Raw genomic sequence first — 551709 nt, 5'->3', positions numbered from 1 at the left:
CTTGGTCGCGATAACTTCGCCCCCAGCCCCTGACGTAAGCAGTTCTTTGTTCTAGACCAGCTAAGTGTTGATGCCACTCTGGAAACAGTGTTCCTGGCCGGGAGCCAGTTCTTTGGCTGTTGAAACACAAAGAACTGGTTCCAGATTAGTTCCACTGACTCTGAACCAGCACCTGAACCGCCTTGGTCAAAAAGGCAGTAATAAAGAAATGGTCAAACTAGGAATGGGACAGCGAAATTAATCTGTGCTTGACTGTGAAATATTAGAAGCTTGGTGATGTAGGTACAACTCATGGGGCTAGTTGCATGGATGAACTAGATACAGGTATGAAAGCTGCCAAGTGGAGCAGAAGGCCAAAAACCTGGATGAATGCATACTGCTCATGCTCTGTGGGCTGCAGGGGCCCATATTGGAGCGAATGGATGTGTCGAAGTGAAACGAGTCCAACCTGGAAGCTAGAACACTTCTTTGGTATATGCAGCTGGCGAACAATTGTCATTGGACAGAATGGGCGCTATCTTTGGATTCACAATGTAGTCGTTTTTCAAGCCTATGGCAACAAGTCATTGCACTGGAATTATAATGCTCAAAAAAAAGTATTCACCGTTTTACAGCCACTTCTTTCCCAATATAAGTCTATGGGAAAAAGTGGCTTTGGGCCATGTTGTGATTACACGTTTTGGACAATATGTCAAAATGGTTTCAAGCCTTCTGCACTTCCTGGGGGCTTGGCTAGCTGGTTTACCACTGTAGCTGGCGAGCTACCTGGTTAAAATGCTAACCAATCACAGTAGGCTACCTTCTGTGTAGTTTTGCTGTACTATGCCATTTACTCCCCCTGACATTTTGTTCTTTGAGTTGAACATGAATTCATTCAATAAACCATTGACTCCTGTCTTGTAACTCTGTGCGAACCACTACTCTTTTATGGAGCAGTTTAAACATCCAATGGATGAGGTTAAATAAAAGTGAATGGTTCATTACAGCCAATAAGTCACACTGGCTTCCTGTCCTGTCAAAGCTTGGAGTACAGTATATCATACTGTCCAATATCTACGTTTTTGGAACCGTGTCAAGAAAAAGGGTTTAATACCTCACTTCCGGCACACCCATACAGTGTTCTGAGTAGAGAGGAGATTGAGGGAGAGGTCTGTTTGGTATTAGGCGGGAAGCCCGGGACAGGAAATGGACCGGGGGTTTCACAGAGGCCGTCCATCCACGGCGCAGGCAGTGGTCGGACCACCATGAGGGCGAGGATAAGGCCCTTGTGTTCACTCTACCCCCCCATCCCACTTTATGTCACTCACCACAGAGGGGTTGACAGAGATTAAACTAATGTATGAAGAATGGAGTGACTGCAAAAATTGAGAAGTTAAGGTGTGACATTACATAAACATCTCAGCACTGTAGCAACTCGTCATGGCTCTGCATGCCTCCTCAGTTAGATAGTTTCCCTTCCTCCCTACCTCCTCTTCACTTCTTCAACTTAATTCGCCTCAGTTCCTGACAGTGAGTTGCCAGTTACCACGAGGATCCGAGCACTTTAGCTGAACCTCTCACATTCCTCCTGCTCAGCTTATCATGATGATGATCCTGGTGTCAAGTTAGGTGGTATTAGAAGAGTGAAGTTTCCTTTTTTAAGAAATCGTGAACATTCCTTGTAAAAATAGGAGACAGTGAGTCTGAAGGTTTGTGCTCTTATACAATTTTTTACTTGTGGCACTGATAATGTAGAAATGTAACCCTTATCTATGAGTGCACTTGTCTGCCATTTTTTTCCTGCAATGCTAGCAGCTTAGCTTTTTGGATAACAGTGTTAGTTGTTCCATTTGTCAGGCCAACACTTTGATCCAGACTCAAATATGTTAACAACTATTGGATGGATTGTTATGATTTCTTTCCTGTAACATTACCAGCTGCTTGACATTTGTGATTTTACCATCATCCATGATCTCAGTCAATTGTGGGAATCCCCAAGTCGGCAGAATAAATGTTGGCAAGTTCTGCAAACCATGGATATGTTGGAAACATTCTGTTTCTTTGGGTTCAGTTTTCACTTTTATCTAGTGGCAACGTGTGGCTTATGATCTGGTTTGATTTAGCCACAAAATAACACTTTGTTAGGGTTAGGAAGACATCATGTTTTGTCTTAAAATACCTGTTTTGGTCGCCACAATCATGGCTGGGAATTTTGTCCGGAGGTCTCCTTAAAAATATCCAGTGGTGACACTTACAAATGTTGCAACGCAGTCTTGAACTGCAGTCATTGGCTTGGCAGCCTTCTCGCCTGTAATTCCACCAGCGTCCCTTCCACTTCCTGACCTGAAATTCAGGTCAAAAACATGTAATGTAAATGAGATATGACACCTTTTGTAGAAATGTTAATATGCAGTGTAGCCTATGACACAAATATGAACATATCAACTTAAACTGCCAACATATCTATCCTGGCGACTCCTGCCGGGCTGTGATGCCCGAGTTTTCATCAGGTCCAAATTTAAATTTGCCCAATGATTTGGTGTACGACCAAGTACCTTCACTATTGATGTCAAGGGCTGCAGTTTAAGATAAATAAAAGAAATTGTGTATCTTTGAAGACCTGAAGGGAGCTCCAGCAAAACAACAATGAAACAAGTTGCACCAGGCTTAAAGGTCCTATTTGTAAGAAAAGCTGATTTTTGAGTCTCTTTCCCAACTCGTCAAAAACTTACACTTAGGGGTTGTATGACGGGTCGGCCGCCATCCCAGTCAAGTTGGGAGTGGGACTGAAAAATAAATTTTTCTTACAAACAGCACCTTTAACTTTGGTTGTAACACAGAGCTACGTCATCCAGCAACATACTGCACTCCTCAATCGCATACATGCCAGCACACATTCTTGGTAGACTGAGCGCTGTATTTCTACTGTTTACTCACAATCCTCCTGACGATAGATAAAATAGTAACTGCGCTGTGGCGATAACTCACAATCCTGTCCATGAGAATTATAAAGTGGGGTTTTGGCGCCTGATAAGTCTTTCAACACATTAATCCGTTACTCAAACTGGACTTTGTGCTTGTATTTGATGGTCTCAGTTGTGCATGCCTCTTGCGTTGTTCAAATACACGGCTGTTTTCAGTCTGAGTCTTGTTAAATGTACTGAAGCATAAATGCAACTTCAATACATTACACATGGCCATATGTTGATTCAGAAGTGGACTGGCATATCACTCAGACACTGTTTCTATTATTGGAGCTGTGCACATCTGAACAATATTACAAAGGCCTAGCAGGAGGCCACAACTGAAACGGCTCTTTTACAAACCCGTCTTCCTTTGCATATTTAAGAATAGCTCTTTGTGTGCATGCAAGTATGTACTACATGGAAACTATGTGACTGGCCAACTTCCTTTGACAGCCTTGAAGTGTTGGATATAGAGGATATAGTGGCAAAGCCCTGCGGTGAATTCCTCTATAAGCTTGGATTAGATCCCAAACAACAGGTTTATTACCAGCCAGTCACATTAATTCACTGTCAGTCCGCCTAGAGCACAGAGAGAGCCACATCGAGCGGAGAGGAAAACTGGTCAGCTGCAGGCCGAGATAATGAATAATTATTTCCACCTCTGGCCACGGCTGCCAGCAGCACCACTCCTAGCAACACCAAAAAATCCCTTTCTGTTTACACATGAGGCATAATGATGGGCTTTCTTTTACAGGGAACTGTAAAAGATGCTAAGTATATACCCCAGAATAAACACGAACAATGTTGCACTGTGTTTATGGCTTCCTTCGCAAAATCGCTGAATCTTGATCGGCGACGCTCGGTCGCTGAAACACTAGTTTCCATTTTGAGACGGAGAGCAAAGACACTGGAGCTGTTCAGCTTCCATTAGCTATACTTTTTTTATTCATGAATAAAACATGTGAAGAATATAAAACATTTTATAACAATGGAGCATTATGTCCAAAGGAGATGAAAGAGTTTTGCGGTTGCATGACCAGGCTGACGTATGTCATCCTTCTGAGGCTTAGAAAATGACTAGCAGCGATGATGTAAAATACTTGAACTGAAAAGTGCTCACAACTTTTTACAGAATGTTGCGTTTCATATGACACACGACACTTTTCAGTAGCTTGTTTGGACGTCACTGAAATGAAAAGTTGAGCCGCCATGGCAGGAAAATTGCAGCCAGCATGTTTTCAAAGATTACAGCTGTTTTTACAGAACAGCGTAGAATATTATGGGGCATAACCGAGGCCACTAACACTTACACAGTATCAAATTTGAGGCTGACACTAAAAACAGCCAGACTAGTGATTATGGTTTGATAAAGGCATCAGTCCCAGAGCAAGCTGGAGCCAGTTTGCTTGTCTCTCCTGCACACACACGGATACACATGGACACACACACACACACACACACACACAGATAGATAGAGAGACAGCGATGCAGAGGAAATGAAAGAGCAGCTGTTGACTGTCGGAACAACAATGTCGTTGGTTTGCTGCCACATTCAGAATATGCAGCTTGTTCGGCCCCCAGCCTACCATTCATAACCCTGCCACCTCCCTTGACCTGGCCTCCAGTCCTGCATTGCCTCCAGAATTACAAAACAGACACTTTCCAAACACTTTGACGGATGGATTTTTAAGAAAAATAGACATGCAATGACAAATTTGTCTGTGTAACAACTGGCTGAGCAAGAAAAACAAAAAAACAAGAAAAGAAAACAACAAGAACTCAGATTTCTCTGCTGACCTTTGACATCTTTGGTCTTAAATGACTTAACTTCATGTGACATCAGATCACACAGGGCCTGACACACAGATTACATTAACAGCATGTCGACAGACTGAGTATTGACGACTGACTTCTATTGACTGAATTCTCAGGTCAGCAGGTGAAATTAAGCCCAACTCTCCCACATGGAAAACCAAGATATCATTACAGGTTTCTGTGGTCCTTCAAAAGTCTGAAATCCAAGAGTTTGAATTTAAGGTCTTAAAAGTTATTAGAAATGTCTTAAATACAATTTTGACAGGTCTTAAGAATTTATCGGAATATGAAGTTAATGAAAAACGTTGCATTAATCTTCAGAAAGTGGGTTTTTGTTGCTAGGAAGTGAAATAGGTCTTAAATTGCATTCGCAATGGTCTTAAAAAGTCTTAAATGTTAAACCTGCATAAATCCTGAACAGACTGTAAAGACTAAACAGAAGCTACTGCAGATTTTATATACAGCTTTACATAAATCACTGCATCTTCACTTCCTACAAGCCCTCACCCTCAAGTCCCCACTGACGTCCAGGCACCAGAACCCTGTTTAACACCACACATGCTGCGAGTGGAGCCTCAAAAAGCAGTGTAGGTGCTGCAGGGCTTTTCCAAGGTACCAATTTGGTTTACACATAAACAATTAAAGCCAAATTACAAGACTGCAATTGTAGCCTGTTTCAAAAACTTAACTGTTTCTGGTCAACAATGGACAAAGAGACTGGGAACACTTTTGATGAAGAAAAAATTATTCAGAACAGTTCAGAATAGTAATAAACCTCTGAATTATTAATGTGGAAATGATTTGTTAGCAACAATACTTAACTGCTTTGAAAATCCTTTCTGGATGTTAAACGTTTGCCCCGGACTGACCTACACATCTTTCACCAATTTGTTATAAATGAGGTGTCAACATATTTGGTACACATCTGCTGAACATTTGCACCAATAAAACAGCCAATCCAATAGTTGCAACTGCGTGTTGCACCAATAAGAGGGGTTTCTTATACATGTAAAAACTTTTGTCTTTATGATCTTTTTAAATTGACTGTAGTTGTGCATTTTACAAGTCAAGTCTGCAAATAACCCCAAACTGTACGTATTATAAACATCTCTAAACCATCTTAAATTAAATGTATTCATTATCTACTTGTTGTTTTAGTGCAACTGAGATGCTAACAGTATGCTGCATAGATCAGTACATCTTTGGCAGTATAACAGGCAATGGTGGTACACTTTTGTGAAACTAACCAAGGTAGTTGTCTTTCCTTAACTTAACCAAGCTGCGACCATTCAGCAACATTAACCACATATGTTTATCATTGTTAAAATAGCGAGAAAGGTCACCTGACTATGACGGTGATGGTCACGTGGCAAAAGTCACCTCACTTCGTCCTTTTCCTGCACCTCCAAACCTCAAACATGAAAAGCTAAAAATGAGTAGACACGACACATGAAATATCCTTAAAAGTTGTGTGAGCTATTCATACAAAAACCCATGAGATCGCATTGGACCAGCATACTTACATTATGATCAAAGCATTTCATATTTTATGGGACCCATTGGAAGAAAAGTGCCTCCCAGTGAACAACTTCTTAGAAAAAGAAAGAAAAAGTTTCTTGTCTTCACGATTAAAGACTCATTTGTTTCAGTGCATCGACCCTCCCCGAGGATCTGGCCTAAAATCATGTAAGCTTGTCATCAATTCATTCTAGCAAACGTCTGTGAAGGTCTCATGATGATGCAGAACTAATGGCACAAACAGACTTCTAATGACTGATTCTGTTTTTTATGAAGAAAGAGGGGGGGAACATCGATTTTCTTTCTTTTTGCGCAAGGAAGGGGTCAATCAGTTCGTTCTGAAGCGAGCTACAACAGGAGGATAACCGATGGCAGGGAGAAATATCTGACTATGAAAACAGGCAATATTTCTGCCCTTACTCACCCTGCCTGTTTCTATCTCCCTATGGCCAATAGCCACCCTCCTGGGAGTCAACCTGCCAATCAGATGCCAAATAAATCCACACTGCCCCTTCCCCTGTGAGCCTGCATGATATACATCCTTCTAGCCTAGCCCCTTTATAAAACAGCCACTCCTATCCTTGTATGCACTGTATAAACACACACACACACACATACACATACACACACAGTAACAGACATACTTTTCAGAATTGAGCTTGAACTATCCCACAGACATGAACTAAAAATACAAGCCCTCACTGGTATTCATGACTCCTGAGAACAAGTTGAAGTGAAACATCAAGCAGAAATGTTGGGGCAGGCTGTAAACCACAAGCAATTGTACAGCCTTGGGAGCATGGCACTCTCAGAAGCCTGCGCATAATGACATAGGAACTGGCATTAATAACATGCCAACAAACAATCTGTTTCCATTCATGCTTTTCCCACAGTGAAGTGCCGCCATGGGGTGAGAGGATACCACACGCACCGGGCTGTAGGGTGCACATATGCTTCGCGGGGAGAAGATGGGTAGGAAAAGTGTGCATTTAGAGTGAATGTGTCCGATGATGCAGACCAGAGCCATTAGACGCTGTCTCTCTTTTTCCTCCCTCTCATTAAGGTGGAGCCCGGAGGAGTGCGCTGGAGGAGTGTAATCGAGATAATAACACGGTTGCGCACACAGCTGCCGATGGGGACGGCGGAGCTGTGCCAGGTTGGAAGTGAAAAGTCAGAGTGCAGGTTTACTTGACAGCCACATTCTGAGGACAGGACCCGACAGGCCGGGAAGACAGGAGAGAGCAGATGGAAAGGTGAAAGGTGGATGAAGTGCTGCCTCTGGATCAATTTTTGTGCTTGTACGAAGGAATATTCCATGACAAACGCTAAAACACTCGCTGCCTGTTGGCTGACAAGTCTGTAGCTTTCGCCTCCACTGAGGACGGCACCTGTAGTAGACCTGGATTTGCAACAGTTACTGACCAAGAATCACAGGAAAAGCACGTTACAATTTCTCAAAGCATTCCTGCAGCATAATCCTCTTCTGCACAATTCATTTCTACCTGGTGCATGTTCTAAACACTCTGCAACACGCTTTCCCTGCAGTACAACTAATTACAGCCTTGTGTCACGCTATCGCCTCCTCGTAGCACAGAAGTCGTGTACTGCTCATTTTATCGCCAATGCAAAGCCTTATTTGGAACACACAGCAGAGAAGTGGATTATGCTGCAGAGGAGTTTTAAGGGATAGTTCAGACTTTATGAAGTGGGGTTGCATGAGGTACTTATCCATAGTCAGTGTATCACACATGGTAAATGATGGTCAGCACACGTCCAGTTAAGAGACGCAGCAGGAATACCGTGTTCAAGTTGAGGTTTAAACTATGCCGCTTTACCTTGCTGTCAGACAGTCCTTTCCTTTAAGTGGTGACCATAACTGGCTATATTTCACTGGAAAGCGTTCCATCTACAGGCGAGCATAACAGGTATTTCAAGCCAAATCATGACATTTTCCTAACCCTGACTAAGTTGTTTTTGTGCCTAAACCTAAGGAGAGCAGAAGCACAGCTCTTGTGACAAGAGAGAAACAGATAATTGAACCGAAACAAATGTAAAGAAATGTGAATGTTGAACTTGTCTGTGGTTTTGCAGAAACACACTGGCGATTGGGTTGTTCTGCAAACCACAGATATTCTTTACGTTGCAACTTTTATAACATTTGTTTTGGTTCAATTTTCAGTTTCATGATGTAAAAAATGGTCTGGTGAGGTTTGGGCACAAATACACTTAGCTAGGGTTAGGAAAATATGGTATTTTGGTTTAAACGACCTGTTTTTGGCACCACAAACACGGCTGGAAGTTGTCCAGAGGTCTCTTTAAAAATATCCAGTGGTCCAGCAAGCGACAGCATTTCACGGCCACCTTTCAAACCTTCAGGCTGCCTCATTGATACTCAAAAAATGTACATAGAAATTCAGTTGAGTATTCCTTTAAATGTAAATTGGAAGGAGCAGGCACAGTATGTGACTGCTGCCTGCACACCAGCAACATAATAATTAGAGCAGTTCACACCCACATCAGTCGGTGCACACTGCTTACTTCTCTGCCTCTGAATCACTCGGACGTCCACTTCCTGTTTGCCCCCCCAGCCCAGAAGCTTAAGCCCCATGTAATCGTTCAACACCATTGCACTTCCTTTCCTCTGTCCCCCCCCATCCTGCCGTCCCCCTCTGCTGGGAACTGTTGACTCATGGTTGACTAAATCAACAGTTTCGGGTTAGAGGCATCCATCTGGACTGTTGTAACCGCTGTGGCCTGCTGGTCATTTACCTCTTCACCGGAACAAACCCCTGCAGCTATAGTCAACACACACTGACACTTGTGATAACAAGCTGAGCTGCTTTTCATTGGAAAACAAGCACTTTGACACCATCGCACAGTCGGCGGAGCAAAAATGGTGTCAAAAAGTGAATGAGCAGCTTGTAACTGTGCCAGAACAAGTTTGTCACAAGTTCTGTTTTCAGGACCCGAGGGCTTTTTGGGAAGCAGATAGCCTATCATGCGCTGTTCTCAGATAACTTCTTCAGTGTGACCTTCCATTCTCCAGACAGAAATAAAAGACAAGCGGGAAATTAATTTGGTCGCGAGCCACCGGCTGCGTGTCGGAGCGCAGGAGCTCTGAAAACTTGCACGTATCAGCATCTAGGGTTGATCTTCACTCCGTGAATTCACACCTTTCAGGTTGGCAGCTAAAGGACTTAATGATTTACTCCTGCCTGTGAGGAGCCGGAGCAAGAGCCGACATGCACGGGGCAAATCTTATCTTTTTGAGCACAGTCAACCCGTATCAAAGCACCCTCTTACCGTAAGATATCACTTCCTTCAGGCGCAGCTGAGAATTTTATGACTGTCATTCCAAATGTGGAGCTACCGAGTTCACGAGCCACTTGTTATTAACGTGTCTGTAGCACGGCGAGGTCAGACGGAGTGAGATGATATATTTTTCGGGGACATCCCATGCAGAGACTCATCTTCAAGGCTCAAATTTGAAGCTCGGAGATTTACGAAATCTACAATTATGAAACCTCCGGGGGTTTAAAATCTCTGCAGACGCAGCACCGCGTGACGAGCCAAAAGAAATCCACCCTGACGATCTTTGCTTTTTCACAACCACTATTTTTTGATAGAGGCTTCCCTCAAGCACACTGAATACATCATCACCTGAGAGTTCAGGGAGTGTAGTAAGTGCCTGCATGAGTATGTGTGTGTGTGCAACCATACTGTATGTGCGCTGCACTGCATTTGTCAGCTCTCCCGTGACAGGGGAATGCAAAAACATGACTCCCTCGGTGTGGAAACCATCTGCCTCACTTGTAATCAGCTTGTGCAGTGTCAGGGTGTTTACACTGAGGCTGCATGCTTGGAAGAAAACAAACGGGCAGGGCTTCATAAATCAGTTTCCTGTTCGAGCCCCCAGAGTTTATGCAGCCACAGCGTAGTGAGATGCTTATCACCCGATGAAGCCCTCCAAAATACTTTGCCCGCATGCGAATGCTGCTCAGTTTATTGGGTCTTTTTATTTGCAGTTGTTTCTTCCAGATGTTTGTGGACAGAAATGAGGTGTTTAACGCTCCACGGCAGCTCATCCACATTCGCTCCGTGGACATCTCGTTTTTCGCTCCACTGGTTGAAAACCTAACAAACATCTCCTCCGAGAGAATGAAATTCCAGCGCCGCAGCTGCGGCGTCCGACTACAAAGCGAGCGGGGGCAAGGCTGCGTGATTCCTCCCCAGACGGTCCACCTCTCTCACAGCACGAGGTCTCGACCCCAGCTCGCTTCCAGACCTCTCCTGGATCCAATCTGAGGAGCTGCGGCATTTGCTGTAACATGAGGATGAAGCCGGGGGTATAAACGGGAAATTAAATGGACTGAGTGAAATGTGCCTTCAGCGTCCAAGAATAACGACTATACCTTGAGCATTCCTCTATATGAACTCCAAACCAAACAGCTTTCTCTGATTGGGTTTCTGCATCGAATGTTAATTTGCAAAGACCTCGCAATTTTCTTCACATTCTAGCTTCCAAATGTTCTCCTTATGGGCTCAACCGTTTCCTACACAAACTTGAAAATCAAAACTCGCTCTCGGTCAGTACCGATGTGTATTTACAGCATTCTTAGCTCGAGCTGACTCATCGCTGAGTCATTTTCGGGCATCCAGAAATAGTATCGACCTCTCTGTTTGGTTGGACAGTACAGTATAGGGGGTAGTGTTTAGCCCGGAGGCTCAGCGAGGCCAGACCTGCAATCTGGAGAGCTCCGCTGCCGAGTTCACCCCAGGACATGTGAGTGGGGAAAATAAACTATTACAGGCTCAAAAAGTATTCACTCGAAGCATGAGGGCAGTTTCTGTGTGTGTGTGTGTGTGTGAGAGAGAGAGAGAGAGAGAGAGAGAGAGAGAGAGAGAGAGAGGAGAGAGACGATGCATGAAAGTGTGTAGTGGGAACAATAAACACAGCTTGAAGCCTTGAACTCTAAACCGCAGGCTGTTATACATATTGGAGTATAAACACAGCTGACACCTTGTCATAGTTGAAAGATTTCCTACTAATTTGATGCTGATTGAGGGAGGCACAAGTTAAGAGGATAAGATACAATATTTACGCCTAAATGTGTACACCAGAAGAGAAACTGTTCACCCGATCTTCACGGAGAGGTTTGGGATCTTGCTGGTTCTGTAACTGAGCCTCCACGACTCTCCGAGGACATAATCTCCCCTGTTCCCGTCTGCTGTCTGAAGCCCCGCTGCTCGTCCTGATGGTCCAGCCAGGTGTTTGGAATAAAGGCCTCTCTCAACCTGCAGCTGAGGTGGCGAGTGCGCAGACGATGGAGGGGAGCGATCGGCTGGAGCCTAATAAATAACAGGCCCTCTTGAAGCCTTATTTTACAGTACAGGAGGATCATTTACAACCAGAGAACTGCAGCAAAAATGTTATCCGGGCTTTGGTGCAAAGCATTTTTACAGATGGAAGAGAAGTTACTGTTGCAGTCAAAACGGTGGTCCAGGTTTCATTATGACTGTGTGGAGAGACTTCAGAGATTTTCTGTTACTGTTTCATTTCTGCCTTCTAATTCTTCACCAAGGCCTTCGCCTTTGAATGCCTCATTACACCGAGGTTTTCAAAGTGCTTTATGTAAGACATAAAAAGGGCATTAAGGAAAGATATAAAAGAAACACAAGGCGGTAAAAAAGACGTACATTTGAAAAGAGCAAACTAGAATAAAGATAGATTTAAGCTAGAACTGACTGAAACTGATTAAAGGTGTCTTTTTTTAGAAAGGGCCCAGTATTCGTTTTTTGGAATTGCTAGTCTTTGCTGTTGATATCTTTGGCTGTGGCGACTAGCTGACGTTAGCAAGTAGCGCAGTAAGCCGTGGAGCTAAGTGGGAGCCTGCCTGCGCCGCAACCTCAAGTGACGGGAGAGAATGGGGCTCATTCAACGGGCCTCCCAGGTGATTAACATCGACTCTGACCAGCACTATTACTCAAAAAAACTGCGTGTAAAGCTGCAATTTTTTCTAAACATTACGCTGTGAACTGAGGCTGAAAATACGGACCGGTACTAAGTATTAGGAGACAGGATGGGCCAGGGCTACCTGGTTAGCATGCTAGCTTCTATAAACATCCCTAAAACACAGTACACAGATGTCTTTGGCATAATGTAAACACTTTCATACCTTTGCACTCTTTTGATAATGTTAGTTCCTGTTGTATTGTCGTTGTCTACTGAATATAGCAATGCTAACCAGCTAGCCCTGTCTAGGTTCACGGTTTCTCCTGTGCTAGCGGCGTAAACATTAACACTCCCCCACTGCTCCGAGCTCCCAGTCCAGACTGCTAGCTGCACGCCGAACTGAGCTAACTGGCGAATGGCAGCTACAGTTAGCAGCAATTAGAGGTAACTGGTGAATTGCTGCCCCCTATTGGTTTGGAGTATACGCTTACAAGGTGGCCAATTCTTACATGTTGACCTTTAAGCTTTTAAGAAAATAGAAATTACGCTGCAAACAGAAACATTTCAGCCCTAAAGTTTTCTGGGAGTTTGTTTCAGATGTGTTAATAGAAACTGAAAGCTTTTCTACACTTCACAAATCTGACCATACATTTGTTTTGGCCCTAAGCTATCCAGTGCTTTATAACACAACAGTGGTATTAAAACAGCCATTATATGAGACAGAGAAAGCCAGTGTGAGGTTCATGAGCTTGACTGATGTGGTCTTCTTTCTTTCTTTCTTTCATAGCAAAGACTCATGCAACAACCGTCTGGTCAGCTTTTTAGGAAGGCCTGTGAAGACACATTTACTTGCAGTCAGGCCGACTTCCTGAGTCCTTTAATTCTCTGCGTACTCTTAAGATGATAGTAGACCTATTTTGTAATTGTCTTAATGTGTAGGTTTAGGTCTGACTACGCCTACATTTCTAGCTTGTAACCAAAGTGAAGTGGAGCGGGTATTATCGGATTCAACATAAAACTCTTTGTGTGTAAATCAAACCCGTAACAATGGGCACTGCAGAGTTTCAAGTGTTCCCAGAGTCAAACTGGCTCTTTTGGTATCTGAATTCAATTAACACAGGAAGAGATGTTATCTGTGTAATATTCGGGCCTCTGAAACGGGCTCCTTTATCCATGTTTTTTCAGTGTACTTCACACAGAACACTGTGCGTCACTTCCATAAAAAAATAAAATGATATAGCTTGGCTGCAGCAATTTTCAAATACATTCAGTTTCTCAGGGGAAATGATAGCCTGTCAGGGGTTTCAGCCACCGCTGCCTTTAAAGAGAGTGGTGTGCGAAAGGCAGAACCCATTCTTAAAACGGCATGAAAAGAGCAGCGCCTCATTTTCTAAATCTAAACAGTGCCAACGTATACACACCCTGCGTGTGCTGCAATTCATGCTGTAATCTATTCCTGTCAAAATGTTAAATGGTTTTCAAACATTAGAAACAGTTGGCGCTTCTTATAAATAATACATGCGACGCAGCTTGATGCATGTAAGAGGCGTGTTAACATAACTTTGATGTTAGTGAAGTTTGACAGGAAACACGTTTTATCACATCTTTAGATAGAGCAGCTGCAGAACACAAACAGAACACAAACACCAGCAGTGGAAAGGAACTAAGTACATTTACTCAAGTACTGTACTTTAAGTGGAAACAGACGGCTTTCCCAGTGGTATTATTTTTGGTGTCTCTGTCACAAAGATGACCGGATCGCTTTCTGTTTTTCTTCAGAGTAGCGACTACCACCAACAAAGTTTATTACTCCTTTAGTCTGTAGTCTCCTTTTAGGGACGTGAAAGCAGACAGAAATAGTGTCTGGCATTATTGTATAGCTATTACATTCAACATTAACTTCATAATGATAAGTTCAAGCAAAAAAAAACCTGTCTATCACCAGTTTGAGTATAAGTTTGTGGTAGTTGGACTTCAATGAGGATTTCTATTTCCTGCTACTTTACAGCTCTACTTCACCAGCTGGAAATAATGTACTTCTTACGCTACAACATGTCGCTACTTTTACTTTTCTGATTCACATTTCACATAAAACATATATGATAGGTTTATAAAATACAACACACTGTTAAGGAATAACAGCCCAATGTATGTCTCTGCAAATCACAGCTATGTTGAAAATGTACGTATCTTTATGTTGTTTCTTTAGGTTTAATTTGATATTTTAGGGTTAGGAAGAGACAGTCTTTTGGCTCAAAAATACCTGTTTTGGTTGCCTTGCCAGGACTCTGTGGCGCAATGGTAGCGCGTCTGACTCCAGATCAGAAGGTTGCGTGTTCAAATCACGTCAGGGTCAAGACCCAATATTTGCTTTCAAAGGCAATTAAGAAAATATATCAACCTATCTATGTGTGGCTTATTTCAATTTATCACCCAGAGTGGTGCAAGATACTGAACCCCAAACTGCTCCTGATGGGTACCTTGCATGGCAGCCACCGCCATCAGTGTATGAATGTATGTGTGAATTACTGTAAGTCGCTTTGGACAAAAGTGTCTGCTAAATGTAAATGTCCTGAGGTTGCGTCAAAAACACTTGGTTTTGTCACCACAAACATGGCTAGAAACTGTCCTGAGGTTTCCCTAAAAATTCCCAATAGTGTAACGGCAAGAAATGTAGTCCGTGGTCAAAAAAATCCAGTGGTTTCACACTTAAAAATGTTAAAACACAAACTCGGACTGCAGTCACTGGTTTGGCAGCCTTCTCATCTATTACCCTAGATTGGCTGGACCTTGCTACCTAACTATATGTAACGTAGTCAAAACTAGCTCCACTTTGAGCTGCTACAGCAGCAAAATGCTGCCTAAACATTGATGAATCTGTAATATGCCAGTCAGGGCCCTTGTGCTAATGATGCTTTTGTACTTTTACTTATTTAAGATTTCAAATGCTGGACTTTAGTGCTATTTTTGATACTTTTACTTCAGTAAAGGATCTGAATACTTATTTCACCATGATGAAAACACTGCTAACCGTTCGGAGCCTCAGTGACCTGCCGTGATGGAGTCCAGACTGATCCTTAACTAACCAAACCTCCAAAATGGCTGCCAACAACCACACGACCAAAACCCCAAACAGTCTGCTGAGTAAGAACCACCAGGTAGCAGACAGTGCACCTCCAAACATAATCTGTGCTGACGACAGACCTCTGGAGGCTTCAGTCCCGTTTCCTACATCCTACTGTTACTGCCCCACACAAGAAATATGGAACTGCGAAGCGAACCGGCTGCCTGGATGGAACTGATCCCAAACCAAACCCCCGAAGAATTCACATCTGGGCCACTATGAAACCAAAGTTTGGTCCAGACGTGTTTCTTCTCAGTGGGTGCCTGGCACCACTCGGGAAATCCTGGTTTGGTTTTGGTGAGTGGCACTCCACCCATGACACGACCGCAGGAATTACACCCTATATGAATGTTTGTCACCCAGTGTCTACTATAAGAACCACTGTAGCACCCACTGCACCCTGATGGAGCGAGAATAGACCTGAGCAGTCAGTCAAGCGTTACACTGGGAAGCCTGTAATGACTACCTCCGACTCTATTTGGCTTTCTGTGGGAAGAGTGATGGCTCATAGAGAAACTGAAACAACAGTGGGTAACAGAAAATATCTTCAGGACTATCGTAGGTGGGGTTTTTGTTTTCCATTATTGATTTTCACTTCTTTTTTCTCTCGAGCAACCAAGTGAAAGAATGTGTGGTGCGGTTGTCAGTGCACATGGTCAGAATGGGCATCCGACAGCTGGAAATAAAAGTATGCATACCCAACAAAGGAGATGTATGACCTAAATCAAAGACTGACACACTTGCAAAGGTTGAATTAAAAGACTACAAAGTTTTATCTTCCTACAAACAGTTTTTATGTACACTTCCAGTTACTGACAATTAATGCTGTAGAGTTTAAAATGTTTGCATGCATTCATTTTTGTGTGATCATCAGGGAAATGCACTGCAGTTAAGTCAATCATCAACAGTGTATATATACTGCATATATTTTTGATATTTTGAATGGGAATGTAGTTGCAATTGCAGATTGCTTTCAAACACTTCAGGGCTGAAACGTTGAAAATCAAGTCATGACTCAAGAACTTCTCTCTGAGCAGAGGCCAGTGTGGTCCCACATGGTAATTTCAAGATAATTTTCTGGATCCAGTTGCTTCAGGCGACCCGATGACCCACAAAAAGTAATGATGTAGTGGTAAAAAAGATAAAAAAATCCATTGAATTTACTTAACGTTTATTATGTTGTATTACTTATGATTTTAGCTTCTCATCGTAGGAGCAACAAACTGTGTTGTTTCACCCTTTAAAAGTCACAGTCTAGCTTTAAGGTGTTGTGGACATGTGGAGTTATTTTATGTAATATGGTGCAATCTTTGCTCATCTTTGAATTGCAGCAATTAAATCATAAAGTCCTTCTTTGTACAAACACGACTCTAAGTGGAAGAGACGCGCACGAACCCTCTCTCGCTTAACCCATCTGCTTCATCCTGTGCTTTGATGTGTGTCTCAGAGATTAGACCGAGCTCTGAAGTTCGACTCTTTGATTGGAGAAAATATTTACAGCACGAACACAGAGAAAGAGACGTGTCTCAGCCGCCCACACCAAAGCTTGCTTTTGAAGGGGGCAGCGAGAGGAAATCCAAGGGCTGTTTGCCACCGACAGATACAGGATGAAGGGGTGGAAGACTCTCGAGCAGAGGAGGAGGAGGAGGAGGATGTGAGAGTCAGAATTTATTCAACATTTTGGTAAATCTTGTATCTTTACCGGCACGATGATGTGCACAAAGCTCTGTGGTTTCTCAGCACAGTGCTGGTGGGCTTTATTTTCCTCCACATTCTCATTTGTCACGTAAAATCGCTTGATTTCTGTAAATGATTCAGCTGTTGAACGCCCACACGACTGACGCCAAAACTCCTTCCGAGTGTGTTTAGCTGACTAAACGTTGTGATACTGAAGTGAAAAGAGCAGTTCCTCACTTTTTTAAGGTGCTAAAATCAGTGGGGAAAAGTCAAACTAGAAACTCTTCGGCAAAAGCGGACCTACTTTATTTCAGAGTAAAGGCTCCTCTGTATTCTGGTCAACAGATGTCTGTGTCTAAATATGCCATTAATGTTAAAAAAAAGTGCAGTCAGCTGTTTTAAGACAATTTTTATTGTTCGCAGGAAAGGCCCCTAGAGATGTCTTTACTGGAAGGTCCCGACATGAAATTTCACAATTTATTCTGTGAGGCAGATGGTTCATGAACAAAGGGCATAATAAGGAACACATTATAATAACAAAATGATCGTGGCACTAAGATGTAGATATACCAAGACCAGCTGTGAGGCTGTACTGACACAGAGCTGCTTTAAGCTAAATGCTGATGTCAGCAGAACTCTGAGAAGTACTCAGATCTTGTACTTACTTTGACTTTAGTAGAAATACTACTTAACAAAAAGCACAAACGTTTTAGGATCAAACTTCACCTAAAAGTACCAAAAGTAAAAGTACTCATTATGAAGAAAGACCCATTTAGAATAATATATTATTTGATTTTAATTATTGATGCATTAATGTCACTTTAATGATGCAGCTGGTAAAGTACTTTATATTCTTTATCTGCTGGAGAGCTTGTGACTTCCATCCTGGGGATCCATAAAGTTTTGGCTTCATCTATAATCAGTGCTGTAAAAAAGTCCCCAAAAGTCATACTTGAGTAAAAGTGAAGAAAATATGAATTTGGCAAAAGTGAAAGTCACCCAGTAAAAAGTATCTGATATTAAATGAACTCAAGTATCAAAAGTAAAAGTAAAAGTCAGTTATACATGTATTTACATCCTCCGCCTGCCTGATTATCAGATCCAATATTCAGCATTTTTCATAATAATCAGGAGCAGAGTTTTTTGTTTTTTTTTAAGTCAAAAATACATTTAAAATGTGCTACTTTGGCTCTGATGCATCCTGCAATCTTTAAAGTATCTAGTAACTAAAGTTATTTAATACATTTAGTGGAGTGAAAAGTACAATATTTCCCTCCAAAATGCGGTGGAGTGGAAGTAAATAGTGACAGAAAATGGAAAAACTCAAATAAAGTACAAGTACCTCGAAATTGTACTTAAGTTCATTACTTGAGTAAATGTACCTAGTTATATACCATCAATGTATATGACATGACATGAAAATTTGAGGAATCGCAAAAGAAGCGTTATTACAATATATCTAAAAAGCAACATGACTGTATATGTTATGTATGTATAGTTCAGTCTGGACCAAAGTGTTGGACAAACCAACTGCAGGCCTGCATTTCCATTGCAAGAGCCACGTCAAAAAGTTAACAAAGCTGCGAGACAAACTTAATTTCAATGTGAAGAAAAAGTTTGGAATAACCCAAGTGAGGTTATGGATTTTACATCTAACAGTAAATTATTCCAGTGAAACTAAACCTACATTTTTTCAATACGTTCTTCATGTCCATCCAAACCAAATAGAAACATCACTCTCAAACTTTTCTACACTTGCAGCAGCAGCAGCTGCCATGTGCAGAGTACAGCGTCTGATTTAATAATGTGTCTCAACTGTTTATGTCTCCGTGTCTGAGAGAGAATGTGATGTGGGCCCAAACATCATTAGACACACGGAGGTGCAGACAGTCTCGCCGAGTTTTTCCACAGCGCAGATTAGCAGAACTCCTGCAGCTTTCTCTCTGCTGACTGTGCTGAGTGGGCACAGCTGCGAGAGTCGTAATCACCACCGATGGACAAGCAGCTCGTTTCCCAAGCTACCCACAACTGGTCAGTGTGGGATTGGCGTGACTGTTGCTGTATTTGGGGGTTGAGCGATTTTCTGCTCGGTATTTTTCATTTCAACAGAGATATCACACTCTATGGCACAATCAAATTTTCCCACACGAAAGGTCTCAGAAGTCCGGACCTGATTCTGTCATTATTCATATTTGTAATGTGGATAAAACCAAACAGCTCCATCATTCACTCCATGTAAGACTTCATCTATTATTCTCACTTGAATTACATCGACTGAGACTTGTTGTTTTTAATGTAAAAGAATACATTATCTCATCAGCCTAAATCAGAGGAGGCATATCCATTTCACATGATGATGAGCCAGAGTTTTACTAATCACATTATGCTCTCTGGCAGCTTGCATTACAGGGAGTGACGTATCCAAGATTTTTTAAACCATTATAACAGCAGCGAACTGCTTGAGCAAATGTTGTCTTTACAACCTCCACGTCCAATAGTTACAAAGAGAGGAAACTGAAGTGTGACACAAGGTTTATATTTGAATCGTGCTGCACAGGATTTAGAACGATGAAGCTCTTAAGAATTCAAACAAACTTTTGTCTGATGGGATTAATCCAACTGTACAAAAAGTTTTCAGGCCGAGTTCTTCTTCAGTGTGCTTACTGTCAGACGTCAGTTCACATGTAGCAGGGGTGTGCTGTCACTACTTTGCCAGCTAAATAGGTGTTCAAGTGACAAAGGACCAAATGTGAAACACCAACTCAGCAACACTAGCTGACTAACTGCAAGGATCCTCATTAATTCAGCAACATGTACCAATGCAGGGCCTTCTTCAGGCTGATTCAACAGACAACAGTTCACACACAGGTGGCAGCAATAAACGAGCTCTGAATTCATTAGCCAACGAGATGCATCTGGTGCAATGATGAACAACAAAATCAGGAGTCAGTGAGAACAAAGGAGCATGATTGCATCCTCACATGCAGGAGAGAATCCGTACAGATCAGAATCACATGTAATTCTACATCTGAGCTTGTTTATGAGCGATGAAAGCACAAATGTGTGTGACGAAAATGTGTTTTTCGCACTAATGAGAGTTAAAGTAACTTCAACATGGAATATGTAGTTTCAAATTCATGGCCGCAGGTCGTCAGTGTGACCAGACGTACGGGAAACAGATAAGCCATTGCTTCAGGGAGAGGTCTGTGGCTTGATTGGGACTGCACTTAAATGATAAGGGGGCAGGAGACAGTCAGGAAAAAAGGGAGGGAACTGTCATTTTAATTTTGCCTGAGAGAAGCGTCTGTCTTTTTTGGGAGAGCAGAGGAAGTTCAATTTTTTTCTTAATGTATCTTATTTTATTACAGAGATAATTATAGCAACAGGACATGTTTGGTTCTTTCTCTGTATTGGGGATGTGTTATTGCATGGTGGCTCACATTAGAGTTTCCATCAGTATGGCCGGATGTGCAATAATTATTGTATTTGTGCAATAATTGATCAGTGATGCCAAAAAAAAGGAATTATGTATGATAATTAAATGTAATTTCTTTGGTTGTGGTCTACACTCTCAAATTTCAGTGTATTTCCTGACATGATCAGAATAGCAAAATAAGGATCCTATGTCTCATCTGACCTTTCCAGCCAATAAAGTAAAGTAAGTTATGATGAGGAACGTGATCTGTAGCACAGAATTAGCTTAGCTTAGATCCTTAACAGTTTTCATGCAGCATAGGAACAGGTATCCAGATGTGCTGTCTTCATTTTGTGTTAGTGGGCTGTTGTAAAAATTGTAAAACAGCCTTCCGTGCATCATAGCTGCCTTAGCCTGCTTTAAATAAACCAGATGTGGGTAGATCTGCAAAATTGTTTCACTATGCGTTCTGTAAAATTACACGTTATGACTCGGGTTCCATCATTTTCCCCCATATACGATCATCTTACTCCTCTGGTACGATAGCTTAACGTTTTGAGGTTCCATTAAGATGACAAGTTTTAAATTAGGGCACTCGATAAAACATTTTCATACTATTTTGAAATGTTGGGGAGTTTTTCTTTGTCAAGAAGAGGGCTTAAAGAAACATTAATAACCAGTGGGAGGGCCTTGCTTGAATGGATGGCTTTTTATTCAGAATACTTTATACATATGAAGTATTTTGCTTATTTCTGATGATCAATTGTGAAATCGTTCTCTGTATGTCCTGGTTTCAATGTTGGCTCCTGCAGCAGATGTTTTAATTGATTCAGTGCCCTTTTAATGCTGCCTCCTGTGTGTGGTCTGACATCAAGCATGCTGAGGAAGGGCTTGGTCTGAGACATCAGCGTACATTCGATCATTTGGGTCTGTTTTGAACCTTCGTATCACACCTAAAAAGGAAAGATGAGAGCATCTATAAAAAAAAAAACAAATTTAGCTGCTGTATTTGAGGGCAGACTGAAGAAAATTCAAATTACAGTAGCTCCTTCCACAGCTCTGTGAGTCGTAACGATGCCTGTTAAACGTCATTCCAGTAGGAACACTGTCGGTCCACACACGCACATTTAAAACGCACACATGCCTCCTTGTTCACCTTGTGGCCGGCTGTTCTCGTGGTGTTGACGGGAAGGACAAGAGCTCCCATTGACGGGGTCGCACTCCTCCCCGTAGGACCAGATGTTCAGAGTTAGCGGGCAGTTTGAAAATGACACACTCATTCTTGCGACATTTTGGATTTCCTTCTTTGCTCCTGATGGACGAGTTGAAGAGATGAAGAGAGGTAGACGGAGAAAGAGGGAATACAGTCAGATGTAAGTTTGCTCAGAATGTAGCGGAAGAAGAAATAGTGTAAGAAGGACATGGGAAAAACTTGCAAATGTTAATTTCTTTCTAATACTTGACCATCAGCTGGCCTGGATCTTCTCAGCGTCTTCCTCTTCAGACTTATGCAGAAGCATGCTATTTCTCAACACCAAATAAAGGCATGTGTAGGTAAAATATGCCTGGACGGAGCATTGCAACCCTCCTGCATCGCATCAAATGCAAACACGCTGAAGATTTATGACAGGATTCCTGAATGTCCCGAGATGTCACCTGAGAGAGACACGAAACAGAGGTGTTTCATTCTCTCCCAGAAACAGGACGAGGTCACTGAGAAACAGAGCAGCTGTAAACAATCTCCCGCTACACACTGATGGGTTTCAGATGATTATGAGTAAGAGGGGTTATTCCCCTGGTCTGCATGAGGCTGCAGTAAGAATACCTTCTGGTAAGGTTCATACCCACATTATATATCAGACAGTTGATAATGAAAAGAGAATCATTTTCAGTCTGTACTCAGGAGCGGAGCAACAATAAAAAGTGCAATACATTTCAGGAAGTTAGATGCCTGTGTGATAATTATGGAGTGTGTCACGTCAGCCTCCGAGCGGTGATTCCAAGTCGGAGAGATTGAGATATGGGAATTTCTGGCTCTCACTCGGTGAAAAGAGCTACAGAAGTGGCAGCAAACTGGTGGCAAAAAAATAAAAAATAGGGCTACGTGCTGAGAGAAATAGCCAGTTCATTGCAGGAAAACAATTATTTATCTGTAGCCTATTAGATCCATTTTGTCCTGCGCAGTTTCTCGGATCGCATTGCTGGAGGCCTCGCCATGTGTACAGTGCCACAACAAAGTCATTGCTTCTGCTGGCACCAGTTGTACAACCACATTTAAAGTCACTGTCTGATATCGAGTCAGGCTGCGCTCTTTAATGTGGGGAGAATATGAGAAGTGGTGGTTTTGTTACCTCGTTTGTTTTATCCTCGTAAATGAAGGTATCCTGTTAGGTTTGCTGGTAAAGTGGAACATGAGCGCCGGTTTCAAAGTCACACAGTATTAGTCAAAGAACATGGCACCATGTGACTGTAATCAACTGAGCCGGGAAGTAAATAAAAACAAGGATAAAAGAAGGATATCGGGACACTTCAGATGATTTATGTTTTAATGGTCGAACTAAGTGTTCACTGTGTGGTTTATGACATTTTCAGATCTTCTGTTTTATCATCTGTTCTAAAATCAGTCAAATATGAGAAGCAAGACCAAAGACGAAGTAACTTTCAATAAGCGAAAGACCTTTAACAGATGTTTTCCCTCCATGCTGCTCACACGGGGACCGTGTGCACCGTACACCATGACGGCTTGCCAACAAAAATGAATGTAGTTCAGCATGTCTCTAAGTGCAAATCATAATGCTGCTAATCTCATCTTTCCTTTTCCAGTCCAACACTCCAAAGCAGGATATGTTGACAACCACTGGCAAGATTTAAAATGTCAATGTAAAAAATGTATTCTGAGTATTCATGGTGCCCACGGGATAAATCTCAACATTTTTGCTGACACCCAAAACTTTTTCTGAAAGGAAGAAATGTCAAAATCTAAAGGATAGGTAGCTAATCACTGTGTACATTCATGCTCCTCTGAGGGTGAACCCTTTCTTCTTTGAAAAACAGTTTCCCTCGAGAACTTTGCATTTATAGTAGACGTGTTTTTGGAATCTAACAGGGTTGCTGTCATGAAATTCGTGGAGGAAGTTCATGCTCTGTAGAGGACAAACTATTTTCATTATAATGACTATTCTAAAACATTAGCTGCATGTTTGGTAACGCTCTATAAAAAAATTTCACTACCTTGTTTGGCACATCCAGCGGGATAATGATCAGGAGGTTGTTCAGTACTCCATAGCAGGGTATGTTGACAACCACTGGCCAAGTTGACACAGAAATCATTCTGAATATTCATGGTCCCCACAGGATAAATCTTTACAATTTTGATGATGCACAAATATTTTCTGTGGCATCTCCATCAGGCCAAACTTCAAACTTTAAACAGAAGAAACATCAAATGCTATAGAATATATGGCTTTTCCCTTTGTCTATTCATGCTCCTCTGAGGTTGAACCCTTTCTACTTTGAGAAAACCGGTTTCCCTCGAGCACTTTCTTCAGGCAAAAATGTACGCTTTGTATTTTTGATGATTATGATGTGGACTGTGATCTGTGGACTGACCCACATGTTGTCTGTCTTATATGTACACTGGCACTCAGTTTCCCCCATGGAGATAAAAAAAGGTATTTCATATCGTATCGTATCGTATCGTATTGAATTGTATCGTAGCATCGTATTGTATCATATCATATAACTGTCACGAAATTTGTTGAGGGAATTTATGCTCTCTAGGGGACAAACTCTTGAGTATAATACCTATTTTAAAACATTAGCTGCATGTTTGGTAAGACTCTAGAAAAAAGCTAATTATCGCTACTTTGTTTGGCACATCCACCACTTTAATTTTGCAGAGTTTAATATTCACTGCAACCCCTCAGGGCATTTCCAAACAAAATTCTTTTGTCATTAAGAACAGGCATTCCTCTTGCTTTTGCTTTTTTCCCTCAAGCAACAATATGCAATGTTTTGGAAAGTTTGGGAAGAGAAAGACAGCTGATTGTTGAGTCTCATCCCCAGGTCATCAAATACTCTATAATGGTGTAAAAGTAGATATTGCTAATGGATAGGCACTGTATGATCATTATCCAGTGGAGGCTCATGGCCAGAGGGTGGACTTACAACAGATACTAACCACCCAACCGCATACAATCTGATGTTTAACCCTTTGAGGCTTAGATCATATGATTTCATGTGGCCTCGTGGCCTTTTGTGGATGTGAGAACACAGTATCTGTTAGTCAGTGTTGTAAACAGTCACGTGTTTTTTGTATTTTTTGTCCAATACAGTGTAAATTAGGTCTTGTGTCTTTGTTGGAGTATCTTGTCAGAAGAGGCCATAAAGCCTCGGCATGCTGGACACAGCTGGAGAAACACTCACAGGCTCTGACAGACATAAACACATAGAGTAATAATAACTACAAAGCAGAAGCAGCTGTGCACTTATATCAATTATATCCGATACATTTTCAACAATTAAATACACTGCTACCAGTAAAGTACACACACATAAAGCTATGACAATACCGCTACGTACACACATCTGGAAATGTGGATCTCTGTTGTTTATCCTTTGTCATCCATATCCAGCTGGATAAAGCCTGCTCTTCTCTGGTGAAACTGAATATGTAATGCTCTCCAAGGTAATTAAGCAAGAACATTGCAGATGTCTGACGTAGTCTTTAAGTGAACAATCGTTTGTTTGAGACATACATGAATCCAGGATGGACCTCCTCGAGGCCAGCTGGTTGCAGTTAATGGGGACAAAGCATCTGTGGAACTTTGACCCCTGAGACTTTTCCACCCAGCTTGACATGTTGGGAGAGGGGTGTTATGATCCAGAGGAGAGACCTGGTTGAGACAAAGTCAGTTGTAAGGAGCCTCAGCAGGGTGGGGAGGGTTACTCTGAACTCTGTTCTTATTCTTTAAAGTGAGTCAGCACAGCATTTTCCCCTTTGGTAACTACTTATTGACTGAAACTGATCTATAATGAGTAGGTCACAGGTCTGATCCCCTTATTTGTCTTTCGATACCACGCTGATTGTGGGCTTAAAGGATAAGTTCACCATCATTATCTGCTCACCTCAATGCTGATGGAAAGTCAGGTGAAGTCTTGCAGTCCACAAAACCTTTTTGGAGCTTCACAGCAAAATAGCGTTGTAGCATTTCCCCAAAACAACTAAAGTAGAACAAGATAGCTTGTTTTTTAAAAGGCGTTATTTACACCCTTTTTAAAGCCAAAAACACGTTGAGGGTGTAAATATGTTTAAAAGTCATTTTTGAATCTCTCCGGAGACTTGGATGACACTGCATGGAACTAAAATGGCTCCATACAGCCCGTCTAGCTGGGATTTGGATTAGATGAGCTGTATGGAGCCATTTATTTTTGTTTCGGTTGAGTTTTCTTTTTACATTTTAAAATAAGTCCCCATCTACTTCAGTTGTTTCAGAGAATGCTGTAAGGCTATTTTGCTGCAAAGGTCCAGAAATGTTTCTTTGGATTTCACCCGATTTTCGATCTGCATGAGTAGATAATGACTGAATTTTCATTTTTGGGTTCCTTCAAGACTTAACTCCCTTCAGTGGGAGCCACTTTTGTGCTCTAAAAGTCATCACTGAGGAATAAAAAAGGACCAAAAAGGTGTTCAGTGACTGTTCACGCAACATTTGCACATGCCATTATCACAGATTTAGTCCAATGTGTCTCTCAGGGGTACATATGATGAGATTTCCATGTGTATCTGTGTGTATTGTTTGGCAGGCATTACATGATTTCTAATGGAATTAATGCCTTGTTCATGAGAGTGTGTGTGCTCAAAGGCCTGAGTTGAGGTGGGGGGGGATTGGCAGAGCAGCCCAGAGGGTCCAGCGGTGCTGTCAGTCGACAGGAGGCTTCCTGTTTGAGCACGTCTACCTCGCTCTGGTCCAAAACCCCGACTTACCGCAAGACTGAGGTGGTGTAGACGCACAGAGACTCAATTATTCTATGTTCTGTTCATTCTTCATACAGGTTTCACCCTCTGAGGTCTGAGACCACATCACGTAAAAGCACATACAGACGGCTGGCACTGTACAGCTGAACAGTTTCTGTAGATGGCATTGTCCACATCTGGTAGAGAAATATGTGGACGCCAAACAAAGAAGAACATTGAGTGTAATGTGCCAGCATTAAATCTCCGGCTCCTACTGCACCCTAGAGCTTCAATTTTTAAGAAAGTGCTCCACCTGCTGGCTGTAAAAGGGAATACAAAGACATGACAAAGTTGAATGTTTCCATATCAAAGTTTATTGCTGACATGCATGTAGAGATCTGATGAAGTAGAAAAATATGTTTTTTTATACAAACGTGTTTTTCATCTGTACAAGTACGCAGTTTTCTGTATCTAGATGCCCATGACCGACCAAGCAGCTTACAACACATTGTCCCATTGGGTTTAACCTACACCACGTTTCATATCCTACACCAAGTTTCCAGTTGAAACAGTCAGCAATATATTGGTCATATACTGAAGACTTCGGACTTTAGAAGCAGGGGGAAAAAAAATCCATTATAAAAATCAAACTGGGGAAAATAAATAAAATTTGACTTCTCGTCTAATTAAGTGGTATTTCTATTTTGGTTTGTAGTTTCCTGTAGGACCCAAAGGAGTACATTATCTTCAAATTCTCTATCAGTTGGCACACTTTTCAAGTTTAAAATCATGCAACACTCACATGTTTTACACAGAGTTTAACCTCACACTATTTCCATGCTTTTCAGTCCACATCGCAGTCTACCAATACAACTCTGTCAAACAAACATTGAACGTGGTACAATCCACTAGCTAGAGAGTGAAACACTTTTTGATTATGGGGTGGCGGGGGACGAAAAAACATCTGGAATGTTGTGGAAGATGGCTTAAGACACTTCCCACAGACGATCAGTTAATGTCAGCATTCAGCAATGGCTACAGTGTTCATTAAACACCCTGTTCTGATGGAACGATCTAGACTACTACAATACTGCTGTATACCCATGGAATTCACATTGAGGTGGGAGAAAGCAGACAGCTCTCAAGACATTAATTTCGCCTCCGGATGTGGTGGTTGATGGCCAACGTGGCCCATAATGCACGTCAATCGGCATGTGTTGAAACGGGGTTGGTATCTCGCTGAGTGGAACTACATACATTATGACTGGCGCAGTCATGATGGTACATATTTACATACTGACCAGAGAGTGCAGCCTTGTGTGGGGATTTCTGGGGGTTAATGATGGGAGAAAAAAAAAAACAACACTACAAAATCCCCTCCTGTAAATCAAGATAATGTGCGAGTATCATTTTCTGTAAAAAATAGAACTATGCAAAAGTCAGTCTCGTTATTAGTGTAGCTTAAGTTGACCACAGACTCTGTGGCAAAATGGCAAGAAAATGATTCAGGAAAAAAGACACAAAAACAGATGCTACACTTTCATGAATGTGGCAGAAAAGGATCCGAATGAGAATCACTGTGAGCTCACACTTCTTAAAGCTGGGAGAGCAGAGATTTGGGGCCTGTGCACCTATTAGAAGATATCTCCATTTAAAATAACAGTTTAGACAGGCTATAATCAATGTCCGTGATGCAAGCCCCAGTGGTTTGGGGGGTGAGGGGGGGCCACACAAGTGAATAAATAAATCAACATGAAATTACAAGGAAAAAAAAAAAAAAAGATGTAAAGACAGTTGAAAATATTCCAGAGCCTATGTTCATGCAATCAGTTTGAATATAAATAGGAAGAAGTCTAGAGAGCCTAAAGCAGGTACCAATACGCAAAGGCAAGTTGCAGTGTACAGATGCCTAACAGTCACTGGTTAGTAGCTTTGCCATGGTTTGATAAAAGAGAAGAATGCATTAATAGCCAAGAAGACCCAGCAACTAAGCTTAAAACCTGTGAGTCTGTATTTTCATTTCTCTACGAAATATTACAGTATCGATTACCAGCCACCAGCGAGCCTCTGTATAAAGAGCCAACATGGTGAGATAATACAAGCATGTACAAGTTGAGCTAGAGAGAGGGCTTGAGAATGGCAATAGATATGTGAGATTTTCCAACCTTAAGAAAGCATTCACGGCAATCATGACAATCGCAATAACATTCAGTCAAGCCCCGTCTTAGCAAAGCCCGCTCTGGTTTTCACAGTGTCTGCCACTGAGGCAGGCCAGATAACAGAACACAAATGATTGGAGGATAGCTTAAAGGGTCTGTGACTGTCAGAGGTTAACAGCTCGACAGCTCTGCAGACCCTTGTTTTGCCTGGCCCGAGAAACACACGCGTACACACTCATGGATAACTGCAGACGTATCAAAGCGTAGATGACAGTTCACATTCACACTGAAAAAAATCTTGTCCCATGATCTGTCTTGATAAAAGAGAAACAGGGAAGTTGGAATACCTGGAAGCCATTTGATTCTGAATGAGGCTGTGGGTACCAGTTTCCTTGGCTAAGAGTAATTTTAAGACATGATTTTTGGCAATAGAAACATGACAGTGCCTGATCTTCACTATAATGGCACCGAGAAAGCGTTACCATCAATATGCCTTGGCAGGGAGGATCCAACAGTTTTTCCCATTCAGTTCTTGGCATTGTGACTTCCAGGTACCTCACACTAGCTGCCTAGATGCTAAAAATAGATTTCCACAGGGATGAGCAAAAGCAGGAGACAATGTATGCTGCAAATATCAAAGGATGCACGTACACATACTTTGATATTCACCATCTTCAATCAAAAGGTAGGGATAAAATGCTACTTATTAAGGTAAATATGATAAAAAGCTTATTCAGATTTTTCGAAACCACTGAAAAGGTTTCAAAGCATCATCACTCTGACAGAAAACATTAATGCTTTATGTCACTGGTGGCATCAAGACTCCATTGTTACAATCCCTTGTCTCAGAACAGTGAGCATGGTTTACCAACAGAGAAGAGAGACAGAGAGGTAGATTGATTTGAAGTCAACAGACAGGACCAGTCTGGATCATTATCGGTACAGGAAAACAGAGGAAGAGGAAGGAGTGGGAGGAGGGTGGAATGGAGGTATAGAGAAGTGACATCTGTGATCAGTTGATCTGACTTGAGGCAATACCATTAACCACTAGGGAAGAGAAGGGGTTGCTACATGATTCTGGTCCTGTATTGCTCAGGGGATCCAGAGTTGATGAGGAAAGTGTTACAGTAGGGAGATCTCTGAGGAGGAGGAGGAAGGGGTTAATCGTCTCTTCAACACTCCAGGCAGAGCCTTGTGTTAGCCCCCTGTGTGACTGTGCCATCAGCTTGGTTGCACAGTGAGATCTGACTGTGTGGGACCTGAGGGCTAGGAACCTTTGGTTCAGATCTTCCTCCGGGGCTTTCCATGTTTCACTAGAGGATCCAGACATGAGGAGTGAAGTTCTAAATAGGCAGTTTGTTCTGGTGCCCTCCTCACGCAGGCTCCACATAGCTTGCCCAAAGCCCACCTACGAATGGGTCTGTCTGTACCCTGGTTCAGGCTGGGCCTCCTATATGCGAGTTCAGTTTTAGAGCTTGTCCTCCTCAGTCCTTTCTGGACTCCGCAGGACTGTACACCCTGGAGAGGTCAGACAGGCTGAGATTGGTAGCTGGGGACTACTTCCGGAGGAAACGTTGTGCCAGGATGGCGGCATCTAGCGGGCTGACAGGCTGGGCGTCGTGGCCCAGACGCCTCACAGGTGGGATGCTGCCAAACTGGCGCTTGGTGAGAAAGCTCTTGGCCTCGTGGATAGTGTTCTTCTCTTCAGCCAGCAGCAGCTGCTGGCGCATGTAGTTCTCAAACTCGTACTGTGAAGACTCTTCTATCACCTTGGCCTGAGGGAAGAAAATGTATTCTGTTCAATGTGCTGCGACATCTGAGGCGATTGAAATAAACATGTTCTCTGAGTGTATCTGAGAAGTAATAAAAAAAGTGGCAAAAAACACAGGAAAAAGATGAATTTGCGTCACATGATTACATCTCGGTAACTCCCAATCTTAAATAGCTCTATTTTAGCTTCTCTGGATATATCCAACTGGCTCCATATTCAGATCTGTGATGTCATTCTTCTCTAATAATTTACCTCTTGCAGATTATCTGGGTGATTGACCTGATCGTCAATATCCGGGACCACCTGCAGGGGGCCACTCAACGATGAAACAGACTGCCTGTGATAACGGTAACAACAACAATGACGATTAATAACAGTGAGTATGCCAGTTTGAAATAACCTGTGTAGAATCACTTATGTAATTTTTCAAACATCCAGCAGGGGGGAGGCAATTACCATGAGGCAATGATGACACCGAGAGACTCCAGCACCTCTCCTGCAGTAAGCCTCTGCTGAGGGTCCAACACCAGCAGCTTTCGGATCAGGCACACTGTGTTCTCTGACACGCGACCGTCCCTGTGAGGAGGTGGACGAGAACAGAAGGGACAGTTTTATTTGAAAGTCCACAGAGCAACTACTGAAAGACTATACTGCCAGTTCTTCGGGTTCAAACTGAATATGAAAATGTGGTCATTTCTCAGGAAATGTTCTGCTTAAAATAAAACAAACATCTTTAATCCAGTTGAAGTATGCAAAAATATTTGGTCGAAATATATAAACAATGACTCATTTTGAGGGAGACATTTCTGTCACTTTAAAAACAGTATAGAATAAACAGTACAAGCGCTGTGCTTTTAATATGCTGTCACTGTTGTCAGCAGTTAGATTCCATTGCTTTGAATCTCCACCAAATGTCACATGCACAGGACAAGTACTCACTCTGGGATGGAGTACTCAGCAGCCTTGATCTTGCGGAAGAGCTCTTGAGGTATGCTGTCATAAAAGGGGAACTGGCCGTAGAGCATGGTGAAGAGGACCACGCCAAGAGCCCACATGTCACTGGGTTTACCACGGTACGGTCGACCTGGAGACAGGAAGGAGAAATCAAGATCAGTGAGATTAACAAATGTGGCGTTTGAAATGGTGACAGCAAAGTGCTTCAGCGTTTGTTTAGCGCAATGACAGTTTATGCCCTGTGTGACTCAAGGGTGATCAACCTTTTAACAAGTTCAATTCCTGTAGCATCGCCAGGTCTAATGATTAACAAGATGTGCAAACACAAACACGTGCAATGACTCCTGATCCATTACATTTCCTAGAAATTTCCAGCACACTATGAAAATGGGAGGGCAGTTTTTATAATTCTCCCCCAGTCATTAAATCAGTCATGGATCTGTGATGAAAAAACTGGAGCTGGTGAGGGTGGAGGATCACGACTGTGCATGACCATAGGCAGTGTTGTTACAGCCAGGCAGGCAGGAGCAACAGCAGCAGGCAATTATGTTAAAGCTTGACACACACACGCACATGCACACGCACACGCACACGCACACACGCGGGGGATGGGAGGGGAAGGGGGTAGATGGGAGTAGTTTCCCTCTAGTGAGTCATCAGTGTGTGAGTCACTGAAGCTCTGTTTAATTGTGTGCCTGTCACGTTATGCTGATATACACGCCCGGGTTATAGCTACAGTTTGAGTGGTTGGAGGTGAAAGATTTCTGTTTGAAATGATCCTTCTTAATCTTGTACACAGTCCAGGACGATGTTCTGGAAATCAGTGTATTAAATGGATGGAAGTGCATGCTAAAGCATCAACCTGATAGGTGTGTGGCACTCTGGTCTGCACATTTACTTTGCGAAATGAGCATTGTGAAGCCATACAATACAAAGAAATGGATTTCTGCTTTTGTCAGACAAAGGAAATGTTTCACACAAAGAGGAAAGTAACTTCCTCTGCAGACACATACCATGAGAAAATGCAACATCACCGTGATTACAAAAACAACGACAGAAAAAAGAAGCTATTCCGAGCTTTTGTCAGTCCGAGATTGCAACATAACCTCTTCCTTGTTGCTTAATAACCGGAAAACCCAACACAAGAATGATTAATGTTGTGCAATGCTCTTTTAAAAGAATCCCAGGATCTTATCTGGACCCCGCTCAACAAAGGTCACTTTTCTAACCAGAATGATCTGGTATGGCATTTTGGGAAGTACATTAACAATTGTTTCATTTCCAGTTAAAGCACTTTAACCCTATTTCACATCTTACAGTGGAGGGTGCTGAATCCAGGGCAGTGAGGAAGGTTTTTACACCTCTACACATGTCATCACACACTGCAAAAACAGGTGCCACTTTTGGCAGGTGAACATCGTCCAGCTTTTCTCACTTTCAAAAATGGACATTCCCTGACCGACTGTCTCAAAAGTACCTTTTGATTGTCCTTTAAAATGAGCATGCATGCAACATATAGGTTTTTCACTCACTGCTTAATACATCAGGGCTAATGTAAGCCGGACTTCCTCTCTGGTCTTTCAGCAGGTCGTCCTCGCTCACCAGGTGCTTTCCCAGGCAGAAGTTGGTTATGGTAATTCGGTGAGTCCTGTAAGAAATGAAAACACATTTGATAAGTACCTTTTAAATTTAAATCAGAAATGAAACAAATATTCCCACTGCTTATAAACAGCCTCCCCCCCCACCCCCCGAAATCTCTTTAACTTGATCAAACCGTGGCGAACACTTAGCCAAACAGTGTTACTCATCCTGACAAAATGCAAGTTTAGAATGTGCAACACTGAACACTCACAGCATGAAGTAAACACAGGCTGATGGAGACACGGAGAACTTGTGAGCGTGTCTTGTTGTTTTAATAATCTCGTGGTTCGCTGAGCCTTAAAAATATATCAGGATCTGAAGCCTGCCAGATGCAAAACAGAGTGTGCACACCCTTATTAGAAGAAAGTGTCCCGTCTAATGTTACACTTGCAGGTAAGACATATATTTTTGTCATTAAAAAAAGGGCCCTGAAACTCTTGACCACCCTACATTAGAGTTTATTTTAGATAATTCTTTTATCCATGTTCTTATCGCACCCGTGTGTTCTTGTTTTTGTACCTTTCCATTTATATAAACTCTAATGCTCTACACAAAGTAAGTTTATGACGTCGCTGTTTAGCCGATGGCCATCTTCCTACATTAGGCCTGAGACATTTCGAGAACAAGACCAGTCCAGACACAGTAGCGCTTCAAAGTCTGAGACAACCCACTGCTGTTACAAGCAATGTTTGATTAATTTGGTTTCTGTGGAAACAATGTGGCACTATAGGATTTTTCTCTGAGTCATCAAGGTAAATTTAGTTTGCTTGTGGTGGAGTGAAACCTAACATTATTAAAGCCGAGGGACTATGGACTGTTCTATATCTCTGTTCTTTCAGCAGAGAAAGAGAGAATAAAAAAAGCCGCACTTTGACAAACATATGAGTCAACCTGTGGCTTGGGATAATTGTCTCGATGACTAAGCCTGCATGGTGATGGGCTGGCAACGAATATATAAAGCTCGCGAAGATTTAAAATATGTACACAAACACGCAACTTCAAGGGCACCCACGCAATCACTCCCATGGTGAACACGCACACGTGAAAATGTACTCAAAAACACATGAGCATGCACAAAAGCTATGGTCTAGAGCCCGGGTCCTCTCAGGATCACGCTCTTCGCCCACATCCGCTTTCTAAAAAGCCTGAGGTCAACAACAGCTTCCCCTATTCTCTCTCACTTTCACACTCTGCTCCATCACACACACAGACACACACACATACACATACACACACACACTCATTGCTCCCATTACAGCATCTGGAGCCAATTTCTGTCAAACACTCAATTTTCAACCAAATGCTCCAATCCCAATCTTCCCCTCAGAACATTCAAATCACGTTATTTCCAGTGACTTATGTGATTCAACCCTTCAACAGCTTTGGTGATCCAAGTCTTTATAACCATACAGTGGCCTTGTGATCTGCACAAGGATGGACCAGAGGAACAGAGCGCAGTGCTTCAAGGACCCTCGACATAAAAGCTTCCTTTATGGAGGAGTCTGTCCTTTTGTCTGTGTGCATCACGACTCAGGGTTCTATTCTTGCACCGGAGATTGGGTAAATGAAATTGCATGTTTGCCTCGTGAGGCAAGGGTCCCTGAGGACTGAAGAGAGACCACACCGTCTCACGCTTCCTGGTCATGTGACCCCGGCTAAGTCAGGAAACCAGAAACCTAAACAGCCCTGACTTCTCTTTCCCCCCCGCAACATTTTGCTGAAAATACACCAGCTGACGAGAAAGGAGGTTAAGCGCAGGGCAACTTTTGCAGACAGCAGCAAATTTCATTTCTCAGAAATGTTAGCGACTAATGACTTGGAGGGTTATACTAGGAAGACCCAAGCTTTATTGAAACAAATATTTTACCCTAATTTCTAGAAAGGATGGCATTATTGAATTATGGCTACCACTAGTCCAATATTGTTTTAAGCTTCAAAAACAGCAATTTCAAAGATAATTCAGCACAGAACAAACAAAAAAATACAATCTAAAAACTCTCCATCCCTGAGATAATAAAATAATTACGTGATTTACGATATAAACTAACAGGAGCTCTCTGGGAGGAATAAAAACAAAACATGAATGTCCCTTTCGAAATATAACAAAAATTTAGGAAGTCAAAACAGCTTAGACACGAGTTGTCAATGTCCCTGCAGATTGATTTATGACATCCTGCTTTCATAACAGCTGGCTCTGCAAGAGGAAATCACATCATTCTTGCATAAACTGCTGAGCTTGTTGATGGTAGCGGTGCATTTCCCAGAGTGACGACAAGTGGCTGGAGAGGAGAGGGGATTTTGGGATCGGTCTGCATCTTAAATTGCCTGTGTCCTTCCCATACTGACTGTACATTCATACACATCCAGGGTGGAGTGACGGAGGAAATGTGCAAGCAGGCAAAGTGAGGTGCATAACGGAGACGGGAAAAGTGAAATGAAAAAAAAAAGGGATGTGACAAAGAGGATAAAACCGAAAGACAATGAAAGGAAAGGGGTTGGGGTGTATTAGAAAATAGAGAAAAAGCAGAGTAGAGGGTGATAAATGATGACTATGTGTGTGCATGTGTATGTGTGTGTGACATGCATTGCTGTGTGAGTCAGCTCTGAGCTATGGGGCCTTTGGCAGACCTCTCCTTTGTCTCCAGCTGGGACGGAGTGTTCCGCTCGTCTGCTCTTCGCCCTGCCACCCTCCTCCCCTGGCCAAAACACTCTCCTGTTTCATCACCACCACCACTACCACTGCTGCTGCTGCTGCCGGTGGAGGTCTGAGATGCAGAGTGTATGTGGTAAAAAGATAAGCCGGCAGCCCAACATCTCAATGCACCTACTCAGACATACATATTCATGCATGAGAAGTGACTGAGCAGAGTGTGAGACAACTCTGGGATTACACTCACTTGTGCGTGATGCAGGCGTGCTCGATGTTTGGATGTGAAGGTGTGTTTAAGCAAGCGTAGGAACAGAGAGTGTGTGTGTGTGTTAGTCATGTCTTTCCAAATGAAAAGACTGACTCTGTGGGATGATTATCAGTCTCCAAGAATTTGCGTGCAGACCTCTGCAACCTTCCATAGGTTCTATGCAAAATCTAGCTGAATCATCTCAACTTAAAAAAGCAGGTAGTAGCTAAAATACATACAGTGAGAGGGTGGCTTTTCACCACACACACACACACACACACACACACACACACACACACACACACACACACACACACACACACACACACACACACAAAATGGTGCTGGGAGAAGACTTTACAGATGAGTAGTTTTCCATTCTGCAGGGCCTATCTGAACTGCAGCACACTGTGACCCGAGGTGCACTCACCAGGGTCCTGTGTGCTAGCCATCCCCAAATTCTCTCCCACAGAGAACAAAGCAGTGGCATATTCTCTACTCTGTTTTGCACCAGAGTCCAGTCCCCCCCGCGCTTCCCAAAAATCTGACGATGGGGAATGAATCAGCCTTTACTCAACACACAGACATGGACCGAGAGTCAGGCACAAGAGAGCAAAGCTTTAGGTCCCTACGACTGATCTCACTCCTAGTCTGAGAATGTGACCCCTGCTTGGGTTTACAGCCAAATGCACACTAGATACAGGCTGCTGGGGCCTCTCTCACACACGTGAGCCGAGACAGAATGACTTACTGGCAGGCTAAAATGACTGACCCGGTATAATGAGAGAGGTTACTGGCCAGCAAACTGAGTGATGAGGTCGTATGAGTGAATGCACTTCTCTTACCGTTTGTTCAGCACCATGTTTCCCAGCTTGAGGTCTCTGTGCACAATGTTTTTCTGCACACAGGAAAGAAAGAGGAGAAAGGAAAAGAAATGTTTGGTCAAATCAAGATGAGGGAATCACTGGTATCAAAACAATCAGTGTTTTTGAGAGTGGCATGCACACATGGGAGATGAGTAATCAGAAGAGAATGTGGAACTAGCTAACAATAACAAAGCAACTGCTCCTACAGTGGACAAAAACAATGTAGTATCCAAGATTTCTGCATTGATGAAAATAGAAAAAGGCGTGCCCATATTTTCTTTCCAGCACACTGTTGGGTAGTAGGGCTGCAAGTAACGGTGATTTTCATTGTTGATTAACTGAGAAAATAAAACGGATTAATCTTTGGGAGTGCATGTGTCAAAATGCAGGCAGCCTGTTGCTCCTGCTCATTCGCCTTCTTCTTTTACCATACTTGTCTAATCTACCAATTTCCCCTCTGGGATCAGAAGTCTATAAAATGTCAGAACATGGACAAAAATGTCTATCAGTGTTTCCCAAAGCCCAAGATGATGTCCTCAAATAACTTGTTTTGTCCATAAGCCAAAAGATATTCAGTTTACAGTCTTAGGGGAGTAATCAAACAAGAAATTATTCACTTTTAAAAAGCAAGAGTCACTCTTTTAAAAAAAAAAAAATTACTTGATTATCGAGAATAGTTGGCAATATATTTAATAGCTTTCAACTAATCACTCAATCTTTGCATCTTTATTAGGTAATAGAATCGGTATCACCTTTGTACACCTTTCTACACTCACCTTATGAAGGGCCTCCACCACACGCACCACGTCGTAGAAGATGACGATGGCCTCGCGCTCGCTCAGTCGTTTCTCCTTTATAACATAATGCTGGAGGTTTATTAGATCTGCCGTCTTGTCGCTGAAGTCGTGAGCACACAGGCAGTCGAGCACGAGGCAAATCCGCTTCTTCATCTTTCGCACTTTGTTGGCCTCCACGTCCTCCACTATTTCGTAGGCTCGATCCTGGGAAGCAACAACAAAGACTAAGTGTGAGCAGCTATCTTCACTCAGGTGCTTACTTTGAAAGTGGACAGAGCTGTTGATGTATGATGGACACACTTTCCAAAAGCATCCAATCAATATAAGTCGAGGCATCCATGGATGCATCGAACTGAATGGATTCTTGTGCCATACTGGCTGATTAAGCGGATTCATTCAGCTTAGAAAGACATTCAAGCAGGGTAGAGGCCATCAATCACCAGCCTGCATGCAGCCGATGCGAATAAGATACATCTACCCCTCCACAGCGGGTGGTGGAGGACGAATAACAAAAGGTCATTCCTCTTCTTCCAACTCCAGTCTTAGCAGAGTCACCACCTCTCATCGATTTCTGTATCAGGTTGTCAGTTTTTTTTTAGATGCAGTCAGCACCTCTGAAAGCATACATTATTAACTGGTTCTCTCACAGTGGTGATGCACTATAATAATCCAATCAATATTGCAGGCCTAAATGAATCAGAGTGCATGGCTCAATGCTGCTATTCTGAGAACACCGGCAGAGTGGAACAGACAGGATGTGAAAGAGAGACAAAGGAGAAAAACACACAGAGAGAGAGAGAGAGTGAGAGACAGAGAGAGAGAGAGAAGGCAGATGGAACAATAACAAAGTTAAAGGAGGAGGCAGACGGGAAGACAGGTGAGGGAGGGGGCTCATTGTGAATGGATGGGGCTGTGAATCGAGAACGACTGCAGATAAATATGGCTTATAATGGTGCTCCCACTTCTCTATTGAAACAACCCTGATAAGGAAAATGCAAGCAGCTGGCCGGACTAATGGCAAGCTCACCTCTGCTATTACCGAGCTGATAAGAGCATGCTGTTGCTTGTACTTACATCGTGAACTGAACGGAAAGTGACAAAAAAAACTTCTCTGTGGTAATGTTGGCATATTTATCATGTTCAACTATACAGAACATTCGCCCACACAGTGCTGAGTAATACACCACAGACTATAAGAAACTCTTCTTTTTTGCTCATGATATTAATTATCATCTGCCAACAGAAATGTAGCTTCATTGCCAAACGTGTGCCGGTCTCCGTCTACCTGGAATAGGCCGTGGTGGTGGACGACCCCATCCTGGTTGTGCAGCAGAGAAAGGAGGGAGTACTCTGTGTGCAGCAGCATCTTCCCCTGCCTCTCCTCCTGAGTCTCTCCTGCAGAGTCCACCCGCTCCTCCAGCGTCAGGATCTGCCGTAACCACACAACACACACACACAAACACACACGACCAGAGCAAACATTAGAGGTCACGAGACAGGAGCTCGTACAGGATCAGACAGCGGAAAGAGAGCTTTAACCGTTTAGTATGAAGCTAATCTTCAGCCCTGACACTTAAGCTTTTAAATGACTCAAGACATGACATTAAGCTACATCTGCTACACATTTAACAACAAGGAGATGGTATAACATCACTGCAGTTTAAAACAGTGGCTCATTACTTATGTGAAGTAAACAAGCTGTGCAGCAGACACCAAGGCGCTGAAGTCATGGGTATGAGGGGAGGGACCTGCACTGATTCACTACATGGTCGTGGGGGTTAAAAGTTGACATTCCAGGTGGGGTGCTACCTTCTTCCCTTCTTCTATAGCCCCCTCCCTTGTGTAACAGACACTGGATAGCCCCAATAAACAGATTGCCCGGCTGAAGTTTTGTTGTTTGCACCAGACTGAAACAGGCGGCCATAAAATGAACAAAGATGTGTACCAGGACATCATAGCTTTGTGTTGAATGTCATGCCAATTTTTAAATTGATTTGTGTGCTTAACTCATTACGTTTGAGAGACAGGAAAACACATAAAAACATGCCAGCCCCGACAGACTTACTTTGAGCTGATAGAAGTCATCGGTGCCGTCCTTTCTGGCCAGACACTGGACTATGCTGGGCACTGGTGAGTTGCCCAGGCGAGGCCCTGCAAGGATAAGAAAAGGAACAGCTGCATGACCAAAAGGCAGGCTGCATGCCGGAGTGTGTGCTCTCGCTGCAACTCATTAAAGGCTGCATGTGCACGTACCCATTAACACCCCAAGTGTAATGTTTTCCTTGGCACTCTGCATTGCAAATAGTTGGGGAGTTGTGGAGTAGAAAACATCCAAGTTTGAGAGTATGGGATAGAAATACATGTTCCAGAGGGAGGAAATAACCTGGCTCCAACACAGACTCGGACCTTTCTGGCCGATGTCATGGGGATCAGCAAAATTCTTCACATTCTTGTCTCAGGCGTGAGTGCACACAGAGACACCCCACGACTCTCTTCTGCAGTCACACACAAACGCACATATCTTTCCTTATTACCTGCACATGCACACAGGTTACACATGCTCACAAAAAAATGACACACTACGTACAACCTCAGCCGCACATACACTTTCAGCCATTATTTCTATAATTTTGGGGCTTGTGTAAACACTAGTAGCTTCCTCACCAAGGATGAAGGGTCCGGCTCTCTTGGCGTTGTTGCCGGATATCCCAGGACATTGCAGCTTGCTGGCCCTGCCTGATGTCTCTCCAGCCCCCTTCTCCGACGAGCGCCGCTTGGACATACTGGAGCTCTGCAGGGGAATATATCTGATTAGTACACGGGATAAAGATAGTCAAGTTAGAGGGTAAGTGCAAACATGTGACTGCAGGGACACAAACTGCTTAAGGAAAAATAACATCAGTAATCTGGAACCCAACAATGTTTTATAAATAATTAGTCAGTTTAAAAATAAAGACTATACCCAGAGCTTTACCAGTGGTCCTGCAGGCTGGTTGAGAGTGCTCTGATTAGTGAACAGTAGTGAAAGGAAGTAAACTTCAGGGCAGCTCCACCCAGCCTATTTTAAATATCCCTCCCACACATTTACCAACACCTCAGTGTGAATGTGAAGCCATTACGGCTCCATTCAGAGTGATGGCTGCTGGCGTCAAGGGCGACACCTCAGATTCAATCTCCCCAACAGGCAATGCGAATGAGCCACAATCTGCAATTTAAATTAAAAGTGCTTTCATGTAAATAAGATGAATTGCACCAACACAAAATTCTTTAAACAGAGGCATCTTTTATTTATGTCTCAGCACTGAACCACATGTCCATCTTTTGCTTGTCCTGCTGCAGTGGACACGGGTTTAGAAAATCCTTCTGCTCTTAATCTGCGTGTTTTATCTCAAAATCTGTACAGCCGGCTTATCTGTGCAGACCTTCCCCTGCAAGGACATGTGTGTTCGAACAAGGCTGAAAACAAAAAAAAGATAACAAGCCCTTACACTACGATAAGGAACTCTATTCACATGGCAGAAGAACCAGTGACACAATATGACACATCATCATTACACAAACTGCTTTAACTGCCGCAGCAGATCTCCCTCCCAGAATTCAGAGGTATGCTTTGTTTACTGATACTGAGTTCCAATGTGATGAAACCCCATCTGTTTCCTGTAACAGGGAAGTAGTGCCTTGAACCGAGAGGAATGACTCACCCTGCTGTCGTCCTGAGTTTCCATTGGACAAAAACACTTAAATGTCTAGGTGATGACACCAATAAGAGCATGAAACGTGCCCCCAAGCCTCTGACATGTGCACCATATCAACTGAATAAAAAAAAACCTCATTGAAGTCCACGAGAAAGGCAACACAAAGTAACATATCTGAGGTAAAGAGATCGCTGCCTGACAGCAGTGGCGTGCATAGTTTGGTCAACTACTTGAGAGGTGATTCAGACTAGTAAAATTCAAAGCACCTCAAACTGCAAACTAGGCATTGAGTTGAGAGCTGACAAACACTAAAAACACTTTAGAAAATGTAACCAGTCCTGCAAGTGGAACAAACTGGACAAAATTTATATTTTTAATGAATCAGGCCATCTTCCTGTTTCAAAACTAATCGTGCGCCACTCGCCAGTTGGCGTTTTTGGGCAGAGAGAGGAGGCAGGCCAGTTGGCAGTCAGTATGGGCTGATATGAATTCTCACTTCCATGAGGCTTTTTGTGATCCCAGACAGCAGACAGTGTCATCATCATGTCTCTCGCCCATCTGTCTCCATCTCCACTAGTCATCACCCACTGAGTCTGATGAGCTGAGGTTTTCTGACAGCATTTATGGCGCAAGCCAGAGTGACACCAAGTCACGCTGCCAATAGTAAGAGAACATCTTACTCTAGAGCGCACGAGGCAACGCAATGGATAATCCAGCAGCCAGAGCGATTGGCAGAATCGATAAACTACACACTGCTTCCAGTGCTGCCAGATAAATACATTTTAAATTGCTGGGTGAGTGCTAGATTGAATAAAATAAGCAGACAGTGTCAAAGCTAACGGGCATTTCATTTGGGGCCAATTCACACATTTTAAACAAGGTTATCTGCATGCATTTCCATTCTCTGCAGCTACATAGTCAGAGTTAAAAAAAAACAACATACCAATCCATGCACCTTGGACTTATAACACTAAACTGACTCATGGACACAAACGGCTCCACAACACACACCAAACGGTCCCAAGGCTATTCATCTACCTACTAAACACCAGCTGTAGTGCTGTGGAGCCAACCCCTGACACATCTAAAAAGCAAAGGTCAATGCAACCAACTAATGCACTGACCTAAATGACATCAGCGCGATGACAGCACACAGCTATCCTTTTCTGACACTGCTGAGCCTCTCTGCACAGCCAGTGATCTGGCAAGCAAGACTGCCTCTGCCTCTGACTGTACCAGAGGGAGGACGAGAACAGATACAGCCTCTGAATCATATCACACAAAAGGAGGAGAGACACGCTGCCGGTGCCCACGAGAAATGTGGGCTCCCTAAATAGTATCAGAACAAAACAACCACGTAGGTGTCTCAAGATCCACCCACCCAGACTCCATGCTACTTGTCTGGCTCTGCAGGAACAGCTTGATTGCTAAATCAAGGTAGTGTCAAGATGGACAGAGAAAGCATGGAGGCACTTGGGCAGGTATTAAACATGTAAGTGGATGAAGCTAGTTATAGACTGCAGGACCCAAATCTATGATGCCCACATATGGATCAAACACAAAGACATAAAAGCAACTCGAAGGTCACACAGGCTTCAATGAAACGTCAATCAATCATGTCAGCGTACACACCATCTACAACTATCTTACTGCAGCTGGCTGTATTATTGCAACAACAAGTCTGTGTACACAACGTATGAATCCACGGACGATAATAAATACAAATGCAGTCAGTGTCACACGTTGTTTGGTGCCATTTTGCGACCACAAGGTCTGGACACAGTCGAGTCCTGGCAGCGGACAGTGTAAACGAGACGGGTCGCGGAGTGAAACGCTGACGTTATGCCTTACAACTTGTGCAAAACCACTCCACAGACAGCTCATGACTCGAGAAGCCGGGTGCTAATGTGTTTAACCCACAACAATGACTATTTGACCACCCGGAGACGCTTTAAAACACACGCTGAGCCGCATTTTACACGGCGTGCGTGCGCGTAGACAACGTCTGACTGAGGTGAGCTGTTTAAATAAACAGAAACGTGACGCTACACGTTATTATTTTTTTTTTTACAATGTATGGGTAGCATAAAACAACGCTTAAGTGCATATATAAACTTAGCAGGACTAAAAAGCTGAGTGAATACCTCGGTTAAGGACGCTGCCACAGCTCCAGGCACACACCGGCCACACAAAGGGGCACACAACACAACAAGAGAGTTGGGCTTTCGGTGCAAACTACACCGAGCAGCCGCTAGCTCGGTTAGCTTCTTTAGCATGTACTCTTATATAAGCCAGAGAGTTTTTAGCATGATTGCTGGCGAGCGGCGTCGGCGCACACCGAGCCGGAGGCTACAGAGCAGCCGGGAGGCCATTTAAACAAAGTAGGTAATATTACAGCTGGCTAGCGTTGCCAGAAAGCTAGATAGCAGTGTAGTCGCTACCTCGCTTACCTCGAGCCAAAACCGCCGAGTAAAGTCTGCGTTGTCTGCTTACAACGTCGACATCTCTTGGGCAAACGCTGTGGTGGATGCGCGGAGCTTCTCGCTTAAACAGGAGAGACCACAGAGGGTTGGTTTCGGGTTGTTTAGCCTCTGTTACCGAAATGAGCAATTAAGGAAAAGCCTCCGCTCTCCGCTGATCGCATCTTTCCACAGCGACAGCGCCACCTGACAACGGAAATGACGCACATACTTATTTGATTGACAGCCGCGCTGGACCAATGGCAGCAGCCGTGTGTGTTTTCTTTTTTTCTCGTAAATGGTGGCGCACCGTGGCCTGATGACGACATTTTTTGCATAATAATAGTTGCAAAATGAAACACATTACGTCATAGTTGTCTGTGTGGGAAAAGTTTGACACAGTCAAATGAATCTTAAAGAGAAACTGATTTTTATGTTTTAAATAAAACTGATCTGAACAAAGATGTGCTAAAAGACCGCTGCTCCAAACTTTCAAAACATGTCTATATGCACATCAAAGTAGAGTTTTGCTTGATCTGGTGGTGTATCAGACCATCAGTGCTGCACAAAGTGTAGCACTTCAATAGTTGAAATGGGGATATTTTGGGCCCACGGGACAGACAGTAACACTCGAGCGATCAAAAGTTGTTGTATAATGTCTTCTGTAGTTTTAAAAGGTGCTTTCAAAGGTCTAAGAAATGAACCCTGATGATGTCATAGTGATGGTGGCTCAGAGGCGAACAATTTGCCTGTGTTACAAACTGCTGCCATGGAGCTAGAAATTTTAATCAAAAGAGAAATATCTTCATTGACAGTTTTTTTTATGCCTCAACAAACTAAATAAACAAACTCTTTCTTTTCATGACTGAATAAACTGAATAAACAAACTGACCTTAAAGGACAACACAATTTCATACAGTTTTACTTTGTTTATATGTGGCGGGCCCTGCCACCTTTCTAGATTCAAACAGTGTTCTGGGGAACTTATTTTCCTCGGAGAACAGCTTGTTTATTCAGTTATGGGGGGAAAAAAATTCCCCTCATCATTAATATTGTAAATATTGAAATTCTGAGTTTGAATTTCTTCTCCAACATTACATATTACCCCTTTAAGGAGTATGAAACACCACCACGTGCAAATGTCAGTGTGGATATACAATATTATAGGCACTTAAAATACCATTCTGGTGGTAAAACATTGAACAGACTGAACGTAATTTATTACAATGCCAACTAAGAACTTTTTCTACCTTTCTTAACTCACATGTAAAAGTTTTTACAATCATCAAATGGGAATTCATTGGAAATGAAGGAATTTTCAAATTTAAAAAGTGTAATGAGTTATAATATGAAATATTAATAAATAAACAGCATTTTCTCCTCATAGGAACAATTAAGCTTACCTGTTTCTATAGCTAAAGGCAATGCACCTGAATGCAACTGTGCACACAGAGGTGAGACTCTGACAAAATTTCACCAGCTCTATACTGTAGTTACTTTTTAATGAGACACATTCTGCACCTCATTCACCACATGACTCAGTAAAAATTGTGCATCATTGCATTTGATCAGCACTCATCTGATAAAGCATTTTATTTTCAGTATTTGAGACTCCTCGTCCAACCATAATATTTCTAGATCAATGCCACGTGTGTGTGTGGAAATTGCACTTCGATAGGGCTTCAAAGCCAACACCACCAAGTTGTTACTCATCTACTCAGCAAGCATTTTTTTGAATGACATTTAGTAAAGCCCACCTATTTTATCAATTTGGACTCCCTGATTAATCTCGAATACCACCCACAGCTACTAGTTTCAGACCAGTGGGCAGGTGTGATAGACATAGAGAGGGTAAACTAAATGGCAAAGGCTTACTTGAGTTTCTCTAGACTTCCTGTCTTGACTCAGTAGAGAGCATATGCCCCCGGCCACATGAAACATTTGTCAGCCTGCGGCTTTACAGTGTCCTACCCACAGCTTTTAAAGGGGAAACTGAATCATATCAAATGCAGGGTCTATATATGAGAAACGGGGTTTATTTGTGTAATGTGAAGACAAATGGTTGCCAGGACTTTGTAGATTCAATTTTTTGTAATATCACTTGTGACCCTAATCGAACAAGCAGTGCAAGTCCTCCCTTATTGCATTTTAAAAAGCATTTAAAAATGCTGTTTTTTATGCCACTAAATAGACCTGTTGATAAAATCGATTGGGCAATTATGCAGGGTTAATCATGTTGTATTGTTTTACAGTGAGGTTAGCTGACTCCAGTCATACAGGATGACTGGCATGAGCTTCAGTTTCTGTTTGTTTTCCAGGTAGGTTATATCCTCAGGGCATGTAGTGTTTCTTGTCTTGCCTTTGCCAAGACTATTGGGAAGACCTCACCAGAGAACTCCACCCCCAAATCAATTCAGAGAAATGTCTCAGCATGTTTTGCCTGTATGGTATGCAGCGTGTTCGTGTTCGTGTGTGTGTGTCTGAGTGTGGTTGACTGGGGGAGTACAGACTGAGTCTGACTTTTGAGACCTGCTGTCTGCAGGCAGCCTGCACACAAATATCTTGGGCACATCGAGCAGTTCTAATTGTAGGTGTTTAATTGTGGATTGCATTCAAGCATATTGCTTTTAATGATCTGGTTAAATGAAGTATAAATAAATATATTCATTCACATATTTGTTGTTTGACATTTTAAGCGAATCCTACATTCACACTGATGAAAAAAAAATAAAACCTCGTTTTGAATACGCCTATCACCTTTTGGTGCATTTTTTTTCAAAGACAACCTGACTGAATAGTAAAACACACTAACAATGTGTGGTAGTCACTTTGAACAGACCACACACAGTACATGTTTATAAAGGCCAGACAGCTCCCCCTAATGTCACACCTTGTCAACTACAACAAGCTGTTACAAGGTTCATGCCATCATTAACACACTATTGCATCAGTACACAAGCCGATGATATGGCTCATACAATAATATGTGTAAAATCATGTTTTTTTCCCAGCTATTTATTAAAAATCCTACATTGGACATTCAACAATTTAACAACTGCAGCTATATGTACTTTTTATACACAGAAAATGATACATTCATATAAAGTATGCAATAAACATATTTACATATCAGACAATTCCTTATATTGCATTTCTCTATATCAAAATAATATACTGATCAGTGAGCACATTTCTGGGTCATAGCTCAAAATCCAGAGACATCACAGGGTTGTGGGAAATGTCTTACAAGTTGCTGCTCACATAAATCTTACCAAAATAAAGATTTCAGGGGATCTGAATCACATTAGAAAGAGCACTTGGGTTTCCTCCAATCCCCCCACAATTTAATTTAATTACTTGTTCATTAGGATACAGAGGAAGTTAACAAACTCCCTCTTTACACTTTTAATAAAACATACATGGAATTATGGACTACATGCCAGAAAAGCATCCAAAACTGTGATGTATTCTTATCATTTAAGATACACAACATTGTGTGTAATTAAAGGAATGTGTTTTGTGTGTACCGCAGTGCAGTATGAATTTAAAAACATCATGACATTAAAGAGATGTTTTGCCATTACCACATACACGTGATCAATACACTGATACATACCTACTGTATGTTTTGATGCACTGAAACTCTTTTCAGTTTGCAGCAAACACGCTATTACAGTGTACTGCAGCTTAAAGCTCGGCTCACCACATTCTTAATTATTTAACTATGCACATTTGCAGTTCATCATTTGACAACCAATGGAAACACCCACTCACATTTGCATTTTTAAGCAGCCAAACAAGAAGGTTTTCTGGCTGCATGTGAGGTCGCTGCAGTGTATTTGCCGGTACAGACAGCAGACTGGTCTACAGTAGAACAGGCTGGTGACGATGCATTTTTCCCCGACCACCGGGGGACTTCTGTCAGGATGTCACAGGCCGTCCATCATGGCCAGAAGGTCGTCTCCTTTGCTGCTGGCACTGGGAGATTGATCCCCAGGCTCTGTGAACTCTCCCATGATCTTGGCCAGCTCTGCATTGGCCTGCTGGTCCTGGAAGACAATGTTATCCACCAATCACAGTGGTCATCACAGGGACTTACACCTCATTACAGTAAATCTTGTTAGTCTGGTAAAGCCAGTCTCTGATTATTGACTTTATAACCTTAAGCCTGTCATTGAGATCAGTAAAATTTGGAGTCCAATGATAAGGGGTTGCTTATCAAGTGTAAAAGACAGCCATAGTTGTGAGAGGTTGGGGGAGTGCAGACTGCATCAAAAATTAGCTTAGGTAGACAGAGGTAGACAAGAAAAGTTGGGTAGAGAAGGGTATGAAATGCAACAAAGGCTGCTAGATGGAACCGAAGTGGTGCTGTAATCATTCGGCTACCAAGGCAGTCCTAGTTCTAGAGGTTTCGAGACAAGTATTGACCACATTGAGAGCCGTCCCAGATGCTACGTTTTGATTCATGATTACCAAAAAACAAGATGCACTTGTTGGGGCACCTTAGAGACTCTGAAAAAGCCAACAGTCAAAAACAGCAAACATCATGGATATAAAGAGGGCAAAGACAGGGACTAGAGCTCCGAAGATAGAGTGGACACTGACATCTTGCTTGTTTTTTGTTGACTATCATGAACATTAGCTCCTGTCGCACATCTCTCCAACTGGAGTAATCTTCTAATCAATACATCTCGCCTGAGATCAGTTGTGTAGTTTGTGCACCCTAACATCGACATGACAACAACCACAATGATGTCTTGTGGTTTGAGCAACACAGCAACTCTGACGTTTTCATTGTCTTGTAGTCTGCGCCTGTCCTCAGATGACAGATGCACGGTCAGACCATTTGTCACTAAATGTGCAGTTAATTTTTGTTTTCCATTACACAAATACTGGGACATCCAATTCCTACTGTGAGAAACACTTTGAGAAGACAGATAACAAAGATTTACCTTTGTTGCTTGGATTTTTATGACTCCATATGAAAGGTCGTCAGGTCTTGATATGAGTGCCTCTCTATGAGAAAGGAAAGTTGCAATGTTAGTTTTGAGTAATCACAACAACTTAAATGTTTTTTTACACCACAAAAGTAGCAGTTTCATTTGATCAAGTGCTGTGCAAACACAAATAAGGTGACTCACTCTTCTTCCTCATCAGTGGCAAAGAGGTTGACTCTGAAGCCGTTGTCTGCATTCCCTGGTTTCTGAACCTCTAGCCCTCCCATTAACTTGGCCAACAGGTTCAGCTCCTCTTTAGCCAGAGGGTTAGGAGCAGTGTTGACCTGTTGACACACAATGGCTCATTTACATCTGGACCAGGGTCACTCTGTCAGATTCCTGCGCATGTTATTTACTGTGGACACCGTACAGAGTCTTCAACATCTTGCTTCAGCGCATGACATTTTCTGTGTTAGTAAAATCATTAATATTTGCAGTGCTGACAGTGAAGCTGTTTCACCTTAGTGTGCTGAGCAGAATTCTTAGACGTTCCTGACATGTGGGTTTCCACAGGCCGGCTTACACTGTACCTGAATTAAGAGATAAAAATAAAAAAAGAGATAATACACACTTACGACCATGCAACATAGTGCCAGAGATACCCTGCACAAGTCATTACAAATGTTTTATTTACAATTTACATGTATGGATCTTTGCAGTAAGTCAGACATATTGACACACCATCATGGCATAAAGTAAGATGACTAAATCCAAAGTTTATGGGCTTTCTGGTTCAGGCTGATGTTATACTTTTTAGTAGCAGGTGGAAGGTCCCAGTCCCAGTGTTCACATTGTGATTTAATGAAATAATTTGACATCAAAGAACTTAAGTTTAAATACCTATGATTCCCCAAAAGTCACTAGAAATCATCAGTCATCTTTCTAAACAGAATCTAAACATAAAGTTCAGTTGCCAGTGACTTCGTATTTATATACATTATATCTCATGATCATGATATTAGAAAATCATCAACAGCCCTCTTCAATTGCATAAATACAGTACCACCAAGTCATGTTCATGTAAATTTTTTGTACGTTGCAGAGTCTTACATATTTGTGCCTAGTTTGGTGACCCTGTCTCCAAATATCTCAAAAGATCCCTCCCGCAGAGCAGCAGTGTAGTTTCCTCCATTAGTGAACTGCAGCCTGGTCGTCTCTTCACCTGTACAGCTAAACATCCTGGAATTACCAGATACAAAATACAAAATATTATTGACAAGCATGCTTTCAATACTCTTTGTTTCTATGCACAGCAACACCAGACTGGTGTTTTCTCCACAAAGCCTGATTTGGTCTGACTGAGACCTCTGTTGATTTGAATACACTCTTATAGCTCAGGTGTTCTACATGTGAGCTCTTGTTTCTTTGTATGTTTTCAATGTTTCACTGTGCACATACAATCCTCTAGTAATTTGATCCAAGCTAAACATGCGACGCATCTAAAATTAGCACGCAAATGCTTGTTCAACAAAACCTCTAATGCAATTAGCTGCCGATAGGCCTGCTTAACTTAAGATCACAGTGTCTGGATCAGCAAACATATGAAAGACCAACAGGTAAACATTAAAGATCATCGAAAAAGACCAAAAGGTGAATTTTACTGTCAAAGCCAGTTGCTTACTGTCAGTTTCAGTTATCTCCATCATTCTTAAGAGTGAAGATTGTTTGGGTCTGAGTGAAAACAGCCATAAACTGTGGTACCTTATCAGGCCAGGGACTTGTGTTCCATAAGGCACAGGACCGTTGGTGGGAAGCACAAAGCGGCCATTGGAGTTCTGCACTTTGTCCTTAAGGAAAATGGACACCTGGCATAGAATAATAAACAGAGACAGGCTTGTAAGGGAAATAAAACACAAATGAAAAGATAATATAATTTTTTCCAGCCGATTAATACAAATTTGACAAAATAATAAACTTACTCTTATATGCATGTCTTGGAAGAAGATGAGGAGAGTTTGTCTGATCAGCTGGAAGTCCCCACTAGACAAGGGTGTATACATCTTAAAAAATAAATAAAATGAATGAAAAATAACTTTGATAAAACCAGCCATGGAACAATATAACAACAAAGATAATAATAATAAAAAACAGGAACGGGATTTTAATTTAACAACATACAGTAGATTATCACTGTTATCATTGTCAAGCTTACAACATCAGTCACTTCCGGGTAGACAATAGACAATTATAATCACAGAACAAGCAATAAAAAAACAAAACAAAACAGTAGCTGCGGACATAATGTGTGCAGTGACTGTGTAGATATTACATCTGTAATTGTAATGTCAATTGTTTGATTTTATCACTGAATATATTAGACCAGAAGATTCAATACAGCAATACTAGTATTAACTTCAAACATTGTGTATCCATGTTTTAATAAGTCACTGCTTAAATTGCTTCCATTAAATGCTTCTATTGCAGTCAGTATGAAGTTGTATTGGATGGTTTTTTCTTGCTTTGACCGGTCTGCTGTGTGAACCTTCATATTATTTTGCTCATAAGACTATGACACCTTAAACACAGACTGATGTGTTTCCTCTTCTTGGTCATACAAGATGTACTACATGGCAGTTTTTTAAACCATGTTTGAGGAACAACAATGACTCACATGTATCATCAGTTGTAATCGTGGGAAGTCAGGTCTATACTCTACAGCTGGATATGTATGACTAAACAAAAAGAAGACGTTTACATCTGAGGTCGTGTCCCTTTTCTCTTTTGTCTTGGTGTACTTAGCCATGCTTTTAACCAGACTTAGTTCAAATACCACCAAAAGCTCAAAGATCTTGCAGCACACTTCAGGAAAACCCAACAACTCACGTGTAACTTCGCTACCCATTCCTGTACATATGTGAGGTGACTGAAGGGATGCATCATACCTCTATGAGCTGTTGGTACGTCTCATCAACCTGGCTGAGAATGCTGGGAGTGTCTTTCACAAAGTCTTTGATCGCATCCATGTGGTTGAAAGAGACGAGCAGGATGTCCTTGGGTCGGGGACAGAGAAGCACTTGGTACTTGAAAGCCATGGTCATCAAGTCATAGAGCTGTGAAGAGGGACACGTGCATGACTCCACGGACTCATATGAATAAAATGAATGCTATTGTTATATAATAAACAGCAGAGGGAGCCATTTACAGCAGTATACAGCGTATAAGATAATGTGTGAAAAGCTTTGAGTACTAAAGTGAAAATCAAAATTAGAATTAAAAAAAAAAAAGAGACTTGCAGGATAAAACACAGTTTACAGCTGTACAGGAGGGCTACATCTGTATACATGACGACTTACCTTGTCCATGCTAGCTTGATTTAGTCTCATTATAGAGGCATGGGCCAGTCTGTCAAACACAGTCCTCAGGGCCTTTTTGGAGTAAAGCTCCTGCGGCTTGAAAAGCTCTTCAAGGAACTTTTTGTTGAACATGGTGGTGATGATGTCATTCATAACTAATCAGGCAAACAGTACAACAGAAAAAGTGCATAGATAGTTAAATGAGGTTAGACAAAAAGTACTTTCCACACTGTAGACTCAGAAGCAGGCAGATGAGCATTCTATACTATATGTCGGGCAAAACCATCTCATCCAAAGCCTAACCCAAAAGCCCTAATAAAGCAGCAGCATTGAAAGCCATCAAGTAGTAGAGTAGCATCTAAATAGCTAGGTAGGACATTTTTCGTGTTTGAACTTAACCCAGATTTTTTTTTTATCTGCTTTGATTAGTTCTACCAATTTTTTTAAGCAATGTTTTGCCTTTTAGAAGTCAAACCTATCAGGTAACTTCACCTTCTTCCCCAACATTTTGCAAGCTTTTTACTGGCTCAAGGGTGAGGCAAATAAACTTTCTTAACACTGTGAGACTATGTGGTATTTTCTGGTACTTACCCACAAGGAAGCCACAGTTCAACAACAAAACAAGGAACTGTGAAAAATTAGACACTGCTCACAGCAAAGGCATAAAGTGTGGTGACCCCAGATAAGATTTTGCAGAAAAACAAATGCAATGCACTTGTTATTTGAGTAAACTAGGGGATGTTGTGTCATATGTGTCATATGGGCCTATTTGGCAGCTTGAAATGCTCTTTAATTTGATTAATAGAATCAAGTTTTTCAAACTTCTCCCTTCATTTTTTTGGCCATTATACAAATGAAGGTCCTTATGTTAAAGTGTGTGGCCAGGGCATGAGCATTTGAGTAACCTAAACACATACATGATGTACCTGGGTGCAGAGACAACACCAGAACATGTGTTGCTTAGTTGTTAAAGCTACTTCAAGGAACTTTCTTGTTTTTTGCTGAGTCTGGAAAAAAGATGATGATTATGGCACAAGTCAAACTTTCTTTTGGTGCTGTACTGTACCACCAGACTACACAGCAGCTTCTTTACTAAGGTTGTGAGACCCCTCAGTACATCCGCAGCACTGTGCCATAAGAATAGTTTTAACTTTATGACTTATACTGGTGACAGGCATTAGAAACAACTACATTCATGTTACAGAAATAGCCAATCTTCTGGCTGATGGTCATTCATAACTGGAAAGTTGAAACTGAAAGTTCCTTGCAGTACTTTCTAAATATGTGCATATGAAGCCTCATCTGTCTATGTATCAAGTCCTATTGTTTATTTAGCATGTTGCTCCAGTCTAGGCCAAAGCAGAGCAAGGAGCTACTAATGCATCAGTGAAAAACTCTGGAGTGATACCTCTCCTTCTGTCATCGTCTATCCAGCCAGCTATGGTGCAAACATTATGAATTGAAAAGGAGATATATAAATGATATAATGTTCTCATAACCATATTGTTAGATGAAAAAACGAGACATGACCAGTAATAACAAATCTCCCTCTCCCTTCCTCTGTATATACAATGTGGCTGTGCATCATCTAAAGTCATTTTGTGGTAGTCAGGCTTGAGATTATAGTCAGGCTATCTTTTATACCCTGTTTCACAACAGTTGTCCATTTATTGACAATGGAGCATTGGTAATTGAACTGTCACTAGAAACTGATATGTTGGTGACTTAAAGATTTTACAAAAAACAGCCAATTGACCAATACATGTTACCTCTTCACTTGTCTGTGCATAGACTTTGTATGACTCACGGAGAATTATAATATATATATAAATGATTAGTTTAAAATATAGTTACGGACAAACCGACCGAGCTGAGTGTACATTTATCGCAGTGTACGTTGACACGAACGTTTTACTGCAGGGTGACATTTGTGTTGTTCTGGATAGCTGCTAAGCTAAGCTAGCTACCTTTCTTAGCTTTGTCAGCGGGGATATTCTGAGCTCGAAGCCGCTGGTCCAGGATGTAAAGCATCTCTCCGCCCAGGTTGATGAACAGCAGAGGCAGAGTTCTTGAAGACATGACGGGTTTTGGACGGTTGAATCCCTCCAGAAAACGTAGGTAGCTAGCGAATTTAGCTAGCTTGGAGTGCTTGCCGACAGGGGGGTCTGACTGTTTGGTAAAGCCTCTTGTGGTTGCCAGGCCACGAAACGAACAGCCAATCAGAGGACAGTACGTTATGACGTACAGGAAAGAGGAGGGATCGAGCAGATGTGATGCTTTCAATTTAAAGGTGCAATATGCGGTTTTGGGGAAGACATTTTATTAAGAGAAGAAAGATCTTCATTTATGGACTTTTTGTGACTACACAAACGAATTAAATAAACTGACCTCAAAGGAAAACACAATTTCATACTGTTTTACTTTGTTTCATTTTGGCGGACCCTGCCACAATTCTAGCTTCAAACAGTGTTCTGGGGACCTTATTTTAGTCTAAGAACAACCATATTCAGATATGAAAAAATAAATATATCTGAGTTTGTATAATTACCTCATTAATATTGTAAATATTAAAATTCTAGTTTCAATTTCTTCTCCAAAACTATAAAGCACCCCTTTAACCACAGTGTGAAGAGGTTGCTTTCTTACTTAAGGCATCTAAAAAAAATGCCTCCAAAGATAAAATAGGAAAAGGAAATTTCTCTTTGGTTTACTAAAAGGTTTAAGAAATAGTTTATATTAACTAAAATACTCCACACAGGATCCATAAAACAGTTTTATTTAAATGGTGTACAAAATAGTTGCTTATTTGAATGATAGTAAAATGCAATTTATTTACAAAAATGCAGATAAGTGTCAACAGTTACATGGGTACATATAAGGCTACATGCAAAATCACATTTGATACAATGAATTGCATAATTCACTAGCTATTCCTTCTTTGTTGTCTGCATAAAAGGTGGGCCTGCTACGGGAATAAACAAATGACTTCCAGGCATCATCAACACAAGGAAAATACTGCATAGGCCAGAATTCTTCATGTCTTGTTACTGTGAAATTTCTCCATTCCTGACACGGACTTCTCGGGCCATCCTGCACGTCTCACAAATCCCGCAGCAAAAGGTCATCAAGGCGTCATTTATTATTGTTCCCTATGGTTAAAAGATTGCAACAAAATCAGAACATTGAACACTGACCCTCGATGAGGAAATGTGTTGCAGTCAGGGTTTCTCAACGACAGCAACACCCAACACTTCCTATGTTCATGAAATCTCTCTTTCATAAGAGTTATGGGAAAACATATCAGTCTTCCTGTATGAGACTTAATGGACTTTGGATGTTGCATCCAAAAAGAATGAGTAAGGGTACTCCAAAGAGTATAGGAATATGCAATTAGGACATGAGCAGCTTACCTGAATACCATAGGTCAGTCTCATATGAGTCCTTATGGCTGTCATGCCTCCTGGCAAACAACCCAAACAGCAGTTTTCTCCATATTTACTTGCTGTGTAGCAGCTCAATGCAAGCGGACAGAAAAAACCAAGAGCACCTGCACAAAAGAAGAGTATTATTTCACTGTGAACTTTTGAAAGGGAAAAAAAAAACGTGAAAGTGTGCCTGTCTTTGTCAAAAACTTATAATGTCAAATTAAAGCATTATAAACGGTACTCACAGACAAAGATATCACTGCAGCAGGAGCACAGGCCGGTGCTCCACTCTCCTGTTTGGACATTTGTCCCATAGCCGCCTGCACCTGGTTGATGGGTGACCACTGGGTTCGACATTTTGGATTACTGGATCTGCTTGTTTTTAATTTAGCCTCCTTGTTAAAGAACACGTTCAGCTGTTAGCACTGGAATAGAGGAAAATGTGGAAAAGAGAAATTAATTAATCTTTCTGCCACAGTTGTTTTCACATTTTGTCACATGTACTTAAATGTGATGCTTTTGATTTCCTGAGTAGGAAATGTCACAGGTTGACTTTCCATAGAGTCATTCAGAAGTCGGCCTATAACTAAAATATTCCAGTGCTCTCCATTGGAGAATATCTCTAAAACATTACCAAGTGTTCTTCATACAGGTCAATTATATTCATGAATCTCCCTGCAAAGCATGTTATGTGACCGACTTTACATGGACTTATTCATTGACAAAGAAGAAACAAGACTAAGCTTTGAGAGATTTTGTGATCTAATTAACTGATAATTGTTTCACAAAGTTCTTAATCGGAAATATTCTTGTATTTTGAGAAAATCCCTTCTCAACACGATCGGTGTAACAATTCAGCCTCCATCTATCATTGTCGCTCAGAAAATACCTTTTGTCGAGGTGCATGTGTTTGAAACTTGACAAACTAGACTTGAAAAACAGCATTTTGGAATTTTTTCTCTTTAGGTATTTTTGTCTGTATATAGTCTACAGTCATTTAGGACAACACTAGACCATAAGACCAGTATATAAAAGTAAGTTATTGTGGCTGAATGGTCACCATAGTCAAGTATGAATGGTCAGACCATGAACAAAGTAAGCTTTTGTAAACGTTTTTATATGCAATATGTAAACTTTTACATACAAAGACTTTGAGGTATTACTTCACCTGAAGTACAAAAGAGCATATGAAGTTATCTTGTATCAGTGCTGTCAAAACGAGTTCATTGTGAATGCACAACATTTTAAAACACAAAATATGAACCTTTTGCAAAATATGTTTTAAGAGCAATACTGGAGAAACTATTTTGTTAGTGAATTTTGAAGTTAAGCTTCTGTGAGAGGGAAAAAAAAAAGCTGTCACACTTACCAGAAGAGTCTGTCAGTGTGCTCTCCTCCTGATCAGAGCGACAAGCTGCACACCACACAGGAAGCTGTGACGAGCATGAGCTGTTCAATACTGGTTTGCCAACAGACTGCTGTTTCTGAGGATGACAAAGATCTGTGATGATTCACTGACAACTTCAGACCATTAACGAGAACCGTAACCTTGCTTTGATGCTGATAGTTGGTATGATCTCTGACAGCTGTAGATCATACATACATATATCTGTTTCAGAGGCGAAGGCTTCCTTTTTAAATAGTTTTCCTATCTCGCATGAGATCAGCACAGTTAAAGGAACTCACGCAACAGTTGTCAGAATCATTTGGACCATGCTTTCATAGAACACCCACAAGTCTCTTTTCTCACATAGCTTGACACAGTTTTTAATCAACCAACATGTCACCACTGTTTGTAAAATAAGGGATGGATGTACACAAAAGTTGAACATATGCAGAACTACATGCAGCAGCAGACTTGTTATCTGATTGAGGGAAACAAAGTGTTCATATGAATGTTCCTGGGCTGTATTTGTTAGTTTTCAGAGAATTGGGTGATAAATAACCTAATATATTCATGTAAATTCATTAGATGAGATATGGATTTATTGAAATTAAATTATGTGGTTCATTACAGGTTGTGGTGATGCTTTACTGGATCACAAATCAGTAAGAACACAATTTTTCACATTGCAATATAATGATTGATTCATTTATATTGATTGACTGATTTATAAACACCTCTCTGGCAGTCAAAAAAATATGAACAATGAGAAGAACTCCCACTCAGTGTCTCGCTTATTCATTTGAGCACAACCTTTGGGCCTGTCCAACGTCCAACGTTGTAATCAAATGAATATTTCAGCAGTAAGTGAGACAGTGCGCAGGAGTTCTTCTCATTGTTTCCAAATTGCACCTTCCTCCAACACACCTGTCGCATATTCATTTTTTTCCAAGAAGTCATGAAAAAAAACATCATAAGATTCTCAAATGGATTATTTATTGAAACAATTTTGCAGCGGATTCATCAGATTGTGCAGATGTTCACGTTGTTGTTTCTTTTTCTTCACAGACACTTGAGCCTCAGGCCGATCAAACAGCGCTCAGTCATGTTGCAATATCACCAGACACTAATAAAGGTAATGAAGAGCGTCAGTATAATGTGAATTTCTGCAGAAAAAGGCCAAAACAGCACAGAAACAGTCTATTCTTGATATTGTTACTGCTTAAAATGTAATATTATGCAATCACTCGTTGTGACCGTTTGATGAGATTGATAAATGATAAAACACCACAAAATGTGCCTCCCACAGCTGATGGGAAAATACGACTTCTGACATCGTGGCCAGATATGCAACAGCGTGGACATGCTAAGCCTACAGAGAGCAGTGCAGCAGCGGTTTCCTGCCACAAGAGTTACTGCTAAGTCTTTTAAGCTGCAGCCCATCATGGACAACTCAGCCATTTGACTGTTCTGTGTCCTAATCTGGTAATCTGAGGTTTCTTTTTTCAGTTAATACCTTGGACAAATGATATCAATGGTCACCTCGGACGTTCTGTGCAGATAAATCTTAAGCACATCTAAGTAAGTCTTATATTTCAGCACAAATAATATTCCAAAGTCCATTTCAATACAACTTTCTGTCACATTTTATTTCCATAACTTCTGACATCAACTTGAAAGCAAAAGCAAACAATGTTGTACGATGGCAACACACGAAAAAGGGAAAATAGCAGTTTGTCCACATCACATCATCTGAAGGTGTAACAGTGAAGATGTCTGTGGGATCACTTGCTGTAATGTAATGTACAGTTTATTGTCTTTTAATTTGTCTCAACAGATTTTGTCTCGGCTGCCTCTGCTAAACTTTGCTTCATCTTTAGCCTCTGCTCTGCTTTCTGCTTCTGCACTTCTTTGAAGACCTGTGAAAACACAGAAGTCACCACGTGTCAGTGGAGGCACAGAAATCACACCTTGAATATGTTAGTCAGTTAGTCACTTTAACCTACTGCAAGCCTGAGAAATGATCTCAGACACTGTATGAACTATTGCTTCACTAGTGTGGAATCACTGTCTTGCAAAAGGTCTTTAGATATGAATCTCAAATTGATACCATTATTATACAATGCCAATAAAAAAACAGTGTAAATTTATTATACAGACAAATATGGATGTAAACAGAATACTGTGGTCATTTGTTTGCTACCTTAATACAGAAGGCCTTCTTGGCCAGCCAGCGACGAGTGGCCCGTCTGTAGTACTCTGGAGGGAAGGTGTAGGTGATGCCCAGCTGCTCGCACACCTTCTCAAAGGCGTCATAGCGAACCAATCTCAGGTTTTTCAAAAGCTTTTTCCTTCGATCAATGGCCATGAGCATACGCCTCTTGTTAGCTTTGTCCTGACATGAAATAACACATAACAGAATGGAGTTGGACTACAGATGTGTCAAATTGGAGGAATAGAAGACAGCCATTAAAGCCCAGTTTATAATTGAGTCAGGCTTATGAGAAAAAAACTTAAACAGTTGCAACCTGTACTCCATATCTGTGTCAATTTTAGCAAAAATGTTCGAAGTATGATGTAACATGGAAAATTCCGACCATGTCTGTGACTACGCATGTTCTCATTTCATGTGGGGGAGTAACACAGGATATCCTGTAGCACACGCATACCTCACACCAGAGGAAGGCAGAAAGGAAATGCGGGGAGACGTAATCATACATGAAATTTCGAGTGGTTCAAGTCGACTGGCCTATGACATGATACGTCATCTAAGATTATTATACAAAAACCTGTCTAAAGAAGTACGAGCCTTCCTGTTAAGCTGGCGAGGGAGAAAGATTATGCTGATTCTACTCGCTTCAGTCACCTTGTGATGATGTTGCAAGTGCTCCTGATAGTTGCGGATTCTTGCAGTCAATGCGGCCACTGAAAAGAAAAAGACAACGTTAAAATACGTTGTCTCTTATCTTTGTATGACAGTGAAAACATTATGTGCAACACTAAAAAAAGCAGCTCACCCCGGACTTCCACTGAGCTGTGGTCGTTCTCGTCCCTCTGGACTTTAGCAATCAGCTGTTCCTTTTTCAGCAGTAGCTTTTCAGTCTGAAGACATGAACAGAGAGTATTAAATAACAATACCTGTTATGACTCAGCTTTCTGAAAGTGGCACGACAGTGTACAATTCAACATCCGCAATCATTATCATCAAAAGTATTAGTAAAAAAGAAAGCAGACACAACAAGGTGATCCGTGGAGACACGAGAACTCACATGACTTGCCAACTCCAACGAAAGAAGTCTTTTGACAACATCGTCTGTCCTATCAACACAAAATACACTTGTGTTAGATGAATCAATATATGAAAGCAGCGTGATTCTTTTTTTTTTTTTTTTTTTTACTCATTTCCTGAATAGGACTGTATATATGTATGTTTACGTTTGAGCGAGGGGTACAGCTGTGTAATCCATCTTGAGCGCTGTTGGAGGAAGGTCACTGAGCTGGCTCACGGCGCCTGGAAGAAACACAATGTTTGCACGAAGAGCAAAATTAAAAAACAACAAAAATCACAGAATATGTTTTGGTGACAACGCAGCTTCATCACACACCTGTCTTCCTTATCTTGGCACCCCGAGCATAATGTCTCACTGGTGGTGGAACAGCAAAACTTCCAGCAACTGAGGAGAGAGAGGAAAAATATCTTGACGTGTGTCGTGAATGGACACAAAAAAACCCCAAAACAATTAGAACACAGAGATGGTAGCTATCACAGCGGTGATCTAATGTTGATGACAAGGCAAAACATGACATTTGTTCGACACACAACAAACTGGCTCAGCAAAGGATAAGTGGTTGCAGTGAAGTATATGGAAACTTCACATAATGGTGAAGTCACTATAGGACTGAATCAAGTCATCCGTCACAGTTTTTGAGAAATGCACGTGGTGACCTTCTCAAAGCTGGTTTGTATGTCAAGATGTCCGCAGGGAAATCTCTTGCCCACAAATGACACCAATGACACCAAAACTTTACTAAACAATAAAGCTTTGATTTAAGAGAAAACCAAACATAATGGTTGATTAAGTGGTGAATCTGTAATGATACTGACTCCCATCTCATTTAGAGCTGCAATAATTAGTCTATGAATTGATTAGTCGATCAAAGGAAAATCGCCAACTACTTTGATAATCGATGACTCGTTTAATTCATTTTTCAAAATGTCAAATATCTACTGGTTACAGCTTCTTAAATGTAAGGATTTGCTGCTTTTCTTTGCCATTTATGTCAGTAAATAAAAAGTCTTTGGGTTTTGGACTGTTGATTTGACAAAAGAAGCAATGTGAGGATGTCACTTCAGGCTCCAGATAATTCTCAGGGGCATTTTTCACAATTGTTTGACATTTTATAGCGGGGGAACTCTCTCATGGAAAGGGCCACTGCAGTCTTGAGAAGGAAGGTCCTGCACACTGCTGTAGCTCAGCGTCACAATTTATTGATTCCACTGACATTTAGGAACATATCTATTCTGTTCTGTGAGAAGAAACGATGCAATGAACGTTTAAGCTGCATGATTTGAAGAGCACAACCAAGATAATCTGTGTGACATAGCTGTCCCAGATATAACATGGATGGCTCAGATTGTGAGACGACTGTGGTTTTCAGTATCAGCATCGTCAAAACAACAAATGATGTTGTTTCCTTAAAAGCTACTAGTTACTTCTTGTATTTCCTGTGATTTGATATCTATTAGGTAGTACTGTTTATTCATTTTAATTTCCTAGCAAGTTTAGTCTGTAGTCCCAACAGACTTCGGGCTAAAAACTATTTAATCACCAACATGTGATTCATGATTTCCAAGCATTTGTCACATAGTTGAGGAGAGAAGTGGTCGGCAAAAAGAAGTCAACTTATTTCAAGGCGGGCTTGTTAATAAAGAGGTGATGTGTTTGCGGTTGTCAGTGAGCTGAGAAAGGATGCAGCAGTGTGAAAACAAGTTATCACCTAAACTGAAAGCAGAGCTGCCCCAGATGCTCCTGATACGAGATGAGCTGTTGCATCAGATTGAACAGAAGAAGATATTCTCATAAACAACTAGTCTAGTTTAAACAAATAAGCAAACCTCCTTCAGAGATGGGTTATATTGGGCTAAGAGTATTTATCTACCTGATTTTGTGAATCTTTGTTGATATGTTGCATGTAATGCACTTTGTAACTCTGTTTTTAAAGGTGCTATATACACAACTCAAAATCAGTTAGGGAGATTGAGATATGGGTACATATATGCATGTGCATGGATGATGCAATAAAAGTCAGATGAAATGTGTCACATTATTTTTGGGGACCAAAGATATCCACAAAACACAAAATAAAAATTTCGATATGTCACAGAATAAACAATCAAGTGAAACACTCAAATATCCCAATATCCCTAACTAATTTTGAGTAGTGTAAATAAAGTTATTATTATTATTATTATAACAGTTGATGTAATGTTCATGATAGTTGTTTAACTGTTGATTTTTTTTTTACCTTTCTTTTTCTGTGATCAGTGTACTGCTAACCAAGCTAGCCATCAGCTGCCAGTGCTTTTGATTTACTGCGGGGCTAACTTACGTATTAGACTCTTTCTCCTGTGTATGTTTACTTGATTGATTAGTTGTTTTTTCAGGACTCCACCTTCCTTGTTACTGTACTAGTTCATTTCCACAGTAACTTTGGTCTAACCATTGTTTAAGGAATCTTTCTTTGTCTGATTTACAGTCACTACCATTGAGTTTGCTGTCAAATTATGTTGTCACAGTTGCTTTCAGTATACACCTCAGCTCCTTGTCTTCAGCCTTTACTGGAAGGGCGTTTAGCTCCCGCTGCAAAGCCACAGTGAAGGCAGATGATGAGAGGTCTCATTCACATTCATAATAATTTTGGAAGAAATTAGTTTGCAGTTTGTGCTGCTGTTGAATTGTACTGCATGAAACATTGTCTTACTTTTTCTTTTTCTTACTTTTTTGTCAACCCTCACTGATATAAATTAAGTTGGACTAAATATTACTCTACTAATTATAGGTGATAATTCTCAGTCTTTTCATAGGATTACAAGCAGTACTGTGATGCCATTTTGTAGACTAGCTTGTAAAGACTATGGTTAATACTCTTATCCAGTGAGATGTTATAATGCTGTAGGAGGTCTGTATCAGAGTCACTAGCTGTATTTGTGTATGTGCCACATTTTTCTAACGTTACAAGTTCAAGTTAGGTAAAGAAGATTGGCTTTTGGAGGGGAAATGACTCATTATTAACAGTTATTGTGCATATGTCAAATGATATTCAGACATTATTCTGCGTTTTCCTTTGAAGTGTTAGCTAGCGTGCAGCTCTCTGTCAACACTGTTGGTGTTAGCTAGCTAATGACACTCTAGCTAGCTGCTGACAGACGAGCTTCGTTGGGTACTGTTATCAGCCTGGTATCATAAATACGTTAGCCAGCTATTTTCTAAACACATCTCGCCAGCTTCCTTGGGTTCATCCAGCCGCGTACACTTACCACAGCTAACTCTCGGTCCTGCTAGTAAAGCCGAGCTACATGTCCAGGGTTTCGCCGACAGAGCGGAGCACAGAGCGCCGCTTTCCCGCAAAACACCAGCCGACGACTTCAGGACAGATCGCAGAGCTATGTTTGCCAACATGGCTGTCAGGAGAGCCACCAAGGTGGAAAATGAACTACCTAAAAGTGATGCAAATGTGACAGTTAATCACACTCGACCCCTACATGAGGCTCGCCATTTTGACTAGACCAAACTAGCTGAGAGAAGATCGGTGAGTAGTTTATTTTCCTAGGCTGTGCTAACGATCCCAGAACACATCGATAGGATAAACTGAAAGGGGACGAAAAGCAATAGTAAACCTGACTTGGGGTTGTTTGTGCTACAACTGCTTTCTTTTTGTAACTAAATAATATTATTTACTGTATTTGAGAGTGTTTTTGCAAAATTGTGGCTTAGACAACAAGCTTCAGGTTGGGTGGGATGTGTCTGAGTATGTGAAAAAAATCAACTCACACTGAAAACAGAAAAATACGACTTCTGCCCTGAGACCAGGAGAGATTCACCTGTCCTCAGACAACTTCTGCCCTGAGACCAGGAGAGATTCACCTGCCCTCAGACAACTTCTGCCCTGAGACCAGAAGAGATTCACCTGCCCTCAGATAATATTGTGGGAAACAATGGTCTCTGCCCTGGGACCAGATGAGACTAAAAAGTGATGAGGAAAATCCTACACAACAACTTCTGCCCTGAGACCAGAGGAGACAGTTGACTCCCTTTTGCCCAACTATGTTGCCTTAAAACAGAAAAATACGACTTCTGCCCTGAGACCAGGAGAGATTCACCTGCCCTCAGACAACTTCTGCCCTGAGACCAGGAGATAGTTGACTCCCTTTTTTCCAACTATGTTGCCCTGAGAACAGAAAAATACGACTTCTGCCCTGAGACCAGGAGGGATTCACCTGCCCTCAGATAAAATTATGGGAAACAATGGTCTCTGCCCTGGGACCAGATGAGACTAAACAGCCATGAGGAAAATCCTACAAAACAACTTCTGCCCTGAGACCAGAGGAGACAGTTGACTCCTTTTTGTCCAACTATGTTGCCTTAAAACAGAAAAACACGACTTCTGCCCTGAGACCAGGAGAGATTCACCTGCCCTCAGACAACTTCTGCCCTGAGACCAGGAGAGATTCACCTGCCCTCAGACAACTTCTGCCCTGAGACCAGGAGAGATTCACCTGCCCTCAGACAACTTCTGCCCTGAGACCAGAGGAGACAGTTGACTCCCTTTTGTCCAACTATGTTGCCTTAAAACAAAAAATACGACTTCTGCCCTGAGACCAGGAGAGATTCACCTGCCCTCAGACAACTTCTGCCCTGAGACCAGAAGAGATTCACCTGCCCTCAGATAATATTGTGGGAAACAATGGTCTCTGCCCTGGGACCAGATGAGACTAAACAGCCATGAGGAAAATCCTACACAACAACTTCTGCCCTGAGACCAGAGGAGACAGTTGACTCCCTTTTGCCCAACTATGTTGCCTTAAAACAGAAAAATACGACTTCTGCCCTGAGACCAGGAGGGATTCACCTGCCCTCAGACAACATTGTGGGAAACAATGGTCTCTGCCCTGGGACCAGGAGAGATTCACCTGCCCTCAGACAACTTCTGCCCTGAGACCAGGAGATAGTTGACTCCCTTTTTTCCAACTATGTTGCCCTGAGAACAGAAAAATACGACTTCTGCCCTGAGACCAGGAGGGATTCACCTGCCCTCAGACAACTTCTGCCCTGAGACCAGGAGAGATTCACCTGCCCTCAGACAACTTCTGCCCTGAGACCAGGAGAGATTCACCTGCCCTCAGACAACTTCTGCCCTGAGACCAGAGGAGACAGTTGACTCCCTTTTGTCCAACTATGTTGCCTTAAAACAAAAAATACGACTTCTGCCCTGAGACCAGGAGAGATTCACCTGCCCTCAGACAACTTCTGCCCTGAGACCAGAAGAGATTCACCTGCCCTCAGATAATATTGTGGGAAACAATGGTCTCTGCCCTGGGACCAGATGAGACTAAAAAGTTATGAGGAAAATCCTACACAACAACTTCTGCCTTGAGACCAGAGGAGACAGTTGACTCCCTTTTGTCCAACTATGTTGCCTTAAAACAGAAAAATACGACTTCTGCCCTGAGACCAGGAAGGATTCACCTGCCCTCAGACAACATTGTGGGAAACAATGGTCTCTGCCCTGGGACCAGGAGAGATTCACCTGCCCTCAGACAACTTCTGCCCTGAGACCAGGAGAGATTCACCTGCCCTCAGACAACTTCTGCCCTGAGACCAGGAGATAGTTGACTCCCTTTTTTCCAACTATGTTGCCCTGAGAACAGAAAAATACGACTTCTGCCCTGAGACCAGGAGGGATTCACCTGCCCTCAGATAAAATTGTGGGAAACGATGGTCTCTGCCCTGGGACCAGATGAGACTAAACAGCCATGAGGAAAATCCTACACAACAACTTCTGCCCTGAGACCAGAGGAGACAGTTGACTCCCTTTTGTCCAACTATGTTGCCTTAAAACAGAAAAATACGACTTCTGCCCTGAGACCAGGAGAGATTCACCTGCCCTCAGACAACTTCTGCCCTGAGACCAGGAGAGATTCACCTGCCCTCAGACAACTTCTGCCCTGAGACCAGGAGATAGTTGACTCCCTTTTTTCCAACTATGTTGCCCTGAGAACAGAAAAATACGACTTCTGCCCTGAGACCAGGAGGGATTCACCTGCCCTCAGACAACATTGTGGGAAACAATGGTCTCTGCCCTGGGACCAGATGAGACTAAACAGCCATGAGGAAAATCCTACACAACAACTTCTGCCCTGAGACCAGAGGAGACAGTTGACTCCCTTTTGTCCAACTATGTTGCCTTAAAACAGAAAAATACGACTTCTGCCCTGAGACCAGGAGAGATTCACCTGCCCTCAGACAACTTCTGCCCTGAGACCAGGAGAGATTCACCTGTCCTCAGACAACTTCTGCCCTGAGACCAGGAGAGATTCACCTGTCCTCAGACAACTTCTGCCCTGAGACCAGGAGATAGTTGACTCCCTTTTTTCCAACTATGTTGCCCTGAGAACAGAAAAATACGACTTCTGCCCTGAGACCAGGAGGGATTCACCTGCCCTCAGATAAAATTGTGGGAAACGATGGTCTCTGCCCTGGGACCAGATGAGACTAAACAGCCATGAGGAAAATCCTACAAAACAACTTCTGCCCTGAGACCAGAGGAGACAGTTGACTCCTTTTTGTCCAACTATGTTGCCTTAAAACAGAAAAACACGACTTCTGCCCTGAGACCAGGAGAGATTCACCTGCCCTCAGACAACTTCTGCCCTGAGACCAGGAGAGATTCACCTGCCCTCAGACAACTTCTGCCCTGAGACCAGGAGAGATTCACCTGCCCTCAGACAACTTCTGCCCTGAGACCAGAGGAGACAGTTGACTCCCTTTTGTCCAACTATGTTGCCTTAAAACAAAAAATACGACTTCTGCCCTGAGACCAGGAGAGATTCACCTGCCCTCAGACAACTTCTGCCCTGAGACCAGAAGAGATTCACCTGCCCTCAGTTAATATTGTGGGAAACAATGGTCTCTGCCCTGGGACCAGATGAGACTAAAAAGTTATGAGGAAAATCCTACACAACAACTTCTGCCCTGAGACCAGAGGAGACAGTTGACTCCCTTTTGTCAGACTATGTTGCCTTAAAACAGAAAAATACGACTTCTGCCCTGAGACCAGGAGGGATTCACCTGCCCTCAGATAACATTGTGGGAAACAATGGTCTCTGCCCTGGGACCAGATGAGACTAAACAGCCATGAGGAAAATCCTACACAACAACTTCTGCCCTGAGACCAGAGGAGACAGTTGACTCCCTTTTGTCCAACTATGTTGCCTTAAAACAGAAAAATACGACTTCTGCCCTGAGACCAGGAGAGATTCACCTGCCCTCAGACAACTTCTGCCCTGAGACCAGGAGATAGTTGACTCCCTTTTTTCCAACTATGTTGCCCTGAGAACAGAAAAATACGACTTCTGCCCTGAGACCAGGAGGGATTCACCTGCCCTCAGATAAAATTGTGGGAAACGATGGTCTCTGCCCTGGGACCAAATGAGACTAAACAGCCATGAGGAAAATCCTACAAAACAACTTCTGCCCTGAGACCAGAGGAGACAGTTGACTCCCTTTTGTCCAACTACGTTGCCTTAAAACAGAAAAACACGACTTCTGCCCTGAGACCAGGAGAGATTCACCTGCCCTCAGACAACTTCTGCCCTGAGACCAGGAGAGATTCACCTGCCCTCAGACAACTTCTGCCCTGAGACCAGAGGAGACAGTTGAATCCCTTTTGTCCAACTATGTTGCCTTAAAACAAAAAATACGACTTCTGCCCTGAGACCAGGAGAGATTCACCTGCCCTCAGACAACTTCTGCCCTGAGACCAGGAGAGATTCACCTGCCCTCAGACAACTTCTGCCCTGAGACCAGGAGATAGTTGACTCCCTTTTTTCCAACTATGTTGCCCTGAGAACAGAAAAATACGACTTCTGCCCTCAGATAAAATTGTGGGAAATGATGGTCTCTGCCCTGGGACCAGATGAGACTAAACAGCCATGAGGAAAATCCTACACAACAACTTCTGCCCTGAGACCAGAGGAGACAGTTGACTACCTTTTGTCCAACTACGTTGCTCTGAGAACAGAAAAATACGACTTCTGCCCTGAGATCAGTTTTTTCTTCATTGAAAAAAAAAAAAAAAAATTGACCTTGTTCACTGTCATGCTTGAATTTTAGTGCCAGTTTCTTCAACAAACAATGGCCTTTGACTGTAGAAGCAACATAGACAGGTGGTGTAACTGGTTTGTGTCAACTGGTGTAACCAGTATTTTTCATAAAAATATTATAATATACAGGAAAATTCATGTGGAATAAGATGTAATCCTCTATTGCAATGTATTAACATATTTTTAACAGTTTATACATAATTTGTCAAATATTATTTAGAAAACACAGTGTTTTCAGCATTTGTCCTGCTCTATATTACAAAAACGCATACAATTTTAATTTAAAAGAATCCCAATAAAATCTATTTTCATGTGATATTTTAAAATTAAGTAACTGTTTTCATAAGTACACTTGCATACACTCTAGGTGGAAAGAAATATTTAATATTCCTTTTGTTGTGGTTACACCACTTGACATTTTCAGGGCCAATCAGTCTTACCTTTCGTAAAAAATAGTTCAAATGCTATTTCAAATTACATGAAACCAACATAAATACAAAATATACATTTTAGCAAACCTAATGCAAGCTTTTAAAACAACTTTTTAAACATTTTTGAATTGCTCATTATGCAAACCCTTATTTGTCACTGACCCATATATTGAGTACAATCTAATGAAATGCACATTAGTATGAAGGGGAACTGTTTTAATAAAGATTTAGGTCTTTTAATCAAACAAAACTCCCTAAATACCAAATGTAGAGGCTGTGGGAGATGATTTTATTTGTTTGTCAAAGAAACAGTTTTGTCTGTGTCCCCTTGACATAAAAAATGAGTATTTTTGAGAAAGTTCACAAATAATCTTCAACAATATCATAATTTTTTCCTCAGTTAAAAAGTTTATTTTCTATGTATCTACAAAGTGTGGTACAGATAACAGATAAAGCACGGGCATCATCATCATTTAATATCAGAGTGATTTTAGGATTGAATCTAGCAGGTTTTTACAGCTGTGTGCTATGCAGGATCAACTTCTCACAATTGGCTCATCACAAAAAAAACTCAGACCTACATGAACATCTTTCAAAGCGTTTACCCTTAAAATCAGCAAAGTACTTTTAGTCTTTTTCATCATTCATGGCTAATGCTCGTAGGAAAGGAAAGTCATCCCACAGAATGTCTGGATCTGCCGCTTCCTCCGGTACACAATCATGGCACGGCCCAAAAAAACATTGCTTCTTTGTCATCCCATCAGTTGCCATATTCTGGTAGCACTTTGGAGTGAAGGATTCTTCAGTCTCCAAGAGGGGCTGCGTGGACTCAGAGCGCAGGTAGACATGGGGTGTTTTAGCCGTAGGACTGCTGCACGGACCGGTGAAGATCACAGTGGCGTAAGGGACAGAGTCGCTGTTTGAACCAGAGTAGCCAGGGATGAAGGGTGAACCACAAATGGACTCTCCCAGGTCACTCGTGTCCTCTGCATCGCTCAACCATGGGTCATCGTCCTCTTTACTTGGTTTCACAGGCAGATCCAGGAAGCTGAGGTGGGACAGGTACATTGGATTGGGCTCCTCACTGTCTGAGGCAAGATGGGTATCCTGCGAAAGGAAAATAAATTAGCCATCAATGTCGTAAATTCGTAAATGAAAATGTAGGGATCGACTAATATTGATTATTAGTAAACAAGGAGACCAATAACTGATATTTTGAAATTTGGATTTATTTTTTATATATAATATAAACTGAACAACCTTTGGTTCAGCAAATATAATTATTTATTTAAGGATAAGTTCACCCAAAAATGAAAATCTAACAAATCTGTCATTATCTACTGACCCCCATGCTGATGGAAAGTCAGGTGAAGCCTCGTAGTCCACAAAACATTTCTGGAGCTTCACAGCAAAAGAACACAGCAGCATTCTCCTAAACAACTGAAGTAGATTGCGACTTGCTTTAAAACTATAAAATGGCTCCATACAGATTGGCTGTCAGTGTCAGTGGAAGAGATCCCAAATTGATTTGATGAGCGGTCAAACACTTTTAGCTTAGCAGCTACAGGGAAGATTTTGGCTTAAAAAAGGGTGTAAATAACGTCTTTTCAAATCAATCTGGGCTCTTGGGCCTTCAAGAGACTTAAATTATGCTGGATGAGCTGTGTGGAGCCATTTTATGTTTTTTTCAGTTGTTTTATTATTTTTTAAAACAAGTCCCCATCAACCTCAGTTGCTTGGGAGAATGCTGGAACGCCATTTTATGCTGTGAAGCTCAAGAAATGTTGTGTGGGCTATGAAACTTAGGTAATACACAGATAATGACTAACCTTTCATTTGTGGGTGAACCTAACCTTTAACTAGTAGCAAAGCTGGGTTAATATGTACATCCAGCATGCATCAACACAAGACAAGTCTAGCTTTCAGGTAGGAATGCTGGTCGCTTCTGCCCTCTGGTGGTCAGTAGTATTAGTAACTCCTATCAATATAGTGAAAATGGGGACAATAACAGATAAACATGGACAGTTGTCCCACACTGTGCCACAGCAACAAATAATATAGTAATGTGTACATTTTTAAGACAATTGACATTTTAAAGTAATGCAAATTCAATTACTTTTGAGAGAAGTAACGAGTAACTGATTACTCACTTTTACTTGCATAACACTGGTCATTTGACCCATTGTAGATATAAAAATGCTGATTATTGCAGCTGTGACTTAAAGGGGGTTATTGCATAAAAGCATTCTATCTTGCACAGGTTAATTTTCCACACCTGTGTTGAGGCTGATGTCCATCTCTTGATGCTGCTATTAGCCGGATCTGGAACAGCTGGCCAGAAACGCCCCTTCAGCCTGCGAAAGAAAGACAAATGTATTAAGAAAAAAATACATCACAGTGTGGAGAGACAATGTGGCGATGATCTTACCTTCTTTGGTTTGAGAAATAAGTCAAGACTGTTAAGATAATCAACAATGACAGTGCAACACCAGAGGCTGTCACAATCATCACAACTGAAACCGCATCTAAGAAGAGAGAAAAACACATTCTGAATAAATTATCTCCTGTGGGAAAACACACTTTCTTCATCTCTCTGTCTTACTTACAAGAAAGCTAAATGATGATACCAACCTAAAGGCTCAATTCCAAAATGAATTGCTGACCCGTTCAGGCTCCCACCAGATGTGCTAACCATCATAAAAACTTCATACAGAGACTCAGTGCTGAGGTCTTTCAGGACCACCCTCCTCTCCTCTGGGTCGGCATTCACGACTGAAGGAAAAGTCAGACATCAGATAGCATCAAGTGCACAACAAATACGTTTAAGAACAGTCAAATTACGGCCTTTAACCTACCGTTAACGGGTCCGTTTTCGTTCCAGTAGAAGACTTTGTAGCTCTGAACGATCCCGTTCCTTTGGTCTAGCGGCAGTTCATTCCAGGTGAGCTCAATGTGTGACCGCCAGGTGTTTTTAACTCGTATTTTTGGAACCATGGATGGCGCTTTAAAAGGAAATGTCATCATGAGTGATTAATGCAACCATAGGGGGCTATTAAGCTCACAAATCGAGGGTCTAAAAATAGAGGTTGTTGTATGCTGTACAGACCATAAAGCCTCCTGAGGCATATTTGTGCTTTGTGATATTGAGCTATAATAATAAAAGTGATTTGACATGATGTGAGACCTTTAAGCCAGCAAATATAATTTGTCATGTCTATCCACAAGAGGGCATTATTCCACCATGGATCAGCTGTTTCTGATAGATTGCACAATACATTTTTTACTCATGTGGCAAACTCTTTTCCCACTTCTTCAAAGTTAAGTCTCGACTCTCACACCTCTGACTGCTCTTTGTGTGATCCTCTTTATGTCTATGGTGACTTACCCTTTTGTCTCGAGTAGGCATTAACAGTCTGAGGAAGGCCTATCCCATCCTTAAACCTTGGATACACAGAGATCCCATAGGGCTTGTAGGGCTCAAAGCTGCCTATTGATGAGAGGGAAGAGGTTAGAATGTATCAGTGCCCGTAAGCTCCTAACAGTGTGTACAGGCAGGTCGTGAGCAGGAATAAAGAAGACGTTGCATAAGAGTGAATTATCGTGGTAAAAGATGAACATCAGATCAGGAAAAACCAAACAAAAGGTGAGTCAAATAAGAAGGGCACGGAGCTGAAAACCTGCTATACAAATACTATAACACATACCTGTTATAACAAGGCCTGTCTGGTTTCTGGCAGTTAGTTCAAACTGTGTGAGAGAGAGGTCTCTGTGTAACAGAGGTGTCCATTCCACCACAAAACCAGTGAGACCGGAAGAGTCCAGAGGACTGCTCCACTGGACCAGTAGGGATCTGTCATCATGAGGAATGGCTGAGACGTCTGATATCACCGCACGAGCTACAGACACAAGACACAACAACAGGTTTGTAAGACGTAACCCCCACAGACCTGTCAGATGATCTCAGGTATCCCTTCATCAACACACACACATGTTCCAAATGTGTTTATTTGAATTAATTTCAAACTAGATGTTATGTAAACATGCTATAAGGAACTTTTTACAGGTTATAACACAGTCCCAATTTAAGACCAAGACCATTAGCGAGATGACTGGTTATTATAGGTATTCTTGCATGTTACTAGGTTGGATTCTGACTTATTCTGATTGAATAAGGCATTCAATTAAAACGGTGGATTGCTGAGGATGAAAGACACTGCTCTATAGTCTGATGCGTGGCAAACAAACAAAGTTTACTGTTACTATAGGAGGTGGTGGTTGTTCTGTTTTTGTCCACAGGGGCTGCCAGAATCAACAAAATGAAAGTTCCTTGTTGCAGCTTTAAGTGTTAATCAAGTAAAAGTTGATATAAAATGTATCCATTACTTTTATTGTTCTATTTCAACACTTTTAACTTTTACTTTTTACTAATTATTTCAGTTAATCATCCATTACTTTCAGCTAACTATTTAACCCCCTCTGTTCTCTTGCTCTCTCTAGCTGTCACACACTTATTATTGCAATTAAGAGCTAGTTAAAGTAAAGTATCTCCTGGAGTACATGTACCCCTGGTTGGGAATCACTGTGTTAAAGGTCTAGTTTGTAGGATTTCAACTGATTTATGATGTATAATTAGTAATTACTGAAGTATAATCTACCATAATCTTCCACAGAGTCTGTCATGTTGCTACATGCTGTATATGTTTCTACAGTTGCCCAGAAGGGACAAACACTGGCTCTCGTGTTTTTCTATTTTTCTGCTGGTTATCACAAGGGAGGGTGAGGTGAAGATTATTTAGCTGGTTGATATCTGCAACCTCACCAGTAGATGCTGCTGAATCCTACATACTGGACCTTTAAACTGGGGATGCACCATAAGGATTTTTCTTCAGCCGATACCAATAACCGATAATTACCTACTTCTCATGGCCGATAATGTTACTGATAATTACACGTTTTTGAATTTTAAAAAGAAGTTTCTGCCCTGTTTAAGAAGGTTCAAGCGTGTCAATTTTACCTTTAGGTAGGAGAATCCGAACTTCGGTGGGGGCGGATCTCCCTGCTGCATTCACAGCACTCAGATACACTTTATTTGCTCTCCTGGGAGCCTGGAAAGTACAGTAACTCTCTGTCGTAGAGCACACTTTTCCCCTTTCACCTGGCAGTTTTTGTGCCGAGACAACATACGACACATTTTGGCTGTTGGCACGGAATTGTTTTGATGGCTAAAAAAAAAAAAAAGTGAGAAGATATTTTAACCTCACACACTCTCAACCAGAGTTATATAAGAAGATACATCCATCTGTGACAGGTGTCAAACAACATGCGTGATGTGTGTACCTTCCAAAACAAGTGTATGTTGAGTTGTTTTTGCATGTGATCCCCTGATACCTTCATCCACCAGTCGAGACGTCCAGTGGGAGCTGAAAAGAAAGAGACAGCTGTCAGGTTAGCGGCTCGTCAGCGGCCTGCACTTTTCTTCTCACTCTTTAAAAAATACAACTTTTCTATACAAGACAGGTCTATGGATTCACTGTCAGAGTTTGCGGCAGAACTCAATACATCAATTCAGCCTGTGCTACAGAGCAAAGCAATGGGAGATGTAGAACATGACATTAGCATATATTGAAAAGACCAGGAAATGGAAGAAAAGGCAAAAGATTGGAAAATGTTAGAGTGACTGATTGTGTCACTCTGAATTGATCTCAGCCCCACCGCTCTCCAAGGTGACTCCAGGCTGGCTGCTGCTCCATTCACTCCAGGGGCTCTGATGGTATCTGACTCTAATCTGGGCCAGATACGGAGTCCCATGGAGGAGACGACACTGGTCCACAGGTCTGCTTGGTCTTATCAAGCTCACCAGGATCTAACACAGACCACACAGATATGACTCCAGGCACACAGAGTACGATCTTCAAGCAGGTCATAATACTGTACGGTTGCCTATAGCTGGAATGACCTGTACTCACCGGTTGGTCGCTCCATTTGCTGCTGTCAGCAGTCTTAAAACGGACTTCCAGGTTTAGACGCCAGTTACGCATCCAGGCCTGGTGCTCAGATAAGCGCCAACTCAGTTTGAGGCAGCCGTTCTTTTTAGGCACCGCTTCGACCTTCACAATCGTTGGTGGGTCGAATTTAGCTGGAATAAAACAGCAGTGTTGTAACTTGGACGTCATTATTTATTTATTTAGGTTTTTTTAATATGTGCAGAAAAAGTTCACCCGAGATTGAACTCAAGTCTGTGTTTCTCATGAATTGCCATTCCAGCAGCAGGTTTTCAGAAAAATAAATACTCAGAAATGTTTTGAAAAATTCAAAGGGTGATTTAACAACACTTTAAGCTGGTCGGCTACAAAATTAAACAGATTTTTAAGCTATTTTGCATGTTGCACCACCATTTCCAAAACCAAACAGACATGGTGGATATAAGTCCTCATTCGATTGAAACAAAATGAAAGTTTTATCATTTAAGGTTGTTATATTTGTCCATATTGATGTTGCATTGTATTATGTTATATTTTCGTTCCAAATAACACGTGACATTTTTCTGTACATTGTTGTACGAAAGGGTCAAAATATATGTTGCAAATTGGTAAAACGGATTAAAAAATCTATCTATCCTGCTGTGTATGTAGTTTTTTTCATCCAGGTGGTTAGAAGGATGAGAATTCTGGAGATACCTTGAACACAACAGTAAGGTTTGTCGGAAAGATATTCTGGGTTTTCAAAAGGTCGCAACATTTATGTGTTGAAAAGACTGATTCTGAGCTTTTTAAATCAAATGTGATGGTACTGCGTGACAGGGACACACTTTGGCCCTGTGCATGATAAAATAATAATAGAAGATTGGACTAAAAAGAGACTGCGCTACTGCTACCAATTTACCATTGCACTCCTGTAACATTGTTGGACTCACCATGATTTTAAAAAAGATTTCATTTTGTGCACACATTATTACATGCCGACATTACCCATCATGACCTCTGACCTCTTTCAAAGATTTTGTTGTGTTATGACAGCGGCGGCCAATGTAGCTTTGAGATACTAGCCTTGAGCGGAGATGAGGAGCGGGCTACAGAGGTCTGGTTACCTCAGCTACAACCAAAGCTGACTCAAGGGACATCAGATGAGGCAATTTATATGACTTCAAGGAGCTAACCAGTAATACTCCCCAAGACCAGTAAACTGTTCCTTGTTAGGTTCAGGGCATTACAAAATTCTTATTATATACAGGAAAATGGCTTTTTCAATTACATTTTAATGGGGGTTACAATTTTCTGTATTTCTCACCTGCACTGATGGGTTCCATAATGATGGGTACTGAGGCTGCTTCTCCAAGTTCATTCACCGCCTTCACACATATTTTCATTTCTGAGAACAGGACAAAGTCAGCGCGAGGGATGGTATAGCGATGGACTCCCGGTAGCAGCTTGTAGCTGTGGTTCTCGTTTGAATCCCTGAAATGATGAAATCATAGTGTGGGAAACACGGTTGTGTAACCTCGAAGACATGTTTTGTAAACGACACTTGACCCTGGCTTTCTGGTAAGTATTTCAGTGTTTTCCTGGTAGAGGGAATTTAAAGGCAGAGGATTACCATATCTCGGTGTGGAGCGTGTACTTTGTGAATAGGTGGGTCTCCTGCTGCCCCGGGTCCCAGCTACAGGTCAGGGTGCTGGGGTAGGCGAGGTTTGTCTGACAGCTGAGGTTTTGTGGTGCTTCTGGTGGATCTATAGATGAAAGAAAAAAGGTGAAGAGGGTTCTTCATGGAGTTGTTGAAAGTTGAAAGTGCTCTTTATTCACTTTTTACACCCATGTTTTTCCATTGGAGTTGCAGTGTGTCACAAGTTACACTGGACCAGTGTGTATGCATCATATGGAAATTTGATTTTTTTAAGAATAGTTATATTAAAGGGGCACTACGTAGTTTTGGTGAAGAAATTCAAACTCAGAATTTTACTATTTACAATATTAATGAGGTAATAATACAAACTCAGAAATATTTATTTTTTCTATAACTGAATAAACAAGCTGTTCTCAGAGGAAAATAAGGTCCCCAGAACACTGTTTGAAGCTAGAAGTGGCAGGGTCCGCCAAATATGAACAAAGTAAAACAAAAATAGTGAAAATAGTTTCCTCAATTAAATATCAGCAAAGAAAATCTGGAAACCAAAAAGTGCAGCTTCCTTCTCGATGTGATGTTTTAATCTTCTGATACAATCTTTACTACTTCGAAAACACATATCCATCTACGGTATAAAAACATTGAAATAAGCCAGATGTCTTAGATGGATGGACAAAAAAAAGTTACCAGCACCTTTTAAGTTAATCAAAATGTTCAGTAGGAGTTTTATTTCCACATTTTGTTACATGGAGCTCAACCCAACACATTAAAAGTTCCTCCTTTCTCAAACATTTCATTGTTTTCTGTTCTGGTTTTGACATACAAGCAGTAAAGACAACCTAATTTGATTAAAACATGCACAAGGAGTTGAAATCTTTCTCACATCCGGCTCTGATCTCCACTCCTCCTAAGACTTGAGCAGGAGAGGCCTGGACCCAGCAGGTGAGGAACGCTCTGGTGTGATTGAAGCTCGGTATGACGACCTTGGACACCCTGCTGCTCTCATTGGCCACGGGGCTGTTGGGGAGGAGGCGATCCTCGAGATGCCACTCGATATGAACGTCTTGTCCGATGAAAGGAGGGCAGTCCTCTCTGATGACGCAGGTGGCTGTCACAGGTGACCCCAGAGGCACCACTGAGCTGGATGTTTGGACCTTTGCGCACGGCTGTATGTCATCCTCTAACAATAAGAACATTGATTTCAATGTGACATCTAAATAATACATTTCCAGTCATTTATTAATTATTACTAATGTAAAAAGCCTCATATTCTGTTTGGACAGAATCTTCAAGGCAAAGGAAGAAAATGTGCAATAACAATTGTCTTGCTATTTCCACTCACCGTTTCTGGCTCCATTCACGAACGCCACCAGCATGACAATCACTGACACCCATGTGGATATCATGATGATATAACCTGTTAGGCAGCCAAAATGAAATGCATTATTCTTAAATTACAAACTTTCATGGCCTATCAAAACAATATTTGAATTGCCGTTCCTTCCCCAGCGACACGCTTCATTGTGTGAGGTGAGCTGTTGACAGTGATAACGCCTGTCGCTTCAAAATACATCATCATCTCCCCGTTTCAAGTGTTTGGGACGCCCGCCTGATGTGAGCAAGAATGTGATCTCCATAATACATAATATTTCAATATAAACAGACAGCTGGAGAATGCATCCACCGCTTACCGACACAATAGTGGAGAGAAAGTCTGCCGTGTTGTCTGTGTAGAGCATATGCAGAACAAACCGCCAAACACTGACACATGACACACTGAATATATAAATCCGTGCCAGCTTGGGTCCACATTTACGCAACATGACTACACACAGGATGTGACATTTAAAGCTCTGCTAGCTGTTACAAAATTCAATTTCAGTTCTCTGTAGGTGAAATAAATATGTCTCCTCGTATATCATTCTATTAGAGGGATACAACTCCTCCGAACAGACAGGACATTTGTAATTGCCAGTCCTCCAATAGCTGATTGGTCATGTACACTGAGCAGAAGAGCCTGCAAGTTAAGCAGATGGGAGCACTTCTCCAGCATATTGTACTTCTGATATTAAGTCAACAACCTGCCTCTTAAATTCCAGACTCATTTGGGACCTCGCACCACAAGCGCAGGTGTTATGGAAATGAATTTTCGAGGGCTGTGTTTTTCTAATACTCACCATTACACGACCACCAGAGGTTAAGATTCACTCCTGGCTCACGAAGCAGCGACAAGAAGGCACAGACATGCCTTCACAGCGTCTCTGTGCTGTATGGGAGGAAAGACAAAGCAGTTATTAGTCTGGAATCATGCTGGAAAAATTGAACAGTTAAACAGTTGAATTGACGAGATTATTAGAACATGTGAATATATTGTATTTTTATTATTTACTATATGTTGGACATGTGGAAAACTTCACGGCACAAGTCATTTTCCTGTTGTCACCACAACATGTTATGTTGTTGACACGAAGCAGCATTTCATCTGACACATGGTTTATCATTTCATGTGAGAAACCACAGATACGCAGGTGTGGTTTTTTAGAAATTTCACAACAAATTTTTACAAACGAAATATTTACACTCTTTCTTAAGATCAATAAATGGATTCAGTGATTTTTCTTCTGGTTCCTGTTTCTAAACGGTGTTGATTTACAAATATTTGTAAATTTACCACATTTGGGATGTTTGTTTAAACCAATTTAAAGATAACATAACTAAAGATAAGTAATCATTTATAATTTATAATAAACAACTGTTAAAAAAACACAATAATCACATAATTGATTGTGAAAATAATCTTGAGTTACAGCTGATTAAAGGCATAACAAGCAAGGATAACAGTTAAAATGTGTCAATACCAACATTTGAAGAACATTTATTAATTAATCAAATAATAATAATAATAATAATTATAATCAAAACTTAGATTTTTCATAGCACCTTTCATACCGCTGGCTTAGCTCAAAGTGCTTTACAATAAAATGATGAAACAATAAAAAACCACAATAAGAACAATAAAAAATGGAAAAGGTAAGAATAAACTGAAGGAAGACTGACAATTAAAGACAATGCTGAAAAAAAATGTTCAAAGAGCTTGTATCACCTAAAACCTTGGGTAGGGAGTCCCATAGTTTTGGTGCGTATTTAGATTAGGCTGAATCAGCAATTCATTATAAGGTGGTACTAATAATTCCAACTAATAGGAGTTGATAAATGCCAGAAGGGAGGAAAGTTCTCATGTGTTATCTGACAGTGTGGTGGATGACTCTTAATGATTTCTCCACCAGAGATGAATTTCACACACACACACACACGTACATGTGAGCACACAAACACACGTAAAGCACATAACAAAGCCAGTAACTGAGACCGCAGCATTGAGAAACTTTCCTGTGGTCTCGTGACACTCGCTCTCGGTTTCCCTCACTGAATCTGTTGAGAAACTGAAAAAATCTGAAGCCTATATTTTTCCTCTGGCCCAAAACAAGTTGGCAACATCTACGTGTTTTTGTCAACAGGCTTCTCGACTTATTTTTCAAATGTGAAAGGAACAAATTGAGATGATTTGTTCTGAAATTTCCATTAACTCTGCTTCCAAGTATTTTCTGGTCTAGAACAACTATACCTTTGGGCAGAAATTTATGTCTGGCCTGTCAAATTGCAAGCGACCTCATCAGACGAGGAGGTGTTACTTTAATAAATTGTAACTATCACTCAAACTCAGTCAGATCGCCGCATTCAGTCGGCAGTAACCTGCCATTTGGAGAAAGTCTGTGTGGAGGCAATGCGAGAGAAATGAGATTCCTCACTGTTTCTTATCAGCTGTTTGCATAAAGACCTCCATTTTCCTCCTCTGCTTTCCTTTTGAGAATTTCTGCTTACTACTAAAAGGTAATTTCCTGCGGCTCTGAATAAAGGCAATGGAGAGAAAGAGAGGGAGAGAGAAGGCGAGATATGCTATAAAATTTGGAGTGTATTTTGTCAACAAACACAATTTGATACAGTATAAATACTGTTTTCAGTGTTTTGGCCAATTATGTTCCTAATGACTGGATTCATTTGTGTGTCTCAGCGAGTCTCAGTGGCATTTTGCTATGGCCACCGTATGTTTCCTTTCCCGTTGCTGTTGGAGGTTGCCAAACGCCCACTTTCATGATTTGGCAATATCCTCGGCACAAAGCGCATTGACAAACATGCCACCATTTCCCCTTTTTGGTCCCACTTCTCACACAAAGAACTTTGTCTTAAATAAGGAATTTAAAAAGTCTTTAAGAACGTACATTTCTTTGAATTTGGATACTTAGACATCATACAAGAGTTCCTTCAAGCTCAGACCCAGTGACCCTGTGTGTCAGCAGTTGTAAAAGTCCAAAAAACTCAAAAGGAGGAATGAAATCTGTTTCACATCCTCTTTTTTTGAGGATGACCAGAACAAAAACATGTTTTCCATAGCTTAACACACTAAAATCACGTCCATAGTGACAGTGTCACCATTTGGAAGAATGTCACAATGACAAAACAGATGACATAACTCACAAAATTCTGATTTTTTCATATGAATAAAGCTAAAAACAGTACCATATGTTTTCTAAACTTTCCTATTAAACCTCTTTGATAAATTCTAATGTCACACAGTTCAAGCTTTAAACTTCAAGTATCTTTACTATTAAAACAGGGATGATCTTATCTTATCCTCCTCTTCAAACACATTTAAAGATCCTCTACATCTGTAGTATTTTCATGTACTCTACATCTGTAGTATTTTCATGTACTGGCATTAATAGACAGGAAACTACAAAGGACGATGAATGGCACAAGTACAATACAGAGCAGCCCAAAAAAAAGAGAAAAAAAATTGATTACGTGTTTTAAATAAAATTAAGTGGAGTGGTCCGTGAGTTGGATCAGGATGCATCTCTCCAGCCTGAACCTGTGTCATCCAGATACAAGTTTTGTGAAGTTTCCCTTTTCAATCTGGCACAAGTATCAAAATGAAAGGACCAGCAAATCTCTTGATGTGAAGATAAAGGAGAGCCATCAGAGGGGCTTGCCACTCACCACACAGCAGCTGCAGCGGACCCAGAAAGACGAGAGGCTCTCATCAGCCCTGATAGCACTAGATGAAACAGTGTGGCTCAAAGCAGCTCAGATTGGAGGACATATGTGTGTGTTAGCCAAGCAGCCACGGCAGCAGCAGCAGCAGAAGCAGCAGCAGAAGCAGCAGCAGCAGCAGCAACGTCCTTGTTTTGAATTTGTGAAACTTCACTATTTTCCAGGAAGAAACGCATGACTGATGGGGCCCAGTTCTGGGAAGAAAAGTGGGGTGTTAGTTTTCTCGACAGAAAGAAGGGTGAATAGTTCAGTTAAAAATAATCAAATGTGGTAGTAATGCAATAATTCTACATGTATTTATAGTCACAACACCTTTGTGATAGCTGTTGGACTAATAAAAGTCATTACGAGGGCTGTGCGACATGACCAAAATATCCCAATATAGGATATACATCCAGATAACGATACATACAATATAGCACAGTTTCTGTGAATTCAATGAATAGTTTTTATAAAATGACCATATAGGTAGGCCTATTTCACGAGATGTTTAATTATATATAAGTGACAAATAAACAGTACTCATACTCAGTACACATATTTGATTATTTGATTATCTTCCTAAGTTTCTTGCCTCATACAATAGGATGCAGAGGCCCAATCCCGTGTTCATGTCAGCTGGTGAGTGTCTGAGTGAGAGAAGCTGCAAGGGGCCGAAATCGTATAAACAGAAATGTGACATTTCTCTTTACCTAGTGGGTTTTCTGACTTTTTGTTTTATGCTTTAAATGATAAAATGTGTACATATGTACATGTTGTGGAAATTTGAGTTACTTATAAATAAACTTGTAAGAAATATCAGTTGTCTTTTAAGGATTTTTTTCTTTATAAAGAAGGTTCAACAATCAAACAGAGTGGCATGCAGTCTGCAGAAAGAAGAGCAATGAGAGACAGCTGAGAGCCCTTTTTGATAGGGAGAAAGAATGCCCTGTGTCCTTCTCACGCCTGTGACAAGTTCCGTTATCTGTGGCTAGACAACAAGAAGGCCAGAGACGAGAGTCTTCAGTGGGCAACCTTCTGGCATTCCCTACATAGAAATAACAGTCTCTCATTATGCAGATAGTACAAATACAACATTCAAGGATGTGGGAAGAACAAATGATTTAAGAGTCTAATCATTTCTCGTACAAGAATCTAGTAATATAATTTTCCATTACATACGCAAACAGAATTCAGTCAGAGATTTCAAGAAAAAAGGTCCATAAGGTTTCAAAAGCTTATTACTTTTTTGTTGTTTGAACTGAGTGGTTGAAGTAGAGAATCAGTTAGAGGAGAAGATGTCAGATCTTAGGGAAGTTGCATATATAATAATGAAATTAGTCATATATTAAAGATTGACATCAGTTGGATTTTTTTTTCGGGCTTCATTTAACCAAACTGTGGGTAATTCCCTCATGCAAGAAATGTTGACTTATTGAAAGTGCGCATAAAGGGCTCAAAATGTCTGCTGGGGAGCCCTCATGTACATGACGACATGAAAGCCCTAAACACATCGTGCAGACTTCCTGGGAATACGCCTCAAAGTCTGAGTCTGTTCAATCATGTGGTCACTGGGATCGGGCCAAAGCGTCATCCAAAGGACAGTTATCTAACATCGGTGTAAACGATAAATATCATCGTCACACAGCCCTAGTGATTACACCTGAACGAATTAAGTGTTAATCTCTGAGCGTGTGAAGTGTCAGGCCTTAGTTTGAATGAGAGGATGAAGGTATTTCAACTTTATTTGATGGTCTTTTCCCACAAGGTGTTAACATGGCGGCTGTCAAATGCCCTACAATACGACTCCAGGGAGCCGTCATGAAGAATGCAATAAGTCTGGTTCAGACTGACCCCTCTGTGTCGAGTGTGACCTTTGCAGTAGCACATCTGCTAGTATCACAGAGTCTGCCCCAAATCACAGTCATCTCCCGCTCTGGGCCTGTCCAAGCCTTTTGTCGGCATGGTAATAGAACAAGCTCTTAAATGGGATTGTAAACTGTGCCTTGACCCCCCAAGGGCACTTGAAACTACTTGCCATATCACGTTTATTAGCTTATTAAATTGTAAAATGATTCTCTGGCTGAGGCCTCGTTTCAAATGGCGTGCGTGAGGCGAGCCAGTGAGCTCACCCACTCAACTTTTAATCTAACAGCTGCATCCCCGCTCGGTCACTCCGCCGCCCTCAAAAAACATAATGGAAGCTAACTGTTAATCAAGAGGCCGCTGGAGGAGGAATTAAACGTACACAGTGGTAGGTTTTTGAATAGGAATCAACAGGAGGGAAGTGAAGCAGGCTCTAATTAAAAATACATTAACTGGTTATCATGCGTTGACATATTTTGCTTGATCTTTTTTCCTAATCAGCAGTAATGAACGAAGTGTTCTCCATCCACTGGGTATTACATGCTACGTTTCAGTGAGCAGTAAAATTAGCTGAGGGCCCCCGAAGCCAAGTCGAACTGATGAAGCTTTGCTAGGTTTGATTACGGCTCTTGTACTGTACTTAATAGAACGCTGTCTCCTCTTTAGATTCTTATTCACATTAGAGATGTGACTAACCCCACATTAGTCACTGTTGGAAATATCCTCTCATATCTATCTGCTATTATACAGAGAATTACTGTAGTTAACTGCAATCACTACTGCTGTAATCACAGCTTCTGCTAATCATGGACGCTTCCATTCAAATCTAAAAATATTTTAGGCCCAGTGCCTTCTGTTGAAACAATGCCATCCTACGCCGCCACTCAACCCAACAAGTCCAAATCAATATACTGTAAACAGGGTGTAACTGTAAAATAAATTACATTTTGCAGCTATTGTTTTTGTTTTCCTAAGTGGCCCTGAAAGTGTTTTTAAATACATTAAATATAACCAATAATCTCAGAACAATGAGCATGAGGTATTTATGTGCGATTAAATATTCAATACCCGCCTCACAGCTGTAATTATAAATGCCAGACCTGCTAGTTCCAAGGTAGAGTAATTAGTATTTCTTAGGGGTGTTACAATTCTGCAAAACCAGGATTTGTTTTGACATTTTGATTTTGAGGTTGCAAGTTGTTTAAATTTTAGATTTAAATTTTTTTTTTGCAGATCATTGCTTCCATGCCCCGACAACCCCGCCCCGTCATTTGTATTTTCACAATTATTTAAAAAAAAAGACAGCCTCCAAGGCATCAAGTGTGATATCACCACCTTATTTTCTTTGGGATGGTACTACACTAAGGGCATATGGTAAAAATTGTAATTATTTATTTATAATGTGAGGACAATATTTCACCAGTCCATTGGGAACAAAGATGGCCAAAGGTAGTCACAAGATGGCCAAAGGTAGATTTTTATTTAGTTTGTTCACTGTGGCTGTTTTTTGAATTTTTATTCTTTTTGTAATATTTTTATGTTAATATGTATTTCTTCCTCTACTGCACTAATCATAATGACATTAAGGGCTTGTATTTCTATTCTATGGGGAGGCAGTGGCTATGTTGGGGTTAAAATATGTGCATGAAAGCATGAAATATTAAAGATTATATTATCTTAGTTATTATACTTACATCATAAAATGGCTTTTTTTGTATTTTATCAGTCAATAATCAAATTATCAGACGCGGCCTGAATGTAAACAAAATTGAGAGTGAGAGTGCACTCTTGATTCTGGAAATAGAACTTTGACAGAAAGAAGTTTTTCTGGAATTGAAAATCCCAAATCCATCAACAGCAGCTGTAATAATTGTCTAAATAAAACAAAACTGTCGACTGCATGGTGGCACTAGAGGGAAAAATCAGGTGACATACTTCCCTCTGGATGAAAATTGAAACTGACTTCTGAAGCCGTGTGTGGTTTGCAGTGACAGTTCAGATGTGCGCTGAGCGAGCTGCCCACATTATCAAAACTCCCAGATGGAGGGACCATATGCCCTGAAGAGTGGCGATGTAGAAGGTGCACATGCTTTACTTTCCATCACTATCATCACTGCCACAATCATAGCACGTGAACGGATGCTGCTTGCACATCATATCCTGCCATATGCACTTAATTCACACGCATGTAATCTGTCTGCGTCAGTTAAAACAGTCCTTGTGGTACTGTGGCATATGTCCAATATTGATTCTGATTCATCTGTAATCACAGTAATCTGTCATATTCAACATTCACTCTAGATGATGCTTAATGTGATTATATACAGCACTGAGTTGGTGCACACATGAGCGTGGAGTCTTGCACTCTTGCTGTTGCCACCATGAGGCTTGGTCGAGCGGGCGAGAGAGAGAAAGAGAGAGAGAGAGAGAGAGAGAGAGAGAGAGAGAGAGAGGGTCAGACAAGCTCTGACTCACGCTCCTGCTCCTTACATGCACCCAATCCACTCCTATCTAGTACCTGTCACACGCTGGCTGCAAAATGGAATTGACTATTGATTTCCTCCTTACTACAGGTCAGTTGTGGTGGCAGGCTATAGTGGGCTCACTGAGAGCCCCGTGTGGGACAACAAGAGGAGAGGAGAGGAGCACGGGGAGGAAACACACACATGGCAAACACACCAGCACAAATTCACGTTCGTATTAACTACCATTCGGTGGGATTGTGCAAAGGGAGACAATGGAGGTCGCTTTAAAACAGGTTTGTGTAACGACACGTGCAGCGTAACACACTCGGGACATGGCGGAGCTTCGATGAAACTGTTGTTGGGTTTGTTTTGCGAGGCAGGAAAAGTCAAATAAGCCTATGTGAAAGGTAAACAAGGTTAGATTTTGCAAATCTGAAGCAGAGCAGTGATTCACAACTTTTATGGCGTCTGACCTTTTAGAATAATATCTGCATGTGACACATTTTGCGTGATTCGCTTGAATGATGTTTAGTGGTCTGGAGAAGAGAGAGTATGCAGTATTTCACAAGTAGTAAGCAAAAATTAAAGATAAGAAAAGTCAACCAAATTGCGTGTAAAACAATTAATTTTCATCATGAAGTGATCTGTCAGATTTATCTCTGGAATCATTAGAGGGTCACAACCCCAAGACGAGGAGCTACTGAAATACAAGAATACAAAATTAAGCAGGTTTATAATTATCCGGTATTTATTCAGCCTCTGCTTTGTTGCTGATTCCAAGGTCTCTAGGTTGTTTTTTTAATATCAGAAAAGTGAAGGAAGCAGGCTTCACCACATTGTGGCAGCTTAGTTTACTTCTGATACACACTGATATGTTTTGCCATCAGCAGATGGAGAAAATTACCATTGTTATTTGTCAGATCACACAATAGATTTTCAAAGTGACAAAAGCATTTTCCCACCTCTCAGAACAAATTACTCAGTTGTTTTGGGCCTGAACCCGAGGGTACTTGTTGGCAAACAGCAATTCCAGCAGCTCGGGGTGGTTATCCTTGAAGAATAGAGCTGTACAATTACAACTTACACCTACAAAGATCACCCCTGTAGTGTTGGAACTAGAGTTTCTGACTTGTACTTGCCAAGAATATCAACATGGATACCTGTTCTTTCAGGTTTTTTGATGCTAGGTTTATCATCCTAGTTAAAATTTATATGTAATTTGTCATCATTTATTTATATTTTTTGGAAGTTTGACTTTAGTGATGAGGTGTTTATTATTTATAGAAGTATTCATTGTGTTGGTTTGTTGGCAGTTCCCTGGACTACTTTATATCAAGGATCAAGATGAAAAATGGTCTTGGAATTTATTACAACAACCTTGGCGCGTTTGTTCAAAGTTAAACCCACCAACTTCCGCTTTAAATCTTCAAGTTGGACATTGCTGTCGTCGCCATCTTGGTTTTTTGGAGCCAGAAGTGACCATTCTTGGATGAAAGGGTAGAGTTGGGGAGGATATTCTAAATGGATCTGACTGATTACCTGAGGAAAAGCTGTGGTAGTGACTTGTCAATCACAAGGTAGCCACACCCTAAAGCCCTGCTTTATTGTCTATTTTACTCCAAATGGGACCATTATTTACAATAAAAGCCATCATGTTGTATTAAAGAGGACTTGAAACTAGAAATTGAGACCATAATCTCATAAGGAAATGGTTCACAGAGGTAATAAATCAAGTGAGAAGAAAAATTTCGTCTCATAAGATTTCATACAACCAGACTTCTTTTAGAAACCAGTGGAAACAGCCTCTGCTGGCCATTAGACAGAATGCTGCAGGCACTTCCACAGTGGCTTTTTCATATAGCCAATATAGCCAGTTTGTGATATCACATGTTCAATCTTATAATCTCATTATGTCAAATAAATGTAACTAAAACTTCCTACAAACACCTGACCGCACCGCAAACAGGTTTACAAAGTGTCTGTTCTGAGTTACAATGCCTTGATAAGAAATGCATGTGTTGTCTCCTTGTGCATGGGTACTTTGTAGTATCTTATCCAAATGTTAGACCTTTTAAAGGAAGCTGATTTCTGATTAAACGCTTGCAAAACTTTGTTGCCTAAAGTCATCAGAACAAGCACCACAAGCGCCACTAAATACCAAGTTGAGCGGCACGACTTTCCCTGCAGGCTCTATAAACTTTTACTGAGTGTTTGTCTGTGGACAATGATCCGACTGACACCAAAACTAAACTGGTCCGTAGACCATTTTGTTGAATTCTGTCGGCGGAAATGCCAGCACACAGGGAGTGCCAGAAACCAGACAACTTAAAACTTTATTCAGTGATAAAAATGAAACAACCACCATGAACCAGAAGGCTGTGACTGATGGTGTGGCCCTGTGTTTGTGTGGTCCGCAGTGTGATTCATTATTTTCTGCTGCTCGTTTCTAAATGTTCCCGGTAGAGCTGCTAACTTGGCTACAGAGCTATTTTGGCACTGTACATTGTTTCATTGCCTTTTTTAAACGGCACAAAAGTATTGTTCCGGGTTGTGAAGGAATGAGCGGCGCCTCAGTGTTTTCACATTTTCTCAGGAAGCATAAATGCTTTCAGGAGGCAGACATGATAAAGAGCATAGACTCACAGCCAGGTACACACACACACACACACACACACACTCGCTTCACAAGCTTTGCAGGAAAAACCTCATGCACAATCTATAGTGGCGCAGGCAGTGAGGAACAGACTCTGTGAGCACAATAGCTGTGCAACAAATGATACCTTTTCAATTTTCGCTCACCGTCAAGGAGCTGTGGATTTGAGTCTGTTGTAGAGCCTCACCACCTCACACTATAATGGCAAAAGAACAGTAACATTTTTGTTATTTTGTCCTACAGGTGGATGAAATAGTAGTTTATGTTGGTGATTTATTGAAAATAACAAACAGAATGATACAAAGCCTCGGAAATTACCATAAAGTCAAACTTAAACCCCTTAATGCCTAAACACAAAGCCCTCCTTGTGTCTGCCACGATACAGAAATCCTGCAAACACTTGATGAATTGCAAGACAATCATCTAAAAATATATAAAAGCAGGAATTATCATTTCACTGCATTGCGGCGTCAGTTTCACAGAATTTGATATGAAATGAAACAATGTCCAAAAAAGTGCACATAGTCTTAGCCTAGTGCCTGAAACACACACACACTGACTTCCAACTTGTGCATGTCCATGTCTTCCATTATTCTGATGCAAAATAGCCATAAACTGGCAAAAGCCCAAATTGCCAGAAAGCAGAACTGTTCTGGAGTTAAAATGTTTAAAGGAAGAATACAATTATGCCTTGCTAAAATTTGAATAAATTCAATCAGTGTATATCCAGAAGTTCACACCACGAGGAGTAATGAAGAAGTGACTGATAAAGTCAAACTGGAAGAGGAAACTCTTTTGAGCGCCTGCATGTTTTTTTAATGAAAAGTATCAATATTTGGCACCAGTGGCTGTCTGATACATCGCTTTGAGTGGTTTGTGTTTTGGATTGCATTATATTTTACTCTTCTGTGCACCCTGTGGAGATAATTAGTCCCTTGTGGTTACATTTTTAATCCCTCTCTTCATGTAAAAGAATCCTATCTGTTAAGTGCTCCCATGACATTTGGAGACAAAATGATCTCACTGTGTAAAAGTTGAGTTGAACTGTGCTGAATGGGAGAAGTTCTGACACAAACACGTCAGACTTATTTGTAGCCACTTAATGCTAATAAACCTTCCCTCTTGTACCTTGTGGCATCAAACCAGCGCACTGCTGATGATACATATACTCCAGGTTCATCTGAGGTCGCTACAGCCCACATGTTGTTTACACACAGTTGTTCTGTACCTGCCCTGACTTTCGCTGTCCTTACTCAAACTGTACAAGGGGTCATTAAGTCATTGATCGAGGGTTAGGAGGCGAACAACTGCAGGGCATCATGGCAGAATCAATCTTAAATGCCAAGTGCAATACATCAGAGACAATACATCCTCTGCATATAAGGAAACTTTGTTGAGTACATATGCAAACTGCCTCCGCTCACATGTTATGATTATAACAGTGATTATAGGAACAGAAAGTGAAGCACATGCACCTTAAATCTTGACACTTTTCAGGACATGCGGCCCTTCCACAAAGTCTTTGTAGCAATCAGTGACAGTATGGACTCACTTTGTGGTTCATGTGATACTCTGAAATCAAGTTAATTTATGCAAGACATGCTCTACCTCTTGTTTTTGATATAATCTCACATCACCAAATGTGTGGTCTGCACTTTTGCTTCAAACTGGCTGCCTGCCGCTGCCAAACGTCCTCTTTTTCAGCCTGACATCCTGCATGATGTACGGCCACTCTTGACTGCCTTCCTTTCCCGCTCCCCATAAACAGTTGATTGCTTTACTTTGTTCTGTCGCTCATTTCCCTATTCACGTTCCGGATGAGCGCTCATAACCTACTCTTTCTGGCTCCTGATTGATTGATTTATGGGTCAATCATTGGATAACCTTACCTGCCTACCATTCCACACAGTCAAATCTCTTTCAGTGGGGAATCAAAGCCATGCACGGGTTGATATAAAGCTTTTCTTCATTTTATATTGCTTACAGAGTCCACCGTTCCTACTCTCCTTTGGAAAAAAAGGCAGTGTGCTGGGATAAATATTCAATATTTGCTCACAGTTCGCTGCATTTAAAATCTAAAGCTGCCTTTTAACACCTCATTTTCTCTATCACAACTGCCAGACCACCAGTGAAACATGCCATCACTGGAAGACCAAGGTTATTTGGAGGAATTAGCATAACCAGTAGTAGTACTTGCAAACAACAGATTGTAAACAGATTATGGGATTTGTCAAAGGCTGACCTTCTGTTAAGCAGCACCTGTGTACAACAATGTGAGCCAAAAGGATATGTACCCATTACAGCCAACAGATGGCACTATGGTAACATCCAGACCTCAGTGAGATATTTATGATGGAGGGGGGGAAAAAAAGGCAGAGAAAGGCACTGAGACCATTTGTAATTTTGTGTTTATTGTATGATGCAACTTGTTTCAGAGCTACAGGTGAGAGAGCAACGACGCAGCAGCTTGAACACAGATAAGTTGGACGTGTCTTCTTTCAGTAAACGTTAGAGCAAATCAGACAAATAGATTCTGAAATCACTTTGTTTTTCCCCGTCACAAAATGCTTGCCTGTTAACTTTAAGAAGCCCTCACAGGGACACTGTTTGACAAGACAGCCAAGCTATGTGTCAGAGCCCTTTAGCTCACTGACTTATTCTAACTGGACCTGATTTTAGTTTTGTCATACGTCTAAGAACAGGGTTACCTTGAACAAACTGTCTGACATTCAGGCGCCTGTGCAGGGGCTGAGCAAGATGGACAGGGAACCTAATCCTTTTCAGTCCACTGACAGCAGGGTCTCGGCCAGTCATCGCTCCGACATGGTCTTTGTTGGTGAAGCCGGATGAACCGAGGACAGGAACTTGTCTGCCCAGGCGGTACCCCGCTAGACCCCTCTGGTAAGCGCCATGACCCCGGCTTTGGGGCAGGGGGAGCCCTCTTAGAGACACGCCACGTCTATTTGGGACAGACTCGTCAACAACAAGGTCATGATGATTGTAGACAAATGAGAGCGGTTTGGTGCGACCTTGAGGATCCCATTTCACAAGGTCAGGCTGGCCCCGGGCTTCAGCCAGAGTTGGAGGGGCAACATGGTTGACCTCCTCAAAATCGGACTTGCGGTTAATAACTGACTGTCCTCTGGGAGATCTGGGCACTTGGTCAGTTGTGTATTCACTTTGAACTGGATTGTTATGGCTCAGTAGAAATGTAGATTCAGAACTCCTTGGTCTGACATCCAGGGATCTCACTTCTGGTTGATTTTGTCCGTAGGAGGCCATGTAAGGTTCAGTCTCAGCCAATTCAGGGTGAGTCCCGAGTGGGCTGGTATACATCCCATTGTGAGCTGGCTCATAGAGATCAGGTGCTCCATGGACTCCAGGATAATCCAAACCCAAGGCAGCTGCACGGGCTACAGCAGAACAACATGCAGAAGTATTAACAAACTGTATTTATTCTCCGTGTGACATTTCATTCGTCTGGAAATGTCAAATACACCCGCTAATTGGTAATTATAAGAAGGTAGTGACATCAATCAAAGCACACTACATACCTCTCGCTGTTTTAGCACAATACACACCTCCAGCTGACACAGAGCGAAGCACAACGGAGCTGCAGAAGAAACAAACACTGAAAGCCAAACAGCACAGCACTGAGCCGCTATGATCGTCTTTTTAACCACAGGAAACATTCCGGCTGCAAATACCTGAGAAACACCACCAGAGGTATACACATCCCTGCAGTTAAGTGAGCAGAAACTTCACGGCCAACACAATTACTGAAAACACTTGCCACTCTTGACTTCTTTTGCAGCCACTCTGACTGCCCAAAAACCTCACCCTGGCTTGATTTACTAATTACAGACAGCTGGTTGTCATAGAGACCAAAACTCAACCACTGAATCCAGTCAGCCACCGGCAAATTGCTTCATTACAGGCAATTAGTTAAAATGCTCGCTAGCAGCAGAACCCGACAAAACAAGACATTTTTTTCCCTATTTTTCATTTTTAGTGAAGGAAAACACATTTAAAACATGGCAGCGTGAGCCGTGGGGATAAAGAATCAAGCAAATATTTATGGCTCCTTTCAGTTCAGATTTATTCTGTAATCTCTTATTTATACACAGCAGCAAAATAAAAGTTTGTTTACGCTTGGTTACAAAAATCTGAGGAGAATCCTTTGGTATCATTTGAATATGAACTATTATGCAGTCATCAAAATTAAAGGGTGGCTCCACCAATTTTAAACATTAAAGTGTGTTTACGGGTCTTGGGGAGTGCTGCTGCATATGTGAAAAACGTGGTATCAAGCCTTTTGTGGCTCCAGAGGAAGGCACATGTAATCTGAAAAACTGCCTCCAGTGATGTCACTCAGTTGGGCAGTTGCATTGTGGGTAATGTGGGCACCAGCTTTTGAAAAGGAGGAGTAATGGGTGGCATAAATCTCTGGTTCTGCTGTATCGATTTTGATCATTTGTTTTCAAACTGGAGTCCAACAGGACTGCTTTTCAAAACCTGCCACCTACATTACCCACAATGCAGCATAGCCACTGAGTGACATCACTGGAGGCAGTTTATTAGATTACATGCAGCTTCATCTGGACCCACTAAGGCTTCATACTACTTTTTTTTAACATATGCAGTAGTACTCCCCAAGACCTGTAAACACACTTAAATGTGTAAAATTGAAGGAGTTACCCTTTAAAAATATCACTCTGGAACTTTAAATTACCTGTGCAGGTAGCTTATTAAAACTTCTAATTCGCTAGACCTCAAACACATGATAATGATATACAATTGATTACCATAACCACCACAAATTTAAAATGATCTCATTAAGCTTGACTTCTTTTATTATACGGTTCAAAGAACACAGAAAACATTTGGAAGCATACGCCCCAGTGACAGTGGGTCATTTTTCTTTTGTTTATCATAAACACACTGAGTTCAACACTTCATTGAAAAAAACACAATTAGCCGCTCTACTTTAAAAGCAGGAGAAAAGGAGCTCGGATTCTTGCGGCTGGGCATGTCTGAGCCGACAATGAAGCGGCTGAGAGCACTGGAAGCATTTAATAATTCACTCAAATTATTTCTGTCAGGACTGACAAGCTAAACGGGAGCTTGATTTAATTCTGTAATTGCACGTTCACCTTTACCCTGAACCCATACTTTGGTAATTAATAGGCCCGAGCTTTATTTGAAGTGTGGCAAGGCAAGTAATGGAATTTAAATTGCAGGTGATGTGAAACCAAAGATGGGAATGCCTGCATGGCCAAGAAGCTCATGTTATTCTGAGCGAAGCTAAAAAGTAGCATCAACCCTCAATCAACCCTGCAGACCTAATCCTCTGCTCCTGCGCATCGTGGACCATCTGTTCGTTGTTAAATATGGACTGTGCTTGACTCGAACTTTGCTATTTTGACTTTACAAAGCACGGTCTTGACAAACATCCCAACTCACACATTCAAATTGCCTAATACACACTGGTGGTCCATCAGCAAAGTGTCTGCACTTTGCTTTGTCCAGGCTGACATTTCCTGGCACTCTAAAGCAGACCTCTATCCCTCGTGGATGAGGTCGAATCGCTTGACACACACCCTCTGGAGGCAGGTTACGGTATTTGAGGTCAGCAACAGAGGATCGGTGCTCCACCTCTCAACCTCAGGGTGACGGTGAGTCCCCTCGCTCAGCTCCCATCATCCCCTCTGGGCCTCATTTGTGATGAACGGGAGGTCTGCGGTGTCATTTCCACAAGATGTTGACACAGACAGAGCAGCCTCACCGGACTGCCAAATGACCAGTGAACTCTGACACCGCAGCGACACGGTGCTCCGGTAATGGCGAGCAAAAGGTGGCGTGTAATGCGGCGCTATTAGCCTCATGATGAAACCCCTCGCATTTGTTTTGGACTAATTTTCCAAACTCGTGTAAATATGTATCAGAATCAATTAGGCCTAATAATATACAGTCCTTAGAGGATTCACATCAAAGCACATAAGCACACAATCCAATTAAGAGTGTTTACTGTTTAGATTGAAATGCTCAGCGTTCCGGTCTTAAACCCAATCCGCATATCAGTAAACAGTATTTGCCAGAGTGTCTTTTCCAGTGGTTGTGTGTGGGCGTATGTGTGTGTGTGTGTGTGAGCGCGCGTTCGTTTGCATGTACGAGTTGAGAGAGAGATAAAGAGTGAGAGTACATGCAGCTTTGCAATCTTTGATATGTTGTTGTGCATTTGTTAGTGTATCTCCAAGACTCCATCCCCAATACCTCAGCTGCAGATGACAAGAGAAATGGAATTACAGATATGGTATTTGCTGTTAATAGCGCCGAAGAGAATTTTGGTGTAGACAAAAACAGCTGAAGGCAATGTTCAAACATTAGTACCAAAAAGTACAACAAAAATAAAAAGTATATCCAAGAAAATAGATAAATCTTCATTCATCTGTTAAATTATATTATGTTACTATGGTACTTTATTATTACTTCTGTGTTTTATTTGTTCTTGTAAAAGACCTTGAAAGTTAAAAAGGTCAAAGTTTGCACCAACAGAAGCTCCTCTCTCCCACGGAAAACACCGCTCCTGAAACGCCTCGCCAGTAGTCCCGCCTTTAATACCGTGACTTTGTGACATCGCACTACGTCACCATGTCACACATTTGCATAATTAATGCCTAGCAGCTAATTTAGCACGTAAACACTGATTTAGTGTTAGTGGTGCTGGCTCAGGCATGTGCGAGCTGACGAATCAGAGGAGAGGGGGGCCTTAAAGAGACAGGAGCTTAAACAGATGTGTTTTTTGAGCACTAAAGCATGAAAACCTACTCTAGTAGTGACCTGAAAATGAGCATGTCTCATTTAGTGTATAAAATATGATTGCAGGTGGGTACCCACCGTGCACTGGTCCCATGTACAATTATGGAGCTTTAACTGTATGATCTCAAGAGCCAGAACAGAGACAGAGCAGAGGCTTGAGCCTGGAAAACACACACGAAACCAGTGACACATACTGCAATACTGTTTGTGAAAAATTATACAGTAAGTATGTTTGTAATGAATATTCACAGTGAGACTGGCAGCTTACAAAACAGTGATATCAAAGTAGTTGTTTTTCTCTCGTTTCCTCTGGCAACCTCATGTTTCAGATGGATAAGAGCGCAGGACTCTGGCAACCTTTATTCTCCTGGAAATGATCGATAATTAGATGAACACACTGGCATTTAGTGACTGTTGTACTGAATTTCTGGCTCCTCTTCCTCCACATTTTTTTCCTCCTCTACTGCTGCTTCCTCATTCTCCCTCTCACCACTGTAGACGAGATACTGAACTCTTTGAGCTCTAGGGCTCAGGCTGCCTCCAAAGCACGAATAGCAATCAGCAGAGGGAGCGAGGGAGAGAAGAGGAGGAACAGAGACAGGCACACACACAAAGAGCAACAGTTTCTGTGGGAAAGAAATGGTCAAAATACACACTGAGTGAGATATCTACAGAAAAAAAAGAAATGACAGAGAACGAGTGCAAGAGGAAGCAAGCCATTTGTTTCCACACTACCGGATTAGAAAGCCCTCCAATTCATCTCCTGTTCATACAACTTTCATCACGGAGGCCTGCGTGCATCGGGCATGCTGAGCATGCGATTTGAGACAACAATTAATTTTGGCTCTGCCTTCTCATCTTTTAACTAACTGAACATAGACTGGTGCTCGCAATCTGTCCCTCTCTCCAGGCCTTCCGTAACAAAAGAAAAAAAAAAGCCACAACAAGACGCTGCCCGGCCTAAAGTATAATTAACAATGACACCACCAGGATGGTTCCTTTAAATTCCATACCAATTAGGAAAAGGAGAAGTCAGCAAATAGTGATAGTGATAGCCTAAACAAATGCCCCTTGTGGCTGGTTCCAGCATGCACACAGTGGCTCGCATTGGGGACACAGTCACCTGTCAGGCCTCATTTGGATGTGGCGGATCCCACTTTGCACGGTGCTGTCCCAAACCATCTCCCCGCGCTCGGCTCAGTGTCAGGGATTAATTAAGCTATTTCTGGTTCTACAGAGGCCGAGAAGCGAGCTAGTCGAGAGAAAGTAATGATGAATCAACAATGGTGTCTTCCTCGCATTGTTTTTGCTATCCAAGCAGAGGCATCACCCTAATTCCCATGATGCTCAGCAGCAGATTCTGACAACGTGCACCGAATAAATCCACACGCAACGAGTGTATGGTTTAAGTGAGGTGAGTTAATTATGCAAGTCAATTTATAGTTTTACAAAGTCGCCAGCGTAAACTTTCTTCAAATAAAGTGATTAGTGTATTTTGCCAAGGCTTATTACCTGTACATACGGAGTGTTTGTCAGACTTTCTTCCTACATATATACACAAACTGTATGTATCCATCAGGAGGCACTAATTACTTTTCCTTGAAGACAGCATCCTTCTAAGCCAGCTTCCAGCGTCTGAGCCCCATGTTGTTTCACAAATAGCAGCTCTCTCATTATTTTCACAATATTAATGATGATAACAGCAATTAGAACAAATATGGGAGTAATTGTAGAAGCAGCGAGGTAATTTCCGTTCCCCTATCTCAAAGGCTCTCTTAGTTTTACTTTTTCTACAGTAGTTCAGGATTTCATTTTATTTTCCTTTTCACTTTTAGTTTTATGAGCCACTGTATACTGGAGTATCGAGGTTATCATTTGAGAATCTGCCTGTTCATAATTTATGAACACATCGAGGCAGTTGCTGTGAATTCCGATAAGAACCCAAGTACTTAACTTGTTTTTTTCAAGTTTATACTCAAAATTATCAGCAAAAATAAAGCTTTAAAATCTGCAAATGGCCAAACATAACCAAACACAGAACGGTTACACTCTTATGCAATGCCAACTACTCTGATTTGTTGTGTTGCTGCCACTTTATGTTATGAATCTGGTAGAAGATAGTGGGAATGGGGGGGAACGGAATAGTGTAATTCATGTCAACAGTCAAAGTTGCAATCACTCTCCACAGACTTTGTAATATGTAAGATTTTTTGTTGAAAACATGTAAGAATTAACTGAAAAATATATAAGTTAGCAAGATAACCAGCTAGCTCCGGCCCATCCAGGTCCAAAGCTCCTATGCTAGGGTTGTAAATACTAACACTCCCCCGGTGCTCTAAAATCCCAGTCCAGGCCGCTAGCTTCACGGCTAACTGAGCTAACTAGCTAACAGTATCTACAGTAAGCAGCAGGTGGCGGTTACTCTGGTCATATGCTGCCCGCTATTTGTTATTAAAGTCCAACTGAAATCACATTAAGTCATCTCTGTTTGCAGTCAAAAGCACTATCAGCATGTATTAGTTTGAGGCAGTTGGAAAAACATCAGAAATGCTCTTTTTCAATTCACTAAACAAACTTCTGCTGTGGCCTACATGTCATGGTCAGACAGCATGCTGTTAGTGGAATTAAAGAGTAAAAAGTGACAATCGCAGCCATCTAAAGTGCTGTAGCTAAGCAGCTAATTAGCTATTTAGCCCGTAAAGTGACGTGAGTTGTGCACTTTTTCCTGGTGAATGTTTGTTTGGTTACTTGTTCAACAAGTTAAGGTGCAGGACACAGCGTGCATTCATGTTTATAAGTAAGATAAGAAGGAGGCTTTACCAAGAAAGCTAATGTGAGTTTGTGCTTTTCAAAGACCGCAGCTGTTGAGTTGTGTAGCAGGCTGCTGTCTGGCTCAGCGCAACAGTCAACTCAGATACCTGTACAATTTGGACCTGTACTGTTTCCCAGGATGTTTCAACTTTTTCAACTTGCCTTTGCAGCTCACTGTGACCATGGCAACCACAGAAACCACAGCGAGCTGCAAGTTCAAAAAGTCAAACCATCACCTGCTCAGACATCAGCAGCAAATAGCGAGAACGGTAGCCACCCTCCCTCTTCTTGCTGTCGTTTTAACATCAAAAACAACAAAGGCGGCAGCGGCGGCAATTTTTCTCTGACTAAAAGCACCTTAATACTGGCACATTAGGTTAGCGGGTTCACTAACTGGATATAAAGATGGATGAAAGGAAATCTTCTAAAGTTAAGCCAAAAAATCTTGATCACCCATGGAGGGGGGCTGCAGTAAAGGTCATAAACCTCTGCCCCTCCTTAGATAGGACATGAGTCAAAGTAAAAACTCAAAGTACATGTCAAATACATTTCATCCAACGATTTTTGTCATTTTACGTGGCTCTTATCACATTGATGTACATTAAAGTGTTCATTAGTCTGACATGTTTGGTTTTAATGAGTTATTTGATGCTCCAAAGAAGGGGCATGACATCATGATTGACAGCTGAGCCCTGCTTTGGCAGGTGTATGGGCTAGACCTTGAGACAAGGGCTCCAAATGCTGATCACTACAGCACAGACTCTGACTCCAAAAGAGGCAAGACGGCAGCGTCTGAATCCAGGATGTTTTGGCACATGTACATACATTGAATGACTTCTCGGTGCTTGTTGAACTGACACAGCTCACATGCCTCATATAAGGGAACCTGCATGGGTCTGCATGGCCCAGCTCTTTAAACTATACTGTTTCCATGTTCTCCGTGCACCCACCCTCAGCTGTTTGAGCCGAGGGGAATGACAGATGGTGACAGGCGTTTCACGACACCACTAATGAATACTGTTAAGTGGTCATAGTGGTGTCATGTCTTGGCACTGAATTCACCAACTGCTATCAAACAAACACTATCATGATTTTATAACGCACCATCTGTAAAACTCAAGGGATGAGAGGGTTTTTGTTTTTGCAGAAGAGGTGATGGACTCCTGTGAGTGAGTCAGCAGGGTGGAAGTTACTTGGTCCTCAATTAGCTTTGAATGCGCCATAACTGGGAAGCCGGGAGCATGTATCTGCTGGCTGTGACAGTCTTTTGAATCAGCTAAATGTCTGTGGGTGTAGAGCCTGCTGGTGACGCCGGTCTGATCCACCGCACATCTGGACATGCCCTGTAGTCATTGCCATGCTGCTGGTGTGGTAGGTGGTAGAGTGTTGGATGCTTTTACAACGGAGCTGCTCCAAGTGGCACAGTGAGGAAAGGGGGGCGCAGAGGAGGGAGAAATTGAAGCCTACAAAGGATAAAAATGGCTAGAAAGGAAGCGAGAACACTGGAATAGAGAGCTATTAGGCTGAGATGGCTGATGCTGGGGATTGCTGCCATGCCTTGATTCCTCCATCATCTCTATCTCTCTGAAAACCTGACAAATATTTCTTTGTGCGAGCGAAGAAAGCCTGGAATTTCCTTTTCTTTTTTTGTCGAAGTGTGCCTTGACAAAAAGTAAAGTGGTGGAAAGTCGAGGTCAAGTCCTCCTTACATTATCTTCTTTCTGGCCTGCAGGCAAGAACAGTTCCTTTACTGAAGGCGTGAGATTTTCGGGGTGGTGATTGGCCTCTGCCTCATTAATGAGAGGTGTACAGCAGTTGTAGAAGACAACACATCGACTGCATTGATCGTATCAAGAGAAGTAAATAACAGCGCTTAGTTTGCTTTTCTGAATTCCTCTATACCCTCTGTCTTCACAAGAAGGCAGTATTCAGGTATCACCTCTTTGATACTGCAGGGAAATAATGTTATTGCCTAACAAGCTTCACCGATTCTCTTATTATACAGAATTAGAACAGAGGGACGCTCAGTGTGAATCGAGATACGGTTTAGCATGTCTTCTGAGAATGCGTAACATGGCTGCCATTGTTACAAAAATAGATATTCAAATCCTCCGCTTGCTATCACGGCTTCAGTGCCTGTTTTTTCACAGAACTGCTGTGTGGCAGGAGTGGAGGATGAGATGATGGCGGGTGGAGAAGGGCGGAGGGATTTTTCAGCTGTACTCCATATGTTGTGTCATTTGGGGCCTCGCTGGTGTCTGTGTATGCTTGGCAGGTCTTGGCTCCTTCCCTCTGTTCATGGTGTCTGTGCACCCATCTCTGTCAGCACCCACCTGCCCTTCTGCCTCCAGACCTGGCACCGCACGGCGTTTTACTGCTCAGACACCATGACAGTATAATGAACTTGAAAACCGAATTTACCAATAAAATCAGAGATGGGGTAGACTTTTATAGCTCTTGGTCATGTTGAAATTCTTTCAGTTCACTTCACTGATTTAGCACCGCGCGCTTACAACACTGGCGGACTCATAATGGACATGGATAACTCAACGCAGCAGAAGCAGAGACATTTATGCCACAAGTTCCGATTCCTTGTCAAAACACTGGCACTTACTTTACTCAAAATGCGACTAAACCATCATCATTTCGGTTGGATATCAGGGGTGTAATGCTTGTAGCGTCTAATGTTGCCTCAAGCTGCTAGCCTCAGGCACAGATGAGCCTGCGTGTGCAGTGGTGCAGGTTGCGTTGCTGAAGTGCTGCCGCTCACACGCATGTGTTTGTCCACACAGACAACGTTGATGCTGCAGTGCTGCAGATGCCAGCCCTGCCTTTCTACAGTTCGCCTGTGATAATGATCAATTAAGATGATGACTGGATTTTCCTTTGACGTCATTGAAACAGAGAGAGAGAGAGATAAAGAAAAAGAGACAAATGGAAAATACTGCCCTTCACCTCTGTTCGTGTCTATTCTTGTCATATCTGTGACATATTCAAGAAATAGAATATGATGTCGATATGACGATCCACGCATCATTTTCAGGTCTATTTTCTCCGAGAACTGTGGGCGTGAAGCGAAAAAATAGGTGAGATTCCGGATCTATACATGACGCTCTGCTGCCGCCTCAAATGATATGTGCTGCTCACGCAGGCGTGAGGACCGGCCGTAACTCACACCACCAGATTATTTTCTATTTTTGAAGTTGTAGTTTGCAGCCCAAATGGATGCTGCCTCGTGTGACATCACTTAAGGCATTTTTTAAATTTAGATTTTATGCAACTCCCACTTTATACAGCTTTTTTCATATATTCAGTAGTACTCCACAACTAATAAATATCACCGTTCAACTTCCCCAGATGATTTCTTACATTAAGACGATTCATTTTTGCATGACAAGTTGTGTGAAATGTTATGTTTAAATATGCAAATGAGAACTTATCTAATTAAATATTTGCTTATTTGGATACATTTCTAATACAGAAAACTAAACATTGGATGAAGCCAGGTTTATGTGTATTTCATTTTGTTGGCATATTATAGTCAAAGGTTTTTTACAGAGGGAACTTCTGGAGATCTCGTTTTATAGACTCATATAAATCCATAAATAAATAAGGCCATGAAATCCTTTTTTAACCAGGTTTTTAGGAATAAAATCATCAGGATAAATCAGGCTATGAACAGGCCCCTCTGTAAAAACCTTCAGACTACAGAATAAAACTGGAACCTTTGCTGTATTTTGGTGCTACAGAAGTGAAAATATCAGCCATTTAGGATATGTATTGTGAAATTCCATGCATTTTCAGAGAGAGAGAGAGAGAAAAAAGACACTACAGCCAATTCTTCAACAAGGCTCTTTTAAGATCAAAAATCTATAAAACATTGACCAAATGTTAATCATGTATTTCAAAGAATCTGATCTAGTCAGTCAGGGTTTCTTTAAAAATAGCTCCACAGTGACGCTGAGTAAATGTTGCGACTCGTGTAATTTTGTTGCAGCAGTAGTCACTTCCTTCCCTGCAGTGCATTAAACAGATCTGTCGACCATCTGGAGGCTAACCCCTAAACTTTACAGAGGAAGTTCAGTCCTCCACACTGTAGGCTTCTGCACAGCAGTCAACAGTCATTTGGTTTTGCTGAACAACACAGATTTCGAGTTTTTAATTGGCCAGCATCCTTGTGGTGAAAGGAGACAGTACTGCAAATACAGCGGAAATCTACTCCAGGAACAACACGGCTTCATGGAGCAACGTCTGATCTGCGCTGACAGGAAATGTCAATGCAGCTGAAAGACCTGCAGTAAAAGGTTCTCTGAGGGACAGATGTTCTTAATAATAGCAAAAATAACACAACAAACTAAACACAGACCAAATGTGTATTTGTTAGTTATAATGTTGGTGTATGAAGAATTCAAAGGTCCATCTGCCCGTCTGGTCACAGCGTGAAGCGACAATGCCTCATGCTGAGGGGTTGGAAGGACTGTGCATTACAAATGGGTGTATATTTGACTTTTTTCCACCTCTGACATGCAGCATAACAGAGTTCGGCTTCACTCCCACCTTTGTGTAATGTCTACTGGCCAGGGGATAGGGAGATCCCCTCCAGGTGAGACAGCAGGTGCAAGGTCAACTAAAATATGTGGTACATGGCCTGCACAGGAAAGCTGGCCAAAACCCTGAGGTAATCTAAATGCAGAACGATCTAATTCCCGTTGGCTAAGAGACTTAAGGGCCTTGTACACTGATAAACTCCAACCCTCTCTAACTGCATCCAGATATATCCAAACTGTATCCAGAATTAGGTTTGTTGCGGGTGTCGACATTTTTTCACCGACTAAAATGCTTGTGAAAACAGATAATACCCGCTACACTGGGCTTTTTCAAGAAAAGACGCTCACTATCACTATCAAATGCAATATATTCAGTGAGTTTAGCGCTTCCCGCTATCTTTCATCATGAATCCATCTACAGAGCAAAATGACGGTTATTTTCGTCTTTTTTTTTTGACAGCGGGTCAGTTTGAAATATGTCAGGGAAGAGTCTGAAAGGCCTAAAGTCTGAGGGAGTGATGAAAGAGAAGGAGCTGTTCGATGAAGAGCTGCAGGCTACAGGCTGCACACCTTCAACTTCTCAGTGAGGTAACTAACTCATTATCAGGTTCCCTATTAGCATTGGGATTAAAAATGAATTATTATAATACATTTTTGCTTTTCGCTGTGACATCGAATCCTCCGCCATTGTCCTGTAGGTCAACTCTGTTCTGACTGGTCAGACTGCTGTTACTCTGTGCTGCAACTTTGCTGCTGGCGCTGCAGAGTCGCTTAATCGTCCAATTAAGTTTAATTTTAAAACAAGCAAAATGGCAATGGGGGAAATGGGCAAGTAATGTAATCGCTGTATGCCCGACCACCGTGTAGCATCGTGATCACAGACAACAGTGGCAAGTATAATCCAGATTGATTTTGGGAAGTCTTGACAGCAAAAACACAGATGAACTACAAAGAAAACAAAGGCGAGGTCTCAGTCCAGACGCTCTGGCTGCTCATATCGGATTTCAAAGGGTGTTTTGTGTCACTCGCAGTGCGACACACAACAACGACGCCAAGACCAGAGAGACGGAAGTGCATCAGAGAGGCTGAGCAGAAATCATGCTGCTACCAGCAGAGCATTCTGGAAGACAACGCAGAGAACAACAGTGGACAGTCATGCTGAAGTAAACTGTCTGCTCCCCGACTCTGACAGTGTGATTGTTTCGGAGGGGAAGATGATGGATCTGCAGCCGCTTCACTAGTGCAGACAGTGACTGACGGCAACGTCGTTCCCAAAGCAACCCATGCAGGTAGGTTGGTGTTGTTTTGACTCAAAAATTCGATCTGATCACTTCAGAATAAAAGTTCAGACACTTCGTCTTTCGGATCTGATGTGAGAAACGAATCTGATCCGCCTGCTGTCTGAAACTGTGCTCACAGGACTTTTGTTACAATGCATTGCCTTTGGCCTCCTTTCATATGCTAAAAATTTAAAACCAACATCATACTTGTTTAATGAAGCGTTTAATTGCCTCAGCTGAGTAAAGATGCAGAGAAGAAGGAATGTGATCTGAAAGAGAGAAATGGCACTAATACAAGTAGTCACACCTTTTGATACCAACAATAAAGATGAATAGATGGAGAATGTGCACGGCCACAGTCGCCCAATCTAACAACTGTCGACAACGTAACGACATTAATTAAAATTTAAATGGCCAAAACAAGGAACTCTACTACAATACTCCCACACGCCTCTCATTTGTAATCAGGTGTTTGTTGTGGTAAATTGTTTCAGCCTTAAAAAAAAAACAAAAAAAAAAACAAAAAAAACACAAAACCCCTTGACAGAAAAAAGCATTTCAAATCAGCACTTCAATACGGCAACTTGTTCACCGCAAGCTTGTATTTGTAGAAACAAACAAAAGCAGCTATAAGAAAAAAAAAAAAAAGCACGCAAAAGACAAAGACGGAGCCGACCTTGATTGCTGAGCGAACACCGTATGTACGATTCCTTAAAGTGGAGCTCAATCACAGCTGTCACTTTGGCAGTCGCTGTCAAAAAAAAAAAGACAGATGTCAATTGCTTTTCATCATTCAACCGTATTGCAAAACTTTTCATTCAGCAAAGAAAAAATGATCCTGTGCAGTTTGAATGGACTGATGTGCTGAATGAAAAGTGATTCCCGATGACAGGACTGACTTCAGGAAGATACAAAATGTAAAAATGTGGTTTTAGTTTAAGGAGGTTTTACTTTCCCGTCTCAGCAACCTCAAACAATACTTTAATGATGAAACATTGAGTTTCTTAATGGGATAATTGTTGTTTTCTCACGCTATGGGGTCATGAGAAACCAACATCAGAAATAGTGGCACAAACTACTTAAACAAAGCCGAGGATGTAAAAATAAAACATCTTTGGAGCATTTCGAACCTACCGAAAACTTGGTTCAGAGGCTAAAAAGTTGGTTACCAGCTGGAACAAAAAAAGTAGGTTTCCCTTTAATCGAAGTGTCATGTTCTACAGACTGGAAATAAAGGATGGAGTAGACAACAGCTACGTCTTCTTATTCTTAATAGCTAGCCCATGCTTGTTTTTGGACAGAAAACAAATATCTGTAAAAACAGAACAAAAGATCGCAGGTAATCAATGATTACGTGACCTCAACCACAACTGGTAGGTACGGCTTTGGTTTAGATTTGTCAGCCAGCGAGAGAAGCGACTGCTCATTTTAAAACAACAGTGGCAACTCCTCAAGATGGTACGAGCATGAGTTATATCAGAACTGGAGAGTATATTTGATTGAAAAGCAAAAAATGGCACTGAAGGCTTTTCTTGATTGAAAAGATGGTTTCTTTTTTCTCTCAACTAGCTTCGGTAAGGGTTTAATTCACCATCTGGCCTCCGCCGGTGGTAGCTATCTCTTCCTGTTGATCAAAGTACAGCTGAGGAGGTTTTGCAGGTATGTGGTCATAAACTAAAGTATTGGCCAAGTTGAAATTTTTATCCTGGTTGGCTGAAAAGTGAAAGATTTTTTAGATGATTGTACCATACAGTATTTCGTGGCTGGACCAAAACACTGACATTGCAGTCCTCAGAGACGCTCTACACGCTGCTGTGGTTAAAAACTGACTTTTAAATCCCTGCTAAAAATCATTCACCATGCCACTATGTGTGGAGAAGTTCAATCCACATCCCTCTTCATAGTCATAAGATGTCATGGGAGAGTTTGCGAGTTCTGATGTTCCTATTCTGGGTTACAGACCGAGCGCGGCAGCACGCCACACTTCACTTCAAGATGCTCTGTGCATTTGTGTTTCATTAACAAGTGAATAACAAGCTCCAAACAAACAATTCAAACAACTGTGGATCTGTGCGCCGGGAGATTTCATCAGACGAACGATGGAAAGGTGTTTAGCACACAGGCATTAGTATGCAAACCCAGTAAGTGTATGTGTGTGTGTGTGTGTGTGTGCTACCAGCCAGCTGGAGAATGGAGAACCAATGACATTGGCTTCAAGTGGACTTAATGTCGAATATTTCAGCTAGTCTTTTTTACACAGAAGAGCGGGGTTCCCTGGAGACTGCCGTTGATGTGCTCTGATTCAGAATGGCTATACCTGCACTTTCACATCAAGGTAAGTATGGGAAGCATTGATCTGAGAAAGAATCAATCTCACTTATAAAGTCCGTTTGTGTATTATTCATCAATTCATCTGTCAGTCTGTTTATTCAGCCATATATCCGGTTATCAAAGGGCTTTCCCTGTCACTAATTGAAATCATCTTGAATTTTTAATTTGCCGTTGCCTTTCTTTTCCGGTGACCCCACTGATCAAGCAGGTGGAATGCATTGGATACGATAACCTTTGCTGAGGGTCTCGTTTTCTCATTGTTAGGCCAAGCTGCAACCTTCCTGAGCTCACCATGTGGAAAAAGTCATTATGATGTTTTTTTGAGATAATGATAAAAAAAAAAATGAAAAATGAATTTTAGGCAGAAGGGATCATAAACACATACACTGACTGTACCTGTAGGTTTCTGGGTCCAAACTGGAACATAATCCATCCTGCAGATCTGGCTCGACTGATTTGATTGATGACTGATCCCCTCATATGAGCAAAAAAATGATAAAAACGAACATATTAGACAGTACATTTCCACCTAAATGCACCTTCTTCGTTCTGCATGACAGACAAATGGACGTTGGCATGCAAGCAAAACAGTTCGTGCCCTACATTTTTTCACAATGCTGCAGTCGTGTTTGAAAATTAATTTATTCTTTCCCCTACTGCCAACTTATCAGACACTAAAAAAACTGTTCTGATTCAGTAAACCCCAATCATCTGTTACTACAAGCAGGCTCAAACCTCCAAAACACTAATAATATGCAAATGCAGTTTGACCCGGTTGTAATTAACATGCCACGCTGCATGCATATTCATACAGTCCTCCTTGCTTAAAGGTGCAATAACTAAGATATTTATTGTCTGATAGAATTAAATGACCACAGTATATCTGCAGGGCTGGTTCTGTGCCAGCTGGTGATGTCTCGCTTTTAAACCTTATTTGTTTTAGAAACAAAAACACCACTTCACATCCTCATCCGCTCCACCATGCTACAAGTAAATGACCTGCATAGCCAACCATGCTCTCAAATCACAAAAAAGAACATCTTATTATTAATTTAAAGGCATTATTATTCTTAAAATATATTTCATTGTGCAGTGTTATCTCATTACTCTCTTCACTTGTCTCTCAAGAAAATTAAATCAGTAGAATTATAATCTCTTAATCAATATCACAAAAGAAAGACAAAGAGGAGCCAGTTCTTTGCAGCACTTGATGATAAACTCGAACAAATGTGTGTCACAATGCGCTGGGGTTTGAGGCGCGTCCATTGTCCGTCAAACACACCTTTCAAGAGAGGAATAAACGAGCTCTGATTCAATAGAGGACTGTTATTTGGTAATGTAGCCTATTGTCACCTGCTGCAAACGACGCCTCACGCTCGCAGGAGCAGCGACTCTTTCGTGTGAGTGAATGCAAAGTAAAGCGTTGATTAGAAGCCAAGGCAGTTAGCAATCAGAAAGGAAATTACTTTTCCTATGAATGAATAGCATATCAGGATCAATTAATGCAGTGCTGTCTTAATTAACTCACAACAGATGAGGAATGAATAAACGTGGTGGAGGGGAAACTTGATGCACAAAGGCTGGAGCTTTATTTGGCATTGGTGGAGAACTGATGCAGTATACAATGGGTACAGTTTAACGACAAACATATATCCCTTTTGTCTTAATCATAGCGGTTTCCAAACGAGTACATTCGAGGATTTGACTTGATGAATGTTGCAGGGTAAACTGTGTCATTTTCAAGTGGCAGTTTAAACAATAATATTCAGTTTTGACCATTTTTCATCGAAGAATATAAACATTTCTAAAGAATGGATGAACAAAACTTTCCCTGTTGCAAGGAAATGCCACAGTTTAGAGTAAACGCTGTGAGACAAGTAAAATCAGCAGAAGAACGTGGAGAGAAAATGTGAATGAGCTGCTGATTATGTAACACTCTAAGTTTAAAAAACAATGGATGCTTGAGGTTATGTTTTCTGTGTCCGTTTGTTTGTTGGTTTGTGAGCAGGATTACACAAAAACTACTGAACGGATTTCCACGAAACTTGGATGGAGGATGTGTCTTGGCCTAGAATAGACCCCTATTAACTTTTGGGGGGGATCGGGATAAAGGTATGGATCCTGTAATTTTTTCTCACTTTCTTTAACATTGCGAGACAGGCCATTTTTCAACATTTTTGTTAATCTGGTGATCTTGATGAAAAAACAGGCGTATTAGGTGGCCGGTATCTATGAGTACATGAATACAATTTGATGCAGATCCAAATAAAAATCTGGATCTAGAGGATTTAAATATATTTCAATATATTGGATTAGGCTTGATTGTCGGGGAGGTATGGTAATGTATGCATCAAGTCTAGTCAAACAGTTTTATTCTGGCTTGTCTCCATGTCTGATTCACAGAGAAACAAAATTCCACGTCAGTTTTAATCTACAACAACTGGCTTCAGTTTGTCAGGTGAGAGCTCTGCCATATGGTGTACATTTTAATTGAGACTGACTGTAAAAAACTTTAACTTGTGCTATAATCTGATCTATCCTATTGGATACGATCAAAATAAAAACAAGCTCTTACACACTGTGAAATCACACCTTAAAGTGTTGACACACAAGCTGACTGCAAGTGATCAGTGCGGCACAGCGGAGGTAGTTCTCCGTGTTTTCGCTCTCGATTCCGCCTCTGTGACACCAGGCAGTTACCCAGTGAGAGTGGTACCACGTCCAGGGCTCGTGTTGCTGAGCTGATGCTCCCTCTGCCCACCTGCTCGCAGTGTGTTCTCCAGAGGAAGGCCTCCCATTGACACTGTGCACGCACCTCCATGATTTATGAGCCATCTGTCGCGTCTGATGTTCCTGTCGCCTAAGACAGGATGTTCCCGGCTGGCATTCAGCACAGCTCTGCGTGGGCACTGCCTGGGTATGCCAAGGTCCACTGTAATTAAATTACACCAAGTGGGAACAGAGTGGTCCCCATAATGCGCAAAACCTTCAACACAAAACACAGAAGAATCAAAGAATACCTCTGTTTTATCTTAGTTTTCCATGTCCAGAGCCGCACTGTACAATGGAGGGGTTAAATAAGGATTATCAAAGCACGAGATTTGAATTCATTATGAAATGACCACACAAAATAACAATTTAACTATCTTCACTTCTGTTGAGGAACAGAACTAGCTTTTTGCAGTTTTACTGCTGAGGAACCAGGTGTGTCCTCCTACAGGAGGCAGAGAGGCGCATCAGCATGCACAACATGACAGCTAAAGAAACAGATTGGAGAACACAAATCCCAGAGAAAAACAAATGCTGATACACATTGCACTGCAAGTGCAGCACTGCCAGCTCCCCATCTTAAACTGTTGTTTTACCTGCCATGGCACTATATATCTGGGCAACTACCGCCAACACAACTATTAGTGAAATTAGTGTTCATCTTGAGAGATGCACTAAACAGGGGAAACTAGGGTGGCTGTTAAGCTGAGGTAGCAACAACTGACAGTGTCCACAGTCAGCAACCACAATAAAAATGTGCAATGGTCTGTTGTGTCCCAGTCCTGTCATGTGACATCCCAGCGTGCCCCGTCCCAACCTGCTCGGTGATGCAGTGTGTTTTGACCTGTTGTGTGCATGACTTGCCGTGTCTTGTCTTGTCATGTCCTGTCCTGTGCCTTCCTGCCACGTGTGGAATTGACCTGGACCTGATCGCTAACATCCGTGTTACTTTACCCGCAAGGCTTATGTATTACATGTATTACAAATATCCATTTAGAATGAATAAATAAAAGATTTAAAAATGTTTTGGGACACAACAAATGAATTGACGTTTGGAAGTGAGGGTTGAAATAAATACATGTGACCAAAAAAAACCCAAACAAAAGCTAAAGCCATCTAAGACAGTAAAATGTTGAGTTCTGAGACTTGTGTCAGGACTATTTGATTTTTTCTCTTAAAGTAAAACAAAAAAAAATAAATAAAAAAGCTAAGTTGTGGATTAGGGTGGCTAACATCTGGCAGCCATGCAAACAGGCAGTAGATTGATAGCTCCACCTGTGCACAGTCAAACATAATTCTCTAAGGAAAACTGTAGTTAGACTTCAACAGCTTTTCCTGTGAAACTAGCTCGCATGGCTGTGGCTGTTTTGTTGTTTTCCCCATCAAAATACCTTGTGGCTACATTTGTGTATCCATCCAAAACATGTTTAAGTGAACATCCATGCCGCCTTAGCTGTTAATTAACCTGCATGATAGTTTTATTGTCTCTGTTTTGAAGCAGTCAGAGGTGATTCAACAATATCTGTTGTGGTTAAGAAGAGGAATCATTTGATATCCCGGATTATGGACGGATTGTGGGCTAAGGAAACAATCAGTTATTTAATTTGGCCTTAGGGAAAAAAAAACAACGACTGAGGTACGTCACTCTTCAAGATTTTAGTTGAATTTCGTTGGAGCAAACTTTATCTCCACAACACTTTGAGATCTTTTTTTCATAATTGAAGACTTAAAATTGATACAAGATATTTGCAGCGGTACATTAAGTGCGCCTTGGCAAGAGAGGTTAAACATTTTTCTACAAGAGCGCAGGAGCTCATGAAAGGCTCCTTCACAGAGCTGTGCAAAGGAGCGCAAAGATAGGTTAAGCTTTAGAAAGTGATTGAGGCTGAGAGCAACGGCCTTCACCGGCAGCTGCTGCACCTGGCATCAGATCCACCCTCTCTGCCCTGCTTATTCCCTGCATGACACCCCATTCATCAAAGATCACGGAGGCTTCAGTTGGAGTTGCTTCATTCTCCTCACCCAAAACACCAGACAGGCTCTCTATTGATGCTATATTTATAAGGAGGTAGATGTGGAGTGAAAAGGGATGATGTGCCTCCGGTCTCCTTACCTGCACTGTGTCAACCCACTAGCTCCCCAAAGCGCAAGAACTCGAGTTCTCTGATCTGAACTGCTGCTTTGATTCACACCGGTGTATCTCATGTTGTAGTATGTGTGTGACGAGTGTGATTATGTGTCAGTGTGGGTGTAAATGGTGCACATACCAACGAGAAAAGAGGTGAAGAGGAGCACATTGCTCTGACCTGGTCAATACATGGTTGTTGTTTGTTGGTTAAACTCAGCTTCGTGTCAACTATTGTTGCAGAAATATCAGGAAAAACTTCACAAGTTGAAGGAAAGGTACGAGCCTCAGCAGACCGTCCATCCATCCATCCATCCATCCATCCATCCATCCATGCCAACCGACTACACATTGGAGCTATTGTTGCATGATGATCACAGATTGCAACTTGCAGTAGCCATATGGTGCACTCGGTCCTCTCTCTGTAGAAAGTTTGTAATGCTTGTTGCTGATTATATGATTGCTTTAAAAAGTTGGCACATTTTGCAGTGTAAAAGGTTCAAGATGCTCAAACAAACAATGAATAAAGTTTTGTGTGAGCTAGGGGTAGACCTCTTATCATTCTGGACGATTATCGGGCGGATACTCAGCATTTTTTACGACTTAAATTTGCTTGCTCAGACTATCAAATAAATTGAGTGGAGTGAACGTATTACGTAGAAGAAGTACCTCCAAATTGTACATAAGTACAGTACTTGAGTAAATTGTAGTTGGTTAAATTCCATCACTGGTTATTCTTGACTTTGAGACGAAGATTTTTATTTTTCCTGTAAATGTATATCGGCTCCAATTATCAGTCTCCTGGATTACTAATAATCGGTATCTGTTTCGGCCCTGAAAAAGCCATGTTGGTCGACCCCTGGTGTGAACACAAGCTGCAACGAGTAGTCGATTACCGATAAGTTAATCTAAAAGAAAATGTAGTGTTGTTGCAGTGATTTTTCAAGAAATTGCCAAACATTTGCTGGTTCCATCTCCTTAAATGTGAGGAATTGCTGCTTTTCTTTGTCATTCATGATAGTAAATGAGGAGTTTTTGGCTTTTATTTGGACTGTTGGTTGGATAAAATAAGCAATTTGAAGATGTCACTTTGGGCTCTGGGAAATTGTGATGAGCACTTTTCACAGTTAATGGAATTATTGTTGGGTTGAGTGAGTACTGGTATCATCCAAGCAAAATGTCCATGTCAAACAAAAACATTGAATCGAAGCTCAATTCTGAATATTTTTTTTTTAGAAATTATAAATATAGCAACTTCTGATCAATCCATGTAAAATTCAGCCTTAAATTAACAACTGCTGATTAACCCAGCCCACTTCTGCGTTAAGAAAAACCCACTTCTGGGTTAAGCCCTGCCTATTCCGAGTATGGAAAAGGATACAAATGATTTAGCAGGTTTAGCTACAGATACAGTTTACGGTGTACTTGTAGATGGAAATAATTATTAGTTGCAGCCTTTGGCAAAATTTCAAGTGAACATTTATCGCAGTCTTTTGGATGGTCTCTCCTCAAAGGCATTCATGGTGTTGCACTTGGTTTCAGACATGAAATACCTGGTGAGTAGTGAGGAGCAAAGTTTTGTGCAGAATAAAAAAGAAAGCTTGAGAGAGAAGTTCTAACTTTCTCACCACTGCACAAAACATACTGATGCCTCGCTACGGTACATTACACTGGACTTCTTTTGGTATAAAACCAACTCATTTAAGTATGCAAAGTATGGATGTTTTCCGCTGATACTACAATTGTTTAAGTCAACACCAGGGAAGTCAATACTTACAACTTTCCATTTTCAGTAGGTTGACAAGGTGTTTTCTCCCAAATAATTTATATGTTGAAGGCACTTCAACAATAACAACAACAACAACACTGGAAGTTAGTATGCTGAGGAAGAGGAGACAATATTATGATTCAATGAACTTCTCTGCCTCTCTTTGTTGTCTCGCCTGGGGCAATATGAGAAGCTCCTGAGGAAACATCTGGCATATCAAGGAGATAGTTTTCTCCGTCTCACTTTTCCACATATCCAAAACAAATCCATGAACACTGAGTGTTGATGTCGGCCTGTAGTGCCTCCTCTCTGCAACACAGCTTGCACCAAAAATAGCCCAAGTTAGATGATAGCGATCAGCCCTTTAATCCTGGGGTTTCTCAACTGTCACTGTTGTCTAAAAGAAGAAGGTATGAAGAATATTCAGAGGTATTTTTTTTTTTTTTACTTTTAGGCTTTAAAATCTATGTAACTCATTCCAACATGACCAAATTAAGTTGTCCTTTTTAATTTTAGATGATGATAAAACTTATTTTTGTTTTACCTGACAGTGGTACAGTATCGTGCAGCAGGAACATCTGCGAGCCTGCGATCTGTTAGAGGGGGAAGTTTTCGCATGAGGGATTTGCAAGATGGATCGATGTGCTTCCTGCGTGCTGAGATAGTGACACGGTAGACAAAGAACAAGGCTTCTCCCTTAAGGGATTGCCTGGAGCATGCTGTGAATGAACTTCAATAATGTTTCAGATGAAACACCTACATATAATTGACTCACAGTATTAATGCAAACATCATATGCATGGAGCTGCATACACAGCAGAAATGAAGACATCCAGAGAAAGCCCCTGAGACTGAGACACTGGACCCAATCACCCATCCATGTCCTCAAGGTTTGAACTATTTTTGCCCCTTTCAGAAAATGGTAGTCAAATGGTTAATTATTTGGATGCCAAAAGCATCTGAATTTTATTTTTGTTATGATGCTTCACTCTTAATATAATCTTTATTTTGGGTGAATCTGGAATTAAATGGAATCTTTAAAGAGGTCATATTATGCTTTTTGGGTTTTTGCTTTTCCTTTATTTATGTAGAATTTTTTTTGCATGTAAAAGGTCTGTAAAGTGAAAAAGCTCAAAGTCCACACCAAAGGGAGTTACCTTCTCCCACAGAAAACACTGCTCCTGAAACGCCTGGTTTAGAGACGAACCTTTAACTTTAGCCTTAGCTGCTGTAGCTGCGTTATTTTAGATCACACTACCTTGCCTGGCATGACCCGCCCTACTCTGCCTCTGATTGGCTACATCCTGCCCGTTAAGTAATGTGCAACTCTCATCAAAGATTAAACAGAGGCGAGATGTCTCACTCTGTAACTAAAATTGAGCGTTGAAGACACAGTGTGTAAAGGGATGCTTCAGCAATGCACCATATTAGAAAAATAATGTGTTTTTTGAAAATCTAAGTATGCAAACCTATTCTACTAGGACCCCCAAATAAAAGTAGGGACCTGAAAATTAGCATAATATGACCTCTTTAAATCAAACTAAATGATTTAAAGAGGTCCTAGAATGTAGGAATTACATTTTTGGCACATTTGACTCTCCTGCAATGGATTCCTTCCTGTATTTCTCACTGTGGTGAGTAAGTCTTTCTGATCTGTAAAGTTTGGCCAGTTTTGCAGGATTACAAATGAAATACACCAAATAACAAAACAATGGACCTTGAAGCCTACAGTCTCTATTATGCCTCTGATGTTGAAATATTTCAGTCATGCTCATCTGACAAGGTCATCTGTCCAGGCAGTTAACCCACAAAGTTATCCAAGCTGTGCTATCCAAGAAGAACGATGTCCAGTCCTCTCTAGCCGTGGACAGCAGATGGATCTATCACATCCTGTTTACTGTTTCATCAACTGTCAAACAACATAATGTGAACACAAACGCACGTAGACCATAAAACCACTGAACCAGCAGCAGCGGTATTAACATCAAAACTAAATGCCCGCCTTAACTTCACATCTAATTACTCCAATCAGTCTGAGGTGCCATTTAAATCTTTCCTCCTAAATGGCATACAAATGAGACAAAGTGAATTTTTCCCGCAACCGCAAGACAAAGCACCAGTCCTACCCTAATACACACACTGTACTGGTGTGTCTACCTGTGATGACAAATATAAAAATACACAAGGCCTTAAAACCAGGTAACAAATGTTACGGTCTACAGTCATGATAGAGGCTCTGTGAGTGCATATCAGCACACTGACAAGTTCACAATGAAAAAAGGCTAATGCTAAGCACATGTTTACCATTTTCACCATCTTAGTTTAGTGCGTTGGTATGCAGGTCCCAAATTACCGGGGCAGCCCACCCAAATTGAGCCTATGTATGGGAAACAGTGGATTTACTGACAGACTAAATATCCTAAAAAATACTGACCTTCTCATTCTGTCTTATCAAACAAGATGTGATTTATAACACATGTGTGACTGCTAACACTGCTGTGACATAAAATTGTCCATTATGAGAAAGATCTATTGCTTTTTATGCAGTTTTTAGCTTTGTTTTGGCGAAATCCTTGTTTTAAATGGTGACATTACTCTATTAACACTGGATACAGTTCAGAAATATTAATGATTCACTTAATTATATTGATATTTCACAGATAAGGAAATAATTAAACAATACAAAGGTTTAAGCCCTCCAAACATTTTTACATGCACATATAATTATTTCAAAAACAGATGTAAAGGTCCTAGAAGGATTCCAAATTTAGAATATTTTTACTCTGACATTGGTAAAAGTCACAATAAGCCCTAAAGGAACACATTTTTTCGCTGGGAATGAGGACAAGAGCTCCTAGAGCTCCAGTAACCTCTGTAATCATCGGGTGGCGAAATTGAGGTTACATTTGCTTTAGGTGTTAGCAATTAATTCAGACTGGGGCCAACTCTACACTTTTGTCCCCATTTCCCTCTCGAATATGTTGCTCCTCACCTCACCTCAACCACCACCCACCCACTCGCTCGGCTTCCACACAAATACAATACATGCTCACAAACAATTGCATGAAAACAAAATCAATTGCTTGCACTCAAACACTTTGTGGACATTTATCTATCTTTTTCTCTCCTTTTCAGAAACCACAAACACAGTATATGATTGCACAGAATGAAAGGATGTCTGCTGCGTGCAGGGTATCACAAAGCAGGATTATAATTCTTGTACTTTATCATTATTATAGTTATTTGCATAATTGTCTCAGAGCAGTCAGTCCATTCTGCAAATTTGATGATGTTCTTGGTTTTATTCAGAAAAGTTACCAAGAAAACCTGCGAGGGATGCAGCAGTGCATCAGCCGAAACACTGTTACCAGCCGATATTCACCTCGACCGCTATCGGCAAATAAGATGACAGTCACCGACGGCAGTGACCGATGTTTATCTGATGTGTCACATCAATTGTGTGCTGGCACATACATGAGCTACTGGCTCATGAAATCCTTGCCATCAGTTTGTAAGGCTGAAAACTTCTTATCCTTGAGTAGGTAGTTGTGTAGCGGGCTAAAAAGGCTTTGGAAGCAGTTACTTTACAAAAAAAACAATCTTTTTCGTGTGAAATGAGGTTATAGTCAAGGTTGTTTCAGATATTTTACGATCAAATTTGTGCCGTTTAAAGAGTGATAAAGGGCTGAATGAATCAAAAATGTGAAAATAAAGATTTTTATGTTTCCCTGGCACAAAAGGGGGAATTAACAACAATAACTACGTCAGCGAGCACTGGTTTCAGCATCGACCCGGAAATTCATCATCGGTGTTAAAGACCTGCTCAAGGTCTGAGGTGAAAGCTTCCCCCGCTGACATAACTAGCTTTCATTTCTTTGTCAGTGCTGCCCATGTACCACTCAACTCATTCAGCAAAGAAAACAAATCTTCCTCTAAAACAAACAAACAAACAAATCCAAGGTAAATGCAATATTTTTTTATATTTAGTAGCATGAATTCTTGATCGCTAATGGTTTGTTTATCTACTTAACACATTCATTTCATGACAAATACCACCTCTTATTCTTTTTCTCAAGCAGGTGCATTTTTACAAGAAGTGAACTGACTTTTGAGTATTTTCTCACATCTGCCAGTACTGTGAGCAGCTCCAGTGTACTGTATGTCTTCATATATATGGTCAAGTGAATTTGCAAATTTTAACCGAGAGACAACATAAGAACAGCAAGGTTTGACTTTTCTGACAAGGGTGTACTGAACACGAACAATGTGCACTCAGTGGGCAGGAAAACTGATGACAGCGTATATATCTGGAGGCTGTATACCTGCAGTGTTAAAGATGTCACACTGCTACTGGGGACAGTTGAGCACTGGTGATTAAAACAGAAAAGGACAAAGCATTGCTACTCAACAGAGGGCACTTTCAAATATGATATTTTCGACAGCTCCACAACCTCGACACATTTCACGGTGCTCCTTATCTTTCGGTTTTTGCTCTCTTTGCTTTGTAACAGGCTGGGTCTGCCCCTGTAAAGACATCCTGGCTCCAGTTTTGGTTGCATCACATTTTTTTTCTCCCAAATAGGATCAGTAAGGGATTAGGTATGTGGGGAGAACAGAATCAGCAATCACAGTGACACGTTCCCTCCTTTTCACCTGGAGAGGATCAGAGCGTGTGCATGTGTTCGAGACAGATATCACCTCTCACCATCTGATACCCAGAATGCACACCTGCAGAAATGTGGGTGACACCTGCACGGGACTCAACTTTGGGCTGTTTTCCCTTCAGTTTTGTTCTCTCTCCACTGTTGCCTGAGGCTCCTCTAGATGGCACTGCGCAGCTGTTTGTAAAACGTTGCTGTGAACACTGATGCCCGCGCTTGTGTCTTTGTGGCTTCTGGATCCACTGCTGTGTTCTGAGGGGCATCTGAATGCCTCATTTCACTCTCATGCTATCCCTCTTTTTTGGTTATTTTTGTTTTTCACAGCCAATTGTGCTCAGATAAGATGCCACTTCGGTCAGTCAGTAGGTCAATAACAGATAAGGCATGGCTCAGAGGGAATTTTCAGCCTGATCAACTGGGTCTCTCAATAGTTTGCCCTGAATATTTTGGTAATAATGACTGAAGCTCGACTCGATTTTCAACACAACGCTTCGCAAAAAACTGACAGAGACACTGAAAAGCTTAAGCCAAATAACATTGGTGCAACCTCTGGCAAAATTCCCAAAGCTGAGCTTTAAGTCTGGTCAAGGTCACTATACTTACACAGGGGGTGGGATACCGCTCCTGATCTGTTTCCACTTTCAAAAATGTATCCCATTCTGCTTATTATACAGCCAGCTAGATATGACCCACCTGGATACATTAGTCACCTCTGCAGCCCCTCTTTCCTGCTCTATATGTCACATAGAGGACAAAAAAGGAGCCATGCAAGCAGAGCGAGGGGAAGCTTGAGCCACTGTATAGCGAAATTAATTATTTAATATCCCTGGTGCTTGTTAAGATTTTAGGGTATGTGTGAGAATGTCTATTAAATGTATGGCATTTCTTTATAGCCCAGTATAAAAAAAATGAAGCAGAGTTTTATTAACAAACTCGACAGGAGTGGGTATATTGTGTATTTTTTAAATGTTGACACTACAGTTTTGTTGCCTCAAAGGAGCACCAAGACAAACAGCTTGTTCCTCTGATACACACTTACTGCCAATCATGTTATTGTCTTGTTATCAGAGCTGATTTTTAAGTAGAATTTTACACAGGGTTTTAAAACTGGCAGTGGTGAAAGGTAAGGTAAGTACATTCATTCAACCGTTGTACTTTAGTGCAGTTTCAAGATACTTTTACTTGCTTGAGTACTTCAATTTAATGCTACGTTATACTCCTACACCATAATGTTTCAGAGTCAGAGTTAGACTGAAATGCAATGCATTGTTGCAGATGAAAGTATCCGATGTGTTGAATTGACTTCCTTCCTTCCACAAACAAAATGCTGTTAATGTGTACTGGACCATATGCAATAAATAAATAAGATTACAATTATTTTGACTCATATGGTGATTATGATATGAGTCACAGTTTTAGTGGGAGTGGTAATTTTTGAATGTCACTTTCACTGGAAAAAAAAAGTGATGATGTGATTTTTGATGATGTTCCCTAGTGTCTGGAGAATATGACTTGATGCTGGGGCATCTCTGTGCATGAGCAAGGGGAAGGAGACATGGGTTACTGACCAAACGCTCTATAACAGTGATTACTGTTGGAATATAGAGCTATTTAACACTTAATTTAATAAAAATATATAACTTACAGCAGCTTTAATTGTTTAGCTGGAGCATAAATCCAAGGTCAAGAATCAACTTTAAGCCTATGTGGACTAGAAAGAATGAACATCTATAATTCTTTTTGCTCATGAGGATCATTTGATGTGGCTCAAAAGCTCCAATGACTATGAAATGAATGTTGGGATGGGTCTGTTTGGTCAAGAACGATCTCTGAACCTCAAATATTATAATATTTGATACACAAAACTCTGCTGCACCAAAACTACATTTACTTTTGATACTTCATATACCTTTGAAGTACTTTTTTCTACTTCTAAAACTTCAGTACTTTTACTTTGTGATTTTGATTGTAGGGCTTTTACTTGTCAAAGAGTAGTTCAGAATTATTGGCACTATAGTCTGGATCAGTGTGCCCAAACATGTTCCCCTGGGAGGACCAAAACTAAATGGCCAAAAGCAAACACCTGCTGTTATTGTATTGTGCAGTATTGTATTGTTGAGATGCAAAATTACACTAGGATCCCAAGTTCTCTTAATTGGTTGCACCAATGTGCAAAGTGTCACTGTACCTCACAAAAATTAAACAGCAAAAATACATTTTTATTTGTATATTTTATTGTTTTTCCACGACAAACATCTGGCAGGCCAAAGTGAACCTTTTTGCAGCCCAATTTTGGCCTGTGGGCCCCACTTTGGGCCGCCCTGTTCTGGATGTTCCAAGTCTTGTTTTTGAAGTCAGTGTTTTCCAAAATGTTGTGTTGTCATATTTAGGGGTGGACTGATAATCGGCCCTGGCCCATTATCGTGGCCCATTATCGGTATCAGGGATTTTCTGACAGATTGCCAGTAAAACAAACAAATTAAAAATGTGCTACTCTGGCTCTGATGCAAAATCCTCTCACTCAATGTCCTGCCTACAACAATATCTGATTGCTAACACATCACAATTAATAACCTGTAAATACTGAATAATCTGAATAAAGTAACTAGTAATTAAATGAATCAAATAAATGTAGTGGAGAGGAAGTATTAAGTAGCAGAAAAAAGGAAATACTCAAGTAAAGTACCTAAAAATTGTACTGTATTCAGATTTATTTTATCACTGGTTGTTCAAAGATATATTTTTTAATGCAAATGAATATTGGTCCCATATATTGGTTTCAGTCTCCTTGATTTCTAATAATTGGTATCAGCCCTAAAAAAAAGCCATATTGGGTGACTCCTAGTTATATTTTTCAATTTTGTCTATGGAATTCTCATATTAGCTGTATGTGTCCCCTGCTGGATCAGCACTACACTGACTTGTTCACATTATCGTCTGAATGCACATTTCAGTGCCAGATATGAGAATAATCAACACGCTGTGAAATGTCTGACTGTACAGATATTTATCAATGTGCAACCCACTCTTGGCAAAATAACTTCACCTTTCCCTCCACTCAGCCGCCTCTACTTTTTTGCTTACATTAGAATTGCTACAAAAGCCGGTATGGAGACTAATGGAAGTATATAGAATGCCCTTCCAGTGAGTCCATGTCAATAACACCCGCAAAGTTGAGTAAATGTATTTGAGTTTCCTGGAATTCTCTCTGACTAAATGAGGGAAGATAGTGTTTAATACTGGGACTTGGCAACGGCTTTCATACTTTAAGATCCCACAAATCCATCTGCAGAAAAAGCAAGAGCAGAAAAAAAAATTTCGGTTGTTATTGTCAATTCCCACTGGAGCTGTGGCAGTACTAAGACTGCAGAGGATACTGATAAGACAGCAAAAGAGACTCTACACCTTATCTCGCTCACACAGTCCTTGTTCGCTCAGATTCCTTCCTTGCTGTACGTGAAAAAAAAAACCCAAACAAAACAAAACACATTTTTATTTTTTTTTAATTAATATAACAATTTCTTATTGTACGAATCCAGACAATCCAGGCAATCCAGTTAATAGTGAAAAAGAGAACACTTTGTTTGACAATGATGATTAATAAACGGCGGAAAAGATTTCCTCGTTTACATTTTGAATATTTTTTAATGATGTCTCTCAGTGTCTTTCCCCCACGCATCTTTTGAAGGGGTACACTCATTGGCGAAATCAATTATCGGAGATCATAACCGAGTGTTTCTGCTGCTGCTGATAAGACAATCTGCATCAGGCTGGAAAAATGGCAGAAAAGACGCCATATTTAGAAACACATTGTGACATCTTAGTGAAACAATCTGACTTTATTAAGGAAGACTAATAATGGTGTCCTTTGGAATTTACAGGCGTGCGTTGCGGGTCATTAAGCCCACCAGGGTAAGACGCCGTGCTTGTGAGGAACAGCACAGCTGGGACGGTGACAATGACGAAGTCGGCGGTTGTTAACATAAGTAAGGGTCTCTTTCTACCATCTGATCTGAGTAGTTAATGAGGTTTGTACACGATCCCCGCACACATGACAAGTCACCTTGCTGGAGATCTGCCCGGCTCAGTGATGCAGTTACACATGTGACACTGCACGGACCTGTACTGTAGCTCTGTTGTAGACAAAGGCAGTTTAAACGAGGTGACATACTCTTATCTGCTACCGGCCTTCAACATGAGCGACTTTGTCTGTCCAAACCCTCTATAGCTCACTGACTATATTATAGCTCACACATTCTCTGGGTCCACTCGTGCTAATAATGCATGCGCTGGTGGTAATGTAAGTCACTTTGGTAAAAAGCATTCGCAAAATGGCGTGTATCATATTTCACTTAGTATCTACTTAATACCCTGCCGCATAGAGAATAAGGTTCAGAATCGGTTTCCACCAGCAACAGCGTATCATTTCACTCCCCCTCAACATGCCGAAGATAAGAGCAAACAAGTGGGTCAAGCTGAGAAGAGATGACATTTTTGGGAGGCAGCCATCTTTCTGTCAGGATCAAAGTGAAGTGGCTGCGTCTCCTGCCCCCCGGGCTTTCCATCAACAACTCTTTAAGTCTCAAAGGGGATAATCCAAGGGGAAGGTATTATTACAAGGTGGGTATTATGTACGCGAAGCCATTTCACTCTTGTGAGATAATTTCTATGAAAACATTGTGAAAAGGCCACACGTGAACCTCATCATCAAAGATCTCAACATAAACATTGCATGTTGAGCAACAGTGCTCCATAGTAACCTATATATTTTTCAGCAGGCATTTTTTCATAATGTGGTGCCATTTATTTCAGTCTACAGAGAGTCTATCCATGTTGAGGATTTATAACATCAGCAGCATCCTCCCCTTCTAGCAAACACACAGCTGTGGCACATGGAACAGCACCGTGTTGGATGGTTGTTTGAAAGCGCCTCACCACGCTCCAGGCTTAATGAACTAAACAAAGCGATTACTTCATGACGAACTTACAGCTTACACTGCAGGCAGTGCTGAGACTCTTATCTACTCATTAATAGATAAACAGATCTGAAACGTGATTGGCTGCTGCGTCCTGCAGGGATGTGTCTGCGACATTCATTAGTTTCTCCCTATCTTTATCATTAAAGTGGGGTATTGGAAGTTTATGAAAAACAGTTTTTAGGTGTATGCCTGTTGAACTCCGTGAATAATCGTAATTGGATGGCAAATAGCTACCTGCTGCTCCATTTCCCTTCATGGATAAGGACAATCTTTAAAAGGCGGAGGGTGCAAATGTGTCTCTGCTGTGCATGTCATTCACCACCCCTCTCTCTTTGCATCTTGACTTCTAAACAATTATGCTGAGACAACAGCTATTACTGCCTGTTATTCTTTATGATTGGTTTTCACATACAATATGACTTGTTAATAACTGTGCTGAGGACATCAAAAGGACACCTGTCCCATCCTATCAGCATCACTGTCAATGAGCATCAGTCCCAACAGCAAAAAAAAAAAAAAAAAGAAGGAAAAAAAAGATTTCACTGCATCCTAGATGGCTTGAGGTGGCTCACGACTGGAGGCCAACTTGTGTCTGTGTTGACTGACGAGGCCTACAGCAGCCAACGGAACATACTGACCAATGCCAACACACTTAAATGAACAGATGAGCGGCAGCTTCTTGCTTATGCTCCACATTGGGACCATAAAGGAGGTTACGGTTCATCCTGACACAAAATGTGTTTCTAGGAATGATGAAAGTCATGGCTGCCAATGGATAGTCAGCGCTGTAGTGGAGGGTAAACGCACACTAAGTCAGTTTACCCACCTTTTTCAAATGAAACATGGGGATTACTCACCTTTTGAAGATTTAGAGATTACCATTAGTTAACAATACAAAATTTAGCCAGTGAACACATCGTTTACCCAATTTTCATTTTACCCCTGCAGCCCTGTGCATAGTGAGCTGATGACTTTGAATTTGTGAGAGAGATACACACACAGGTGGAAGAGTATGACACTCCCATTGTTGTGTCTTCTCCAAAAGTTCTAGATTTTCAGAGATATGTATTTTCACTTTCTTGCCAACAATTAAATATCAAATAAAATATGTGAACATGGAGCTAGAGCCAGCAGCTGATTAGCTCAGCTTAGTATACAAACTGGAAATGGCTAGAAATCACCAAAAGTATCAATTGTAAAAAGTAAAAAAAAAAAAGTAAAGTAAAAAGTAAAGTAAAGTGTGTCAGATTTAATGGCATCAATCGGTGAATCTGCAGATAGCAACCAACTGAATACAGCGTGCATGTAGGAAAACTATGGTGGCTCTGAAACACAGCAGCATATTCTGCAAATAGAGCCCCCTAGATTTTACACACTGGTCCTTTAAAGCTCACTAATTAACATGCCATGTATAGATTATTTAATTCATTAAAAAAAGAAGTAAAAATGTGTTGTGGTTTGACAGACTGTTATGTGCTGGACTATTTCTTGGCCATAAGCAGGGACTTCTTGAAGTCTTGGTTGCCAGGAAACCAACAGAGACTTCAGGAAGCTGCTTCTCCAAGCCAAGAAATAGCCCAAGACATAATCCCCCAGTAAAACTCCAACACCACCTGTTAAGTCCCAAATGTCTCTTTCGAATGGATTTTAAACTGGATGTTACTTAACATGATTAAATGTCTAAAAGTGGATATTGTAACAATATTTCCTTTCACACAAGACGTGATGATACTGGAACTGTCAATGTATAGGCCTGTCTCTCAGCATTTCAACCATTTATCCATCACTTGTACCAATTTATTATGACTTTTAATTATTATAATATTTGCACCTACATCCTGTTGTACTGTATATGATGATATGTCAATACTAACATCAGTAAGGGTGCAGCAGCCAACATGTCATCAAGCATTGTCTTGTGATGGAGACATGATGTTGATGATAAAATACCATGTTTGAAATAGTGGTCAGCAGTAGCCACATCATTATCCGCAGCTAACTGGTTAGTCATGAGATTAAACTCTTGAGTGTCAATTCATATGTGGGTGTTAACCCTCAAGACTGGAGGCTTGCCGTAATCTCCAGCCAGTGACAGGGTGGAGAAAGTCTCTCTCTTGATTTCCCTGTGCTGCTTTTGAGCCACAAGCTTGACAGTTTATTGATCTCCCTCTCGTCTAATCAGTAGCCTTGTCACATTATAACAAAGGGGAGCCTGGCCAAAATGAAAGCAATTTACTTCAGCCCAGTGAAGATTGCAGGGCAGGGTGTAGTAGTTTTCTTCCCCCTTCATAGACAATCTGATACAGGCAATAGTGGAGCTCAGGCTGAAATCAAAACAATGTCTCAGCGTATTCAGCCTGGCAGGGTGAAGCTGGGGGCAAACAAACACTCCAACCGATCGTCCATCTTAAAGTCACCCATGACGGCTGTTGTTCAGTCAAACCAGGCTGTGAGGATGTTAAATGAGTCAAAAACATGACTGAATGAGGAAACATTTAGATTTTTATGGCACAAGTAATGCAATAACACTGTAACTAAATCTGACATTAATTAACAATTTGTAAAGGAGCTTAAACATCTGTTGCTGTGTCGCCATTTATGTCCATATGACTTTATTTATGCCACCTACAAAGTGGTGGCTGCTTTACTCGGGGATTTAACACAATCACTATGTCAAGCATCCCATGATGTAATGAAGATATGTTGGTGAGGAGCATCCTCACAAGGTACCAATATAACTCTACTGTTAGAATCGGCAGCAAAAATAAATAGGCTGGCGATTACCATTTAGATTGTGAAGCGTGGCCTGTAGGCTAGATACATGCACAAATAAGTAATTGAATTTGCACTTCTCCCTGTATAGGAGAAGCAAACCTGTCTGGAAACAGCTATACTTCCCAATTCCAATTTCTGCATCAGCCTGTTGTCATGTTTCAGAGGCCATCACTTTAGTCCTACAGGCAGTATAAATAATAATAAGAAGTCGATGTTTAGCCTAAGGAGCCACTCATATCTCATCTTCATGCCTGTTCGCTGATTTTTCCGTTCAAATGAAGTGTGCTTTCTGAATATATGAGCCACTGAGGGCACATAGTACCAAGCAGCTCTAATATGTTCTCATGGACCTTTGTGACAGCAGCCATATTGACATGGAATAGCAGGCAAACACAGGTTTAATTAAAGAAATGAATTAGGGTTCAGTGCCATTGAGTGTAGCAGAGCCTTTCCACTTGGCCAACATGCACAAAAGGAGCACCCTGAAACCCTGTTCAGACCAGAGTTCACTGAAAACCAGTTTACACCAATAAGACTAGACAAGACTCTATACTGCAGTTCTACCTGCTGGCTTTCAGTTTTTTCATATGAATGAGCATAGTGATAGTCAGTTACTTGCTAGAGTTACACATTCAAAGTTGTCGGTTGAGCGGTAAATTTAAATTATAAGGCTTGTGTCATACAGATACGGCTTTTCCTCAAACAAATTGATGAGGTGATCCTCTCTTTCCTCTGTGCGAAACTTTGACCAGCTGACTTTGGCAAGAGGTGCTGATTGGATGTTGAAACAGGTGACGTGCCTTACGTTCTATAAACATTCGCTGGAAACTTGACAAGATGATTGTTGGCGACATCATCACCATAAGTCGAGCTGAAACAACCCAGTTCATACCGCTGCAACTTTTCCCTGCAATGTTCTGAACTGGTTTTGCCCAGTTGTGAATCTTTGGTCCGAAGAGACCCTTTTCACGGCAGACATTTTGACTTGTCAAAGCAGGAAAACTCCAGGTGTGACCAATAACGTTAACGATGGCACCATTATATTAAGTGTCCCTATAAGCCATGTCAGTAAGTGGGCATGCACAATACTACAGCCTTGGAACTAACTTACCGATATTGAATTTAGCCACTATTAATGTTATTAAGTTCACCTGTGCTTTCCCTTTCAAGTCCAAATGTTTGCTTTTTAAGGGTCTACTGGGCTCGATTCTGTTTAACCTGGAAAAACCCTTACTTTGTAGTATTACTAACAACTGTGATCAACAATTTGATATCATCAATGCAAAGTGAAAAAAATAGATCCATGTCATCATTTATGAGATACCTCTGTGTCACCGTTTTGGCCCAAGTTCACCTCCTTCCTAAATATTCAAACAATGCTAGTGCCAGGCAGGTCATGGCATGCAGCCCAGAAAAAGACAAATGGGATATAATTTCTACTAAAGGGATAAAATCACCAGTGTGCAAATATTTTGGATTTCAGAGAAAAACACGACGAACGTGGTCGGGAATCTTACTGAGCAGTCCGCTAACTCATTGCTCTCGCTACGGCAATATCAGCTCCTCTGTTTTGACAATGTTAGGCTGAAAAGACGTGTATCCAGGCTAAAATTCAAGAATGAAAAATTATAAATAATAGATGAAATTGTTATGCTATGAGCAGAGGGAAAGTCCGCTAGCCACTATTATGCAAAGTAAAATGCCACAGGCTTAGGGAATCATTGAATAGAACAAAACAATTGTTTTGTCCCCTTGAGAGTTTGTATTGAGCTGATATTTATACTTTTATGCGCGATAGTGGAGTCCATTCAAAGTAAACTTTACCACATTTAACCAGTCACAATAAGTTAGGACTATTTATATGATGGAATAGAAGCAGTGTGTGAGATTTAGTGGCATGGATTTGACTATTTATGTACAATATAATATGATGTTGTATCTGAAACTGGTGATTTACAATCCTACAAAATAGCTGCTGTGAAAAAGGTCTATTGGCACTATGTACTGTATGTACAGTAAAATGTACCGTTCAATGCTTTACAAATTGTTTGGCTTTGTCGTTATTGCAGTGCAGCAGCTAACCTCTTAGATCAAGAGTGTAGTACTCTGTGTACAGACAGGCTCTGTGGTTTAGACATCACAATGCTTTTTCAATTTTGAGTCTCTCTGCTAACTTGAAATGATTTACTTTTTATCCCTCAGGTCATCACTGGAGAGTCTTGTTTACAGCGATACACAAGGTTGAGTTTCCAAAAGCATCAGAATGACATTGAAAGCAGTCGCTATGCAACCGAGGGAGTCTGTGCCTTGCTGTGACCTACCAGGTGACCCAGTCTTTCTGGCTCTGTAAGCAGAAATCACAGGAAGTGAGCTGACACTGCACCTTCAAAAGCAGAAAAAAACACCCCTTCAACACAAAAATCTCCCTCCACAACACATGCTGCGTTAGTCTGTGCTTCCTAGTGTCATACGCTCCAACATTAATAGTGTTCCCCTGTGAAAATGTTTACAGTGCATCCCATTCATCACAGCCTCCTCACAGTCTCATGAAAATGCCCTTTAAGGCCTTATTTTCAGTCTCTGGATTTAAAAAGTGCTTTTGATTTTGGTAGTCTGCCCTCCAGTTTCTCTGGAGTCCCTCTCTTCTCCTTTGGGATTGAGATCTCTTTGGACTCTGGGTTCAGAGAGCAAATGCTTGGGGACTGCTTGGAGCATAATAAAGTTAGTGAGGTGAAATCTCTGAGCCGAATTTAAGAAAAGGAAAAAAAAACAAGGTCTCTTGGTCACAGGCATCTCTGCATGTGCCGCTGGGTGGATGCAAACTGACAGAAGAGAAAAGCTAAGAATACTAAACTTCAGGATTTGGAGATCGTCACATACAGCAAAGTCGAATAAGCACATTTCTGTTCATGCAATGCCAGAATTTAGAGGAAAGCAGTAGCTAATAGGCAAGAAACATATTGATCACAGTAGTGTACAAATCTATTAGCTGTCTTTTAGTTTTTTGTACAGATACCTGATCCTCTAACAGATTCACTCTTCTGACAGATTTCATCAGTCCTGCATCTATCACACTGGCAGGACCTGAGCCCACATGTCCCGCCTCTGTTAGCAGCAGGGCCAAAATGTGAAGTCCAGCTCTGTTCAATGATGTAACCGGTTGCAACGGCTGGCCTTCTAAAACAGACAACAACACAGAAACTATTTTAATACCAGGGTCTTATTGTCATTGTGTCGACTTGACAATAGGGTTAAGTAAGCATAGCACTCTACTCAGCACCACCATCGCAGAAATTGTGGACTAAAGTGCTCTGCTGGAAAATGTGTCCAGTGGGGCCAAGAAAAAGAAGCCTTAAACAGGTTCTTTCAACAACAACAAAAGCATCTTATGCCAACAGAGCCAACGACTAGTAGGTTTTCACTTTAAACATAATTTACATTCCAGCCACTGATTATGACTGCTCTTTATGTAAGAAGAACTCTTCAGTAAAATAATCTGCTGAGGTGATCAGTTGAAATAGAAACCTGCAGACATTTGGCTCTCTCTTCACAGAGGCTAAACTACAGCCACTATGTAGAAATTTCAGTTCAATGGTTAGCTTTGAATGCTTTTGAATGCATTTGAGGGGAATGCTCTGAGGGACATTTCTACTGGCCGTTTCTGTGCAAAGCTGAAGCTGAGCCTTTGTCACTTCACACCTTTTCTCCTCATTCGAGTCTCCCTCTCTGCCTGTTTCCGTCTTGTTGCTTCTTTTCTGTTGCATTTTAAAAAGTCAGCTAACAGCAGTGCTGAAGAAGAAGAAACTTTTTTTATGTCACATATCACATCATACAACATACATAGGATAGTGAAACTGGTCATCTGCATTCAACCTGTCCCCAGGGAGCAGTGGGCATCAGATGTGCTCGGGGACCAACTCCTGATCTTAGCCAGTGCCTTGGTCAAGGGCACTGTCTGGATAATCAACCTAAAGTACATGTTTTGGCAACAGTGCTAACCACTGCACCACCGTGCTGCCCCAGAAAAACTCAAAAATAGGTGCCAGTTTTCTATTATTTATGTTTTTGTATAGCTGTGTCTACACACTCAGTGCCAGTTTATAAGGTCCACCTAGCTAAAATTAATGCAGTCTAATATAATAGCCCTGCAATAAATCCTTCCCTCATAAAGGTTACATTAAGTTTTTGTAGCTGTAGTGTGCAGCGCTGATTATTTTTACTGTGTTACTCTCTGATGAGAGGTGTCAGTATTTCGTCCAGCTGATTGCTATCTGTAATGGTAGACTCATCTATCCATTTATCTATCCATCTATCTCCACATGTAAATTATTCTCTTCATACATGCCATAGCTTGTGAAAATCCATGTTCACTATGTATCTCTCCTCCCTCATGGCGTCCACGAGCCTTTATTTCCATATCCATGTGTTGTTATCATCCTTGTAATGCACAGAGAGGGTAATGAAGCATCTGCTCATTTGCCTCTAGGTCACATATAAGTACATCAGTGCCATGCCATAAACATGAGCTGCCTTCACCTCTCTTCTTATCGCCAAAGAGCGGCTCCGCCAGAGCTGTGGGTGTTGCACATCTGGCGAGGAAGACATGGAGAGACTCCAAAAAAAACAGGAAATACACAACTCTGAAAAAGATACGAATACTGCACTTACGGATGCCTCTGACTTCCTATGAGTGGAGAGAATTCTCTTTGGAGTAAAAAATGACAACAGTCTGAACAGAAAGTATTAAAATACTCTGTTAGATTGTAGGTTTTTCAGACTCAGTGTATGTTTGATTTCTCGCTATTTTATATACATATCTTTCAGCCGGATCTGACTGGAAGATAGAAATATAATTATGAGATTGACGTCGGCTCTTGAATGACAAAGAGATGGATTAGAACAAATGGAGGCTCCCTGTCGATAATCCCATGAGAAAATGGGAGTCGCTGGACCGTGAACGGGTTTCCAAATCAAATGTAATGGAACAAGGGGCACGGGTTCAGGAGGGAGGTGAAGAATACACGAGCAGGGCGGGATTTTCTGCTCATCCCGTGTCACATATGAAAGGCTGTGAGGTCAAAGCCTTAATTGGATACAACAAACGTCCATACAATGTTTACAACCCTGTGTTCCAAAGCTTTATTGAATAAGGATCATTATCCCCCAACAGCAGTGATATGATTCAAGAGACTGACCTCGATAGTTAGGAGAAATATGGGAGACTGAACTTCAATTCATTCAAACAAAACTAAATGCTCAAACTGACTCTATTAATCTGTGACCGATAAGGCTTTATGTCACTCTTGATGGCCTTCATCAGTTTGATCTCATTAGGGCCACTGTAATTGACCGCTTGCATTAAACAATGACCCAGGCTCTTCGTTCTGTTCTCTGTTTCACAAATTAACCTAAATTAACTGGCGTTTCCAGACCACGGACGACAGCAACCGACTCAAAAAAAAGAAAAAAAAAACAACCATCATCATTGCAATAGAGAAACTAGCCACTCAGAGGGAACACATTGTTTCAGATTGGATGTCACTGGAGAGGTGTAGTGCATCCAGCAGCTGTTGTGAAGAAATGTTCTTAACATCCAGTGTATGCGCTGCATGTAAATTATATCAGCATGCAGTAAGTAGGTGAAATGAAACCATCATGTCTCCCCCCTCTGCACCAGATAGATTTTCTTTGTTTTTGGCCTGGAGGCACAGAAATAATCATGGAAATGTGCAGTGAGGAGCACTCAACTCAACTATTCCAAATTGTTCTATTACATCTTAAATGATGCACTTCATAAACTGACCTTTTTATCTTTATTTATTCTAATTAGCCCTTTTACTGTTATTTTTTTCCACCCCAAAAAATAAAAGTCTCCATAACATTAATATAGTCAGGTTTTTACTCCTGCGCCTAAATAGAGGGTTACTAAAAAAAAAAATGCTGCATTGATGAGGGTGGGAGCATAAAATTCAGCTCTGCAACAATTTCACATCATTTGACATTTCATATCATTTGGTTTGATATTACGGAGCCTGTGGCATTATCTTCAGTTCAATGCCTTTTCCAATTTGAGATCCACTGCCTTCCTGATTTTACCCTCATTTGTAAATGTCACTTAAGTAGAAGTGATGGAAATAATTTGCAGTGGTGTGAAAAAAGAAAGATATAAAAAAATAAATGAGGGGAGGGAGTGGAGAGGGAACAAGGAGAACAGTGAATAACATACACGTCTATGTTTGGTGATTATTGTATGTAAAGATACATTGGGGCATTGCATCTTAAGCCCCTATCCCCCTGGGCTGGGGGATAGGGCCTTAAAAATAATATTGAGATATTTTTGGCAAGATGCATATTTCACATTTTTTTTAAAAATCTCCTCGAAAGCACTTGATGAATGTTAAGACTGAGTGTGAAGATCAAATTTCACAGTGTTTTTGAATGAATACCCTGATACTGACAATATTGTAGGACCGACGAATAGTACTTTCACTAAATATTGACACAATGAGGTCAATGATCATCAGTAATGTGGACATAATGACTAAGTGGGTAAAAGTAAGTATTAGAACAAGTAGAACAGTCTGCTGAGTTCAGAAAACGACATTATTTTACTCTAATGCAGCCTTTAAAACCAGGAAGAGACAACACATACCAAATAACGCTACTCTGATATCCAAAATCTAAGATGATATATAGTCTAATATCACAATAACAATAAAATATCAATATATTTCCCAGGCCATATTTCTCCTCATTGCTGATAATTGTTGAAAAAATGTCAAAACCCATTTGACTATGAATAACTGCATTGTAACCAAGCTAAAAACAAACTATTTCCCTATTTTCTCACAAAGATGAAATGCAGACTTTTCATCTGACAGCAGCAATGGAGAGGTTTATCATACTGTCAACATATTTTACATTATCTAGTCTGCAGGAAATAAATGAAGTCTGATGCTGTCCTCTGACAACAGTTGAGTCCTGGGGGAAATTTCCAAGCATATGGGAACCACCATCCCCAAAAAACAACAAAAATTTCAACAACACAAGGACAGAACCTAATAAAAACACAAAAACAATCATGTCTTCCTTTTATATAGTTGTGAGACTCACTCCTTGGCTCTTTTTCCACCCAACTCTAATACGATACGGATTTTAAAAAAAACAAAATGTTCTGCAAACATGTCAACCTGAAGCTGGCGGTACAGCACTGTTCTTGTGTAACTGGGAGACAGTCACAGCACATCCTAATGCCTGTGTGTATCTCATCACAAGCGAAGCCACAAATCCTGAATGAGCTGCCTCTTCTTGGTGATGTCAGGCAGAGGCGTGACCTTCCATTATTAGTCTATTGTCGCTGGCTTTTTCAGTCAATGTGTCACACATACTCTCCTTCCCAATTCTCCACAGTCACAGCATGTCCCGCAGGGTTTTACTTTGCCCTTCGTGTCTTAAACAGGGTTAGGGTTAGAACTGGCTATTATGCGGCACATAATTGCAGTTCGTCATGCTGAAGATTGTCCCAGTCGGGAGAGTTGCAGTGAGGGACGTTCTTATTTGAAGGGGATATACCAGAGGAATAATACCCAGTCATAACAAATCCATCTTTCTTTCCCCAGAGCAATGTTATGCAGTGCAGCAATACTGTGCTACACAGCTATTTATTATATGTACATACTAGCGGGTGCAAACAAGAGTCTCCAGTAGACACCGGAGGATCATAATTGGTGGGAGAGCTCATTAAGGGTGCGTTGGATTGCCTGATGGTGATAGTGGAGGAATGCCACACTCCAGGCAAAAGGAATTGATGGACACGAGGATGTGACCTCGCTCTGTAGCCACTGGGAGCTCACAGCAGCAAGCACAGTTCACAGCAGCAGCCAGACTTCTTGATAGTCCAAGGTTTCTGACAGTCTAAGGGTGGATTTCATCTGCCATTAGTTCACCCCATGTTTTGTCTGGCCACAGTCTTCTATTATATGTCTGATGATTCAACTACTTTATTTATGTCGACAACTTAAGTATGATTCTACTCCGCAGTATATAGCTCATCATCACAGTTATCATACTGATAACTAGAATGGCGCTCAGTTGAGTTCTTCCTTTATGAATTCCCACTATCTCAGTTGCACATTGGTAGTAGTTGTAGGTTTCTATCCCTAATTGTTAGCTCATAGACTACCCTCTATGAAACGTATTTGAATCAGCTAGATCTGGATTTTTATTGGGATCACTTGTAGCCACGCATAGATACCACTGCAACGCAATTTGTAAGATCAATAAGATGAGTCAATAATATGGATGGATGAATATGGATTTATTACCTCCGCCAAGGAGGTTATGTTTTCACCTATGTCCATTTGTTTGTTTGTTGTTTGGTTGGTTGGTTTACATGAAAACTACTGAAATTGGATGGAGGATGGGTCTCGTCCCAGAATGGACCCCATTAACCTTTGGTGTGCATCCGGATAAAGGGAAGGATTGAGGAACTTTTTTCTCACTTTCTTTATCATTGCGAGATCAGTTGTTTATCTTTATAACAAGCATCAGGAGTATTTAGGTGGTGCAGTCTGATGTGGGTCCTACTTTCAGGTGCGTGGTCTTAAATTATGGTGAAGCAGTTATGGCTGGTTAAAAATTTTGAGTGATACGGGGCTATCGAGTTTGATATTGGATTAGTCTTGATTTAACTCAAGGGGACTGTTGGGCCTTGGTGGACGTATGTGCTCTACTGAGTCCTGAGTCCTTCCATAGTACAAAACTTGAGTGACTGGAGTCTAAATTGTCATTGGGTTTTTTTTAGTCCTGTCAGTCCATATTAGCCCTGTTATGAGCTGGAAGTATCTATCAATGGTGTTCGACTGCTTTCCACACATGGTATTTTAGGATACTCGAGTTACCTCATGAAAGGGCTCTAGCAGAAAATAAATGTTTCTTTCAATTGTTTGGGATTGCTGAATTGTGATCAACTTTGTCCTAAAGCAAGAACACTTTTTCCTGTGTTCTCGCTCTGGAACTGTAATATTGATCTACAACTTGAGGCGACACTACTGACTGCATTATTTTGAGGTTTAAAGTGTTTGTCCAAATGTTTTGTACAGTGTCTGCCATAGGAGGGCTGTGAGTTATTAATCACGGCTCTGAAAATCGAAAGAAACCACTACTTGTTTACATCACAATCACTATGTCACAAATCACTTTTCTACCTATTTAAATCTTTCTTTTTCAGTCTTGAGAATTGGTTTTGACAGCGGAAGGTGTTGTAGCACATTCCTAACATGACGTTCAGTAGCACCCCTCTTTAGCATAACAGATTGTAGGCAACACAGTTAATTTGGTTGTGTGTCATGACAGACCATTTTGGACAACAAAAAAACATTAATATGATTCCTCAACATTAAATCTTCTTCACTGTAAAGCCAAAGCACAGCTTGGCCGAGGAAATGGCCAACAGTTGCTTGTTGATGCCCATGCTTTTTGGCAGAGCATGATCTGCGTTAGCTACGAGAGAGAGTTGATTGATGGATTGCTAATTGTGTCCTTGGTAAGCAGCAGATGCTCCGTCACAGATGCTAGAAACAAATTAGACTTGCTCATGAAGGAGGAGTACCATTGGCAACATTTTTAGTTTAGCGTTAAGCATTTATAGGCAGCATATAAACATTACTAAATGCTTTATATTGTATTATAATGTAGTTGCACATGTAAAGACTTGACTTAATAGGTACGTAGGCAAGTGTTGCATTTGAAATCTCCTCTGAAGAGGCACCCATAATTGAGCACTTGATAACACATTATCCTTGTGGTTGTATACAATTTGTAAAATGTTAATCTTTAAACACATTTAGCCAACCTTGAAGTCATTTGCAAAAGATCTGAATAGAAAAGGTGTATACATAATTAAAAATCCCCTCCAAACATGTATTAAAGCACACCAAAATAAAATCTCTAAGGTGTGTCTCAGATGGGCTTTGCATAATGACACCTACTCCTTCTCTCTCTCTTTGTGATGTCACAAACCATGCTTGTAGGCCCGCCTCTTAAAATCAGATTTTCAATGAGCACGAATAAAATTTACACTTCAGCAACGACTGTGACGATAGCCCTCTAGTGTCAAACTCGTACATCGTACATCATTCGACCCAGTGTAGCTCAAACATTCAACTGTATAAACAAGAAGAAAAACACTTTTTTTTTTTTACTTGAGGAGTACTCTAACAACTACTTTACAACATGCTGTTTTATTGCCATCCATTTTTCCTCCATTTATCTGGGTCAAATCTCAGCAGCAGCAGGCAGCCAAGATGCCCTTCTGCTGAGCCACGTCCTCCAGCTCCGCCTGGGAGGGCCCAGTGCTTTTCCAGGCCAGGTGGGACACGTTATTCCGCCAGCTTGTTGTGGGTCCGCCCTAGGATCTCCTCCCAGTTGAACTGGCCACTACACAAGAATGTGACCAGGAGGCACCCCGATCAGATGGCTGAAACACCTTGACTGACTCTTTTAACTGAAGAAGGAAACGAGCTCACTCTGGGTGCACACACTCCTCTCCACCTTGGAAAAGGAAATATATTTTGGTGGCTTGTACTGCATCTCCAATCTTTTCGTAATTACCCAGAGCTTGTGATGATTATTGAGGGTGGGAATGTATATCGACTGGTGAATCAAAGATTTCACCATCAGAATGAGCATCCTCTTCATTAGTCTGGTACATAGCCTGTATCACCACAGGCAGAGAGCAAACTTTAAGCTACTGCGTCACAAGGAGCAGCTAGTCGATCCATCCCCGAAGGCAATTCAGCATTTTTTGGCAAGTTACATGGTCTCAGACTCTGAGGTTTAGCTGAAAACCTGATGTCTGAAAGTACAGACTGATGATCATGTCTGATTCAGCCAAAAACATAATCAAAAAGCAAATATATGATTCTGCTGTCAATAACAGGACACCTTTGACTGCACCAAGAGACTCTGTCCATGAAAATCACAAATGGAATCAGCAATGCCATACAACCTTGGCACAGACCAACATCCACAGAGAGCTTTACGATGACTTGTGACCCTTTCCAGAGAGAAGGGCAAGGCCTCACAAAATCTCTAATTCCCTCCTTCATAGAGGGCGTGTTCCTCAGCATGGGCAAGGCTCTGTCGTTTGTCAGAAACTCTTTGAGGCTAACTGATCTATCCTACCTCCTCGCATGCTGTATTTTTGGCCACAGAAGTTGTCTCCCGGTCTCCCAGTACATGTCTGCAGATTCAGGGTGTCTGGGCCAATCATGCTTGAAAAGACTGTCTTCTTCCTGACTTCGTTCACCAGCGATGTCCAACAGTGGATTCTTGGGCTGTGTCACAACGGGCCTCAACTGCCCCCTGGCCACTTGTCAGTGCACCTGCCTCTGGCTCTGAACATGACCCACACCAATTCCAATTTCATGTAGCCTCCCCTCAGGGAAAATTCAAACCCAGCAGACAGGGAACTCAAACAGAAGACATTCCCAGTTCACCTACGGTGCAAATTCAGGTTCTCGCCGACAGCTTCCCCGATCTACATGATCCAAGTTGTCACAAGGTCATGATCGGATAATAGCTCTGCCCTCTCTTTAGCTGAGTGTCCAAGACATGCCTTGAGTTACCCGGCATACACACATAAAGTCCTCCAGCAGTGCCTTTCCCACGACCCTGCCCAGAGAGTCTACGGAGTTTGGATACTTAAAATCGTGTTACAGCTATCATCAACAACAGCAGCCACAGCCTTCCTCCCTGCAACATGCTGTAGCACAGAGGCGAGCCTCTCTGGGGAATACTCCACCCCAGCCGTGCACATGCTCACACCCACTCCAGCGTTTTACTATAATTCTTTTGTTAAAAAATTACCCAGGCAGACGGTTAACTGATTAAAAGAAAATACATTATTTAAGGAGTGTAATAACAACACCACAGGAACTATTGTACATCTAAATTATTCAAATTGCTAGTGGTGTCTTTAAATATTAAAATATATTACAGCATTTATCCAACCTACGATCTTCCAAATGTTTCTTCAAAATGTATCGGAAACACCCTTTTACCCAGTGCTCTCCTTTGTTCATCTCTGAGGGCTGGCAACATTCTTATAGACTTAAATGGTTATGTAAACACCTGTATTATCCCTGTTACAGTTAATCTGGCTAATATCTTGTTTCCCAAACAATCATTAAGTAATTCCAATACGTGCATCATCCCCATGACATGCTGGTGGGTCAATCACTACAAACACCTGACATGGGGAGGAGCTGAGCTCAAATCTAGAGAACGTAAGTTTAAACGATTCACAATTCGATTTCATTCGATTTTGATTGGTTTGAATGCATAACAATTCAAAATGCGTCTCAAGTGATCGCATCCTCAATTACTGCACATTGTTACTTTTTCATCAATGAATTCAAGCAGTCAGATAAATCTAAACTCTTTCAAAAACCAGGCTACAACAGTCTACAATATGTCTGTGTGACCCATCTCAGTTCATAAACAAAAAGTGCGGTGCATTTCAAGTGTGCTGTAATCTCCAAAAATATTGTCTAAACACAGCAGCTCTAAAACTCTATCTGCTTCACACACTGCTCTAGGAGTTGGACAGCGAAGTTGACAGCGCTTCCTAAATTCTCGGCTGATTATCCGGCCACGCTGTATTCAGTATGGGTGTAGAACGTCTACACTGTCTGCCTGTGTGTCTTGCATTTGGGCCCCTTTTTGTTTAACCTTAACAATGTGTTTTTTTATCACTCACTGTTTGATCGCTGGCTCCTTCCAACAGTATCTCCCAATATGTAACAGTTACTAATGTCTGCAGTTCAATGCAAAAGAGCAACGCTGCAACCTAACTTTACTACTTTATTGTCCAGCAGACATTAGTGAGCTGTAACTTTGTATAGACTGCCAACTCAAAAACTGCATCGATGCAGAATCTTCCAAGTCGGGATCGCACTGAATCTTAGAATTGAAACCTTTATCTTGCATTATTCATCCGTGGATGTTTGCTCATCTGTCCAACAAAGTATCTTGAATATCTTCCAACAAGCATATAAAGAAAAACTAGTTGTACAATGTAGGAAATATTATTTATAACATTATGACTATTTAAGAGGAGAATGGCCTTAACATCAGATAAATATCTGGGTTCAAGGGTTAAGTGAATATGATCCTAACTAGAGCAAATGTAGCTGAATTCCATGCTGGGTTAATAGCATATGATTTTCCTTTGTAACAAAAAAATCAGCATGCACTCCACAAACTGTAAAGTGCTATATATTCCCTTGTGTGATCCAAGGCAACAAGTCAAGTGTAAGGGTAATTCTGTTATCTCCCTTTTCAAGCGTGCTCTGGAATTCAAAACTCGGCTAGTTTAAATGTAGAGAAGCCTCTGCTGAGGTAAAGATAATGCCATGAATCTAATGTACTATAATCTGACTACAAGTGAGCAGCTCAGGCATGAAATCATCCCTTACCTGAGGTAGAAATTAACATCCCCATTACTCTCTTTTCCCCAGAACAGATTCAAATCTGACTTTAGCAAATACAGCAATAGCATAACTGGGCTAAAAACAGAAAATAGCTTATTATTACTGTCTGTCATCAGTTAAATAAATTTAAGTTGATGATGGGTGTCACTTTGTAATTTAGCTCTGACGTAAAAATAAGAGACAAATTAGATTAACTCCAGACATGATTAAGGAAATACTGTAGGAGCTTACTTAATTAAAGCATTAAAACTCTGCATTAAATGTCCCAGTCAAAATATTTGGCCATTTTAATTAAATAAAGTGTCATACTTGTGTGAGGATGCCCCTCACTGCTCCCCAGTTAGTTTTTGTGTGAAGTTGAACAGAAGGCATAAGATAAGGGAAGGACGGTGGTGGATGTGCTTTTATGGCGCTCTCCCTTCAACTTTTCTCTGAAGAAATTCTTTCTACCAGCATGCAAAGGACTATTTCAATCACTCCCTTTCTTGTGACTGGAAGATACACAGACTTTGATGCTGCATTCTTTGAGAATGATATTTATGTATTTTTTATATATTTTTTGCTTTGGATCAGTCCAAATTAGCAGGATGCCTTATTTCCCGATGTTTTTCTGCTTCAGGGTTTTTGTGTTTATTTTTCTAGGTGGAGTGGTTGACATTTGTTAAGCTATTTTCAATGTTTGTGTGGAATTTGTGCAGTATAAAACATACACGTTACAGACAGTAAAATCAACTCTGAAGTTTGCAGCTATTTTGCTAATTGATGACTAATCGAACAGTTAATCAAAATGTTATGCGAATCGAAGCATGGCCAAGTGCAATATTCAAATTGCAGAAGCTACAATTCTTTGATAAAGGTAAAATATAATGATAAATATGTGGCAAAACAGCATAATAATACAGCATATACTGTCATATCCTATTCTACTTACCAAGCTAAAAAGGTTTCTGCCTGTTAAAAGGCAGTTTCTTCTCTCTACTGTCGCCAAGTGCTTGCTCATGGGGGAAATGTTGGGTCTCTGTAAATAAATTAATCAACAAATATGGTCTAGACCTGCTCAATTTGGAAAGTGTCATGAGATTACTTTTGCTGCTACTTAAGAGGGAACATTTTGCAGATCTGCAGCATCTCAATCATATGATGGAATGCTCTTCTCTCCTGCACACAGATAGCGACCTCAAAGGGTGCATTTTGCATGTAAATCTAGCAATCTTTCAAAAAAAATAAAAAATAAATAAAAACCTTGCCCCTCTATGAAAATCATGGAAATATGACTTTTTGTTGGAAATAAAGAGCAGGAAATGAGATGTAAATCCTGAATGCATGCAATCAGCGTGCACCATTGCCACCAGTTCTTGAAAATCACTGATGACTCAATAACAGCTTCCATCACAGGCCATTCAGCTGCTGCCTTCATTTCTGATGAAACGTGCTGATTTCCTCTGTACTGTGCCGCGCATTTGTGTCCTCAGCCTTTGGCCGCTCGGAGCTTCCAGACAGCTGGGGGTGTCTGCAGCTGCTCTGCCCTCTGCCCTTTGACAAGCCTGACAGCCAGGCTTCACGTCACTCACGTCACTCACTTTTCCATCAAAAAGTTAAACAGTGAATGCTGTAACACTGGTATCCTATTACAGACTGTGCTTTGGACTAATCTTTGGGCTAATAGCAACTGACTGACTCTGGAAATGGGCACAGGCTCACGATGTAAGTCACGATAGATTGGAGTGTCAGTGGAGTAATGGAGTAATAGTGCTTACATATCAACTCAATGTTCTTTTTCCTTTTAGTTCAGAGGGGAATGTAAGTCATTCTGTAATGAGTGCTGCTTGGTTAAATCAGAGCCAAGAGCACTGAGACGCAGCTGGGTTTTTGACATTAGATTTCAAGGCTGTGGATTCATTTCAGAATTATACGTTTTACATCCCAGCAACTCGGAAAAATAGAATGTAAACTTCCTTCTTTCAATAAAGAAATCTCTGTACCAACAGGCGAAATTAAGTGCGGGGTGCCAGGTTTCATTTCATGGAGCTGCACTTATACAATGCCCAAATGAAGCAAGGGTGAACATATGTCATCATTATATCGCAAACATCAATATTCTGTTTTCCTCAGGCAAAGAAATCTTGCTTCTTTAACTTTCTGTTAAAATAATATTCATTAGGAGAGAGTACTCAAGCCATAAGTGAAGTGTGGGAAGTGTGTGTGTTTGCATGAGTGTGGGCTTATGCGCTTGCCTTCGCAGTTTCAGAAGTTAAGAAGTGTGGCACCAAGCCAGGGCGCCCTTGGAGCCGCTCTACCTCCTCGTCCTGAACACTCCACGGACGAGAGCCCTGCGACCTCATGATGGCAAGTTATAGAAGTCCAAATAAATAGAAGCTGCCAATCAGTACAGACTCTCACCGAACTGTACTATCCACTGCCTACAGAGCTGAACAGCAGAGCGGAAACTGGTATGTGTGTGTGTTTTTAATATATGTATGAGTTTCTAAAGACCTGACTGTTCATGCCAAATTTTATCCTTGTCTTAATATAATTTGATACAGTTATAATTTCCTCGGCATAAATCTGTGGTGTCAACATCATAATATGACCTCACTAAAAGATACTATTCATTCAACCCCAGTCTACCAGTGTTCACAAGGAAACTGGCAACAGAGGTTCCAGTTAAAAATGTGGACAGTTTTGTGATGCAGGTCAGAACTAAGATGTTTTTTTTCTTTTGTGAATTGAGAATTAGCATATTTAACACTACTTATTTTCATAATACAGTGTTATGCCACAAACACATGTAACTATATTCTCTAGTGGTGTAATGAGGTGTGTTTTTTGTCCCAAACTGTTTGGTAGGGGAACCTCAGTATGGCACTGCCTGTGAACAAAATAATTACTGTCCAATTAGCTTAATACTTTCTAATTAAGTCTAAATCTTAGCATGGGCAGAATATAAATTCTGGATCCACCGGGGTGAAATTGGCAGTAAGACAGTTGTCTGTGAGCAAGACCCTGTGAGCTGGGTCTTAGATGTGCAGTTTATAAAGTGCAGACAAATTAATCCTTTGATTCATGAACCATTAAATGACAAAGTCATGTTTTTTTTTTTAACTTTATTTTTACTCTTAAGAATTAATTTGTTTTCAGTGTATTTTATTTTGAAGGAGTTACTATGAATCAACGGTGTAAAAAGTGATTATGGGATAACTTTTCAATCCTTCAATTCTTTATTTTTCAAATAAATAAGGTGTTATTAATACTTTTATCCAGATTTTAAGAATATATTTCTCTAAAAAAGATTTATCTGAAACTATGTCTGTCCACTTTAATGGATTTTATGTGCCTATTGGACCTACAGTATATTTAGATAAAATGTGCCCATATTTAGATAAAATCTGAAGACTTTTAAATATCGCTGTTTAATTGAATTATTCAAGCATAAATTATATCATAATCTTTTATAATAACACACAAAAAGGGCGGAATCTAAAAAGGCAGAATATACCCTCTGGCACATAACATCCACTGGAGAGGGGGATGTATGAGACGCACAAGAAACATTATTAAAATCTAGATCAAAGTATTTCTTACACCTTAATATGAGGATCTAACAGTTACTCCAGAGGTGCATCTCCTCTTCCCTCGGCCGTTTTCTATTTCATGACGCCATATCTAAAAGTGACAAAGAGATACAAGGATAATAATCACCTGGAATCGGATACAAGGCTTATATGGTTCACCACTTGGTGATTGGGACATGGTACTCCAGCTTAAATGGTTACAAATGGTTTCCAAATATCCATTGTAGTGTACACCGTGTGTGGGAGTCTTATACAAATCAGAGCTGTATGCATATATCAGCGGAACAGATCAGCCGACCTGTTGAACTGAAGTTGGTTTATGTGTGCAGGAACACAAGCAATCAAACAAGCTAAACTGTTAACAATGGCAACATATGGATTAATCTATCACAGGGCTGAGCCCCCACTGTAATAATTCTTCTGTTGTGACTGTTCTGTGTAAATAAAACACAAGCTGCAGTTGTTCAGGAGTCATCCACTGCTCCAGCAGATGAATGGATGTCAAGGGTCACAAACTGCACTGTTACCTCTCATGATCAGTTAAAGTTAATTAGGAAGATGCTGCTCTTGTATTTATGCAGATTTTTACTTTACGTTGGAGCCGCAGGTTGAAGTCTTAGTAATGACGATTAAGTGTTTCAGAGGTATTGGCTGTTGTATTGCAAAGATTAATGTGATGATTAACATTGTCATGTTCTGCATTGCTTTTGTTTCCCTGATGTAACCAAAATGCACCCCAAAACCTAAAAAAAAGTATGTACCGTGAATTTACTCCACTACTCACACAGATAACTATGCATTGTTCAGTGCAGTAGAAAAGTGAAACACACTGCAGGAGGGTTTCGGGAAATTTCCCGGGATGTGTTGACACCATCCACCATTAACTGCAGTTCTCTGCGGGAGGAAACAACCAACATTTACTACCCCCATCCATCTTTCAGACTAACAGGAGGAGAGTGTTTGTTACCAAAAAACAAAGACCTTGGGTGGAGAACTGTATCGCTTTAAATCAGTGTAGGCTGCTGTGATGTAGCTGAACTTTGGACCGAATGATTTCAAGGCTGCTTGTTGCATCACACTCGATCTGAAGCCTATAAAAGTCTGTAAAAACCTGATAGATCCTGCTCAAGCTGTATGCACCATAGCTTAGCTTGTATTAGATCTTCATGGTATCTAAAGGGGGTGGCGGTGTTCTGTGATCAGAACAGGCAGAGTGAGATGTTTTGGATTCGTCCTTTCATGCCTTTGTTCACGCACTGAGCTTTTTTAATTAAGATGGATGTTTTCGTTTTGAATTGCTATGTTATAGTCTGTGAGTTACCTGTCAAAACTCCTTGCTAAACTAATCTGCAGTTTGTCTCCGCTTTCTCAACCCATCCCCTCTTCCCTCGCTGCTTCTTTCTTCTTCATCCACCCCCTTACCCAACTTTTTCCGCTTCCATCCATCCTCTCATCCTCCCTCCTTCATTCAATTCTGTCTCTTCTCCCTTCCACAGGTAATGTCTGGGGGGGACAAAGTAGGCTCAGGTGAAATATGAATGTGAATATGACATATGGATGTGAATATTAATGCAAATGTGGTCTGAATATGAAGATTTATTTGAGACGTCTGCTGTGTCTGGCGTGTGACATTCATGAACAAATGCCTCTCAGTGAAGTTATCAGTAAAAACCCAGGTGCTACTTGCCAGTTGAGTCCTGCCTATAATTCAGCTGGCGAATCATATCTTCTCACAGGTAAATTGTATTGACACATCGCCATTACACAGTTCACAAAAGAGGAAAATGTCATCCAGAGTGTCATCCATGATTCTTATGTGACTTTTTTTAACCTTAAAATAACAGCTTCAATATCATGTTGATTGCACAAATTGCACAAAATGCCAATTTCTACATAATGTCGCTTTGACTAAAATAATCTCTACTTCTCTGTCCCTCTCTCCTGCCAAAATCCCACCTCTCTCTTCCTGTTCATCAGATGCTCATACGATCTCTCCTTCCCCATCACCTGACTGCCCCACCCCTCTACTCACCTATTCCAACTTCACTCGTCAGCCCTGCAGTTACCTGACCTTCCCCACCCATCTGCTCACCTGTCCTCGTTTTACTATCAGTCCTCCAGCTATCTAACCAGCCCATTTTCGTACACCCCTTGCAATATTGTTTTTGCGCCTTGTGTTTTTGCTTGCTTGTGTTTCTGTAGCCTTAACTTTAACCTTGACTGCCTACCTGTATCAGTACCTGCCTGCCTGCAGCTGCCTGTAAGCCTTCAGTATAAATAAATTATCAAAATCATCCTGCCTGCTTGTCTTCACTTGGGTCCTTTCCTTGTTGCCACTCTCCTTCATTGTTGTGACATTCATTTATTTAAAGTCGGCTCGTGAGTTATTGAAATTTAAATGAGTGAGTGCACTAAGTTTGAGAAATGGATTTCAGGGTTAGGACATCATAGTTAGCAGTGCTTTCATTTACATGTATTAAAAAACGCAGGGAATTTCTACCATGTATGTCTTCAAACTACATTAAAGTGCAGTGCATGCCGCTGATATGATTAACCTTAGAAAAAAAATGAATAATTAATGAGTTGAGTGATGCAAAACTTTTCTTGAACTAGTATATAAAAAGCAAGCAAGTATTAGTTATTGGCTTTGAGCCATTAAGCTATTGATTCGCAGTTGTTTTTGCCCTGTGCAATAATGTGTTCTTGTTGTTTCCTGAGCAGCATTCTATAAATCATTTTTACAATGTGCCATTAAAAAAGTGATCAGTATGCAGATTCAAATCTAGAAACAAAAAAATTGACATACAGTAAGAGCGTCTCCTGTAACTTACAGCTTTCTACTTACAGTCCTTGACAGCTATTCAGGATCTCCTTGTTTAGTACTACTTTTTGTTTCACAGAATTAATAGTGCTATTTTTGGTTTCGCTGGTGAATCCTCTTTAAAAAAGGCAGAATACTGAATTCAATTCTCAGTTATTAAGGAGTAGATACTAATGGGGCTTCGTGTCATCGAGCCACGTTACGAGACAGAAATATCTACTAAAGGTCAAAGCGTCCACAAGTAGTACTAGCAGGCTTTGTGTGTGAGGGAGAGGTGTTTGAAACCCATGTCACGGTGCTCTATAGCAGACTGCATTCAGAGAAGGCAGCAGACAATACCGTTGTTTCAGAAGATGATTTCCAATTTCCATCAGCCAAGTATGAAATCATTGTGCTGCCAATATTGCCTGCCAAGTTAGAGCGACAGAGAAACACTACAGCTAAATCTTGTGTATGTAATACAAGGAATGAAACCGTCACCTTCCTGTATAGCTTAATCACAGAGATTAATTTAGAAGTCGATACTGAAACGTCGATGGGTAGAGAGAGTGCACGGCGAGGGGAAAACAGGCATCAAAGTCAATGTCTTTCAAATCATTTCCTATGCATGAGTTTGGCAATACAAGTCGTTGCAAGGTAGAACAGCCAATGTTTTGCTATTTAAACTCAGTGGTACAAAAGGAGGTAAACAGAAGCTGTCGGCCCTTTTCTAAATTTTACCACAGTGCTTCTGTGGCACGAGTGAAAGTTCGTACTGTAACTCAGAACTCTGAAAGATTCAGCAGATGACGAGCATGTTACAAATTGATGCTGCGGCAGAGCAAAGATTAAGAGAATAGGAATTCTCGGCATCACAATCTGAATCGAGATCCGAAAAGATCTGTGTCTCACGTAAGAACTGGGGCACGTTTATTCATGTGTGTTTCTGTGCATGTGTGTGTGTCTTCATGTGTGTGACAGAGACAGAGAGAGTGTACATATGTGTTTCTGTGCACATGACAGGAAGGAGACGGAGAGGCAGAAAGATGGGAAGGGAAAGAGGAGAGCCTCTGTGAGCAACCTTCTGTTAAGATTTGGCAATGGACGATTCGACTCATCCACTCCTATCTCGTTACTGTGACACTCTAGCCCATTAAATAGAATAGATTATTGATTTTGCTCTCTTCGCCTGTGCTGAGATTTTCCATCAGCCTCTCTGTGCAGTAAGGGACCTGAAAAAAAAGGCATTGCGTGCACCGCCACACACAAAGTTACATCACTTATACAAATGGGGAGGGTAACATGAAAAATCATGTCATTGCGGCAACACGCTTCTCAGGAGACTCAGGGTTGTCACGGTGCTAATGCAAAAATGAAGTCTGAACCCCTCATGTGGCACACTGATTTGAATGAGAGCAGGACTATTGCCCAGACGCATGTGCTGTTTTTCTATCGATCTTGCGTCGCAGAAAAAGACAAGGTGAGCCCGTTTGATAATCGACAGAGGAGGCAGAGAGAAAAACTCCCTGCTCATCATCAGACTTGGATATTGAGTGATGACATCACATCCCCAGGTGCCCATCACGGGACTGCTCACTTGGCTCGGCTCTCCTCGAGAAGCAGAATTGATTTATTAGTCATATTCGACTGCGCTCCTGTTCTTGTCACTGAATATTTTGTCATCATCACTTTGACCCATGGAAACTAAACTGCTGCTGTGTTCAGTGAAGACCATCATTATTTAAAAGTGATGTGCTGTATGTATATATATATATATCTTTGCTGTTCAGTGAAAGTGAATCGCTGATGTAACCTAACTTTAAGATTTTGCATTACCGTTGCGATGATTAATCGATTCGTTGATCACCTGAAAAATTAATCGCACCTACTTTAACAACTGATGAATCATTTCGGTCGTTTTTCAAGTAGAAATACAGATAACTTGCTGGTTTCGGGCCTCTCAAATATGAGTATTAGAAGTTTTTCTTTGACATTCGTCAGAAAAAGAATTATGGCTGCAACTAACAACTGTTCTACATCTCGTCGACATCTTCTTCTCATAGACAAAGCAGCAAATCTTTACATTTCAGCTTGAATTTAAAGTGTTTTTAACTGTAAAAAGGACTAAAATGATTTTGAAATCGTTGCTGATTAATTTTCTGTCAACTGACTATCAACTCTATATGAATACCTTTGGGGTGAAGATTGCTGGTCAGATAAAATAAGCAATTTGAATTTGTCACCTCGGGCATTGGGAATTGGTAATTGTCATTTTCATTATTTTCTGACTCAATTAATCGCAAAATTAATCAGCAGACTAATCGAGAAATTGCGGCCTTACGCTGTCTGAAGTTGTAGAATTCTTAGATTAAGGTAAGTCTGGTAAATCTTGTGTTCAGATTGGCATGACAAAAACTTTAATGACAGTAGTATTTTTATGGATATTTATACTAGTTATATTCTAAACCAAAGATAGAGGGAGACATAGAGGTAAACCTGTTTAATCTGAGACCATTATTATCTGGTTGTTTTTTAACAGTGATGAAAAACATGTTTAATTGAACAAGAAGGTGAATTATTAAGAATCTGATCAATAGAAGACCTGATTACTAAGAGCCTGGGGATTCAAATGTGGATCAAGATTTTATAAACTCAATTTTCAAAGGAAAAAAATGCAAACTGATGTTATACTAAGAGGGTTTATTGTATAATCATTACATCAAGCATGTGTGAGCTCCTTAAACCTGTTTTTTTAATGAGGTTGTCTTTTTCAGATGTTTGGTGATTAACTCCTGAATGAGGGTTTACACAGAAGTCACATCCTTGTATTTCTGAGATGCAGGAGTAGATGGCAGCCACATTCCTGGAACACGTACTACTGAAGCAGTGGGTGCATTGCAGCGATGGGGGGGAAAAAGTGTGACTATTTGATGCAAAACAAAATACATTCAAATTTCTACATTGTTGAAGGGCAGACATTGGTGTCAGTGTGGCATTAGCATGCTGGGAATGGGATCCAGACAGCAGCGGGTGCAGTGCAGCAATAGCGAACAAGGACACACAGTGTCACTGATGCGAAGCACCTGAAATCGGGCCCAGCCAATATCATACATGTGCAGAGCGGCAGTGCCAGCAGCTTCATACGAGCACTTGGCCAAAAGACAAGCAAGGCAACAAAAGTTAGCAGTGCGGCTTAACTAAGATATGACTTTAGACTATAAACAATCTATTTTTACACATTAACGATTTATTGGTGGGAGACAAGAGGTGACAGTTTCTACTGAATTATTCTTGTCTGACCATCGAATGCACGAGAAAGGTAACTGTCAGTCAAAGGAGGAAACCTGCAGAGGCGAACATTTAGTGTTTTATTCCAAGGACGTAAATCCTATTCTAAGCACATGTTATTTATACCAGCTGGGGACTCAAGTGTCTCAATTATGTTGCATTTCAAACTGATTATTTTTTATGAATAATTATCTTATGGTTGATAACATGTGCTACAAGTGTTAAAACGATTTCTTTTTTTGCTTCTAAGTGGCGACATTAACATATCTACATCAGGGTTAAACTGCTACAGCTGTTCCTTACCTACATGTGGCAACATGTTGGCATGTGTGGAACTGACAATGACTAAAACAGCTGGAAAATCTGCCACCTGCTAACGTGAACGAGTGAATTAATGTGCTTGGGAGAGACTTACAAGCCACAATGTGACGCTTTGCATCTTAAGCAGTACTCTTGTTCCGTCTTTCTCTATCTCTCTCCATCTCTTCCTCTGTCAGGCAGAAACACAAAGCCATGTTCGGGTAGCCTCAGATTTGGTGAAACTTTTTTCTTCCTCTCTAAACATTTCCGAGTGAATACTCGGAAACTTTCTCGAACTGAGTTAATCTTTTAAAAGTCAAGACCTGATTATTTTAGCACACCGAGAGGAGATAAGGGGGCTGTACTGTATGTTGGGGTGTGAATCACCGGTTTCATTGTGGTACGGTCTTATCAGTTCTTTGGATAACAATACAATATTAGCATCTATATAAAAATCTGCCTCAATAAGATTTCGCTTCGATTCAATTAATGGGCCTGTGATCAATATGAGACCATATGCCAATATAACACAATCAGTTACAGAGGAGGTTGCCTACCTATAGCCTTGCATTGTGATATTTATCTTTAGATATAAATATAAAACTTTATGTTGTCTCAATTTTTTGTCGATATTTTTCAAGGTATTGTATTGAGGTAATACATTCCAGAATGGTGACAACACTACAACTGATGATCAACTTCATCTATCTTCAGCAAGTTTGTTGTTGTTGATGCTTTTTCATTTTATTATGAAATGCTGCTTACAACGCCATGTTGACCCAGTGAAGTGGGTCATAGCAGCAGTCATGTTATGGGAACATGGTTTTTCTGACACTCACAAAGACTGTGTGTTGTTGGTTTCCAAAGCCCTAAATTGATGCAATTTGGGACGGTTTTGCCTCGGTTTGGATTTAAGAGCAAAAATGTCCCCATTTTTGTCCTATATGGACTATTGTCTGGGACGGTCCACAGTCACAGTATAAAGAAACACTGCACATGCTACAATGTTTTATTACAATGAATACTGCTGATTGATTTGAAAATAAAATGAAATAATCCACGTTTATCCGCATGGCAATTGTCATGCTTCTTTCTGATGGACTTTTTTGTTGTTGCAGAGACCCAAAATGAGGCTTTGACTCCCGTTCAAATTCCATCAGAGGGAAGAGAAGAGCGGTGCATAATTGATCAATGCCGTTCATTAACCTGGCCAGTTCTAATCGGCACACTTGGAGCACCGACTGAGCAGGTTGGCGCTGACAGCTGCGGTTAGTGGGTGGTTCTGCTCCTGTCTCATTGACAGAGACGACTGCTGTGTTGATTACCCATAATTAAAAAAAACAGGATTCAAATTAATGGCACTCACCAATGACAGACTGATTTCAGCTCTCCCAAATTGGAATGCACTTTATTGACATTTTGAGGAGTTCTCTCTGGCTAGTTCTCTTATCTATGATACACGGTAGAGCGGCGACACCAACGCGTCGAATCTTGTGCAGAATGTGAGAATTAAGATTTAGTACACAACCAGTTCGACATAGAGCTGCAAGGAGAAATCGATTAGTTGTCAACTATTAAATTAATCCAACTATTTTGATCATCAGTGAATCAATTTAGGTAATTAAAAAGAAATAAAAGTCAAAATTCTCTGTTTCCAGCTTCTTCAATGTGAATATTTTATGGTTTCTTGACTCCTCTGTGACAGTTAACTGAATATTTTTTGGTTGTCGGCAAAACAAGACATTTGAGGATGTCATCTTGTGCTTTGGGAAACAATTTCTGACATTTTATGGATCAAACATCTAACTGAGAACATGATCAACAGATTAACTGACAGTGGAAATAATTGTTAGTTGCAGTTCAAGGGCTACAGTAGCATATTGATTAATGATGGCTAATTATAATGGTTTACAATTTCTTGCAACATCAATGAATGACTGGTTGACCTTTCTTACCTTCCCCCCTCCCTCGTCCCATCTATCACCCTCTCCTCTGACTTTTCTTCGACACATCTGTTGTAAATTGTCTCTGCGCCATTGTGACCTCATTTCTGTTCATTAGCTTTCACTTTCCCTTCCTTCAGCACTGCGACGGCGGACTCCTCTCCCTTCACTGACTTGTCTGATAGGATTTAGTCCGCTCTATGCTGATGCAATCTGGGCAGCTCAGCAGCTGCGATTCTGGCTTGTCTCCCGGTGATATAGTACGCCCCTCCACTCTCAGTGGACGTACACCAACCAGTCAGCACTCTGGTGGTGATATTGCCACTGTCATTACACAGACATACAGAATTAAAGCGAGGGCCGTGTTGACAGAGCCGCTGTTGTTGACATTTGGTGAGCAGCGGTCTTTATCGGCTTTGTGTGAGGTTTGAGCTCGAGAGAATTTAAGAAATAATAATAATGAAAAAGCACTGTTTTTCACTGACATTGAAAATATATATGGCTCTGGAACAGCTTTGGTGAGTGGTGTGTATTTTCTGTGAGTGTGTGCTTTAAACAAAGAGAGAGGAGAAGAATGAGAAGAAGCACGACTGAATGACTAGAAGGGAATAAGAAGGAGAAAAAGAGAAGGGAATCATTATGCAAGCCACAATTTCATGACCACAAGCGATTTCTGCACAACTGTATGACATGCATTGCAAAGCGTAAGGTGAGAGATTTTTCATGGCAGCATTTCACTTTCTCCTCTCTGTTCTACTGCCACTTCCAGGGGTTGCAAACCAGCCTGACACATTTTTTCTGATGCAAATCCCCTCAGGAAAGCCTGTGGTCTGCCTCTGGCTTATAGTGAAATGCCACCAGTAGTGAGTGCTGTAGCCTCACATTCAGCTTCTAGGCATTACAGCCCCAAAGCCCAACAAAGCATCCCAGAGGCTTGGGATTGAGGAAATAATGTTAGCTATACTCGCACAGTCCACCGCTGCCCGCAAAAACTAGCAGGTCGCATTTGTCGGGTAGTAATACGAGTGTTTGTTCATCAGCTCGGCGAGTGTTGATATAATGTGTTTAAATATGAACACAAGTCTCTATCCTGACATCTCTGCCTCTCGAAACACATTTCAACCTTTTTCCTGATATGACTTGACATTTCCCTGCCCAGCATTTATTGAATTGGTTCATGTAAATACAAATTGTCAAGACTGTTTCTGTGGTGTGCCGGCGGTTGCCTTTTGGGGAAATAGGAAATGTAACTATTTATCCAATTCATAACACTGAGTGTCCCTTGTTGATTAAATGTCACAGCATTAATGTGACATTATTATGTTCCTTCAGATTGGGTTAAAATGGAGGGGAAAAGTAATAAGCCATTCTGAATTCAGTTCAACGGTAATTGTGTTCGAATATAAATCAGTAGTGCATTTAATGCAATCAATTTTACAACCATACAGCTTGAGGCTCCTTTTGTGCTGCGTATAGTTTAATCATGTTAATGGTAAATCGATGATTTTCGAGAATTATGTTATTGCATCGGTACTTCATTACTTTTTTCGGTAAGTTTCAGAAAAATACTGAAATAAAGACCGAACTCTCCACAATGGGTGATTTCTTTTTAAAAGATCTATCAAAATATTACCCTGAAATCTGATTACGAACAAAAACTTCCATGTATGTTTCTTTTTCATCTGATTGCCGGGTTTGCTCATGCAGGTTTGTGGCTTCCACATTATGCATATTCCGACAGCACTCGCTGTGTCCTGACAGGTTGACAAATGTCAGGGAAACACGCTGATTTAATGATGTGTTTTCTATCTAATTATTGCTGAGTGTCAAGAATTAGTTTAAAGGCTCTTCCTGATCATTTGTCAAACGTGTGACGCCTTTTACAAGCACCGAGATAACAAGAAGTTATTAATACGTGTCCTACAGGCTTTGAGAAATGACTTTTCAAACATTAACTATTCATACTGAATAAATGCAAGGCTTGATCTGAGTATTGAAGTGTCGGGGAAGCTCCTCTGAAGGCAACATTTGACAGTCATAGATCTATTATATCTGTAAGAAAAGGTGCTTTTTGACGAGGGCCTGTAATTGTGAGAAAGCAAAGTGTGAGAGGAGAGTTTGCTGTCTTCTCTATTTGCCGGCAGAGTGCCACTCCTGAGAGGAAGAGTGGAAATGAGCTAGTGTGTTACTCGGGCCAGGTCAAATAGTTTGAGGTGATGAATGACTGCAACAGTTCAATTAATGAAGAGACGCGAGGAAGCTGGAAAAGCCCAGACATAGAAGTGAGGCCTGTGAAAATCTCACTCCCACAGAAAGGGATTATTATAGCAGCCCACCACCTCACTCTTTTACAAAGAATACCATTGTCAAAGGGTTCTTCGCTCAAATTCAAAACAATTACATAATATAAAGCCATCTATTTGACTTTACTCTCACATCCACGTCTCTCTTCTTACAGCCTTAGATTGATCAAACTCCATCCACTTCAAAGCACAATGTCTTCTACAAGTGATTAAGTATTAGCGACTTCAGGAATTTGTATTCACATTTATTCTCACGAGTGTCAGGGGACCGACATTTGCATTTTCAGTCTTTTTGACTCAGCTGGTGATTTAATTATTGTTGTCAAAACTACCCACAAGTCATACTTACTCATACATAAATTAAATGTACTTAAGTATCAAAGTAATGTTCTGGGAATATATGTACTTAAGTATCAAAAACACAAGTAAAAGTAAATTATTCCTGTATTTATTATACTGCATACTATTGTTGGCCAGTTATTACGTTCAATATTCAGCATTTTTTCAATTATTATACAATTATAATTACATTATTAGGTTATAATTATAATATAAACTAATACTAATAATGCTCTGATGAAGCAATCTGCAAAGTAACTAGTAACTTGAGTTATCAAATAAATACAGTGGAGTAAAAAGTAGAACACCTGCCTCCAAAATGTAACGGAGTGGAAGTCCTAGAAAAATGAAATGCTCAAGTAAAGTACAAATACCTCAAAATATATATACGAATACAGTGTTCAAGTGCTACATTTAATGAGGAACCTCCAGTTAAAACCTGACTGTTTGAAATATAGGGCCTGTTTACACAGATAAGGACATATGGTGCTTAAAATAATCACAAAGCTGCAGGAAGGTGAATGTATCATAATCATTTCCACCTCCTGTACTACAACGCGAGACAGTGGCCAGCCACGCTGCTGCGCTACACACTCAATGTTGAAGCTAATATATGCAAATACAACCCAGAACAGCCTTCAAGCTCTATCTCTGGGGGAAGTCTTTCTCTCATGACCTTGATGAGGTCACCATTGCCTGCCTGCAACTTCCACTCCCTTTCCCAGCCCAAGTGATACTATACAGCCCAAAGAAAATCACTGTGATGGCAAGGGAAAAACAACTGTTTACAAGTCTCATTTAATGATGTCTCCAAAACAAGGCCCTGGTCATTCATGCTTGTAAAGGAATGGTAATTACTGGCTTTTTGGGGCAGTAACATGGCCGGTTACAAAGAAATGACAGCTAACACTAAGGAGAGTAATTAGAAACTTTAATTGGTATGCGTTAGTGTGTCTCTTTCAGGATTAGTGGCCACCATGAGTTTTGTAACAAATGTATTTTAAAATGTTTAAAAGGAAAAAAAAGAAAAACTCAAATGACTTTTTAAATTGGTTTACTGTATGTCATCTTAGATCCATTGTATCATCGCACTGCATGGCCAAATTTAATGAAATAAAAAATTAATAAATAAATGAAGCATCACTTCCAGATAATAGCTCAGTCCTTGAAAAAGCTTTCTCTTCACATTCCCCTTAGATGCCCCCAATCATCTCCACTTAACATGCAAGAATTTCTGTTCTGCTTGCTAATTAAACAACAATGCAAATAAGTTGACCACATGATAAGGCGTTTTTTAAAGCGAGATCTCAGCGGGCTGTCCTTTCATTTTCTACAAAGTGGATCCACGCTAATGTCCAGTAGTCTGTTATGATACTCAGCTCTCACAAATTATCACTATCTGAATGCATGAGGAGAGAACACATGAAGGAGAAGAAGAAGAAGAAGAAGAAGAAGAAGAAGAAGAAGAAGAAGAAGAAGAAGAAGAAGAAGAAGAAGATTGCAATTTGCGATACATGTTCTGCAGGGGTTCTGAGAGTCACTGAGTCAGTGTGATTATGATTATGGGCTACGTAAATAAAATGTACTTGACTTGATTTGAGGGAGAAGGTCTACAATGTTAACACAAGAAATCTTATTAGAGCTATCGAATATGAAATCGACTGTGATCGCTACATCTTAGCCTTTTATACCCTCACGTCTGCATAAACTACAGGTTGTGAACATCTTTTTGTTCATACATAAAAAAGTGAAATCATCTGTCAGCTTATCTGTATCGACCATGAGAAGCAGGAAACTATGGGTTATCGGTACCAGCTGGAAAAATCCATATTGTGCATCTCTCAATGCCATTAAGAGTTATGGTCTCTTGACACAAGGGATTTTGTAGTGATTGATCAAACTTGTAACATTAATGGACAAGAAATAAAATGTATAGTGTGCCCTCTGCCTAAGACTTTACATTGCGTCTTGCCTCACTTATTCCTTTTGGCATAATGAATGCAGTCATTTTGAATATATTTTTTATAGACTCATTTTCTGTCCGTTTCCACACACCATGTTTCCATAGTTATCACCAATCCTGTGTACCAATACACATTGTGCTCTTCAAAGATGAATCATACCGTAAACTAGAACAACCCTGCAACTGTTAATAGCAAACAGTCGAACGGAGGCGCCCAATAGGAACATGTGTACTTCTACAGTGTATAAAACTTCCACATGTAGCAGCCATATCCATGGCAGATGTTCCCCGGAGCTGCAACAGAATGCGCTCCGGTGGTTGGTCTAAATTCCCTCTCATCACATCTCCCCTCCCTCCTGCCCGCCTCCTCATTGACAGTCGAGTCACATTCGAAACAATCCTCAGGCAATAATTGCCATAAACAAAAAAAACCTGTTTATCTGGTCGGAACAGCAGTCCCAATGAATACACGCTTCCATGGGGAGTGAGGGGAAAAAACGGGAAAGAATGAACCCTTGATATTCATACAAAAGAATGAAATCAATTTGAACCAAATACATATCTCGCTTTTCTCTCCCTCCGTTTAGCTTCTTTGATGCTTTGGCTAAAAATAATGGTTCCTGCACTTTTGAGTGTACAGGCAGCGCGCCCTGTCTGGTTGATAATTATAGATTAGCTTGGCACTGGCACTATCAGTACCTGGGTAAGCTGTTTCCTAATTATGTGAGGTGAGATAGAAACCTAGTAGTGTACCTGCTATATGGGGAAGACTGAAATGTTCTTGGCGTGGGAAGTGAGGCCTCTGATAGTCACAACGGGGCAATCTTTTATCTCACGGCACTAATTTGTTTATAAGGGGGTAGTATTTAGCTCTTACTAGTCCACCGTAGAGTTATTAGCCTCAGTGACGGCAGCCTACGAGGATCAGTGTCAGCGGATCACACTGTCATGCTGTGGCATGATAATACAAAAGCGGCGTCATTTGACACCGAAACAACACTCAAATGTGTTTCAGCAGTTTAAAAAGAAATGAGTTCTTTTTGTTCATAGCAATGCGCTGATAAGATATGCTAGATCAATATCGACACCAATATTGACGTATTAGCGGCAACATGACTGATCCACATTAAATGGTGTCTTCGTGAATGTTGTGGTAAAATGCTGAGTGCACCTGGCTTCATGTTACCTTATATGAAAAGTTTGAGTGCCACACAATGAGGTACACTGATTTTAAATAGGGGAAAAGAGAGCACTAGAATTGAATCAGTACTCAGAAGCAGCAGATACCAGAGTGTCTGTCTGTCTGTCTGTCTGTCTGTCTGTCTGTCTAGACATCTAGATCTGACCTGCATGTCTTTAGACTGGAAAAGTGGAAACCCACAGATTATGGGGAAACAATTTGAGCTGCAAATCGATTAGTCAATTAATTGATTGGCAGATCAAACGGAAATTAATTGCAAGCTATTATAACAAATATTTGTTTCTTCTGTTTTTCAAGCAGATGTCAAATACCTGCTGGTTCCAACTTCTTAAGTCGACAGATTTGCTGCTTTTCTTTCTCATTTATGATAGTGAATGAAGAGTCTTTGTGCTTTGGACTGTTGGCTGGACAAAAGAGGCAATTTGAAGGCGTCACTTTGGCTCTGCGAAATTGTGATGAGCACTTTTTAAAATGTTCAATCTATCAATCTATACAGAAAAAAAGACTCCCGCACACTGTCCACTTCACTTGCAAATAAGTTTAATGACAATGTTCCGGTACTCTGACCTTCATCAGGTTATCTTAGCATGTTACCAAGATAACCTGATGAAGGTCTGAGTACGGAAACGTTGTCATTAAACTTATTTGCAAGTGAAGTGGAGAGTGCGCGGGAGTCTTCCCGATTTTGTCGGTCCTTGGTGTTCTCCTACACACCATTCGATCCTCATGCGTGTGAAAACTGTACTCTGTGAGATCAATCTATACAAAAAATGATTGTTAGTTACAACCTTAGAAGCAATAATGTTAACCATTTTGCAACTAAACCGCCCAGAGGTGGTGTCCTGCAATGAACAAGTATCATCATAGTAAAACTGTTTTATGTAAGGAAATGTATTTTTTAAGGAGAGCTGGCATACTTAGATTTTCTAATATTTACAATGATTCTCTACTCAAAAATATGTTTTTATCTAATGTTTTTATCTGATAATTGCAGCCATATTATGGAGATTTGTAGTACTTTATATGTTAATTTCATCTCTGGTAGTTTTTACAAGAAAAAATGAAAATATGGTATTAAGTCAAATTAACAAATCAACAAATTTTGGCAGAGCACTGATGCACAGCCAACAGAACCAGCGTTTTATGTGGAACCTTTATGGAATTGCACTGCTACAAATAACATGCCAGTAGGTATTGGGAGTGGGAGCCAGGAGAGCCCTTTAGTTGAGAGGCGAAATTACATTTTTGTGACATTTATTTCCCTCTCCAGTATTGCACAAGACTCATTTGGTGGTGCCGTGGGGCTTGTTGGTTTCCACAGTGGTGATGTTGGGTCCATTAGAAAAGACTTTCACTTTACTTGTTGAGGAAAAAAACCTGGCTTGTCAAAAGCCACAGTTGTGAATTGCTGGGTGTTTTAGGGACAAGCCTCTGTGGGTGGCTTCAAAGTGCACTTTATCACCCCGGGGAGTCGGAGAAAAATCACTTAGTGGGACAATTGCTTTTCCCTTTTAGGGGAGCACTTGTTGAGGTGGAGGTGGAAGAACATGAGATTCCATGATTCCATGACACGGACCACACTAACCAGGTCATAAGGACGTTGTTATATTTTGTTGTATTTTACACCCGTGAGTTCCCTTGATAAAATTCTGGAAAGGCAATGCAACTGAGGTCAAGAGGCAGCTGAGAGCGCAAAAGTATAATTGCTAAATGGGGTTTTTTGCGGGCCTTGAAAATTCTTGGATACAGAAACTCTTCATATCTGAATTCGGCCGCACATTTTTTCCTGTCCTTGAAATGCGTTCACCACACCAATAAGGGGAACACAGTCGCACAGCTGTATGAGGAAGCTGTGCCATAATGGCCAGATTTCCAACTGCTCCCAGGCAATGGCAGCTCATTTGGTGGCATCGTTCGACCAAGCCCTCGTAGCCCCCATTGAAGAGTAGGAGACTCGTCTGCTGGACCAGTCCCAGGGTCAGAGCACTGCTGTGGGAGCATCTGACTGCAAGACACTGATGAATGTCAGGAGACTGAAGCCCACCAGCCATCTGGCAGGCTGGAGACACTGATGGGAAAGTACCATCGATCTGTGTCATGTCTTGCAGCCTGAGATGCGGCAAATGACAGTGGTCGATTTGGGAAATTTTAACAAAGGGGATGGTGGCCTGTGCAGGCGACTGAGACTGTACTGAGAAATCAAGGCTGGGGGCACACATGACGCTTTAAATGATGCTTAACAATTCTGACTCTTACTCAACTGTGCTTCAAGCTTGACAAAAAAAAAAAGAGAAAAAACCATAAGCCCTCATTAAAATGTCAGTCTTAATTTGCAAATGCAGGCAGACTCAAATTTGAGATATTATGACAAATTACATTGTTTAGTTCTATTTTCTGACTTTAAAGTGAAATTAGCTTCTGTGGCTCTTTTTTTTTTAAATGAATATCTGCTGACTTTTCTTTCAGTGACACATGGCTGCCTGTTCCTGCTATAGTCAGCCAAATATTTACACTTATGCTGCATTTGAAACAACAGCATTCGCATTCAAAAGCCTGAAATATCACATTTGACTTTCTCAGCCTGACAATCTAAGGAGGTAAAAATCATCTATTACAGCTTGACAACTCCACAAAAAGATTTGCCAGCTTGTAAAGAATAGATAAAATCCACACTCTCCAGCTTCCTTTTGTTGATTTTTATCCTTTTATCTGTTTGGCTCGTTCTCATCCTTATTTCAACCGAGAGAGTACATGAGAAATGCTCCGGCTAGGTTAGTTATTACACCACTTGCATTCCACAGATAATTATCAAGGTCAAGGGCCCAGCCAACAGTTTTTGAGATGCACTTAATGAAGCTATGGAGAAGTTGCTTCTTGTGTATTTTTGTATGGAGGATCTAGTGTTGTCGATGGCAGAACAGTTTGATGTCTTATCAAGCATCACTCTGAGGTTGACAATCTGTAGCCCTGTTGCCAAAACCCACTGTGATAAATATGAACACATGATGTAAATAATGAGGCGTTTGAGTCAAATTAATCTTTTTCTCTTGTTTGGCCTATAAATTACACTTAAAATACAAGTAAAGAGAGTGTGCAGCCATACTAACTGCACTAAAATGTATAAAAGTACAGTTACACAAAAGACATAACACAATATCAATGTTTAATTTTCTAACATCAGGGTTATCTTAAGTGCCGGTATATCGCGACACCCCGAGCGGTAACTAATGATTATTTTCATTATTAATTTTTCTGCAGATTGTTTTCACAATTAATCAATACACTATAAAATGTAAACTAATTTAAAAAGACAGCTCATCATAATTACTCAGGAAACCTGAAGTCATTTCTTCAAACAGCTTCTTTTTTCATCCAACCAACAGTCCAAAAACTCTTCATTTACGTTTACATCATAAATGCCCAAGAAAAGCAAAAAATCCTTACATTTAATAAGTCAGAACTGGCAAATGACATTTTTACCTGAAAAAATGACTTGAACAATTATTCAATAATAAAAAATCATGGGCACTTTTATTTCAGCTTTTCAGAGAGGTTGATAAGGAAAGCCCCAGCTGAACACTGCCTGGACTTCTATCGCTAATAGATATCGTGCCATGTCACTAAGATTAATTCAAATTTTGCAATTTAAAAATATATATCAACAATCAAACATGGTGAATAAATGCTTGGTTTGACACAGCACCAACATTTCAAGATGTTTAGCATACTGACTGAAGACACTCCTCAAAAAACTAATATTTAAAGTTAATCTAAAAATGGAGATGATGTGACATTACAAATCTGTTTTGTGCAGTAATGGTGTTAAAGTGCAAATCACAAAAGCGTAATAACCAAAATTAGTGTGATGGCTGTTTTTATGAGAAAAAATAAGCCTTTTGTTCCTCACATTGGATCACTGGCATTGTGTTGCTGGCTCATTTGGGGCCACATAGGGAGAGGAGACTTGGAAAGCAGAGAGGATGACATTAGCCTCTCAGCATGGGTGAGTGGACTGAGGGGGAAGATTTCAAGAAGGAAGAAAATGCTTGTGCATGTATTTTCATTGTGTTGTGAAACATCCCTGCAAATCAGGATATTGTTTTCATGAATGCTGCGGATGAATGAATGCTGTTCCTGCGCAGTGATGTGTAGCAGCCACATCAGTTATGTCAAACATACAGTCAATCCATATTCAACCGACTGGCTTTGTTATCGCTTTATTACGAGAGTGACAACTTCCTCATTGTCAACATTAGATGTATGTGTCGCGCGACTGATTCATTCAGATTTCTAAAAGCAGCATTTTGGAAAGCGTTCAGCAGACTTTTATAGAAATATATTCCCTCTGAAAAACGATTTGTCAGTTTGTCATCCAGACTAGCTCATAGTTTGCTGCCAGGCTTTCAATATAAACCAAAAAGAATATTTTGTCAAAGACGAGTCTCATCTGCAGCTGTAACAATACACCGTTTTCACGCCAGACATATTGACGTGTCAATGAAGGAAAAGCACAGGTGGAATTTCTGACATTAATGATGGCTGCATTCCATTTAGGTGAGCTAGGTCCAGAGCTCTGGTGTTGTGCACGCTCGCTCACTGGCGGGGCTTTCAGGGACACTTAACAGAATGGTGCCCTCCTTTCACACCTGTGCGTATCCTGCTTTGACAAGTCAAAATGTCTGCTGTGAAAAGGGTCCAGTGGCTGATGGATTTATAAACGGATTAACGGTCATTTTGATAATCGACTACTCATCAATTCCTGACGAATTCACAGTGAATATTTCAAATCTTACATAGCTTTCTTACTGTATACGATATAAAAATTTTGTGTGAATCCTATGATTTGCCTTATTATAAGGGGTCTCATCATGCCTCAGCTAGTTTCATGGACCTTCACTTCCACAGCAGCACATTTTGGCTCGTCGTAGTAGAAAAGGCACTGGTGTTACTAACAACATTAGTGTCCCAGTAAGTCCTGACAGTGTGACAGTGAGGCAGCATGCACAATACCGGGACCCTTACACCGAAGCTGTTACATGCAATTCATCTAATATTTTATTATCAACACCTGTGTGCTTTACACTGCTGTGACGTGTTAAAACGTCTTGCATTAGTAAGGCCTACTGTAATTGGAAATTAAGAATTTTCTAAAAAGACAGTCTGCACCGAAAATGTAGCCTGGTACAGTGATTCCCCAAAGTGTGTGATCATCATTTATCTGACATGTTTTAACTGTGTTAAAATCTGTTTTCCATTGATATGTGTGCCATCTACTGATCTTAACGTGCACCACTGGGAGACATTGCAGGAAACTATTCTCAGAGAAGGGGGACATCGTTTGACAAGGGAGCAGACTTAGTCACACCATCAGATCTTATCTTATATTGCTGTATTGATGGGGAGTTGTAACTGCATATGTTTTGATTTGATCTGCAAAAACAGAACCCAAATGCAGACACAAAAGCAGGCAGATTCTCCACAAAAAGCGAGCTTTAATGAAAGCTGTTAACCGGTCCAAATAATCCAAAAACAAAAAGATGATAAGCAAAAAGGCAGGTACCAAAAAGCTGGCAAATGAAGAGAATCCAGACAACAGTAAAACAAAAACAGAGAACAAACCATAAGTGAAAGGGGAATACAGAGAGCAGATGAGGACCGGGGAACGCAGGATAAAGGCAGGATGACAGCAGGAGTTTCGGGAGGACAAGAACTGAACAGACGGACCAACAAAGAGCGAGGGCAACGGCACAGGCTTAAATACAAACAAAACTAACGAGGGAATGAGGTGCAGGTGGAGCGAGGTGGAGAAACACAGGAGGAATGAATGAATGGTAATGGAAAAATGCTAGAAACAGTGAAGGGGCTGATAGGCTGGGAAAACACTGGAAGGAGGGGAGGGCTAATGAGGGCGATGCAGTGCAGGAGTGGAGGAAAAGCCGACATGGGAAGGACTCAGGTAACAGGGCTGGGCTACTCAAACAAAAAACAGATGTGGAGGGAAAATAAGGCTGGTGAGGAGCCTGAGACAACAGGAGGGAACACAGAACACTGGGAAAAGGGCAAAAGACACCACAAACCCCAGAAAACACATATAAAACACACATACAATGAAACTAAAATGACAGGACATGATAATCTTAGACTTGTGTGTTCGTCAGAGTTGTGGTGTGGGTGTGGGTGGACCCCTGAGGATTTTTTTGGTTTCAAATTGGGCCACGTTAGTATTAAGTTTTGGGATGGCTGGCCTACTAGATACACTACAACAGAGTAAAGAAAAATGAATTGCCCAGGGTTTAATAATTAAAAGTCCCATTCTTTCCTTTTCCCACAGACAATTGCAATTATTAGAGCTGTTGGAGCAGCTCCTGGTTGAATCATCAGCACCAGTGTTGGCTCTACTACAGCACATGTTACAACAAGGACTTAGCCAAGTAGCTGCGTGATCACTGAGACCAAATCAAAACTGAATACAACACACCAAAGAGAGAAAACTACAAATAAGACTACTGTCTATACTGTTTGTACTGGATCTATAGTGTGTACACTATATTCATATCATACCTCCAGCAGTTTATTCTATATATAAAGTCTTAATATACTTACTACTTATCATTAAATGTTAAAAAAACGACCTAAAGAAAAACATAAAATGGCTCCATACTGTTCAGTTGTTGTAAATAGGTCTACGGAAGCCCAGAGATGTCAAACTGATTTGGAAAGAAGTTATTTACGTGCTAATGCTTTTAGCTAAGTAGCTACAGGGAAGATTTCGACATGTAAATAATGTCTTTTTGAAATCAATTTGGGATCCTGGACTTTCCATAGACTTGATTCATACCGGATGAGCTGTATGGAGCCATTTTATGTTTTTTTTCAGTTGTTTAATTTAGTTTTAAAACAGGTCCCCATCTACTTCAATTGGTTGGCTGTTTTGCTGTGAAGCTCAAGAAATGTTTTGTGGACGAAAACAAAAAAAAAAGTTTTGTGCAAAACTTTACCCGACTCTCCATTTGCATGATGGTGAGTACACTGAATTTTCATTTTTGGGTGAAGTTATCCTTCAAAATGTAATGTGCTCAGTAGTTTGAATCAATTAACCTTTGAATTCTGGGTTAGTATCTTAATTAATCGGGGGCTTGCTTAGTGTTTTGCATCTGAATGCAACAATTAAGTGTTTTGATTGTGCAGATGAGGCTCGTGGGTAATGTGGTTTCTTCTGCCTCTTTTCAAGCATCACACAGTATGATACATGAATTTATATGTATGCTGATCTACAGGCCTAAAATGGAAAGGTTCAACCTGAGCTAGTGACACTTTGAGGCACAGTAAAGAAAACCATTGAAACCACTGGAAACCAACAGTCTGCTGTGGTCACAGTGGATGTCAATAATAAATTAGATTACCAAAGCTTGCAACAGAGGTACGGATTTTGAGACAGAGACCAAGAGAACATTGAAAACATTACATAATCACCACATCTCTGGCCGTATAAAATAAGGCTGAAATAGGCTGAGGGTTTGTTTAATGGATTTTAAAAACAGTAGGAGCCTTTGACCTCCTGCTGGGGAGGCAAACCTGCAGCAAAAACAAAGGTCTGAACATCTGTCTGTGGATAATCTGCGACTGGATTTTTACTTTTCACGGCAGTAGAAAAACAGAGAAAAAACAGCTGCTGAGTTCAAAATCATTTTATCTGCATAGACTGAGGCTGAATTTTGCTTTAGTGGATTACAGTTAAGTGCGACTCCGACTCAAGCAGTTTACCTCTGACAACCAGACAATAACATGCAAATATTCATATCTGATCTCCATCCTGCAGTGACAAACATAAGAGACATCTTGAACCACAGTGCCCCTGCAGCCCCGGGAAGCAGCTAAAAGTAGCAGTAAAGCACTTTTCTTTCTTTTAAGAGTCATTACATACGAGGATTAGAGGACAAATTCCGGGAAAAGCATTAGCAATTAGAAGTCCAGCAGCCGTCAAGGTATGTAATTATAGGCAATCTGCGTGATTAGGGTAAGAGGTTCAATAAATTACATTAACATACTTTAAAAATCACAAGGGAGAGTCTACAAGGACCCCAAAAGAGGCAGAATGCACTTATTGATTTCCCTTCCCCCGATGGAAATTTATTTGGTGGCTGCTGAGCAATAGGGGCCATTGCAGTGCTCAATTTCCTGACACAATCCGTTGAAAACTCTACAGAGCAAAGTGAGTGTTTGCAGAAAATGAGACGTGATTTTTTTTTTCTTCTTTTAGGAGTTTGTTTTGTTAAGCTCCGGGCCATTTTATCATCAGTAATTGCTGTATTTTGTTTCAGAATATTTTCCACTCTTCTGCACAGAAGTCTAAAGCGTATTTAATTGTTCCGCCCCCTTTCTGTACAGAGACAGGGAAGGAAAACACACTTTTTCTTTTGTTCTGCTGTCAGAATTTTTACCATCAAGTATCCTGCCCCTCTTCACTTCACTCCACTTTACTTGTTTTGAAGACCAGAAGGGCTCATAAGCACAAGATACAGAGGAAAAACAATATAGATGTGGCCGATGGCCGACTTGCAGGACACAGTTTTTCATCTACTGCCAGTTGTGTCTCGCTAATGAAGTTGATGAAGTTTGTTAATAAAGTGAACACAAGTTGCTGACAAGAGAACACTAATTGATGGGACAGAGTGATAAAGTTTAAAGGCTGATTAAGTAAAGTTGTCTTCATGTTCGGGCTATGTTGATGCACACAGCTGAACAGCTCCAAAGACTCCTTGATGTCAAAGTGTGTGCATGTGTGTGTGTGTGTGTGTGTCTATTGCAGGGTTGCCTGGCAGAGCCTGAAACGCAGCTGTTGGCTTTAATCGACTTTTCGGATAGGGAAGATTTTCCAGTCCAGGGACACACACCTTCAAATCGGCTCAGAAGCTTGCTGGCAGGGAAGGGAGCCCCATCTCCATGGTCAAATGGCACCTTTCAACTTGTCTGCTGACGGGCTGGCTGGGAGAAGGGGCTCAGGGTCCAGGGGAAGAGGGCTGGCAGTACCGGCACGGCAGTCTTTTACGGTGGAAGAACCTAATTGCACAAGGCATCTCCAAACCCCACGGAGCTGGCAGCTGTCCACAACTTTCCCTTGAGCTGGCTTAGAGGAGTGCATCACTCGTATGAAAATCATGCTGGAAGCACAAACCAAGGGTTTCCGAAAAACTTCACCTGAAGTTTGATTCTGTAAATGGTGTCTTTTTCTACTTTCCAACTCCAGTTTCCTTTGCAAACTGCCTGGCAATGGAAACACTCAAAGGAATATGTTTAAAATCTTTGAAAGTTGCATAAAGTGAAAGAAAAAATTCAGGTCAGAGTTTATTCAGAATAAGTAATGGTTGTCTCTGTTTCTGCATGCTAAAATAATATGTGAAAGATTGTGCAAAAACTAGCAATTCTGTATTCAACATGCATAAATCAGTAATCCCTGTTCAAATACATCATCTGGCACATTTAAAACTGGCCTCAAATCTTTAACATTACTGGGACAAGAGCTCACATTTTCCAGGAAATGACAGCATTTCGTTTGCCCTTGGATTTCCTGATTGTGTGTTTAAGCCGAGCATTTCCACACTTCAACCATATCACCCCCTGTTGTCCATCTTCCAGCTGTCTGGTATGTGGGCCCTAGCGCTCCTGTTAACTGCTTGGAATAGCAGTTTAAGTGGAGTGTCAGAGCCCACAGCAAAATGGTTGCCATTCTTCAGGAGGAAAAGCATGCGGCACATGGCATCATTAAGCGGATGAGACCCTCAAGGTGATGTAGGCAGTCTCCATGATACTCCTTAGTACCATCAATTCTGCTTATGGAACCACTTACCTCCCAATGGCCTCGTAATCTATTTTTAATATTTGCCAGATAAGTGCACTCACAGACATTCTTCAAGGGAAGGCTGGATTTTTACCATCAGTCTTTACAGAAAAAAACGAGTCATACGTTCTCTTAAAGGTAGTACAATGGTCCCAGAGAATAAATGTGTTATGAAGGAACACTGCAAACCTCCAGCTGATGATTCACCTTCTAATGTGCTGCTTCATTTCATGCCTCGATACATATATCCCAGAGGCAACTGTATCAAAATTGAGTGTTTCCTTTCTTTTCAAAATCAACTATCCTAAACGTGGGGTTATTTCAGGAGAAAGACAGTTGATTGAGTCTCATGCAGGTCGTCAAATACGGATGCTCTGAATTGGTGGCTCAGTCCCAAAATAAAAGTTCCAGAAAAAAAGGCCGTCAGTTGGGCACCGATTAGCTCAGTTGGTAGAGCGGGCGTCCCATGTACAGAGGCTTTATCCTCGCTGCAGCGGCCCCGGGTTTGAGTCCCGGTCTGGGGCCCTTTGCTGCGTGTCACACACACCCCCCCACCCCCCTCTCTCTCATCCTGTTTCCTGTCATCTCTCAAGCTGTACTGTCTATAAAGACCAAAAAAAGAAGAAAAAAAAGGCCACCAGTTAAGTTGAGACCTACTCACAAAATTAAGTTTTGGGTTTGTTGGTTTGTAGTTGGGTTGTGAGGTCAACCACACACCTCTTTGCTGTCGGTTCATCGGTTCACTAATGTCGAACTGGATGCAAATTTGCCTCGCTACGGGATGAGAATCTTTTATTTGCACCTTTGCATAAAATGGAAGTTAACGATAGGCAAATATTTGCCACTGGTGATTTTGCAATGTTTTCACACCAAATAAGAAGATATTGCATATTTTACTTCTTAAATAGATTGTGTGTGAACAAAATATTTTATTTATGAAAGACATTCACAGAAAACAAAGTGGTTATCCAACATTGTGACATTACTTCTGTTTGGGGTCAACCACAGAACAGTCTCACTCCTCGGCGGACCAAGGAGAAAACTTCAATAGGAGAAATTCAAATGCACTTATTTCAGATTTCGGAGGGGCAGTAGTGCCCCAAAGGTACTGCCAACACAAATACAACGGATAAAGAGGTACAATTGCAGTTAGGTTGTCCAAATTCAAATTCTTAAACAGAAGTGATGTATAATTTTCTGTAACTACTTCACCAGGTTAATCCCATGATTATAAGCATTTATTATATATATCATTAAGATGAGGAAAGTTTCTGTTAAAGAGGGTCTGAGTTCTCCATGAGATATACTGTATATAAAATATATTTGTTTCTGTTAGTGTAAAAAAATATAATAGCTGCTTTATTAATCAGATTTTTTTAAAACTATAATATACTGATATTCACAATCTGCCTCAAAAATGCAGTCCAGCTTTATCTGCAGTAAATCTTACAAAATGATATCTTCCTCCAACTCACAGCGTCCTGCAGTTATTCTACCTCCATGCACCTGCCTGATATAATTTCCTATACGTATTTTTGTATGGAGCTAATAGAAATGTCAGAAAGGAAACTTGCGAGCACCACAGCGATCGCCAAATGAACCAGACGATATGATGGAGTTCCTGAACACCTCGCTGCTCACTATTATGAGATGCCTTCGCCTCCCTCCTCCCTCTAATCAGCGCTGTTGACTGAGTGCAGATGTCATAATTATTAATCTGTTCAGACAAGCCTCTGATGATTGATGAGAGGCGCATCCTAATCAATGGCGAATGCATGATAAGTGTTTACTGTGAAGATTATGGCAGCCGCACCTCAGGTGGAGTGGCTTTTTTCCTCATTATAACACCAACCCAGCACCGGCAAATAACTCGGTGACACTCAGAGCTGATCTTTAATCAGGGATTATCAGGTACTTGACATTATTTTCAAGAATATGTTATTATGCCAGATTCTTCTTCAAAACCCCAGACTGGGAAACAAATGAGTTATTTCCCCCTCTTTGGCTTTGATGGAAGTATTTCATCATGTACAAGTATTTTGGATGCCTGCGAGGCGATGTTTTTCCAAGCTTATGTCGTCATGGTTGCAATTACACCATTTCGGGTCCAGACTTTAATTCAGACTTGTTTTGGACGGCGCTGATAACAGAACCTTCTGTTACATATCCTGTCATGGTTAATGTCCAATTTCCTCCTGAACATTAGTTCAGAGTCTCATGTTCATTGAATCTTGGAATCACAAGAACTGAGTGCTGCGGAAGGAAATAGCAAACGCTGCCTCCACAAATCTCACCAAAGCTTTCAGAGTCTGACATTCCTAGCTAAGGGCTCAGCGCACAGGCTCACAAAGCACAAGCAAATGCTGGCCCAGAATGCAAATACCTTTCGTAAAAAACAGCACTCAAGCTTGTTTGGAACTGCTCAAGACCCTTTGAGGATGATAGAGAAAGAGGTGGATTTTTGGGCTAGATTGTCTCGGTAAAGCCTCCGTCAATCACTCCCCTGGGAGAATGGTTGGATGGAGAGAGGGAGACTAGATGGCTTTCTGTGCCACATCCTGGCACACAGACCTGGTCTTTGTTTGGGCCGTGACAGCAATGCCAGCAAGACACAGTCTCATATTCACTCATCCAACTGTCTTAATTAATCTGCACATTGGCTAACAGCACAGATTTCCTTTTGCTCCAGGGTTAATTGCTACAAGGTTATCCATATGTTACGTGGCTTAAATCTGAGAGAACTGGAATACATACAACAGTCAAAAGCTAAAACACATTTGTATGATTTAAATAATGAGCAGCATAGTGTATGATGAGTGCAGCAAGTCTGACGGAAAACCACTGCTGTTTAATTATTAACATGCTACAGATCACTAAAGTTCCCTGAGGTGGGTTGTTCTTCCTAAACACTGTGAATTCATTTATTTCAGGTGACTACAATTACATTCCCACACTAACTCAAATCCCTAAACCTCAGTTGATCTCAAACATTTTTTTCTGTTGTTGATTGCTTACATTTCATATATTGTTTCAACAACAAAAAGCAAAGAAAAGCAGGATCCAGCTTGCCTGAATGTAGCACAATTGAATCCAATTACAGACAATCCTTAGATGGCAGTATTCAACCATAGCTGAGCAACAGGAAACTACTGTAGAGAGGGAGAAACTGTAAGCTTCTCGAAGGTCAAATTCTCCTCCTTTAAAACCACAAACCACTTTGCAAAAATGAGCAATGTGTAAACAGGGGGAAAGCAAGCCTTTATATGTATAAATCCAGACAGATGTTTGGGATTTACAGGAGGTGACTCTATTATAGGGACAGAGGAAAGAACTCAATTTGTCAAATGCTAAAAACATGACATTTTGGTCTGCGTACAGTATGCAGCTTTGATAAAGAGGGCAACATATTATTTATTGCTGTTACTGACTGAACATACAGAAATTCTAAATAAAAGTACTGAGGACTTACAGCAGTTGGTTTGTAAAGGATTGCATTTTAATATTTAACATGAAGGTGCCATTAGCCTTGACAATGTCAGCAGAAAATCAAACCAGGACACTGAACGACAATTTAACATGGACATCATGAAAATTCTCATTTAATTAATTAGTTTCCACAAGAAAAAAATGCTGCTGTACAGAAGTCAGCTACCAAGTCCTGGCAATCAGCCGTTCCCCTCAGCACCTGAACGCACCATGGCACAAGCACAAGTATTAAACGATCACCGATCAGCCCGAAGCAGACATTTAAAATTAAATATACATTTGTTAAAGAATGTAAAAATCTCTGGTATGATCCTTGAACATGTGACTCGCTAACTACATGAGGACTTCTGCTCATAACGTCAGAACTGCCTCGAGACACAACTTACAATGAACTGGCAGTAGTGTTGTACTGAAAGCTGAGTCTCTTTGCTGTGGTGTCTCTCACTGTGGGCTCTTTTTGACTGTGGTCCTCTCAGTGCTGCCTTCAAAAACAAGGAACGCATAGTACCAGAACAAACTGTCTGCTGAGTGGGAAGCTGTGTTTACAGAATACACATACTAACAAATGAAAAGAAAAACCTGAATAAAAAAATAAGAGAAACAAAAGGCAGATGCTTCCACAGAGGATTTTGCTGATTGGTTTTATGAGTGTTAAAATTATATTAATCATGTTCTGTGGACTATACAAATGAAGAAATATGTGTTTCAACTAAGGAGGACTACATTTCTTGTGGTGGCTTGTCATTGAGTGTAAATTATATGGAAAGCGCTTCTGAGTCTGAAAAGTGAAGCCAATGCAGAAGTGCCTTAAACCTGTATTCTTTCTAACAGCCAGCAGGGGGCAACTCCACTGGTTTCAAAAAGAAGTCCGATTACATGCAAGCTTATGAGAAAAGGACGCTATTTCTCACTTGCATGAGCACGATGCTCATTTTGTGAATTCTGGTCCTATTTAGATTAGAGTAGACAGTAAAGGAGGGTATACTTTAGGGCGTGGCTACCTTGTGATTGACAAGTTGCTGCCATGGATTTAACAATTAAAATCTGGATACAGCTTCAGAGGGGGAGTCCTGTTTATTTCGATGAAGCCAAAAAAGCTTGCATCTTCTACGTTGTGGGGCCCATTTGACCGACAGAGCTCGCTAACTTCCAGTTTAGCCCCTAGCCAACTTGAATGGGAATAAAATGATTTAATCATGTGGCTCTTCTCGACTTTAAAAATGTCATTGGACCGAATGGCTCAAATTACGATAGTGAAACGAGTTCACAGCTGCTTTTTTCAGGATGTAAGCCTATGGGAAAAAGTCTTTTTGGGCCTGTCACTACACTGTTTGGCCACGAAGGGTTTGGCTTCAAAGCCTGGCGCTCTTCCCGGGGACTTGGTCGCTACTACGGCGTGTCTTCGCCTGAAAGCTCAGTCGTTTCAACTGGAGTAGTCTGTCTCATCTGGATATCCATTCATAAATGTGAGTTTTCATCTAAGTGAATTATTTCATGTGCCTTAAATATGCACAGTGTATACTCGCAATATGAAGCTGCAGATGCAGTGGGAGTGGTACACACTGACCCATTAAGCCAAATGGCGATTACATTACGCTGGACACAACAGAGCACAGCAAACACAATCGAAGCAGTAAGCATAAATATCTCATTTGACTTGATGTACCATCCGGGTAATTCCACCGTCTCTCTGCACTGATGGCGATTGCTTCAGAGTCTTGGCAGAGGTAGAGAAGTCAAAATAATTAGATCAGAGCACCACATATGCCATGGCCCATACACTTGTCTGTTATTCATGAGATGCTTGTTTCTTTTGCTTGTGCAAGGGTTGTTTGGCCCCTGTCTGCTTCAGCTGACGGACGGAGGATTTGGATCAGCGTGTTCCAAATATAAATATTTAATTCAAGAGATGAGAACCACTTTAATGTAGACATTTTACGTATTGGAGCAGCTTTAAATATTTCAGCAGAATGTAGTCCTCTGGCTGTGTGTCTGGTACAGGCCATGTTGTGCTGTTAAGATCTGATAGAAGCTTGTTCTGACTGTTCTGTCAGGAAAAACACATATCTGTTAGAAACGTGACTAAATGCAGCAGTTTAGATTGGAGGCTGTTTGACACATTCAGGCTGCATCAGCTTAAACAAACTGTCAATAATAACCTTGTGCTACATTTTAAAATCAGCATAAGGCCGATAAATGTGATGGTCCATGGGCCACTTGATACAGAGCATGGACTGGTGACTGGAAAGTAGCCAGTTCACGTCCAGGGCATGGTCTAGAGTAGGTCTTGAGCAAGGCACTTGGCGCTCTGTGCTATACAAGTGACATCTCTCCACATCAGTTCCAGCTTCTGTGTTTGTAAAGTTATGATCATTATGTCATAGACCACATTCACAAGGCGGCCATTTTCCTCCTAAATCCCAAACAGGGTTTAAATGTCTTACTGCTGTTTTTAGATTAGAGTAGACAGTAAAGGAGGGTATACTTTAGGGCGTGGCTACCTTGTGATTGACAAGTTGCTGCCATGGATTTAACAATTAAAATCTGGATACAGCTTCAGAGGGGGAGTCCTGTTTATTTCGATGAAGCCAAAAAAGCTTGCATCTTCTACGTTGTGGGGCCCATTTGACCGACAGAGCTCGCTAACTTCCAGTTTAGCCCCTAGCCAACTTGAATGGGAATAAAATGATTTAATCATGTGGCTCTTCTCGACTTTAAAAATGTCATTGGACCGAATGGCTCAAATTACGATAGTGAAACGAGTTCACAGCTGCTTTTTTCAGGATGTAAGCCTATGGGAAAAAGTCTTTTTGGGCCTGTCACTACACTGTTTGGCCACGAAGGGTTTGGCTTCAAAGCCTGGCGCTCTTCCCGGGGACTTGGTCGCTACTACGGCGTGTCTTCGCCTGAAAGCTCAGTCGTTTCAACTGGAGTAGTCTGTCTCATCTGGATATCCATTCATAAATGTGAGTTTTCATCTAAGTGAATTATTTCATGTGCCTTAAATATGCACAGTGTATACTCGCAATATGAAGCTGCAGATGCAGTGGGAGTGGTACACACTGACCCATTAAGCCAAATGGCGATTACATTACGCTGGACACAACAGAGCACAGCAAACACAATCGAAGCAGTAAGCATAAATATCTCATTTGACTTGATGTACCATCCGGGTAATTCCACCGTCTCTCTGCACTGATGGCGATTGCTTCAGAGTCTTGGCAGAGGTAGAGAAGTCAAAATAATTAGATCAGAGCACCACATATGCCATGGCCCATACACTTGTCTGTTATTCATGAGATGCTTGTTTCTTTTGCTTGTGCAAGGGTTGTTTGGCCCCTGTCTGCTTCAGCTGACGGACGGAGGATTTGGATCAGCGTGTTCCAAATATAAATATTTAATTCAAGAGATGAGAACCACTTTAATGTAGACATTTTACGTATTGGAGCAGCTTTAAATATTTCAGCAGAATGTAGTCCTCTGGCTGTGTGTCTGGTACAGGCCATGTTGTGCTGTTAAGATCTGATAGAAGCTTGTTCTGACTGTTCTGTCAGGAAAAACTCATATCTGTTAGAAACGTGACTAAATGCAGCAGTTTAGATTGGAGGCTGTTTGACACATTCAGGCTGCATCAGCTTAAACAAACTGTCAATAATAACCTTGTGCTACATTTTAAAATCAGCATAAGGCCGATAAATGTGATGGTCCATGGGCCACTTGATACAGAGCATGGACTGGTGACTGGAAAGTAGCCAGTTCACGTCCAGGGCATGGTCTAGAGTAGGTCTTGAGCAAGGCACTTGGCGCTCTGTGCTATACAAGTGACATCTCTCCACATCAGTTCCAGCTTCTGTGTTTGTAAAGTTATGATCATTACGTCATAGACCACATTCACAAGGCGGCCATTTTCCTCCTAAATCCCAAACAGGGTTTAAATGTCTTACTGCTGTTTTTCAAATTTTAAGTCCTGTAATCCTAAGGAATAAAACAAATTGTTGTCATTTTACCGCTTCCTGGTTGATCAAGAAGTGAAATTCCAGACAGACATTAGGCCATTTTTCAAGGTCAAACAACATGTTTGATAAATCCTGTTAGTTTCCAATTAGACGGTTAGCACTCAGCCACTTCCTACTGTAGCTAACATCACTGCTTGATAGCGTTATACAATATGATACATATATATGTGTATATGTGTTATACATATGATAGTAAAGGTGTAAATGTCCACATCTTGGACACATTTATTTAAGACTGGAAGTGAAACACAGGACAGGAAGGCTCTGCAGCGGGTGATTAAAACCGCCCAGAAAAACACTGTCTGGCGAGCATCAGCAATATCAGTGAGGTGAGACGTCTGCACAGAGCCCAAAGGGTACTAAAAGATAACAGCCACCCCAGCCACAGTCTGGCATAAGATACAGAAGCATCCACTGCTGGACCACTAGACTATAGAGCAGCTTCATTACTCAGGCTGTGGGGCCCTTAAACCCATCCTCAACACTCCACCGTCTATTTCTTTGTGACCTGATTATTACTAATTCGTTTTTGGGTTTTTTCGTGTGTAGCTTAGGGAATTGCAACAGAAACGTCATTAATACAATCTTATCTTGCATAATGACAAAATAATTTTGAACCTTGAAACATATTCCAGCGCAGATCCCAGTTGACTTAATTCCCCTGTGTCTCATATCTGCATAGAAAAATCAATAAAAACATTAAATATGAATAGCCTTCCAACCTGGGGAGGCTAAGAGCACTCATTATTTTCAACTAGTCACCCTATAAGCGGGTAAAACAAACCTTGCTGCATTTAATTCTTTGAATTTACACAAGGATAATCTAACACTCAATTATTGATTACATCTAACCTATAGCAATACATCTCCCAAAACACATGTCTGAGCATGATCTGAAACTCCACTACTAATTCTACTTCACATGATACACTAAAGGGAAGTTAGTGTTTGCATATGCTTCCTTTCCAGCAGAGAATAAAGACAAATGTAATCCTGTTGATGTCCCTATCGAGATGAAGGTGTCCTATAAATCATGCAGCATCACCCCTGGCTTGTTCCAACTGCTCTTTAATGGAGAACTTCACACAAGGTCCAATTAAAAGAACCCACACAGCTGAGATCGAGAGTTTGATATGTGAATAATTTAACAAGGTGCATAAATATGACTCGTTGCTATTTAACAAGGTGTAAGAACATGAATTATGAGCATAATCTCTTTTTCTCTCTCTGCGGGGGGTTTTCCGACGTGAAGACTTAGAAAAGCTCAAAGATAGGAAGTAGCTATCGATCTCACTGTATTTGGACTGCCATTTTACGATAAGCGCAGTGTGAACGATTTTTGTGAGCTCTTTCAAGCGGCTGTAACCGATGTTTTCATATCAACAATAGATCACACGAACACCTTCATGTTGCTCAATGTGACAACTCACAGATAAAGAGCTCTACGGAGCTTTATAACAACTTTTGGTGACACTTTATTTACAGGACCGTCAATTACCACAATAAATACCTCACACTTTCTTGAACCCCAACCCCAAAATGATTTCAAAATCATAACCTGCTATTCTTTAATAAGAAGGCTGATCATGCCGTTTTTATTTCCAACTTTCCCTCAACAGGCCATTAAAATAACATGAGTTGTCACAGATCTGTCAATCTTTGGTGCAATCTCCCTAAAAGTCTTTTTTTTTAATAGTTAGCCAAACATTTCTAATAACCAAAAAAATATTACTTCATAATCAACAACCAAGTGACTCATTTCTCATTTTTGAAAGTGTCATTTTTCCATTGAGGCCTGAGAATGTCTTCACACCACTCAAGTTACACAACAGTACATTAACAAATAAATTAATGACAGGAAGAAAGTTACAAATATCTGCTCATAATAACTGTGCATGTGTGTGGTTGTGAGAGAGAACGAGAGAGAAAGCCTGATTGAATGGATAGAAATGATTACTTCCATTTAGTGAGCTGCAGAAGTTGGGCAGAAACTACAGTAGTAGGAAATTAAGCTGCAAAAACTCTTTTCAATTTAGTGACCTGATAAGGGGAAGTAAAACAGAAGGAAGTGAGGGGTGAAAGAGGGTTTCCTGGACATGTATTAAAGAAATTGCCAGCTATTTGTGAACTGCTTGTTGGAAAATAGCAGAATTATATTATCAAAATATAATATTTTATTATTTTGAGGTGATTACTGTGGCACTTTGTCGGTAATTTATGTTGCTTGGTAATTGCCAACGACTTATCATGAACATGTAAAATGAAGTGCAATCATTTTTTGTACCCACCTCATTCAGTGTACCCACCACCTTCCCAGCATTAAATGGCAGAAAGGCAAAGTTAGTGACAAAGTGGATCAAATATTTCCTTGAGGAGGTGGTGGAGACCAAAAACTGAGGAAAGAGAGAGTGAAATATAGGACTTACATTCACCAGGTGGCCAGGAAGCACGAGTTTGTGTCAGCTGGATCTTCCAGTTCCCAAAATCAACTTAGGGGTTGCATTCCTGCATGTCAATTATGTGTTTACAGCTTGTTTCTGATGCGCTAGTAACTGCAGGTTTAAATAACACTGGACTTTGGCATGTGTGCAAATTACCCAAAGAGGTTCATGTGAAAGTGGACCAATAAGATATAATTTCTCTAACGACTGAACATGAATTAATATTGATGTGACAAACTGTAAGTTTTCAAAAGTTGGTGAATGTCTTATGATAATGTTGAACAGATGACTCCTCTTCATCAGTAAGCCCAAATTGTTGTTAATATCAGATACTTGGGTTGATTTTTCTTCAAAAAAAAACTAAACAAAGGAAATTACTCACAGTATGAACAATCACTGCATGGCAAAGATTTTCATCACTGAATGACGTTTAATAGAGACACAAACAGCATTCATATTATATGGAAATAAATTCTTCACTGTGTGTTGTTGTTCAGAGAGAAAAAACTAAAGTCTTTGGATTTTTCTGCCAACTCCTGCACCTATGCTCCATTATGTACTGTGCACAATGCAATCGTTTCTAGTTAAACATCAAAGTAAAAGATTTCCGTCATACAAAGCACATTTACAACACATTCCAATAACTGTTACAAAATACTATGGGAACGAAGGACATCAAGTGTTATTGAGCTTACATTCACCTCTGTGATATAAATAACACAAATACAGTCTTTAATCTCAAACTATGTAGATCAGTGATACAGCCGAGTACGTGGTGCAGAAAATATGGAGAGTTTAGGAAGCGATCCTTATCATTATCTGTGAGGAGGCCTGTGCTGAGCGTGGCAAGGTCACCAGCACGACAGCATAAGGTCATCAGCACCATGCCAGTCCGCCTGCTGCTCCTCAAGCCTGACCTTGTCAAAGTCAAGTGTTGAGCTGCTAATGCCCCTTAACCCAGCGTGTGCAAAGATAGAAGCTCTCACCGATGCTATACGGCCGGACGTAGCCGCCGGCATTACTGATGAAGCTAACACTCCTAATTGCCTCTGCGTGGTTCCCAGGCTTGACCCAAACTTGGCTGCCACTTCATCTCCCTCTCGTCTTTGTCTCGCGCCGTCTTTTGCCAGAGCTGCACCCGTAGCGGGACAGCTGGCCCACATCCAGGAGCATCAAAATATTGTCAGGACCACTCTCTGTGCTCCCGCTACCCTCCTCTCCAAATTAACCTTTAAATCAAAGATGGAGTCCTCGCCTCTCCTCTACTCCCCTGCCTCTCCCTCATCTTGTCCTCTGGGTGAATTAATAAAACCCTAATTTCCTCATTAGCCCTGTCAATTCATGCAGGGAGTAATAGGCACTACTTGGGGAAGTGCTCTCTTACATACAAAAATGTACCATTGACAATTAGCTTCCTGGGAGCTTCTAGGGGGGAGGGTGGTCTTTTGCTCTTAGAGTGACTTTTTGCTTTAATTTGCAAGCTCAATTGTGTGTGTGTGTGTGTGTGTGTGTGTGTGTGTGTGTGTGTGTGTGTGCGTAGGGGTTGTTCTCAGGGACAGTAGAGACAGGCAGTGTTCCTGCTGATTATTTTACAGGAGCACTTACTGTGTTTTCCACCTATTATCACGGAAACCTTCACAATCAATCTCAATCAAATGGTTCACTCCGTCTGTCTCAGTCTGTCCGGATGACCACGGCCACAGCTACTTCTTTAGAGGTCATTTCCTCTGTATAGACACACACGTCGAGGGGATTTGGAGGTTTTAGTAACCTGGTCATACATGGAAATCACGGAGGGGACAGGCGGGGTCCTGTTTGTTGTCCCCCCCTTCCCAATAGTAAAGTGAGATATCTGCCCTTGAACCTGGTGGAGTGAAAACTTGCACATTTTCAGTATTCTTTAATCTGATTGCAGTATTTTTCACTTGACTACTTTTAGACCAACATAATGACAAAATAAGACCCAGCGCCATCCTGGTGGCTCTGCGAGGCTATACCGTTGACATACACAAAGTTGGACGACAGATTTCCATTTCCTCCCACTGTACGAAAAATGAAGCCAAAATATCCCGCTGGCAATGGAGCCAGAGTCTGCTCAGTAGCAATGGGCAGTTGGGGATGCGGTATCGAGGTCCAGCCGATACCCCTGCCTGACTGAATCATGAGCAGGACTCAGCTGTCAATCATGACATCTCACCCCCTTGTAATGGCACTGAATTACAACCAAACTTATCAGTAAAAAATCAACACTTCAACATACATCAGACAAGATATGAAGAGCTACCTTAAATGAGTGAGAGCATCTTTAGGAAAAGGGTATTTGGTGTGGACTTTTTAGTTTCAGGTTGGCCCACCTCTCATCTGCTAATATGGATAGGGAGGGGTTTATTAACTATACTGGTCAGCCACTAGGGGGCGATAGAGGTGATTTGGCTTCCCTTTTGGAGAGCTGTCATGTCATTCATCTAGGTTTTTGTGTTTTAAAAATGCTAGTATCGGCATGCTAACATGCTCATGATGACAGTGTTAACATGCTGATGTTTAGCAGCTTACCATGTTCACCATCCCAGTGAAGGGTGTCAGCATTTACTAATTGCCACTAAATACAAAATGCCAGTTCAACAGGTTTTTGGTTATAAATAAATAAATAAAAGTTTTCGACAAGTAAAATGAGGCCGACTTGATTAAATTTAATAGCAATCCATCCAATAGTTAATGAGATATTTCAGTTTGGACCAAAGTGACGGACCAACTAACCAACAGATCGACGTTGTCATAAACATTGTCATAAAGCTTAAAGCAAGGCCATTTTTCGTATTTCATGAAAAGGGTTATAGTATTTTTATTAGACAATGACCAGAGTCTAAATACTTAAATAAAAATGCAATTTTTTATGAGAGAGGTGGAAGGTGCTTTGGGGGATTTCAACCCGTGATGTCAGCATATCTAAAAGTTCTGCACATGACCTCTTGAGTTTTGGACATGAGTCAACTCATAATCCTTATAAAAACAGTCTTACTTTCCCTGCGGTGGAAATCATTGGTATTCTCTAGCCTTTACAAGTGGCTGATAAACAACTCCAGGCAGTAAACTACTATTATGGGAGGCACCATAATAATGTGTCTGTATGTGCTGCATTCCAAATCAGCAATTCCCAGTGTGAGAAGTGTTCGTTGGTCAATTAAATTGACAAAAGCTCACTCACACTCACAAAACGCTGTGAAAGTGCCCTCTTGGATGCCTCTATGGTAGATGAAACATGATGAAGTGCCTTCTAAGGTCTGGTGCCCCACCACATACAGCAGGTGCCCTTTTTATTCCACCACTGCAGCTAAAAAAAAATCCATTCGACTACACGATGCAACTGAAAGCAAAATAAACTAACTAGTGCTTCCAGGTTCAATAAACTTTAATCCACATCGTATGTTCTTCCTCAGCAGATGGTGATAGCTCAGTTGCTAGGTTAGACCATGAGATATGGTGGTTAAAAGCGCAAAAAAACGATTAAGTAGACCTTCGGGATAATTCTACTGACAACTGTTTCCAGGGTAAATAATGATTTTTCATTCTCATTATATTTCATATCTCAATATTATATATTCTCTCGTCTCCCCTGCATTTGATGAATATTACATAAAAAGATAAGAATCAATGCAATTTGGAAAATTTTGAAATAAACAAATGTCTAATGCTTTCTGGCACCATAGTTTTAATTTGCATCAGATCTAACAAATCTATAAATACACACTTCACATAAAATCCTGTGTGTTTTGAGGGCGCGACATTTCTTTATGTACTCATGTGCAACATCAACAACCTTCGTGGACTCGCAGCACTCCTTTGACATGCACAGAGACCCTCATCCCCCCGGAGGGCGGAGTGGCTGACAGTGGTATGCTCAGTTCCCCCTAAACCGCTCTGACAGGTCACATGGTGACTCATAGTAACTGTGAGGCACACAGGAGAAAAACAACACAGGGTGGAACAGCTCCAGTTTTTTCAAGCAGAGGTCAGTGGTTGGATGTCGGGGTAAAGGTCACAGGGTTTCTTTTCTCGGAGGTTCGCTGTCACAAAACCAGCAAGGTGTTAGTGCGTGCTTTGAGGACCTCAGGTTTAGGTTATGTAACACACACACTGTAATTTTGCCATTTGTTATGCCCCGCGGTGCAAAGAGGTACAGGTTTCCAGCAGAGTGAAAGGTTGCCTCACGGAGAGTGCAGTTTCGGGAGAGATGTGTGTGAGTGTGTTGTTTTAACACGTGAATTTCTACTTTCTCTTCTGATTCATTTCAGCCCAGTTACACCCCAAACTCACATGCATCTCACTCGTTGTGGCACCTTGGGGTACTGCTTGATTTAGGTCATTTTTTTCAAGCTCCCTTGTGTCCGTACCCACTTTGACTGTGAGCTCATGAAAATCACTTTGTAACAGTTGTTATAGATATGACCAGATTTGACTTTTAAACCACAAAGCTTGATAGTCTAATGAAGACAGATTATAGCGCTTTACAGTCAGAGTCACTTTTAATATGTTAAAGATCAGAAAAGCCAATCTGCTACTGAAATCTGATTCTAAAAGACAGATTTTGGCTGCTTTTAACGTAGCACATCAACAAATAGCATGCTTGATTAGCAGGACCCGGCAGAACTCTGTCAGAGTCATTTTTCCAGATAAAAATGTGATGTGACGGTTGACGTTTGTGATTTCATGTGACTTGGGGACTTGGAGTTGTGCGGCTGACGTTCAAAGCTGGCACACGGGGGGGAAAGACGGGGGGGCCTGGTGCAGAGTCTTGGCTGGAGGAGGGTGGCTGGTGATGCTGAGGGAAGATGGTGTTCTTTGTTGGAGGGTGTTTTCTCAGTCTCAGCACAGCGGGACGTCGCAGGCTTGCACTGTCAACATATGCCTTTAATGTTGCAAGTTTTCAAAAGAAACATCAAAAGCCTCTACCCGTGGTGTTGAGAGTTATTTTATTTTTATCTCACGCTTTTACTAATCATTAACGGTGCGTGTAAATCGTGAGGGCTTTTCGGATAAACAGTTACAGTTTACAGTTCAAAGCCAAGCTGTCACAATAGGATGTCAGCATTAGTAACTGTAAAAGAATTGCGTTGACAAAAAACACAAAAAAAGCCAAGGTTTAAGGACGGATCGGCTGTCATGAAAGTATGAATCGGGGAAAGTGATTTTGGGCTGCATCTTTCCATCAAAAAGGCGCTGCACAAATCAAGTTATTATTATCACTAAGGTGTTAAAAGTGTCACTTATCCTATAATATACAGTGGGATCATTTTTTTTAATACGTCTGCAGCTGTTATACGAGTGAAACAAGCAGCGAGACAGCTCCGTCAAGCTTTCCATTTCTCTGCATGCTGAAGCAATTTGCATTTACTTTTTTATTATTATTATTATTACTTTGTGGCTTTTTGCCATTATTTGGATAACGACAGGTGAAAGCAGGTGGGGGAAGGAGACAAGGGGGCTCAGCCTTTGGTATATGGCGTGCATGCTCTTCTAGCAGGTGAGCCACCGAGGCACACCGCGATTTGTGTTTGTGATGTACGGTATGTAGCAATAAAGTGCATATTCATATGAGAAGCAGCTTTCTGTCTAAAATTAGGACTTATTGTATTGTGACTCATTATATCACAATGCATATAATTGCTATATCTGCCACCATTATTATTATTATTATTATTATTATTATTATTATTATTATTATTATTATTATTATTATTATAAGCTGAATAGGAGTTAAAATTAAAGGGTCGATTACACTAAATAAAGTAAATTAATCTTATGGCTTCAAATGTTGCGCCCCTCGTCCTACTTAAGTCATCACCGCTGTGTCTGCACTCTTACCTGGTATTTGCCGTGCCAAACTCCTTATTTGCACCCTACACGGCTGGCGCGGAAAGTTCCAAACACAAACTTGTACTTTAAATCTCAAAGTTTTGTCGCTTGAAGTCAGTTGTTACCTCTATCTCACTTAATCCTTGCGTTGCCACTAACCTGAAAAAATACAAAATGATATTTTCAAGGCAGAGCGCTTTGAAAATGTTTAGCACAGAAACACCTTTTGAGGTACAGGAGTCGAGTGCATATTCACCCCCTCTCTCTCCTTCCTCTCAGTGTTTCAAAGTTGTGATAAGATGTGACAGTCTATCAAAACCTCAGTGAGGGTTTTATACCATCCATGCTGCAGTGCCGAGTTATCTTGGTGGCATTTTGCTGGCGATATAACAGAGAATCAATTATGAGTACACAGATATGCGAAAGGTTTAGTCGGCAAAAGATGCTTCTTGACAGTTTGATGATATGATGGCGGTAAATAAGCTCCATACATTTTTTTTTTCCTAAGCTAAAAATACTATCCCCTTGAGCAAACGGCTGCATGTTAAGATAAAGAGAGGAGAACAGCCTGTACAAAGGCACAGAATGTGGAATTAGAGTCAAGAAAAGAAAATGACTGTAATGATAGTAATGATTCGGGTGATGTGGACTTATCTTTCTTCTGCTTTATTCTTCATCGCCTCTCCCAAAATTGTATTCTTTTTGTCAAAATATTCACTGTCTCTGGGCGCCTTAAAGGAATATATGTTTGTGCCAACCTGGATATGGGAATATTTGCATGTGATGCATCAGCTACAAATGATTCATAAAGCAAAACATAGCCTTTCTTTTTTACCAAGATTTACAGAACATAATTTGTCAGACAAGAATTGCAGCAAATCTTATCAGTTCATTTCACTTAAAGGTTGTCCTCTTAAATCCAGTGTTGTGCACATTCACACTTTTGCAAGAAGAAGTTCATTTTGCATGGATTAAAATGAACTAATTCACGTTAATTTCTTCAGTTTTTTTTGTTCAATGGCCAGAAATGCTGGGGGTGACGCAGCAATTTTTCACTTTTAGCAGTAAAAAAGTCATATTAACGCATTACTAAAAGGATTTTGGTGAAATTACTACATGTACTTCGACGACACCATACTTGACAGCAAAATATGTCATCTGCCACATACTAAATATCTCTGGAAACTGGAGACTTAGCTACTTTTCTTGCCCATGGCTTTGTGCTAATGAGGCTTCTGGTGCGATTGTATCTCTTCTCAGCAGCTTTGCAACCCATACTTAAAATTGTGGTATATTTTTGGAGACTGTCTAAAATAAATCCATAATTATAAACCCAACGCTGAATATCTTCTGTCATTGTTTTTCCATTTTCAGACCAATCAGCGGCTGTGCTTTTGGCTGAGAGCCTTCGTAAGACTGTACAATATCACCCATCATTGGGTTCGTAATGAACTGCAATAAACTTGAGCTTCGGTGCGTGATTCCTTGATTTGAAACATTACCCTCTTTCATTTTTATAATCCCTACTGTAGTAGTGCTTATGAGCACCGTTAACACGCTCGCGTTGACGTTCAAGAACTGTTGTGTTTTTATTTCTTGAAGCTCGAATGACTAAAAACAGTCAAAGATCCACTGTTTTGTCTTGCCTCTTTGTCTCTTCGCTTTTGCCATGATGTCCGCGCTGAGAATTCCAAGGTAGCTTCTCCTCATAGTAAGCTGAAGACATATTAGTTGTTGGTTTGTGACGTAGTGCTGTAAAACGTGACCCAATTCACACGGCAGATTGTGCACCCCCCCCCAACACAAGTCATCTTGTGCAAGAACAGGCGTTGAAAAGGGCAAAATAGTTGCGTAATGGTGCTTTACCTCAACATGAGAACACCCTCGAGAACATATAATGCAGACGGTTGCGATATTAAATGTTTCAATATTATAGATTATTAAAAAAAAAGCACAGGCTGTTCGAGCTCGATAATTCAATATCTTTGTAACATTTAGTGCTGAAACAAAAAAGGTGTTTTAAGATAAAATACAAAGGGAAGAAAAATGTGGATCCGATCTTTAGCTCGTCATTCTCCCTGAAGCAAAGAGGCAAAGGGTAAGTCAAAAGATTTCAAGATGGAACGACACCCCTTTTTTGGATTCTAAAAAGAAAAAGGCGTCAGAGGTGTCACAGCTGCTGTTGATACAGTTTCACTGAGCTGCAAACACTTCAAACGACTGAGGAAGAGGCATGCAGGAACTTCCAACAGGCTTTCTAATCAAATGTCACAAGACCTTCACGGAAACAGGGAAGCAATTCAGCTTATGGCGATGCCGGTGAAATAGCAAAAGGCTACACATCAAGAGGACTTTGTTTGTTCTGAAACCTCCTTAACCTTGTTGGCAGTGACCAGAAGCCTACTGTGCTGACCCTGTGATGTATTGCTTTGTTTGTCTGGAGTCCAGTTTTTATACATAATTGAACAATAATAGAATATTGATCCAACAATAACAAACTGATGTGTCAAACATGTTTTTTTTACCAGAATCTTTCAGTGCCAGAGTCAAAGAGTATTAGAAGGATGTTCATTTTCTTCATAAAATGTGCTTTCTTGTGTCTGTATAAAAACGCCAAGACTCAACCTTTTATGATTTAATTTCAATTCAACACACTGCAGAGGTTGGCCAAGGCAACACTGAGGCTGTACTCTAAAAGTGCATTGTGCTCCGTCATGAGAGGTGCTCGTTTGTTCACAAACACACTGCTCTCCCTGAAGACTTATTGATTGTCGGGTCATCGTCTTTGCTCCAAGCTGGCAAAGCACTGCTTCAGATGAGGACAGAGGGGATCTTGACTGTGGAAAGACAGCTGCTTTGTTTCCTTTTGCTTTGTTTCTGTCTGCGTTTGACGCGGAGATTCCTCAGGCGGGAGGACGTGGAGTGCTAAAAGCGTCTTTTGGCCTTTTTTTTGGAGCTTCTGTTGAGATTAATAGACAATACTCCCATTTCCACCTGCGGTTGTAGAGGACAGGAGCGAGCCGTTATGCCACACTTGCGTGCTCCTCCAGTTGCGTATACGGCGGTGATGACAAATGGGAAAGGACACACATTAGCCCTCTGCGTACCTGACGCAGCTTCCTACCCGGTAATGGATTCACCTCTGTGCCATCATCACCTTCTATTAGGCCCGGGACAGAATCAATAGTTTTCTAAATGCAGCTGAATCATTCATCATAGGACGCCTCGTGCCGTCCACCTCATCTACCGCCTGCTACCTCTCCGACCTGCCTTACTCGTTTTCCATCCTCAGATAGAGAATGAGTACCCATTTGTGAAAACCCCCAAAGAGGAAGGCCTGATCAAGCTGCGTGGCGGTGTCATCAATTTCACAGATCTAGGGCCGTTTAATGGCTCCTTATAGCCAAACCAAACGTGAAGATTTTCAGACCTTCTAAAAGCAGATAATCTTAACTGACATGGGATAATCTTTTCTTGCATCAAAGGGACAATGGCATGGTGTGACCCGTAAAGACATGTGTCTGAAAGAGATAAGTTATTCATGCAGCAGCGGCGGCGAGAAATTTTGAGATTTTTATGGATTTATGAAATCCAGGACAAAAGCACTGTGTGGATGATTAAGGAGTTAAATTCAAAATGAGTTTTCCACTCAGTTAATAATTAATATACAGTACAAAGGTTTTCGAAAATCAAATATAGATACCTTTTATCTTCAGCAGAATTACTGTGGTTTGGGAAAAATGAGGCTCCATGGGGAAACTGAATGCTGAATCCATGGAGTGTATCGTGACAGAAACGTGTTTGTTTGTTTTTTTGTTTTATTGCTGAGATGCATATTATGTTTTGTTTTATAGATAAGTTACTATATATATTTTATTTCAGGGTGTTTTTCTATTGAAGATATTCATCATGATTAACTATTTTAAACAGGGAGTGCAACAATAATCCACTTGCTGCACTGCAAACAGAGAGGATAGCCTCACACGATGCTCAAAAAGATGATGCAAAGAATGAGACATTAGCGTCATTTAGGGTGGTCATGTCTGGGATTTTTTTAAAATACATGATGGATTATTTCACGTCAATATGAAAAATCAAAGAGCTGTCAGCCCAACTCAAGAGGCCGGGCTAATTCTTACATCAAGATCTCCTCATCGAGGGATCCGTGTGAAGTCAGCTGTGGGCAGCATCGGTCGAGCTTGGCCTTTATTCTGCCAGCATTCTTTAGGGAGGCTAGGCACTGGCTGGTAAGACATGATTAATTGCTGCAATAAAGCTCATTATGGAGATTAAGTAGGAGTTACAGGAGCATTATTGATCACTGTCCTTTAAATAACCTTAAAGTTGCTTGTTTGTGCATGTTTGTATGACGCTGGTCAATGCAGAGGGCAGAATGGGAGGAAAAGGGCTCAATGGTATGTTGCTCCAGGACGTTAATGTATGACATGAAATCAGTCCAGGATGGTGATGTGAAACATGTTTGCATGATCAGCCGTGACAAAAGGCCTTAACACTTTACATGTCCTTGTGACTGCTGTCATACTCTCTTACAACATGAGTGCAAGGGATCATGTTTGGAGATTAAAAAGGACAGTAAATGATCCTGCCTTTGCTTTTAGACACTGCTCTCTTCTGCTCTTTGTTCCACTGTGCTTTCACGGCTACAATGATCATTACGTGAACGGTGAAATAGATGGGCATTATTTATATTATCGACACTCGCATAGTTTTAATATTTCAGCTGTACAGCATTAGATCTATATTTTCATACATTCACATTAACTGTTACACTGCTGTTTTGGTGCCCAAAACTCCACACATTGGGATGTTTTTGTTTTGTTTTTTTTTGTTATTGTACTTTTTCCTGTATATAATGTTTTTGCGCACTTTTTTCCACATCGCCTTGGGCCATAAAAAAAACATTTTGTTTCCGTATACAAATAATCACACTTGAACTTTATTGACTGACTAGTGTCATTTTTAAGGTATGATTTTTAAGATATGCCGTATAGCTCCAAAAATATAGGAGACAGCATAACCTCTTATTGCTGCTCAGTATATTCTTGCTAGCTGCCGGTAGCAAGTAGCTCAGTCAGTCAACTCGGCCAGACCAGGACTAATCATAGCCTCAGAGATCGACACATGCCAGTTTGAAGATGACAGTTAGAGTATGGAGGTGATTTACAGTGGCTGTGACCAGGACTATGGCTATGTCCAGACTACAAGCCCAAATCCATTTTTATGGCATGTCCAGATTGATTTTGGGAAGTAAGGACAGCGAAAAAAAAAAAAGCCTGCATGAAATGTGATTTTTGCAAATTGGATCCAAACCACATTTGGACATGGTTTGAAATGCGGTTCAGAACAGATTTCTACAAATGCAACTCAATCTGGATGTTCTGGCCGCTCATATCGGATTTCAAAGCGTCTTTTGTGTCACCCACACAACGGTGATGGCAAATCTAGAGGGATGGGAGTGCGAGTGTGTTCACCAGCGTACAGTTATTGACGCCTACGCTGTTACCGTAGCAACCAATGCAGGTGATGTCTGGTCCCAAAAAATTGGATCTGATCACTTGTACATCAGTTCAGATTGGAGGGACTACACGGATTTGCCTTCTTTGTGTACATGATCTATGACTCCAGGGAGAAGAAGAAGACGCGGCAGGTGTATTAGTATTAATTGTATTAAGACACTTCAACATACCTCTGTTTCCGATGTGAGCCTCATTTGGCCTCATCTACAATGGATTTTTCGTGTAGGTTTGGAGTCAATTGGAGTTATTTGGATTGAAAACCTCATCCCTTTTTCCTCTACTGTCTACACTGTCTTGTAATACAATGTCAAATAATGGCAGTACAAAGAGCAAATAATTCATGGCTGCTGCCTGGTTTAAATCTATGTAAATCACATTCATTTACCCATACATTTTTGCAATCCTCCAGCAGATCACTGATTTCTCCTACCTATACCACTGATGTCATGCACATGCATGTAATAAAGAGAAGGCTGTTTTGAATCATATTCCTATTATCTCACAGCTTTTATTTACTGTATAAAAAGGAATTGTAATGCGGTGATTCTATTATTCTTTCCTCATCTTCTGTTACCTAAATCCCTTTTTTAAATCCTCTTATCCCTTCTAGCTTCTGGAAACCCCTTGCATTGACGATAACCCCCCCCCCCGAATCTCTCAGTGCAATATATGAAAGCTTTTGTATTTTCTGAATATTGATCCCATGTTCACTCCTCCAGTATGAATAGACTATTGACAATGCCATTCAAACTTTATCGTCCTTACAAACGTTTTCTCCATGACTGGTAAACTCTAGTGCAGAAGAGTACTTGTGTCACACACAAATATACAATGTGACCGTTGGTAAGAAATCACACTTGCAGTCAAGGGGACTTTGAAGCCCACAGTGCTTATCAAGGTCAATACTCGTGCTGTGATTCACACATTCCATTGAGGCTGGAAGAAAATAACCCAGGTCGCTTGTTAAAAACCTGCTAGAGAGCTATGAGCGACAATAAAAGATATCCACAGCCAGGCTCCTTAATATAACACACCGGGCGGCTTGCCTTTCTATTATAATATCACCATTTATTTGTCAAGAGTCTCGCCAAGGACAAGTGTAGGTAGTTTAAGATCACTTAGCGGGGAGCTCCTCGATAGAACCCAACCCCCCCCCTCCCCGCCCGCAGATTTTGTCTAGTTATGTCTCAAGGTAACTTAAAAAGTCTCATAATGTAGTCACCCGTTTAATTAAAGACAAGGGCAATGTCTATGGTATGAAACCCAACATCATTAAAACAGCAGCTCTTGAAATGTGTCCCTGGTGAGCCTGCGGAATTTAAAGTATAACTGAATACAAACTGGAATGTAATATAAAAAGAAAGATAAACTGCCGTACAGGAAAACACACAAGTAAACAAATAAATTAAATAGATTTTAAGCTGATTGATTGGTGGCCTTGCATGGCCTCACCATGTTGAAGGGTTTACACTTTGGCTTAAAGGGGAACTTGGCTGATTTTCAACCAACTTCGTATCACTATAATTTTTATATGCGAGTTAACAATGTTGAACTTTTCTCCATTTTGCCTGTACCCAGAGCGCCCCACTATTTTGCTCGCAAATATCCGCCAAAACATGTTATCAGACGGATTTTTGGGCTGTTGTTTCACATTTTGTAAGTGTGCCACCACTGACATGAAGAGTATAGTCAACTGTCTAAACTTATACTAGCCATCCTAATTTTCCTGGAAGACTCACGTTTTTTTTAAAATGTAGCTAAAACCCCACATCATTCTTTTTTGTACCAATTCTTGGTAATCATAACCTGTTTCTGGCACTGTTCAGCGTGTTGTCTGCTCTAATGTTGTGCCTCGTCCCCCTGAAATGGAGATGAGAAAGAAAATTCACACGAATTTCGTCCAGCAGAGAAGAATTCACATTAATTCTTAAGTGCAGCAAAGGAAAGGGGCTGTGAAATCTGCCAAGTCGATTTTTCTGTCCATCAGTGGGGTCGCACTGCGTCAATCCCCATCAAGCAGCTGCTAAATATAGGGCAGTGGTGTGCACAGACAGTCCAAGGGGCAGGGGCAAAAAAAACATGAATGAAAGAACAGTGCTAAATATTTCTTACTACCACAGATTCACGCAGATTTATGCTTGAGGGTGAATTATTCTGCGTTGTTTTCTGAGAATTCAAAATAAAGACAGCCCGGTTTTATGCAAGGGCCATCTCTCCAGCGGTGAAGTATTTCTTTAAGGATGATAAATACACAAGACAGCCCCACTCCAGATCTTTGCACTAAAGGTGAATAAATAAATATATTCGGAGGCCTTCTAGTGCATATTTGGCCACATCAGGACCAATCAGTTCAAGTCAAGCCCCAACACTCTCCATCAGCACCATAAGTTGTCAAATGAGACAGGCCAGGAGATCAGCACCTGCTCCTACCATGCGGTTGACGGGTGTTAACCTGTCAGTCAGTCTCCAATTGGCCTCGCTACTCACCATCGGCTTTCCAGTCAGACCAACCGCAGCACACGCAGCCTTCCTCCGAGAAGGAAAAACTCATTTAGAGTGATGACGATGGCGGCTCGGTTTTTTGCAGCATTTGCCATGTTCGTCACGTCCTTGAATAAAAAGGACCTATTCCTATCACACTAATAATGCAGGGCTGCACATGTCACGCTCGGCACTGGCATGGGGGCGTTTTGAGCATGTCAGCGAGATAAGAGAATAGCAGGGTGCATGTTCACATGCCTTATCGGACTGTGCCAGGAGAGGGTTTTGCCTGCTATTTTACAATGGTACAACCTCAAAGACGCAATTGCAGTATGTGCATGTGATGCAGGTGGGCAAGAAAGGAGGAGAGGGGAGTTAACACAAAAAATAGGTCATTTATGACTCAGAATTCAATTATTTGTAACAGATTATGATACCTGGTAGATATGTGATAAAGTCTAGTGTTTGAGGTATTCCTGGAGGCTGTTAACATGTCCATGACCCACTCCACTCCCAGTATATAGGTATACTGAAGAGTCACCATAGTGGGCAAATAACGGGGCAGTTGCTGGCAAAAACTACATACTGTATAATGCAAGTTTATAATCCTTAGACCAGGATTAGTTCTGTTACATCCACCCCTGGCACTTTCCCCCAGTGACACTGTACTTCCTCTGCTCTAGGCTATATAATGAAGTCAAAAAATAATTCCCTACACTCTTTACCATAACCTCCCAGCGCAGGAGCCATACATCTGCACCTGCTTATGGAGGAGAAATACCTCTGGCTCTGCAGATAAGTCAAGGGCACAGAGTTGAAGTCGGGCCTTATTGAGTGCTCCTACAGGCTCTCCAGTTCCCTATCGGTAATCTACAGGTGAGTAAGCATGGGCTAGTAGACTGGAGTTTGGCAGACAGAGATAAGCAGATTCATTGACATGGGACACTTTGGCATCATTTCATTCCCAGGCCTATTACACCCTATTGATCTCTGCTCCAGTTGCTTTCTAAATCCCACAACACAAATAAGGCAGCTGCTTTGACTCAGAAATTCTCTAAACCCGGTCTCTCCCCACTGCCAGACGCTTGCTTCCAGCTACCGCATCAGCCCAAACATCATTTGAAAGTATTTAAGGTTAGTAATTAAACTCCCCCTTGTGCCGTATCCCTATTAACTCTACTTTTGATCACCCGGTGGCTTGATATATGGAGTGGGCGGTTTCGGCAAGCATGAAAATGTGAATTTTGTCTCCTGTCCACAGATGAAACATTCAAAACATCAAGGAGTCTGATTAGTTTAAGCTCTGCATCCTGCAGCCTCGTTTAGGTATTTACACACACAAAAAACACAAAATCTAGGCAATATTTGATTGATAAACGATGTGTATTTAACATAAATACTGCCTTCATCTCCGGCTCTGAAAAACTGAACAGCTTTCACTTTTGAATACACTTTTGATTTAACCAAAACACCAAACTACTTCTTGCATGAAATTAAAACAATGGGGCTTGCACAGTTGAACAAACGGTAAATGGAGGGAGAAAAAAGGTAATAGCTGCCTCTGAGGCCCTTTGTCATCGCAAGAAAATGACAGAGAAATAAGGAGAAAAACAGAAGAACTATCCAATGTGACAAACTGTGTCATGCAAACACCAGAGATGTGCAGATTTACAGGGGAAAACAAGTGGATGCAGCTGGGTCCCGACAAGTGAGCCAACAAGGAAAATCCTGCGGAATGAAGCGGGGTATGAATGCTCATTCTTCCCTCGGTAACTACAAGAAAATGTGTGCTTTCTATGCGAATAAGAAATGTCTTAAGATTGTGTGTGCAGAAAAGTCTAAAATGAACAAAACAAAGGCGAGCAAGACAGAGAGCATGAGGAGAATACTGTTATAAATGAGAAACTTTTACTATCTGTCCACATGAATGGTACCAGACCATCATTTCACATAGTTCCACAAGATAATTTTCACCCAGTGCCCTCTGCCCTACAATATAATCTGGACTATGAATTGCAGTCTTCTGGACGTTCACATATAGATTCACTGTGATCCATTTCATCTTATCTACCGAGCATCTGATGAGACGCTGGGTTGAGATGCTACTAAGGATGAGCGAGTGCAGCACTTGGAGTACTCCACTTGTTTAGCTAAATTGACCCAAAAAAAAGAACCACAGACTTCACATGAGGTTTTTTTTTTTATATATTTATTGCAGATATTGATAATGGTGCAGAGGGAATGAGAGAGCTGACTGAAAATCCAATGCTGGAGGAGGATGGTGGCAGGAAAAAGCAGCTGTTTTACTGCAATCCGGTGTCGAATGCCGAGCTGGGCGAGGCAGACAACTCGGAGTAGACCCACAGATGAGCCTGAAGCAGAGGCAGACAGAGAGTCAGAAAAGCACTAGGGACGAGTATGAAGATGAAAACTCACACTAGGGCGTCTCTTGGCCACCGCTGAAGGGAACAGGCGAATCTGGCAGAGACTGCAGAGCTGAGCTGGTATATATACTGCTGGGCGTTGATTAGTGGATCAGCTGTGCAGGTGAGTCAGCAGAAGTAGGTTGCCACGCCCAGACAAACACAAATGAGGACACACAGGAACACATGGGTAAGCAGGAGAAGAAGGCTACTGACTGACACCACTATCTTTACCTGTATCTACCAACTAAATGATCTGTGTTTGTGTCTGTATTGGGAGGAACAGGGGCATATTGCTATATTCATTTTTTTTAAAAAAACAAAACTACAGAACAGCCTCAGAAGTTTAGAGGATCAGGATTGAGCTTCAGATCAATATTTTTTATCCCAAGAGTGAGAGTGAGAGAGATCGAGAGTGATTAGTACAACTTCACAAGTTGAACATACCATCTGAGTACACACTTGGCCTCAATAAGTGACGAACTCTGCATGTGTAATGTTAGATTTTTGATTTAGTTTATTGAACGGGTTTCAAATATTTCAGCAATACAAATGCAAATTTAAAGTAAACTGGTACAAAAAGGCAAAAGTCTAAATAAACGTCAAGAGGTATAAAATAATAAACATTCAGAAACCCTTCAGTCAGCGGTGGAGGCATCAGGTGTACTAAAGTCTAACCCAAAATGCAATTTTATTTATTGGGTCTCAGATATTCTAACTTTGTTTTCAGGGTATATTATATCTTAAAAACCCTGCAATCCTACGCAGGTGTTTTCAGTTATTCTGGCTGTTTAGACCTCTTCCCAGGTTGAAGTTAGGTGAAGCCATGCTACGCTATGTACTAATGAGAGCTGGCCCAACAGCTAGAACAAAGCTAAGAGGAGAGTGTGGGAGATGAAGCACAGATGTGCCACCCGCACTGATCTGAGAGGAGGTCCAATCAGGCACAATCAAAATCAGCTGTGTCAGCTCCCATTGAGTGCACATTGACCTGGAACTTGACTTTACCTGACTGCTGTTGGTGTCTCCATGATATTTGACAGTTATTTGTACAAATGTGACACAAACAGGTGACTTTTAATATTGTATGTGTACACCTTACAATTTCTTTTTTAGGTGTCATTTCAAATGCAACAGGAAGTTGTGCTGGTGTTTTGTAGACTGCTTTGTTCATCCTGTGACATGCATCACACAACTAGCCAAAAGGTGGATAAAGCTCTCGGTGTCCTTGCCAACATTGTTGCTTTGGTTCTGCTGCCACTGCTCAAGTAGCATTTCCTGAGCAAGCTAGCTCGCTAACAGTATGATTGTATCGCTTCAGGATGGCTTTGTTGGAGCAAATAACTGTTTGAACCAAACTATCCTGCTGCAATTGCGACCACTCAGTGACCCAGTTTTCCTGTAATTTGTCATATCAGCTTTGGGCCTAAAACGCAGCGTCGACCCGGAGGTCTGCTCTCGCTCCTGTCATAGCTCGACACGCATGGACTCTTTCCAAGGTAGGAATTAGCATTTTTGTGATGCCTTGGCTGTGTTCTGCCTTTGTTTGTGCTTTGCTGTGTGTTTTGCTCTGCCACAGATACTTTGGTAGGCTAATGTTAGCTGCCCACTTGCTGCTGCTAAATGCTATCAGAGTTTGTTAGCGTTGAATTTGTGTGCGAGTCTTCGAGTGGCTCTGTATATTTTTCTTTTGGTTATTGTTTGATATTTCATTATAATACATTGCTGTTCATTCAAAAAGATCAAGTATGGTTTTGGGCTAAGGTTAGTTTTGTTTTGCCGCTTACCTACCCCCTTGGTTGTTGCTGTTGTGGGGTTTTAGTTAAGGTGGTTATCAGGCTAACATCCTTTTTGCCCACCCATACTGATATGTATTCATATTTATAAATGTTGCTTCCTTGTAGAGGATAACACTGCAAACAGGCTTTACAGATGTACTCATGCTGGTTGTCTTGCACACACCTCGTTCACATCACTTCCTGTAATATAGGCTGCATGATAAGCTCAGGTCTGTCTGCTGTGGGCCTTAAATGTCCACTTAAAGCCAGAACAGGAGCTCTCCTGTTTGGGAGTACAACACCTCCTCCCACAGGGTTTATTGCTGAGACTCCAGGGGGCACTTCTTCGCTTCAACGAGGTAAGAGTTTGCTTGCATGCATGCTGTGAGAAAATGCTCTGAGATGGCTCCGTTAAGTCTGTGTTTGTATGCTTGACTATATGAGGCTGTTAGCACTGCTGGTTGTTTCATTGCTCTCCCTGATCTGCTTGCCGCTGATGGCTGCTAATTTCTACTGTTAGGGTGTCGCCATCTGTCTATACAGTATATGTGCATTGGTATTAATTGCGGATTGCTCTCTTGTAGTGGCGTATGCTTTACTGAATGTGGATATAAGTGTTTGAGTATTGTGTCTTATTGGTTGAACTGGTTTTGTTGCACATTTCACTCTTTGCTTTTGGGGTTTCCTTTTAAGGTTTTTAGTAGAAGATTGTCTTCTGCTGTATGCTGTTGCTGCACTGCTCCTGTAATTCACTAACTCTGCTGTATTTCATAAACTTCATCTGTTTTGAAACTCAACACAATTGAACTGTAAAGTGGGAGGATCCCTCCTGAGGTAGTCCTCGGCACTACAACAAAATCAAGTAGTGTTGACTTTTAAATGATTTTTCCGAACCGTTATTTGTTCAGACTTGGCTTGACTTTGTTTCATACGTTTAAATTTGGTTTTACACTGAGACTGGAGAGCTGACACTAACGACATGGATTTGACTTGATTTGGCACCCTTGATTTTTATACTTGAAACTTTACTTTACTACAAAACTGAAACATAATTGCATTTAAAGCAGCTGGCCGGCTATCAGAAGATGTCAAAGAAACTGTTATCTCGAAGTATTTACATTCCATAGATTACAAAAATTTCAAGAAGGTGGGCAATTCTTTTTCAATAAACTCGTTTTTTTTTTTTGTTTTTTTTTAAATTTACTGTAAGGACACTTACTCACTTGTGACGCAGATGGGTTTTGTTAAAGTATAGTTTACAAAGTCATGATACCAGTACCCATAACAGTAATATGATGATGATAATTGTTACATTTACACAAAAGGACCCCAAAACAACACACACACAGGCTGGTAAAAGAGCAAAAAGCAAAAGTGCAAACAATGAAATGACAAAAAACTAGCAACAAAAAGAAAATAACTTGCTTAAATACAAACTAAACTAATGAGGGGTGAGGTGCAGGTGGAGAGACACTAGGAACAGGGCAGTGCTACCGAGGCTGATGGAAACAGAACACTGGGAGCACAGGTGAGCAGGAAGTAGAAGGTAAGAACAAGAAACGAAAGTAAACGACTACAAAATAAAACAGGAAATATCCAACCGAAAAACCCCAAACCATGACACTGATCTCAATAGAGTACTTCATTTCTGGACATAGATGTGTTTCCAATTACTACAGTACAGGTATCTCCTGTTCAGTCAGAACAGAAGTTATGCCGGTCCATCATCTGCCTGAAACTTTTGGGCCTTGTTCATTAGACAAGCTCAATAGTTCATCTGTCACGCAGCTTTAGTAGAAAAAAAAGGAAGATCCGAGGCACTCCAGAGGTTTCCTTTTTTAAACAAGTTAGACCATTGCGATTTCCGAAGACTATTTTTTGTTTTCTGTCATGCCCCAGATAACAGAAGAAGGCTCAAATCAATGTTCAGAGAAACTAATGATGAGCCATAATCGCATTTAGGCCACTGTGTTATCTCTGCGTTTTCGACTTGTTCCTCTTCACTTGCACTCGTCTCACTCAAGCTGTTATCAGTCAAAGGCCTGACAGCGCCTCTCTGTTCCAGGCCTTGTACGTGTCTTTGTCAGTCCACATCTCAGCATTCGGACAAGCCGCTATCGGACATGGGGGCTTCCCAGCCATTACTTCCACCTGCGTGACAACAGGCAGCCTTATCTGCCATAGTGATGTGAGCCTAGCTGAGTTGCTGATTAAAAGACATGGGGTCACATCACCTCTTCCCTCCCCGTGTCTCTCTTTTCTGTCTCTCTCTCACAGACTCATTCACCCTGTTTTTCACCCTGGGTGAATGAGATTTGTGCAGGCAAGTTTATCCAGGGAGAAAAAAAAAGGAGTATTACAAGATCAAGGTCATTTTAAGGTGATGAAAATTAAGCGTGAATAAATGTTTTTAAAACTAGTCTCTCCTGGGAACACATGCGCACACACACACAAACACACACACAGTCTTTCGCTCTGTTTTTAATTAAAAGCCTGAGTGACAACGTGGCCTATTTCTTCCATGGCTGTTTCAAATTGAGAGAGAGATAAGACTTATATTTAGGAGGCCTTATCAAACTCATCTATTTACTGCTGGGTAATTTTCCTTTTCTCGCCTTACAAGAAAGTGCAGACAGAAAAAATCATCCTCTATCCTCTAGGTTTGAAATCTCCAAAGCAAAACTATTTCTCCCCTTCTCAGCACCCGTTTGCCATCTGCGCCCGGTACCCTACATGGCGTATGAAAGTGAGAAATGGAGACAATGGATTTCACTTGTGTCCTAACATGCTTTGCATCAAAGCTGTTGCACTAAGTCACTATCCTACCAGCCCCGATGAATGATTAACGTGGCTGTTTTTTGCAGTGTGCTCCGAAGCGCTGGTGTTTACTCCGCAGTAGGGCCAGGTCTGATCTCTAAACATTGTCATCCCTGAGCCCAGATCCGCACAGGACGCGTAATGACAGACCCAACATTAAAGCCTCTACAACACCAAAGAATCTGTTTTCTCCTTGGTCTATTTTTGCATCCCAGTAAGGAGTCACTTGATCCTACCTCCTTCCTGACAGTTCATCCACTGGATATCAGTTTGTGTCTGCCTGTAAGATTCGCATAAAAGCAAGAAGGGAAAAGCATTTTACTCCTGCGAACCAACAGGAGATGTGTGACAAGCTCTGAAACATTTATGCACGGCTTTGATTTGTTTGGCCTGGTTTGCGTCTGATTTGTCTCAAGGCAAGGCTTAATCAAAAGAGATGTACAAGCCATATTGCTTTGGAATACATTATGCAACGGCGTTCATACAGTGCGGTAGATGACTGAAGTGCTTTTGTAAGCAAATGAGTTCCATTGTTTGTGGTTTTGACCTTGAGGAAGGGCGACCTGTGATAATAAAGCACTTGTCAGAAAGCCAGCCCCTCTGTGAGTGGCTCCGGCCTGTTAATGTGAGACGCGTGTGTCGTCGCCGCTAACGTTCCGTCTTCATTAATGGCAGACGGTTGCAAAGATGGACTACATCTTGGGAGATATGGAGGTAGCATGAGTCATTTTAATACACACTAAATTTTTGTTTTTCTGCTTGTTTGATGCCGAAAATGTGTTTTACTTGGAAAAATTAAATTCAAGTTAATCAATAATGAGATGTACCATAAGCTCTAATTCCATAGTCCATTGCTTTTTTTTCCCCGTTTGGTTCCTGGCCCCTGAATATCTGCCCATCCCTCAGATCAGAGATCATCAAACCTTTTTTTTCAGCGTATAACTTAAATGGTAATTCCGTTTGATTAACAGCCTTTTTACTTTTCACTTTCATAAATAATTTTGGCTAAGTAATAAAGTCAGGGAGACATAATTTGGATTTGCTAACCGCTGATGCTGACAAATATCTTTTGGAAGTTTTATTCTTTTCCCCTTGTTTTTTTATTGACAAAGCAAATTAATATAAATTCTTTTAAAGTGAATAGGAAACTGTTGGCTGTTTACTCCTGAATGTGGTCTCTGCAGGCCGGGTGTCTGTACTCGGCATAGGAAAATGAAATATCACCCTGTTGCGGTTCAGCAGTAGTGGGGTAGTGGATTAGAAATCTGCTTGGCTGAAGTTGATTTTTTTACTTGCCCCTTTTTAAAAATAATTGTATTCATTAGTAGTTATTGAACAACAATAATGACTAAGGTTAATTGTCATGTTTGCTCTTTATTTAAGTAAATTAATCAGAAGCAGGACACAGTGTGTCATAAATGCAAAGCAACAAACATTTTATTTTATCAAACATTTTAACTGCTGTTTCCAGGATGCATGGTTGACACTGCACATGTGCATCCTTCTACAGAGATGAGAAAGAAGTAAGATTGCTCACTCCTTAGCTACTTCCATCAACTATTTTTGTTTTATTTTATGTTAAGCTCATCACCTTAGTTCTGAATCAACAACTGTCGTATTTTGAGCAAGTATCTCATGAGAGAAAGGTGTGTCAAGTCAGTAGGCTTGGCAGTTATATTTAATCAACGCTTCATATCTTCCGCAGCTTACATCATTTGGAGATTGTAGCTACAGGTTGTGAACATTAATTAGGCTGCCACTCAAAACGGCAACAAAACATTACACAAAACAGATGTTTGAGTCTTGGTTGTGTACTGCAAATATTTAAAAGTCGAGCCCAAGTTGATTTGATAAAATTCTACCAAACTTCAACCCTAATGTTTGCATTTATGTCTCAATTTTAAGACATAGCTGTGTAGTTCACTTCTTAAAATCAATTATTTAATAGACAACGCTCTAAGTCTTTTTAAAAGTTTAATAAATCCAGCACTTTCTCACTTCACGCACATCAGATCAACTTTCCTGCACTACGCTTTCTCCATCTCTCCTCCTTCTGTGAATGAGAGATCTTTGCTCTGTTATAGTGCCGCTGCACCGAAAGCTTTGTGTCCTTGAGGTTCCTCACTCACTGCCATTTTCCCTGCTCCGTCACCCATTCCCCCCTCCTCACAGTGGGAAGATTTTCTAATATCCATTACTTCCACCAGGGTCAGTGCAATCCCACTGGGTCCGCCAAAGACTTGGCAGGTGCCGATAAGGGCCTTGCACCAGACACTGTAATAACTTAACAAATCCCTCCATGACCCAGAATCCCCTTCACCAGCGTGGCATCCCACTATTTTCCATAAAGCCATTAAAATCTACCTGGTGTCATATTGGGAGAGCGCGGGCGCGGGGTTGCAGTGCTCTCCATGCCATGCACATCTCAAAGCCTTTCTGCTAATACAAAAACCCCAACAGTAAACTATAAATAGAAGGAGGCAACATTACGATTCAACACCTGCTGTCAGCGTGTTGTTGCGGCAGAATTGGTTCATGGACTTTGGATTATGTGTCGGTGTATGTCTGATTCAACTGGGCGTAGTGGGCACGCAGTTTACTCGTTCTCTCTCTGTCATACTTTAATTTTCTTTCATCCATTCCTTCACTCTGTTCCGTCTCCCGCTCGTGCACAGTGGGTCACTTTGGCTGGACCTCCCCGCAGCTCTTATCCGATAATGATACCCGCTTCACTGGGTATCAGACCACAGCTCCACCCATTTCCTTTCCCCCTTCCTAACACTCAGCTTTCAACCTGCCAATCATGCTTTAGCCGCATTCAAGTGGCAATAGTGTTAATGATTCATTTCCCTTGTAATCCCCGCTCAGGCTGATAAGCTCATGACGGCTGCCGTTATTTGCGGCTGTTTTCCATTGTTTGCGGTGTTAAATTAAGCTTCAACGATCCATCCGTTGAGCCTCTGTGAGCAGACGGAAAACCCATAGGCGTGAGCTTCTCTAATAGATTAACTAGGCATGCTGCACAAAGAAGGTGAAAACATCTTTGTCTGACATCAGTGCAGTTTCTAGATAGAAGTCTTTTCTCAGAGATGGAGGTGGAAGAGTTTCGATACTTTATCGCTAAAGCTCAAAAGGATCAGAAAAACAAAATTATCGACACGTGAAATGTTGTCTTTTTGTCATGTGAACTTTGGTTCTCAGTCTCTCTGATCATCTCTGTAACAGTAAATATTCAAGGCTAGAAAATCAACAATTGAAGGTCAAGTTCAGAATAAGAATAAGTATCAGACTGACAAGTAACAAGGAGTGTAAAGGTGCATGTATTCGTCCTGCACCATCTCTGTACCGACATCAGTCTGGTGCACGCAGTTGTATGACGAATACCTCTGACTGTCGCACAACGGCGAGAGAATAACCATTCTGATCCACACTCCAGTCCATTAAGTGGTGGTAATGGACCTAAAAGCTGTTTTCCAATCACCTTTAGTACAACAAAAGTGGCAGAAGAACAACACACTATGAAACAAGACGAAGATGAAGCCACTTTGGCAAGTTAAATTAGACACCGGAGCCAGGACCAGGCTGCTTCTTTCAAATCAGCTGTGTGGAGTTGAAAGCACACTCTATTAACTTGCAAAGATACATTTATTCGTGACGTTTTGGAGTAGGCCTTCATCAGGCAAACGGTTTGTTAAAAGTTGAGTGAGGCAAAAGAAAAGTCCAACAACTAAAGGCAAAAGACATTACCGAAGCAATTGGCACCAATGTAACTTAAACTTTGTTTTTTATAAAACTTATTTGGGGCTACGTTAGTCTTCTGTTAAGCTTTACCAACCAAGAAACACAGACCCGAAGCATCAAAGTACGTGACCTCAACTTTTCTCATCTGAGCCTCGCCTATTTTTAACCAGTGAGAGGAGGGCAAAAAGGACAAAATGTGAAATAGTCAAAACTTTTCTAAAATGAAACGTCGTGCTCATTTAGGACACTGTCACTTACAATAGAATCTGATTGAGTTGAAATCTGACATGTTTACATGTCCGACTTCAACTCATCATCTCACCCAAAATATGTTCTTAAATGGCCGCAGACAGACTTCTGCTTGTCTGACTTGAGAGGTGAGTCAAATTGAGTCTCTCGTATTCTAATCATCGCACAGTGTCTGTCAGGGCAAGGTGAACAACGGCCCCCTCATAAAGACATCAGGCTAAACATCAGTGGAGCGCGCCGTGGGTAATAACAAGTTTCATGAAGCCATAAATCTGCCTAATCTAATGATTTGGCTCACCTGCTGCACCACTTTGATGTGTCATGGTGCCTACTTGTCATTTCAAGGGGATGTGTCTGCGAGGTGTCGATGGTTTCTCTCAAGTGGACAGATTTATTTTTTGTGTATGACTGTCTGGCTGATTTAAATGTCCCTTGCAAGACTATTCTAAGTTTGGTTGTATGCTCCATTGTTGAAGTTAATGTTCTTGAGGCAGACAAAAGCGTGTAAGCATACAAATGTATTTGGCTAATTGATATACATCACCATCACATTTTGTGTCTTGTAAATCTCATTTATGCTTTAACTTGGGGCCAGTGAGCAAATAAGTAAGTGGCTCCATCCGGTGCTATAAGTTGCCATTTGACATTACTGGAATGTCAGCCTTACCCAGACATACCTTTTAACAGCAATTTAGAAGACAATTGCTACCTTGCAAAATGATCCCCTGAAATATGACTCCATTGAGAATTTAGAGGGTAAGAACTGACCCTGGATCATGCGCTATTTTGTTCCAGTTCCTTTCACAAGACGTTAGGCATTTCCTCTAATTGAATGGACGCTGTCACAAGTTTCAAATAAATGACCGCAATATGTCCTCAACAATGTAGCCTAATGGCAGTTTGAACAAACAGTTCCCGCCCAACGTCGAGGACACATCCCTCATTGGGCCCCTCCTGCCCTGAGAGCCTCCTTTTTAAGGGCAGCGTTGCTCCATCATAAAAGCTTGCAATTATGGGAGGTTGCCAAGTGTTCTGAAAGTCACCTTTTAGTTTTTTTTTGCTGTTCATGAGGTGTGACAATACTGAAAAGAAAAAAAAAAGAAAAAATCTCTCATAGCTTTAATGTTTCTCTCCCACACATAAACAAGCACTCAGACTTGTTGACAGAAATTGTAGTGTAGATTTTTTAGGTCACCACTGTAGACAGTTTCCCATTAATTGGTTCATAGCACAAAGTTGGGGTGGAAATAATTGCTAGCTGGCATTTCAAAGAGCCCAGGTATAATGAAAAAGCTTTTAAACTTAGATCAAAACCCTTTAATAATATCTTAAAACGGTACCATTTTGGCTACACTCTTCATGATTTCCCTCTTATTTGGTGTCCTTTATAAGTCATTTAAATGTGGCTGTCTAGTCTTGGAAAGCAAGGAACTGCACTATTTTTTTTCTATACTGCACTTCACATAATGTATCTTTCAAAATGGACTTCATAGCTCAACTTTATGTGACAGAAATTATACTTAGTTTTCCATTCAGAGCTGAAAAGAACCTGCGTATGGATACTATGAATCAAATGTTTCAGTCTAATCTTAAAGTGTTGCTTTTGGTTTTCTGGCATGTATAGTGTTGGCGTGGCCAGAAACATGACGCAATTGGGATGCTCATGTTATTGTGCAATTTGGATGTGTAAATATACATTAGCTGTAACAACTTGCTGGATCAATGGCATTTCAGGACGATAATGTTATTTCTTAAACCACTGAGGTCAGAAAGGCCCAGTATACCGCCATAATAGTCCTAACCCACTCAGTCTAACATTAAAGGGACACACATAGTCTGTGAAGGAGTCACCGCAAGTACTACACAACCTGGGCCCAGACAACTGCCTCCATTAAATAATTAACATATGTTGTAAAACTTTCATAAATGTATGTATGCATTTTTTTTAAAACATAAACAATGTTTGCTATACTTTTCCTACATGACTAAACAATTGTGTATGAATATAGAAATATAAATAGATGAGCTAGAATATATATTGTACCTAACTAAATTAATAAGCATAATAATAATCGTGTGCCATTTGAGTCATTTTGTTATATACAATATCAAAATGTGTGGGGTTTTTTTTTTTGGGGGGGGGGCCTGAAAAACAGTTTAACCTATGCATTTAATCCGGCCCTAATAATGTCTTTTCTGACTGGAGGCGGTTCATCAAGCCTGAGAAATTACCCTTCACATCACTTTAGTATCTCAGTTTGACCACATTTTTATCTTGTGCCTGTGTAACAAACTGCTACACAGATGTTGAAAGACATGGACATTAACCTGTCAGGGAGGGTCTGATGAATGACATTATTTGAAATGGCAGCACAGGAAATATAAAATCCACTGTTTTTGGATCTTGACCCATATTGGTGACAGGAAGTCTTAATTTCGTGTCCTGTGAATACCCAAACTCTGTGAAGGCACAATACTAAAACTTCTGGATTGCTTTTTTTGAAGGTGAAATGTATGACATTCACCCCCATTCACCCAGAGCACCAGCATCTCAGACCAAAAGAAATTTGTGCGTTGTTTACTCAATAAAGTTTGGGGGGAAAAGAAAGCGGTATCAGAACATACAACTTACGAAACTCAGATTAAACTGTAAAATTAGGGAGTGCCTACATGTGAAATAAGATTCTGTCACTTGATGGCCCATATCTTGCCTGAAAATTTTTTAGAAACATGTTTTAGTGCACTATAGGCTACCTACAATATGAGGAGGTTTCGTAATTGAAAATAAATGTAATGTAAAGCAAAGAACACATTGCACATTACATTGCAAATAGCTGTTTGCTGCTTCATTAATGTCCAAAATGTTGTACAAATGTTAAAAAAAACATTTTTAATCTTTAAGCATCCCAAGTTGTGTACAATGTGTATAGCCATGTGTTATGTAAAGTAATGCAATCTGCAGATCAGTATTTTGAACAGATAATTGAACAAAATGATAAAGCATAAAAATTAAATCAATTCCTAATGTTTTTAATCATAATACAATATCACAAAGAAAATACCCTTCAAAGTAAAATGTGCTTTTAATTTAATCCAGCCGACTGACCTTCACGCTTTCCTAATTTTCTTTCTCTCCGGCCCGCACCACACAGATGGCTTGACCTCGTCCAAATGATGAAGCCATGTGTATTTTTAGGTCGAACTTGAAGGAATGTGTCTTGGCTTTCTGGGAGTGTGTTGTGCTAGGTAATCTGCCCCTGGAGAGATGTCTAAATTAGAATGCACCAACAGTGACCCATATTACCTTTTTGATTCAGTCTAACGCCTGTAGGGCTTTCTACTGTTCCAGCCTCGCCATGTTATAAACTGTCACATCACTGTGGTTGGCATGATGGTCTCCTCAGTCTCCAGCCAGTTCTGCTCTGCAGCTTATCCAAGTATTCTTAGAGGAATAGTTCCACATGCTGGGAAATATACTTTTTTGCTTTCTGGTGGGGAGTTAGATGAGAGCACTGATATCCCTCATATGTCCTTATGCTAAATATGAAGCTAAAGCCAGCAGCTGCTAGTTTAGCTTTAGCTTAAAGACTGAGAGCAGGGGGAAACAGCTTGTCTGTTTCAAACCAACAGTACAAGACATTCTACCAGAACCTTTGAATCTCTCTAATTAAAAGTTGTGTAGAGTTATGATGGATTTAGAAGGCGCTATAGGCAGTAATGGAATATTATATTCATAATTGTTTTCATTGATGTGTAATCTGCTAAAACTAAGACGTGTTGATTTGTAATGAGCCTTCTACATCTACAGAAGAAGTGTGTCCTCTTCTACATCACCAAGTTGCACTGCCATATTTCGACAGCAGCCCAGAACAAACTGTAGAGGGCTTTTCGCCTTTTGAGCGGCCACTGTAGGAGAGTGTGAGACGAGGGGTGTTCAGTTGGTTGCAATCTTCAGCCTCCTCACTAGATGCCACTAAATCCCAGACACTGATCCATAATGTTATATTTTGTTTGTTTAATCCATACCAACACCGTAGTGTAAAGCGTAAAGATGACGATAGCGTTATGTGACGGACTATTTCTTAGTTGAAACCAGTTACTTTCTGTGATCACCACTGGTTGCCTTGCTGCTGGCTGGGGAATTTTTAAGTGTGTCATTAAAAATTGAAATTACCATAAATATTTTGATTAAAGGGGCACTATGTCGTTTTGGAGAAGAAATTCAAACTCAGAATTTTAATATTTAAAATATTAATGATTTATCTTTTCCATTACTGAATCAACAAGCTGTTCTCAGAGGAAAATAAGATTTACAGAACACTGTTTGAAGCTAGAAAGTTGTCAGGGTTCACCAAATATACACAAAGTAAACAGGATGAAACTGTTGTCCTCTAAGGTCAGTTTGTTGATTCAGTAATGAAAACGAAGGGAGTTTGTTTATTTAGTTTGTTTAGGCATAAAAAATAAAAAAAAAAATCAGTCAATGAAGATCTTTCTCTTCTGATTTAAGATTTCATCCCCTAAACTACATAGTGCTCCTTTTAAATACTTACATTTAAAAGAGTTGGCTAATCAGGACTGATGAAACAAGGGAGTTAAATAACATTTAAATCTTCATTTATCTGACCTACTTTTTATCCGATGTTGCATTGAAGTCTGTTTCCAATTGACATGCATGCCATCTACTGACCTTAACAGCTGGGTGGCATTGCAGGAAACACAATTGTAACAGGAGGTCAACATTACTTGACTGGGGAACACACTTCGACAACATCGGAAACTGTTGCGTCAATGACCCATCTTAGTCTCGTGCATTGATTCGAGTTTTGATGAAAAGTTTGGGTGGGCAAGATTAGAAATGGGGAAATAGGGCCGTGTCATTCTTATGTTTTAGCTGGTTTACCTTTTAGAAAATAACATCTTTTTAATCTTACACTGAGTGAATAAGCAAACACTTTTCATCAAGTTCCTCGTCCTGCAATGTCCTTCTTTTAAGCTTAAGGTTATGCTATTATGTGGACAGCAGGAGAAAGCAGCAGAATAGCGAGAGTTATGCCCCTTACTCAAAATGCAACATGATTTGTGGCTGCAGTGCATTGTGATGTGTCTATGCTACTGTCGGTGCAGAAATTGCTTTCTCTACCTCTTCTATGATGGATTTCTCTCTGTATGATTGTTCGTTGTCAATGCAAAGTGGTTGTTCAGTATAGAAGCCCTCGCAGCTATAAGGGAACTATGCAGTATTTTGACGTGACTTCGTGACATCGTTTGTCGATGTTTGGATGGTTATTTGTGGAAGTATAAAAACACATTCATTGCTCCATTCTAAAACTGACGGTGTAATAAAGTGCTTTTGCGATTCAGTTAAACTCTTATCCCTTTTAATTAGTGTTCATATTTACAAATAATCATTCATTTTCAGTAATATGCACCAATTTGGATTAAGTGAGCATTAGTGCGCTGGCACCTCCCCAGTGATCTCGCTTTTCTGCTCTTCTGATTCAATGTGGGATTTAAAACAATTAGCACCTGTGTGTGAGTAGAATTTTTTTGTTTTTGACACAAAAGGCTGAACAACCACCTCAACCAGCACACGATGACTCATAACAGGAAGTGATGCTCAAACATTAGTCACTTAAAGGCGACCTATTAGCCTGCACTTTTTGTTTTATATAGGTTCTGGTGCATGTAGAAGGTCTTCAAAGTTTAAACGCACCAAGGGAAGCTCTCCTTTCCCACAGAAAACACTGCTCCTGAAACGCCTCGTCAGTTGTCCCGCCTTTAATTCCGCGACTTTGTGACATCACACTGCATCATGGAGTCACACATTTGCATAATTTAAACCTAGCGGCTAGTTTGGCACGTAAGAATTTATTTGGCACAGCTGCTCTGTTGTTGTTTGTGGTGCTGGCTCAGGTGTGTATGAGCTGTCCAATCAGAGCAGACTGATGGGTGGGGGCCTTAAAGAGACGGGAGCTGAAACAGAGCGTTTCAAAAAGAGGGGGGATACTGAGCTGCAGCACTGGACAGTATGAGAAAAATGTTGTTGTTTTTTTTTTTTTTTTAGCATTAAAGCGTGTAAACCTATTCTAGTAGTAACCCACAATAAAATGATCAACCTGAAAATGAACATAAAATGTCTCCTTTAACCTAGAAGGAAACAAACTGACGCTACACAATTAATCCCATCTTTCACTGAGCTTTAACAAACTGCTAGACACTGGCCAACCTTCTGTTTCTTGTGGCAGCCATCTTCTACAGAATATCATGAATTAGTCATACAGTACAGGTTATGATGACTCTTCTAATCCTCCCACAATGAGGAAGATGGTGGGGATAAAGTGCAATTCAGAAAGGAAGGTGTCACAGCCGAGGATATGAGACTAATAACCATCTCACACCCCAAATCAACACTATTTTACTTGGTCTTGCTCATATCTGTTTCTATTTCCCCCCCCAACACCTTGTTTCCCTTTGCTTCTTCTTTCTTCTTTACCTATTTCTCCTTCGTTGCACTTCTTTGTCTCCCTCCTCTTCCTCTCCTGCCAGACATCACTTTCCCCTCCGCTTTAACACCCCCTGAGGATACAGACTCCAGTGGAGGTGCAGGACCTGGAGGACACTGATAAGGCCTTGCCTTTAAAGCTCAGCTCCACAGGCTGAGTGTGCAAAGAGAGGAATGGAGCCGGGTACACTGCACCAGCACAACCACATGGTCACATCAGACATCGTGATGCCAAGCCAAGAATTCGGCCTTTTGTCTTTCGTTATAGCCACAGGGGTAGCCTTGGGCACAGTATAACATAAAAACATGCAGAATTAGGGCCAGATTGACAGACATGCTCATCATGGTGTAATCTGGAGGATTGGTTACATGATTGGGGGATGTTGAGATTAAACATTAGGAGACACACACCACCTATTAGGCGTAAAATGAGAAACACATTTAGTTAAAAATCTCTATCAGTTTTGCCCAAACAAAATAAGATAACAGTTCTGTTAGCGAGGGGGAAATAATGAAATGAGGCAGTGTTCTTAAGCCATCAGCCATCACACAGGTAATTTATTTTTATCGTGGCCATCTCTTTGCAGGTACTTCTGAAAGCTGTAAGCCGTTCGCCACAACAGCTGTCATGGCTGTAATCTCCATGGTTGGAGATGGACAGATATCATCTCCAAACTAGCTTTTCATTCCAGTCTGTACCTCCCAGGCTGGCAGAAGCAGCCACTGTCTGTTTCCAGAGTAAATGCGGGGAAATGAATCATCCAGAAACTAATCTAAATCTTTTTTCCTTGGGGCTGGAGGTAGTATTTCAAAAACCGCAAAAAATTCCACATCAAGTGAAAATATTCACACAAAATGTTAATATTTCATCTTACATATCCTCGATCTAATTTTCAGAATTCATGCAACAGAATAGAGACTCCCATATCACAGGCTCTCACCAGAAACTCACGCAGGCAAAGCCATGAAAATACAACATCATCACCGGCGTGCATTGCAGTATCAACACTGAGAAATATGTGCTCGACTTTGCCTCCCAGTGGTATAATTATTATTATTACCAAAGTTGTGCAGCAAATTATTATAAGAATGCGGAGCTTTTATTTGCCATCCCTCTTTTATAGCCAAGCTTAATGATACTCTGTCAGATAGAGTGAAAAATTAAGAGTTTATTACACCACCAAGCTTTAGTGCAGAGTGCAAACACCCCGCTAATGCCTGCGGTAATGGATATAAAAAAACACAAGATCCAGCAGAGAGAGAAAACATACATTCGAGCATATCATGACTTGCTGAGAGGCATCTTGCTGCAAAAAAATCTGGAAAACAATATAAATCTTTAATGTTGTGGTGGGCAGAATGACCTTTTTTTCCACTTGGAATGTGAAGCTGTGCCTCTTTTTAACATCCAGTTGCCATCCCACATGTATTGTCCATCAATGTGAATAGTCATATTTTGTACTTTTCATAAAATACTTTAAATAAGAGAAAATACATTTTCTTTCAGCTAAAGCAGCAATGAGCAAGATTCTTGCTGAAGACACCTTGGTTGAGCAATGGCAATTGCCTTGGGGCTTGTGAAAGGACACATGCTTTGATAAAGTTTTTTTTTATACGAATGCATCATGATTGAAAACAATTTTAAATTGCCTCATTTTTTTTCTAACTCATTCAGTCAAACCCTGAACATCCTATTCAGGTCGGACAAGGAACTGAGCACTGACGCTCACAACCGCAATTAACAAACCCTAACCAGAACTCCTTTTATCAGGGCTATAAATATACTAATCAAATGAAATCAAATACAACATCTCTATTATATACTCTACTTTCATGAAGCTCATGATTGTTGTTGACAGTCAGAAAGGTTTAAATCTTTAATAATTCCATGTAGATTTTTGAGGTCCCAGTTGTTCGTGGTCTTGTACTGTACTATTGAACATTAATTCCCTCTATATACAGTAACATTTCACCTTTATGATACCACATGTATACATTTTGTGATCTGCAGTCATGGCTGTCTGAACAAAGTGTTCAGAAACGTCCGCTTGCTTTACTAAATTGAAGCTTAATCTTATATATTAAACGCTATGTAAGGGGATAACACCAGCAACCTCATTTAACAAATCTGATTAATGCAGCATTTGACTCTTTAGCAAAGCAGCCCAAAATGTTGGATTTGTAATTGTTAGTTGTTTTGCTAATCTTGTTTCTAGCTCTGAGAAATATCACTCAAAACTCCCCAGATGAAGAAAAAAAAAAAGCAAAGGCGCACAGTTTCTTTTACTTTCTTTATTGTCATAGTTCCAACAGACATTTCTCAGCAGTCACAAACTGTTTTGTCACAAGCCTCCCTGGGTGCCACCTTTCAAGTGTGATTGACAGGTTCGCTGTTGAGCAACTTCTGTAGAATGGCAACTTCCCAAAAAATAAAATCTGGTGATTTTTTTTTTTTTTTTTTTTTTTGAACTCATATTTTTAACTTCAATGCTTAGCACGGTACTTAAAATCTATAAATGTTAAAATGGCATTTAATATCAGGTTTATATACCGTAGAAAACTGACTTGTAAAACGTAGTTATCATTATACTATTGTACTGCATTGTTTGTATGGGTGTCGGGTATTGGTAGGCTATTAATGTCAAGTGTGTGTGTGTGTGTGTGTGTGTGTGTGTGTGTGTGTGTACATATAATGTCACGTGTGTGTATGTATGTGGATACGTATTTTGTATGGATATGATATTTACTGTTTGTCATCAGTTATGTGCTTTATAATTAATGAATATTGCATGCTTAAATGTTTTTAATGCGGACTTTTTGAAGATTAGCCAATGAGCTGAAAGAGATCAAATCAAAACTTAGAAATCAAGCTGTACAGAAACAAAATATCCTCCCATGTTGAGTGCTGCTCATACACTCACCACTTTAAAAAAATGTTTATCAAAAAAAAACAACTAAACAAATCACTGTTTTAACCTCTATGAAAGTAAAACATCAATTTGTGTTCAGCGAAGAGTCGAATGCAGCAACACATAAACGTTCATTTTCATTCAGAGAGAACGACTGATCAAATGAATGAAACCCTCACTCATGTAGATAAAAGGCCTGCCACACTCCTCTGAAGACTTTGATTGGTTAAGTATTTGAAAGCATGTAATCTTCACACATCTATTGGTCAAGGCCCTTTTTTTTCTTTTTTTTTTAGCACTTCTAGTGGTTAATTCAATTAAATTGACTGATGAAACATCTCTTACAGTTCCCCAACAACATTTAAAATCAGGCTCCACAAGTTCCCGCAGAGATGAATTGCATAAATAAAGGTCTAACCAGGTGGTAGGTGTTCATCGGTAGGGGCTCCACTGAATGTTAATGTCATTTACTTTAATCAGCAGAATCAAGAAAATCAAGGTATTTATGTTAAGTAGAGACGTGTGAAGGCACCCAATTATTATCAGTTTCCACAGACATTTTAATGACAGTGAAAACCTGCTTGTATGTGTAATTTTGCCCTATTAACTTTTTTAAAACACAGGTCTATGTTTTATTACAAGTTTATAATGCTCTTTTATTGAAATACTAACATACAGCCATGTCATACACTGATATGAGGTCTCTTCCTGGCTATAGCTACTGTATATGCATTAGCTTAATGTAATTAGATGTTCACTGTTGAGCTATATAGTAAGGGCTGCAAAGGCCTGGAGTAGCCTATGTCATATGGGTCTGAGGATGTATATGTACATTAGGCTGAATTAGCAGTGCTTACTGGCAAAAGCTTGAGTGCTGCCCTCACTAACTTGGCACCAAAGACTCTTCTGTCTTCCTTTTGTACTGTAGCTTGAAAAACTCTTCATTTTTCATTGTTATTCGCCAGTGGCTTCTTTAATGGTACTATGAAGAGCACAATTTTTTAGTTGTAGTAATAGTAAGTCGTTTAAGGCGTAGGCAGTCCCACTGCTAGATGGTCAGATTTGAACACTTTGAGATGTTGTCAGCTTCAGTGCAGAAATATTTTCTTCAAAAACATATCTCAGTGTGACCCTCATCCCCATCTTTGATTCAATGGATAATGTTTTTGCACATTCATGCACTGATGATATTTTGGTTTGGACCTTTTTTTTCAAGTTGGGAAGTGATTTATAAGTGATAAGAGACCGACAAAGAGACGGGCACTATAAAAAGGAGTGCTCAGGCAGAGGGTGAACAGAGGTGCTGCAGCTATGTACAGTTTACGAAAAATAAAACGTTTTAGAGCATGTAATCATTTTTTTAGAAGACACCCAAAATAAAACTACAAACCTGAAAATGAGCATGGAGTATTTTTGTCTTCTTGTTGCAAATCTATTGTATACATTTATTTTAATGGCAATCAGACAAAAACAAAAAAACAAAAAAACAAAAAAAACAAAAACATTCCTATAATCGGAAGAATGCTGAATATTAGATCCAAAATTCAGCCGGGCCCATAAACGGTCAGTTCCTTACTATTTGGTCCTCGAGGATCACCATGTCTCAATACTGACATTGGGAAAATGGCTCTAAAATATTATGCACTACAACAATTGAAACAACTTCAACTTTAACAACTTTAATCAGGCAAAATTAGTTTTGTTATTGTTTTAATTGTACCGTAATTTATTTAATGTATGTATTGTATTTTTTTTTTTTTTTTTATGTGTGACGTTATCAGGGCATCACTGCAAAAGAGAGCATGCTCTCAATCCCTGTTTAAATCAATCCTTATACTTATTACACTTTTTTTATATATAATATCAACAACATACGTGACGTATTACCTTTTTTGTGCATATTTTCCTTTAAAAACATATATTTGCTCAATTTCTAATTTTCCTTGTTTCCTGCCAGTGAGGTCAGAGGTCAAAGGTCAGCATCACATAGCAAGGAGCTGGCAGGGTTTTAGGTCATGCTTAAAACATTTGACAACAAAGGTCATGATCCTGGGTCAAGCTGGTCATTTTTTGTATGCTCTCTGCCTCCGTACTGGCAGTAAAACAGCTGGTAAAGCCTCCTAATGTTTGACTTTTGAGCATTTTACACAATTCCAGTCTGTCATGAGTTCAGGACAAAAATGACTCTGTGCTTAGCAGCTGCTGTTACAAATTCAATTTTGAACCCACAAGGACAATATTTAAGGCTTTATTAGAAAAAAGGTGGTAGCAAGACTAGTAAACAGTTAGATATTTGGAGGGCATTACTACATGTTGTTTTAAAAACATTCTGTTTTGCTGAGGATCAATATGGAGAGATTTACATAAAGGTCTGCGCATCTGTAAGCAAAAGTGAGCGGGTGTACTGCATGTATTGATTTTCCATGTTTGTGATAGCAGCAATACTTACAGCCCTGACACAAAAGGGGTACCAGCAGCTAGTGCTGAACAACAATGTACTTTATATGACAATGTAGGTCGCTGTGATTAAGTTTCCAACTAACAACTGTCAAAAGGGTAAATCAATAGGTAATTTTGGGGCCAGACAAGAGTGGTTGGAGTCAATATCCTGAATCAAGCAACCCACTGGAAAGCCCAGAGGGAGCCTGGTAAAAGGATTACCCTCTGCTACCCTTAAGTTCTCACTCCATAATTGTCTTTGAGCAGTAATGAACATCACAGGCATGACCATGTCTTCAGCTCACACTTTCAGCGAATAGAAGATAGAAAATCAATACATATATCCAAGTTAACCCCTGCCACATGGCTACATTACTTTTCCATTGTTACATTACATGCAGAAACATATTCGAAAAGCCCAACACCCTGGAAATGATTCACAAATGTACCAAGGTTAATAGTGCCATTCATATTAGAGGACTAATCCCTATGATTTGAATGGGGGATAATCATGAGGCTAATCAGGGCCTTTCCCATAAGCTTTTTGTTTGGTGATCTATGCTGTGCATTTGCTCCCTGCAAAAAGGATTCCATGAAGCGGGATGTAATGCACACACAGTAATATTCACTATGGGCTATGAATAGGGACAGTGAATGAATCAAGCCCTAATGTGAGCATTATCCTTCAGACATTTGTGCTTACTGGTCTAATGCTTGTCAGAGGAGCCGGAGTGGAGGATGACATTTTTAATGTCCGGTTTTATTGTCCGTCCCTTCTCACTAATGTTCATAGTTCAAACTCAAGAGCGAGGAATGTGAGATATTTCCTTCGTCTTCTATTATGCATTTAATAATCTATTGCACTCGTACAACCTGAAGAATGGAGTGATAATTAAATAACAGCCTGTAGGAGCTCCTTGCAAAGTTGATTCCTCCTGGTCAGTGACACGGGCAATATCTTGAAACAACAATCTAGATCGAACAATGCCGCGGCATTATTGTAAATAATCCTCTTTGACACAATGAACTGTTATCTTTGAGAAGGATTTATTCTCTTTTGTGTTTCTGCGAAACGGCAATGTCGAGGCCTGTGACTTTTTGAAAGGAGAAACCGCCGAGGAAATTTGTGGTATAGATTGAAGGAGAGCCACTTGAAATGGGGTTGACTGACCCAGGATGGCAGTACACAACCAGCTTCAAATGAAAGAAATGAAAAGAAAGAGAAAAGCTTATTGGATGTATTGAATCATTTTACTTTGCAGCCAGCCAAGGGATTGGATGGGGTGCGTGATCGGACTCAGTGTCAGGTCGAAATGTGTTCAGAGAAGCACACTTGACAGCAGACATCTTGAAACATACACACATGAACCGAGCCGCATGCTGTTCAAAAATAGTTCTGTGAAAAGCTGCGGGCGAAGTTTTTCAGTTTCCCCGTGGCTGCTTATTTGACTTTCTGATGCATTTGATTAAATGTTGGAATTTGGAAAACATGCTGAGAACTTAAACCCACCGTGATGGATGAGAACTGTCTATATTATTTTTTCCTTTAGGAGCTGGGACAGATCCAATCCACTATCGGTACTGGGTGCTGATACTCGGGTAAATCACTTAGTGGATATTGGATTGACATCACTGATCCAGATTCTATAGTCTAACTGATTGACTGCCAATTTCTCGTTGCACTCTTTGAAATACTCATTTGACTCATACCTACTAAGAGTTGATAATGCATTGCTGTGCACTTGATCTGTTTCAAGTTTTTTAAAACATTAAAGGAGTTGCCAGAGCAATTTGACCCCCTACGGCTGTTTCAGTGAAACCTACACTTAAATTTGAATGTATTCCAAAGCAATTTCTTTAACACACTTTTATTTTTTGCTCTTTTAAATGCACAGGTTATAATTTTTGCAGTGAGGGGTCTCAAAACAAAACAAAAGATGTCAGTAGGATAGTATCATGGGAGTTGCTGTCTTCATTGTTAACTGATTCAGGCTGATCTGTGATTCAGGCAGAAATATTCACAGAAAAATATTTTATTCACTTTGTTTAGTCAAGCTCGCCGAATGACAGGCAACCAAATGAAACACACTGCTACCTTGACTAAAGTTACAGATTTCTCTGGGTTTGAACATTGTTGGAAACATTTGGAATAATGAAAGTGCGCAACCTAAACTTGTGATAGAAAATGTTTTTGCTTTAACTTAGAATTCTGAAATAAATACTGATTGTTCAGTGTAATGTCTGTAGAAGATTGACACCATCTGGGTGTAGATTGGATCAACCAGGCGGGATTTTTCCCAGAAAAGTCAAAATTGAATTACGCCACAAAGGAAGCGTGTCTGCCATTGCGCAACCAAAACAGGAAGAGGCATTGTTTACACCGGTTGCAAGTTCAAGAAAACGGCGGGACAACTGCAATAACTGGAAACTCTACACTGCATTGAAGAGGGAGAGTGATAGAAACTGAGGTAAAAGGAGTGAATGGATGGGCGTTCAGTTGTTGGAGAGCGCCGGTGTTTACCAGGACTTTAGATGGTTTAAAACCAGCGTTCTTTCTATTAGATCAGTAAGTAACAAAACCTGCCTCCTTATTAATACAACCGGCTGTTTTACACTGCCTTTTTCATAACGCTGAGATCAGGGTCTCTAGGTCAAATTGGGATTCTTGAGTTGTTTTTTTATTTTGGACTGTAACTAGGCTGCTAGCAGTAGCTGTGTTGCTAATGTTACATTTGCGACAGCAGTGCCAAGAGTAATACTACAGGGAAATGCTAGGAGAGAAGGAAAGTTGTCAATTTTCACTGTTACAAAATATATAAAAGGACATTTTAATGCGGAAATGTTACATATTATATATTTTAATAAGAAATGCCTTGTGGTTTACTACTGCCTCTTGTAGCCTTACACACAGCTGGAAAAACTGTGGATCAGAGTATCTTTAGTTCTTATATTTTGCAATGTGAGTGACAGGAAAGACAAAATTGTGACATATCAACTACTGTATTGGTATTGATGGGTCCAGTCACGTCATATTTAACAGGAGATCTTAACAGTGATATAACTTGCATCACTTGCAAGTGAAGTTTGAGTCCTCTGCTCTGAGACGGAGATACATGTCTGCATGATTGATATGTTTGTATTCACAGAGCCAGTCTACTGTAACAACAATGCTAATGGTGAAGTAATTAATCAATTTGACTCTGTGATGTTTGTAAACCGCAAATGGCTTATTTTTTCAGAGGCAAGAGACATTTTTTTTTTTTTTTTTCGGATCTACAAAAGAAGTGCCGTCTTGTACTGATTTACCAGTTCAGAGCAGGAACCTTTCACATGTGTACAGCCTTTCACATCCACAACATGGTGAAATACAGTTTTTTTTTTTTTTTTTTTAAAAAAAAGACTGCTCTGCAATATAACCTCTATTAAACTCTTAAGGTCTGTTTCATAGCCACCTACCTTCCATGTAAGCTTTGAAAACACTTAAGTGTCACTTCAAGGTCTCGACTAAACTTGAAGGGTAAACAGCTACACGCGCTCTCAGTTCACCTGCTCTGTTTGCAGTTTACCACAGCAGCTGCTAGAGTTACACTGCAATCGAATGCAATATTTTCCCCCCTGAGTGCTGTTCTGTCAGTTAAACACCTTTTGTTAACTTTAGCTATTAGCTGATCTTCATTAGAAATATGTGGACTGTATTTAACTTGCTGTAAGCTGCTGCAATGCTTTTCTGGTTGTGATCACGTCTCGTCATTTACCTTTTCTCCAGCTTATAAATTTATATTTCTGCCTCAGTTAGTGATTTCTTGTCTCCCCCTCCAGAAAAGACTTTCAACAGTCCTCAAAGAGCGAAGTGAACTTATGTCTCGTGGCTTTATGTTCTGCTCTGTTGAGGCTATGGTTGGCAGAGAAATTGACCTTTTCTGTGAAGGAGTTTTTTCGCTGTATGATTTTTGATCATAAACGCAAAATGGCAGCTACAAAGGGAAGCCTCACTCTTTGATTTTGAAGGGCTGTAAACCTGAGGTTCGCCGTTGATGTTTCATGCTAAAGAAAATGTTTCTGTTGTACTCACGCTGAAAACATCTCAATGTGAGGTCAAACCGTCAACTTATAATGAGTTATTTGCAAGGAAATGTGTAACACCAAACAATGAAAAGGGCACGGAAAGGTGAGGTAGATTGCCAATTATAATGACAAACCTTATGGCGTGTTTTTCCTTAATCAATTATCTTTGAAGCCTTTGTGTTTTAATGATACTGTCAGTTTTGACAATAGTTCTAAACCTCTTAATTCATACAGTGCAAATATGTATACCTGCAAGTGCCTAACATCCACAACCACTTTTCTCCGCTCCAGAAAATTAACAACCTGCTCAAGAGTTAGAGGATCTGCACAGATGGTGGTATACTATGCGATCCACACGGGACAATTAGTATGTGAATTGATGATGATGCGGGCTCAGCACTAATTGGAGGCTGGTAAATGAATGTGAATCCTCCCTCGGTCTCAGTGGGCAGCAACATCAGGTAGCACTGTTATAAGTTTATTTCCATAACCAGCCCTGGCAGCATGTAATGGGTTCATCATACGCAACGTGCAGCCTGTCTGCACCTCAGCCACCAGCACTAATCACACACACAGATTGCATTAACGTTGGATTACAATCTTGTTTTGAAATAATTGAAGCGCATCAGCGTCTCAATTTGCTGGCTATGAAGCTCAGGATTTAGTGTGAGATTTTGAAGCAAGGGCCTGATGTTTTTGGGATGACACTGCAGTTTGGCGGCAGGCTTTTAACGCAATCCTCCACTCCACATCCAACACCCTCCACTGCTGTTTGATCACTTGTTCACACTAGAGATGGAAAAGGTTAACAGGTTGGAGACAATTTGAAAACCATAAAAATTCCAGTTGCTAAATCTCTTATGTGAGGAATTGTGCTCTGACTGTGCATAGATGAAACAATGTGTTTGTTTACCTCCCATTATGAAATGAAACATTTCAGGCACTAATGATTTGAATCAGCAGTAGAGCTGCAACGAGTAGTTGATAAATCAATCGGACTTTTGAAAGAAATTAGTGGTCAACTAGCTTGATCATTTTTAAAGGTATTTTTCAAGCAAATATATTAAGAACTTGCTGGTTCCAGCTTCTTAAATGTGATGATTTGCTGCTTTTCATTGTCCTTTTATGATGGTAAATGAAGAGTCTGTGGGTTTTGGTAAGCCCTGAGGGTTAAGATGCAACAACATTCCACACAATGCAACAAACGTAAAGACATTTCAGAAAACGTAAAGACATTTTGCAAAACACAAACATTTTAACAGAACACGACATTTCAGAAAACACAATTTTCCAAATTTACACCAACATTTTAGAAAACATGACATTTCACATTATGGATAAAGTGGGACACATTTGTGTGTTGAAAGTTTATTTTGTTTTGACCCTCAGGGCCACCATACTTTGGACTGTTGTTTGGGCGAAGCAATCCTGAATAAGTCATCTTTGCGTCTGGGAAATTACGAAGAGCATTTCTTGCAATTTTTTACATTTTATAGACTAAATGATTATAGATTTACAAATTAAAAATAATTTTTAGTTGCAGCCCTCATCTGCTGCTCCCACAGATCAGTCTGGATGCAGTTACAACTGTTATTTCAATGTAACTCTTGTCATCTGATAATGCAACATCAATGAGATCTGATCTGGATGTATTTGCTCCCATTGTGCTCAGGCTGCTGTTGGATCTTCAAATGCGGACAATGTCAGAGTCAGATTAGATCACACCTCTACAGTCTGAAAGACTTGGGTGTTAGCACTATCACCTCACAGCAAGAAAGTCCTGGCTGGCTGGAGCTAAATCTGCAGAGCATTCTCATGGTTTCATGCTTTTTCTCCACCCCGAGACGTGCATGTGAGAAAATATGCCTGATTCAGAGCTGGAGTTGGTCCCTGAGCACTGCACTGTGGCTGCTATTGCTCAAAAACAGATAGAAAAGAGAGGATACATTTACCCACAAGGACAGATAAGAATTGAAAAAGATTACTTCTTGTGATTTTTTTTTTTTAAATCATCTGTGATATTCAATGAGGTAATCATGTCTGTAACGCTGTGATCCTACCCTCTCACTGGAGTTACGTAGTGCAGAAACAATTGGATGTTTTAGATGATCGGTTGATCTTGTCTAGGAGGTAATTCATTATTATTTTTCATCAACAATAATCTTTATTCAATATTTAAGCATTTAGTCGATAAAAATGTCAAAGTAATTTAATAAGAATCCCCATGAGTTCTGCAACCAGGTATCATCTGCGTACAAATAGCATGACCTTAGACTTTCAAATGGAGTGTAGTGCATACATCATAGTCCAGTTTTGCAGACAGTTGTTACACCAGTCCCCTCCCTTTACCTGCTGTGGAGATCACATCCACTGTAAGATGACCTGTTCTCATGATAACAAAAGTAAACCTGTAACTGTCGCAGTTTGGTCAGGTTTAGGTGAATGAAAGTAGTTGGCTAGGTTTAGGAAAAGATTATGTTAAATATGTGACATGAGATAAATACTTAACGTCCATTAACTTAAGGGTTATGATTTAAAACATTCCATTTACTTTTAGTTTCACATGATACAAACACCAGTCCTACCTGGAATTTATCTCTCTCTACACTACGTCACCTGACATTTTTTATACGTGGTATTTGGACGTATGTTGTCCACTGAACTTAATGGGAAGGATTTGTGTATCAACTGCATGCATGAAGGCACATAATTGATTATCGAACTGCTCACTAATTGTTTCAGCACTAGTCTTTTCCTTGGAAATATCAACATGAGGTCATATTGTTTAAATTTAACCAGTTAGTGTACTGTTAACAGTAGGTACCAATTAAGTAGGTATTATGATTACCAGTGCTAAACTCAATGTTTTACATACTGCAATGATAGTGTTGCATTGATCGGGGAGGCTATGTCACTTTGCATTAGATGTCTTGGTGAATGTTCCAGTAAAAACACTGCAGTACATTCTAGATAATGTAAAGTTATTACAAGAAAAATAAGTACTAATCTTGAATTAATGTAATAATTATTTTATTTGTGAATATTATGAAAATCACTCACCACAGTTGCAAATAGTAGTTCATTGCAAAACTGCTCTATTAGCCTGATGTGATGACACATGTTCAATTAATGTCATCACTTGTGTATTAGCTGATCATTTTTTCAACCCCTGGTGGTGCCAAACGCTGGCAGTTGAGCCTCATGGGAGGTCTGGCCCGGGGAACCTTTTCTTTTGATGGAGCATGCAGGCATTTTTTTATTTTTTTTTCCAGAGCTCACAAGTCCCCTCCAGGAAACCAGCAGCAAGGAGCAGTAAATCAATAGCTACGCAGTGTGGGCAAATGACAACCCGTTTAGTTTGGCGGCCTACTTCGTTTCACAACATGTGGCCTGGCCTTCTAAACTGAAGGCAGGGTCTCAGGGAGAAAATATTTCCCTGCACTAAATCAGATTTGGCAGCAGGTGGTCCGTGGAGTTGTGAGTGAGCTGCCTCTACACCTGCCAAGGACTGCGGAGCCAGAAGAAAACACTCTATTTTTCTCCACCCAGGTGACTCTCCTGCACCTCCCACTGGTTCAATATATCAGTGGTATCTGGCTGGTTGCGAAGTGTCATCCATCAGCAGTGTAACGTCTTCAATATAATCATTCATTAGGAGGACTGTAAAGAATGTAAAGGGCAAAACCAAAATACTATTTAGCAACAGAAATAACAAACAGCACTGAAAATGACACATGACAGTGATTGAGTAGATTGAGTATTACTCCCAGTGCTGTTTTTTGAATTGGGGAAAGCTCACAGAAGAAAAACACTGATAGTGTTTGAACTCTGATACATTTCTAAAGTGTTATTTAAGGTTAATTTCTTGGAGTAATACATTTATGACCTTGATCCTTGTGAGGAATAATCAATTCTGCCATGTGAAGTATTGATGCAATCTAGGTTCAAAGGGAGGATGAAAGACTGATATGTGCGCAGATATTCGACTCTCTTTGGCTTTCATGAGACCGCTGTAATATCCCTCTGGGCTAAAACCTGTAGCAGGGTTGACAGAAGGAAAATTAATTCCCATCATGTTCTTAAATCCACAACAATTTGTCCTAAGCAGGAAAGTCACTCTGAGGGGGAAAAAAAAAGAAAGATATATAAAGCTAAATGTAATATGAATTATGCATGTGAGGGGCAAAACTCGATTATACCGTTATTTATCTGATTGACTGGTGCTGTGGCAGTGAGGTTCAATTTCCGCTCCTTCGCTCACACTTCATAGCCTCTTGCTCTCTGACAATCTCTAATCTTTATATATTTTTTAAAAAAGTACAGTGTTTTTTTTTCTCTCTTTCACTCCTTCCTCCTCTGGGTAGGCAGGTTGTACACTCCAGTGGTCTTCAAGAAGACAGTGATGAACCTAGTAAAGATCCGCTTTTGCAGTCTCTCACAATTTGTTTCTCCCGTAAACTCTGGATTCACTAAACAGCTCATGTAGACATGCAAATGATTCTTGTGGACCATAAAGTGATGGAATACAGGTCTAAGAGTAAGAGATCATTAGCATGTTTGCTTAGAGCTAAAAAAAGCTAGTAAAATAAATCAAAAAGCAGAGAAATATAAACATGACCACTGAATAATTTTACAGAGCTTATTCCTCTGTGCCAAAGACCTCAATTATTATCTAACAAAACAAATATTAAAGGGTAATTCCACAAATTTTACACATTAAAGTGTGTTCACAGGTCTCGGGGAGTTCTACTGCATATGTAAAACAAAAAACAAAGGTAGTTTAAAGGCTTTCGTGGCTCGAGACAGCTGCATTTAATCTGATAAACTGCCTCCAATGATGTCACTCAGTTGCCAGAGTGTATTATGGGTAATGTAGGCACCGAGTCATGAAAAACAGTTCACTGTTGGACTCATTATGGACAGTTTTAAAACAAATGTGCAAATCGATACAGCAGAACCAGAGAGATCACTTTTTTATTCCACGCATTATTCTTAGTTTTCGAGACCAGGCACTACATTACCCATAATGCAACTTCACTACTATGTGACATCATCGGAGGCAAATTTATGAGATTGAATGCAGCTTCCTCTGGAGCCACAAAAGGCTTTATACTACTTTTTCCTCATGATTTGAAGTACTCACCAAGACCTGTAAACAGACTGACAGAGGTGCCCTTTAAAAACATCAGTGAGCTGTGGTGTCACATTTGGTGACATGTTATTTCATTATGACGAACACGGGCACTGTAGGTTACTTTGAGTAAATCCCAAATATCCGTCTACTGCTGTAAATAGTCACTTATGCGCCAACTGCACAGCTGAAAATAATGCCCTACAAATGCACCATTTACTCCAGTTTGAGCAGCAATTTACTAAAAATTACAGCTCACAGCTTTTTTTTTCAAAATGAAACGATGTACTTGTGACCTGTTTTCGGGTTTATGTCTCAGTAGAAACAAACTGGGTTGCAGCTGAGAGCCACCAACTGGCTGTGGAAGACAAAGTATCAAGTGATGGACTAAAGCGATGTTTATTTTGGTCTTTTCATGTGACTTGTGAACAATAAGAAACATGCCATCCTTGAACTCTAATCAGTTACAGGTAAATAAATGGTCCAAAGAAATTTACACACTACTCTGCAGTTGCAGTTTCTCAAAAGTGTAGATTTGTAGTTTTCTTGGTCTTACATATGTGACAGAGTGAACAAACAGGACAAAACAAGCCATTTTGAGACTCAATCGGAGAGTAAAACTGTTTTCATTTTTGCGCACAACTGTGCTGAAAATCGAAATCTCTTTGTTTTACTGGTACTAAGACACAAATTAGTCATGCAGGTAAAGATGGACTGACTTCTCATGTAGTAAATACCAGCATACAGGTTTAACGGACACCAGCAGGACCTCAGACTTTGACCTCACACTGCACACAACAGACTCCACAGTTATTAGGTGTTTTATATTCCCGTAAGTGAGGATGTCAAGTAGGAACCTCTGCTTATTTTGGCATCCTCCGCTGACAGTGAGGGGACTTGCCACACTTATTAGAGTGTGGAAGCATTGTCAAATTGCTTTTAAGAGCCTATGGATGCCTGAACTATTGCTCTCCAACCTTCCCCAGATTATTCAATCTCACAGCCCTATTGCCGGCTTGAGATAAGATGGAGAATCCATGCAGTGGAGGCTTATCTGAACTTAGCACACACTCTCAGGAGTATGGGATTTCACTACAAATTCCTTCAGCGCACTTCAGGTATGACCCAATTAATGTGAGAATTCGCTGCCTTTCCCTTTCACCCCCCTGCCACATCAATAAATGATAAGGATTGTGAATGAAGGCAGTGTAGGAACTTTTCACACAAAATCAGCAGGCTGTTTTTAAGCAAAAGTATTTCTATTTCAAATCAAAATGTATTAAAGTCTTAGAAGGTTTTTGTAGTACAGTTGGTTTGGTAACATTTATGATTTTAAGGTGGAGATTTCCTTATATGGTTAATGCCATATGCCTGATACAGAGCTAGGATTGGGCCCCAACATCTCGTCTTGTTTTGGATTAATTTTGGAGTCAGTTTTGGATTTGCTAAACTACAAAGCAATAAGCAAGGCAATAGCCGTCACCCTCGGATCATTCATACACCATGTAGTCAATGGTGGCACTATTCTCTACTGTTATCTGGTTCATGTGCCCTCACCAAGTCGGTGCCAGTATTCGGTCAAAGATCGATTGTTACCCAAAGGACCACCAACCAATACATTCACATAGCTAACATTACTGGCCACATTAGCTCATCAAAGATATATGTGATCAGTTTAAACCGTTTCCGCTTTTAAATAACAAGGAATTGCTGTAGAAATATACTCTGAGGTTATTAAGAACAGGTGTTGCCTTTACATAGTTTGTCCAGGGAGCACTGACGAGTTTATTTTAAAAGTTGAATTCTAGATATCTTGGTAACAATTCTTCAGCGAGCTAATTAAAAGTGTTCACCCCAACATCAAAAATAATATCTATATATTTTTATATGGAAGTGGAAGTTATTTGACTTGTGCTCAAAGCAAAAAAAAACTTGTTGAAAAACTCAACAGCAATGTCTCTTTCAAAAAAATCATGACCTGATTACTCAAGATGATCTATAGACATTGTTGTGAGCAGTTTTATGGAGGAACTATTTTCTCTGTAACAAACTACACCTGCCGTCCATATCGCTGCACAGAAGGAAGCATCCGGATACTCATGGAGGAGAGGCTCCAACAGTGCTGGATGTAAACATGATTGACGTCCTGAGCTACAACAGTAGCAAGATTAGCAAGCGAGCTAGTTTCTTGTCCATGAGTAGTTGCCGGTTTTCTTCTGCGCAGTGTTATGGTTGGCTGGTGTATATAGGTAGGAAGAAAAAGGTTTGCTATTAACTTTAGATATATCCTTAAATGTTGAAAGCTGAGCTGAAATGGATTCTCTAAGTGATTCAAAGCCAGTTTGGTTCGATAAATGCTTTCAAAACATGCATTCCACATAATTCTGGCTTTTGAATGGCTTCACCTGCAGATCAGAACAGACGGGTGCATGTCACTGATTGGCCTTGAAAGAGTCTGCGTCATTAATGACAGTGGCACAACTGTTAAACATTGTATTAGTAGATAATGATGCTCTAAACATTGCACACAATGTACTGTACAGTGTATTTCACTTGCTCCAAAGATCCGAGTCAATTGTTTTCTCCAATTATGGATTTTCCACATCCTCAGAGACATGTTAAACAAAGTGGTACTAAAGACTTGGCCGGACCATCTTGGATGTTTTTCTGCACTCTGTGATCATTATTGACATTAGTGCTAATCTGGGGGCAAATGCCGGAGCAGCTGTCTGGGAAAAAAAAGAGAAAGGATTACTGGCGCAAAAAGAGTCCCAGGGCTTAGACAAAAATGTCATGACTGATGGTCAGAGCCTGAACCAGACCCAACACTCTCTAATTAGCTAAAATACATACTCTCTGGGTCCAAAATTGAAACAATGACAACAACAGTGTCCTGACGACACCATGCGCTTTTCCAAAAATGTTCTCTGTTGTCTGTCCAGGTTTTTTGGTCTTGAGTTTGTCAGAGTGCTGTTTGCTTTACACAGCCTGCTGCTCACCTTAATGAAAATCACCGTTAATGAGATGGAGGCCATTCACCCTCATTCATTCATGTCTTTCTGCCTTACGAGTGTTTTCACATTCAGGGTCACGAGGTCCTTAGCCAATCCCATCATGCACTGGGCAGGATCCAACAAAACATGTCTGCCCGGTCGCCATCTCATCACGAAATCTGTTGATTTTCATGTGTTAAGAATTTGGAAAGTCCCCTAGAACGTGGACAGAATGCCTATTACCCTCAGAAGGACTCAAACTTGGATATCTCTTTACTTTTTGGGTCTCTTGAAGTAGTTTTGTATTCCTGTGATGCTTTCCTGTAAGCACACACACACACACACACACACACACATCTTTGTGCATGTGCGCTTGCACCCATGGATGGAAGTTAGCCTAGATGCACCTAGTATCTTGAGTAACAATCAATGCCAAGTAGAGGAGAAGTGCACAAAAGAATTAGACAGCCAAAGGAAATGAACCAAATTCAATTTCAGCCTGGGCCGCTCAAGCTGTCTGCCACATAAAGCCAAGACTTATTATGAGATGGGCACCGATGTCATTATTATTCAGACCTGATGAGGCGCCCTCTATTTAATGGAACCTTTCAATTTAGTTCACCTAACAACAATCCTTGCACTATGAAGCTGGTTTGCCTCAGTATTTTGATCACCCGCTATTTGGAACGAGTGGCGGTTGCATAAATTGAGAATTCAGTGATCTTGTGGGATGTGTGCAGATGGTGGTTATTGATTTATTTAGATAAGAAATATTGCTTGGTTGAAAGGCCCCTATGTGTTACTCGTATGCTAAGGAGCCTGAATAAGTAAAGTGATGAGTCACTTGGCTGCCATAGATTCAGGAAATTGGTTTGTCGCAGTGTAACAAAAGGCTTGTCTGTGGCACATAATTGCTTCAGACCAGCAACTTTCACTACACACCCAGACTCACACAGCACACACACCAGAGGAAGTGTGTGGCCGAGGCTCAAGGCCTATACATGGATGTTTGATGACTTGAAAGGTGGTGTGCTTCAGAGCTTTTCTGATAAAGCGATGAGAGCGTGCGTGAGGTCTTTTGATAGGCCGAGAATCTTTTTGCAGTAGGCCGATAAGATTTCAAATACCTCGTCCACAAAGCCTCGCACAAACACTTCCCATCATAAAACCAGCGATTTTAATCAGGTAGCATCCAATTAGGAACTTGCACTGATTCAACACATCTTGTGAACAGTTGCTAGCAAAATACCAACAGTGTGTGTGGGGGGGCTTGGATAACACAGATTGCTTCTTATCATGGATCGTTTTCTCTCTTCATGTTCTGACATAAAAAAGACACCAAGGCTTAATGGCTTGCAGAATTGTGGTGTAATGCCAGTTTCTGCCATCATTTAAATCCTTCCCTTGTCATGAAATTCTGTATGAGGCTTCATCAAGTTCTCAGGAAGTCCAACAGCTCATCAAGTCAGTAACACCATGACTTGACACTTACTGCTATACTTGTAATGGTTTCCTTTCAGGCAGCAGACTCAATTCAAATGCATCATTTTTTTTCTTTCTGTTCTGCTTCACAGCATTTCAATAAAGTCTCTAAAGGAATTCTGCTCCCAGCTCTTGTTCTATGAGCGCCAATATTCCTTGGGGTAATAATGTTGTTGTTATGTCTTTTTATTGGTTCAAGAGCATTTACCATTCCGGATCCAAGTTATATAGAAGCTGAAACAATGGCTGAAGAAGAAGTTAAAGTAAAATCATGTGTTTTTGGTTGTTTTTTTTAAACACATAAATCAGAAGAATTTAAGATAATTTAAATCAAATTTGATAACAAAGCCATCTGAACCTACATGATGGCTTAGTTGCAGAAAAACTGCACTGGACGCCTGCTAGATGTTTATATTGGCTTTATATGATAAATCTGAGTTTGTTTGCCCCTATAATATTTGCTCTTCCAACACAACATCTGCAGGGAACAGCTACAGCATGATTTTTAATTAATGTTATTTCTGGTTATGTTTAGGCACTAAAAGTCCTCAGTTAAGATTAATGAAAGACCAAGGTTAAATGTTGAAAAATGTAACAGTGACTCGAGGCAAAAGACAAGACGTGTTTAACATTTAACCAAAACTACAATCTTTTCCAAATTCTAATCAAAGAGCTTTTTGTAGCCTAAAGATGCAAACCTTTGGTGTCAGGAATCAAAGTCCTGTGTTTTGAACACCCACCATCCGCCCCCTTGGTGGAATGCGGTAGAAAATGTAGCACTTTTGCTCACTAGAAATCAAAATAAATGTTTTTGTATCTGATCCTGGGTTGTCGAGGGACCTCATGTGCCATTAGTGGCAGTTTGATTTTGAAGTTAGGAGGCTGTTCAATCCATCTTGTGGAGTTTCAGTCACTACTGCTAGAAAGGGCATATTAACGTTAAAGTCTTTAGTAAGAAAGTTGATTTATTTTATTTTTTTTGCAATAACTTAAAGGATAGGTTCACCCAAAAACGAAAATTCAGTCATTATCATCTCATCCTCAAGATGATGGAAAGTTGGGGAACGTTTTGTAGTGCACAAAACATTTCTGGAGCTTCTTAGCAAAACGGTGTTCTCTTAAACACCTGAAGTACTGGGATTTGTTTTAAAATGAACTGAACTGAAGAAAAACATAAAATGGCTCCATACAGCCCCGAGATCATGAATTGATTTGAAAAGGCGTTATTTATACCCTTTTTTCATCCAAAACTGTTACAGTAGCTGCTAAGCTAAAAGTGTTAGCGCACACCTGTCTGAAGTGGGTCCACAATGCCTTTTCAAATCAATTTATCTCAGGGCTTCCAGAAATATACGCCCGATAAGCTGTATGGAGTCGTTTTATGTTATTTTTTTGTTGTGTTTTTACATTTTAAACCAAGTTCCCAGATATTTCAGTTGTTTAGCAGAATGCTGCAATGCGGTTTGACTGTGAAGGCCCAGAAATGTTTTGTGAACATCAGAACTTCACCTGACTCTCAAGGGGTTTGTAGATAATGACTTAATTTTCATTTTTTGGGTTTACTTATTTAAATTATTCCTAATTAGGTTTATTGTTTAGGAATTTGGTTAGCTACTGCTGGGAAGTACTTAAAAGACTGTGAAGACACAGAAGTAGAAGCGCTGCTGAGTCACTGTGATGATCACAGTTGCTCTTTGTATACTTCAGGCTTATTCCATCTTCTGAAGGGCTCATTGCATGAATAGAAAGTATAAAATAAATAAAATATGTAAAATGCAAGTCCACTTCAGAAATGATCCAAAGCACACTGTAGGGGTTTTATGCAAGATTAAAATGCCTTTACTTTACATGAAAATTTATATCTGTTGAAAAGAATGTTTTAATGATAAATAATTCTAGTATAATTCCCTATTAAATTACATTATGTGGTATTGAAAGGGGCTTATAAAGTCTTAAATTTCACTTGGTGAACCTCAACAAACCTTGAAGACAGGGTTTGTTTGGTAAACTTGAAAACAGTAACTATATTAATAATTGAAATCTCCAAATTCTCCATTTGTGCAGTGTTTGTCTTCACATAATCACAAAGATCCCGCTGTGTTCACTTAGTCTGGACTGAGTAATCCTTTACATTAATGAGTAGTGAACAGAACTGTGAGGATTTAATTAAGTGTCCAAGCCTTTGGCTAGTCAGGGGCTGGGGTGTCAAACCCCCTTATTCACTTATGCACTCTGGGTCCTTAATGCACTGTGTCATGCTAAGAGCCCTCGAAAAGAAATGCTGCCAGAGGAACTTCCCGGAGGGACAAGACACTTTAACTTAGCTCCATGCCTGTCTGCAGACCAGTCATGACAAGGCCTGTACCCCCACCCGCGCTGCAACAATGAGACGAGCAAATTGGAAGTCACAGCACCGAGTTCAACGTTTGACAAGCGCAAGAGGTCAGGACTCGGCTCAAGGCACTTGTTTACTGTAAGAGTGGAAACCAATACAGCCTGTGTTACTCTCTGACCTCACTGGTAAATAGCTTCTGGTTCTGGCTGACCTTTCTTTAACTTAAGTAAATGCATTATGGAGTTATCTGTGCATTAATTAATTCAACTTTTTTTTAGCCTTGAATTATTCGTAAGAATGACTCATTGTATGACTAATCGCAACAGTGATCACTTACCTCCAGTTAGGAATTGACTGTTTTCCGTACAGTAAGTGTAGTTTAGGTTATTACATAAAATAGAAATGTTTTTCAGACTATTCAATCCAGTTAGTTGTAAGTTGCACCTTCAATGCAGCTGGCACTGTAACTTTGGGGTGCTATTAAACCATGAAATGTTTTGAAAAAAACAACATAAAAACAACCCTCAAGTGAAACATTTCTGAGATGTAAGTTGAAACACTAGACCAAAACAAATGTCAGTGCATGCAGTTGGACTCGGTCACAAGTTAGTGAGAAGCCTGCTAGTACTACAAGCAAGTTGCAAAAATCACATGTTCATTTTCCTCCCTAATATTGCCTCGTAATGCAAAAATAATTCCCTGCATTAAATATTTTCTTTATCTGAGAACACCAGCCAGAGCAGCTGCTTTAAACAAAACTGCAGTCAGTAATTCACATTAATATTCATTGCAATTAAATCCTCAAAACCCTCACGCCATCAAAATTAGAGGCTGATTTAAATGAAAATAGAAAACACCAGCGGGTTTCCTGTAATGTATACTGTACTGTGGTATAACTGTTTAAAATATAACATGATAGGGCAGTGAAACAGTGAATAAAAAGGTAAATACACACAAATGAACTGAGCATTTCATTATAGAGATAACTATCTTTTGTTGATTTAAACATTTTCAAATACGATGCTTTTCTCCATTTCATATCACTTGAAATACAATTCAATACATGTGGGTGACGTCACTTTAATAAGGAATAACTGATTAATTGATATTTCAGGTGATCTGCACAGTTGCAGATGACTCTTTATGCACAAACTGTACATCTCATAAATCAAGCCAAATAAGATAGCTGAGTACTATTTTCAACAACTTGGAAACACATTCAATTTAAGCTCCATGATGCTTTATAAAAATATATAAATATAAAAAAAAATAAAAAAATAAAATACATTGAGGAAAGAACATCAATGGATGTCAGCCAAAGTACCCAGTCTGGAGGCAGACTCGTTTTTCATTAAGATTAACTGTGTAGCGGGGGCGGCATATCTTTCTATGCCTCCAGCTGACACTTGTCCCCCTCCTACAGCAGTAATGTGTGTGTGTGTGTGTGTGTGTGTGTGTGTGTTTGTGACTGTGCACGTGCGCATCCTTCTGTGTGTGTGTGTGTGTGTGTTCCAATGCTATCAAACAATGAGAGTGTTATCAGACATTGCCAAAGGCGTATGAACAAATCAGAGGGGAATACAGACCCAAAATCAGCATGTTCCCAAAGGAACAAAGAGTTTTTGCTGTGAGTCAGAATATAAGGAAGGAATCCTGTTCTCTTGACCTGTTTTCACAAATGAAATGCCATTGTTTCTGATACACTAAATCTTGCATTGTATCTGCAGAGAAACATTATCATATAAACTTATAACTACTAAGCCAATTTAAAAAAACAAGTCTCTGAACAATAATGTAGCAGCTGAAGGGGATATGCTGACATTTTCTAAAATGAACTCTTTTCTGTTTCTTCTGTAAAAAGTTTTCCTATGTGTATTGCCTCTTACAACTGCATTAAACAATATCTGACCACTTTAAAAACTACAAACCAACTCACAGAAGTGCAGATCTGATAAAGTATTGTCAAGTTGTTCTGGCTACCACCTGCCACAGACACTGAGTAATAAGAGCAACCCACTGGAGTCTCAACATTTTTTTTTTGTTTGTTTTGTTTTAAATCTTTACAACTTGACTTTTGTTGTCAGTCATTTCACAAGGGGCAGGCAGAGCACAGTTGGCTTAACTGAGCTTGTTTGTAAAGAAAAGGATTTTACATTTGGGGGGCTTTGTGTGAGCCCTGAGACTCAACAATACAGTCTATTGGGGATTTCACACCAAAAGCTCAAGTATGACATTGTGCAGAGTGAAGACATTATTTTCAGTGGAGAGCTTCTGTATATTTACGCCAGGTTGTGTTGCCAAAGTTTGACTAAATTGACCCAGAATACATAACCGTAGATAAGAGGTGGACATAATGACAGCAGCTTTACTCCTCAATTCAGAGTTACAGTGTGTAACTATACCCTACTATCCTCTACAGAGGACAGAGTTAGAAAATACAGATGGTGAATAAATACATTTAGATGTAGTTGGTGGTATTCTCATCAGCTGCTATGAAGGATTATGCCCTGCTCCTTATTTAGCATGTCACACAAACAACCTGGGGTTTAATTGGAATTTATCATGTAATTTATTACTTTGCAACTACAAGGTCTGTTTGAATAATCAAGGTATCATAATAAAGGGAACACTTGAACCATTTGTTCAGATTTGTTAGTATAAATATATATGTCACTGGGTCTGAGTAAATTAAGTTGGCACACAGCATAAATTAAATATTTTTGTTTTTAAATGACAATTTTAGAATGGATATCCCTGAGGAATGATGCAGCTGCAGCTCCAAATCTCGAGCAAACCATGGCAAAACATCTGAACATTACCTGTGCCAATTTTTATGCTAATAAAGTGAATCAGAAAAAATTTAGAGAGGTTTTGGTAAAGAGCACCTGGGCAGAATTTCCAAAATGTACCATTTTGGCACCATCTGTGCCATTCAAAATTTTGCAGGTGCCAAACTATATACTTCACTTATGTTACCATAGGTGCAAGGTCAAAAAAATAGCCCAATTGGGCTCCGCTTGGGCTTAACAGGTTAATGATGGTTGTTATAAAGTTTTACCCAAGAAAGTGATGACAAATGCAGGCCTGTGTATTTAACAGATATCTACTTAGTCCTAAGTGCCTGGGGACAACCCCCCAGCCCAATGTAACCCCTGCAAGCAATGAGCTAAAAGCTGTGTAGAGCTGCATCTCAGTTGGTTCAGCAGTACTAGTGACCATTTAGCATACTCCATTTCATTCAAGATGAAATGTACATTTAAACAAAAATGTAATTTTGTTATTTGTGATGGGGCTTTAACTCAGATCGAGTATGCTTTGCCAACAGCAGTAACCATATCATCTACAGTATCTATGCTTTTACATTTGAAGAGTTAAAATTATATACACCTACAGTATATTGCTTTTTTATCCAATGAGCATTTTTATCTTCTTCCCTGTCCATATGTTCTGCAGTTGTTGTTTAGTGTTTTCTAATAAATTCAATCTGGATAAAATGTCAACAATCCGAGCTGTTACCTCTGCATTGTCACTTCTTTGCTCCATTCATCCCCACAGCGACAGGTGCTTTATAAGCCTTTTTAAATGTTTATCAGCTGTTACTTGTTGCACCTTTTTAGATTAGAAGCAGCGATCAGCCTTAATAATGGCTTGCAAAACAATCTATTAATACACACACAGCCCTGTTAACAACACAATACATTTGCATTTCCTGAAGGATTGGACAAGTTGGAGAATACAAATGGATTTAAAAACTGTTCCCAGTAAATAGCTACAATTTTACATGAATTAACTATAGAAACTACAAAACAAATATACCAGTTACAAATGATTTATCCTCAGTGAAACATTAATCAATTCTTATGAAACAGTATTAACTTAATTGGGCTGTATTTATATATGTCAAGTAATGAAACATTTTAACAAATGAAACTGGAAGCCTTGGCTGCATTGAAGAAGCCATTTTGGATTTCAAGAGTGGTGTGTACTAATGTACATACAGTATATATAGTACATTAAGAGATGCCAATGATTTAATTCATGGCATGCCTTTTAAAAAAAAAAAAACAACCTGTAGGGTATTTTTGGTAACAAATGAACCCAATTTTCATTATTGTCATCTACACTGTATGAATCAAATCTAAACGGGATTACGCTGCATGAATGCAAGCCACATACAAATGTTAAATATAGCTTGTATGTGCTATAGGCGCATGCAATTACAATATGGCTAAGCTACTGTGTAACACGGTTTATCAGCTGACCTAGAAGCACAGCATGTCTACGTCAAATGAGCAGTTGTTTTGATTGTTCTGAGCCTTTAAATAAAGCGAATGCATTTGCTCTGGGGTAAAGGGAGGCCTGATGTTTCTCACAGTATGACACAGACGTAAGCTACAATAACAGAGTTGTAAAAACGGCATCATATGGAGTAAAAGGATGACATATACTGTAGATGGATGGTGCAAACATTGCACAGATATCCTTTTGTCGGATCTGATTCTGACTGGCACCCCTCGGAGAAGTGACCATCAAACCAACACCATGTAATTTATACTTTATTTCTTAAAGCAAGGTTGTGTAGCGGATATTGACTGATCTCCGACTGACCTTGCTAAATGTTGATCTGCTCTGTTATGGATTCAATTCAAAATAGTGCATTTATTTTGCATTAAAGGTTTTACAGCGTGCTCAAAGCCAATGTTGCACACCAGTACAGAAATAAATGTGACTATTAACAAGGAACAATAACAAGTAAAGCTGCAACGATTAATCAATGAGAAAATTGCAAGAAAATTAGATCCCAACTTTTGATAATCGATGAGTTGTTAAGTCATTTTTCGAAGCAAAAATGTCAAACATTTGCTGGTTCTAGCTTTTAAATGTAAAGATGTACTCCTTGTCTTTGTCATTTATGAGGGTAAATTAAGAACCTTTGGGTTTTGGACTGTTGGTTGGATGCAAGAAGCTCTGGGAAGTTGCGATGAGCATTTTTCACATTTTTGGGGAATTTAATTGTGAAAATAATCAGCAGATTTATTCGATAATAGAAACAATTGTACATGGCAGCCCTTGTGAAAAGTTATGGTGTGAAAGTTGTGGATACGCAAAAAGCATTTTTTTATTTATTTTTTATTTTTATTTTTTTTTTAATAATTTGTTTATTGAGCAACAACAGTATAATACAGTCAGGGGAAAAATCCCACATGAAACAGAAAAAAGCTCACATTTTTAGTTTTACAATTCACCCCCCCACCCCCCACCACCCACCCCACCGCAAAAAGCATTTTTAACCATCATCAAGTGATTTTCATCAGCTAAACTTGACCTTACTACACATATACTGAAAACCCCTGGTGGTGTATGCTGTCTGCCATAGCCTGCTACCACTGGGAGTTGTCATTATCACTAATCATACATACAGGGGTTTTAAATTGCCACACACAGATATTGAAGAAAGCTACCAGAGACAACACCTATCATGCTTGTTTTCCCATTCCTTCAGTGTTTTATGTCCTTTTGCATGTAAAAGATCTTGAAAGTTAAAGTCAAAGTCCGTACCAACAGTAGCTCCTCCCTTCCACGGAAAACACTGCTCCTGAAACGCCTCGTCAGTAGTCTCCCCTTTAATTCCGTGACTTTGTGACATCACACTGCATCACAGAGTCATACAACTGCATAATTTATGCCTAGTGGCTAGTGTGGCACGTCAGAATGAATTAAGCACAGATGCTCTGTTGTTGTTCGGCGTGCTGGGTCAGGCATGTGTGAGCTGACTAATAAGAGAAGACTGGGTATTCGAGAGGGGGGTTCAGAGAGCCTTTCAGACAGAGGGGGAATACAGTGCCGCAGCAATGGACAGTAAGAGAAAACAAAAATGTGTTTTTTGAACATTAAAGCATGTAAATCTATTCTAATAATAACCCAAAATAAAAGTATGTACCTGAAAATGAGCTAATATGTCTCCTTTTAAAAAGAAGAAATAATAAAAATAATAGTAATTCAGGAAATGAGTGCAGAAAAACACATCACACACACCATTTCAGACTTCCAAAATTTTACATTTATGTCTTCTTAACTGACACAAAACAAAAAAGTAATTGCCAAAATGTTCAGGGGAAAAAAAAAAAAACTCATTAAACTGTCCACAGACATTAGGCAACTAAACAAACTAAATAATGATTAAAGTAATGAGACAGAACTGACTGGAGTGAAGGGAGCTCTCTGTTGGTTTCTCCAAGACTTAACGCGACCAGGATTTGGAACAAGGTAAACACAATGAGCTTAACAGGTGAGACAAATGATGAGTTGATCAGTCAAGGCAAACAATTGGCCATCAGCTCCTGCCAGTGAAATTCTAGTCCAGCGTACATGTCTGCAAACAACCAAGACAGCTCCAGTATTGTGTTTCTCTACAATGTATTGTTCTAATGGACAATAGCTGAATATGACGGTAATTTATGTGATAATGTCTATTGTATGAGTTCCATGTCAACATGGAGCATATCTTTTCACTGTTTACAGTTTACAGAGGGTTTGTTTTTGCTCTTTTTCGGTTTCAGGATTTCCCTAAGGGGAGTTTCAATAGATGGAACAAAGAAATTGCAGAAGTTCAGCACATTGTTAAGAGGAGTGTTTTCCTCACAACCCTTCATCCAGAGTCATTATAGGTCTGAGAGCTGTTTGTGCACCGCCTGTCGAAGCAAGAAGAAGCCACAGGCTGAGCACAAGCTCCAACTTTAACACTGTCAAACCACACAATGGGCATTTCTATCGGGATGATACCCCAATTATTTCAAAAGAACCTGTCTGACCAAAAATAATCCTCCAAGAATTATTTTTCCTCAAACTTCACTCGACTTCTCTATTTCCTTTGATATCTGTTCTTATTTTCAACCTTATGATAAAAACAATGCAATTTGTGACAGGAATACTATTCGGAAAATTATTGTCGTTTGCTGGAATTTAAACACTTTCTGTCTGATTTTACAGTGGTTTTGCACAAAATGTACACTGAGACTACAAAGATTTGACCTACATTTGAATGTCAAAGAAAAGAAATTGGACATCTACAAGCAGAGTTAAAAATCGTGGACAATATTGTTTTTCTTTTGGTTCATTAAAACTGGATTCATTTTGTTTGGGGTGACTTCAGGAAATATCCCACAGATGGTTGCTTATGCAGTTGTGTAGAGAAATTTGCACCTTAGGTGTCGATTGTCACACTTTGTTCTTGTGACCGTATGCTGAACATTAGCGCAAACCTGACAGATTTTTTCTTGCCAGCTTAACCAGACGTCTTATATTTTGGCATGGCTGCTCTAAGACGTCATAAAGCTCTGAGTTTGTGCCATTATCTGTCAGCATACTGCAGATGTCACTGTCATCTCTTCTCAACAAGCCACTCTATAGTTTGTTCAAAATTAAACTCATCAGACCACATATCTCTCTTAACATATCCAGTAAAAGCACTTCAGCTTAATAAACACTAATGTTCTCCTCTGTATAATTAAGACAAATGTTTACTACCAGATGCTTTTACGCACTCAGAGTTGCTGCATCCGTCTGCCAACGCATGACTGTATATACACTGTTAAAAAGATGTCTCACTCACAAGCAAAGTGATAGGCGCACGCAGTCTCAGCTAAAGTGTGCTCTCTCTTCCCGTCAACTTTTATTGTTTTGAAGTCGTCACAAATCATCGTGCAAACACCATTTAGCAGAGAGGACGGCGACTGCTGTATTGATTCGGAGAAGTTTCCATGATGTCTGTCTTTGCTTTCAGCTATTTAAAAACTTGTATATCTTCGTTTAAATCTCCCTTTAATTACGAGCGAGCGTGGATTGCTGGAACGAGTTGGCAGAAGATGTTCTGAAAGATGACAAAAAGCTTTGGTTTTGTTTCCTGAAAAGTGACTTTTAACAAGCTACAGTAGCACTTCCTGGAGCAAAAAGAAAAAATGTCTCCATTTGCAACATTTTTAGAGGCTCAGAGGAAGCTGAAGCTTGTGCCAGGAAAACACAAAGACCACTCTTTGAAAAGGGAAGGAGAAGTTTGGAGGCACAGCAAGACGAGCAGACGCCCCGATTTGCCACCTCATTGCTGTGAAAGACATGTACATGTATTTAGTTACGTGTTAACAACAGATTCTAGACCTGTAAAAATCCAAACTGGAGCAAATGGAAACCTGGCATAGAAAATACAAAGATTGTTTTTAACAATTCTCATAGCAGCATGTTAACGGTAGAGTTGTCAGTTGTACAAGCTGTCAATGGTGCTAACAGAATTTAGGCTCAGCAGGCTGCTGGTTCCCTTCAGTGTGGGGAAATAAATAAATGAAATGTACAGAAAATCATCAGTCAGAGAGCAACAGAGACAGATACATAAAGTATATGTTCAGTGTTACTTTCACACTATGAAAAAAATAGGTTGAATTCCTACACAGTGTATGCATTGAGTTAGCTCTTCTGTGGTCCTCGACCTTCACCGGATTACAAATTCACGGTATGAAACTTATCTGGGAAGTATGCTATGATGCTGGCCGTGCCTCTGTAGGAACTTAATTTAAGTGAACACTGTAGCTGCAGCTTCATTCAAATAAAAAACACAACATGGCATTCTTCTTAGTTGAAATGATTAAGTCCAAAAATGGCTATAAAAATGAAAACTAAAGATTTTGTCCAAGCTAAGAATATTTGCAAGAAATTCTCTCTGAAGCATCGAAAGTCCCCCAAATGGTATCTGGGACAGCCCTACACTATTCTACTGATACTTCAAGTGGCAGCAATGCCAACATCCTTACAGGCAAATCTCGCCTCTCAGAAGCCATCTTGGAAACACCCCAGGCAGTTATTTTGGGCTAACAAGACAAGGGCCCTGTCTAAATGACTGTGGAGAGAGTCATAACTTTACTTGCAATGAATAGAATCACCTGTCAAAATTGATTTTAAAATAAAAAAAAAAAAAAGGCTTCAAAAGTTTGGTGACTTTGCCACAAAATTTAAAAATAAAAATTCATTTAAAAATCATTGAGGGCTGGCTCTCATTTACAGTGATGTTGAGTGAAGAGAGAGAACAATTTAAAATACATATATAAATACAGTTCTGACAGATTGGCTTGATACATTTCCCAGTGCAGATGTTATAAAGCAGATGATTGGCTTTTGCGGGAAGAGGCGGGACATGTCAATTTACAGCCATACATACTGCCATTGCAGGCTTTTCTCTTCAAAATGCTTTGAGTGGTTTGCCTCTTCTCTTTTAATATCTCTCTCTCTCTCTGGTAATGTGCAATAAACCACAACAATGCGCCAGCAAAGGCAGGGAAGAAGATAACTGCTCGAGCAATTAAACGCGTAGGTAAACTATGCAGGTTGATCATTTTTAGTAACACTGAGTAAATGTAACTTTAGTGTCCTTACAAGAAAACACCACAGAGCTTCTTTTAATGATAAAAGATCTGAGACAGATAGGCACCTGAGTTGTAAGAAAAGGACAACTACGTCGACAGCATATCAACGCGTCTGCTCATATCGAAAAGTCGTCTGACATACCTCTCTGTTGATGGGGACACTGCTGAAATCTTTTCTAGAAGGGTAATGTGGTGGAAAATGGGAATCAGGAATTGGAACGTCCTGATATGCTGCGGTTTAGAATAAGAGGGACTCAATGAAAGGTTAATGGCTGCCATTTCTCCTCAGTGTTTGTTCATTATTCAAATGCCAAACAGGTAAACTTTAATCAACGCTCAGCACTGCACAGACGGGTGACGCGCCACTTTCTGAATATGTTCATTAGATTTCTCATGTATTATTAAAGTAATCAGACCGCCATGTCCTCGCATTCATGTCACAAGTGGCTGCTTTGATCCACAAACGAGAGAGGAGTGAAGTTTGTTTTTGCAGCTTCTGAGGGGCAATAAGATGCCTCTCTATTGAGATGGTGGTATATACAGGAGGAGGAGGAGGGGGTGGAGGAGGGCAATCCATTTTGGGTTGAAATGTTCGCCAGTTTGATTGGCATGATGAGATGGGTGTTTTCAGAGTCCCAGCTCTTGCTTCTGTGTGTGCTGTATTGTTTCTTTGGGTACACATCAAGGGGGAGAGAACCTAACAGAAATACAGCATAGCGTAACACTTTGATAGCAGTCTATAATAAGCTGCTCCTGAATCACTTTTGAATAATGCATTAACTCAGCCTGTTAACCAATGTTTTGCACATATTTATGAATAACGGTTGAAGTCTTTCACTGATGTTGAAAGGAAGTGGCTGAGGAAAGCATCTCCCATTGTACAGGTGCATAGTCTATCAGTCAAGATTATTGGCATCTGCTGCAATTAACAAATTATTGTTTATTTATTTTTACTGGAAAAAAATACTTAGTTTAAATATACCATTTATCGACAGCCTCTATACATTTCCATTAAAGCCACAAATCAACATTTTAATAACTAGAAATGGATTAAAAGACCATATGTAATGTGAAAGGATCCCTCTTACTGTTGAAACCCCCCCCTTTAGCATCTTTCAGCTTGTTGTTGGTTTGCGAGTCCGCAACTTTACATCACAGCTGCATTACTGCTGTACAGGACCTTTTTTGGGAAATGTGTAGAACATTGTTTGGTGTCTTTATGGAATTTTTTGTTGAAAAAAATGGCATGACATGACTTTGGAAATCCAGAGGAAGCCATTCAATATTTTTTAACCAAACCACCATTAGCTACATGACCGCAAATCGTAGCAGTGCACTCTAAAGAGATAAGTCATCCAATAGGCCTTTTTCTGAGACTTTTTGACATGCCACAGTAGGAAGCACAGGAGTAAATAATTCCATTTCGCTGCTTCAGATCCAGGGTCCTGCTATTGTGCATGCTGGCTCGGTGTCAGACTGCCATGACTCACTGGCACACTTGAGTAGAGTAGAGCCTTTGTTAATCAAAAATATCTCCACTTTTCTGACTGTGAGAATTCAAAATGTCTGCCTTGAAAAAGACCCATTTGTACAAACAGTACTCAAGTTTAGCTGTTAGTCTTTAAGGCTATGGATGCTAACGATAGCGCATTGAATTTGCCCTTTGTTATGAAAGCATTTTCCAAAAAACATAAAAAAAAAGAGTTTTTGAGAAAAGGTACATAATGTCGGCACCAAACCTTCGGTGTGTTACAAATCTATCCTTCATACATTTCTTTTAATTATATTGTTAAGTTTGCACTGACATTTCCCAGAGCTGTTCTTTTTTGTTCAGAGTTATATTACTTGCAATGGCAGATCCAGCCTGGACAGATGACTGACTCTACTATAAAGCCATGGTTTGTTGAGCGAGTGACTCAAATGAGCGCATTTGAGTGTGTTTGGCCTGTTAAGTGCAGTTTGAAGAACATGAAAAAGAGATCTTGTGTATGTACTCCTTTTTATGATGGGGCTGATATGTGGGCATAACATATGTAAGGGTTAACTGTATATTTTTAACTGGCAATTATGTGGCAATGCCTCTCAGGCGATGTTGTGAGGTAACGTAGCCAGCGGTGTAATTAATTACTCTCGACATGGAGTAAATCACTAAAGTAATTGTATTGTTGTTGTATTATTGTGTAACGTGTAATACCTGACTCACTTAAAAAGAAAAGGCTCCAACACTGTTCCTGTGCACCCTGTGAATTTGACAGCCCATGTTTCTGCAAACGACTGATTTGTTCAAGTTTGTACATGTCATGGGCTATGTACCACAATACGTGTGATATTATGTTGACATTACATGTTCACGACTTTCATATCAGAGTTGGATTGGATAGTGGTTAGGGAATGTGTTTCAACATTTGTAAGCGTCACACCACTGGACATTTTTAAGGAGACCTCGGGACAATTTCCAGCTGTGGCTGAGGATGAGCATTGTCACAAGATAAAACTGAGTTGCAACATAAAGAAATGTAAAGTTTCAACATATCAGCGGTTTGCAGAATTGACAAACTTTACTTTGCCTATTGGGTTAGAAATGCGAGGGATTAATCGTCCCTCAAAAAACTGGAAGGTGCTAAAAACTGTGTGACCTTTTGAACCCTTGGTAGAATCTATTAAGTAGACTCAAAAGTACATGATAAAAAGGCTGTCTTTGAAAAGCTGACAGTGTCTTCAATTCACTGCAACAAAATGCAATGTATTTTCCCCTGAAAGTGTGAATACATGCTTGAAAAAAGGCCAAAGCATATCCAGAGAAAATAAATGATCACTCCAGCTTCTGTATGTCAATACACTGACGATGACTGTAATGGCCAAGGAGATGGAAGCATGGAACGATCCGCTGCTTTGTGATGACAAACAAGTGTGAAGGGCAAAGCAGGTGATAAGTGCTGCATGATTAGGCCTACATGATGCCTGGAAAAAAGCACCTGCACTTGAGGAGTGCTTGTTTCGTTCTCCTTTTGACTACCTGCCGGAAAACAAGCACTCAACTCACACATTGTGGGTGGAGATGGGTGGTGGTGGTGGTGGTGGAGACCATAGGCAGCTCTGCAATGAGAAAAGATAAGTCTGTAGCCAGTAATAGGATGAAGGAATAGTGAAATCTCTACGGACGCCTCTTTAGATGCACCAAAATTTAATCAACGTATTATATGAGGTGTTATTGCATTCAGGCAATCGCACACACCACCCAACATGGTTTACACACCAGGGAGTTAATAAAGCAGGAGGCATTAGCATTAAAATGAAAGTTAAAGGCAAACTCCAGCTGAATATAAATCTCGAGCAGGAATGTATCTACTGACAGAATCCATCTTTTGTAATTAAGAAAGAATGTCTGGGAAAATGTGCGAGGAGGACGGAGAGCTGGAAGTAAAAGACCTGCTCCGAAAGATGAATGCTATTATGGAGTGAGAGTGAGACGGCTGGTCTGGAATAATAACTTCCTCTGCCACATTATGTTAGTGCACTTCTGATAAGATCATTGGAAAATGGCAGCTGTTGGAAATAATGCAATTCATTCCGTGTTGCTGCAGGACACTACAGGGCTCTAAATGAAGCATGTCTTCTATTAGACCCCTAAAGAAACAAACTAATAGCCCTGCAAAGACTTGCCATTTATAATATGACTATAATTCGTATGATTCATTAAGCAGGAACAGAAACGATAGTATACTCTGATTAGAATAGTCCTCAGGGGAAATTCTTATGTTAATTTATTCTGAAATCTCTCATTGACTAAGCAACTTGTCGTGATATTGTGTAGATTAACTCCCCAGGTCACATTGCATTGTGTCTCATATTGTCTCTGCATTATGTACTGTGTAGTAGATTAATGTTGTTTACATATGTTTAATAAGTCGGCCCATTTTTTGAAATCACAAAAAATTAACTCTTCCTCTACCCAAAACCTATCCTCACCTCTGATAATGTTCATGATGGACTTTTTAGACTTTTTGTTTTCTTCTGTTCACTTGACACATGAGCTCTTCAGGGAGGTTAATGGACATAGTCACACAGGTATATAAACAATACAGTAAGTGAACAGCTACACCTGTTATAAGGGAACTTAAATCCAACTCTGGGCAAGTATAACACCATAAAAAAGAAAATAAATATAACTAATGAACTTAGCAAGTTAAGTCTTGGATACTATGGATTGAATATGTTTTTTTAACTTCAGAGTGTCTGGTTTGAAATTCTCCGTAGCTGCAAATTTAAATGGGATGTCAATGTTTAATGTTTTTCAAGAACACAGGAGATGAGAGCTGTAAACAGTTCCTGTACTTGGTCTACATTACTTCAGTCTTGAAGGAATGAGACAGTTTGTAGTTATGTAGGGAAGCTAGAGCTCTGAAAGTTTGTTTTCTTTTATTATTTCTTCTTGTAAATGGTTGTTGAAACTTTTTTGTTTGGACATGCTGCCCAAATTAGGGTTTGTGAACAATGAACATCCTTCCATCGGCAGACAAAGGCCATCTGATTTTACTGAAAGTGGAGTTTTGGCAAAGAACTTTTGTCTCCAAAGTCAATAATGACCCCTTAAGATCAATCGTCAACTGGACTGTCGAGTAACTAATTGTCAAGTTAGTAAGTTGTCACCTGCAGCACCAAGGGACTTTTCTACGCATTTTATTGCAATAGGCATCTGTCTCTCTGTCCATCTGAACTCAAATCTGTCTTAAGTATTTTATGGTATTATCTTTACCTGACTAAATGACAACATATCCTCTGACCAAAACAACTGAATAGGTCCATTACCAATAATTCTCAATACAGCGTATATCGCCATTGCCAAAACAACATGACCATTGCAGCGTACCAGCAACAGGTGTACCGGACCTTCGTCTATGGGTTGCAGTTTGGTTAGGTTTAGGAAAAGATTTTATTTGTAGTGGGACCATGTACAATATTAAACATAAATTTTGCCATTTGATGCATTGCACCAAAGTTAGCTTAGAGCTAATTTACATCTGTCTATGCAACTTAAATTACGTACAGTACCTATGAAACTTAAGTTGTGTCATGTACCTGATGTTTGTTTGAACAAACCATACACCCAAACCTCCTCCTCATGCAGACTTCGTCACTCTATATACTCCATCACCTGACTTCCTTTATTGCTGCTGTAATTATTACCACAGCCACTAGAGGGCAAAGCGTGACAATAAATGTAAATATAGGGTCATAATAAGCTACTTGCAGGGTCGACTTGTATGGCCGTTTTTTTTCTGATGTGGACATGCTGCCAGAAAAACACAGACATTTGAGTAACAACAGTAAAATAACGTAAACTTCAGATATTTTTCGCTAATGTTCTTTAGTTTATATGCTTTTTGCTTAAGAGCTCCAGAAACTTTATCTATAACTATTACATCACCTTATTAGTAACACAATGTTCATGCATTCAGTGTTTGGAACTGAAAACCATATTTAGTCGTGACAATGGGCGTAATTGTGTTTTCCCAGCACAGCAGAATGAAATGACCAATGTGTCAAGTCACTTTTCCATCTGTATTGTACGCATAATTACATTTAGACCATAAAAGGCAGCTCATCTTCTGCAGCTACTCTGTCTTTAGCTCTTTGATTTCACTGTTTGGCATTTCTTTTAAGTCATTCTCCACTTTTTTTTTTTTTTTTAACTGTTATATCAAAACCTTCTCTGTTCTCTTCAGTTTCTTTTAGATGGCCTCCTCTGCCCGAACATTTAAAATCAATTTTGTTTTTCTTTCTGACCACAAAGCGCCACTGCTTTTGGGCATTTTTCAGAAGTGGAAAATGATTTTCCTCCGGTGGTGTCTGGTGCTGCCAGTTGTGAGTTGTCCAGTGGAGTTCTGATAGAAGCTGCAGAAATGCTCGAAGTCACGACTCGACTTTTGTGAATGCCTGATAATGTTTTGGATTCTGATTGTCACTCCGAACTGGGTGAACACAATCGGATTTTACATTCCATATTTAGCTGCAATGTAAATGTAGCCCTAAACAGGAGACAGATTTTCAAAAAGGAAATATAACTTTATCGGCATTTACAATCATTGACAACCACTGTTTTTGCCAGTACTGAAGAATGTATTTTTCATGTTATGTTTGATCTCCCCGCCATCAGGCACACAGTCATGGTGGATAGATCAGCCTTTGAAGCTCCTGCTGGCGTCAAAAAGATCTTCATGTGTTTTTCGGCACTGCTTACTATTCTTGGCATCCTGTGTGATATTGTATATGCATGTTTGTATGGTGATTATTAACAATGTGCCTGTTACCTCAACATCCTGAGTTTGGGTATTTCTTTTCAGTTTGCCCCGATCATTCATACCCAAAGATTTTTCTTTATTGGAAGACATTCAATCCATCACCTGCTTGGATTTCTTTTGTTATTCCACTCACTTGTTATTTGGATACAGTGTGGTTATTTCAATTAATGTTGAACAGCAATCTCTGCAGTTATTTATTTTCAACAAACTATTCTGAAGTTACTTGGCAATTAAGTGAGGGTTGGAGGGCTGAAATGATTCTTTGAGTAACTCGATTTGTAAAAATCTTTATTGCAAGGCTTTCAACTTTTCACAGCACACTGTGTTCCGCGTGGATGATATTTACTGACGGACACTTGGCTTTCACTGTGGACTGATGACAAAGAAGATTGTGTGATTTAATAGGACTAATTGTAAAATGGAGGAAGAGAGAGATAAAAGTGAGTTGGGAAGAAAACAGACAGGGCAGAATAGAATGAAAGAGAATGAATTGTCCTATACCTGCTGACACTACTCACTGCAATCAAAGTTGTTCATTTTAATCTTATTTCTTTTCTTTTTTGCATATTTCCTACTTGTCTTTAATAAAGCTACTTTGATGCCAAACATATTTGTCATACAGACCGCCCTGAGTATCAACACCTGCATATACCAAAAAACAGGATCACATGTCTTATCAGATATTTAATCTTGTTAAAGCAACATTCTGTAACTTTTTTACCTTAAATTAACAACTTCAAAGTCATTTTGATGGTACAGTGTCTTGTAATAGGGTGAATGGTGTCTTTGTCACAGTCCCACGCCCCCCTATCACTTGTTTCTGTGACTTGAGAGCGTAGGATCACAGAAACTGTGGGGTGCACCAAATTGCACAAAATGCCAATTTCTACAGGATGTTGTTTTAACTTACTCCATAATTGCAGACTATTTTAATTAGGCAGAGTTATAGATGGTTGTGTGTGTGTTTACACAGCTTTTAGCCTAACATCTGTGAACTTTAATTTGGGTCATTTTGTTAAAGAGCTCATATTATGCTAATTTTAAGGTTCATATTTTAATTTGCGGGCCCTAGTAGAATAGGTTTACATACTTTAATTTTCGAAAAAAACATTATTTTTCTAATATGGTGCATTGCTTCAGCATCCCTTTTCACTCTGAATAATAACGGCATAAATAACGGCTGTTACATAGTGACGCACATAAGTTACGGAAGTAATGGCTTGTAATGGCTCGACTCCAAACCAGGCGGTGCAGGAGCAGTTACATGCACAAAAATGCTACATAACACAATAAAGGAAAGGCAAAAACCCCCAAAGCATAATGACCTCCTTTTAAATAAAAACGGATTATGTAGAAGACAAGGTTATATTTCTCAAGTAAGGTGTCAAAGTATTTATGGTACTGTATTAGCACCTTAGCAGAAGTGTTGAAAACCCACCTACCCCTCATGGGGAATATCAGTCTTTCTTGACCAGCCACTTCTTTTGCTGGTGAAATATCACTATAGATGCTCTTTCTCTTTTCATCAAGAAAACGTTTGTCATGCATTTTGATAACAGCTTCTTATGATCGGCACCACCATCAGTGAGGGCATTGTTTACACTCTATTCAGAAAAGAAAGCGGTTGATTTCTGGTTCTTTCCTGAGCATGCACTGTGGTCATTCAGATTCTGTGAGTGCCTATACATAAAAACATCAGAAAAATATAGAATTTTCAGACTTGAATACATTTTTTTCATTTTATTTACAACTGTAAAACATTTCTCAGCTATTCATGTTATATTATTATTATCCCCCAGTGAGGCACAGTATGGATAGTATGAATCGTACTTAAATCTCCTTTTCTATTGGATGTGTTGTTTACATATATTTTGTTGAAGGTTGCAGCTATCTAGTGGGGTATTTTTTAATTCCCCCAGCACCTTTGATGGCGCCAGCTGAAAATGTGCTGACCTTGTGGATATACAGCAGTGTAAGTGTCAGGAGAATGCACATCTAGAACACTTGAGCACAGACATATACAAACTAATCAATTTGTTTTTATATGCCGTTTTGAATGGTGTTATAGCATCACGTGATGGTCTCTCTCACATAAACTCGCAAGAGCACGTAGCGGCCCATATCTCAACCCTTCCGTTCAAACAGTGCAGGGTAAACAGACGGTGATTTGCTAGGATATTTTCTTAACAGGGAGGGAAAACTGTATCTGTATCATGTCTCTCCTAAAATATTTGGTTTCAAAGTTGGCTGGTTCTGGGGCGTATTTTCAGCAGCACGGACACTACTTAATAGAAATGTTATAGGAGTATTAAAGGAATACAGGCAGCGTTGTGTCTATGATCCACTTGCTCTTCCTTGTCACTTTGATCATAAAGGTGATACTACTCTATAGAGTAGACTACACTATAGAAAAGTGTGAGTAGTTAAATTAAATTTAGAGAATATTAAAGATCTGAGATGAAAGTGATGGTATAATGCACTCATAATAATGAGTTCTGAAAGCATTCTGTATAAGGAGTGCTTATAACTATGAATATACGGCGCTATATATAGCATTATAGGTGCATTAGAACACATAAGGATGTTCATTGTGTATAATAATGCATTACAGACATGGGCTTCATAGAAAGTGTTAACGGTGCAATTACAAACTCGTCTACTAATTCAGCAGCACAGCCAGCACCATGGATTTATTAATATACAGCAAAGTTAGACATCTTATATTTAAGAGTTGCGGTTGGAGATATAGATTTTAACTTACAAGCGTTTGTCAGATCAATGAGTCATAAACTACGTCCAACCAAACAATCCCTCTGCCCCTGCAGTCTCTGCTACTAGGAGGTTAACAAGGGGGATGCATTTTGGTAAGTTTGCTCACAAGGGGGATGAGACCCTCCCTCATTCACCCTCAGATCGCACTGGTGGTAAGAGTTTCTTTAAAGTGGACAGTACCGTAAACAGAGGGCTGGAGAGGAGACCTAGTTGTCAGCAGCCCACAGCAGCACGGTTTCAAGCCACGGCAGGAAAAATGATCAGGCCTCCCACACCCCGAGTCATCTGTCTGGAGGATAATTGGTCTCCTCTTTGCCATGTTTCACCTTGCAGCTGTACACACTCTCCTTTGAGGATGATGTGTGTGTGCAACGGTCCGTGTGCATGTCTGCATTTGCGAGTGTGTGTCTGTGCGTTCGCATGCATGTGTGAGTTTGAGTCGGCAGGGGTCTAGGTGGGGGTAGCGGTGGGTCCACCTGCTCGGTCCGAGTCACAGTCCATTCATCTAACTCTATTAAGCGGCATCCTTGTGAGCGGCCGAGCTGTGGGGCTCCATGAAAGTGATTCAGCCCCATCAAGGCCATGCTTTGTTAGCCAAAACATCATTTGTTAATTACCTTGCAAGTCTTGAGTAGCAGAGTCATACATCATAACGTTCCTGCTGTAAACACCATAAGGCATGCAACTGTGAAAGATCAAACCTTGCCTATGTCGTGCAAGGGCAAAAATCAAGTATTTGTCTCTAATTCTCTATGCCTGCAGTTCAAAGGCAGTTGAGCGAGTTTTACCCATTAACTTAAACACATTGATGTTCCAAGTTATTTTAAAGACATAACATTTCAGTGCGTATAGAAATTGCCACAAGGTTAACACTTTCAAACGGGGGCAAAAACTGTTTCAGGTTCTTAAAATCTATTTGATTCAATTATCTTATTGTAAATTTTTTTGAATAACCTGGACTATTTGTAATTTCAGGCATTTTTGTGATAACTGCATTCAAGATTTATGAGGTACAATTTATAGGTTAACTTAATAAAAAAGTATTAGATAATGTTATGTTATATAGTAGGTCCTATCGCATCGTGTCACACTATCAAACAGTAGTTATAACTAGGAGGTGGTTGGTTTAATGTTAGCTAATGTGTTACCCTTAAAATATGGAGCCCTCTAGATATTTACCACCCATCATCTTTTCAGTGGCTGATCAATCAGGAAATGGTGAAATGATAAGAAATGTCAGATTCCCTCCATTTATACAACACGCAACCTAGAACACATCAGCGTGACATTTGCGTGTCCCGCCCTGAGTATGATGTCAGAGGGAAATTGGCTAATTTTTTGTTTATAAGGACCAGAGCAATTGATATGTTGACTGATTCATGTGGAGTTAGAAAGTTAAAAGCGGGCAGAAAAATATTTCTGTAACTGTAACACCCATGTAAGAGCAAAGGGCAAGGCATAGGATACAAACAGAATAACAGCTAAGGAGAGATCAAATTGACTTTCTCTGAGAGCAATTCCAGTGAATGGAGGTGAGGTGTTTTCATTGTGTGTGTAGAAAGCGATGTTCAGCCTTGGATGGAAGATTTGGAGCGACCCTACAATTCTGACTGGTCTGAAGTGGGAAAGTCAATCAAGTGATGAGAGGAGTGAAGACCAGGTGGAGTGATACCACAGTAGAGCACAGAAGGGAGTGCTAATAGACAGTATAGAGGAATGTGGAGCTGCGAAAAGGCCGGCAGGTACAGTACGGATGTAGATCTCTTGTACTGAAGAGCCCGAGTTGGGAATTTGATAAGAGCAGCCGCCACATGAATTCCTGTTGCTCTCAAAAACAAGGTGACCTTGTAAATTCACAAACCACTGAATAAAACACTCAGTTTTATCATGATTCAATTTCTGAGTTATCTCACTGCTGCTCCTCATTTTCATTTTTCACAAGGACTCGCCTTGAGCAAAAAGGAAAAAAAGAAAGTCGTTTTTTTTTTTTTTTTTTACCCTTGATACTTTTTGGATCAATCATAGATGTGCTGTGCTGTTCTGAAGACTGTCTGTGGCAGAGTCATTTGAGAGTCGAGCACTCATATAGTCAGGTCACTTTAAGCTCTTGGTGCAGGAGGGACTGCACCAACATGACAATAACCGCACGTCATGTGACGGGCGGCCCGCTGATAAGACGAGCACAAAAACTCAGAGTGACAGCTCTCATATTCACTTTCGCTTCAAGGACAATTCTGCATTGCTTCTTTGGCTCTCACCTTTATTTAAAGAGTTTTTTTTACCATATAAACTTCAATAAATAGGTCTCATTAGAGGCAAAACATTTGGCCTGTGGTTTTTAAGAGCTACAAACTGACTACTTGCACTTTGTTTATGTGACTTCCTTTTTCAGACGGATCTCAGAACACTGTGCAGTCTCACCAGTGGCAGATGCTGTATAACCCATGAAGCATTTCCCAAATGCACTTAGCCCTACTGTAGAAGTAAACCACATTTCCCCTCACAGTTACCTCCACTAACAGAGAATCAGATCACTTTAGAAGCCTTCCTGTCCCATCTCTCCTTGCGGCAAGAGATGTGGTGTGACAATGACCGGGGCTTTCACAAACAATGGAGTCCTCTTTCCGGGGCCAGGATAACTCCACCTGACACCTGACACTGAGCATGAGCTCCCACCGGGAGACTGAGAGCTCCGTAGCTGTGAAGTCTGACTAGGCGCTAGAGTGGCCTTGGGCAACGACAGAAGCCATGACTTCATGACTTGATCCAATCCCAGGTAGTAGAGCTGTTGCACTAGAATCGTCCTTGACCAAGACACTGGACCTACAGAGCGTGGGTTAAACTTAGAGCACTGTTTACCACAGCCCTCATAATGTCTACCAATCTATTTACTTTTGAGGTAAGTAGAAATGGCAGTGGAAGTATGCTGACAGTGCAGATGTCAAAGTCATTCACTGCTGCTGAGGTGCAGTGAAGACTGTGTTGTGAGGGGTAACTGTTGAGGAAGCCTAAAGGAGCACAGACCCATAAGCATTAGTGGTTCGTGATTTCAAAGTTAATTCAACTTCAACGGCATGGCGAACATCCGATAAATGTGCATTCTTGGCTCCAGGGGGCTCCAAACTTTGCAGTATCATTAACCACCAAGGCAGAAGTAATTTGATCAAGGCTAATTTTGTTATTAGCCTGATTGTGTCCTCTGCCTGACCCAGGCAAGGCGACAGAGATGAATAGGGGGATCCTTCCCTTTGGTTGCACGGTGCATGCAAAAAACAACAAATAACTTGAGAGCATTTTTTCTCATGTAATATCTTTCTCATTAGCTCTGAGGTCCCATGAGGTTCTCCATGTGACACTATGCCGCAATGCCATTTTTTAAATTAAGCGCAGGGAGGACAGACTAATTAACACTTGAATGAAATGGTTTCAGATATATATATATATATATATATATTTTAAGATACGAATTAAAATGATGATGAACTTTGAATAAGACTGAATTCCATTTAAGGGAAAAAAGTTTTACTTTTCACTCTTCTGACCTCTGAGTAATTTTAAGCTAATTTCTAAAACAAACAGAGTTCTTATGAAATGACAGCAATCACACACTTTGATTGCCCCTCAGTCGCACAGCTGCCTGCGGATCTGAAAAGCTCCAGTACTTCCTCCTGCACAAGTACCTTGATGCTAATCAGCCGTTTTGTAATTGAGACTTCTGCTCCGCTACATAGGATCTCTTGGTTGCCATGGAAACCGGAGAACATTCTTGATCGTTTCCTGATCACTTCTTGTTCTTTCTTGACTGAACCAGTCATCCAAGACACAAGACATGAAAAGCTTTTGACGAAGGTAAAGGTCAAAAGAACCGTCTGTTGCTTGTTAGACATCAGGAATTCATTTTGATTGTTGGATTGTTGTGGGAATAATAGACATTGGACGGCTGAGTAAAAGTGGAATTTGTTGAGATGAATGACGACATGATTTGTGTTTTTCAAATGGGCTTTTGAAAAACATTCACCCACCTGCTGCAATTAGAAGAGAAGAAAATAATATGCAATATTCAGAGTTGGGCATAACAATATTGACTTTAATTATTTATTTAAAGGTGAAGTGTAGTAATGTGATTACTTTTACATGTAACTTGTAGTGTTAAACTCACATTATGTAACTTTTGCCACCAGGAGTCCCTTAATCAAAACAAAGACGTAGTTTGATGATGGTGTGAAGTAGCGTGGGATCATGGGAGTTGCTGTCTTTGTTGTGAAACAACCACATTGCAGATGAGAAGACATAAAGGTTCTCTGACGAGGTCATGTAGAGCAGCGAGACTTTGCATTGGTCATTTAGCCTCTACCATAAGAGAATAATTTGTACCACCTGTAACTCCAAAGTCAGCTAGGTGTAGCCGTCATTGGTGGTGGCAGGCTAATGCACCAAGAAATGTAGTACGAGGCCAACCAAGGCAGTGAAGAAGACTGCTAGCTACTGTAGCAAACATGGATGTAAACAAAACACATCTTTCACAAAACTACGTGTTTTCTATTTGTTTTGTTTTTTTGGAAGGAGATGCATTCATCATATTTGAATGCATTTTGGTGAGAATCACTGACAGCAATGTAATGTTTATTTGTAAGAAAACTCCACACCTGTTTTAAGCTGGCTGTCGATGGTCAGAAAATAGCTCCAAAATGTAGGCTCCCGGCTTGTTAAACCATGATGCTGGGGTGCTCCAGTAGCTCAGTTGGTAGAGCATGCGCCCCATTTGCAGGGGCTCTGTCCTCGCTGCAGCAGCCCAGCGTTTGAGTCTTACCTGTGGCCCCTTGCTGCTTGTCATCCCCATTTCCTGTCATCTCTGCAAGCTGTCCTATAAATAAACCCATGAAAAGGCTAAAAAATATATATATAAAAAAACATAATGTCCTGATTTCTATTTCCACATGTATTAAATACAGAATATATGAGTGTGAGGGCTTTTGACCTGTTAAAACATGGTAAGGAGTAATGTAACTAACTCACTTTATTTGATGAGTAATTGTGATGTGATGAGCAACTGTCTACACAATGTCTTTATCAAAAATTATTTCATCACTTGACTCCATTGTGTGGAGTGCTGACGGCTTTCAAAGACTCTGCTTCATCTCTGAAATGCACACAAATCAAACTGCAGAGTTGACTTTTGTTACAGAGCGATAGTGACAGCCCACTGGCCTCAGGGGCAGTTGGAAGGGCAGCACGCTCTCCTGAGTTCTACCCTACTGCTTCTGCCGCAGCCCCACGTACGAAGAATGCATGAAATGTTCGCAAAGCCTGAAAAAACCTCGAGCCATGCATTTCCTTTGCCACCTAACCTAATATGACATGTATCCCTACAGCAGTGCAGATTTAATGCTGCATAATCTGGCTTCGCTGACTGTAGCAACGTGGGCCCATCTGTGGATTTTGGTACATTTACCTCCTGAAAAGAATGTTTTCCTTTTGCCAATGCCACAATGCTAAAATTGAATCCCGGATTCTTTTTGTAGCTTGTCAATGACAGTCCGGCTGAATGAAAAATAACAGTCAAAACTGCCAGAGAGGCAGTTTGTATTTACCTTCAGCGAGGTATAACTGCTCCTTTTCTGTGTGGCAAGCAAAATGGGACTGACGGTTTTTAAATGCTGGTGGAATAGGATGTCAATCTTCTGGTAGCTTTATTGCAAATACGGGTATATTGGGAAGGCCGATGCTGTGTTTGTTTTTAGAGGGCTGGTTTACATCTGTCATGTTTCCTCTGCTAGCACAGATGACAAGCTGTATGTCACATTAAGGCCTATTGGTCATCACACCCCTAATAAAGTCACTGCAGTTCACCCTGCAGCACACACTGTCCTGATCTTATCTTCATAGTGTGTTGTCACACGCTGGCAACTCATAGAGCCTGTTAAACTGGTGAATATTCAGTGCCTTGGTGTCCATCAGAGTGGAAACATCTGCTGAAGAGCTAAACACTTATGTCACAAGGTGATCAAAAGCATGATAATCACCTCACTAAAATCCGATTTCCCAGGAAGAAATACATTATCACAACATCGTATGGCAGCCTATACTCCTATCTCAGTCACTTCATTACCCCTGATGTCGATTCCTCATATTTGCTGAGACATGCGCAATTCTCCGGGGCTTGTTGTCTCAAGAAAAGCTGCATCAGCAGTAGGATCTTCTAAAAAAAAAAAAAAAAAAAAAATTCAGCTGGGAATGAGAAAAGCCACCGCAAACACATCCAGTTTCTATTTTGATTTATTGCACTTTGTAATTATAGTAGCCAAAGGGCTTTGCTCTGATGTGCGGATATTCAAAAATGAACTGATTTATTTTCTCGCCATAACGTTGAAGTTTGCTGATCGGGGGTGTGTGCGCACGGTATTTGTATGTGCATGCACGCAAGTATGTCATTGTACAAAAGTGAACATGTTTGGAAAAAAAATGAGTGCTGATGTCTGCAAGGTGGCAGTGCTGCAGGAAATGCATCGGAGCCAACAATGTGGTTGTGAGACACGTTCAGCGTGAAGAAAACTGACGGAGATCTCGTTCCTGTCTGTTGTAATTCAGAACAGACAATTAAACAAACGGTATAAATGAGGCAACAGAGAGGCCAGATTCAGGTCAGAGGTCCCCTTTGGGGGCATAAAGCCAATGGTCCATGTAAACACGTTGTCTTTCCGTGCAGAAAGGTCATGGCAACTTGGTCACTGGACAGTTCAGTGGTTCATCTCAGAGTATCTTCAAGAACACACTGATGTATAGACAGATTAATTAGCTGTAGCTGCACCTTGTTCTGCCTGGATGATTCTCTCCTTCTCCACCCTTTCTCTCTGTATTACTCCCCTATCATATCATTGTTTTGTCAGAGGATTTATGCTCCTGAGATCAATATTATCTTCATCTTTGTTTGTCCAGAACAGAGACTGGTTTGTGATGTGTTAAGCCTAGCTAAGTACAGTACAAAGCCTGTAAGCAGGCATGACCCTCCTGGCCTAAAATTGAAAATTGCGCCTTCTAACAAACAGTCTCTCCTTACAGGGGTCAGTTCACACAAATGACAAACATATAGGTGTGTATTTTATACATTTTATTCCATTATTACACATGGAGGTCATTCTTGACTTCTGCAAAAAATATCTGTGATAAAATAAAAAATAAAGGTTTACTTAGTTGCTTTTTCCGGAGCTGCTGGCTGCATCTCACGGCCTCTTTCAGTGGACAGACCATGTTCGGGCCTGGCCACATGACCCATCCCCCAGATTCCATTGTGCCCGTCACCGCAATGTTACGGCCACGATACAGTCGCCTGAGCTGACCGCGACTCGAAACACGAGCATTGTCTAGAATGGCCAAGTCAATTAGTCAAGTTAAGGAAAAATTAGGCAGCCATTATGCTCCGCTTCTGAAACGCTCCCAGTGGGATATGAAGCCGTGTGGAGGACGCAACAAAACAGTGCAGGTAACAGAGAGGTGCCCCGTGGAATCCAGGGGTAAGGATGGTACTTTTTTCTTGGCAGTGATAACAGGTGGTCGTGCATGAGTCATCTGTTCAGGGATGCTCTTTGGAGTCTGATGCAAATTACCTTCCTGATCCTCCTCCAGATGTCCACTGACCCCTGGTTAACTTTGACATCTTTTTTGGTTGATTTAAGACTTCCTTCCTTGAGTTAAGAATATTTAGTTAAATGAGCCATCAGTTATATAGTTGACAGTTTCTTTAAGGTAAAACAGTCACCATACCTCTTCTATATTTTTCAATAGTAGCAATTATGATTATAATTGAGCAATTATTATGATGTAAGAAACGATTTAATGATTTATCCACTGTGCCAAACCAATGGAATTCAAAGCTTGATACAAATCCAAAAAGGAAACAGTGGATGTGTAAACAAACACTTTCTGTGGAAATATGTGTTGGCTGAATGACCAAGTATTTAAATCCTGCTGCTACAGTTTGGAGAGGAAATTGGTGGGAGAATTGGTCCCTGTACTTCTATTTGATGTCTCAATCACACAGCCCCGCCACCAGTCTCTGAAGCACATCAAGCTTTATTTAAGCAATTTGAATAGTCACCACCGCCGGTCAAACCATTTAAGTCTTCTCAAAGCACAATATCAGTGCTGGTGAGGAGTGGTTTACCAAATTTGTCACAATGCATAGTGAGAAGATGATTTTAAGCCTGAGGTGTTTCAACTATCTCCTTAAGATCGCGCCTGATCATTTGACAACATGCTCGTCAACAATTATTTTTTTCTGCCATGAAACAAACAGTCGGACATTTTTTTCCCCGCTTATACTTTGTTTGGTTCCTTTTAATAACACGACCAACTGGTAATTATCCTATACTGAGAGCTCTGTAAATGGCTCCGTCATTATGCCATATGGAAACAAAATATGCACAACTAAAAGAATCATCATTGCGTGGCAGCTGTTTATAATCTAACAGTAAAAAAAATCATATGTTTGCCCATATGTGACAAAAAATTGGGAAGTAATGCTAATTCCATTTCTGGCATTAGTCATGAGCAACGCAAATACAGGAAGCTGCAACTTTTGTCTCGAGGTGACACAATAATTTACTGAATGGTGAATATATAGCTGATATGTACATTTTTTGGCAGCATCCCCCGCAAACATTATTCTACTCTCTTGATGGCTTAGCAGAATTATGGTGTCAGTGTCAATGATGCTGTAAACAGAGCAGAATCACAAAAACATTGTGTCCTTTTTTGGAACAAATATGTGTAAATATTGCGTTACACTGAGAGGTGCTCACTTAACTTAAAATGGAGGGCCCACGTTGAGTGCCTGTTTGCTATGCTGGCTCAGAGACTGTTTTCCCTGCAGACTCAGGCTGGTGTACAAAATAAGATCATATTAACATTCCTCAATGCTGTACTGGAAGCGTCATTACTGTAGGTATGGTATGGCTTCATGGTACGGCGCCCTCACGGTCCAGTGCAAAGCAAGACTTGACAACTTGAGAAGTGATAAGAATAAAATAATACCCATCCCTTTACACTTTCTATAAGGAAACTGTTAGACAATCTTACACGCTGAATACAAACTTAAACCCGACCCAGAACGCACTGGTGGGATTACATACAGTAGCTCATCTGGCCAGGAAACACCTCAGGAATCCCATAGGAGGAGCTGGAAAGCGTTGGTCGGGAGATGGACGCCTGGACTACCCTGCTTAGCCTGCTGCCACCGCGACCTGACCCTGGATAAGCGGAAGAAAATGGATGGAGGGATACCCAATTTTATAAAAAATATGTATTCCTATTCTTTTTAACCTCTCAGGGCCTGTGCTTTTTTATCTTATGTTTTGTCCATCCTATTTATGAGCGTCAACTAAAAAAATAAAAGCATAAAACTATAGCCTCCACAATGACCATAAAGTTGAATCAGCATTTTGTAAAACAGTTTAAACAGCTGTACATTATTTTAAGCTACATGTAATAAACTGGTAGCTGCGTTTAACTCCAGTGTCGACATATAATTGGGAGAAGTGGTGCTTCTCTAACCCACCTGTCCTTGTTTCCGGCACCCAGATGTGAAAGTCACTTATTGCATGATGCGGCAGATTCAGCAGATCTGAATTGGATTATAATTTTCCTCTAAATCACTATTGAACCAGGTGTCACAGCCCCATTTAAAATATGCACAGTTGTTATACACAGTACCATAAGGGACGTGCTGCTCTCACACATCAAACCTGCATGTGTAGATTAGTCTGATGTTCCTGCAGATTTATGATGTTATAGCCTGATTCCCATTTTCTTCACCGTCAACCACCACCAACGTCTTCAAGCTATTTTAATTTTTAAACAAAATGATGAGTGCTTTTTAAAAAAAAAATGTAATATCTGAAAGTTTTAAAACCTACCCTGGCGATACTAAATGTTTCAGCACGCGTGGACTCGCGTGTTAATGTCATCTGAAATTTAAAGCCCTTTTGATTGCAAAGTGTTTTTTGATCTAATGGAGACATCTGTGTGGGAAAAGCTAGAATCAAAGTTTATCATCGAGCATCCAGTTAACTTTAAATCCATCATCTTTTTCTCCTCCTTTAAAAACCCAGTAATCCTCAAAACTGGCTCGCGAGGCTGCCGTGTGTCTGAGCCAGCAGCAGGTATGAGGCAGCTTCCAACCACTTGGCATCTCTCACAGGCCTCATTACAGGTTCCTCCCAGCGTTCCAGCTGCGTTCTGACAGGCCGCACTTTGCAGACCTCAAATCAACAGGTCAGTAATTTTCGGCCTAAATCACACTTTAACATTAATCACAGCGCATAGACTTATGTGTGGGAAGGTGTGTCAGTGTCCTTTTCTATTCCCGATTTCACTTATACAATCCTTTGACCGAGATCAGTGGCGAGAAAATAATTGGAGGGATGGGATGTGCAAAGTCGATGTGAGATGAATTACTCATCTGCTGACAACTATGTCCATTAGGCAAGAAACCAAAGGGAAAAAAAACACGTCTTTCCTACATGGGAGGCTTTATAGTAATACTTAAAGGTGCAAAAAGTATAACTTTAGTTTAAAAATATTTTTAAATTGTCAAAGAACGTGAAGAAATAAGTTTTGACGTTATGTCAAAGGCATATGTACTGTTTTGCAGATATATCATTTGAAGTTAGCATGCTAACTTGCTAGCCTTGGCCCAGTCTGTCTCGTAATGCCACTTTGTACCTCAAGAGGTGATAGTTCGATAGTGTAGCTCAGATCTCCAGGGGTGACCTCTGGAGAGGACTGAACACCACCTCTTTACAGCAGTCCAAAGCTCTGGTGCTAGCTGAGTGAAAAACACCAAGCTCCCAGTCCAGGCAGGCAGCTAACTACTGAGCAAACTAGATAACGTCAGGTACAGTTAGCAGCAGTTAGCAGATGCGAAATGCTGCCCCCTTTTTTGTTTCGAGTATGAATTCCACAAATGGCAAAATCTTACATATTAAAGGGGCGCCATAACCACCGTTGTTGAGACTTTAGCACCCAACATGATACAAAATAATGTAGACACTGTGAAAGATGTTCTGGTGACATTTAAGATTTTCTAATGTTTGTCATATCCACTGTGAAAAATGAGTAAACTCCAACTTCAAAGTGTAATGTTTTTGCCCCCAGAAGCATTGCTGCCCATGGCGTCTCAAAACCAGGTAATGTATTTATAATAGTCGGAAGCTGTTGGATTTTTTAAAAACAGTGGGTATATTTGACTTCCAAGAGGCAAACCTGCAGTTAAAACTTATTAACAACAGACTGTGGGACTCTAACTGTGTAAAATCCATTAGTGGGTTTATTGTAATTTCTGAGCATTTATAATGATTATTGAATACATTATTGAAGTACATGGTTGGTTACAAACATGGTTGCACAATTGTGGATGTTAATCGGTTTTATATACAGGGTCTGATTTTTGATAGCTAATTAACTATTTAACTTCATATATTAGAAAATATGTATTTATATATTTTACTTAGCTTGCTGGCATCTGCAACTTGTTGTTTTGCTTTTTTGAGGCCTGCAAATCGTATACTTCACTCTCTTCACTGCTCTTATCAACCTCATTGTCAGACACAGCTGACAGATGCTTTCAGCCAAAAACCTCTGATAAATCCACTGCCCAGCACCAAACAGCAGACAAACAAAAGTTAGCGGCTAGCTGGTGAACAGAGTGGAGCATTTAGCAGGTAAAGAGACAGACATTTCCCTCAGGAGTTGGCGGAGACCAAAACGAGGGTAAAAGGAGACAGAGGGACTAGATGGCCAGAAACAAACAAATGCTTCATGTCTACTGGATGTCTGACTATGCAACTGTTTGCTAACATAATTTTTTTTAAGTAATAAAATGTCAATGCTCTGTATAGAGCTTGATCCACAAAAGAATAATTAATGTTGCTTTAATATTCATGATTGTTTTTATTTATACTGACAAATTGCAAAAAAATCTAAACAATGAAATAATATTAAACAGTTTGAAATAAACCAATGGCTTTCTTTTCATCAAATGGTGCACACTTCCATTTAAAATGTTCCTCATCATTCCCTAAATTCACAGAATTGTTTCACTGGCTTCTCCGGTCTTTTTTACCTTGTCTCTGAGTGCATCACTTCACCAGTCGGTCAATAAGACATCTCCAGAGTTATGCTCCTGCAGAAGAATCTAGATAAAGCCAAGCTTGTTTTAGGCATTAGCTCGCGCTTGACGAATAAAGCACTAACGAGATAGCGATCAGAGAGGGCCCAACTCCAAAGGCAGCCTGCTTGCCTGGCAGCGCTTGATAATCTCTTCGTTGGTTTCACTCAGCTCCCTTTAATCTGACTTCACATAATCCTTTTTTTTACCCTCCTGATCAAGTAAACGCTTAATTATGGCTAATGAATTCCATCCAGAGCTTGGGTAAACACGTCTATCAAATAAGATCATGCTGATTTTTAACTAAAGAGAGAAGAGAAGTGGAGGAAAAAAAAAAAAAACAAATATGGGAGAGCAATCACTAACCGTGAACATTTTCCGTGCCAAAACGACTGCGGTCCCACTCAGGACTTGGAAGAGAGACGGTTTTATAATGGCAGCAATTTACTGCTAAAAGGAGAGAAAATCTGTGTGTTGTACTGCTACTATTTTTTTTTTAAACTAAATACCCCTATGACTTAATTTATGTTAGCACATTATCTTTTCCGGGTTAGAAAAATGATCAGTGCTGTTACGTTATACACCGGTTACTGCTTTGATTTATTAGTTGTAATCATACTTTCAGCAAACGGCAGCTCGTGGATGCACGGAGAGTAATACTAGCTGCATGCTCGCATAGCCATTTAGCAGTATATCTTTAGTGTGTGTGTGTGTGTGTGTAATGCCTACCCAAAGGTTGACATACGTGTTCCAAAATAAAATGTTAGGGCATATTGACAATATTTATTTACTAGGAGTACGACTCTCCTTTTTGGTGCATTGCAGTGATAAATGTGAAGGGAGAGTACATCCTGAGAAAATGAAAACATCACTAAGCAAGTTTGCACATGCAGCCTTCATAAGAATCGAATTAATTGCGTTTTCGTTTTCTTGACGTGTTTGTCCTCCTTAATTTTAATGTTTTTAGGAGATTTGTAGCTTCTGTGAATCTGGAGTGATGTCTGTGTTTCTTGGCCTCTGTTTGTTTTTGTATTTGTGAGTAAAAAGTCCATAAATTGTTGATGAGGGGTCTGCAGATGGCAGGAAAAGCCTAAGAAAAAGGGGATGGCAAGGCAGTCTCTACAAATGCGGCAACCGGCACATTTGGAGGGCGTGTTATTGGTTGGTTGTCGAAATACTACTTATTATTTTCCATGGTAAAACCTTTATACTTAAGTTTAAATAAAAGTGGTAAAATGTATGTCAGTGTGTTTTGAATTAGAGAATAGTTGATTATATAAGAATGGAAACCAAAAAATAAAGGGCTCTGTGTTCATGTCTCGCTTGCTGGATGATTGGCCACCAAGCTGCCTGTCCCATGATGTTATTTACTCCAAGGAGGCGACACATTGAAACGATTTACCATGGTGCTACACACGTTATTATTATGACACACTCCATCAGTTTAAGAAGCTCATTGCTTATCCTGGCTCTGAATGTTGTTTACTGGAGGATTTGAGCGATCTACGAGACGCGACTGTTTACTTTGGGTTGCCATTGTCATTCTCTACCCATGCTTGACAGTTGGGCCTGGGCAATTTGTGCTTGGCATCCTTGAATAGGTTTCCCCTAATGAGGCTGATAGAATGACCATTCATCCACAGGGGGCTCTTGATGTGCCACAGTTCAAATGTTAATCACCCAAGCTACTTTGGCAAATTGACAGAGCTCCATTCACTGCTCGCTCTATGAATGTGTTCTCTCTAAAAGCCAGGCTTGTGTGTCCTCTCCCGTCTCTTGATGTGGGACTAGACACAGGGAGTCCCCACTGACCCTGTTTTACAGTCCTCAGCTCACCTCCCTCTCATTTTTTCTATGTTAACGGACGGAGCGGTGGCACCCTCATCCGCCGTGGCGCTGCTCAGGGGGATGGCGCTGTGGCCCGCTGACAAGGTCCCATCCGGACTCCCTCCATCATCATGTCAGCGTTCACTGCGAGTCCAGTCTCCTGAACAAAAAGGGCGTTGTTTACACTTACAACTCAGCTAACCTCCCTGGCTCGGCGTCAGTTAGTTTGGATAACCAAACATGTCTCATTCGAGCTGCATTGAAAGCAAAGCATTGAAAGTGCGACAATATGAGGCGTGGTGCAACACTATTATAATAGTTGTAACTGAACCTAAAAGTTCTGTTATATTTCCAGCAGATTAAATGCTTCACAGCGGGCCAAACCACTTTGCGCATGTCACAGAAGATATATTCTGATTAATTAGATTAAGAGTATTTTTTTAACATCCACATAATAAGTTAAGTCTGAATCTCTAATCAGAATGATTTGAATCAGATTGAAGAAATATCGTCCATGTTAACAGTTATTGACTCATTTTATTTATTTTTTTACAGTTTTTAATTGGAGGCGTGGTAGAATCATTTATTCTGACAGCTGAATTTTGAAAAATTATAAAATTGAGTAAATTAAGAATTAAGTCAATACATGATATCAGAATATGACCAGCAGTAGTATTAGTTGCATTTCAAACACTAACTTCTTCATATTTTGTTGGGATTTTTTTGTCTATTTTTGCCAAAAACACTGCTCAGCGAAACAACTACATCCATGTACAGGCCTTAGAGCTCCCTTAAGCACAAACCTGAAATGCAGTGTTCACTCATACACCACATACCAGGACGTAAGTCGATCAAGTATCAGCCAGCTTCATTCCACTGCGGTTTACATCCTCAAACTCTCCACTGAACCTTCCCAAAAGCACACATGTACTTGTCTAATCCATAGAGGTTACGTTTCTTTATAGATTGTCCTGTTTGCCTTCAGCAAACACAACTGGCCTTGGTCATATGTTAGCCTGAGATCAAAGCCTCCCAGGTCATGGTTATGGATTTTGCTCCAGTGAGAGCAGAACAATCTATATTTATATTGCACCTGAACAGCATGGCGTCCAAATGATCCAATGCCGGCCAGCTCAGAGGTTCACTGAAGTCCACGTACTCCATCACCAAGTGCACAACCTGCTCATTCAGATCCACACGATTACACTCTAGTAGTTTATGACTACAACTCATTGCTGGGCTGTGGTTAAACCCTCAATGGTCCTAATGGCCGGCAGCAGTGCACCTCCCTTGAAACAGGTGATAAATTACAGCAAGTGTTACATTTCCAGCTGGGGATCTGGTTGTAAATGGCTTCCTTTCTTGTTGGAGGCGTTTTTGTGACACCGAATTGAGGCAGATATCAGGGGGACACTTGTTGTTGAGGGTGATACAGTATCTCCTGTATAAACACGTATCCCTGGATTGATATTCTTCACACAATAATGCACACCGGTGAATGCTTTCACCCCTCGTCATGTTAGTCTGTTGTGACGAGGCTCCACGGCAGCAGCTCTGTATGGCAGGAGGGGGGGGATCGCGGCATCTGTCGCTGACAGTGATGAAACAACCGTTTAACGCAAGGCGACAACCAACACGTGTAGAATCATCACTTTCTCAAGGTGTGGAAGTGGCACTGTCATATTCTTAATCATAATATTCATCCCAGCTCTGAGGCCAGATTAAACAGCCCATTACCCCGACTCTCATTAAAGCACAGGCAGACACCTTCACAGGTAGAACCAGTTGTGTGGTGCTGGCAGAATTCTCTGTAGTATGGCTCTAAATGTGTAACGACATCCTTCAGGATTGAATTTTCAGATATATCAAGGACAGCTGCATCTATGTTACTATAAACAAAGATTACAGATGAGCTGTCCAGATATCTTGGGATATCTTCCCAATATGATTATTGTGGTCTAAAGAATTCACAATAACTATATTATCACAATATTTATAAAAAAACAAACATTGATGCTCAGTCAAATACATCTCTAACATTGTTTGTGTGTTTTGTCTCTTTTTTTTGTCAAATTAATTACACCCAAAATGCAAACCAGGGAAGCAAAGAGAGTCTCTAATTATATCTGTACAAAACCGTTAAAAAAGAGCAATTACACTTGATGAACTTTTCTGTTTTATGGTGGGTGGCAGCCATGCATTAAGCTGCATAACAGCCACCTACTAAGACAAAGTGAAAACGGCAAGAAAATTATTTCAAAGGCAATGTTACTATTTACACCAAATAATTATATGTGTGTTATTAACATAATATCAATATTTAATTTTCACGGTTGTCGTCAGTATCTGTATTTTGTGACACCCCGAGTTCAAACTTTACATTTGTTGATGTTGCAACTTTATGTGAACTTACTTAGAATTACATACTGTAGGATGGACTTTCAAAATAAATCTTAAAGGAAGAAAAAAAGTGTAATCCAGTAATTAAAACTATTATTTCGGTGACATTTGAATCACACAAACTTTAAAAAGCTGCTTTAAGTTTCTCTTGTTCGTTCATCTGATCTCAAACATGCGACCGACGGTGCCGCAGCTACCTGACAACATGGAGTGTTACCACAGCAATGCTGTGTCGGCTTAACCTACAGGTGACACTGTGAAGTTCATCCGAGCGACAATGAAATTCAAACACATATCTACGTCTATGCTTAGAGTAGATGTCATGTTGAGCCGGGCACACGCTGAATCATTTTACTTCACCTCTTATGTGTTTTTCTCACACTCCCGGTTTTAATCTTCTTTTGTGCGTGACAAAAATATACCACTTCACTTTGCTCATTGACCGTTTAGAAGGTGGGCGCTCACAATGGATGTAAACACTTGAACCCTGATTTCAAAAGTAGTTTGTAGCAAGCACTTCAATTTAAAATTGGGTTTAATCCAAACAATGTCTGCTCAGCTTTAGAGTCCTTATGAAACGGTAATCATTTCCAAACATCTAAGACGTACATTGTTTAACATTTATAATTTTTTTCAGATTGACTTTTATAATCTTTATGAATCAATGATGACTGACTTTCTTTCCAGCAATAGGTCATGGATGAGAAGCTGCCTTTGAATATCTGGATTTAATAGCACCTGTTTTGACGGAAAGGTTACTGACAGACACCCAAGCACTGATGTGGCCAGCAGAGATATTACTCTCCACACAACTGAAGGCAGCGCTCGGAGTGTAAACATGGTTAGACCTTGGGAAATAACCAAGATTTATTGCCTGACAGCATGTGTCTTCTTAACCCAGCCTCAGATATACAAGTGTCAAAAGGCAGGGTAGATAACACGCTTTAATCACTGTTGTTTACACTACATCCCACCTCACTGGGAATGTTATACTGCTGACATAACAGAGGAGGTTATCAACCAAATTATAAGAGTTCATTCAGTGCCATACGTGGGTGGAATGTACATGGATATCCAGGCTGCGTACGTTCAAGTCGAGTCAAGCTGGAAGCAACAATGATGCAGAGCGAAAATTCAAGAGAGTATGGAAACAGAACTTTTGAATATAACAAAATACATGTTTCCCCAAGAGGAGTGAATGGAAAAATCAATTTCATAGCATGATATAGTAATACTCCCCCACACAATTATGACATCTTGACCCCAAATATCAAAAATAAATTATTATAATATAAACAACTGTTTTGATTATAATAATTGTTGACTTCTAGTAAGACAAGGATTCAGCAAGGTCAAAATAGTGTAACATTATAGCTATAGCAGTAAAAAGTGTGTATTAATCTTTTTTTTCTTACCTCGCAGGTATGTAGAGGAGAATTTTAATCCCAAACCAACCCTTCAGGCAGTAACGATTCCTCGTCAATTTATTGCATCATATTTTTTTAAGCTCACAGATTTTTATTTTTTTTCCCCTGTACACTAATCTGCATGAAGTGCCTGGAAAAAAACAGCCTCTCTGATTCCGGCTATACGGAGGTAATTTTCTGCTACTGCAAATATGCTTTTATGTGTCCATCAGCAACACTGTTTCTGCTGTCTACGGCCTGCATAACATCTTACCCACTGTGTCCGGGATAATATATGGAATATTTTACTGCATCTAAATCCTCTGCAACTGCCAACATGATTTCGGTGTCTTCCGAGGAAAATCTGTTCAACGGGGGGAAAAACATAGCATATAATAAAAGCTGTAGCAAGATTGAAAAAACAAACATGAACGTGTGCAACAAAGCTCAAGAATCCAAATGTATTTTCAGTTGTGTGATTTGGTTATATCTACAATTTTGATCAATAGTCTTAATCAAGTTGATCTGAGGTATAACAGCAATTAACCGCTTCTACAGTTTCCTCTAATTCACCTCATTAATTGTATGACTTTACGTTAAAGCTGTCCTCATGTCTGGATTTAACAGTAATGAGAGATTGTGGTTTAAAGGAGCAGTTACCCAAAAATGAAAATTCAGTCGTTATCTACTCACCCCGATGCTGATGGAAAGTCGGGTGAAGTTCCATAGTCCACAAAACAATTCGGGAGCCTCGCAGCAAAAAAAGCAATACAGCATTCTCCTAAGCTACAGCCTACAAACAGCTCGCTCGGCTTAATCCAAGTCTCCTGAAGCCCTGAGATACCAAACTGATTTGAAAAGACATTTTTAACACCCTTGACGCATTGCACGAGCTTGTGCACCCACTTCAGGAGGGATGTATGCTAACACTTTTAGCTTAACAGCTACAGTTGTCAGATTTCAGCTTTAAAGGGTGTAAATAAATTATTTTGGAATCAATTTGGAATCTCGGGGCTTCCAGAGACTTGGATTATGACGGATGAGCTGTGTAGAGTGATTTTCCGTTATTTCATGGTTGTGTTTTTCCCCCCATCTACTTGAGTTTTTTAGGGAGAATGCTGCAATGCTGTTTTTTTGGTTGCAAGCCTCAACCAACTTTCCATCGTAATGGGGTTGAGTAGATAATGACTGAATTTTCATTTTTGGGTGAACTGTTTCTTTTAAACTAATGCAGTCTGAAACATCACCCCTGCAACGAATCCTACATTTATAGATTTTAGCTTTAAAGTATGTAAATAACATCCTTTCAAATCAATTTGCCATCGTGGGACTTGGATTACTTATCAAAGATCTTATCCTTTAATGCAGTTTGACATTTTTGCTGTTTATGAAGGAAAATATGACCTTGTGGTTTGTAGTGCGACTTTACTTCCTGTACTTTTAGTTTTTGCTTCATCAGACACATCCAGAACCTCGTTAATGGACGCTATTTTGGAGCTTTTAAAGAATATGTATTGCATTTAATGTAGAAAACTAGAGGTACTTTTTAAAAAAAATGAAATTTAACACAGATGGAATGTTTGGTGGGATAAGTCTTGTGATATTTCACAAGACTGTTCATAGATGAGAAAGCAAAAGTGGATTAAAAAAAAAAAAAGTTTTCTTAGCTGACATTTGGACTGACAAGTGTCAGTGGGATCCCTCCACATCCCAGAAGCACTTCAGAAAATGAGAACACAAACGATATGAGGGCTATATCCAGCAAGCACTCATCATTTTTCAGAGGTGAGAAGAGGATTGAGAGGTTGTCACTTCATCAGAAAGTAATGACCGACTCAGTCAAACTGTTTTGGTTCTTTGCCTCCTACAGGCTGCCAGTGGTAGGCTACTTTGTAAGGGGCCCCTCTTAACATGATTACGGCTCATAAACTTGGCTTTCAACTCATTTTGGTGAGAAATAACCAGATTTCTTGAAAAGGATAAGCTGCAAAAATCCATCTGCTGCAAGAAAAACATCTTAGAGAAAACAAGCCCTTCTTTTGACAAAAAATAACATCAGAAAAATGCTTTCAGAAAGTCAAAAGTGCCCTGTGGAGTTTTCTTCTACACAAACAAGTTGTTGTTTACATGCTGTAATACTCGTGGATTTTTGAGGTCTAAAAATGTGTCCAGTGTGTTTTCCCCCCAACATAAAACATTTGCAAAGCTGATCATGAACAACTTTAAATCCAGCATCGTTTACAATCATGTTCACCAGCTCGTGGTCTTCTTCCTCCCAATCTCCCAATACATTCCTGAAGGTTTCATTTATTTTTCAAGCAGAAATGTCAAATATCATCTGGTTCCAGTTTCTTCAATGTAAGGATTTTTAGCTTTTCTCAACACCTTCAAATATTGTCAAATATGGCAGCTTGGTCGGTGGCCGTAATCTTCAAACTATGACCCTCTATACCTACCCCTCTAGAATTTTGCACGTCTGTAGTCAAGTAACAAGATACGTAGTATGCTACATCTGGTAAGACTTTCAGAATAAAGTTTGCTAACATTATGACTTTTAGAGTGTTCTAAGCTATGTCAAACAGGCACAATTTGGTAGCAGGTTAGGTTAAGGAAAAGATCACAGTTGTAACTTAAGTATGTCACTCACGTAACGTAAGTTACATCATTTACGCGTGTTAACTTACATTTTATAACTTAAAACAAATCACTCTGGACTCTGGAAACTCCAGTCTCCAAAGAGAATTTCCAGCGTTTGACCAGCAAGCAAATTTCCAGCGTTTGACCAATCCAACCACCCCAAGCGCCCCACACTTGGACTTTTCTCGTTTGTTCAGTCCACTAGAGGAGTGCTTCAAGAAGTGACACTAGAGAGGTGCATACAGCATCAAACTTAGAGGCATAAAGGGCCATTGACCAGACTGTTGTATTTGATGAGTTGGTAGTGAGAAGTGGCCGGCTTCTCTTTGTCATTTTTGATAGTAGATGAAGAGTCTTTGGGTTTTGGACTGCTGGTGAACAAAAGAAGCAAACTGAAGATGTCACTTGAAATGAGCATTTTTCATAATTGTTTGATATTTTATAGACAAAAACAATCGATCAATTGTGAAGACTTGGCAGCTTAATCAAAAATAAAAATAATCATTGATTGCAGCCCTGCTGTGCTTGTGCTTGCCCAAGATAAACAAAACAGGCACCCACAGAGAAAGCTCTGCTGAGCTACTAGAGGTCTAAAACTCTACTGGGAACCTTTAAGATCAAGTTATGCTACAATTAATTGCAGCTCCTAATGATAATTTGGAGAGTCTAAATAAAAAAAATATCTTTAACTCCCTACTATGTCTTGATGTATGACCTATATATTTTTAAAATGAAGAACTGAATGTAAATGCTCTTCAGTGTTGGATTACTTAGTGAAGGTTGTTATTTTGGAGAGAGTCTGTTTCACTAAACAGGAGATACGGGGTGAAAGCGGGAAAGAAGTGAAGGGGAAAATCAAGCAGCTTTCCCCAAGTTTTTACCTTCCCCCCCGGGCACTAAAACTTTTAAGGCAAATCTGCCAGTGGGAGGAGAGGGAGGCTGTGCTCTTCATGCTAGAGCTCACCTGGGAGACTGACAAGACCTTGCTTTATGGGTCTGCAATTCCCTTCATGTACAACATTTGAGTTAATAGAAGTCTTCATCCCTGACCAACCTCATCAGGAGCTTACTGCCAAGGAAATTATGGGGCTAAAAATGGCCGTACAGCAGCGGCAGGGTAACTAGGGGGAGGGGGAGGGCTGCTGAGGCAGGGGGAGGGAATATCATTACAAGGTTAGATGAGATACGGATATCACAAAATCATAATCAGAGCTCGGTTCACTCACATAGAGCGTGGCAAGGATGAGACCGTCTGTGTTAGCACATTGTAGGAGGCAAAATTACCAACAAAGATGAGACTGTTTAGTGACATTGTATAAAAGCACCTGCCCCAGCAGTGACAACACATCTAAAGCCTCACCTCCGAGCTTACCACCCCATGAGGTAGCAAAGGGGCACCAGTGGAGTTTTGTCAATTGTACAACCTTGTCTGACCGCCTACTCAACACAGTGTTAGTGCAGCTGAATGACACCACATGGGAAAATATACTATACTGAAGGGTAAGACACTCTTTCTGATATTGCACTTGGTGTTGTTCCCAAAACATCTTAATTAATGTTGTTCCAGGACCGTCATTGTAACCGACCAAAAAGTAGGTTATGTTGGATGAATGGGTCAAGCCTTTCTCCCAAGATACTCTAGCCCCATTTGGTACTTGTTACTCTGTTATATTGTTGATTTGTTACTGACTTTTTTTGTTAAAATAATACTTTATTTGAATTCATGGAAATGGAGAAATTACATGCATAAAACGGTAAAAAAAAAACAATGTTAGCAAAGTACAGCATGTTTACAGTGTTATCAAAGTGTGTTTGATATCCAGTGTTCTTTGTGTTTTCAGTTCAGCCACAGTTTGACCACACTACTTGGAATAGTGACATCAGTATTTTTTGTTACAACAGTGCATATTATTGTCCTGTAAAAATGTTTGTCCATCAAAGTTTGATTAGGTTTAGGCAACCAAACTCAGCCTAGTGACCAGAAAAGAATGTTTGTAATTTAAATTATTTGCAAGCCTTGGACACATGCATTCAATTTGTGTGTGTCGTATGTATCATATTAACATCTTTACAATACATGTCGTAACATGTTCTTTACATGTAAATAAGCAGACATTTCAGGAAGTGGAGGGGGTGGTGGTTGCGTGACAGCCAGGCAAGACAGTTATCAAGCAAGAGACAAATGTTTTAAGGTGGCGTTTCAACATTTGTGAGTGCCAAACCGCTGGACATTTTTAACGAGGCATCGGGAACATTTCCAGCTACGTTTGTGGCAAGAGAACCAGGTAATTGGTAAGCTCTCCTAACCCTAACCGATTGTTTTTTGCTAAAACCCAACCAGAGCACAAGCACGGCGTTGTCACAACATAAAATTGAAAACCCAAAGAAACGTCAAGTTGCGTCATAAAGAAAAGTTTCAACATACCTGTGTGTTGCCAACATTCATTCTGGTGATTGGCTTCTTGGTGAAGTATAGAGTCAAAAGCAATGACATCACAAAAAAAGTGATTAATCAGTTGCAATGATGATCCTAGAACAACAGTAATTATGATGTTGTATAAAACAACACCAACATGGCGATATTGATATTAGATTGTGCCACCACCACACGGTGTACCATCCAACAGGATCCTGAAACATTTGGCACAGTAAATATAATCACGGATACATAATTCTTATATATAAAATAGATTTTTAGATTTCTAGGAGATAAGGTTGGCCGTACCTTCAAACCTATAAATGATCAGACAGGAATGTCTGATTTGAGCTTTTGTATGTGTCTTTCTGTCCAGATGCAGCACAACAAAGTAAAACCCCTGAGCCGATAAATTATGTAAGATATACAAAGTGGCTGGATAACGGTGATCTAACACCCAAATAAAAGCCCCTGTCCCTTTTGTGTGTGGTGTCTGGGAATTGACTGCCTAAATGAGCTTTTGGATTGATGCATTATGGGAAGGAAAGGGATAGTGCCAAAACCATGCCGTCAGTGCCACTTACAAGGGGAAAAGCTCCAGATAAACATATGGTGTATTCAATCTTGCTAAGCCTTGGGGGGCCACGGCAATGAGCGATACAGTGAGGAGTTCCATTAAGGACCGGCTGCTTGTATTTGCACTTTATTATTGCAAATAGATGCTCTCCCCTTCTTTATCCGATGTTTCGTGAGCGCTCAGTTTCTCAACTGATGTCCCTTTGACGAAGTGCTGGTTTGATTTTTGTTTAATTTGCTTCCCTTTTTTGTTGAGTGGAAAGCCTGGGTACCAATTGATCAAGTCGTCTGTGTAGAGTGGTCAAGTACAGCACGCTGCTCTCCATTCAAGACAAATAGATATTTTTGTCTAACATATGGTAATGGTAAGCCCTGAAATCAATCATTCGGGATGTAGAGTACAAGTATAACTAAAAGCAAGCATCCCTCTGTGTGCCTGGGTCACATTTACACTTCATGTCAAGAGTGCTGTAAGCAGAAGGCATGCATCTCTCTCTCTGTCTGTTGGTTTTTCAAACAGTTTTGAACCCAGGACTCTTGCCAAGAGTTTTGATATATGACACAGCCGTTCACCCAGATTACAGACCACACGCTTTGCCAAGTTAATGTCCCAACCCTCGCTAAAGATTGGTTAAAATAGAAAGTAAACCTCCTCATATTCACTCTGACCTGCAAGGAGAGACATCTGTCATAAGCACCGGGAAAATTGGGGTCATACGTTACATTTTCTGGCAGTTTATTCACCCCGGTAGATGGCTGGAGAAAGCATTTAATTCTCCTCATGTTGAAGCAATTGCTCAATAGAGCCAGCTGCAATGTGTCAGTGGATTATAAATGACACCTGCCACATTTTTGTAGAAAATAAGAAGTGATAACCTTCAAGTAATCCAACGGTTGTTGTTCTCCAGCAGACATAGCATCAGTGTTAGGACACAGAGAAAGGTGTTCTCTAGAAAACCTTGTCAAGTGATCTTTTGATTGACAACCAAAACATGCTTTCTCACAGCTCTCCTTTGGAGGATGGGGGGGGGGGGGGGGTGGGTGAATATAATCAGACTGAGACAAAAACAAAACATCCTCTGCACCCGATGTGTACAATATTTGTAGTGACATCCAAAATACTTGGCACACACGTACGCTGAAGACAGTGCTGGCTGTAAGCGGTGTCATTTTTAGCTACTTTGGGAATCAGCTTGGCAGGCCTGACATGTTGCCATTCCTCAATATGTATAACACGCTCTCCAGCCAAATGAAATGTTCCCTCGAAATTGAGGTCATTTCTATTCAAATATTTGTTGTCCTGACAATCCAACAGGAGGGAGAAGATATTACAGAATAACTGTGATGACAAAGGAGAATCTCAGCCTAATGGTAACAGTGTTAGACAGCATCCAATGAAAAATAGGTCTTTTTGTGCGTCAAATTGTGTTAATAATTAGTCCATGCATGGCAGACTTTTTTTTCTTCCATTATGACAGGAAGGAAGAAGTATTCAAATCCTTTATTCAAGTAAAAGCACCAATACCACACTGTGAAAATACTCCACTGCCATTAACAGTGCCGCATTTTAAACTTGATTTGATTAAAAGTATGTATTACCAGCAAAAATCCATTAAAGTATAAGTACTCATTCTGCAGTAAAATGGTCCCTGTTTTACTATAATATCTGATGTTTCTCCATTGAGTAAAATAAATGGAAATAGATAACACCACCAATTAATGGCATTTGTATTAAACTAGATATCTTTGGACAGGTCTGTCTCTACATCACTGATCCAAAACTAGTGACAGATGAAGGCCTTCTTATTCTCAGCCTGCAGCTTAGAGAGTTTCTGTAGAATAATAATCTTCGCACATGAATGAAAAGCCCTGTGATTTGGAGGATTTGTAATGCAACATAATTTGGCTGAGCATCAGCCTTAATATTTTACTTGCTTAATCAAACTGCGAGAAAGGGTAATGCACACTACTAATTGGATTGTGTCATTTAATTCAATAATGAACACAAGGGAGAAAAATAAACAAGTGAGCTATCCTGCTCATTTATGCAATTCATTCCAAATCATATTGCAAGTGTCAGTACATGGGAGTGTTAGTAATATTAAAAGCTTGCTCTTAAGATGCCTGCAATAGCACAGTAGACAATGCAGTAAAGTAGCATTAAACCTCTAAATAACAATTTAATCAACTGAACGTTTTATCTGATGAAAATTCTGCATAGCACCTTTTTATAGGGCTGTAACTAAAGATTATGTTCACAATGAAATAATCTGACAATTATTTTCATGTGTAATTTGATTAAATCATTTAGTCTATCAAATGTCAAAAACTTGTGAAAAACTTTTATCCCAATTTCCCAGAGCCCAAGGCATCATCTTCAAATCACTTCTTATGTCCAGACAACGCCTAAAATCCAAAGACTCTTCATTTACTATCATAAATGACAAATAAAAGCAGCAAATCCTTCCATTTAAGAAGCTGGAATCTGCAAATTTTTTGACATTGTTGCTTGAAAAATGACAAACAATTAATCGATCGACTAGGTGATTAATTAAAATGTCAGCAGTTAACTTATCTGCAAACCCCAGATACGTCCAAGGTTGACATTTGTAGCAAATATAGCATATCACATTGATTAGCCACCTTTCACATCAGGAGGATGGGACAGTGGTGGCGGCTGCCAAGCGGACACCTGGGGATTTGCAACATAAAGATACATTTAGTTTTAACTTATCTGTGGTTTTGCAGAAACTTGGCTAACATTTATGATGCTGATTGGGTTGGTTACACCTTAAGCATTGAAAATCAGTGACAGATTCTTCATATTTGTATGATGGTAAAACACAGCTGAAGTCGTACCATGATAGTTGCATCGCTGAGTTTACTACCACCAAGGATGTGGCTTTAGTCGTCATGATAAATCTGAGTTTGTTATCCTTTTTAAGCATGGCAGCAAAGTCCAAGATACAGTTCAGACAGAAAGTTTTCACAAGATCATGCTTTGCAGGATTAATCCGCAGAGACTTCACACTGTAAGTTGTAAGATTTGAAAAACAAAGTACCTCATCCTGATCCATCTTGGTGGTACAACATATAGCTGTCAGGCTTCATCTGGCTGAAACTGACAGCAAGACAACGGGATCTGGGCAGCCGGAGGCGTCTTCCCCAGGGGAAACCCAGGACATATGGTTGTTGCGATGCAGGGACTTGTTATTTTGCAGTAAAAGAGTCCCACTGGACCAGTTAAGTGGTAATGACAGTATGGAATGAATTGACGAGAGTCATATTTCCACAGGTGCTGCATTGAAGTCCCACTCATAGTTTTTGTGGCCATTCTTAAAATGATACCCCGGCTCATCAAAGAGCCATTCCCTTAGAAAGTGAAGTGATTTTTGTGTGGTAGTTCTTTCATGGTGAGGGCTCGTTGGGGTTGTTGTTTTGGTGCTAGAGGCCAGTGCTTACCTTCCCAAGGCTAATAAGGCTCTGATCACATTTAGTACATCCTGATCTGGCAGGTCAACAAGCGTGTAAAAACCAGTGTTCTCATTAGAGCACGGAACATTGATTAAGATTAAAATTAAAATGCGCAACGGCGCAGTGAAGCCCAAGGACCATGCCTAAGAACATCAGCAATGTTTCATGCACCACAGCTCGTGTTTGCTCCATGAAACTTGAAGTTTTGCTTTGCCGACTCACCAAGTGGTATTTTCTCACTAATTAATGTTTAAATGGCATCACAAATATAGAACGTTTCCTATACTTCTGCATCACATCACATGACATATAATGGTGAACTAGATTCTTATGTTCAGCCATTACAAAACCTTTTAACGAAACCAATGCTGTATTATTGCAACAGTAGAAGAATGGTGTGTTTGCCTTGACATAACCAGGACATATAGGGTGAGCTGAGCGCTGCAGAGAGAGAGAGGTGAATGGCTTCTCGACTGTCTTGGGCCCACTGATTATGATCAGCCAGCGTCAAGCAGCTCCCAGCAGATATCAGCACATAATCTCAGGTTTAGTACAGCCTCTTAATCACACCAGGCACAGAAATCCATTAGTCTCTGTCACTTTCTCCCCAACTCAGGAAACTAGATCCCAATCTGCCATTTGAATGTTATGGCCCTTTTCTTTCCATTCGCCCCCCCACCCCCCCCAAGAATCTTTTTTTTCTTCCATCCCTCAAGACCTTTCCAAACACCGGCTTACCATTACCTTTTCTGCATTTGTTGCATATTGTGTATTTCCATTTGTGTCTGGGCAGCAATCTCCCTGTAAATCATCTCACTGTTCTATCAGCCTCATTCCTCCGAAAACATATTTCCTCCTCATGCACTCGCCAATACGATGTGCAGCGTACAAGGCAATCTTGCAGTGGGAGAAGTGACACTCTTTCCAGTGTCATGCCTTGAGCGTGTGAAGTTCTGATGCGACAACCAGACCGCATTCATTCTCCTGGAAATTGATGTAACCTGACAGAGAAATTGCATAGATAGTGACTCACATTTAATTTTCTTTTTCCTTTTGCTTGTTTTAGAAAAACAATATATCAATTGTCCGGTTCCTGTGAGTATATACACATATATATATATTACAGTATATAAAGTTACAGTGTCCCACACAAACCAAACAAAAACATTTAAATATCGATCTTTACAAAGACGTGGACACAACCAATATTTTTTGTTTATGCCTCTGTGCAGACTATTTTTGCTTATAGAAAAATCAATACAGCTTGAGTTATCAAATCCAACGTGTGTTGGAAGAGAGTGCCAAAGGCGAGAGCGAGCGGCAGCAAAATCGATCCTGAGATATTGCCTTATTTAACAGGTGCCATAAATAGCAGCATTATGATGTTAACTATTGCTGAAGTTACAGAGAGGACAAGGAGAGGTCAGACTGCATGTTACACTCACTTTTTGCCGACTCAAATGCGTCCATCGTCTCCATCTAAGTACAGCATCCTTTCTTGCCTAACTTCCCTCCTGCATTTAGTTCCCTGCATCTAATGCCTTAATAATATATTGCGCATTGTTCATCTAAAATGAACTAATCACATTTTATCAGCGAATCACTCGTCACTTTATGATAACGTAATCTCCAGCAACCTGAACCTTGCAGAAAAGGGCCTGTGGACAGTTAATTGAACACGTCTGATGCACGTGCACATACAAATGAATGCGTGGACTAAATAAAGGAGACATTTGTGACAAGACAGTGAAAATTAATCAATGAGGACAATTAGAGGGAACACAAGCAGTTTACAGAAATCAGTCCATCAATAAGAGCAATGCATCATTTTGAAGAGGACTGGCAGGGCTAAGTAGATTCCATTAGATACATAAATGTATAATCAAGGTGATTAATTGATAGATGAGGTACAAGAAAAGCATTATAATAAAATTGAGAGAATAGAGGGTAGGAGAAAAAAATGGATATTATACACCGCACAGGAGCAGATTTATGTGTTGCATTAATGTACTTTAAGAGAAGACCACATGCATTTATTTTAAAACCCTGTTTCCTTCATTACCACCACTTTGGATTTATATTACCATTGTGGCGAGGCTGCTGTCAGCTGCTGCTTTTGCTTATAATTAGCCTCCGTATCTAATCTGTGACTATGTGGCCATGCTCCAGCTGCATCTGCCGAACCTGCGTTGCCACCCTCGGTGTGCCCTACTGCAAGTGAGCCTCCGATATAACCTCTCCCTAATCCTTCCACCACCTCCCTGCTTGCCTCTGCATGTGAGCCATCTTGGCAGAACTACAGAGAGAAAGGGGCTTATCAGAAATTTTATTCATGTTGCTCCGACGTCACAGCGAGGCCTACTCACCATTCAAGGATAAATCTTGCTCCTCAAGTCTGATCTTAAAAGTAACAGGATTAGAACGGGCAGTGAAATGTGTGTGTAGTAACAGCAGATGTAGAGCATTTCAAACTTCAGCACACTAAAGTAGCTTTGCGTTAGCTGAATGGTAAAATGGAAATAATAGTAAAGATGCTATACTTAAATAATTACTACGACAGCAGCTAAACACTTCAACTGTCTCAGTTTTGTGACCCAAGCTACACTCCTACAATCCTATTTTTATCAATCAGTGATTCAGCCAGTATTCAAATATGAACAGAGCTTGTGTTTGGTGTTATTGTGGCCATAGGTGTGTGTGGACCACCTGTGGCACAGGAAGCTGGTGGGAGTTATCAGTGGGTGTGATGGGAGCGAGCATTAGTCATGGCAAATCGAATCTCTCCTCTCTTTTTTGTTTAAAGGTTCTGCACTCCCTACCATGCTGCGCTGACAGCTTCATAATGGATGGCAGATAAGAGTGGAGACCTCTTTCTGCACAGATGAAACTTCTTATCCAAAAAGTTGCAGAGTTGCAAGGTACAAATATATGGTACTACAAAATGAATCTAGGACACATAAAACACAATTCGTTGTCCATATTTGCCTGAAAATTACATTTCTAAAGGCTTCTTTAAGAACAAGATCGCTATCAGGTTCACACGAGTTAGTCCATGTCACACTGTTTATTTATCACACAGTTACTTTGCAGACATAGGACCCATAAAGGTGATTCAGCTTCCTCGTGACACCACACAGCCCTGTATACATTAGTTGTTGCACAATTTCAATACAATATTTCAAATACTGTTTGTTGCTTTGGGTCAGCACTTCATTACCCATATTATGACATACTTATGTGCCAACCAATCTGACAGACTGCAGGCAAAAGTGGCTTGAATCCGATTTTTTTTCTTTTTTTGCTCATATAATTGTTATGACAGTGTAATCAGCACAAATGAAATGGAAAACTGTAATATGGGTTCCTAAATCAGACACAGGTCTGATTTTTTTTTTTTTTTTTTTTTTTTTTTTTTTTTTTTGCAATGGGAGCTCAGTCTGAACAGTCAGTTTCCTAGGAAGACGGGTCGCCTGGACTGAGTGTTCTGCAGCGAGAGTCCTGTGGAGAGGCGCAGGCAGATGTAGTTAAAAGTAGCCCTTGACATTCTGAAATTTTTGATGACACACGACATCATGATCCCAAGACTCCCCGCTCCACATCCCCACACACACACACACACCTTGGTACAGAAGTAGCACCTAATGCTTCTGAAAGAGTAATAATTAAAAATCATGAATTTGCTGGCTGCCACTGCACATCAGCTTATGAAAGAAACTGTGAAAGCTGACTTCAATGGTCTCCATGTTTACACCCGTATAACCGCGTGCTGCATCTTGGTTATTGTCCTTTTACACATATACACAGATTTTAACACCAATTAGGCTACACATCTATTTCTAACTAGACAAAATTACAAATTAAGTAATTTCTAATCAAAGAAAATCCAGAACTAATTTTTGGACATTTGGACTGATTTGAGCACTAAGGCTTGCAGTGTGAAATATAACCGATGCTAAGCTTACAATCTGAGCAGTAGCAGCTTTATTTGGAAGCAATGGCACGACATGCACAAATTTTCTGGCAATAAATGGAACCAAGTAAAGTAGAAAATCAATTATGTATTTGTGATGATAATGTACACCTCCTAATATTTACTTTCAGTATACACATAATGTCTCACAGGCATTTTTCCTGTTTCTCACAAATAAATATGCGCATAAGTATAAAAGTCCTACAGCATCTCTGCACCTGTACTTCACGCAAGCGTGTAAAATGCAGCGAGTTTACTATAAGTTCAACCTCGGCATTCGTAAAACTTTAACAGCATTCCTAAGAAAGACTTTTTTTAAGTAGGCTGGTATACTTACTGTAACTGGCAAGCAGAGTTGCATCTGTTTTCTGTCTTCATTTTGTTTTATCCAATCGGGAACAAACTGTGGGCTAAATCCATAACCTAGCGCAAGAGAGAGAGTGAGAAAGAGGGAGAGATCTTGCTGTCTTTGCTCATGTTCCTCTGACAGCTACAGAGGCATGAGAGGACTCCTCTAGGTTACAGGTGCCATGCCGCAAATGTCACACAAATAGATGAGCTCATGTTGTCTCCAGCAGTGAGACAGAGAAGGGGTCAACCATGCAATGATGATGAAAACCAATATCATACACCATGGCGTGACCGGCGAGAGTTTGACACTGTTGTTTCTCAGGGGAGGAAATTGAGGATCAGAAGTCATTCATCCAAATTTTGCCTCTGATATCAAAACCAGAAGGTCACTTTGACCTTTTCATGTAGCTAGCAACAAAACACCAAAAGCTAACCAGCTCTTCTAGTCTGGTAGACTATTGCTCTTCCCCGTGATGAATTATGGCAGATGTTGTGGATTGGTTCACGCTTATCCTTCTTCTGGTCTCTCTGTGTCCATCCATCACTGAATTATATGTGTAAAATTGCCACTGTAAAATCATCTGTTGAATAACTCAAAAGTGCAATGAAACCTTCTTAGTTCTTCACCATGAGAGCGAGAACAGACTGTTCAGTCGTCTAGATTAGCTTGGGGTGTTGTAGTATCTTTGGATGCTTGTTCGCCTTTTTGATGTTCTGAGAAAAAGACAAGATGGCTAAGAAGGCCCATTCATGCCACTCATTCTGAACTTGTTCTCATGAATATAATATCTAGGCTAGTGAAAGAGGAGAGGGGGATCAAGCTGTGTGGTTTCTGGCGATAAAATGAATTTATTTTAAGACAACAGAGACTGACCAGACGGTTTTTAATTTGAATTCATCAAGTAATGAAAGGTGACTTTGATGCTGCTAATCAGCCTTTGGGAATAGAGAAAGTTACTGCTTTAGGATCACATTTTAAAACTTTACAAGTGAAATTTACAAGTGAAGGCATTGGGACATTTATTCATTATACATAATGCACAATGCTGCAAATACATAATGCTGCTAATTGCAAACAGAATGGTGTGTCCCATGGGCGAGTTTGTGAATATTTGTATGGATCTGTGGCTGAAAACAATAAGAAAAGAATTAATCACAAAAATAGGCTGTTTTGTTATTTTTAAAAATCCACCTGGGGCACTACAAAGTTTGTTTACTTGTTCCTGATTGGCCCAAAGTGGGACTGCATCCTTTGTAGAGGGTGACATGTTTTTGAGAGGCTCGTTCTACCAAAGCATCTCAGTGGACTAAGTGACTAAGGATTTACTTGCAACCTTCTCATTCACTGTCACTACTGTCACTTTGCAAAAATCTAGTGCAGTTCCACCAATTAATGGCTCATAGTAAAGTAATGCTGCATGTTCCATAGACCACCTCTCATTATTTTGGAGCTGTTTGTTCAGTTACAGCAGAGTCACTGGTGGCTAGAGCTTAACAGATGAGGTCTCTCTCTCTGAGCAGCTGTTGCAGGTTATTGATGACCTCATTAGAATGCTGCCTGCGGCACGACGGCTGACTTTGAAGGACTTCCCATATGCAGCGGCACAAACCGCCAGCGAAACGCGCGCCACTCGCTTCATGCCAAACACCATTTCCTAACGGTCTTTTAGACGGAGAAGTCAAAGGCACGGAATTGCAATGCCGTTCAGTCGTTGAGGGGGTCCCAAATCTTCTCTCAGAACAGGAGGCTTTTTATTGCAACGTGTGATTTGAGCTCTTGGAGGAGATCCAGGAAGCAGCTATCCAGGTCCCATTCCCATCACATATTAATATTTCTTATCCCTTTCCTGTGACCGTTCCCAAGAAATGTTGTTTTTCATCCAATTTAAAAAGTTATAGATGATACACTATATCTCCACATTTAGTTTTTTCCATATCACCGAAAAAAGGTAATACACTGTCCCATTTATGCTCGGCTACAGGTGCTGTCTCTTTATCTTTTTATATCTGGGACACTAGCTTGCATTAACAAAGGCTCATTGAGCAATGATGTTCTGTAATTAAATATGACTTTACATTTGGCCTTCCTCATAAACACCGGCAACAAGGAGCTGCAAAAATAAAACACAATGGGGGACATAAATAGTTATTTCCAGCGGCACCACATTAACATTTTTGTAGCTTTGTGTGGATATTAAAAACAAGTCTTGCACATCGGAAGTCATCTGCAATAAATACCCAAAGTGAGACACGTTTTAATCATGCACTTTACTGCTACAGTGTGCAGGGCTTTGTGTGTGGCATGGGGAGATGTTAGTTAACTGTCTGAAACAAGGGGAAACCCTGCCAAGATCTGTTACAGAAATCGGGTCCAAAAGACTTGAAATCGACTGTGGATGGAAATGTATCAGAATATCCCATGAAAAGATTAATCATGAATAAATGAATAAGAGTAAAGACATTTAATTCATTATCGTTCAGATGTCCAGAGTGTTGAATATTCAGGACAACACATGCTTCATTTGTCACCATTAAAATAGGACTTTGATTTATCTAAATAAATGGCGTATATAAGATATGACATATACTCTTTTTTCTTCATCGACATTAACTCGACACTGCCAAGCACCACCTCGGTCTGAGGAGTCCAAAGCAGCTGTTCTTTCACTTAACCACCACATATTGGGTTAAACAAAGCACCCAGCCATCACTTGCCATCCCGCTTGAGGTGCCAAGAGTGTATGCCAAGTCCCTCCAACTGTCACTTCCTTATTTAATATTAATGAGCAATTTACCGCTCACCAATCCGTGCCACTGCCACTCAAAAAGTCAAATAGTTTTGAACAGGAGTTTTGTTGCCTTGGTGACAGCAGCTTTCTTTTTCCTTCTTCAACGTTCTATTGGAGAGCGATAGAGGGAGAAAGGTGACATGGCGGTTTTGGACTCCATCTGCAGGCTGCTCAAATTGGCCTTCACAGCCCATAAACTTTCCCCTACCCAGCCAGACACCCTCTAGCACCTTCCCTGTGGACAGGCCATATAATGTCCTCTTATAGACGAGAGACATGAGAGCTGTCTGGCTTCCATCACTGAGGATTTTTTTTTTTCTACTGAGGAGGCAAAGAGAGCAAAAGATATACTTGAATGTAGTTTCTGGTATAATTACTTCCTCTCTGCTATGGTAAAAAGCAGAATTGGCCTCATCCTCTTGTAGCAAAAGAAAGCCTCCATTAAAGTTATCATTGTGATCAAATCATTACAGCGACTGTGCCGAGCCAGGGTGGAAGCTGCTAGCCAATTCTGAATATGTACTTTTAGCCCACAGCTGACAAGGCTGTGCAGAGCAGCCAGCACATACCCATTCACCCGTAATGTTCGAGGCTAAGACAAACCATTAACGGTAAACATACCCTCTGTGCAATCTTGATGTTTTTTCAGAACCACTCTTTGAATATTGTAAGGACATTTTATGAAGGTTTACATGCTGGGTGCATTGGCAGCTTCCCAAGCTGAAGGATGGAAATGTAGGGATGGAGTTTGACAGAGAATAGCAAATCATCTGCTGGTGAACTTCATCCCCCTCTGGAACCGAATGAAGTCTGGTCCTGGGCCAACATCAAACAGCCTCACTGTAGGCTGCTAGAAACCTTGGGATAAAACACTGACAGTATATCCTCAGGTACTGTGAGCAAACAGGTTTGGAGTTCCTGTTTGATGATGTGAAAGACCTGCCTTACACAACAAATCCAAACTTTAAAAAAAACATACTCAGTTGCTGCTGTATTAGATAAACCTAGCCAGAACCACTCAGGCAGGTCCAACTGTTTTGTTACAGATGCAGAGCAACTCAAGATACTGGCTAGTTACTTAGACTCGCTCACAAACTGATCCATATTTGTCAGATTCTCCATGTGGGGGAGCTGTTCAGTCATCGCTAAAGGGAATGACAGCAACAGCAGCTACAGTTTAATCTACGATGTAATTGTAACCTCTCACAGGCAAGCAAAGTAGTACCTGCTTCTGTACCAATTTCAGCTCCATAGCCTCCTCCAGACGATGAACTTCACAGCTCTTCATGCTCCTAAAAACAAGCTTCAACCAATTATGATTTGCATCATTGTCATTAATGCAATGACATCAGTTAACGATGTTTCAAAGCTTTTCCTGATTCATCTTGAACACTGAATTTTTTCTACGCACGGTCTCAACAACATGCTAGAAGCAAAGGAACCTCAGCCTTTGATGACTGGATAACATCAAGCATTTTTCTGAAGCAACTTCAGTGAAACATTCATGCTGCTAACGTTTCATCCAGCTCTTCTCCGGGGTGCTTTGCCGGTTGGTGATGGATTGTGTGGTCTGATAAATATTAGTTAGTCTTCTGGCAACAAAAAAAAAAACACAACAATTTCTGAATGTGTCGGGGGAGAGGATCGTGAGGACCGTGCACTGTTAAACAAATCTTGTTACTTTGGTGGCAGCTGAGCAAAACAATGTGTGGACTTTTGCAGTCTAAAAGGGAAAGTTTATCCCAAAATCAAAAATTCATATTTTCCTCTCACCTGTAGTCCTGTTTTTATTTAGATTATTTTGCTTTGAGTTGCTGAGTATTGTAGATATCACCTCAAGAGATGTCTTCCTTCTCTAGAATATAAAGGAAAAGGATGGCACTCAACTTGTGTTTTAAAGTGCCAAAAAACTTGAACTTTTCAGAAATCAATAATCCATGGACCTTTTTTGTAAGCAGTATCATATAGGAACATCTTTCTTACCATATCACTGCACAGACGGAGGCGTGCATCTACTCATGTATGTAACTAAAGCTGTTGTAAGCAACATTGTAGCTAACCTCCTGTCTGTTTTGCAGTTAGCAACCCCCCCTTCCACATAGCAGCAAACGGGAGGATCCTGCTTCCGCGGATTCACGAGCAGACAGGACCGTCTCTTTCTGGAGTTCTCTGTCCTGATTGGATAAAGTGGGCAGGGATACCAGAAATCTTATTTCCTCTCTTACTGAATGAGCAGAGGGGGAGGAGAGAAAAAATATATCACTTACAGCAGCTTTAAGCTAGCTAATTTTAGAGATCAGCCGATAAGGATGTCATGAACGTCACAAGCACGGGCCTCTCAACATCTCTCCGGCTGATAGCTCCAAAAATCTGTAACTCACACCAAAATAATCTAAATGGATAAATATCGCTACAGGTAAGAGGAAAAATATGTATTTTTTGATTTTTGGGTGAACTGTACCTTTAAGTTCCTGAAACCATCCTCTGACAGACAATATCTACTTTTTACTACAGTATGATAAACATACAAATATGAATACAATACTCAGTATAAATGCACTGTAATTATGTCTTACATCTGTGCGATTGTTCCATGTTAGCTAATATTCAACTATAAAATGGACATTGAATTTAGCATTTACATGTGCAGAATACTTGACATTAGTTTACAGCTATACATAGTGAGCGACAATGTGTAGGAATGTAGGAATAGTCGAGCCTTCAAATTCTCGGTATGAAATGGTGGAATGAATGCAATCCAGTATCAACACATCACCACCAGCACCACCGCTGCTGCTGCTCCCATCAGATGGAGTCATATTGTTCACATCTCATTCATCAGCATGTTGCAGTCGAAACCCCCTGCAGCATTTTCCCATTCCACCGTCACACTGTGCCGCTGTAGCTCGAGCTACTTTTCTGGTTTAACCTCAACATTACAATTGTGCCGTGATTTTCTTTGTGTGGACTTGTGGCCCGCGTATCAGCTTGAACGCGTCCTGTCATTCTCTGACACCTCTTACGAACAAGGTGTTTTTTGCCCTCAGTATTGCAGCTGATTGCATGTGTTTTGTCTGCTGCATACAATTCCTGGTAAGGTCTCTCAGATGCTAGCACCGACCATTGTTCATTTTTTCGAAAGTAAACAGCATGTAATTATTGCGTCATGTGCATTCCCGCATTTGGCTTGACAGTGTGTGTGTAAGCTTTACGGTGTGCTCAGCCTTCGTTTACATGTGACTCACTCTCTAGAGGGGTGAGTGATTTACATAAATGAAGAGTTGTATCTAATAGAGTGGCGACTGAGTGATGTTAAACTGCAAAAACACAGTACCTTCTTGACAAACACTACTCCACATTAAATGTTTGAGAGTGTTATTTTATGCACACGGGGGGAAAATTGCCTTTCATCCAATTTTATGTTTATATTCATGAAAAGCCTCCACTCCAGTCATTATCAGGGTCAAAGACAGAGAACAGACAGAGCAAGTCACCAAGGCATTTTGTAGGCAATGTCTCTGTCAGGCTATTTCACCTGAAGCCAAATGGATAATTCAATATGATGGTGTGAAGATAAAGCTCTGATACTCGTGGTGTCAGTGATTTGCAATAAAAGAGATGGGGTCTGGAATAAACAATGGTTTTGTCTCATTCCGACGTTCTGCCATATGGCGTCTCCCTGTACAAATACGATACATGTAATGCCAAGCTCATTATGGAAGGTAGAATATGCATGAGTATTCCCACTGTGGTACCACTTCATTAGAGCATTATGGTGAGCTGTAATTACACACTCATTAATTGTTCATCATTTTTAATGTTATTGGGATGGACAGTGCTATCGACCTTATTAGTCTTGTAATCCAGCTTTGGCACGCTGCCCGCAAATGAAAGTGAAAATGTATCCGTGTCGATACAATTGACGTTTGACTTGAATCACGTGAATGCATGTGATGATTTTTCCTGAGGATTCTTCTTCAGTTTTGGCGTGTTGGGGGGCCGTGTCCTTCAAAGGCTGCATTTCAAGTCCGAATGCATCACAGTGGCGCAGCAAGGCCGTCCCATTTCGAATGCATCTGATGAATGCGGCCTTCCTTTCCCCGTGCCCACCGTGTCCCAAGATTCATTGCGCCCTGCTGACAGTTGGATTTGCTTTTCCAAAAGACAGCTAAGAAGTGAAATAACAGCTGAATACACTTTTTTAAAACGTAAGTACGGGTTGCGAGTCACTCAAAGAGCTAACGACAGAATTGGGGACCCCCAGTTCTGTCAAAGATGCTAGGCGACAGGAGCGGCACTTCGTGACACGGGGGGGAACTAGTGACATATATAGGAAATTAGACTGCGTCCTTCAAAGGATACAGCCACCAGATTTAGACACAGCTAAAATGTCTACTCCTCCATGGTCGATAATTGTAAAATACATATGCAGTGGAGGTCACTGAAAATATGCTGTTCCCCAATTACCAACAGGCTTTTATTGTGAAGCAGCAGTAAGAAATGTGCATTTTAACACAGTTGGGATAAAATGACAGTATGTTGGACTACAGGCTGCATCTTATCCTGTGAATCAGTCATGCATTTAAAGGCAATCTGAATCCAATGCAGACGATGAAATGAAATCTACCATATAGAGAAGTAATTACTAAATGTGAATACATTGAATGGCTATTGCTGAAAAAAATGTCGACCATACGTAACATCAAACCCTGTTTTTGATTCCATGAAAATCTTAAGGATTATAACTTTAAAGTTAACTTCCCAAACTCTGGGTTGTGCAGTAATACCCTCTGCTTTTTTGTTCGAAGGTGATATCTACTTTGATTCCTGCAGAACAATTTTTATTCAGCTGTATCCTTTACGGCTACATATCCTGCGCTTCCTGGAGGGAATTCAGTTTTCTGGGATGATGACAGTGCCTATAATAAGGTTCAGTGCACACTGGCCCCTCCTATCAAGCCAAACCTCTGGTGCTGCTTCAGCTGAGATGGGTCTCTCGCCCAGTGGGTCCACAGAGATGGACGTAGCATGGGTCAGACATTCATTCACCCCCGAAAGGGTCGATGATGCACAGCCACGGGGCTCCAGCACATCGCCCCCCGAGTGTCAAGCAGAACATCACCCACTGACGCGCCCTGTCAAGGTCATCAAAAAAGCACTAGTCTGGACATGTGCCATCAAAGTGAGAAAACCACCAGGAGCATGCATGTGCAGCAGACCGAGGCAGTCTGTATAGGGGCAAAGATGCTGGAGGTCAGCTTTAGGTTGTACTTTCTCCATGCACCACTTCACTTATAGTACATGGTGCAGCACGGTGCAATGTGTGAGAAAACATTTGGAGACATTAGGTTGAGGACTGTAAAGGTACTGCAAAGTCCTAATGTCATTCATTGCCTCAGCTCTTCACAACACGGGGAGCGCTATGTAAAACCACTCCAGATAAATAGTTTATGGTTCTACATTAGGCTGCAGCCCATTACCGTTAAATCAAACATAGACTTTCCATCATAAAAAAAAGGAAAATTTCCCTTTTCTTAAAAGCCACTCTAACATAATTGAGCACCACCACGTACAACTGCATTTGAATGGAATAATTCTTTTCATTGAAAGCCATTTAGTAACTGTGCAGTTTATTTTCAAAAAGGCTCATTTCTTAAAATAGTCTATACTCAGTGACCTACTTCCCGAGATTGTTATCTACATTATTGCACCACCAGTCCAGCCTAGAGTTTCAAAGCTGAACATATAGCTAATCTTTTAAAACGTGTGCACAAAGTAGCTCGTAGTGCTGTATCAGACGTGGCTTCTCTTTGTTTCACTCATTTTTTTTTTTTCCTCTTTTTACTTCTATCTCATCTAATTCCTGCATTGTCTTCCCTCACCGACTGTATCTCCTTTTTCTCTCTGTCATTAACCCGTTGTTCTTCTCCTCCTCAATCTCTGTATAGCTCTCAAATCTTTATGGGTATCATGATCAAATCACTCCTTCATTCTCCTCAGTTTTCTCCTATTCTCGCCCGATCTTTTTTTCCATTTCACCCCGCTGCTCCGGCTCCCTCCAACTCCCGTGTCCTTTCACATCTCTTTTTCTTCATCTGGCAGGCTCCCATCCTCCCTCGGCCTGCCTCTCTCTCTTTTACATACTCCTGATGCGCTCCTGCTGGCCCCAGTCTGTCCGAAGGGATTAATTGATAGTGAGAGATAATAAATCTTCCCATTAGGCGCAAGGCCCCTGCCCATCGCTCATTATGCGCCCGCTGCTCCTCAACGCCGTGGCCTGGGGTTTCCCCTGCTTTTTTAACACGCGCGTCTGCCATCCCAATGCCAGCAAGGTCAATCTTTGCCTATCACAGTCGATTGGCTACCTCAAGTCACAACACATGTTCCCTCATGCATGAACACCACATGAAGCGCATGTGTTTATTCCTTTCTCCCTCTCTAGTTTTTGCATTGCTGTCTTCTACACGATACACCTGAGTAGCTGTTGCATGCACTGTTGTGGATTTGTGGTCCTAACAAAGTGTACTTTTTCTCTTTTCTTATCTAGTACATGATGATAGATAAGAAAAAAAAGAAAATCCATTCCATTGGAAAGGTTTAATTCCCTTTACCTTGAAACGCTTATGGGAGATTTTCAGTCTTTAAAGGTTTCTTTATTTCTTGTTTCTGGACACAGAGCTGCCACATGCATCAGCCAGTTACCAGCCTGTATCTCGCTTACTATCCATGCAGCTGTTTTCTCATCCATCCTCTCGTATCTAATCTCTATTTGAGCAATATAGCATTATCACTTTTGCTTTGTTTGACCTGAATAATAACTGTGGCAATATTAATCATGCTTATTATGAAAGGCCATTGAAAAAGTCATGTTATTATGTTTGTGGACCTTTTTGTTTGACTTTCAGTCACATAATGCTGAAAGTACTTAATTTAGAAAGTCAAAATACTTAATCAGTCGACATTAAATTCTTGGATCACCAGGATATTGGCTCATTAAACCCATCCGTCCTTTATTGATTGTATTCTTTTATTTATCTCTATTTTTGCATTACTTTTCCTCTCTTTCTTGTTCTGTGATCTTTTTGCTTGTTTTATGGCTTTCATACCTTTTACTTGGAATAACTTATATTGTCTTTTTGTGTTTTTACATTTTCTGTTCTGCCTTCTTGTATTAACTCACCTTAGACTGGGCTTCCTTATGTTTGGCCTGCCTGAGTGTTTATTCTATAATAAACTGTTTCCCGCTTTTGCTTGTTTGTGAAAGCAATTGTAAACTCTGTTTTTAAAGGTCCTATATAAATAAAGTTTAGTCTTCATTATTGGTGTCAGTTTCATTAAACTTCTGCCCAAAAAGACGGGCGAAAATTGGGACTGGGAAGAAAACACAGAATCCCGCAAACTGTCCATCACTTGTACTATAAAATAAAAATAAAGTAAATGTGACAGACATTCTGTGCAATGCAATAGTTCTCCCATCTGACCTCTGGATAATAACGATTGTGGTTTATCCTTATCTCTATTTGCTTAAATAATTTTTCAGTACATTTGCTTAATTATTGGGGTCTTTAAAAATCAAATCTCATTATTTTTGCTGCTAATTTGGAAAAAAACAGCATAAAAGGTCAGGTCAGTTAAGTCAGTGCCAGTGTTTATCTTAGTGTTAACTTTCTACATGGGAAAACTAAACTTCAATTTAGTATTACAAACAGGCATTTGCGTTAAGTACCAATAAGGAAGCATCCTACAGCATTGCTGATATGTAACTTCTTAATTCTAAGACTTAAATGAGAGCCCAAAAATAGTAATTTGACCTTTTGATAAGCAGATACTGACCAAGGTGACACCGTCCACATACATGGGACAAATGTTTCACTTGCTGCATGTTTTCCGCACGGTAACACAACACCAATCAATCAGTAGCTCAACAGGAGATATAAATAGTTTGTATTTTTTATTTAAAACTTCATATAACCCATACAGCAAACTGTACAATTGAATTATTCACAATGTGTTAAAAAGAAAATAATTCAATAGCTTTGTCTATAATATTTCATTGAATTTCCCCATGTTTTACTCAGATGTCGGTTATTCTAATGTTCTCTTAACACATACAGTTACTAGGAAAACAAAATCTTTTTTTTCTTTTTTTTTTACAAAACCTTACAAAAACTATATTCATAGAAATTCTGCATGTCCACAAAGAAAACCCTGGTTGGCACCAACATATTTTCCATTTTGTTCGAAAGGTTTTCTGCCAAATGATAGAAGCTGTGCAACTGAAAAGAAAAGGTATACATAAAAAAGGCATACCGTCGTGACTGCTGGAAAATCAAAACTCATATCACACACTGCTAATGGAACACAGGTTATGTAGCTTACATTTTGCATTACTTTTCTCTCACATTTCATACAATTTTTGTGTAAAATGACATTATTATTCACATTAATTTATAAAAAAGATGTATATATTCAGTAACCAAACTGACTGAATCAGCCAAATCAGAAACCCTGTTGAAATTCCAACTAATTTTTGATTATGATGAAATTTTCAATTATTTTTCACATATTACAGAGGTGAAATACGAGCAAACTTGAGTCTTTGAATCACCTGCATGGAAAGCTACAGTACACGTGAGGGTAACAGTAATATAGTATAACCACGTTATCGGCCGCGGCCATACTTCAGACCAGGTCCTAATCGGGATTTCAAGAGCAGTAAAGGTCCAGTTACATGAGATAAACTCTGCTCTCCCTACTTGAGGAGGGGGTCCCCCAAATTCTTGGGGAAGCTCAATATTTCCACTTCACCTTTTAGAAATATAATAGCCATCATAAAAGAAGATTTACATACATTTTTCACCTGGATGATGGTAATCCAATATACTATAATATAATTAATTTTCATTAAATAAAAAAAAAACAACGTTTGGGGCTGTGGAACTGGGGTAAAGTGAGGGAGTAGGTTAAAGTGACCTCTAATGAAATAAATTGCATCTATAACATATTTGAATGTGAACAGAATTCATTTATAACCGTATAAATTTAGCAAAATACATTTTCTCCTGCTGATCTTATCTACATACTCTACTTTGCAGAAGGGAATCGATAAACAATTATACAGTGAATCTCTACCAAACCAACGCTAAGTTTTACAGATTGGAGTTTCCTTGAATCGGAGATATTTACGATTTTTTTTTTTCTGTATCAACAACGTAAACCTCACAGAGGTTTGCTGTTCATTCGGGTCCCAGGTGACGGCAGCTCACAGACTCCTCGAATCTTCCGACGGCATGACACTTGCTGAAGACGCACACTTACGCAATAGTCATTAAAGTCAACATGAACACACAAAATCATCATCTGTCTTCCCACTACTCACCACATTATCTGTCAGCGTGTTCACACAATTACAAGTAGGGTTTTACTCGGTTCACATAAGATAATTAAACAGAAAAAGCCTTTGACTTTCAAGTCTGAGATAACCTCTGCAATCTTTGCACGATGTTAAACCACACCCTCGCCTAGTTTTCATGACGCTTATGATTCAAAACATCAGTTTCCTGCCAAAATGCCTCGAGATCACATCTGATGGATGTAGTAACTATTCAAAACTGTATTCAGAAGTACAAGGGACATTCGACGGTCCTGTAGCCACACACATGTAGGTCGACGGATACAATTAAATGCACTCAAAAAATGCACTTCAGTTTTAAGGTCACAGTCTCTTACCTTGTCTCTGCGACTTACAATGCTTTCAAAAGCAGGAAAACCGGATCCAATGCCTTCCAACCCAGTCTGTGCATTTAACTTGAGGACAAACAATTTTTATATTCAATTGGTTCATGTAATTGCTCAGTATCTCTGTGATTATCCCTGTAAGCTTTACAGAAGACCAAGGTTGTGTTTTCACAAAGACATTGTATCAGGAAATTCATCTGCTTTCTTATGTGACGATTGTGACGAATACAACTCACTTTGGATACTATAGATTACCCTGCGTGGTTGGAGAAACTCTAATAGCTGATGCTTTAATCATCCCATTTAAACCACTCCAATTGACGTTGCACTGAACACAAAATAAGTGCTCTCTAAAAGGCTAAGCGAGCAGGAACTGGGCCGTACTGTACTCCTCTAAAGTTCTGTTGAATTTTGGGATCTTTGGCAATTTAACTGATTTTAAAATTCAATCATTTTGACATAACAAGTACAAATCTAACCCCATAACAACATGATCTAATGGTCTGCGGTTGAATCTCCACATTCCAGCTTTGCTTTGCATCAACAGTTAATTGTTTCTGTGGAATTTCACAAGACAACTTCAAAAACGTTACGGTGGAACAGTTACGTCTCACCATGTGTTTCCACCAATAACAATACCGCAGATACTGAATGCTTATTCCTAGAGGTTATCATGTGTCCCTGTGAAGCATGCTTTCAAAAGATCCTGCAGCTTATGACTCAGCCACTCAAGCCTGGACAACATGTTTGAGGTAACATTATTTTCTGCTGTCAAAGGCCATCCGGGAGTTTGTGTAAATCAACGGGATAAAGGTAAGAACTCGATGTCGTAATTTTACTTTGTGGCAAAACTGATCTCCAATGAAAACTGCTCTTTCTTTTCCTCCTTGTATATCTACTGTTTATTGCCATTCTTACCAAAGCGTGTCTTCTTGCTTCAGTCCATAATTCTCCGATAAAATCCTCAGTCTTTTCACTGATTGAGGATTCCGTGAACAGTGTGTGTTTTCTTGTGTTTTTGTGTTGCGCACGTAAACATCAGACTTGAAACTGATTATTTGGGTATACTGTTTTCCCAGAACCTCCCCCAAAGATTTCTTTTGTGGTTTGGAATACAGTGGTGAAGGTTGTCATACCTGTGTGGCTGATGCTGCCATTTTCAGTTGCCCATGTTTTGTTAGTGTCCCCATGTCACTGTGGTTAATGGTGAATCTGGTGATTCCGTCTATGCCATTGTCTCTAGTCTCTGGCACCACCCCTGACACGTTGCTCAGGAGGCTCTTGCCTTGGGGGGAACACATTGTCAGGGGAACACGGGGGTCATCCCAGTGCTGCAGCTCATGTTGTCCTTTCCCGGGAGTCGTCGGTCGTTGTAAGCGTGCATGTTGATCACTGCATCCGTCTTCACCATGACTGGAGGCTGAGGCTTGTGCTTCACCCGCCTCTCGCAGGTGAACGACAGTCTGATCTCGTCCACCATGGCACTGCACAAAGACCTCTGGGCAAAAAGGGAGGATTGCGGGGAGGGGGAGCAAGAAGGAGAATAGGGGAAAGGGACGGGGGGTAAATGCCTTAGCTTTAAATTGTTCTGACAGCAGAGAGTGTTGACAGTCTAAAGAGCACAAAATGCATTAGAACATAACATTCATGCTGCGTTACTGCTGGTGTGTGTATGTGTGCATGCGCATCCGTGGCTGTCAGCAATGTCAAATCGCACCACCGCCACATGTAGCCTGCGCACGGTTCATTATTGCTGCTGTGTCAGAAAGAGTGAACAAGTGTGGTGCATGAGCATGCATGCAACTACTCACTTAGCATGACTCAAATTAGTGATTTACAACAGTAAAGGGTTCAGTCTATTCTGACATCTCCAATGACTAATAATGGATTAATTCTCTATGCTCCAATTTGCAATTATGCCTGTTTAAATAAGTAAATGTTGTGGTGTTATGGCCAAGTACTCCTAGGGATTAGCTGAAGGCATGCAAATCCTTTTTAGAAGATGTTTGAACTAAAAGCCATGAATAGAGCACAGCTTTGATTTGGAGGCTATGTGTATCATGACAAAACAGGCACTGTTAGCAACTTCTTTGCTAAAAATCTTGGGTGAAATAAACTGAAATCCTGCTGCAGTCTAATTAAATTAATGTGAGATTAATTCTCCATCCATCCAAACCACAGACCGAAGATCAAATTCTGAAAATGATTTATGGGGACATCTACCTGCTCACGTTCTGCAGTCTTCCTCAGCTTGTAGATGAATTCAGCAATTGCCACAAAAACCGACAGCACTAGGCCAGATGCCAGCACAATGAATATGCCACCCAGGTTCTGGATACCCATGGGGCCTGTCTCGCGACGCTCTTCATCCAAGCAGCTGCTCCCACTCCACCACTTCTCCTTCAGCATGTGTAGGCGCCCATCCTCCAAGATGCTTAGGATTGCTATGGTGATTTTGTCCCTGTACGGGGAGCCTGGAAGCAACATAAGGCCTGTTTTACTTTGGAACAAACGCCAGCTGGATTCTGCGATAATAAGGTTCATAAACACGTTGTGGCATACTGTCTGACTAGTAGCTAAAATAACACGTGTTATGCCTCTGCGTTCTCTATAAAGTAATCCCTCATCCTTCAAGCAGCAACACATCTTTAAAAGAAAAAAAAGGGTGAAATTTTTATTACTCGGTGTCTAAAATATATTCTCCGGCCACTGGCAGGTCTTACCGAGGGGAGTGCCGATGCCGTAGCCTTTGCTGTCGATGAGCCCTCCCACCTGTGTCAGGTTACAGTTCCTCCTGGTGATATAATCGATGGTTGTGGACTCCATAATGAGGGCATAGTCAGACTTTAGCACCCTCTGAATGCCATCTTCAATAGACTTCACCAGCGACGTGCTTGGCTTGCTGCTCATGAAGGCCCACATCTTCTCAAAAGTAGAAACCTTCGATTTCTGTAAGGGAATGAAGGAGAGCCAGTTTTAAAAATGTGCCTTTGAACCTAATTTCAACAATCTGCCTTTGCTGTAGGTGAGGAAAAAGCAGCTGAAAAGTATACAATGATACCACACAGGAGAAAAAAAAAAAAAAGGTTAAGCTTGGACGAAATTGCTTTTAAACATTATGGCCCACGGTGTTAAAACTGAAAATAGAGCTAACCATGAAATCTCGCTAGTCCTTCTGCAGCCGAATGGCAGAATAACTTTTTTTCAAACGCTGTCAAAGATCACACACGTGTAATATATAAGGACACAGATTCTTTCTCGCCAGTGACCAAATAGATTTATCTGAATACTCCCTCTGATCTCCATCGTCACAGGATTAAAGGACAGTAAATTGAAGCTTTGCGCACATCTATTCTCATAAGTGCTACCGATGCAGCAATAATAGAATGCCTCTCCATTAGTCGTGCATCAGGCTATGTGGTATTTCATGCAATTTTATACGAGGTCACATCTCTGCCATGTCTAATCCTAGATAATTACTGTCTAAAGACTATAAGCCATTTCAAATCGTGAAAGATGCTATTATAAGAAGCCCCACCATTATGTGTTACTACAGCAGAAGCACAGACCTGGTTGCGTAAAAGTGAGATATTATAGTCTGATATTAAAACTTAAAACTACCAATTAGGATGGAGAGCAGAGTGTTGCCAAGGTGGCGTCTTTTTTTCCCCACGAGTAAGCAAGGACAGAAAGGTAAATGGACCATATAGCAACTCAGTACACAACCCCTCTTGGTCTCATGGTAATGTATGCTTCCCTATAGATCCCTTGTCTCTGCTAGCATAGAAACACATCTAGTAATTTCCTTCAACCTTTTAACAGCAGGTGAAAGCTACCTTTTTACTTGGAAGCAGCTGACTTGCTGCTGTATGCCCTTCAACGCTCTCGCGCGTCACAACGTGCAATTTAACAAAACAACAGCTCATCATATCCTCGCTCTCAGGTGACGTGACAACCTTCTGGACAACGGTGGCTACAGATCTGTGATTACGTTTCTCATGCAATGTGTTTGCTTCAACAGTATCATAATGCCAGTTGGATAATGCCTTCTTGTAAGCTCTCTGGGCAACAGCTCAGCCATCACTGAAACATGTGCCAACTGATGAATTAATTCATGTCTAGTAGTTATAAATTACTGTCTATACTGTGAGGCCAGGATCCATATTTAGAGGTGTACATGTGAGGACACCTACGGTATACAGGAGTGTGTCTTCAATCGGGGGAAATGACAAACCAAGGACAGATTTCCACACCAATCCACTCATGTGTCTTGTGCAGGTGGTGGAGAAAGTGATTCAAATATAAAAAAAATAACAAATCAAATTGGAACAAAGGCCCAACAGGCAAAGATTTGCCACCAGTAGATTTTGCCATAACCACAACACACGTTGTCTCCAGATACGTATTCTTGTTTCAGTGTCACAGAACAACACCTGGCTCATAACTGACCATCTGCTATCTGGTGGATAGTTATTTGAGTAGACTAGCCTTCAAGCCACAATCACATCTGAATGGATTTGAGGGAAAAAATACAAGAACACAAAATCGTCAAACGAATCTCAAGCAAACTTTTAAAGCGTCTCAAAAAAAAGAGCTAGGTGTGTTTCAATGAAGTGGTTTGGACCAAATAAACTAGGCTAGACAAAGAGTAGTTACATGAAAAGATGACAGTATATGCAATGTTACGCATGGCTGTAATTAGTACAGTAGAACAAGTAGAGGCCTCGAACGGGAACAAGACCAGTTGTTTGCCAACCACCAATAAACCTCAGAGAAGAAGAAGAAACAAAACCAGTTGCCTTGACCATTTAGGAGGGAACTGATCTTGGAGTGGAGACATGTAATCAATAAACTTGTGTGAGTTAAATCAGAATGCTTTTGAGTTCTTTGAGCAGCCTTTTAGCACCTCTTTGTGGTAGATTTGTTTGAACAGGAAGTAACCTCTCCGTAGTTATCTTGACCCGGAAGGCAGCCATTTTCTCCTCACGTGGGCCAAGGAGCAGACACGTATATCATCCGCTGCCATCTTTTCATTTAAGCTTGTGAAAGCATCATCTGTAAGTATTTTTTTGTGTTATGTAAACTCATATTCCAATCATACGTGGTGATATTTGTGAGGAGGATGCTTTTGTGAACATTTTAAGATGTACGATGTCATTTCTGAGACATAACATGCTTACCTAGCGTGGAGCTGGCATTAGTTAAAGTAGAATGTAGACTGCCTGGGGAACTTTGTTGTACGTGAAGTGTAAGTGCGTCATCCTAATTTAATGTACATTTATGATAGAAATTCACACATTTTGGTTTATTTAAAATTCATGTAGTATGTAGCAGCAAGCTATCGATACCATGTCATTACACAAGCTCGTACATCTTTATTATAGTATCTTATATATTTTGTTGCATTGCATCTTCATCATTAAGAGGCACTACTAAGATGATCCCTGACTCTAATGCATTGATTGGATGGAGTTTGGCCTGCTGTTAAATTGTGTTGCCACATGATGAGAACAGGATAAAGAACTTATTCGTAAAAAAGTCTTTTTGTAATGCAAAACCACCTCAAGCGAGCGTAAATCTTTTTGTGAAATTCAGGAAGTATTTTCTTTTTTTTTATTTATGCTGTTTCTGTCAACCTTTTTTTAATGTCATACTTCAAAATGTGCCGAAAAAAAGAATACCTTGATGAAAACGCAGCTACAGACAGTTCCATTCAGTTTAGTCCTAACTTTCATACTAAGTCCATTCAGTTACATACATCTGCAGAGCCTTTCTCTACTCCCCAGTCTCCTCAGCATTTATCATACTTCTCCGCCTCATTGAGTCGACATCATTAAGCCTTTCTGTAAGAGCAAGAGGGAGCAGAGGGCACTTGTGCCGTGTGACTCTGATGAGGTAATTAAACACCTGTGTCTCCTTCTATTTATGACGCTACAATCAAAACCCAGATTTCATCAATGTACACAGAATGATTCAGAATAACTTTCGTTTACACGGCTATTCAGACGAAGCCAAAGGCTGATCTCTTTTCAAAGGGTCAATGAGTTGAGTTGGATCCAGATAATTATCATTACATTTCATATTCATGGGATTCAAGGTAAAATGTGAGAAATTTTACAGTATAGTGATTAATACTTTTTTGGATAATCACGATAGGTTGCAGCTCCAACACATCACTATTGTTTGGAACTTACATGATACCAGTAAAAACCCTGAATCCAATAACATGATAAAACCAGGGAATCCATTATATTCACATCATTCAGCAGATTCAACAATGAGGCGTACGGCATTTACAAGCTAAACTACAAATTTTGGGGGGCATAAAAACTGGGGCAGACGGATACCCTGGAAGAATCCAAATTTTTTCTTTCTTTCTATCGAATGTCATAAAATCGTGGACCATCTTCAATAGAAATGTGCAGTGTTTTCATTTTCTTATTCGGAGGAACTGTAACTCTGTTACATGTGTTATTCAGCACCACAGCAGCAGCAGCAGCATCTGAAGCAAAGCTCAAAATAATAAAATAAAGTCAAAGACCCTGCAGGCAAAGGCTGAAACTTCGGAATAAAAAAATCATTGTGGAGGAACACTTCAAACAGTGTAGAGAAGAGGAGAAGCTGAAGAATTTGCCTTTGCTCTGGGAATTAAGATCTAACTGTTAAAAAAAAAAATACATATATCTCATATATACATACATACTATCCAGAAGAAAGTTTTTTGAAAAATCAATTTAAAACCCGAGATTTAACATCTTGCTCCATTTTTTAACACATACATTTTTAAACATCATTACTGTACATGTTTTTACTCATGCATGCTTCAACTACAGTATCACTGTTTCCACACTGTAAAATATAGAAAATCAAATCATCTTCAGTGACTAACTTTATTGTGGTTTACATCAGGTAGTACATCAGTAATTAATGATAAAATAGCTTGACCCAGTCATAACTACTCGTTATTGTGTGTACTGTACCTTGAAGAAAGACATGGTTGCGCCATCTTTGACCACCCCATACTCGATCTTAGTCTGCTTAGCGATGTCATCGGCTGAGTCCACGGGCGAGTCCATTCTCTCCACGGTGAGAAAAGCGGCTAAATTAGCTGTGTAGGATGATATGATGATGAGCGTGAAGAACCACCAGATCCCACCGATGATCCTGGTCGACAGGGCCTTGGGCATCAGCTCTGAGCCTGTACGCAACACAAACCATGAGAGTATTGAGCAATTAACTAGATAGAATTGTACCTGCCAACACTGTAACTGAATGAAACAAATGCAGAAACATGATCGCTTGCATTTTTGTTAATTAGCCTGCAAATGTTGTTGGCAGCGCCACTGGTGTTGATCAAGGTACTGTCAGTGAGGAAACAGAAATTGAAGCCAGTTTGGCAGGTTAGCCAAACTCTATGCAAAGAATTCAGAATAGGCAGATCAGAGCGGTCCACTGGATGTTCCTCAGGCTTCTGTATTAGGTGTAAAAGGCTTTCATGTTCACCTTTATAGTTGACAGCATGAACTTCTCACTCTGTACTCTATCAAACGCCATAAGTTTGCTGCAGACAATCATTTCATACTTGCTTTTAGATCTAACTTACTTGAAGGAGACCCTTTTATGCTTTTACATTCTTTTCCCTTTCCTTCAGTGTTTTATATAGGCCCTCGTGCATGTAAAAAATCTTTTAAAGTTAAAGGCCAAATGTCTACACCTACAGAAGCTCCTGTCTCCCACTGAAAACAATGCTCCTGAAGCGTCTGAGACAGTAGTCAGTAGTGGAAGTTTAATTCCATGACATCACACTAATTTGAATAGAAATCGAGGCCATTTCTATTCAAATATTTGTTGTCCCGACAATTCAACAGGAGAGAAAAGATATTACAGAATAACTGTGATGACAAATGAGAAATTCCGGCTAATGGTAACATTGTTAGACAGTAAGCATTGAAGAAAAGTCCCTTTTTTGCATCAAATCGTGTTAATAATTAGGCTGTGCATGGCAGAGTTTTTCTTCCATTATGACAGGAAGGAACAAGTCTTCAAATCCTTTTATTAAAGTAAAAGCACCAATACCACACTGTGAAAATACTCAAGTAATGGTCCTTCATTTTAAACTTATTTAACTAAAAGTATGTAAGTGCTGTCAGCAAAAATCAATTAAACTATCAAAAGCAAAAAGTACTCATTCTGCATACAGTGTTTTACTATTATATGTTTTTTGTGTTAATAATACAGCAGCATTATGGTGTATGTTATTTTTTGCTTGTGTACATGTTTAAGGTTGAGCTAAACTTAAAGGTGACTTATTATGCTTTTGTTTGTTTCCTTTTTGTTCAGTGTTTCATACAGGTTCTCGTGCATATAAAAGGCCTTGAAAGTTAAAAAGGTCTGCACCAACAGAAGCTCCTCTCTCCCACAGAAAACACTGCTCCTGAAACGCCTCCTCAGTAGTCCCGCCTTTAATTCTGTGACTTTTTGACATCACACTACATCACCATGTCACACATTCGAGAACTGATTTAACACAGCTGCTCTGTTGTTGTTAGCTATGCTGGGTCAGGCGTGTCTGAGCTGACCAATCAGAGCAGGAGGGGTGGCCTTAAAGAGACAGGAGCTCAAACAGAGCGTTTCAGATGGAGGGCCAATACAGTGCTGCAGCACTGGACAGAATGAGAAAAGTGATGTGTTTTCTGAACAGTAAAGCATCTAAACCCTGAACTCTGAAAATTAGCATGTCTGCTTTAAAAAACAAAGTTTTATTCCAAAATGAAATATGTATCAAAAGCTCTTCATGAGAGAATATAAAAACTATCCCCACACCTAATTGTATTATTTATATCATAGTGTAGTTTCTGTATTTGGACAATATAACATGGAAGACAGCTTTCCCCTTCCATTCAAACATTTTCTCTAAGAGCCTGATTCATACTCTGCAATTAGACAACTGTTCACCACTGTAATCACACTTAACAGCTTTCCACTGCTAAAGCACTGCAGGCATTAAGGTACCAATTTAGATTTATCTAGTGCGGATTAACGGTATTTGCAGCTGATCCTAGTCTATTACTGAATCTTTTGCCTGAAATGAGTTTTGTTGAACCAGTTGGCAGACAATTTGATCTGTGGAAACAGCACCGGGATGTGAAATGACACTTCAAATATAAATGAGCAAAATCGAAACATTGCAATGCTCTGTTACGCATGTAATTCACACAACTATAATCAGGCAGTTTCCTACTACATTTCTGTTATGTAATTTCAGGCTTATAATATGTACACAATAATGTATTTTGCAAACGAGTGATATGATATGATAATGGAGCAGAAACGATCAAGATATAGTACATAGCCAGACTGACAGTACACTTCTGCATCAGCCTTGACTTTGAGTGGTCCTCTGCTGAGTAATACTATGTTTACAATGGCTCACTGACTGGTGTTAAAGTTACTTTATATCTCATCTCTGACAACCTTTAAAATACCCTTGTGCTTTGTGCACTCTGTTACTTTACTGAGAAGATTTATGAGGGCAATTCTAAAGAGTAACAAGCCCACAGAAGGGGGGCAGAGTGGTCCGCTCTTTAACCTCTCCTACCAAATTTGATTGGATTTGTCCTTTGTGGTTTGACAAAGACTCTACGTGGTTACAAACAAGGGAAGACAGTAGCATCCTTTAATTCACTATGACTTCAGAGAGGGACAATCCAGATGCGTTCTGTGGTTGCACTAAAAATGTAGTGAAGCAACGGGTAACTCAATTGAATTCCACACTATAAAGTGCTGTTGTCAGCAGGGAACAGTATATGGCGCTGCATCAGAACACTCTAATAAATACAAAAAGCAGATCAGTCATATGGTGCCAGGGAAATAAAACGGTGTCAATATGCCATACATTTCCTTGAGGAAGGACTCGCATCTTGTAAACCAAGGAAATATTAATGTGCCTTCAGTGAGGAAGGCACTGATACTATTTCAGTAACCAAAACATCGCATCTATCTCACTGAGTGCTGCGCTGTTCATTCAAATAAACGTAAAACAGACGCCTCGCACTATACATATTATTACAAAACACTGAGATGCAAATAGCCTATCAATGTGGGATTTGTGTTGTGCATCACAAAGTCATTATGAAACAAGCTATGAGATACAAGAAAAAGTTAAAGAAAGAAACTCTAAACCTTACTAACATCTGGCTTTTGTCTTCAGCGGGAAAGGGTTCAATCTGCATTTACTTCTGGGTCAAGTGACTCTGCAGCAGTAATGGTTGTTTATCAGCTCCAACTCTGATCAGCAGTGATGAAACATGGCACAGGGGTGGACATGCTAATTCCCCCCCCTGTCCTTCACTGATGCAATGCTATGACACGCGTTGAAGTTTCCGGACGTTTGCGCTTAACGCTGTCAGTCTGTAATCAGTTCTGTAAGACGGACTGAGGTAAAAGATGTTAAAAAGTAACCGCCGTAACATTGACACTGGCCTCCATGCTGCTTTCTACTGTTGTTTTTCTGCTCTTCCCTGACGTCGAACACCAGAAGATAAAACGGAAAGGGTAACTCGTCTACCGGCAATGGTAAAGGAGTCACTCGCCTATTTTTAGCGGGTTTACTCACATTTAAGAAAAACCTGCATATACCTGCTAATTAGGGTGTACAAATTGCATTAGATGAACAAAGACTGTGTAAAATGGGCTTTAAATGAGCAAAAGGTAATCCCTTTCTGTCTCATGTGTCCCTCAGCTTTCGCTCTTTATGCGAGGGTAATCACCTGGCTCCAGCTCCAAACTTTAACTGACAGAAGCGACAGTAAGTGATTTTCATCGGACTCTTGGGCACAAAGTGAACAAGCTTATTTCCTGAACTTTCTTGTTTTAAGGGAGTCATACAGCTTACGACATTTTCTCTCTTTTTTTTGCATTAAAAGGGAAGCAATGAGACAATTAATGTTAGCTACCTGCGCTAATACAGCCTAACAAACATTTGCTCGCCACAGCTCTCAATTGTCGACATTTTATAAACACCCAGCGGTAACAAAGAAGGATTGTGACTTGTGTTAAAGTATATTTCTCAGGAAAGTGAATACAATTATGAATACCTTTTACACCTTAGTCTGCAGGCTATTCAGCGGCTGCATTATATTGTTATAAAAATCATAACATTTGACTGATGGAAGATGGAGAAATTTGTTTTCCATATTTATGAAATTTGGAGATAGCTTCAACAGAGGTTATAATAGGGAGGCTTTAATATCAAAAAGTCTGTTTTTTCGAAATTTGAAGATTGCTTGAGTTGAGGTCTGTGGCAGCGCTGTTGCATTTTTAACTCATTTTTAGATCGGTTTTATCATCCAGTTTTATGTTTTATATATCAAAGCGAGCACGGAGTACTTGATGCTCTCCGTTTCCATTCTGTTTCCACTGTTTCTCTGTGATGCATAAATATTCTTAGTTAACCAGCACTCAGGGAAACTGTCAGTGCTTTTAGACTAAATGTTGACCGAGGCTGAAAGAATTTTAGCAGTCCATTCATTTCTTGTGTGAGCTCCCTTGAATACTATAGACAATAAGGGAGTTAATGTATAATAGATGCACTCTGTCTGCAGTCACTACTAACATTACAGCACACATTTCTTAAGAGATCACAAAGAAGTCACTCTGGCACTACTATTCTCCTTTGAATAAATGAACAGAATGTTTTGTATCTAATGATGCTTTTTGAGATGTCAGTCTGGGGGAGAAAAAAAAAGAGCCATTCTCTGTGGACCCTGTAATGCATCGTGCTAAACATGATGCCCCGGTTTTTCTGGAGTGTTTCTTCCCACCAGCGATGCCTCACCTTACCATGAGAGAACAAGGCTTTCCCATGAGAATGATTACCTGCACTTAGCTTTCTCTCTGAGGAGTCATCGCGCAGAAACTCCCTTTAGAGCTTGAGGCTTTACTCGTAGTTAATTGCTTTTAAATAACGACACTTGGAAATGGAAATGTTTATTCCGAGGCAAGTAAATCTTGAATCTTTAAGAAGAGGCAAGGTCACAACTCTGATTTCTTAACCACTGATTAGTCTTGCATAAAGAATAGAATGAATGAGGCTTCAAAAATCATGCATCTTGGTGATATGCAGAGTAGAAATATATTTTAGAAAATCAAGAAAGAAATGTCAGTGGGAATGAGAGAATTTGGAATAAGGCAACTCACAAATCAAACATACTTTCAAAAATTAATTTATATGGGGAAACCAATTTACGGGAAATGATCAGACATATGTTTGTTGTGAGCGAAAGCCTACCGAGACCCCTAAGAACGCTTTTGAAGTACACAGAGTGTTTGCTTTTGCACCTCCTCACATTTTGTGTTCTTTGTGTTGTGTATGACACCTCCCTCCCACAGACAAGCTGGTAGATTTTTTTTTTTTTGGATCTTCTCAAACACGTCCATTTGCATTTTAAACATGTCAAGGAAATGGCTTCCGTCTCAGCTGCTGTCACTGTTTGGCAGACAAGCAGGGGATGTCTGTTTATGTGACACAGACAAAATACACCTCGCCGCAGATACCGCCATGCAGCATGTGTTACAAGGTGCCGGAGCACAAATGGGCGTCGCGGAAAGACAGAAACAGCCCGTGTCGTTTTTTTTAAACTCAGACAAATTATGTTCAGGATCATTGTCAAGATATGTTTAACAATGCTCGATGAGAAATTCATGTTGTAATGATCGTGCAAGCACAAAAATTCTGCATCATATTTTCTTTATAAATAATAAATTTATTATAGAGCGAACTGTACTTCATATTAACTCCCTGATGTGAAAACAATATTCAGGGAACTGTGAATAAAAACTAATTAGGAGCAGCAGCTTCTGTTTACTACTGTAAATATGACAAACGGTGGAGCTCAGGTATAGACAGACAACACTGTGAGCCACAGTATGAATTTTAATGGGGAATTCTCCCCTGTTTAGTTTAATAATATAGGCAACTAACTAGCTCATCTTGTTTTGATTCTCTCTCCTCTCCCTCCCGGCACGCCGGTGCTAAACTCGTAACCCTCTGCATGCACCGCAAATTGGCAGAGCTGCTATGCAGTTTCACAAGAGTGCTGCCGAGCTTCTGTGCTTAATGAATTGCTGAATGTGTTTGCTATCCTTACGGGCAAAGATCCACTGCCGAGTCTCGCTAAGCCTCCTTGATTTGTCTTGTTACATTGAGGTTAAACATTTTATTACTTGGGTCTTTTTCCTCTGCGTTTTGTTTTTTTTTCCTGGCTTTCATTTGCTTACCTGTCCTTTTGAGGCTCACCTAGCAATTGATTTGTATCCCTTTTTTTTTTTTTTTTTTTTAGAATAAAATCTGCAATAGGAGTTTTAGTGGGTTTTTGTATTGAAAGACGAAAATTGCTGCTTTTGCTCTGGCTGGTTTAAAAAATTACACATGAGCATCAAACAAGATTGCAGTGACATTTAATTGGCAGGCTACTTGTTGGACAGTTCAAAGCGAGACATATGGATTCCCTACAGCGGGTCACTCTGAGTGCAAGTCGTACAGCGCTGGAAACATCACAGCAGCCAGTTCTAGCATGGCTGACAGCCGGTATCTGTCAGACATGCTCCTCAACTTACCCTTTTCGTCCTAACACTCGGAAAGCTCTTGAGCAGGGCCAGCGACTGCGTTATGGGGAAATAAATGCAGCGATGTTTTCCATCCTCAGCTGACAATCTCTGACAAGTGTCTGGCACCTACTCTTCCCTTTTTTAAACAGCAGGTAGGTGACAACAGCCTTTCTTTGTCATGTAAGACTGAGCTCTGCAGTTGTTCTTGACAGGTAAATGTCTTATGAAACAGTCACGGAATGGAAATCATGGAGCTTGTCAGTTAAAGAGGCAGAAAGTGGGAGCTAGCAGCGCACAGGAAGAGAGGTGTGGTGTGATAGTATTGTTTCTGACAGGATAGAGGATGTGCGCACCGGCATACCTTGTTGCATTAAGGAGCCGACTCCGAACCAGAAGCTGTTGAGGAGGGTGAAGTTGTTCTCCACCACGTCTGATCCGGGGTTACAAGGATGGGCGTCGTACCATTCATACGGGCTGAACCTGGGAAACGAGACAGGAAGTCATAAAGCTGTTTTTAAAGCTGCATCGGTTGCAAGCTCTGAGAAAATGCGAGAATGATATCTTTATCCTTCTTGAACACTATTCTCTCCTTAGGAAGAATCACAAAAATTGTATTAGCTTAAGGAGCTATTCTGAGTCACAGCTCCTTTAGAGTTCTGCTTTTGGTTTTGAGTCACAAAATGACGGCATGAGAGCAGCAGCTCCTCGAGGCAGAAGTTGAAGAGGCACTAACAGATTTTTTTGGCCACTTGGAAGCAACAGAAAAAGCTGTAAACACAACATTGATAATCATTGTAAAGTAGCTGTGGTAAACATTTTAGCAAACAGTTACCAATCCAGCAAATTTAAATATTCAATAAATACATAGCAACACTAGCACGGCGCAAACAGAGTAATTTGCCTAAAACACTGACCTTGAGTGTTTTTAATTACATGTAAATTTTCCATCTAATGCTGTTTATATAAGCTCACTGTAAAGGGTCACATTATAAGTTATATTATAAGTTTTTTTTAATCATGTTGAGTGTATAAATTAAATAACAGCATGTGTTATTTATTATATCACCTGAGACAGAATAACACATTTGAAATGCATTTATGTGTAATACTTGAATAATAAACACTTGAAAAACACATGAGTGTAGAAGTTCGCTTAACTTTATAATAATAATAATTGAATAAACACACAAGTTGTAAGTATAAGTCTGCATTAATTTAATTTATTCTGACGTTATACATTGACTCAACGTAAAATAATAAACTTTACACTTAATGTGACACTTTACTTTAAGCCTATGTTATAAAATTAGATGGAGAATGTTCAGATAATTAAAATACTTAAGTTAAGTTTTAAGAAATAATAGTTTTTTATGCCTCTGCACCGGCGATAGCTGCGACCGCTGCCGTTATGTTTTCGGGTTGTCCGTCCGCTTCTCGTGAATGCCGTATCTCAAGAAGGCCTTTGAATTTTATGAAAACTGGCACTAACATCCACTTGGACTCAGGGATGAACTGATATGATTCATATTAAAATTATGACAATATCTTACACAGATGGGATGAAATGATGAAGCTATGACAGAATATATCCAAAAGGTCAAATGTTAACTTCACTTCATAATATACTGCAAAATAATGTTCTGCCTCTTATTCAATGCCAAAGCTCAGGAACAGCAACTTGACTGGTGAGGCTGTAATTCTAGTTTGAGTGTTGTCTCTGCGGACCCAAGATTGTAAGTTTCAGCTCTGTTTTGGTCTCCACCCACTCCTCAGAGTAGGTGGAGATCCCTTAACCATCGACACGCTCCACTACAGTATGTTCACCAGTTAGGTCATAACTTCTGTCTACCATTTGCTGGTGGGCAGTTATTTTTTTCACTGAAAACAGACGGCTGCTGTTTTCAGTGAGTGCAGATGATTAAAACTCTGTAAAGCTGAGGGCAAGAGCAGAGTTGAGTTATCCATTGTTCACACAGAAAAACTGAATAGCATAGATTTAATAAAGTGACTTTGGGCAGTCTTAATGTCTAGGGAAACAATGTGACCACCCATCCATATATTTTTGAGTTATTACGCAGTTTCATTGGATTTATATGTATAAAGTTTGTCCATCACATCAAAAATATTTTAAAAATCTGGTCCTGGTCTTATCTTCAGATATCTTCTCCTGAAGGTGACCAACGAGGCACAAAAATATAAATCTTCAGAGGTATATAAAATGTCATGTTTGAGATTGTGAGGTGTTAAGGCTCCTCTTAAAGTAACATGAAACCCTACAGCATGCATCCGTCCATATCGCTGCCATTTAGTTTGACACCTACTGAAAATGCTGCGCACCATCATTTTCAGAGGCAGATGCTGAGATAAAACATGCTAAATGTCACGACTTTCGTCTTTAAAAATGCATTAATATAATGTGAAGAAATCTTTTTTCTGGTTGTTCTGTTGAGTGGAATTGGATCCCTTAGACTGCAGATAGTATCTCCTCAAAATGTAGCATATCTGCTGCTTTGATGAGATATAATAGTAAGTGGTAATGGCAGAAAAAAACATTTTCTCCGAAACCAGATAACTAACTAAAACGATCCACAACCCTGGAACCCACATCGGTGAATTCTCAAGTGCATATTTTTTAGCTTAGGACCACAGTGGGAGGAATGTAGACAGATTTGATTGAAATATATATTGTTGAAGAGATAGATACACTTCAATCTAATTACATGCTGCAGGAATATTTTCTAATACATCAGCAGTCTATTTTAATCAGACACTGAACAGGCCTAATGGTTAATCGTGAAAAAGCTTTATAATGGAGTCTTTTCCAGCCGTCATTGATTGTTGAATCTTAGTTAAGCAATCAGACATCTGAAAGGACGGACAATACAAGTGTTTTTGTTCAGTGTTTCTTGTGCTTTAAAATGAATTCTGTCAAAAATATTTAATAGTGTTTTCATCTCAAAGAGTTTCTTTTAATATTCCCAACTCATGTGCCCGTAACATTTGCAGACATCAGAGAGGCCTTGGGCAGCGCTTGTACAAATGTGGTACTCCCTGCCCTTTCAATTAATCCATTCAGTCTCATCTTGTTTTTTCCTTTAATGTTAAATTGAAAGCCGTGGTCTAACAATGTGTGCTAGCGAAGAGGCATGTGAAGTATTAGAGGCTTTATGCCCATCCAAAGTACACGTGAACTGGACTTGAACAGGCCACAAATGGAGAAAAGGGCAATGTCTTTTCTTCATTTCACTATGTTGAGTGCAATTTCCACACAGACAATGTTACAGTGCTGATTCAATTCCCCTGCTAATTTCTAAAAAGGTTGTGCTGGCAAACAGAGCCATAAGCTTGCTTCAGACTGCGTGCTGAACAATCCTATACAAAACTGTCTGCTAAACAACACTATTAGCTGCTGGCCAAGAGTACAGCCTACACAGAGGAGCTGGTCTGGAAACAGCTTGGCGTCCAAACATAACAGGAAGCAAAGTATTATGTTGAATTTGTACTACAACCCTATAATGTACTGTCATGTATTGTTTGAGACTTCTAATCTTTGATATGTGGCCACAAATAAATAATATCATGGATACATTAAAGGAACACAAAGTGTTGCCATCTAAGTTAGTAAAATGTGCAGAAAAGGGCTGTAACTAACTATAGAGAAACATACATATATACATACATACATACATACATACATACATACATACATACATGCAATATATTTGGATCCACAAACTTATTTAATATATTGGATCTATCTGAAGAACAAAACCCAATCGTTTTTCTTGTACAATTCGTTGTCAACGCTTTATTTATTTCCTCCAGCTATACAAGAGTAACCACTTTTAAATCTCTCAACATTATTAAATGTAAAGGCAAATATATTATCTCCTTACATCCTCTTAAATCCTTAGTTTTAAGGCACAGGCTTACATGTGAAAATGAAAAGAAGCTTTTGTTTTAACATGCACATTAGCCACGTCATTTATCTTCAACTGTGGACTAAAATGTGCCTTTGGACAAATAAATATAAGGTTCCTTGCATCATAATTATTATGCTGCAGCAGCGCTGCAAAGTGTTTTCTCCCTAATGCAGTTGGTAATGTCTTGACATCTCTGTCCAGCATTTAAAATTACCTACTTGTGCTGAAGTAGCCCTCTTATTGTTCGCCACCGTCTCTTTAATGCTCAAATGGCGCACTTGTAGGGATGCAGCTTATTCAGCGATCTAGGCCGGCCTCCAAAAAACTGATGCAACAATTTAAGATGATTTTGTACTTATGAGAAGCCACTCCAGAATTTGTTTGGTCTCACAACAGCGAATGAGGATAGAGGAGTGCAGCTGTTTGCTCTCAAGCCCCAGAACTGCTCTCAAAGCTCGCTTTTCTAGAACTTCCTCAAGCACCACTTTGCATGAGAAGCAGCAGGAAACACTGACAATGATGCTAACAGGATATTCATCATATTCATGACCACAAAAAATTTACAAGTGAGATACTTTTCAGCCAATCAAACAGATAATCTCCATCCATAATAATTTTATGGCTTATTACTGCCAGCAATTTCATTTTCTATGCTGATGATCAACTATAAATAGCATCACATCACATCAGGTGTGTATTTTATCTTTTTGTGCCGCTAAACATGATAATTAGAGAAGGGATCATTTTTTGCCTCAGCAAGTATTCATTTTAAACAACCTTTTTAAAGGTACACCGTCTAAAGCTCTATTACCATTTTTCAAAGACATCACACAGGAAACAAGAATTTGCTCACTGAATGAGACTTTGCAACTCTTCCTCCTCACACTGCTGGGCTGTAGAGAGCCCATGCAGACATAACTGCCTTGATCACTACCCACTGAGCAAACACAGTATGAGAAACTGGCTGGTGTAAATTACTATGTCTATTGAAAGACCTCATGGAAAATGTATGAAGGACTGAAAGGACAAATAGTATGTAACTTGTGGACTTACCTGGCAATGACAAAAAGGACACAGCTAACTCCCAGGTAGGCCAAGAGGATGTAGACCCAGATGTCAGGAGTCATGGGGTTCAGGAAGGAGAAGAAACCGTTGTTGGTGGTGTTGGGTTTGCGATACAGGATGCTGATGCCCATGCTCATGAAGGGCTTGGAGAAATCAACGACCTTTTCACGCATGTAGGTGATGGTGAGAGGAGCCACTGCCAAGTCTGCTCTCTGTAGTAGAAAAGCATAAGACAGTTGTTCTGATTACTATTTTCATATTGGCAGTGTCGTATATAGCTAGCTCTAGAGGTAGAGGTCCACCACTTTGGTCCGGAAAGAAATATTTCAGCCACCTTTGGATGCACTGCCATAAAATTTGGTATAGCTGACAATTATGGTCCCCAGGGGATGAATCCTTTGGGAACTTTGGTAAATCCTTGATTTTTTTTCTCCATTTGTGGCCTTGTGTTAAATGTCTGAACAACTATTGGATGAATGAAAAAGCATTAAGTTCAGTACAGACATTCATGTCCCCTTCCGGGTTATTCAATTTGAAACTTCATCTAGTGTGTCTGCTTTTCTGATGCTGGTATCATTGTTGGAACAACCCTAGTATAACATCAGCATTGTCATTTTGATTAGTTACCATTCTGACATTAGCATTTAGCTCAAAATGTAGCTGTGCCTAAGCATAGTGTGGCAAATGAGGGTGTAGGCTCTTAGACATGTAGCATCAGTGATACTGTGAATTATCCATTAGGGGGTTACAGCAGGGCTGTGCATACTGTATAACATTTGTCATTTATTCAAAGTTTGGAGACACACAATAATATATGGCTGTGACATCCTCTGTGTATATGAATTTGATAATGTGAATGTGAAATATGTTTCCGTCTCTTTGACGATGTCTTTTGGAAACAGTGGAGACAGATGCAGTTCCATCTATGAAGCCATTATCTCGTGTCACTAGAATGACATATGACACCATATAGCTTTATGCAACGGGCAGGGCTGAGCATGATGGATAAGTTTCAGTCACCTATTATATGCGTATGACTGCATATTCAGAAGGTTACCATTTATATTGGGGCCCCCACAACTCCCCTGCACCATGGCTGGACAGGAGGTTAATGAAACCAGCTGCTTGGTTCACGCTCGAATACCTCTTTCCTCCAAGAAACGACACAACTCACAAAAGGGAGGCTTTCCTTTTTTCTTCCTACATACTGAGCTGCGAGACAGGAACAGGGCTTGTTCATATATAACTATTTTCCGTTACAGCATTGTCACCAAGTAAAATGAGATCTTATGTTTGTTTGGGAACTTTATGCAAAGCCATTAGACCTAACCCCACAGGAACTGAATCTGCTTGTTTCAGAAACACACGACCTGAGTAAAATAAAAGGTAGCTGAGTGATGCAGCCTTCTTCTTCTTGCGAGGGCATCTTCGTTGTTTCGTAACACCTTAATACATTCAGTTTTTTGCACAATAACGTCTCTGTTTCTCGACCCTAAGGCTATTCTTAACATGAATTTAACTCACCCTGTGGCTTGGACAGGTCTTTCCTTAGATTCATGCGATAACTACCACCTGGCAGTAAACAAAGGTCAAAAAGAAAACATTCCCACTTTGAGTGTGGCACTGCGGATTACGTACTCCCGTGGTCAGCACCACGGTGGCTAAATACACGGTGGCCTCTGAAGAGATGGAAAGATGGGAAAACCAGTGCATCCTGCAGTGCGTCTGCTGTCTCTCTTAAACTATTCAAATTTGTACATCACATACTGCTCCCTCTGTTCTCCGCTGCCAGCTGAAGCTTTGAACCAACCTGCCACTCAGCCGGAAGATCAACCAGCATGCAGTTCCAGACATCCCTACGGTGGGCTAATATACATGCCGCATGTCCTTGTTCTGCTCACTGCTTAGGCACACAAACTGGGCACAAGCGAGATAACCTGATAGTGCCCTGCTGCGTGCCACATGGCTCAGTGTTATCTGGGTTTGCAGATGGTGAGCTTAGTGGTGTCCTCCCTCCGGACCTCCTCACCTGACGATCGCCGGGGGGATTCACGAAGTCACAACTGACGTGATTCGTGCGTTTCTATCTACTGACTTCACACACTGAACTTACTTCTTTCACAGCGAGCTGCGTGATAGTCTTTTGTTTTTGCAATTGCTCCGGTTCTCGTCGTACATTAATAACATACTGCTTACAAAGAAGGCTTTTTATCCCTCAACAAACACACAACAGTTTGTATATGCATTTTACAACTTATGATCATAATGCTTATAAAAGGATTGTCTAGCGCTTCCAGATAGCGCTGTTGTGTTGCTCCTTTTGTTCATTTTATGAACGTTTAGAGCAGATACAAAAGCACAATTTGCTTCAGTGCAATTGCAAAAACACACTTTGCTGAACCGTGCCATGGTTGCCGCAGATAACAGACAGCAATTTTTGCTGTGGGGATGCTGAGGGAATATATAAAAAGTCTGACTGGCCAGTTGTACAATCATTTACGAAACCCACAGCGAGAAGTGGATGCACAGCGTGACACTTCCTTGCACAACAGTAAAGATGATGCCTGAACCCTATTACATAATGAAGTCTAGTATCAAAATACAGAAAGGGCTAATGATGAAGCATACGCAATGCAATCAAGAAATTGTTGATATGCATAAGCAGCGTGTTCAGAGCGTTGTGGCCTAGAATAGTGATTCCCTCAAGGGGGCTTCGGCAGGCGAGACAGACGTGTTTGCTGCTGAGGCAGTTGAACTTTTGCCCTTGCAGCTTTGGGTCAGACACACCAGGTCATCCTGCTGTCGCAGATAAAAATCAAAATCACACTTGTCCACCCACTTGCAGTCACATGCTTCTCTACTTTACCGAAACAAAAACCTTAACAGAATGTGTGTTTAACCCGAATACAAATAAAGAAGTGTAGATTTGCATTCAGTCTGAAATCTGCTCGACTATTATCTATCTGTGTCGACAAATAGGGTGTGGGCTGGCTACAGCCTTCAGTCGAAGCATATATTAATTGCCATGACAGAAACAAATGATGTGCTAAGCATGCTATTAACATTTGCATCACGGCATGATTAAAGTGATCATCCATTGTGACTAAATCAAGTTTAACAAGGCCTGTTGCATCATTTAGCACCTTCCAAACAATGCCCTTTGGCACTGCAGTGAGCTTTGTTACTACACAGAGGAAAGTGAAGAGCTGTATGCTGCATCTTCTGCTGAATCTTTGCACTTGGGAACACTGCAGTTTATCATTACATGCGGAGTAAATCACATAATATTATCATGTTTGTCCAACAATATGTAAGAGGCAAACATACACTCTCTTTTAGAGCTTTACTCTATTTCTGTCAAATAACTGTCTCTGTATGACGAGATGTGTTGACCTACAGAGGTGGATGAAGCTTACAAACTCGTCTTGTTCTCTTAAAACGATGTCCGTCTAACAATTTTGTTTAATTACATAGTGCAGCTATGATTTATGAGGCAACACCATGTGAGCTGACGCCGTGGATGCATGAGCCTTGTGTTTCAGCGCCAGTTTATCAGCCGAAACCAACCGTTTTCCCTTGTTTTCTACCTCAAGCTTCATCTAACTCTGTTACCCTTTTTTAAGTAAAGGAACGGATTCCCAGTCAGCTGTTATAGCTCATCTTATCTATGTGTGTTACAAAGATAGCACGATGGGTTTTTAAGAGGTAAATAGAAAGTGGTTATGAGTACAAATTGTACAGATAGCAACTGTGACAGCAGACATTTACTTTTCCATTTTCTATCTATCCCTATAATTCGAGCAAATGCATACGCTATGTTCCATTGTATTTGGTATAGAACAGATAAATAAGAAAAGGTACAGTTCTTGTTATATTTGGGAAGAAATACAGCCCAAACATATTACCTCAGTGGAGGAGATGTGGCAGTTTGAGGTTTACTCAGCCACACAGGCCTCTCATATCAATCCAGGGTCAGATCTCTTGAGCTTGCCTTAAAGTTTATGTTTCAGGTCTGCTGAATCACGATCAGCTTATCCTCACCGACAGAGGGTAAGGGGAGCACTAGACCACAAAATAGAAACGACTAAAAATCGACAAAGAAGACGTCATGCGTCCTTGGCCATGCGATAAGGAGCGGTAAAAGCAATAACTAGCAGTATGGATTCTAATCTTCACTTCTGCCGCTATTTACAAAGGCAATAGACCAAAACAGTTTTTTTTTTTTTTTTAAATGAACGTACTGTACATTCTTAAAATTCATGCTAAAATGTCTCTAACTGTATCTTATTTTAATTTATATTCCATAAAACACAAGCAAATGGAGCCACTTGTTGGTGTGGATGTGTGCGTTCAACAGCTTATATTTATATTTACAGTAAGATTAGTCCAGAGGTCTCTATCAGCAGATGCTGCGTCTTCACAAAACGCATGTAAACCTTATGTCATAGTCAACATCAACACTTTTTTTTTCCAATCTGGATGCAAAATATTGAACAGATTGGCTGTGGCCACCTGCACATCCTCCCTTTTTAAACCATAGAACAGACTAATACAAAGAGCATATGTGCCGTTTAATGATGGAGTCATGCATCTCCATTTCGTGCCAGCTTTCTCTGCCTTTAGTAATCCATTTGTTCCCCTCAAGGTTATTGTTATTAACATGGATCTCACAAAAAGCTTGGATGGAGAAATAAAGTGCTGCAGTGGGAGCCCACCTTTCCCAACCCTTTCAGCACCAAGCCATTGACTCCTGCCATACGATTCCCTGCACTAAATGCCACTTAAGCTATTACAAGTTTTCAGCTGAGTACAGCGCTGACCCGATGGGGCTGAGGACAAAGAGAGAGCACTGACAGGGACACTTATGAAATGCCAGGAGAGAATTGCCGCCATCACTTGGATGTGAGGCTGTTTCATGGCCGCTCAGGCTTTGAGTTCGACACGGACAGCTGCGATTGCCCACCACGCCTCAGCAAGATGATTGCTGGTGTTTTCGCCCGCATCCTTACAATATATGCCATATCGTATGCTCATCCTAGATCCCCCGCTTTATCCAGCTGAAGGAAGTGGTTTGTCTCGCTGAATGGCATCAGTACACTTGTACCTTTTAGGCAACCTTGACATAATTGTGCCATAAATGTAACTGACAGCTTTGCAGGCTCTTCCTGACTTGTGCTCAATCATAACTATATCACTGCCCGCACAGAGGACATAACCTGCATGCAGTTCAATGGCATGCTGTTGTTGCTTTTTGTTTGCGTGATGATGTAAAAAAAAAAAAAAACTTTAATTGTAGGGATGCAGCACATGATAAAGGAACAGATTTACATTTTGGGAAAAATGTCTCATTCTCTGTTTTGCTAAGAGTTAGATAAGAAGATTGAGCCCGCAGCTGATTAGCTTAGCTTTGCATAAAGACTGGAAACAGGCAGAAACAGCTAGCCTGCTCAGTCCAAAAGTAACATCTCGTAATCTCGCGTATTAACACATGAAACCTCATTTGCTTTAATCACTAAAAAATGAAAATGTGTCATTTAAAGGAGGGGTTTATTATAGCAAATAAGCTTATTTCGCAAACTGTCAAACTATTCCTTTAAGGAAATATGTATATAAAACAGTAATAGGACTGAAGTAATTATCTGTGGTCATGCCTTCATTACACCACAATTGGACTATTGCAGTTCCTTATATTCAGGGTTTTCCCAGCCTCCATTAATTTGATAAATGCATTAATTTATCTGCAGTTGGTCCATAATGCAGCTGCAAGGATGTAGACTGGTACTAAAATAACCCAAGTCCCAGCTTCCCTTCATTGGCTAACAGTTTGTTTCAGAATTTAACCACGACCTTGGTGATTACATTGAAGGCTCTCAATGGGCACCATCTTACATCACAGACCTTATTCACTGGTACTCAGCTCCTAGGTCTCTTAGATCTGACTCTGTCATATGGTCGCAACAACAACAAAAAAAAGGTGACAGAGCATTTGCAGTCATTGCTCCATGTTTGTGGAACCAGTTGCCGTTGGATATTGGACGTGCCTCTTTTTCTTCTAGGCTGAAAAGGCTGACTGGCTTTTCTGGCCCACAGATTTTAGAAAATGTTGTCTTGTCTATAACTTTTCCCTTGTTAACTGTTGCCATTGGTATGTTTGTAAAATGACAAAGCTATGACATTTGATATGTAAAAGGTCAGAGGTTAAATACACTGACATAATATTCTGCAAAAACATTTCTGGCCATTTATATTCTTTTGCACAGCACTTTGGTCATCTTATGCTGTGTTCAAATGCACTCTAGAAACTTGACATAAAAAATGTAAGGCAGACAAACTTGAAGCACAACTTACGTGTTCTATGAGTTCCCTGATCATGCCGTTCCACTGGCCCTTCTCGTCCTGGGAGCCGTATTTCCCATCAGGCACCAGACGGATCTCATACGTGAAGCCCAGGATGGTGGCCAGCTCTTTGAGCAAGTCGATGCAGAATCCTTCAAAACGGTCGTTCCCCACCAGCGCCTTGTCAGACTTCTTAAGCATGACATATGGCTCCTCCTGCACAGACCCAAAAGATCAAATGAAAAGCAATGGTGAGGTCAGCTTTTTCAATTTGTCTCAGCACATGGATCTAATTGAAGCAAAGTGATCCGAGCTGATGACTCGCTGTCGCGTTTAACAGGCAGTGACAGCAGATTCAAGTTCAGTGTGCGGGTGCGGGGAGTGTTAAAATATGAAAGAAGGCTGAGGTTTTTTCCTACACTGATGCATTAACAAGAAGAGAGGAGTGTAATGCAAGTCTTGTAAATTGCAAAGCTGTGACCAGTGTTTCATATATTGATGGTAATGCACGCAGAAAGAATGTTTATACTATCCATTGTGCCTGCAGTGTGTTGAGCTAGCTAAACCCACTGTCTCCCTCACACTGCTGTGCGTTGACCTATATAGCTGGTGCACAGGTCGGTTCATTTTATGGTCAGGTGGCTGACACTCTTTACTGGCCTGTAATATCCTGCCTGGCTGCTCATAATTTGGGTTGTATAAAAGCCTGATTAGGAACAGAATGCCGCAGTGAAATGGAACATGCCCACGACGTAGCCTTCATCAATTGACACCAACCTCCGAGGGAGAGCAACGGAGCTGATGCCTGCAGTGACAATGACTAACACAGAATAGCTCATAAATGATTTCCTTTATTTAGTGCCTGTTACCATTTCCCTGCCAGATAGACTTGCGTATCCCACTGTGCATTTCAAAAACACGTTGGTCCATTTATGCAACGGCTGTAATACAATTTATTGCCTCGAATAGCCAGATGTATAATTTACAAACTGAGCTCAGAAGCCCAGTAATTGATTCTCTAGTGAAGGTGACCCCTGCTTTGTGTTTTTCTTTTTCTAACTGCAGCTTGTGTGGCACTAAGTAAACAGATGCAGTCAAAGAGCAGAGAATAGGTAGTCACAGCACTATTTATTCCCTCGGGAAATAGTTTATCATGGGTGGGGGGAGGAGTGGAGGTGGCGCGGGTGGAGGTGGGGGCAACAATAATTTAACATCATCTGCTGTCGGCATGTGGACACATGATGATGGTCGTTGAGCCGCCTGTAAAGAAAAGCGTAAACCAAACTAACATCCAGCAGGGTGTAATTTATTCAATAAATTCCAACAAAATAAAAACAGTTAACGATCAACATCTTTAATTGTTTGCTCTCAAAAATAAAAAATAAAAAAAGGAAGCCACTCGGACATTACAAATTAAGATGGCCTCTTAAATAAATAATAAGTTATGAATACTTGATGACAATGCATTTAGGGAGCGGGTGCATCATTGCAACGAACTTTGCAAAAGTTGTCCAATTAACTTGATCAAAAAGTTTGCATGTTAAGGGAAAAAAGTCATTACCATCTGTTTCTAGCCCTCCAATTCTTGCTATTCCCTAAGGTTTGGACTCAAATCAAAGTGTTTGTACCAGCTCTACCCTCACAGTCGCAGCATGGGCGTGCATAACAGAAAGAGGAGGGAGGTGGGCTTGCGCAGAGACATCACAGGCAATGGAGTGCAAACAATTAATGTAAGTGGGAAAACACATTAAGTGCCTTAATCTCTTCGACAAAGTTATCACTATAAAGCTGTCAGACGTCTTGTTCATGCATCACTGGAATCAGTTTGATGCAATGTCATTACACTAAGAGGCGGGATTGATATTAAAGTTGAAACTGTCTTCAGCAATTTGAAAGTAGCCAGTTTTATCATCTTAAACTAATGATTCCGAACGAAATAGCAAATCGAGTCAGAAAATATTCAAAGGCATAAAGATCCGAAAATTTCTTTTGGAGATGTGTAAAAAGCCACAGAAACACTTGAACTACTTGGTGAGGAACACATCCACATTAATACCACTCTAGCTACAACATGAAATCAGCAAATACTGACACTTCCCAGTGCAGCAGTTCAACATCTCACCACTTAAATCCTTTTTCCACTTCTGCTCTTTGAGACGGAATTAACATAGATGGCGCCTGATAGGCATTAATTATGTCTCGCCTTGACCTCACTTGTCATAATTATAGCCTTGTGGTCCAATATAGTTGTAATGATAGTGCTTATCGTTGTGGCTTGTGTATCTGTCCTGAAAAGGTGCACTGTGTCAGCACCTCCTCGATAGCTCCACAAAGACATCCAAACATCCAGTGACAGTGTTAAGTACATACAACTGGGGATCTGGGCTACGATGTGGAGCTGAGGGAGGGAACTCCTCGTTCTCTCTATCCGCACATGTAATTAATGCATTCTCAGGAACAGTTCATCGTGCTTTACTGTCTCCTCCTTTATTTTTTGCTCCAGGCTTTGTACACTTAAGTATGATCATGATGTTAACATCCCATCGGAATCATTGGTAATTGAGTGCCTGTTCTCGAGTCTCCTACCCTCTGACATGGGGTAATGTTGCCAAGCTTCCTGTTCCTGCATGGCGCACATGCAGTTTCTGACAATGGTGATAATTTTTTAACATTTGTAATTCTTTGTTAAACAATATGCAGGCTTCTCATTTCTAGCCAGTGTTTAACTGTAACAACAACTGTCTGTTTTTTTTTTTTATCAGCTGTAGACTAGCTAGCTAATTAAGCTAAGGTTAGTGGTTGAAAATGTCTTCCTCTGTGACTTCTTATGTTTCCAACTGATTTGTTTTAACACCAGAACCCTGTAAAAGGGGTCTTAGATCCCCTTCACACATCTGTTAAGAGCTACACTTTCTCTAAAGTGTGTCTGACATAGTTTTTGCAGAAAAAAAGTATAATTACCACATTAAAATCCTTAAAACGGCACCTTCTCCCTTGTTAAAACACCCAGAAAACATGAATATGCAAATATTTTCACAACTTTAATTGCTGGACACAACATGTCTCCAACTTTACTGTAAAGTCCATTCTCAGTGTGTGTGCGCTGTAGGCTTCAAGTTTCCACGTCACACTTGTGTATGCTACATATTGGACTACGATTGGCCTTCAAACCATTTGTGATGTCACAAATCGTGCTCGTAGGCCCGATTGTCAACAGATTGTTTTGACTGAAGGGGGTTTTAAATATACACAAGATGGCTGCATGTACGACTGTGGTAGAGGACGGAGGCTAAAGCCAACAGCACTGTTTTGTTATGCAGTGCAGAGCTAGATAGTATCAGAATGAGGGAAAATGTAAGATCAGACTCTTATTTTATTCTGACATTGGTTGTTATGCATACATGTTGAGAGTTGAGAGTTTAGCTTTTTGCTTTATTCTTCATATTCTCAAACACTGATCATCTCATTAATGTTTCCCTTTTAAGATTACAATAAAAAAGGCTTTGAGGAGGAGGCTTAGCAATGATTTAAGACAAGCATAAAGAAGTGTAAACTTCCCCATACGCAGTAAAGAGCGAGACAGAAGAACACATATTATAATAAAACTCCAATACCGTGGCTTCCAGACAGTGGGGAAATATGTAAGCTAGCTAGCCAGACATATTCATTTTCGACTCTTGCCTAAGTGCAGATAAAAGCACTGTTTCAATATTTTTTTTCTCCCATTTTTGCTCTTGTGTTTTTGGCTTGGAAAGACAAAAAAAAGGAATCATCCATCCAGACCGTCCAAACTTTCTTGAATGTATCACTCTAATGACAGCAACATGCGCACCGATGCGTGGGGAAATCCAAAGCTTGACAGGGCCTGCTGTGCCTAGTTTACTAAGTTAACTGCATCATAATACAGTATCTAATGTGAAATCTATGCTGTGTTTATATTTAGCAAATATCTTATGTGTCAGTCTCAGAGAAAAGAAATGTAAACTGAGCACACGTCTTCCAAATGCTGCAGTGAAATCAGAATATAACATGCCTGATGCTTCCTCCTTTGCAATGAATATCACTTTAGGAAAGAGTAGTTTCAGCGTATTATCTGGAAGGGAAAGTGAGGAGACATGAAGGGTAGGACATCTTTTTTATGGCAGGCTACACAGGTGACCTACCAGGATGGTGGAGATGACGAGGGAGCGGTTAGCCAGGGAATCTGTGATGTTCATCCCTTTTCGCTTCGGCACTTCTGTGATGTTAAGACCTCCTGACACACTCCACTTCCCCACCTGCGGAAGATGAAAAGCATGTAGCTAAGTGTTCTGCGTTTGTTGGCGGGCTGTGACCCCGGCAGCCTCCCCCGCCAACCAGTCTCCCACATTAGTGCCAGGTTGAACACATCTCCGGCAGCATTAGATGATTGGCTCAGTCACCTTTTATATCAGCAGGCCAGGGTGTTTTGGAAAGCAGGGGGGAGTTGGGTGCTGGGGTGAAATCAAGCAGGACGGACGAATCAAAGAAAATTTAATCATTTGATGAAATGCATGTTAAAACAGCAGACTTAGTCTGATACTGGAAGATATAAACAGTTTTCAAAAGATTTGAAATAACTGCATCACCTGCCCTCATCTTCAAACTAAATTATGCCAAAAACGATCAAAACCGAAGCACGATAATGTTGAAATAAAGAGCAACTGTTTAACTCCAACAGATTGCGAAACATTTCAGGGAAAATTGCGTACGAATAATGACACGCTGTCAATAATAATGATGCATTATATTGGTATATTGATGCTGTGAGTTTCTTACGTGTGTGTGTGTGTGTGTGTGTGTGTGTGTGTGTGTGTGTGTGTAGATCCACATGAGAAAAGAAATACGGGGCTAAAGCAAACAGAGCATTATTAAAAACAGCAAATATTGCAAACAGGTTACAGTTAATCTGAATGAAGGTACAGCATGGGGTTGCCGGTTGGATTACGCTGTGAAAGTAATTTTGCTCTGCAGTCTCGGTGAGATAAGCCAAGAGATTTGAACAAATAAAAGCAGTTATACATGCGAGAAGCCCTCAGGCAAAAAGCTCTGCATATTGTAGAGACACAGTCTGGAACATATCATTAGCACAAATAGTCCTGTGGCTGTCGGTAACAATCTCTGTTTGCAAGTCGTTCCCTCCACCAAAACCCTCCTCCCCTGCTCATGCCTCCTGCTTTCTCTATTACAGCAGACACAGCTTTTAATATTCGCCGGGGTTTGTGCTTGAGGTGGATCCATTTAAAGACATACAGCCCCCCCACAAAAGAGCATGAACAACTTCTGTTAATGTCCTCCCTGCCTAATCCAGAGAGAGGCATATGCTCTAATTTGAAAAGCATATTAGTTACAGCTTGTCACACAACCAAAGAGGACTCCAGGAGAGAGATTTAAAAATATCTGTGAATGCTTTCCGCTTTGCGAAATTCTTTCTAATTGTACCCCAATTACAATTAGCTCAATTCATTAAACATGATTAGCAAAAGGCTTGATTCAAAAGTTATTTACTCATGCAACCACACGGAGAGCATTACATGCATTTCCTCCCCTCGCCCTCCCGAGCATGACGACGTTGAGTGAAAGTGGCACTCTGAGAAACCTGCTCATAATTCCCGCACAAGCTCAAACTTGGGCTAATATTCAATTACAATGGATTAGTTGAGAAAAGTCCACATCTTAAACGGCTCAAACTGTTAAAGCCGATTCCACGGATATACAAGAAAAGAGAAAAAAAAAAGAAGAAAAAATCCAGCAATCCGGATCAACGTTAACATGCTCGAGCGTAGGATTTGTCGGAGACACAATGAGAAGACGCTAATATGGCATCAAATACTTTTGGAAGATGACTGTGCTTCAACTTAATTGACCGCACGCAGGACAAGACGCCAGCGAAAAGGGGGGAAGAAGAAGACAAATCGTTTCAGTGCAGTAGTATTACAAGCCTCATTCTTGAACAGAAGGGTTACAAGCTGAAAAGCCCCTGCTATTATATGATGTTGAGCCTTTAGGGAGTACTTGAGGAAGTCATAATGGGACTTATCCCTATTTGATGTATTCATAATGTATAAAAGCCCTCTAGTAGAGAAAAGCTGTTATAGTCCAGAGGGTACTTTGCCTTCCAGTGTAATAAAATAAGTTCTACATTACAAACCTTTTAGTTCCTTTTTTTCCTTTTTTCTAAAACATGTTTATACAGCTCATTACCACCAAACAGCATTTTGGGCATCACCTCAAATTATCATTAAGAGAGGCTGCAATTAACACCCTAATGTGTACCCTAATCCAATTTGCTTTATGATCCACTAACTTATGCTTATGTTGAAACAGCCAATTTGCTTCCTTGTTAGGAGGTAAATGATACTGTCAAATTTGCATTATCCGTTCCACATCCAGAGCCGAATCTGAAACTTATTTCTGAAATCAATATCCCATTAAATTCTTTTTATGGGATAGTCATCAGAGAAGTTGTACTTTTTGTATTTGCATTTTTTTTTTTAATAGCTTTATTCCATCTCAGCAATGAAATGCTTTAAAAAACAAAGAGGTACCTTTTCAAGTCCGTCCTCCTTCAGACTGATGATGTCCAGGTCGAAGTCCGTACGCAGACCAGTTGTCTTGTTGAATGACAGTCTCCCCGTCAATCCATCCCAGTGGGACTGAAAGACAATACATCTGCATTACACATTCATGTAGTAAGTTTTACATAACCAGCTCTGTAGGATACTGCATGTACGAGTCTATGCCCCTGTCCAATCTTACTGCAATCAAGATGATAATCGTGCAAGAAATACTCTCTTTTTGGGGACATATGATGCCTAATTAGTGCAGTTTACATTGCATCAATCTCGTACACGATATTTGGTCTCGTCCATCGTCTTGTGCATAACAAAATATACAATATGACAACAATAATGAACAAATAAGCACATAGAAATTTCTGTCAACAACAATACACGTACCACACACTACGACACCCTCTATCTTTCACTGAGAGTAAATTCACACCCACACGCACCGCAAGTACAAACAGAAACCATACAGGCTGCATTTCCTTTTTTTAATTACATTTTACATCTCGACGCCTCCAACGTGTTTTCCCTCCAGACTGCGGTGTTAATTAACAACCGTCGCCTTTTGCTTGATTCCCCATGAGGGGGGAAAAACACATAACTGCCCCCTATTACGATTCCCTGATACCCGCCACCTCGTGTTCACAGGCATACAAACGCTTCTGCTTCTGCTACTTTCATGTTCCTCCTCCAATGAGGATAGCCATCCTTCAGCACTCACAATGCTTACTCTTACACTGTCCTTGTCTGTTTTAGTTGACTCTTGGCTTGTGTATAATATAGCATGCTCAGCCATTGGTGGGGGGAATCCTTTTCTAAAACGCCGTGCCAATATTTATCTTATTAATTTGCTCTTTTGTCTGTTGGGATCTTCATGCCAAAACACATTTCTAATTGTCTATCGGTGTCACTTTGATACAGCCCCAGCATGAGTCCCGTTACAATAGAGTAATCAATCCTCGTGTGTCAAGTTGCTGGGCTTTTCTGATATTTAAAACTGAGACAACCCCACAGGCTATAGCTCTCACCTGTCTTTCCCCGTGGCTTGCCAGAACTTGTTGTGAGAAGATCGAAGCTTCAAGGTGAAATTTGTGGCACTCGCCTTTTCCAAACCCCCCACCCCCCCCCACCCCCACCCCCCCCCACCCGTACCTCATCCAATCTGGCCTCTCGCCACCGAGGTGGGTGGCATGTTCAAACAGCTCTAATTCAGAGAGTGACATAAATGCCTCAGCCACGTCACACTCAAAGGGCCAATTCGACCTTCAGAACATGTCACACGCCTGTCTTCTTCAAGAGAGTGTAAATCAGGCCTGAGTAAGTGTTTTTATAACCAAACACTTCAGTATGTTTGGGTAAGGACAATGTAATAATAATTCATTGGCTTTTAGTCACGATCCCTGCAGGTCACTAACATAGCTGCTAATGGTACCGCTTGTTCAGACAGATAACTATGTATCACACACATCGACACACACACACGAGTCATTGTTTGTTGTGCATTGTAATGGTATAGGCCTTTGTGATATTGTGTTTGCACATTTGGCAGACGAGCACAAATTGTCGCTTCAACTCAGACACAAACAATAGCATTCATGGATGTTGTGCCAATTGGAGATGGTTAGCTCGGAATATAATATGCAACATTAGATTTCGGAGCACATTTCACACAGTGAAATCTTGGTTTTGTAGGAAGGGTTATAAACAGTCACACTATCAGTAAAGTAATTGTATTTTCTCAGCCAAGGTAAAACCTTTTGTTTTTCGAGCACAGCACTCAAACTTAATGAGTCATTACGAACTGAAGGTTATACTTTCTAACCCTAGTTCTATAATTATAGGCAGAATATTTTCACAGCTCTCTGTACTGGAGGCTTGACCCCTCCTTTCTGCCAAACCACAAACTGAAAATAGGATTACATGTACTTTCAATCAATCCCTATAGGCACTGCTCCCGGCACTGACGCTCTTTCCTCGTTTACTAAAACTTTGGAAACTAAAGAAGCAGCAGGGATGGTTTGTTAAGCCCCTTTCACACTGAGCAAAAAACCCAGAAACACCCGCTTACATCTGGCTTTTGTCTTCAGGGCAAAATAACAGCTTCAAAATCATTTCGATGGTACACTGACATGTAATATGGTGAATCATGTGTTAGTCCCAGTATCTATCCCCAATCGCTTGTACTGCACTCTGTAGCTTGGGTGGGCGGTTAGGATCTCCCGGGAGAAGTGCATGATGCTTTATGGCACTAAGTCACACACCACAAACTATTTTGGTGAAACTGAATCATATTTTATGGAGAAAATGCTTGCTGGTTTTCCCTCTCGTGTCCTCTGGCTGCTCTGCCTCAACTCCCTGTGATTTACAGAGTTTCCTGATGTACTAAGATAGCTTTACATGTTGCTAAGGTTAATGCTAACTGCTGCTAACTTTAATTGCAATTAGCTATTTAGCTCATCTGACATTACATATCAAAAAAGCAAAATTACCATTTCCCAGATTGTGTTGCTTTAATCTGAATGGGTACAATCATCTTTTAGTCTGAGTTGAGTTTGACACAGAGACTGAAGTGAAAGTAACCATCGTTAGATTGTCAGTGGCTTCTGTGTTCCTCTGTCTAAGAAGCTTCATAGACTCGAGGGGCAATGCACGATAACTGTACCACCTGCTTTGATGCTGACAAAACTCAGGTCAACTGATTTTAGCAGAGACATGCAAGAAATAGAACTGTAGATGGTGGTGGGTAAACTTGGCATCACCTCTCTGGCCTTAGTGCACAGCACTGAAAACACTACCGCCTCGTCTTTAATCCTGCCAGGTCCCTTTATAGTGCAGTGCACGTTCCTCAAGAAAGTCCTGAATGCACATCGACTACCATCCTCGCTAAGCAGGAGGGGGGAAACCAGGAGAGTTTAAAACATCTATCCTACCCCGCCTATCTTTGCAGCTTAAGAAAAAAAATGGTTAGTCTCTTCCTCATCACAGAAGTGAGCTGAGGATTTAGGCTATGCTGATTCTAGACAGTGTGAGATCAGGCTTTGCTCTCTCAAGGACGATGCCTGCTGGTGAAAAAAACCTTTGGTGGAGCCACAAGCGGTGGCCATTTCAAGCCTCCCACTCACCCACACTTTCCATCAAAGCAGACGCTTTAGGGGAAACAAAAGGTTGTACTTTTTCTGCTTTTGAGCCTAGATTCTGCCTCTGCTTACCCCTGAACTGATCTGAAAGCCAGATCATCAGTTACCCCATACTTAGCTCCCCACATCCTCGTTCCCAAAACTGGATGGGGAATGGCCACTTATATTATAACATGAGTTCGGTCCCCCTGGATTCTTTTCAGTCAGCTGGTTGGGCCACATGTGAAGCCACAAACTCGTCAGGTCAAGAGGCCGATAGTATTTGAGAGAGGCTATGTACCCTCTGCTCCCTTGCCTCTATCATTGGAGGCAAAGTACAGGCGAGGCAATGGCACAGTAAGACAAAAGGACTCTGCTTTTTGTGCCAGCTGCAGCTGCACTGGCAGCCTTCTATGACTCTGGCTCTGGGGCCCAATCGTACTCTCTAGTGTCTTTAATATCGTGATGGAGAAGGATGCTGTGGATTAGGGTTGGTTGATGGTTTCTGTTTTCATCTCGTCCAATGGTGGTTACTGGAGATCACCAATAGGCGATCCAATCAGCAGGGGGCGGCAGGAGTAGGACGGGGTTGGGGGGACTGGAGATAGGAGAGAGAGAGTAGAGCTTTCTACTGGCACTTCTGGCTGCACCGAGTCAAACCACGCCGCTGTGATTTGCTTTTCCATCACCAGTTGAACTGTGCCGAGTTGAGCCGTGCCACGCCCAGTATGGACCCTCTTTGGAGTGGGTCGAAAGCACACCTTTGTCAATGCCCCATTGGTCTCAAAAGAAATGTATCATCTTGTATTAACCTTTGCACAAGTCTGTGTGTCTGTGATTAGTGAGACACTGAAAGTTGTGCTTGGCATCCTACGTCATCACACTTTAGGGTTCAGTTCACACTAACCTTGTCTCCAAGCAGAGACACTCACTCATGTTTAAGTTAGAATACTGCTAATCCTCAAGTGTTCAAAGTCAGAAAACAAACTTGAGGTAGTTGTAAGGGTTATTAAAATAACCCAGTTTTGGTGAGCGGGCATGTGGAGAACAGAGATGCAAGGTGTAAGATCTATAGAAGAGAGGCCGCTAACTGGTTTGTAATTAAAGATTAAAAAATCTCTCGTCACCCATGCTCTGCTGATGCAAAAGATCACTTTTTTTAACATTTTAGATCTGATAATACCCCTTGATAACAGCTCAGGAAAAAGATCAATTGTCGATCATCCCTTCAGCCCAATCTGCACAAGCCTACAGCGGATGGGTGAGTCATGCTCAGGAGAACTACCCACTGTCTGTCTGACTGTCATCATAGTAAAGAGGGATCATCACTGAAAAAATAGGCCCAAACTGGCCAAAAGGTATGCTTAAACTAATCACAAATGCTGTCGGCACAGGCACAAAAAGCACCGGCAGGGTTGGTCAACCGTGGAGACGTATCCTTTGAACGGAGAACAGTTCTGAACAGAAGTTGTCATCCATTTTGCTAATGAAAAGTGGATGAGGAGAGAGGTTTAGCTCTGTCCTTTTATATGGACGGCCCCCAGTAGCCATCATTGTGATTGCTCTGTGGGTATATGCAAATTTATTGGGCAGTTATCACAGATGAGGGATCCTGGTTGGAGGGCAAAGCCTGTTTAAATACAGTAGATCCAGGAGGTTAATGTTTTAATATCACAATAATGGGTGTGATTATAAGAGGGGCAAATAAAATGGAATTCCTGCAATTTTAAATACTTCTAAACCACACCCAGGACACAAACAAATGATTTTATTAGTTTGAACAAATCAGGATACAAATAGTAGCATCTCTGCACGCCCTTAATCTTCCCATTTTCCACATCTTTGTTTGTGTATTCTGAGGCTCTGTCATACTCTCATGTTAGATTAAATAAGAGCCGATTACACTACTTGTGTTTTCAAAAGGTTACAGTACGTGCTTTCTGGAAAAATAGGTTATGAATACAGGGAATTTATAAAGCTGACAACAACGCTGCTTTGATGTGTCTATCAGGGCTTGGTTTGCTTTGTAGGTGGAAATGATTGATTTGCTGGGTAAATATCTAAGTCCCGAATGACTACGCAGCACTCACTCCACTCCTGTTGTCACAGTCGCCCTTCAGTCAGTGCGCTTCTAATATCAATAACACTTAAATGAAACAGCAACAGGCCAAAGGTTCCCATCACCTCTTTGATGAAACTCATGAAGCGTCCTCCAAATCTCCAGGGTTTGTGGCGGTGGCACTGCAGCGAGTTTACCGTCATCTGCGGCGCGTGCTGGTATGACACGGACACAATGTGGACTGCATCATAGGTCAGAGCTGCATCTGTCTGGAATAAGGGGTGAACATTATTTCAGCTGATGTCTGTGGAAAGACATAAATAGTTTGCTGAACATCAATCTAATCGTCAGACTGTGTGTATGGAAAGAGCCAAAGGACAAAAGTCTTTTGACAAAGCTTTTTCACCCGTAAAATTAGCATTCAACATGATTTCTTCAAGTTTGTGATTTCTTTCGGCACTTTCATTGTAGACATTAAAGGAGATCTATTATGCTTTTTAGTTTTTTTTTCCCTTTCCTTCAGTGTTTTATATAGGCTTGTGTGCATGTAAAAGATCTTGAAAGTTAAAAAGGTCAAAGTCTGCACCTACCGAAGCTCCTCTCTCCCACAGAAAACACTCTGGAAACGCCTCGTCAGAAGTTTGGTACGTTTAGTAAGTTTGGTGCATGAGAATTAATTTAGCTCAGCTGCTCTGTTGTTAGCTGTATTATTATTTCAGACTATCAATGTGTTTACTGACAACACTACTGTAGCTTTGCAATCTGTAACAGTCTGAATTCTACTCCAACAGCCTGAAGGCTATGAAACTCTTGCACTATCCTGTCCCTAATGGGCTGTGCTGAGTTTGATGTCTGGATTGTGTGGGCCATTGGAGTAAGCCAAAGTCTCTATCGTTGTCCTAGAAACATACTGAGACAATGCATCATCCATTATAAACTATCCATTTGAAGAAGATCGGCCGTAAAGGGATGCACCTGGTCAGAAACAGCGTTTAGGGGGACTGGTGCGTTAAAGGATAATTGGCGCGAAATGAATGTTTTCCAAGCTATTATATCACCCCCATCTGTACTATTGAATGCATAAACACACACCAGAACAGAACCAAGAATTTTTCTCTCCATTAATTTTGGTTCACAGATTTTAGTTCTCACCGTAGCTTAAGCTTTTTGCTAGGTTAATGGGTGTGAAGACTCTTGGCTTAATGCTAGCAGGTTGTGCTTTCTCTAGGTTGTCCACTCTATACCTGAATGGTTTGCTTAGTTGTTAATTACATACCTTGAATAGATGCGTTAGCTTGACTGACTCTTGTCTGAATCATTTTTGCCCGTGACAACCATGAGTTGAGGTGCTACAATAGCTCCTTAGAAAAGACTGGAACGACTCAGTATGGTGCCAGCGGAATACCGCTTTTAAAATCTCTTAAAATATGCATCTTTTCCTTTTCAACATTTAGTCGAACTGCAGCTGAACCTCTCAAATCTGTTTGCATACTTTCAACACTATTTGTTTTATTCATACATGAGCCTGAACGAGTCAGCTGTGTGCAAGAGTCAGAAGATGATGGAGTGGTTACTATATGCAATACATAGATAAAATAGTTTATGAGGTTACTCTTTTGGGTTAAAACCATTTGTTGCCATGGGTAAGGGGTATGATAGATAGCTAAGACAGACAGATAGATAAATGTGGTCCCCTTATATTGACATTTTGATGACTGACTTTAAATGGAACAACACAGAAGCAATAAAACATACCGTCATGATGCCCTCCAGCAGGCCTGAGTCAGGTTTAGGTGCTACCTGCCTTTCCATCGACCATTTCTCCACGATAGATGACACCTGGGGATTATCCACGTTGAGGATGCGGAAGCCGGTCATGTTGACACCGCAGAAGCGATACGGCTCCAGGTCAATGGCCATCAGGTCCTTCAGAGAGACAAAAGTAATGAAGGATGGATTTTTATTTAGTCTGCCAGTCTTTGTTTTAAGTATTTTTTTCCCCCAGATGCTTTCTCCTCACATGAAAAGAGAATGACGCAGCAGCTGATTAAAGAGACACTATATTAAGACCAAAGAGAGTGAAAGGAAGGCGAAATACAGTAGTTTTCAATGTCAAATCAGGAGATTTAAGCATAGAGTCTGAAGCAGCGTCTGTGTAGTGAATTGGATCTGAAAAGGCTCCAGAGGCGGAGTCGCCCTTCTGCTGGCAAATCCTTTTATAATTGACGAATTGTTATTGTCCTTGTACCTACATACAGTAACAATGGGTTACACTGCACAAACTACAAGCTTGTGATATATTTTGTCTGTCTTAATTGAGTGAGCAAATCATTAAAGGTGAAAAAGTCTTATTTGTGTATAAATTTTAATTATTGTTGAAAAATTAAAGACAGGACAAATATCCTCAATTCTGTTGGATCATATTAATAATGTAACGCTTGCATTCCCATGGCAATTTCTAAGCAACAAGCAATTCAATTTGAGCCGCTGTAATTTCTGGGGCAGCCATTGTAGCTGAAGTGTGAAGTCACATGTTGACACATGTCGTGTCGGAATGGGCCACGGGGCTTGGAAAAGACATTTGGATGAACATAGATATTTCATTAGCACCCTGTGGGGTTAGTGCTGGGGGAACGAGAGCGTGTAAGACACTTACTAAAGAACAGTCGCCGCCAGTCACTGAAATATTTCTCCTATTTTTTTTTTCTTTCCCACCAGAATGCATTACAGTACTCTTTCATGAACCCAGATCAAAGTAAATCACTGTTGTTCTATATGACATTCACAATTGCTCGGAAAAGTAGATCAGGTTACAAGTTTCTTAGCTTTGAAGCTAAGAATACAAACTAACTGGGACAGAATTGTTTGTAAAAAAAAAAATATATATAATTCATCTTTTGTGACATCCTCATTTCTATTAGGGCATTTTGGGATGTCAGAAAAGCAACTTGTTCCAATTATAAGTTCACTTTTTGCAGCGCTGCCTCGTACACACACCTCTAACACAAAATCAGCATAATCCTACAGCAGCATTACACTGAAAATCTTTACCTGGAGAACAAGCTGCATAATGTTTGAGTGCATACAAAAGTGTTATGGACGTGGCAAACATAAAGCCCTCAGCTTTAGGTTCTCAGAGCTATGGCGAGGCGGGGGCTATGACAGTCTCATTTCAAAGGACAAGGAAGTTATTACCCCATACCCCTCTGCTGTTGCCTTTGCACGCTCTAATAAGTCGGCATTTCCCTCACCTCAGAAGATAAAACACAGACATCAGTGGATTCCATCGAGAGGAAATTGTATTGCCATGTATACGATGCAAGTATTCATCATTTTGGATCAAATCAAGCCGCCAGGTATAATCTTCTTAATGGCGTGTCTGTCAATATGACAGCATATTGCGGCTTTAGATATATACCACACTGTGATTCTATGAAGATATCCCTCCTTCGTGTGAAAATATTGATGTTGCAGAAAAAAAACACATCAAATAAAAGTTTTTAAGTTAACCATCTGGTGGATATGTGTCTGTTCCTTCTGCTTGGAAACTGCCACAGTTAAACACGGTTATACATCAGCACGCTAGTTATGTAAAGGAGTTTTTGGTTTCCCTATTAAAGCGATAGAAATGCTACACAAACACAATGCATGGCAGACCAATGTCATTGCCACGCTGTCAAGCGTGAAATATGACACACATCATGCCTGCACCTCAGTGTCATATCACATTATCACAACAGACTGGCAGGGTCCGGAGAGACAGGCAGCGTGTGTGTGTGCACGACGGAGTCAGAAACAGAGACAATAACAGAGAGTGAAAGGAACAGCACAGATCATGCTGGTATTCATTCCCATTCAGTCTGTTTGTCACCAGATAGCCAGTGTCTCAGTGAAGAGCAGCAACAGCTCCCTGCTGGGTCTGCTTGTATTAGTCAGACGAGATGATTTCAGCAGTGTGGGAACTTAAAATGATCAAGATGGGATGAAGGTGTAACGTACCCCACTCACGTTAAACATATCTGAGACGGAAAAAAAATCTTCAATCGTTTTTCATTTTAAGAGATAAGGCTGCTGATACACAGTATTGTTTTGTTGTGAACAGATCTCATGAAAAGATCATAACCCAAAACACATTAGACTCGTGATATTTTCCATCTTCTCTGCCCTGTCTGTGGCAACTCATTTGTACATACACACTTATAAACAGTGGGTTAACTTGACATAGTGCAGACAGGATGTTCTGAGCCAGTGTCTGGGATGTTTTTGCATTACTGTTGGTTAATGGATCAAAACAACCCTTCTATTAGTTTTCTACCAGTTGGTTGTGACTAAGAATTTTAGACTATTTAAACCCAGTATTTTTTGCTTATGCTTACGGGTACTTGACACATACACTTAGTTGCCAGTTTATTAGGTACAGATTGATGATTTTGACTTTTTTACGAAAATGTTTGCCAGTTAATATAAATATATATCATTTAGCACATGTGTGCAATTTTACTCTTTTACATACTTGGGAGTCAGTTCCGGGACAGCAAGCTGTTGTTTTTTATCCTGCCACCTCAAAGACTACTGTTGACTTAACTATAAAGAGGAGTGTTTACTACAGCACACTGAAGACTCCATTATGCCTCCAGCTTGTCAAACAAAATTGATATTATGGACTGGATCCAAACCCCATTGGCAATTAGCTGCTATTCATCAAAAACTCAAGCGGTGGGGAGATGAGAACAAACGAGACTCTATTTGCATTAACAAGCATGGTACATTACCAGAGTGGTGAAGATATAGTGGTAATACTCTGTCATCATCCCCATGGTCTGGGCCTGCAGGGAGACGGAGACAGAAGATGGGAAAGAAAGGTGTAAATGAATAGAGACAGGATAGAGAAAATGGTCATTTTGCCACGTTGGGGCAATTTTGAATCAAGAGCACAGTCAGAACAAACAATGCGACACACACGAACAAAAAGACCTTCATCAGTAAAGAAAAACTAGCCCGGTTTCAACAAGCATTTTGTTTTGAGCGCTTGCCGGGATTTCTGAACCATATGCGGTCCGCACAATTACAGAATAGCAACAGTACTTGATGCTTTTCTATGCATTTAAATGGTGTGCAATGGCTCGGGGCATGTGACATTATCCCAGCAGAAAAGAGAGGCTTCAATCAAAAGAGCTCGGTAATCTTTGCCTCATATCCGAGCACTCCATCACCGCCACTTGTTTCACTCAATCTACATTCAAAGGCAGCAGATTCTCATGGCGGCTGTGCTCTCCATTTAATTGTACCATCTGTCGTTAAAAAAATGCCAAGGTTATGTAAATAAGATGCTATGCGATGTGGAGGCAAATTCACTCCCTGATCTATAGACATCAAGCATCAATACATGACATTGAAACTTTGTTTTTTTTTTTTCATCAATTGAAGTATTTTTGTCCCACCACTGCAGGATGCATTAACAGTATGATACAATACAAGTCTGTCAGCGTTTCCATTCTTCATCGACCTCTAATTTTACTAAACCTCCATATGTCCCTGTTCCTAACAATGCAGTAGGGTCACAGCACAAAAGTTGGAAATAAAAACATATGGCACGCAGAGTTCTGTAAAAAGACACAAGGAACATGTTTCCCATTTCCCCCCATCCAGTCTGAGAGTGAATATAACCTGACAGAGGCAGGTGAGCTCGTCAGAGCAAAGACAGGACGCAACGTATTGTTGAAAATCGAGACTTTCTAAGGAATGCAGCTTTTCAGAGGTGATATTAAACCCTTCTTTAAAAAATTGCATCAGATCCTCCTTTATACACATGCACCTGCAGCATCAGTCATGTCACGCTACACATAAATTCCTATTTCTACTCACTGTCTTGAATAGGACCAACCTTTTTGTTAAGCTGTAAATGGAGCAGTTTGTAAATCTTACATAGATACTGTAGAGTAGCTGGTTTTTATTCCAAATTTTCTTCGGGTAAGAAAGTAATTTTAGGTGACTATATTTTAGGATTTAATTTAAGAGATCACACTTTGTGCAGTAGTTTTTAATATAAGGCACAGTTACCAGATTTTTATAATATACTGTCCTCTATTTTAGTTGTGATTTATTTTATGCTTTTCTTTCTTTTTTTAAAGCAAAAAGGCCTAAAATTCTTTGTTTCCAGTCACTCAGATGTCAATGTTTGCTTTTTTTCTTTCTGTCTTACGTCAATTAACCGAATTTATGAGGTTTAACGATTGTCTGTTGGCCAATTTTGGGCCGTCTGTCAGCACCTTTCACCCTGGTTTTTGCAATGTGTCGTACACTGTGTGCATTAGTTGTCCCTGAGCATGCTGAAACTGTAGCGGAGTCCGTGTGCGACGTGTTCTCAATCAGAAGCCGCTACATTGGCGAGAGCGGTTTAAAAATCAACATGTTTCTTTTTTAAATATGCAGCACTGAGTATTCCTGTTCCCCTGTTTTGATGCGGGTGCTATGCTGAGTTACTTCCCCTCACACAGACGCAGAATGTACAAGCTAGTTTGCCGTCGGCTGTAGTCTTTGTGGTGTGTTCAAGTGCAACTTTTTAGCTGAGCCACAAGCGACGCGAGGCGATGCAATTACGGGCCTTTGCTGCCACTAGTTCTTCGATGTCAGTTTGATGTGTTTGTGTCTCTTATCTATATCGAGGGACTATAATAGACAGGTGTTGTGGCTCAATTTCAAGTGTTATAAATGAAAGGTATCACAGCAAAGCACTATGTGTGGCACAGCAGAACAACCTTACAATCACAAGTTGAGCACAGTTGTTGGTATTCTTGGCATCAATCATAACCAATCACCTGTTGGTGTGGGGGGCACAGGCTGTGGTCTGTGCTGTAGCTGCCTGACAAGTTGATCCTGGAAGGGAACTGTGGAGCATTTCTGCCTCCAAACCTTCTCTCACGTCTTCTCTCAGAAGGACACCGATTCCTCAGTGCGAGATGTGCAGACTGGCCACGAGCGCATATGTCACCTCGGATCTTAATAACTTGGGAGGACGGAGTTGTTTAAATAACTCAGGAGGAGATGATGCATTTGGTAAACATGTTAACAGAGGCTGACAGCAAACTGAAGAGAGGAGGGGGGGTCCTACCCGCCTGTTCCTGACAACTATAGAGCATTAGACCACCTACACAATCTCTACTCTGTGCACCACGCTGACAGCTCTTTGTTGACTGACGATCATTTATATCAAAATGCACGCATGTACGATTTTGATAATGAAACATTTTGGATCTTATCCCTGTTTGTGGGATGTGTATTGAAGTCAACAATTCACGCTTGAGAAGTGTTTGTAATCTTTTGAACAAGATCAGAATGTGCCAGAGAGTAAAAACAGAGTACGCTGAGTTTGTTGGCATTGTTTTCTATCCTCTATTTTTGATTTTATTGTATTTAACTGGCAAACCCAAGATGCATGAAATCATAAGGGGGCCAAGCTTTATTGTACGAATGAAGCGTTACATCAATACATTTTTACAGACTGCAAGACTAAGTCAGTTCAAACGGATGCAAAAATGAACAGCTGCGCATTGCAACTGATCACAACTCGACATCAAACCATGACAAGTTTCTCTGTTTAAGATTGTACGAACATTGATCAATCCAAGAAGTTAATTTGATATCTAACCTAGGATGCTGGTTTTCTCACTTTTTAAGGTAGTCTGAGGAGGCAAGTAGCACATGTGGAAATCCCACAATCTGACACCAGAATTTCACTCCTGCTTAATTATTACTGACACTCATGGATGCAGGAACAAGGGCTGCTGAGGGGGTTGCAGCAGCGTGACTATAGCATATGCCGAATTTACAAGAAGGCCCAAATAATTAAGAGTTTGTCAGAAAAAACGCTTCACAAAGTTTATAACTCCACTTCTCACAAAATTGCAGATTTTATAAGGGAGTTTAGGGAATTTCTCTCTCTCTTCCTCCCTTGCTGTTGCTGACTGTAGCTGATGTGGCTACTTTGACCTATAATATGTTGGTGTTCATGTTTGCCGTCTGCTGTAGTGCAAAACATTCTCAACTTGCTGTAAATTATTGTAAATAACGATCAGATACATATTATACTGGCCATTCAAATTAACACAAAAAACATGAATGTCACGCACCATTTACCATGACGTCATTGTATAGACTGACCCCTCAGCACCCCCAACTGTGACTGACTTCCCGCATCCCTGCTGACACTCCTTCTGCTGCTACTCTTCTCCCACCTAGCCACTGCCAAGTCCAAGCCATCACATTTTCATTCATAACAAGTCTGATAAGAATCAACCATGTGATTTGTCCAACCAGGAGGAGTTGATGCCACACTCTGTAGGACTCTCACTGACCTGTTTGAGAATCTGTGCAGCCATCTGGTGATTGCAGTCAAAAATGATGCGGAACTCCCGGCCTCTCTTCATCTCTTTGAGGAGGGGTCTCGTGTCCTGCGAGTCGAGAGGAAGCTGACGAATCTTTAGCCGGATGTTGTACCTTGACGGGGCCATGATCAGCTCCTGTAGTCTTATCAGACCTAAAGAGGAAAAACAGCACAAATGAAGGCAGAGCCAACAGTGTCACACTGAAAATGCAGTGACAATGAAATATACATTATATTATAGTCACCTGTGCTGTCATCATATACGACAGTGGCTGTTTTCCATTTGAGAAACTGCACCAGATCCAGGATAGCATAGCTTAGTGAAGAATAATCCGGGTATAAATTGGCATAAAAGCTGTCCCTGTTGTCCATGGGGTGATGTTTCCATCGCACCTGGACATGCGGCACTTCCAACGCGTTGCAGATGGACTGCACAGCATTTGACGATGAACTATGTGAGGGCCCAAATATTGCAACCACACCTAAAGACAACTGGTCACAAGCTAGAGGAGAGCAAGAGAGGAAAGCTTAGTCACAAATACTTAAAAGGTGCAATATGTAAGAATTGGCCACCTGTGGAATTTGTACTTCAAACAAATAGAGGCAGCATATGACCAGAGTAACTGCTAACTGCTGTTAGCTAGTTAGCGCAGTTAGCCGCACAGCTAGCAGTAAGGACTAGGAGCTAGGGGACCAGGGGTGTACTGGTGTTTACACTGCCAGCACAGGAGCTTTGGACCTGTATGGGCCAGGGCTAGCTGGGTTAGGGTTAGGATTATACTATGTGGCCCTAGTTCTTGCAGAGTGCACAACATTGACATTGACTAAGCATGTTCAAATGGCGTTGGAGCCCATCCGTGAAAGAAATCACTTAGATTGGCTGTATAGCTAGGTGTTTCAGTGTATGAGAAGAGACATGTTAGCTGTAGTATCCACGTTTTCAGCCATTTAGCACAGTTTCTCCTTAGTTATGCGAGCTTTATTAAATGTCTGTAATAGAATACCTAGACAATATAACATCAAAACTGTTATTTCCTTATATTCTGTTGATAATTATAGGGTTTTTTTTACATATTGGATGTCTAAGGTTTATCCAACTGAATTCAAGATTTTCATTTGTGAGCCAAAAACAATCCTCATCAAACTAATACACAGATATCTTTTTGACTGACCAGCTTCTCGTCTTCCTCCACACTGTAATCACACCCTTGTATAAACACAGAACTAGCCACTCACCTTTTCTTGACGCCTCAAAGCTGTCGAAGATATTAATCCTCTGTATGTCATATGTTAGTGTTGTGTTTGGCAACAAAGTCCTGTTTCTGTTTATGTTATTGACAGCAAATTTGAAGGCAAGCTCCTCAGCGCTAACAACTGAAGTGAGTGGAACAGGTCCCTCTATTTGTTCGAAAATCCCACCTGAAAAACAGAAGAGAAAGAGACGTAAGGCCCAAGACAATTAGTCTCAAACATAATCACAAGCAAAAGGAGAAACACAGACACAATTCCAGGTAGGGCTGAATGGAGAAAAAGTTTGAGAGGCATTTGCACTTAGGGGGACGAGTGCACAGTACACAAGATATTAAATTTGCTCAGCAAACATGGAGCGACCCTCTCCATTTTCAGGGAATGTAGAAAAAACCAATGAGCTTTGAAGTCTAAAGCCATCATGGATTTAAAGAGCGTGTGTGTGTGTGTTCCATCAGGGCAGCAGAATATCTCAGACTCTTGTCTCTCCATTAAGATGCCCTTTTATTTCACCAGAATACCACATCTGTGGAGCAGATAACAGGACTTCGGCACTCTTCTTTTACATAAAATTCAAAGGATTTTTCCTCTTTTTTTTCAGATGGGCCGGACCACTGCTCAAAACTTACAAAACATGTCTATATGCACATCAAAGTAGAGTTTTGCTTGATCTGGTGGTGTATCAGACCATCAGTGCTGCACAAAGTGCAGATGAAAAACTTTTTTTTTTTCAATAGTTGAAATGGGGATATATTGGGCCCACAGGACAGACGGTAACACTTGAACAATCAAAATGGCATAATGTAAATTAAAATTAGGTTACTTAACGAGGAATACCACACATTTTATTTACATCAGTTTAATTGTTTTGGAGAAGACTACTCAACTTTTCAAAACAGTCGTATATTGTCTTCTGTAGTTTTTAAAAGGTGCTTTCAAAGGGCTGAGAAATGAATGATGATGTCATTGAGATTATTACTTTAAACAAACTAAATAAACAAACTCTCTTCATTTTCATGACTGAATAAACTGAATAAACAAACTGACCTTAAAGGACTACATAATTTCATATTGTTTTCCTTTGTTTATATGTGGCGGACCCTGCCACCTTTCTAGCTTCAAACAGTGTTCTGGGGACCTTATTTTCCTCTGAAATACAGTTTGTTTATTCAGTTGTGGAAAATATTCATATTTCTGAGTTTGTATTATCACCTCATTAATATCGTAAATATCACAGTTCTGAGTTTGAATTTCTTATAGTGACCCTTTCATAGAAGTTTATATTCATCAGATGGGGGGTCAACAAAGTGATGCTAGTTTTTTTTAAGCTTATTCCACATTGGGGAGGAAGGCCTTGTCCACACATACAAGGATAATATGCAAAACAATATTTTTTTCTGAGCATTTTGCTCTCTTATTTACACACAAACAATGTTTTAGGTCACTTAAACAGAGATTTAAAAAATTAAAAACGCCTTCTAAAGTGCATATTTTTCAAAACTCTGTATTGTGTATGTACATGTAAAACGGAGCATTTGAAAAACGATAAGTCATTGGCTCCAAAAATGTGTTTGTGTAGACATGGCCTACGAATCCAGATGTATTGGCCACTGTTTGATTTCCTGTAATGTCTCTTGTCATGGAAGTGCAATGCTCAATCGCTGGAGAACCCATTTAGATATGATCTATCATTTACTGTACAAAAATCCAGTTATTTTTGTTTCGCTTTAACACAGATTGTTGCAAAGTCAAAGCACCTTCTCTTTGGCAATATTTCACTGTCATGTCCTCGGTATCTAACATTAAAATAGTCTAAGTCCCCCTATTTGTGTATAATTGGTAAAGTAACAAACATGTTCTGTCAACTGTAAGACAACAAAGTCCCTCTGTGGCTCAGCTGCAGCCTTTAAGAAGACAGTTTAGACAGCTTCTTAAAAGACGCCTGTAGGAACATCAGCTTATGGGGAGATTGGCTCCTCCACCTCCACTCTCATCATATTATCCATTTCAATAACAAAGCAAAATGTCTCTGCCATCTCCCTGTCAATTCTGGAAGAAAAAGTTCCCTGTCATCAAAAGTTCCAAATGTCTCAACTTAAGTTTAACTTTAATGGGCGTCATTTGAGCTATAGAGAAAACATTTTGAAACCCGCTCTCCCTGCATTGAGATCACATTTCTGAAAATCACCGTATAAGATATCTTTAAAGTCATTTCTGCTGCCTGTTAGTGCGTGTTAAAGCTCATTTTGACTCAGATCTCTCTTTAGGAACTGATCATCAGTTTCAGTCTCCATCTCGGCCTCCACTCTGTCAGAAAAACTAAGACTTTAATGGCAATTTTTGATCGGATTTACTGTGTCGAAGTGCATTTGAAAGTGACTAATCATTTTCACCCCCTCAGCCATCATCACTCCAACGTGTTTCCAAATGATTTAGTATTCAACTGATGCATCTTGTTGGTTGGATGAGGTACATTTCTTGGTCCAGTTTCAGTCAACGTCCATTTTGACCCGAAACAAGCTTTTATAAATCGCCAGCTTTTAGGACTTATTTTCTCATTTTTAGGGTTTATTTTAATGAACTATTAAAGAGAAAAGCAGCAAATACTCCAGTTAAGAAGTGGGAAATGTTCTGCATTTTTGCTTAATAATTGACATAAATACATCGTCTGGTTGATCAATTTATTAATTATTTAATTTTGTTATAGGATAAGAGCTTTGACAACAGTTCACTGCAACATTGATATTTAATGCCTTCAGTTGGAGGACTGAAATACTTCCGCTTGAAATAATCCTAAAAAATGTTGAATTAGGTGCAGTTCACCAGCCAATGCATAATCCAAAACAATTACCGGTTTCATATGCATACTATTACCATTATCATACAATAAAAGGGCACATAGAAATGCAAAAAAGCTTGAATTTAATTTGTCCCAATGGGATTTAAAGAGCATGAAACAATTTCTTTAATTTCATTTTAGTGTTTTGGAGTCTTTAATTTTGCACTCCTATGGCCTAGCCCACATTTACCGCCTGCCAGTCTGGTGTTATTGCACTAATCCTAGAGCAAACCTGGCTGCACAGAGCTCAGCCCCAAAATACCACCTGTGACCTGATGATGCCCCCCGAACAGACCTCGAGTGCCTGGATCACAGAATCACATATCTGCTGCCGCTGTGGGCAGAGTGGCAATCCTGGAAGCCAAGCTCATCTTACTATTTATGACTCAAAGCCTCCCCGGATTGCGAAGGGGGGACGTGATGCATAAACCGCCCAGTGGAATGCGTCACATTAAAATAAATGAATCCTTCCATTTCGCGGGGAAATCTCATTAGAGTACATTAAGTAATTGCTGGAGTATATAGTAATTTGACTGTTAAGAGGATAAAATGTGCATTGCTCAGAAGCACTTTAACAAATTTAATAAACGGGGGAGAAACCTGCTCCTTGGGAGGAAAAACCCTGCGGATAATTTGCTTTGCCGTTTTCGGAATTCTGCCATGAGCACGGTAGCGGGGCTTAATGTACAAGAGCCTCCTGCAACTCCATCGAATAAGGGATAAGCAGTTTCTTTTCGGCATCAAACAGAAATTCACTCTAATGATGCAGAGATTGGAATATTATAGAATGTGTTTACAAGTCAACATTTTAACAACTACACTGAGTGTTCGTTATTGCAGCGGACGCAAATTGAGATGCATGAATTTCAGACTTGTTCTTGTGAATCTCAGTCAAAAGGCTTCAAATTAGCATGTCTCCGATAGACGAGAACACAGAGGCCTTTAATTAGTCTCCAAGGTCCTACCACAATATATAAATCAGCCACTAATTGCAGCTGTTTCCATAATTTGTCCTTTGAGGACTTTGTGAATCAGCTGCGTTCGGGAAGCCACAGACTGATGTATGTGAGGAGATGACAACTCGCATTCAACAGGAAAACTGCAGAAACCAGGTCATCCGGACTAAATAGAAATATTAACAGACAGTAAGGACGACTGGTTGTTAATGTTAAACTGCGACAGCATTGTGCAGAATTTCCCTTTTTCCTCACCTACAAATCCGTACCGCTGGTTTTACAGGATTTTTTTTACTGGATTCAGACTTCTGTAGCTGGTAAACCTTATCCCACTGATATTTTAATGGCACCCACATGTTTTATCACGTTTGTTAAACTGGAAGTAGAATTATGACACCATCGACTCTTAGACTGGTTCCCTATAATCCTTGCTTTTACTGTGCTATTCTGTCTGCCACCAGGCACGCAATCTGGACTGGACTGGGTATCGGGTCAGGCTGGCATGGAGACATGAAAGGTTCTGCCTGCTTTCATGTCTTAATCAATGGATACGCTCACAATTTTGTCCTGTGTTTTTGGTAGTTGCTACTCCAAGGTAAAATGGAAATGATCCAGTTGCCTTTGCGACTGCGGCTTCAACAATAAGACGACTTGGAAACGCAAGGGCGTAAGGTTCCTCGATGTCTACCAAATCGGCAAATGACGATGTCCACAGTGAGGCATTGTGATGGACGATGACATCACTCTGCAACCTCTGAATGTCTCTCTCCCATCACCACCGACATATACCCCGTGTTGATTTAAAAGGGTCTTCATTCGTGCACCAGATGTCCGTAACATAGCTGTATTCAGCCTCAGAAGCTAGCCGGCTAGTTATACTGAGGTAGCTATGCTAAGAAAACTCAAATAACAACGGTATGACTGAAAGAAACACACTAATAACGGCCCACAGAAAATAACACGGCTGCCGTTAATGTAACCCTTCATCTTGTGTTCACCTTACTGGGCAGGTTAAGTAAGAAAACAATAAATGGGACATTGTGACATGTGGGAGAGAAAATGGAAATATCTCTGTTGCTGCTCAGTGCCTTAACGTTACGTCTCTAAGACCAAGAACTCCTATCAGCCATCGGCGATGGATGATGTCATCATCTGTCGGCCCAACCCTACAAGTCGGTTTCCACATTAAGCCTCCTAGATTTGCAGATCTAGTCACACAAATCAAAGGCATCAAGGAAGTACAAAGACAGGATATATGCAAGCATTTAACCTACTACAAAGTAATAGCTAAAAACAGTTCAAGTAAATGTGACCAAAATTGCAATTACAAGAGCAAAAGTGATATTATTTAAGCTAATAAATTATACATCAATAAAATATTTGGCCTGCATGCAAATGAAAGCCTTTGGTAATCTGTGTGGTGTGAATGAAAATCAAGCTGAATTTTTATCCTCAAACAGAAGCTGTGAGTGCAGAGTCTGGGTCTGCAAGGCCTTAAGGAACTGACAGAGACATGCTGTGGCGAGTCAAAATCAGAGTTTTCACGTTTCAGCTGTACATGCCCTTGCAAAAATCCATGTTGTAGCATGAAAGCTCGACATGTTATGTACCCGCAAACAACGTGGGCAAGTGCACAAGCATAAGCCCACCTCTGCTGTTATGTAGTGGCAGACTGCCTGAGAGCCAGCTTAGCTGGTTAGGATGGAATCATCAGGGTTCCACTGAAAACACTTATTTTTAACATCTCCTGCATTTACAGACTTCAAAGAGCGTGATCTGAGTGACAGAATGACAGTCTGCCAAAACAAAGCCACATTAAAATAGACTGATGTCAGGGTTGTTTTTGCTATTTTTGTGTTTTGGTTTGATGACTTTTACAACATAATATTAAAGTTATACATTATCCGGTTTTAACATTGCTTATTTTAATTTAACAACTCCATGTTCTTCTTTACTTCACACATACTGACTTTCTGATGAAACGAGACAACTGTGAAGAGATTTTCTGGCTACTGTCTGACTCGTATGGACTTAATTCAACCGGAGAAACACATCACATATTTCTTTAATTACCTGAATTAATTCTTTATCTGAAATGAACGTGGGCAGCGTTTAATGCAGCTTGATCTCAAAGCTACACTGTGGTAGGATCTAATGTGTTGTTGTCCAACTGTCTGGGCTTAAATCTGAGATTGAAAAAAGTCATATTTATTTGTAATGCACTGCAAACAAACAGGCGTTTATGGGAATTTTTATTTTTTTTTACAACAATCACACTACAGCACAAGCCTAAGATTGCCAGATAAGCACCCACTGTCTCAAGGAATAGGAAGCTTTTCCTCACTTCGTGGTTTAAACAGCTGACTGTTTTTCATTTCCTCCTTTCCAACAATCTGTGTAAACTAAATGCAGTACACGCAATTTAAAAGCAAGGCGAGGTCAATTTTTGGTATCTGCTTTATTTTTTTTTTTTTTTTTTTTTTACCACTGAGGCTGGTAATGTGATACCATGCGTTGCCCTTGTAGAACATGAAATTTGTGCAGAAGACAGGCGAGATCAATGACCTTTCTGTTATTTTCCACCAAGCAAGAATCTGACCTTACTTGCAGTTAGAACCAGCTTCACAACAACACTGGAAATCATTTTATTCCCTCACTTGTCCTTCTTAACCTTATATTTTGGAGGGTTATAAATGAGGTTGATTTTGCAACAAATGGGATTCACTGAATAATAAATAGATACTTTTTCATAGCTCTAACTTAAAGTTAATAGAAAATAATAATCTACATATAAATACTAGGGATGTTGTGTTTTTTATTTATTTATTTTTTTAATCTAAGCTTCCATGAGGATTTCGAGTGAATCTTTAACTGTCTTTTGGCAGATTGTATGACATCATCACCCTAAAAAAAATAAAAATAAAAACAAAATAAAATAAAATTCCACAATGTGATTCATCAGATTAAAAGTCTTTATTATTAGATCAGCTTCCTGTTGACATGAATTGTTGTTGTTGGTATGGAACTGATGGTATTTTGCAGATACATGGTATAACCTTTACAGTTGGTTAATAAATGCTTTATAAAGCATTCCACTGTTTCCACTGTTGAATTAACTATAAATTTGCCATTTATTAATAATGGGATGATTTGTAATTATTTAATTCTTAGTTAGGTTGAAGGTCCAATTCAGAGTTGGGAATGAGATTCAAAAATCAAGTGATTTTATACAATTGAGTTTGTTGTTAAACTGCTAAATATCCTGCCTCTGTTACATATCTTTGTCACAAATGTTTGATAAACACAGAATTTTTTACCCCCCAGTATTGGCATCGGCATCAGCCCCAAAAACTGAGTATTGGTCGGGCTCTGCTTGTTAATACTGGCGCGTGCCTCCTTTTGTGTGTGGCAAGTGGGGGAGCAAACAGGTTTTTGACTGCAGTGAAAATGTTGTTTTTGCAAAAATATGGATTGAAGCAGAACAAAACAAGTTCTGAATTTTGAAAATGACTCTTTTTTTCCAATACATATTTACTGTTGGACTTTCTGGAGTGGTTGGAAATGTTTGAGCCAAAAAAAGTCGGAAACAATCGCAGCAACCACTTCTATTCATTCAATTCTACAAGCAGTTTTGTAGCCTAATATTTGTATGCAACTGTGCAGAAATACTGTGTTTAAACAGAATGATTGGACATGGGAGAAAAATTCATGTCAATGTTACGAATAAAGCGTTGAATCTTCAAACTATTCAGCTCAGCCCTAATAAATACAATATAGATTTTGAAGATAATGCTCTGATACAACATAGATCCATGACCCACCAGGTAGATAGAAAGGTAAATGGAGTAATACATACATATTTTATTTTTATTGCCCTCAATTGTATAATACATTGAGCTTGTTAAAACAAAATCCTTGCTGCCAGACAAACCATTGCACAGGCCCAAACAATGAAACTAGCTCATTATGCTCTTGGATACGTGTGTGCTCGCCCACTGCATTTCTGAGTGTTGCTCTTTTGTACTTTCTTTTCACTGGTGGGATTCCCAATCTCCCCATGAATAGCTTCCTGTCTCCCTGGATGTGCAACAGCACTCAGTTTCACAATGATGGCAGCAAACAATGACCAGCACAAAGCACACGCACACAAACCAGCACGAACACTGTGGAAATGCAGCCAATGTCGGGAAGAATATGTTCCTCCATAATTACGGGTAACAACACAACACTTGGGACTAACTGTTATACAATACCAAGACCATTGGCTGAGCTGGCCAGTGCTGCATTTTGTACCATTTTGTAAAAAAAAAAGTCAGGCCGGGAATCTGTTACATTTAATCAATGATAAGTATCATGAGAGGAAATTAACGGTGCTGCTTAATTAAGGGTGTCTGGCAGCATGTTGGCTCATTAGTTAGCAAAGTCACCTCACAGCAAGAAGGTTCTGGGTTTGATCTTAGCTGTGGTTCTTCTCCCCATGTTCGCTCGGGTCCCCCCTCCCCCCACTGCTTGTTTCCACGGATCAAACGCATGCAGGTCAGGTGAAACTGGGTCTCTAAAATTCCCCGTAGGTGTTGGTGTGAATGTGTCCGTCTGTCTGTCAGCCATGCAAACGATCAGTGACCGGTTCAGTGTGTTTCGCTCTCTTTCTCCCAATGCACCAATCACCCTGTAGCCCTTATCGGGAAGAAAGGAGCATTGATGAATGGATAGTTTTTCACTCTAGCAGAAGGTCTGAAAACTTATTATTTAAAATCTCAACAAAACAATGTTTAAATCTTCACATTAGAGAAATGGCAATAGTAGGACTGCAACTAAGGATTATTGCCTCTCCCAAGTTATGTTTTAAGTTTGTTGGTTTGTCAGCAGGTTTACACAAAAACTACTGGACGGGTTCCCACGTAATTTGGATGGAGGATGGGTCTTAGCCCAGAATAGACTCCATTAACTTTTGGAGCAGATCCGGGATGTTAGTCACTTTTTTTAATATTGCAAAATAGTCGTTTTTGACATTTTTTTTTTTTCTTTTCAGGGAATGATATATGTATATGTATGTAAAAATCAGGCATCTACGAGTGAGCATAAATGGGACTGTTTGGCTTTGACGGCAGTATGTGCTCTACTCAGTGCCATTCTAGTTTTCATTATCGATTAATCTGGTGATTATTTTCACAATCAACCGATGAATTGTGAAAGAAGCTCATCTCTCAGCTCAGCTTCTTTGGTACAACCAACAGTCCAAAACACAGAGACTCTTCGTTTGTTGTCATAAATGACAAAGAGAGGCAGCAAATCCTTACATTTAAGAAGCTGGAACCACCGAATGTTTTACATTTTAGCTTGAAGATCAACTGAAATGATTAATCCAGTAAAGAAAGAGTTCGGCATTAATTTTCTTTCGATTGACTAATCTTCATGGAGCAGTCATCGCAGCTCTAAACTTCGTTTCTGAGAAATCATGTTTTGTCATTTTGCCATGATGGACGGGTTCAAGTACCACACTGCCCATGAGCCTCGGCCTTCGTTGCCATAGAGGAATAAGCCGGTCAGAGGTCTGATTTAAAAACTTGTTCAGCCTTGCAGTTTACTAGAAAAACACAGTGCTGGAGTCGCTGAATTCATCCAAAATTTAAACCAAATTGATTTGGTTTACTTCTGTTAGCAAAACACAAAACAAAGATTAAATCTAGGTGATGCCAAAATGCATCTTGGCAGTTAACAACCTGATATTTTCTAATGTAGCTTCATGTCCATCCAAGCCATAGAAGTGCTGCTGCTGGGCTTCACGTAACACTGTCTATGGGAAGAAAAATATGCAAATTTGACTCATGTTGCTACCGCTAAAGCCACTACATCATACAGTATACTCTATGTGAGTGTGGTATAGAATAGTGAATTAGCGTTCCACATGCTACTCTCGCTAATGTCTATAGTTGGCTCCATCCTCCACAACAGGCTGTGTTTATTGGCCTAAAAAGAGACGTTAACTGTCGGATTATAAACGTCTCTACTGTTGATATTGGTGAAAAGTGTGATAAGGGTGATGGCAACTGACGGGTCTGTGATGCTGACACGCTAATGTTTGCACACATGTTCATTGCAAATAACACAGCTCACTATGAACAGTGTAAAGGACTGCTCATCTTGTATCGGAGCCATGCACAAGGCAGGCTGTGACAGCACCATGTAGGCTTATTGACAGATGATATTAACAAATGAACATGGAATAGGTTTTGTTTAAAATGTTAAATGTTGAAAGATTTAACTTCGATGTGTTTTTTAGGATCAAAAGGAGACTATTCTTGTTGTTAATGAATCAGTTTTTCTGAGGAGATCAAGTTAAAATAAAAGTCCAGATGACTTTTGTATTAAGGATGATTATGTTACATGTGTTAACCAAAGACTTAAATAGCTTAAACAATAAAATCAACATGGATCGAAGAATAAAGCCGGCTGTTAAGTAGCAGCTATGTGCATCCTTCATTCTAGTCAGTCAGCACTGACATTATTTTAAGCTCTAATTAATGCCCTTTAATCCCTGTAAAAAGAACTGACCTGTTATATCCAGACTTGTTACTACATGGGGATTTGTGTTCTCTTGCATAGTAATTATGCTTTAATAGTGCCACATTCAGATGACACCAGGCGTGGGAACATACGGCAACAATACTGCCAGATTCTGCTCACAACATGTGATACTCTTCTCTAATCATTTAAAAATAACTGTCTCTCATAATACCTCACAGTCCTATCGGTTTCCATCAGTTTAATGTTGTGTATTTGGATTTAATAAATATATAACTATAAATTCCATTGATATAATGTAGCTGCTCATTTAGCTAAAATTGTATTTTACAAGGCTGATGGTCAAATGAGCCGACCGCACCAGGAATATTCAAATTTTTGAATCAGATTAGCCCTGACAAATGACCCTCCGTATCAGCAACTTGAACCATGGCAGTGAGGGGATGGGTTATATGTCGCTTGACTTTTTGTTATTAGGCAATTAATATTTATTAACTTGACATTGAATTGATCACCGAGATATTCTGCACCAGAATTCTGGCAAGGAATATACTGTATCAACAACAACTTCACCAAGAATTTACATTTCAACCATACAATCCATTTATTATCCATGAGCTCCCTTTTGTGAAGACTTGAGTATAAACACATTCAGCAGCCACTTTAACCTCATATTTGACAGACTGCTCGATGATGGCACTAATTAAAGCAATTTAACTATTATTATTATAAAGAACACAACATTCAGTTTAGTTTTTAAAGCGTGTCAACACAAATCTATCAAGAGGGCTTCAGTCCCCTCCCAGTGTGAAAAAGTGGCTTCTGGTCCAAATAAAAAAAATAATTTGTGGTCTTATATGTGGAAAAACTTATTCCAAATGCGATATTAACTGCTTGATAAAACATGAAACCAACTGTGACATAAAAGTGCCTTACAACAGATGATTATTGACGCTATTAGTGTGAAGACCATCGCACTGAAACAGATATAACCACCATTATCTTTTTGAAATCTCAAGCAATAAACATCAGGTGAAATATTTCCCCCGTAGATTTATCACCTGGGGGAATAAAACCCACTGTATATTTATTCATGGTGCAATAGATTTGCAGCGGGTTCTCACACACACACACACACACACACACACACACACACACACACACACACACACACACACACACACACACACACACACACACACACACACATACACACACACATGCACAGTTTCTTCTTGCAGCACAGATAAAGCTTGCCTCAGTGGCTTGTCTCTCACACACACACTGTCTCTCTGCTAAGCCGACTGGAATTAGAGCTTCCATTCGTCATTCAGACGGATTCATTGTTCTCTTAATGATGTATTTAACTTACTATTTGTTCCACCAATAATGTGCCGGAGAATTGTTTCCTCGAATACTCTGCCTCATAGCGATCCATTATGTAGAACGACTGTTCATAGTTCTTACTTTGACGTGTTATGCATACAGTAAGTGTTTGTTTTGTCATTTGTATAACTTATTTCTTTCTATCCGCTGAAGGCATTAGTGTATCTTCAGCTAGTTTGACTGTATCACAGGAGCCAAAGCAGAGATATTCTTATCATAAAACAATCACATATCTGTAATGGATAGCAAGAGAAACGTCAAGCGGTAGGTGATGCAGGTTCAAGCCTGCCAAATATCAAGTAATTGTAGAATAGTCTCAGTCTGTTCTGTACCATGTTATAAACATTATGGGATAGTAACAGAAATGCACATCATGAAGAGAAAGATCACTGACAAACGGTTAGGTTTTCTTCAAAACGTGGGATCAACAGCCACAGACGATGATAAAAGTGTCACCGCATTTAGACAAATGTGTCGTAATGTGTACAGCTTTCACAGAGCATAATATATTATCATATAAATTGAATTTGGGCTTCTAATGTTTGAGTCCATAATGAGAGAGGCTGTTTTAATTATGTTATTTCTCCCTCTAACTCACTGTCCACATTGAATCTCCACCCAGCTCCATCACAGCTGAGAGGCATTCTTATTTATTTGATACGATTAGTAGTACTCATGCAGCCCTATAATGTTGTGATATCTCCTCTGTCAGAGGACTGTCAGGTAACAACACATTTGTAAAATCTAATTTTATGCTCAAGTGGTTCTGCTTCTGCAATTTATCGCAGCTATCGCTCACCCTCTCCCCTGCCTGCTTTCCCTCACTCCCTCTCCCTCTCCAGTCTCCACCCTCTCTTCCCAGCTTAGTGAGGTGTTTTGATCTCATTATCATTCCCAAACATTCACACCGGATAATCTGTCAGGGCGGGAGCCTGTGCTCTGCACCGTACAGGGCACCCCGGTCATGATTAGGGGTGTCGAGGCGTGCCTGCAATGAAAATACTTTTTTTTTTTTTGTCCTTTAAAACAGCACTAGAAATAATGGGTATATCTTTCTCCCTGTATGCTATAAAAACTGTGTCAATTAGATCCTCCAGTAAAGAGAAACTGCCTCATACTGTACGAGGACAATTGTGGGACAGCCCAGCGAGGACGCGGAATTGATTAGCCAAACCGAGCAGCGGGGCTCAGATGCCCTTTTACAAACCGCAAATCCCTTTCCAGAAACCTCGCACAATGCACAGTGAACCTCCATTAGACAATCCCGTTCCACAATGAACGACACAAACAGCCACCTCCCCCCGCCTGTGGCCTATTGTTATCACGGAGGTAAAACCCTCCCTATGCCAAATCCTCACCTCACCGCCAGTTCAATCAAAGGCTGTGCCAGGAAAACGCGGAGCGAGACAATGGTGACTAATGCCAGGTGGATGGGGGGCTCTGAGCTGTGCCAAGCTACCTGTGTCCATCACCTTCCCTTCCCCATCTATCTCCTCACCCGCTGCCACCTTTCTTTGTCCACATATGGTGGCGGAAAATATGCAGACCTGCAGCCTTGGCACTTTGTCATAGTGGGACGTAAAGGTGGCCAACAGCGGGGTGAAAAAAGCTCCACACTGTGCATCAACAACAGCTTTGGAAGGATCACCTTCAATAACGTGTGTGTTTTAGGAAGTGGTCTTACATACAGATAATTACAGGATACGGTCAAATTTTGTATCCATGGCAACATTTGTCCATAAGCAATTTAATGACCCCAAACAAGCTTACTCACCAGCTCTGCTGCGGCTGCTTCCTCTTTCTCTGGGTTAAAAATACAGTCTCTGCCGTGTATGTGTTAACTTGCCTCTAAACTTCTGTAATACTCGACTAAATGTTGTTTTGTAAATATATAGTCCGAACAGATATTTCCAACTTGGCTATGAGCTGTTTCAAAGTCTTACCTGCAGAAATAACTTTAACAAAAAATCGGTTTACCCTCGCTGCAACGTGATATTGTGTCTTGTTCGCACAAAGCAGATGCGAAGCCTCATAATTTTTCTGCCGTTGGCCACGTACACCCTCTGTCTCTATTTCAACATGCCCAATATTGTCAGTGGCATTTATGTGTGAAAATCCTCAAACATTTCTGTCAATAAAAATGGACTGGAATTGGCCTTGTAACAGTTCACTTTCAAAAGGTAATTCAACACTGATTCAGGTGGTGCAGAAACCTGCTGGTTCTCTACTGAATGTGGCTAAACCTTCTGGCCACAGCTGAAGTGATATCACATCAGGTGTTCGTCACCTGTTATGAACGATTATACATATAACAATTATATTTCATAAGGCATAATTTACAGTATCTTCTCGGAAACTGACATCATTTTTGCAAGAAGGCCCAACTACTGACTGGGTGCTTTCCCCTGGCCTTCAAACGAAACAACAATTTGAAGAATGAAACATTTTATTCATCGTTCTCTACACTCAAACTCTCGCCAAGTGCGAAAAAACAAAGTGACAAAACCATCAAGTAAACACTAAACAAACTGTTGTCTTTGCAGGACAGCTGAGAATTGTTTTGCTTGAGATTGGTTTGAAAATATAGGTTGCCGCTGAAAAAACACATGGCTGTGTCCCTTTTTCCCAGACAGCACCCGTTGTGGGCTTGATTTGCCAGGCAAGCAAAACAAAGAGATTACGCTGAGCATCTCAGCTGCTCCTGCAGCACAGTGAGGCCTTGTTCATATAGATAACCATGTGGGGGAGAATATGTAGAACCTTCCTGAGTTCCAATGAGATTGAAACAGCAAAAGATGCCATCGCAGAGGGCTTTGAAATAATTGATTTACTGTTTATTTGTATACGGACGTGGCATAAAACTTAAAAATACATAAAACTGATCAACAAATACACAAACAGGCAGACAGAACAATACAAATCATGAGCTGTAGTACAAGACAATTGATGCAGGCTTGTTGGGCAAAAAAGAAAAGTCTGGCCCTACTTCTTCTGCATTGTATTGTGACATGTACGTACATATACGTTGACATGTGGAAAAGTGCTGCGAAGGAGAATTAAATACATGCATTATTTTTCCCTTTGTGACATGAACAAGCATTTCTGCTTTTTTTAACCTGTTTTCAGGCATAGAGGATAAAATGATTGTCGCTGATAACCTTTCCAGAGTTGTGACGTCTGTTCTCACCCTATCAGAGTATATTTACAGTGTTAAGGCATCTGATAAGCCTTAAACGTAATGCATCTACCAGGTTAAATCTCATTTCCCATCACCTTTTCCAGCAAATTAGTTTGTTCTTGAACTAGTACCACTCAGCATTCTTTAAGCCTCAGTGATATCGAATGTACCAGCTCAGGTACAACAACAACCTGTAGAATATGACATGCCCACTTCCGATCAAGGAAAACCTGCATTTCTGGGGTTCCAGCTGGTCGAAATGCTCCAAATGGTTTGAAATTCTGTGGAAAAACCCTGAACACGCCCCCTCCAACGAAGCCCCTTGTATTTTCAATGCAGGTATGTTTTCTATCTGGTAACACGCTGACCACATATTACTTTTTAATGTCAAACAGCCTTCAGAAGTTTCAAGTCTTTTTTCTCTTCGTCAGTCATTCCAATCAGGTGATAAAAGAAGAGCTGATAGTAAAACTTTGAAGTTACTAAGAACTAATTACGTGAAGAACAAATCGAAGAAGTGCTTTAAAGTCTGTCATTCTTTCATTACTCGGCTTTCGTTTTATGTTACAATCAATATATTGTGATGAGTGTCAGTGAAACAGCGGCGCTGAAGGCTGAGCGTAATAGCCGTCCCCCTCAAGGCTTCACCATAGAGTTTTATGTTCATATTCTTTGTGACTGGTCACTCGGGGGGCTCCGGGGCTTCATTTTCATTAGCAGCACTTTGGAAAGACCTTTAATTTTACTGTCACAAACCTGTTGCCGTGCAATTGACTTATCCTGAGGGTTAAAGCGCCACAGTTGGCTGCAACGTCTCCAAAGTGAAAGGTTAGGTAACTACTCTGGGTCACAATAAAGCAGTGCGGTGTAATTGACATTGATTTTACAACTAAAGGTGCAATTAATATCAAGGCTTGTGTTTATCCCTGCAAGCTGCTTCAAAGTCCATACTAAAATGGAAAGACAGTGTTTAATTTAGGCCATCTTATTACTGTGCAGTTTTGACAACCACTTAGTTGCTTTAATGCTTAACATAATTAGAACAAGACTTTGAGTTCAGCTACGTATAAAACTCTTTGACAGTGCTATTATCGTCCCCCACCCACAGAAATTAGTGCTGTTTGCCGGGGGCGGAATGAAAACGGGACGTAAGTATTTTTTATGATCTCTTGTCTTGCTTTTGTAAAAGGCAGTAAACACCTCAGACAGGCTTTTATTACATTTTGGAGACAGAAAACGCCACATAGAGCTCGATTGTAACCCAACTGAGGACAAAGAGGCGGTTCAATATTGGTAATAAACTTGATTAATATAAAAATTAAAAATACGGCTCGAAATTATCGAGACGAACAAGAGCCCGGAGCTAGGAGGCTGACCCGGGTCTGAAGACAAGAGTCACCCTGTTTTTCAAAGTCATTGCAGGCGCGGCTAAATATAAATCTGCCCCACTTATTATTGGATGGACCACACATGCAAAGTTAATGTAGACAAATGAGGGGGGGTGCAGGTCAGATCATTTGGGACACCTCTGGCTAGTTTCTGGGACAGGAGGCACTCAAATGGAAATTCACTTGTGTCTGCGAGAGCGTTCACAACCTCTGGAACAAGACCAATCTTAACCCATCTGAATTGGAGGCCCCGGGCGCTCGTTTTTCTCCACATTCTCCAACTTTTTCTGGTTGTATGAGGAGAGAGATTACTCCCCTCAGGGCACGTAGAAGGGCCGTGTACTCGTGAGGATTAGCAGAGAGCACCGGAGCAATGAATGTGAGGGACCAGCCAAGCGAGGGACATTAACTGATACCTCCTGAACGAAATTCGACGTTCATAGAATCTAAATTTAAGTTACGACCACAGGACTTTTTTTTTATTCGAGCACACAGCTGTAAGAATCTGTCATATTAAAAGCCGCCAGACTGTTAAAAAAAAAAAAAAAAAAAAAAAGCCTTCACGATCAACTTCAAAAGCACATCCCCTCATGACTGTATGTAAATCAACACGTTTGACTGGATTACTGTGATTGACAGCCTACACGGAGCCTCTCTGGTAAACACACCATCCATGGGTGTAGTTTTATGAAACAGATAAGGCCAGATGGGTCTAAAAATTGAATCGCACAGATAAGGATTTTTTTATGATCTCTATTTCAAAACCTACTTTGTTAAATACGCATATCAATCTACAGCTTCCAGACACATCAGGGTTGTTCTGGGGGATGATAAGACAAAAACACAAATGATAAGACGAGAGAGATTGTGTGAGAAAACTGTTGCGTCCTGAATGAGAGTCATTTGTTCTCAGTGTGGGGAACAAAATGCGCACAGCTTATATTTGAGTTCTTTTTCAAACATGGCTCGACTATTGTAGGTTTATAATAAAAGCTGCCTGTTTTATCACACAGCACAAGCATTATTCCTGAGCACTTTGCACCGTCTTTTCAAAGCCGATTAGAGCGCGGAGAAGGAGGCCAGCTCATCCTCGCAAAGGCAGGATATTTACATTTCAGTGCCATGTGCAGTGAATTTTAATTTGGCTGCTGCGATTTAACACGCCGGCTTCCTAGCAGTTTCACACATGAGTGCTTAATGGCTTCGTTAACATCCTGAGGGACTTTCCTCATTACCTGATCTGGTCAACTCTGACAGGTGCAACGAGTCTCATCACTGATCTTTGTTCGGAGTGCCAAGTTCCCCCGCACCATCGATCGCAGAGGAATCGAAATCAAAGCAACACATGTGAGTCAAAAAGCCAGAGCACAAAAAGAAACGTCAGTCCGCGGCATAAGGGAATAATTCTAACGAGGTCGCTGCCCTTGACAAAAATATACGGCCCAAAGTTAAATGTCTAAATTATTCCTGTATTGCCTTTCTGAGTATCTTTTGGACAGAGACCAAGAACACCATTAGGACATTTTAAACAAACCCATTAAGCATGTGTTTCATTACACGGGGACTGATAAAGTCCTGAGGCAATGCTGTGGAAAATGCCTGAGATTTTTTTATTTGTTTTTCTCTATTAAATAAAACCAAAAGATATCAGATCATCAGCTGAACGTGTCCTTGAAACTGAGATGCTCTACTATATTTTTTATGGTCCTCCTGCACATATTCATCTATACAAGGAACCCCCCCCCATCATATTTCAAAATATTTCAATACATCACATCACATTAGCGAAGGTCGCTGAAGTCATTTGTAACTGAAGACAGTTCATCTTCCCAAAACAATAATATAAAAGCCCTTGTGTGACATATTTAAAAAAAGGTCATGTTGTCTTAAGGTTTTCTAAACATGAATAGACTAAAAATTGTCCGGCTGACTCCTTTAACATTGCCAGTGGATGACTTTGACTCCCTCTTTTTTTATATATTTTACTTCAGTCCCTCATTTAAACTAAACGCCAATGAAACAATGTTCAATGCTGCTAACGTCCAAAACTTCAACGAATCATAGCAGCGTGCCAGAAAAGGGGCAAAATTAGCATGTCAGCTTGGGTGTCATGTTTCCATTTAGGCATGATTATCCTGGCCAAAATAATTGCGACTGATAATGTGATACTAATCAGTGTTTCCCACACATAGTGTTTACTTTGGCGGGCTGCCCAGGTATATTAGCAGCTGCCCATGTATATTTAGCGACCCATTTTAGCATGTTATACTGTCATTTTTTAGTTTTCGTCCAAAAAGACCCCATCCATGATTGATTAACGAGTTGATAACCTGCCCTCGCTCTTCCCCTCTCTTTGCAGAGATGGAGGCGCTGTCTGTTATTACATCCCACCAATAAACGCACTGGAGTGAAAATTAGGGGGTGTTGGTCTGAGTCTATAGTATTCCCACATTGTTGGGGGATACAATGGGCAAGAGGAGCCTTTAGGCATGGTGAGGTGAGGCTTAAGATTTTGGAATGACTGGAAAGAGACGGGTTATGGCGATTCAAAATAACGTATTTAACACTTATCCCGATTCACGATCACCCTGATAATGGAACTTCATCACTATCAAGTTATCGTGAGTGTTTTTTTTCACACAATCCACGCTGAAAGTTGTTTATTGTGCCATCCCTATTTCCATCACTGCTGATCAGAGCTGGAACCAATAAACCTGTGACTACTACAGAGTTGTTTGACCTGCAAATGAACGCTAATTGTACCCTTTCACTGAAGACAAAAGCCAGATGATAGTGGTTGTTAATTTGGTCTTTGTCCAGTGTGAAAGGGGTATTTGTGTTGGATAATCTGTGTGATAAAGCGTACCCCTATTTTTCTATTGATGTCAATCCTTATCAAACTAAACTTTTCACATGTACACAGTTAATACTTTATTTTAAAAACCAAGTTGAGGAAAGAGCTGGAATCCAACATCTTCTGACCGCTGCAACAACTTGTTTTCCCACATCACTTCCTCCACCCTCGCCCTCCGAGTGATGGTCACACACGCTGCACAGCATAAATTGTCTTCACTGTTCACTTTGATCCCTGACATGGACACTGCACCCCACTAAAGCAGCTCCATGTGGAGTACTGACAATCAGCCAACACTTTGTTGTTGCAAGAGCACATAACATGTGTGCACGTTGTGAAACGCCTATATATCAGGCTGCGCGTCATGTCTGGACGTTCAGATGTCAGACAACATTGAGACTAGAAACTGGAGGGCAGATTCGATGTGTAATATGTTGACTGTGAGATGTAAATTTAGAATAGTTCTTTATTGTTTGTCAGCATGAACATGTTTGTTGAATAACTGAAATCACTGTCACTCCAGTTGAAGGTCAAGTAAGGCAATCATTTATAACAAGCAACCAGCGGAGCTGCTAATATTCTCTCATAATTTTGAGTATGATAACTTTTAATAAACCTGGCTCCATAGTAGGATTTTTATTTTGCGATGAAGCCTGCCATTATTGCATTCTTGACCTTGTTTAAGTGCTCACTCTGGGCTGTCTATCATTTCTGATAATGTTGCTTCTTTTTTTAATGCGAGCCACAGTTTTTCAAATCTGTCATAGTATTATTTTTTTGGGTAAATGTTTCATGAGCAGACAGAATGATGTGAATAGGGTTAAAAATAACGCTTATTTTCATTATTTAACTACTGCTGACTATATTCTCAAACAAATTGATTATTCATTTTGTCTGTAAAATGTCGAAAAATAGTGCAAAACTTGCATCACTAATTTCTAAAGGGTTTAGACTGTATCTAAACCCAAAATTATTCAGTTTATAATGATATAAGGATAATGACATGTCCTTATAAAGTGAAAAACTACAATTATAAAAATCTAATCATCTATTAATCCATCAAAAAAATTGCAAATGAATTAAAGATTTTTTTCAGAGACATTTACTGAGGCCCATCCGCCTCCAGAGCTCCTGTGGTAGAAGTGTCAACACCAAAATTACACTGGCCCCCGAGCTCCTAGTAAAGACTGCTAACTGCACGGCTAACGAAGCTAACTAGCAAATGGCAGCTACAGTCAGCAGCAGTTGGTGTTTACTGTGGTGATATGCTGCCCCCTATTTGTTTTGAATAGAGAAAAGGCTGCCAATTCTTATATATTGCACCTTTAATCAACTAGTCCAACCAGTTCTATACATTAATGCCAATAGCTGGTAAAGATACTTGAGGTGTAATAACAACAATAAACCCCATTTAGAATCATGTTCTGTAGATGCATGCTCATGGCAGTTTAAATTATAGGTAATTAACCAGTAAGTCAATGATCTTGACAATTACTGGGTGATTAATGTTATAATGTGATGATGTTATATTGTGGGTTTTATGATGTATTTTTTTTTTTTTAATGTTCAGCCAACTTACAGTGCAATTGTAGCACATTGTATTGTTAAAGTGAAGTGTTATCACATGGTCAGGGCAGTTATTGTATTATCATTGGCTCCTTTTTGTCCAGGAATTTGCTTCAAAGTATCACAAGGCCGTACAAGGTATCATAAAAACTTCATCCCACCCACGGCAGAGCAATAAATGTTACCTGAGCCGATGGCATTTTCCTCCGCCAAATGAAAAAGGCGAGAAATCTCAAATGAAGTGAAAAAGGACTGAGGCAAATCCATACTGCATACTAACCTCACCTTCTTGTGCAGTCAAGTCTCAGTGCTTTTATCTGGCAGGCCCTAATGCTATTGATGGGCTGTTGAAAAAGAATAGAAAATCCCCTCGCTACAACGGCATTTTGGCTGCTTAGCATTTGTGGGAATACACAGTAGGAGCATTATGGGAGCAGATTATTTATTTTGAATGAGAGGCAATTCGATAGCTCGGGTCCAATGGGAGAAGCTAAAATGTGTTCCTGGTGCAAAGCGAGCGGCTGAGTGGAGACCTGAGAAATCAGTCGGGGTGGGGGGAGAAGAGCGACCGAGGTGCTGAATTGAATAATAACAAAAAACAACAAAGCCAACAAACTCTAAAACCTCCGAGCTGACAAGTTCATTACCAGCTGAAACCACCTGGCTAGCAGCTTTTCTTATGAGGCTTTTTACTAATAACAGGTTTCACAAATAACTGCACACGTTGCGTTTTTTGTCAGGCCACAAGAATGCTCGTGGCTCGGTGTCAAATCAAGGTCGTGTTTTTAATCCCATACTTCCCCTTCTCGCACTGGAGCTTTTCTATAGCCGCTGTTACTTATCAAACCAAGTATGTTTTTGTTCCATTATTTAACTGCAGAGGCTGCAGCTTGTCCAGTTCATACAAAATGCATTTTGATGAATACGAATGAGAGCTAAATCGAGCTATTTTTACTGATTGGAAAGATTAGACAGAATAAGAAATATCAATGCTCCTTAGTGGTGGGAAGTGAAGTCGCGGACACATACTGTATATGTAAATGTACAAGACACATGCATGTGCATTCAAACTGGAAAGCACAAACAGAGCAGATGCAATATAGGAAACTCCAGAGTAGCCGACCTGCACGAATCATACTTTTCAACCCGGTTCCCTAAAATTACATTCATGCATGTCAGTGTTGTGCAAGTTCTCACTTCAGAATGACGTCAAAGTTCAGTTCGTACAAATTGACTAGATCATGTTAATTTCTTCTGTCCCCAACAGTGTTGGGGGTAGGGCATTATAAAAAAAGTGTTACAGCAATGAAAACTTTTAGCAGTATAAAAAATGTATATTAATGCGTTACTTAAAAGGGATTTTGGTGAAATTATAACATTTACTATGCCAAGCAATACATTACCACTCGACCTTGTCGTCGACTATGTCCTCTCCAACATCAAATATGTCATGCACCAGATGCTAAATATCTCTGGAAAGCTACACGGTCGCGACTTACTTTTTTTGGCAATACTATTGTGCTATGAGGCGTTTGTGTCCCTTTCAGCAGTTCTGTAATCCAGCTTTGAACTGCAGTGACTTTATGGAGACTTTTATCCATTTTATGCGTTGAAAGCTGGATGATGCCTTGGGCTGCGTCAGTTGACCAATTAGAGGCTGTGCTTCTGACTGAGTGCCTTCATTAGGCCATACAATATCGCCCACCACTGGATTGCAATTAACTTGAACTTCCTCCATTTTATAATGCCTCGTCATATTTTTGGGTGTTGTTAACAACACTGGGAACTGTTATTTTAAGTATCTGCCAAATCACAAAATGTTGACGCTAGAAGCATCAGCAAAAATACGTATCTTGTTTGTTTTCCAACAATATCCATTCCATTAAATGTTAATTCAACTGTTCAACTTTTTGTGGTAATGTTGAGGCACTCACAGCACTTAGCACGAGAAACAACACTTTTTTCCTCATTAAAATCTAACCAAAAGACATAGTTGTCCCCTGAGCTTAAACGTGCCCTGTGTATTCCTGTAAACCAACAGAAGTTATGTTTACATTCAGTGTTTCTCACCAAGCATGTTCATCCTGAAGGTCTAACAAACATGTCACATTCATTTCTTTTCTCATAAAACACTGTTTTTTTACCAGTGTTTACTAGCTTGCAGTCTTCTTCTCATGTGATATGTTGGCACATAACATTTTGTTTATTGCATTACACCAATGGCACGGTGTGAATCCCGCCGCCAGCGTGCTTCCATGTTTGCATTTATGTTCTCGTGTGTGTACGATACAAAAAACAAACTGCTACCTACAAGTAAAGCCATGGCTCTATAACTCTATCAGTGGTCAAAACCACCACAGGGTACCTTATTAATCAGGGTGCTTTTGTTGCATAAATCTACCCACATGCAGGACTCTGGCTTTGTTCACCCGGCATACTGTCAATGTCGTAGTTTCTGTAAAAAAAATAACACTACCAGGGAACATAATCCAGGCACTATTACATTCCTCCTGTTTGGTAAAATGCATTAATATAATACAAACATTATGTCTAGGGGACTGTACTGTGGGAGGTTGGTGAATGCTGCTGGTATTTATTGCTGACACCCTTGAAACTTGGTGGGACCCTGCCCTGTAGCCTGCAAAACAGAGCGAAAAGTGCAATTGTTTTCTTCTGCCAATCTAACACAGTATAATAAAGGCCATATGCCAGAAGGCAACTACTAAATCCGCCTGGCCAATCTCAAGGGTGCTTGTGGGATCAAGAGACCAAAGCAAGCATAACGCCTGGCCTTAAGAGAGCCAACAGTGTGGCGAGAAGAGAGACTAGCAAACGGAGAAACAACCGTGATACACTCGCTTCCTTAAGGACTTTCACACGGCACTAGTTTAGTAACAGTCACTCCAACGGCGGTACTTGAAACGTGAAAGCAGAGATAGTGTAAAGCCAGTGAGTGGATGGAGTCAAGGACCTATTTTCCATTCAAAGCAGAGACAGCCTGAAGCGCTCAGATGTTTGAAGGAACTTAAATATGAACTGCTCTACCTTTTCCATAATATCCTGTTACAGTTTTCTGAGGGGGCATGGCAGACTGCGGAAAATCAAGTTGTGCAGCTGCATAACTGTTGTGCATCACTGAGTCCAGATCCCAAACATCAAGGGAGCCTCACTGTCAACTTTAAAAGGACACTGCACTAAATCATTTTGGGTGTCTAGAGGAATCCATAAGGAACGGTTCATGAGTCATTACATGTGATGCGTAATGTTTGAGTCACTGTCATAATCCGTTAACACACTTAATTAAAAAGCTGAGTGACTACGCAATCATAATTCGGTTCTACTCCCAAACCGACGTTTCCTGTTTGTTTATATAACCTGGATTCAAATGAGGACAGTCAGCTGAAATCAAGTCATCACTTGGTAATGCCCTTGTGAATGCGTAGCGCGCGCCACCAATGACTCATGAAATATGTTACTCCGATCACAGGTTACATCCACACCATCAATCCTCAAGATTAATTTGGCTTGGGAGATGAGTTATTCAATAATTCATTGTGTAATATTTGCCTGCAAATTAATCTTTATTCAATGTGACAAGGAGAATTAAATGATTGCTTACCAGGTAATTTGGACATAATTATTCTTCTTTCAAGCTACTGTGGTCTACTGTTCAAAATCTACAGGCTTTATCTTGTTTCTTCCAGGTGCTGTTGTAAAGACAAGGAACCAGTCTGTATGCATTTCCCAAAAGATGAAAACAGCTAAGTTTAGAGTGGAGCATACGAAAAAGATGCATGTGCTCCAGATGTTGCTCGTCTCCTTGGAAGAGATTTATGATTGTTACGTGTCCTGATCAAATGTAGTATTTTCCTACAAGTTTAAGACTTAAATCTAGTGTACACAGGGAAGACATTTTTACCGTCTTCCCCTTCAAACCTTAAGAAATACAAAACAATTAAGCTTACTCAGCACCTACCTCTCTCGCCTTCTGGTGACCCACATTTAGCCTCCATATCTGGTTACGAACTTACTGTATGAAGTTTGACACTAACAGCAGATTTTATTTGCCTTTGAGAGTGTTCTTGCAAAACAAAATTAAGACAGAACAATGCTCAGGTAAGCATTTATTTCACACTTAAAGGGTGACTTCACTAATGTACACATTAATGTGTGTTTACAGGTCTTGAGGGGTACTACTGCATATCTGAAAAAAGTAGTATAAAGGCTTTTTATGGCTCCAGACGAAGCTGAATGTAATCTGAAAAATTACCTCCAGTGATGTCACTCAGTGGCTAAATTGGATTGTGGGTAATGTAGGCGCCAGGTTTTTGAAAAGGACGAAGAATAAAAAAAAGGTGGTTTGAACTGTCCATAATGAGTCCAACAGTGTTATAGGAGTGCAATGATGGACCAGTGGACTGCTTTGCAAAACTTGGCGCTTGCATTACCCACAATGCAGCTTAGCCACAGAGTGACATCACTGGAAGCAATTTATCAGATTACATGCAGCTTCCTCTGGAGCCACAAAAGGCTTTACACTGCTTTTTTTTAGGGGTGTCACGATTTGGATTTCAAATCTAAAACTGATCAAATGAGCCTCTCAAACGCAGGATCGACAATTGCTGAGCTCATGCACATAACACTGGAGAATTTGCTGCCAGCTCCAAAGTCGCAGATACATAATGTGTCTCATTTTTTTCAGTATACAGTTTCTATAACAATTGTAAATGTAGTTATGAGAATGTGTCTGAAACAGAGTCCGCCAAGTGCCAAATGTGGGCATAATTTCTGTTTGGCGAGTAAATCTTGTAAGGCTCTCCGCCACACTGACAGTTTGCACTGAAAGTCATGTAATAAAAAACTCTGCTGATTGTCTCTCCGCTCTGTAGATTTATCTATGCTTCTCCCCTCTGCTGTCTGTCTGTGCCAGAGTCTCACACACTCAGAGGGACTTAATGGTGCATTCAGGGGAATGTGTTCAACTCTGAAATCTACATCGCTTCGTACAGCAGTACAGGATATGTGTACCAGAAGGGATGTCATAGTGCGTTCAAGTGCACCTCACAAAAAATGTAAATTACATTTGTCTGGGCATAAAAGTCTAAGTCTGACAGTAGTATAAAAAAATTAAAAAATGTAAAATTGTTCCGCACAAATCAAAGAGCAATATATTTCAGACCTACCCTTACTGTAAATGAGTTAACATATAATGCTTGCTACTCTTTTTCAAAATACAAATCACATTCTCAGGACTGACAATAAAGTGCTATTTAACACTGAAGTAGCTGCTGTACTTGTGAATCCAATTCAAACTGAAGGTCAACACAATTAAAAGTAAAGTTGGACAGGAAATAATTCGCGTGAAGCTGTTAACTCCAGCGTGAACTCTAATCACACGAGTCTACGGAATGGAAACAGAAACACTTCAATGAAGTGACCTCAAAGGCAGTTTTTCATTCACTGCCTTTTCCAATACAGTTGAAAGACTGAGAGTTATTGCACCATGTTGTCACAATTACTGTTGAACATCAAACCCTCACTTTGACATTTTAAAAGTGCAACTTGAAATCTACAAAGCGCACAAACTGGAACGGGAAGAACAGATGGATTTATTACCTTAAATGAATTGGAATAAAGAGAGGGCTAACAACAGACCACGCACATCACAGTCCACATGTTCTGTTTTACAAACAGCCCACCGATTAAACAAAAACAAACAGAGATATCAGAAACACTCGCAGCCCACTCTGCACAGGAACAAGTATATCCTTTTTACTCACACCTGCTGTCTACCTGTCAAAAGCCTTCACTGTACTGCTACTCCCCTCCTTCACTGCCAGCCCCCCTCACTAGTCGAGCCTATTCACAATTGCCGGCCCCCTATTGCGGCCTGTCAGATGCCAGCCTCAGACATAGTGCACCACTGTGCTGGAGTCTCCGGAGCTAACTGTCACTTATTTTTCCTTGTGCTTCTCATGAGAAGAGGGAGTGGAAAAAAATCACCACAACGCACTCAGGGAGGAGAGATACGGCCGAAGCTGTCAGGCTGTGCTAGAAATCATTAAGGCATACACATGTTGGGAGGCATGTAACATTAGTATTGTCAGTGATGCTGCTACGGGAGAATTTGATGGCAAAGAGAGGGCTGCTTGTGTCTGTGTCTGAGTGTGTATGTGATATTATTATCCAGTGTATCATTTATATATATATAACAGATGGGCGATTATCAGTATTTTAGGAAGGATAGAAGCTAACCTTTTCTCAAGAGACTGAATAGTTAGAGGTCCAGTGTGTAGGAATTCGGGGAACCTATTGGCAGAATGGAATATAAAACTCATAACCTGAAAGCAGATCCTCTACCATGAAGACCACCATCTTGCCCCATGCTATGGTAGCCCAGGTGGGACAAACCAAACAGTGGCTCTAGAGATGGGTTTTCCAGCCACCAAAAGGAGGTGTGACAAGAGGGATGTTTAGTTGGTTGACATCTGTAATCTCACTGCGAGATGACACTAAATCCTCCATATTGAACCTTTACATTATGAGTTTATCTCATTAAGTTTGCTAATATCAAATCTTCATTAATCAATATTTTTGTATTACAAATTAATCATGTTGCCATAATGTGTCACTCGTAAGGACAAGCCCCCAAAGACATATCACCAGACTACAGTTCCCCCCAACATTACTGAGCATGTTAGCGCCTTTTAGCTCTTTGTTTTGGTTTGAGACATTTAACTCCAGTCAACCCCAGTTTCAGCCACAGTAGGCAGCTATTTTCACCAAAAATGTTCCACTTCACACTACCTACCCAACACCAAACACATTTTTCAGGTGACCAGAAACATGACTCTGTATCTATTAAGATGTGTAAATAAGCAAATGTGTGCTAACACGTTTGCCATGACAGCTTTATGAGATGAATATGTCAAGCATGTGTTCACAGCTTGCTGTGTTGCCCCCACAACAGTTAATTCATCTGGGCTTAGACTTCCATCAATAAATAGCTACATAACCAGGCCATAGAGGTGCCGCCATGATATAGAAAGAAACCTCATGAGGTGTTTGGCTCAGTAACTCAAGGTTCATCTGTTGGAAATTGTAAGGTTTCCTTCAGTAAATCTTTATTTGGACAAACGTCTTTGTGCTCAGGGAACCAGTATGTGGACCTCCTTACACAGAACTTAAAAAAGGATCATAACTTATTGCATAAGTGTTCTGTATTTGCTTTCCTGAGCTGTATCTTCTTGTATAAAGAGCCGTCCAAGGACAGGCATTACAAATGCAGGCTATAAATGCTGTAATTTCTGGTAATGAATTGAGAAAAGTTTAATCACAGCTTAAGAAAATGTGTTAAGCTCATGCTTTACAATATACAGTGATAAAGAAAAAATACTTTAATAATGTGATATTGATTCAATTGGATGAACCGACCCCCTGTATGAAGTATCTACTATATAACGCCATATAGCATCAAGTCGCCTCCTCGTCCTCGAACCCCCTTGTGCTTTCCCCCCTTGTGTCCACCACTTGAGTTGCTGCTTTTGTTGTACATGATATTGGGAAAGTACAGCCCAGCTGAGTTAATCTGTTTTCTGCATCAGCGACTTGCAACAAGTCCACTCTCTTTTTCATTAAGTGACTGAGGGATCCTGGAGGCTGAGCAGAGCAGAGAGCAGAGCTGCTGTCAAAACACTGTGGCCAGCCATCACACATTAGCGAGCACCCATTTTGAGAAATAGCAAGGCTCTCTTACATGTGTTCATATAAATGGACACCCACGACCACAAACAATAACACATAAAGGTATTTTTGTATCTTTGCAACAAGTTAGCAAGGTAAGTTTTCCACAGCAGAGGAATCCAGTTTGAAATGTTTCCAAAACTATGTGCTTACAAAAAAAGACCTATCAGATGGATTATCCTGAGGCTAAACTATTTGGCAATGTTTGTGTTTAGTATTTTTCTTCTTCTTTTTTGTTGTTGTTGTTGTTGTACTCTTTCTCGGTTAGAAAACTATTGTTTACAGCTTCTCTGCTTCTATAACTAGAGGAAAGAACAGGAGGGATCAGCCTCCCTGGCCACGAGGTGCCACCATCTCCTCTCTCCATCTGCCTGCCCACTCTTCCGGGGGCTAATTATCCTAATCCCTTGAATCCAGAATGTAGGCTGGTGGCACACGCCTCGGTCCCAGGACGCTAGCGTTTTGCCTCCCAGTTAAAATGTGGAAATTAATTACCGCCTGCCCTGCTGCCAGTGGGAGGAGGACGAGGAGAGGAAACCACAGGAAGGCCTGTCCCTGGCAGGTGTGGGAGGGTGCTAGGGACTTGTGTTGAGAGGCTGATGTAGGGGCCATGACTGCAGTTCAGTTTGTTGAGCAGTCTACGGTACCACTGGAGTCCTATTAGGTATTCGATGTCTCTGTGGGCCACCGTACTGTTGACTACACCGAGCTACTATAGAAAAGGTTTATCCTGATGTATACTTACATATAAATACAACAGCAACAACAGAAAATAAAGTCTTTCTTGTGGTTGTTTTTAAAGTGAAACTAAAGCGCATTCTTTTGTTAAGCATGGACAAATTAATCAATATATGTATATGTTTATTTCCTTGGTGTATCTGGTAAATCATTACCAAAACAAAAAACAGTTAAGTTTAATTTATTTCCCTGCCAGTGCCTCCTATAGCGATGCATTCCAGGGAGTAGATTTTTTGCTTCCGAACTACAATGTTGGTACTTATAATTTAATTAGTGCAATTCACATGAAGCCAAGCACTAAAAGTACTTTGTAATATCACTTAAACTCCTATTGCTACACAGGCAGGTGGCCAAGTTGAGGGCTGTGGACATTGTTAGCCACTGACTGGTTCCATCTCTGACTTGAGCACTCCCTACATCACTTTGTGAGTCCCTGCTATTGATTCGAACCGTGGGGTAATGTCCAGAGTGCTGCGGTAACGGAACAACTCAGTGCTCTGACTTTTTGACAGCCTGGTCATTGGCCATCACCACCGCTGGACCCATGAAAGAGAGGCAGCTAACACGAGCTGGACCGCCGCCTTTCAATAATATGGGACAAAAACACCAGTAAGTGTGCTGGTGCTGCCAATAATGAAAAGCAATGTACAGTTTATTGGGCATCGGTGCTAACGTTTGCAAGTTAGGCTAACTAGCTTCCACTTTCCGAATGGATCATGGGCATAGGAAGCATCTGTGGGTGGGACAATCTAACGAGGGTCTGGGGTTTATTTAACTTCCTGTATTCTGGTTCCTTTTAACAAGTGGACTGATGTTTTTATCTGGCTGAACTACCATGAGAAAAAGCATATGGATTTATTGTATTTTCATCCAGATCACATATTTGAAGATATTAAAAAGCAGAAATGTATTTGATGATGAATTTATAATAGCTTTGTGGCACAGGCTCATGATATACTTCTTTTTGGCTAAAAATACATATTTCCTAACATTTAAAATAGCAAATAACTTAAAATCAAACACAAAGAAGCATAAATCTCATGAAATTCCTAAATTAATTTGACACAATTAATCACCAACAATGACTGGAGGGGTTTGGTGCTTTTACTGTCATTTCATTTAATACATTTCATAAATTCATGTAATTACCAGGTGCCAAGTTGTATCAACAGATGTAATGGTGGCACAGCAGTAATAAAAAATAAAAGTTTACAGCTTGATCATCCTGTTTTGTTGAGTTCATTCTTTTCCTCATTTTTTTCATCTTCATTTCACCCCTTTCTTCCTCTCCCTTTAGACATGTTTGCCATCTTACTTTCCTCTTTCCTGTCATGTTTCCCTGTCTTCCGACCTAGTATACCTCAAGGCATGTTGTGGTGACAGTGTGTGACCCACCTTAACTCAACTGCCTGTCATCGGGCCGTCAACGACGAGTAAACGTTAGTGTGCTCATGTGTGATCTGTGTGTGCTATATCTGCTCGGTTGAGTTTTCAAGGTTTTCCCACGTAGAAAGTGGAACGGATTTGATAATGAAGCACAGACAGGCAGCACTTCTGTCACACAAAAATGCTGAATATTGTTCAGATAAGGGACGGATAGGTTTGACCACTAAGGGTACTATGGCTGAGTTCTGGGATTTGATAGGAATATTTTTATTTATATATATTTATATTCTATATTTAACATTTGCGGCATCCTCATTCAGACCATGGCATACCTTAAGGTGTTTAATTGGGTGCAACAGCGTAATGAAGCATGCACTAGTGTGATATACAGTATGTTTGAAGACTGATGAATGGGGAACTGACACGGATACAAAACAAACTGAGCTCAACAGAAAACTCTTATTCACCATTAAGATGACAAGCAGAAGAGAATGACTTCATTTTACAGTTCAGGAGAGACGTCAGCCATTGCGATCCGTGGAGAGCCATTTCCAAAATACTATTATGAGGGGAGAAACATAATAAATGATTTACGACATTTGTTTTCGCCGTTTTTCTCAACACGGTTGATTGAATGAAAAAATAACCTGCAAGATATGTGAAAGCTTGCACTCCACAACACCCACGTGGCCAAATGACACAGAAATACTGTCACGCTTCTACCCTGCCAAGGGAAGCAAGGTGAAAAATATCACTATTAAAATGATATTCATAGTTGAGAAATTACAGTTTTTGGCATCCAGAAAATCACACTTTCTATTTTTCTCAGGAGGGCCTGCTCTCATTAAGTACTGGTCTTGAAAATGAACTGCCTGAAACGATGCCAGTATTTAGACAAGGACTTTGTGGATTTACAGTCTATACCTCTCAGACCAACATGTTTGCATTTGATGTACTATCGTGCCCTAGTTCCTCTGCACATGGCAGAACCTCACACCTGTAGACATGGGAGATTTAAAAAAAGGTAATGAAGGTGAGTGTTTTCTTACGATCAAATCTTCATCACAGACACCACCCTCAAGGTTTTGGCTAAATACAAGCCAGGTTGTTGTTGCTGGTATCTAGTGTCATGAGGGCAATCGAAGTAAAGTTGTCATTCTCTGTATTTTGATCAAAACCTTGAGATTTCTGCTCAAGTGAATTTGGCAAAAGTTTGTAGTTTGCTACAGTTTGCTGGTGACTCCACTGAAAACAAAGCATGAAGCCTTGAGAGACAATAAATTATCTTGCAGCATGTAGTCTGCTAGAAAATCCAGGAACAGACAATAGTCTGTACTACAGCCCAACCATTACCACAGCCAGGCTGATATATCAGCTGTATTAGCCTCATACAGATATATCAATATACAATAAATTGATGTCTAGAAAGGCCGAAGATATGTTTCAGGTACATTAGGCTACTTATTACATATTACATTGTTATTACATTAAGAATCTTTATGTTGTGTTTTTTATGTATAAACACTGTGCTTGTATATCCTTATTGGATTACTTCAACTCTCAAATATCAGTGTCAGCATCACTGTCAAAAATCCAGCATCAGTCACGCAAAGCTCAGTCAGTCAGGGACTGGATCCTCCAAAATTCAAATGAAGCTTTGTTTTGCCTGGATTTGGAGGACACAGCCAGAATAATTGGCAGTTCTCGGTGCCCCATGCTCCATTGCTTCAGTCATGAAGTCAGAAAAAAAGCTACTGCAAGGCAGAACCCAGGCGTAACAGAGAGATGTTTGTTATTTGTCAATGTTATGACTGTTAACTTGGTACAATATTTGCCAAAATTCCATTATGTGTTACAGAAAAACTTCTAAACTCAGTGTACTGTTGGCTCCAATGGATTTTTCCTGACCATTTTGTAAAGTGTCGACAAGGGACAGCCTCTTTGGGGCATATATATATTTTTTATATATATATATTTTTATATATATATCTTTATCTATCTATCTATATATCTATATATCTATATATCTATATATAAATAAATAAATACACTTTTTCTTGTTTGGAGTGCCAGGATTGCACCTGAATGCACCATTCAGCTTTGTCTTAATTGTGGTCACTGTGAGGCTAGACTGTCTTATTTGGGGAGGTTATGCAGGATCAGCGTAGACATCAGAAAAACTGTTGACGTCCTTTGATGTCACAGACCACCTGGCGATATACCTTTGCATAATATAAATGTGTATTATTAGAAATCCTTGTATGTTTTTTGAACCTTTGATTACCAAACATGTACCAGTGGAGAGCAGAGTGAAGCAGTGTGGAAATGTGCAATGCAGGACGTCAACTGCTTCCAATGCCCAAAGTAAAAATAAATATTTCATCTGCACACGGATCATTCAGGAGATGAATCTAAAAATAATACTGCATGAAGCGGAGCAGCCGATGATTGAATCAACATATAGATGCACAGATGGTTCCATTGTGGCTGAGGACCCTCTTTCATCCTTACCTCTCGCTCTATATGTTCTGTGGCCTTGTGTGTGAGATTGTCAGGAAGTACATTTTATTTGACGCAATACGTGCCCGACCTGTGGGGCCAGGTAGGTAATGGGGGTCATCAGTGAGCAGGTTGCTACGGAGATAATCAAATACCCAGAGGTGCTGAGGAGAGTTTGCCGTGTCAGTGGTATCATGCTCTTTCCTGCCCAGACTGTGTTCTCTTCCTAAAGCCGAGACAGAGCGGGGCTCAATTCACGCAGCGCCTACACAGCTCATTTAATGATTTTGGTTTCTCACTGAAAATAAGTGTTCAGACAGTATATAACGCATTATTTATTTTTAAAAAATGGAAAGAGAAAGGCAGTTGGACATCTAAAATGCAACAAGCATTTTTGAGGGGTAATCCAGTCGACCCTTTTGTACAAGGTGGTGTGAAATGTTGTCCGATGGTAGGTAGCTAGGTTTGTGCCAGGGTTTACATTATCCGGTGATTACAGTTTTTTTACCGGGAAAATCTGTTGAAGCCTGACATGGTTAAATCTCTCCTGTCATAATGTCTAAGCACAATTGGATTGTCTTGAAGGTGGAGTGACTCTGCAGAAACATAGTTTGTTGAGTCTCATTCCCAGGTCCTCTAATACTGACGCTGGTTGGATAATATTTGATTGGAATGCCTCCCATTTTGGTACCTGGGAGGTACAACAGTGGCATGCACTGCTGTCAACCACAGTGTCTCTTTTATGGTCCCCAATGTCAGAGATTTCATAATCTTACATTTTTACAACTTTTTTACAGCTAATATCTAACAAATGTCATTCATCGCTAGCAAACACATCGCAATGCATTTATAGTCATATACTCTCAGCTTTTGTTTCCTCCAATTCCGGTATCTGAAGTCTTTTACTTGCTAAATGCTAGTTAGTCGCTAGGTTTGTCAGTGTGGTGCTGAGCAGCTTTCATTCAGTTGTTTTCCCACTTTTGCACGAAATGGCAAACCAACCTTCCAACCAACCTGCACCCCTACTCTCACCCTCCCTTAGTGTGTATCAATGTTTGGTTTGTCCATTCTGGGCTGCTATGGAAACGTTAGCAGTGCAACATGGTGGACCCGCTCACTCTGTCGATATAAAAGGCTCATTCTAAGGACATGAAAACACAGTGATTTGTAGTTTCATTTGATTATACACCACTGAAACAGAAATTAAAACACTGAATGGAAATGGTGATTCAATGTATTTTTAAAGCTTGAAACATATGGTGCACAGCATATACTTAGATCCTATATGGAGGAATAGCTAGAAGAATGTAAAATGCGTGGCTTAAATAGTGAATCTGAATTTAATCTTTTTGTCTTCATGACTTATTGTCTCACAGGCTCCTTAAGAGAACTTTTAAACCTTTATTTTTTAATCAGCAGATTTTGTAGCTGCCAAAAAAAGAACTGGCCGAGATCAGCTCGTTGTCTCCAAATCTCCATTAGAGGCAGGGATAAGCAACCGTGTGACAGGGAATGGCCAAGAGTGTGCAGGTATTCATTCCAACCAAACAGTGCACAGGGCGATTTCACTGATTAGCATGCCTTCTAGCTGACAGAAGGAACTAATTAGTGTAATCACCTGCTGTACCACGCCACATGGTTTCCCAGCACTGCTTTAAAGTGAAGCAACTTTGTTTCTCCCTGAAATAGTGCTAGCTAAGTTGATTACAGCGTCTAATGACCTTGATAGTGTGATGAGTGGGCCTGTGTGCATTCATGGCTTTTAGCATACTGCTGGAATCTTAACACTGCACTTGACTTCCAGAGATGTGATCCCACCTTCACATATCCTCATTAGGAACTCTTTGCTGATCATTACCGCCTTAAGTGCCTTTAATTGATAGTCATCTCTCACAGATGACTTTCCCATTATTTGCTGACTAGCCCCTGTACTTGTTAGCCCTACAATTCCCCACTCTCCCACCTTTCCAGCCCTGACTAGATTACACGGTGATGCATTGAAACGTCGCTTACCGCTCCTTGGAAATCACAGCATCTCCTACTCTATACTGCGTGGCACCTATAGCAGGTCATCTGTTTTACTATTCAAAAATCGTTTTCCCATAATGTAGCGCGTGATGCCTCTGATGGCGCGTATCATTTTGAAGGTGAGTCAAATTAAATGATATTTTGGGGTCCGCTCCCATCAACTAAGCGCCATAGAGTGAGTGACAAATGACACGAGGTGACTGCTACTGTCACAGCCCTCATTACTTTTTCTCTCTTTCTCCTTGTTAACCTCTGCCTGACCACGACCATCTATCTTTCCCTTTATCCGGCGTCATCTACATCATCTGTTGCTGTGGTTTCCATCCATCTTCCTATAAATCTCTGCCTGTAATCTACAACAGTGACGTGGGTTAGGATCCTTTGTGCTCCTTCACAAACTACCGACGGTCTCACACACTTACAATTCACACACTTCACTCTTTCATATCTTACAGTATGATGAGAAAATGAATTACCAACAATTTTGATATCGTTTATCAAAATAGTTACAATTTGAGTCATTTTTCAAGAAAGAAATGTCTGGTTCCAGCTCCTTAAAAGTAAGGATTTGCTGCTTTTCTATGTCATTCATGATAGTAAATGAAGGCTCATTGGGTTTTTAGAGCATTGGTTGGACAGAAGACACAATTTAAAGATGTCATGTTGGGCTCTCAGAAGTTGTGAATAACATTTTCACAATTTATCTAACATTTTATAGAATAAACCATTATCGGATTTAGGGCTGAACAATATATCGTTTCAGCATTGACATCACAATGTGCACATGCCCAATAGCCACAGCGCAGGACGAGCGATGTCAAGTTAGGCAAATTAACTCGGCTCTTTCACATTTTAGATTTTTATTTTTTTTTCTCTATTTTTGCAGCATTCAAGCAGAATGTTAAGATTGCAGCGCTTGATAAGTATTAACAATGTTGCCACTTCATAGTTTTCATGCCATTCAGTGGTTTCCACCATGGTGATATCCACCAGACTCTATATGAATTCCTGTATTTTTTATAATCACAATGTACTTTTTTTTCCCCAATATTGCTCAGCCCTAATTGGATTACTCAGGAAAATAATCAGCAGATTGATCGATGATGAAAATAATAGTTAATTGCAGCCCATATATCTTATATACTGTATCTATAACCGTATGTGGAGGCCAAACACATCAAAGCAAACTCATCCATAATGTATACTGAACTCTCCTTCACTAGCTCTCTTCAGCAGATCTCAATACAACTGATTTGCTTTAGTTGATGTGATGGGCAGCCTCAACAGCCTCTCGTACAACAGACCTACATTAGCCGAGCTCTGAGTGGTGACAACAATAGATAAAAAAAAAATAATATTTCTCCTTAAAATAGCAATTTCATTCCATTACTTTTCTCATTACCAAACATTATTGCCAAAGACTTACACTCATTTTATTAATATTAAATACTAATACATCATTCAGTGTATTTTAAGTGAGAGAGTAATACATTTGCTACTAATGCACACAGGCGACTTTGCTATTGCTTGAATGAATGTAAGCTGCAACTCTGAGGAATTGGTCGACTGTCTGTTCTTGACGCAATAAATGTGAACACATTATTACTGCGTATCCCGACTATATCCTGACGAAATATTTAAAATCTCATATAGACATGTCTTCGGTAGCATTTTATCTGTTCACAAATGAACGCACAGACATCTAGAGCAGACTCCTTTTCTGCAGCAGCAAGAATTTGGCAGCCAGTGTCTGACCTCCAGGCACGCTAACAGGCTAACGATACGCTAATGTGTCCCATTACGCCCGATTTGCCAGGAGGGGATTCTTTTTGTTGAGCATCATGCTGCTGGTGGATTTCAGATGGGCACTGTATAATGATGCGCGCCTTTCTTCCTGGCTCATAAAAGATACAAGGAGTAGTCCTGCTGAGAGTCATTAGGAGGGCCATTTACACTGCGCTTTTCTTATTCACACACTTTTTTTTGTGGTCTTTGAAGAGAGCCACAAGGCTACGCAGACATCCTGAAAATGAAACGAGAGCCGCCGCTTGGGCTGAAAGAACCTCTTGTGAAAGAACTCCTAAACAGCTGTTCAGCTCGTGCCATTATTACCAAAACTAACGTTTGAGGTTAATGCTTTTAAAGTAACCAAAATAATTAAATAAATAAAGTAATGACAAACACAAAAAAAACAAAAAAATCGAATCATGCACCAGGGATGGGGAGGAGAAAAATTGTGGTTTGGCTTGCATTTGCAGAGCATGAAACACAAATTAGCATGGTGTGATGCAAGCGTGTGGGGGAAATCGCATACCATTTTCTGCCTCCTCTCCATGGCCTTACTATTACCATTCCATCGACAAATTGAATCCAAGGCTAATTTGAATTGCACCACTGTATAACCTCTTATTTATTCATTGCTTTTCCTCTCCCCTACATACTATTAAATCTAATCATTCTTTTTTCAGTACAGCAGCAGCCGCAAACTGTGAACACCAGAGTGATTCCATGCTTCCCAGCGCGTGCTTCCCAGTGAAAAGAAAAAAGTCACATGAAAATCCGCCACATGGTTATTACCTCATCGTTTTCACCTTGGATCCTATTTTGAAATCATTTTCCGTCATGCTGATCAGTTTTGACCAAAATCGTGACAATTACTTTGCTTTAGAGGCACTTGTTTCTTGACCTTGTGTGTGCCTGTGGCTCTGAAATACAAACAGCGATAAAATCCTCTATCGCAGTATACACTGTATGATATTTTATCCCATTAAAGGGGCACTATGTAGTTTAGGAGAAGAAATATCCATACTCAGAATTGTAATATTCACAAGATTAATGAGGTTATAATACAAACTTAGAAAGGTTTTTTATGCATAACTGAATAAACAAGCTTTTCTCAGGTGCCCTGCACACTGTTTGAAGCTAGAAATGTGGCAGGGTCCGCCACATATAAACAAAGTTAAATCAGTATGAAATTGTGATGTCCTTTTAAGGTCAGTTTGTTTATACACTTTATACGGTCATGAAAACAAGAGAGTTTATTTTGTTTGTTTAGGCATAAAATATCTTTCTCTTCTGAAATTTCTCTTCCCCAAGACTACGTAGTGCACCTTTCACTATAATAACAGTGATATCATTTATTTCTTTTGGGAGAATCGATTGAAAAATTGGCAATAGATAAGATAAGGAAGCAGAAATGTATGTCATCGTTTGATCCAGAAAATGTAATACCTGAAATCAAAGTACCTAATCACAAAGATCCAATATTGTCATAAAGCAGTCCTACTCACTCATTCATTTGCCCCAAAAATATTAAAGGGATAGCTACCATGGTATCAACAGTATGGCAAACTATCAAACACAAGAGGAATTTATATTATCTTAAGGTTTATGTCGTTACATCTGCAGTTTTTATGCATTTTTTGCATTGAAAAACAAAGTATTATGATGTTCTTTTACAAGTATGACTATTATTTAGGCTGACAAAGATGAGAATCCACTTGTGCTATTCGGTAACATCAATCTGTGTATTCAAAAACCTAGGTAATGGATGCTTTTTGCAGATAAACCGGAAAATAGCATCAAGGTGAAAATTGGACTTGCCTGTGCTTTAACAAACCAGGCACAAAAAGATGCTGGTGATTAAAAATTAATACCTTATTTGAAGATTCCTTTTGATTCTGTTGAGCCAGAGTGTTTTCTGAGCAGCCCTGTGCAGTCCCTCACTGATGGGTAATTACTCCATTACAGTGATACATCTAAAAATCTGTCCACTGTTTACTCTGTGCTTGCCCTCTTGCATTAGGGCCGTCTGCTATGCTTGACAAGAAAATTATGAAAGAGGCCGGGCAAGGCAGCACTGAGGTGTGCGTGTTTGCATGAGAGAGAGAGAGTGTGTGTGTGTGTGTGGTGATTGTATTAAATGGGGCTGTGATATTTGCCACTACAGAACCAATCAGGTTCTTATAATGGATGACTTGTCTCATATTCATCCTTGCCTGCCGTGAGAATATAGCTGGGAAAAAAAACACAAATGTCGTGTGTGTGTGTGTGTGTGTGTGTGTGTGTGTGTGTGTGTGTGTGTGTGTGTGTGTGTGTGTGTGTGTGTGTGTGTGTGTGTGTGTGTGTGTGTGTGTGTGTGTGTGTGTGTGTGTGAAAAAGAAGGAAGGAGAGAGAGATGGCTAATGGACATGCTGATACTGTGTGTAAAGTGTGTAGTTTTTTGGACAAGTTTCACTTCACATCAACACACTCTATGATCAATGCTGATCATGAACTTGCTAAGAAAATTTACAGACACCCTTTTTCAATTAAACACTGTCAAAGAGCATGACAACCATGAGGTGATATGAGGGGGAATGTAATGCATACCCCTTTGTTAATTAAGGAGAAACTAGAGTGAGGAGCAGTATCACTTTCCTGCTTTGAGCAAACTTTGCACTGATTACATTTCGGAGATACATTGACATCAGTCTGGCAGAAATTTAATTGAAGGTCATTTCTCAAAATTGTGTCTTCGACAGAGACATGCGGGTTGAAACAGCGGGTGTAATTACACTTTAATAATAAATATGTTCAACTGATAATGTTTACACTCTGCTGGATATGCGCAGAATGACAAAGCACCAGGGGGGTTCGAGCTGAAAGAGGCTGCAGGGGGCAGAAAGTAGGACTCGCATCGAGTTAATAACCAGTAGCCATGACGCTGACTTTCCGCTCCTGAACCAAATTCAGTGCAGAAAACCAATGGCTTCCATATTTTCCTGACCTGAAGTGAGCACACACATTCAATGTGCGGTATATCAAGCCTCTGGACAAGTTAATCACCGTGATCACATGCCAACAGCAACCCCTATTAATTGCCTCATTCCACGCAGCTCCAGAGAGTTTATGAAATTAAAATGTTGTCTGGGAAACTATACAGTAGGTAGGGAATTACTGTACAGTATGTGCATCATCATTGACCTTCCGCATTGGAAGGGGCAAGGCCCTGAGGCAGTGCTTTGCTGTTCAACATTCACGTGCTTAACGCCTGGAGACGAGGTCAGCCAAGTGGTTTTGCAACCAGGAGGTCAGCGATGTAGCCTGAAGGAGCTCTTATCTCAGTCACTCAAAAAACCACCATAGAGTTGCCCTTGAGCAAAACAGTTAACTAAGACGTGCCTACTACAGATACTTTGTGATTAAAACCTTTTTTTTTATAGCTTGGTGAACAATGTTTAAAAACATACAAACATCCAAAGTCTTTGGAACATCTCATTAAAGGTAGCCTGTGGAGTTTTTGACCACCAGTGTGATATAATGCACTAGTGCACGACTTCAGGGGGAAATAATTCAAATGTATTCATGTCATAAAACACTATCTACATACACTGATTTTTAAACATTAATTTAGCATTTTTTATTAGTAGTATTATATCGTATTTGATTTTATTACATTTTAATTTATTTAACATATTTTATTATAAATACTTTTGATGTGTAGTATTTCATAATTTTATTTAATCGTTCATTTTTATTTCTTGAAATAATGTCTCATTCTTTATCTTTTAATAATCAACTATCCATTATTCTTGTCTTGGCGCACATTAGTCTCTCAATCCATTTTTGTTTTTTAATATCTCACTTTGTCGCTTGTAAAGCACTTTGAATTACATTTTGATCTGTTTAAAAATGTGCTATATGAATTAAGTCTGATTGCTTGATAAAACACGAAGGACAAGATAAGCATATAAAACAATAATTTTAAAAAAATGATTAATGAGTTTTAGGTTAATATAGCAAACGTAGTCGGACTGGCTACATCATGATGTACACTATATATCTCTATTTTAAAATCTCAAAACCACTTCCTAAATTATAAGACTGAGGGACAAAATTAAATATCGCTATAACATTTGACCACATACCCTATGTAAATATATGCAATATGTAAGAATGACTCTTTACTTACTTTCAAAATATATTAATACAATGACATTTTTTATAAATAATCATGTGGATATCATGAATAAGTGAGCAGAGGCTTGTATTAGAACAGTCCTTGTAAGTTCAGAAAATTACATCGCTTCACTGTAATGCAGCCTTTGCAGCCAGGTAAAAAAAGAAAAAAAACCCATCATAATATAACGATATCCAAAATCGAAGGCCATATTGCCAAGCTCTAAAACGCAGATATAATTTTTAGGAAATATACCTCTCAGGTGGGAACATACATCAGTTGCTAGCTAGGCCTGCATAATAAACCACCCAATGAGATCTCAAAGAACGGCACTGCAAATGTTATGTGAGCGAGGAAATGCATTGAAACCAAGTATCATCTTCCCAGCTACTGTAAATCAAGTGTGCACAAGGAACTGTCTCTGTTTTGAACTTTGCATCACCTCTATCATTACTTGGCCTTTGATTTTCAGCCACATCTCGATTTTCCAGTTAAGTTATCGGGGCACACAGCACTGACAGGCTCTCTGTCACAATGCTGACTTTTCTGAGAGAGAATACAACGTTGCATGTCTTCCCAGGCATAAGCATGCTCACAGGCACCGAGCCTACAGCTTGTCAACAATATGACATGCCTTTCTTTGAACTGAGGTTAGTGTATCTGTCTCCGGCAGTGACACATTACCAGGAAGGTGTGCAGCTTAACATATTATTCAGTCCCTGAAGGAGAAATACACTGAGGGTGGACATGGGACTGAGGAGACGTGCTCCATCAATAGGTGAAAAACCTTTCATTCATTTTCTTGCCAGTACTGTGTCTTCCAAGGTACATACAGTGATGGTTCAAGAATTATAAATTCAGGGATTATGAATAATTTGGGGTATTATGATTTTATTTATTCATTTATTTATTTATTTTTTGGCAAAAACGTCAAATATCTGACAGGTTACAAAGCTGAGCAACTCCCCTCACCGAGCCTATCAGTTCCTGTATGTATTGAATACCATTTTTTCTGGAATTGTATTTGAGCCATAAAAGAAACCAGAATATGTTGAAAGCACAATCCCCTTATCATATATTTACCAAATGCCGACTAATACCCAGCAGCAATCAGGCACCATTTCCAGTGGAAGCAGAGTTAGTGTTTTGGCATCTGCTCTACTCGAAGCTGTAACGAGGTCTGACGCAGTCGAGCATATGTTAATTCAAACACAATACTCCTTGTCACAGCATCTTGTTGTTCCTTAGTCATCGATGTGAGTGACTGCTTACATTCCAGTTTTCTATAAAATACATCCACACAGGAGGGATGATATAACAGCAACGCCCACAGTGAGCTGATTTGTTGAGACGAGTGTGACATGCTGTGCCTACTGCAGTTTACATGAAAACATAAAACTTCCAACATGTTAACAAGTTAAGCAACACCTTTTCGGGCTTTGTTATATTGGAATTCCAAAATCGATTCATTTCAATGCAGCAGTGGGTTTTAAGTAAATTGACACGGTGCTTTCACGCAGCAATGCATTTTGTTGAACTTTGACATGTGTAATTGCACCGCTGACCAACTGCAAATCATCATGACAGTCGTGACCCTTAACGACCCAGTGTGTAGGATTTAGTGGCATCTAGCGGTGAGGTACAGGATTGCAGGAAATTGAATACCTCCCCTGGTGGCCATAAAAAAACATGCAAAACGCTCAAGGTCCTCTCTAGAAGCAGTGTTTTGTTTGTCCATTCTGGGTTACTGTAAAAACATGGCAGTGCAACATGGCAGGTTCCATGGATCTTTTAAGGCACATCTGGATACAGCTTCAGAGGCAGAGCCACATAAAATCCTATGAATGTTGCTTATTGGCGCATGAAGCCAAAAAAGTTTGACTTCCATGGTGTAAAATTAACCGCATCTGGTGCATACTTTCCGTATTTTGCAGCCCAGAGAGCGTGCGCACTTGAGATGGCCACCAACTGAGTGACTAGCACCCGGTTTAGCCCTGCGCTAATGTGAATGGGAATAAAACAATTTAATGGTGCAGCTTTTCTGCACTCTTAAAATGTTATCGAGGGTAGTGATGCTCTGAAAATGTATCAAGCGTTTTACAGGCACTTTTGCACAATGTAAACTTATTGCGAAAGCGACTTGGTGTAATTACATGGTTTGGCCACTATGTCAAATTGGCTTCAGAGCCCGGCACTGTTCTTTGGGGCCTTTGGTAGATATATAAGTATCATTTTATGGAAACAAAAACACAACAACTCTAATTCTTAGGTGAATTTACACTAGTCCCCTGAAATCATTCACACTGGAACTTTAAGGGAATAGACAGAAGATGATGAGCTGCCGTACTCTACAAGGAATCAAAAAGTGAAAAAGATGAAGCACGTTTGTTAATTAATGGCCACTTCTACGGGATACTGGCCCTTGTTTGGTGTGATAAGGCTCTATGAACACTGTTGCTCCATCCCGGTTCATGATTAAGTGCAAAAGGCATTGCTTGTCTTATCTGGATTTGCAGCAAGTTTCCCATGTATTTCCTTCATTCCCTTTGGTCAACATTTCACTTAAGTAAAAAGTTTACCTTCAATTTGCCTGACCGTTCAAACAGACTGTGCAGAGGCTTAGATTGATCAGCAGCTCTCGACACACTCAAGCTCAACTTTCAACTCTTAACCTCACATCGTTCGAAACACCTTGACATGTAATTCTAACAATGGCCCGTCAATAAACCAGAACGGAGCCTGCTATAAGCAAGACTGAGTTTGTGCAGCAAGAGCACAAATGTTTCAGCTGTCGAAAGATTTTCATCAGCATCATCACAAGCCTTGAGATCACAAAGGTGTGAACTCGTGCTTCCCCTGCCAATGAAACGGCACATGCAATCTTCAGATGCGTCACACAAAGAGGTTGGTATGACAAGGGCAACAAAATCAAACAAAAAGTTGTTCATTTGATCCCTATGCATCACTGTTATGACCTAAATAATTTGACCAATGTAAAAAGAAAATGTTCAAGTTCCACAGCCAGTTCGTGCAAAAATGCAATCACTACTTTATCTCCATTATCTTTCCGTTGCACGCGCCGACACAAACACCCAAGGAGAGCCGGTGTAAACCAACATGTCATTTTTACCCTGGATACAGCACCGTTTAGGGACCCTTGACAAAGCCAATATTTTCTCTGAGGCTTCCCTTTTGACGCACCGCGAACACTTTGACTCATTTCCTGACTGAACAAATGTGTAATGTTACGACAAGCCACTCATCTGCTCCAGCCCTCGTCGTCTTATGTAAATGCCTGGGCTGAATATGATGGTGGATTTACTTTTCAATACAACTCTCCTCCGGCACAGTAAAGTCTATCACCCTGTACAAGGCTGACACTGAGTCCTATTTCATTCGAGAGCTGTGACACTATAATCTCTATCAAACACACACAATGGAAATAGTCATGTTTTGTGCTCCAAGTCTAGTAAACATGTAGCAGGTGAAATCACTGAAACTGTAATGGGTGAAAAAAGTAAATGTGCCCAATTAGAGCGGACGAGAAGATTACACAAAAGCAGAGGAGCAAGAAAAAGCCAGTGCAAAAGTAAGCCATCGAAGACCATGCTTTTACTTCTGAATAAGAATAAAAGAAGGAAAATGCACCAACAAACACGAGTGAGTGATTTTCTCCTAAGCTTGACAACAGGAAAAAACCTATTTGGTGAGTATAAAGTCTGGACATAAATAAGCCTGTGGCTGCAGTCACCACTTCTTTGCTAAAAAATAAGATAAAAGCTGGCATGCAGTTAATAGCAAATGCACACATCACAAACAGCGGTCAAGTTTTTCTATAAAACACGGAGCTCGTCTTTTACATTTGAAGTTTTACTCCGTAGGTGCTGTGTGTGCCTTGAGTGTCTTCGAGGAGCCAAATCGGCAGAGGGATGTCATTTTATGTGTCTTGGTTGAGTGAAAAGCAGCTGCTGAGCTGAGTGACTGGAGGTTATCTCAACTATCTGGAGAGTGGAAGTGACACGGTAGACAGGCTGGACCTTTTAACTAAAGGCAAAAATAATAAACAGGTACCCCGTGGTTGCGTACTTGGCCTCTTTATGTACTTCCTGTCCACACACGACTCTAACTCCATCGTCAAGACTGCTGGTGACACAGTCGTGATAAGCTGGATCTCCAATTCAGTTCAGTTCGTCACACATCAGAATGGCTGTATTCTGAGTGTCCTGATAGCTCATTGGTAGAGCGTGCGCCCCACATGCGGAGGCTGGATCCTCAGCAGCGACATGGGTTCCATTCAAGCCTGTGGCTGTTTGCTGCATGCTCCCCATGTTTCCTGTCTATCTCTCTTACTGTCCTATCACAATGAAGGCTAAAAAGCCCAAAATATTACCTTAAAAAAAAAAACAAGAATGGTTGTATTTGCTTTTCCATTATCAAACGTTGTGGATAGCAACAAAAGAACAGCTCCGTGCGACCTGATTTCCGTCACCCTTCGGTTGAAGTACCTAGCACACTGATCCGATAACAAAAGGTGGCGTCATTACACCGCAGACCACTGGTCAGTCAGAACAACCAGAGACGTCTCTCTGTTTGTGCTCTGATGTAGGATTTCGCAAACCCTACTTTTGTCTTTTCTAAAGCAACCCTTGCTTGTATATGTTGTAAATGGGTAGTAATGTATCAGGTCATGGCATATCAGTTAATAAATGCAGCAACTTCTAAAGAGTTAAGACCAGTTTCTCCTATTTTTTCCCACCTGCTGGAAAAGTGAAAGGGGTTACCTCTAAAGCTGGCAAATAAGTGCTTAGGTACAGTTACCACGGGCTATATAGGGGTTCAAAGGTGACTATATTGAAAGTACTTTTGTGAAAATGCAGCTTTATTGAGGGTCAGCAAATGGTGGACCTGGTAGTAGATTGTTGGAGGAAGCAGTAGAGGAGCTTTACAGCCCTAAGAATCAACGGGACACTGGTGGAAAGAATGAGAACCATTGACCATACATACTGACATCATGAAGGGAAAGGTTAATACCTTTACCACCTCAGACAGCTAAAGGAAGTTTCTCTAGGGGTCCTAAGGACCTTTTACTCTGGTCTGCTGTGGAAAGCATCCAAACAGGGGGCATTACCAACCAGTACAGCAACTGCACTGCTCAGGGCCATAGAGACCTACAGAGAGTGGTTAGTTCGGCCGAGCATACCTTCGAATCTCCACTCCTCACTCTGCAAGACTCACACTAGTACCCCAGCAAAAGACAATTTCCATACCCAACACAGAGAGACTGAGGAAAATCTTCTTCCCTCAGGCTGAGTCAGGATGGTGAACTCTGTCTCTGACCTCTGTATATCTTTAACCTTGTCCAGCTCAAAATCCTCTGAATCCTTTGCATACCTGCATATTTGCACTCAAACATGTACAAAATGTTTTTGCTCAGTTTGTCTTAAAACTGTGATATATTTTAAATTCTTCATGTTTACACATATTTATAATTCTTTGTCTTGATGTATTTTTTGAATCCTTGAATCCATCCAGACATTTCGGGTCGTAACTCACAGTTGTCATAATACTCATTTCAAACTGATGTCAGCCAGTGTATTACAGCTTGATCGCCACGGCATGGGCACAAATCTCAACTTAAAGAAATTCAAGAGTCCCCAGAGGCTGATGCCAGGACATAAAAATAATTAATACAGTTTATGATTTGATGAGTTGCACACCCTGGGCAGTTCACCCACATAAGCTATGCGAATCAATAACCTGGGCCAGAACCTGCAGAGTTCTCCGTTCTGACTGCTTTAACTTTCAATCATGTCTACCAACTCAATGATTATAAATGCCACGATGGCAATTCTTTTCCAATTGCCTTACTAAAAAAGACATTACATCGGGCCCATTTGCAGCTGCTGGTGCTGGCAGACAGAGAGAGGGAGAAAGAGGAAGCACTCCTCGACACGAATGTTGTCCCGCATTTCTGCAGCCGCCAATTCCGTCCAATCTTTCATCCATACAATTCAATACGCATTTTTATTACATAGCATCCTGTAGACCAGCATGGACCTTTTTCCATTCTTGTACATTGCGACTGAGGGATAATTTTTAGGCCTCGTGTGCGAGAGACCGGTTGAGCTTTACAATGAATACCATGCATTGAATGTCTCAAAGAGCTTTACCGTGTTGTCACCTGTTGGTAATGTGAATCTCCCAGATGGATGAAACTCCCCTGTGACATCTCCCTTCAATGTGTGTACATTCTGAAAAGCAACAGGAGAAGTCGAGCATTGCGTGGCATGTAGATGAGGTGGCACCGGATACCAAAGGGGGGACAATTATGAAGCACCATGCAATCAAGGGGGTCCCTGACAGGCTGAGCTGGGTCTGATGAGCCAGTGTGTCACTCCGGAGCTCCAGGGCTCCACAGCTAATCAACCACCAAGGAGGGGCTTGAGGGGCACGATCACTCAAACCCTCCATCACCAGGCTGGGAGGAAGGCAATCACCAACCCATTTCCATGTGCTGTTATTTCCACCCCGAGCCCCCATGTTCGACTCTCAAATCAAGGTGCACAGATGACCGGGGAAGCACTGGATGGAGGCAAAGGTGGCGGGTGGGTGCAATCAAAATGATGTGTGAGAAAAAGAAAAAAGAATGAAAAAGTTTTGGGTCCTGCAAGCGGTTTATCAAAGCCTTTTAATATCTTTAAGAAATCATAAATAGATTGGAAACATGAGAGGGAACAAATTGAATGAGGCTCAATTGCTTTCCAACCAGCAGCTCATAAGATCCCAGTGATTGGGCTTGCAAATTGAAATGTAAGTCTTGTGATACAGCGCGCTGAGGAGACAGAAGGGGTACGGGTCAAGAAAGGTGAGACAAGGGAGTGCTCATTTTACCCTGGCGAGGGATTAACACAATGAGCATATGTTAGCCGAGTCACATCTTCTGTCTGGTAAGAAAAGAGGAAGAACAAGTGAATGAAACCCAAACAAAAGCTTATCTTTTAGCCTCTTAAAAGAACACGACTTCAAATAAATGGTTATTTCTTTTGTCAAGGACGGGACGACGGGTAATAAAGAAGGAGACAAGAAAAGGGGAAGAGGGGGTTCCTTTTTCCATCACCATGATACGTATAATGTGAAACACAAATGAATTAATAAACAGACAAAAGTCTGACAGCCTGGCAGCTTGATAGTGCTCAGACTTCACAGATGCACCACAGCACGTAATTGGAGGTAATACCTCCTCCTGTCCTCTGTTTTAAGTTTGACAGTGGCTGGAGAGGCTCCCTACACTAATGGGCTCCACTCAGAAAAAAGCAACACACACACACACTCAGGCTCATCATGTCATCCCGTAGTGTCCTCCAATGCATAGGCAGAATATTGACAAAGAAACGTCTCTGATCTGTCTGGGCTTGAGCCTCAGCCATCATTACAGACTGGATACCCATTTTACAAACCCTGCTGATTGTCCATTGGTCTCCTCAAGGCCCTGATGGAGGAACAAATTATAATATTCCTCCCCTTTTAAAGTCATCCCTCCTCCTGGTCCAGTTAAATCTCTGATTTTCCTCCATGCTGGGTACAAGGGACATATGCATATCAACAAAAGGAGACTGTTGAATTCTTATAATCGAATGTTCTCTATGGAGACATTTCCAGGTCTTTGTGTTGGAGTCTGTATCAAACTGGCCCTCTACTTTAATCTGATAGAAAGGAATTATCTTAGTCATTGATTAACATGTTGATTCTTTGGGACAGCAACTGATGATGGTAACATTTTATAACAACCATCATTAATAAATGGAGGATTTATACTTTTATCATCTATAAACATTATTTGGATGGTCGTCATAAAGTTGCAACTAGGGGTGTGAATCTTTGGCAATCTCATAATTCAATTCGATTCCGATTCTTGCGTGTCCAATTCAATTCAGAAACGCTTTTCAATTTAAAACGATTCTCTAGTCGAAATTGATTATCTATTGAATGAATAGAAAATGAGGCACTATTTTCCAGCTCTGTCAGTCTCACTGGTGTCCTAATCTGCTGAAATACAATATGAAACACAACTGGAAATTAAGATAAATGATCTGCAGCCTTTTCATTTTAAAAAAAGTTGTGAATTAATGAATTTGAAAGCCTGCACGCCTTTATATGGATAACAGAATAAGGGGGCGTGCTCTGCTCTTATTAACTTTAGGTCCAGCAGTGAGAGCAGCCTTCTTCTGCACTGTTAGCTCAGGGGGGGTCCATCGTTGTATTGTCCGGGTCCTGTGCTAGCCTGGCAGTTCAGTTCTGCCTTTTTTGTTCCGTCAACATCACGCTATTAACATTGGGAATGATCGATTTTTGACGTTAATTGATTCTGAATCACAGGAGATAAGAATCTAGATTCTTATGTCAGTTGATATTTTTACCCAAACCAGTTGCAACTGATGTTTATGAACCTCTACAGTTGTTTAATAATTGATTTATAAAGCCTTTCATTGTGAAATAACTAAACAACATGTTAATTTACTATATATTTAACATTCATTAATTAATGATGTAACCCTAATGATTATGTTCTAAAGTGGCATTATTCCCTTTATTATTCATTTTGTCCATAAAACGTCATTGCCTATTACAATTTCTTACATTTTCTGATATCTCCAAATGTCCAAGAACCAAAAAAATATTGATTTACTATCAACTAAGATGAAGACAATCAGCTTATTCTTACAATTGAGAAGTTGCAACTTAGGAACTAAGGTGTTTTTGCTTGAAAAATAAAATAAAAGACCAATTAAAAGTCAACTGACTAGTAAACTGATCAACCAATTGTTTCAGTGCTAGATTTTTTGTCCCTGATCAATTTGTTATTTCATAAAAAAAGGCTTAAATAAATGCCAAATGCCAGCTGTAAGATGTATAGTGACCCATTTCCACCCTTATTCTAAATTGCTACATTAAGAGATTGCTTTTTTCTTTATTCTGTGTATTGCAGTCCGTGGTCTCCATACAGTGGGAATGGTCCTAACCACATTTGAAGTAATTACCCTTCTGGCAGACAGGCGATCCATATGTGAACAGTGCAGAGGGAGGCTGAGCAGGACATTAACTGAGCATTAATTCTGTGATGCCAGCGTGGTGCCAATTATTTTAAATGTGGCCAATGTTCTGATGGTTATAAATTTCTCCGAAGCACCAATCAAGCTAACAAAAGCCTCCTTGATGTAAAATGGAAAATGCGCTCAAAAAGGCAAGTTGGGAGCGAACTGCAATTTGGTTGTTTAAACGAAACGGAAAGAGGAGAACGTTTGTCTGAACTGTAAATTGGGGAGGATTTAAAATTTGCATCTTATACGCGTGGTATAAATGTAAGTCAGAGGTATAATGGCCTCATGATGGCTATAGATGTTCTCATTAACCACCATTAGGAAACCTTGCTCTCACTTGCATACAGTTGGTGACATTTGTAAATGGCATTTTCACGGCTTTTCGAGTATTGCCATTTTTATGCGTGCCATTTTCTTAGCAGATTTCTAAGTCGAGACATGTATTTACGGTGATGAGCCTTTTTTTCTTTTCCTTGTTTTGACTCACAAAAGCATATGTTTTACATTTTTGTTCAACCTACAATTATATTCAACCTTTATTACAAGAGAAGAGGCTCAGGTTTGAGGCTACCCACACACTCCAGTGTTAACGGATACATTTATTAAATATTCTGCATATTGCAAATGTGCTTTTAAAGATGCCTGATCTGATGTTAATGTTTTATGGGATTTGTGAGTAAAATGGCAGGCAAGGAGGACATGCATTGTTTGCTTTACCAATGAAAAAAATCAGCCTAATACACTGCAGATGTCTCATTAAATTTGCATACGATCATTGCAGCGTTACTTCAGTTGATCCCTTTCATCAAACCAGATAATACTTGCTGATTGCAGATTATTTTGGCGCAGGCAAATTTCATGGTATTATTTTCACTCTTGGTGAAAAGCAATTAGGAGCATAGCTCGTAGTTCGGCTGGTGTTATTCGGCTCTCACGGATTTAATTCTCCGTTATTTCTCTTTTTCTCTCCACAATATGATAAAATATAAAATCACATTGCTATTAATTTGACAGATGTTACAAATGCGACATTTGTGCATGACATTTTTCATTTTCATTGAAAAACACTTAAAATCATGATGATGTGACATTTGTTGGGGTTTGTGGTAAACAAATGTTTGCTCTTACATCTGGAGAAGATGGAGATTTATAGACATCTCTGCAGTACCACAGTACTTCATTATAATACTGTTTTGTCACACATTTTCCAAAACATTGCAGCTTCTGTGATTTGAATATTGCACTTGGACATCTTGCTAGTTTGATAATATTTTAATCAATTGCACAGCACTGCTCTGGATGTGTTGTATCCCTGTGCACTTTGATTGACTAACACTGAGGAGGACAAGGAAAAAGGGCTGATTTTCTTTCATTACATCTGGAAAACTAGTTCTACTCTACATGCTCTTATACGTGCATTAAAATTATAACTCCTGACTGCTCTAAATTCACAAATTATGAGAAAATGATAATGTTTTTGAGGGGTTTCAGGCGAAGGTGGGTGCAGCGACGAAAAAATAACACACAACAGCAACACACAAGACAAGCAAGACTGATGAGCGAAAGGAGGTAAAAACACTTGAGGCTGGCAGAGAAGAAACAGAAGCACTTGAGACTGGAAAACATGATTTAGGAACAAAACAATCAGAAGCCTAATTTTTCATTAACTCTCTGTGATAGAGAATTGATTTAACAAAAAAAAAAAAGAAAAAGAAAAACCTGCTGCTTAGATGACTAATCACATGCTATTATCTGCACCAATCATACTCTACTTGGTGAGCTTTGGTTACTATGACAGCAATCATCTGAGAGGGTGAACACCTGCAGGACAGTTAGCTAACACCTTCTCTGGCTTTACATTTGAAGCCCTAATTCATACAAGCAACACTAATAGCTTTACTTAAAAAAATGCACTGCTGGCCTTAAACCGCCCACAGTCTCCCCTCCTCCTCCTCCTCCTCCTCCTCTTCGTCGCCCTGTCAATGATAATCTCCGTCTCGTTCCATATATCTGAACATGGTCGCATGCAGACAAGCTGTCTTCAGATGAGTCACCGGGGAGCATTTTGCGGTTAACCGCGCTGCTCTCCGGGGGCAACCTGGACAGTAGATCGGCAGCCGGTAAAACATTCGCTGAGACAGGAGAGACCATCCCATATTGTCTTCCCTGCACGCAGCTCGAGTGCTGAGTGGAATCTTCTGGGTATTGGCTGTGTTAACTAAATTGACATTGGCTTTCAACCTCCCGGCTATCCATCAGCAGAGGGATGAGCACACGGGCTAGAGAGGTAACCCCCGAGTCTTGTACACTTCCTGCGGTCGCATTTGTTACTGCTGGGGTTGAAAAAGGAGAAGGGGCAGAATACGAGGCAGCATGTGGGGGAAAAAAGATCTCTGTTCCCCCCCAACCCTCCCTGATATTTTTTGGTGATAGCCATTCATTTGTAGTGGTTTTGGCCTGAAGAGGTTTGTCTTATCTGTTCCCTCGTTTTCTCTCTGGGGGGAAAATAGAGGGTGAGTCTTCTCTAGCCTACTCTCTCACAGTTGATTAGTAACTCCTGCTCTACCCCTACGCTCCAGGGATTCTATGCCAGCTCCCCTTATACATCCCCTTGTCATGCACATACTCACACTTCCTCTCTTCTCTCTCTCTCGCCTAAACACACACTCATGCACACACATCTCCCTACAGTCATGGAACAGCAATTTGAGGGAATCACACATCCAAGACCTGACATTTATAACAATGAGGGCTTGATTAAAAGGGCAGAATGAAACGGTGTCACCCTCCATTCATTGTCCTTAGCCCAAGTTAAATAGGATTTAAACCTGTGCATTGCGGCTGATACCCCCACTGTCAGTTCCTGATTGCTCTGAAGCGGTGAGAAGAAAAGGTCTTGTTATTGCGATGCATGTGCGTGGCAGTACGTAACTGGGGTGTCAGAGGTGACCAAGTTTACACAGAGCGTCTGGGAATAGATAAGGACGACGCTAACGCAGAGCAGGAAAGCAAAGCTAATACTGCTCCGGTGAATGCCACGGTGTTTGAAAGGCACAAGAATAAAGCTTAGTTTTATCTGGCTTGGGGCAACACACAAAAGGCGGCAGCATTGCAACGTGGCGGGTTTTAAAATTGGGATCAAAAGGTTCAAGCTAATTAACAAGCTAAATAAGAGTCCCCTAGCTTCATCTATGTAGCCACCCTCGCTCTTTCTCCCTCACTCCGTCTCTTTTGCCGCAGCACTTGCTGCCTGCGCCTACGGGGTGTGTGTGTGTGTGTGTGTGTGTGTGTGTGTGTGTGTGTGTGTGTGTGGTTTGCCAACATACAGTGTGTCTGGGAAAAGTCAAGACAAATTACACCCCGTGCAGAAATGTACAAAAAATAATCACCAAATTACCTCCAACAAGATCATTTTAATTAACTATGTTATATTGCTAGCATGACCCTGAGAGAGAAAATGCCCCGTGATCAAGCTTTTTCTTCTCCAACTGTTTTGATGTTATTCGACTTTTCCAGCGGAGCCCCGAGGAGGGCTGAGATGGGAGAGTCAAATGGAAAGGACAAGGGCACATAATAAAGACAAATGGCTAGAGCATGAAATTTGATTCATTGCCTTGGTACAGAAACATTCACAGGGAAATAGCCAGCATTGACATGCCATGAATTTCAAAACACTGTCAAATCCAAAAAGCACACGTCCTGCTATAATGACAGTGAGTCTCTCAGGGGCCCGCAGGGCAACTCAGGCAGATTGTGGAGCAAGTCAATCAGGCTGTTGTTTCTGATGGACGGCTCCACATTGAGTTGTATGAAGATATTTACAAAATACAATGGAAGATTTCTAATCTAGAATGTTTAAAAATGACCTATATAACATATTTTGTTTGTTGAGTTGTGTACTTGAATTATCGTAAATGTTTACAACAATGTTTGAACCCAGAGAAGAGTGAGGATTTTGGCAAATGTGAAAAAAACCTAAATACATTACCCCTTCCTTTAACATTTCAGTCGCAAATGGTGGTTGTTTAACAATGACAACAGAAACACAATCGCACAATACCACGCTACCTCACAACGTCATCGAACTACATCTTGTGTTTTCATTGTTTTTGATTGAGGGACTCCTAGTGGCAGAAGTTACATACTGTGCATTTAAAGGGCTGCTTCACCCGTCAGAAGAACCTTACTATCTGTTTAATTTTGGTTTCTTCCATTTCCTTCCCTTAATTTAAGCATAGATTTTTTTCTGTATTCATTTTATGTCCGTATTGTTTTGTCCTTTATTTTTACTATGAATTTTATGTTTACACCTGTGTCCGTTTGTTGGTTGGGTGGTTTGTTGGTTAGCTGGTTGGTTGGTTTGTCGGCAGGATTACACTGAAAGGATTTCAAAGAAACTTGGATGGAGGATGGGTTTTGGCACAGAATAGACCCCATAAACCTTCGGAGCAGATCCAGATAAAGGGACGGATCCAGGACTGTTTCCTCATTTTCTTTAACATTGTGAGACAGAGCGTTTTTTCGACACTGGTAATTTCTCAGGGAATAATACATGGATCTTGATGAAAACAATCCGGTGTGTTTAGGTGGCTAGAATCTCTGAGTGAGTATAAATTGATGCGCATCCTTAGATCAGGCTATCTTACATTGTGGTTAAGCAATTTTGGGTGGTTTAAGATTTAGAGTGATACGGGGCTATCGAGGTTGCTATTAGATTAGGCTTGATTGAATTAAAGGGGACTGTTAGGGTTAGGTGTTGGCAGAGGTATATACTCTACTGCCATACTGAAGCACAGTTGAGTTAATGTTTTTAGAACGTGCTTTATAGATAAGTATATTACTGTCTGTGAGATATCTGCCTAATTTCAATAGCATTGTGTCTTTTCAGAGTAAATGTCCTGGTTACTGTGGATAATCACTGTAAACTATTTTCATTGGAGCTTCTTTAAACCAAAAAAATGTCCTTGTCATGTGGATTATCTAGAATAAAATTAAAATTTGTTTAAAAAATCATTTCTGTAGTGTTCAAAGTTACACTACCTCTGTTGTCATAGAGTAGAAATCTCAAGGTCGATATCTCCAAACCAAAACACATGAAACCAAAACTATCTGCATGGCTTTCTTGGTAAATAAGAAAATATGTTTTTTTTTTGTAATTTGGGTAAAATTACCTTTTAAGCTCCTGGCCTATCCCTACATGGTTACAAATGACACCCAAATAATTATTCTATGCAAAATAACATCCACCATCTTCATAACAGCAAAGTGAACTCCTCATTCTTGATAGAAAAAGATGAAGTTTATCGCCATAAGGAACTCTCCACCTTATTTATTTCAATAGGCATCAGAAGCATATGCTTGCAGCAGACCTTTCACTGCAGAGCACCCACTTTGTAGTACAATATGAAAACACCATCTGGTGTATTAGCAGCGACTAGGCTAAGCTAGCTGGGGCTAGATGGGACCCTTCTGTGTCACAGGATTATCTTACTGGTTGGTAGATCCGCTCTATTAGCCCCTAGTGGCTTGGATTATTGGATGATCATTATTATGTGTGACTGAACAAGGAGCTAAGTACCTGCACTTCCTTGACTTGTTAGTGTTAGTGATCAGACACTTCAGGAGCACATTGCAGAGCATTTCACATTTATTTCACCTTATCTGAGATGTAAACACAAGGTTTATTTAATACACTTTGCTTGGACTCCCACAGCGTGTTTAATGCGTGTTGACTGGCTCTACTGACTAAACTTAAAAAACAGGCTCCGCGCCTTCAGAAAAACACAGTCTACTGCACGCCATGAGCACATATTTGTTTGTGGAAGTAGAATGTTGTTTTCTAATACGTCTAAGCAGGATCACAGGCGACTACAGAAGACAGCACGTTCAGAGACGGGCCCCTCTGCTCAACAAAACGAACATCTGCCGTTTCTCATCAGCGAGATTGAAGCTAATGACGAGCCGCGAGTGTGCTGACAGAGAGAATGGAATTGGATTGTGTACAAGAGGCCCAGTGAGACCAGACATATGTTTTGGAAAATGTTGTGGATGGAGTATGGCTTTATATAGTGCGCGTCCGCGTGTGTGGAAGCTAAGGTACTGCTGCCTGAGATGTGGGAGAGGCAGAAAATAGACCTCCGCTGTTTCCTTTGCAGTGCATTTATCCATCCATGTTTATACAAGTGGATGCAGGGGGTGGGGTGTTAGCACAGGTAAAACAACTGCTGTATTCCTCCCTTCTTCAATCTCTGCTGTCGCTAACAGATAATGGAATTACACATCAAAGAAGCCTCTCCCTGTATCCAATTCTTCAGTGACCTCTACCAGCCTTTGTTCATATTCACCACGACAACTCCCCGGACCCAAAACCTCCACCAGCAGGCTTCTCCCTGCTTCCTCTCTCTGTCTGGGGAGAGATTAAATTTAGATGAAAATGAAATATTCATTTGCACTCAGCAACTGATGGCCATCTTAATTTGATACAACTTTTGATGCAACGTCTCTCCTCATTGTTCCTTTTCATCGCCAAACGCTTCTTTAAATGTCCTCCCCCTCCCTCTCTCGTTGCCAGCCAATCCGTCCTCCTGTGGGCAATTCTCAATACAAGCGGCCCTTTGGGTTTGACTTTGTTAAAAGTAGAATTGCAAAGTACCATTACAGCTTTTCCCGGTCTCTTGAAATATGTCTGAGTCATTTCAGATGAGACATTTGCACAAACTCCGGCGAGGAGGATCTCGGGGAGAATGCACTCTCTTATGCTCGCTAGAAGAGTTAATCACATGAAAACTTCTCTGTCTCTCTGCTGCTGCTGCTGCTGCTGCTGCTGCTGCTGCTGCTGCTGCTGGTGGTGTGGGGATAAAGACAAGCCTCTGAAGTGGCTCTGTGTGTTTGCGGACTTCAACCGAAGTGGTGACCACAAACCCTGATTTATCCCACTGAAGCTCACGAGTGGTCGCACCGCATACAGCTTCAAGTGGTGCACATTTGTCAGCTTACATTTAAATGTTCGGGCTGTTTCACGCACGATAATTAAGTCTGCAGTCATGGCTGCCCAAAGCGTTTTAGGGAGAGCGAAAATGAAAAATGCATGTGACCAGGTGTTGTAAGGGGGCAGAGCGAGGAGCCAAGGAAATGAAATCAACATGAAATCATGGGGGAGATTGATTAACTGGCACTGATTAAGTGCTTTAAGTATTAGGTAGATAAAGTAATTGATTATTCAATAAATCCCTGTCAGGCAGTGAATAACCTCAGCCAGAGAGAGAGAGAGGAGACAACAAATGATGAATTAGTTTCATCAATCTACAGATGAATAGAGAAAACGTATAATAATCTGTCATTACTGTATGCTTTAACAAAAAGATACAGGACACATACGGATGAATACATTTGTGTGACGGGAAATTAATGAATTCTGCAGGACAGAAAGGCATGCTCAAAAAATCATATTCAATTGCTTCAACCTGCTTCTGATTTCCATGTTGGCAAACACGCAAATTATTGATAGACTCATGCTGCCTCCTGAGAGACAAATCACATCCACATCCTCCAGCACTTTCATCTTTATTATAACAACACTGCATTATCAACCGAAATGGCTCCTAGATGAGATGAGAGGTTGCGAAACATGTCAGGCGGAGTGAAAAAAAAAAAAAAAAATGACGAAAGGCAGGCGGAGGGAGACTAAAGAGAAGCACAGCGGGTAAGAGGACAAATACAGGAGGAGTCGTCTTTTATCCCCTCCAACAAATAGAAGCTGGAGAATGAGACGGAGCGACCATCTGGCCCCAACTTAGAGCGATGCGCTGTAAAAGCACTAAAATCAATGGCAACAACTCTACCTTGGATGCCCACCATTACCCAGATGGTGTACTTGGAGAACTGCACAGGCCACCTAACCAAGAGCAGACACAGCACAGACAGAGAGCGCCGTGCTCAAACACCACCGCCCACCTCGATGATTCTCACTGGTTTGTTTGTGTTGGTAACCAGTGCTGAGGAGCGACGTCGGCCATCGTGCGCCGACTATGAGAGAGCCCTCTGTTGGTTTTTCGAGCAGGGTGGTTGTGACACAGAGCACACCCACTTGCACACCAAGTACCAAATTACAAAAAAAAAAAAAGGGGGGGGGAGAAGGGGCAAAAAATGTCCACTACACAGCCACTCAAAAAAGCGCTCATCCCTAAACGAATCAACAGACTGTGAATACTAACGTCCTCTCACTGGAGATACTACAACATGTCTGCATTAATACACACACACACACACACACACACACATTGCATATTTTATGCACAGCCTCAAGCTTGTACACGATTTCAACAAAAATAGAAAAAATGTCATTCGGCAAATGCAATTTTATAGAATGTTGCGAGAAATTTCTCCCCGTTTTCACACAGAAATGAACAAAATAAAACGGTAACGCACGTGTGCATGAACGCTCAGCATCAAAAGATCATGTGAAGACGTGAGCCTTTTTGAATTTCTTTATTCTTTTTTTTTTTTGCGTTGAGGCAAATTCAGCAACCTTCCCTTTGCATGTCCCTCTACTCAGCTTCCTCAAATACAATCTCAGGAACACACACACACACACACAGAAAAAAAATAAACAAGCCACTCCTTCACTGCAAGCAATGATAAGATTCTATAAAAAGCAATATTGCGGCTGTAGCACATTTCAAGGTAAAATTGTCTCAGCACTTTGACATTTTTTAAAAACAAGCCTGTCAAGTCTATTTCAGGTCTTCATCTGAGCTGCTGCCAGTGTTAGAAAAAAAAATTGTCCCTTTGACCAAATGATTTCAGTTCAGATCAGTAGACGGGGGGGGGGAGCTTTGAGGATCTTGTGCAGCTTCTAAGATATCACCAAAAAAAAGTCCACACACAGCAATGTCAGAGGAGTCAGGGCTCCTCGGGGTGCAGCAGTCAGTCACAGGGACATCCTGGGCCTGCTGGACAGCTGCATGACATACTCAAGTGTTGCAATTTTTATTTTTTTTTGTTCGCCTTTCTGCCGAGTCTCTCTCTCACAGTTTACATTAAAATATACAGAAATCTTGACAGCATCCACTCAAGGTGAGAGAGCTCTATAATTAATCCTGTTAAAGTCTAACAACTTTCATTTGAAGGGATGTAGCTTCTCACTGCCCACCCACTGAGCCTGACAGAAATTATGTATTACAAAATTCTGACTTGCAGATGTGTCAGCTGGTCTGAGGGGGGGAAAAAAGGCCATTTAGCTCTCTGTTCGAGCACTCTGCAGTTACATTATTCCACTTTCGCCCATTATTTATACCTCGAAGACAAAAAAGCCCCCCATGCCATTAAAAGATGCTCTCGCTCCCTGCCTGCCTTGTACTCCCGGCTGTTGTGGTGGTATGTTAATGTGGCCCAGTGCCATTTTGAGTAATTGTCCTGCATGGCACTCCGCCAAATGTCAAAAACGATTTGCCTCGTGACAAAAACCGTATTGATCTTCATTCTGCTCCTGTCTCTTGGCGGCGCAAAATGCTTCATCGCGTCGCCAGCCCTCCGAATGACAATTCTCACATTGTCCCTCGGTGTGAGATTGGGAAAAGAGACAAGAGCAGCACAAAACCACACTGCTTCTTGTTTTTTTGTGTCTCACACAACACAAATGTGAAAGATCAGGGGGAGGGCAACTCCGGACATGATGAGTGTTTATGTCTCCTCTGTGTGTGTGTGTGCATAATCAGAAGATAAAACTTATCTCCACACACACACACACACACACACACACACACACACACAGTTTGAAACTTTTTTCTGATGGTGCTTTTTTCTTTATTTAATACTTTAACTTCTAATTTAACAGACTGTCCTTAAAAGCTCCAAACTTACTTCCAGAAGGCATGGCAATGAGCCTGAATTTAAACTGGTGACTCAACACGCTGGCTGCAGAAAACGGAACAGACAAAGCAGCGAGTGCACAGAGGTCACACTAACCCACAGTGTTTCACTGCGCGGTCCCTGAGTGGAGAAGGCATCCTCAATTTTGCAGGCAATCGTCTGCAATAACGCAGCGCTCTCTCTTGTTGCATACTGCTTGACCCCCTCGTTTAAGTAAAAACTGCGAATTCACACACGAGACGAGAATGAAAAGGACTGCTCGTTTAGTCCCCCACCAAAAAAAAAAACACTACTGGCTGCCGCTGTGAGCGCACGGATGGTGACCCGCACTGGAAACGAGCTGATAAGGGGAGCAACTTTCAAGGTTATAACGCAAACGTGTGCGTGTGTGTGCGTGGTGTTTGTGTAACTTACCTATTCGAATTACATGAGGCATCCCGTAAGAGTAGTGAATCCAAAAGAGACATGCAATCAGCCATGTCCAGTATTCCCAAATCGCACTCCGGGGAGACAGCCAAGTATTTCGCATGGTTGTAAAGTCGCGGGATCCACTTTTTTAAAATTCCAAAGACGACTCAGAATTGCTCATCAAAACTGAATTCGACGGAGCATATATGGATTTTGGTGCCTGCGACAAATTTGCGCTCATTGTACTTGGTGCAACATTCTCTCGGCTCTCTCTTTCTTTTTCTCTCTCTCTGTTACTCACAAGTCTGAGAGCGGCTCGATCAGGATGAAGCCCCTCAGTCCCTCACAGGCGGATCGGTGATACACCTGCGATCGCAGGCTGCTACAATTAGCCTGCAGGAGTCTCTGTATCCCCTCCTACCGCCGATGCTATCTGTCTACTGGCAAGTACCACGGCAACAGCCGAGCCTGACTCCCGCACCGCTGTGGAGGAGGAGAACTGCGCCTGCGGAACTTTGGGTCGCCTCGAACGATCCTGTCGCCCGAAAGACAAACAGAGAAACGCGTCACAAGACGAGTGTGCTGAGGAATTTGAACGCACTTCGGACGTTCAGAGAAAGTCTCACTGCAGCTCGAGCACTCCAGTCCCTCGCTCCGCTCATGAGAACTGTTCACATCACACACACAGACTTTGTGAAGGTGGACAAGCCGCTCCGCGACGCTCCTCTCCAGTTGCGCGCGGCGATGGCGCGATGCTGGCTGTTGAAGAAGGTCCAAAATCTGCTCCAAAAGGGCTCTTTGTTACACAGTAGTGTTTAAAAAAAAAATCTTCTAGTTGGTGCTGGACGGAAAGGTAGTGCAGAAAGCCGTGCATCTGCGTGCGTCTGACGGACCCTCCTTCCACGGTGCCACTAGAGGCACGCGTCGTTACGCATACTTGTCAACTATGTCCAAGAAGTATTTTATGGAGGTGAGAGGGATCCGAATAATGACCCGGTTATCTACTTTCCCGGGTCATTGTACACACGTGCAGTATGTTATCCGCAATTTTCCAACACATTTTATATGAAGAGATGTTTTGTTTTTTGTGTGAATGACATGAGATTGTAGATTTCTTCCTTATTTACTGCACTGAGATTGGAAATTGCAATTTTTTTTTCTTTGCCATGAGCAAAACAGACACAGAGGAAACCACCCCCCGGGCTGCCTACAGTATTGTGAATGGGATGAATTATTTGCAGGAGGGAAATAAGCGTCAGCTGAGGATTGGGCCATTGACAAACGGGCTTCTTATCGCTGTTATTTGGGACATTTTGTCTGTGTCAATGAGTACATTAAACCCCCGTAACTGCTCGGTGCCTATCTCGGCTGTCCATATTTCATGCCCCTGCAAAGAGCCGTCAAATGCAAGCTGCAGGTTACATATACAATCACATGGAGAGGGAGAGCTGCTCGTGGCTCCCTCACCACTGCAGTGAAGGAGGGATGAAAGTATTGCATTACCTGTTTGGGGTACAGATTTTAGTTAAGTGTTTTAATGCTTAAACAGATACCTGAAACTTGTGGCATCATCAAAAAAGCTGAAATTGACTTTGGATAGATGATTAATTTATAACTCTGATCAGAGCTAGGATCATTTTTAATATGCAGATACAGAGATAGATGGATATTTCCCAGACAAATAGGAATCTATTTGACATCACACATAATCAAGATGATTGTAAACATTTTTTATTTTTATATTTTGAATAAGCCAACGCGGAAAATTGTAATATTTTCTGTTAATGATTCACAGTTTTTAAGCATATTCTGAAAAATGCACTGCTACATTTCTTTGTGCTTAATAGAACGCTGTTGATGAGATGGTGCTGCGGCTCATTGGTTTTATTTTTCTGTTTAGAATGGGGGAGAGGAATAAACTGTGCATCAGGGGGCATGCAAGCAAGAACAAGCCAGACTGACTGCCACTGCATATTCATGTCTCCCGCAGCAGATTTATCGCCTCTTGGCACAATGTAAGGACTATCAACGTGAGTTATGTGGCCCGGCTCTCGCATTATCGAGATTCATTGACTTGCTGCTCTTTCAAATACAAAATGTACACAGCTCTAGCAAACAAGACATTCTGGGTCTGTGGGTGCCCTCTATGGAGAGATGGCGGTGTGTGCTTTCAATCACCTGCGCTGATAACTGGAGGGAGTCAGGCCCCTGGAGCAGGAGAGTTTCCCCCCGCTGTAACACAAAGAGAAGAGAGAAGAGATGTGAAGCACAAGATAGAGCACAAGTTAGATTTCTACATTTTTAAATAGCTGTTGACGGAAACTGGATTTTAATTGTTTGTGTTTCTCGCAGCAGTTGGCATTCAGTCTCCATGTAGTCATCAGTTCTGTCTCCCGTTCACCCCTTGTCTTTGTAAGAAGTGCCATATGTTATGATGTCTCTGGTCATTACAGGAAATGGTGGCGATGCACTTTGGCAGTGGGAGGAAGTGGAGCCAGGAGGATTATTAGAAGAGACCAGAGCAGCAGTGGTGTCACATCATTAACATGTTATGTTTTACAGGCTGAAATCAGCGTTCAAGCAGCAGTATTCTGATCTTTCACTTAGGTAAAAGTACAAATACAACGATGTAAAAATAGTCCAATTTTAAAATGTAATAGTCCTGCATTCAAAACCCTACTTCGGATCCACAGTGAAAGTACTCATTCTGCAGAAAATGGACCATTTTTGCTTCACAGAGATGTTGTCTCTGTCTCCTGCCCAGGAACTGCAGATGTAAATTAGCTTTGAGCTAACTCTGGTAGAGCTAAGAAGCTGTGCACTGTTCCTGTCAAATAAATAAGCAAAATAGATAAGTGGATTTTTTATTTTTTTGTATAATACATTACTACATTATGCAATAATGTGTGAGTAATATACTTTACTGCTGTAGCTGGTCATAGTGGAGCTAATTTTAACTTCTTCACCACCTAATCTGACTTTAAAGGAACAGTTCACCCAAAAATGAAAATTCAGTCATTGTCTACTCGCCCCCATGTAGACGGAAAGTAAGGTGAAGTTTCGTAGTCCGCAAAACATTTTTGGAGTTTCACAGCAAAACAGCGTTGTAGCTAACAAACTAAATTAGATGGAGACTTGTTTTTAAAAAAACAACAACACCAAAAAAGCTTGTAGTTACAAGGAAGATTCGGCTTATAAGGGATATTACCTGAGGAGGTGTCTATTTTCAGGAAATAATGGCGACTTGGAGGCCAGAATCATCCGACACGCAGCCTCTGCTGGAATAAGTGGGATAATATCCTTATGTCGCTCATACCAGCAGAAGTCACATGGTCACTTGCCGAAGAAACATTAAGACCATTAATATATATTTTTACGTGTTTAGCGATCAAAAGTTTTTCACAAGCCACAACTCTGTGTCTCCAGCAACACCTGAGATTTTGACTAACTAACAGCTGAAACAATCATTACCATCCTGTAAGGTTCTTATGTAGTGAAAACATTGTTCAGTGAATAGGGCGAACTTTTCCTTTAACTTACTATTAAAATAATAACATGCAAGAGTCGATGAAGAGAGGGAGGCAGCGCTTCTGTCCACTGTATGGATTTATCGCAACACATACTGAGCACAAGACACCAAGCTGGTCTCTGTGCGTCACTGAATCTCCTTGTTGCACCGTCTGTTCTCTTTGAGCAGGTGTTGTTTTATCAGCCGCTGCAACTCTTTACCCCATACAGGTCAAATTCAACTCCTCCAAGTTTGGCATCGACATTTTTCCCCTCAGCTACCTTGTTGTTGTACATTTTGGCATCAAACTCATCCCAACGGGAGTGCTTTCGGACATCCAGTCACGCAAAGGCAGCTCACATAACATTTTCAGATCCTGCCTCTCCAGCATCTTATCATCCCTCTCACTCTCCTGTGTATCAGTTATCATCAGTGATGGATGTGTCTGTCTTATACTCCTAGCTGTACATTAGGGCAGATGCTTCCTGTTTTTTCCCAATCTCAGTGAGAGTCTGTACATTCTCTGTTCTCTGACCACTTCACTTTTATCAATACATTTAAAGTATGTCTATACGTTTCCCTCAGTTACTAGGTGTTGGCAGAATATCCCATACTTTACATTTAAGTTCAGTAGTTTAGTCCAGTGGTTCTCTATTTATGGGTCAGTCCCCTCCAAAAGGTCACAGGATAAATGTGACGGGTCTCGAGATGATTAATAGAGGGAGACATAAATTTAAATTTTTCTTTTGTCAAATAAAAAAATATGTATTGGATGATTTGACCTCTTTAAACAACTCTTGGAACAAGTCACAGACAACTGGAACAAGCTCACAGGCCAAAAGCCTGGGAATGTGTGTTTAATAAACAACAATGCAATGCATTTCTATAAGCTTCATCAATCTAGGGTTGCACACTATTATCAGCATGTTAGCGGTATCAGCTGATAAAGGCTCTATAAATTAAATATCGCATTTGCCAAAAATGAACATTTGCATTTACTGCATCTGCCAGTGGATGAAAAGAAGGTAACGCCTGCACACTTAACACCAATAGGCTGACGAGCTCTACTGTATGATGGCAGGTGTGGTTGATCATCCGCACTGTCCTGAGTAATAAGCATCCAAATCATCCAAAGTTGTACATAGGAGAAAATACACAACAGAAATATAAAACCATATATCCAAACATATGTCTCATAAAGTAAGTGTGTAGGGGTTATCTTCTTTTCATTCATTTCAGTGTCTTGATAGTCATGCAATTACATGATGTGCACATAACCAGCCTCCTTTTCCTGCATCTAATATGTGAATTCCACTACAGGAGGGACTGTAGTGGAAAATATGTGCGTATCGGTATCGGCAATCAGCTGGAAAATATTGGATATTAAAAAAAAAAAAATCCAATGTCGTATATCCCTGATCCAAACTGTTTTCAATGTAAAAATCTGAAATTAATCTGAAAATTGAGTGTTAGCTCTAGCTGTCAGATAAATATAGTCGAGTAAATCATGCAGTATATCTCTCTAAAATGTAGGGTGCAAGTATAAACTGGCATCAAATGGGAATATTCACTACCCAAGATCTACGCATGTACAGTCCAGTACTCCAGTAAATGCACCGCAGCCACGGTCTGTTCACCCTGCTGCCATCTGGCAAAGGATACAGAAGGTATCTGCTGCCATACCAGCAGACTACAGAGCAGCTTCATCCCCCAGGCTGTGAGACTCCTCAATTCATCATCAATACTCCATTTTCTAAAATAGATGTGGCACAAAGGATTTGAAAATAGTTTCGTTTTTTTTTAAAACTTTACAAGGTAAATTTTTTAACCGTGTATAGAAACACACACAAAACAGCAATGGTAATAATAACGATAGAAATCTTCTCATTTTCAGTTAAAGCAAAAAATAAGCATATTTGCATAGAAAAAGAACTACACCATCACTTTAATCTGAATAAAGCAGGTTGCACACTTCCTACAGGTTCCTGTTGACTTAACATTGGTTTCAAAAGTGGTAGTTTGTCTCCTTCGTGTTATTCTGATTCAGCCGTGGTTGAGGCAAAAAGAAACAGAAGTAACACAGAGGCCTATTAAAACAACATCAAAACCACTGCTGAAATAACTCAGTCCAGTCTCTACTTTGAGTAAATTAAAAAGTCATTTAAGTGGGCACTTTTTAAGCAGGTCACACGTCTATATACGACCGCGCAGTCAGCTCTATTCTTTTCCCTGTGAAATGATTGCTGTTGCATTTACAACCGGCCAGCGATCAATGCCTCGTCTGGCAAGTTGGTCATAACTAATGGCTCCAGAAACACCAAGTCTCCTTTGAGAAGCTGGAGACATTGACAAGAGGTGTACTTAGTTGACGGGATTGATCAGCACTCTGTTTATTTTTTTATTTTTTTTTAAGATTGTGAGAGAGGAGAAAAGAAGACAATCAATTTCCACGCGGCGCCTTTCACTGCTTGCTTATACACCTATGATTGGCTGGAGAAGATGTGCAATCCAAAATGCTAGATTGTTCATAATTATTTGGAAAAATTGCAGCGCTTCGATTGAGCCTTAAGAATGAATCATGTGAAACATTTTCACCATTGATTTTGCTTGTCTTTTCAAGAGAAACATAAAGAACTCTGCCACCAGACTGAACATAATGCCGAAGATCGAACATCTCCCCTCAACAATCGCTCAATAGGAACTCATCTCTAAGTCTAAGTCTGTGGTTATAAATTACATGCCTTTTATCAAGTCTTCTTGCTGGGATTCACTATTTTTTGATGGCGGAGCTTTAGCTTTGTTAAAAGAAAAGATGATTGTTTCATCAAAAGGCCACAGAGTCAACTTTTCAAACTATGAGGGAGTTGCATTGATCTCTTAGAAGAAAAGAGTGACAATTCAGAAATCGGTTTGAAGGCATAGACGCTCGACGCTTGGGATTAGAAAAAAAAAATCATTGTGAGTTGAATAAAGTACACCTGAGATGTCTATTTTGTGTCTGCTTCTTTTGTCGAAGCCCTGTGTCTTCACTGAATTAAAACATTTTGTGTTGAAAAAACCTGTCCGCTGTCAGGCAGAGTAGCACATACTTCATGAAGAAAGCTGCAATGTCATATAGCTGCTGGTTGTACACATCGCTGCCACGACAGGGTTTGTGGCAACTCCATTACATCAGGTCTACAATGTCCATGCAGCTTTTTGTGGGCAGACACAGACAATTAAATGTCGATTTACTCTATTCAACTGTACTGAGGCAATATAGCTGCTTTGCTGACAGATTGAATACTTGCTACAGCCCCGCGCTCTTATGATTCAAGGCAAGGTGCCATGTGCAGACAAGGTTATGAGGAATTGGCCCAATTCTTTCCCTGATTGCAACGTTTACTGGGGCTCCATACCGCTCCGGCTTGGTGTTGGAGACTGCTCAAGATGTATGTGCCGCTGCTGACGTATGTGGCGGCGGTGTGTTGGGGAGAGGGTAGACAATCACAACCCTGATCAGTCATCCAGACAGCCTGTGAGATGGGAAATGACTGCTAGCGGGGTTCAGCCACTGGTTATAGATGAGAAAGGCACAGAGTAATAATAGATTCCTGACCAACCTGATTCATCAATTGAAATATTAGAGTTATCGCCCTTATCATCCCCATTATCTATAACCGCTGAATGCCAGTTTAAAATTGTGGAGCAGTTTGTATGCTCGTATAGAAAAAAAAAAATCCCAGCGACAGTTTGTGACCTTTAAATCAACACTTCTATATTTGGCGCAAATAGGTGCTACTGTGAGAGAACACGATGAATGTCATGGTTGCGAAAGATGCTTATATGAGCCTGTCAAATGTAGAACAATTCATCCGCTACAACAAAATCTGAAGCTGTTCAGCTCTCGAGTGACGGGTGCTTGATGTTCGAGCGAACCTTTAAGGTCAAGGAGGCAAACTGGGGAATTAAAATCACACTCGAACGCTTGTGTTGGAGAACCTATGGAGTGCAATCAGGATGTGATTAATTTTCTCGCAAAACTCTCTGTGATTATACTTGACCCTGCGTGCACCGTATGCATCAGTGGTCCTGACCTACACTCAGGCTGTCATCAGGATGTAGTCATGGCTGGGATGTTGTTTTTTGTCCTATGCTGAGGGCATATTATTTGCATAGTTATTGTCATGCTTCGGATTTGTTGGTGAAGGCTTGGTTTTTTTTATACATTTTTGTTTTTTGAAAGGGCCCTCAGCGCTTTATCCAACCATATGTGGCTGTAAACATGATACGAGCATGTATTCAGATGCTGCGCACAATTATAACAGAAATAAATTACTGCTGTACATTGATTTATGATCAGAGGAACGTTACTAAATGCTGGTATCACTGATGCATGTTGATTTTAAGGTGCACTTGTGATCCCACATAGTTTTTCCTGATGGAGAACCATACAACATTTGACAGTTTGCCTGTACCTAACTTTCATTCAGTAAGTGCAAAGTATCAAAACATTTGTTGAACATACAAAATACAAAGTAACATCAACCCTACTACAAACCCATGCATACAGATCAGGGCTGCCCACCAGATATACCTAGAGAAAGAAAATATTTAAAGGTGCAATTTGTCAGAATTTTAGTTGGAAATATTCAAAAATTAACCAGAATTATCAGCAGGATGTGAAGTATCATGTTGAAGAGGTATCTACTGCATTTCCATGTTAACAAGCCCTGGCCTGTCCTGGTCCAAAGCTCCTGGGCTAGCGGTGTAAGAACCTACACTTCCCTGTTTTTTTTTAAGCTCACAGTCCGGACAACTAGCTCCATCGCTACCTGAGCTAACTATCTATTGGTAGCCTCTGTTAGCAGCATTTGGTGCTAATGCTGCCCCTATTTTTTCTAACTATGAATACGACAGGTGGCAAATTCTTACGCATTGCACCTTTTTAAATAATTGTGATATAAAAGTCTGTTTATGATGTTTTATTTCATTTATTTATAAAAGAAAAAAATGCTCTTTAAATACGTAGTATCCCTAATTAATTTAATTTAATTCATCCAGCTTTTTGCCGTTAAGTTTCAGTTTTGACCGTAAGGGAGAAAGTTTGGGCCTCCCTGATATAGATAATGCAATAATATAAAAGGGGAAAGGACAAAGTACTGTACCAATGATTTCAACTAACCATTATTTCCATTATGTAAAAATCTGCTGATTTTCTCAGTTAATCAGTTGATTGTTTTGTTTTTGAAATGCCAAATGTCTCTCAAATTTTTGCCAATTTTCTCTTGATTATTTCAAACATACTGAGCCCGAATGAGGCTATGTTGTAACACTTGTCAAGATTAAAATAGCATCAAACCCTTATGTCACTAGGAACTGTAATGTTTCTTAGTCATACTGAACAAACCGATGCTGCTTTCCTCCCTGACAGGTGCACTCAGGCATGGCTTTGCTGAGCTTAATGTATAAGGCTTGCGTAATGTGTAAAAATAAAACCATAATTATGAGTTTTTAGTCCAGAACTATGGGCAGGCCATCAGCGAAGCATCCTTTAAGTATGTTTACTATCTCCAGAGAGTTTGTGCAGTGCTTCAAAGTGAGGCGGAGTGAGAGGCCGGTATCATGACATGCCTTGCAAATGCTCCAGCAGCCGATACCCACAAGGCTTTGTTTCGGAGGTTATCTTCACTCTGCACTCAGTTCACTCGAGTAGCCTATCTATCAGTGACGAAAAGGGAACAGTGGTGACAGCCACAGTACGATTAGACGCCATGTCAGCTAAAATTGCGCAGACAGTTGAACAGGGCCAGCCTTTGTTGTTGTTTACACAGCATTTGCCCATCATTAGGCTTGGCAGGGCTGGCTGCCGACTCCTTTTATATTAATTAAAATGAATATACAGTAAAGACGGCACGTGTGGCTCCCAGCCAGAATTTTGAAGTAAGACTCAATTAACCTCAATGACCCTGTCGAACACAAACAATGAGAAATTAATTATATGCAGCATCCAACCCAGACAAGCTTAGTGGCTTCAAAACTGCATTATAAATGGTTTAGAATGCATTTCCACCTTGTTTTCATTTGTGTCTGCCAAATCAATGGCCCATTAAAAAATCTGCAGCAACGTAACATGGATATCATGAAAGCATAGGTGTTTGCAGAGCATGAGAGCCTCAAGAATACTCGTGTGGGTTTTATTGATTTAACTTTAATGTCAGACAGACACAGGCTTGTCAAAAATTTTGAAACAAGAGTGAGCACCATGTTGGTCTGCGCTGTCTTTATATTGTGGTGAGGGACCTTGAGGTTTCCCACATTTGATGTCAAGTTTATGAGTCTTGTTTGACACAACAGCACACAAGTTGATTATATCGGTCAAAGAGAACATATTCGTTTCAGACAGGTCACACAGGATTGCAGCCAAAAAACTGCACGCACCCGCGTGTACTGTGTCGCGCATGAACGCGCCGATATCTTGGCGAATGGTTGACTGAACATAACCATTTGCCACCAATGAATGTAAACGGGAGCATCATTGACTCCCATGGGAGTAAACAACGCTTATATGTATGCTCATAATTTGATTGTAGTTCATTACAAATCCAGTGGTTGGCGCTATTGCATAGCCTGATGAAGGCTCTCGGCCAGAAGGAAAGCCTCTGATTGGTCAACAGACGCAGCCGAGGCCTCATGGGACTGCCAGTTGACGGCTAACAATCATGCTGACAACAACAAGACTGTTTCTAACCCGCTTTTGACAATGTAAATTTAGTTAGTTTTTTACTGCCAAAAGTGATACATTGCTGTTGTGATACATGAAAGTGATACATTAGCGAAAAGCTAATGTTAAGCTATAAAGACGACATTGCTGTCGCATGACTTAAACGTCACCACCACTAAGCATCTTACTGCACAATTAATATACGTGTTTTGTATTGTTTGATCAACCCACAAGTGGTGAAGTTAGAGTTTGATTAGTTTGCAACTGAAGTCGGCCTGTAAAGACGGACTGGTGAGTAGATGAGTCTCCGTGTTTCGGCACAATGATGTTTAATGTCAGTGACAACTTCTGTAGTCTCATTTAGCCACTTGTTAGCAGCCACCGTTTTTAAGACAAGTAAGCACGTTATAATTAAATTGTGGGACATTTAATGATGTATTTTGCGCAGAGGAACAAAACATGTAAACATCTTGAGCCTGTGGTAACCACAGACCTTATTTCAGGCATTTAACCAAAAACCCATTCAATAATCCCATTGACTTTGAGACGGGGGAACCGAAATCCAAAAATCCAAACTGATTTTTGGGTTTCAGGACTGATTACTACAGCACTCGATAGAAAAAATAGTTCTGAGCAGCTCTTTTACAAGGCTGAAAAAAAGAAAAAATGGAAGAAATGAACGTGATTTAATTTTTGGGACTGTGAACCTTTTGTGAAGTGAACGTTGAACTAGCTCTTGCGTAGTGTGACCTGGAACAACACTGACACACTGTGTAACTTAATATGTGTCCCACTGTTGCAGGCAGACACACATTCAGACAACCTGTGAAACAAAGTGTCTCACTAATTTGAAACGTGTTTCCATTTGTGCACAATACAGTGATCCGCAGACTTTCATGTTATCACATTGGCAGTTATGAGTAATTGCACCCTGCAGCAGTCCCAACCCCTGGACAACTTTTAATTATGTTACAAAGTGCACATGCTCTCCTGCATTAATGTCTCCGCTGGAGTCTTGAACGATTACATTCTCTCTGGTGTCGTACAAGGACTAGCTTCCTTAAATCTCAAAACTATGTTTATTAATCTTGCCAGATAAACTCACTCCATGATATTTGTGGATGTGAGTTAGGGATTATGCTTTGTGTTGTGTATGATAAGGAATTAAAAAAAAAAATGTGCAGAAAAGCCGATGAATGCTTACAACAGCTGAAAGGCACCAGGGGAGCTGAGGTCTCTTTTTTTTTTGAAGAAAAGAAAATAGCAGAGATTGAGCGCTGACAACATGAATGAATGAACCCACTGTAACATATTCCTCGGGCACTGTGGATCATTTATGTCTTGTATGGCCTATGCCTGGAACATTTCTCCCCGTGGAGACGAATGTGTGCGTGTGCTGTCCATCATCGGAGGAGCAGATGAGTGTGAAGGGAAGCTCACACCAACCAGCAGCATGTCACTCACAGTTTCATGTTGGGCAAGCCCCTCTTGTCACACTTGAGTCAAGGAACATGTTGAGGTCTGATGGCTTCACAGTTTGACCAAAACATCAGTATCAGAAACATGAATCTATATCTTCTTTTGTTTTTTTTCCACACTGCAGATAAGCAAAAACACTATTTTTATATATATAGATATATAGATATATATATAGATATATAGATATATAGATATAGATATATAGATATAGATATATAGATATAGATATAGATATATATATATATATATAGATATAGATATATATATAGATATATAGATATAGATAGATAGATAGATAGATAGATAGATATAGATAGATAGATAGATATAGATAGATAGATAGATATAGATATATATAGATAGATATAGATATATAGATATATAGATATAGATATAGATATATAGATATAGATATATAGATATATATAGATATTTATTGTATGTATGTATATATATTGTATGTATATCTTTTATGTACATATCTTGCATTTATCCTAATTCAAATCAGTGTTATTATGCAGCTCACGTCGTGAAACATGTAGATTCTGTTCAATTAAAAAATGTTGCAAGGAGCTCAATTATTTCCCTAGTTCATCAGATACGTACTAGGGTGGATAACGCAAAGGAACAAGCTCAAAAATGTGCAGCTACATAGCAACAAGTCTCGTAGTCGTACACTTTCTTCCCTCCAGAATTTCTTAATATCCTGAGTGATATGAGACCAATTTTCCAGAGAGGATTAAAGAGTCCTTTGGGATACATCTGCTGAGATAACATGATGCTGAAACCATGAAGGTGTACTGAGGTTTTGAAGTAAGTAGGAGGAGTAAGTTTAAAAATATTGCATTTTAAATTTTTCAATTTCATTGAAGATTTATTAGATATTTAAATGTTGATGAATACAGACTTGTTTAGGTATAAAACACCTATTAAATGCTTGACCGATTACGGCCGCATACATTAAAGCACGCTGTAAAAATGACCACCGCACTTACTGAAGTTATCACAGACTGTAACGAGAGACAGGGTTCATTTGGAAACATGCTCTTATAATCAATGTACACTGCAGCGTGCCGGCTTAATCAAAGATCTTGTACATGGATAATCGCTACAAGTGAACCTTGCCTGGCTGCCATTTGCATATATTGAGTTACAGGAGTCAGTCTCGCTCACACTCTATCCAGTGGATCACTGCATGTGATCTTATCTGCGTGGAGCTGAAAACATCAAATGCGCTCGCTTCAAATCATTTTTCTCACATCAGTGTGGTTATAGCTTGACGCTAATTCTGTTTAATGGAGGGCTAGAATGCAATTCTAAATCCATTATAGAGTTACGCTAATTTTGTTGAAGTGGAAAATGTCACTGCTTTATGTATTAGTTTGTAAGTGAACTTGTAATTGCAGCTACGATTGGATAATGTGCAAACATGTGACCGATCATTAATTATATTGTATTTGAATTAGTGTTTGTCTGTTTGGCTCTGATGATGTACATTATGGCCATCGTCCAAGGGCCATCTGGGCCCCCACACGAGGTTGAGAGGTTAATCTAAGCGGTCGCAAGGTGATTGACAGGAGAGACTTTCCTGAAATCTTTGTCTGAGTCTGTGGAGACAAATTAGTCTTTAACCAATTTAATTAATCCTAACTTTCTGAAACAAAAAAAGAGGTGACAAACAAACAAGTGACCGAATGGTGGTGACCAGTTTGTTGTTTTCCAACCACAATTAAACTCTCTGTTGAAGAGGAAAACATTCAAGCATTTTTCTGGACAACTACTATCTGTTTACGCCTCTCATCAGAGGAAAAGACACACGAGAGTTAGATCATCTCCGTCAGTTCCAACTGAAAAGCTGAACAGAAAAAGTTCTTACTTTATTTTCTCATAAATAAACAGAACAAACTCTTATTGAATAAAAATATAAGCAGGGTTAAATCACTACATTTCCAGTGGAAATTCTGACTTGGATTTCTTACTATTTTATTATTTTTCTGCTGTAATGACTACTAATATGCTCTTAAAAGACAAAAGACTGTTGGGATGGCTTATTTGCAAGATGATTGACTGGAGGGACAAACAGAGAACACATCATAATGCAAGATTCACAATATTCTTCCGATGTGATGTGATTTTCTTTATTTATGCATTTGCCAATAAAACCACAGCTAACAGATTTAATTACAGTTTGTTCAAAAGACTTTCATAATGCTCTTGCAACACTGTTAATCACATCTTAACAGCACAATATAATGACACCATAATATGAGTTTCATCAGTTGTATAATTAGTTTCATCAGTCATATAACTACACAGCAGAGTATGTTTCTGCAAACCCACATATAGCTTGCAACTGAACATTTGTTTAGGTTCAATTTCTATTTCTGTCTTGTAACAATGCTGTGCTATAATCTGGTTAGGTTTAGGCACAAAAACCCTGTGGTTAGGGTTAGGAAAACATCAAGGTTTTGCTTGTAACACCCGCCACACCCATTTTTTTTTTTTTTTGCCACAAACACAGCTGGAGATGGCCTGACTTTCCATCAAAAATATAATTTTTTTTGTCACCAAACACGGCTGGTGTACAGCTTACAAATGTTGAAACGCAGTGGTCCATCATCAAAACATCACGTGGTTTCACACTTACAGATGTTGAAACGCAGGCTTGAGCTGCGGTCACCGACTTGGCAGCCTTGTCACCTGTGATTGCACCATCCCCTCCACCTCCTGATTTGAAAGTGAGGTAATAAACATCTAGACATGGTATGATGTTTTGTACAAATATCAATATGGTACATAGCCCATGACACGTACGAATGGATTTATTTGTGGTTTGCCAACACTACCTGCTAACACTTTTTTCCTAGTGATTGGGCAGGACAAAACCACACTTTTATCGTGCTGCTAATAGCTGAAAGCTGCATTTGAACTCTATTTTGTTCATTCTAGAGAGGTTGCCTGAATCTGGTCCAAACCTTCCTGCCACAACAGATCAATAAGCCTAAAGACAAAGTACTACACCAGGATACTACACAAAATATTAGAGTAAACCATCTGTAAAGCTGCTCGCAATGATTGAGACAAAAGATATCACAGGTTACAGGGAGAGGAGGGGTGTACTGTGACAGGGGTCAGCACCCTCAGATCCTCTCCTATGGGCCAGTCGGAAGAATTTAAAAAAAGTTAACAATACTAATATTAATGGAACTTTTGCTGAATCAGATATATGGCATTATATAATCTAGGAAGAAGATGTTGCTTCCACTGATTCTTCTGGTCCTTGTATCAAAGTTGTTTTCTGTTCTTTTGTTACATAAATCTATCTGAACATAGTCATCGTAGACCAGTACAAGTCTCATGAGAATTAATTAACCCATATTGTTCATGGTGACATCCCTTGAAAGCCTCGTGGGAAATAGTGCAACTGAGTGCTCCTCCTTTACTTGCATAGTCAATAAGAGGGAGTGACCTGACAAGAATGTAAATTTGTTGCAGACACGTCGTCTAATGAAGCGCAATATTCTTTCCTCTCCCTCTACTCCTGATAGAAATGGCCAATATCCTTTGAAATGACATAGTAACTGGATCATTGCTATTGACAAGAGGACTATATAACAAATCTCCAGTGGTTTGTTTTTGATCACATTTGTCACTCTTTCAAACATACATTTTTCATTCCATCAGTTTTTATTCCTCGTTGCATTCGTGCACACCGTCAGAGCGGTGGAGCTTCGGTTTTTAAGTGGGCATCCTCCATTTTTGCCAAATAAACTGGAGAGCACCGAGCTCCGGCTCCACCAGAGAGCAGCCTTAAAGATCGGAGCTTCAACTCAAAGACCAGACATTTAAGTGTTTCACCACTGGGAGGTTGCAAAGGTCTAATTAGCCACTGTGTCTGCTCTGTCAGCGATGGCAGACCTGTACAAGGCCCTTCTTTCCGCTGCCAAGTGAGCTGCTGTACAGTGTAGCTCCATATTATGGTGTCAAGCACAACTGCGCCTGTTTCCTGTGTGCTGCTTGGCTCTTCCCATGGGAACGCTTCTGAGGAAAAGGATACAGCAATTATCCATGGACTGCAAAGTGAAAGGTGGAAGGATTTGTATTTACCAGCCAGTGAGTGGTTAATGACAATACAATATGCTGGAATTATGGGATTAGAGGCCAGGGATTTGTGTACTGTACAGTCAATGGAATTTCAATCAACACCTTAGTGCTACCGCAGTAAATTGAGTAAGGGTGGGTTGTATGCTATAGGAAAGGACAAATGAGTCGGTAACAAGTTTTTGCTTTTATGCATGTGATGTTTAAGTTTTCCTGTGTGTACTTAAACTATGTAAATGAACAGAACAACGGGAGAGAGATCACAGTATGATGAACATTAAGGCGGCCCAGGAGGGCGTTCTGGTAAAGTCTCAAAGGTCTCTGCATTTTCTAAATAATGAAACACGAAGTCCCACGGACTTTTTCTCTCATTTAAAATGGTTACAAAACAACAATAGGAACATACAGAACACACAAAAAGACAGAAATTACAGTAATACGTGCTGATGAAGGTTCTCAGTCATCCAGGTCATGGTAAGTGCTATATCGTAGGCAACTGGACGTGTTTCAGTGAATAATGTCAGCTGAACACCTCCAGTTGCCTACGATACAGCACTTAGAATTATGTGTAAATACATTTCTCTTTGCCTTCCTGTCACTGGTAACGTATGAAGGTGTGTGGCAACTTTGCAGGCGGTAATGATTACATTTAAGAGTGCAATCATACAAAAAGCAGCAGCACTTAGTTCAGCGCTGTAGGGAGATACAACACTAAACATTTGTCTCTTCAAGCTTAATTTCAGAAGGGATGGCACTGCTGTACCCAAACAGCATCAACCACTGTGTGGAGAGCAACTAAATGGCAACAGTTTTTTGGGAAAGCACTCGTCAAGGAGACTTTAAACTTATTAGGCATATTACACTTGACTTTGATTATCCACCGCTGACATAAAGGCCATCCATCTGTGTTTATCCCAGCCTGAACTTTTCCCCAGTAACTCTCCTCCATTTTTAAGGACGAGGGCTAGAGGGCTGTGGGAACCAAATAGAGGGGAAACTTTTAAATTACTTTGCAGATTTATTGCAGGAACCTTCAGTGACAACATCCAATGTCAATGTCTGTTTTACACTGCAGTTATCTGAATAAGGTTAGGCAATTAAAATATTTGTTTGAGGTTAGAAAAGACCCACTCCAACCTCCAAATCCCTAGTTTTCCACTATATAAAGGACAAACTACTTCCTGCATTCCACTTTCCACAAACGCTAATACGTTACCTACACAACTCATGCTACGCTACGTAAGGGACACTGTAATGTTAAAATTACTGACCGGTCACTTAACACTGGCCACAGCAGTCTCCTGCATGACAAACCTCTCATTATACTACTACAGCTGTAATACCTAATAAAGCCGCTAGAGGGTGCCATCTATTTTGGTCGGCCTTCGATTTAGTTTCTGACTCTGGTGCAAGTACCGTCAGCCTGTTGATGCTTCGAACTGATTTGTGCAGTTCAGTACAAGAAAAAAAGCCTATGAACACTTTTATGAGGTTGCGACCACAACATCCACTTTTCTGCAACAAACAGTAATGATAGTTTTTGTGGTCGTTGAATGTTGTTCTTATCATGGCTTAGCAAACAATGCCCCTTTTAATTCCCTGTATAGGGATCTCCAATTTGTTCCACTCAAGAGCTGCTTGAATGGAGACAGATTGAAAACCTAAAACGGAACTTAAACACACGTCAAATCGTTGTTTCCGAAAAGGGGCGGAAATTAGTGTGTCCACCCTGGTGTTGTGTTTCCATAACTGCCGATCAGAGATAAACACCCACTACTGCAGACACCTTCGATCCGGTAATGAATGCAGATTGTACCCTTTCCAGTTGCAGACACAACCAGGTGTTTGTGGGTGTTGGGGGAAGGGGGGGTTTGTCCAGTGTGAAAGGGCTTTAAGATTTTACCAAGTGCCCAAGCTACATGAGGTGGCTTGTTTTCAAAGTGGAGAAGTAGTGGTTTGACTCCAAGGTCTTTTCAGGTCACTGAACTCCTTTCTCTGTCATGGGGAAAGAGCCAGGCCACCCTACAGAGAAATCTAATTTCATCTTCTTCTACCCATGATCTTTTTCTTATGGTCACTACCCACAGCTTATATCCATAGATGAGAGTCAGAACAAAGACTAAAGCTTTGTTGTCGAGCATGTTTCTGTGTTTACCAGAGGCTGTATTACTGCAGTGTTTCAGCCTACTGTGGGATATGATCAAAAAAAAAGTCTGGAAAAGAAGTTTTTCACACCACTTACAACTTGAATGATTTTCACAAAGGTTGACTCGGAGTAGCACATCAATTGTGACAACGCCATGGTCTAACCGTGCATGTAATTGAAACAATCGATTGCAATTTCATAAACACAAATGTGCATAAAGCACAGAACCGGTAAAGTGAGCTTCTGTTGGTTGAGTGATCAGAATTGCACGCCTATCAATCTCTCCGTCTCTCCCCCTCAGGCTTGTTTATTGTTTTCCCATTGAATGCTGGATAGGGAGGCATTGCGCAGGTCTTCTATCATCTCAAGGAGAGACAGTTTCTTAGCTCTGCCTAAGGATCGGTTATCTCACTTCAACAGGAAAAAAAAGGACTCATATTACAGGCTCAAAATATGTCCTCGATCACTAAATTGAAGCCTTCACAGAGAAATAAATGGTGTGTGTGTTTGAAATTTATTTTAGTGACGTGTTGTTAAGAATCTCAACGCAGGCTCTATGCACCAGTCAAGACCAACAAGTCTGTTAAAAGAACGCCAGGAATGTTACCTGAAGACTTTCAGATTTAGTATTTCACAAACATACTAATGAGGGAATATCGAGCAGATTCTCTGCTCAGCAGCAACAAAATACCCAGGTTGTGTTAATCCACAGTTCTTTAAACACATCCCCCAAGCAATGATTGTCCTATCGTAGCCTTGCAACCGGAATTGGGCATGGCATGTCTGTCAAATTTTAGATTTTCCCCACAAGTGGTGTGCATGGAGCTCTACAGAGACTGAGGCCTAAACAGAGAGTTTGTATCTTTTGTATCACCACTAAGTAGCAAAAATACAAGTTAAAGGTGTTATTGATAACATTCAGACACTAAATGTGGCATAACGTCTCCCCCCTACCATTGCATTCAGGTCACAACACTGCTGTTGTTTGAATCATCTGCCCCCTCAAGTGGTTGCCAGTTTGCTGCACTACCTAACGCTGCTAACACTAGCTAATGTTCATGATAGCTTCATGATCCTGTCATCAGCTGTAAAAGTGGTAATTATTTGATGTTTTATTGACTTGTGAGATGCTGACTTTTTACCTGAGACTTTCTTTTTCTGACTGAAAGATCTTTGCAGGTTCTTATTTAATATGAGTCAGAGGAGTTATGTCGGCTGAAGACAATTTTGAACCAAAGCACAGAGTAAATGCTATTAGCATGATCTTCTCTAGTCATCAGAGGCGGGTGTACAAATATTACCCTAACACAGTCTGGTTGATAAGTCATCCAAAGCCAAAAAAAGAAGCCATGAAATATGGAGAAATGGGAAAAATACAGCTAATATTACAGTCTATCTTTCTACCGACCTTCCTACTCGACCTACCTATTTGCATTTTCTTACTGTTTGTCTGGTGGATCTTTCTCATCTTTCTCCTGCTTGCTAAATCGGTCCATTTCCCTCTCTCTCTCCTTCCCTTGCCCCCTGTCTCTCTGCCTTTCCTGGTGTTAAATTAGATGGGAATAGGTAATGAGAACATTTCATGCCAGAAGCATTAGTAACGATGATAATTAATGTCCATTGTCTTTTGGATCAGCTAAATATTAGGCATCAGGCAGAATTATCTCCCTGTATCAAATCACATTAATCAACATTTGGGGCCACCTGCTAATCACGCTAATGTGCTCCCTATCCTGAAAATTGGAAAACGTGGCTGCATGAATGCACAAGGAACTCCTGAAATCAAATGCGGCGGGGGAGCATTCAGATTTCACCAGGATGCGTATTTCTGAGAGGATTTGTTGAGCAAACAGGGAATATTTCTATAACAAACTGATCTGCGTCAAATGAAACAACAGTCATTTTCAATTAATCAAGTCTGTGTTGTGCTATTTGCTATTCATCTTTTAGTCAACCAAAAAATCCATTTACTGTATCAGTGATGTATCTTGTGTAACTGGCTCACTTTTCTTCCTTTTTTTCCGTTTGTGCACAACTGCTCAACTGTTGACCACGTAATGTTACACTGAGATATCTTCAGTGCAGCTATATTTGAGCTTGAATGGAAAAAAAACCCTGAGCTGTCCGCAACATAAATGTAAACACCTGGTTTTGTTGCTAGCATCAGAAACTCAGAGAGCAAGGGTCTCTTTCTAGACGTAACTCGTTGCCTCCTTGTTCAGCAATCATTCAGGAAGAAATCCATTACAGACGAAGGGCAGCTTTTTGAGTGATGGCTGCAACTCACCTTTTTGTGACCTGAAAAAAAATTCCCACTTTATTACTTTTACTGTTTTGCTATCACTCTTTTCAACTACACGGATAGAATAAGAGTTCAGGTGCCTTCTCTTAAGTCATTCAGGGACATATATTGTATTTAAAAAGGAGCTGCAGAAAGGAGGTTGGGAGAAAACGGGCACATGAAAAGGGCAAATAACAAGATCTGGCACAAAATGATGCACTGTAAATGACAGAATCTGATCATTTACTTCCATCTCAGATTGTAATTTTCTTCAAGTTACATATTTTAGGTTGTGTCGACCATGAGAAGGTGCAGAGCATTTTTTTCCCCACATTGTTTGAACTGCTGCCACCTCGCTCCGCCAGCAGAAATCCTCCCAGATTTTCTACTTTGGAGGTTTTGCCAGCTAGCATATGCATGATGAAAACCACGCCCGCCACAGTCCTGCACAATGTGTTGCGACTGAAACAGCTCAGGTTAGAGCCAAGCAGTTGCTCTGCTCCAGGACGGTGATTAAAGAAGCTAAATGTCAGCCAGAGAACACTCTGCAACAATCACTGGCTAGATTAACTGTACTTTTGTTCTATTTGTGTTTCAGCATGATATGAAGGACGTGAAGGAGACAGTGACATGTAATGTACTGTAGATTCCTGCCAGAGTGGACTCCTCCCCGCGTCTAAAGAGAGTACATGTTCGGTTGTGGGGTTATTTTGGACTATATATCAGATTATCTCAGGCAGTGTGGCTAAGGACAGTGTTTGCAGTAGTTATTGGTGACGTGGGAGTAATCATAGAGGATTTGGAGGAACAGCAGTCTTATTTTGGAGTTATTGATTTTTCGCCTGCCACTGGCAATGTTAGAGAAGTGAGGCAGGAATTTCAACCCCCTCCTCCCCAAACAGTTTTTTTTTTTTTTTTTTTTTTTTTTTTGTGGAGAGTAATAGAGCTCCTCCAGCAGCCACAATGGCACACTCATTCAAAATCTATTCCCCGATAACACTTTTAGATATTTTAGGGTAACTCCCAGACCTCAGTTGCCTTCACTGCCCACTGGCTGTGTTTTGTTGCCAGTGCAATTTACATGTCATGCATCTGGTACACATTCTGACAAGTATAAAAATTGCATGGTTGTGTCAAACCTCAGGCTTCCAGTGCAAAGCTTTGTGAGCAGCTCTTCTAATTTCTCTTCCTGATCCGATCCCTCACGGTTTTGGATCGCTGCACACACACACACACAGTTGTGCATTACAACCACTGCCCACTCACAAGCCCCTGCTGCCTTCCTTTTCCTCTGATTTCTGGAATAATTCAAGCAAATCTCAAAGATTTTACCATTGCACCAGCATCCCTTGATTCTCCCCTTTACCTCCACACAAATGGAAAATGGCAATCCAAGACTCCTGGCTGTCTTCAAACTGCAGCTCACAAGGATTTTACCATTTCTACAGTAGAATCAGCAAGGAGATTTGCATACATTGTGATGTTCTGTGTGTGTGTGTGTGTGTGTGACGTACAGTTTTCTGTTGCTTGAGCGCTACACTAAGTTAGAGGTGAATCATCATCTGTTTTCTGATGGCGTGACTCTAGGGATGCTAAAGTCAGACAAAGGATCTGCACACTGTACTGTTAGCTCCCAGCAAATTTAATTTAAGAGAGCAAAATGTTTCGATCCAACAGAAATGCCAAGTGGCTCTAGGGATCGCAATGTCAACAGATGGATGGTCCACCACTTTGGCCCAGATTAAACTATTGGATGGTTGCTGTGAAATGTACAAACATTCATGTTCCCCAGAGGATGTATCCTAATGAGTCTAGTGGTCCCCTGAGGTTTCTTATTCTCTTGCCATGAGGTTAACAATGTCTCGACAACTGTTTGAGTTTCCATGAAATTTTTGACTTTTTATGTTGCCATCATCAAATCAAAATTTGTATTCGTCAAATACTTTGGTTCATGACCAAACCTGCAAAAATAATGATCAGTCTCTGCTTTGCTCGGTGTTTTGTAATAACTAGCAAATATTAGCATGCCAACAGAGAAAACTAAGATGCTGAATATGGTCGACATTATGACTGCTAAACATTAGCGTGTTGGCATTGTAATTGTAAGTTTATATTTCTATATATAACGCTTTCTAAACAACAGTTGCAAAGTGCTTCAAACACACACAGAAAATACACAAAAAAATAAACAAATACACTTAAAACACATCACAATCTAAAACGCAGCACATCGAGAAACAGACTTCACAAAATGAACCCAACAAAGGCAGCGATGGATATCTAAAAAAAAGGTTTGCCTACAAACATGACTTTCAGGAAGAAATCTGATCGACTGGGGAAGATGATTTTGAGAGTTGGGGCTAAAATTGCAATGGCACGATAACCTTTTGTTTTGGAGTTGGAGCAGAGGAGATTTGAGGACTGGAGTGGTCAGGAAATGGAATGAGCAAACAAGAAGATCAGAAATGTAAGTGGGAGCGAGGTCATGCAGAGCCTTATTTGCAATCAACAGGATCTTGTAGATTATTCTGAAATTATTCTTTCTATTTTTATAAACGGACTTGACATTTCCAACATGCTGTGTTCAGCTGTGGTTATTTCTCTTGCTTTACTATGACAATTCTGGTGTAATCACATTGCTATTTGTCATTTATTTATGGGGCATCATATGCCATCAAAAGAGGGGGCCGCAACGTTGAAATGTGTGAAAATGTGGGACTGCAAAATTCAGCAATAGCGGAATGTAAGATCAGCTAGCTAGCTAGCTACCGAGACACCAGCAAACTAGTAGCAATTGTTTTGTGCTTGGTATAAAAGAAAATGACCATCGTAACCCCTAGTTTGGAGGGCCATGTAGTCCAAACACTTGTCTCTCAGGACACCCTACCCCTAGGTGTGAATGTGTACAACAGTGGGGTACTGCTAAGCGGTAGGGGCAAGGGGTGAATTTGAATTGGGCCTTTATCTTTATCTTAAATATTATTAGTCAACCCTAGATTCCGGTTTGCAAGGGTAAAACTCTTAGGTAAAATCAATGATAGCTATCACTTTCAAAGATCTGCCCCCACTTATGAAGATGGCACCAGTAAATTAGCCTGGATCAGTAATTCATCAGGGTGTAATGTCAGGCTGAGGGACGGGCTGCAAAATGCATTATGACAGTGCTTCAAAGTAAGCTGAATTCATCATGTTCCCTCCTGCAATGAACACGGTCAGAGGATTCCTCGTCTGCCCGTCCTCATCACACTCACCGGCCAGGAATGAGGCTCCTGCCGAGGTCGTGAACTGCGGAGCAACAATCACTTCCATATCAGGAATCATCTTGTGATTACTGTAATGCTAATCAGCCAGTAATCACCTTAAGAGCCTGTCAAGCCTTTGACGGAGCGTTTTGTGAGCCACCATTCTCATCAATGTGACCACCCAGCCGACAGGAGTCTCATCCTGTTAGAGGGCCTCATTTGAACTCCCTCCAGCAGGAATATGCTGACTGAGATATCCATCCTCCAGCTATTGTTCCTCTTCTAATCTCCTCACACAGAGCATTTTCAATTTGAGCTATTCACAGAAGCTACTGTGAGGAGCTCCAAGTCTGAGCTCAGATTTCTCAAAGAAAAGGCACTTTCGGTTATACGTAGATTAGGGCTGCAACATATTGTAACCAGATGGATTATTTTAGGACTATTTGGAGGTGACAACTTCAAATCACTTGTTTTGTCGCAAAACAAGAACAGTCAAAACTCAAAGATAATCACTAAATACTGCTATAAAATGGAGAAACAGTAAATCCTCACTTTTTGAGAAGCTGAAACTCGCAGATGTTTGGCATTTTTGCTTGTCAAGTTATTCTTTTCCTTGGTTGTTATTTTTTCTGCTGAGCATGTGTTTGATCGACCAATCGTTTCAGCGCTCATGAAGGGAGCACAGCCTCTGCTAAATTAAAACAGAGGGAGACATTTCTAAAGCCTCTCCTCCGAATTAATGCCCAACGTTTTAAAATAAAAGCTGTTTTCAACGTTGAAGTGCCAAGCGGTCGGGTAACATGAGGTTCTTTGATGAACAGACATGATAAGTCAAGCGTGAGTGACTCATTTGTCCCAGAAGACTGTATAACATTATGGTAACTGCTCATTTGGTAGCTCAATTGTACTGCTATGCATTCTGTTGTTATTCTTTGCAAACATGTTATCTTTTTATTCCAGAGCTGCCGCTATGTCTCGGCGGTAAACAGTTGTCCTACAGTTCATTAAAATGGTCATGAGCTAAATACACTGTGAGTCACTGTCAAAGTGTATTTACTTCTCATTTGTGGGAGATATTAAGCACAATTTTAATATCTAAAGTTTTAAATACTTTTATTCACACAGTGCTGGTTCCCAGAATATTAAACTTGGTGATGAGGGGGGGAAAAAAAGCATGCCTGTTTTATTTCAGTTAGACAATACCTTGTGTGAGTGATTGGTGAATGTGCGCATCCCCAATACATTATCTCCAGCTGAGGCATTGTTCATTAAAATCCCCGGAGAAACAATTAAAATTTTAGAAAATACTGGAGATGACATAATGGATTTGGGTTTTCTTTCCCCCCTCGTATTAAGACACATTTTGTGAACGCAAAGATGCATTCAGTGGACCTTGCGAGCTCTAGTTAATTAGGGGTTTTTATATACTGTGTTTTTCATGCTGCTCAGAGGCAGAATTACAAAAGCAGTCAGAAGCCAAACAGCAAATATGGCACATAGAGCAAGTTATAAGGGTTTATTTTATGTCATATGCAGCCTGAGGCGCTGTCTGTTCTCAAGCTCTTTTTAAAATTACTCCTCCTTACCTCTTTCTAAGGCCAATTTCTCCACCATTAAGCTGACAGATTTACTCCTGTGATTTAATTCAATCAATTGGAAGGGGCAGTGAGATATATTATAGCCATGGGACAAAGGTCTGCATCATTCGTCTGCGCTCAGTCCGACCAAAACAATTATACAAATGACCTTTGAACACATTACCTTATTTACTTCATTAGGTTAAGTGGTTCCTTTGAGCTACACGGCCAGATAATCTCCACTCGCCTCTGACTTGGCTACTTTTGCAATGAGCTTGATCGGAGGAAAAGGCAGAGAATAAAAAGGTCAAAAGTCATCTGACGGCATATATCAGCCGGTCTACATCCTCCCCCCAATTGCCTTGCCGTTCATATATTCTCACTGAAATCCTACCCCTATGTCAGCAAGAGCTTTTAGTCACCTTTTTATTGTGAGGCTCGGGATGGAAGAAGGGAGTGCAGCATTTTAGGGGGAAAGTGGTTAGCGGCGAATATAGACTGTCACTGCTGGGAGAGCAAGAGGGAACGAAATGAGAGAAAACAGGTACATCTCCCCCAGGTCTATAATCCTGAGATTACTGTTTGCTCTGGGGCCTGTCTGACTGCACTCCAGGCCGCCTGTGCTTCACTTCTAATCTCCTCGGCCCCAGCTGTCCAAGAATTGATTTGAAGATTCTCTGAATCAATTACTCTCCTGTCCAAGGTCCCATTGCCTGAGAGATATACTCACACATGCACATGTGCACACGTACGCGTGGAAAACAAATGCTGAGAAGGACGCGTGCGCACACACACGCAGCCCATTCATCCCGCTGTAGTAGTAAACATTCATTCACAGAGGTTAATTACACAACCTCTGACACACACGCAGGCTTGAACCAGACCTTGAACCTCTTTGTGGTACATTATACAGTCGGGTAGGTGGCCGTTAACCTCCTCAAATGAGTTTTGATCTTTTTAGTTAGTCCACCTTCTCCACTAATGTGATTGTGTCTCTCCACCTTCATTTTTCATTGAGAGAATATTCTGCAATTTTCTGTTTTTTCGATAAGTGGGGTTCAGGTGAACATATTCTAAGTACAGGCAAAGCTTCTACACTAGATGCTATCATGCACCATAATGCATTTTTATCTAAAACTTTGGCTTTGGATTTTCAAGCTGTTGTAATTATAAGATTAAGTGGATAGATACCAAAAGGTACACAAAATAGCACCTTTTTTACTTTTTACCAATTGTGGTTTTCTCCTGTGTACAATTCCCTATCAACATTCAGGTTTCCACCACACTTGCATTCCTAAACGTATGAATAATGCATGCCAGCAGGGAATAGGGAGGTTTCTGTGTAAGGGAGAAGAAGCTGGAGCATGAATGTCTACCAAGTGCCTTCAATTGAGCTTATTATTTATTCATCTATTTTTTATTGAGTCATGGAAAGCAGCGGACAAGCCCACAAATGTATTATTGTTAAATCAGGGGAGAAGAAATTGACTCCTTTGGTGCAGGGGGAACTTTTTGAGGTGAACTTGCCCACCCCCTCAGCAGTAATTATTATCTCTCCATACAGCCGTGCAGGACGGAGAGAGAGGAATCCTGGGAAGCTGGCGCTGGCATTCTTTTCATTCGCCGGTCCAACACGCTGTTTGTAGCAGCTCAGAAATGCAGTTTGCAGCTGCAAAAATAATTGCAGTTTATTGCCAATTAAACTAATGAGTTCTAAAATAGCCTCAAGTGTGTTGTCTGACAAAGCTGCATAAAACCGTACCGTGAGAAAGAATAGTAATGTAAGAAAATTAGCAGGAAGAATGGGCGATGAATAAAGGTTAGGGAAATTGAAGGTCAACTTAGAAGAACCCCTGCACACACACTCTCTCTCTCTCTCTCTCTCTTTCTCTCCCTCTCTCTCTCTTTCTCTCTCTCACACACACACTCTTCTCATCCCCTCTAGCCAGTCTGGACTGAAGTACCTCAGCCTAAAAAGAGATGTGCTGCTCTTTGACAGATGTTGTCCCTAGGCTTGGCCTCCAGCTTCTCCCTAAGCAGTACGTCATTAATAATGCAGCATGCTTTTGCGCAAACCTGCCTGACAGATGTGCATAGATTGAGCCTGAGGTTCCCCGCTGCTTGTCAACAGTCTGCTGTTATTTTTAGGGGTAGGTTGCACTACAGTCGTACATGATGTTTTCTTTGGGTAGAGGTGACTCAGTCAAAACAATAGATCTAGGAAATTTGTCATTTCCCCCGTCTGCGCTGGGGATTCAGACAAGCCGTGGGCAAGCAGAAATCTATGTCAGAGACGTACTCGATGAAGGAATGAAGAAAACATTAAGATTACTTCATTCATCGAGTAAAGTTTCTCTGAATGTCACACCTACATGTATGTTGTTCGCACTCACTTTGGTGATTGCTGTTACACTGATTGCTGTGATGCTGTCATGGTCATCAGAGGATGAACTGCAATAACTTTGGTAATTCCCTGACTTTTTTACCTTAATGCGATGAGGTTGGCCTTTTTGGTTTTAGGTGGATTGCCCTGTAGATGGGTACCAATGATGTTCTGATGTTTTAATGCCCTCCTGAAAAGCCTTCCTGTCCTGGGCCATGCACAGACATTGCCAGTTTGTGATGTTTTGATGTGATGCATCATTTATAAAAACAACCCTGATTCCAAAACAATTTGGTCATAAAACATAAATGAGTGCGATAACTTGCTTAACTTTTTGACATATACCTAACAAATGTACTAACATGACAGTACAGAGACAATGTTTTTAAAATTCTATCTTATTAGCGTCATTGAATTTTGTAAATGTAGGAATATTCTGAATTTAATGCCAGCAACCAGTTGGAATAGGGGCAACAAAAGACTGGAAAAGCTCAAAAAACACCTGTTTGGAACATTCCTCAGGTAAACAGGTGAATTGGTAACGTGCTAGAATAGGATGATTGGGTATGAAAGGCGCATCCTCAAAAGGCTTGGTAGTTCAAGAGCCAGGGTGGCGCACAGCTCACCCCTTTGTGGAACACATGATTGTAGTATAAAGGATATTACTACATGGGGTCAGGAACATTTCATAAAACTGTTGTCTATAAATACAGTTAGTTGGCAAACGATTGCATGACACAGGGCGTCCAAACTTTTTGGGAATCAAGTTCGTATCTTCAGCTACACCTGAGAGCTGTCACCTTGGTAGAATGTGATAAGAGTATGGGCATGTATAACTTCAAGCTCTGAGCGTGTATTGTGTATTGTGGCTTGATCCTAGCCTGCAAAATGTACCACTAAAGTACAATTAAAGTATATCAATAGTTAGTATACCAACTGCTTCTTGACCTAAAGGCCTCAGGCTCACTTCACCACTCTGTACACTGTCGTAAGCGTTGTATATTTTTACCATCTCTCTCTTATGCTCTCACTTTGACTCTCAAATTAATGCAGAGCTCAGTGCCAGTGGATGAAAATAATTACCAGACCATTTGTGTAGCTGTACTCTATCAACACTTTTAAACACTGTTCCCATTAAACATTAAGAACCTCGTAGCAGCCATTTCGCAATTCACATCAAATCGCGCTGTCGAGTAATACATTATTTATCAATGGCCAGTCAATAGTCAGTCAGTTCTCTACAGGGCTCTCCATTTCACTCCTTAACTCCAATGCGCTGTGTGATGGAGCACAAGTGTGCCAGTATGTATGATTTATTGTTTTAAAATATTATCTCTAGTGATTTTAAATCGAGATTTTAAAAAAAGCAAAGCACTAGAAGCTACCAGGTCTCGTTGAGAGAATGATCAGTTATGCTAACGTAGGCTAACCTACACGCCGGTGAGTCATTAGAGCAACAGTATGATGAGCCGAGGCAGTGATTCATAGTGCTAATGAAAAACGAGCATGACTGTTGACATTAGAATTCAGATCGCTGTTAGGAGACAAGATCAGCTCACATTATCGCTCTGCGGTCAGTCGTGGCTCCTACTGTAACTGTCAGAGAGACAGTTAAAGCAGCTTTGCTGAAGCTTGTGAGATGTCAAGTCCAGCTGCGGAGACGTCACTCCGATTGAGCTCTCCTACTTTAGATAAGTGGCTTTGACCTGACGTTGACTGTGTTTACTTTAAGGCTGCAGTATGTGGGTGAATAATAAAGACAAAAAATGTGCACTTCAATGCATAGCCTTCAGGAGTGGTGCATTTCACTGTGTTTCAAATTATGAAATCTCAAAGGAATGTGAAGGTGTGAGCCGATATCTGGCTGTTACCTTTAAATCTGACAACATGTAAAGGAGACATTAACATTTCAAAGCAAACAAAAAGTGCAAATTCCACAACACAAGTGCCCCTCCTACCATATTGCCATTTTTATATTGTTAGAAAAGATGTTATCACCTGTACCGCCTTACAGATGCGAGAGTCAAGAAGGCACAACGGTGTGGTGTCCCTCGCTGGCACCCCTGTGTCTGGCATCATTGCCGGGCCGCGGTGGCACCGAGGTTATTAAAAACACAGCCTCTCCATCTGTCGGCGCACGGTGTGTTTCTGGCCTTTTGTCGCTTTGAAGATGCAGGCTGTCAGGCTTTCCACCCTATGAAGTGATTGGAGATAAAACCAAAATCCGATATCAGCATGTCTGTCAACTATCAACAATCCCATCTGTCTCCCCTGATAAGACTCGCCTCGCATCGTGGCTTCAGAATTTCCACAAGGCGTGAACGATTCTGACTGATGCTTGGAAAAAGGGAAATGTGATAAAATTTGAACCAGTCTCATTAAAGATTAAATGTGGTAAATGTTGAGCCTAATAGAATTTCTACTCACATAGCATCGGGCCACAGTTAGAGCTGTGAGTTGAGTACTGTGAGTTTGGGTTTTTTTGCGAGGCCATCGATGTTTTTGTACAAAATTGCTGCTGCCAGACCTTAAGAACTCTGAAAATACTGTAAGATGCAGAAAAACAAGACAACTCTCTCCATAAGGCAAAATATCCTTGACTAATGCATCTGTATCTGTGCACTTTCTTCAGAAGAGTTTCTTCTCAGAATGAGTCAGACCCTTTCCCCTCTCCATGCTCATAATGGCATCATATGTTTCAGTCATAAACACAAACTCTAACATTTTCTCTATTTCAGTGTTTTCAGTTGTTTCCAAAAATCGCCTGATAACAACAGACAGTGATCGGGGCGGTAAATACGTTTCTGGCCTCCGAATGCAACAACGAAACAACGCCTCGCTGTTACACAACACCGCAAGTGTGAAAGTATCTGTGTCTGAGCACCAGGATAAATTCTGAATTATTAATATATGAAGGCAAATGAGCGCTGCCATTTCAGAAAGCAGATAATCAAATGAGAAAGTGTGGAAATAAAAGCTGGATAAATAATTAATGAATTTGTCCCAGATTTTTTTCTGCTTGCAAACCCATCTGCCGCCGAAATTAAACATCTCGTGTCGGAAAAAGTTAAAGTTTTAATTTCATCATCACGTGTGTTACGAGTAGTTTAGAATTCTTACTGTGTTCATTCTCATGTTGACATCAATAATGAATGAAATGTAATATCAAAGGCTTATAGCATTTTAGAGTTCTATATCCAAGTTTATAAGTTGTCTGCTCTCTGACACGAAAAAAATAATATTACTGAGTTGTTTTTACATTTTTTATTTTTTTTAGGTGTAATTTCTTTTTCAAATTATGAACATGAATCGATACCAGCAGAGTCAGCAGTGGGTTATCTGCACACTTTCACACATTTCCATTTCGAAAAAATGCTGCAAATCATCAAAAAGTAATGTTTTATAGCGAGCAACATCTCAGGTTGTTCAGGAGTACAGAGAATGTTACAGAGACGGATGTCATGCTGTAACTCTTCATTGAGTCCCTGGGGGATGAACAGTGTGTAAATAAAGTATCATCTAGCATTCGCAGTGACGCAGCTTCTTTTCAGTGTCACCTTCATGCAACCAAGGCCCAAGTTTTCAGTGGAAAATAAAACAGAAATGTTTGCCAGGGCGAGTTCCAGTCAAATTACTGCGACTAGCTTTTACATTCTTTAAATATTTGGCATCAGAAGAATTAATATCGTGGTCTTATTGTGGCCACAGTACCCTGAAGGTGTATTCAGTGAGAACGTGAGGTGAGTTTTAGACTTTTATTTGCCTGACAACATGGACAGCGACTGTGTGTGTGTGTGTGTGTGTGTGTGTGTGTGTGTGTGTGTGTGTCAATCGATGAACTTGCCTGCAAATCCAGTTCTTTCTCTTATTTCCCTCCAGTCTCTCAATGTTAAGCTCAAGTTGAACATTTTCAGTTTGCACAGTTGTGTCTTGTGCCTCAGTCTGCGTGCTGCCTGTGGCTGGCTTTTGCCTCAGGTAGTACCAGTGAAAAGTAGGTTAAAAATGTAGCCATAATCATATTATAGAAGTAGTTACAATTATTACTCAACGAAGAAAGACATTAGTCACAATACTTTTTAAATTGTTTTTAACTAAGAAAAACTTTTGAAAAACTCCAAGGCCTCCATACCTGTATGCCACATCTTCTGTTTACATGTAGAAAACAGAAAATGAGACAAAAGCCGTTTTGGTGGTATTTACTGACCATAAACAGCTAGCTTAAACAGCTAGCTTAACGTTAAATGTGGCATTCCACCTCCCCCCTACCATTGTATTTATGTCACAACAGCGCTGTTGTTCGAATTATCTGCCCCCCTGAGGTAATTGGCAGTTTGTTGTAGCTAATGTTGACAACGCTTGCTAACGCTAGCTCGCTAACGTTAGGGCAGCACTTTAAACTTGGTGCATTGGTGCAAAATCTGCCATTTTTAAGTTTTTCCCACAAACTGGCAACTACCAACACAATTGACACTGACGAAACACTGATGCCGCATGATTCCAACGGCGTAACGCTAATGGCTCACAAAACTTGTGAGAAGCTGGACCCAATGGTCAGAATTATTTCACATAGGTAAACAAAACAATACTTTTGCTGAACACACACAGACCGAACCGATTTCATCCCTTACCAACCTCCAGAGCGAGATACTGTAACCCCAAAATGTTGGGTGTACTTGAGAATGTTGTTGAAATAAAATAACTTTAGTGTTCCAGGAGTTGCATTTCTCCTCTTTTGGTCGAGGCTAACCTGCTCTCCACACCTCCATATGTACTGGACTGAAGACATAGAGACCAAACTGATTTCAATCCTTATCAAACTTCAGAGCAAGATAACCCCTTACATGTCGCAATAATAAAATGTAACTGTTGCGTTATCTAATAAAAATTCCTTACTTTCCCCCTTTCAAAGCGAACTACATTGGTAAGCACCCACTCGTGTATTTCCTGTCACCCGTGTGGAATTATATCCGTATACAAAATGTGCTTTTCAAATCGGTAGATAATTGATGGTACTTTGAACTAATTATATGTGATTATGCACATGCCTGACGTAATTATCTTTTCTGCGGTGAGATCTAAAATATCCCTTCATCAGAAGGTTTTCATTTGTGGGAATCTGCAAATATTTCAATATTCACGAACGCTGATATAAGATCGGGAGCTACAGATGCTGCAGAGTTTTAAAGTATTCTGTTAAAGATTATCCAGAGTTCAGTGCCTACAGTAATTGGTGTTTGACTTTAACATACTCTTTTCCACCCCCACATCCCATGAGGTAGGGCACCCTTTCAGTCATACCCTCCCGCTTTTTCTAACATTGCGGACCTCCGGTGTTCCTCAGAAAGAGAAGTAGTAATGGCCCATTATTTCGGTGCACACCAGCGATAGCATTTACCACAGGGCTGCGAAGGCAAAAGAGCAGAGGTGGGAACTAATGGAGAGGGCTGTTCCTGCCTGTCGCAAGGGATCCGCAGTAAAAACCTACATTTCCCAGAATGGCGTCACCGTTGTTGGCTTTGGCAAGAATCTACTTTCAATGTATTTATTTTTTCTTTGATGGCTAGTTGTAAACCTCAGGGGGCCCTCAATAAATGCTGTTAATTGCCAGAATAACGATTCCAACAACTGGTCAAATTAGCCGTTTAATACGAGCTTTAGATATTATGCAAAAACAACTTCAGATTCATAAGAGGGAGAATATAACTATGCAGTCAAGGGAAAGTCACGGTAAACTCAGAATGAGAGGGAAGGATGGGATGAGGGGTGGAGAGAATGAGGGGGCTCAGTAAATGAAAAGGGAGAGAGAGTGAGAGAGGACAGTCACCAACTGACTAAAAAGTGGGCTTTTATCATTTATTCATTTGAAATGCAAAAGCAGGGAGGCAGATACTGAACATACCCAACTAAGCCCTCCTCTCTTTCCCTCTCTCATTTGCATTGAAAGGACTGCAGGGTTCGTGTGAAGGCTGAGGCTTATGAGCTCCATGGCACTGTGTGGGCCCCCTTGAGCCAGTTCATACTCCCACATGTTGGTGAACATGTAAGAGCTCTGAGCGAAGGCAAACAGCGCTCACTGCCCCCACTCATATTTTTTGGCAGCTATGCATAATATGGACATTCAAAACTTGGGTAAATACCCAAGTATGGAGTATGTAAATGTGTTACATGGTGTTTTACATGCTAAGTGTTGTACTGCCTGTCTGGGCAGACTGATTAAGTGAGTTTATGTAGAACATAAAGTCTCCTGCATTTCAAAATAAAACTGCAGTTTCAAGGTAAAACTATAGTTTCACTATATATTCTGTTTTGCTTGACCTGTGTATTTATTCGGTAAAAATGATATAACGCAGATGTTCTTCTATCCCAGCAACGTTGTTAGCAATTGCTTAGTATCGCCTTAAATTTGGTCACTCCATATATTACTTTGATTCCTTATTATTCCTTTTCTTTCTTATCTTATCTTATCTTATCTTATCTTATCTTATCTTATCTTATCTTATCTTATCTTTTTCTGTTCTGTTCTGTTCTTTTCTTTTCTTTTCTTTGTCATCACCACAACTGGACCCATTAAAGAGGCCTTTGTATAGCCTAATGTGTACCATTATCACCGCTGGAGGTCACTCAGCAGGTGTTGAAATAACATTTAGGACAAGTAACATCTCATAACAATCAGTGATGACGTAAGCAAGCTAGACTTAGCTTCCACGTTTTGAATGGAAGCTAATTATCCCAGCTTGCTAGCTTCCATTTCACGACTGGGGACTGAGAACTCCGTATTTCGCCCAAGGGCGGTGCCTTACATTCGTCACTTGTAACTTTAAACAGAGATGATTTTTTATTTTTTGTGATCATGTTGTTCATGCCCCGTGTCAGAACTCGGCATTAACTTATTATTTTATTTAAAACCGTGATCTTTTTCTAACCTTTACAGTAACCAGATTTGTAGCCTTAACTTAACATAACCAAACTGAAAATATTCTTTAAATACCTGAAAGCAATGAGTTCACTAAGTCTAAAAGTAAACATCAAAACTTCACACCCACACACGGGACACAAACTCCCGTCGGCTGCATTTTAAATTAGGGTTTATATTACCTCATGTAAAAAGTGAGAAGAAATCAAATGTCTTCAAAAATCAAAAACATGGCATAACTTTACAAACTTGGATATAACAATCGTGAATCTATGAAGAGATTGTCTTACCAAACCTCATCAGTCATATCATTCCTGTATGTTCGAACTATGAAATATGATCAAACTAAGGAGCCTATTAAGCCCATCTCACGAATACAATAAAAATCCAATCCACTCTCAGCAGGAAATTAAATCAGAAAACTCACTAAGAAATTAGAGCTCTGTAATACTGATAGATAGCTGAGCATTATTCATTCGCCTGAGGAGTGTAATATGTAAACAGACTGCTTACAAAACACGTAGGAACTCCAAAACATCCAAAAGCGTGAATAATTTTATTTTACAGTATTCTTATATTTATTTATTTCAGATTTAGTTTAATGTAATTCAAATCAGTGCTGCGCGAAACACAAATCCAGTTGAAACAGACATGATTTTATCGCTCAGAGATAACTCCAAATAGTATTGGAAGAAGTGGCAATGGAAGTTATTTGGCTATAACCCTGCATGTACGGTTTTAACTACAAAAGGATGCAATTGAGCATAACTGCAGCCGCTGTGCTGTGATCACCTGTGCCCAGCTCCAGCCAGACTTTCATTTGGCTCCAGAAGCCCCCACTAACTACAAAGAACTTTGTGTCCCACAGTGAGAGGTGTGTGTGTGTGTGTCTGTCTGTGCTTGTGTATGGGTGTGTGTGTGTGCCAACGTACGCACATGCAGTCGAAGGCTGTACTGGAGGGAGGGGGCAACATGCTGACCGTCACTTTCCCTTGCTGTCAGGACCAATCAGTGTCTGGCAAGTTAATGGAGAACACAAAACCTATTTAAAAGCTACATTTACCACTTGGCTGATTCCATTACATTGTGTAATTTCCAGGTGTCACATTTCCCCTCCACACGTCTGTCTTAATGCTCTCCCAAGCACCCTCTGATTAGTCAGCCTCGGCTGGCTCCCCCAAATCCACTCTAGCAGAGCACCCCATCCGTTTACATCCTCCTTGAGGGGAAAAACTCCTTACAGCACATTTTATTTAGGTGTTCAGCAAGATGCCAAATAATACTGGACACTGGCCTGGCTGTAAACTCCTAAATGGTGCAAGCCTTCTGTTCTTGGTAGGGCTGAGAGGCTGTAGCTATAAAAAAAAAAAAAAAAAAGGTTTCATATTAGTTAATACAATTCCTGCCTCAACATTTCAATTCCTGTCGAGTTAAACCTTGTCCACACCTTGATTTTGAATCAAATTCTGGGATCAGAGAGCGCCTGTCCGTGGGCAGTTGATGGCGATGGGAACAAATAATGTCGTCCACTGAGGTTGTTCTCAAATTTTTCACGATTCTTTTAACCGGCGTTTAACTTGGCTTCAAAGGACGGAAACGCTCTTTTAGTTCGGGGGCCAAAAACCCAGGCGACCCGCTGTTTTGGCTTCACCTATGAATGTTTCAAAGCCGTGGACAGAAACCAGCTTTTAGAGAACTCATTTGGGCCGGAGCGAAATGATTGAAGGCAAATCATAGCCTTCATGATGTTAGAGTAGCCCACAGGCTTTTTTATGATTTGGTATTATGTGGACATGCACGGAATGGATAACAATATACTTTTTTCTACTTCTTCTTTCTACTTAAAAACTGTCTCGTCCATTGTGTGAGATGGAGTACTTTTTTGATCGGGGCAACAGTAGTTTCAACTTCATTCTCTTGAAGAATAAATGAGTACCCTTTGAGACTTTAAATCATTTGATTCTGATTGTAATTGTCTCAAGATCAGTCCTCACCTTCTACTGTATGTGAGAGGTTTGCGGGTTAATAAGAAGCCGCTCAGTGAACTAACCGCTTCCAAATTGGCTTTTGATTCCCAGCGGTACCGATGCTGATCGGGAGATAGCCTCCACTACTTTGTCAAACATGCTGCTGCTGTTTAATCAGGGGCCCGACATTGAATTGTGGTCATCCACAGACCCAGGAAATCAATGTTGGTTGAAGATGCAATCGAGAGCTTCATTTGATTTGTGACCCGAAGCGTGGCTGTTCTTCAGGTTCGGGGGCCACTAGGGAGCTGCCACCATGAATGTTTGCCCCATAGAGACATCGCTTTAAGAATAAGCAACCTATTGATTCATCGCTTCTTTTTCTTTTTTTTTCCAAAGATAGTGCTCTCAGAAAAGCATGTCATTTTCTCCATCATTCAGAGTTCATAGTCAATGGAGTGTGAGCACTTCTTTCTCATAAAGGTCACTGGCCTTTTACAGTGTGTTAAGCGAGGCGACACTCACTTTAATGTGACATCTTACTAGCCGGTGGTTTTATGTGCTCAAGGTGAGGTCGATGGTGCCGCGCGCGTTTTTCTTCTTTTTCTGTTTGCACCAGAATACGCGCTCTGAAAATGAAGTCTTTTTGAAATGCAAAGCAGAGCCACTGCAAGGATCCTTTACACTCCTTTTAATTACATGCAATACCCTGAAGTTATGAGATCTATCAAACTGCCAATACTTACAAGTGGGAAAATAATGACACAATTGATTCCAGGATTGGTGATCATTGCTATTGAACTAACACGGCCCCTCAGCGTGACTCACCTGTCCTTACACATCGACACAACTTACTGAGGAAATGCAGGCAGATAATGAGATGTATAGGCTAAAAGTGAATAACTGAATGAGAATCTGTATTTTATTTGCACCAAGATTCTGCTTTAGTCTAAGCTGAAAATACAGAAATAAACCAAAGCCTGCTGATTCCTCCAGATCAATTCCTGCCAGTTAATATAAAAGCAATGATTGTGAAACACCAGAGGGTGTATCCTCATATTTAGTGCAGCTGATATCCAGCCCGCAGCAAATTACAGGTCAGCAGGGTTGATTTGCGGGTTGGGTCCTCCTACTCAAGTCACTGCTGAATTGCCCACTGTCGGAAGAGTATATTAAAAGGACCCAAAGGGCCACTAATGATCTGCTCTCCATCAATGTGCAGCTTGCCAGGAAATGTCCTGTGCTTTAATTAATGATTCTGAAGCTAACAATCAATTCACGCGAATGTTAAAGGAATTAAATCTGTCCCCTGAAAATGTACCCATTCGGTGGGTGGACGTGGTAATTGTTAGCATTACTGACAGTCGAGCGTGTTGTTTAAAAAAGATAGAGGGAAAATAACAACACGGCAGGCTGTCCATCTTTCCGAGGGTCAAATGGAGTGTGTGGGTAGGGCAACATTCGTCATGTGAGCTGTGAGCTATTTTCTGTCTGCTGACTGACTGGAGGCGATCCTTCAGGAATTCATCATTTATCAAACTGGGTGATATCCCCTCCGGCAGGACGAAAGCGGATGAAGCCTGACACCTCTGGGTTTGCCTGGAGAGGAGAAGGCCGATCGGGATGCATTAGCTCCGAGCATAACTACGGGATTACTACCACTTTCATTAAACGCGACTTACAGATGATAACGAATGAATAGTCAGGAGATCTGCTGCTAGTCTCAACACATGCATTTTTTTCCCTACCTTTCTCTGTTGTCTTCTCACACGCTGGTCTGCTTATTCCCACAACTGCAGCACATGTAATGTTGTGACACAAACTGCTCTGTATAGTGTATATCTCGTGTATATGAATATTTATATATGTAAAAGAACAAGTAAGATGCAAATCCCAAAGATGTGCATTCATTTCTCTACTTTCTCACATTTTTAACTGTAGAAAAAAATAGATCCAATGAGAAATTTCATGGCACTGCGTGACCTCACCGATCAAAAAGGAAATAACACTAACTGTCTGGTCTTTTATTATAAAAATAATGTTTCATTATAAAAATAGCACGCCTTACCTTACCTTTGTTTCTCGCTGCTTGAATACTTTGGTCTGCGTCTTCAAAATGACACAAACATTGTGATCACGTCTAAATGCTTTCAAGGCTTTGCAGCCTCATGATACGTCTAGAATAATTGAATCATTATATTTTACATTATCAGCAGAGGGTTTTTCCAATTAACAAGACTGTTAGTGGAAAAAAAAAGATAAATGGATGAAAGAGTGGATGAATGACTTGAGTAAAGGAAGTCAATATCTGGAGCAGGAAATTACAACTAAAAAGGATCAGATGTTACACGTTGTAATAGTAGTTCTTCCCTGACAGGCTGTGCAGACTTGACCACTTTAGACTGTACAACAGATTACAACATTAGTCTCTTTCATTAAGTGGGCTTGGACCAGCCATCACAACCCTGTTTGACCTTATGCCCACACACAGTGATGAAGGTACCCATAGTTACTCAGCATAAAAAAACATCAGGCACAACTCTTGACCATTTGGGAGAGACTCTAACCCAAAATAGTGTGCAGGTGTGACAGTCATACTGAAAAGCAAGTAGGGGGTCAGAGGCCGGCCTGCTGTTCTCAAAGCACCGCTTTGTAAGGTCCAAAAATCTCTTTCAACTAACAAAAGCCTCTTTAAAGTGTAAAACATATGCCGACAGAGGAGCAAAAAAAACGATATACAAGGACTCAACCGACCATCTCACCAAAAGTTGGACAGAGAGAAGCCATGCGGCTTATTTTCTTTCCTCTGGACAATAAATGCAATAAAACGCCAAACACGAAATCCTTTTAAACCACATCAACGCTATCCAAGGTGGAAATGATTCTCACACCGGGACCGAGCACACAGTCGGACCCCAAATGTCGAACTGCTATAAAGGTGAATGAAGGGGCAAGGAAGGCAGAGTCAATTGCAGTCCCTGGTGCTGAAACCACTTTTAAAGCCAAGTGTCAACAAAAACCTGCGTGGCACAGTTAACTGCAGTGGCCCACGCTCAAAATGTCCTGTTAGAGTCATCGTCTGACGTCAAACAAACAAACATGCATTCTGATGCTGCATGAAAACAAAACAGCAACCACATATTTGTTGATGACTGTTCTGTATAGTGTGATGTGAGATATGAGTCAGAGAAGCTGCAACATAATCCTTGTCTGAAAAGAGGGTACACAAAAAATATTGAGACATCTCCAAACCCCGAGAGAAAAAACAAGTCAAAGAGTTGACAAAGTGGGCCAAAGCTCACTACTGGATGGGATTAACATTATCATTCATTTAGGGTGATGCTTCTGACCACTAGTCCAATATTTATTCTCTTTTAGCTCTGTTTTTGGTCCCTACCAACCCCTGGGAGAACTATCAGGCTCTTTAGCTGCTAAGTGCTCCACGATGTTCACCAGTGGCTGCCAACTGAGAAACAGGAAACAGCTTCCTACTGCCACTGAAAACGATGCTGCGAGCGGTGAGAGTGAACCCAAATGGTAAAGTTGTGGGCTGATGGCGAAACAATGAGTTGAAACTTACCGTAAAGCTGAAAGAAGCTGCAGTTTGGGTGACAATTCTCGGTATGTTTGTTTGATAGATTGTCAAATTAATATTTCTGCTTGTAATCTCCACCCCCTTGTGCATGTTTATGAGAGTAATGTGTCGTCTTCAGGTAGCATTAAGATCAAAGTTTGTGCTACAGTGTGACAGTATGTCAAAAATTGGATTTACTGCGGAGGAACTAAGTACTAAATATTTATTTCAACCTGCTTGAGATCATTTACGTTGTTTTATTGTATTTTGTTTGCTTATTTTTTTCTCAAAAACAATCTTTGTTGTCTTAATGAATATCACTTTACAATCACTTGACAAGTAAAGAAACATTCCGCTGAATTCCGAAGATTTTTATTCTGGATCACCGCTAAAAAGTGTGAAAAAAAAAGAAAGAAAGTGAAGTGTATGGGCTGTCGTCCTCCAAAGGTGTCGGCGTGTAGTATGTTGATAAAAGAAATTCTGCGGAGGCAAGGCTGGGTGGATATGATAGAGCAATCTTTATTGAAACAGATCTCAAGCCAGCGTCCGAACCAGAGTGTGCACTCCCTGGTATTCTCAAATCTCGGCAAAGTGATGCCCAAAATACTTTGCCCTCTGCTCTATCAGAACTCCTCTCGGACCCTCAGTCTTAGGAGATCAACCAAAATTCACCCCCGTTCTCTGGTGTGTGGGTCCTTTTTAGAGTCCATTCGCTCATGCCCGCCTGTTTCTCTAATTGTTTACTTTTGGGGAACTGAGGGCCCCTCTATCCTGTTGGAAAAGGATGGGTCTGCATAACATCTCTCTCTCAAGGGAATATGTGTACGTGGAGGTGTGTGCGTGACTATGTTGATGTTAGTCTCTCTATCCTTAGATGGAAAGGTATACATTGAATCAACCTTTAGCTATTCTCTGACGCACACTACAGGACTAATGTGTTGTTATCCTGGACATGAGACCTCTACGTTGTACCCTTCCCAAATATACTTAAAGGGAAGCATCTGGACCTGTCCCATCCTGTCCTGTCACTCAGAGCTCAGGAGGTATAAGAAACACACAGACACTACAAAAGACCTGCTGATCTCCTTTAAAGCTTGAACTGTGAATTAGTAAAAAAAAAAGTGTTGTGTTGCTCTTTTCAGTAGCTGAGTCACAACATCCGTATACACATTCTGGCTGATAAAACAGGAAAGGCAAGGCTCCTAATGCTCTGCAGTGAAGACTAGTCAAGGTTGTGAAACCTGTTCAAGAGAAAGAGGTATAAAGTATCAGCATTTTCAATATTTCAATATATATATATATATATATATATATATATATTTATATTTATATTTATATATATATATATATATATATATATATATATATATATATATATATATATATATATATATATATATATATATATTATGAGGCCGTTTTATTTGCAACTATGACATTGTTCCACAGTATTTTGATGCAGGATTTCCACAACATGTTTTAAACATAGACTCAACTCATCTCGGATGATCATTTGTACTCCGCACACGCACACAAAAACATATACTCACACATATCGACACACATGTTCGTGTCTCTACATCTCCCGCGTATAAATACATAGCATATTCTAGCAAGACTAGTAATGAATGCCCAGCGGGACGACATGAATATGCATGACCGCTTCTGGATATGTGTATTTATCATTGTGTGCACTTGGCATGTGCTTGTTGGTGCCTAAAATAGAAAACTGTGATGTAAATATTTATATTCCTTAAATGATCTACAACTCTTCAGCAGTGATGAAATGTATTCAGCGTGGCCCTTTTGTTTACATGTAAATGGAAGGTTAGGGTATTTGCAATGCGAAATCAATAATTAAATGCAAGTACTAATTGGATGATAGCAATGCCAATAGCTTAATGGAATAGCCTCCCAGTATGGGGACCAATGATTAGATTCTCTGCTTTGCTAGGTCAGGAGCAATAGGTGAAAAAAGCTCATGTAGACGTGGGCAAAAACACATTTCCCCAAGGCGAACAAAATAATACATGAACATTGTACACTGCTGAAAGATCATTTAGATCATCATTTGAATTATTTAATAATGCATACTAGACATCTACAGCCTACACTCACTTAGGTGGATGGATTAGGGAGGGAACAAGACAGATTTAGCAAGCTAGAGAATATATGAGAAAGATGGGAAAGAAAAAAAATAGTAACAAAAAGCAAGATAGATGGATATACGTTCAGTGTTTACATGCACTTAAGTAATCGGGTTACAGCACACTTTCTCCAGCAAACTGATTGAAATGTAAACGAGACCTGGTTACTGTAATAGCGGTCATGATTTCCCCTGCTAGATTTCTCCCAGAGAAAGCCGATTTCTTGGCCATGTAGTGCAGACAGGGAAAAGTCATAGCGGGAGGATGAAAGCGGAGATCACCGCGTGAAGCAATCCATGCTCGTATTTAAAATAATCCCATCCAAAACTCAAACTCACACAAAGAAGCCTTTAGAAGTCTGTTTCCACTGCTGAGCATTTGTCAGTCTGCTCCGACACGACACACAAACCCCACTCCTCAAAAAAAAAGCCTGTCTATCACTGAGCAGTGGTGGAGGAAGAACTCAGATCTTGCACTAAAGTCAAAGAAGCACTACCACAGTGTAGAAATACTCTTGTGACAAGTAAAAGTCATGGATTTAAATTTTTATATCCTTAAAGAACCAAGGTAAAAGTACTCATTGTACTAACTAATTGCAGAATGGCATATGTTAGGGTAATGTATACTGTATAATTATAGATTATTATGTTAAAGCTGATAACTTTTTTAGTTTTGTTTTTTTTTGTGCTGGGTAGTCTGTGATTTCCCCTAGGGGATCAATAAAGTTTTATTTTTCTTCATAATTTATTTAATCTTTGAAAGGATGCCCCAGTGTTTTATTTTGTGGTGCTAAACCAAAGTCATATATTCCAACTGCTGACTACCCAAAGGCACAAAGGTAACACACACACACACACACACACACACACACACACACACACACACACACACACACACACACACACACACACACACACACACACACGCACACACAAATCTTCAGGACAAAGCTGACTAATCTCAATTTCACCAATTTATTAATTTATTCTGGCCGTGTCAACCAACATGATAACATTGCTAGGCCGAAACAGAAAGTACAAGTACCTCAAAATTGTATTTAAGTACAGTACTTAAGTAAATGTACTTAGTTAATTACCACCACTGTCACTAATACTGTCACTAATACATTTAAAGCTGCTTTAAGCGTCATCTTAACACTTAAAATGACTGTTAAATACCTCTGTAATCCAACAGTAATCACTGTTGTAGAGTGTTTGCTCAGTAACCCATGACTCTCCTCCCCCTGCTCATTCAGTGAAAGAGAAAATACGTTTTCCAGTATCCCTGCCCACTTCATCCAATCAGCACAGAAAATGCTATAAAGAGGCGGTCCTGTTCTGGTACCTACACCGGCAATGGCACACCAGGGAAAAGCTACCAATTCAAGGACTCCCAGTGACGACTTATACTACCAAATATGCCAAGCGATGAAAAACGCTTGAAGAAAAGAAAGACGCACACAGGAAGTTAAAATTACGACAAAACTTAGAGCAACTTTAAATAAGTATGAAATGTTCTTGAAGTAAGGTTGGGGTAGGCTGAAATGTGATTACTGACCCACAGCATGTGCGAATTCATTGTACCCAGGTTACTACAGTACATGTAAATGCATTCCCCAGTTACATGCATAACCTTGTTTCTCTGAGTAACCGGGTTACTTGAGTGCAAACAAACACAGTGATACAGCAGATAGATGGACAGAGGACTAACATGGAAACCACCTCTGTGCTTTTACAGCTGATGACATTAGCAAGTATAAGACCCCAATTTGCATGGGCGCTCCACATCTTTCGCACCCCGTGTGACAAACACAGCTGTCTCGCTCTTTATTTCATCCGCTGATATCTTTTCTTATTCACAGGGCTGCCTTTGACTTTGAGTGCCTATTGTACATTTTAGACCCAGACAACACCTGACACCACAGCATGGTCACGAGACGTCATGCGGGGCCCTGCATTAAAAAGATAAAAGCTCTGTATTGTGGCATTTGGGCCATGCTAACAGTTCCTGGTGCTCATATGTACAGCTTCTGTATATACACTCTGTGAAATCGATAAAACGAAGAAAGAAAATTTTATTTACTACAATTAATCCATCAGCCTGGGGTAAGGCTCAAAAAATAAGCTGCTTTGTTTAGAGGAACATTTATCTCTATGTGCCACGCTGGGAGAGGGGGCCACGGCTGGATGATGTCAGTTTTGCTCCACTGGCTTGGTACATTAAGCTCTATGTGAGAATCAATAATGGGGCATCTGTAGAGGACTATTAGAGCCATAATCTTACATGAGGCAGCATCCTCATGATTCACACAAAGTCTAGAAGAACACCTTGTACAAGGTTAATGTCAAGAGTGAAGAAAAAAAAATCTAACGCTGTAAAATTGGTATTTGGAAGAGAGAAAATATCATGACCTGAAATAGCGGGCCACTGTCAGATGATCTTTGTAGCATTCATGCAGCGTTTTCAACAGTTTCTAAGTCTACTGACCTGCACGTCAAACCACCAGTGTCCAAATCCTGTGAGATTTCGGATAGAACTGTCAAAAGGTGTGAAGACAGGCGGATCTGGTTGGTCATTCAGACAAATCACCAGTGATTTTTAGACATTTGGGAGATGCTGCTGCACCATCACAAATGTGGTTTTTTTTTTTGTCACATTGAACCTGACTCACTGAGCCATGATTGTACAGTGGCCCCTACCTCTCATCAAGCACTCTTCAGTTCAGGCAATCATCCATGCCCTTACCTGTGTTCCCCTGGCAGTTGCCATGACAACAGCCTCCGCTTGATCAGCCTCCTATTCATGGAGTGACACTTGAATGACCACTTCATGGATCAGTAAAAACGCACCCATGTGGATAAAGAAATACAGGAAGGTGTATTAATGATGATCACAGAGACACTGATCACTTTAAACTCAACCAAAAAAAAATAAAAAATTCAGGCCTGTCTCATTACTCTGTAGATCAATTTCAAAAGGCTCTGTCTGTTAACGGATTCAGGAAAAAAAACTCAAAAAAAAATCCACATGCAAGATCACTATAGGCAGAAGGTCAAACCAGATTGGTGGCCTGTTTTTAATAAAAGATGTCAAACAAAAGAGACTCAGATTTTTGCAAGGATTTTCTGGATTTTTTTCCTCTATTTCTTCCTCGTACAGCACCAGTACATTTCACCTATTTCGGTCTGACTGCAGCTTCACTCCCCTTCAGCCAAATTAGAGCAACTTTTAGTTTAGCTTACAATGAAAGCATTCAATGGGAAAAACACGGGTAGGCTTTTATTATGAAGCAGTGACAAGAGACGTAATGTATTTTCCACAGCAACAGAAAAAAAAGAAACCAAAAAAGCATCTACAAAGTAAGAAATGGTTATCATTAGCTTCTGTTACTGTGTTCCTGTTGTGTGGAAAAACCACTTGTGCCAGCATGAAATCAGATGGCGGTTGCAATTATTTTCCCCTGTTTTCTTTAGCACAACAACATGACTTTGTTTGGCTAGGCTGTAAACGGATACATCTGTTGCTCCGCTGCTGACAAGTAGCTGCTCAACAAGTGTTTGCTGTATTATAAAAACCACAATCGCCGTTACCGCAAGTAACCACAGGCGTCCCTAAATCGACCAAGATGGAAATCATAAATATTACAAAATATCAACAAAGTGAATGATGTTGAAAATTCATATTAAACTTCAGATTTGAACCTCTGATGCCTCCTGATATAACATAAAGCAGTAACATGGGTTGTTTCTAGAATAGGTTTACATGCTTTAATGCTTGAAAAAACCCATCAGTTTTCTCATACTGTCCATGGCTGCAGCACTGTATTCCCCCTCCGTCTGAAAAACTCTGTTACAGCTCCTGACTCCTGTACAACAATGTCTTTAGACATCATAACAACATTAGCTTATTCACAACGTCTGGACTTCAGCGACTGTCCGCATTTGAAGAATGTAATATAAAATGTAATCTGACATTGGATCCATGTGTGAGTACATTTTGAGGTTGAAGCAGCAGCATGTAACTGCGGGTATCACAAGCTGTGCGGCACACATGCTACTACCAGCTGATGGAAAGTGTTTCATGCTGATGCCAGCTTCTCGTTCAGCTTGACAAGACGGCAGATCAGAGTTCGGGGAGACCCTCAGTCCTATCATTTAAAATTTGATTGGTGACTAGTCAGTCATCACTATTTCAAGTGTCTTCATTTTCATTTTTTTTTTTAGAGGGCTCCACCTGAGGCACACCCTCAGGCAGACAGCTGACTGGTCCTGTTGATGGTGCCCATGTGGGGCTGTACCAGTCAATTGTCTTTTACAGACAAATCTATTCACCCAGTAGTGAACCACAATCTAACGGTCATTGGTGATTGGTTTCGGCCTTTGTACTACATATAATAAATTGTTGTTAACCACGTAGCTGCCAATAGATGGTGCTAGAATCCAGATGAGAAGTATTTACATAATGAAGATCCTGGAATATTTCCAAACAACTAAAGATCCCTTATTCTGGGCTCACACAAAGCCAGAGTAATTGGAGAGCCCTATCATATTGGACAGCTTAATAATGCGCAACCATATTCTGCCAAAACACTTCTTTTTGCCAAATATTTGTTCAATTAACATAGTAGTAGTAGGAGTCAAAGAGGGAGATTAGGAAAACACACACAAACACTCTCTTCCTCATTCATACGGCGAAGATTAAAATGTGACTAATGCCGTCGCCGAACAAGGATTACACATACACCTTGCAGCAAGAGATGAACACTTAAATGCTGTCAGCAGGGTCGTGTTGCAGTGGAGCTCGGCTGAGTGCCGTTGATGTAGCTCACAGCATTGTTTGGTGCATATCTTGAAGCAGATGGCTCATACGGAGACAAAAGTAAATAGTTTTGGTTAATGACTTTTAAAAAAAAAGGGCTGACTGGAACTAAACTGTCCTTTTCTACCTGCTATAATTGTTTCCACATGTGGAAATTATAATCCACACTTCAAAAAAAGCCAGTCATGTATGAACATATGCAAATAACATGTACAAACTTTAATCTTAAGCGAAAGTGTTCATTCATATGTGATGAAAGCTAATCAGTAATCAGTAAAAATGACATTTTATTTTCGTATTTTAAATTTAAAAACAGCTTGACGCATGTGAAAATGAGGAATTCACATGTGAAAATGTGGAAATCAAATGTGAAGACGCAAATTTCACGTGATTTCATGTGTCAAGTTTTATCTACGTGTTAAAAAAAAGCCAATCATTTGTGAAAATGTCCCGTGTATATCATTAGCATGTGGAAATTTAAATTTCAAGTATGAACATTTTCATTCACGTGTGAAAAAAGCCACGTACTTGTAAGAAAATTGTCCGGTTCACATGTGACATTATTTATTTTGTCATATGTTAAAATTTTAGTTCACATGTGAAAATATTCAACTCGCGGATGGAATTGTGAATTTGTGAAAAGGCGCATTTCTGGCATTTTCCTAAGGGATCTAGCTTGGTCACCATTGTTTTATTGAATTCTTCAAAGTGATAATGTGACACCTTTTATGCCAGGTGGTTCAAACCAGGCCTGCTATATTGATTTTCATGATAAACATGTCTTAGAGCAGAGCCACACTCATTACTCTTGGGATACAAGTGAACGCGTGTTGCATGTGATTTAACAAGCAGAACAACTCATATTTTAGTTCACTAACACAGATACTTCAAGCCCTGTCTCCTCAGCCCGATACAGAAGGAGCAGATGCATTTGCTGTGTAGCTGTAATGTTGCCTCGAGAGCTGAGATACAGTAATAGACTATGACAGGGCCTTTTCTCTACCTGCCTTCAGGGCAGTTAGTCATGTGTGGTTGAAGTCAAGCTAGCCCTCTCAGGACCTCTCCAATCTGAAGCATATTCTGTCAGCAACCCCCATCTCCCCTACAACATTCTGTTCATGTCATCTATCAATCTTTACCTTCGCTTATTCACTAAGCCCCGAGTAAGGCCCAGAGATGACAGTGACTGCTGGTGCTTCTGGGGCTTCGCAACTCCTCCCTCCCTCTGCAGCATCTTGGCAGAATGGGCCATCGAGCAGTAGACGGCCAATCACATGTGACAGTATGAGGACCGCAGACCTTAGGAGGAGGCTGTTTGCGGCGTAAACAGGCTCTGACAGCAACACTGACTAACAATACACACAGCTGCAGAAAGTGCAGCTATTTATATCAGCTAAAACCCCCCAACAACCAGGTGACAGTGCAGAGATGAAGCACACAGGAAAGCAAAGGCACTGACATGAAAAAGGAAACAAAACAAACCTCTTTCTGACAACACAATAAGTGAATGCGAGCAGTCAACTTTCATTTAAGCCGAACACCTTCATACTGCCGAGACGTCACTTCAGCTATTTTTTATGTCAAGTCTGCGCACTAAAAACTGCTGTCATAAAACAATGATAGAAGGTTAATGAAAGGCGAATGGACATTTACCTACAGATACAATTCAACTCATAATGCCAAGTAGCCTTTTATGAAGGGACACTGTCCCATTTTGGTAGAGAGCAGTCGGTGGCAGTTTCCACATCAGTCACGCCATGGCAGCTCAACAGTTTGGCAAAGCCCCAGCCAAAGTGCTGACACAACTCCCTCAGCACGCAGGCCACATTTTTTTAAACAATAAATTACCTAGGTCACCTGAGATGCTGTAGGAATGCAGTCTGTTGCTGCAGCTGCATAATAAAATGTATGGACTGAATGCTTAGAAATTACACTGTTTTCCTGTCCTAGTGTACGCTGGGCATAATGCAAGATGAAGACTACAAGTTTGAATCTGGAGTTGTGAAGTTAGAAAGAAGTATGTTCAGCAGACCTGTGTGGCATCACCCACTAATATCTGGCTTTTGTCTTTAATATAAATGCGTACTATTGGCATTCACTCCTGCGTCAAATGACTCTGCAGTAGTCACGGGTGTTTATCGGCTCCAGCTCCAATCAGCTAATGGAAACACAATACCTGGGTGGACACGCTCATTTTCGCCCCTTTTCAGGTGCAATGTTATGGCATGCTAATACTTTTCCATTCGTCACTGTCGAGCAGCTCTTGAACATCGTTAAATCAGCGCTGAGTTTGAACGAGAGACTGAAGTAAAAGATAAGTAAAGTAAAAAAGTAACCACCGTTACATGTGCAGCCCTCAACAGAGATGAGAACGAAGCGAGATGTCTCACTCAACAATGTGTCTAATTCAGAATGTTATTAAGACTTTTAAAACAAGTTAAACCTCTTTCTATTGTTCCACCTTGACTATTCCTTGTTTTTCTTGCACGTTCGTTTTTGACAAATGTGACACGCAAGAAGAAAAAAAAAACAGAAAGGCAACCTCATCTCTCAAAGGGTTCACTCGCATATAAAAAGACTGCGTATACGTGCTAATGCTGCTGCAAAAGTGGTATTACACACTTGGATCCTGAAAATGTATTTATTTTCAACTATAAAAATTGCTGTATCTACTGCAACGTGTGAAAATACATTACGAGTGTTGAGAACAGTTTTCACTGGCTACTGTTGATTGCCATACAGTTCAGGAGCAGCTGATCCGGAGGAGAGGGGCTGATGCTGCAGCAGCCCTCCTAGATGGGTGAGGTGTATTTTTGGTGTGTGTAATGTTTTTTTTTGTGTCTATCACCCCATCTCTCCCTGTCACCCGCAATGTCTTCTGTCCCAATTACTGAGAACAGCACAAGCTTTCCAGCTGATTTCTGATATTTTGTGTAGTGTCTTGTAGTAATTTGTCTGTAGGCCTATTGATCTGTTGTGGCAGGGATGTTTGGACAAGATTCAGACAACCTCTCTAGCATGAATATCATACAGTTCAAATGCACTTTTCAACCAGCAGCAGCAAATGTGTTTTCTCATGAGTGATGACTATGTGCTGTCAATGTAGTCACACTGATGACTGAAGGAGCCTAGGCTATTTTCATACAGTCATATTGTTACATTGACCAAACACTATGCGGTGCTGTCAAGATGTGATTTACCATTTTGCAAGGGCATTATGGAAGTCCTGCATAAAAGCTGAACACATGAGAGGTGGTTGAGGGGGTGAAAGTAGCTCTCCAAAACACATTTATATTATTTATATTACTCTACATCGATACACAGTACGTTAAGGCAAAATCCAGCTTGGCTACCTTTAGTGGTGGGCCAGAATTCAAGACTAGAGACTCACAAAATATCAACTGTGTTACATCCCTTACAGTCATAATTCAGTATCTGACTTCACCTGTTTGCAAATATATATATATATATAATGCAGGCACGAATGCATAAACCAACTAAAAAAAAATAAGCACAAAAATAATTGAAACTAGCAAAAGCAGTTTTGTTGTTTTCTGGCATTACAAGAACAAAAAACTTGCTAATACTCAAGGGTAATAGGGCAATGCGAAACGGGGAATGGATTAGAAATTAACTTGTTTTCATCTTGTTGCAGTTCATTATTTCAAAGAGAATAAGACATTAAGATGTTCTTTCGATAAACAAAGCCTGATTAATTTCCATGGCAAACAATGTCTAATGGTTCCTGTCTTGTTTGAGATTATTTTGGAATATCTTCACAATGTACAAAGAAGCCTTTCATGCACCCCCTCCCCTCCCCAAATCGACAATTATTGATATAAAACAACACACGATATTGTCAGAAACAAACAAAGAATCCTGGAAGCAAAAAGATAAAGTACAAAGAGTGTATTTGAAGTGCATGTTTGTTCTTGTTCTAACACTTTACTAAACCGTCAGCTGAAAACTGAGCATTTAAACCTTCCAATTGTCACCTAAGTAAAGAAAGGATATGTTTTCGTTAGATCCCCCTACCTCTGTGAGGTATTGATTAAAAACTCCAGGAAATATTTTTGAATTCAGGCAGTGGAATTTAGAGGTGCAGCTGACCGACATTGGCCGAATTCAAACAGGTGGTGTTCCCATAAGGACAAAATCAGCCTCATTACTGACTCGGAGTTGTCAGCAACATCAAAGAGGATTCACAGCCTCTTTCCTTTTCTGGAGGGAAAGGCTCTGGTTATGGCAAGGCAAAGTAAACAGTGCAGTACTGGTGGGGGATTTCTGTCTGATCATCGCCGGCCTCAACACTTACTCCATCCTTTCATGCAGATCTTTAAGGTGCATGAAAAAGAGAATAAATTAAATTGGAATTCCAGGTGGAATCACGAAGGCGTCGACTTTGCATTCCACTGATGACTAGTAGATAAGACAGGTACAAACTCAGTGACGCCTGAACCCTCCCACAAAATTGATACAAATGAGGTATTTATGTGGCATTGACCTCAAGTGGAATCATTTCAAAGGTTCTCATTACTCAGCTGGAACGTTGCCTGTGATGAAATAAATGTGATTATCAGACGGATCAAAGCAGGGCTCGGATTTCTCTTCACTTTTTATTTGATTTTATGGTGGTTTGTCATTTTTATTGCTCATTTGTTAAAGGAATAGTTTGACATTCGGGAAACAAACTTCACTTCTTCTGGTAAATACAAAACTAAAGGTAGTAGCCATTTAGCTTAGAACTATTGTCATAAGGACATGAAGAATATAAAGGATTAATTCGTTTTGACATTTTAACTAATTTGCTCTCTTGCTGAGAGTTGGATAAGAGGATGGATTCCAATCTCATGTTTCTTTGGTAAATGTTTATCAAGTGCCAGTGCACGGTTAGCTTAGCTTAGCACAAAGACTTAAAATGGGGAGACAACTATCCTCTAAAACTCAGTGATTAACATGTTATATCTCATTTATTTAATGTTGTAATGGAATGTAAGATTTTACAGGAGGTTATGTGCCGGACCATTTCTTGGCCGGTTGCAGTGACTTCCTGGAGTCTTTGAAACCTTGAGGTTGCAGGGAAACCAGCAGAAACTCCAGTCAGTGAGCATTAGATATCGTAGTTGGCTGATTTGCTTTTAAAGCCTTTTTCGGGCAGGGTTAAGCTGGCTGTTTTCCCACAGCATTCTGTCCTCATGCTAAGCTAGGCTAACCATCTCCTGACTATCTTCATGTTGTTTATTTCCCATACAGACAAGAGAGTGGTGTCCATCTTCTTAACTTAAAACGTTAAAACGTCCAAAATGCTGAATCATGTCTTCATGTCATTATGGCTGTTTCTACATGTTTCTCCTTTCTTTGCACAAAGCTAAAAGTTAGATCGCTCTACACGCCGCAAGTTTTTAAGGTCCCCTGTACAACCAAGCTTTCATTATTTGTTACGCATCTGTCTTGTCAATCCAGATTAGCCTGAGTAACTGAAAAATGCAGGAATTCAAGTTGTTGTGACTGCGTCCAGTCAGCTGGAGTGCTTCATCTGCTCCACATAACAATTCATTATTCAAGTCAGCAGCAGCTCGGTTAGCAATACATCTTTGAGTAACTTTGAGTAATTTATGGCATATATACAAGACCAGGCATTATGTGTTTTTGCCTTCATCATTGTGGGTAGACACATTTTAATGTTGCTGGCTAGCCAGAGTTAATTTTAATGATACTGTTGGGTAGTTTAATCTGTAACAATGTGCCGCATTTGATAAATGTTTTCTATTTAAAATCGGAATCTCTAAAGTAACAAGTAATTCCATCTGTGAGATGCAGTAACAAGTTCAGAAATGTATCTCAAACTTGTCACTGGTAAGGGTAGGAGAGTTCAAATAATGATTTGAAAAGCAACCGGGTCAGATAAATTGTGTTATTTTACTTGTTGAAAGGAAATGAAGAGGTCAAGTGTATGATCACCCATGATAGATGAAAAACACACCATATCCTCGCCTCCTGCAGCGCCCACCTATGTCTATGATCGATGCCATCATTAAGGTAGCATGTACTGGAAATTGTTCATATTTACTCGGAAGCCAGGTGTTTTGCTTTGCAGCCACCTTTTTAAATGTAGCATACAACTGCATAAAATCTTATTGATTGAATGAAAAGGAGCTGGCTTCCACTCTACTCTGGCATCCAAAGCAAGCAGCACTTACAAATTGTGATCTATGGTGAGTAAAACTCCTCACATTGGCGAGCTGCCCTTTCATTTATCACGTTGAGTGTAATCACTGTTTATCTGTTTCGCATCATGGCTCCTACCTGCACAGCAGTCACTTTTAGTGGCGTTAAGTGAACATGTGGAATTCACTGCACCTGGGAATTTAACCTTTAGCAGCATCCCTCTTGGACCTTAACCGCAATATATTAAGAATCGCATTCATCACTGCAAGGTGATCGCAATATTCTGAACATAGAAAAGGTGAGACATAAAAGAAAGGAATTTAAACCCTAACGGGTTAAAGGTTCAGTAACTGCAAGGTAACTTCTCTAAGTGCTACAAAGGGTAATACATTTAGGCAAGTTTATGATGGGATGATGAGCCAAACAAGGTGAGGAAAAACCTGGAGGGAGCTAATGATAGAAAGGCATCCAGAGGAGCCGCGTGGTCGTGATTAGATCCCACCACATGGCAGATGAGTAATTTATCTGCTCTTAATGTGCTGCAGCTGCAGTCTAATGAAAGAGGCCCAGAGAGAAGACCTGGCCAGTAGCTCCTTGTGACTCTGCAGTTGTCAGGCAGCACGGATGTAGTATGCAGGCAGGTATGTAGACAGGCACAGAGGGTTTCTCTTACGTCTGGTTCAGAGTACACAATCCTATAATGGCAGGGAACAACAATGGCCGTGGGGCACGACAACGTCTTGACAAAAAGACGAGCATGTTACAGTTCTTTTGCCTTCCATGATGAAGGAGCACAGAGCACTTTTACGTGCACAGCTGTAAACATGGCGAAACAAAAGAAGAATGATGTTGGTGCTGCGAGCGGAACCAGTTTAACAGGAGAAAGTGGTCAGTGTTGCTTTTTCTTTCTTTTTTAGGCTATTCCAATCACCAGACAGCCAGTTTCATAAATTCCATTCATGCCGCCACTGTTTTTTTTCACCTTGTTGTTCTCAGAAGTCAGTCCCATGCACCTCCTTCCCAATGACATCACGCATTTTGTGAAGGACTGCAAGTGATTGGCCCGGGGAGTAACATGTAGTCTGTAATGTCTTTCTACCAAGACACGGCAAGAATTAATGACTCCATGATCACCCTAATGTAGATATGTGATGCTCCTGGGTGGGTGATAAGGGAGGGTTAACAGTTGATCTAGTTAATCTGGGCCATCTAAGCTATAGAAGCAGATCAATGCGCTCAGTCTACAGCTGACGCCCTGTTTCACCTTCTTTTGCAGTTTCAACACCTCCACACGAACATGTTGCACATCCATACATTGCTGATATGGCCTCCACCAAGGAGGTTATGTTTTAACCCACGTCCATTTTCAGTTGTTGCTTGGTTGGTTGGTTGGTTGGTTTGTCATTGGATTTCCATGAAACTTGGATGGAGGATGGGTTTCAGCCCTGAATTGATCCCATTAACTTGTGGTGAGGATCTGGATAAAGGGACAGATCCAGGAATTTTTTCTCACTTTCTTTAATATTGGCATTTATCAACATTTACTTTCAGGGATTAATGCATGGCCCTTGATGAAAAGAATTTGACATATTTAGGTGGCTGGTATCTATGAGTGAGTTCAAAAGGGGACTATAGTGCCTTGGGGAAGGTATGCACTCTACTGAATGTCATTCCAGTTTGTTTTTGTGTTCACTTTTGTTTTCATAAATCGTTAAAGTACGTTTCTTGTGTGGACTATGTCCTTGTCTTATTCCCTGAGCCTGTTTGTGACAGATACATCATGTCCAAAAGGCTCTAAAGCTCTGGTTGAGTAAACAGGAAAAATGTGTCTTTGTCAGATGTGATACAGACAAGACCCTCAGCAACTCACTCAAAAACCATCACCATTGTATGAGCCTGAATAAAAACAGACATTATAAGGTATTTTTGTTGAAGTGCTGTTGGATTGTATTTTAAGGTATTTCAGTACTTGGTCCACACAGATGCTTTGTTGCACATGTGCTAATGGCGCCTTCAAGTACACAGTGGGGTCATGTTAACTGTGATCACAAGAAGAGTCCATTTGAACAACCCACAGATGCGGTATTAACAACTTTGTGAGTGGAGTGTACTTTCTGCTAGCTCCGAGGTTCAAGAGTTCTGATGCAAGTTGAAGTTTTTCCAACCATATCTGAGCCCGCGGAAGTTACTTTATCATTTTGCTGTCTCCTTATTGAACCCAACTTGATGTTGAATTGCAGAAAACAACTAAATCACAAATCATCCAATATTTGTGAAATGGAAACAGTTTTTGTTGTCGTGCAGCAACGACACGCAGTACTTTAACTCAGACATCCACTCTCATGTGCTTGGCATTTATTATCAGTCTTGTTGAGTGCTTTGTATGTCAAAAAGCCCTTTCGACTGCACCATTATAAAAACCTTTCTCTTCCACATTAGTCCGTGTATATTATAAAACATGATCTTTTTGTCTTTGTACAAACAAAAGGGTGGTACAACTGTCTGTTTTGTCCATGCAAACACCTCTTTACATATGAAGTGCGCTATAGTGTCCTCATTGTTATGCTAAGAGGGCTGGATTCATATTTGAAGGGTTTGAGAAATCAGGAGTAACAAAGGGATCTACACTGAGTGAATGGGTGAGAGTGCAGGATGGGAATGGCAGAGTAGGCAGCTAACAACAGCGCAGAGCTGGCAGTTCCTGTGCGGCTTTGCCTTCCAAGAAGCTTCTCATCCGACACAGAGCTGGGCATAAGAAGCACTAGCCCAGTCAGGAGAAGCCCTAATAAGGAAAGGCCTTATGAATTATTGATTGTGATGCCCCCCCTCCTGCAGCCCAGCACCCCTTTAAGATACAGATTCCCTTTAAATCCAATAGGCTTTGCTGGGCTCTCAGTTGTGGCTCTCTGAGCACAGCGGCTCTCCAAGAGAAAGGGAGCAATGGATGTTCCAGAGAGAGAAACCAATTAGAGGCGGCATGGTGTCCTCTACCCTCCCTGTTCCCCACACGCTGCTATCCCATGATCCTTTTACTCCTCTCCATTGGTCGGAGTCAAATCTTTCCCCAAGCAGTGCCCCCCTAATGTTCGGCTGCCATTCTTGATCTGAGGTCCAGGCCCTTCTTCTTATTCTCTGTGGTCCACCGCCCAGACCCCCCAGCGGTCAGTTCCAACCCCCTGGATTGACAGCTTGCTAGTCTGTGGTGAGACCACACTGTTTGTTGTTGACAGCAACAAACAAACCCACAAGTCTCAAGATCACTAACCACCCAGTCAAGAGGAGTTGGAGTTTTTCCACAGGATTAGATGGACAGTGTATTCCCCGGTCTCATTTTGCATTCTGGAAACACGTCAGTCACCAGTCAAGGACAGACGAGGCAGTGTACTTAAGATGCAGAGACTACATATATGAAATCACCACTCTAATGGTAATAGATATTGACAAGTAGGCAATCTTGTTTGATGGTATTTGCCATTCAGTGCAGTTTCAAGAGCAGATGCTGTAGTTGGCAGCATCCCACAAAAGAGCTGCAATTTCGGTTAAATGCTAATTATTACATTGTAGCTGCTATACTGATGAAACGATTAGTCAGCTGTCTTCAGAACATTTAGCAATTATTTTGATAACTGATTAATCATTTAAGTAACATTAACATTTTAAGAAATCACTGTGAGCTTTGGAATGGGCAGTTTCTCCCATTTGCTGACACTCTATAAAGGACATAATTTGTAGGGGTGTAACGATACATTGGTTCAGATCGATATATTGATTCAGTGATCAACGATCCAATAGCATTGATGCAAAGTGAAAACAATGATTCATATCGCCGCCATCATTAAGATATGCCTTTATTTTGAAATTCCCATGGCACGTCTGTGTCACCGTTTCCATCCATTCGCAACTCCTTTCTAAACAGTACCTCCTGTTTTATTAAAACAAATAGATTGTTTTCCATTTAAATGTCCGGAACCATTGATAAAATAATATTTCCACTGAAGAGTTCAGTAATACAATTGGGCATAAGATATCATCTCATCGTTCGCAGGCCCGTGTATCGAATCTAATCAAAATTGTATCGTGGCAGACTTTGTGATATTGGCAAATATCGTATCGTTGTCCAAAGAATCGATATAAAATCGTGGTAATATCGTACGGTGATGAAACTTGCGATTTACAGCCCTAATAATTTGTAGAGGAAAGCATAATGAAATTAATCATTGGTTGCAGCCCTAAAGTACAATAGAGTCTTATACTTAAATGTTTGAATAGGTAAAATGCACAGTATATGACTGAGTACCAGTGGTGGACGGCTTACCGGACCTTTGTTGCCTCATTAACGTTATGAACGGGCGTTGTTTAGTTTAGGCACCAAAACTACTTGGTTAGGTTTAGGAAAAGATCATGTTCTTTGTGTTAAAGTAAGTACATTAATTCCGTGAAAGTTACATTACATACATGATGCAAGTTAAAGTGGAAACAGACAACTTTCTCACAGTAAACGTAAATATGGCTCCTACTAAGCCGCCTGGCCATTTTTCTGGTGGGAATAGACTCTACAGTATGACTGCTTTGTGTGTATTTACATTAGATTACTCCAAAGCCTCCATCTCAAGAATCCCACTTCATTAACCAGATGTGAAATGATTTGTGCTGAACAGAGCACCATGAAAAGGACAGACCGGGGCTCTGCAGTATTCCAGTCCTCTCTGGGGACAACTGTAATGAAATTCACAATAAAATAAACCAGAGAACTTTTACTCTCATGGCCATTTGACTTTCATTTACAAAAATAAAAGCCCTTTTTTTTATTATTCTATTTTTTTCTGCATCGCCTATTTGAACCAAATCAAGGGAAAAAATCCCAAATGAAGGCTGGAATTCAGTATCTGTTATGGAATTCGGTGCCCGTTCTCGCAAATGAGAGTGTGGGGAGATCTGGTATTCATGTGCTTGCTCACCTCGAGGCAAGTTCTTCACTTATATATGACTGTGTATAGTATCCATTCCACAGCTCGCCATGCGAATCTCAGCCTCTCCCTCGCTCATCCAGGCAGGTCATAGGGGCTGCCAGATAAGCAGAGCTATATTGAAATATTCAACAGCAGTCAGAGACTAGACCGGGGTGTTAATGCTCGGTGTCTTGGTGTGCTGGATGGAGTAGAGCATGAGGGTGGAAGAGAAAGAAGAAGTGGAAGATGGGGTGGGGGTGGGGTGGGGGGGGAGAAGAACAGCAAGAAAAAGAGGAAGGAAAAAAAGTGAAGAAAAAAGGCGGAGGATGATGAAGATGATGGCAGGCCTATCTAATCAGCCTTCTAAAGCCTGACATTTCCCACTATGCAGAGTCCTTGTTAGTTTCCTGACATCCAGAGCCCTCTCCTGGCCAGATGGATTCCCTCTTTGCCGTTTGGCCTCCCTTTCCGCTCATTCATCAGATCTGCTCCACCAGACCCCCATATATCTGCCCTGTCATTACAGATCAGTGCAGATGATTATTACAACAGGGCTCTCTGAACACTATGAACCTGTAGTGTGGAAGCTACAGTAATTGTGTTCTGTGAGAATGCATTATCCCAACTGACTGCTCTTGTTGTGACTTTTAAGGTTGAGGAAAAATGGCAGACATCCACTCAAACCACTGTAGACTACATGTTTGGAGTTTGACCAAATTGCTCTCACTGTGAAAGTGCCAAAACAAAAGGAAACTTGAAAATAAGGGGGGGTAACATCGTAGTAGTGATACAAGATTTTCCTTAACACCCAGGGTAGATGAGAGAGCCTGAAACTTGTGATCTGTCTTGTAATCACCCTGATATAAAATTGATTCAGGAGGAACAGAGCACAGGCTTGATGTCCTGTGAAAGTAAATAAGCACATAATCACCCTGCTCTGTTACTTCAGTTGGAACATGGTGTATGGTGTATCAGGTGAATAATGTCCTTACAATCCATTAATGAAGTAGGTTTGTTGAGGGCAGTATAATGAGGATGAAGGGAGACGGGGGGAATCAGATATTACAGCTAGAGCACTGGCTTATTTGGACATCTGGGGCTTAATGTTTTTTGTAAGTGGCCTAACTATTTTAACACTTATTTTTTCATGTGGTGTCCAGTTGGCTCAGGAGTTAAGAAGCCGATGTTTCATCTCTCTCTCCTCCTTCTTCAGAGCTCCAAAGAGATCGGTATTTATTAATTAAAGAGGCTTTTGTGTTGTGCTGGAAGAGGTACTCGAGAACAAGCGTAGAGTTACATCCTCTGGACTGTCGCGGAAAATCCCACCCGAGTCCTTCACTGAGAAATCCAGTCCAGCAGCATTAGACAACTTAAACAAATCGTTTACATGGCCAATAAATAAAGTGATCAATACAAGTAAATTGCTACAAATTATTACATAGAGCCCCTTTAAATACATAAATAAATGATTAAATAATCGCAAATGGAGCTAGCTAACAGTGCAACATGGATTTTCCCCTTTGATGCAGCGGTAATAGCACATTCATGTGATGTTGGAATAATCTGAAAAACGACATGATTGCCGCCTCAAGTCAGAAAAACAAGTCACCGAATATTTTGGTACATGACGAGCCGACTTTGACGTTATTACCACACAGTAGCTCTCCCCATAGAGTGACCTAGATTAGTGGTTTTAGGGAATGAACTGCTGCAGCAATGAGTCTGGGACAAACTCCCTTTGCAATATAAAACTTCACACACTCATGAACAGACAGAAGTCGGAGGAACAAATTCCCAACATGGAAAATGGGACCATCCAAGGAGCACCAGGAGTCCACAAGCTGAGTAGCCTTGTAATGCTAAGGTTTTAAGCTACAAAAATTGAGTTACTATGTCTGACCACTGTGTTTATTTACAGCAGCAGGATAACATTGTTGTTTCTCTGGCTAATGGGAGCTAACTGGCCAAATTTGGTGGCAGCTGTTGAGCTTGCCAGCTTAAGAGAGGCAGGAAGTATGTGACTGGTGAGAGAGCAGTGATGACGCCGCTGTTATTATTAAATTAAATGTGTTATTGGGGAAAAATGTCATACTGACAGAAAAACAGATTATTATAAAGAGGCATTTTGAATGAAAATGTCTATAATGAAAAAAAAGATATCTAATAAAATTCAGTAATTATGAAAATGTCACAAATTGTTGGTTCAATTAGATGTTTTGCACAATATTCATATGATTATTTGTTTCGGATAGTACTTTTTATATATTCAATGTTGAATATTTTTGGTTTCCATAGTTTCCTGTTATCTCCCTCCATTAGCACTTTCTAATGGAGCCAAGAAATGCATATAAATACACACGGGTGCAACATCTCTGCTTTCTATAGTACGTATATAGTGCTTTTAAGCTGAGAGCAGAACAAAGCACTTTCAAGTGCCTCTCCCCCATGCAGACACACACTCATACAAAGTGCACGCTGAGCCCTAAACAGGATAAGAATGTTTTTCTAGCATGTCAACCCAATTTGTCGAAAGAGAATATACACGATTAATTTCAACAATATTTCAATGAAAACCAGCAACAGAAATATGTAGATTTTTTGGTACTTTCACTGAAATTACATCATTTGCACCTCCTTCACTGAGGCAGCATATCCCTCTTTCTAAAAGTCTGGAACATTCCATGTTTGTTGCTTTTTTGAAGTCCTTCTTTAACCATCGACATTGTCAGTGAGCCCAGCAGTGTGCATTAGACATTAAAAGCTCCATATATCTAAAATAGGCCTCTGAGCATTAGAAGGAGCTGTGCTGCTTTTAACTTGCTCTGGAAAATGGGAGCTTATGCTCCCTCGGTCCTTTGTTTCCTGATGGTTCCAACTCTGCAGTGCATCAGCTCTGAGGAGCTCGGGACTTCAGAGGACCCTCTTGAAGCCATAACATCAACCATGCAGAGAGTTACACAGAAAGTGTTACAAAAGTGTCCTGGGAATTTCACTGTTTTCAGGATAATAAGTAGAAAGAGCTTATGTTAACTTAGGAAAAAGTCGCTTGAGAAACCCACCACATGTCACCTCTGCTGCCTGTTTTATAAGACCATGATAAAGGCAATTAATCTGGCAATATATAGGTAAAGCTAACATCAAGTCTAATGCACTTTAATTTGTTATTGTACTGTAATTTGTAGACAGATTAAAGGTGCATTGTATAGTCCACTGTGTGGTACATTTTTAGTATTTTCTTTTGCATCATGTCAAAAATGAATATGTAAAGCAATGTTATCAGTGAGAAAATCAAGTACAGCATTAGCAAAACAAATTTGAATTGGCTGACGAAATCTGTGCAGAACTTGTTCAAATCAAACATAGGACAGAAATGCATAAATAAATAAAATGAGCTTAAGAAGGGCTCTCACATACTCCCTGGATGTGCCCACCTGGAAGCTAAAATATTGATGTTGTTGATGCAGGATGCTTCGTAGTTCTCCTGCCTTCAATTTGTGCGCCTACTGAGCCCACAGTCAAGGTCAGAATGAGTCACCGGCGGTCTGGGAGAAGGATCTGAAGAGGTCAAAGAGTCGAGAGCATGGGGGAAACCATGCTGAATGTCAAACTGAGGGGGAGACGCAATAGGCCAGTTAAGGCAACAGCACAGCTCTACACTCAGCTTACTGTCCTGGCCTGCTGACCGAGGTGTTTTGCTCTTTCTTCAACGTCTACAGCATCGCACACAAAGTTCAGAGTGGGTCAGATTGGCATTGACCATTCACTGCATGATGGAGCAAATGCTATGACAACACAGTGGATAGTTTGGAAGCTACTAATACAGCAATAACAACTGCTCCTTTTGGCCTGGGAAGCTTCTGATAATCAATAATAGGTAACATTGCCAGTGGTGGAAAGTTACTAAGTACTGTACTTAAGTACAGTTTTGAGGTTCTCATACTTTACTTGAGTAATCCCATTTTCTACTATTTTATACTTCAACTCCACTACAATCCGGAGGCAAATAATGCACTTTTTACTCCACAACATTTATTTGACAGTTTTAGTTACTAGTTATTTGCAGATTAAGATTACAAAATATAATCAAATATTAAGCTATGTTATTATTGTAACAACAACTTGATCCCCATAACGTACTCAATAGTACAGTAGTATATTAAGTAATATATATAAAATGTACAATATATTAGTCAATAGAAATGACCCCAGCAATATTAATGTACACATTAACACATCAGTAAATATAATTTAACATTAAAATATCATATCAATCTGAAATGAGCTATTCTGATAAATGAGTACTTTTACTTATTTGATTATATTTGATGCTAATACTTTTCTGCTGATACTTCTTTTGTATATAAAAAAAAAAGTATGACTTGTAACTGAGTATTTCTGCACTGTGATATTTCTACCTTTTCTCAAGTAAAAGATCTGACAGAATTTGAGATGTTTGCTTCAGGAGTGTTTTATATATAAGAGAAGAGAGTCTCAGTCATTGTGTACTGTGAGTGAACATGTCTGTACTTGCACCACAGCTGCCAGTTTAAGAGATATGAAATCAGTAGCTGTCCTTTTGTGCACAATAATGGACAGAGAGGCCAGTGGTACCAAATGGAGAGCAATAACATAAGTGCATTCGGTTGTTCGCAGGTGCACTGTGGAAATGAGCACATGTGAACGACTGCTTCCCAGTCAAATATCTAATCTGATGGTCAGGGCCATTGCTGACACTGTATCCCTGTTGGACTGAGCTTTTCAACCACACTCAGGAAACCCCAGGATAGGAAGGAAGATGCTTTAACTAACTTTACCAAAAACACATTAGTCAGTAATGTGTCCCTACAAAAAGATCATCTGACTGTCAAGATGGCTTCAGCTATGAGAATATAGATTTCACTTTAAGTATGGAGCTGAGAAAAGCATAAACTCTGCATTGCCTGGTTGGCTATCATACAGTAAAATGTTATTTGAAGGCAACACTATCTTCCTGGAAGCTGTTTAGCCGACCAGATGGAAAAGAAAAAATGGTGGGGGGGTGAATGCTCACAACAATCTGTTAGGAGTACATTAACTGTCATTAACTGATTGTGTTAGCACTGCACTATACTTGTTCAATTTCCTATGACACCTTAAAAAGTACTCAAAGTACTGAATAAGTCAAATGTGAGGTAAAAATTAATATCATTTCATAATAGGTGTTATTTAAACAGAAACGTTGACTGTATTGACAGTGGACAACACTGACTAGAATCATATTATTTCTAGCAAGAGGACAATATCTGCCAGACATTGTGAAAAGTCAGTGACCCTTTCTGTCAATAACAAAAAGCACATTTCACCCTGGACTACCTCTTGAGAGTCTCATTTCAACATACAGTATGTGATGTGAAATAGAAACAAGCCAAAATGTTTCTTCCCTCCCTGTAGCAGAATTATAATTGGTGGAAATAGGTCTGGTTATGTGAAACTAGTAGACCAAAGATGTAAAACGACCAAGGTAGATTTATGTTTGGCTTCCAGACTGAACACAACGATGGAAAAAAGAGGACAGTTTACTGTTGCCCAGTTGCTATGGGGGCCCCTGCAGGCCAGAAACAATCGTCTTCATCCTGATTATAAGCAGATTTAACTAAATTCTATTTCGAGCCAAACAGACAAAAACAGCAAAACATTTTAATTATCGTCGCTTAAGTAAAATGTAGCCTGTTTCATAATAAAGGAAACCCCTCTCCTGAAAATTGCTCTTACCCAGTCTTTCCTTCCTTCTTTTTTTGTACAACGTCAAAGCCTCAAAAGTGCGATGCCAGGACCTGCACATAAATCGGGATGCCAGAAAAAGAAAGGTTTTATACCACATTAATACAGTAATATAGTCAGCAACTTTTTTCAGTTAGGTCAGAAAACTGTAAGACTGAAGAGGCGAACGATACCAGGTGGCTAAAGTTACAGCTAACGTCACTAACCGAGAGATAGCTAGCATTAGCCCCCAAACCTTGCGAGAAAGAGGATGATGTCAACAATAGCAAAGACTAAATGCACATTTTCAACCTAATTTGTCAGCTCTCGGTGTAAACTTGAGTGTATGATTGTTTCAAACACTTTGTGCTCTTGTTGTTTTTATCATAAATGAACACAGGTGTTCCTAAGTGTAAAACTTAAGGGGCCTGAAGGTGAAATTTCCCCCCTTTCTGAATGGGGAAACAGCGGTTGATATAAATTACCACAGCAACTGCTCATTAACACCATTGATGGGCTGATTAGCTGGTCATGAAGTCATTGTGCACATTGTGTGCATAGCAATCAGCTCCATATTTTTATCTGCAGCCCTCCTCATCGCAAACGGATGCCAGGAAAGGAGGGAAGAGGAGATGAGGGAGGTTTGATCAACTTAATTAAAGCCCATTAGATATTCTGCGAGGTGGATTGAATCAGCACTGTATAGAATAGAAATGAATGGAGGAGACAGAGACAAATGAGGGAGAGCCAGTGTACAAACAGACCAAAAGTGTTCTGTGAGCGGGATAACCATCAAATAGAGTAACAATCATGTTGTCTGAGTCCCAAATTATAAAATGGAGGCATTAGTCAGGGATGGATTACCTTGTGTCTGCATACACCCTGTTGGGTCAATGCAGCCATTAGTGGAGCTCACATTTCTACATAAAAACCCTGCTGTTCCCATCGGCTTGTATATAACTATCATTAGTCTGTCAGGAGCAGCCTCGGAGCATGCAGGAATACTTGTAGCGGTAAAAAGATTTAAAGGACTCGATTCCTCATTGACTCTCTTTACACTAATATCTGTCTAATAAATTAGGTTATAAGCCACATTTTCCTTTAGGTATGAATAAAATCCTCTGGCTTTATATGCGTAATGATTTAGGCCGTAATAGACATCTGTGATCGGGGCCTTGGAAATCCAGGAAAATGACAACTGCAATTACTCTGTAAGCCAAGAATTTACATCATTCAAAAGATGAAAAATGTGCAGGTTTAAGGAATGAAATAAGGATTCATGTTTATATCCTCAAAGTGCGTATTCAAACACAGGGAGGAATGACATAAGAGCAGCGCCTCTGCATTGATAGGGGTGCTGAAACACCTTCAGACCTGTCATTACTGTTCCTCATGAAATGAGCATCAAAAGAGAGGAAGATCCCCCACGGTGACATTTAGAAAGTTTGCATACCACCGCTTTGATATTTCAAACAGTTCGTGGTTTAAACATGCCATCTTTGAAGACTCCCGGTTTTCTAGAGAATGTCAAAAATAATACAGGCATTTTGCAGAGGGTGGGGGGATTAGCTTAAGTTTTATCAAACGGTTTTCTTGATGAAATCTGATGCCGCCCAACATACAGTACAAGCAGCCGCAAGATCAAGGGAAGTTATTCTGTTTTTCTTCTTGTAGCCTGTGTACGCATCTGTCAGACTATTACCGAAATACCATGCAGAGACATAGATGTGTGTATTGCAAGGTTGGGTTTTACGGGTTTTAAATGTAGGTAAAATGCCAATCCAAATGTCAAGGAACTGAAGACCTAATCATGAGTAATCACAGTTGAAAGCAGATCTGTGAAAGTATTTACAGTAATAAAGTCACACTCATGCAGCTTAGTATAAATAATAAAATAAAGAAAGTAGTTCAACTGGCATAAAAATATGATCTATGTGAGAGTGTACGTTCACTGTTCACTGCCTGATGTACTACAGGCTGTACCAACTATCTCAGACAGAACTAGGTGGAACAAACTGCAATTTGCACTTCGGTCTGCTGAAAATAAATGAAAAGAAACTCTATGCCTCTGGGATTATTGTTCATTTTTCCCATTTTTTTCCAACTCATATCAAACCGTGATCCCAAAACTAAAGTACATACCAGACCTCTGGCGTCTGTGTACTATTACAACCCTTATTGCTATGTAGACAGGCTAAAGGCACCCTGTAGAGTTTTTGACCGCTAGTAGAGATATGGAGCTTTTTTGCATCCCTGTTTTGCATTTATTGTGTACACACACAAGCATGTCGCAGATGGGATGTACGTTCCTTTTCTCCGGTTTTTCCATTACTCTGCTGATGGTGATGGTGCAAATAAGCGTAGCAATCAGCTTCACAAGGAAAATGCATAAAGTTTAAACCTCATTTCCATCTGCTTTCCCAAAGTTTTCCAAAGAACTGCTGCAGAAAACATTTTCTTATCTTTTGTGCTTCCCATCTTGATCATGTCTATTCCTCAGAATTCATTCTACGTTGTTGTTTTTAACAGATTTTTAATCGACAGGGAGTTGGTCACCCCCACATGACAACCAGCCCTGTTAAGATTGGTGCACCTCCCCACCACCCACAGCAGCCTTATAACGGTGTGTTATGGCCGTGCCCTGAAAAGTGATGATACACCGCTTTGGCCGGCCATGCTTACTCACCGTTAAATAGGGATATCTCTTTTTTTTTCCCCTCAACACCTTGCTCCACGGCTCTGTCCATCATAATAAGAGCACTTGTATCCCATCCCTGCCTGTGAGAGAGTAATCGGTGTGAAGCAGGGAATAACATATCACTTGGTATGCCTGGAAGCCCCTGCAAAGCCACAGTCCTAATGAAATATTAATCTGCGGCTCCCCGCTAATGATAATGCACTATCAAGCATGAGTTGGTCCAACTGAGGCAGGCACTTCCCTGTCACACTTGTGTTATGACAGGATTTCCCTGCTATTACAGCCCACAAATGAGATTTGGATCTGTGAATTACAAAATGGTTAAAGGGGTGGACTGGTGCCTTTATTAATTCTTTACAGCCCCTGATTTCCTCAGACAGTTGCACCATAGGCCTTTCACCTAGTAGCTTGTTATATGGAACGTGCCCATTTAACTGAGAGGTTACACTGATGGCCTGTGGATTTATTTCTCAATCTAGTTTTCTCTCCACATATATATGTTTTTTAGCATTTTAAATCAAATTAACTGCCATAGTTACTTAAAAATAAAGCAGCCCGTTCAATTGCCCTACACTTCTAAGATTGATGCTGTAGTTTCCCCTCTAGTGTAATTTCTGGAAGATCCCCTTAAATGTAGTATACAGAGCAGAAAAATCAGGGGCTGGGTGGTTGGGTGGGTTGTACACAGGACTTTCCCCCCAGGAGACCAGGCTGTGTGCACCGTGTGTGGCATTGTGTCAACATTGATATATTGCATAAGTAAGGTTAATTAAGGGGATAGTTTGGGTCTTTTGCTGTGGGGTTGTATGTGCTATGTTTTTTTTAATGTTGTTTATATTTTATGCATTGTATTAGGTTGTATTATTTAGCTTTTTAAACACCTGTTTAAAAAATTACAATGAATGGACCTTGTACCTTGTACTTATCCCTAGTCAGTGTATTAGCTGCAGTAGATGACCGTCAGCACTACCCCTGCATGGAGAAGCAGTGAGTAGGATGTTTTACGGTTGAGGGAATGTCGTGCCAAAGGTAAAGGCTGTTTGACGGCAATGTAAGCGGCAAAAAACAATGTAAACGGATATATATATTTTAGGTGTACCTTGTACAATGCTTTGCTTCCTGCCAGCGCTACTCGCTGCTTCTCTACACAGGGGAAGAGCTGACAGTTATTGACTGCAGGTAATACACTGACTAGGGATGAGTACCTCATACAACCCCACATGAAAAGACCCGAAATATCCCTTTGAAGTGAATTACATAACTTAAGTTAACGACACGACTGATGTATTTAAACACATAGCAGGATATTTTCCAAAACCCAACCAAGTAGTTTTTGTGCCTAAACCAAACCAAACAGTGACTGTTAAGTTAATCACAATAATATGTCCTTATGTGAAATATTTGTGAAATATTTTGCATGTCTAACGGGACGTTGCAGATGCTAGAGTGGTCATGTAAGTAGAGTGTTATAATTTAAAGCTTAAGGCTGCTGAACAAGCTGCCATATTTGATGAGTTGGGAATGAAAGCATATTGATGCTGCACACCTAAGCCCAGACTCATGCTATTAAGCAAACACATTTCATTTTGTAAGCATGACCACTATCTTTGTGTCACCTTAAAGCAACATTATGTAGAATTTTGATGCATTTGGCACCCCCCACAATTTCTGAGTGCAACACCGCTGTCGTACATACAAATCCCAGGTAACTTCAGACTTCACTTACAAGACACTGTACCATCAAAATAATTTTGAAGCTGTTTAAAGTTAAAAAGTTACATAATGTTTGTCTAATCAGTTTTCAAAATTTTTTGCAAATTCACTTTCTTGTCAGTAGATCAATCAAATAGCCAACTAATCGCTTCAATCTAGACTGATTCTGGCTCTTCAATGTTCGAAAAATGCTTCATCACACAAAAAATATGCACACAATAGCTTCGAGACTCACACTGTTGTGCTCCGACAGGTTTATTCACACACTTTCCTCTTCTATTCAACATCTAGACTTCTTATGCAAACAACAGATCAGACAAGTGAGGCTACACAAAGCAGAAGAATATCTAATGCTCCATTGTCCTCATAGCTCTTACATTAATTGTACCGCGCTGAAGTGACACTGACGAGCAGTCAGCACTGTGAGCGTGTATCTTCATATTTCACACATGCAGCTAAAACCACAAAGGTATCCACCCACACAGCGTGTGCTTCTGAAATACAAGAGATCAAATCTACAAAGAAGTTATACTGATTGACAGGCAAGTTCAAAAGGAGCAGTTTATCACTTAGCTTCAAAAGGGAATTTGTGGCTCTGTCCCACATCGAGGCAACACAAGTCTCTTTTAACTTGAAATTAATTTCAGTCTGGCAAGGAGGGAAACATTTTAGTGTAAAATAATAAGCCACCTTCTATCAATTCTGCGCGAGATGCTATCAGGGCCATCGTAATGAAACTGGAGATCTAATCCAAGGAGAAACTCTGTTGTCAACAGTGATTTAAAACTCACAGAAGAGGCACCTCGCTGAGACAAATCCTCTTAGCCTCTAAAGATGAGAATGAAACTGCTCCCTCCATAACAGAAGACAAACAGAGTTTCGCGTGTCATCTTTGAATAGTCTCAACCTTGCTCTTTTGGGTGAATTAGCATTGAGCACCACGGGGAAAGCTGCATCAAAAGGAGACAATTGTTCCATTGTCTGTTGAAAGGCTGAACACTGCCTCCTGTGTGGAGTCACGGTGGTGTGGCTGGCCCCAAGGTCACCAGGTCAAGGACAAGAGGAGGATGGAGTGGGTAGAAAAATGACTTCTTACATCCTCTGACGTGCCGCCTCCTGAGCACAGTTTTCAATTACAGCTGTAGTGTGTGTGTGTGTGTGTGTGTGTGTACTGTACATCTGTGTTTATGTTTGTTTGTGCTTGTGCTTGTGTCACTGTGTGTGGCATACGGATGTGAGTGTGTGTGCATATCCAGTAGGAGGGGCAGCCAGCAGGATCCTGGCACGGGGATTCCTGCCCATCAGGACTTGACGAAGGGAACAGATGGAGCTCTCTGAGGTGTGCTCTCAGCTCGGAGTCCCCTGCTTCAGCCCTGCCACCCTCAACCACCACATCCCCACCCCTCCGACCACTCCATCCACCAGGGCCAGCTGTGCACGGCCTGTGCGATTTCATCAAAGCATCTGATTATTCTTTTATGGTTAAGCCACAGCCCCTGATCCCCTGAGAATGTGGGTGTCTTGAAACGCATGGCCTCAAGCATTGGGTAATACACTAGGCAACAATAAAAACTGAGCTGATCATCTGAGTGATATGCAATATTGGTGGTTGGCCAGCCATGCTGTGCCTATTGCTACAGCTGCTGTAATTGTGCTAAATTAAATGAGTGCTGTTAAATGATATGAGTTGTGCCTGGCCTTGGAATGGGTGAGTGCCAGTTTCTCTCAGTATGGATTCAGGCTTGTTTTATTCTTCACACAGGATGTTTTAGTTCACAATTCTCAAAGTGTTGTTTAAGGATTGACAACAAAACACTTTAAAGCTGCTCTGTTCAACATTTTGATGTTGACAATGGACCAGATGACTTCATGTCAAAGGTAATGTGTCGCTCGTGGTGACAGACCTACAGAGAATTATCACCCACCCGACTGTGCGGTTCAGCGCTATGGAGCATTTTAGCGTCTTGCAGCTCATTGTTTTGGTTTTACAGCCCACAATTTTCGACCATATTGCCAGATTACATAATGGCAATGTACATTTCTGCAGACCACGTATGTTGAGACTTTACTTTTCTTTATGTTGCAACTTTACGTTTCTCTGTTTTCAATTTTATGTTGTGACAACTTTGTTTATGGTTTGGTTAGATTTAGGAACAAAAAAAAAAACACTTGATGTAGCAACGTGCTAACTGCCCAGAATCACATAGCCAAAAGATCCTGGTTGCAGACAAGGTGGTGGATCTCAACCGTGATTCTTGATTGTCTAAGAGAAGTGACCTTAACTAGGCAGCAATAGTTTAAAAAATTCCCTCAATTATTTTACACAAAAATATTTATAATATAATAATTATTACACACAAACGATTGCAACAGAGACGCCTTTTACAGTCAATCAAACAAGAAGCATTCTGCAAACTAGTTAAACGTCATGGTAGTTTTGCATAAAAAGCCGTTGTGCCAGCACTGGAGAAAGGTCTGGCTGTAATGCAGAGGCAGATATTTTGCTCCTGCAAAATACTGCAACTTGTTTTGGATGAATATGCGTAGCAAGGGAGGGAGGCGAGCCCCGTAAATTAATGGGGAAATCCCTGCAAAAAGTTATGTTAACAACTGTTCGCTTGATTAGGTTCGTATTGTTGGCGAACAGGTTAGGGTTGGCGTAACCTGCCTTTTATAGCATGTAGGTTGACAGCTTGGAGGTGACAGGCTTATACCAACAGTATACATCGGGTGAGTCAGACTAATTTTATGGAGGATGTTAGTAATGAGCAAAACATGGAGTGTGAATACTAGACTAACATTGGGAAAGAAAAATCTGGAGAAAATGGGCAAAGTCTTTATCAAATTTACTTTGGCAAGACATTAATCCGTATTAAATCCATCTACCAGTTGTACATTTTTGTTAGAAAGCAGCTTTCAAAACAAAAGTGCAGAATCACATTTTTATCCTGCTTGTAGTGTGGGAAACAGAACGATTGTGATTGCAAGCACATCCACTAAACACCGGTGTATCCCCATCCACACCTCCTCTTCAGGCTGTTGCATGAAGATTAATTCTAGTTTTGTTTTTTTAGCTATCTCTGTTCTCACCTGTCTGTTAAATAACTCCGAGTTTGTTTTTGTCAAAGCGTGAGAATTTCCTTGAAAGGCCCCAGCTGTCCATTTTTTCAGTCAGTATTCTTCCACAGGCATTTTTTAATCTTTACACTATAAGGTTTTAATTAATCTGGAGACGGCTTCTGAATGTTTTCTTACAGATAAAGAAAGGCAAAAGTAGCGCTTGCTTTTTTAATTTCCGAGCATTGTTTGTGCCTATGATTGCATTTCTACTAAGCAGTCACACAATGCAGACAGTTTTTTGGCGCTGCTGTTGTTTTCTTAAACTGTATTTACACCGAAAAGTCTCAAAACTGCTATTAACACATCACACACGTACACCTGGGAGATGCTCCATACGGTGCACCCTTGAGTGGATGCAGTGAAGCAGTTGGGGGTTGAAGACCTTGCTCAAGGGCACCTAATTAGTAGTTGGGGGCAGGAGATTATTCGCTCCCTTCCTGCACCCAGAGAAGTTCAATCCGGTGACCTTCTGCTCACAATCTTGCTTCGCTAACCTTGAGGCTACAGCCACCCTCTATTGTATGACAAGAGGCAGGGAACAACCTACAGTACAGAAAATGCAATCCAGCACTACCATATTAAGGTGTTTTCCATGCTTTTGACTCCCGCTGTACTCCCGTGTGAATCAAAAGGACGAAGCCGGTCTTTTTCCACATCCTAATAACCTCTATAATCTGCCCAGTTGTTTCTCATTTATTATTCTTTATTGATTTTCATCATCATTCCTAAACCTCCCCCCAGCGCTTTCCCCCTATGAATCATTCTCCTCTCTCTCTCTCTCTCTCTCTCTCTCTCTCTCTCTCCCTCTCTCTCCCTCTGTCTCACACACATACACACTCCAGCTGATGTTGCAACTCCCAATCGATTCGGTGCCCCGAGCATATGAAGTACGGCGCTATTTTATTTTCAGTATAATACATCACAATCATGCATGCTAATGGTGTATTGTTTTTGCAGACTGAGCTTGTACAGAATGCATTGTGTGGTTGTGTTGTTGTCAGAAGTATTAATTGCAGTTTGCTATGCCGAGATAACTCACAGCGTAAGACAGCTAAGTTGTAGCTGACAAAAATAAAACTTATAATGGGAATGGAGAAAAATAAACATATGTATGTGTAAATATGTAATGTTTTTAAAACCTGAAAACATTATTTTAATAAGAAAGTTAAACCCAAAACATTTATGAAAAGTCTGATACTGTATACATCCTGAGGAATAATTCAATGGCATTTTTTCAGAAATGTAATTAAGTTATTTTGTTCATTAAAGGTGCAATATGTAAGATCTGAGTTGAAAACATTCAAGAATTAACCAAAATTATCAACAGATTGTAAGAAAGAATAATAACAGTTTTGACATTATGACATGTGTCTTCTGTGTTGCAGAGATATCTACTGAAGTTAGCATGCTAACCAGCTAAGCTGGTGGTGTTAACACCAGCACTCCCACGTTGCTCCCAGTCTTGACTGCTAACTGCACAGCTAACTGAGCAAACTAGCTAATGGCAGCTGTTAACAGTTACTATATGCTGCACCCCTTACATTTTGAGTATGAATTAGACAGATGGCCAATTTTTACATATTGCACCTTTTTAAAGAACACCTGTCTCCCAAGGTTCACTGACAGTTTGATGTTTAGATTGTACGCCTTTTAAAGATGAATAGCTGAAATTATCATTTCCATTGAATCATAAACATTTAGTGAAAATTGGCCACCCAGTTTTGAAGCTGACATCTTCAGAATGTGTATTCTTTCCTGCAAACAAACAGTCCAAAACCCCAAAATATGTATCATCTTCATAAGTATACCTAGAAAATATTTCACATTTCCGCTTGATGAATTACTTTTTTCAAAAAGCTGGAATCAAATCAATGACATGCCATCAGCTGATTAATTTGTTGTGGCTAACACGTTAGCAAAGAGCCTATTTAACCATCCAGCAGACATGAAGCAACAATTCAAATCATTTGAATTTGGGTTTCTGGACACCTGCCTGCCCTGGATGTGAGTCCAATGTTTACTCTCTTTTAGCTCTGTTTTGGTCTCTGCCATCACCAAAGAAAATACCTGGCTCTTTAGCTGCTAAATGCTCCACTATCTCCACCAGCCAGTTGCTAACTGTGTCTGCCTGCTGTGTGGTGCTAAGCAGGTAGTGTACAGTGGGTTTATCACTGAAAGCAGCTGCCTGCTGCATCTGGTTGTGACACTGAGGAAAGCAGCAAACGTGAATCAAGAAGTTGTGGGTCAGAGATTCAAAGCAGTGAGCCAAACGATGCTAAAATGCTCTGTAGGGCTGAGGGTAACTGTAAAGCTTGGGTTTGTCACTATGAGCGACACTTTTCCCATTACATAGCATTATTTCTGAGTTATTTGATCCATTCTTGCAAAGGTTTCCTGCAGATATTTAGACCTCTTTCTTTTTTCTACCAGTGGGTCCCCATTTTTATCTTGTTTATGTTGGTTACATGCCCGTGATTACACACCATTCCACTGATGTACAGATTGTGGTGATGCAAAAAGATATACAGCAATACACGGACAAAGGCAGGGAGGAAGAAGACTGCAAGCTTTTGAACATGGATATAAACAATACAGGATTTAAAATACTAATTATATATATAATGCTTTGCAAATTTTCTATGAGGAAGAAAATGCACCTGACACATTTGTTTTACCTCAAAGATACATACAATGCAATTTGGTGAGTGAATATAAATAAGACTTGTTTAATCAACCAATTGTTTCCGCACTATCCAGATATCTGATGGAGGTTTTCTATATCAGAGGTTACAGATTACAAGTTAAAAATGTAAGTGATTTAACTATCTCAATTGCATAATCAAAGCAATGTAACGCTTTACATTTGATTACTTTTTTGTTTACTTTTCGAACGTATTTAACCGTGCAATAAAACTCTGCTGACAAAAATAAAGAGCTAAATGACATCTTGAACACGCATAAATAATCAGACCAACCAATCAAAACAATGCGAGCAATGATTTGAAGCAAGGCAACAGCGTAAATGATGTATTCTAAAAGCTATTTACTGAGGATAAAACATGGGGTAAAACTGATGTGTAATCACCAACACTTTGATTAGTAACTCTAATTTAACTGTAACATGACAATTAAAAAAAAAAAAAAAAAAAATAGTGTATCTAGTTATTCCCCAACACTGCTCAGCTGTCCCTTGTCTGTGAAAAGGTGTGAGCCGCCCCTTCTTTGAGCAATATATACAGAAATCTTTACTTCGGATTCAGGAGTCATATGTGCAGCAGGACTGCAGTTATCAGTTTTTTGTACGGCAGTGATACAGCGCCATAGGGTCACATCTACTTACTGAACTTTCCACCACAGTGTCTTTTTCTAATTTCCTTTGACCAGACTCTCATGTCGTCGGGATCTCTATCTGTGGAAACAGTGCCTTAAGGGATTAATAACTTGGGAGATGGAGGTGGTGATAAATGATGTCTTGATGGTCCCCTGTCTGAGACTGTACAAATTAACTTCAGTTCACTTGGCATCATTTCTCTTGCTTCTCTGTGCTGCGCTTAGCTGCTCCATTATCCCACCGTAACCCTCCCCCATTGTGTGTGATGTTCATCATGTAAAATATACATTTTAAACACATCCTGAGACTGACCCACCAACAAGAGTTTTTTCACTGACTGCCGGGGTTTGCCTACGGCTGAGAACGTCCCAAAACAATCGCTATTGATGCTCCGAGGCACTCAAGAGTGAAGGGTTTTAATATGATAATATGAAGTGATGATTTGGAACAAATTCAATGCTTTAAAATGCCTTTCAGAGTTGTAGCGAAATGTCCGTGCACTGATCTGTGTCTCTGTGAGAAACAATATCTTGATGGTGTTGAAAGACCGGGAACGATGAAAAAAGTTCCTTTAATGAGATTCTCTTTGTTGTGGCTCCTCTGGGCTGGAAGAGCTACCTGTTTGTTGTCTTTCTCCAGTTGCACATATCTATTTTAATGGGTCACAGGCTTACCTCAAGGCGATTTTATCTCATTGACTGTCAGGCTGCAGTGAACACTCACATTTTGTCTCAAGGTTTTAAGTAGTTTATGTATAATCAGATCAGATTTGTGTGTTTATGCTCTTTTCTGTCATTACAACATGTGTTGTTTTAGTAACAACACAGACTGTCACACGCAAACATCACATTACTGTCCAAGACCTCAACAAACTAACATGGATTTTCTTATTCTTGATTTTTATGATACATTTCAGAGCACAAAGCATTCCTAAGAGCAAGGGCATATTTGTCAAGGCAACAACATTGTCGAGCTCCCTCTCCCTTACGAGTCTCATTCTTTGGTCTTTTTCATTCCTTCTGTGATTCGCATTGAGGACTGACAATAAAACTCTTGAAATACCATCACAGTAGTCAGGTTGAGTTGCATTTTTAGAGATAAGGTGTGAATCAGATTGCGAGACACCAATAGATATGGTTTCCTTTTCTGTGAGGAGTGTGGTTTAGCCTTTTGTACACCAGGAATGTGAGCATGCAAACACAAAAACAGGCCATCATTGATTCTGCTTTCCGGTAAAGTCCAGAAATACAGCTGAAGAGAGAATAAAAGGGATAGAAACTTTTATCTGACTAATTAATCTCTAGGTTTATATAACATAGTGTTACATTGACTCAGAGAATACAGTATAGGCATGGCAAGAAACCAGGCACTAATGAAACCATTACTCATGGCATTTTTTTAAACCCAGAGCAAATTCATAGTTATATTTTATGACAAGTAATGTTTGTTTTTTTAAATAATGCTCATTAATCAAATGCAACCACAAATATGCAGCTTTTTTAATTGGAAACATGGTTAAAACCTTACCGTGAGTTTGACCATCGTAATGTCACCCGATAGTTGAGAAAGTAGACAACTTCAGCACCAGGTCCATTTAGTAGCTGTTCTTTTGCTTTCTATCATATAATATGACCTTCATCAGCGAATGGGGTTTAATAAGGTGTTTAATAAGGTAATAAGGTTAATAACGTACAATATTAATGAGGAAATAATAAACAATCTCTCTGTTCCCAGGGGAAAATAAGGTCCCCATAACACTGCTTTAGCTAGAAAGGTGGCAGGGTCCGCCAAATATAAACAAAATAAAACAGTATGAAACTGTCGGACTCAGGTCTGATTTCCCGGGACAGTCCAAAAGATGTGAATTTATGAGACAGATGCCTCCTTCCACTCCGCTAACAGAGAGCAACAGTAGCTAACGATATTTTAGAAATGTCCATGAACAGAAAAAACAACCAGCTTAAACACAGAAGTTCCACAGAGCCCCTTTAATAAAAAAAAAAAAAAAAAAACGACCCAAATGTGACCAATAAGGTGTCAAGAAAAAATGTTTTGCATATGGTATGGAAATATATTTAGACCATGTTCGTAAACAGGGCATGCACACAGGTTTATTCGTGGCAGGTGTGCCCTCTGGACAGCTCCTGGCACAATCCTGTTACACAAGTAAAAATAGAGAAAACACTGAGATGTGTGTTAACTACTTAATTTTTTAATCCCTCTCCCTTGGTGTAATATATTTTTTAAACAGTCATAATGTTTAATGCACTTTAAGCTGCTCTGCTGTTTTTGGAACGCCTCCATTAATGGACTTTAAAGTTGCTGAGTTAAGATTTTAAAGTCACACAGAGCTGCTCACAGTTCACACTACAAGCGTGCTGCACATTCCAGTGAGATACTACTACACATATTCATGATTTATCAAAGATCAAATAATGATATTTACCCAAGAGTAGTCAGCAGATTATGGAGCCTGAGTGTGTGGGAATGACTCATGATGGGGTTGTAAAACTGCGGCAGAGTACTTACTTGCCACACAGTTTAGTGGATTAAGGAGTGCCACAGTCACACTCGCTTAGACGACTGTGTCAACAAGGGAAGCATCTCCCAAGCCACTGGCTAAATCAATGCACCGCACGCTCTCCGGGATGCTTTAGAGGTTATGCAAATGAACGAGGCTGGGATGTGACATTTTGAAAGCCCTGGATGGATCACCCCTATTAGCAAAGGCTTTGACGGATCTTAAAAGGTGCTTTCCTCTCCCATGATGGAGGTTTATTCTTGTCTCTCACTCCTCTTTCAACATGATTTGTGGTCAGCAGGGTCAGCGGTGAGTTCATATAAAACAAACACAGCTCCTGCTGTAGAGGAGCCCACCTGTGAAATGGAAGCACACAGAGCAAAGACGCTGTCAGGATTCAGGAAGCAGAGAGCACATAACTGATTCCATGTTGCATCAGACTGAACAAATGTGGCGAAGAAAACCAAGGCTTACTGAATACCGAGACTGCTCTAGGTTTGTTTCACTCTGGTTGTAACACAGTAATGACTCATGGAAATGAGGCCTGTGGTACGACAAGCTGTCAACAGCTACAGTCGGCAGTGGGGTTTTCCTACAACAGCAATCAGAAGAAATAATTACTCATATGCAAAATTATCACATTACAAACACGCGTAATACAATGAGAACAAAATGTCATATTCACTTTCCCCATTAAAGGGTGGCTATTGTTTGCGCAGCACCCAAATGACACGCTAACCTTCATATAAATTGGTTGCAGCACTTAACTGATGAGATGACAATAGCCTGAAAAAAGCACATTATGGTAGATGAGGCTGCAATTATCTGGTTAAAACTCCTTAAACAGAATGATTGTGGGGAAGAATGGGGAGGCTGATTGAATTCTGACATACACCAACGCTCAATTAGGGCTGGAATGTAAAATCACTGATGTTACCTGCATTCATCACTGCGGTTTCCTTCAAACTGTTACACATTTTTAGAAACAGACAGTGGAGGTTTGGTTCATGATGAGTCCACATCCTTTCACCAGGAGGTACTGGCCTTCTTTGATTGAGTAAGGACGAGGGGATGGTCAATCTGTTACACATCTGGTAACACTTTAAATGCAGGGATGCATTGGATTTTTGTTGATATTTCAACTAATTTTGGCTGATTGCAGATGCCAGATACCACTATTTGCACTAGAGCTGTAAGATATGGTTAAAAAAAATCATATTAGGATTATTTTTGGAAGACGTTACAATTGCGGTATGATTCACGGTTAGTCAGAATGATCATATGTGCATACAAAATTTGACTTTCACTGAAAGAACTATTAAAATTATGATGCTGTGACATTTATTTTCTTACATCTGGAAAACAGGTTATCAAAAAATTAATTGCAACTTCTGTGACTTGGATATTGCACTTTGGCTAATATTTCCATTAATTGTGCAGCTCTAGTATGCACATGATTTTTCCACCTAATTGCATCAACATCAATTCTCTCCTGGAATCAACATATTATGTCTATTCTTATGGTAATGTTTCACTGGCAGATGCAGACATACAGTGCTTTTCAAATGTACCTATAATCACATGGCAAAATAAGAAAATTATTCTGCATTTGCGTGCACATAATGAAAGCATCATTTTATCAGCATATCAGCAGAAATGAGAAATTCATTTTTAAGCCTGTATCTGCTTATGCAGATGATGTGCCAGTATTACTGACATCCCTTATCAAATGGTGAACTTCTCTATTTTTCTTAAGTTGTGAATTTGTGAAATAGGTCGACTACCAAAACAACATATATCACGGTTCCCAGAACAACATGACCTCAGTTGTAAGGTCGCAATTGTTTAGGTGAAGACAGGAAAACTGTTTGGTAAGGTTCAGGCTTTAAAATACTTGGTTAGGTTTAGGAAAACATTGTGGTTTGGGTTAAAATCACTACTGTTACCTAAGTAATTAAGATTTTGTTACATACAAGACATAATTTCACTATGTCAGTAGTGTAGTAAAAGTTCAAATAACTCACCATTGACCTTTTGGTTTCACGCTGGACACAAAGAGCAGCCTCCTCCATATACACACTCTTCGCCCTTTATACTACTGCTCCCTATTTCCTCCTTTGTAGCTGTAATAATTACCACTGCCGCTAGAGGTCACTGCCGAACAAGAAACATAAATGTGGCTTGTAATAACTGCTTTGACACTTATACTTTATGGTCGTTTTTCTGATGAGGATGGGTAGGAATGGAAATATACGGAGTGTTGACATCTGGTTAGCATCCACTATTAAGGTAAGCAAAATGAGACTGCAGGGAGTAACAATAAAAATTCCCACCCCCCCAAAAGTGCATTACATATAAAGTCAGACAGCAGCTTTCCTATTATGTAAAATGATCTATTTGTCGTCCGGGTGCTTGTCGCCATATGGCCCCCTTGAGTATTTCAGGGAATATACTATCGAGTGGAACATCCTCAAATAGACAACACTATTGACAGGAATATTCAACCATTTTCAAATATTTTGCTTGAGCAGGCAATCACAGCAGTAAAAAGATCTGAGTGATGCCTCTTGGGGAGGAATGTCAAAGATCCAATGGAGCCAATACTGCAGAAATATAATTTTTGTTAAGGGTTTGAAGCTGATTTAAATGAAGTCGGCATGAGTGGTCATTGGTTCATGGTCACCAAGCAGCACAGCAACACCAATATGCACAATACAAACATGATTACTTGAACTGCAAAATTACCAGTGGTCCACATAATGCTTCTTTTTTTCTCACATTTCATCATTTAGCTATTAGAATAAACTACAAAAGTTGTATTATTTGTATAAAACATTCAATCTTCCCACACTTGTAACACATGAATAATTTCCTAACATAATACTGAAGTAATTATCACTAATAAATAAAAAAAAAAAATGTGGGGTATAACAAGCAAACCCCACATTCTGCTGCTCTGTTGTGGAAATAATGTGTTGCTGCATTGTAGCGTTTCATCCGTGCTCCTAAACCATCATCAGAAATGGATAAATTACTAGTACTAAGTCCTAAATAGGTCATCATTTAGCAGTATGTGCTTTTACAGATGCCCAAGTTTTCATTGTGCTGTAGCTTAAGGTCTTAATATGAAAGAAAGAAACATTATGGTATTAGGAGCAGGAGGTTCAGCAGCACAAACTCTGCAGTCATTCACAAATACCTAGGGACGTGAACAGTCTCTGCGCACAGAACACAAAGAGAGAGGATTCACGAGGGATTTCCTGATGCTTGTGACAAAGGACCAGAGTCATGAATATTTAACGTGATGCCGCCAGATGAAAAGTCTAAAGGTGTGGCAGGTAACATCAAAGTTAGCCGAGCAAAGTTTCCCTTAATCCCAGGGCACTGCTTTGTATGTCTCACTCGAATTACCATTTACTGTCACTTTCATTTAAAACACAAATCACAGCATATCTAAGATAAATTCCTAATGTGATCTTTTTGACAACGATAGATCTTTTGATTGCATGAACTATGTAGACTATGCCATATATAATGTACAAATCAAGCTGTAGGGGCACTGTAACCCCTGTTATATTAGCACTGGTTTTACCTTCTATCCATCTCTATAGGCTTGATTGCTGCTCCACAGTGAGACGGTCAGACCTATACAGATCATTAGAAGTGAAATCCTGTGTGAAATAGGAAGGAGACATTCTCCCACACAAGGATGCACAGAGTGATGTGTGATTGAATAACATCAGAATCATAAAGCTTTTCTCAATACAGACGTAACGCTCGATCTCCCATCCTTGGAAGCAAGTTGAATCAGGCGCCCAACAATGGGAGGACGCTCAATTTACAAATTGGTCTTAAGGTAATGGCCGACGCCTGTTTTGCGACAAAACAATCTTAACTCTAAGGTCCAACATTTAAAAGAAAAAATAAATTAGTGATTGACTAGTTAGTAGGAACGAGCAGGTACACCATTATCTGTACCTGTATTTGTTCAACCAACTATATTATCTGTATTCATATTTGTGCTCGGCATGGGCGGGGCTTCAAGAGGAAGTGGACAGCTAGGCGATGATATTCACCGTATTTTTGTCTCTTATGGATCATGTCGTGCACCCACACCCTCCTTGCTCTGATGTCCCGATGTCAAATAAAAAACTGACGGTTAGTAAACGGTGGTTGTCGAGATATTGCTGTCATAGGGACAAGACAGTTCAACACCGTCAACAATGGCTTGCTATTGATGAATAGTGCAAACTTGTGTCAAACTTGATGTCTCTATATGAAATACATGAGCAAAGATACCACTCATTCATTCATTCATTCATTCATTCTTAACACCCGTCAAAGGGTTGGATTCCAAATGATCTGGTTGGATAAGTCTAAATTTTAAAACTTCTGCTTTCGTCTGAAGGAGCCGCCAGAATCAACAGAAAAATGAATGCTCCCTGTCGCTGCCTTTAAGTCCTTGTGTGTCTACGTCTTTAAGTCCAGCTAACACCCTCCACCACTGCCACTGGCTGATGCGAAAGAGCTGCTGGGACACTCCAAATTAACACAGCCCGCAAAGCAGCCTCCATAAGCAAGAACCCTTCCAGAGATTTGGACAACACTTGGCTAAATTCTCACTTTTAATTGGGACAGTACTTGGGCTCTCATTGTCACTGACTCATTTACTTGGCATTTGGCTGCATTTCTATTCTATTGGACTGTGAACAAACTTTCCTGCCTTTTCTTTATCAGGACATCGTGTTGTGTATGGTTAAACCGGACTTAAATATTTACAGCACTGACCTCACCAGACCTGGAATCGCTCCAGGTCTGACCTACAGCAATCTTGTATTATTGAGTAGCTTAATTGAAGCAGTTGGAGCGACTCTTTGATCAAGGGCACTTGTTTATCAAGGGCACTTAGGAGGCAGTCGTCGGGGGAGCTGAGAGCACGTCTTATTATACTCCCATAACCAGATATTTTTCCAGCCAAAATTCAAACTAGTGACCTTGTCCGATGCTTACTTCTGCATCCATTAGGCTGCTGCTGTGACACAAAAGTGATGACTTCCACTACCACTTCACTTTGTGTTGTAACTTTATGTCCTGCAATATGAAAAAATGTATTTTCATCTTGCACCCACCATTCATAAATAGACCCCTTGTGTCTCCATATTTCACTAGAGGACAATGGAGTCATATCGAGGCTTGTCACACAAATCTCTATTGGCAATGTCTGACATCTAATCTAATCCTGTCCTCCCTCCATTTCTTTTCACTGCTGGTTTAACAGGCTATTATGTTTTTAGCATTTGTGGCTTCCGGTGCACAGACCCTCCTCTGTCTTATTGAGTGACTTCTCATCTAGGCAGGATTTGCCCTGGCTATGGATGTCAGGATGCCTCATAAACCTTCAGCGAGTCATTTATTTTGTCTGTCCAGCTTCTCGACCAGATCAGGGCTTTCCAAGGACTCATTCTGCGTTACAAGGTGCAACAGTTTGAACCTTAAATCTTTTTCTAACATGAAAACAAAGGGAAATCAGGGAGAAGAGAGAGAAAATCATTACAGATGTCAAGCTTTGATGGTGTGAATAGCATGTGAGGTAGGTTTCTCTGCATATGCCTGGTTCATTATTCATTCTGCTGGTGGTGTATGTTTCAGTGTCGAACCGAAAAAAAAAAATGTTCTGAGACGTCTCTTTATTCCGATATTCTCATCTCTTGCTTCAGGCGAAGACAGCAATACACCAAATGTACACCCACATGCATCATTTCAACAGCATCCCCTTTGGTGACAAGTCCATTCCCACAAGCATTATCCAACGTAACATTACACTCCGAAATAGCAAGACTGTTAAGGCGATAGAGTAATACAGAAATGTAAAAAGCACAGGTTTTAATTGCTCGTCATCAGATCCACGTTAATCACGCTTAAAAAACCCATTTCTTCTTCTCTCTCTTGTTCCAACGTCGCCTCTGATGTGAAGCCATTTCTTCAATAAGTGTAATGATTAATATTACGCTGCAATGTAGGTTATAATTTCAGAATTATTTATTGATTTCAGTCAGGGGGCCTTTGGCTCTGGGTGACATATGAGTCTGAGCAACCTGTGCTGCAATGCAATACAATACCTGCGGTACGCAGATGATGAAGTCATGCATTCAAAATCACATTAGCATGGCTTTGACCAGTTTTACATAACGTATCCCTGGGTACGGCGGCTCCCACGGGGACGTGAATAAAGCATAAGGCCTTATGCGGTATCTTCCTGTGTTCTAAATATCCCCTCTCAACTTTTTTATAAATGTGCAGTATTTATCATTTGGAATTCTACCACAAAAAGCCTCTGTGTATCACTGGGGGAAGGAGAGGGAAATGGCAAAGGGAGTACTGGAATAAATTATTCGCAGACAAATCTTTTATTCCAACACAGAGCACAGAAAACAAGTGTGCCAGCTCCCCCAGTAATTCAAGAGGTACTTTTCTTTTGTTCTTCCCTTTGTTTTCAGTGCGGATGTGGAAATAGAAGTTGCTAAATAAGGCCCCTCCCATATCCCAACTCCCCTACGAGCTTCGTCTGCCTTTCTCTTTCACTCTGGCAGCCCTCTTCTAAGCAATAGATCATTACCTGTTGTCTGTTTTCAGTAAGTTGTACGTCCGGGTCAGGTCCGTAATTTAAATTGCAAGTGACAGAGTCCACACCCGGAGCTGGCAGGAGCGTTCCCTCTAGCGTTTATTAAGTTTGCCAATTGAATAAATTACCTGTTGTGGCCACATAATTGAGCTGACCTTATAAAATAACAAGAGGGATGGCTCTGATGTGGCGTCACACCTTCCTCCAACCCCCCCAATGACCCTCTCTTTCATTGTTTGGACTGGATCCCTCTTATTAAGACTTCATTACTGCCACACTATCAATATTTCATCCTCCTTGTCTCCAGCTTGCTTTGGTTAGGGTGGAGATGATAGTGAGAGAGGAGGAGAGACTTGGTCAAAGGAATGAGATGGAGGCAAAGGGAAAGAAAACTCTTTAATCATGCATCACTGAATGGAGCTGTTGAGGCAAACGTGGCTCATGGATGAGGAATCATATAATGACTCACACACCCATATTAATGTGCGTTCTCATTAGATCACGTTTAAAAACTTTTGCATGATAAGTGGAGCTTTTTCTAACATTCTGCCTCCCAGCCTGCAGTTGGTTTGGGAGCCAGAGGGGTCATATTTACAGCCTTGAAGAGCTCGCACACCACTTCATAGAAAAACTCTTCAATAATCTAGGTAACATCAACTGTATTTTTCAGCAGTGTATCGCTTCTCATTTCTACTGATTTCTACAAAAAACACACTTCTCCTATCATTATTTGTGAGTTAAACACATTGTTAAAAAAACACATCTTTGCAGTGCTGGAATTAATTTCTTACACAAACTTTTGTTTCCACCACCACTTGCCCAAGGATTCAAACTGAAGCCTTTCACTCACGAGCCCACCTTGTCCGACCTTTAGCTCGCTACCTCCCTTACCGTGAATGCTCAGGCTCAAAAGGACTGGATTATTGCACTGTGAGCAGCTTCTTGGTAAAAACTCTACACGTCTTAGAATAACATTCTGTTCTTTAGTAAAGTGTGTTCACTCCGGCAGCTCGGTCTCTTGATCATGTCGAGTGTTGCGTCAATCTGAGAGCTACTGCGGTTTCTCCAGGAATGTTTTCGAGGCCTGCCTTGTTCCTACACCTGGGGTTCAAGTGCACATTTGAATTATTGAAGCCCCACAGGTGCTTACAGTGCAGTAAATGATGCATAACCTGCATCTTCTCATCCACACTGAGTGCTTAGAAAGTTATAGTTAGAAAGATTGCACTGACTCTAGAGGACCTGAGTGTTATAAATGACCACTATCGGCTATTTAATCATAATATCGGGGGTAAAATAATTATCCACTTGTGGTGCAAAAACAGGAGGAGCTGCGTCATTTCTCAGCTTCCACCAGCCACACTACTGCAGTGATGCAGATGTTTTGTACAACATCAAAATGTGTTTGCTTGGTTATGTGTCTCTGTTTTCTCCACCCTGTAGTGTGTGTGCTGAGTGTGTACCTCCGCTTGTATGTACTGCATGTATGTGTGTATTTGTGTGTGTGAGAGAGTGAGAGAGAGGAGAGAGAGAGATCTTGAGATACCTGGCATCGCTGCTGCCTCTGTTTGTTTGGCTCCGGGCTTTCAGACTGTCAGTGCGAGGGCTGTGTAGTGAAACAAAACATGCTGTCATCTCCGTAACAAGTCTAGCCGCCGGGACTCAACACACACCTCAGTGAGACAAGATGCTGTGGCACAGCCTCCAACTCACCACATTCTGGCTCCAGCAGTTGACACTTAGGACCAAAGCCGCTCTGGGGATATTGGAAAGCTATGAAACACTCTTCTGCTGGCGCGCTGCTTCTTCTTCTTTCTATATGCAGCTCAGTCACTTTTGTATAAGTACATCACATGAGGCAAATGTGACAAGATGTTAATCACACTTCTACTTGGGAAATCAACACTGGCTCGTGCGATAAGGCATCACACAGACTGATACGTGGAGACAAACGTGATAATCTAGGAGGAGGTAAAAATGCCTTCTCTCTCTGAATTGTTTTCTCTTCCTCTGCAATTCTGAGCCAACTTTCATGTTGTTTGTCTTTGCCCATCTGTTTTCTAAACGCCATGCTCCTAGAGGCACATCAGCCCTGGTCTGTAAGCTGTTACAGACGGGAAGTCAAGCGCCTCTTTCAATTACTCTCTTATTGGCTTAGACCTCCCTCTGGACAGGCCAGGCCCAGTGTCAATCCTGCTCGTAATGAGAGGAGATCTCTCCCCACGGAGAAAGTGTCTCTTTGGGTTTACGTTATGTGTCCTCCTGCTCTAACCCGACAAATAGGAAGCGCCGTGGGTGGGGGGTTGTGTGTTTGAGCACATGTGTAGAGTGTGTGTTTTTTGTGCATCCTCTTCTTTACTCTGCATTTGACATTTCCGGAGTCAAAATCGCTTCACACACATATAATCTTTTCCCAATCTTCATCATCTATCCGAATCAAATCCAGGACCGAGTAAGTACCAATTATTGGAGCCACAGTGTTGTTCAGCAGAGCATGTTGCCCTTTTGCCTGCCAGCTAGTTGTCTACCAGAACTGGCCAGTGCAATAACATGTAACACCAAAACCTCTTTTCCCAACTAAACTTTCTGCTTTTCCCCGGGGATTGCAAGTGTGTTATATGTGTGTGTGTGTTGGGGGTGTAAGTGTGTGTCTGCATTTCCCAGCCAGACAGCTGTACACCAGCCCAGTGTGAAGGTCAGGGTACAGCCCGACTAGCAGCAGGAGATGTCACACCAGGACAGGCCATGGCAGCCATGCACAAAATTGCCTCAACAGATCACAGACCTCCACCCATCTGCTGTGACGCCAGATTGGGGGGTTGCAGAAGGTTGAATTCTATGGCCGAGCTAATAGCCCTCAGTGAGATTCACCACAGTAGCACGGGCCGATTTGTAAATTAAGTGTTTGTTCCCTCAGAGATTTGTGAATTAATGAAATATCATTAAAATGCTCTGTGACTGTTATTGAGGTTGGAGCACAGAGTGATCAGAGGATGGCACTGTGATCTCTAACAACTCTTCCTCAGATCTTAAAATGGTTTGTCGGTATTATTTGTTGACACACACTATCAGGCAGTAATATACCAGCACCTTTTATAGGGTTCATTTTAATCCATCTTCATCGCTTTACTTAAAAAAATCGTCACTCAAATTTTTTTGACATAATCCAGAAACAACACAGAGAACAGGCAGCGTTGTCTGTAAAAATATAGTTACTCTTTATTTTCCAGATTTTCCTGTATTATTGAAATACAGAAAAGTATCACTAAAATAAAAAATGCCTGTGAATGTACATGTGTAATATAAAATAACATGACAAATCTGTAACTATACATTTTAAGTTTTAGAAAAATGTTTTTGCAGTAAATGTGTTTGTTTTTGTTACATAAAAATATGTTTTTTTTAATTAAAACTGTAATAACATAATTAAATTAGACAACAGTAAAATAATTATTAGTTTTGTATTGCAGAAGTGTAATAAAGACTAATAAGAAAAGGAAAAATATATTATAAAACATAAATTAAAAATAAAATAAATAAATGAATGAAAGACATCACTGAAATATAAATAAACTAACCGAAAAAAGGGGAGGTAATACCTTTCCTGCCAGATGTGACAAGATGATGACCTAACACAGATGGGAGATACCTGGTAGGCCGCGTTTACTGACTACCGCTTCTAATGAGGAAATCATGTCTCGCCAACCTTGACATCATATAAATATGTCCACCTGGCAGCCTACGTCACGGCCCCACCTGTGACGGAGGCAGAGCAACAGCCAGAGCTGTCAAGGCAAACAAAACAAATATTGCTAGTCTGTCAATACGAAATGCCTTCGAAGAAATACTGGCAAATAAAGAGGTGTTTATGTTTTCCGGGGCTGGCGGAGTGCACAAACACACCTCAAAAGCACAAGTTGTACTGTAGTCTCAGAGTGCTGCAACAGATGTGTGATGAAAATATAATTCGGCAGTACATCATCCACTTTCGAGGCACCTGCACAAAATTTGTAAACAGCAGCATCATCCTGCACATGCATCACAAAAACTGATCCGGCTAGACTGACGATACGGAGGATGAAGTGACAAGTGCAGAGCAGTGACTAAGTTTCTGCGTCAAAGTTTAATTACATTCACATAGTGTGGAAATTACAAAAGTGCTGACCTCTGGGGGAATTTGATGGCATGCAGTCACACTGCATAGAATATGTATTATTATTATATACAGCTTTGAGATTGGTTGGGGGGCTGAACAGAAAGTCTGTGAGCAAGCGCCTTTCTGTCGGCAGTTTCTATTTCTGTTTCCGTTGCTTGTGGCTGATGTGTCCCATCTTGGAGGAGTCAATCTTCCTCACAAAGGAGGAGCCTGCCTTCCCCGGGGACATCGTTTATTCATGTATCAGATTTATTTTTTGCTGCCATGGCCTCCCAGGATTCACACTGCATTTATTACAGGGGGGTAATGAAAATTGAATTCGTATGGCGAAGCCCCACGTGCATTGTGTGACTTGGGTGCAATGCGAAGGTCTCCTCCCTCTACTGTAGCTGGCTGCATCCACAGTTCCGAAGTTGAGATAGACATTTGCAGTTAAGAAATCCTTGAAAGTTTTCAAGGATAAAACGGTGTCAATTGGAAGTAAAAAAATATAATATTTAAGGATGGAAAGTTTGTTTTTATTTCTCGGAGTTAGAAATTCAGCCGCTGTAGAACTGAGGGGAAAAAAGTCTCTGCTTCTTTTTAAGAAGGGGTAGAAAATCTGCCATCTTTTAGTTTATATCTTATTTCAAACAACACAAGTAAGAATTAAATCCTCTGTAAAGTTACAAAGTATTTCTTCAAATGACATAACCTCTCCAAATGGGACAATCCTCACTCTTTAGCTGTGTCCCAGATCTATACTAGATACCAATTCTTGGAGGTGTGCTGCGTTCATACTGGGGAAGTGACAAAATAAAGTGCGCTCACAGCTGTCAGTCCTAAATGAGCTTGATTTTTGAGAATGCTATTGATGGACACTATTGTCCCACAACACAATGCACAAAGGAAAAAGAGTAGTTGCTCACAGCTGGAAAAAAAATACAACGAATGGTTGAAAGCAGCAACACAGCTACAGGAACAAAACTAATGTTTTACATCTGAGGAAACATAATTTTCTTTGTCTTTGTTCCGCTTAATTGGTGGTAGCTTTCGAAAATAGCAGATTGATTGACGTCCGTCTGTTCATGTCTCGTTCCATTTCCTGTTAAAATGATTAACAACAATATTATCCTTCAAAGTAACTGAAAAAAAACAGAATTCCATTAAGATTACTGTATATGTTAAAATGGAGTGTTTACACTGGTTCTTAGGTTTGAGTTAATGGGTTTTCTTTAACAAAAATCACAAAACAATGACATTACATAAACAAGAATTAGACCAAAGGTATTGTCTAAATGAATTTGTGCAGTAACATGGAAGCTGGGCTCACAAAGGAGACAAATAGCCTAGTTAGCCTAACAGCAACAGTGAGGCTACTTAGACGGTTGTATAAGCAGCACTTAGCCAGTTTGTCTCGCACACCGCTGGACTTTCCATGCGGTCTGTGTTTATCCACAAACAGCCAATGTACTGACTGGTGTCAGCTGTAAGCTAGCTAGCAAATGGCCATGTGTATGAACAGGGCATACATGTGGCAACTCAGCCTCTGACTGAACCCAGAACTCACCAGGAACTCAAGTTCTTTGTTATTTCCCGTCAATCTCCTTTTTTCTCGCCGTCTTTGTCCTTTTTGAAGCAGATTTATAAAGTCTCAGGAAAAGCACAAATGTTTCGGGCAAGTTTCTCAGAGACACGTCTTTGACTTTGTACTGTTTGCATGGATTTGCATTTTTTCACTGACTTTACACGCAATCAAAGACTAAAAGATTTGCCTTGCATTTTGTCTGAAAAACACTTCTAACTCAGTCAAACAGCTGGCTTGTAGTTAGCAGTAAACTGATCACAGAAAACACATTGCAAATCAACAATCACAAAACATCCCTAGTAAAAAACAGAACTATACAGATAATGGTCACATTACAATGTCAGTTAAATCGTGGCAGAGTCTGATAACCACCCCCCTATTGTGTCTATATAATAGAGACTCAGTGGTTTACTTCATAGTGAAAAGTAAACTGAGATTTCAGACACTTGTCAATCACCATCATGTTGTGTCATCACTGACAGCTGTAATCTTGCTCACATCTATACATTGTGTACAAAATACATTGAATACGGAGTGATTTCAAACACATTATGCTTCATGCAAATGAAGGATCAACAAGTCACCAACACAGTAATGATAAACAGAAGACGAGTAAAAAACACACCACTTACACGAGCCCAGCAGGTACTAAGAATTTTGTATTAGCTCCATGTTAGCCTCAGATAGTTACTATAATGCCTTGCCTGGCTAGCAATGTGTTGGTCACAAAAGCTAACCAAACAAATATCAAATCAATGATTATTAAACAGCTGTAATGAAACCGGAAAATAATGCGTAAAGGAAAGCATCTGGGAAATAGATTACAGATGTTTGCCACTATTTCATTCGCAGATCGGACAAAATGGTGGAAGAAACAATGCCAGTTAAACTTCCATGCGAGTAGCGGTTGCTACTAGCGTACTAGCAACAGAATGTAACCAACTGCTGGTGTCAGAAAAAGAGCAGTGTACATTTGTAACGATCTATAACTGTTTTAATCAACGGCATCACGACAGTACGGACACATTCAGTAAGCTGCTGGACTGCTCAGAGTTATTAAAGCTCGTGTCCTGTAATGTCTCTGTGTTCTACAGGTGAAACACATTCATCTGATTGGTGATATGCTACATGTTACATCACTAAATGTTGGGCTCTATCAGGGATTTCGTGGTTGGATGGATAAATGATTGATTGACTGACTGAATGTATTATTCATTTGTTTATTTATGGGCTTAGATGAGCACTTTGAAATGATTATTTATAGTGACATCGAACTCACAGATGCTCAACTTGAAACTTTTCAAATATAAAGTGGATGCATGCAGACCCGCTGATATGAAGTCAGCAGCATGCATAGATTATAATAAACCGACTCAAAATATAGTGAGGCTTCTCGCAGAGACAGGGAGTCAGGAACCTTCAGTCTCTTTCCTCCGAGGGAGTCTTCATCTCCTCCCGCTTCATCTCCGTCCCTTCCCGCTCAACTCACCCGTATCGTTTGTCTCCTTTACCTTGAGTATATTTTTCCTTCATCTGTCTGTGCGATGCCTTCTGCCGTGCTGTCTGCCTGACAGGTTTGGCCTTTTTAAATGACCGTTTGTCATTGTGGGAGGCGTCAAGTTACTCTCGTGAGCCGCTTGCCCTCAAAGTACGAGGCAGAAAGGACGAGGGAAGGAAGATGGAAGGGAGAAAGGGGAGTGGTGCAATGAAGAGAGAGGAGGAGATGAAGGGAGGCGGGAAAGGGGAAGGCTGTGGGGGAAATGAAGGGTGATTTAAAGAGAGAAAATAAATCCTCCCTTCGCTTTAAATGACTGCACGAGAGAGCATTTTTCGCAGCTGATACAACACCAAATTATGAAAGGTAATCTCTAGTGTGAGTGTGTGACACAGCGATAACTTGGGCAGGTGGAGAGGAATCCTACATCCTTAAGAGCTGTAGTGGAGCCAGCTGATTTTATCAAACATGGCTGATGAGGCCTCTCTCTCCCTCTCTCTGTGCCCCCTCCTCGCTCCCTCTCGTTCTCTCATTTCTGTCTTACAAGCTCACTGGGCCCAGCCTGCTGACATGCTTCAGCACGACCACTAAGCACATCCCCACCGTCGGGTCTCGAGTTCACACTGCTGACAGTGCCAATTCATTAGTGTCCACTGACGCACAGCCAAACTCTCAGTCATAATGCCACAAGGCATTACATTTAACTTTTTTTTATATCTTTCTTTTTTGGTCTGTACAAAGGAACCATTAAAAAAAAACTATGTGCTCCTTTCCCACACACCAAGAAGCCTTAATGAATCAGGCGGAGAGTGAGTGAGAATGACAGTAAATGCAACCGAGCATCTGAAGCCACAACCAACGTTAAAAAAAAAATAAATAAACCCACACGGCCTCATTTATGTGAGGCTGGCTTCCTCTGAGCCTTTTCAACACTTTAATTAAATTGGATCTGCCTCCTAATTATTCTAATTGATAAATTATAACTTGATTATGTCACATTACAGCTCTGTAAATCTAAAATGCTCATTTGCTTGACAAATACAGCAATGTCTACCGCATTTTAAGTGAACACGGGATGGCCTCGGCCGTACCGAGGGGAACGAGCGCTGAAGATCCCCGTTTATTTCCAGCTGCTGCTCAGGGTTGGGTGATTATTTGTCTCCTTTAATCACTAGAAGCCCACTCAATTAGAGCTCTTTTCATTTTATTCCAATAACTAATCTGGGAATTGGGGGTCCAGACTTTATAAAGCACATTAATTATATCCAAAATATATTACCACGCTTTTTTTTTTTTTTTTTTGTGGTGTCAACTGGCTGGCAAATGACAGAACCCAAGGGCTGCACTGCAGGAACGGCTCCCTTTTTGCACCACATCAGCTCGAGCTTGATGATGTTAGATTTGCTGAATTGAAAACAGGCTCCTGGAGAGGGAATTGTTTAATGTGATGAAAATATCAATACACACGAATGGAAATCTGTGAAGTCAGGACGGCTCACCTCCAACGGGGGGGGAGGCGAACCGGGAGCAAATGGGATGACGAGCAGCTCAATCGAGAACCAATCAGCAGTTTAGCAAAAGGCAGCGGGCAGTGGTGGTCTGCTGTCCTCTGCAAACGCTCATTTAAAATAATAATTCAATGAACAATAGGCTCTCCCAGGATGTCTGCTCATCCTGTAGCCACCTTTGACCCGCAACATGACCCCGCTACACGACCTCCACTGCCTGCAGCCATCAGCAGCGCACAGAAAAATGTATGTGGGTAGCAACTGTACGTGTGTGTGTGTGTGTGTGTGTGTGCTGTTTATGTGTGCGAAGGAAAAAAACAGCAGTGAGAGAAACACAAGGAAAGGAAGCAGTTTGGGGGGTTACGAACCCTTTGAGACCTCATTAACAAGGGAGCTCTCACCACTTTGTGTCATCCGGCAACTTCCGCTGACTGACACTCAGAGGCCAGCACGAGTGGATAACCACACTGTAATTCTTGCTTTTTTAGCCTAAGTTCAGTCAGAAACATTCTTGTCAGACAGTTGTTGCAGCTGAATTTGGCGCAGTGGCTCGGTTCGAAGCAAACAAAACCCTCGAGGGGAACAGAGCAAACAGAGCCAAGGAGTAAAAAAAATGCTGTATGTGCACACGATAAGGTTCTCTAGGGCACACATATATCCGTCTAAATCTATCATAAATATACTGGAAGTCAAAAGGTGAACTCGTCGAGGTAATTAAATCGCCAAAATCAAACAACGAGGCTGCGGTGGAGAGCCTGCAGTGCAGCTTCAGCAGCTGATTTCTGAAGAGCAGTCGGCAGCAGCACTGACAGATGCATGCTGTAATACATGTAGGCTGCTTTCCTAAGCCTTTTTCCAAAGCTCCGTCCATATCTTATACAGTCAATGATTAAAACACGTGGTAAAGCATAGAAACATATTCTGGCAATATCGCAATAATGAAGTGGAGTAGTGGTTAGTTCATCCATAATGTCGCTAATAATACCTCAATACAAGGGAAAGCTACGTCAGCACACAACTACAGTAGGTGTTTTTTTATTGCTTTCTGTTTTAACACTGTATAATTTTGTTTCTCACCCTGCTGGACATCTGTTTAGCAAGGTTGGCATGTTCCTAGACAAATAAAAGAAATCAACAATTACTTTTTTGTCGTTTAAGGACATTTTACTGTAGTCTGGGACCTTTTGAGGGTCCTTGTCTTGTTGCACACTGTCTGAAATAAGCTGAAAATGCTCATCAGCAGCAGATTAATCTAAAAGAAAATAAAGCCCTCTGTCTTTGAAGCAATAGTGGAGATATGACTCGGGCAACATGTAACCTGGGCGTTTTACATAACACAGGCCTCGGAGATGATTAGACCTTCTTAGCATTTAATCATGTGCCATTAGAGACAGAACAAGGGGGACATTTACAAACATTTCATTCGTCAGAACTAGACTATTGTTATCGTTTCCAGGATCTGCACAAAGATCAGGAATAAATGTATCCTGTTCTGCTTTTTTTTTTCATTTTACGTCAAATTAAGCTGTTATGTAAACATGCCAGTGTGCAGCAAATTTCATCCAAAGCTGAAAATCTAACCAAATGAATGGGTTGTCTCATATTTCATATACTCTTCTGTTTCTTATTCGGTCTCTGAGGAAATTATATTTTCTTTGTGCCACAACCTGCGATTTTCTCACAGAGGATGGTTTTCATGTTTATTCTTCTCTTTTTTTGTGCAGATTTACTGAACTGTCTGTAGCACAGTGAACAAAGTGATTGCACAGGATTTTTACTGTTTCGGTGTGATGACATGATTTGTATTCGTCAGTGTGTATCAGAATTATGGAATTTCTCCTGAGCGAACGTCTGAAAAGAAAAAGTAGAAAGATGCCCGCATGCAAATTTTGCAGTAAAGTGGCGAATTCAGATCAGGAAAATCAAATGACTTCCACAGCACTTTGAGTCTTGATTTTGTCTGTTCCTCCCCCGAGCTCACACTGACGGCATAAATCTCACTTGGTGGAGTTTAAGGCCAAGGACAATATTGAATAACCAACCGCGGCAGAGTGACAGATTGATCTACCGTGAACATGATACAGATGTAACCACGCTATTCATCTTCTCACTCTGTCAGTGTATTAAGATGCAAGGTGCGTTCGCCATGCCCCGGTAAATAAGCTTTTATTGCATTGAAGCCTCAGGGACTCATCTGAATATTTAAAATCTTTGGAAGAATACACTGATTTAGTAGCTTTGAACATCCCCCCTCAGGGTGCTGATGAGAATTTATGAAAGTCAGCTTCAGTTGATCAACATTAATCTTTGAGATGACAGAAAGGAGATGTTGGATGATGGAAAGATGATGAATGTCCATTAGGGTTCAATTATAATTAATATGTAGAGAAAGGTGACTTTAACAAGAGAAAATGTTTATGTTTTGCTAATGATTTTATAAAAAGATTTAATATCGTGAAATCCTTCCAACAGGCCGTTTCCAGAAGTGGTTCATTTCACATTTGAGTTTTTATATTTTGATAGCAAAATTGTTATGAACCCAATGTTCTGCACACTGGCGAAATATCAAAAATGAATTTTCCAGGCATGGTGGGTTCAAAGCAATATCCAAACCTCAATCTATCATCACTACCTCTGTATCTCTGAAAAACCCACATGAACTGAGGTGGATATTGATCATGATAGCTGCACACACAAAAATCCGTGTGAGGTCAAGAAAAAAACGAAGCCTCAGAGGGACCTCCAATTCCCACAATCCCCAGTTAACCTGAACATCAGCACAAAGAGAAGCGGCTCTCAAGGTCAGAGGAGACGCCTCTACCTACATAAATCATGAGAGGAGTCATCACAAGAAAAACTCGAATGCCCATAAGCGTCACTCAGCCTCAGTGTGTAAGCACTTTTTTACTGTGTTTTCTCAGAAAGGCATCCATCAGATTTTTCTCCTTGCTTTACCTTTTTCTGTTTTTCCATGATTCATCTGTTTTGTCTTCATGTTTGCTGCGTGCTATCCAGTAAAGGTGGATCTACAGGCCTTTGTGCACAGCTGCTTCTATCTTCTTATCATCTCTCTGTGTTTGTTCTGCATTACAGTGAATGTTCACCTCGCGAAGAGGAGCGAGCCGCTGCCATCAAAGTGTGGGCGACTGTCGAAATGAACCCAAAATTTCAATATTTACCATGGTAAAAAATGTAATGTGAAATGTGTTTGGTGATGGACGGTCGATGCTCCTTGCAGATAATTTTAATGCGTTTAAGATGTTAAGTGCCAGTTTTGTGATATCAACATTCATCGCTACCATTAGGCAATTACACCCACTCATGTCTGGGCTATAATGGTGATATTATCAGCTGCAGTAGTCGCCCTGAAAGACAGAGTCACATCTTAGTAAAAATCCAGTAAAATGAAGACATGGGCTATCATATTTTTCCATTTAAAAGATAAGGCTGGTGATATTCCATACTTTTCTTATTGTCAACAAATCAAACGAAAAGAAGAAAAAGTAATTTCCTGAAACAGCTGGTAGTTGTAGTTTTTAGCAAATGTCACTCAAACAGGAGTAAATAATGCATTTGTTGGTGACTATTTTCAGGGGTGGATTAAAACAGATTTGGCGCTCTCTATATGGCCATGACATAAAGATTGTCCTCTCTTAGAAGCCTAAAACCTATAAATTATTTGGCATAAGCAAAGAAAAAATAATTTGATTTAGTGTCACAAGTTTCTAATGACATAACGCAGTAATCACCTCATGTTGGATCACTGTTTTGCAACCCGTCCTGTAAGGCATACTGAGCCTTTGTCATCTCATGGTTAATGTTGGGAAACTGTCGTAGCTTGTTACATTTAGGCACCAAAACTCTTTGGTTAGGTGAAAGAAAAGATCATGGTTTGGGTTAAAATAAGTAGATTAAGTTATGTTAAGTTGACGCGCCACCATAACCATCTGGAAAGGAGCCACTGGAAACTGTTTGGAGAAGGGCAAGCACCTTTAGAAAATACTTGGCATGTGATTGGACTGTCTATCACGGTCTATCATGGGCTTACTTCAGCCTATCGGAACAACAGAAAATGCATGCATCGCCATATGTGGACTTCCTCCTCTGCGCCCATCATAATTACTATCGCCACTGCAGCCACTGTAAAAAGGGGTAGTAATGAGCTGCTTTCACCAACCACCAACACGGCTGTTTTTCTGTTTAGGACTGAATGTCTAGTGAGTATTTATGGCAGCAGGGCAGTGTATGTCTGAGTGTAAAACAAACTACAGTGCCCACTGTTCATCATAATGGTGGCTGAGAGGTGTTTTTAATAGTTTTTAGAACAATTAAGCTCTAAGGCACAGAGGATCGATCTTTATTAGTCTTTGATTAAACAGATAGTACTTGTTAGTATCAATTAATTACTGTTTCTAGTCTTACTGTGCTTTACTTGAAAATATGAGATACATACATTTATAGCATGCATTATAAATACACTCGTACTTCTTCTCCAGGCCTAACTCAGGTAGTTGGTCCACTTTAAAGGGATAGCACGTATGACTTTGATGCTCCAGCTTCTCTTCTCTGTCCTGCAACAAGCGTTCACTCATCTGCACGTTCGAGTCTGTGTTTCTCACAAAGCCCCATTAATGTTTCTTTATCAAGAGTCTTTGATTCACCTTTTGAGAGAAATGGCTAATTAAATAGTCGATGCCTCTTGCAATTCCTGGAAATTTGCTTATTATTGATCCATCCTCCATCTCTCCTGCTGTGAACCAGATGCATTTCTCTATTGATCCCACATCAGACTGTGCAGTGTACCGGCACAGTATTTTTAAATCTCAGGCTATTACGTATCGATTTCGAAAAACTTTTCATTTTTGCTCCGAAATACATACAAGTTTAGTTTGAAGGGGAGTCATTTTCAGCTCAAAAGCAATATCAGACTCACAGGGGCATTAATTGCCGCACTCGTAATGAAAAATGCATTTGTTTCCATTATTTCAGCCCAGGTACTACCACAATGTTCCTGTGCTCCATTATCACAAAGGGCATTCTTGGCCTGCTTGACTCCTTCATAATAACTCCTTTTGTCTGTCACTGCCAACATCATCATTTTTCTGAAGGCGTTTGAAATGTTCCAAGTCAACAGCCACCCCAGTGTTAATTCATGCCTGATTTACAAGATTTCTATATATGGCTCCTACTTCAAGGTACACCCATTGCGGTTTTGATACAGAGGTGCTTTGTTGTTAGGAAACGGGGAAAAAAAGACCAAAAAACAAAAACAGAAGTCTATTTCTGTCGAGCGACAACCCTCTGCAGTCTCGTAGATGTCAGAAGTTGAATTTACAAGACAAAGGCGGTGAGTGCACTGCCGACAAGCTGCAACTCTCTCTTGACAGATGGATGAGAAATAAACGGCAGCAGCTCAAAAGAAAAGCGCACTCCCAGCAAGCTGAAGTAAGATGTTTGGCAAGATGTCCACTATTTCTAAATGACAGTCTTGGCTTTCGTCACTTTATTCTTTCTGTAGTGTCTATTAGCCATGTGTTTATTGCATCTTTGGTCTCTCTTTTGTTATATATTTTCTCTCACTCTGACTGTCTACAGTGCACCGGTCTGTGCCAGCAGTTGTTTCACACTTAAATTCCATCTTATCTGCCAAGTAAACAGCTACGGTGTCTGTTAAGCTCATAGTAAAAAGGTGTAAGAAGCTTTAAGAAGGTGGACATGTTTAATCCAGGCTGTCTCAAATACATTTCTGCAGTCTTACTTCAAGTATTTTGCTTGTGATTAGTGATTTATCTTTAAATACACAGGTTTCAAGAGTGCGTTGACCTTGAACCACAGCAGGAACTCCATCCTTTTAATTTAACTTCCCCTTTTCCTGATTAATTCAGTATACTGTTGAACTGTAGAGGAAACATAAAGTAGTTTAACTTGTGTATATAAGAAAAGTCCCTGTGTATGAATATGTAATGAAGTTTTACACAGCCTCCGCCATGATTATGGCTTATGAATATGCATACTTTAAGTCTTGGAGACTTCCGCAGTGTTTGGGAATTTTCCAGGCGAGCGGTGTCGAGCATCACAACGCTGTTGTTCCAGCAGGGTAACTGACGGAGAGACGCTCTTCATGTTTTCATAAGAAAACAAGCGAGACATTGTCTCGGATGCCGCGCGTAGCCTACGTTCACATGACTTTCTCGCATCACTGCCAGCGGGTGGTCACACAATGAAGTGGAAATTCACAGATATGGCAATTATTCAATAGATCTGCAGCCATCTGTCATTGCTCACAGATACCAACATGATACCAAGATGCAGCTATAGGTTTGTCTTCATACTGAGGCCGAGTGGTTCTCGGGCAGACTTTAGGCCAGTCTGTATGTTTACAAGAGGATCAAAATACTTATATTTTGCATTTGTTTTGAATGTAATACTATTCTTTTCTCATTACAAATGACAATATCAGCTGAACAATGACTGAAAAGTTGAATCTTTGAAAAATGTCCATGAATTTCAGAATATCTCTCAGTATTTGGTATGTCCCCCTTTTGCTTTAATGACAGCATGCACTCAAGCTGGCATGGTTTTTTGCAAAACTTAATGACTGACATTATCCCAGCACAATTTGACGAACTTGTGGAGTCCATGCCTGCTCAAGATATTATATGTATATATGTGTGTATATATATATATGATATAAGATATTCTGAATTCACATTTTTACATTTTTTTTAAGCTGATATTATTTTTATGAAAAAATACTATATATATTCAAAACAAATGCACAATAGAAGTATGCACAAATTAAATGATGGATGTTATGCAGCTATGGAGTGAGAGTGTCATCTGATAAAAAGGCAACAGTGGTTGTGGCATCATACTGTTTTTTTCGCACACATTTCTTTGTGGGTTATATTTTCTTGTGCTGCTCAATTTGCCCTGCTGTATTGTTCTAGTTAATCCTAGCTGACTTTTTCATATCGTTGTTTTTGCAACATGATTTATTTATTCTGCATTTTATTTACACTCAAATTCCAAAAAAACATTTTCTCACTTACCACTGTTGATACGTAGCCATGGGGAAATAGTTTGGAGATATCTGTCGATGAGATTTACGACTCCACGCAAATACAATTAAGGTAAATGGGATGGGGATTTTTTTTGGTGATGGTCACAGTACTGAACCAACATCTCTTTTGGAAAGCTCCTATGTAAATGTGGCTGTGCCTGACATCTTTCCCTCACTCACTCATTCACTACTCCCTATATAATAGACACTCAACGGTGAGCAGTGAATTGAAATTTAAAAAAACTTGTGAGTAAAGTAATTTTGCATTGTGGGTTTGTTTTCAGTAAGTAGCGACCATTACATAGACACTTATCTAATGTAATAAATCAGAATTCAGACAGTCCCTACACTATAGTATCCCTATATTGTTCTTACTATTGTATTATATATTATATTAAAGGTGCAATATATAAGAAATTGACTTTAAAACATCCAAAATGTAACCAACATTATCAACAGAATATGAAGAAATAAGATTTTTGACATTATCTCAAAGCCTCTATATAAAGTGTTGCAGTGATATCTACTAAAGTTAGCATGCTAACCAGCTAGCCTCGGCCCGTCCTTTTTCATAATACTCCTCCGAGGTCCCAGTCCGAACCGCTAGCTGCACGGCTAACAAAGCAGTTAGTGGTTACTACGGTGATATGCTGCCCCCTTTAACTGGGTGAATGATTCTGGAAAGAAATGTCGATGTTGAGTTTTTCAAACGTCATTTCTCAATACTAACTGCCACAAATGATATTCAATTACCTCCCACTGGTGTGGAGGCAGAAATCTCTCTGCAGGACTGCAATAGATACCACAAGAGGAACAACTGAGTCATGTTTTTCTTTTAATGAGAGTGATTTTGGGTGACCAAACTATAGGTTAAAACTATTCAGCTTCATGTTTGGGCTTCTGTTTTTTATGAAAACAAAGTGGAAACTAAAGAAAAGGTCATGAGTTTTGCACTAAAAACGTATTATTGAGACAGGAGGAGACTTGCTGTACAGTCGTGCATGAATCGTTATCTTGACTGTTACACACAGAAAAACACCTTATACCTGCATTCCCTCTCTCTCTCTCTGCATATGTGAGTGAGAGACTGAGGCTGATACTGTGCCCAGGTGATGAATGGCCAACAGTGGATAAAGTACACAGCAATAACCTCCAGGCAATCCGGAGCGCACTCGGGCACGGGCCAACAAATTTATCATTCAATTGTCAGAGGATTTTATCAAGTGTGTTTTCTCCTGTGTCTTTTGATTTATTTTACAATTTGTAAAAGTCACTCTGAGTCAGCATTCGACAAGTGTCATTGCAGCCAATACGCAGCAAACCTACAGTATGCACGGCTGGGGGGAAAATCCAGGAACAGATCCAATGTAACGCTGACCCGTGAACAACAACAGGACGTGGCATTTTGAAAATTCTATTAATTTAGAAAATTGTAGAATAGTCAAATCTGTCCACAACAGAGGAGCACGAGTGCTGCTGAGGCCAACAGTTTGCTACGAACTAAACAGATGACCTCGCTCTCTCTCCTCTTTCTGCTCAGACGAGTGAAGTGCGTGGGTTTGGGCGGCATGGTGTAGGAGGCACAAACCCTGCTGAGCCCCGTGGGCTATGAACACTCATCAGCGCATGGAGTGCACTTCACTATCTTGAACAGAATATACATGCTCCCCCATTACACAAATGGGTCTACAGCAGTGGAAGAGCTGTCCCGGCAAACCGCTTGTTTATTTCTCTCTAGCAGGCTAATTGTTAATCATTTTCTTTTTAATTGTGGCGGTGGGCCTGGCCTCTCAATCTGCATCGGAAGGCCTCCCAAGGCTCGCCGCGGCGTTAATGTGATGTTCAGTCTCATGGGTTTAGTCTTGCAGCGGCAGCCTCTCCCCCAGCAGCCACTGAGCACAGCATGAAGGCAGCCCTTGAGGGACATTACCCGGCCAGCCTCTCGGATGCGTAATATGTAAGCTGCTTCTCAGTGGAGGCAGGGAGCCTGGTTCTCTCTGTCTTGCCCGGCTCTTGCATCTCTCTCTGGGGGCTTGGCAGTGCCCGTGTGGGGGTGGCAGTGATTGATGATGCCCACTCCGTTTAACACACTGTGGAAACCCAGCGGCAGATGGAGATCTACAGATGCATGCTTTGCTGCAAAGCTAAGGTCTTGAGGAAGTTAGCTTTGCTTCAGTGTGTCAGCGTGATGTTTTACAAGTGCGGTAGATCATGTTGCCACCTTCCTGCATAAAGATCATCACATTGAAAATGTATCATCCAATATTTCAGGCACATGTCAGGAGCAGGCTAACTAATAATTCAAGAACTATATCACATAAAGAGCCTGTTTGAATATGATTCCACAATATATTATTTTTCACCCATTTTAAACGCATCGAGTATGAAATTGAATGCATGAAAATTATGCATGCATGAGTATTTCTTATTATGCAATTACTGGACCATTATCACCCTGTGTTCATGTCATGTAATTTAGTGACATGCCTAGAGAAATTGCATTTCTCTAGCCCCCCCAATTTCCTCCACCAGTTTGATTTGACGTATTAATCTTATCAACTTTACACGAGCGCGAGACGTGAATAACTTAAACATTCCAAAGTTATTTTCATGCAAAGGGGAGAGGAGGGTAGGAGGAAGTTATTTGTCGGTCTGCTGAAGTGGGAGGAAGTTCCATTTAATTGGATTTTGATGTGCCCTGTTGTCATGGCACCCAGATCCCATCCTTACACATGAACTTATGTGTACATGTGGGTCTGTGTGTACGTGTCCGCGTATAGGTGTGTGTGTGTATGTAAGATGGAGGAGCAAGCGAGAGAAAATGTGGAAAAAAACAGAAAGACAGACGGAAGAAAAATAATTATCTGACGCAGGAAATGAGCTTCCTATAAAGAGGATTTAATGATTGAGGTATAGCTAGTTATATTGATTGAGAGAAATAAATGTGATTGACCGTTCATCGCAACGGGCTCGGGATGCAGCTGGTTAAGTGGCCAGGGATCCCTTCACCAGTGGCAAGTGAAATCACAGCCAAGTGGTTTAGTGCATGTGTAATGAAGGGACACAAAGTCCATCTGCATCTCAGTCTGCTTTGATGCTTTGATGTGGCATGTGCTCTATCTCGATTTATCTCCAAAGGCGACTCCATAAAACCTCAGATTAGCAAGACACACACATAATTTGTCTGTGCCTGTGTGCGGAGCGCAAACACAAAAATCCTGGGTATATTTTTAAAACCCTCAACTTACCGACGGAGAAAACATTTCTGTTTGAAGCAACAATTTGGAGAAGTAACCATGAGACATCTGTTGCTACCGCTTAAAATGGCAATCTGGAAGATTTCCGGAAGCGGCAATTGCAGGTGTATTTGTACACCTCACTGCTTCCCAGAGATCCAGTGTTGCCTGTGTGACGTCAGTTGATTTGTTTTTTGGATTTAGATTTGCAAAGTTTCATCATCCGCTGTTATCGGTGTTTTCTTTGTTTGTTCGGCCATGACCGTTAACCATTTACTCCCAACGCTAGCAGAGACCAGGACAAACAAAACTGTTATGTCACATGCGAACCACCTACTCGTCGACCAACTTCAGCTGGGTGAACACGTCGCTAACTGTGCGCCGCTTGTGATATTTTCCGGGAAAGTCATATATATCTGGCTCAATCGTCATTGTTTTACCTCATTCGGCGATAGATAGTGACAAATCTCTGAGATTATTACTTTAACTCTTGCCTAACTCAAATGGAAAGGTTGGGAGTTCAAGTGCTTTGCTTCAGAGCATGTGATTGAAAGTTGAATTTCATTTATATTTCTGAGAGGCAGTGAATGAAAAGCGTTGGCTCCGGCTAACTTTGTACAACACACAAATAACTTGAAAGAAAATAAAGAACAGAGCCCCAATTTTGTATGTGTTTAGTGGTTTTCACACAACTCTCTGAACCCTAACCCATGACTATTTCCGTGTGGTGGATAGCCTTCAGAGATTTAACCTTTTTAATAATTATGGTGCACAATCAAAGTGGGCAGACACATCTCGCTGAGCCACGAAAAGGCCTGACCCAATATTACCCCTGGTTGGTACATGTCAGCAAACAGTTGCTTTTTTACACATCCAGCAACAGTAGCAGGAGTTTTTTGCCACCTGACAAATGTAGGTCTAATACAGGAGTTCCCAAATGGTGTGTCGCAGCACAATATACAATTATACAACAAGTAATGAGTTTTTAATTAACTCTTGTACACACTCATTTCCCAATACAGAGCCAAATTCTAAACTCTAATAAAAAAAAAACTTAAAAACCTTTCAGGGCACAGCCATTAACGTAATTGTCAGATGGTAGGAGTTATCAGAGTGTGACACATCAAAGGCCCTGATTGACAGCCAGTGCGAGGGAGGATAACAGGGAGAAAATGGCTGTCCTGTGCAGGGAGAACCACAGCTAACCACCAGTGCAGAAGAAAAGCAGACAGTATCATGAAAGCTACCTGTGTTGTAGCTTCAGCTGGACCGGGTATGTCAACTACCCACAGCCTGAATGCATCATTTGTTGGGAGACGTTGGCTAATGCTAACGTGGTGCCAAACAAGCTGAAGAGGCTCTAGGAAACCAAATATCCATTCCACTTTGAGAGGAACTTGGCCTACTTCAAAAGAGCTCGGGATCTGAACCAGAAGCAGCAACGACATTTGTTGGATTGTGTAAAAGTGTAGAAGTTTAGTAACGGTGATGAGATAACACGTGCTTTAGAGGCTGTTTTGCACGAATATGAACACAGGTGTGCCTTGTCTAAAAAAAAGCTTGAAAACCACTGGTCTAATATTCTTATCTGATCGAATTATCACTCACCTTTTGGCTCTGTTTTGGTCTCCACCAACTCAAGAGGGTAATATCTGCCTCATGCCTATGTTCACCAGCTAGTCGCTAACTTTATGTCTGCTGTTTAGTGCATAGCATTGACTGCATGTAAAGATGGACAGCACGACAGTTTCCCAAAAGTGAAATCAAGACATCTGGATCGCCCCCTGGTGGTTGGCTGCAGTACAGGTCATAAATATGGCCCTCTCCATGTCCACATACAGTATGTAACATTGGATAACCCACTCAGAGTACACATCAAAGACATTTTTAAGATGGTTTCTGATGTTTTAAGATCATTCTTATCACGCTGATATGTTCAAGTGTTAATTTTTTTGATAAGTTTGGCTTTAATTATTTGCTATTAAAAGGGGGACTGACAGCTGAGCTCCTCTCACGACTGAGTCAGGTGGAAAATCAATGCCGCAGCTCCACCAGTCGATCACTTCTGCGCAGATTCTTGCTCCAAATAACAAGATGCGCTCTTATCAGGAATATTTTAGCTTCATTTATGTACAGTGGGAGGAAGTGGACGCATGTCAGCCAACTTTGTGTGTCAAAGGTGCTGAGAGGGTAGCGTGCAGTAAAAAAACAGCGCTGATGAGAGCTTAGAGACTGAAGCAAAACAGTGAATATGCAGGACGTAAAACCAAAACAATAAGCTGAAAGATACTAAAAGGTTCTGAAGAGCTGATTGGAACTGCAGAGTAGTTTCACATTGATCAGTGTAGCTTGAAAATAATAAATATACAATTCTGATCAAGCACGAGGCAAAAGATGCACGATAAATAACTAAAAAAGCAGATATACTCTAGGTCTCTAAGTGAAAGAAATCAATGAAATATTAATAATTTCTCTGCTCCATTCAACTCTACGTCACAGGCTTGCTTTTCATGCCACAGATTAATTTGCTGTGAGGGCAGCAGGCCTTTTATTTTTTTAATCAACACGGCTACAATTTTGTTTATTTGATTCTTTCTTTGATAAGATGTTTGTTTATTAACAATAAAACTGAAGCAACCTGAACCCTAAGCGGGCCAGAACACTGAAGTTAATGGAGCTGGAAGCACAAGGTGAGTCAAATGCTGTCATCACTTCTGGAAAAAAAAAACAGAAGTAACTGATTCACTCCACAAACTCTGTGTCGAATTAATTGCTGGTCCCAGTCCGCAGAAACAGTCATTAGTCTATAAATCCGGCCTGTTGCCAAGGATGTTAAGAGTGACATAAGGCAAGATTAACCATCCGTCCTCTGAAGTACCAAACTGAGTCACAGTTGAGTGTGAATGTAAACACTAATATTGACATGGGGAGCTCTTGTAGCTTAACTGTGCACAAGGGAGCTCTAGCCAATCCAGTCCCAAACAGACACAGACACTTCTTGAAAGGACATCATAAAAACAAGTGCATCCTATTCTAGTGAGTGTGTTTGATTTTGAGAGGTGTCCCTGAAGCACTAAGTAGACACTCCTAAAATAATTTACAGGAGTCATAATTTGGAAACATTAAGAGACTTCAGAAAAACACTGTTGTTTGCACGGAGGAGGTAACGATGGAGGAGTTTTTTTTGAGAGACAAAGTGAGTCTCACTGCATTAAATAATGGACTGTGACAGTGTTCGCGGTGATGGCTTGCCATGCTCCATATCGTTCGCACATCCTATCGTTTCTTGTGGTTGGCGGATATCAAAAATAGATAAGGAAGCAACCTCTGTGTTGCGTGCAAGCACTTAGATCCCACGACAGTGCTGACGAGAATCTGGAGCATCCAAATTTAGTCGAATGAAATCCAGGGTTAATCACCCAGGATGCAACGCAGACAGTCAAACAGCTGTTGGGAAAAAAAAATAGGAGAGACTGCACGGTGGCTTGCATGGAAAATTCATTTGCTCCTCAAATAAATAGGGGGGAACAACGAAATTACTTTTCCAATCTCTGGGTAGAGAAGAGGCATTATATCGTTTTTTGACCAAGCTAAAAATAATGTTGGGGGGGGGGCTATGATGCTGTCTACAAGGCTTACTGCGTTTAAAACAGCAGGGAGTGTTTTTTTTTTTTAATTATTCCAAATGGGCTGGTTTCTCATTACTCATTTGCTTCAGAGAAATTAAGTGGTGAACATGCAAAATCTTAATTATAACTGTTTGCTGAACACAAACTAGTTTTAAAGTAGGCAGCTGAGCACACACAGTTTTGGCTAGGCTACATAGAGCTAGGCTGTGCAAATGTTGTAGATATTAAATGAAATGAAATGGAGGCTCATGCTGCCCCAAGATAGTTTTTATTGCAAATATTTGGACTTAAAATCTATAAAGCATGGACAAGACATGGTGGTGGTTTTGTCCAAGGCCTCAGCTCTGCAGAAAACTGCACTCCAAAAACTTTGGTGTGTCCTCGGAAAGTTGGGGGTTTGTTTACACCAGACTAGAGCTGTAACGATTGATTGATTAATTGATTTTTAAGAAAAAAATATAAATTCTTTGATTCCAGCTTCTTAACTTTGAGTATATGCTGCTTTCTTTACTCCTTTATGACAGTAAACTGGATCTCTTTGGACTGTGGGACAAAACATTAAATTTTCAATTTAATCTTGTGACAACACTGTACTTCAAGTGTCAACTCTGGTTAGGTTTAGGCACAAAAACCACTTGGTTAGGGTTTGAAAAACATAATTATCTAGCTTAAATTACCAGTTTTTGGTGGCCACAAACACTGCTGGAGATGTCTTAAGGTCTTTAAAAGAAACCTGGTTTTGTTGCCACAAGAAACGGCTCAAGATGTCCCAACTTCCCGTCAAAAAAAATTCAGGCTTTTTTTGTGGCAAACGTGGGGTCATCATTACAAATGTTGAAACGCTGTCTCGAACTGCAGTCATTGGCTTGCCAGCCTTGTCGCCTGTAACTCCACCACTATCCCTCCACCTCCAGCCATGAAAGTTCATAAACAAGTCATATAAAAGTGATATGACACAGTTTGTGAAAATGTCGATATGGAATGGAACGTGAACAAATCAGCGGTCTGCAGAAAGTGCCGACATTTTATCCTTCCGATTGGACTGTTTTATAGACCAAACAACTAATCTGATTAGTCAGGAAGTAGTGGACAGATTAACTGATGATGAAAGTTATCCTTAGTATCCCACTCTACCTGAAGCACAGTTGTAAACAGTTGCATGGAAGTGCAATTCTCTAACGGGGAGTTTTCCTGCCTGTTAAACTGTGAGTAAAATCTTTTGGCTGGATGCCTGGCTCCTTCTAATTGTAGGGGAGGAGGGTTACCTTGAAAACACTCTTCAACTCCTCACTTCACGTTAAGGCTAACCAATACAGAGGAGTGAAGAGGGAACCAAACAGACTTCACTCCCAAAAAAAAAAACTTAAGACAGAATCAGAATCCTATGGGAAGATCCGAGCCCATTCATCTTTAATGTATCTCAACTTGTGCTCCGAGGCTCTGAGGACTGACAATGGAGAACAGACAGAACGAAAGAAGAATGGGAAAGGGAAAGAGAGAATTTTTGGAAGGAGAAAAGAGGACGAGGGGGCAGCTTACTGGGGAATAGGAGTATACTGTGAATGATTGATGAGCAGACAGGGCTGTTGGGTGCGTTCGCCAAGCAATAAAAATGGACTAATCCATCCTTTTCACTCCCTGAGGATCATAGCACCGTAGCCGTCACTGAGCTAGTGGGATTTTTGGAACTTTCCAGTCTGTTCGCTGACCAGTTTTCAAGAAGCGAAAACAGTGGAGGAGTTAGTGCCAAATGATATCCAGCCCGCTGGAGTCTCTCCATCACCTCCCCTTTTTCAATCTCTTCTTTTTTTTTTCATTTCCATCATCCTTTCCCCTCGCCCCTGCTGTCTGTCTGGCAATCTGTCTTTTTGTCTTTCTACACCTGTCCGTCTGACAGTGGTTTGGTTAATTTGCTTGGATCAATCTGTTCTCTTCGAAAATGTCCACCCTCATCTCCTGTGTCATTTCCCCCTTGACCACCCACTCTCACCAGTGTAATTTTCCCTCCAAACTCACCTTCATTCATGCTGCATCCTTATTACCCTTTTCTCCCTCTTGTTACTATTTTTCCCATCAGCTGCCGGTCTCTCTTTTTTTTTTTTTTTTTTTGCTAAACACAGAGTGACCCCTGTTGGTGGCGAATAGGCTTACAGGCAGTAATGGCACATCTTTCTCTTCTCGAGGGGACATCAACCGTGAAATCAGCCTGGCGTTGGCTACACTGTGACAGACCCTCTGTCTCGGGGCCATATTTGCCCCCTGCTCTCCCTCCTCACTTGGGAAGTAGCACTAGTCAGCAGGTGGGGTTAGTCTCCTTCCTTCATATGTCTCCACAGAGCTTCCTCTCTCCCTCTCTTAGCTGTCCAAGCCATTAAAAAAGGCTCTAAACTTCTGACACATCTCTCTCTCTCATTTTTTTTTCAGTTTCTGTACCTTTTGTCTTTATATATAAAGAAATGTCTCTCTTAAGTAGTGAAGTGTGAAGTGCTCAGATTCTTTGTTTTAACTTCAGTGAAAGAAGCATAACACAAAGTAAAAAATACCCTTCCAGCGTGTTACATTAAACCACATTATTGGATAATTAATATTGACGCCTAATGTGAAAGCAGCATTTTAATGTTGTATCTGCTGGAGATAAATTGAACTACTTCATGAATACTTTTCGTTTTATCTATGCATCTGCGCTTTATATTAATGCATTATATTCTATTCTTTGTGTCTAAAAAAGTAACTAGTACAGGTACAATATGTCCCACCAGAATGTAAAATAATAATAATGTAAAGTAACGTTAAATGCGAATAATAACATCGCTCCCTTGCTAAGTGTTAGATAAGATGATTGATACAGCTACAATCAATATGAAACAACAGCCAGCAGCTGTTAGCTTAGCATAGCACACAGAGTGGAAACAGTTAGCCTGGCTCTGTCCAGGGCTTATGACTTAAAGCTGGAGTGTGGGAACTTTTACATACAAATTAAAGTCCTCGAGCTATTGCCGAAGGAGTTCACATGTTGCTGATTAACACCCTGCACTGGCACACCAAAATACTAGAAGTGAGGAGTGGAGTTGCTCCAGCAGAAACCTAATTGCCACAAGGGGGCGACAAAAGTTCCATACTTGTTTCATTCATACAAAAACTGATGTGTAAACCCAGCAAGTTGCAGTTTTATGTTCAAGGTCTATGTGGTGGACTAAAAAAAATTGCATACTTTGTACTACTTACCCAACATTTGTACTGTTGTTCAACATACATTTTGTGTAAATAAACGGCAACATATCTTTTCAGACGCACTTCTCGGTGTGTAATTATTCAGTCACTTCCTGAGAGACTCCTTGCAGGTTTCAGTTTAGCAACACACAAGCGCAGAGAGGTTACCTAAATTGTCTGGGTAAGTTAGCTACGTCCCCACCCATCCCTTGTCATTTATGTCACATAACAGTGCTAACGCTAGCCTCCTAATTGATGTTAGCTAGCTCCGTAATTATTTGGCGCTGCAAATTCGACAATGCGTCTACACTGAATGATGTTACACCTGGCACAGTGAAACATACTTACACTACTGACGTTATGCCAGAGCTGCCTTGGTTGCTGTCCCCCTTTGTCTTATTATGTTGTTGTTGTCGTGGTATTTAAAACATTATATTGTGGGATATTCATGCCGGCATAACGTCCAGGGCTTGGACTACTAAGTAATCCCAAACACTGTTTTAGTGTACTGAATAGCATGCTAGTATGGAATATCTGATGCCCGTCTTCATTGATAAGCATCAGAGGTGCTGTTTTGGACTTTTGGACAGGGGCATCTATCTCCTCTCTTTATGCTAAGCTAGGCTAACCGGCTGTAGAGTCATATGAACCATACAGACATTAGAGTGATATTGATCATTTAACTCTTGCAAAATGAAGAACTATTGCTTGAGAGTAAATGGCCAATCTACAAGGCGTACATGCTTATAACAGTATGGACATAATATTTTCCTATCTTAATTCAGAAGTACCTCATGGATAAAGAGTACTAACAAATTATAGCATTGATTTCTATACGACCATCAGCTCTGGCTTGAAGTAGAACTTGTCTGTAGTCAATGTCTGTCCATTTTACCTTATACTGTAGGTCATTTTATAGTATAAACACTTGTGACAAAATACAAGCATGCCCTGTGTGCCCCTCATCTTTCTTCATAAAAAAATCTAAACAGATTACTTCACATTTGCTCTTGAAACATCAGAGTGACTCATCCACGCTGAGCTACAAGAGCTTCCTGAGAAATAAAGCTGATATTATTATATTTATCCGCCGTTGCTCCTGGAAGTCAAAACAGAGAGAAGTGAATCATCTTAAATTTGCTAAAACGCTTAAGTTATGATTCAGCCAGCAGAGATTTCCTTTGAAATGTGGAGTGCAGTGTGCTGGGCTGTCTACAGTAAGTGAAGTGTAATTGGGTTTTGAGCGCAGAAAAATGTCCTGAGTTCGACTTCAAGTTTAATTTGCTCCAGAGTGAAAAGAATGAATAAGACGTATGCAGATGGGAATGTCAATGGGAACTATGCTTTTCTTTTTGCTTTCATCAGTCACTAAAGGCATCGTGACATTGCCGATTTTGTTAAGGGGATTCATTCTGAGGAGTGAAGGAGACGTATGTTTCTGAAGCAGGTTTGTGGGAAGCACCTCGGTTGTTCGAGGAATTACACTAACAGTGTTTCAGAGGAAATTACAGGAGTATCACCAAAGCTGCACAAGAAAATGAAGTAATATTTCACATTAAGATAAGGTATTAATGTGCTGACAACCTCATTAATAACAAATAAACACCTTTCAGTTGCCTGGTGTCAAAGCAGCCAATCGTGTTTTACTCAGGCCACCAGATGAGACTGCCCCCCCACCCCCACCCCCACTTTCAATTAACTCATATGATTTACTTCAAATTTCATTTGATGAGACTGACCCTTCGCCCCAGCCACAGAGAAGACTGAGTCATAAACGTCAACCATCAGATTTTGATTTAGGGAGATCCGAGTGATTAAAAGTTAATTGTTGAAATGTGTCAAGGTGGCTTGTTTAATTATGGCGAACGAGGCATTCATTTTCAGCTCGACTTAAAATAGCGCGGCGGGGTAACTAACGCTGCCAGGCTCGCGCCGTGTGGATGCAGCGCCGCTTTATTTACTTTGCAGAAGTCACTGCGATGACCCCTGGGGAAGATAATTAAGGTGGAATCAACATTTCATGCTGTACGTGATGAGCATATCAAGGCAATTACGCTCTTCAGAAAAAGGGACGGGGAGCTCCAAGCAGGATAAAATGCTGATAACCAGTGTTACGCAGGTTTAAATTGCGATGTATAATAGACAGTTTTGAGTATTCAGACGTGGGTTCCCCAGGCTGCTGCTTACACGGGATAATTAGGTCCAGTGTAGTAGCTGGAGGAGGTAGCTGGTGGAGTGGGAGTGCACAGATTCAATCAGTCAGTATTTCTTTTTTTTTTACCGTATTGTCAAGCACTTGAGCTATTCCCCACTTCGTTAGTTCCCCCACTGCCACTGGGGAACTAACTTAATGCTCTTACCCATCTCTTTTTCCATATTTCAGGCACATATTCATTGCCATTGATTTATGGGTCATAGTTCTCCATTGGCATTTATGTATTCCATGATTTCCGCTGTACTCAAGAAGAAGAGCAGCCATGAAGAGATTTCTTGCCTCCCGCAAAGTTTGAACTGGGTCATGGTAAAGACCCTGCAGGCCATTTCTCTTTGCATAAGTGTTTCTTTCATTGCATGCCAGTTACACACTCAAGCAAAGTTCATTTTTATGTAAACTAGGACCCCTGTTCTCTCCATGTGAATAGAAAAGACGAGTACATTTGAGTATTCGTCAACAAGGACACACAGCTTCATTGAAACGTGAGATATCGGCGAAAGCATTTACAGTGAGTGCACGCTTTTTTCTTTTTCATACAGTGGAAGCTGTGTGTGTTTGTGTGATGCTTCATATTCTACAAGCAACTAATGATTGTCACGTCCACCAAGGAGGTTATGTGTCCATTTGTCGGTTTGTCAGCGGGGTTACACAAAAACTACTGAACTACTGAATTTCGGCTAAACTTGGATGCAGGATGGGTCTCGGCCCAGAACTAGATTAACTTTCGGTGCCGATCTGGGGTCCAGGGATATTTTCTCACTATCTTTTGTCGATACGTTCATTAATTTCTCAGGGATTAATGCATGGATCTTGATAAACAAGGATACAGGCGTATTCACCTTGCTGGTATCTATGAGTGGGTACAATTTGACGAGGATCCAAATAAAAATCCAGATCTAGCAGATGTAAATATGTTTTATACTATACTACTGAGTGCCATTCTAGTTTTCATAATGGGTTCGTGTGTTGATTATCTTTTCAGTTAATTGATTAATCGTTTAGTCTATAAAACCCAAAACCCAAAGACATCCAGTTTATAATGATACAAAACAGAAAGCAGAAAATATGGTCGATTGGAGAAGCTGCAACCAGATCGTTTTTGGACACAAAAGGATTATTTGATTATCAAAATGAATTCATTGTATTATTAATTGTTGAATTTTTACAATTGTTGCAGCTCTAAATAAATATTTTCTGCATGTAAATAATGCAACTTTTAAATTGCCTTAAGTACAAACGCCAAAAGTCTAGGTGATGGTACGCCAATCGCTCCCATCAGCTTCTGTGGAAAACAGATGCATCCAAAGGGTGGCGTAGTATAAAAACTAGAAAGTCCAAGCCGGTTGGAGGTTGAGGCGAAACACAGGCCTTTCAGCGAGGCATTGACTTATTTCAACTTAGGTTTGTCAGTCAGTGGACATCATGTATTTATCTAACGTCACCAACATTTTCCTGAATCTAACCAAACTGCGACCTTTACGTGTTTGTTTGTTTTTTTGCTTACCATGAGGACGAAGGTCATCTGATGATGGATGTGCTCTTTACAAAAGTTGATAGGAAGGACTGGCATATCACCTGCACGCAAAATTTGACTTTGGTGGATGCACTGCTCGCAATTTAGAGTGGAATGTTGTGTTATTTGTTTGCAGATTGATGAGACCAGGTTGATTTGCTATCCTTTGGTACCTGTCCTCTGTGCTCCTGTGGCCCTTTTAACCCAAACTGCAACATGCACGCTGACATTGAACTGACATTTCACTTCTGAAAACAAACTTGCGACCCATGCGCGAGCACGCAAAGGGATCTTTCCGCAATTTGCACGTGAGAATCATTTGTGAAACTTGATGATGTCATCATTTGCGCGTGGATCACTTGGAGAGGGTCTTGACGATGTATTTTCTTGCCAAGAAAAGAAAGCTTTAGAGTCATGTCTCTGTGGGGTGTCGAATATCAGAAGCATAAAAATGGACGTTGTTAAATTATTGTACGTATCTGTTTATCACTTGTCTGAGCCTTAATACTTAAAGCTAAATCAGTCCCAGTTCATAAATAGTCATGAAAATAGAACCAATCATCCAAGCACTATTTTGCTTGTTTCACTGGCATTAAAACACGAACACACACACACACACACCCACACACACACAAGCATATAAACAGTCAATATAATTGCAAAACTAAATTATGGCGGCCATGGGGAAATATAAATTATTTTATGTGAGCTGTACTCATTTCACGCCTGGTGGACTCTCACCTTTAACCGGGAATGTGCATGTCTTTCGCTGCAGTTTCAGGCGCGGGTATTCTAATAAAAGAATAATGGAAGCATTCTCCCTTTTTAATTGGACATTGTTAGAATGACATATCAATCCTGCTGCAGAGATGCCCTTTCCATGTATACTGTAATTGAAACGTTCCCCATTTCCCCCCTCGTGGTCCCACTATACAGGAGATTGAGACTGCTTATGGCTTGCAAATCCGGACCGCCTGCATGGTTGTTTATTGTTGACTGTGCTTTACTGAGCATCACATCATCACATCACTTCATTCTTTATTTGTTTTCTTACTAATATCTTGATGTTCATGAGATTTACTCCCTCTCTGCGTTGTCATAAAAAGCTTCTTGCGTAGAGGCACACTAATGCCCCACTTCTCGTTGTATTCTCATAGATATTAACAATAATATCACTACTGGTGATTCATCCGCCTTCATAGTCTTTGTTTTTCTGCAATTTTACATTCCATAAGCTCTGATTTCCATTAGCATTTTTGCAATTATCCAAGAAATTCTATTAAAGTTCCTGGCAATGAAATGACAAGAAATGATCACCCTATTAAGCCCCGGAGCTAAAAACAACATAATGTGCACAGTATTGTATGGTAATAATTTTCATTAGAGGAGAAAAAAAAAAAAAAAAAGGTGAATTACTACCTGTGTTTAACCACTCCAAATTCCATTCAGGTATTCATGGCATGAGGCTGACAAGTGAACTGAAGCCGAGCAAATAAAAACTGGCAGCCGCTGGATGAATGGCTGCATGTTTGGGTCATGATAAGGAAGAATTACAGTTTTACACATCACTGAGGAGAGGAAAACAAAGCCTGGTGTGGGGTTAAAAGCTCTTTAAACTGTTGGAAAACAGCCCAGCGGAAAAAAAAAAAAAATGATTCTCTCTCAGTGGTTTAAGCCTTTTCCTCGGTGGAAGATGTAAGTGATTTAGAGCTCATCAAAATCACACAGTATGGCCCCCAAAGCACACACAGTAAAACGTATGATAGTGGTCCGCAGGGTGGCCAAGGTACTGTCTCAATCGTTTGGGGGGGTTTCTAATGGAGCTATTACAGAGACAGTTGTTACATCCAAAGAACTTCATTAATCACGACAAGAGGGGTAATATCCCCTCATTTAACAGTCCAACTTCCAGATTCCCCATAATCTGTACTATCAAATTCAGCACGTCAAGTTCCTTTATAGATCCCCATCCGTCCATCCATATCCCACCTCTCTGCTCAATGTCAACGTGCCCTTCACACATTTGTAGTCTGGGTATTAACCTGGAAATATGCAAACAAATCATAAAGAGGCAATGCAAAGATGGAGCAGGTTGCATTCTAATAAGGGTGAAATAAGAAAATAATACTACTATTAATAATTATATGATAATACCTTGGTTTATGTAGAATCTTTGTGCCTCACAAAACAGGACAACAAAATGTTTAGGTGCTGAATTGTTTAAATTAATGATGGATCTACCTCTTATGAATCTCTGGTGGAAGGACTAATGCTTAAAGTTTGATCTCATTTTATAATATATATAATAGGAAATAATATTCCAGGTATGTTTATTGTGAAAATGTGCTGCCCTGTGTTTAACCCGCTGCAACAGCGTCGGCTGGTAGTGTTTTCCCTTTTGTGAGTGTGTGTGTGTCATTATGGCGAAATGAGTTCCTGGAGACACCTTTCACAGCAGGAACTAACACAGAAGGGGTTTTGAGTATTCTCAGGTGTGTGTCTGTTTGTCTGTGGACATTGCAACTGTGCAAGATGCGGCGAGGAAACTTTACAGGTGTGTAGTTGAGGTCAAAATGAGGAGATTTCCAGGATGGGTGTAGTTTGAGCAAGGGGACCAACAGTAGGGGGGATGGCCTCCTCATACTTTACTCCCCCTGGCCCACATTTCTATTGATGCAGTCATGGTGTGTGGATGAGATCAAAATGAAGGCCGAGGTCGAAGACATAAGGGTGTCGTGATATACCAGTGCTGACAATAACTGTGATATTAAAAAATGAATTATTGTTGTTGTGTCAGTAATACAAATCTTTCGTTCATCAGTTCATCTGGTTTGTAATTGTTCTTTTTGTGTGCTTTTGTACAGTTGTGTACATTAATTTGCCAAAAAAGAGAGAAAATGCACGGTAAACAAAGTTAATTTCACTGATAGCAATATTGTTTTCATGTTTTTTTTCAAACTTTCTATAGATATCATGATAATATTGATCTCTTGACTCTTTTGGATAGCCACGCAGTGAAAATCTAAGATCCTGAAAGCCCTAGTCCGATCCATGAGTACTGAGTCATGGGTCTGAACATCAGCATCCTGACGTGTGTTGCAGCTGGTGTGATCCCATCCCATCTCTAGTGTTGCAATTTTTTTGTACTATGTGCTTTTTTCCCCATATTTTCTGTCTGTCTGTTGTCTGTTTTGTTGCCTGTTCTTAAATTATTTATTTTATGTCTTTTTGGTGTTGGACAGTGTGATAAAACACTAAAATCACCAAGAAAGAAATAGACGTAACAACTAGTCCGTAAATCAAGAAAAAACAATCGGCAAGTTAATCGGGCCTGAAAGAAAGAAAGCAGACTCAGTTCCGTCAGAGAGGACAGAAAAGGGGCACAAGGCCCACTGTACATTATCGCAGCCAGTTGGCAGCTTGGCTCCTGAGAGTCCACTCCCACTGGGTGTGAATCAGAAATCTAACAGCTAATGGCACAGTCGCCCCATGGTAGCGCTACTGACAGCAAACTAATGCCCACACATACAGAGTGGAGCACAAGAGCTGTCAACACCCCACCATGACCCTGTGGGTATAAAATGACAAAAAAAAAATTCCCCCCCCAGATAAAATTGATGGCTGTTAAACACACTTGAGCCTTTAACTACTAAGTGTGGAGTTTCCACTTCAGTGTTTTTCTTGCTATAATCAAAGTGTTGAGTCCCATTTATAAGTAGAAGAGGGGCATATTGAATGGGTCAGGTAAGGACTGTATTATTATTGACTCTATAAACACAAGTCAAGCATTTGATTTCGGGCTCTCACACATACGTCTGAAGTGGATCTGCAGGAGCATTGTGCCGGCGGATTGGAGAAACAATGTGTAGAGCTCTACTGCAGGAATGCAACAACTTATTCTGAAAGGTATTCTCTCATTAAATGTTTAGATGATGGCGCTGTCTATCATATTGCTGGGGACATGTCACCACCACTTTTTGACACATGGTGAAACAGTGTGACCGGCTCATTTTTTGGGCTGTTATGACTCAAAATTGAGAATTTCATAAATCTAACATCCGCCTGCTGAAAAAAATGAATAATGCATCCACCTCTTAAGTTTTTTTTTTAGACTCTTGAATATGAAACACACTCCTGGAAGTGTTTGTTTTTGTTTGTTGTTTTCTCCACTCTTTTATTCAGGTTTATTCTTTTTCCCCCCCATCTAATATTTTGGCCAGATCTTTAAGCCCTTTAAATCATGATACTTTCCATTTTTACGAAACCTCAAAGTAAATTGAAATGATAAGTTCTTCAGCTCACAACTGTTGTCACTAATGACATGTTGTGTACCTGTTGGGCCACTAGAGGGCAGCACACACAAACGGTGCTGTTGGTTATAGTAAGACAATTAAATTTATCATACAATTACATCACAATTTGGTGATTTAATTCATGACTATACGAATTGTGTCGCTTCAGCTTGGGTTTTTCAGACCACTGATTTTGCACATAAGGGATAGTTTATTGATTATGACGAGTTCTATGCTGCAAAGTCTCAAGTCTGAGAAAATAACCCTGATGAGGTCATCAGACATTTACCAGGCTGGATGGGTGGGTCAAATGAAATGATGCCATCGGTTCGGATCCAGTGTTGTTGGAATATGATCTATGCTAGAACCTAAAATCAAAATATCTTGGCCCAACTTAATCACGTTTCTGCAAACCACAAATATGTTGACATTGGACGGTTGCAATTTTACGTTTCTGTCAGTTCAGCTTTCAATTTCATCTCGTGACAATGCTGTGCTTTTGCTCTGGTTGGCTTTAGATGCAAAAAACAATTGGTTAGGGTTGGAAAAAGATGTCTGTTTTGGTCAAAAACATGGCTGAGGTCTCGTCAAAAACAATTTTGCCGCCACAAACATGTCTGAAAATTGTCCCAAGATCTCCTTAATAATATACACTGGTGCCGTTCTTACAAAAGTCTAAACGCTGTGCTCCCATGTTAAAAATATCTGGTGGTTTCACACTTGAAATGCTGAAACCTCAACTCCTTTTTCCTCTGCTTCTTTTTTCATGTTTCGTGTAAGTCCCTGAACTTAATGGAAATGCCAGCTCCAAACTGCTGGAGTGCCCCTTTAATTATCATATATTACCTTTTTAGTACATAAAGCAAAATCCATAAATTATAATATATCCTACTGTATATCAGGGGAGCAGAAGAAATTAGAAGTTATCAGACTCTATTAGTGTTACTTTAATAACAACAAAGCCTCCGCCCCTGCAGGCTGTCATGAGACAAGCAGTGACTGTAAAGAAGGAAATCGCCGAGCAGCTGCACTCTCGGAGATGAGCGGTATCTCCGGCGTTCAGCAGCACCACCAAGCCGAATCAAGTGTGTGTTATCAGTATACAGGTTAAACACCTACACTAAGCACCTTCAGCAAAGAACAGCAGTCCTGAGGGGAGCAGACATCAAAGTAATCAACCACTGAAAGCAAGACGAGAGAACCGCCGTCACACCGTGGAACAATTTTACTGTTTTTTTCTCAGCAGAATGGAAAGGTTTTCTCTATCAACATTGCTACAAACACTATTATTCATCATTCCATTAACACAATCTACCACCGTGATAAACCAGCAACAATGATGCAAAGTTTTTCTCTATGCTCCTACAGGCCCTAAACCTCTTGATTGATAAAGGCGGGAACAACTGGAGAAACTGGAATTTGTGGCTGAAACTGAAAAACAGCAACTCATTCCAGACAATACTCAGAGGCATCAGCCTAATCTATCTCGAGCAGCGCCGCAGCGCACATGGCGGAACGCGAGACCGTCGTGATTTTCAATTTTTGATGCAGTTATTTCTCCGAGTTGTTCCACAGTGTAGATAGCGTGTGAGTGAATCACCACAATATGAGCGAAGCACTTCAGCAGGAACTCCAGGTTCTTTTGCCCAGAGATCCCAGCAGAGAGTGCATTAATCATCACAGTCTCCCCTCCAAAGTGAAGACAGAGAGCAACAGCTGGGGGAGAGGAGCTCGGCTTTAAACAGTACAGGCTGCAGGAGGTTCAGCCATCACTTCTTGTTGTGGATTCTGACATCAATAGTAATGAATACCTTGGAGCGTTGCCTGACTGCCTGAGCATGAATCGCTATTGCACAAGAGCCTGGGCATTGGAAGTGGGTTTGTTTTGTGCGTCTTTGTGTGCGTTATTGACCATGTCTTTGGTGTCTGCGTGTGACCATGTAATGTACACGCCTCTGTGTACCTGTACGTCCTCGCGCATTGCTGTGAGTGTGTGCCCCTTTGTCGGGGCAGATATGAGTAATATGCAGAATAGCAGGCAGCCCAGAATGACCCGGGCTGACAGGAACAATTAATCAGAACATTGTTGGTGCTCTTGGACGAGGCCGGGGCTTCATGCTGAGGTTACACCTGCACGGGCTGGAGCTGCGCTGGGATCCAGTGCACCCAGGCACAATGATCTTTAAATGATCTATGGCCGGCCGGACCACATTTATTTCAAGCGAGCGTTTGCGTGGTTGTTGGACAGTAAAAGGCGCAGTACAAAAATACATATTCTCATCACGAAAATACATAAAAAGACTAACAAAGGCCACAAAGGTCAGAGGGAGGAAATACGCTCTTTTTTTAATTTGGTTCGACCACTCCTTTAATAAAATAGAGGACAAAACACTCATTGGGTTCATGCCAAGTCCTTTATGTAAATGTCTCTCTCTTCTTGATCCACAAATTGTTCCTGTTCGCCATCTCTGCTCAGAGGAGTGTGGAGGGATCCCTGAGGAGGCATGACACCCACCTCTGCAGAAGTATTTTACAGGTCAGACACACCCCTTATTGGAAATCTGTTAGGGGTTGGACTGATCACTGCAATTTATGTATATCGAAGTGGACAGACAAAGAACAAAGCCAACTTTAGCATAATAGGTTTTAGATTTGATTAATTCTGGCTTATTCTAGTTTTAAGTAATAGGCCGGTTGTGTGTGTGTGGAGGTCTAATTAACAGAATAACCATACCTGTCTTCATGACCGGTTGTTTTCCCTTTTAATCTATATCGTGAATGATATTACAGTCAGAGGAGAGGAGGGGAGTCTGTTGTCTTCAGCAATAAACACAATTTAATTGTCTTTTCCATTTGTTACATGTGATGGTGAAAATCCCAGTGTGTCTGGTAAACTATTTAAAGAATTATTTTGAGAAATTCTGTCAGTATTTTTGAGAAACTTCCTCATTATTTTGAGAAATTCTGTCAGTATTTTTGAGAAACTTCCTCATTATTTTGAGAAATTCTGTCAGTATTTTTGAGAAACTTCCTCATTATTTTGAGAAATTCTGTCAGTATTTTTGAGAAACTTCCTCATTATTTTGAGAAATTCTGTCAGTATTTTTGAGAAACTTCCTCATTATTTTGAGAAATTCTGTCAGTATTTTTGAGAAACTTCCTCATTATTTTGAGAGACTGGGTCATTATTTTGCAGTTTTCCATTATTTTGAGAAAGTTTCTTATTATTTTTGAGGTAAGTCATTATTATTTCCAGATACTTACTCAATATTTTGAGAAATGTTCTCATTACTTTAAGATACTAAGTCATAGTTACTATTTTGAGAAAAGCAAGTCATTATTTTTGAGTTTCTCATGTTTTCCAGATACTAACTCAATGTCTTGAGGAACTTTCTCATAATTTTGAGATACTAAGTCATTATTTTTAAGAACAACAAGTCATTGTTTTGAGAAAGTTTCTTATTATTTTGAAGTAAGTCATTTATTGCATTTGTCATTATTTAAATATATAATTATAAAAGTCCTTTTTTCAGATACAACTTCATTATTTTGAGAAACTTTCTTATTATTTTGATATACTTGATTATTATTCTGAGGATTCTCATTATTCTGAGCCACTAAGTCATTACTTTGTGTTACTAAGTCATTATTTCGAGATACTAATAAAGCCTCTCTTTAAAATGACCTGCGGGTTGTGAGTTTTTCCATCACATTGCTGGAAATGGACTTCCATACTGACCAGTGAGAAGGTTAATAAATGTAGACAATTTAGTGTATGTGATGTCTAGATAAATACAATTGCTTCCAGGGTGTATCTCGGTTAGCAGATGTCCATGAACAGCCCGCTGGAGTAGTCACTACATTGCAATTCTGCGCTCACAACCTGCTCGGGGAATTGAGTTGTCACTAATCAAAGCAAATTTAATCAAACGCGGACTCAAAACCTCGGCCCTCTCCGTTCTGCTGCTCTTTTGTTCGATGTGCTATCAATGCTGAAGCCACCTAGCTAGTTCTAATGCCTTACCTCCTCTCCACTCAAACACTGTGTCAGGAGGTCTTTGCTTGCTGATCTATGTAGGACAAGCAGTGGGGTGTCTGAGGTAATAAATGAACAAGATGAATGTGGGGGATATGTTCATTTGAAGGCTCTTGTCACTGAGGGCTTGTCGTCCGGCTGCACAAAGGGTGGAGCCGTCCTGCCTGATTTACTTTAGATTCAAACCGTGGCTAAATTGGAAATCGTGAATCACTCTGACACCATTGGTCTAAGATGGATTACTCCAGTTAAAGGCTGCCTTTTCTTTCCTTTGGTTCTTTTTAAAGAAATCATACAAAAATTAATTTTTCTGACAGACGGCTGACCCGGGCAGCCAACGAAAGGAATAGCAAAGGGAGGCCCGGCACTGAGGCACTACAAAGCTGGGTTTTTATCAGCACGGCACTATCCCAGCCACATCCAAATAGCTCTCAGCAGCACAATGAGCCCGGCTGAATATTTGATCAACTGTCTCAGGTTTAACAACCCTTGCCAAACTACACCTGCCTGGAGGAAAAAGATATGCCTTTGAGCAGGGTAATGCCTCCCCCCAAGATGTTAAGGAAGTAAGCGTTTGATGTTCACAATACCCAATCTGCACTAATCTCATCCAATCTTGGGCACTTGGATTCTCAGCAAGGTTACAGATTTGCATTACTGAACAATAGCTCTCTGGGTGCCAGCAAAGGCTTCCAACATAATCCAGCCATGAATTACAAACAAATACACTCAAACACAGTCTACTGTAGGGTACTTTGAATGTTTACAGATTGAATTCAATAAAATACTTCATAACTGTCCCTCGTGGCGAGTGTGATACAACTGATATTTCTTTAACGCACCTGGAAACTCTCCCACATATAGTCTCGGATAACCCAATGGTGAGATTTTATTTGTGTGAGATTTCTGTATCTGTCTGTCTCTTAGTCTGAGCTGTGTGTGTGTGTGTGTGTGTGTGTGTGTGTGTGTGTGTGTGTTTGTGTGTATTCACCCCCCCAACTCATCGTCGCCGGCTGCTGCAGCTCATTGCCCTGCAGTAATATCAGGCCTTGCAGACACCTGGGACCAGTGGTGTGGGCCCTCAGAGGAGGCAACCGCCTGGCAACTGGCCCTGATTACTTTCTCCACTCTCCGGAACTCAACTCTGTATATGCCATTAACCGCGGCACGCAGTGTGATCCCAACTCGACCGTGCCATTAACCCTGTACACAAAGGGTTGTTTACAAACACACACACACATCTTCACACTCAACACGACCACACACTACACAGAAGTTCACAACTTAACTGCCAACATGCTGAAGCCACAACAGCCATCTGCAGAGCGACATCTTCCATCATCTCCCCCCCCCGGTGAGAGCTTTACAGCTGGGTATCATGGTGAGAGGCTGACATCTAGTGGGAGAGTTGGAGCACAACCAGACATAAGATGTTGCATGTAAACATTACATAACAGCGGTTGTTATTACAATAATACACTATAATATTGGGTGAAAAGTTTCTTGCATAAACCGGTAATTTGTTTGACGTATGTTTGTCGTTGAAATTGGCTCTCCTTCCTCGCTGTCCATGCAAAAGTTACCATTGTTACTGTAAATATCGAAGTGTTAACACTTTATTTTGCCACAAAGTGGGCTTACAAAATTGATGAAGGTGACAAAATACAGAAATTACCTTTTAAAGCATTCATTATTACAACAAATAAGAAAACATTTCCATTTGGTACATTTGGTAAAAAGTCATTTACAACCATGTTTTACAGAAGTAATGCATCATTTTGTGTGAACACGTCAGTTCAAAATCATCTTTATGAGCAATTCTCAAATATCAAGGTGATAAACCAATGTTATGTACGTCTCTTGAGCTGTTATGCTTATCTCATACTCATTTTAATTGCATCATTTACATAAAATAAACTGTCTAGCATTTGGTTTTTATTGATGTCTTAATTACACTGAGAAAATAGACAAAGTTAATTCAGATAATCTCTAATGAGGTTTAGCATCAGGCTCATGGACACAGGCTGCAAACCAGTCATATAAATAGGTTATCATGCAATGCAGTGGTTTCCAAACTTTCCCCATTTATAGATAATAATATTTTCAAGCCGTCTAATAATTTAATTTTGTGTTTCAGAACACACTGTGGTCTCTCTTTATTACTCACCGCTGCACTGGTAAAGCCGAGGGCGAGATATGCCTCGTCATATTTTCTTGTCTTTGTTTTGGCTGTCTGGTAGCCTCTCCGTGTGATAACACTGTGATAACTCTGAGCTCCTGTCCCCCCAATTCAGGAAACACTGCATTAATGTCTGAGCAGAATTGTAATGTTGTAGCTTGTCAATATGTAGCTTATTTTTTACAAGATTTTATATTGTAGATTTTCATTTGGTGATCACATGTTTAGTAAATGAGATCATATCTGACACTGCAAAGTCACAAGTAACTGGAGCTGTCACATGAATGTAGTGGAGTAACAGTTGAATAGTTTCGCTCTGACATACTGTATAGTGAGGTTGAAGTAAAATAGTAACACTCAGGTAAAGCAGGCTGCCTCAGTATTGTACTTAATATCGAGAGTACACGTCGCCTATTTAGTTGTTTTCCACCACTGCCTCAAACAAACAGTTAGGTTAGGGTTAGGGTTAAGTTAGGGTTTGCTCTAATAGCAAACAATCTAGAGGCACTGTCAGAGTGTGAGTTGATTTCATGTCCCTTACTGGAAAAATACAATCTGACACAACAAAAACTCCTCCAGAGAAAAATGCAAAGGTGTTGTGATTGTTGTTATTCTGCCCACACACCACTAGAGGGCGTCCTGTCCCTAATCTAATTTCTATTTATGTGTTTTTTATAGTGTAAAAAGGAGGATAGGAGATGGTGACATTCAACACATACAAGAGAGGTTACTCCAAACTCAAAATCATATATGAAAATATGTATTTAAAAAAAAATCAAGAATCTGTAAGAATTTCCAAAACAGAGAAAATGTAATTAATTTGCAAACTACAGCATGTAGGCGACACATAGACAGACAGCAGCTTTACTTTTACTTCCCCCTTCTTTCCCTAATAGGCTACACATTCTTTCTATCAGTGTTTTTATTATTTTAATTATCTAAATGATCAATTGCATTTTTACATTTTTCTCACTTTGCTCAATAATCATAATCTATACATTATATGACAGATGTATTTATGTGTATGCTCTATAAATAAATGAAGTTGATTTTACATGCTACATCTATAATGCCTTGACTCTGCAGCAAGTGAAGGAAGAGTGGGGTTTCATTTCATTGCTCTTATCTTTTTGTTGCTACTGCACTTTGAAAATTGCCTCAAGGAACAACAGCAGCAACAAAGCATTATGCAAAACACACCGGTGTACTACACTCCGGCAGTGAGTGACAGCCAAAGGAAAAGGGAACACCTTATCTAATCTGTGATACATGCAAATGTTTCAAAGCTCTGACTCTTGCATACCTCTGTGAAGGGGAAGAGAGGAGAAGGGAAGAACCATTTTCCAGGGAGAGGGAGGCGCTATATGAAGTCGGAACTGTGTCAAAAAAGTTACTGTACTTCGACCCACTGACAGAAAGTTAAGAGTTGACTTGTGTTGACGAATGGATCAACGGGAGACGGAGACGAACACAGAAGGTAAGCTGCTGCTGCTGCTGCTTCGCCTCAGCGGGGAGATTTGTTGGTGAGATACGAGCTGTTGCTCAACCTGCCGAGCGGTCCGCAGTGGACATGTCCTGCCGGAGACTCGTACTTATCACCTGTGTTACATACGTGTACACGGTTAGTGTGTGATCTGAGGCAGAGGCGCGGTTATTACTCGTTTATTTGTTGTTACATGGTGTTGGATGGTCAGTGTGAGCAGCAGTTTCTTATTGTTTGTGTGTAACAGAGTGGAGCTGAGCAGTCAGTACAGTAGCTCACAGAGAAAGCACAGGCCTCTTGTACCTGATACTGTGTGGCTGAGGAGTCCTGTTCATTTCCTCTGACCTCTTGATTAATACACGTTACAGGGTGACATCCCACATTGGGCAATTTTTTACTATCTTTTTACAGACACTTACATACAATTAAACATTTGTATTGTAGCTTTATCAGATACTCCAAATGATGATGTATTATAATGTATATATTTATTTATATAATTTATCATTTATGATACTTAAATTCAAGTTGTAATAAATGGCAGATTGATATTGATAGTTAAATACTATTAGTTAAAAAGAAACTAGTTCTCTGAGTAGTGTTTGAGCAGAATACTTTTACTTAAGTATTATTTTAAGACCAGTAGTTTTACTTAATTGAGGTAATTGAGTAGTATTTCATTAATTTAACTGTACCTGTAAATTAGTATTTCCACCACTGATGATTAAATGAGGGTAATTCAAGTTTTAAAGGGGCACTATGTAGTTTTTTGGCAGAAGAAATTCATACACAGAATTTAAAAAAAAAAAAAAATTAAATGAGGTAATAATACAAACTCAAATATATAAAAATCCACAACTGAATAAATAAGCTGTTCTAAGAGAAAAATAAGGTCCCCAGAACACTGTTTGAAGCTGTAAAGGTGGCAGGGTCTGCCACATATAAACAAAGTAAAACAATATGAAACTGAGTTGTCCTTTAAGGTCAGTTTGTTTATTCAGTTTATTCAGAAAACGATGGGAGTTTGCTTTAGTTTGTTCAGGCATAACAATCAGTCAATGAAGATCTTACTCTTCTGATTAAAAATGTCTTACTAGTACTACAGAGTGCACCTTTAATCAATGATTATTTGATTGATGGGTTGATCTGCCGATTATTATCTTGATTAATCAGTGAATGTCTATAAAAACTCTTAAAAAATGTCACAAAATCATCAAGTTACTTTTCCTTTTAGGGCATTTTTGCCTAAAAATCAAAGATTGAAGATTACTATAATCGCAGCTCTTAAAACTATCCAAGATGTGTTCTGTATGAAAATCCTTAACAAACAGTTGATGGAATAATTATTACAAACTAAACTTTAGCTAGGTGAGCAAAAACTCCTGGACCATAAAAAATCTTGGTCAGATTAATGTTCTTGAACATCCTGCGGCTTCAGTAAAGAGTTGGAATACGTTTATTTAGAAACTAAAGGAGTGTGTTGAACTGTATTATAAGATTAAAAAAAGGAAAGCTGGATGTTAAGAGGTCGAGTAAACATGCATTCCTAATTACATGTAATTTTCCTGCAGTCAGTCGATGAATGTCACCGTGAGGCTGTGTAACACATCTTCTATGCTGCTGAAAAGAGGTCCAGATGCTTCAGGATGGATCAGGCACTTCCTAGCCAGAGCTCAGCTTCGGACCTGCTCCAACCAGACAGCGAGGAGCTCCAGCTCAGAGTGGATTTCTTCAGGAAACTTGGTTACTCCTCAGCAGAGGTGAAGGCTGCTCTGAGGAAGCTGGGCCTGAGCACGGACACCAACTCCGTGCTGGGAGAGCTGGTCCGGAGCAGGACTAACACTGCGCCCTCCGGTTCTGACAGTGATAAGAGGAGCACAGGCCAGAGGGACTCTCTGCTGCCTCCCAGTTGGGCCCTTGGACCCTGCAGGATCACACCGCAACTCGGGGACCAGAAGAGTACTGACACAGAATTGAGGCCTGTCGTTATTGACGGCAGCAATGTTGCCATCAGGTAATCTCAAAAAGCTTTTTTCTCTCTTTTATGGGATGAAAGATCCTAAATTAGAACTCATGGCTGTAATGTTTTGCTACTTTGAACCACAAAGCAGGTCAAATACCTGTACACAAAAAGTGACATAACACCTGAGGACAGTAAAGTGCCTGTAAGATGACATGTCTCAAACACCCATCAATCATCGCCTTGTTGCTATTCAACCCTGACCTTATTTTCCTCCAGTGTCATGTCACCAACTGTTTCAGATGGGCGTTCACCACCCTGCCTGTGCATGTTTCATAAAGGCTATGGCTAATATGCAAATTGTAGGCACACACCTCAAAATCTCCACCTCTCGATAGGCAAGACGTGTTACACATGAAGTTCACACTAAGTAATAATAGCCTGAAGGAAGGTTCCCTGAAAGAGAACATAGAAAGGCATGTGGTGTTTACACAGATCAACTGAAGTTTTGCCTCTCCCTCCCATATTATTTACGGTCAGATTATTTCTATTCATGTTCTCCTTTCAGTCATGGAAACAAGGAAGTGTTCTCATGCCACGGCATCCAGCTCGCAGTGAACTTCTTCCTCGACAGAGGACATAATACCGTCACTGTGTTTGTTCCCACTTGGCGCAAAGAGCAGCCCAGACCCGACGCCCCCATAACAGGTGAGGATACAGGAAATGCACAAGCAAGCACACAAATGTTTCTGATCCAGTAGATCGGAGTTAGTTTAGCCACACACAAACATTTCTCAGTCAAAGAAGGAACTATTTAATTGTCAAAATCTTGAGCAAAAAGAGGCTAAAACTCCCATTTATACAGTGGTGGACTCAGGATGTTTGAGGGGCATGGGCAGAAAAACAAAAGGGGCACCAGTTGTATGCGATGGGGCACCAGCGCCCAGAAAGTCGTAATACATTTACAGTGAACTGGGAGGGGCATTAGAGGGCACTTTATCACATCCCTTTTTTATTTTTATTGACCTTTGCAGTCATAAACTTGAGTGGTAGGCTAACTAGGCTAACTAGCTTACTTTTTCAGTTCGTAGCCACGGCACTGGACCTCTAATTATTAGCATACAGGATATAATAGAGGTAGAAATCATCAGTTCAAGTCAATTCAAATATTTATAGTCACTGACCATTTGTTCAGCTTTTTTCCTGACTAAGTGAACGCATCACAATCTGTACAGCACTGTCTGTTGCAAGTTTAAGTTGTCATGTTCAGTTCAGTACGAAACTAGCTGGTAAAGCTGCTGTCAGCACTGTTCATAGTTTTAGGTGACTTCCTGCCTGTTTTTGCAGTCAGCAGTTCCCTCCCTCCTCTCTCCGTCACCACATGAATGCTCAGCCGTAACCGCCAGACATAGCAGCAAACAGGAGGATCCTGCTCTCTGGGTGTTCACGAGCAGACGGGACCGCCTCTTTATGGAGTTCTCTGTCCTGATTGGATAAAGTGATGGCATGCCAGAAAATGATCACTTATTTTAATAAATAAATAAATATCACTTACAGCAGCTTTAATAAGCTTTTAACTGTGAAGTAAGGTGCTGTGCAGTACGGCTAAGCTAACAACGGTCAGTGAAAATACAGTGCACTTTAAAAACCTGTTGTTAAACACTGATTTGTACATGAAGGCTTACTAAACGCATCTAGAGGGCAGTTAAAAAAAGAAGTGACTTTCCTAGCCTGGAGTGCCTTACGTAAGCAGCACAGCAGATACCAGCATCTACCAGCTGGAGCGGATGCCAGTATGCATATCTTACATGATGTTAATCTTTTCTGGCTCTGCTTAAATCAAATGGACTTGTCACAGACTATTTTGATGAGTCACTCTCATTCATTCACAGCCAACGAAAGAAAGCAGTCTCGTCAGTCTCATTTCTGCTGATGAAAAATACTGATAAGTGAGAAACTCAAGCTTAGCTGAGTACAAAGACTGGAAACGGGGCAGAACAGCTAACCCGGCTCTGTCTAACAGTAACAAAATCAGCCTACCATCACCTCCAAAGCTCGCTGATTAACACATTATATCTAATTTGGTTATCCGTGCTGTAGAACCGAATTCTAAAAACTTCAATTTGCTATTTTACAAGGAGTCGTCTCCTTTCTCTATTTCTTTGCTGGGATCAGTAACTTCCTGGAGTCACACCCACCCAAGGGAAAAGTCCGGCACAAAACACCCATAAAAATGAATTGCCCTTTAACTCTCAAAAGTTAACTAATTAACAAGATGTGTTAATTATTGAGCCTTAGAGGTGTTTGTACAAAAACATATAAGCATGTTTCCAAAATGTGGAACTCTTCCTTTAGTTAGAGAGAAATCAGTAGCTTTTGTTTCGTCCGACTGTATAGCTTCTCTTTTACCAAGAAACGTGAATGCAACCACTGCTTAAATCTCCCCCAGCGCTGTAGTCATGCATATTCCCGTATCTGTGATTCATTCCCACAGCAGCCATGAGATAATGTGTCAATGTTGTCAGAGGAAGAATTACTGAATGTAGCCTCTGGGCAACACAGTTAAGATTGTGAAACAGTGGTTAACCCAACTGGATATCAAGTTATGTTCCAAGATGCCAAGACAGCACCAAGTGTGGGTATACACTAAGATTGATTTGCTGTTTTACACTTTTGGTGTGGGTGCAGTGTGAACACAATAAAGGGTTCTACATTTCTGGCAGCTGAGTCAGAAACGTTTTTGGGTGTATCTGACAAATCCAGATTAAAATCATGTTGACACCATCCCCGATGTTAGAGAAGCTGCCTTTTCTTTCAGGCTTAATGCATCAGGTTTTCAAGCCAACCTTTGAGTCCCTACAACTATATAATAAAGGGCGGACCATCCCTTAAAAAAACTATGTATCATCGCCTTGTGGCTCTCATGATTTAGTAGCAGCCGTGCAGCCCATGTGGCGCAATCCAAAAGCTTCTATTTTAAACCAGCGAACAAGGAAGTAAAAATCAGCCTGCAGTCATTCGTGGGAAAGCCCCACCAGGAAGTCCAGCTGTGTTTTTTCTTCCACACCTTGCTTACTCGCTGCAAGCTGTGGTTAATTGCTGACAATAATCTACAGAAAGAGATCATATAGAGCGAGAGGTTAAGTGATGACAGACCAGACAAACGGAAGCACTTAGTGAGAAAAGTGCCTTTAAGTGTTTGAGTCTATTGTTCATTTAAGCAAATTTCATGGTTCATTTCACTTACACACAGTGAGTGTCATATGCCTTGATAAACTCACCTTGCAGGTAATATGATACATTGTACACAGAGAGAGTTCTGATGTTGGCAGGTGATGTAATACCTCCTCCGATGTCTTTTGCTCTCTATGATTTATCGCTGGGGCTTTGTAAGATGCAAATTACATTTTTTCAAAGCATTGTGGTTTTTGAATCTTGAACATGCGGTTGTGGTGTGATGACAAATGAATGTCAAGGGAAAAAACATAGCTACCCTCTTGATACAGTATCGTCAATCAAAAACTGCAATGTAACCGCAGTTGCAAAACAGTTTTGGATAGAGAGGCCAAGTCCTTCCCCTTCCAGTGGCGAATGACAAGAGAAGAATAGTTTTTTTTTTATCCTGTTTGAATTGTGCCCTGAATTACACATGTGAAGTGAAGAAAGTCACTGTTTTTCGTAATGATACTAAAATAACATTTAGTTTTGTGTAAAAGCCAGTGGCGTACTCAGGATGTTTGAGGGGCATGGGCAAAAAAATTAAAAGGGGCACCAGCTGTATGCGGTGGGGCACCAGCACGCAGAAAGGGCTCTGGAAGGGCACCCTAGAGGGCACTTTATCATGTTAGATCTACTTTAGGGGCATCCAAGAGGGACATGGCCGTCACCTCGGCACAGAAAAAGTATTTTAAAAAATTAAAATTACACTAAATCTGGCCATATTGACAACTGCAGTTATGCAGCAAAAGAAGAGTTAATCAGTTCTGTGAACTAGCTAATATATGGGCCCAGCTCTACAAGGTTTTGGGTGTGGGTTTTGGTGAGCATTAACGCAATGCTATCTAACTTTTTTACCTTAAAATAACAGCTTCAAAATCATTTTGATGGTACAGTGATTTATAAGAGTGAATGGTGTCTCTGTCTCAGCCACTCCACCCCCCTATCACTTGTTTCTGCACTATGTAACTTCAGTGAGTGGGTAGCGTTACAGGCAAGATACAAGTTTTCAACACATAACATTGTTATGACATAATGAGTTTTGTTTGCAGTTAGCACCTACATTATGTCTGATATATTGCTACAGACCTGGGATTTGTATTTAGGATAGTGGTGTTGCACTCAGAAACTGTAGGGGGTGCCAAATCGCACAAAATGCCATTTTGCCAATATTTCTATATAATGTTGCTTTAAACGAGACATCACTTACGCAACATAACATAATTCAATAATTTCACAGTCTTTATTTTTATGACAAACTGCAGTTTCCTCAAGCTGAAAAATGATCTTATGTGTAATTAATCGCATCATTTAAACAGGACCCACAAGTTATTTGTCTCTTGCCCTTTCACTGCCAGACATTTTTTTTCTAAAATAAGGTCCCTTGGTGGTCCACTAGACCCCTTCTGACTTCGCCTCTCTAAGAGAGAAGGGTAATACAACTACCTCCTATACACTACCTCTCCACAGCCATCTCACACATGATTGTTTGCACTTTCAGATCAACACATCTTGTTGGAGCTTGAAAAACGTAAAATAGTGGTCTTCACTCCATCCCGCCGCGTTGGTGGTAAGCGAGTGGTTTGCTACGATGACCGCTTTATCGTCAAGTTGGCGTACGAGTCCGACGGAGTGATCGTATCCAATGACACCTACCGTGACCTCCAAGGAGAGAGACCCGAGTGGAAGAAATGCATCGAGGAGAGGCTCCTTATGTACTCCTTTGTGAACGACAAGTAAGCAATTAGCCTGTTTTTCTACCTGAGCCTGTGCAGTTTCACATCTGACTTCCATGAAACCTGTTTAATGTTGCTCCGGAGGGCATATTGCATCCTGAGGGTGTAATCAGGGAAACATAATTATGCTGCACCCAGCTGATTTCTCACAAGGAAAATGAAGAAGTCAGCAATCAGTCATGTCTGTTGTTATTTTTTGGCCAGGTTCATGCCCCCAGATGACCCTCTGGGTCGCCATGGCCCCAGTCTTGACAACTTCCTTCGGAAAAAGCCTCTGCCTACGGATCAAAAGAGACAGCTCTGTCCTTATGGTAAGTTATGAATAGCACAGAGCACAGGAAGGGGAACTGTTTTGCTACAGTATGCAGTATTTTTATGCAGATTGTGAGACTTTTGAACGAGGAAAGAATGTACTTCCCAAATGACATGACCTATAACTTTTGTTTGTGCGTGTGTCTTCCAATTTTGTTTTCCCCAGACAAAAAGTGCACTTACGGCATCAAATGTAAGTTCTACCATCCAGAGCGGACGAACCAGTCCTACCTCTCCTTGGCTGATGAATTGAGAGAGAAAGCCCAGATTTCGACTGTAAAAGAAGAGAGAAATGCCAGATTATCACCCAGACATCTTCAATCTGAGCCTGGGCCGGCTCACAGTGCCTGTTCCCATCATCAAGACGCCAACACAGAGTACGTCAGAGACCAGAAAAGTTCTCTGCATCCTGGTCAGGTTAGTGAAAATAGACTGCTGTACAGGGAGGATTCTAGAAAAAGTCCAAATCATGTGCCCTGCTCTGTGACAGTCAACCACTGTCAGAAAGACTGGCCCGGGCTGCACACGATGCCCAATCATTACTATGCCAACATGTCTCACGAGTACCTGGATTCTGGCATTGGCTCTTATGAGAGTCAGTACTCCGACTTTTGCCTCAGCAACTCCCACAGGCCCATGCCCCAACAGCCAAGTGCCCTCGCCGGACCCAGACATGCCTCAGTGCATTTAGAGAAAAATAACACCAGACAGTCCTGCAGGTGCTGTTCCCAAGTCCCACACTCCGCAGCTCATCAGCAACATCACGGAAACCTGGACTCAAAGGGTCAACCCAAATACGACAACTACCCTCCCCACATGTTCCCACCTGGTGTGCCACACCACGGCAGCCTCCCCAGCCATCTCCACTACAGTGGAGCCCCACATCATCAGCAGAATTACTGGTCGGATCCCTTTCAGGGGATGCCACAAGCCAGGACGTCACACAGTCTCCCCTCCTCGGCCCATACCTCACACGGCCACAACTCTTGCTGCTCTCACGAAGGCCAGCAGTACCATTCTTGGGGCCAACAGCAGTCTTCCTCTGCTGCTTTTGACCCACAAAGGTTGGAGCTCCGCAAGAAACTGCAAGCCATCTTCAACCCGCATGAGGTGGATACAGTCATGCAAATGCTCCCACATCTGATGGATGCGGAAAAACTGGCTGCAGAGATCCTCAAATTGAAGGCTCAGAGAGGGATATTCTGAGGATTTTCTTCTGTTGTGTCCTCTCCAGTCAGAACTAACATGGTACTTGTGTTGACTCTCTGTCATAGCAAACAAGGAATGTATTGAGAAGTTTGTATCGCGTCTGTCGTTGAGTGATTTGAAAGCTGATTGCAAAGATGTTTCATTCTGTCTAAAGTGCCATTATGGAATTGCAATGTGCCTTCATATTTATGAAAAGCTCAGATAATCTGTTCTGAGTTTTATGCATTTGTATGACATTGTAGTCAAATGTGACCTTGTCATCCATGTTCTGGATGAAAAGTGCCTCTAGACCGAATAGTTACTGCTGAGTTTCTAGAGTTTTGACTGTTGATGCATATTGTGTCAAATGTGATGTATATTAATCGTTGTCCGACAGTAAGTTCTCATCTAATCATGGTTTAAAGTATTATCTTTCTTCTAGAATCACCGTAGTTCTCCAGAACAACTTGCTGTTCAATGTTATCTCTGTGAGGTGTGACTATAGTGTATTTCAACATGCAGGATTTACAGTGAAAAATCCTAACCAAACAATAGAAACTGAGAATAAGACGCTGACAGCAGCGAGAGGAATTTGCAGTTGTGTCGACACCTTTTTCCTGTAAACCAGAATCAGTTTCATGAAACGTTCTCGGAACAAGTGTTGCTGTAACATTATACAAGTATTTGGGTCACTGTGCGATTGAGCAATGACAGTAGAAATGTGAAAATGTAGTTCTCATGAACATGCAGATTTATGTTCTCTGTGAAAATACAGATAAAGATAAATTCATGGTAAGCATGTGTAAGAAAAACTATGTCACAAAAATTAAAACATGTCGTGTGTCAGATATTATGCGTCAGTTGGTCTAACTTGTAAGGTTAGTACTGTACATAGCTACTGTTTCTGTAATCATGCCACTGAAGTATATCAGGAAGTGAGGGACTTGGCACTCACTCATGCTTGCATCATAACATATTGCCTGAAATTCCCAATAAACTCCCTTGTTAAGTATATGCACAGACCTGTCTGCTCCAACAGTTATTCTAGGGAGAGCCCAGGGATTTTACAAATTACAAATGTCCTCTGCAGCTCATGTTGCAAGCTTGAGCAAATCATTTTGTTTTTCCAGTATCAGAGGAGAAAGGTCAGCCTGTGTTTGTGTGCGCAAGTATGCTCATGTGACAGACAGATGTCAATTGAACGAAGTAACTGCTGAATAACGCAGCTTAATTTCCTGAAAACATGCTAAAACTGACCTGAATTTTCAGTTGGTTTGTTCCAGAGTGAAATATTTTGACAAATCTTTGATGGATTGCCATAAAATCTTTACACAGACAATCTCTGGGTCCTTTGGATGAACCCTAAGTACTTTGATAATCTGCTGACTTTATCCCTAGCGCCACCATTATTTTGACAATGCTTTTTTGTTTTAAAATATCTCATCAACTATTAGATGAATTGCTGTGAAATCTGGTAAACACATACATGGAAACACAAGTTATCATCTAGATCCCCCCCTGACTACTTTGGTATATGACTAAACGCAAAAAAAAAAAGACACTGCCATCAGCTGTACTTTGTGTTTAGTGCCAATTAGCAAATATTATTATAACACCAACTAACTCAACAAAAGAGCAGCAATGACTTTGCGCAAATCTAACACCACTGTCTGTCCAGGGTCACACACTTGAATGGAATTGTGTTTTTTTTTTTTTTTTATTGTGAATAACAGACAAGAGACACCTTATTTATGTACTTTTATACAAACATTTGTCTCATTATAATAAGCTATTAAATCCATGGCTGCAACTACTGTTCTGCATCCAGTTGGCCCTCTTTCCATGCATCCAGATGGGCGTCTCGACATGATAGTCTGTGCTGTTGTCATTCCCAGGCCATCAGTAGCTTGTCGAATGGTACAAAGGCACCATAGCCAGGCTTGCTAAAAGGAACAAGATCAGAAAAAAGAAAGTATCACAGTGATGGGCATGTTTGAAGTTAATTTCAAATCAAATCTTCCAAAATAAAAGAAAAAGCACATAGATGTGGTTTTATGTGTTCACTTGAAGCTTACAGTAAAATTTATTGTATTTCACTGCATGGGCTTATGAAGAAAAGACTAGATGTAAGTCCCATGGCAGTCAAGTGAGTTCACAACCCGCATCCCAAGTTAACGCTTCACTTCTTAGATACTGTTATTTGAGCATGCCAAGTATACCTCAGCCTGGGATTTGCATATTGAGCTCAGCCACTAAGTGCGCAGGATTTGCTCAAGTATGTATCGAGGCATTGTTTGCCTGTTAAATACCTGAGGGCCACAGTGTGACGCCTTCGTTCACCACAAGACACTTTAATGTAATTGTATGTATTTAACCCAGGCTTTGGGAATACTTTAACGATGGATGATCCTGCCAAAACATTAAAGTGCGTCCACAAGCTCTGAAACACAGTAATAAGGATTTGTAGGAGACATCTGAATCGTCAAAATTCAAAAAGCAGTGAAATTATCCAGTAAAGCGCCACAGTTCAGCACTGAATGGCAGGTTGATCACCCTGAAGAAGCTACACGTTGTTTGTGTTCCAACAATATTAGATCAGTTACCATTCAAAGTAGCTGTGTCCCCTGTGGCTGCCATCATGCAATCCGTGATCAGGTGTCAGCAGCTCCACCCCGAGGTGAAGCTCTGCCTCCCCCTGCAGGTGACCCAGGAAACGAATCGTTCCTGTGCTGATCCGTCCAGATGGCAGCATGATCCTGACACGGTGACCCAGCTCCAGGTCCATGGGAGAGTGGGGTACAAAAACCCGGCGAGGCCCATGGGACGTCCTCCATGATCTCACACTGGAGGAAAAGAGGGTTCAGCCAGTAATATCACAAAAATTGAGATGTATATGATAAATTCTGTAGAACTTTAATTGACAGTTTTTTAAATATTAGTGATATACAGGGGTGTTCGATACCGCTTTCATGTCTGTACAGCAAATATGAAACAACAGCCAGCTATGGAGTATATTTATGTTCCCAAGGTCCTACGTCCCCAAGTTTAATGTTCTGTTAACACACATTAACCCTCCTATTGTCTTGGGGTTAAAACCCTAAGCCTAACCTTGGAAACACAGGACCCTGAGAGAGCACATATGTGGAACTGAGGCATGTAAACATAGTAGTGACCCCTCAGAAACCAGTTAGCTTAGCTTAGCTTAGCACAAAGACAACGAAGGCTCTGTCCAATGGTAGCAGAATCCACATACCAAGTTCACCAATTTGCACAATATCTCAGTTGTTCAGGTTACACAAAAGCAGACTTTTGAGGAGACCTTGAGACAATTTCCAGCCGTGTTTGTGCTGACAAAAACTGGATATTTTTTGACAGGCAATAGCAACGTCTTCAGCCGAATTTTTTGGCAATGAAACCTGGTGTTTTTCATTAGGCCTCGGGACATCTCCAGCCTTGATTGTGGTGACCAAAGCAGGTATTTTAAGCCAAAACATGATCTTTTCCTAACCCTAACAAAGTGTTTTTGTGCCTAAACCTAACCAGATCAAAAGAAACAACAACATAAAACAGAGAATCGAACCTAGAAAAAAACGTAAAATTGCAACATAAAGAAATGTCAAGTGGGAACATATCCGTGATTTTGGAAACATACATTGCCAGCAGTTATTCTAGGAATTGGGTTGGTTGTCAGGCAGCCTATGAAGACTACAGAAAGATACCACTCCCTCCCAATCAGGAAGTAGTCTGGTGCCTTTATATTGTTAATTTCACTCTTTGGGCTTTGGGTAGATGAAACAAATGGCAGTGATTCCTTCAAGGCCTGTACCTGGTGGCTGAAGATGAGGAGGAGCCAGCTCTAGAGCTCAGTGCCGACGATAAGGACAACTGGCTGCCTGACAAACTGCTTGTGTCGCCTCTTGATGACACATCAGACCCTCTGTGTTGGAACATCGCCCTCGGGAGACCGCCTGTTCATTAGAGAATAGCAGTTGTCGTCATTATTTGATTCAGAGGCATGGATAAGAACTTCTGAATGATCTCAGCGTTCATTCATTTCATTTACTTGAACACTCCTCGAAAACTCCATTGTCTACTCCCGACTGGTCGTCATAACTGCCAACTTTCACCAACCCCCCAGCCTGAGAGGCCAGCGAAGGAGAGGGAGAGGGAGACAAGTCATTATAAGTGAAGTTATCGACACAACTCCGACCACACCCACACACACACACTCACAAGCACACCTGATTAAGTAGCTCTTCTTGTTTTCTCTGCAGCTCTGCAAACCTCCTTTCCCATGATGCTCTCTCACAGGCGATCCTGGCCTTGAGTGACAGTATGTCTTTCTCGGTTTTGGTCAGTCTTTTATGAAGTGCAGCTGTACGGTCAGGGCTACCTGGAATGGCTGCGAGCCCTTTACTTTCAGGACCTGACAAATAAAGTCAAATAAGGTCATCTTAGCTCTACTTACACGTGTGCTGATTAGACCTAAAGCAGATTTACAATAGGATGTATAGACCTTTGGCTCCATAAACTAGATAAGACATTACAACTTGTTGTTGGTTTACATTTGACCCCAACAGGTGTGATAGAGTGACTTTTATTCCATAGTAACAGTTGTTCTCGAGGGCAGGCATCCTTTATGATAGCTGCCAAAAAAGGACAATGCACATTTAAGGCTCAACACACCTGCCTCCATTAATTGATTTAAGCCAGCTAAATAAAGATTTTTCAATTAAAAGTAGAGATTTTTTATGAGATCCTTACCCACAACTTGTTTCAGCTGTCGGCTTGTGTCCTTTGTAATGTGCCGTTCCCTTGGCAGGAATTTGATTGCATTGTATGGGCATATCTGCAGTGCAAATAAACCTGGCTTATATTCGCATAGAAAATCAACCTTTATGTGTTATTGATGAGATATCCAAATGTCGATACAAACTGCACGGGGCAAACACTCACCCAAAGGAACCTGCAGGTGCACAGTATCCCCTTGAATGTCCATGTAAACACGGTCCAGAGGATGTATGTCGTCATGTTGAAGCATGTTCACCTCACATTGTGGTACTTGACTGGGGGGAGAATCATCTATTACAGCCAGTGGTGGGATTACTTACTTAAATAGTAATTACACTGACTCAAATTTTTAAGTATCAGTACCTTACTTGAGCAATCCCGTTTAACGACACATTCTTCTTCTTCTACTACATTTCAAAGAGAAATATTGTACTCTTCACTTTTCACCCCATTTATCTGACAGCTTTACAAATTGAGATTTTACATACAAAACATTTGAGGAGCTTTTAAAACCTGATGTCGTGTGATTATATTACATTTCAGCCCTAACTGTTAGACGAATAATCGATGAGTTACATATTCAATTACCGTTAAATTAATCAGCAACTGTTTAGACAATCAATTAATCAAGTAATCTTGTCATGCAAAACATTTAGCTTATTTTCTCTTCATTAGATTAATTTAAACTGAATGATTTTCAGGTTTAGACTGACAAAACAAGACATTTGAAAGTGTCACTTTGAGGTTTGAGCTAATTGTAATAGGTAACTTTTCATTTAAAAAAAAAAAACTATAAATAAATAATCAAGAAAATAACCTGTAGATTAATCTGTAATTCAACAGAATCACTAGTTGCTGTACAAAATAAAAACAGCTGAAAATCAGCTCAACAACAATAAAATTCTGCTTAAATATAAATGCTTGAGTGATAAGATACAAGTGATCATAAATATATAGTCTATAATGAGATAATATTAATTCACAGGGAGCATTTTTCTGCAGTAAATAAGTTTACATAAGTAACATTTCCAATGACTTCTACGTGTAATTGAGTATTTGGATCTGAATACTTCCTCCAACACTGATTACACCTCATAATGAGGTGAAGTCATTCAGGTGAAATGATATTGGATCTCTACATTGCATTGTACTGATGACTGTATTGATTTTATTTTTAGTGAACTGTGGTCAAATGAGTCCAAAGAGTCCATCAGGTGTAGCGTGGTAAAGATATCAGGCTATGCTATATGTAGGTGGCTGCCCTGCTGTGACCTCATACACAAACAAACACACATACAGCAGAAACATAGATGGCAGTGTGCCACAGGAGAATGTACAGACGGAGCTGGACACTGACCTTTGCCAGGAGCTCAACTGTAGGATGGGAGAAAACAATCCCATGTAAGGTCAGGAGGAAATGGTAGCTCTCATTTCTGCTCAACGTGTCTCTCCTAGTCCATGGTGAATGCTAATGTGGCGCACAGGGCTCACTGACTGACCTGTTGCTATGCACCGAGTCTGTGTGATGCAGTGCTGCTGACGACTGCTGGGTAGGTAAATCTTGTCTAATCTTCTTACTCGCACAGTTAACACAGTCCATTTACATCCAGGCAGCTTAATTTGGTCCACTGAGCCTTATCTATAAACAATGTGAATAAGCCTCCACATGCAGTGCAACTGTTACCCCTCTCTGTCGGAGGATTCAGTGTCGGCATCCATCTGTTCTGAAGAAATAAACAAATGTTAGGCCAAAATTTACAATTTGTTCCCCATTTAATTTATGACATGCTTTACAACATCACATATATATATCCTCTGTTTGCTTGTTCCAAGTGTTCAATAATGTTTCCTATACTGAGTAACATATTAAAACCCAACTGTCTTTGGACTTCAGACTATTCTTTCTTCCACGATGACCCCTCAGAGGTATGTGGACACAGATAAACATAAAGAACAGAAGAAACATATATAAAGAAAGTGCACAGCGACACTTGTTGCCCAGTATGGGCAAATACAACACGATAAAAAATAAGTAAAATAAAATAAATGAATATACATCTTTGGGATTGGCACTAGATTTTATAATAGATTGCAGTAAGCTTAAACAATGTTTGGACAAACAGCATTAGTTTGTAAAAACTGAACCAGTGACAGGTCCAGTAGAGTTAACAGTGAGCATGTCTTAGGGCGGTTTACACAGTTGAACAGCGTAGAACTTGAAGCCCTTTATATATAACATTAAAGGTAGGGAAGGACATTCTGGACAATCAAATACCCTTTCTTCTGGATTGCCTTCCCTACCTTCAGTATTGTAGCTCTGTGAATAAAGGGCTTTAAGTTCTATGACGTGCTGGACAATGATTTTGAACATGGAGACAAACGTTCTTCTGTTGTATTGCTCTCTATGGACATTGTGCCCTTTGTTCAGTCATTTCAAGACAAAACTTCCAGGGGAATGCAAATGATTTCTTTCATAATCATATATTTCACATTTTGTGGTTGTGGGTATCAAACTGGAACAGTGACCTAGTGTGGCACACATTTAAACCTCTGCATCCTGGAACGATATACTGCTGTGAATATACAAAGTTTTTAGAGTCAAATAGACCTCGATGGTTAGATTTATCTGATTTCATGTAAATAAACCAGCGTATCTTACTTTTCACATGTAGATAGTGGTCACGAACGGGATTATTTAAGAGGTGTTTGTCCAACCGAAACCGCTGCATCATATATCTAGCTCTCTGGGAAATTAGGTGTGAAAATGGTCCCTGCTTCTTCCTAGTTGATAATCCTATTGATTTTACAATACAAGAGTCTTTGGTTTCAAAGTAAAGCTGGGCATTCAAGTGAAATGTGAGCCGACAGTCAATATCTACATGTGTGTGAATAGGCCTATGAATTCAGCCCGTACATCGACAGCTTCTGTACAGGTTTGTTGTGTTTATCTGTTTTCAGAGACAGAAAAACATCTTTCATTTCAAGTCATATGCACACAAACAAACAGTAATGCTAAATTCCTCTTCTCATACAATGACGACGATGTCTCACTTATGTGATCGTTCAATTGACTATGAATTTGCAGCATGTGACTATATTAGACGATAGTGTTTTCGTGAGAACTTTTGGGAATGCAAATGATGAGGATATTTACATAGAGATATCTGAGGCAGAAGATCCATCTAAGATACCACTGTGAATAAACGACTCTATGGATGTTAATGTGTTTGTTAGCATGCGTGAGGATATATTACGTATGGTTATGTGTGTTTTTCCATGTAATAAGTGTACATGTCTTAAACTGAACCCCCAAAGACAATAAAGACTTTCATTTTGATAAAGAATTGCACATGTAGGGATTCTTAATGTTTTTTGACATGTACATTAAAAGAGTTACTGGTTAAATAAACAACTGTGGGCACATAAATGCGAACCATTCCCACATAGTCTGGTGACATGAAACCATATTTTGTTCCTTTATCTTTTAATATTTTAGATTATAAAAATTCCATAAAACAGCAAGATGACCCTAATTGTCAGAATAAATGCTGGAAATGTTTTGGGGGTTTTTCTCTGCAAAACTTGGATATGTTGAAACATTACATGTCTTTTTGTTGCTATGCTCTGGTTAAGTGTAGGCACAAAAAACACCTAAAATACCTGTTTTGGTCACCATAGCACAGCTGGAGATGTCCTGAGGTCTGATTAAAAACACCTGGTTTTGGTGCGACGTATCTAGCTGAAAATCTCCCGAATTCCATTAAAATATTCAGTTTTTTGTCACCACAAACACTCAAGGTCTCCTTAAAATATCCAGCAATATCACACCTACAAATGTTGAAACGCTGGGGTCCCCTGTCAAAACGATGCAGTGGTTTAACCTTTACAAATGTTGAAACACAGTCTCGAAGTTGGCTTAGCAGCCATCTCACCATGTGATCATGATGTGACACACTTTGTGGACATGTCAATATGCTACGTAGCCTATGACACATACAAATGTTAACGTATCAATGGTTTGCAGAAATGTTAACTGCCAACATTTCTGGCAACTGGGCTGGTAGGATAACATCTTGGATTCATAACAGAGAAAGTCATATTAGGCGGTGACCTCTCAGTCCTAAACAATTGATAGATAAAGTAAGGAGCATGTATCTGATGGACAAACTGATATTTTCCTTGAGGAAATAGGGGAAGACCATTCCCAGAAAATTGGAGAAATGGATCATCTCAACTGCAAACAGAGGATGCTGTCATATCTCAATCTGGATAAATCACAGGGATAATATTGGCATAAAGTCAGTAGACCAAGAAACGTTAGCCCATTTGTCCCTATGCTTTGTTATAAATTGTTATAATTAAAAAGTGACCAAAGAAAAATTTGGTCATTGTTGCTACAAAAACATGCTTCCAAACATGATTTGATTGTAAGTGATGGGAACAAAACCAACAGTCCTTTTTCGAAGTAAAGCCGAAGCTAATATGTGGCAATCACTCAAATTTGGTGGTTGTTTTCAGTCTTTATTGTGTGAAATGCCCTATTTTGTGTTGCTGTAATATCCCCTCAGGAGACGCAAAGAGGAAATGTTGTGTTAAAAAGGCCGTAACTTTGGTAGATAACTTTGTTGGTCTTAGTCAGGGTTATAGGTATTAAATTCTCATGTTAGCTTTAACTTTAAATTCCATTTTTGCACAGAACAAGGACCCGTCTCTTATATTGAGATTACATCTTGAAGGGATATCTTCACAACCAGTATGAGTGATGTACATATGGACATATAAGTATTGTTTTCAGACACACTAGAAAAAAATTTGAATGTTACAACAAGCTTTTTTATTTATTTATTTATTTTTACATCTTCTATGCATTGAACCCAACTAGCAACAGCAATTATCATAGATACAGATTATACAGACTAAGTGTCTTTCAAAACAAACTCATTACAAATAAAACCCAAACCTTGATAATTCTCTGGCATGCATCTTTGGTCACAATGCCTTGAATAAGCCACACCCAGCAGACAAAATCTCATGTGTGTCATGCAGCTGCAATGGAAAAAAAGGAAGGACTTCTGTCACCTGAATTGTGCAAGTGCCTTTTGTGTGGTGCCCAAGAATTCTACGTTCTTTTGGCCACAAAGAGGTAATTGTAGTCTGTGGGGGCTGTATGGCTGGCAGGGACCAGGGGTCTGATTTCACATTGTGTTGAACAGAAACTAGCAGTTTCCTATACAATCGCCCCACAGGGCACTGAAACCTCACCTGTACTCTTATGCGTTAGCAAAGGCTTAATCCACTGAGTTATTTACTTGAATCTTTAATTACTGGGTGCACAGTTTTAGTTAACTTTCATAAAAGCAACCCGACACTTTGAGGTTTGGATGTAATGTAATATCTTCTTTTATGTAAAGCTGGCATACAGTAAAATGGCATTAAAATAAATATTTACAGAATATGTTCAAGTATTTTTAACCTGTTAATGTAGCACAGTCTTACTAAATGTTTGGGGTTTTTTTGTTTTTTTTTTATTACAATTGAGTAATCTGTTCTGTAATTGAGTTAGAGTGTTTAATTTCAGCATTTAACTTGAATTTCTCCTGTGTCAACCAGATTTAAAATTCATGACCGTCATAATGGGATAATTATGAAATATGTGCTTTCAATTTTGACATGTGATGCTCTTACTTAACCTGCATATTGAGATAATACCCAAATTAACTTCCGGGAACCATTACCACATCAATTCTGGGGCATCTTTAGACCCACCCAGCAACAGCGGGGCCGTTAGTCTCCTCCTCTCACGCTGGTGTGGCTGTGCAGGTGAGAGTTTCCACTTGTTGGGTCGCCACTACAGTGCTGTCGGCAGGAAGAGGAGGGGGGAGGTGACAGAGAACAGCAGAGAAAGGGAACAGCAGAGAGAGAGAGCTCATTCACTTCAACCACAGCTGACGAAAAACCCTACAAAGTGCACCGCAGGTGAGTGGACTTTTAATGGAAACATCATTGATTTTAGATGAGGAATTTTGTGAGTCTGATTTAAATTGAGCTAAATAGAGCTTTGATGCGTGTGCACAGGGAATCACAGGTCGATGCAGGTCAACAACAGTGGTACCATTGTAGCCGGTGAATGATGCAGCAGGGAAATGTTTGTTTTGAGGCTTCTGTTAAAGATGTTATTTTATGTACGCACCATTAATAAGTCGTATTAAGAAAATGTTGATCGGTAATAATCATTTTGATGAATATGAGTGGATTTTTCTAATCAAAATATATTTCAGTCAATTTAAGAATCAAGCAAAGAATTTCTATTTTATTGAAGTTGTATTTATCTTATTATTTTTCTTGATGATTTGAATTTGTTTGACTTTCTAAGTCTCAAAAATGACTCAAATGATTCTATTTTGACTGATTATGAAATTATTTACAATCATTTTCAGTTTTCTGTTGGTAGCATCAACACATAGACACCATTTGATCACATTACACTCATTAATAAAATAGTGTCTATATAATAATTAAATCTTTCACATGATTCACTGGTGCAACATATTGAAAATGTACATGGGGAGATTATGTAACAAGACCAAAGGGAAAGTGTGATTAACAGCATTATGATTTAGCACCTGAACGCCTCTTGAGTGTCATGAAAATTAAGTCTCATCTTTACTTTTTCCAATTAAACTCTCCCATTTTGACCTGGAAGCCAAAATGGCCACTGTTGTCAGTCAGTTTCCAGGGTGTAGAGCCCACAGGAGCCCGAGCTGGGATCCAAGGGAGAGGGGAAAAAAACAAGCCGTGCCGCTTCGCAATTCTCCCAAGGGAGCAGATAGAGGAACAAACACATTTTAATTATGCTCACTGATAAACCACCGTGAACAGAGAGAAGCTGAAATAATTTTAGCAGGAAAGACCTCAAGATTTTAAATGTTCTGACCAATTCAGGCTTTGGTTCGTGGTGCCACGACTGTGAGAAACAGTGAGGAAAAGTGTAAAAACGTGAGCTTTAAATCTCACATTTATCAATTTCTTCTACTGTGACTCAGCCAAACAATTAAGAGATCAGTTTCAACAGAACAATTAGAGGATTGTAAAAAGAGGAGGCCACAGATGACTTAGCTCTCACAGATCAAAAGAGCTGCCCGGGTGAGTTACAATGAGTGACCACGGCTGTAGTTCAGAGACTATTAGCATGAGTAAACTGTTTGTATTGTACTCACATTACCATCCGTCAAACAAATCTTTTGTCAGCGCACACATTAAGTTAGTGTTAGTGCTCAGTTTATTCTGCAAGCAGAGATTTGTCATTTGGTCTGTGTCAAACTTTATGGACAGTAATAGCAGAGCATCCATCGGCCGCTTTATTCAAGTTAACTGTTTGTTTTACTCTTCCCTTTTACGAGGATTTTGACAGATGTGACTTCATTACAGGCTGGACAAAGAGCTCTCTCCCTTTCTGCCAATGTGATAATGGCCTCCACCACTTTTCTAAAATACACAGGTACGAGTGTGTTTGCTTATTTAAAATCACTGTCGGGGATCATAGAGATGTCTGCACTCAGAGGTATACTGTGAATATGTTCTTTATGCCAACCTCGTCTGTCAAGTCAAGTCAAGTCAATTGTATTTATATACAGCAGGCCAAAATCACAACTTTGCCTCAAATGGCTAAATCAATATGTGCAGCATTAGACACCCACATTCCTTAGACCCTTGTTCAGGTAAAGAAAGGAAAGAAAGAAGAAAAATATATATTTAAGAGAGGAAAAAACTCAACGAGTGATCCCTCAAATCAGAATGAGATTGACTTATAGGTAGACTCCTGCAGTATAGGGGCCTCATTCATGAAATGGACTTGATCGATTTTAAGTATGACTTAAGATGGTGATGTTGGGGCATTGCGGTTTGGGACACATACACATGAGCTATGAACAATGTGTAGTAGTGGCAAACATCCCTAGCTGCATGTTTGGTTTTGTTTGTTAACTCACTATTTAGTCCACTAAATAATACATGTTCCCTTCAAACTTCAAACTCCTCTACCATCGCCATGATCTCGTTTTGGATTTTCTCTTTCGGCCCACAGCTATTTCTGACTGAACCCTCCTTTGTGCTGCCATTACATGAGGGGAAATCGCAAGGCAGGTGCCGTCAGTTTAGGTTGGGCGTGGCTTAAGCGAGGGTTTTATGCTCAGCGTCTGTTATGAATCATAAGCACACCGTTGGAAATTATCTTAAAATTGAGTTCAAGTATAAATGTAAGATCATTTTCATAAATGAGGCCCCAAGTCTTGCTCAAAGACACTTCGGCAGGCCACATGGCCATATGTGGTTCAACCTGAAATCTCCTTCTGCCTCTTGAGCATGCTGGTCATTCATGTTTTCTATCTAAAGCATCATATGAATTCAATATACTGTAAAGTGTATATTTAGTCCCCTTTATCCACATTAAATTGTACTCAATCATAGATACCAGCCACCTAAATACAGCTGATTCTTTTCAAGATCCATGCATGATTCCCTGAGAAATTAATGAAAATGTAAAAAAAAAACCTCTATCTCGCAGTTTTAAAGAAAGTGAGAAAAAATTCCTAGATCTGTTCCTTTATCCAGATCCACACCAAAAGTTAATGAGGTCTATTCTGGGCCGAGAACATCCTCAGTCCAAGTTCTGCGGAAGTCATTTTTGCGTAATCCTGCCAACAAACCAACCAACCTGCAAACAGACAAACTGTCACAGGTGAAAACAAAACCTCCTTGGCAGAGGTAATAACACACTAAATGGGTGTTTGTCAAAAAATACATGCAGGTAGAAGCCTTGAAACGCTGGGACTCCACTGTCACCGTCCCTAAAGCAAAGATGTCATACTGTAGCTCTCTTATGAATAGATGTCACATGCATGTCGGCATAGCTACTGTACAGTGCACCAGGGCTGCACGTGTGGCCTCGCACGTACACAGATGCACGCTTAGATAGGTTTAAAATGTCTGCTTCATCTATTTCTTTGTTGCTCTCTTTATTTACATTTTCTGTATGTTGAAGGTGCTATCAGTCATCAATCAGTTAAGTAGATGTTGAGATATGTGAGTGAAAACGCCAATTAGGATTCATCCTCTAACTATACAGAAATACCTTTATGCTGATGGTCTTGTTTGATTATGTAGGTCATAAAGGGGCATCAGAATTTCCTTTTACTTTAAAGTTTCTTGTTGTACGTTTAACTAAAAAACTAAGTCAACCTAATGATGGGAAAAGGCAGGAAAGTAAGGCAATTACCAAAATCAGTAGGCGTTACCTGCAAAGTTTGATGGCAATCCCTCTCTGGCTATAAAGTTTACTAGCCACATTTGCATTTCAGTATCACCAGAGTATTTCTTGTTACCTTACAATCACTTGAGGAAACTATTCCACTATTTATTTCTACGGCAACCGAAGACAAATATCGTCCTAATAAGTGTCTAGCCAGGCTAAATAACTGCAATTGATTTCACGTGTTCTGCTTCCTGTAAACTAAAATACATGTCTTCCCATTATGTTTCCCAACAGGCTTCACTGGTATGCTGGGCCTCCTCCTGTTAGGAATACTTCTGCCATCAGTATTATCACAAACTACCATGGCGCCCAACACAACCTCTGCCGGTAAGGCAATGACCACCACCAACCAGTCCTCCACAACATCCATAAAAAATCTGGAGGCACAGCAATAAATGTTGAGCTGTTTCAGGCAACTTTTAAAGAAAAGTACTGTTACTTCTATGTCTTTCCTTACCCTTGATCTTGACATCCATCCTTTTCCCACAGGTATGAATGGAACCGCTATGTCAAATACTACATCAATGAGCATGGCAAGTCGACCTTATTAGAGAGAAGTGTATCATTGTGTTTGTCTGTTTTCACCCCTTCTTCTTCATCCCATTAGCCTCTCATCTTCATCATTATCTTCCGTCTCTCTCAAACAGATATACTGCCCCTCGTTCACGTGTAACTACTCAGACTGCTACATGATGTACGACAGTCAGAATGCCACTTGTATTAGTTGGGCCTTCTGTCAGGTAGGTGGAGCAAAATACGCTGACTTCTCTTATCAGAAGGGTCAATCACTGTTTTTGGATGGCAAAAATTCAAAAGCGATCATTACGTGTCTTCTAATTTATCATTGTGCTATGTATCAGCTGTTGAGAGAGACGGACATATGCTACATTGCTGGCTGCGTCGCCTCCTGCGCTGATAGCTGCGCCAACTCCTCCCAGACCAACTGCTCTGTGAACTGCTGCAACTCTACTGGCTGCCTCAACAGCACGTTTGCAACCATGATGATGACCACAACCACAGGTAAACTCAGACTCATCTTCCACATCTTCAACCTCCTCCTTTCACGACTCTTATAATTGCTGACCATCTCCAGAAGCCACTGCATCTTCCACCAACTCATTCCCAGGAATAAATGTTGGCATTGTACATTTCTGTAAACCACAGATATGTTGACGGTCTGGTTAGGTTTAGGCACATAAACCACTTGGTTAGGGCTAGAAAAAGATCACAATTTGGCTTACAATACCTGTTATTTTGCCACAAACACAGCTGGAAAATGTCCCAATCAGCCAAAACATGATCTTTTTCTGACCCTGACCAAATGGTTTTTGTGCCAAAACCTAACCAGAGCATAAGAACAACTTTGCCAAAATCTAAAACTGAAAATTGAAACGTAAAGTTGCAACGTATCCGTGGTTTGTAGAAACGTACAATGCCAAAATTGATTCTGCCGATTGGGTTGTCCACCAACACTACCACCTCCGGAGGCTGTGCATTCACCATTACCACCCAGTCCCCCACAACCACCTCTGGAGGGTCAATAGTCTGACACTAGCACTAGCAATGCATCTTCAACACCTATCACCTTTAATTCAATAAGTGCTTTTAACTCAGGAACACCCTCTGCTCCCTCTACAGTTGGACCAACAGCCATGACCCAGTCCAGCGCCACCATGACAACTTCAAGTTCAACCAGTTCATCTTCCTCTATGACTTCGAGCTCTGGTTCCTCAACCTCAATGAATAACTCCACTGGTATGTTTTGTTTCACCAAATAACTAGATGTTTTCTCTTCAGGATTTGTTTTTGAGACATTGGGATGTATTCCAGCCATGTTTGTGGTGGCAAAACCGGGTGTTTCAAGCCAAAACATGATCTTTTTCTGATCCTGACCAAATGTTTTTTTGTGCCAAAACCTAACCAGAGCATAAGAACAGCTTTGCCAAAATCTAAAATTTAAAATTGAAACGTAAAGTTGCAACGTATCCGTGGTTTGCAGAAACGTACAATGCCAAAATTGATTCTGCCGATTGGGTTGCCCACCAACACGACCACCTCCGGAGGCTGTGCATTCACCATTACCACCCAGTCCCCCACAACCACCTCCGGAGGGTCAATAGTCTGGCACTAGCACTAGCACTGCATCTTCAACACCTATCACCTTTAATTCAATAAGTGCTTTTAACTCAGGAACACCCTCTGCTCCCTCTACAGTTGGACCAACAGCCATGACCCAGTCCAGCGCCACCATGCCAACTTCAAGTTCAACCAGTTCATCTTCCTCTATGACTTCGAGCTCTGGTTCCTCAACCTCAATGAATAACTCCACTGGTATGTTTTGTTTCACCAAATAACTAGATGTTTTCTCTTCAGGATTTGTTTTTGAGACATTGGGATGTATTCCAGCCATGTTTGTGGTGGCAAAACCGGGTGTTTCAAGCCAAAACATGATCTTTTTCTGATCCTGACCAAATGTTTTTTTGTGCCAAAACCTAACCAGAGCATAAGAACAGCTTTGCCAAAATCTAAAATTTAAAATTGAAACGTAAAATTGCAACGTATCCGTGGTTTGCAGAAACGTACAATGCCAAAATTGATTCTGCCGATTGGGTTGCCCACCAACACGACCACCTCCGGAGGCTGTGCATTCACCATTACCACCCAGTCCCCCACAACCACCTCCGGAGGGTCAATAGTCTGGCACTAGCACTAGCACTGCATCTTCAACACCTATCACCTTTAATTCAATAAGTGCTTTTAACTCAGGAACACCCTCTGCTCCCTCTACAGTTGGACCAACAGCCATGACCCAGTCCAGCGCCACCATGACAACTTCAAGTTCAACCAGTTCATCTTCCTCTACGACTTCAAGCTCAATGAATAACTCCACTGGTATGCTTTGTTTCACCAAATTATAAGATGTTTCCATTGACATTACAGACTTTTTTTCCCCCATGCAAATAAAAGAAAAATATTGTTTCTATGTCTTTCCCTACCCTTGATTGTGACATCCATCTTTTTGCCACAGGCATGAATGGAACCACTATGTCAAATACTACATCAATGAGCATGGCAAGTCAAACTTATTCAAGAGAAGTGTATTGTTGTGTTTGTCTATTTTCCCTTATCACTCATTGTTCTCCGCCCATTTAGACTCTCATCTTCATTACAGTCCTTTTATCTCTCAAACACAGATATACTGCCCCTCGTTCATATGTAACTACACAGACTGCTACACAATGTATGACAGTCAGAATGCCACTGCATGTCCTGGGGGCTGTTGTCAGGTAGGTGGAGCAAATGACACCGAACCATCTTACAAAACTGTCATATGCATTGACCTTAACAAATTATGATAAAATGTCCTAAGATGCATGAAAACGGAATGTACTGACATGCACATATAGCTAAATAAACTACAATTGTTATACTGTATTAGTAATCCATAACATAACATTTAAAGGAAGAAAAGAAAGGCGAATGCACTTAAAATGTGTCTTTTAATGTGTCCTTCTGCAATGTATCAGCTGTTGAGAGAGACAGACATCTGCTACGTTGCTAGCTGCGTCGCCTCCTGTGCTGATAGCTGCGTCAACGCCTCTCAGACGAACTGCTCTGTGAACTGCTGCAAATCTACTGGCTGCCTCAACGGCACGTTTGCATCCATGATGATGACCACAACCACAGGTAATCTCTTGACTCTTATAATTGTTTTATTTTTTTTATCATCCTCGCACTGTCCTTGATTAAATATGATCTTAAGAGTCGTGCCTGCATGTTTACGGGCGTGCTCTTTTAGTCTTAAGTCTGGGGTTATTTTCATATTGTACACTGTTCCTTGCATGATTTTAGGAAGAACAACAACAGTGACAACGACAACGACAACAACCAAACCAGCAACTACGATGATTGCCTCCAGTCCAACAGCAGACAATGTAAGGACAAAAGGCTGCATGTGTGAGTGTGTGCTGACGTATGAACGGATGCATAATGTAAAAAAAAAAGAGGAATTCATTCAATTCTGCCGCTGACAGTCGGCTTGCCAATTCCCAGTGGATGTAATAACAATCTGCCATTCATCTGATATTTTAAATAGTACGATGAAACAGTTTGCCATACAGTGTAAGCCAGGCCTGGTGACAGATTGGTATCATCCTTTTCTTCTGTGCTGTTTTTTCAGGGAAAGAAATGCCATCAAGGTACATGCACTGGTTCAACCTGCTACACAGAATTTGCACAGGCAGCGCTCCAAACATGCTCCTCCACACAGCCACACTGTCAGGTGAGAACTGACACACATAACGTGAAAGATCCGTCAAGTTCAACAACTTAACACAAATATGATGTACTGCAATTCTAGCAAATTCCTGAGTATAAGACCGAGATGAAAATGTCGAAACCTCTGGAGTCGTGGCTTATTTCAGTAAATATTTGACAACTTTCTCTACATTAGTTTTTGTCTTAAACTGTCCTTCCCCCACATGCACAAACTCAGCCATAATACTAATCATTTTATCAATTTAACAAAGTATAAAGCTGCCAGGAAACCAAAATCCAAGAATAATGACACAGGCTTCTCTTCATTTTTCGTGATTATCTCAACTCCCAACAGTCCCCTTAAATTCCATCAAACCTAATCCAATATCAGATAAAATATAGTTACTTTTATTTGGATCGGCATCAAACTGATACTCTCAGACTTGACTAATATGCCTGATTTTGTTCATCACGATCAATGCATTGCTCTTTGAGAAATTAATGAAAATGTGAAAAAAAAAAACGTATTTCACAATAGAGAGACTGAGACCGATCTTGTATCCAAGTTTGGGACAAATGGATACTGACCTCCCTGGCAGAGGTGGAAATCTATAATAATAATCATTACTGTGCTTTGTTTTTTCATTAAAGTAGGCCTACAAATCACTGAAAACAATAACACACAGTGTTGGTTTCCTCAGCTTGTCTCTACATGATATTAAAAAAAAGTTAAGTGACTTTAAATAAAACCTGGTAACTGTATCCACCAATAGATACACAGACTCCAGAGGGTTTAAAACTGATCTCAGTCTCACATTTAGACTTTCTACCACTAATAGGTCCCCCACTGTTCTTCCTCACTCACTTTTTTGCCTTTGCAGCTGAAAAAAGAGACCGAAAGCTCCAACATGAAGTGGACAGCAGGCTGCGCCACCAACTGTTCTGCTGAAACCCCATGCAAGAAATCCACAACCCCGCCATGTCACCTAGAGTGCTGCAACGCCACCATGACCTCCTCCTGCCTATGGCTGAATGGCACGCTGAATGTCCCCAATTCCTCCACAAGAGGTCGTCATCTTAACACAGAATTGGTCGCTTCCTTACTTTGCCTGCTCGCCATCACCTTACTGCTGTAGGTGAATACCAGCATGCTCAGCTCAGCTGCTGTGTGGATCATAAAGTAACCAGAGCTTTGTTTAATTCTCAGTCCCGCCAGTCGGGGAAAAAAAAAAGCTTAGCAGCGCAGAGGTTAACACTACATCATTTATCACACTGTTGTTCATATGTGATTGTACTGTATATATGTATGGAATTGTGTAAGGTCTCAGTTACAATGTTGATTTTAATTCTTGTTTTTATTAAAAAATTCCCAATCATGTTTAATCTCTGGTTCAAGACCAATGAAAAAATGTCTTTGAACAGTATTTCTAAATGAAAATCAAAAATCGAAATATGGCAGAGGCAACTCGGTCCCCAAATCATTTCAGATTCAGGGTGCAAATCATGTTTATAATTACCAAACACAAAAACATTTATATGAACTTTCATCTCAGTGAACTACTGAAAACCTTGTCATTTGTTTTAGCCATGACCTTGCCCATAACTGGAATTAAATCCAGTTGTTGTCTTCTTAAAGAAAGCCAAAAACAGGTTTTTTTGTTTGTGCCTTCCCACTTTCAAATGATTGTAGACTAATTTCATTTTTTGGAATTGGGTGAGTGAGCCTAAAAATAAACATCTGCGTGAACATACTTTTTTTACCAAAAGCTCTCTCTAGATGATCTTTTCCTCAAGCCATTGTGAGAGTGACGCAGCTATGACTCTAAATGCACTTTATGAAACACAAATGTTGAGCTGTTACA

The 551709-nt window shown here is 40.5% G+C and overlaps 7 protein-coding genes and 1 non-coding gene across 12 annotated transcripts; 2 read left to right on the top strand and 6 right to left on the bottom strand.

The window, feature by feature from the left end:
- The first annotated feature begins 14515 nt into the window (after positions 1 to 14515).
- Positions 14516 to 14587, top strand: trnaw-cca (transfer RNA tryptophan (anticodon CCA)). The gene has a single exon. It is a non-coding gene; the product is annotated as a tRNA-Trp (tRNA).
- A 12167-nt stretch (positions 14588 to 26754) lies between these two features.
- On the bottom strand, positions 26755 to 43810 carry stk40 (serine/threonine kinase 40). 3 transcript variants are annotated; one of them, XM_073485380.1, is made up of 11 exons: positions 43625 to 43810; positions 40153 to 40279; positions 39554 to 39639; positions 38774 to 38917; positions 37468 to 37692; positions 36671 to 36723; positions 32820 to 32935; positions 31273 to 31417; positions 30790 to 30909; positions 30586 to 30670; positions 26755 to 30337 (listed from the first exon to the last, which is right to left on the bottom strand). In XM_073485380.1, exons 2-11 carry the CDS (start codon positions 40268 to 40270, stop codon positions 30119 to 30121), a joined length of 1311 nt encoding a protein of 436 aa, XP_073341481.1. In that variant the 5' UTR covers positions 40271 to 40279; positions 43625 to 43810; the 3' UTR covers positions 26755 to 30118. The 3 variants fall into 3 exon arrangements, with proteins under 3 accessions (XP_073341481.1, XP_073341480.1, XP_073341482.1); XM_073485379.1 differs by having other exon boundaries at positions 43634 to 43810; XM_073485381.1 differs by lacking the exons at positions 40153 to 40279; positions 43625 to 43810 and adding an exon at positions 39742 to 39917.
- Positions 43811 to 46674: 2864 nt separating this feature from the next.
- On the bottom strand, positions 46675 to 54040 carry oscp1b (organic solute carrier partner 1b). The gene is made up of 10 exons (XM_073485596.1): positions 53900 to 54040; positions 51933 to 52087; positions 51522 to 51689; positions 50559 to 50639; positions 50341 to 50444; positions 49690 to 49818; positions 49100 to 49169; positions 48784 to 48923; positions 48595 to 48658; positions 46675 to 47691 (listed from the first exon to the last, which is right to left on the bottom strand). Exons 1-10 carry the CDS (start codon positions 54009 to 54011, stop codon positions 47572 to 47574), a joined length of 1143 nt encoding a protein of 380 aa, XP_073341697.1. The 5' UTR covers positions 54012 to 54040; the 3' UTR covers positions 46675 to 47571.
- Positions 54041 to 58363: 4323 nt separating this feature from the next.
- mrps15 (mitochondrial ribosomal protein S15) lies at positions 58364 to 63523 on the bottom strand. The gene is made up of 8 exons (XM_073485244.1): positions 63280 to 63523; positions 60347 to 60415; positions 60177 to 60252; positions 60011 to 60059; positions 59759 to 59843; positions 59608 to 59666; positions 58945 to 59136; positions 58364 to 58660 (listed from the first exon to the last, which is right to left on the bottom strand). Exons 1-8 carry the CDS (start codon positions 63419 to 63421, stop codon positions 58562 to 58564), a joined length of 771 nt encoding a protein of 256 aa, XP_073341345.1. The 5' UTR covers positions 63422 to 63523; the 3' UTR covers positions 58364 to 58561.
- Positions 63524 to 68940: 5417 nt separating this feature from the next.
- csf3r (colony stimulating factor 3 receptor) lies at positions 68941 to 81431 on the bottom strand. Its single transcript, XM_073486095.1, has 17 exons — positions 81234 to 81431; positions 78353 to 78441; positions 77518 to 77592; positions 77059 to 77355; positions 76149 to 76281; positions 75843 to 76009; positions 74522 to 74691; positions 74268 to 74418; positions 73893 to 73975; positions 73570 to 73777; positions 72260 to 72451; positions 71941 to 72042; positions 71411 to 71557; positions 71187 to 71327; positions 70984 to 71080; positions 70831 to 70909; positions 68941 to 69662 (listed from the first exon to the last, which is right to left on the bottom strand). The coding sequence occupies exons 3-17, from the start codon at positions 77579 to 77581 to the stop codon at positions 69183 to 69185; spliced, it is 2511 nt and encodes an 836-aa protein (XP_073342196.1). The 5' UTR covers positions 77582 to 77592; positions 78353 to 78441; positions 81234 to 81431; the 3' UTR covers positions 68941 to 69182.
- A 9208-nt stretch (positions 81432 to 90639) lies between these two features.
- LOC141012458 (uncharacterized) lies at positions 90640 to 92080 on the bottom strand. Of its 2 annotated transcripts, none has more exons than XR_012180391.1 (3): positions 91958 to 92080; positions 91805 to 91881; positions 90640 to 91663 (listed from the first exon to the last, which is right to left on the bottom strand). XR_012180391.1 is itself a non-coding variant. In XM_073485944.1 (3 exons), the coding sequence occupies exons 1-3, from the start codon at positions 91984 to 91986 to the stop codon at positions 90897 to 90899; spliced, it is 855 nt and encodes a 284-aa protein (XP_073342045.1). In that variant the 5' UTR covers positions 91987 to 92079; the 3' UTR covers positions 90640 to 90896. The 2 variants fall into 2 exon arrangements, 1 of the variants encoding a protein (XP_073342045.1); XM_073485944.1 differs by having other exon boundaries at positions 91805 to 91863; positions 91958 to 92079.
- Positions 92081 to 193389: 101309 nt separating this feature from the next.
- On the top strand, positions 193390 to 532503 carry zc3h12aa (zinc finger CCCH-type containing 12Aa). 2 transcript variants are annotated; one of them, XM_073485746.1, is made up of 7 exons: positions 193390 to 193462; positions 193811 to 193891; positions 524649 to 525091; positions 525606 to 525745; positions 529755 to 529989; positions 530194 to 530300; positions 530468 to 532503. In XM_073485746.1, exons 3-7 carry the CDS (start codon positions 524724 to 524726, stop codon positions 531505 to 531507), a joined length of 1890 nt encoding a protein of 629 aa, XP_073341847.1. In that variant the 5' UTR covers positions 193390 to 193462; positions 193811 to 193891; positions 524649 to 524723; the 3' UTR covers positions 531508 to 532503. The 2 variants fall into 2 exon arrangements, with proteins under 2 accessions (XP_073341847.1, XP_073341846.1); XM_073485745.1 differs by lacking the exons at positions 193390 to 193462; positions 193811 to 193891 and adding an exon at positions 522901 to 523071.
- Positions 292371 to 397916, bottom strand: grik3 (glutamate ionotropic receptor kainate type subunit 3). The gene is made up of 16 exons (XM_073485219.1): positions 397802 to 397916; positions 337381 to 337563; positions 336390 to 336647; positions 336116 to 336297; positions 332534 to 332587; positions 329517 to 329687; positions 327887 to 328030; positions 322566 to 322673; positions 320163 to 320276; positions 316012 to 316215; positions 309652 to 309875; positions 305037 to 305155; positions 298048 to 298265; positions 293791 to 294016; positions 293291 to 293541; positions 292371 to 292565 (listed from the first exon to the last, which is right to left on the bottom strand). The coding sequence occupies exons 1-16, from the start codon at positions 397914 to 397916 to the stop codon at positions 292371 to 292373; spliced, it is 2766 nt and encodes a 921-aa protein (XP_073341320.1).
- Positions 532504 to 551709: the final 19206 nt, after the last annotated feature.

The sequence above is a fragment of the Pagrus major genome, chromosome 17 (assembly GCF_040436345.1).
Source record: "Pagrus major chromosome 17, Pma_NU_1.0".
Classification (NCBI taxonomy): domain Eukaryota; kingdom Metazoa; phylum Chordata; class Actinopteri; order Spariformes; family Sparidae; genus Pagrus; species Pagrus major.
Note: the sequence above shows the minus strand (reverse complement) of the source record. Positions and strands in the feature narration are given on the sequence as shown.

Bases quoted from the DNA above. Each gene is read 5' to 3' on its own strand.
- stk40 (XM_073485380.1), bottom strand. From the start codon at position 40,270: ATGTCCAAGCGGCGCTCGTCGGAGAAGGGGGCTGGAGAGACATCAGGC. The intron at 39,640-40,152 runs GTGAGGAAGCTA...TTATCCTTGCAG, and splicing joins AGCCGGACCCTTCATCCTTG to GGCCTCGCCTGGGCAACTCA. The intron at 30,338-30,585 runs GTAAATTATTAG...TTCTTCCCTCAG, and splicing joins ACCCAGATAATCTGCAAGAG to GCCAAGGTGATAGAAGAGTC.
- oscp1b (XM_073485596.1), bottom strand. From the start codon at position 54,011: ATGTCTTCAAGAACTCTGCCTCTGCTGTTCATCAACCTGGGCGGAGAG. The intron at 49,819-50,340 runs GTACCACAGTTT...TGGTAATTCCAG, and splicing joins CAAGTCCCTGGCCTGATAAG to GATGTTTAGCTGTACAGGTG. The intron at 47,692-48,594 runs GTAAATCTTTGT...ATTGTCTTCCAG, and splicing joins TAAAAATCCAAGCAACAAAG to GACCAGCAGGCCAATGCAGA.
- mrps15 (XM_073485244.1), bottom strand. From the start codon at position 63,421: ATGTTGGCAAACATAGCTCTGCGATCTGTCCTGAAGTCGTCGGCTGGT. The intron at 60,416-63,279 runs GTAAGTGTACGC...CTCTCTCCTCAG, and splicing joins AGGACCGAGAGTTAGCTGTG to TTGCTGGAAGTTTTGCTGTT. The intron at 59,667-59,758 runs GTGAGCTGCTTT...TTTTCTTTTCAG, and splicing joins CAGCTCAGTGGAAGTCCGGG to TGGCCGCATTGACTGCAAGA.
- csf3r (XM_073486095.1), bottom strand. From the start codon at position 77,581: ATGATATCCACATGGGTGTCAGTGATTGTCATGCTGGTGGCGTTCGTG. The intron at 72,452-73,569 runs GTAAAATTGACA...TTGTGTCTGTAG, and splicing joins TCGGATTCTCCTACCTAAAG to CTCGTGCGGTGATATCAGAC. The intron at 71,558-71,940 runs GTAAGTCACCAT...TTCCTTTTAAAG, and splicing joins TGCCTACTCGAGACAAAAGG to CGCCATCCATGGTTCCAAAA.
- LOC141012458 (XM_073485944.1), bottom strand. From the start codon at position 91,986: ATGTGTATACCTCTGGTGGTGTTTCTCAG. The intron at 91,864-91,957 runs GTATTTGCAGCC...TTTCTTCTGCAG, and splicing joins CCTCTGGTGGTGTTTCTCAG to CTCCGTTGTGCTTCGCTCTG. The intron at 91,664-91,804 runs GTATGTAGTGTG...GTTCTGCTGTAG, and splicing joins TTGTGCTAAAACAGCGAGAG to CCCGTGCAGCTGCCTTGGGT.
- grik3 (XM_073485219.1), bottom strand. From the start codon at position 397,916: ATGCGAAATACTTGGCTGTCTCCCCGGAGTGCGATTTGGGAATACTGG. The intron at 336,298-336,389 runs GTGACTATAATA...TTTCCTCTTTAG, and splicing joins CGTATATGATGACAGCACAG to GTCTGATAAGACTACAGGAG. The intron at 305,156-309,651 runs GTAAGTCCACAA...CTCGTTTCCCAG, and splicing joins GTCCTTTTTGTCATTGCCAG to GTTCAGCCCGTATGAATGGT.
- zc3h12aa (XM_073485746.1), top strand. From the start codon at position 524,724: ATGGATCAGGCACTTCCTAGCCAGAGCTCAGCTTCGGACCTGCTCCAA. The intron at 529,990-530,193 runs GTAAGCAATTAG...TTTTTTGGCCAG, and splicing joins TACTCCTTTGTGAACGACAA to GTTCATGCCCCCAGATGACC. The intron at 530,301-530,467 runs GTAAGTTATGAA...TGTTTTCCCCAG, and splicing joins GAGACAGCTCTGTCCTTATG to ACAAAAAGTGCACTTACGGC.